This window comes from Mercenaria mercenaria, chromosome 3, assembly GCF_021730395.1.
Source record: "Mercenaria mercenaria strain notata chromosome 3, MADL_Memer_1, whole genome shotgun sequence".
NCBI lineage: Eukaryota > Metazoa > Mollusca > Bivalvia > Venerida > Veneridae > Mercenaria > Mercenaria mercenaria.
Genome location: NC_069363.1, coordinates 68,771,570 through 69,244,575, shown reverse-complemented (window position 1 = coordinate 69,244,575; position 473,006 = coordinate 68,771,570). Strand labels below are relative to the sequence as shown.

The 473,006-nt window shown below is 36.9% G+C and overlaps 4 protein-coding genes and 1 long non-coding RNA gene across 13 annotated transcripts; 4 read left to right on the top strand and 1 right to left on the bottom strand.

Moving 5' to 3' along the window:
- Positions 1-15,055: 15,055 nt before the first annotated feature.
- On the bottom strand, positions 15,056-314,385 carry LOC123524461 (mediator of RNA polymerase II transcription subunit 23-like). 8 transcript variants are annotated; one of them, XM_045302672.2, is made up of 15 exons: positions 314,214-314,385; positions 292,889-293,008; positions 281,875-281,999; positions 277,778-277,889; positions 221,455-221,547; positions 201,882-201,986; positions 169,451-169,520; positions 140,311-140,423; positions 99,779-99,874; positions 91,602-91,802; positions 63,367-63,453; positions 52,513-52,736; positions 34,683-34,756; positions 25,327-30,789; positions 15,056-22,527 (listed from the first exon to the last, which is right to left on the bottom strand). In XM_045302672.2, exons 1-14 carry the CDS (start codon positions 314,271-314,273, stop codon positions 28,169-28,171), a joined length of 4,101 nt encoding a protein of 1,366 aa, XP_045158607.1. In that variant the 5' UTR covers positions 314,274-314,385; the 3' UTR covers positions 15,056-22,527; positions 25,327-28,168. The 8 variants fall into 8 exon arrangements, with proteins under 8 accessions (XP_045158607.1, XP_053394817.1, XP_053394818.1 ...); XM_053538842.1 differs by lacking the exon at positions 201,882-201,986; XM_053538843.1 differs by lacking the exons at positions 277,778-277,889; positions 292,889-293,008; positions 314,214-314,385 and having other exon boundaries at positions 281,875-281,998.
- On the top strand, positions 98,412-99,007 carry LOC128555701 (uncharacterized). The gene is made up of 2 exons (XR_008370277.1): positions 98,412-98,630; positions 98,820-99,007. It is a non-coding gene; the product is annotated as an uncharacterized LOC128555701 (long non-coding RNA).
- Positions 244,772-246,236, top strand: LOC123545612 (putative nuclease HARBI1). Its single transcript, XM_053538852.1, has 2 exons — positions 244,772-245,690; positions 245,783-246,236. Exons 1-2 carry the CDS (start codon positions 245,155-245,157, stop codon positions 246,144-246,146), a joined length of 900 nt encoding a protein of 299 aa, XP_053394827.1. The 5' UTR covers positions 244,772-245,154; the 3' UTR covers positions 246,147-246,236.
- Positions 314,386-314,532: 147 nt separating the features above from the next.
- Positions 314,533-391,530, top strand: LOC123524459 (myosin regulatory light polypeptide 9-like). The gene is made up of 5 exons (XM_045302668.2): positions 314,533-314,611; positions 342,259-342,460; positions 362,049-362,210; positions 362,557-362,624; positions 387,579-391,530. Exons 2-5 carry the CDS (start codon positions 342,277-342,279, stop codon positions 387,672-387,674), a joined length of 510 nt encoding a protein of 169 aa, XP_045158603.1. The 5' UTR covers positions 314,533-314,611; positions 342,259-342,276; the 3' UTR covers positions 387,675-391,530.
- Positions 391,531-448,981: 57,451 nt separating this feature from the next.
- On the top strand, positions 448,982-468,127 carry LOC123524463 (uncharacterized). Of its 2 annotated transcripts, XM_053538850.1 has the most exons (3): positions 448,982-451,377; positions 451,839-452,013; positions 467,754-468,127. In XM_053538850.1, exon 1 carries the CDS (start codon positions 449,353-449,355, stop codon positions 450,718-450,720), a length of 1,368 nt encoding a protein of 455 aa, XP_053394825.1. In that variant the 5' UTR covers positions 448,982-449,352; the 3' UTR covers positions 450,721-451,377; positions 451,839-452,013; positions 467,754-468,127. The 2 variants fall into 2 exon arrangements, with proteins under 2 accessions (XP_053394825.1, XP_053394824.1); XM_053538849.1 differs by having other exon boundaries at positions 448,982-452,013.
- Positions 468,128-473,006: the final 4,879 nt, after the last annotated feature.

Here is a 473,006-nt window from a genome sequence, read left to right as displayed (position 1 = left end):
GAGCTGTTGGATTCACTCATGTGTTGGGGTTCCGATTAAGTTCTTATGCTCTCCGAAGGGTGGGGGAGGGGGAGCATATACACGCCTGGTAAGCAACAGAGCTACCTTTTTCAGAGTTATATGGTAAATCGCTCTATCGCAACTTCAAAGCTAGTACATGTCGCGATAAAAGAACATCAACAAAGGTGAGTGTCGTCATATTTTCTGTATTTTTACTTGTAAGCATTGTACCGAATATCAAAAATCGGGGAATGGTAGGCGGTGTAGATTTTACAGAGAACTTAAAACTTTATTCTTGATTTGTGGTCAATATTGGTGATGTTTACCAGCAAGCTAAAATATTTAGCAGTGAACTGGGGCGTTTTGTCATGAAAGCACTTGATCAAGAAGCAAACCAAGTAGGCATGAGATAGCTGTAAGGTATACAATGTATTTGGAAATAAAATTTGTACTGAAAATGGTTTTGGAGTAGAAATATTCACTTTTTATTGTGATACAGGGTTCCCAACAGTTACTGAGCAATAAAATACGATTTTTAGAGTTAAGTACAGTACATTTCATTAGCCCACCATCATCAGATGGTGGGCTATTAAAATCACTCTGCGTCCGTGGTCTGTCCGTCCATTAACAATTTCTCGTTATCTCATCTCCTCAGAAACTACTGGGGGGATTTTGACCAAACTTTGTCAGAATGATGTATTAGTACCCTAGTTGTGTCCCCCTGAAAATCAGACTGGTTTAACAATTTATGAGTGAGTTGTGGCCCTTTGTTTATTTCTATATTTTATATAGATTTATATAAGGAAAAACTTTGAAAACCTTCTTGTCCATTACCACCTAGGGCTTTGATATTTGGTTTGAAGCATCATCTAGTGGTCCTCTACCAAGATTATTCAAATTATTTCTCTGGGGTCAAATATGGCCCCGCCCTGGGGGTCACATGGTTTATATAGACTTATATAGGGAAAAACTTTGAAAAACCTCTTGTCCAAAACCACAGGGTCTAGGGCTTTGATATTTTGTATGTGACATCATCTAGTGGTCTTCAACTAAGATTGTTCAAATTATACCCCTAGGGTTAAATATGGCCCCGCCCTGGTGGTCATATGGTTTACATAGACTTATATAGGGAAAAACTTTGAAAATCTTCTTGTCCCAACCACAATGCCTAGGGCTTTGATACTTGTAATGTAGCATCATCTAGTGGTTCTCTACCAAGTTTGTTAAAATTATGCCCCTAGGGTCAAAAATGGCCCCGCCCCGGGGGTCACATGGTTCATATAGACTTATATAGGGAAAAGCTTTTAAAATGTTCTTGTCAATAACTACAACATTCAAATTTGGACCACATGTATATTTTTAAGTGGCAAGATGAACCTTGACATGAGTTGACCTTGATTTTGACCTGGTGACCTACTTCCACATTTCTGTAGCTACAGCCTTCAAATTTGGACCACATGCATAGTTTTGTGCACTGGAAAAAACTTTGACCTTGATTTTGACCTAGTGACCTACTTTCACATTTCTCAAGCTACAGCCTTCAAATTTGGACCACATGCATAGTTTTGTGTACTGAAAAAGACTTTCACCTTCACATTGACCTAGTGACCTACTTTCACATTTTTGAAGGTACAGGCTTCAAATCTGGACCACATGGATAGTTTTGTATTCCGAAATAAAACTTGACCATGATTTTGACCTAGTGACCTACTTTTACATTTCTCAAGCTACTGCCTTCAAATTTGGACAACTTGCATAGTTTTGTGTACTGAAATGAACTTTGACCTTTACATTGACCTAGTGACCTACTTCACATTTTTAAGGTACAGGCTTCAAATTTGGACCACATGCATAGTTTTGTATTCCGAAATAAAATTTGACCTTGATTTTGACCTAGTGACGTACTTTTACATTTTTCAAGCTACAGCCTTCAGATTTGGACCACATGCATAGTTTTGTGTACCGAAACAAACTTTGACCTTGACCTAGTGACCTACTTTCACATTTCTCAAGCTACAGCTTTCGAATTTGGACCACATGCACAGTGTTGTGTACGAAATAAAATTTGACCTTGAGCTAGTCAGTAAGTCTAGAAATTTGGAACACTCAAAAATGGCACATTGGTGGGTGCCAAGATCACTCTGTGATCTCTTGTTTAACATGGGTTACTTTTACACATAAATGAATTGATATTATGAAATAAGAAAATTTGATATTTTCTGCATTTTTAGCCCACCATCATCAGATGGTGGGCTATTCAAATCACTCTGCGTCCGTGGTCCGTCGTCCTTCCGTCCGTTAACAATTTCTCGTTATCGCATCTCCTCAGAAACTACCAGGGGGATTTTGACCAAACTTTGTCAGAATGATGTATTGGTACCCTAGTTGTGTCCCCCTGAAAATCAGACTGGTTCAACAATTTTTTAGTGAGTTATGGCCCTTTGTTTATTTCTATAATTTACATAGATTTATATAGGGAAAAACTTTGAAAATCTTCTTATCCAAAACCACAGAGCCTAGGGCTTTGATATTTTGTATGAAGAATCATCTGGTGGTCTTCTACTAAGATTGTTCAAATTATCCCCCTAGGGTCAAATATGACCCCGCCCCGGGGGTCACATGGTTTACATAGACTTATATAGGGAAAAACTTTGAAAATCTTCTTGTCCAAACCACAAAGCCTAGGGCTTTGGCATTTGTAATGTAGCATCATCTATTGGTTCTCTACCAAGTTTGTTCAAATTATCCCCCTAGGGTCAAATATGGCCCCACCCTGGGGGTCACATGGTTCATATAGACTTATATAGGGAAAAGCTTTTAAAATCTTCTTGTCAATAACCTACAACATTCAAATTTGGACCACTTGTATGGTTTTGAGTGGCAAGATGAATCTTGACATGAGTTGACCTTGATTTTGACCTAGTGAACTACTTTCACATATCTGTAGCTACAGTCTTCAAATTTGGACCACATGCATAGTTTTGAGCACTGAAAAGAACTTTGACCTTGACATTGACCTAGTGACCTACTTTCACATTTTTGAAGGTACAGGCTTCAAATTTGGACCACATGCATAGTTTCGTGTTCCGAAATGAAATTTGACCTTAATTTTGAGCTAGTGACCTACTTTCATATTTCTCGAGCTACAGCCATCAAATTTGGACCACTTGCATAGTTTTGTGTACCGAAATAAACTTTGACCTTAAGATTGACCTAGTGACCTACTTTCACATTTCTGTAGCTACAGGCTTCAAATTTAGACCACATGCAGAAGATTGTGTACCGAAACAAACTTTGACCTTAAGATTGACCTAGTGACCTACTTTCAAATTTCTCAAACTACAGCCTTCAAACTTGATGCACATGCATAGTCTTGTGTACAAAGATCTTTGGTCTTGAAATTGATCTAGTGACCTACTTTCACATTTCTCAAGCTACAGCTTTCGAATTTGGACCACATGCACAGTGTTGTGTATGGAAATGAAATTTGACCTTGAGCCAGTCAGTAAGTCTTGAAATTTGGAACACTCAAAAATGGCACATTGGTGGGCGCCAAGATCACTCTGGATCTCTTGTTCTTATGTCTTTTTCTGCAGTCAATGGCAAATAAGTCGCTTCACAGGTAAAGCAGAGAAAAATCCCCATAATTCTGCAATGTCTAGTCATTAACAAATATTCTCAATAAATTGGATTTGTCTCTCTACTTGTATCAAGAAGTGTTGTGGTTTTTTCGCAAAGATGGTAGATGCAAAATGTATAAGATTCTACAAAGTGCATATGAAGTGGCATATTTTTGTAAAGGTATGCTGCAGAATCAAATGCCTTACATCATGTCAGTATATGTTTATAGTGTACAAATTATACCCCTTTACTTTTAGTTCAGCTGATATAAAAAACATTGAAATCCACCTATTTGTTCTGTAAGGTAGGACAGGTATGGAATTACCCCACCCACATTTTCTTTCACATTTCTGTAGCTACAGCCTTCGAATTTAGACCACATGCATAATTTTGTGCACCAAAAAAACTTTGACCTTGACATTGACCTAATTTCACATTTTTGAAGATACAGGCTTTGAATTTTTAACCACATGCATAGTTTTGTGTTCCATAATGAAATTTGACCTTGATTTTGACCTAGTGACCTACTTTCTCAATTCTGTAGCTACAGCCTTCAAGTTTTGACCACATGCATAGTTTTGTGCACCGAAAAAAAACTGACCTCGACATTGACCTAGTGACCTACTTTCACATTTTTGATGGTACAGGCTTCAAATTTGGACCACATGCATAGTTTTGTTCCAAAATGAAATTTGACCTTGATTTTGACCTAGTGACCTATTTTCACATTTTTCAAGCTACAGCCTTCAAATTTGGACCACTTGCATAGTTTTGTGTACCGAAATGAACTTTGATCTTGAGATTGACCTAGTGACCTACTTTTACATTTCTCAAGCTACAGGCTTCAAATTTGGACCACAAGCATATTTTTGTGTTCTGAATTGAAATTTGACATTGATTTTGACCTAGTGACCTATTTTCACATTTCTCAAGCTACAGCCTTCAGATTTGGACCACATGCATAGTTTTGTGTACCGAAACAAACTTTGACCTTGACCTAGTGACCTACTTTCACATTTCTCAAGCTACAGCTTTCGAATTTGGACCACATGCACAGTGTTGTGTACGGAAATAAAATTTGACCTTGAGCTAGTCAGTAAGTCTAGAAATTTGGAACACTCAAAAATGGGACATTGGTGGGTGCCAAGATCACTCTGTGATCTCTTGTTTAACATGGGTTACTTTTACACATAAATGAATTGATATTATGAAATAAGAAAATTTGATATTTTCTGCAATTTTAGCCCACCATCATCAGATGGTGGGCTATTCAAATCACTCTGCGTCCGTGGTCCGTCGTCCTTCCGTCTGTTAACAATTTCTCGTTATCGCATCTCCTCAGAAACTACCAGGGGGATTTTGACCAAACTTTGTCAGAATGATGTATTGGTACCCTAGTTGTGTCCCCCTGAATATCAGACTGGTTCAACAATTTTTTAGTGTGTTATGGCCCTTTGTTTATTTCTATAATTTACATAGATTTATATAGGGAAAAACTTTGAAAATCTTCTTATCCAAAACCACAGAGCCTAGGGCTTTGATATTTTGTATGAAGAATCATCTGGTGGTCTTCTACTAAGATTGTTCAAATTATCCCCCTAGGGTCAAATATGGCCCCGCCCCGGGGGTCACATGGTTTACATAGACTTACATAGGGAAAAACTTTGAAAATCTTCTTGTCCAAACCACAAAGCCTAGGGCTTTGGCATTTGTAATATAGCATCATCTATTGGTTCTCTACCAAGTTTGTTCAAATTATCCCCCTAGGGTCAAATATGGCCCCACCCTGGGGGTCACATGGTTCATATAGACTTATATAGGGAAAAGCTTTTAAAATCTTCTTGTCAATAAACTACAACATTCAAAGTTGGACCACTTGTATGGTTTTGAGTGGCAAGATGAATCTTGACATGAGTTGACCTTGATTTTGACCTAGTGACCTACTTTCACATATCTGTAGCTACAGTCTTCAAATTTGGACCACATGCATAGTTTTGTGCACTGAAAAGAACTTTGACCTTGACATTGACCTAGTGACCTACTTTCACATTTTTGAAGGTACAGGCTTCAAATTTGGACCACATGCATAGTTTCATGTTCCGAAATGAAATTTGACCTTAATTTTGAGCTAGTGACCTACTTTCATATTTCTCAAGCTACAGCTTTCGAATTTGGACCACATGCACAGTGTTGTGTACGGAAATGAAATTTGACCTTGAGCCAGTCAGTAAGTCTTGAAATTTGGAACACTCAAAAATGGAACATTGGTGGGCGCCAAGATCACTCTGTGATCTCTTGTTCTCATGTCTTTTTCTGCAGTCAATGGCAAATAAGTCACTTCACAGGTAAAGCAGAGAAAAATCCCCATAATTCTGCAATGTCTAGTCATTAACAAATATTCTCAATAAATTGGATTTGTCTCTCTTCTTGTATCAAGAAATGTTGTGGTTTTTTCGCAAAGATGGTAGATGCAAAATGTATAAGATTCTACAAAGTGCATATGAAGTGGCATATTTTTGTAAAGGTATGCTGCAGAATCAAATGCCTTACATCATGTCAGTATATGTTTATAGTGTACAAATTATACCCCTTTACTTTTAGTTCAGCTGATATAAAAAACATTGAAATCCACCTATTTGTTCTGTAAGGTAGGACAGGTATGGAATTACCCCACCCACATTTTCTTTCACATTTCTGTAGCTACAGCCTTCGAATTTTGACCACATGCATAATTTTGAGCACCAAAAAAAACTTTGACCTTGACATTGACCTAATTTCACATTTTTGAAGATACAGGCTTTGAATTTTGACCACATGCATAGTTTTGTGTTCCGAAATGAAATTTGACCTTGATTTTGACCTAGTGACCTACTTTCACAATTCTGTAGCTACAGCCTTCAAGTTTGGACCACATGCATAGTTTTGTGCACCGAAAAAAACTGACCTTGACATTGACCTAGTGACCTACTTTCACATTTTTGATGGTACTGGCTTCAAATTTGGACCACATGCATAGTTTTGTTCCAAAATGAAATTTGACCTTGATTTTCACCTAGTGACCTATTTTCACATTTTTCAAGCTACAGCCTTCAAATTTGGACCACATGCGTAGTTTTGTGTACCGAAATGAACTTTGATCTTGAGATTGACCTAGTGACCTACTTTTACATTTCTCAAGCTACAGGCTTCAAATTTGGACCTCAAGCATATTTTTGTGTTCTGAATTGAAATTTGACATTGATTTTGACCTAGTGACCTACTTTCACATTTCTCAAGCTACAGCCTCCAAATTTGAAGCACATGCATAGTTTTGTATACGGAAATGAACTTTGACCTTGAGATTGACCTAGTGAACTACTTTCACATTTCTCAAGCTACAGCTTTCAAATTTGGACCACATGCATGGACCACATGCAAAGTGTTTCGTACAGAAATAAAATTTGACCTTGAGCTAGTCTTGAAATTTGGAACATTCAAAAATGGCTCAATGGTGGGCGCCAAGATCACTCTGTGATCTCTTGTTTTCTTAATAAATCTCTTAGATGCACGGTGACCCCAACGTTTTTTCTTTCCATTTTGAAGCATTTTTGTGTGTTATTAAAGCTGCAAATTATGAAAATTTTACCATCAGAATTTTTTTGTAGATCTATTTTTCCATTGAAAATAAAGTGGATGGGTAAAGTATGTCAACGTGTTAAAATGAAAGATATTTGTTAGTGACATTTATGCTTATGTAATACTGGCATCACCTTGTATTCATATTAACCTGTAAGACCTGAAATCCCTACAACATTAACTGGGATATTATATGTTTTATTAAGTACCACCATTTCTTCAATTTTACAAAATTTCAAATGCTTAAACACTGGATGAAAAAAATGCCCTATAAAATTTTGTTTCGAGTTTGGTGACCCGTGTTTTTTCTTCTCTTGGAAACTAATGTTCTTCAAGTTCACAGAGTATGAAAAAATTCTTAACATTAGAAAAACTTTGTTTCTGCATCCTTAAGCAAGCTTATATCTCTTCTGTTTGCTTCGAACAGTGTCATGTTCTACAAATTCTATGAAATGTGTTGTCCTGCATAGTTGAAAAGTTACTTCATCGTAAAATGTACCGACAGTTACAGTTCTTTCCTGTCATTTATGCTTGCATGGAAATATTACTGAGGAATGCTTATTACACATCATTCTTTAATACTTATCATTTTCTTCCACTGCTTGTAAATCATAATGTAATACTTCATTGGACTGAAGAGTACTACTGATCTGCAATGAGCTTAATTTGTGTTGTATTTTCTAGTCAGCCCCATGTATTCTGATTAAAGTTCTGGATTTCAGAGACACTAACCTGATCTTTTTTGCTCAACTCCTCTTTGTATTTCCAGTGCAGAAGGGGCACAATGTTAATGAAAGTTCAGTGTTGAAAAAATTTGAATAGCTATGAAAACAAGTGAATTGAAGTATTGCCATGCAATACAAAGTCCCCTACTGGACGGCACCTAATTTTCTCTACTGCAGTATAACATAATGAACTGATATCTGTCAATGATGTATAAACAATATTGTACTGCATATACAATATGTTATAACAACACACTTGGATTAAAATGTGCATATATAAAAACCCACAGTTGTTTTCATATTTTTTTTGGCGATTATAAAAAAGTTATCATATAAGTTATTTATAGTAACAACAAAGGGAAATTAATCCTAAAAAAAACAACAAAACATATAATTGAAGTCCACAAAAAACTCTTTACCAGGTAAAGATAGGTCAAAATACACCTAAAAATTAGATGTAACATGCATGTTGTACCACAGAAAAGTGTTCTCGATTTTTCTCTACGGCCAGTAATAAAAAAGTTACAATATAATCTATTTATAGTAAAACAAAGGGACGTTATTCTAAAAACAAGGGTGCCTCATGGTGGTGAACATTTGGTCCAAATTACATCAAAATCCCTCCATGCATGAAGAAGAAATGCTTCGGACAAAGTCATTCTTGAATTTGACCTTTGACCTCTATATATCACCTTGACCTTAGACCTGGTTCTTGCGCAAGACAATCCGTCTTATTTTGGTGCACATTTGTGCCAAGTTACATCAAAATCCCTCCATGCATAAAGAAGAAATGCTCCAGACAAAGTCATTCTTATGTCTGACCTTTGGTCTCTAAGTGTGACCTTGACATTAGACCTAGGGCCTGGATTTTGTGTATGACGTTGTCCCATCCAGGGGAATATTTGTGCCAACTGATATTTTAAATCCTGTTTTGCATGTCAAAGTTATAGTCCAAACAGGAAAAAAATCCTATTGACCTTTGATCTCAGTGTGACCTTGACCTTTAAGCTAGGGTTCTGGGTGTTCCGCATGACACGTCGTCTCATCATGGGGAACATTTATGCGAAGTAATATTGTAATCCCTTGATGGATGACAGAGTTCTGGATCGGACAGGAAAAAAACCTTATTGACCTTTGACCTCCAATTGTGACCTTGACCTTTGAGCTAAGGGTCCGGGTTTTGCGCATGACATGTTGTCTCATCATTGGGAACATTTGTGCCAAGTAATATTAAAATCCCTTTATGGATGGCAGAGTTATGGACCGGACAGGAAAAAAACTGTTGACTTTGACCCCCAAATGTGACCTTGACCTTTGAGCTAGGGGTTGGGGATTTGCGCATGACACGTCGTCTCATCATAGGGAACATTTGTGCCAAGCGATATTAAAATCCCTTAATGAATGTCAGAGTTATGGACCGGACACGAAACAGACCCTGTTCGTGCTATGTTAACATTTGACTGCTGTGACCTTGACATTTGAGCTAGGGGTCTGAAAGTTGTGCAGGACACATCGGCTTATTATGAGGTGCAATTGTGCCAAGTAATATTAAAATCCCTTCATGGATGGGAGAGTTATGGACCGGACATGAAAAACGCCCTGTTGACCTTTGACCTCCAATTGTGACCTTGACCTTTGAGCTAGGGGTCCGGGTTTTGCGCATGACACGTCATCTCATCATGGGGAACATTTGTTGAGCTACACACTAGGTAACCCGATACGTTCGGCGCAGGATCGATACATAGATTTGAAAACTGTAGTAATGTTAGTATTCTCATCATTTCGGTCTATAAAAACAAATATCCAATAAAAACACCTTACTAGTCTTATCACGTAATAAATGAAGTTTCCAAAGCCGATTTGAAATCCTGAAAAGATGTCATTTTAAGAAAAAACGACGAAGTTAAATGTTAAACTTTATGCCAATTTTAGCAATTTTAAAGTTTATAGGCACATTTCTTTGAAAATATAGCAAAACAAAGCCAATGTCTTTATGGACTATATTCATCAACCTTTTCCCTGTCATCCTTCCAAATTACAATGTCTAAATCGGTGTTTTAGTGAAGATTTTTAAGTTTGAAATACACCATATGCACGAAAAAAGGCGATGTTTGGTGCAGTATAAAAATTTTGCGGTGATGTTCCGGAGCAGGTTATTGTAAACTTCATCACAAATATCGCAATGACCGTTTTTGACGCTGTGAAGCTAATTTTTGATATCTTATAGATTTTGCTGTATGTATTTAACGGTTTAGTATACGATGTACAGGTTTTTATTTAGAGACGTGTTCATATACATACATTATAACATATATACATACTTAGATATCAGACAAAACTATTTGATAATGTAGAGATAACCATGTTTTTTTCGTGTTGTAACATCTGCAGAATCCCGAGGGACTGGTTGGTATCTGAGCCCGTTTACGCTTTGCCACGGAATATTATAAGATTCTTTCACCGGTTGTAGGTGCAGATGGGAATTTCCGGCCTCAAGGGTAACTGTTTAGGTGGTTACGAGGCTCCAGCCGAGCAAATGTGCAGATGGGAATTTCCGGCCTCGAGGGTAACTGTTTAGGTGGTTACGAGGCTCCAGCCGAGTAACTGCGTAAACAGTTACCCGAGAGCCGGATATTCCCATCTGCACCTACAACATACATGTGATAAGTTCAGAATACCAAAACTGGAGGTTTGCCATTTTTCAGCTGGAGTTGGGGTCTCAAAACTGGAGGTTTTTTATCGACATAAATTAAGCGCGCTGACACATAACTTAGAGGCAAAATCCAACATTTTTGGCCACACAATAATGTATATAAGTCTACACCGGAAGAAACAATCCTCATAACACTTGATTTGAATTTTGACAGAGTTATGCCACTTTTTAGCCCACCATCATCAGATGGTGGGCTATTAAAATCACTCTGCGTCCGTGGTTCGTCCGTTAACAATTTCTTGTTATCGCATCTCCTCAGAAACTACTGGGGGGATTTTGACCAAACTTTGTCAGAATGATGTATTGGTACCCTAGTTGTGTCCCCCTGAAAATCAGACTGGTTCAACAATTTATGAGTGAGTTATGGCCCTTTGTTTATTTCTATATTTTACATAGATTTATATAGGGAAAAACTTTGAAAACCTTCTTATCCAAAACCACAGAGCCTAGGGCTTTGATATTTGGTTTGAAGCATCATCTAGTGGTCCTCTACCAAGATGATTCAAATTATTTCTCTGGGGTCAAATATGGCCCCGCCCTGGGGGTCACATGGTTTATAATGACTTATATAGGGAAAAACTTTGAATAACCCCTTGTCCAAAACCACAGGGCCTGGGGCTTTGATATTTTGTATGTGACATCATCTAGTGGTCTACAACTAAGAATTATTCATATTATACTCCTAGGGTCAAATATGGCCCCGCCCTGGGGGTCATATGGTTTACATAGACTTACATAAGGAAAAACTTTGAAAATCTTCTTGTCCAAACCACAAAGCCTAAGGCTTTGATACTTGTAATGTAGCATCATCTAGTGGTTCTCTACCAAGTTTGTTCAAATTATCCCCCTTGGGTCAGATATGGCCCTGGGGTCACATGGTTCATATAGACTTATATAGGGAAAAGCTTTTAAAATGTTCTTGTCAATAACTACAACATTCAAATTTGGACCACATGTATATTTTTGAGTGGCAAGGTGAATCTTGACGAGTTGACCTTGATTTTGACCTAGTGACCTACTTTCACATTTCTGTAGCTACAGCCTTCAAATTTGGACCACATGTATATTTTTGAGTGGCAAGATGAACCTTGACATGAGTTGACCTTGATTTTGACCTAGTGACCTACTTTCACATTTCTGTAGCTACAGCCTTCAAATTTGGACCACATGCATAGTTTTGTGCACTGGAAAAAACTTTGACCTTGATTTTGACCTAGTGACCTACTTTCACATTTTTGAAGGTACAGGCTTTGAATTTGGACCATATGCATAGTTCCGTGTTTCAAAATGAAATTTGACATTGATTTTGACCTAGTGACCTACTTTCACATTTCTCAAGGTACAGCCTTCAAATTTGGACCACATGCGTAGTTTTGTGTACCGAAAAAAACTTTGACCTTCACATTGACCTAGTGACCTACTTTCACATTTTTAAGGTACAGGCTTCTAATTTGGACCACATGCATAGTTTTGTATTCCGAAATAGAATTTGACCATGATTTTGGCCTAGTGACCTACTTTTACATTTCTCAAGCTACAGCCTTCAAATTAGGACTACTTGCATAGTTTTGTGTACCAAAATGAACTTTGACCTTAAGATTGACCTGTGACCTACTTTCACATTTCTGTAGCTACAGGCTTCAAAGATAGACCACATGCATAGGATTGTGTACCGAAACAAACTTTGACCTTTACATTGACCTAGTGACCTACTTTCACATTTCTCAAGCTACAGCTTTTGAATTTGGACCACATGCACAGTGTTGTGTACGGAAATGAAATTTGACCTTGAGGTAGTCAATAAGTCTTGAAATTTGGAACACTCAAAAATGGCACATTGGTGGGCGCCAAGATCACTCTGTGATCTCTTGTTAAGTTATTAGGCCCATAACAGAGTACCTCCTTTTTGAAGAGTATTCAATTCCTACCATAAACCTACTTTGACTACAATTTTTAGGGGGCGTAGGTTCAAACCCCTCTGGGACCAAAATTTTTTTCCCCTTATTTTTCTAGTGAATTTTTACTTCTTTTAATACTTGTTATTGACTCATTGTACAAAAGTGGAAAAAATTCATTTGATAAGCGATTTCTTGCTGGTCAAAGTGAATTTACCTCTGAAACAGAAGGGGTAGAGTTAGACATCTTTAAAAATATTGAGTTACATGCGGTAAAAGTTCTTTATTTTGCCTTCATTCTTTAGATTACATATTGTGGAAGAAATGTAGGTAGGTTTTACTTCTGCCCCAAGGGTATTTTTGAATGAAGTGAGCAAACTTCAAAACAGACCTTCAGGATTCGACCTTAATTTTTAGCTCACCTGTCACATAGTGACAAGGTGAGCTTTTCTGATCACCCTTCGTCCGTCGTCAGTCCGTCAACAATTTCTTGTCTGCACGATAGTGGTTTCATTTATGATTTTATTTTAACCAAACTTGCACACAACTTGTATCACCATAAGATCTCAGTTCCTTTCTTGAACTGGCCAGATCCCATTATGGGTTCCAGAGATATGGCCCCTGAAAGGGCCAAAATTAGCTATTTTGACCTTGTCTGCACAATAGCAGCTTCATTTATGATATGATTTTAACTAAACTTGCACACAACTTGTATCACCATAAGATCTTGGTTCCTCTCTTGAACTGGCCAGATTCCATTATGGGTTCCAGAGTTATGGCCCCTGAAAGGGCCAGAATTAGCTATTTTGACCTTGTCTGCACAATAGCAGCTTCATTTTTAATTTTATTTAAACCAAACTTGCACACAACTTGTATCACCATAAGATGTCGTTTCCTTTCTTGAACTGGCGAGATTCCATTTTGGGTTCCAGAGTTATGGCCCCTGAAAGGGCCAGAATTAGCAATTTTGACCTTGTCTGCATAATAGCAGCTTCATTTATGATTTGAATTAAATCAAACTTGCAAAAAACTTGTGTCACCATTAGATCTCGATTCCTTTCTTGAATTGGCCAGATCCCATAATGGTTTCCAGAGTTATGGCCCCTGAAAGGGCAAAATTAGCTATTTTGACCTTGTCTGCACAATTATAGCAGCTTCATTCATGATTTAAATTTAATCAAACTTGCACACAACTTGTATCACCACAAGATATTGGTTCCTTTCTTGAACTGGCCAGATTCCATCATGGGTTCCAGAGTTATGGCCCCTTAAAGGTCCAAAATTGGCTATTTTGGCTTTTGCAGCCATATGGAGACTTCATATCGTCGCCTCAACGCGAAACTAGTCTATGTGTATATAGAAATAGAAGCAGATAGACTAGTTTTGCGTTGAGGCCACGATATATGGTTTGATTTGATACAAACTTCCAGAATATCTTCAACAACAATAAATCTTGGATTCCATGATAAATCTTTCAGATCCAAAAAATATTTTATATCCGATTACCTCCCCTGATTGTAATCAAAATGGATTTATATCAGTAAGTCCATATAGGACTTATTTGAAATTTCATTATTGTCATTAGTTGGACTGAGACAATCAGGGTAGATAACTATGGACTGATTTTGTCAAATTACCTCCCTTTATTTCAAATTAAAATGGGTATTTCTCCGTAACTAATGAAGATACTGATCTGAAATTTCAACAGATGGACTTGGACAATCAGTGAAGATACATATTGACTGAATTTATGACAAATTACCTCCCTTTATTTTTTATCTAAATGAATACACCTTAGCAGCTTCTAATGAGATTGGTTTGAAACGATCATATCATTTTGAGCAATGATACTCAGGTGAGCGATATAGGGCCATCATGGTCCTCTTGTTCAATGTTGGGAGTTAGAATTCTGTCTCATTAAATCCCTTTACTTGAGGTACCCCAGAAAAAAATGATATTGACTGTTTTATTTTAAGTTTTATAATTGCTTACCAATAGTTTGATGTTTCTTTCATAAAAAATAATGGTATAATGAATTCTCTCCAAACATTTTGGATAAAGGCCACCACTTTGAAATCTGACTCTACTTGAGCTTGAGGAAATACCATAAATTACACAAAATTTATAAAAAACAGCACCGTAATTTTTTTAAAAAAATTTGCAACAAGGTGCGTAGCACTGTCAACTGTAAGAATATACCAAGCAAATGCCATTTTTTAAACATCACTATTAGGGGCCTAATACCGTAACTTCATTTTTTTTTGTTAAAGTTTTATATAACGTCTTATATCTCTGTTACATTCAAAGCTATCGACTATTATGCCCCTTTTACTGGCAAAGCTTTAATTGCCCCTTTTACTGGCAAAGCTTTAATTCAGAGTCACATTTTTTTTTTTTAGGATTAATTTTCCTTTGTTGTTAATACAAATAACTTACATGATATCTTTTTTATACACGGGCAAAAAAATTCCATATGAAAACAACTGTAGGTTTTTATATATGCAAATTTTAATCCAAGTGTTTTGTTATAACATATTGTATATATAGTACAATATTGTTTATACATCATTGACAGATATCAGTTCATTATGTTTTACTGCAGTAGAGAAAATATATTATATTTTATAGAACAACACATTTTGTCCTATATCACATGTACTTTGACTGTTCATGTTCTATTTTGTAGAAGATATCAAGCTTCTTTATGATTATTGTGTGTCTAACATATTTCTCCAGGTACTCCGGGAGTTGAAAGTGTTACAAACAATGGACATATTAAAAACAAGAGATCACAGAGTGATCTTGGCGCCCACCAATGTACCATTTTTGAGTGTTCCAAATTTCAAGACTTACTGACTAGTTCAAGGACAAATTTCATTTCCGTACACAACACTGTGCATATGGTCCATGCATGTGGTCCAAATTTGAAAGCTGTGGCTTAGGAAATGTGAAAGTAGGTCACTAGATCAATTTCAAGGACAAAGTTCTTTGTACACAAAAATATGCATGTGCATCAAGTTTGAAGGCTGTAGTTTGAGAAATTTGAAAGAAGGTCACTAGCTCAATCTTAAGGTCAACGATTATTTCGGTACACAAAACTATGCAAGTGGTCCAAATTTAAAACCTGTAGCTTGAGAAATGTACAAGTAGGTCACTAGGTCAAAATCAAGATCAAACTTCATTTCAGAACACAAATCTATGCATGCGGTCCAAATTTGAAGCCTGTACCTTCAAAAATGTAAAAGTAGGTCACTAGGTCAATGTCAAGGTCAAAATTTGTTTCAGTACACAATCCTATGCATGTGGTCTAAATTTGAAGCCTGTAACTACAGAAATGTGAAAGTAGGTCACTAGGTCAATTTTAAGGTCAAAATTCATTTCAGTACACAAAACTATGCATGTGGTCCAAATTTGAAGCCTGTAGCTAAAGTAATGTGGAAGTAGGTCACTAGGTCAAAATCAAGGTCAAATTTCATTTCAGAACACAGAACTATGCATGTGGTCCAAATTTGAAGCCTGTACCTTCAAAAATGTGAAAGTAGGTCACTAGGTCAATGTAAAGATCAAAGTTTGTTTCGGTACACAAAACTATGCATGTGGTCCAAATTTGAAGGCTGTAGCTTGAGAAATGTGAAAGTAGGTCATTAGGTCAAAATCAAGGTCAAACTTCATTTCAGAACACGAAACTATGCATGTGGTCCAAATTTGAAGCCTGTACCTTCAAAAATGTGAAAGTAGGTCACTAGGTCAATATCAAGGTCAAAGTTTTTTCAGTGCACAAAACTATGCATGTGGTCCATTTTTGAAGGCTGTAGCTACAGAAATGTGAAAGTAGGTCACTAGGTCAAAATCAAGGTCAACTCGTGTCAAGGTTCATCTTGCCACTCACAACCATACATGTGGTCCAAATTTGAATGTTGTAGGTTATTGACAAGAAGATTTTCAAAGTTTTTCCCTATATAAGTCTATATGAACCATGTGACCCCCAAGGCGGGGCCGTATTTGACCCTACTGTGATAATTTGAATTAACTTGGTAGAAAACCACTAGATGATGCTACATTACAAATGCCAAAGCCCTTGGCTTTGTGGTTTGGACATGAAGATTTTCAAAGTTTTTCCCTATATAAGTCTATGTAAACCATGTGACCCCAAAGACGGGGCCTTATTTGACCCTAGGGTGATAATTTGAACAATCTTAGTAGAAGACCACTAGATGATGTCACATACAAAATATCAAAGCCCTAGGCCCTGTGGTTTTGAACAAGAGGTTTTTCCCTATATAAGTCTATATAAACCATGTGACCCACGGGGCGGGGCCATATTAGACCCCAGGGAAATAATTTGAATCATCTTGGTAGAGGACCACTAGATGATGCTTCAGACCAAATATCAAAGCCCTAGGCTCTGTGGTTTTGGACAAGAAGATTTTCAAAGTTTTTCCCTATATAAATCTATGTAAATTATAGAAATAAACAAAGGGCCATAACTCACTTAAAAATTGTTGAACCAGTCTGATTTTCAGGGGGACACAACTAGGGTACCAATACATCATTCTGACAAAATTTGGTCAAAATCCCCTTGGTAGTTTCTGAGGAGATGCGATAACGAGAAATTGTTAACGGACGGAAGGACGGACGGACTGACGGATGGAAGGACGATGGACCACGGACGCAGAGTGATTTGAATAGCCCACCATCTGATGATGGTGGGCTAAAAATACAAAAGTTGCAAAATGGAAGTGAAAGTAGAACTGTCAAAATGACCAAAAACTGCAATATTTCAAAAAAATTATCAGTTAATCAGTTTTTATTTCCCGGAGTACCTAAGTAAATATGTTAGACACACAACAGAAACAAATTTAGAGAAAAAAGAAGTTTGAAAAAGAAGTTTGATATGTTCTACAAAATAGAATGTGGACAATGCGTTGTAAGACAAAATACATGTTACCGAACATTAGGTATCTTTTACAGAAAGTATTTTTACATTTTTTTTTATATTTACAGAAACCCCTTCTGAACAATAATCGCAAACTTTTTTTATCATTTCAAAAATAAACAACGCATCAAATAATCATTTTAACTGATGTTATTTTATTGTATACTCTACAGGACTATAGGGATTAAAATTAAATATCTGTCATATTATTTGAGTATTTTTAGCTCACCTGAGCATGAAGTGCTCAAAGGTGAGCTTTTGTGATCGACCTGTGTCCGTCGTCGTCAACAATTTGACTGTTTACACTCTAGAGGTCACAATTTTGAGCCAATCTTAATGAAACTTTAAGGAACACCCAGACCAAGTTTCATCAAAATCCATTCAGTAGTTTTCGAGATGTTGTTTAAACACAAGTGTTGACGACAGACGTAGCGTGATCACAAAAAGGGGCATACTTCTAAAAATATTAATCTCAGAGTTATGGACCCTGTGTCATATGAAGTAGGTGATGATGTTGAAATAATCATTTTAAGTTTAATAAGCATAATTAATGAAGTATTGGTGTGAGAGTTACAGCCCTTGTGTCATATGAGGTGTATGGTAATGTGGCACACTTATCTTAAGTTTGTATCAAATACACTCTGTAATAACAGAAATATAGTGAAAAATGTAATAACAGGGGTAGAGTGAAAGTGCATTAAGTAAGGTCTAACTAAAAAGGGGGGATAATTCATGAAATATCAGGTGTGGGAATTATGGCCCTTGTGTAACTTTTAAAGTTTAAGAAAGTCAATCGAGTAATAACAGAGATAAAGTGAGTGCATCAAAACTTGAACCAAGGTGTGGCCGAGAAACGGACATGGTTGCAGAGTCAAGTAAGATAGCTCTCCATATACCTCGTCATGAAATATATACTCAAACGCAAAAGAAAGTGTGCACTTTCTAAATTTGAATATTCTCAGTTCTAAAAGAGGTATCCGTCTACAATTTGCAACATACTTTGCTCGAAGCATGCACTATTGATCTTCCTTCAATTTTACGATAAAAACTGGGTGGATTAGAGATAACTAGCGATAGTGGACTTTTGCACGTGGTGCCCATAGGAAAAGTACATGTCTACAAAAACGTGTTTTGTCAGTTTTCTTATACGTCACACTGGTTAGGCAAAACGACAGTCCTCACGTTGTTACGTCAGACAGAGCGTATCTGAGCGCAAAGGCTCGAGAAAAAATGGCGAATTCAGATCACGATATTCAGGTGAGGCACAGTTTCTCCTTTGTATTTTCCATCATATGCACAATTTACATATATGACTAGTCTTACGGAATATCCAAACCATCTCTCTTTTCGTGGAAATATTTTATTTTACTGGAAACAGAATAGTTTCGGAGTAAAACGAAACAAAGTTTAGCGAGTGATGTTTCAGTGACGATGAAACATGTAAAATTGTTCACATTTTGTCCTCTGATTTTCAATATCAACGTTATCCAGCCATGTTCTGGTACCTGAAGACACTGTGAACATCTATAATGTTGCTACCGAACTTATTTTTGACAAATGCTGTCTTTATGCCATTTAAACACACTTTTTAAAATGCAACGTTAGTGGGTACCGATCACAATACACCGTTTGTGTTCGAGAACCACCATCGTAAATGGAGTTTTACCAACAATAAGCACAAGTACTTACCGTTTAACTTATGAATTCTCTATTTATTATTCTCTATATGTATCACAATATTTACACCTATCCGTCCCAATGCTACCACTCTTTAAAGTATAATTATGATCTTTTTTGTTACTTTCAGGTACTATGACGAAAAGAAAGAAGAAAGTATCTCTATGGCTGAATAGGCCCAACCGGAGGGCATTTGCACTTGTAAGAACTTCACGAAAATGTGTTAATGAAAGAACTAAAACACCTAGTAGGCCTTCTTTCAACTATTCGTCACTTGAAACGCGTTCTGACACCCAAAGTAAAGTCGAAAAAGGTTGATTCTTGGTTCAAGTTCAAATCAAAAACGATGTCATGCCTCTGAAACAGATGTTGATGAGTTTGAATTACTGCAAGATACCGATATACCAGAAGGTGCAAAGGAATTTATTGAGATAGCTTCAGACTATGATGTTCTTCATCGGTTTTCAGCGGTTGGATTGTCAAGTTATTTTGAGCGGAATAATTTATACACATATTTAGAAAGAAATGTAGACGTTTAAATAGGTATGAAATTTTAAACAGAGACGACTTTTTTCAGGAACCACTTCTCTGATAGACTTGAACGAAAAAGGACAAAGCCTCACAGGAAGCCAGGGACAGTAAACAGAGATCTAGATGGACCTCCGAAAGGAACCCAGCCCATGAGAAGAGACTTAAGCGAGTGTGACGAGTCTAAAATTAATACATTGATGAGATCAGGAATACCAGTGACACTTTGATTATTTTTTGTGAAGTCCATCCTCTACCCTTTTCTCGTTTTCCAATTATGATAGAGAAAATACACATATTTCACACTTTAAATTTAAGAACTATTTAAAATAAGTATCTGTTTTACAATGAATCAAACCCAGAACCCCACCAACCACAGATTTGCAACCATCGTATCCGAGCGTTACAGGTGGCACGTGTCAACACACAGGCAATTACATACTACGCTATCATGAAAAAAGTAGAGCTTGAACCAATGTCATGCAGCGCCCAGGTAAATCTGTTTTGAGATGACGTCTGTAGAATATGGTCAGTGAAAAGAGCCTGCTAATTTCATTACTCGTGAACAGATTCGAGCCTGCTATTATTTTGCTTTGCTGCATTCTGGGCTTCTTAAGGATCTTATACACTCAGTTCCAAAAGAAAGTGTGCACTTAGTTTTCTGTTATTTTTTCTCGGTTATTCTCATGAAAACTTATAATGTTTGGTACCAAAATTTAAATCAGTTCGTAAACAAATTGGTGTGCATTTTAGATTTTGAGTTATACCTGAGAACTAGTGTATGAAAAAATGAAACAAAAACGTCGGGGAATTTTTTGAAATATTTAAACTTAAAAAGTGCACACTTTCTTCTGGAACTGAGATTTTATTTTGTCTGTACGCGTGCGTGTAGTATGTCCCCATACAAACATAATTAGCGTCAGCTTAACACCATCAGACAGATTTTAATTGAACTGCTCTCCTCACGTGAATTAGAATAACCAAAACTTTGCAAACATATAGAATTCGAAATATTGAACCAAATTGTGTAGCAATTTTAACATTTCCAAATTTAGAAACTTCTGGCACTTATTGATCCTATACGTACCTGTACACGTATGAAATTACAATTCATTTATCAGTAAATACAATGAAATACAAATCATATTTTTGTAAATTTTACTTCAAAATCAAATATTAAAAAAATCACTGGAATGGTTAATCACGGATTCATCACTGATGAATCAAAATAAACATAAAAGTAAAGTAGAATCATTTATCAAATATGTGAGCACTGTTATCAGTTATGACATGAATATCACATATTGGCATCAAAAAGCACAGAAGTATTGCCTTAAATAGCTATCTAATATCAATCTGAAATTGATATCCCCTGAGCACTTGACTAGAACCGAATACATGCTCCACCCTTGACCGGATCATTCCGTGGCAGGGCTAATTAAAATCACCATAAATCAGTTAAACAACGGTAGTGTACATGACTATTACATACTGAAAGAAAAAACACTTACGTCAAAAAGAATTTCGTTCCACGAGAAATTTGACAGTTAGAAAGTGTCCGTTATCAGCGTAATTTGAATAATGTTAAATACTTTAAGAAGTGTTCTGTACTGTACAATTTTGCCGATTCGGCACGTTTGCAGAACTTATTGATTACATTGATTAAAAAAAGACGCATGTGTATGTGATAGAAATGAAAATGTTACCCTGACATTACCTTAAACAAAAATAAGAATTAATTGCAAGATAAGACTGACTGAAGTCGGGGCTATTTAGAATAAGCCCGACTATTCTAAAATATGTTTTTATTTGTTATTTGTGCGTTTTCAAAGCTATAATCAATTTCAAAGAGTTATAAATCAATAATGTCTATGGCATGTCAAACGTTGCTAAATTATATATGCATGTTATTATCATTGGATGTTTGTTATTATTATAACAATAATAACTTTTACCATAAGAACATCGAATATACAATAAGAATAACGACATATAGAATAACAATGGTAAGACTTATAATATGAATGACACGACATTGAATAACAATATCAAAGATACAATTAGAATAACGACATATAGAATAACAATAATGACTTTTAGAATATGAATGACAAGACATTGAATAACAATAACAAACATACAATAATAATAACATACATATATAATTTAGCAACGTTTGACATGCCGTACTGTTCAAAAATAATGAACAAAAGAGGAACTATAAAGTCAATACATTTCCTGTGTCCATAATGCAACACTATTCACTGGAGTCTACTGACATACATTCACTTCACTTAAGTTTACTTTTCTCAATTCTTACATTGTCGATTATGGCGAGCCAAAGACTCTCTTTGACGGAACGTTTTGCTGCACACGTTACACTCAAACTGTTCTTCGTGTGAATATACACACCTGCAATGGTTCTGCAGATATCTTTTTTTCCAAGAACTTTCTGTCACACACTTGGCATTAATGTTTAGAAACACGTCCTTCGATGCAAATGTTCAAGTGTTCAGCAATATGAAATACCTTTTTGGAGCATCTACTACAGGTTGATTTGGACTTATGAACTACTTTGTCTTTTATGAACCAAGTCTGTCTTTTCGGGAGAACATTTATTTCGCACTGGTCACATCCAATCATTTTTTTCTTCAAGTGTATTCAAATGTCTAATTAATGTCTGTCGATGTGCATATGTTCCATCATACGTTGCCACATAAATAACTTTCGTTCTCCTGCGTGAATGCGCTTGTGTCTCCCCAGAGAGGACAGATGCAGAAACTGTTTGGCACATATATCGCATTGGAAATTCCTCATCTGAAATTATATAAAGAGACCGTCACATAAAACGTGTTTATGATAGATAGTTTCATAAGAATGCTTTAAATTATGTTTATTTGTGTAGTTTGCAGTTATACAACTATTTAAAGCGTATTACGTGGTAGGACACTTCATATGCCCATCTGTGAATTTCTCTGCATCTTGATCAACTGTCGTACCATAAAATATCTAGATAGCTTTCTCGCCTATATATACTCACAGCAGAAAAGAGTGGATGCAATGATCAAGTGGTAACAGGAAACCACGGGTCGTAAATTCAAAACCCGGTTCTCAAATCATAATTATTATTACATACTCGTATCTATTCCCCGTTAAGTTACACTGGTACTGGAAACGTCAATATTTTTTCCATACACTGACGCCTGAATTCCACATCGAGTGCGTGATGTAAGTAATTCCAGCGTAAGTAAAGTTAGTATAATTAAATACCTGTCTACAGAAGTAGTAAGATAAAAAGAAAATTCATACTTTGGCGTTAAACGGTAAGTACTGGTGTTTATTGTTGGTAAAACTCCATTTACGATAGTGGTTCTCGAACACAAACGGTGTATTGCGATCGGTACCCACTAACGTTGCATTTTAAAAAGTGCGTTTAAACGACATAAAGACAGCATTTGTCAAAAATAAGTTCGATAGCAATATTATAGATGTTCACAGTGTCTTCAGGTACCAGAACATGGCTGGATAACGTTGATATTGAAAATCAGAGGACAAAATGTGAACAATTTTACATGTTTCATCGTCACTGGAACATCACTCGCTAAACTTTGTTGCGTTTTACTCCGGAACTATTCTGTTTCCAGTAAAATAAAATATTTCCGCGAAAGGACCCTTACAGAAACAAGCCTCTGTGGCGTACATGCTGCGTATTTGCTGTGTATATGCCGCGAACACAGTAGTACACCAGAGGAGTACATTTTACATACACCGCATGCCGCGTACATGCCGGGTACTATTTCGACGAGTACACAGCATGTACGCAGGAGGTCACTAGTACACTTCAAGTACGCAGCACAGACTCTGAAAATTTAAGGAGTACACTGCATGTACGCAGGAGGGACTTGTACAAGAAAATAGTACACTGCATGTACACCGCAGATACTTTGAAATTTGTGCAGTACACTTCATATTAGCGGGAAAGACTTGAACAATTTCTTTTGGCATTTATAATTAGTTTTTTTTTTGTAAGTTAAAGTCTGAAGTAAACTTTATATACGCGGGATGGACTTGTTCATTTTCTTTTGGTGTTTATACTTTGAATTTTTTTAGGTAAAAGTCTGAAGTACACTTCATGCAGGAAGAATTTGTACATTTTTTTTTTTTTTTGGAAGCAAGAACTTGATTTCCGAGTGACTTTTATTTTAATAGCATAGAATAGTTCAGATTACCGGTATTCTGAACAATGAAAATTTGCCAAACTATTTGCAATGTTCATTTGTGAAGCTTACTTCTTAGTGATTTCTGAGCTGCACCTTGCATGCAGTGTAAAGATATATTCTTTTTCATTTTGAATTAATCCTGGAGCTTTCTAACTTGGATAATTGAAAAGCCTTATTTGAACTTCGTTGCATTACATTTTGTAATACATGAAATAATTACCAAGATAATGCCTCAACAGCGCCCGAATGAGAAGAATTAATAGCTGTCACTGTTATTTGAATAGTCTTAAGCAAAACACCATTCTATCATGTTTTGTAAAGGCTTTAATGCTCATTATGTTAACTCATTAAGGCCTCATCAAATTAAAAAGTTGTTCATCGGATTTGCCGCTCGTATATTTTCAGAACGTTTTTGGCTAATTGCGTTCGCCCCATTGGAAAAAATCAATCCAAATTTTTTTGGTTTGCTACTTTTTACGGACGTAAAAGTGTATAAATGCTTATATAATTCCACTCTTAGATTGTTCTCAGATGGATTTTAATCAAAATAAATACATACTACACACACATCGTCTATAATAAATCATAACACTTATATTTAGTTCCATTAAAGTTGTTTCCCCTTGATGCAGTTACGCCATTTTCTTCAAATGTTTACCAAATTACATGCTACAAAAATAGATTTATTTCATTGAAAAGTGGATGAAGAAAAGCATACTAATTTATTTGATAACATTAATCTTCATTATTTTGGTAAGGGTAAATATTTATTGATGCATGTCACTTATCTTTTTTCTGTTTTTTTTTTCTGTCCAAATGATCAGCATTTGCATATGAAAGTTGGTGGGGTAAGGAATTTACATTATCACAGCAGTTTCGCCACAAGAGTACACAGCATGTATGCAGCAGGAGTACACAGCATGTACGCCGCAGGACTCGGGCCAAGAGTACACAGCATGTACGCCGCAGGAGTACACAGCATGTACGCCTCAGGGGTAGTACACCGCAGGCTCATTTGCATGTGAAAAGTGTTTGTGCCGCGTACATGCTGCGTACTATTTCCCGCATACTAAATTCCTCCAGCGTACATCCTGTGTACTATGTAGTCCACAGCATGTACGCAGCAAGTAGTACGCGGCAGAGCTCATTTGCATGTCAAACGTGGACTACAAACGTACTATCGGTGTATGTGCGGTGTATATCCTGCGTACTATTTAAAGCCCTTGATTTCAGTACACATCATGTACGCATCATATACGCTGTATGTACACAGCAAGAGTACGCAGCAGGTCTTTTTCTTCTGTAAGGGGAGAGCTGGTTTGGATATTCCGTAAGACTAGTCATTTAAGTAAATTGTGCATATGATGGAAAATACAAAGGAAAAACTGTGTCTCACCTGAATATCGTGATCGGAATTCGCCATTTTTTCTCGAGCCTTGGCGCTCAGATACGCTCGGTCTGACGTAACAACGCGAGGACTGTCGTTTTGCCTAACCAGTGTGTACCTTTGGTGAAAGGAAAAACACATTAGATTTCAAATCTGTGCTGTAATAAAATTCCACAACTTAGTGAAACTCAGTGAATTGAAGCATTAATGCATACATGCCATATCTCCCGCCGGGAGGCTTTTTCTCCCGTATTTTCAGTAGATCTCCCGGTCTCCCACCGGGACATGAAAACGTCCCGTAAAAAAATAAATTCAGAAAAAAAGTCATCTGTCGAAATATCTTATCTCGGACCCAATGTAGGCCTTTAGAAAAATCGAGTAGCCCGGAAATACACTTCAAACATAATTTTCATAGTTGTCTATAATCCCTAGCTTGTTTATCGAGAGATACACGCCAGCGGCATTAATTATCTTACCACCTACTGTCACCATCTGCAAACAATTAACCATTTAATCTTACCCATAGGCAATTGTAAACATGTGCATGCGAGATTTTAGACTGATTCAGTAACATCAAAGCCACTGATCCGTAATTTTTCAAAACAATATGTAAACCAGTCTTAAAATTGCGTCATTTTACCGCCACCTGCCAAAGTGTACTTTCGTTTTCGCTGACCTTAATATTTATTGGGAAACACTATTTTCCCGTATTTATCGAGCCATCAGAGGATGAGACAGGTTAGTTCTAACACCGGGTTTATGTTTCTCAATTTGAATACTTCCGCAACATGCAAAAAATCGACAACAACTTAACAAAATTGGCGAGTTAATGTCACACTACACAAAATTTCGGACAAACATGAATTCGGATAAGTGAATTTTATGAAATAAATTGCAATTCATATTGCCCGAATAATTGACTGTCATTCCTTTGTGATATTGTCATGTTGCAATAATTAACAGGAGAAGAATTCCTAGGTTAAATACATGTAAAGAATGACTGCCCTTAAAAGACTGTTTTGACATATGATATCTCCGCAGTCTTTTGAGGTATTATATGCTTAAACATGTCAAAAAGATCACTCTCCCCAGATGCAGAAGCATCAACACATAAAGCAAAAACAAAGTTCCTGGTTCAGTCTTTCATGGAATTCTGAATTTCCTTGGATTAAGTTAAGTGCTATAAGTAAAAATCATACATTCTGTACACAACTGTTGGCTCCACTCGTCAGTTCAATGTAAAAAAACTTGATGATTTTTTCATGAAAACGGTTATTTCGCACGTAAAAAGTGAGCGAATAAAAGTCTCCCTTATTTTTACCCAAATCTCCCTTAAAAAAAGCCCTGCTGAGGCAAAACTCCCTTATTGACCGTCTGAAAATATGGCATGTATGTTAATGGGGTGAGAAGCTATTAGCGTCAGCAGAACGTTTGGGTGCCAAAGTAATGTCATAATTCTTTTGCACCAGCAATATCAAACTGGTCGCATTGCGTAAGCCATAGATCCAGCTGGACTCGGGTGACAACGCTACTCAAGAATGGAATAAAATTCCTTGTGACGTCATTCTACTGTTACGCTATGCCTAAGCGTTGTGATATCAATGCTTGAATAAATAGTAGAAGTGGTCACACACGATATTTAATCAAAATAATGTTTGAGGAACAGGCAGCTATCTTATCATCTGACAAGAAAGATTTATAACTTCAGTTTTTGACCCCTGTTGGCTTTGAATAGCCAAGAATCCTCATAAATGTCAAAATTTTGAAAATAATCGAAACACATCAAATTGGCTATAAACGGCACTAAATTTTGGTACAAAATATGACATACTTTTAGACAACATAATCTACTTCGGACAACATAATCTACTTCAGTTGGCGAAAACGTAAGTGCACACTTTCTTTTGTGTTTGAGTGTAGGGATAATGCATGTTTTTTAGTGTTAGAACGTTTGCAGAATCCCCAGGGATTGGTTGGTGCCCGATCCCGTAGGGCAAGGGTACCAACGTATCCCGAGGGATTCTGAAGATGTTATAACATGAAAAAACATGCGCTAACGCTATTCTAGCATAAAACGCGAAAAATTAAACCCTAATAAGTGAATACATTCTCCCTCAACGTCCTTATTCCATGAAACGCGCGGGAACGTCTACGTTGTTTTTTTCACTTTGACGTCATTTCCGTTTTAATTATCCGTTTCGGGACCGTAATGCATTTACGCTTTGCCACGGAACACGCATATATAAAAAGGTGTTATAACAGCAAGTGAGCGCGAGAATCTCTCTGTTAACACACATTTTCTCTCTTGTTAAAACACCCCCGAAAAGTGATAATAACAGCAGTTTTATGCTAGAATATATAACAAAATATTGCAACATCACTTTTCTATTTGTATCGAGTGTAGTATAGACAAGGCTGAGAGTATTTTGCTAAATACTAGGATGAAACTACTATATTTGACAATCCACATCATATACATTTATATACTTAGATTATTAAAAATGATGATATGAATATTTCATTCAAGAATATATCTTTGTATGCATGTCTTTCTTTTGTATATCGCATCCTTTCTAAACATGTGAAACAAATTGGAGAATGAATGACACAGTAACATTTTAATTGCTAGTCTAAGTAGTTTAAGCCTTCTTTAAGCTGCAAATCTCAGGTGATAATAAGTAAATCAGTCTTATTTCTATTTTAAAACAACAACTACTTCTTGACAACACAGGCTTTTTCTTCATTATCATAATGCATGAAATCCATCAATAAGCACTAAAAAAAATCTATAGATGCAAATAGATCAACAACATCTTGATGAGAACTTTTCCATGTGTTGCCTTATAGCATCTTATTCACCAAAGTATTTTCCTTTTGGTTCGAGTCCAGCAGACGAAATGCTCTCCCTTGGTGTAGCTACTGGAGTTTCATCAACATTTGTATGAGAAATGAATCTTAATCTCAGCTGTAAAGCTGGCCTCAAGTTACGAATCACCTTGTCGACCTCATTTTTCACCCCATCTCCAACAAACATGTACTTGATGTGGTAAAGAAAGTCTGTAATTATGTCCATATGATGTAAATGATCACACAACTTGTCGATATTTGCTAATATCTCATAAAGTTCTACAGTGAGATCTAGCAAGCACCTTGTTCTCTCTATGTGAAACCGCGATAAAAATGGTCCGATCAAGTACAAGAGGAATAAGAACTGCTCTTCTGATTTGATACATCCTTTGACTTTCTCCTTGACAAACTGAGGCAGTACACTCAGCTGACCAATGCCTGCATGATGCCACACAGCATGAGCAAGAGCCACCACGTATGTGCATGTTGATTCTACATACATACTTTCACATGACAGGAAGTCGAACATCTCAAAGAAACTACGGCCAAGGTTTGTAAGTAAGGAACTCTGCATTGTTTCAATAATGCGTTCATTCAGGACATTCCAGTAGGTTTCTGGCAGAGCTGTGAGCACGAGACCCACAGCATTCATCCACCCCATCAGTTTTTCTCTAGGCAGCTGAGAAGCACTCTTCAAAACAACATCTAAGATGGCTGCTCCCACATTCTGACTGGCTACTGGTAGAGCCATTAGTTCAACACAAGTAGCATGTAAGGCATGAGCTGCTGGGTTAGGAAACTCATTGAAGCGCCAATCACAGCTTGGAAATGGTGACTGACCATCTATAGTTTCCACAAGCCGTCCAATCAAACGTATGTAGTAATCTTGCTCTGGAATCCAGTTTGTTGTATCTGCTGACATCTGTAAGTAGCGCTGATAGTCCTCAGTAAGACACCAGTTGTTGGGATGAATTTCTTGATGTGCTCTGATAATTGCTCCTACCAGTTTTCTCTTCAGACCCGACCTGTTAGCCAACTTGTTGTCGTAGTAGTGCAACGTGTTGTACAAATACGTGATGGGTCGATCATGGAACTTATACAATCCGCCTAAATTGTCCAAAATACTCTCGAGAAACTTCTGGACAGAGGACATTTCTATCAAACGATGAATGAGGATATCTAGGACTGGAATAAATCTCAGACAGATGTTACCAAAGTACACTGGCAGATACTGATGCTGTATAGGGCTGTTCAGGTCCTGGATTCCCTCATAGAAAAATTTCTCTGGATAGTTCTTGTGGAATGTCATGTGCTTATCATGCCAGTTGCTCTGTAGCCAGTGGTCTGGTGTATTGTCTCGCAGGAAATCAGCCACTCGGTTTTTGAAATCAGATGATCTGACAAGGATTTGGTAAATGATGTAGAAAGCAATCTGGGCTTCATTATTTTCCAGATTTCTCAGTGCAAGACACAAGACAAGCCTGTCAATGGTGAGAATGTTACATTTCCAAACCATGTCATTGATTGCTTCAATGTAACGTGTGAAGTAACTCTGGTTACCTGCTAGGCAGAACTCGTACACTATAAAATCACAAAACATGCGTAGGTGAGCTGACAGAGCTCTTGGTCCTATTCTCTCCAGTACTCTGTATGCTATGGGAGCAATCCTGCTGTCATCAATCAAGTTCTTCCAGATAATACAAAGGAACAATGGTGGTGTACCTTGCATACTGAAGTGAGCTATGATGTCTGCTTCATTGGCCATACTTCGCCACTTTTTGTACTCTGTTTCTACATTTCTCTTCAGATTTACCTTGTCTTCTCTAGGGATGGGATTCTGATGAAAGAATTCATTCAGGCATGTGGGGAAGCAAGTAGAGGTGTGGGATGGCCAGGAGTGAGGGGTGCTCTGTATTATTGTTGCCAAGATGTCCTTACACCAGTTAGTGGAGAATGACTCTGACCCTGTTACATGCATTGCACGGGCCAGAGTAAGGACTAGAACCCGGTTTAACTCTTCAGAATCCTGAGAAAGGAAACCAGCTGTTTTTGGTTCATTGAAGATCCTGGACAACTGGGGCTGAACTTCTGCACTGCCAAGACCAGTAATCAGTCTTAAAGCAGTGCTCTCAACGCAGAGGTGTAGTTGATTCTGGTTGGTCAATGGGATGGTAGATAATGTATGAAGATGTCCCAGAAGTTGAACACGATAGTGGGGTTGGATGTGATGCAGACGGTAACTAAACATCTCTAAGAGGGTATGAAGAATGCCCCAGGCATGACTTGCAAACACAGTTGGAAGTAATTGGCTGATAAACCCTTTTATTCCAAGAGATTCTATTTCCATATAGACCAAGAGACGACTGTAAGTCTCGACTAATGCTGGTGCTAGAGCTGCTGTGCTCTTGCTTTTGGCCTGACGGATCACTTTGGAGACTATACTGTGAATAAGACTCATTTTGGCATGTACTGTGAGAGAATCGAGCAGGTTCATAGACAGGGGTTGTGTAGGATGAGCAGCTACCAGATTACCAGGGAGGAAGCATGTATTCTTACTGTTGTTGCCACAGATACTTTCCACCAAGATACTCATGGGCAGGTTGAACAGCTGTGGATTAGTACTGTCTGGAAATAAATAAAATAGGTGTAAAATCATAAATGCATGTATAAAGTTGGCTTGTTTGAACCCAAAATGAACAACTGGACATAAAGCGAGGACATACGGATCATATTTATTTAAATGTACAGAAATGTAAACTTATAAATTCCTTCAATTCTTTACTCATGTTGTATCTTTAAAGTCACTTGCTGCAGTTTCTTGTATGAGGGCTTTGGCAAAAATTTCCCCAAAATAGAATTTGTTCAAACAATGTACATGAACACAGTTTCATTTTAGAAGCAGAAATTTTTTTCCCTATATAAATCTACATGTATGTAAATTATAAAAATAAACAAAGGGTCATAACTCACTCAAAAATTGTTGAACCAGTCTGATTTTCAGAGGGCCACAACTAGGGTACCAAAACATCATTCTGACAAAGTTTGGTCAAAATCCCCCCAGTAGTTTCTGAGGAGATGGCGATAAAGAGAAATTGTTAACGGAAGGACGACTGACCACGAACGCAGAGTGATTTGAATAGCCCAAAAACAAGAAAGTAGGACAAGGTCACAGTCAGGTGACCCCTAATCACTTGGGGTCACTCAGGTAACTAGAAGATGCTTTTGTAAAAAAGGGCATGTCTCCCCAATGCATAGTCGTACAGGCAAGATGTCAATAGGGGACAGGAGCGAGTCAAAAAGACGTTGATGGTTGGCTGCAATAGGGGTCATCTACTTGGCATGTCCAGTCATCCCACTAAGTTTCAACATTGTAGGCCTAGTGGTTCTCAAGTTATTGTTCAGGCTCCTGTGACCTTGACCTTTGACCAAGTGACCCCAAAATCTATAGAGGTCATTTAGTGTGCATGTCCAATCATCCTATTAAGTTTGAACATTCTGGGTCAAGAGGTTCTCAAGTTATTGATTGGAAAGAGTTTTCTTTGTTCAGCCCCCTGTGACCTTGACCTTTGATGGAGTGACCTCAAAAACAATAGATGCCATGCATCTACTCTGTAAGTCCAATCACCCTATGAAGTTTGAAGGTTCTAGGTCAAAGAGTTCTCAAGTTATTGACCAGTAATGGATTTCCATTTTATGTCCACTGTAACCTTGACCTTTAATAGACTGACCCCAAAATCAATAGAGGTCCTCTACTCTGTATGTCCAATCATCCTATGAAGTTTCAACATTCTGGGTCAAGTAGTTCTCAAGTTACTGTTCAGAAATGATTTTACATGACCAGGCCCCTGTGACCTTGACCTTTAATAGAGTGACCCAAAAATCAATAGGGGTCATCTACTCTGCATGTTCAATCATCCTATCAAGTTTCAACATTCTGGGTCAAGTGGTTCTCAAGTTATTGATCGGAAATGGTTTTCCATGTTCAGGCCCCTGTGACCTTGACCTTTAATACAGTGACCCCAAAATCAATAGGGGTCATCTAGTCTGCATGTCCAATCATCCTATGAAGTTTCAATATTCTGGGTAAAGTGGTTATCAAGTTACTGACCAGAAACGGTTTTCCATCTTCAGGCCCCTGTGACCTTGACCTTTAACAGTGACCCAAAAATTGATAGGGATCATCTACTCTGCTTAAATAGAGTGACCGCTAAATCAAAAGGGGCCATCGACTTTGCATGACCAATCATCCAGTGAAGTTTCAACATTCTGGATCAAGTGGTTCTCAAGTTATTGATCGGAAATGGTTTTCAATGTTCAGGCCCCTGTGACCTTGACCTTTGACAGAGTGACCCAAAAATCTATAGGGGTCATTTACCCTGCATGATCAATCATCCTATGAAGTTTCAACATTCTGGGTCAAGTGGTTCTCAAGTGATTGATCGGAAATGGTTTTCAATGTTCAGGTCCCTTTAACCTTGACCTTTGATGGAGTGATCCCAGAAACAATAGGGGTCGCCTACTCCAGCAGCCCTACCATCCTATGAAGTTTGAAGGTTCTATGTCAAATGGTTCTCCAGTTATTGATCAGAAATGAAGTGTGATGTATGGACGGACGGACAATAGGGGTCGTCTCCTTAAGCAGCCCTACCACCCTATGAAGTTTGAAGGTTCTAGGTCAAATGGTTCTCCATTTATTGATCGGAAATGAAGTGTGACGTATGGACGGACAGACAGGGCAAAAACAATATGTCTCCCCCAGAGGGGGGTGGGGGGGGGGGGGAGACATAATTATAATTAAACAGTCTATGAACTATGATCAAATTATTTTTAAGTACTTTTTGCTATATAACTCATATAATAAGTGACCCCAGGGCGGGGCCTCTTTTTACCCCAGGGGTATAATTTGAACAATCTTGTAAGAGATCCATTAGGCAATCCTACAAACCAAATATCAAAGGCCTAGGCCTTGAACTTTAAGACAAGAAGATTTTTAATTTTTTTCCTATATAAGTCTATGTAAAACTGGGGACCCCCAGGGCAGGGCCTCTTTTCATCCCATGGGCATAATTTGAACAGTTTTGGTAGAGGAACACTAGGCAAGGTAACATACCAAATATCAAAAGCCTAGACCTTGCAGTTTCAAACAAGAAGAGCCAAAAACAAGAAAGTAGGTCAGTAGGTCAAGGTCACAGTTAGGTGACCTGTAATCACTTGGGGTCATCAGATAATTATAATTAAACAATCTAGGAAATATCATCTGAAAATTTTTGAAGTATTTTTTCCTACATAACTCATATAACCAGTGACCTCCGAGGCAGGACCTCTTTTCAACCCAGGGGCATAATATGAACAATCTTGTTAGAGATCCACTAGGCAATGCTACATACATAACATCAAAGGCCTAGGGTTGAACTTTCAGAGAAGATTTTTAAAGATTTTTCCTATATGTCTATGTAAACTTGGGTCCCCAGGGCAGGGCTTCTTTTCACCCTAGTGGAATAATTTGAAAAAAATTTGGTAGAGAACCACTAGGCAATGCAACATATCAAATATCAAAAGCCTAGGCATTGCAGTTTCAGGCAAGAAGATTTTTAAAGTTTTTCCTATATAAGTCTATGTAAAACTTGGGACCCCCCCAGGGCGGGGCATCTTTTCAACCCAGGGTAACAATTTGAACAGTCTTGGTAGGGGACTACAAGGCAATGCTACATACCAAATATCAAAGGCCTAGGTCTTGTGGTTTCAGACAAGAAGTTTTTTCCTATATAAGTCTATGCAAAACTTGTGACCCCTGGGGTGGGGCCTCTTTTCACTCAAGGGGCATAATTTGAACACTTTTCATAGGGGACCATTAGTTGATGTTACATGGCAAATAACGAGGCTCTATGCCTTGCAGTTTTGGACAAGAAGTTTTTTCCTATATACATGTAAGTCTATGTAAAACCTGGGACCCCCAGGGAAGGGCCTCTTTTCACCCCAGGGATATAATTTGAACAATTTTCATAGAGGACCATTAGATGATGTCACATGTCAAATATCAAGGCTCTACATCTTTCTGGTTTTGGACAAGAAGATTGTTAAAGTTCTGTATGGAATTCAATTCCTTGAATAATTTTGAAATGGGGCCACCAAAGGATCATTCCTGTGAAGTTTGGTGTAAATCTCCCGTGGTTTTCAAGATAATTTTTTTAGAAAATGTTGATGGACAGACAACACACGACGGACATTGAGTGGTCACAAAAGCTCATCATGAGCCTTTGGATCAGGTGAGCTTAAAAGTAACAGACAGAGCATTCACCATTCCCTTCAAGAACAAATGAATTACAGGAATTACTCCAGGCCTCATCCGCATTACATTGTTTAGCCAAAATGGTAAGTGAAATAGGTAAGTTTTTTCCTTCTTCATTTCTTAATGTTTTAAGACATATATTCAAAGATAAACAGCCTGGAGAACTGGTCTTACAGCCCTTCCTGCTTCTCCCACAAATACAACATAATCTTTGCTAATTTATACTTACATGCATTACAGAGTAGAGGGATCCTGTAATCATTGCCCGGCAGACTTCTGTTACCAAGATTCTGTTTTAAGCTCCTGAAAGCAAACACGAATACTGTTTTGTTTCCTGTGATTATTCTCCCTGTATTTCCACAAAAGAAATCATACGTTATTATAAGATTCTTTTACTGGTGGTAGGTGCATATGGGAATATTCGGCTTGAGGGTAACTGTTTTGGCAGTAACGAGGCGCTGCCGGATATTTCCATCTGCACTTACCACCAGTGATTGAATCTTTTTCTTGTATGCTATATTCAACAAATAACAGTTAAATAAATTCAAACAAACAACTTTCCTACAGCATTTTTATCTTACAATAGCGTATTAAACAAGAGCACCGCCTTGCGTGTGCAGACGCTTATCTGATTTTTTTGTCTCTGTATAATAGAAATATTGTCCTACCCATGATTTTATAAGTCCAAAAGAGGCCATAATTCTTGCAAAAAGCAATGTAGAGTTATGGTACTTGCTGTAAAGAGTCAGCTTTTAATGGCGAATAACTGCTCCAAGTTTTAAGCGATAGCTTTGACCGTTAAAGAGAAAACTTTACCTAAATGAAAAACTTAACCAAGAAAACTAACATTTTCTTAGTCCAAAAGGGGCCATAATTCTTGCAAAAAGCAGGACAGAGTTATGTTTCTTTTTGTGCAGAGTCGGCTTTTAATGGTGAACAAGTGTTGCAAGTTTTAAAGCAATAGCTTTGATAGTTTAGGAGAAAAGCTTACCTAAACACAAAACTTAACCAAGAAATTTGATTTTCTAAGTAAAAAAGGGGCCATAATTCTTGCAAAAAGCAGGATGGAGTTATGTTTCTTGCTGTACAGAGTCAGCTATTGATGGTGAACAAGTGTTGCTAGTTAAAGCAATAACTTTGGTAGTTTAGGAGAAAAGCTGATCTAAGCATAAAACTTAACCAGGCAACGCCAAAGCCAATGCCAATGCCGACACCTTGATGTGATGACAATAACTCACTTTTTTTTTTCAAGATCAGCGGGAACTTTACATCTGTAAACAGGACGTTTTAAAGACAAACACAATGGAATAGTTCCGGTTTTGTTTTATCACCTGCAGTGTAAAGTTATGTTTTTTCCCGTAAAATAACGTTTTTTGAATCGGGGAATACACTGTAAGGATCAAAGAGGTATTTGATTTTTATCTGGTTTTATGTAAAATCATTCTAATAACTACACGAATCTACTACAAAGATGTAGTTTGTGAAATGTCATTTAGAGCACGAGAGTCACATCTTACACTCCGTGGTGTAAGATGGAATTTTCCAGCAGCGGTGAAATCACCTGAATACCTAGTCTGATATGCAAGAAACAAGAGGGCCATGATGGCCCTATATCGCTCACCTGAGTTTAGTTGCATTCTTGAACAAAAAATTTGTTTGCTAAAGCTTCAAAAACAAACAAAGAGGGTCATGATGACCCTGGATCGCTCACCTGAGTAATATGAGCTACATGTTTCAAATGTCAAACTGACGCTAAAATATTCAGAAAGTCAGTAGATCAATGCAGAAAGTCAGTTTTAAGATCTTTGAATAATCTTGGTCGAGGACCACAAGGCAATGCTACATACAAAATATCAAAGGCCTAGGTCTTGTGGTTTCAGACAAGAAGATTTTTAAACTTTTTTTCCTATATAAGTCTATGTAAAACTTGAAACCCCTTGGGCGGGGCCATAAATGGCCCTAGAAGGATAATTTGAACAATCTTGGTAGAGGATCACTAGATGATGCTACATACCAAATATCAAAGCCCTAGGCCATGTGGTTTTGGACAAGACGATTTTCAAAGTTTTTCCTGTAACTTCAAGAAGAATTTTTTAAAAGGTTTTTCCCTATACAAGTAATTTTAAACCATGTGTGCCCCTCCCCCACACCTGGGTGGGGCCAGTTTTAACCCCAGGGGTTAATTCGAACAATCTTGGTAAAGGACTACTACCAAATATCAAAGCTCTAGACCATGTGGTTTTGTACAAGAAGATTTTCAAAGTTTTCCTTATATAAGTCTATATAAACCAAGTGACCCCTAGGGCCAGGCCATATCTGACCCTAGGGGATAATTTGAACAATACTGGTAGAAGATCAGTAGATGATGATACATACAAAATATCAAAGCCCTAGACCCTGTGGTTTCGGACAAATAGATTTTCAAAATTTTTCCCTATATAAGTTTATATAAACCATGTGACCCCCAAGGCGGGGCCATATTTGACCCTAGGGAGAAAATTTGAATAATCTTGGTAGAGGCCCACTAGATGATGCTACATACCAAATATCAAAGCCCTAGGCCCTGTGGTTTTGGACAAGAAGATTTTCAAAGTTTTTCCCTATATACATGTAGGTCTATGTAAACCATGTGACCCCCAAGGCGGGGCCATATTTGACCCTAAGGGAATAAGGACAATCTTGGTAGAGGACCACTAGATAATGCTACATACTAAATATCAAAGCCCTAGGACCTGTGGTTTTGGAAAAGAAGATTTTTAAAGTTTTTCCTTTCGGTTGCCATGGCAACCAGAGTTCTGTATGGAATTCAATTCTTTGAATAATTTTTAAAGAAGACCATTCAAGGAACATCCATGTGAAGCCAAATTGGCCTTGTGGTTTAGGAGGAGATCTTGTTTGAAGGAAAATGTTGACGGACGACGGACAATCACTGACCACAATAGCTCACCCTTGAGCACTTCATGCTCAGGTGAGGTAAAAGAAGAAAACCACCTGCCTGTGCCAATGTTCTTCTGTAAGTGCTTGATTTAAGGCAATATGCAACAAAAGAGTTATGTTTCCTGACCTTCCTACTTGCCTACTGATGAAAAGGAATGTCTACTGTTTTAAAGCTATAGTATTCAACATAAGTGGAACTAAACGAAACAAGAGCTGTCTGATGACAATGCTCTTGACTACTTGAAGACTTAACACCTAATACCAGCTTACATACAGAAGTTTTAGCAAAATTTTGTAAGCAGAAAAAGGGGCATTAAGTTTTGCTGAAATGTAAGCCAGAGTTATGAAACTTGCTATGTGGGGTCATCTTAAGATGCCAAAGACGTGTGATGAATCTGAAAACATTTGGTCAAGTGATTGTCAGAAACCTGCTAGCATGCAAAAACTGTTTTGTAGTTTGCCCCAAGAGGTCTCATGATGCCATAGATGTGTGAAGTTTGAAAACATTTGGCCTTGTAGTTTATGAGAAACCTGCTTACATGCTAAATTTTTAACCTGAAATTCTAAGTTAAAAAGGATATAATTTTGACAATATACAAGCTAGAGTTATGTAACTTGTCCTGGGAGGTCATTTCTTGATGCCAAAGACATGTGTAAAATCTGCAAGCATTTGCTCTAGTTACTAAGTTTCTGAGAAACCTGATTACATACAAAACTTTAACATGAAATTCTAACTTAACCTACATATTGCACAATTTCATATTGAGGTTTTTCACATATCAAACTTTGAACCCATTCCTTCAAACAGTATGTAGAGTTGAACACACAAAATTTCTTCACTATAGCCTGTTTGCATCTGTTTTCGCGGCACTAAGGGAATAAATGAATAAAGGAAAGAAAAACAATATTACATTGCTATTATTTCCTATTAACTTCGTAAACCTTTTCTTTTCCACTATTATTTCAAGCGAAAATCATTTTTCTAGTCCTTGTTTACTTTTAAAACCATCATGTTTCCGGTGCATGAGACCTTCATTTTTGCCTACGGTGTCAATTCTAATTTCCCTGTATGGCATCTGACTTGATAAAGCGCATCCTGTGAAAATGTAAAATGTATCGGACCCCTATATTTTCAAAATTAATTTCGTGAGTAAGACATCAATAACAAGGCAGTCTGAAAGACAGCTATATCCCCCCCCACTGCTATGGCTAGTGAAAGGGTAAACCTTTGATTTTAGCTGTGACCTTGACCTTGAACTGACATGGCTGACTCATGAATTCTGCACAACGTCTTGATGAGGTGATTATTTGACCAAAGTTTCATGAAAATCCTTCAAGGGGTTGAGGAGATACAGAACTGAAACCTTTGACCTTCAGTTGTGACCTTGACCTTGAGTTGACATGGCTGACTCATGAGTTCTTGATGAGGTGATCATTTGACCCAAGTTAGATGAAAATCCTTCAAGGGGTTAAGGAGATACAGAGTGGACACCAAATGGAAGGCTCAAACCTTCGACCCTTAGTTGTTACCTTGACCTTGAGCTGGCATGGTTGACTCATAATTTCTGCACATCGTTCTGATGAGGTAATCATTTGACCCAAGTTTTATAAAATTCCTTCAAGGGGTTTAGGAGATATAGAGCGGACACGAAATGGAAGGCTCAAACCTTTGACCTTCAGTTGTGACCTTGACCTTGAGCCGACATGGCTGACTCGTAAGTTCTGCACATCGCCTTGATGAGGTGATCGTTTGACCCAAGTTTGATGAAAATCCTTCAAGGGGTTTAGGAGATATAGAGCGGACACAAAATGGAAGGTTCAAACCTTTGACCCTAAGTTGTGACCTTGACCTTGAGCCGGCATGACTGACTTGTGGATTCTGCACATCGTCTTGATGAGGTGATCATTTGACCCAAGTTTTATACAATTCCTTCAAGGGGTTTAAGAGATATAGAGCGGACACAAAATGGAAGGCTCAAACCTTTGACCTTGAGTTGTGACCTTGATCTTGAGCTGGCATGGCTGACTCATGGGTTCTGCACATCGTCTTGATGAGGTGATCATTTGACCCAAGGTTTATAAAATTCCTTCAAGGGGTTTAGGAGATACAGAGCGGACACAAAATGGCAGGCTCAAACCTTTGACCTTGAGTTGTGACCTTGACCTTGAACCCACAAGGCTGACTCATGGGTTCTGCACATCGTCTTGATGAGGTGATCATTTGACCCAAGTTTCATGAAAATTCTTCAAGGGGTTTAGGAGATATGGACCGGACACGATTTTGTTTCGGACGGAAGGACGGATGCAGACCATTCCTATAATCCTTCCGCCACGGCGGGGGATTAATTATTGCAACATAAATTTAAGACAGTGGATCAATAGGGTCATTTACTCTACATGACCAATTTAACGTTCTGGGTCAAGTGGTTATCAAGTTATTGATCGGAATGGTATTCCATGTTCAGGCCATTGTGACCTTGACCTTTGTTGGAGTGACCCTAAAACAATAGGGTGGTCTACTCGACAGTAAATTGAGTAATGGCAGTTCGCCAGACCCAACAGAGAAAGACCTCTCTTCCCCTTTATTGCTTGGAGATGCACCCTCTTTTTCTTGAGCATTATGTTGTTTTGAAAGCATTTCATAGATTCTTTTCTTCTTTTCTGGCTGCCTTAATCTTTTTTGGTAGTATTTGCTGTTGTGTGACATTTTATCAGTAAAACGGGAATTGATGCAAGTAACAATCATATCTCTGATAACCGAGTAATATTCTGATTCGTCCCAAATCCTGCATGCTTTTACAACGGTAGTTACGAAACGTCCGTGTGTGAAAACAACTGGAGATTATTTATATTTACGGGGCCTAAAAAATCTACGCAGTCGTAAAAATCACAATGCGGTGCATTTCATTTGGGGGCTAATTTACTTGCAGTTTTAATTTTTGGAAATGGGAACTTTTTTTACTGAAGACTGGGAAAAATGGTCACTTTTTGGCATTGGGAATGGTACCGTTTATCCGTATCGCTCATATAAGGAAAAAAAAAAACCCTGGTTTAAATGGTTTTCCAGTTATTGATCGAAAATGAAGTGTGACGGACAGATGGCCCCTGTGACCTCAGGCTTTGATGGAGTGACCCCAAAATAATAGGGGTCATCTACTCTGTAAGTCCTATCAATCTATGAAGTTTGAAGGTTGTAGGTCAAACGGTTTTCAAGTTATTGACTGGAAATGGATTTCCTTGTTCTGTCCGCTGCGACCTTGACCTTTGATAGAGTGACCCCAAAATCAATAGTAATTTACTCTGCATGTCCAATTTTCCTATTTAGTTTCAACATTCTGGGTCAAGTGGTTCTCAAGTTACTGAATGGAAATGGTTTTCCATGTTCAGGCCCCTGTGACCTTGACTTTTAACAGAGTGACCCAAAAATCAATAAGGGTCATCTACTCTGCATGACCAATTCAACGTTCTGGGTCAAGTGGTTATCAAGTTATTCATCAGAATTGTATTCCATGTTCAGGCCACTGTGACCTTGACCTTTGATGGAGTGACCCCAAAACAATAGGGGTAGTCTCCTCCATAAGCCCTGCCACCCTATGAAGTTTGAAGGTTCTATGTCAAATGGTTCTCCAGTTATTGATCGGAAATGAAGTGTGACAGAAGGACAGATGGACAGGGCAAATACAATATGTCTCCCTATGTTTGATTGAAATTAAAACAAGAGCTGTCTCTATAGGATGACACATGCCCCCGATGGCACTTTGAATGAATAGTTATGGCCGATGTTAGAGTTTAGGACCTTTGACATGGGTCTTGCGCGTGACACGTCGTCTTACTGTGCAACACATACATGCGTAGTTATTTTAAAATCCATGCATGAATGACAAAGATATGGACCTGACACGCCCATCAATGCACTACCATGAAAAAATGACCTTTAACGTCTAAGTGTGACCTTGACCTTTGAGCTACAGACCTGGGTCTTGCACACAACATGTCGTCTTACTGTGGTACACATTCATGCCAAGTTATTTGAAAATCAATCCATGGATGACAAAGATATGGACCGGACATGCCCATCAATGCACTATCATGAAAAATGACCTTTAACGTCTAAGTGTGACCTTGACCTTTGAGCTATGGACCTGGGTCTTGCGCGCGACACATGGTCTTACTGTGGTACACATTCATGCCAAGTTATTTGGAAATCCATCCATGGATGACAAAGATATGGACCGGACACGAAAATTGCAGACAGACAGACAGACTGACAGACCGACAGACGGTTCAAAAACTATATGCCTCCCTTTGGGGGCATAAAAATTTGGTAATTTTCCTGATTAAAGAACCGATGCTGCTACATGAAACAAGAGCTCTGCCAAGTGGGGCAATATACACCGAAGAGTTACATCAGAGGATAGGAGCAAAATTTAAAGAACTTGATTGTTGAAGCCCAAAGGACAGGAACAACAAAGAGAAGAAATTCCACATAAAAAATCCTTACCAGGTACAGGTATTAAAAAAACCAGCAAAAATTGGAGGTACCATCCATGTTGTAGCACAGAAAAGTGGTCTCGGTTTTTCCCTATGGCCAATAATAAACAAGAGGGTCATGATGACCCTGGATCGCTCACCTGAGTAATATGAGCTACATGTTTTAAATTTTCAAACTGATGCTAAAATATTAAGAAAGTCAGTAGGTTACATTCATCTTTGATCAATGAAATTCAGTTTAACAATCGGTGTACAAAACTGTATATATCGTCCAAATTTAAAGGCTGTATCTTAAAAAACAAGAAAGTAGGTCAGCAGGTCAAGGTCACAGTCAAGTGACATCATATTACTTGGGGTCATCAGGTAATTATAATTAAACAGTCTTGGAAATAGGATCACGTAATTTTTGGCTCACCTGTCACGAAGTGACAAGGTGAGCTATTGTGACCGCTTGATGTCCGTCGTGCGTAGTGCGTCGTCAGTCGTGCGCCAACAATTTGTAAACAAGAGCTGTCTCCATAGGATGACACATGCCCCCGATGGCACTTTGAATGAATAGTTATGGCCGATGTTAGAGTTTAGGATCTTTGACCTACGGACCTGGGTCTTGCGCGCGACACGTCGTCTTACTGTGGTACACATTCATGCCAAGTTATTTGAAAATCCATCCATGGATGACAAAGATATGGACCGGACATGCCCATCAATGCACTATCATTTAACGTCTAAGTGTGACCTTGTCCTTTGAGCTACGGACCTGGGTCTTGCGCGCAACACGTCGTCTTACTGTGGTACACATTCATGCCAAGTTATTTGAAAATCCATCCATCGATGACAAAGATATGGACCGGACACGAAAATTGTGGACAGACTGACAGAACGACAGACTGACAGACGGTTCAAAAACTATATGCCTCCCTTTGGGGGCATAAAAAAATCTTCTTCTTGAAAACCACTGGGCAGAATTACACAAACTTCACAGGAATGATCCTTGGGTGGCCCCCTTTCAAAATTGTTCAAAGAATTGAATTCCATGCAGAACTCTGGTTGCCATGGCAACCAAAAGGAAAAACTTTAAAAATCTTCTTGTCCAAAACCACAGGGCCTAGGGCTTTGTTATCTGGTGTGTAGCATCATCTAGTGGTCTTCTACCAAAATTGTTCAAACTAGAGTTGTCACAAGAGTGACGAATTATACCCCCACAATATGGCCTTGTCACAGAACTAAGCAAATGTCAAAGCCGAACTTGCTTGACCTTTGACCTACTGACCACAAAATCAACAGAGGTCATCTGCTAGTCTAATCAACCTCCCTATGAAGTTTCATGATCCTCCCCCCAAGCGTTCTCAAGTTATTGTCCGTAAAAGTTTTAAATGAACTTTGACCTTTGGAACTCAAAATCAATATGGGTCATCTGCTTGACATGACCAACCTCCAGATTAAGTTTCCTGATCCTAGTCCCAAGCATTCTCAAGTTATTGTCCGAAAACTGTTTAAATGTTCCGGGTCACTGTCACCTTGACCTGTGACCTACTGACCTCAAAATCATTACGGGTCATCTGCTAGTCATAACCAACCTCCCTATCAATTTTCAAGATCCTAGGCCAAAGCATTCTTAAGTTATCATCCGGAAACCGTTTAAATGTTCCAAGTCACTGGGACCTTGACCTTTGACCTACTGACCTCAAAGTCGAATTTGACCTGTATTTCATGATGTTACACCTGTGTACTAAAATTTATGATCCTTGGCCCAAGCGTTCTCAAGTTATCATCCGGAAACCATTTAACTGTTCTGAGTCACTGTGACGTTGACCTTTGACCTACAGACCTCAAAGTCGAACTTGCATTTCATGATGTTACACCTGTGTACCAAAATTTATGATCCTAGGCCCAAGCGTTCTCAAGTTATCATCCGGAAACCATTTAACTGTTCCGAGTCCCTGTGACCTTGACCTTTGACCTACAGACCTCAAAGTCGAACTTGACCTGCATTTCATGATGTTACACCTGTGTACCAAAATTTATGATCCTAGGCCCAAGCGTTCTCAAGTTATCATCCGGAAACAGTTTAACTGTTCAGGGTCACTGTGACCTTGACCTTTGACCTACTGACCCCAAATTCGAACTTAACCTGTATTTTCTGATGTTACACCTGTGTACCAAAAATTATTTCAATTGGTCAATCCTTTCTTGAGTTATCATCCAGAAACCATGCAGAACCAACAGACCGACCGCCAAGCTCACTCCTATATACCCCCCCGAACTTCGTTTTGTGGGGGTATAATTATCCCCCTAGGGTCAAATATGGCCCCGCCCCGGGGGTCACATGGTTTATGTAGACTTATATAGGGAAAACTTTGAAAATCTTGTACAAAACCATATGGTCTAGGGCTTTGATATTTGGTATGTAGCATCATCTAGTGGTCCTCTACCAAGATTGTTCAAATTATCCCCCTATGGTCAAATATGGCCCCGCGCCGGGGGTCCCCAGTTTATCATAGACTTATATAGGGAAAAAAGTTTAAAAATCTTCTTGTCTGAAACCACAACACTTAGACCTTTGATATTTGGTTTGTTGCATTGTCTTATGGTCCTCAACCAAAATTGTTCAAATTGTACCCCTTGGGTGAAAAGAGGCCCTGCCCTGGGGGTCCCAAGTTTTATATAGACTTATATAGGAAACAAGGGTGCAGAATGTCACAATATACGCCCGTCACAGCAAATTTGTTTACACTAGCACCTGTATTTGCAAATGGAATTTTAATTTTCTAGTTGTTTACAATGTTGTTTTTTTTAGAAATTATTGTAATTCTTTTATTTTTCTAAGTCCACAAAAAAAATCCTTACCAGGTAGAGATACCTTAAAATACACCCAAAATTTGAAAGTAATATCAATGTTGTACCACAGAAAAGTGGTCTTGGTTTTTCCCTACGGTCAATTATAAAAAAGTTACAACGTAAGTTATTTATAGTAACAACTAAGGGAAGTTAATCTTTAAAGAGAAAAAAAAAAAAAAAAAAAAAAATCGAAAAAAAAAAATTACAAGTCCACACAAAAATCCTTACCAGGTAGAGATAGCTCAAAATACACCTCAGAATTGGATGTAACATGCATGTTGTACTACAGAAAAGTGGTCTCGATTTTTCCCTACGACTTGTAATGAAAAAGTTACAATATAAGCTATTTATAGTAACAGCAAAGGGAAGTAATTTTAAAGAAGGGACCAGTGCATGACACTCCGTCTCATGATGGTGTACAATTGTGCCAAGTTGCATCAAAATCCCTACATGCATGAAGAAGAAATGCTCCAGACAAAGTCATTCTTGTATCTGACCTTTGACCTTTAAGTGTGACCTTGACCTTAGACCGAGGGACCTGGTTCTTGCGCATGACACTCCGTCTCATGCTGTGAACATTTGTGCCAAGTTGTATCAAAATCCCTCAATGCATGAAGAAGAAATGCTCCGGACAAAGTTTTCATTCTTGTATCCTTTGACCTCTAAGTGTGACCTTGACCTTACCCCTAGGGACCTGGTTCTTGCGCATGACACTCCGTCTCATGATGGTGAACAATTTTGCCAAGCTACATCAAAGTCCTTTCATGCATGAAGAAGATATGCTCCGGACAAAGTTTTCATTCTTGTATCCTTTGACCTCTAAGTGTGACCTTGACCTTAGACCTAGGAACCTGGTTCTTGCGCACGACACTCCCTCTCATTATGGTGAACAACTGTGCCAAGCTACATCAAAATCATTCCATGCATGAAGAAGATATCCTCCGGACAAAGTCATTCTTGAATTTTTCATTCTTGTATCCTTTGACCTCTAAGTGTGACCTTGACCTTAGACCTAGGGACCTGGTTTTTGCGCATGACACTCCGTCTCATGATGATGAACAATTGTGCCAACTTTCATCAAAATCCCTCCATACATGAAGAAGATATGCTCCGGACAAAGTCATTCTTGAATTTGACCTTTGACCTCTAAGTGTGACCTTGACCTTAGACCTAGGGACCTGGTTCTTGCGCATGACACTCCGTCTCATGATGGTGAACAACTGTGCCAAGTTTCATCAAAATCCCTCCATGCATGTAGAAGATATGCTCCGGACAAGGTCTGTGGACGCCGCCCGCCCGCCCGCCCAACCGCCCATCCGCCCGCCAGGGGCGTTCCCATAATACGTCCCGTTTTTCAAACGGGCGTATAAAAAGCTTTAAAAATCTTCTTGTCTGAAACCATACGACCTAGGCTTTTGATATTTGGTATGATGCATTGTCTAGAAGTCCTCTACCAAAATTGTTCAAATTATGCCCCTGGGGTTAAAAGAGGCCCCGCCCCGGGGAGTTATTATATGAGTTATATAGGAAAAAATACTTAAACAAGAGGGTCATCATGGGCCTAGGTCGTGTGGTTTTAGACAAGAAGATTTATAAAGTTTTCCCTAGATAAGTCTATATAAACCATGTGACCCCCGGGGCGGGGCCATTGACCCTAGGGGATAATCTGAACAATCTTGGTAGAGGACCACTAGATGATGCTACACACCAGATATCAAAGCCCCAGGCCCTGTGGTTTTGGACAAGAAGATTTTTAAAGTTTTTCCTTTTGGTTGCCATGGCAACCATAGTTCTGCATAAAATTCAATTCTTTGAACAATTTTGAAAGGGGGCCATCCAAGGATCATTCATGTGAAGTTTGGTGTAATTCTGTCCAGTGCCCGGCCCTGGATCTGGGTCTGAACACTGGCAACCGAATGATGACCCCAGATGTCTTGACTGGCAGTTTCTGTGCTTGAATCAGTGTGTTCATATAGTTTGGTAGGGTTATAGGTACCTTGATATCAGGCAATGTATTGCAGGGGGCACCAAATGGCTCCAGAAACTGCCAGCAACACATCAAGAGTCCATCATCTGCAAATATAACTACTGAAAAGGCTGTTTATTTTTTTTTCCTTTTTATGTCAAGCAAAATAGTAGGAGAAGTAGGAGGTCACGCCCATCAATGCACTATCCTTTAACGTCTAAGTGTGACCTTGACCGTTGAGCTACGGACCTGGGTCTTAAGCGCAACACGTCGTCTTACTGTGGTACACATTCATGCCAAGTTATTTGAAAATCCATCCATGGATGACAAAGATATGGACCTGACACGCCTACAATGCAATATCCTTTAACGTCTAAGTGTGACCTTGACCTTTGAGCTACGGACCTGGGTCTTGCGCGCGACACGTCGTCTTACTGTGGTACACATTCATGCCAAGTTATTTGAAAATCCATCCATCGATGACAAAGATATGGACCGGACACGAAAATTGCGGACAGACTGACAGACGGTTCAAAAACTATATGCCTCCCTTCGGGGGCATAAAAACTAACGAATTTTGACTCTTTCATTGCATCTGACAGATTCATCATGGAATCCAAGATTTACTGTTGTTAAAGATATTTTGTAAGTTTGTATCAAATCAAACCATAAATGAAGTCTCTATATGGCTGCAAAAGCCAAAATAGCATATTTTGGCCCTTTAAGGGGCCATAACTCCAGAACCCATGATGGGATCTGGCCAGTTTTCAAAAGGAACCGAGATATTATGCCAATACAAGTTGTGTGCAAGTTTGATTAAAGTGGAGTGCCAAATATGGTCTCTATCATGTTCACAAGCCAAAAATAGCAAATTTTGGCCCTTTAAGGGGCCATAACTCTGGAACCCATGACGGGATCTAGCCAGTTTTCGAAAGGAACTGAGATATTATGCCAATACAAGTTGCGTGCAAGTTTGATTAAGGTTGTTTGCAAAATGTGGTCTCTATCGTGTTCACAAGCCAAACATGAGTGCCAGAATGTCACAATATACGCCCGTCACAGTAAATTTCTTTACTCTAGCACCTGTATTTGCAAATGGAATTTTAATTTTGTGGTTGTTTAGTAATCATTGTAAGTCTTTTGTTTTTCTAATTCCACAAAAAAACTCCTTACCAGGTAGAGATACCTTAAAATACACCTAAAATTTGAAAGTAACATCTATGTTGTACCACAGAAAAGTGGTCTTGTTTTTTCCCTACGGTCAATTATAAAAAAGTTACAATATAAGTTATTTATAGTAACAACTAAGGGAAGGTAATCTTAAAAAAAAAAAAAAAAAAAAAAATCCCTCCATGCATGAAGAAGAAATGCTTCGGACAAAGTCATTCTTGTATCTGACCTTTGGCCTCTAAGTGTGACCTTGACCTTAGACCTAGGGACCTGGTTCTTGCGCATGACACTCCGTCTCGTGGTGGTGAACATTTGTGCCAAGTTATATCAAAATCCCTCTATGCATGAAGAAGAAATGCTCCGGACAAGGTTTTCATTCTTGTATCCTTTGACCTCTAAGTGTGACCTTGACCTTAGACCTAGTTCTTGCGCATGACACTCCGCCTTGTGGTGGTGAACATTTGTGCCAAGTTATATCAAAATCCCTCCATGCATGAAGAAGATATGCACCGGACAAAGTTTTCTTTCTTGTGTCCTTTGACCTCTTAAGTGTGACCTTGACCTTAGACCTAGGGACCTGGTTCTTGCGCATGACACTCCGTCTCATGATGATGAACAACTGTGCCAACTTTCATCAAATCCCTCCTTTCATGAAGAAGATATGCTCCGGACAAAGTCATTCTTGAATTTGACATTTGACCTCTAAGTGTGACCTTGACCTTAGACCTAGGGACCTGGTTCTTGCGCATGACACTCCGTCTCATGATGGTGAACAACCGTGCCAAGTTTCATCAAAATCCCTCCATGCATGTGGAAGATATGCTCCGGACAAAGTCTGTGGACGCCGCCCACCCGCCCGCCAGGGGCGTTCCCATAATACGTCCCGTTTTTCAAACGGGCGTATAAAAATAGCAAATTTTGGCCCTTTAAGAGGTCATAACTCTGAAACCCATGATGGGATCTGGCCAGTTTTCGAAAGGAACTGAGATATTATGCCAAAATAAGATGTGTGCAAATTTGATTAAAGTTGATTGCAAAATGTGGTCTCTATCGTGTTCACAAGCCAAAAGTAGCAAATTTTGATGGACGAAGGGCCATCACAAAAGCTCACCCTGTCACTATGTGACAGGGGAGCTAAAAAGATTATCTAGTCGGTAGCCAGACTACACTCACCTGTGTAAAAGGCTTCAAGTGTGTTTGTATAACATAATAGTACAAGTACAGAGTTAGGTTTATATAAATATCAAATATCAAGGCTCTAGCTATGATGGATTCAAATAAAAAAAGATTTCGAAAGTTCCTTTTACATTAGCTTATATTATATAAATGTCACACACAGGGGCATAGCCATTTTTAACACTAGGGCAATAATCTGAACTATCATGGTAGAGTCGAACCCCCCTTTTATAGCATGTCAAATATCAAGGCTCTAGCTATTGTGGCTTCAGAGAAGAAGATTTTCAAAGTTTCGTATATATAAACATACAGTCGAACTTCGATGGCTCGAACTCGACGGTCCCATGGAAATTAGTTCGAGTTTTCCGTTGTTTGAGCCATCCAAATGGTGGCCATTTTGAATTTAATGAATTAGAGGACATGATGTGTTAAAAACCTTGCATTGTAATATATTGTCATATTGTACCTATATTGTACCTAAATGTGTGTATGATACAATGATAAACAAGAGGGTCATTGACCCTAAAGCGCTCACCTGTGTACAAGGCTTCAAGTGTGTTTGTATAAGTACAGAGTTAGGTTTCTTCTATGTTAGCCTATATTATATACATGTCACACACACTTTTGAACCTAGGGAAATAATTTGAACAATTCTGGTAGACATTACAAATCTGATATCACACGCAAAATGTCAAGGCTCTAGCTATTATTCCCAGTAAACACCTGACGTCGTACCGATGTTGGTTAGATGCTGGATTTTGGTCGCGATGTTGGCGACCTGAATCCAACGTCTAACCAACGTCATATCCACGACGTCTAATAGAAGTTAGACTTATAGACGTCTAGTAGATGTTGGAATTAGGTTGGATAGAAAGTCTGTTTAAATGTTTTTTATTATAAAACTTACTGGTATAATTTTGCTAGTATAGTTTAAAGATATTTACTTGTTTTCATAATGACCTGAACATGTGCTTATAAATAATAGTTCATTCGCACATCAAACATTATTAATTAAGTTACAAAATCACATGAGACTGTCTCTTTTCGGATACGGATTTTTTTTACCAATTTAAAACTGTTAAGGAAACAAATGCATTCAATACACATGTATAAATTATTCTAAATTCACCTAAGGATCTTCTTCTACACATGTTGTCTATTAGTCATACATTCGCGTGATAAGCCTGCATCGGTTTACACAAGTCTTTCGGTAATTTGATATTTGTGGGATAAGATATTTTTACAAATTACATTTATTTTAATAGTTATACTTATTAATGTTACGTATTCTTTCAAAGACTGATGCATTATATAAGCAATTAAGTTTAACACAAAACTTCAATAAATTTTACAAAGTTATGGAAGATTTTTTTTTTTATTTGAAATATTACATGTTTGTTTTGCACGTAGTAATTATGTTCTTTATTTAGTAATAGCACTAACATACTTGTATAAGTTTTTGATTTTTATGAAATGATGAAACTGTCAAATTTAATACATTTCAGGTGGAAATTTTAGCGGAGTTGAAGAATCATGCAAAAATGACAAAACTTGAAAGTTTCAATTACTGGATTACCTTTTTGGATTTACAGTGTAACTTCCGAAAACCGGACCTTCTGAAAACCGGAAACCTTTGAAAACCGCACGAAACTCAAGGTCCCGTTTTCTTCTGTTCTTATTTCTATATATTTTAACCTCTAAAAACTGGAACTTCCGAATTCTGAAAACCGGACGATTTCTGAAAGACCGTTCATATTTTAACACTAAAATTGACTTCTGAATACCGAACAGCAAAATATTTGCTGGATTAAAAGTGTCACCTGATAATCCAGAAAAGCTGTCAACATGTTTTGTTTTGTTTATTCATTAGCAGTTCGCGTTTATTTTGACACGCTATATAATCACAATGATCATTTGATGCAAAAGTAAGGAAGTAATTAGCGATTATTTTCATTTGTATTCAATTTATGAAAACGTGATGAAATAAATATCTTATGTGTTAAAAACTTTCAAAATGTTTGAACGAAAGAAAGATAGATGATTTAAATGATTAGTTACATCGGTTCAACTATGCATTATCAACATTAATTAAAATTTAATGTTGACGAACTCTGGACTCTAAAGATGGTAAAATGTAAGTGGAAAATGTTTGCGTAAATGCTATTATTAAAGTTCTGTTGTTTCTTTTGATATTTGTTATTTATGTATTTATTATCCTTAACGTTTGTAATTAATTAATTAATTAATATGAAATTGTAAAATTAAAAAGGATAAAAATCTCCTTCATCCTACGTGTAAGAAAACATAACTCTTGTGCACCACGTCCATTTTGTCTACAAACTTTCAAACTTCTGAATTCCGGAAACTTCCAAAAACCGAACTTTTAGGCTGGTCCGGAGGTCGTTCGGTTTTCGGAAGTTACACTGTATTATATTAGACTTAGGTCGCTATAATGTGAAATGAAGATGATAAAATACATGTGTTGATTACTTGTTTGATTGCAAATTACATTGAAAATTTGGTCAGATTTTGGTTGAAAAGTGGTTAGATTTAGGTTGGAAAATGGTCGGGTTGCGACGTCTAGCCAACGTCTGGATCCCACGTCTAAATGGTTTGCAAATCCAACCAAAAGCCTACGTTAATCAGACATCTATATGACGTCTAACCGACGTCAAATGTTTACTGGGTTGAATCAGAGAAGAAAAGTGACCACGCCCCCTGGCAGCCATGTTTTTTGACGAATCGGAATTTGAATAATCTTGGTAGAGGGTCACACAAGGACCATTTGTGTAAAATTATTTTAAAATCAAGCCATCAGTTTCACAAAAGAAGATTTTAAAAATTTCCACTATATACATGGGAAAAGTATGAATATATGGGAAAAGTGAATCAAAATAATTTGAACAGTCTTGGTAGAGGGTCACACAAGGACCATTTGTGTAAAATTATTCTAAAATCGGGCAAGTAGTCTCAAACAAAAAGATTTTTAAAGTTTGCACTATATACATATAGGGAAAAGTGACCATGCCCTTTTGACGAATCGGTATAATCTGAGCAATCTTGGTAGAGGATGACATAAGGACCATTTGTGGGCAATCATTTCAAAATCGGACCATCGGTTTAGAAGGAGATGTCGTTTGAAGTTTTTTCTATTTTTAGCTCTGGCAGCCTCTATGTGCAACCAAGCGGAACCATTTGAACAAATTTGGTAGAGGACCACACAAGGAACATCATGGCCAAGTTTCTTCAAAATCCATTCAGTGGTTTTGGAGGAGATGTCGTTTAAACACAATTATTGACGACGGACGTACGACTTGACGGACGGATGGGCGACAGACACAGCGTGATCACAATACTATGTGCTCAGGTGAGCTGAAAAAAAATCACACAAAAACCTTGTAACGGAAAAGGTGGATCAAACAGCAGGATGTGAAATTTGGAAATATTAAGATTGACACAACATTAGGTTACTAACACATACTCTAAATGTTGTCCTAGAGCTTCCTGATGTTCTCTGAGAGCATGTGGTATAGGTCTCTGAAGCTGTACATTGTCCGTGTTTGCCTTCATGTTGAGGTGTATCCAAATACATGTAGCTGCCACAGTGTGGGTGGAGCTGGCCTTAGAGACATCTGGCACGGCGATTGATGTGTTGTCTGGGTACAGGAGGTCATACAGCTTTAATACTGGTAGAAAATCACTCAGCTTCAAAAACACAAATAATAATGAATTTAATTACAAGATAACAAGAGCTGTCTGTTGGCAGCGCACTTGACTATTAAAGAATTGATGGAAGTACGGGGTCAAAAACTACCAGAGATTTTCATACAAAAGAAGAAAAATAGATAAGACAATGTACCTGTATTTGTGGATTTCGACTTGCACTATATGGCAATGTGTGACCATAATGAGCTAAAGTCCTTGTCCTAGTTATGTAGTCTTGCCTACATAGTAGACTATGATGGTAAAGAAGTAGTCAAAGTTTCAAAGCCATATGACAAACATGTCAGACAAAATATGGACTGGTATGAAAAATTTAACTGATTTCCAAGTCCAAAAAGGGCCATAATTCCACCAAAATAGTTGATAGAGTTATGTACTCTTGCCTACAGATGGTATTCATGAAGATTAACAAGTGTTCAAAGTTTCAAAGCCATTTTTTAATGTCAAATAGTTTTGACAAAACGAAGACTTGAACGAAAACTGAACCAATTTCCAATTCCAAACAGGGCCATGATTCAACCAAAATAGTTGACAGAGTTATGTACTCTTGCCTAAAAATGGAAATCATGATGATAAGCGAATGTTCAAAGTTTCAAAGCCAAATGTCAAATAATTTTGACAAAATGGACAAGTACGAAAACTGAACCAATTTCCAACTCCAAAAAATGGTCATAATTCAGCCAAAATAGTGGACAGAGTTATGTACTCTTGCCTACAGATGGAAATCATGATGATTAGCAAGTGTTCAAAGTTTCAAAGCCAAATGCCAAATAGTTTTGACAAAATGTGTACTTGTACGAAAACTGAACCAATTTCCAAGTCCAAAAAGGACCATAATTCAGCCAAAATAGTTGACAGGGTTATGTACTCTTGCCTACTGGTAGAAATCATGATGATAAACAAGTGTTCAAAGTTTTAAAGCCAGATGTCAAATAGTTTTGACAAAAGGTGGACTTGTACGAAAACTGAACCAATTTCCAAGTTCAAAAAGGGCCACAATTCAGCAACAAGAGGGTCATGATGACCCTGAATCGCTCACCTGAGTAATATGAGCCGTATGATTCAAATGACAAACTGATCCTAAAATATAAAGAAAGTTATGTACTCTTGCCTACTGGTAGAAATCATGATGTTAAACAAGTGTTCAAAGTTTCAAAGCCAAATGCCAAATAGTTTTGACAAAATGTGTACTTGTATGAAAACTGAACCAATTTCCAAGTCCAAAAAGGACCATAATTCAGCCAAAATAGTTGACAGGGCTATGTACTCTTGCCTACTGGTAGAAATCATGATGATAAACAAGTGTTCAAAGTTTTAAAGCCAGATGTCAAATAGTTTTGACAAAAGGTGGACTTGTACGAAAACTGAACCAATTTCCAAGTTCAAAAAGGGCCACAATTCAGCAACAAGAGGGTCATGATGACCCTGAATCGCTCACCTGAGTAATATGAGCCGTATGATTCAAATGACAAACTGATCCTAAAATATAAAGAAAGTAGGTCAGTAGGTCACATTCATGGTCACTGAAAGTCAGTTTTAAGATCTGTGTGCTTAACTGTACATGTCACCTAAATTTCAAGGGTGTATCTTAAAAAACAAGAAAGTAGGCCAGTAGATCAAGGTCACAGTCAGGTGATCCCTAATCACTTGGGGTCATCAGGTAATTATAATTAAACAGTCTAGGAACTATGATCTAATATATAACAAGTGGCCCCCCGGGGAGGGGCCTCTTTTCATCCAAGGGGTATAATTTGAACAATCTTGTAAGAGATCCACTAGGCAATGCTACACACCAAATATCAAAGGCCTAGGCCTTGAATTTTAGGACAAGAAGATTTTAAAAATAAAAACATGAGACCCCCCGGGGCAGGGCCTCTTTTCACCCCAGGGTAATAATTTGAACAATTTTGGTAGTGGACCACAAGACAATGCAACATACCAAACATCAAAAGCCTAGGCCTTGCAGTTTCAGCCAAGAAGATTTTTAAAAAAAATTCCTATATAGGTCCATGTAAAACTGGAGACCCCCCCCCGGGGCTGGGCCTCTTTTCACTCCAGGGTAATGATTTGAACAATTTTGGTAGAGAACCACAAGGCAATGCTACATACCAAATATTGCCTAGGTATTGTCGTTTTAGACAAGAAGATTTTTAAAGTTTTTTCCTATATAAGTCTATGCAAAACTTGGGACCCCTATATAACTCACATAATAACTAAGTGACCCCAGGGCGGGGCCTTTTTTAACCCCAGGGGCATAATTTGAACAATTTTGGTAGAGGACTACTAGACAATGCATCATACCAAATATCAAAAGCCTAGGTCGTATGGTTTCAGACAAGAAGATTTTTAAAGCTTTTTCCTATATAAGTCTATATAAAACTTGGGACCCTCAGGGCAGGGCTCTTTTCACCCGAGGGGTACAATTTGAACAATTTTGGTTGAGGACCATAAGACAATGCTACAAACCAAATATCAAAAGTCTTAAGTGTTGTAGTTTCAGACAAGAAGATTTTTAAACTTTTTTCCCTATATAAGTCTATGAAAAATAGACCATATTTGACCCTAGGGGGATAATTTGAACAATCTTTGTAGAGGACCACTAGATGATGCTACATACCAAATATCAAAGCCCTAGGCCATGTGGTTTTGTACAAGAAGATTTTCAAAGTTTTCCCTATATAAGTCTATATAAACCATGTGACCCCCGGGGCGGGGCCATATTTGACCCTAGGGGGATAATTTGAACAATCTTGGTAGACGACCACTAGATGATGCTACATACCAAATATCAAAGCCCTAGGCCATGTGGTTTTGTACAAGAAGATTTTGAAAGTTTTCCCTATATAAGTCTATATAAACCATGTGACCCCCAGGGCGGGGCCATATTTGACCCTAGGGGGATAATTTGAATAATTTTGGTAGAGGACCACTAGATGATGCTACCCACCAGATATCAAAGCCCTAGGCCCTGTGGTTTTGGACAAGAAGATTTTTAAAGGTTTTCCTTTCGGTTACCACGGTAACCACAGTTCTGCATGGAATTCAATTCTTTGAACAATTTTGAAAGGGGGCCACCCAAGGATCATTCCTGTGAAGTTTGGTGTAATTCTGCCCAGTGGTTTTCAAGAATAAGATTTTTTTAGAAATTGCTGACGGACGACGGACATCAAGCGGTCACAATAGTTCACCTTGTCACTTCGAATAGTTGAGCTAAAAAGAGCTCCGCCTAAGCATAATACACCCAATAACTTGAAACTTGTGGTTGTGGGTTTGGGGGAATACTTGGGAATAGGATACTTGTGTGTGTTGTGTTTTGTTTTGTGTGTGGATGTGGGTGTGGGTGGGTGTGTGGTTGGGACAGCTGCAGACACCTGGGGAAGAGGATCCTCAAATGGGCCTCATACTCTCACCTGAGGAAGACCTTAAGACCTTATTTGTGATCAAGTTTGATGAACATCCATTAAGCAGTTCATTCAGAACTATCTAAAGCATTCATACTTATTTTACTGGGGCAGCCCCTAAAAGCAGCCAAGCAGAACCATTTAAATAACAGTGACAGAGGTTCATACAAGAATGCTAAAGACCAAGTTTGGTGATTACCCATTAAGCAGTTCATAAGAATAAGTCATATAAAGGCTTTTCTATTTTTAGTTCTGGCAGTCCCTAAAATCAAGTGGAACCACTTGAACCAATCTGAGCAGTAAAGTTCTCCTAAAATCCTGGAACCACTCGAACAAATCTGAGCAGTAAATTTCTCCTAAAATCCTGGAACCACTTGAAAAAATCTGAGCAGTAAAGTCATTTGAACAAAACTGAACAGATTTTTCTAGGATGCTACAGATGAAGTTGGTTAATGAGATGAATTCATTTAAAGATCTTTCTATTTTTAGCTCTGTTGGCCCCTAACATCAATCAAGCGGAACCATCTGATAAAACAAAAGGGCCATGATAGCCTGCGTTAAGTTGCTTGCTTGAACAAATTTCTTTGCTAAAGCTTAAACAAGAGGGTCATGATGACACTGAATCGCTCACCTGAGTAATATGAGCCACATGTTTAAAATCGCAAACTGATGCTAAAATATTATAAAGTAGGTCAGTAGGTCATATTCATGGTCACTGAAGGTCAGTTTTAAGATCGGTGTGCAAAACTGTACATGTCATCCAAATTTCAAGGCTGTATCTTAAAAAACAAGGAAGTAGGTAAGTAGGTCAAGGTCACAGTCAGGTGATCCCTAATCACTTGGGGTCATCAGGTAACTAGAGTTGCTTTTGAGAAAAGCGCATGTCTCCCACAACTGCGCTTTCTTGGACCCAAAATGTACCATATACTACTTGTGCATGCGCTTTCTTGCACCCAAAACATACCCTATACTACTAATAAAAGTAGTATAGGGTATGGTTTGGGTGCACAAAAGCGCATACGCTCTAGAGGATTTTTCGGTAATTCAAGGGCTATAATTCCGAAGTGCCTGGGCCGATTTGGCTAGTTATCGAACTGGGCCAAGGTCTTATGGTCAGACACATTTTGTTCAAGTTTGGTGAAGATCGGGTGAGAAATGTTTGACTTAGAGTGCGGACAAGCTTTGTGACACACAGACAGACACACACACAGACTGGAGTAAATCAATATGTCTTCCACACCACTGTGTGGTGGGAGACATAATTATAATTAAACAGTCTAGAAAATATGATCTGATAATTTTTTAAGTATTTATTCCTATATAACTTATATAACAAGTGGCCCCCAGGGCAGGGCCTCTTTTCAACCCAGGGGCATAATTTGAACAATCTTGTTAGAGATCCACTAGGCAATGCTACACACCAAATATCAAAGGCCCAGGCCTTGAACTTTCGGACAAGAAGATTTCTTTCCCTATATAAGTCTATGTTTTCACCCCTGGGGCATAATTTTAACACTTTTGGTAGAGGACTGCAAAGCAATGCAACATACCAAATATCAAAAGCTTAGGCCTTGCAGTTTAAGGCAAGAAGATTTTTTTAAAGATTTTTCTTATATAAGTCTATGTAAAACTTGAGAACCCCCGGGGCTGGGCCTCTTTTCACCCCAGGGGCATAATTTTAATAATTTTGGTAGAGGACCACAAGGTAATGCTACGTACCAAATATCAAAGGCCTAGACCTTGTGGTTTTAGACAAGAAGAGTTTTAAAGTTTTTTCCTATATAAGTCTATGTAAAACTTGTGACCCCCGGGGAGGGGCCTCTTTTCACCCCAGGGTCTTAATTTGAAAAATCTTCTTAGAGGACCATAAGATGATGTCACATGCCAAATATCAAGGCTCTAGGCCTTGTGGTTTTGGACAAGAAGATTTTTAAAGTTTTTCCTTTCGGTTGCCATGGCAACCAGAGTTCTTCATGGAATTCAATTCTTTGAACAATTTTGAAAGGGGGTCACCCAAGGATCATTCCTCTAAAGTTAAGTGTAATTAATTCTGCTCAGTGCTTTTCAAGAAGAATTTTTTTTAGAAATTGTTGACGGACGCACGACTGACATTGAGTGGTCACAAAAGCTCACCATGAGCCTTTGACTCAGATGAGCTAAAAACAAGAGGGCCATGAAGGCCCTGTATCGCTCACCTGACCTATTGACCTAAAGATCATCAAGATTTATTACGATATGGTCATAAATGTGGCCTCTAGAGTGTTAACTAGCTTTTCCTTTGATTTCACCTGGTGACCTAGTTTTTGATTCCACATGACCCAGATTCGAACTTGACCTGAAGATTATCAAGATTAACATTCTGACCAAGTTTCATGAAGATACAGTTATAAATGTGGCCTCTAGAGTGTTAACAAGCTTTTCCTTTGATTTGACCTGGTGACCTAGTTTTTGACCCCACCTGACCTAGATTTAAACTTGACCTAAAGATCATCAACATTAACATTCTGACCAAGTTTGATTAAGATACGGTCATAAATGTGGCTTATACAGTGTTAACTAGCTTTTCCTTTGATTTGACCTGGTGATCTAGTTTTTGGCCCCAACTGACCAAGATTTAAAGTTGACCTAAAGATCATCAAGATTAACATTCCGACTAAGTTTCATTAAGATATGGTCATAAATGTGGCCTCTAAAGTGCTAACTAACTTTTCCTTTGATTTGACCTGGTGACCTAGTTTTTGACCCCACATGACCCAGATTCGAACTTGACCTAAAGATCATCAAGATTAACAGTCTGACTAAGTTTCATGAAAATAAAGTCATAAATATTGCCTCTAAAGTGTTAACAAGCTTTTCCTTTGATTTGACCAAGTGACCTAGCTTTTGACCCCACCTGACCCAGATTTGAACTTACATCATAAATGTGGCCTCTACAGTGTTAACAAGCTTTTCCTTTGATTTCACCTGGTGACCTAGTTTTTGACCCCAGATGACCCAATATCAAATTCGTCCAAGATTTTATTGAGGGTAACATTCTGACCAAGTTTCATTAAGATTGGGCCAAAATTGTGACCTCTAGAGTGTTAACAAGCTTTTCCTTTGATTTGACCTGGTGATCTAGTTTCTGACCCCAGATGACCCAATATAGAACTCGTCCAAGATTTTATTGAGGGTAACATTCTGACCAAGTTTCATTAAGATTGGGCCAAAATTGTGACCTCTAGAGTGTTAACAGTCAAATTGTTGACGACGGACGGACGAACGATGACGGACGACGGACACAGGGCGATCACAAAAGCTCACCTTGAGCACTTCGTGCTCAGGTGAGCTAACAAGAAAGTAGGTCAGTAGGTCATACTCATGGTCACTGAAAGTGAGTTTTAAGATTGGTGTGCAAAACTGTAAATGTCATCAAAATTTCAAGGCTATATCTTAAACAAGAGGGCAATGAAGGCCCTGTATCGCTCACCTGACCTATTGACCTAAAGATCATCAAGATAGTTTCATTAAGATATGGTCATAAATGCGGCCTCTAAAGTGTTAACTAGCTTTTCCTTTAATTTGACCCAGTGATCTAGTTTTTGACCCCACATTCAAACCTGACCTAAAGATCATCAAGATTTACATTCTGACTAAGTTTCATGAAGATACAGTCATAAATGTGGCCTCTAGAGTGTTAACAAGCTTTTCCTTTGATTTGACCTGGTGACCTAATTTTTGACCCCAACTGACCCAGATTTGATCTTGACCTATAGATCATCAAGGTTAGGGTTAGAGTTAATTTGCAAGTTTGTATCAAATCAAACCTAAATGAAGTCTCTATATGGCTGCAAAAGCTGAAATAGCAAAATTTGGCCTTTTAAGGGGCCATAACTCTGGAACCCATAATGGGATCCGGCCAGTTTTCAAAAGGAACCAAGATACTATGCCAAATACAGGTTATGTGCAAGTCTGATAAAAGCCGATTGCAAGATGTGGTCTCTATTGTGTTCAAAAGCCAAAAATAGCAAATTTGGCCCTTAAAGGGGCTATAACTCTGGAACCCATGAAGGGATCTGGCCAGTTTTCGAAAGGAACCAAGATATTATGCCAATACAAGTTGTGTGCAAGTCTAATTAAAGATGTTTGCAAAATGTGGTCTCTATCGTGTTCACAAGCCAAAAATAGCAAATTTTGGCCCTTTAAGGGGCAATAACTCTAGAACCCATGATGGGATCTGGCCAGTTTCCGAAAGGAACCGAGATATTATGCCAATACAAGAACTTGTGTGCAAGTTTGATTAAAGTTGATTTCAAAATGTGCTCTCTATCGTGTTCACATGCCAAAAATAGCAAATTTTGGCCCTTTAAGGGGCCATAACTCTGGAACCCATGACGGGATCTGGCCAGTTTTCGAAAGGAACAGAGATATTATGCCAATACAAGTTGTGTGCAAGTTTGATTAAAATTGATTGCAAACTGTGGTCTCTATCGTGTTCACAAGAAATTGTGAATGGTTGGTCGACGAACGGACGGACAAACGACGATCACAAAAGCTCACCTTGTCACTAAGTGACAGGTGAGCTAAAAATAGGGAGTGGAGCCAGCCAAAAAATAAGAGGTGTGCAAGTTTATATCATGATAAAGACTCCTGCAAGTTTTCATCCATTCATATCATATACCTTTTGAGCTAGGTGCGTCACAAGGTGAAAAAGTGCATTTTTTACTATTTCAGGGGCCATTACTCAGAAAATAGGGGGCGGAGGTAGACAAAACAAGAGCTGTCAGTGGACAGCACGCTCGACTATTCTCAGTGCTTGATAGTAAAATATAAGCAATGAGTAAAACTTTAACATTACAATAAGCATATTCTAAGTCGAAAAGGGGCCATAATTCAGTCAAAATGCTTGATAGAGTTGCCTCCTCCTTTTTACAGACTGGGGTCATGATGGTAAACAAGTATGCAAAATATCAAAGCAATATCTCAATGGACTTTGAAAATATTTGGGGTGGTACGCAAACTTTAACATTTATTTTAAGTCGAAAAGGGGCCATAATTCAGACAAAATGCTTGATAGAGTTGCCTCCTCCTTTTTACAGACTGGAGTCATGATGGTAAACAAGTATGCAAAATATGAAAGCAATATCTCAATGGACTTTGAAAATATTTGGGGGGGTACGCAAACTTTAACATTTGTGTGACCCTCGCGCTAACGCTCATGCCGACGCCGGGGCGAGTAGGATAGCTCCCCTATTCTTCGAATAGTCGAGCTAAAAATAGGAGGTGCGCAAGTTCATATCATGATTAAGACTCATGCAAGGTTTAATCAATTTATATGTAATACTTTTTGAGCTAGGCACGTCACAATGTGAAAATGTGCATTTTTGACTATTTCAGGCCATAACTCTGGAAATAGGGGGCGGACCCAGATGAAAAATAGGAGGTGTGCAAAAGTTTATATCATGAATCTATATCAAATACTTTTTGAGCTAGGCGTGTCACAAGGTGAAAATGTGCATTTTTGACTATTTCAGGGGCATTAATTCTGGAAATAGGGGACGGAGCCAGATTTATATCAAATACTTTTTGAGCTAGGCGCGTTACGAACTTCAGACGGACAAGACCAAATCTATATGTTCCCACTACTCACTGGGTGAGGGGGGTGGGGGGGGGGCTTGCACAAAAATCGCCCGTCCAGAACACATGTGTATCTCCTCTTAAGAATGAAGCTTCTTATGAAGTTTAGATGAATTCCATCAAGTGTTTGCCAAGGAATACTCTGGACAAGAAACGGTACTATAGTATACTAATATTGAATAATCAAAGGGCAATAACTCAGTGAAAAATCATCAGATTGGGACAAGAAGACAATATGTGCATCTCCTCTTGATAGTCTAGCTTCCTATCAAGCTTTGCTAAATTCCAACCAGTGGTTGCTGAGAACTACTCCAGACAAGAATTACGGTACGGACCGACGGATGGACGAAGCAGTGACTATAACCACAACTCATCTGTCACACTCCAAAATTGCTACATTACAAAAGGTACAATAGCCCAACGCCTTAGACCACTGCATCACCATGGAATTTTCAAAGTATGCACATTAAACTTGATCCCACTGACCCCACCCATACCAAAATAACACATATGCCACTTATATGCCATTTTTATATGGGACTATATACAATCCCAATCTTGGTTTTTCTATAAGCTACCTACATACCAAGTTTAATTTCTACACATCAATCCAAACTGGTCATTGAGCAGAATTTTTTTATTTTTTTTATTTGTAACTGCCCTTGATCTTGACTCCACTGAACCCAAATTCAATCCAAACCTTTGTCTTAATATAAGCTACATATAGGCCAAGTTTCATTCCAGTATCTCAACCCAAACTTAAGTAAGTGTTAAACTGTCAGCCATACTGTCTTTCTTCAAGTATATTTTGACAACAGATATGTTTTGATATAAAATAATTCAAAATATTAACATAAAATATGCAGCAAAGTAAGGATTCAATTTGATATTTGGTTAATAATATGCTTATTTTCCTGCAAACCTCTTAAGTGTTTTGAGAAGTCTCCCACATCGAAGAATAAGAGCACTGACATATACATTTTTTCTGGCCATATGACTGATGAAAGTAGGTAAAATGTACAAAATGTAGACTCTAGAGCTTATACAAGGTTTTTCTTTGATTTGACCTGGTGACCTAGTTTAAAACCTCCAGTATCTCAGTTTTAAACCTGACCTAGATTTCATAAAGACTAAAATTCTGACAAAGATTAGAAACTGGCCTCTAGGGTGTTCACAAGTTCATTCTATTAATGGACCCAGTGACCTAGTTCTTGACCATAGATGTCAACCGAGATTTACTGAGGGTAACACTCTAAGTTTCATTAAGATTGGGCCAAAATTGTGACATCTAAAGTGTTAACAGTCAAGCATGACAAAGGACACAGGGTGATCACAATAGCTCATGGTACTAAGGTGAGCTATAATCTGACTACCATTCAAGATGACGTTTTACAACAAAGCTTGGTCTAAGTTTTATCTTAATCCAACCAACATTTTTGACAAGCACACAAACTTAAAGCAGGCAACTATGACAAGGTAAATAGTTATATTTCCCCATCCATCCCAATTTCAAGTGACATAATATTATCATTTTGGCAGTAAAGTTACATGAAATATATTTTATTGTTCCTAGAGACCAAGGATGCAGTACTTACCGGGTTTTTCTGTATGCTGCCAGAGATAAACTGTAATAGAACCCACATCAGATGGTCTCTTCCTTTGTTCAACTTTCTGTCCTTCAACTGAAGTTTATAAAAAAAGATATATAAATAATTGAAAAATATTGTCTCAACTTTACAATTAAAATCGTAATATGTAATTGGTATAGAAGTAAATATACTTTTATATATACAGTCAAACTCGCTTTATACGAACTCATCCGGACCTAAGAAATATGTTCGTATCAAAAGAAATTCGTATTAATGAATGTATGACCAGATAATTTGTCCGAGCACTTTGAGCAGTATCACCGGTATCATCGGTGAATAGATTCCAATATTATGATACATGAAAATAGTTAATAGATTTTCAGATAACATTGAAATTACTCAAGAAAAGTCATACTTAAACATGTAAAACTGTATTAATTTAAATTTTAATGTGCGGTCGAGGTCAAGAGCGCCAAATTATATCCACCACCAACATTGAAGCTTGTACTATATAACAAGCATTCTAAGAGTTACAAAAGTTTGTATATTTTGTAAGACACAGCCTACCTGTATCGACACTAAGCGTTCTAAGAGGTATAAAAGTTTATATATTTTGTGAGACACAGCCTACCTATATCGACACTAGAACGTCAATAATGTGTTTAAAATTATTTACACCTCTTTAAATCTTGACCTGTTAATTGATTAAATTATTTTATATTGACATGATACACAAAAGACCGAGTGTTTGTTTGTGAATAAGTGTGAACTACTTCATTGTCTAATTACCACGCGACACATGCTTGACCATATTATTATTTTCAACACATTTTATAACGGCCCCGACTTCTAAAATTAATTCGTATCAAAAGATGGAAAATATAATATTTAAGCTTATTGGGACTTCCAAAATGTGTTCGTTTCTTCCGATTATTCGTATGAAGCGAGTTCGCTATTACCGAAATAATTTTACAAAGAAAATAGGACTTGGCCGGGGAATTCGGACTTTATCCGTTTAATCCGAAAATTCGTATCAAGCGAGTTCGTATTAAGTGGACTCGACTGTATCAGACACACCGTCCATAAATCTTCAGGAATAAACTAGAGGAAGTACAGAACACTGATTGCCAATATAAATAAGAGCACCGCCTAATGCGGGTGCAGACACTCATCTGATTTTTTTGTCTCTATAATAGAAATATTCTCCTACCCATGATTTTCTAAGTCCAAAAAGGGCCATAATTCTTGCAAAAAACAATGCAGAATTACAGTACTTGTTGTGCAGAGTCAGCTTTTAATGGCGAATAACTGCGTTTTAAAACAATAGCTTTGACAGTTAAGGAGAAAAGTTGACCTAAACACAATACTAAACCAAGAAATCTGATTTTCTAAGTCCAAAAGGGGCCATAATTCTTGCAAACAGCAGGATGGAGTTATATTTCTTGCTGTACAGAGTCAGCTGATGATGGTGAACAAGTGTTGCAAGTTTCAAAGCAATAGCAGGATGGAGTTATGTTTCTTGCTGTACAGGGTCAGGTTATGATGGTGAACAAGGCCTGTGCGAACCCTGGTTACTTTGACAGTTAAGGAGAAAAGTTGACCTAAACACAATACTAAACCAAGAAATCTGATTTTCTAAGTCCAACAGGGGCCATAATTCTTGCAAAAAGCAGGTTGGAGTTATGTTTCTTGCTGTACAGGGTCAGCTTATGATGGTGAACAAGTGTTGCAAGTTTTAAAGCAATAGCTTTGATAGTTTAGGAGAAGGCTGACCTAAACACAAAACTTAACCAAGAAATCTGATTTTTTAAGTCCAAAAGGGGCCATAATTCTTGCAAAAAGCAGGATGGAGTTATGTTTCTTGCTGTACAGGGTCAGGTTATGATGGTGAACAAGTGCTGCAAGTTTCAAAGGAATAGCTTTGATTGTTTAGGAGAAAAGTTTACCTAAACATAAAACTTAACCAAGAAATCTGATATTTTCTAAGTCCAAAAGGGGCCATAATTCTTGCAAAAAGCAGGATGGAGTTATGTCTCTTGCTGTACAGGGTCAGCCACTGATGGTGAACAAGTGTTGCAAGTTTCAAAGCAATACCTTTGGTAGTTTCGGAGAAAAACTGACCTAAACATAAAACTTAACCAGGCAACGCCAAAGCCGGCGCCGATCAAGTGATGACAATAACTCATTTTTTTTCCAAAAATCAGATGAGCTAAAAAAAAGAAAAGGCGGAGCACAGAAATCAACCCATTTCTTTGCATGTTGCTTATTTAAATGTACAAGTCCTAAACACACATGTCTTTCCAAAATTTGTTTTTAATTGTTTGGATTTTACTTTGCAAAAAGTCATCTCAAAATTTACTAAAATTTAAAAGAAACGGATACAAACCTTTCACAAAATTGAAATATTTAGTATCATAAGTCAACAACCTATTTTAAAGATATCATAAACATTTCTACGTTTATCATTCTAAGCAGGCCTCCACACTAACGGTGTCCCGGGATCCCGAGGACTCAAAATTCTGGCGAGGGACACCAACTATTCAAAACTTGGTGTTCCTCCGGGATACCTATTTTTAATAAAGGCAATGTAATAGTCCTAATTCAGTACCGAATAACATTCTTCTAACAGAAAATTTGACCGAAATTTCCTTTTACTGGTGTTTTAGTGTGACGTAGCGCGAAATCATTATCTCGGGTGAGTTACCTGCTGCTAGATATGCAAGGTATGATCCTGATTACCAAAGGGAGAGAACTCGTTGCATTTCTTTGAAACAGTTTTCGCGACTTTCGTAATTGGGCAAAAAATGTGAATTTCAATGAGGGCGTGACATAACCTGTAAACAATTTATTTGAAATTTGGCATTATTTGAAAATAGAGTGGAATTAAATACGATTTAAGATATACTGATAAAAGCTAGCGGGGATGTCGCTGAGCAGTAGCAGTTTCGGTTGATGTTGGGGAATCAAAAATGGCGAGATATATATATCAGAATATGTTGTGGCACACACACCACTTGTGACTGCCAACACTGTCAAATTTATTCCATATTCACCTGGCAATCTTCATCATTTGTTAAACAGATTTCCTGCTAGTAAATTACTAAATATTTTTAAAGATGTGCACAACAATGAAAACCTAACTGAAGAAATGTGCATAGGTACCCTTATTTTGTGTTTTTCTAGATACTTTTTGGTGCCAGTATGTCCATATTTTTAAACTTTCAAAACCTGACAGAAAGTCCAGGGTTTTTCTACCAGGACGGGAAGGGGCCCAGGCCTGTGATTTGGGGATAAAATAGCTCAGTATTTAGGTAAAGGGGAATAAAAAAAAACCTGATGTAAAGTCAATTTTTGGGGAAAACTGCATGATTTAAAAGAACTTTTCTGAGGGGAAGGGGCCTATTAACGGCCCCTATTATGAAGGAAAAAAAAACAACCTGGAAACAATCAGTTTTTAGCAGAGATATATATTAATTTTACACCAATAAATTTCCCATTTTCTACACGAAACATAGGCATAGGACTCAGTAAGTTGTCTGATACAACTTTTTTCAAAATCTTGATTGAGTAAACAGCGATCTTACTACTTTACGCCTAATGTGCACCAAAACCCATATTGCGAGGGATCCGAAGTCTTAGTGAGGGACACCAAATTCTACAGGTAGGGGGCCCTCTGGGACACCACTGAAAAAAGTTAGTGTCAAGGCCTGCTAAGTCCTCCATAATCATAGGACTGAGAGGCAATTTTTCTTTTTCTTTTATCTGGTCCAGAATTCCAAAGGAATTTAAAGAAAGAATTTTGTATTGATCTAATCATGTCTGCATTTGGGTAAGGTAGACTCAAAAGAAGATGATTTATTTTTTATAGAGCTGAAGTTTTAATCGCAACATTTTTGCCAATTGGGGTAATGATTCTTCTTGACCACTGTATAAACTATCTTTTCATTTCTTCAATTTTTGAAAAATAATTTACAGGTATTATATCATCTAAATTAATTATGAAATTAACTCCAAGTTAAAGATTCCGACTCCCACTGAAGTTCCAATTCCAGACAAAGCCTGAGGTTACTACCTTTCATAAATCCAATCTTTTCCCACTGAAATGTTTGCATAGAATTCTAGAGTTTGCAGGGTGTGTTTTAGAGACTTCTCAGTTCCATCTAGCATAATGGTTGTAACATCAGCATATTGTGATAAAAGGAATTCAATGTTATTAAGCTTTATTCCTATAATATTCTGGTTACTTTTCATTAATATTGCAGAATTAAAGAATTGCAGTAACACAGTATAAAAATGCCCTGACGACAACTACGTTGAACCCATCTGAAAGATGTCCATTTATTGTAACACATGATTAAATATTTTTATAAAACAAATTCACCATTTTACAAAGTTTTACCCAAAATTAAAAAATTTCAAACAAGACGGGGTCAAATGACGTTGCAAAGTCAACAAGGCAGTCTGAAAGACAGCTATATCCCTAGCCACTGTTATGGATAGTGGTTGATGGTTTTGGGTGGAACCATTAAACATTTGAGTTGTGACCTTGACCTTAAGCTGACTAGGGTGAATTTTAAATTCTGCACATTGTCTTGATTAGGGGAATATTACAGCCAAGTCATATTAAAATCCTTCAAGGGGTTTAAGAGATACAGAGCAGACATAAAATTGAAGGCTCAAACCTTTGACCTTGAGCCAACATGGCTGACTCATGAGTTCTGCACATCGTCTTGATGAGGTGATCATTTGACCCAAGTTTCAAGAACATCCTTCAAGGGGTTTAGGAGAAACAGAGCAGACACAAAATGGAAGGCTCAAACATTTGAACCAGAGTTGTGACCTTTACCTTGAGCCGACATGGCTGACTCCTGAATTCTGCACATCATCTTGATGAGGTGATCATCTGACCAAAGTTTTATAAAATTCCTTCATGGGGTTTAGGAGATACAGAGCAGACACAAAATGGAAGGCTCAAACATCTTACCCTGAGTTGTGACCTTGACCTTGAGCCGACATGGCTGACAGATGGTTCTGCACATCGTCGTGATGAGGTGATTATTTGACCGAATGTTCATGATTATCAGTCAAGGGGTTTAAGAGATACAGAGCAGACACAAGATGGAAGGCTCAAACCTTTGACCTTGAGTTGTGACCTCGACCTTGAGCTGACATGGCTGACTCATGAATTCTGCACATTGTCTTGATAAGGTGATTATTTAACCCAAGTTTCATGAATATACTTCAAGGGATTTAAGATATACAGTGCAGACACGAAATGGAAGGCTCAAACCTTTGACCTCGAGTTGTGACCTTGACCTTGAGCCAATATGGCTGACTCATGGGTTCTGCACATTGTCTTGATGAGGCGATCATTTGACCCAAGTTTCATGTAAATCCTTCAAGGGGTTTAGAAGATACAGAGCGGACACGAAATGTGATGGAAGGACGGAAGATGGAAGGACGGACGGAGACCATTCCTATAACAAACCCCACCACTCGTGGCAGGGGATCAATTAACAGCAGCATTTGTATACTGCATTATATCATAATAAGTCTTATGTAGGTATAATCACCTATATATCTCCCAGCTAAGAAAACGATTTGATCTTCACTTATAAGTTTGTGTAGAACTGTTTTGAAACGCTGAGCAATACTGGCCAATGCAATTTTATAAGACACATTAAGCAAAAAGATGGGTCCCCAATTTTTTAACATGTTTGTCCTTGTCACCTTTTGGAATACAAGTTATGACCTCCAGTTTTAAGGTAACTGACAGCTCTTCTGTATTAAATGCATGGTTAACTGATCTGACTAAAAATATCCTATATCAATCCAAAAGAATTTGGAGGGGGGAGGGTGAAGTGAATCCAAGGGCAGCTCCAATTTTGATCCCAGAGGCAAACTTTATATAGGACCAATACACAATTTTACAAGCCAAATATTTAAGCTAAAGGCATTAATAATCAAGTGATTACTTTGTTATGTGAGAATTTAACAATTGTAAAACATTTTAATTTAAAGAGCAACTTATCTAAAGTTACTGAAATTATCCTGATGAAAGTTGCACATGCACTATCTTCCCTATAGAGACCTACATTTGTGTCAAGTTTTATGAAAAACCATCAACAGTTTACTAAGATACAGTCAAAAATCCCTATTTTTAACAAATCACGGAAAAAAACTCTGCCTTTACTGTGTCAAATCTAAATCCCTCTGCTTTTGGCAGGGTGTAAAATGTACAAGGTTTCAGTACATAAAATGCACACTATTTTAACTCAATAGTAAACAAAGGAAAGATCACCTAAATGAAGATAGAACAAGCAAATTCAATGAATTGGTATCCCCCACCGAAAGGGTTTGTGGTGAGGAATGGCAAAGAAATATATCCGTCAGAAAGTTAAGGATGTTAATAAGAAGCAAATAATTTCAGTAGTCAAAATCAATTTAACAGAAAACAAATGTTTAAGGTTTCGATGGAGGCCTTGAGAAACAAAAATCAAACAACACCAAATCATGGAAAGAAAGAGTTGTTTGACATGAAAATTGAACAGCATGTAAAACATGTATATTACTTTACGAAACAAGTGTCAGTATACTGATATAAACATTGAATTCCGGAAAAGGGCTGCCTAAAGGGGCTCCACTTCCGGACAGTTAAACGCCTTTAAAAACTCACCATTTTCAAAGAACAGTTACACATGTTCGTTTTGATGCATTTGCAATAGCGTGCGAGTGGTGAAATTTCGCATAACAAGGTGGAACACAGTTTTCAGCAATTGTTTATCTTTATTTATTTACAAATGGCATTCATTTTCAATGGGAGACAACTGTTCCCGATTATTTTAAGTACAAATGACATTCATTTTCAAAGGGAAACAACTTTTTCCGATTATTTTAAGTAATCTTTGAGAAAAAGTTGTCTCCTTTTGAAAATGAATGCCATTTGTAAAGAAAAAAAGATAAACAATTGCTGAAAACTATGTTCCACCTTGTTAAGTGAAATTTTACCACTCGCACGCTATTGCAAATGCATCAAAACAAACATGTGTAACAGTTCTTTGAAAATGGTGAGTTTTTAAAGGCGTTTAACTGTCCGGAAGTGGAGCCCCTTTAGGCAGCCCTTTTCCGGAATTCAATGTTTATATCAGTATACTGACACTTGTTTCGTAAAGTAATATACATGTTTTACATGCTGTTCAATTTTCATGTCAAACAACTCTTTCTTTCTATGATTTGGTGTTGTTTGATTTTTGTTTCTCAAGGCCTCCATCGAAACCTTAATTAAAGGGTACATAATAAATGTATGATACTTTGATCCTGACTAAAGAATTTATTTTGAATGGGATATGCTTACTGTAATAAGCTTAGCTTTTAAAATTAAATGCAGTTAATTGAAATGTGAGCTTTAAGTTTAACTGGAATGAAATATTGTCTTTGAGTGGTTTAGCACCAGGTGTTGCTGTTTAACATGTACATTTGAACTTAAAAGAACAGATGTCCTTAAGAGAACACAAGCAAGTAAGATATCTTGAACATGGCTGAGGGCAAGGTTTGTGCAGTCACAACTTAACATGTTGAAGGTTTGAACATTTAAACAAGAGGGCCATGATGGCCCTATATTGCTCACCTGTTATCATTGCACTTGAGGACAAGAAGGTCCTCAGAAAAAATATCTAAGTCCAAAGGACAGGAACAACAAAGGGAAAAAATTTAACCAAAAAGAAAAAAAAAATTCTTAAAAGGTACAGATATGTCAAAATACACCTAAAAATTGGAGGTACCATCCATGTTGTATCTCGGTTTTTCCCTACGGCCAATAATAAAAAAGTTACAAAAAATTAGCTATTTACAGTAACGTAAACGTGAAGTAATTAAAAAGACAATTATTGTAAGTGAACAAAAGAAGGATCTGCCAAATAAATCTGTTGACATAAATGAAAATTCAGATCAGTATCTTCATTAGTTATGGAGATATACCCATTTTAATTTGAAATAAAGGGAGGTAATTTGACATAAAATTAGTCCATAGTTATCTACCCTGATTGGCTCAGTCCAACTAATGACAATAATGAAATTTCAAATAAGTCCTGTAAGTACTTACTGATATAAATCCATTTTGATTACAATCAGGGGAGGTAATCAGATATAAAATAACTCTGGAACCTACGATTGGATCTGATTTGTCATGGAATCCAAGATTTATTGTTGTTGAAGATATTTTGGAAGTTTGTATCAAATAAAACCATAAATGAAGTCTCTATATGGCTGCAAAAGCCAAAATAGCCAATTTTGGACCTTTAAGGGGCCATAACTCTGGAACCCATAACGGAATCTGGCCAGTTCAAGAAAGCAACCAAGATCTTGTGGTGATACAAGTTGTGTGCAAGTTTGGTTAAAATCAAATCATAAATGAAGCTGCTATTGTGCAGACAAAGTCAAAATAGCTAATTTTGGCCCTTACAGGGGCCATAACTCTGGAACCCGTTAAGGGATCTGGCTGGTTCAACAACAGAACTGAGATCTTATGGCGACACAAGTTTTGTGCAAGTTTAATTAAATTCAAATCATAAATGAAGCTGCTATTGTGCAGACAAGGTCAATGGAATCTCGCCAGTTCAAGAAAGGAACCAAGATCTTATAGTGACACAAGTTGTGTGCAAATTTGGTTAAAATCAAATCATAAATAAAGCTGCTATTGTGCAGACAAGGTCAAAATAGCTAATTTTGGCCCTTTCAGGGGCCATAACTCTGGAACCCATAATGGGATCTGGCTGGTTCAAGAAAGGAACCAAGATCTTATGGTGACACAAGTTTTGTGTAAGTTTGATTACATTCAAATCATAAATGAAGCTGCTATTGTGCAGACAAGGTCAAAATAGCTAATTTTGGCCCTTTCAGGGGCCATAACTCTGGAACCCATAATGGGATCTAGCCAGTTCAAGAAAGGAACCAAGACCTCATGGTGGTACAAGTTGTGTGCAAGTTTGGTTAAAATAAAATCATAAATGAAACCACTATCGTGCAGACACGAAATTGTTGACGCACGGACGGACTGACGACGGGTGATCACAAAAGCTCACCTTGTCACTATGTGACAGGTGAGCTAAAAAAAAAAAAAAGGAATGGAAATATATATATATGTATATATATATATTTTTTTTAGGGGGTGGGGGGAGTGGAGGGGGGGGGGGGGGAAATGGGTGAGGAAACAAAATTTCACATGTTGATTATATATCATGGAAGGTTTGAAAAAAATCTAAAGTAAGGCATGAAATTTTTTTTTTTTAGGGGGGGTGGGGGGAGCGTGGTTGGGAGGGGGAGGGTGAGTGACCAAGGCAAGTGGGTGACCAGGTGTGGGTGAACAACTTCACATGTTAATAATAAATGTTCAGGGAAAAGAATGAAAGAAATTTAATGAAATTCTGCTAAATGGTAAGTTTGTTATGTACAAATATGTGGATTTTTAGACAATTAAAGGGTAGTAACTCTGAAGTTAAAAAAGAAATCTGTACAAAATTGTGTGTACACAACCACATTATAGTGCTCTAAATTCTGTTTAAGTTTCATAGTTCAAGGTCAAATATATCAAAAGTTATGATGCAGAAACTGCCATATCTATAGTACCCTACATAGTTAACACTAGAAACTTCTAAGGGCCATAACTCTGGTGTTACTTTGGCAATCCGACTGAAACTTGATGGGCCCCATAACCTCATAGTGGTGAACATGTATATGAAGTTTTATATAAATATTCCCAACCATTTCCTAGATATGGCTCCGGACGGACAGACTGTCAGGATACTGGTTATATGACCCAGGGAAGTGCCTACGCCTTTAGTATCTTGAACAATGGTTTGGGTCCAATCGCTAAGGTGACTATGTCTTAGACTAGCTGACAAACGATGTAGAATGTCCTTTGTTAAAACGTAGACCTGGTGAGACCAATTATCTCATATATAGAATTTTCCTCTGGCTACCTTGCCTAAATGATTCGTGTACCAATGATTCGTAAACGATTTCTATTATGAGCTAGACAATTTCAGGGATCAGGCAAATCAATAAATGTTTCAAACTAACAATCTTCGATTAAAAATGATTCGCTCAAACTCCTATAGGCTGGAGACTCTATATACTTGACTGGTCTTTTTGTTGAAGTTCCCGTCAGACAATGTCTTTGAATCAACAACATACGAGTCCTATTGCATAGATGCTCGGCCTCTGTCCTCTCAACTCTATATGTTTGCCCTGACTCCTGGATGCTCAGCACCTATATGCTATCATATGTAGCAATCAACTACCATATAGGTATATCCCCGATGCCTTGGCTGTACTTCGCCAGTAATGCTGAACTGTCTATAAGCTGGAATTCTCCTACTATCTCAGTAGATTACCAAACTCTGGGTCTCTGTCTCAGCTTGCCGATGCTCAGCCTATATATGCTATCGTCTACAGCATTCAACTACCCTTAAGGTAAAGCTCCGTTGCGCTGGCCCTATAGCTCGAAACCTTGTCGAAATTCTGCAACTCTTCTTTAGTCTATGAACTTCAAACATCTTCTTTTTAATAATTTATCTGCCCTGACAGGGTAACTGCAATAGTCTCCTTATCAAGGTACTGGGATAAATTATTAGTTGAAACCTCGATGTGTCTTCTTCGACCGTTGGATACCGAATGAGCTCTCTGTCATCCATCTACCTATTTATACCCCAGCAGACGTGCTATTTTTAGAACTTGTTTCTGATTGGTCCAAATTTAAACATAACATTTTACAACGAGTGCTTGCTCTATCAAATATCTGGTTCCCTTTAACTTTCATATATGACATAATGTGCAAAGCTGGGACCCAGTCATCCACATAATGAACCCAAATCAGCCACAAATGACCCAAATTCTATTATTTACAGCAATTCAACAATAATTATAGCAATGACAACCTGAAAGGGAGTCAAGCACTGTCTGTGCTAATGTGTTATGTTATCAATATATTAAATATACAAATTATTCTGATACGGACGGACGGACGGAAAGACGGACGGAAGGACAGACAATGTCAAAACTATATCCCTCCGACTTTCGTCAGGGGATAACAAGGCCCTAGGTCACTCACCCGAGTAACACACCATAACAGTGTAAACATGTTTGACCTAGCGGCATAGTTTTTGAAACCACATGACCCAGTTTTAATCTGGTCCAAGTTTTCAAGGAGATAAACATTCTGGCTAAGTTTCATGAAGATTGAAGCAAAAATGTGACCTCTAGAGTGTAAACAAGAGTTTTCTTCAATTTTGCCTAGTGACCTAGTTTTTGACCCAACCTGATCTGATATTCTGACCAATTTTCATTGGACCAAAAATGTGGCCTCTTGAGTGTTAACAAGCGTTTTCTTTGATATGACCTAGTGACCTAGTTTTTGAACCAACATGACCTAGATTCAAAATCAAATAAGACTTCATAATAACAAACATTCTGACCAAGTTTTATGAAGATTGAATAAAAAAAGTGGCCCCTAGAGTGTAAACAAGCTTTTTCTTTGATTTGACCTGGAGACCTAGTGATTGATCCCATGTGACCCAGATAAAAACTCATCTGAGATTTCATGGAGGCAAACATTCTGTTCTGATCAAGTTTCATGCACATCAAATCAAAAATAAAGCCCCTATTGCATACACAAGGTTTTTCTTTGATTTGACCAGGTGACCTAGTTTTTGACCCCAGATTACCCATATTCGATCTTGACCTAGATTTTATCAAAAAGATCATTCTGATCAACTTTCACGAATATCCAGTCAAAAATGCAGCCCCTATTGCACACACACAGTTTTTCTTTGATTTGACCTAGTGACCTAGTTTTTGACCCCAGATGACATATATTCAAACTTGATTTAGATTTCATCAAACATTTCTCATGAGTCTGAACCTTAAAATGTGGTCTCTAGAGTGTTAACAAGATTTTCCTTTGATCTGGCCTAGTGACCTAGTTTTTAATCCGACATGTTCCAGATTCAAATCTAGCTTAAAATTCATCAAGATAAACATTCTGACCAAGTTTCATGAAGATAGGGTCAGAAATGTGGCCTCTAGAGTGTTAACTAACTTTTTCTTTGATTTGACTGGGAGACCTAGTTTTTGACCCCACATGACCAAGATTCAAACTTGACCTAGAGGTCATCAAGACAAACATTCTGACCAATTCCCATGAGTTTCAAACTTAAACTGTGGACTCTAGAGTGTTAACAAGATTTTCCTTTGATCTGGCCTTGACCCCACATGACCCAGTTTCAAACTTTACCTAGAGATCACCAAGACAAACATTCTGACCAAGTTTCATAAAGATTGGGTCACAACTGTGTCATCTTGAGTGTTAACAAGGCAAATGTTGACAGATGAGGCACACCGCACAACGACGGACAATGACCGGTCACGATATCTCACCTTGAGAATGAAGTGCTCAGGTGAGATAAAAAGAGAACCTCCCTCATCTCACATTCACAGATGGACTGAATAGTGTTAGAACAGAGAACAATCCTGTGAAATTACTTTTAAATCAAGCTAGGGATCTCAGCAAAGAAGATTTTCAAAGTTTTCAAAACAGCCATAAAAAAAAAACTAGCCCTCTCTCCTGGCAGCCATTTCTTTATGAAACATAATGATTTGAAGGGATTTAGTAGATGATCATTTAAGAAGCATTACTGTAAAAATACACTGAAATCTGTCTAGAAGTTTTAGCAAAGGAAATTTTCATAATTTTCCATATACAGAAAATAGCCTCACCCTCTGATGGCAATATTTTAAACAGAATGGTATGAAATAATCTGGCAGAAGGTCATCCAAGGAACATATCTGTGAAGCTATTTCTAAATCTTGCCAGCAGTTTCTGGCAAGATTTCTTAAGTTCTTTCCATTTGAATGACCAACATGTGAAGAAAGTTGAAAATGGACCACCCAAGTTCAAGCATATCCTTTCAATAGTGTTCGAGGAATTGGACACACATGATTTTTCTCTATATTCTATATAGGAAAACTATCAAAGGGGCATAACTGCAGTAATAATAACAAATCAGGCTAATAGTGTGGGAGGTATTGGACACACAAGATTTTGGGACGGACGTACAGATGTACGGACAGCATCAACACTATAAGCCCCACCCCTCCCCCACATAAATGTGGAGGCATAAAAAACATAAAAGTATGACTAAGCAAGACAAAAGGCAAAATTACATCAACATGAAAGCAAGAGTGCAAGGACCTATAAGAAAACAAGCCAATGTCGCACATCCCTAGAAATCATATTAGTGCTTGCAAAATTACTAAGTCAACTTTTTATAAAATGTCCCTGATTTTACATCCCCGGCAGACAGATCAAAAGACATATGGCCCTTTCATGTCAAAGATCAATGCAGAACACTTTCTGTATCATTTCTTTTGAGGTTGCAACATAAGTACAGTGAAACACCGCTCGCTCCAGCATCGATGACTCGAGCACCCAGACTCGCTCGAGCAATTCATGTGGTCCCGGCCGATTTCCTTCTATTTTCTATGTGAAATTACCATGGCTGGATCGAGCATCGATAACTCGATCGCTCGAGCATGACACCTGGTCCCTTTGATTCATTTACTCTTTGTTGCCTGTGGCAAACTCGAGCAGAGGTGTCAAAATTTTTCACACCTTCGGCGGTCAGAATGTATTGGTTATTTAAAATTTTCGCACGTCGTGAGAATTGCATGGTCTATTCCCCGACTATCTTAAATGTTTGTTTGTCGGTATATTTGATCTGATAATAAGATTAATTATTGATGAAAGTTGGAAGAAAAATTCTATTGATCAAACTTGTTATTAATTATTACTTTTTTCTGCGGGATCGAGAAGATAATTATGAGATCTTAATATTTTAATCAACAGTTGTTTGCATGCAAATAAAGGAAATAAGATATGTAGCCTTTTCATAAAATTGAGACAATAATTATGAGATCTTAATTTGGAGAAGAAAATTGCAAATTCCATTACAGTATTTCAAATAAAAAATGTCTTAGCTGTTTCTTCACATGTGCCATTTAGGATCTATCATAAATAACGTTTGTAATACGTTTTTTTTGAAAATGTCACGAGTGTGTTATTATTACGCATCACCGTTTCCACTGCAAATGGTCTCGATGACAATTGGTAAAACAAACTTCAATTTTCTTGGTATGTTGGTCAATGTTTGGGTCGCTCGAAACCATGGATAACTCGAGCATTTTGCTCATCCCCTTGCGACCTCGAGCGAGCAGTGTTTCACTGTAAACTATCTTTCAATTGGTACATGTTTAAGACTTTTGACTGAAAGTCCATACAGCTCCATCTGAAGCAAACTAACTCCCCATCATGAACGTGTGTATACTGCAGTAGACAAGATTTTAATTGTCTATAAAATAGGAAATACATTGTATTATGAGTCTAAAAATTAGTTCACTATTTTTTTTAAAAAAATTCTGTAATCACTGATCAAACAAGTTTAACTTTTATAAAATTAATTTTCAGGGAAGATTTTTTTTTTGTCTAAGCAAATAACTTGATATTTTGACATGATTACTGTGTACTTTCCATGTGACTAAGGCAATATTCTTGCCAATTTATCTGCAGATTTACTAGATTATGCAGTAACAAAGATAGAAATTAAAATTAATATAGCTAGCATAACTGTTTCAGGAATTATGACAGTCATAAATTTACCATTGTGGGATATCTGCAACTGAGACATATCAATTAATGATAGTTAAAACAAGAGCTGTCTGTAAGACAGCACACTCAACTTTTCTCAGTGCTTGACTCTGAATTAGAGCTTTGCCAGTAAAAGGGGCATAATACTGTCAAAATTCAATCAGAGTTATGGGGATTGTTTCTCCTGGTGTAGACTTTGATAGTAAATTAATATTTTAAGTTTCCAGTCAAAAGCTTTTATAGTAACAGAGATATTGGACTTTATTAAAAACTTTAACCAAAAAATTCTAAGTTTACAAGAGGGCCAAATCATAACAAACATGTTTGACCTAATGACCCAGTTTTTAACATCACATTACCCAGTTTCAAACTTGTCCAAGTTTTCAAGGAGATAAACATTCTGACCATGTTTCATGAAGATTGGAGCAAAAATGTGGCCTCATGTTTTTTTCTTCGATTTGGTATAGTAACCTAGTTTTTAATCAAACCCAATTATTAACCCCTGCGCTATTTCATGAAGACAAACATTTTGACCAAGTTTCATGCACATCAGATGTAAAATGCAGCCCCTATTGCATACACAAGGTTTGTTTTCGATTTGGCTTACTGACCTAGTTTTTGACCCCAGATGACCCATATTCGAACCTGACCTAGAATTCATCAAGAAGATCATTCTGATCAAATTTCATGAGTATCCATTGAAAAATGCAGCCCCTATTACCTACACATATTTTTTCTTTAATTTGACTGGGTAACCTAGTTTTTGAACCAAGATGACCCAGATTCCAATTTTACCTAGATTTCATCAAGATAAACATTCTGACCAATTCTCATGAGTTTCAAACTTAAATTGTGATCTCTAGAGTGTTAACAAGATTTTTCTTTGATCTGACCTAGTGCCCTCGTTTTTGACCCTACATGACCCAGATTCAAAACTGACCAAAAGACCATCAAGATAAACATTCTGACCAAGTTTCATGAAGAGAGGGTCATAAATATGGCTTAACAAGCTTTTCCTTTGATTTGAGTGGGTGACCTAGTTTTAGACCCCACATGACCCAGTTTCGAACTTGACCTAGTGATCATCAAGATAAATATTCTGACCAAGTTTCATAATGATTGGCTGATAACTGTGGCCTCTAGAGTGTTAATAAGGCAAATGTTGATGCACGACAGATGACGCCAGACAATGACCAATCACAATAGCTCACTTTGAGCCCTTCATGCTCTGGTGAGCTGAAAAGAGGCATAACTCTGTCAAAATTCAAATCAGAGTTGTGTGGATTGTTCCTCCTTGTGTAGACTTTGATAGTAAACAACAATTCTGAGTTTTAAGTCAAAAGCTTTCATAGTAACAGATACATGTATTTGACTTTTTCAAAAACTTTAACCAAAAAATTCTAAGTTTAAAAGGGGCATAACTCTGACAAAATTCAAATCAGGGTTATGGACTTTGAAAGTAAACAACTATTCTAAGTTTAGAGTCAAAAGCTTTCATAGTAACAAATATCTGACTTTTTAAAAAACATTAACCAAACTAGAAATGTGTCACAAACACGGATGCCCTGCAACATGAGAAAGGTCACTGGCATAAGTTATTTATAGTAACAACTAAGGGAAGTTAATCTTAACCCAAAAAAAAAAAATTCCTAAGTCCACATAAAAATCCTTACAAGGTAGAGATAGGTTAAAATACTTCTCAAAATTGGATGTAACATGCATGTTGTACTATAGAAAAGTGGTCTTGTTTTTCCCTACGATCAGTAATAAAAAAGTTACAATATACACTATTTATAGTAACAACAAAGGGAAGTAATTCTAAACTAGGGACCTGGTTCTTGCGCATGACATTCTGTGTCATGAGGGTATACAACTAAGCCAACTTACATCAAAATCCCTCCATGCAGGAAGAAGAGATGCTCAAGACAAAGTCATTCTTGTATGTGACCTTTGGCTTCTAAGTGTGGCCTTGACCTTAGACCTAGGGACCTGGTTTTGCACACGGCACATCCTCTATCCATGCTTATTATTTGTTTCAAATTATTTTGAAATCGGACCATGCATGTCAAAGTTATGGATTGGACATGAAGACCACATTTTCAGTATATACATGTATGTAGTGAAAATTGGCTAAGTTCAACCTAGGACTGTGACCTTGACCTTTGAGCTAGGGACCTGGTTGTTGCGCTTGACACATTGTCTATCCATGCTTATTATTTGTGTCAAATTATTTTGAAATTGGACCATGCATGTCAAAGTTATGGACCGGACACGAAAATCACCCTTTCCCAAACACACAAACACATGGACAAACACACACACACGGACAGGGGTACCACTATATGCCCCCCCTCCATTTTATGGCGGGGACATAAAAATTCAAAGTTAAAGAGGGGCATAACTGTGTCAGAATTCAAATCAAGGTTATTGGGATTGTCTCTCCTGGTTAAACTTTGATAGTAAATAACTATTTTAAGTTTCAAGTCAAAAGCTTTGATAATAGAGATATATGACTTTATCAAAAACTTTAGCCAAAAAATTCTAAGTTAAAAAGGGGCATAACTTTGTCAAAATTCAAATAAAAGTTATGGGGATTGTTTCTCCTGGTGTAGAATTTGATAGTAAAAAACTATTTTAAGTTTCAAGTCAATGGCTTTGATAGTAAAGAGATATGTGACTTTTTCAAAAACCTTAACCAGCCAACGTGAGTGCAATAGCTCTATTTTTTCTTCGAAATGTGGAGTTAAAAAAGGGCATAACTCTGTCAAAATTCAAATCAGTTATGGGAATTGTTTCACCTGGTGTAAACTTTAATAGTAAATAAATGTTTTAAGTTTTAAGTCAATAGCTTTCATAGTAACAGAGATATTTGACTTTATCGAAAACTTTAACCAACAGCGACAGAGGGGTGAGTGCAGTAGCTTTACTTTTTCTTTGAAAAGTCGAGCTAAAAACTGAATAAAGTGGGTTTGTTTTTTTTTTGTAAGTATAACAAATCCACTATATCTAGAACATAAGTTTTCTCCTTTTTCCCCACTTTTTTGTTGGTAAAATACTAACCTTACATACATATCCCAAGTTATAGGAACAGAAAACTAGAGCTATCGTAGGAGTGACGAATTATACCCCCACAATAAGGCCTTGTCACAGCAGTAAGCCAATGTCAAAGTCGAACCTCAAAAATCAATAGGGGTCATCTGCTGGTCATGGTCATGATCAACCTCCCTATTAAGTTTCGTGATCCTAGGCCAAAGCGTTCTCATGTTATCGTCTGGAAACTGTTCCGCGTCACTGCAACCTTGACCTTTGAATCAATAGGTGTCGTCTGCTGGTTATAACCAACCTTCCTATCAACTTTCATGATCCCAGGCCAAAGTATTCTCAAGTTATCGTCCGGAAATGGTTCAACATGTTACGGGTCACTGTGACCTTGACCTTTGATCTACTGACCTTAAAATCAATAGGGGTCATCTGCTGGTCATGACAAACCTCCTTATCAACTTTCATGACCCTAGGCCCAAGCATCCAGAAACCGTTTAACTGTTCCGGGTCATTGTGACATTGACCCTTGACCTAAAAGTCGATAGGTGTCGTCTGCTGGTTATAACCAACCTTCCTATCAACTTTCATGATCCCAGGCCAAAGCGTTCTCAAGTTATCATCCGGAAATGGTTTAACATGTTCCGGGTCACAGTGACCTTGACCTTTGACCTACTGACCTCAAAATCAATAGGGGTCATCTGCTGGTCATGGCAAACCTCCTTATCAACTTTCATGATCCTAGACTTAAGCATCCAGAAACCGTTTAACTGTTCCAGGTCACTGTGACCTTGACCCTTGACATACTGACCTCAAAGTCAAACTTGACTGTATTTTATGATGTTACACCTGTGCACCAAAATTTATGATCCTTGGCCCAAGCGTTCTCAAGTTATTATCCGGAAACCATGAAAACCAACGGACCAACTGACAAGCTCACTCCTATGTAACCCCCCCCCCCCCCCAAACTTGGTTTTGTGGGTGTACAGTCGACATTGTATTAAGAGACCACCCAAGGGGCTGCTAAGAAGTGGTCTCTTAATGAATTTCAGTCAGATGAAAAGGAAAGTCATTTTTAACTGTTAATTTAACTGTATTTCTTATGAACATACACATATGGTTTCAAAATCTGTTTTAACATCGTGAACACTTTTCCAAGCCCACAAACCATGAAAATTATGGCTAGATTGTTTGTCAGTTTGACTGATACAAAGGTTAATTGCATTCAGTCACTTGCAAAACGTACTCGCTAATTACACAGATGAAGAAATGCATGTGGTCCAAATTTGAAGCCTGTACCTTAAAAATGTGAAGTAGGTCACTAGGTCAATGTAAAGGTCAAAGGTCATTTCAGTACACAAAACTATGCAAGTGGTCCAAATTTGAAGGCTGTAGCTTGAGAAATGTAAAAGTAGGTCACTAGGTCAAAATCAAGGTCAAATTTTATTTCAGAATACAAAACTATGCATGTGGTCCAAATTTGAAGCCTGTACCTTCAAAAATGTGAAAGAAGGTCACTAGGTCAATGTCAAGGTCAAAGTTATTTTCGGTACACAAAACTATGCATGTAGTCCAAATTTAAAGGCTGTAGCTTGAGAAATGTGAAAGTAGGTCACTAGGTCAAAATCAATGTCAAATTTCATTTTGAAACACGAAACTATGCATATGGTCCAAATTTGATGCCTGTACCTTAAAAAATGTGAAAGTAGGTCAAAATAAAGGTCAAAGTTTTTTCTAGTGCACAAAATTATGCATGTGGTCTAAATTTGAAGGCTGTAGCTACAGAAATGTGAAAGTAGGTCACTAGGTCAAAATCAAGGTCAACTCATGTCAAGGTTCATCTTGCTACTCAAAAATATACATGTGGTCCAAGTAAGAATGTTGACCCTAGGGGTATAAATTGTGAACAGATGGACGGACAGACCACAGACGCAGAGTGATTTGAATAGCCCACCATCTGATGATGGTGGGCTAATTAAATGCGTCCATGTTTAAGAGGCTGTGTCCTATGTTTAGAACATCTCATGCACTGGTGGTAACTTTTTCTTTCAGTGTGAGTTTGATGAGTGTTCTGTATTTCAGAAATTGATGTATTTTGGAAGGAAGCAAATTAAAAGACTTATTATTAAGTACATGTATGTAGATCTAAACCACTGTCAGTATATTTTTCTGCTAATAATAGCTGGGCCCCTAGAATTTGCCTGTAAGGAGCCCAGATGGCTAATAGGGTCTGAGTGTTAATTTATATCCCTGCTAAAATCACCGGGGTAATATATAACCTTCTTATTGGAAACAGTGACCACTTATTGTAAAACTTTTTTGTCCGCAAACACAGTATCTGTTCTTAATTTTAAAAAAGAACTTTTTTCAAACAAGAGATCACAGAGTGATCTTGGCGCCCACAAAGTGCCATTTTTGAGTGTTCCAAATTTCAAGACTTACTGACTAGCTCAAGGTCAAATTTCATTTCCGTACACAACACTGTGCATGTGGTCCAAATTCGAAAGCTGTAGCTTGAGAAATGTGAAAGTAGGTCACTAGATCAATCTTAAGGTCAAAGTTTAATTCGGTACACCAAACTATGCAAGTGGTCCGAATTTGAAGGCTTAGATTGAGAAATGTGTAAGTAGGTCACTAGGTCAAAATCAAGGGTCAAATTTCACTTCAGAACACAAATCTATGCATGTGGTCCAAATCTGAACCCTGTACCTTCAAAAATGTGAAAGTAGGTCACTAGGTCAATGTCAAGGTCAAAGTTTGTTTTGGTACACAATCCTATGCAAGTGGTCTAAATTTGAGGCCTGCAGCTACAGAAATGTGAAAGTAGGTCACTAGGTCAATCTTAAGGTCAAAGTTCATTTCGGTACACAAAAATATGCATGTGGTCCAAATTTGAAGGCTGTAGCTTGAGAAATGTGAAAGTAGGTCACTAGGTCAAAATCAAGGTCAAGTTTTATTTCAGAATACAGAACTATGCATGTGGTCCAAATTTGAAGCTTGTACCTTCAAAAATGTGAAAGTAGGTCACTAGGTCAATGTTAAGGTCAAAGTTTGTTTCGGTACATAAAACCATGCATGCGGTCCAAATTTGAAGGCTGTAGCTTGAGAAATGAGAAAGTAGGTCACTGGGTCAAAATCAAGGTCAAATTTTATTTCGGAACACAAAACTATGCATGTGGTCCAAATTTGAAGACTGTACCTTCAAAAATGTGAAAGTAGGTCACTAGGTCAAAATCAATGTCAAATTACATTTTGAAACACGGAACTATGCATATGGTCCAAATTTGATACCTGTACCTTCAAAAATGTGAAAGTAGGTCACTAGGTCAAAATCAAGGTCAAAGTTTTTTCAAGTGCACAAAACTATGCATGTGATCCAAATTTGAAGGTTGTAGCTACAGAAATGTGAAAGTAGGTCACTAGGTCAAAATCAAGGTCAACTCATGTCAAGGTTCATCTTGCCACTCAAAAATACACATGTGGTCCAAATTTGAATGTTGTAGTTATTGACAAGAAGATTTTAAAAGCTTTTCCCTATATAAGTCTATATGAACCATGTGACCCACGGGGCGGAGCCATATTTGACCCTAGGGGGATAATTTGAACAAACTTGGTAGAGAACCACTAGATGATGCTACATTACAAGTATCAGAGCCCTAGGCTTTGTGGTTTGGACAAGAAGATTTTCAAAGTTTTTCCCTATATAAGTCTATGTAAACCATATGACCCCCAGGGTGGGGCCATATTTGACCCTAGGGGTATAATTTGAACGATCTTAGTTGAAGACCACTAGATGATGTCACATACAAAATATCAAAGCCTTAGGCCCTGTGGTTTTGGACAAGAGGTTTTTCAAAGTTTTTCCCTATATAAGTCTATATAAACCATGTGACCCCCAGGGCGGGGTCATATTTGACCCCAGAGAAATAATTTGAATCATCTTGGTAGAGGACCACCAGATAATGCTTCATACCAAATATCAAAGCCCTAGGCTCTGTGGTTTTGGACAAGAAGGTTTTCAAAGTTTTTCCCTATATAAATCTATGTAAATTATAGAAATAAACAAAGGGCCATAACTCACTCATAAATTGTTGAACCAGTCTGATTTTCAGGGGGACACAACTAGGGTACCAATACATCATTCTGACAAAGTTTGGTCAAAATCCCTCCAGTAGTTTCTGAGGAGATGCGATAACGAGAAATTGTTAACGGACGGACGGACGGACGGAATGACGGACGGACGGACCACGGACGCAGAGTGATTTTAATAGCCCACCATCTGATGATGGTGGGCTAAAAAAGCCTTGTTTTTGCAAGCTAGTACCAATGATCACAAGTCTCGGTTCAATGAGAAAGCACCCGGCTGTTTCAAACGGAGAGGTTCATCAAATAAAAGCCTGGATTATTCATTGACAACAATCCTTAGAATTTTTCTTCATGGGAATTTTTTAAGTTTAAATGTTGGAGTATCAAACTATAGCAGAAACTCTTTTGAAACTTAAATCTTTTACTAACAAAAACTGAAATACCGGTTAAGGGGCTCGGAATAACGAAACAAGAGGGCCATGATGGCCCTATATCGCTCACCTGTTATCATTGCACTTGAGGACAAGAAGGTCCTCAGAAAAAATATCTAAGTCCAAAGGACAGGAACAACAAAGCAAAGAAATTTAACCAAAAAAACAAAAAAATTCTTACAAGGTATAGATATGTCAAAATACACCTAAAAATTGGAGGTACCATCCATGTTGTACCATAGAAAAGTGGTCTCGGCTTTTCCCTACGGCCAATAATAAAAAAGTTACTAAAAATAAGCTATTTATAGTAACTTAAAAGGGAAGTAATTAAAAAAATAAAAATTGTAAGTGAACAAAAGAAGGATCTGCCAAATAAATCTGCTGACATAAATGAAATTTCAGATCAGTATCTTCATTAGTTATGGAGATATACCCATTTTAATTTGAAATAAAGGGAGGTAATTTGACATAAAATCAGTTCATAGTTATCTACCCTGATTGTCTCTGTCCAACTATTAACAATAATGAAATTTCAAATAAGTCCTATAAGTACTAACTGATATAAATCAATTTTGATTACAATCAGGGGAGGTAATCAGATATAAAATAACTCTGGAACCTATTATTGGATCTGATTTGTCACGGAATCCAAGACTTATTGTTGTTGAAGATATTTTAAAAGTTTGTATCAAATAAAACCATAAATGAAGTCTTGATATGGCTGCAAAAGCCAAAATAGCCAATTTTGGACCTTTAAGGGGCCATAACTCTGGAACCCATGACAGAATCTGGCCAGTTGAAGAAAGGAAGCAAGATCTTGTGGTGATACAAGTTGTGTGCAACTTTGGTTAAAATCAAATCATAAATGAAGCTGCTATTGTGCAGACAAGGTCAAAATAGCTAATTTTGGCCCTTTCAAGGGCTATAACTCTGGAACCCGTTATGGGATCTGGCCGGTTCAAGAAAGGAACCGAGATCTTATGGTGACACAAGTTTTGTGCAAGTTTGATTAAATTCAAATCATAAACAAAGCTGCTATTGTGCAGACAAGGTCAAAATAGCTAATTCTGGCCTTTTCAGGGGCCATAACTCTAGAACTCATAAAGGAATCTGGCCAGTTCAAGAAAGGAACCAAGATCTTATGGTGATACAAGTTGTGTGCCAGTTTGGTAAAAATCAAATCATAAATAAAGCTGCTATTGTGCAGACAAGGTCAAAATAGCTAATTTTGGCCCTTTCAGGGGCCATAACTCTGAAACCCATAATGGGATCTGGCCAGTTCAAGAAAGGAACCGTGATCTTATGGTGATACAAGTTGTGTGCAAGTTTGATTAAATTCAAATCATAAACAAAGCTGCTATTGTGCAGACAAGGTCAAAATAGCTAATTCTGGCCTTTTCAGGAGCCATAACTCTAGAACCCATAAAGGAATCTGGCCAGTTCAAGAAAGGAACCAAGATCTTATGGTGATACAAGTTGTGTGCCAGTTTGGTAAAAATCAAATCATAAATAAAGCTGCTATTGTGCAGACAAGGTCAAAATAGCTAATTTTGGCCCTTTCAGGGGCCATAACTCTGAAACCCATAATGGGATCTGGCCAGTTCAAGAAAGGAACCGTGATCTTATGGTGATACAAGTTGTGTGCAAGTTTGGTTAAAATAAAATCATAAATGAAACCACTATCTTGCAGACAAGAAATTGTTGACGGACGCACGGACAGACTGACGACGGGTGATCACAAAAGCTCACCTTGTCACTATGTGACAGGTGAGCTAGAAAGGGCATAAGTAACTAGAACTGTCACAGGAGTGACTCATACCCCCACCTTACGGTCTTGTCATAGAAGAATGGCAACCATAAGGAATCTTAAAAATACTTTGGAGTACTTCATCCTGGGCTTCCACATATAAGTAATACTAGTATAATACTAGTATAGTAATACTAGTAAATATATTAAATCTCTAATATTAGAGATACACTAAAAGTAAATACAAAAAAGTGTCTTACCGACCCATGTTACCACGGAAAAATGTTTTTACTTTTTACATAGGACTTATAATAAAAAAGTTAGAAAAATACCTAAAATATTGAAAATCTAAAAATAGGATTTCTAAAAATAGACTAATTCCTGGAATTTAAGGGGAAGAAACTCAGTACAAAGGTTAAAAAAAGGTTACTTCCCTTTGACTCTAAGCCAATCAGAATGAGATATAGTGAAAATACATCAAAATTAACCTTAAATTCTAGGTAAAAGGGGACACAATTCAAGAAAAATAGTGTCAGAGTTATGCACCTTGTGTCACATGATGTGGGTGATGAGGTGGAACATCTATTTTAAGTTTGAATCAAATCCATTCAGTAGTAATTGAGATATAGTGAAAATACATCAAAATTAACCTTAAATTCTAAGTAAAAAGGGGCAAAATTCATGAAAAATTGGCGTCAGAGTTATGCACCTTGTGTCAAATGATGTGGGTGATGAGGTGGAACATCTATTTTAAGTTTGAATCAAATCCATTTTGTAATAATTGAGATATAGTGAAAATATATCAAAATCAACCTTAAATTTAAAGTAAAAGGGGACATAATTCATAAAAAATTTATTTCAGAGTTAAGCACCTTATGTCACATCATCTGGGTGATGAGGTGGAACAACTATTTTAAGTTTGAATCAAATCCATTTAGTAATAACTGAGATATAGTGAAAATACAACAAAATTAACCTTAAATTCTAAGTAAAAGGGGACATAATTCATGAAAACTTTGTGTCAGAGTTATGCACCTTGTGTCACATGGTGTGGGCACATGATGTGGGTGATGAGGTGGAACATCTATTTTAAGTTTGAATCAAATCCATTCAGTAGTAACTGAGATAAAGTGAAAATACATCAAAATCAACCTTAAATTCTAAGTAAAAAGGGGCATAATTCATAAAAAAAATGGTGTCAGAGTTATGCACCTTATGTCACATGATGTGGGTGATGAGGTGGAACATCTATTTTAAGTTTGAATCAAAACCATTTAGTAATAACGGAGATATAGTGAAAATACAACAAAATTAACCTTAAATTCTAAGTAAAAGGGGACATAATTCATGAAAACTTGGTGTCAAGAGTTATGCACCTTGTGTCACATGATGTGGGTGATAAGGTGGAACATGTTTTTTAAGTTTGAATCAAATCCATTTGGTAATAACTGAGATAATAGATTTCGGGACGGGACGGGACGGGACGGGACGCGACAAAACTGACTCCTATATACCCCCCCTCAAACATGTTTGGTGGGGGTATAATTAACGATGACATATGTAAAGGCGGAGCTAAATAATTTTGCCGATAAAATACGTCACGCATTGTACATCCAAAGCTGTCATTGGTTTATCGCATATTTAAATTAAAGTCAAAGATCGAGATGCACGTGGCAGCGTTTTGTAATGGATGTCGAATCGCTAATCCTTCGGCTGGTGACACGCTGTGTATTGTGTATTATGAACGGCAACGGCCGAGGGTAATATTGATTTTTAGGCAAGATAGAAAGAACTTTTTGCAAAGAAATACACATTATAAAAAACAGATTTCCAGTACAGCAAAAATATAAGTTATACACACTTTGTACCAATTTGTCTTTCTTTGTACCAATCCAATATGGCCAACTTTTGTAGAGTTAATTCCCTTAGTAATGGTAAAGTCCGAGTATATCCGATTTTGTGCGCATGCGCAATCCTTTTGGCGCCAATCGCCATTTTGTAAATTATCTTCCCTTTGCAAGGAGTTACTCCCCTTTGTAACATGTCCGCGGCCATCTTGAAAATCAGGCGATCGTCTAGGTAGGTCGGTGTTGATGTAAACAACACTTCGTACGGCTTATCCTAAGTAATCCGTACCCCACCCACTTATTTTTTAAAGGTGAAGGGTCCAAATTCTTCGACCATTTATAGGGACCGGAAGTCCAAACCAGGTGCATTTCCAGACTCTAAGGCGTCATACCGGAGGATTCACCGAAGGGTTTTCCCCTAGCCCGTCTCATTTCCGGTAGACCCCTTTCCCTATGTTCAAGCTCAAAACCTAACATTTTTATTATTGGTCCGATTTTGATAATTCCAACGGATTTCCATAGTAACGTGTGTTGGTAAGACACTTTTTTGGTGTCCGTTTTGTGATAGGACCCTCCCTTAACATTTTAGGTATTTCTTCCCTCTTCTTTGGCCCCAATTACTAGACTTTCTTATACATGAAAAGCTGGTGTCAGAGTTATGCACCTTTTGTCACATGACTTGGTTGATAAGGTGGAACATCTATTTTAAGCTTGAATCAAATCCATTTAACAATAACTGAGATATAGTACAAATACATGAAAATTAACCTTAAATTCTAAGTAAAAGGGGGCATAATTCATGAAAAGTTGGTCAGAGTTATGCACCTTGTGTCACATGATGTGGTTGATAAGGTGGAACATCTATTTTAAGTTTGATCAAATCCATTTAACAATAACTGAGATATAGTACAAATGCATGAAAATTAACCTTAAATTCTAAGTAAAAGGGGGCATAATTCATGAAAAGTTGGTGTCAGAGTTATGCACCTTGTGTCAGATGATGTGGTTGATAAGGTCATGGTTCATACACATTCTTTCAGACAAAATTCCCTGACATTTCCCTGACTTTTCCCTGACATGAAAGCATTTTTCCCTGACTTTTTGGTTCGGTTCGATACAAACCAAGTCACCTAGTATGACTTTTGTTATCATAAAATGTGCACATTTAGTGGTTCAATTTTAAATGAAAAATAGAATGTTGGCCTCCACCACCCCTACAGCCAACCCTTACCTCCTTTTTTGACAAACATTTACATTGTTTAATATTTTGTTTGTTTATTCCAAATCAACTGGATATGGAGCTGGTGATTATTCAAAACACATTGGCAAGCAAAATGACATGAATTATCATGCATTAAAAAGTAATCAAATACACTGTTTCAAACAAACAAATGTTTTTATGTTATGACCAATAGACAATAAAGCAATTACTTTTGGAAACCTGAACATATTTGCCAAATCGAACTGTTTTTCTGAACATAGCTTTACTAAATTACATTAAAATGGAATTGTCATTCTGATTACCAATTAAAAAGAGTAACATCTATAGGATATATACCATGCAAAACACCTTGGTAGCAAAAGCATGTCTTTAAGGTATTGTAGATAATATTATGTACAAGGCACCAGTATCACAAAAACATCCTTCTTCAAATATTGAAACTGTGTAAAATAAAGACCATATGTTTGTGTTATTGGAGCCTTGTATGTATATATAGTAATGGCTATGTGTAATGGACACTATACAGGAGAGAAGGGGATCGAATCATTAGATATAGCCATCACCAGATTTGCTCAGGAGGTAAGGGGTGCAAATCCCTTTCAGTTTCTTCTATATGGAATTTGAAAAATATGTAGAATATAGATATATGCATATAATTTAAAATTATGCTTTAATTGTTGTAAGTGTGATAGCTTTCATGAAAAAGGAAATATTTGAAGAAACTGCCTTAACCTTTACAAATTGTTGCCTAACCAGATCAGAAAATTCCCTGACATTTTCCTGACATTTTCCAAATTTCAAAATTTCCCTGACATTTTGTAAAATTCCCTGACAATTCCCTGACCTTGAAAAAAAATTTTTTTCCCTGACTTTTCCCTGACGCGTATGAACCCTGAAGGTGGAACATCTGTTTTAAGTTTGAATCAAATCCATATAGTAATAACCAAGATAATAGAGTTCGGGACGGGACGGGACGGGACGGGACACGACAAAACTGACTCCTATATACCCCCCAAACATGTTTGGTGGGGGTATAATAACTGAGATTAAAGTTGAAGAGTACAGTTAGTAGGAAGGTGTCTACTCAAGACTCCAACACTGGGTGTATCATAACAACTTTGATGACTTCCATCACAGCAAGCTAATAAATGATGATCCCGTCAGTACTCACTTTGTCATATAATGAAATAACCATATGAGGAAATGAGGCAAACTGGAAGAGCACGAAGTATATGAGCTGACTGGACAGATGCTGCCAGAGAAGGTGGCTCAAACCTGGATCTGCTGATGAGTCTAAGTTCTCCGAATGCTCCATTGCTGATACCACAAGATTAACAAGTTGTTCTTCTAATACTTCACATCTCTGCTTCACCTACATCAAATAAAAATTGTTCAATCTGATCTTTATTATGAGTTGTAACTTAGGATCTTAGGCCTTGTATCTTAAGGAAAGTATATAACCAACTTACACATAACAAATAATCAAGGCCTTTGAGTGGTTTGTCGTGTAATTTACTGTGGTTCAGAATTCAGATGCACAGGAATTGAACTGTGAGGACTTTAAAGATATCCAATGCGCATCTTTCACTAAAATATTTTACCTTTAGATATTTACTTTAAATGTATAAAATCCTCATCAACTGTATTTAGCTTTATTAAATATATGAATTATGTTTGCATATAGAGCTACATTAATAATTAAATGTCAAGCAGTAACAGCTGATTGTTAAAAAAACAGCCAGTTTTTTAGTAGGAGTACACATTTCTGCTGCATTTATCTATACATGTATATAATGTGTGTACTATTTCAAACCTAATGCATAGTACGGTTAATACACATAACGTGTTATTTTTATGTTTACACAAGAAATTGCAACAGAGTTACCAACATCCCCAACCTAGGGACATTTTTCATAAAACATACTTCATGCCAATATAATACTGTAAAACACTTTAAATTCGCGAGATCTGTATTTCGCGAATTTGTCCCGATTTTTGGCATTTTATTATTTCGCGAAATCTTAAATTCGCGATGTTAAAATCGTTATTTTAAATTCGCGAATGTGAATCCGGAAAAAAACCGGAAGTACGACTGCATTCGGTTACTTTCTGCAATTATGGTACCTGTATGACATCACTGTTAAAAGTTTATTCTCCGGTCCGCTAGTGCGTGTTACGCTCTTTATTGATAGCAGATTAGCATACATGCCTTTAATATCTGATATGTGCTCACTGTTGTATAGTCGTCAATAAATTGTCCTAAAGCTGTTCACTGTTCCTTTCTTTTGTTATTAAGTAGCTTTAATATCCGTAACATTTACAAGTGTTAGAAGTATCAGATTGGGTTTGAAACCGGCTATAATCCCAATGTCTTCCCGGCGAATCACGTCGTTCTTTAAAAAAACAGATGTTACTGGAAGTGGATAACCGGCACCATCCTCACCAGCTGAGAGGATTGTTACTAAAGAGGTTGAAGAGGCCGTGGCACTCAGTACCCCTCCGTGGAGGAAACGTAAGAGGAAACAATACGGGGACTACTCTTCAGAAACGAGATCAAAAATAGCGAGGTACGCGATTGAAAATGGGAACTCCAAGGCTGCTCGCCACTTCAGTGCCATTTTGAAGAGGACAATAAACGAAAGCATTAGGGGATCGTATGCAAAACGGCAGCGTCTTGATTTGGAATTTAATAAGGATAGTGAAGTCAGTGCTCTACCACGGTCACCTCGTGGCCGTCCTGTTAAAATCGGAAAATACGATGATCAGGTTAAGGACTATATTCGGAAATTAAGACTAGCAGGGGGTGTAGTGAACAGCAGAATAGTGATAAGTGCTGCTAAGGGGTTTATTCTTGCTGATGATAAGACAGCATTGAAGCAGTATGGTGGCACCATTACCCTTGATAAATCATGGGCAGCATCTATAATGAAGCGTATGGGCCTTACAAAAAGGAAAGGTACTAAGGGTGTAAAACATCTACACGATGACTTTGATGTTATCAAGTCTGAATTCCTTTCAAAAATCAATTACAATGTGAAAACATATAACATACCCGACCAACTCGTCATTAACTGGGACCAAACTGGATGTAATTACGTGCCGGTGAGCTCATGGACGATGGAAGAAAAAGGTTCAAAACAGGTAAAATACATAAGTTTAAACTGAAAAATATCATGGCTCGACTGGGACTCCATATTTACAATGAACGCTTGATCTTTGAACATTTATTATGCACCCAGTCATTGCAAACTTTTCACAGTTTCTTTCAGTTTTGAAAAAAGTGTAAACCATTGTAAAATTGGTAAACAATGGTACATTTTGTATAATAATTATCTTCGTCTTTTGAAAAGGGAAACTGTTTCGTTAGGCGTAAAAAATAATTGCTTGTATGTATGCAAGCGATAAACAACTATTTATCATGATATAACTGAAATATTGTTGAAAGCGCCGTAAAACCCAAACAAACAAACATAATTATTTATCTATTCAGGTCCAAATTGCACAAGTTGATGATAAGAGGCAAATGACGGTACTTATGGCTTGCACAAGATCTGGGTCCCTGCTCCCACCTCAGCTTCTTTACCAAGGGAAGACAGAGGCATGCCACGCCGACTATGAATTCCTGAAAGACTGGGATATATGGCACACGGAGTCACACTGGTCCAACGCCGATTCCATGGAGAGGTAAATTACAATCACTTAAAATTTATTTCGCTTATTAGCCCTTGATGAAAATTACGCCGGTACAATAATTGTGACTGAAATATCGCCACTCCCGCGGCCTGTTCGGCAATACTGACCTTCTCTTCTCTGTACTGAAAAAATTACCAAAATTAACATGTTTGAATGCGCTAATAATGACGTTCAACTGCCCCCATCCCCTGCCTTTACTTTACTAAAAATTTTACCAAAATCTTGACTTGCCCGTCCTTTAACTAGATTGTAAGTCGGTAATACGTTACTTTACAGGTATGTAAAAAGAGTTATTGTGCCCTATGTGGAAAAGATGCGAGAAGAGATGGATCTTCCCCTCAGGCAACGAGCACTGTGCGTATTTGATATTTTCAAGGCCCACCGTGGCGAGGAACTTAGGGATCTTCTAAAGAAGAACAACATTCAGATGGTTTATGTGCCAGCTAGTTGCACAGACAGACTACAGCCCTTAGACCTGAGTGTAAATGCCAATTTCAAATTTTACATGAAAGCGTGTTTTGAGGAGTTTTATGCTAACGAAATCGCCGTCCAATTAAAGGATAGTAACATTGACTCTGTAAATGTTGATTTGCGCTTGTCCACTGTGAAACCACTGCACACTAAATGGCTTGTTAAAACCATGCAGAAAATTGAGAATGACACTGATATGGTACAGCGTGGCTGGATTCAGGCTGGAATTCACGTCACAGCATAATTTAGAATTACTAGTAGTTAGTACATGTACTATAGTATTGTAATGGAAGATAACTTTGTTTGAGCGGTCATGTACAGTAACACCGTTAGTTTCTTCCCTTGTGCTGATCGATACGTCATGAATTGGATAAATGTTTACTACTAGTATTAAATAATAAAGATTATACTTTGCTGTATACATGTATATTTTGTATATAATATAGTCATTCAACTGTACTTGTTGAACCAGGGTGGAATCACGCAAAATCACAATAACTGAATTTCGTAAGTGCGAACATTTATCGTTCAGACGCTATTTCGGACATCAGCGAATTTCGGATAAACACAAACAGGTAAAGCTATTTTTCGCGGTCACTTTGAATTCGCGAGTACTTAACCTCGCGAATATTAGCGAAAATTAAATTCTCGCGAATAAAAGGTGTTTTACAGTATCTTCTAGGTAATGGGGCAACATACTAACAATGTATATAAATCATAACTATATATCATATAATTCATGAAGACATTTTGAACTTTGAAAATGTCTGGAAATCTATAATTGGTAAATGCTTTCAAATGCTAATATCTGTATTTTAGTTTTATTTTTAAATTGGTAATGAAAAATAAATAAAAATACTAGAGCTATCACTGAAAGTGATGGATGTACCCCCACCACCCACCCCAACACCCATGCACTGACACAGTACATTGCAATTTGACGCACACAAGATTGCATAATCATGTGGAATGTATGTATATAGACTTTATGTAGCTATATAAACTTTATATGTTTAGTATAGTAACAACAAGGAGCTGTGTTCAATAAACGCTTGATGTCCCCGGTGGCATCCTTGTCGATAGATTTTGCACCAAAGTCCAAAACGAGGTCAAGGTCTAGGTCAAACTGAGGTCAGGTGATGTTTGAAGATGAGGAATGGTCACAGGTTACATCTGCATTAGTATCAAGTCATTCTAGTAAGGGGTATTGATGCTAGACGAAACGGTCCCATTTGGTTAACCAAGAGATGGCCCATACAAAGCAACCTAAGTCCAAAATGAGGTCAAGGTCTAGGTCAAACTGAGGTCAGGTGATGTTTGAAGATGAGGAATGGTCACAGGTTACATCTGCATTAGTATCAAGTCATTCTAGTAAGGGGTATTGATGCTAGACGAAACTGCCCCATTTGGTTAACCAAGAGATGGCCCATACAAAGCTACCTAAGTCCAAAACGAGGTCAAGGCTAGACGAAACGGTCCAATTTGGTTAACCTCGTATGGACGGACGAACGAACGGCGAATGGACGGACCGACAGGTCAATCACTATATGCCTCCTGCATCAGTAGATGCCGGGGACATAAAAACAAAGTCCTATAACTCTGCAGAATGTTTTTCTGAAAGAACCTAAAATGCACCATGCACAACTAGGGTTACTACTGATCACTTGTGTTAAGTTTCATTCAATTGTGTGCATGGGTTCAGGAGATTAGGCGCGCACAAGTTTGCATACATAGACTCTATGTATACAGTATAGTAACAAAACGACTAAGTCCCATAACTTTACAAGTTTTTTTTTTTCTGAAAGAACCTAACATGCCCCATGCACAACTAGTATTGGTACTGATCACTTGTGTGAAGTTTCATTAAATTGTGTGAAGGGGATGAGGAGAGTTGGTGCACACAAGATTGTGTCTACAGACAGACGGAGGGACATATGGATGGACAGACAACCTGAAACCATATACTCCCCTTACAACCTCGTTGTGCAGGGGGTACAAATATTTGATACATTAAAGGGAGGTAATTAATAAACAAAAAAAATGCATGACATATGGTACTAAAAAACTTGTTTTTGAATTACACACAAGAACAAGAGCTATCACTAATGGTGACAAATGCCCCCGCAGTGCCTTGACCTTTGACCTGGTGACCCCAAGATCAATAGGGGTCGTGTACTCAATAAGTACTATCAGCATGTGAAGTTTAAAGGTCCTGCATGCAGTGTTTCGCGAGTAAATGCCTTCATACAAAAAGCTAACATTGGCCACTGTGACCTTGACCTTTGACCTGGTGACCCAAGTCAGTAGGGGTCGTGTACTCAGTTAGTACTATCAGCATGTGAAATTTGAAGGTCCTGGGTGCAGTGGTTCGCGAGTAAAGTGCCTTCATGCAAAAAGTAACCTTGACCTTTGATCTGGTGACCCCAAAGTCAGTAGGGGTTGTGTACTCAATAAGTACTATCAGCTACTCAATAAGTACTATCAGCATGTGGAGTTTAAAGGTTCTGGGTGCAGTGGTTCGCAGGTAAACTGCCTTCATGCAAAAAGTTAACATTGGCCTGTGACCTTGACCTTTGACCTGGTGACCCCAAAGTCAGTAGGGGTCCTGTACTCAATAAGTACTATCAGCATGTGAAGTTTGAAGGTCCTGGGTGCAGTGGTTCGCGAGTAAAGTGCCTTCATGCAAAAAGTTAACATTGGCCCCTGTGACCTTGACCTTTGACCTGGTGATCCCAATGTCAGTAGGGGTCGTGAACTCAATGAGCACTATCAGCATGTGAAGTTTGAAGGTCCTGGGTGCAGTCGTTCACGAGTAAAGTGCCTTCATGCTAAAGTTTGATCTGACTTAGTGACCTAGTTTCTGACCCCACCTGACCCAGTTTTGAACTGGACCTATAGATCATCAAGCTTAACATTCTGACTAAGTTTCACTAAGATATGGTCATAAATGTGGCCTCTACAGTGTAAACCGTTTTTTTCTTTGATTTGACCTGGTGACCTAGTTTTTGACCCCGGATGACCACATACCAAACTTGTCCAAGACTTTATTGAGGGTAACATTCTGATCAAGTTTAACTAAGATTGGCCCCAAATTGTGAGCTTAGAGTGTTAACAAGCTTTTCATTTGATTTGACCCAGTGATCTAGTTTTTGGCCCCAGATGACCCAATATTGAACTCGTCCAAGATTTTATTGAGGGTAACATTCTGACCAAGTTTTATTAAGATTGGGCCAAAAATGTGACCTCTAGAGTGTTAACAAGCTTATCCTTTGATCTGACCTGGTGACCTAGTTTTTGACCCCAGATGACCAAATATCGATCTCGTCAAAGATTTTATTGAGGGTAACATTTTGACCAAGTTTCAGTAAGATTGGGCCAAAATTGTGACCTCTAGAGTGTTAACAGTCAAATTGTTGACGACGACGCCGACGACGGACACAGGGTGATCACAAAAGCTCACCTTGAGCACTTTGGGCTCAGGTGAGCTAAAAATAATTGGCTTGATTGCTTTATTGAGAACTTATAATTTCACAGACCGCTTCTGTGGTCAAGTGATTAAGAGATCAAATTGTTGACTTGAAATCACTGTAACCTCTAACTGATTTCGGGCATGGGTTCGAGCCCTGTTACTGACTGTCTCTTTATTTGAGAAAGTTGGCAGTTTCTTGCGGAGGTTGGATGTTTAGTACTGGTTCTTACAAGAAACAACCGTTAGGTTAATTAACTGCCTGCCTTATTATAACTGAAATATTGTTGAAAACAGATGTTTAAAACTAAACTCAATCAATTATTATTTCAAATATACAGATATGGTGAATCAAATAAATACGTATGTTTTTATTATCAGAACCAAGTATAAATTAACAAGTAATACTTTAAAAAATCTTTATTTGATTTTTGTTTTTGTATTTATACTTGTAGGGACAGCTGATTGCAGAATTAGAGTTTGCAAACATGCCACAGAAAGGAATGGCCAGGCTTTTTCGGATGCTGTTTACTGGTTTGGAAAACAAAGAAAAATTAAAATTTCTAGAAGGTAACCACTGCATATTATTACCACAAGGTATTAACATAAGACAGATTAAGTTTGAAGCGTTTGTTGTTGTGTTAGTTAGTTCAGCCTTTTGATTTTGTATCTCCTAGAGGAAATTTATAATTTTCTATAAAATTATTCAGAATGTTAGAAAAACATATCAATTAATAGATATATGGTTTGCTTTTACAGATTGCGTGCTGGAAAAATGGCCTGACATCCAAAGGAGTGGAATTTGGAGAGTCATTCGCCATCTACTGCAGCCATCCAAAAATATGAAAAAATAAGATTGCATTGACATTCTGATCCTCTTGTTCAGATCTTTTGTTTTGTTGTGAAGTGTCATTGATTTTTGCAAAAAATATATATACATATATGAATATGATTTGATTTTTGCTTGCAACTGATTTTTTCAAATCTAGCTGGGCCAGCCAAATTCCACTAGTTGCCATCTATTTTCCACCTATTGCCAGCTATTTGGTGGCATTTAGTGGAAAGTAGGACAGTCACCATAATAGCGTTTGCTGAAAATTTGTCCACTTACTGCCACTTTTTAGGTAGTCTGTGTTCAGACCCTATGTTTTTTTTTCACAGGATAACTCCTGAGGCTATTCAAATTTTGTATAATTATGTCCCTTTTCTTCTCCAAGTTTATTATTAAATTCTCAAAACATACCATAATCAGAGCCAAGACTTTTGAAGTTGGAATATATAAAAGAATTATTTTTTCTAAAAAAAAAAAAAGATTATCTAGTCAGTAGCCAGACTACCTTTCAGGTGGCAATTGGTGGAAATAAGTGGCGTTTCGTGGAAAATAGATTTTACACCATAATGGTGGCGTTTTACTGGTAATTTGTCTAAATACTCCACTTACTGCCACCATGAATGCGGCGATTGGTGGAAATAAGTGGCATTTAGTGGCAAACAAATTTTCCACCATAATAGTGACGTAATGGTGTAAAACTGTCTAAATACTCCCTTCATTGCCACCTAAAGGTGTACACAAGAGAAAAAAAGGTGGAATTTAGTAGAAAACAGGTTTACTCCACCATTGAAAAGGGTGGCATTATAGTGGCAAATCTAGGGATGGGCTACCTTGGAAGTTGCAGGATGACATCTATTATTTATCACTTCTATGTGTGAACACTCACCTGTTTATTTAGTCCAAGCATACTGCCCACCATATCTCTAGAGTATGGTTGCTCCAAAACGTAGCGCAGAAGTCCTGACTGTGGTTCCTGCACCTCCTATAGATCATATAATATACAGCTGTTTCATAGAGCATTTATCATCATGATACAAATCTTGGTATAACATACAGCTGTTTCATAGAGCATTTATCATCATGATACAAATCTTGGTATAACATACAGCTGTTTCATAGAGCATTTATCATCATGATACAAATCTTGGTATAACATACAGCTGTTTCATAGAGCATTTATCATCATGATACAAATCTTGGTATAACATACAGCTGTTTTATAGAGAATTTATCATCATTATACAAATCCTGGTGTAACATACAGCTGTTTCACAAAGAATTAAACATAATTACTGAAGACAATGTTCACTATATACTAGTGAGTTGATAATTCACAATTATATAAGAGATCACAGAGTGATCTTGGCATCCACCATTGAGTCATTTTTGAATGTTCCAAATTTCAAGACAAGCTCAAAATCCTAAAAGTAGGTAACTATGTCAGAATCCAGGTCATCACAGTCCTTGGATCCAGTGACCTCTAATACCAATTGGTAATTTTGGCTCCCTACAAGGTACTTACATACCAAATATCAAAGAGATTAGACCAGGGCTCCGGAAATTTTGATAACTCAATCGGTCCGAAACGAAAATCCTGACATCGGCGCTACCCAACCCACCACATTCCCAATATTACATATTTTGTAAAACGTGATAGAGTAAAGAAATAAGCATATCATGCATTAAAACTGAGTTACCTGTCACCGCGTGTTTCCATACAATGAAGACAGTTATTCAGTGTTATGTGTGATCGTTACTTTGTTTAAATTTCGATTTTTTTCCGAGAAAATACTTGTAAGGATAAAATTACAGAGGCATTGTCACCGTATGCGTAACTAGTCTAAAAGCCAACACACGTGACCGGTACCGTATACACGGCAGATACTTTGTGATGTTTCCTCATTCTTTGACGGAATTCTATAAAATACAATGCGTTAAAGTGAATTACACGACACATATTCTCTGCTAAACAGTCTCAGTATTTTAAGAATACTCTGCCGTGGACCGAATGTGTACGTTATATGAACGCTGAGATCGAATTTCCCGCATGTATAGTACCAAAAGGTCACGCGTGTTGGCCACGGATATTTCATTTCACTTATGTTGTACTTCAATAAGCAACTACATTTTATAAAGTTATATGTTCTCTTCTGATGTAAACAAAATTTCATTTTGAAACGTTTTTTAAAAGACCGATTTGATAAACAGCGCCACTCAGGTTTTCTTTATCATTCGTGTTTGCCAGTCCATTTTTTTTTCTTTTTCTTTTTTGCACAGTTAGGTTGCAAAGACTATACATGTGGTCCAAATTTGAATATTGTAGGTTAAAAACAAACTAGAGCTATCACTAAAGGTTATGAATGTACCCCCCGCATGCACTGACACAGTACATTGCAATTTGACGCACACAAGATTGCATAATTATGTGGACTTATGTATATAGACTGTATGTATACAGTATAGAAACAAAAAACAAAGTCCCATAACTATGCAGAATATTTATCTAAAAGAATGTAACATGCACCATGCACAACTAGGGTTGGTACTGATCACTTGTGTGAAGTTTCATTAAATTGTGTGTAAGGGTTTGGTAGATTAGGCACGCACAAGATTGCATATGCAGACTGTATGTACATAGTATGTTAACAAAAAACAAAGTCCCATAACTCTGCAGTTTTTGTTGTTGAAAGAACCTAACATGTCCCATGCACAACTACTGTTGTTACTGATCACTTGTGTGAAGTTTCATTAAATTGTGTCAAGGGGATGAGGAGAGATGGTGCGCACAAGATTGTGTCTATGTATATAGTATAGTAACAAAAAAACAAAGTCCCATAACTCTGCAATTTTTTTTTCTGAAAGAACCTAACATGCCCCATGCACAACTACTGTTGTTACTGATCACTTGTGTGAAGTTTCATTAAATTCTGTCAAGGGGATGAGGAGAGATGGTGCGCACAAGATTGTGTCTATGTATATTGTATAGTAACAGAAAAACAAAGTCCCATAACTCTGCAAATTTTTTTTCTAAAAGAACCTAACATGCCCCATGCACAACTACTGTTGGTACTGATCACTTGTGTGAAGTTTCATTAAATTGTGTCAAGGGGATGAGGAGAGATGGTGTGCACAAGATTGTGTCTATGTATATAGTATAGTAACAGAAAAACAAAGTCCCATAACTCTGCAAATTTTTTTTCTAAAAGAACCTAACATGCCCCATGCACAACTACTGTTGGTACTGATCACTTGTGTGAAGTTTCATTAAATTGTGTCAAGGGGATAAGGAGAGATGGTGCACACAAGATTGCGTCTACGGACAGACAACCTGAAACCAGTATACCCCCCCCTTACAACTTTGTTGTCGGGGGTACAAAAAGTAGGTCACTAGATCAAAATAAGTGACCTTGACCCTAAACAAGAGAGATGACGCCATTAATGAGTTATATGCAAATTCTTTTTCTTATTACAGAAACAGAGAATGTAACATGCACCATGCACAACTAGGGTTGGTACTGATCACTTGTGTGAAGTTTCATTAAATTGTGTGTAAGGGTTTGGTAGATTAGGCACGCACAAGATTGCATATGCAGACTGTATGTACATAGTATGTTAACAAAAAACAAAGTCCCATAACTCTGCAATTTTTGTTGTTGAAAGAACCTAACATGTCCCATGCACAACTACTGTTGTTACTGATCACTTGTGTGAAGTTTCATTAAATTGTGTCAAGGGGATGAGGAGAGATGGTGCGCACAAGATTGTGTCTATGTATATAGTATAGTAACAAAAAAACAAAGTCCCATAACTCTGCAATTTTTTTTTCTGAAAGAACCTAACATGCCCCATGCACAACTACTGTTGTTACTGATCACTTGTGTGAAGTTTCATTAAATTCTGTCAAGGGGATGAGGAGAGATGGTGCGCACAAGATTGTGTCTATGTATATTGTATAGTAACAGAAAAACAAAGTCCCATAACTCTGCAAATTTTTTTTCTTAAAGAACCTAACATGCCCCATGCACAACTACTGTTGGTACTGATCACTTGTGTGAAGTTTCATTAAATTGTGTCAAGGGGATGAGGAGAGATGGTGTGCACAAGATTGTGTCTATGTATATAGTATAGTAACAGAAAAACAAAGTCCCATAACTCTGCAAATTTTTTTTCTAAAAGAACCTAACATGCCCCATGCACAACTACTGTTGGTACTGATCACTTGTGTGAAGTTTCATTAAATTGTGTCAAGGGGATAAGGAGAGATGGTGCACACAAGATTGCGTCTACGGACAGACAGCCAGACAACCTGAAACCAGTATACCCCCCTTACAACTTTGTTGTCGGGGGGTACAAAAAGTAGGTCACTAGATTAAAATAAGTGACCTTGACCCTAAACAAGAGAGATGACGCCATTAATGAGTTATATGCAAATTCTTTTTCTTATTACAGAAACAGAGAATGCACATACAATTACTTATATTTATAATAACTATTAATTAAACCCATACCCTAAACAAGAGAGATGTCACCATTAATGAGTTATATGCAATTATTATTTTTTTCTTATTATGGAAACAAAGAATGCACACATAAATATTTATATTATAACTAATAATTAAACCCTGAAATTTGAGTGCTAAACAAATTAATCATCAATCTACTAGGGTAGTCCTTTCACTGCTGAGGTGTAATAGGAAAATAATGAACAACTTGAATCATTATCTCATTAGTGTCTGCAGACTTTATGACACTTCTACAGGTAAGGCCATAAAAAACCAATTAACTACTTGCAGGGCCACTGGATATAAAATTATATTAGAAATTAAAATAAACAAAGGGCCACAACTTATTCAAAAATTGTTAAACTAGTCTGATTTTCAGGGGGACAAAACTAGGGTACCAATATATTATTCTGACAAAGTTTCGTCAAAATCCCCCCAGTAGTTTCAGAGGAGATGCGATAACGAGAAACTGTTAACGGACGGAAGGATGACCGGCCACGGACGCAGAGTGATTTGAATAGCCGTTGGTGGGGGGGGGGGGGGGGGGGGAGGTAAGACATTTGGGAAATAATGTGATATGACAATATAAATCATGAAGACTTTTAAAGTTTTAAAGTTTCCACTACATAAATAAGTGGTAAAGTGACCACACCCGCTGGTGGCAATTCTTTTTGATGAAGTGTGACCTTGACCTTAGATCTAGGGACCTGGTTCTTGCGCATGACACTCCGTCTCATGATGGTGAACAATTGTGCCAATTTAAATCAAATCCCTCCATGCATGAAGAAGATATGCTCTGGACAAAGTCATTCTTGAATTTGACCTTTGACCTTTAAAAGTGACCTTGACCTTAGACCTAGGGACCTGGTTCTTGCGCATGACACTTCGTCTCATGAATGAAGAAGATATGCTCCAGACAAAGACTGTGGACGCCGAACTCCCGCGCGCCAGGGGCCTTCCCATAATACGTCCCGTTTTTCAAACGGGCGTATAAAAATGTTAGAAATTTTGACAAGAGCTTGTTACTGAAAATGCACTACCGAAGCTGCCTACCCTACAGTATCATTATCATCTACACAGATCTACACTGCATCGTACATCCGCTCAGTCACAGTTTGTTATTAACATTACATTTATCCAATTATAGATGATATTTTGTCCGAAATGTGAAAACTGTTACAGATATATATTCTGATGTAAAACAAAATGGCGTCATTCAAAATTCTAACGGAAGCAACTTTTCCGTATTGGCCATCACTAGAACCAATCAAAATGCTTGAATCCCATACTGGCCCTGTTTTTTCTCGTATTGGCTCAGTTGAGTTTGGGATTAGCTCAATCTATTTCATATGACTTGTATAACTTACCTAATATTGTGTCCAATATACTCGGACTAAATGCAGTAATGCATTATACCTGACAATAACATAAGAAATAGTAATCCTAAATCCTAAATAATCATATTTCATAATGTGTGCCAGCTCTCAAATTGGGACAGTAATGTTGCCTTAGTAAGTGGTAGACATAAATCCTAAGTTTACGATTTTAGATCTATTTCCTAAAATTTCCTACTGACCCAATTTGAGAGCTGGCGAACATGAATTTTCATTATTTAAGATTACTATTTTGTATATTTTTGTCGGGTATAATGCATTATTGCATTTAATACAGAGTAATACAACTAATATTGTTGTCATTTTCTATTCCTTGTAATTGCTGGTGTATTGAAACAAGAGGGCCATGATGGCTCTATATCGCTCACCTGAGTTTAATTGCTTGCTTGAACAAATTTCTTTGCTAAAGCTTCAAAAAAAAAAAAAAAAAACTAGGTAAAAAGGTCATGGTAAAGATTCTTCAAGATAAGTATTGAAATCTGTTAAAAAATTATACAAATCTTTTTGCTGTAGCTTTAAAAACTAGAAAAAAGGTCAGTAGGTCAGGGCTAAGAACATTAAAGACGAGTATTGAAATCTTTATCGAAAGTTACTGACGTGGTCCATGCTGTTATGGTTTGTGTGCAAAACTGTACATGTCATCCAAATTTCAAGACTGTTTCTTAAACAAGAGGGTCATGATGACCCTGGATCGCTCACCTGAGTAATATGAGCTACATGTTTCAAATGTCAAACTGATGATAAAATATTAAGAAAGTCAGTAGGTCACATTCATGGTCAATGAAATTCAGTTTTACGATTTGTGTGCAAAACTGTGTATGTCATCAAAATTTCAAGGCTGTATCTTAAAATACAAGAAAGCAGGACAGTAGGTCAAGGTCACAGTCAAGTGACATCACCAGGTAATTATATTTAAACAGTCTTGAAAATAGGATCAGATGATTTTTTAAGTATTTTTTCTATATAACTCACATAATAACTAAGTGACCCCAGGGCAGGGCCTCTTTTAACCCCAGGGATATATTTTGAACAATTTTGGTAGAGGACTACTAGACAATGCATCCTACCAAATATCAAAAGCCTAGGTCGTATGGTTTCAGACAAGAAGATTTTTAAAGCTTTTTCCTATATAAGTCTATATAAAACTTGGGACCCCCAGGGCAGGGCCTCTTTTCACCCAAGGGGTACAATTTGAACAATTTTGGTTGAGGACCATAAGACGTTGCTACAAACAAAATATCAAAGGTCTAACTGTTGTGGTTTCAGACAAGAAGATTTTTAAACTTTTTTTCGTATATAAGTCTATGTAAAACTTGGGACCCCGGGGCAGGGCCATATTTGACCCTAGGGGGATAATTTGAACAATCTTGGTAGAGGACCGCTAGATGATGTTACATACCAAATATCAAAGCCCTAGGCCATGTGGTTTTGTACAAGAAGATTTTCAAAGTTTTCCCTATATAAGTCTATATAAACCATGTGACCCCCGGGGCAGGGCCATATTTGACCCTAGGGGAATAATTTGAACAATCTTGGTAGAGGACCACTAGATGATGCTACACACCAAATATCAAAGCCCTAGGCCATGTGGTTTTGTACAAGAAGATTTTCAAAGTTTTCCCTATATAAGTCTATATAAACCATGTGACCCCGGGGCAGGGCCATATTTGACCCTAGGAGGATAATTTGAATAATTCTGGTAGAGGGCCACTAGATGATGCTACACACCAGATATCAAAGCCCTATGCCCTGTCGTTTTGGATAAGAAGATTTTTAAAGTTTTTCCTTTTGGTTGCCATGGCAACCAGAGTTCTGCATGGAATTCAATTCTTTGAAAAATTTTGAAAGGGGGCCACCCAAGGATCATTCCTGTGAAGTTTGGTGTAATTATGCCCAGTGGTTTTCAAGAAGAAGATTTTTTAGAAATTGTTGACAGACACACGGCGGATGACGGTCGACGCACTACGGACATTAAGCAGTCACAATAGCTCACCTAGTCACTTTGTGACAGGTGAGCTAAAAACAAGAAAGTAGGTCAGTAGGTCAAGGTCACTGTCAAGTGACCTTTAATTACTTGGGGTCATACGGTAATTATAATTAAACAACCTAGGAAATATGATCAGATAATTTTTGAAGTATTTTTTCCTATATAACTCATATACAAGTGACCCCCAGGGCGGGGCCTCTTTTCACCCCAGGGGCATAATTTGAACAATCTTGTTAGAGAACCACTAGGCAATGCTACATACTAAATATCAAAGGTTTAAGCCTTGAACTTTCAGACAAGAAGATTTTTTTCCCCTATATTTGTCTATGTAAAACTTGGGGCCCCCGGGGTAGGGCCTCTTTTCACCCCAGGGGCATGTTTTGAACAATTATAGTAGATGACCATTAGGCAATGCATCATACCAAATATCAAAAGCCTAGGCCTTGCAGTTTCAGGCAAGAAGATTTTCATGGTTCATACAGAACATCAGAGATAAAATTCAAGTACTTTTCAAGGACTTTTTACAATTTTTCAAGGACTATTTTTTTCAAAACCACAACCTTATCTGAACAACTTTTATTGTGTTCATCATGTAATGCAAAAATAAAACAACCATTACTTGTCACACCATTGTTAGCAAAAAATAACAAAAGCATAGTTTTTATTAATGATGGTGTTCAATTACTGTTAGTGCAAACTATACTGTTTTTTAAATTAATTTAGAAGTCTTTCAGCATGTCAACATTCTGCTTAATTTCTATCTCTAGTGCTTTGACTTTCTCCTCTTTTTCTTTAGCTGCTCTTCTCATTGCATTTTCCTGAGTTACGAAATTAATCTTACTAGCTGACTCTGCCTTTTCATACAATTGTTCAGCAGTGTTCTGTAAATCATTAATCATTAGTCTGAAGTTTTTTGTTTTCTTTCAACCCGTCAATTTCAAGAAGTTTTTCCTTCCTTTTTCCAAGTAGTATTTGTGCTTTATTTTTCTGCTTTTCTTTTTCTAGGTATACCTCATATCTCTGCCTTGCTGCTTTTGCATCCTTCAGCAAATTGTCTGTAATCTGGACGTTAAATATACCACCTACACTATAGACATGGTCACACACTACTCTTTGAGCAACTAGACTGTGTGCCTTCAAATTTTCTACCTCAAGTTCTTTGTTGACACTAAAACCTCTCTCAACATCTGCTTGTCCATGGGATAGTATCAGTAAAACTTTCACAATTTCCAGTAATTTTAGATACTCTTCACTTGACATGTGCTCTAAGAAAAATGTATCAACTGACTGTGTTTTCTTGTCAAACTTTGAGAATAATTCCTTTCCAATTGCTGGAATAATGTCAATGAATGAATTAAACTGCTGAATTAAAACATCACATTCATTTTCTTGCGCTTTCAAACTCTTCAGTAACAGCCCAAGTAATTTCCTGAAGTTATCCTTACACTTTAGTGGGTCTTTTGTCATTTTTACTGGATTTAAGCATGATAAGTAATGCACAAGTGAATATGACACTGGTGATTTTGTCAAAAGGTTCTTCAGTAACTCTACGAAACATTTTGCTTCCATTTTGAGTTCCATTTTTTGTCTCTCACTAGCCTTATTTTCCTTTAGAGACCTGCTGGATAGGAAACCCATGTCAATTTGCTTATAGTCAACATGAATATTTTATCAGCCACATCCATTCTTGAAAGTTTTTTATCAGAATTTTCAATGCTATCTTTTTTGACAAAGTGTCCCATAAGTGACCTCAACAAAGCAGACAGGTCATCACACAGGAAGCACACCATTGGTCTGTTGGTCTGGTACAGGGCTAGAAATGGTTGAAGTTTGAGTGCAATACACTTGAAAAAGTGCAGTTTTGGTAGTAGTAATACATCTTTACAATGTTGCTTAACTACTTCAAATGATTTGTTACCTGGGTTACTGATTTTCTTTTCATCAACAGCTTTAACATACTGAGTGATGCTGTCAATAAGGCCTAAATTAAAATTAAGTTTGTTTGACCTTTACCGACCCAGTATTTTTACAGTGGGTAGGTATGTAGGTAAATAATTTTATTATATTTTAGTTTTTTAAATGTTTGTTGTCTCAGTAATAAAGTCTATTTATTAATACCTATTGCTCGTAGATAATCTCTGAAGATGCTCTGTTAAATGTATGCTTGCAATATATAAACACCTAGCCCTATTCAGGCACACACAATATGGACACAGACTTAATTTGCACATAAGGCAAAGTTCACCAAGTCTTTGAGTATCTTTCATGTCTACAATTTTTCTTTATATATATATCAAGTGTTTTCATGACTGTTTTCACTACATCTGGGCTTAAATGTACAAGCCCCATGTGGTTCTGGGACGATCTGTGTATGAAAAGAATTGGAACCACTGCCTTACCCTTGCATGATCGTAAGAGGCGACTAATAGGGTCTTAACATTTGGTTTTGCAGTAACTCTGTGATTCCAGCAGGTATGCAAATTTTGATTCCATACCTCATGTTTTTATTTCGATGTAAATGAGATGTGGAACCAAAATTTGTAGTCCTGTTTGGCGCCATATAACCTATACTGTGTTGGGGAACCGTAAAACCCAAATAAATAAATTAATTAAAAGTACAAAACAATACAGTCGCGAAAATACGCGATATTTGGCATCTAAACACACTATTGAATTGCAACTTATTTTCAACAAGTGTTTGATGCTTAATTCAATAGATAATATTTTTTTATGAGTTTTAGAAGCAAGCAAAAGTGATGATTTTTTAGCTTCAAGCTATTTGCATGTATTGGTCATGTTACTAAGAACAGAAACAAGATTGGGTTTTCCGACATCAGACATTTATTATGCCAATGTCCTGGCAAAAGAAGTATAAGATTTTTATAGCTCTTTGTTCTGGCATAACAAAATTAAAATATTTAAACTATCTAGCCTGTAATATTTCAACACATTTACGCTCTTGTCAATTTCTTGAAATTCGAAAACTAAGATTTTCTCACTTCGAACAAATGCATTTCAAAACGATATCTGATTAAAGACATTTTGAAATCAACAATTAAGTCAGTTTATAATATATTTTCACAGATAATTAAATTTCCCACCACTCGCCTGTCAATTGTTGCAATACTGTCACTTTTATGAAAGCAGTATTATGTACAAGCAAATTTCAAATATAATTTAACTAATATTCTCATGTACACTATGTTTCCTTTGTAATCAATCATATTTGTTCTTCTTAAATTTCCTTTTTACAGCAGACATTTTTTTTCACTGTATTTTTGTAATCTCCACCATCTAGTTGCTCTCCATAATGACTGCATCGATAGTATTAATAATCAAAGTCTAGCCCCTACCGTATTTTCCAAAAGTGTTAGGACTAGTTATTTTCACTTTCTCAAGACTTATTTCCCGAAAAATGATTATTTTGTAAAGTGTCCCAAAAATATGGACACAATAACCATAATCCACCCGATGTTGAAAGCGAAATAAAAAGCGTAAACGATTATCGGTAATTATTCTGTTGATAAACTTAGTCATTGTCCTTGTTTTTATCATCAATTAACACCCCCTTCAAAGAGCTAAAAGAACTGTGTCGGTATAATGGCATCAGAAGTGGAATAGTTGCCCGAGATTGTCATGGAATTACGTCATGTTTTCGCGCCATATGACACATCACTGTTTGATCGTACCGCCTCGGTTCTTTAAATTAATCAATAAAAAAGTTTCTTCTTTAATTTGTTAAAGCGAATTCAATATCCTGTATAAATTGACAGGTAAATGTGTCGAACGATAATTGTGGATATCCTACCTCTGTGAGCTACTTTGCCGCACTAACATAAATCTGTTTGCCAGAAAATCGTTTTACGCCATGTATTTAAATTGCTGACGCTTTTTAAGATTTTTTGTACTTTCTGGTCAAAAGTCTGAACTTTTTGCCCATAGAATTTATCATTTATTTACCCTTAGAAATAAATAAATAATTAAGATCGCACTGTTTGAAATTTTACAAAGAACTAGAACTAAAGTTTGACCGTTTTTATAGAATTTTGCCTACATTCCTGTCGATATCTTATTAAAATCGTTATAGAATTCAAACTATATTACTTCTTAAGTGGTGCTAAAAATATTGATGGATAATAACAAAAAATGAATGCACTACGCGCGTTTTTTGTGTATGTGTAAACAAAAGTAATGTCGAGCGATGGAAATTAGACATTACGATAGGTCGCACGTGCTGGTGGAATGGAAAATTACCGGCATGACGTTTTGGTATACTTTACGTTTCGCTGGTAAATTAGATACTAGATTTGTAAAATTATGTCCTTTTGTCAGATTGCCTTCCGGTTATAAGCGGTTTGATTGTCGTCTGCATCCTAATGGCCTTAGGCAACGTTATCGGCAAAGTTGACACGTTTTCGGAATACACGAGATAATAAACAGTCCGCTTTATCGATTTTCTACTAGCTAACCGCGGGTTACTTTCTTATTTGCCATAATTATTCATGCATTTGTTAAATAAAGTAATCGCCAGTTTCAAGCACCAAAATCAGTTTTTCCCTCTGATAAGAAAATAAAAATATTTTTTTTCTCTGGAATGCAATAAATTTATTTGAGTTGGGGCAATTTTATCGTGTCGGTAGGTAAAGGTCAAACAAACTTAATTTTATTTTAAGCCTGATCAATAGTGCTCTTTCTACAAATGTAACATTTTCCAGCCACCTGTGCTGCACAAATTTCAGAGGGAGTATATTTGATCCAGTTATCTTTTGATAATCTTCTCTTTGTGCAGGGGAATCTTTAAACAGGTAATACAGTGAGGAAAGGAAGTCACCTATCTTCCATCCTGTAGCATTGAAGCCTGCTTTGAAACTGTTATGAACAATGTGTAATCCACAAGATCCAATATTAATTAGATCTGAACCATAATCTGCAGTAGTTTCTGTTTCATAATGTCTAAAAACTTCCAATTTACATTAGGTCCATCCATACCTATCTGAAGTAAGTTTCCCCTGTTCAGTTTATGATCTGACATTGCCTTAGTGAAGTGCTCTACCATGTCATCACTGGTTGCATGACCTATAAAAAAGAATTTAAAACACTTCTTTCATTAAGCATTAGCTATTCATTAAATTTAAAGAAGACACAATATGAAGGTCAAGTCTATGTGTACAGAAACTGACTAGCTCATCTTGTGTGATTCCAGTGTATGTGAGACACGTTATGTGCATTGTACAAGCTCATTTTTAATCAAAGTGTATGTCATTAATCTTATGTTGTATTCTTTTCTTCTCTCATGCAGACTTAAAATAAAGGCCACAAACATCTTTCAAGAAATCTAAACAATTAAGTTAACTATTTCTGTTAAAAATATTTTATAGGCTTACAATCATTAACAGGTATAATTTCACTACATAATCCGGTTATCAAAAATTCAAATTTAATTTAAAGAATGTTTTGTTTCATAACCATAAGTCATTCAATAAGGTTCTGATTTAAAAAATCTTACCAAGAAACTGGGATGTATACTATCTTGTTTCAATTTTCTTCAGTTCATCATCCCAGAACCATCTGTTTCTCCTGCATTTTCTTGTTTGACTTTCGTCAAATATGATCACATAATTTGTCCAGTGACATGATTCTTTAACAATGACATAAAATGTTCACCTAAGCCAAACACGGTCAAGTAGGCAGCCTTTCTTTCTCCACATTTAAACTGGCTTGCAATTGTGCTGTCGAGAAACATTGATGAAAAAAGTTTATCAGAATGTTCTGATGATTTATATGACTGATGTGTTGTTACCATTTTTAATGTCCACAATATTTCAGCTCGGAGTACACTATTTTTGGTCATATAAGGGGTAACACTGTTCTGTTTCACATTTGGTGGTGCTGGTATTACCAGTGAGTCATTGTTATTTTCATCAACAACAGCTTCAGGTTTTTGTGTGTGTGTTCGGGTTTAACGTCTTTTTCAACAATTTTTCAGTCATATAAACGTGGTGTCTACTTGTAGCAGTGAGCACAATGCCCAACTTTATAGTACTGCCTCCCTGGAATATCACGCCATAGACATGTGGCATGATACCCCACCCAGTCACATTATACTGACACTGGGCTGACCAGTCCTAGCACTATCCTCTTAATGCTGAGCGCCAAGCGAGGAAGCTACTAGTACCATTTTTTACGTCTTTGGTATGACGTGGCCGGGGATCAAACCCACGACCTCCCGCACTCGAAGCCGACGCTCTACCACTAGGCTACCGAGGCAGTTGGTTTTTTTTGTTTCTTTAAATACTTTTGAACATTTTGAAATGTTGGGTACTAAAAATGACGTAATTTGATTGTTAGATAGATGTGATTCACTATTTTACTGATGTTTAATGCTTTTCTTGTGACTTTTTAGCGCACTCTCTCCCACTGATGATACGTCAAGAATTTTGATGATACGTCAAATACACTTCGTTCTGTCTGCTTTAAAGGGCTTCAGCCACTGTTTATATTCATCCACTGATGATACGTCAAATACACTTCGTTCTGTCTGCTTTAAAGGGCTTCAGCCACTGTTTATATTCATCCATTGTCTCCCACTTACTTGAGTAAACACATTTATTTTTTTACTGATTTTAATTCACTGTAAAACACTTGCAAATAGCAAAAAATTGCAAGTTATTATTCAGCATGTGTTTTTCAATGGAAACGGAAATATACAAACGGTGATAAAGTAGAAATAGCACTCTGTGTAAATACCGATTAAATGCGATCGTAGACCACTATCACAGCATACGGGGAAATCAATGAGTGACCCGATCTGGCAATTTCAAGAATTTATTTTCATTTTCTCCGATTTATTTTAAGCCTTATTCTTTTTGCAAAGCAAAGTTAGTGACAGACTGTTTTCAAGGAGTGAAAGGTCAAATTCAAGCAGTTTTCTTTTTCAAAATTCAAGTACTTTTCCAGATTTTTTAGGGTTTTTGTCATTTTCAAGGAGTTTTCAAGGACAACCATCGGATTCAAGGACTTTTCAAGGCCTGTACGAACCCTGATTTTCAAAGTTGTTTCCTATACATGTCTATGTAAAACTTGGGACCCCCTGGATGGGGCCTCTTTTCACCTCAGGGGCATAACTTGAAACTTGGTAAAGGACCACTAGGCATACCAAATATCAAAAGCCAGGTACTAGCTAGCTAGGCTTTGGAGTTTCAGAACAAAAGATTTTTTTAAGGTGGGGCCTCTTTTCACCCAAGGGTTTTAATTTGAACAATTTTGGTAGAGGACCATAAGGCAATGCTACATACCAAATATCAAAGGCCTAGGTTTTGTGGTTTCAGACAAGAAGATTTTTAAAGTTTTTTTTTCTATATACGAGGGGTGTTTAAATATGAATGTAACTGGGCCAATATCTCGCATTTAACCAAGATTTGAACGTAATAGGTACATGTATCGCATAGAGGGTTGTGTAAGCTCTCCATTGATAAAAAACATGTTTAAATCCATTCAGTCTAGCTTTGACAATAGCTCGATTAACATTATCTACTTGTTTACACTAAAGCTAAATGGTTGGGAAAAGGTCTCCTTTCACTGACCAAATACGGTCCTATATCAAGAACTGCTGTATTCTTGGTATAAACGTGAAAGACATATTTAATGAAATATGTCGTGTTTATGGGAACAAAGAACTTTCTTTTTCATCTGTCACACGGTGGTGTAAACAATTTAAAAGTGGTGTAGATTCAGTAAAAGATGTGCCTCATGCACGCCGTCCAAAAACTGCAACTCTGCCAAAAATAGTTGAAAAAGTTAAGGATTTGATTGCTACCGATGCAAGATTTCCAACTAGGCATACAGCTAAATGCGCTGGTATCTCAGTAGGAGTTGCTCATACAATTCTCAGACGTGATTTAAAAATGAGAAGGGTAAGTGCCAGATGGATAGCCCATCTCCTTACAAAAGAGCAAAAACTTGCTGGGGTAAGAATCGCCAGATCTTTCGCAAATACCATCACTGGCGATGAGACGTTGGTTCACTTTTATGAGCCCAAGCGAAAGATACAGAACAAAATATGGGCAACCAAAGGAAGCCAACGTCCTTGCATAGCAAAACGCACCATGAGCATAAACAAGAGCTGTCCGTAACACAGCGCACTCGACTTTTCGCAGTGCTTGACTCTGAATTAGAGCTTTGCCAGTGAAAAAAAATTCTAAGTTAAAAAGGGACATAACTCTGTCAAAATTCAAACCAGAGTTATGGTAATTAATTCTCCTGGTGAAAACTTTGATAGTAAACAATATTTTGAGTTTCAAGTCAAAAGCTTTAATAGTAACAGAGATATTTGACTTTAGTTATAAAGGGGCATAACTCTGTCAAAATTCAAATCAGAGTTATGGGAATTGTGTCTGCTGGTGTAGACTTTGATAGTAAATAACTATTTTAAGCTTCAAGTCAAAAGCTTTAATAGAAACAGATATCTGACTTTATCAAAAATTTAAACAAAAAATTCTAAGTTAAAAAGGGGCAAAATTCTGTCAAAATTCAAAAGTTATGGGGATTGTTTCTACTGGTGTAGACTTTGATGGTAAACTAGAGATGCTTTTGAGAAAAGCGCATGTCTCCCACAACTGCCCCTATGTAAAATGTCTAGTTTCTTTAGATGGTTTAGACGAGTGGATCCAATTATATGGTCTGGATGAGTGGATCCAATCAGTAATTCAAGGGCCATAAATCAAAAGTGCTTGGGTGGATTTGGCTAGTTATCGAACTTGGCTAAGGTCTTATGACAAAACGCATTTTGTTCAAGTTTAGTGAAGATCAGATGAGAAATGTTGGATTTAGAGAGCGGACAGAGTAAAAAGGCGGATTTTTTGGTAATTCAAGGGCCGTAACTCCAAAATACCTAGACCGATTTGGCTAGTTATCAAACCTGGCCCAGGTCTCATGGTCAAACACATTTTGTTCAAGTTTGGTGAAGATCGGATGAGAAATGTTCGACTTAGAGTGCGTACAAGAGTAAATCTGCCAATTTTTCGATAATTCAAGGGCCGTAACTCCAAAATGCTTGGACCGATTTGGCTAGTTATCGAACTTGGCCGAGGTCTCATGGTCAAACACATATTGTTCAAGTTTGGTGAAGATCGGATGAGAAATGTTTGCATTAGAGTGCGGACAAGAGTAAAAAGGCCAATTTTTGGTAATTCAAGGGCCATAACTCCAAGACGCCTAAACCGATTTGGCTAGTTATCGAACTTGGCCGAGCTCTTATGGTCAAACACATTTTATGCAAGTTTGGTGAAAATTGGATGAGAAATGTTCGACTTAGAGTGCAGACAAGCTTTGTGACAGACACACACATGTACATAGACATACACACACACACACACACACACACTCAGAGACTGGAGTAAATCAATATGTCTCCCACACCACTGTGTGGTGGGAGACATAATAAGTATTTTAAGTTTCAAGTCAATAGCTTTGATAGTAACAGAGATATTTGACTTTATCAAAAACTTTAACCAACAGCGACGCCGGGCGAGTACAATAACTCTACTTTTTCTTCGAAAAGTCGAGCTAATAACTGTTTTGAGTTTCAAGTCAAAAGCTTTAATAGTAACAGAGATATCTGACTTTATCAAAAATTTTAACAAAAAATTCTAAGTTAAAAAGGGGCATAATTCTGTCAAAATTCAAATAAGAGTTATGGGGATTGTTTCTCCTGGTGTAGACTTTGATGGTAAATAACTATTTCAAGTTTCAAGTCAATAGCTTTGATATTAACAGATATTTGACTTTATCAAAAACTTTAACCAAAAATTCTAAGTTAAAAAGGGACATAATTCTGTCAAAATTCAAACCAGAGTTATGGGGATTGTTTCTCCTGGTGTAGACTTTGATAGTAAATAACTACTTTAAGTTTCAAGTCAATAGCTTTGATAGTAACAGAGATATTCGGCTTTATCAAGAACTTTAACCAACTCTGATGCCGACACTGGGGCGAGTGCAATAGCTCTACTTTTTCTTCGAAAAGTTGAGCTAAAAAGGTAATGTATGTAATTTTCTTTACAAATCAAGGTCCTGCTATTCAAATTGCCATACGAAAGGGTAAATCTGTAAATGCCAAGTTTTACAAAGGCAAGGTCCTTCATAAATTAAAGAAATATTTCGCAAACCATCGACCAGCAACTGGTCTCCGTGGTGTTAGGTTGTTGCATGACAATGACTGAAAATTGGCCCAGCTGCATTCATATTTGAACACCCCTCGTAAGTCTATATAAAATTGGGACCCCTGGGGCAGGGCCTCTTCTCATCCCAGAGTAATAATTTAAACAATCTTGGTAGAGCCCGACCACCAGGCAATGCTACATACCAAATATCAAAGGCCTAGGTCTTGTTGTTTCAGACAAGAAGCTTTTTTTTCTTCCTATATAAGTCCTATATACATTTTTAAAGTTTTTCCTGTCGGTTGCCATGGCAACAAGAGTTCTTTATAGAATTCATTTCTTTGACTAATTTTCAATAAAGATCATGCAAGGAACATTCCTGTGGTTTCATTAAAATTGGACTGGTGGTTTACGCTGGGAGGTGTTGACGGACAACGGACAACGACGGATGCCAGACAATCACTGACCACAAAAGCTCATCCTTGAACACTTTGTACTCAGGTGAGCTTACAACCCTATCCAGTAGTCCCACATATTGTAGCGTATTTCATTAAAGCATCCTGACCCCCTGACTGAAGTATGCTACAATATAGGGAGTCAACATGCTCCCTGTAGCCATACTTTTTTACAAATCTTAATAATTTAAACAATCTTGGTAGATGGTAACACAAGGACCCTTATGTGAAACTATTTAAAAATCAGGCAAGCAGTTTCATAAAAGATGATTTTATAGTTTCCACTATCTTCATATAGGGAAAAATGTCCATGTCCTCTGGCAGCCATGTTTTTGACGAATTGGAATAATTTGACTAATCTAGGTAATGGATCACACAAGGACCGTTTGTGTGAAATTATTTAACAAGAGGGCAATGATGGCCCTATATCGCTCACCTGAGTTTAGTTGCTTGCTTAAACCATGTGCTCCATCCCCACCCCCGGCAGGGCGAGTTTTAACCCCAGGGGGATAATAAGAACAATCTTGGTAAAGGACTACTACACGATGCTACATACAAACTAGAAGATGCTTTAGTAGACAAGAGGGTCATGATGACCCTGGATCACTCGCCTGAGTAATATGAGCTACATGTTTCAAATATCTAAATGATGCTAAAATATTAAGAAAGTAGGTCAGTAGGTCAATGTGGTCACTCAAACTCAGTTTTAAGATCGGTGTGCAAAATTTCCAAATTTCAAGGCTCTATCTTAAACAAGAGGGTCACTGACCCTAAAGTGCTCACCTGTGTACAAGGCTTCAAGTGTGTTTGTATAAGTACAGAGTTAGGTTTCTTCTATGTTAGCCTATATTATATACATGTCACATACACTTTTGAACCTAGGGCAATAATTTGAATAATTATGGTTGACATTACAAATCTGATATCACACGCCAAATATCGAGGCTCTAGCTATTATTGATTCAGAGAAGAAGATTTTCAAAGTTTCCAGTATAAAAGCCTATAGTAAGTACATGTCAGACACAGGGGCGTGGCCATTTTATTTTACCTCAGGGCAATAATTTGGACAAGTATGGTATACATAAAGGGAAAAGTGACCACGCTCACTGGCAGCCATGTTTTTTGACGAATCGGAATAATTTGAACAATCTTGGTAGGGGGTCACATAAGAACCATTTGTGTAAAATTAAGAAATAATAAGTTCCCAATCGTGGTTTATCATAGAATAACCCGTGTTTTGAGTTCTTATGCGTAAGAATATACCACAAAGGCCGTAGGCCTGAGTGATATATTGTTTCGTATAAGAACGAAAAATTCGGGTTATTCTACGATAAATCACACTTGGAAACTTGTTATTTCGATTCCAACACAACATACTAGTATCAACAGTTATAGACAAGAGGGCCATGATGGCCCTATATCGCTCACCTGTTATCATTGCACTTGAGGGCAAGAAGGTCCTCAGAAAAAATATCTAAGTCCAAAGGACAGTAACAACAAAGCGAAGAAATTTAACCAAAAAGAAAAAAAAATTCTTACAAGGTACAGATATGTCAAAATACACGTAAAAATTGGAGGTACCATCCATGTTATACCACAGAAAAGTGGTCTCGGTTTTTCCCTACGGCCAATAATAAATAAGAGGGCCATGATGGCCCTATATCGCTTACCTGTTATCATTGCACTTGATGACTAGAAGGTCCTCAGAAAAAATATCTAAGTCCAAAGGACAGTAACAACAAAAGGGAAGAAATTTAACAAAAAGAAAAAAAAAAAATCTCACAAGGTACAGATATGTCAAAATACACCTAAAAATTGGAGGTACCATCCATGTTGTACCACAAGAAAGTGGTCTCGGTTTTTCCCTATGGTCAATAATAAAAAAGTTACTAAAAATAAGCTATTTATAGTAACGTAAAAGGGAAGTAATTAAAAAACAAGAGCTGTCTCCATAGGATGACATATGCCCCCGATGGCACTTTGAATGAGTAGTTATGGCCGATGTTAGAGTTTAGGACCTTTGACCTACGGAGCTGGGTCTTGCGCGCGACACGTGTCACACATTCATGCGTAGTTATTTTAAAATCCATGCATGAATGACAAAGATATGGACCGGACACGCCCATCAATGCACTATCATGAAAAATGACCTTTAACGTCTAAGTGTGACCTTGACCTTTGAGCTACGGTCCTGGGTCTTGCGCGCGACACATCATCTTACTGTGGTACACATTCATGCCAAGTTATTTGAAAATCCATCCATGGTTGACAAAGATATGGACCGGACACGCCCATCAATGCACTATCCTTTAAAGTCTAAGTGTGACCTTGACCTTTGAGCTACGGACCTGGGTCTTGCGCGCGACACGTCGTCTTACTGTGGTACACATTCATGCCAAGTTATTTGAAAATCTATCCATCGATGACAAAGATATGGACCGGACACGCCCATCAATGCACTATACTTTAATGTCTAAGTGTGACCTTGACCTTTGAGCTACGGACCTGGGTCTTGCGCGCGACACGTCGTCTTACTGTGGTACACATTCGTGCCAAGTTATTTGAAAATCCATCCATCGATTACAAAGATATGGACCGGACACGCCCATCAATGCACTATCCTTTAATGTCCAAGTGTGACCTTGACCTTTGAGCTACGGACCTGGGTCTTGCGCGCGACACGTCGTCTTACTGTGGTACACATTCATGCCAAGTTATTTGAAAATCCATCCATCAATGACAAAGATATGGACCGGACACGAAAATTGCGGACAGACTGACAAACTGACAGACTGACAGACCGACAGACTGACAGAGGGACAGACGGTTCAAAAACTATATGCCTCCCTTCGGGGGCATAAAAAATTATTGTAAGTGAACAAAAGAAGGATCTGCCAAATAAATCTGTTGACATAAATGAAATTTCATATCAGTATCTTCATTAGTTATGGAGATATACCCATTTTAATTTGAAATAAAGGGAGGTAATTTGACATAAAATCAGTCCATAGTTATCTACCCTGATTGGCTCAGTCCAACTAATGACAATAATGAAATTTCAAATAAGTCCTATAAGTACTTACTGATATAAATCCATTTTTATTACAATCAGGGGAGGTAATCAGATATAAAATAACTCTGAACCTATGCTTGAATCTGATTTGTCATGGAATCCAAGAATTATTGTTGTTGAAGTTATTTTGGAAGTTTGTATCAAATAAAACCATAAATGAAGTCTCTATATGGCTGCAAAAGCCAAAATAGCCGATTTTGGACCTTTAAGGGGCCATAACTCTGGAACCCATGAAGAAATCTGGCCTGTTCAAGACAGGAAACTAAGATCTTGTGGTGATACATGTTGTGTGCAAGTTTGGTTAAAATCGAATCATAAATGAAGCTGCTATTGTGCAGACAAGGTCAAAATAGCTAATTTTGGCCCTTTCAGGGGCCATAACTTTGGAACCCATTATGGGATCTGGCTGGTTCAACTAAGGAATCAAGATCTTATGGTGACACAAGTTTTGTGCAAGTTTGATTAAATTCAAATCATAAATGAAGCTGGTATTGTGCAGACAAGGTCAAAATAGCTAATTCTGGCCCTTTCAGGGGCCATAACTCTGGAACCCATAAAGGAATCTCGCCAGTTCAAGAAAGGAACCAAGATCTTATGGTGATACAAGTTGTGTGCCAGTTTGGTAAAAATCAAATCATAAATAAAGCTGCTTCTGTGCAGACAAGGTCAAAATAGCTAATTTTGACCCTTTCAGGGGCCATAACTCTGGAACCAATAATGGGATCTGGCCAGTTCAAGAAAGGAACCGAGATCTTATGGTGATACAAGTTGTGTGCAAGTTTGGTTAAAATAAAATCATAAATGAAACCACTATCGTGCGGACAAGAAATTGTTGACGCACGCACGGACGGACTGACGATGGACGAAGGGTGATCACAAAAGCTCACCTTGTCACTATGTGACAGGTGAGCTAAAACAAGAGCACCGCCTTGCAGGTGCTGACGCTCATCTGATTTTTTTTGTGTAATAGAAATATTGTCCTACCCATGATTTTCTAAGTCTAAAAAGGGCCATCATTCTTGCAAAAAGCAGGATAGAGTTATGTTTCTTGATGTTCAGTGTCCACTTATGATGGTGAAAAACTGTTGCAAGTTTTAAAGCAATAGCTTTGATAGTTTATGAGAAAAGTTGACTTAAACATAATACTCAACCAAGAAAATGATTTTCTAAGTCCAAAAGGGGCAATAATTATTGCAAAAAGCAGGATGGAGTTATGTTGCTTGCTGTACAGGGTCAGCTTATGATGGTCAACAAGTGTTGCAAGTTTCAAAGCTTTGATAGTTTAAGAGAAAAAGTTGACCTAAACATAAAACTTAACCAAGAAATCTGATATTTTCTAAGTCCAAAAGGGGCCATAAATCTTGCAAAAAGCAGGATGGAGTTATGTTTCTTTCTGTACAGGGTCAACTTATGATGGTGAACAAGTGTTGCAAGTTTTAAAGCAATAGCTTTGATAGTTTAGGATAAAAGCTGACCTAAACGTAAAACTTAACCAGGCAATGCCGACGCAGACGCCGACGCCGACAGCCGCTCAAGTGATGACAATAACTCATCATTTTTTTTCAAAAAATCAGATGAGCTAAAAATGGTAACTACTTTTTACGACTGTGCTATGCACCTGGATCAGATGACATCATTGAACGCGAGTGGTTTATTGCAGAATAACTCGAGATAGATTTTGTTCTACATGTATGTAGGTTATTTGCTGGTAATGTTAGAATTATTTTTAAATCGGGCCAGCAGTTTCACAAAAGAAGATTTTTAAAGTTTCCTCTATATACATATAGGGAAAGGTGACAACTCCCTCTGGCGGCCATGTTTTTTGACAAATCAAAATAATTTGAACAATCTTGGTGGAGTTTGACACAAGGACCATTTGTGTAAAATTATTCTAAAATCGGGCTAGCAGTTTCACACAAGAAGATTTTTAAAGTTTCCACTATATACATATACGGAAAAGTGACCACGCCCTCTGGCGGCCATGTTTTTTAACGAACTGGAATAAATTAATCAAAGGCCTGAAGTGCCTGAGTCGGCTAATGATTGATGTACTGACAGTATAGTCTACCAGTTTCAGTTTGTTTTTAGTTTTTTTCCCCAACTAAAGAGAGATTTTGTTACAATAAATGAAATGAACATTCGGTCGATGCCTAGTAAAACTTTGATTGACATTATACAAGTATTTAAACCCAATATATTTCTCTAAAATTGAAGAGTGGTTCGCAGAAATAAAAATGTTGAAAGTACAAACTACAATTTGACAGCTGACACTAAGATACTGCCCATGACTTTATATATTTTTCCAGTAAACATTTGCCTCCGGCATTGCCAAAAGAGGCAATTATCGGCTGGTATATATCCTCACATGATAAAATTTGAATATGACAATTTATAATATTAAAATTTTACAGCGCGGATTGCCACATACAATTTGTAACGGATGGACAAAAGAACTGATATTTTACAGATATTATAATGGGCCTGGCGATAGTCTTGTCATAATTATGTTAGGTATTGTTCAATCATATTATAAGTGATGTCAATTTAAAGTATACTTACTTTTGCTTTAGAGATATATGTATGTAAATGTTGCTGAGAGTCAATATATAGTGTAACCGATATTAATAAATGCAGTTCTTTTTTAGTTAAAATTATCATTTATTCTATTTCAGACTTGTTAACCCCTTAAAAATCATGTCTGTTATCCCGAAGTCCATCCACTTTCAATTATCCATTTTGATTCATGTAGACATACAGGCCCAGACTGGGCAGAAAAATGTTTGAGCCATTTTTACTTGGTCGGTAGCAGGGTGGGTGTGGGGAGGGGTGTTTCTTTCCACTTTAAATTGCAGTCAGATTTTGAAATGGGCATTGCGGCAGGTGGTAAAAGGGCAAATGTATCAAACTGTAAAGTGGCAATATGGGGGAAGGGTGTGGGAGGATACCCCCTCCTGCAGGTAGGGTTTGGGGTATTACCACAAGAAATTTTTGAATATGTAGACCCTTGATACAGCCTTTGGTGCGATTTTAACTGAAAATCTTCTGTTTCAATTTCTAAATATTACCTAGATTCTTTCTAGTATTACAATATCCAAAGTTTGACTGTCACTTCATCTTTTTACTTTCAGATCATGCCTCAGGACTAGAATATGAGACTGATATAGATTATATGTAGGTGTAATAAAAATAACTTCTAGAATCATTTCTGTTACAATAATATCTATCATGTATGTTACTTGAATGTTAAAATTTCATAACACAGCTCGATATTTACCCAAAATATTATATCCGGATACGATTACACTTTTCTCCAGTTTCAACAATATATTTTACAAATTGTGATGATACGAAGACATTTAGCAGCAGTTGGCAGTATCTGACATTGAAGTTTACGGTTAAATTACCTCTAATTTAAATCTTTTCATAAAAAAGTTGTTTCGTTCCGTCAAAGCAGCCAAACATAGACGATCTACTTTTGATTTCAAAAACTACAAGAAAATACAATTTAATGTTTTGCCGATTTGTTTATTTCTCGAAAAATAAGAAATAAAATCATTTTTAATATCAGTAGTAACTAAACAAACCAGTAAGAGCTTCTTCTTCCGATAATTTATCCGTTTACTGACTGCAAAATTCAACCCACGCAAAGTAGAAGCGTTGTTATAAACAGGTCACGCGTGTTCGCTGACAAGTGTCAAGAATGTAGTTAGGATTCATCCGCGAAGTCTCGCGGAAGAATTAACGTACTGCACATATCTTATTTGGGTCATTTAAAATGAAGCTGTCATAATTTAATTTCATCGATGTGGTAAACTCTTTGATAAGAGACTTTCCAATGCTTTCAGAGGTACCCACTCAATAAAATACTAGCAGTATGTTCTGGAACTATATTTGGTCTTTCGCTGGATGTTACGCAAGCTTTGTAAGCCTGCGCAATTCATAAAATGCACAGCGCAATAAATTTGTTATTTGCGCAATGATTTTAAAGATTATTTTTTGAAACGGACAGGGTAACAAATGGATAATTTGGCTAATAAGTTAATATGAAGTTTTTATTTGAATTTGTGAACATCGTATTTGCTATTTTGTGACAAAAGGGCATAAAATTCGTCACCATAATCATATGCGCAAATGTATTACCAAATCCCGCAGAATCGTTATGCGTGTTTATGCTTAATGAGTTGCCGCGGAAGAAAATACGTGGCTTTATTCGAGTATTGCACAATTACAAGTCATAAATATGACAGATTACATCGTATATTGGTCAAAGCAAATAGGATTGACATAAATGAACTTCATTCGATCAATGAACTCTTTGAAATTAGAGACAATCTAATGGAACTACATCACTTCGCTGTGTTGTGAGGTCATTTAAGAATGAGAAATCGGGCGATAGCAAGGACTCGTCAAACGCTTGACAGCGTTTAGCCGACTCAAAAATCATGGTAGAGGGTCACACAAGGACCATTTGTGTAAAATTATTCTAAAATCGGGCAAGCAGTCTCACACAAGAAGATTTTTAAAGTTTCCACTATATACATATTGAGAAAAGTGACCACGTCCTCTTGCAGCCATATTTTTTGACAAATCAAAATAATTTGAACAATCTTGGTAGAGGGCCACACAAGAACCATTTGTGTAAAATTATTTTTAAATCCGGCTAGCAGTTTCACAAAAGAAGATTTTTAAAGTTTCCACTATATACATATAGGGAAAAGTGACCACGCCCTCTGGCGGCCATGTGTTTTGACAAATCGGAATAATTTGAACAATCTTATTAGAGGGTGAAACACAAGGATCGTTTGTATAAAATATTTCTAAAATTGGGCCAGCAGTTTCACACAAGAAGATTTTTAAAGTTTCCAATATATATACATATAGGGAAAAGTGACTATGCCCTCTGGCGGCCATGTTTTTTGACAAATTGAAATAATTTGAACAATCTTGGTAGAGGGTCACTCAAGAACCATTTGTAGAGGGTCACTCAAGAACCATTTGTGTCAAATTATTTTTAAATCGGACCAGCAGTTTCACACAAGAAGATTTTTAAAGTTTCCATTGTTTCCATAGGGAAAAGTGACCACACCCTCTGGCAGCCATGTTTTTTGACGAATCAAAATAATTTGAACAATCTTGGTAGAGGGTCACACAAGGACCATTTGTGTAAAATTATTTTAAAATCGGGCTAGCAGTTTCACACAAGAAGATTTATATACATATAGGGAAAAGTGACCACGCCCTCTGGCGGCCATGTTTTTTTGACGAATCAATATAATTTGAACAATCTTGGTAGAGGCTCACACAAGGACCATTTGTGTAAAATTACTTTACAAGAAGGCCAAGATGGCCCTAGGTCGCTCACCTGTGTAACACACCATAACTGTGTAAACATGTTTTACCTAGTGATTACATGGAAACAAATATTCTAACCAATTTTCAGTAAGACTGGACCAAAAAACGTGACATCTTGAGTGTAAACAAGCATTTACTTTGATTTGACCTAGTGACCTAGTTTAATACCCCACATGACCCAGATACGAACTTGTCCAACACTTCATAACAAACCAGAATTTATGAAGATAGAATAAAAAATGTGAGCCCTAGGGTGTAAATAAGCTTATTCTTTGATCTGACCTGGTGACCTAGTTTTTGACCCCACGACACAAAAAAAAATAAATATGATATTTCATGCAGACAAACATTCTGACCAAGTTTCATGCACATCAAATGAACAAGAGTGTTAACACGCTTTTCCTTTGATTTGACTGGGTGACCTAGTTTCTGACCCCATATGACCCAGTTTCAAACTTGGCCTAGGAACCATTAAGATAAACATTCTGACCAAGTTTCATGAAGATAGGATCATTCTGCCCCTAACTCTAGAACCCATGACGGAATCTAGCCAGATTTCGAAAGGAACCCAGATCTTATTGTGACTTAAGGTATTAGGCCCCTACTAGTAATGTTTAAAAAATGGCATTTGCTTGGTATATTCTTACAGTTGGCTTCGCACTTTGTTGCAAATTTTTAAAAACTTTTACCGTGCTGTTTTTTTTAAATTTTGTGTAATTTATGGTATTTCCTCAAGCTCAAGTAGAGACAAATTTCAATGTGGCGACCTTTATCCAAAACGGTTGCAGAGAATTCATTAAACCATTATTTTCTATGAAAGAAACACTAAACTATTGGTAAACAATTATAAAACTTATAATAAAACTGTCAATATCCTTTTTTTCTAGGGTGCCTCAAGTAAACGGACTTAATGAAACAAAATTCTTACTCCCAACATTGAACAAGAGGGCCATAAAGGCCCTGTATCGCTCACCTGACCTAGGAATCATCAAGATTAATATTCTGACCAAGTTTCATGAAGATACAGTCATAAATGTGGCCTCTACAGTGTTAACAAGCTTTTCCTTTGATTTGACCTGGTGACCTAGTTTTTGACCCCAAATGACCCAATATCAAATTCGTCCAAGATTTTATTGAGGTTAACATTCTGACCAAGTTTCATTAAGATTGGGCCAAAATTGTGACCTCTAGAGTGTTAACTAGCTTTTCCTTTGATTTGACCCAGTGACCTAGTTTTTGACCCCATAAGACCCAGATTCGAACTTGACCTAAAGATCATCAAGATTAAAATTCTGACTAAGTTTCATGAAGATACAGTCATAAATGTGGCCTCTAGAGTGTTAACAAGCTTTTCCTTTGATTTGACCTAGTGACCTAGTTTTTGACCCCATCTGACCCAGATTTGAACTTGACCTATATATCATCAAGATTAACCTTCTGACCAAGTTTCATTAAGATATGGTCATAAATGTGGCCTTTAGAGTGTTAACTAGCTTTTCTTTTGATTTGACCTGGTGACCTAGTTTTTGACCCTACATGACCCAGATTCAAACTGGACCTTGAGATAATCAAGATTAACATTCTGACCAAATTTCATGAAGATACAGTCATAAATGTGGCCTCTACAGTGTTAACAAGCTTTTCCTTTGATTTGACCTGGTGACCTAGTTTTTGACCCCAGATGACCCAATATCGAACTCGTCCAAGATTTTATTAATGGTAACATTGTGACCAAGTTTCATTAAGACTGGGCCAAAATTGTGACATCTAGAGTGTTAACTAGCTTTTCCTTTGATTTGACCTGGTGACCTAGTTTTTGATATCGGATGACCCAGTATCGAACTTGTCCAAGATTTTATTGAGGGTAACATTCTGACCAAGTTTCATGAAGATTGGGCCAAAATTGTGACCTCTAGAGTGTTAACAAGCTTTTCCTTTGACTTGACCTGGTGACCTAGTTTTTAACCCCAGATGACCAAATATCTAATTTGTCCAAGATTTTATTGAGGGTAACATTCTGACCAAGTTTCATTAAGATTGGGCCAAAATTGTGACCTCTAGAGTGTTAACAGTCAAATTGTTGACGACGACGGACGACCGACACAGGGCGATCACAAAAGTTCACCTTGAGCACAAAGTGCTCAGGTGAGCTAAAAATTAAGGCTGAATCCTGCGGGTCTGTTTTGAATTTTGCTCACTTCATTCAACAAGACGGTCATGATGACCCTGGATCGCTCACATGAGTAATATGAGCTACATGTTTCAAATGTCAAACTGATGCTAAAATATTAAGAAAGTAGGTCAGTAGGTCACATTCATGGCCTATGAAAGTCAGTTTTAAGATTGGTGTGCAAAACTGTATATGTCATCCAAATTTCAAGGCTGTATCTTAAAAAACAAGAAAGTAGGTCAGTATGTCAAGGTCACAGTCAAAAGACCCCTACTTTGGGTCATCAGACAAATATCATCAAGATGAACATTCTGACAAATTTTCATGAAGATTTCATGAAATATATGGCCTCTAGAGAGGTCACAAGGGTTTTCTATTTTTAGACCTACTGACCTAGTTTTTGATCGCACGTGACCCAGTTTCGAACTTGACCTATATATCATCAAGATGAACATTCAGACCAACTTTCACACAGATCCCATGAAAAATATGGCCTTTAGAGAGGTCACAAGGTTTTTCTATTATTTGACCTACTGACCTAGTTTCTGAAGGCACGTGACCCAGTTTCAAACTTGACCTGATATCATCAAGGTGAACGTTCTGACCAATTTTCATGAAGATCTTTTGAAATATATATGGCCTCTAGAAAGGTCACAAGGTTTTTCTATTTTTAGACCTACTGAACTAGTTTTTGACCGCACGTGACCCAGTTTCGAACCTGACCTACATATCATCAAGATAAACATTCAGACCAACTTTCATACAGATCCCATGAAAAATATGGCCTTTAGAGAGGTCACAAGGTTTTTCTATCATTTGACCTAATGACCTAGTTTTTGATCCCACGTGACCCAGTTTCGAACTTGACTTAGATATCATCAAGGTGAACGTTCTGACCAACTTTCATGAAGATCTTGTGAAATATATGGCCTCTAGAGAAGTCACAAGGTTTTTCTATTTTTAGACCTACTGACCTAGTTTTTGACGGCACGTGCGACAGTTTCGAATTTGACCTAGATATCATCAAGATGAACATTCTGACCAATTTTCATGAAGATCCATTGAAAATTATGGCCTCTAGAGAGGTCACAAGGTTTTTCTATTTTTAGACCTACTGACCTAGTTTTAAACGGCACGTGACCCAGTTTCGAACTTGACCTAGATATCATCAAGGTGAACATTCTGACCAACTTTCATAAAGATCCCATGAAAAATGTGACCTCTAGAGTGGTCACAAGCAAAAGTTTACGGACGCACGCACGGACGGACGGACGACGGACACCGCGCTGTCACTTTGTGACAGGTGAGCTAAAAACAAGCAAATTCGATGAATTGGTATCCCCCGCCGAAAGAGTTTGCGCCAAGGAATGGCAAAAAAATATATCCGGCAAAAAGTTAAGGATGTTACTAAGAAGCAAATAATTTCATTAGTCAAAATCAATTTAACAGAAAACAAAATTAATGTTTAATTAAAGAGTACATAATAAATGTATAATACTTTGATCCTGACTAAAGAATTTATTTTGAATGGAATATGCTTACTGTAATAAGCTTAGCTTTTAAAATTAAATGCAGTTAATTGAAATGTAAGCTTAAGTTTAACTGGAACGAAATTGTGTGTGTGCGTGCGTGCGTGCGTGCGTGCGTGCGTGTACAGGTGAGGAAACAAAAATTGGGAAGGAAGGCGGGCAGGGAATGCATGATCGGTGGTGGGCATAACTGGGTGGAGGAGCGAGCTAGGGGAATGGTACAACTTGCATGTTGATAAATATTCATGGATGGTTTGAAAAAAACTAAAATAAGGACTGTTTTGTTTTTTTCTTGTTTTGGGGGGGGAGTGGGTGAGAGGGAGGTTGGAGGGGGTGTGACCAAGGCAAGGGGGTGACCAGGTGTGGGTGCACAACTTCACATGTTTATAATAAATGTTCATGGAAAAGAATGAAAGAAATTTCATGAAACTCTACATAATGGTAAGTTTGTTATGTACAAATATGTGGATTTTTATACAATTAAAGGGCAATAACTGAAGTAACAAAAGAAATCTGAACGAAATTGTGTGTGCACAACCATATTATGGTGATTTAAATTCTGTTTAAGTCTCAAAGTTCAAGGTCAATTATATCAAAAGTTATGATGCATAAATTATCATATTTATAGTACCCTATATAGTTAACACTAGAAACTTCTAAGGGCCATAACTCTGGTGTTACTTTGGCAATTTTACTGAAACTTGATGGGCCCCATATTTCATAGAGGTGAACACGTGAGAAGTTTGTTTGAAAAAAAAAAACTACAATAAGTAATGAATTTATTTATTTATTTTTTTTATGGGGGGTGGGGGGGGATTCTGGAGGGGGAGGGGGCGTTACCAAAGTAAGGGGGTGACCAGGTGTGGGTACACAACTTCACATGTTTATAATAAATGTTCATGGAAAAGAATGAAAGAAATTTAATGAAATTCTACCAAATGGTTAGTTTGTTATGTACATATATGTGGATTTATATACAATTAAAGGGCAATAACTCTGAAGTTACAAAAGAAATCTGAACGAAATTGTGTCTGCACAACCACATTATGGTGATCTAAATTCTGTTTAAGTTTCATAGTTCTAGGTCAAATATATCAAAAGTTATGATGCAGAAATTGCCATATTTATAGTACCTTATATAGTTAACACTAGAAACTTCTAAGGGCCATAACTCTGGTGTTACTTGGGCAATCTGACTGAAACTTGACGGACCGCATAAACTCATAGTGGTGAACATGTATATGAAGTTTTAGAAAAATATTCCCAATCACTTCCTAGATAAGGCTCTGGACGGATGGACGGACGGAAAGACGGACGGACAACGCCAAAACTATATCCCTCCGACTTTCGTCAGGGGATAAAAAATTTTGGTCTCAGTGGGACTTGAACCTACGCCCCCCTGAAAGTTGCAGTCAAAGTAGGTTTATGGTAGGAATTGAATACTCTTCAAAAACGGGGTACTCTAATATGGGCCTAATACCTTAAATAGTGTGTAAGTGTGGTTAAAATCAAATATAAAATGTCATTTCTATTGTGTTCACAAGGTAAAAATTACAAAATTTTGGATCTTTTAGGGGTCAATCAGGGGCTGTAAAGTTGATTGCAAAATGTTGTCTCTATCGTGTTCACAAGCCAAAAATAGCAAATTTTGGCCCTTTCAGGGGCAATAACTCTGATACCCACGAAGGGATTTGGCCAGTTTTAGAAAGGAACCGAGATATTATGCCAATACAAGTTGCTTGCAAGTATAATTAAAGTTGATTGCAAAATGTGGTTTCTATCATGTTCACAAGCCAAAAACAGCAAATTTTGGCCCTTTAAAGGGCCATAACTCTGGAACCCATGATTGGATCTGAACAGTTTCTGAAAGGAACTGAGATACTGTGAAATCATTAATGTTCGTGGGGGACTAATTTTCGTGGATTTCGTGGTCGAGTCAGTCCATGAAATTTAATCCCAATGAACAAGTAAAATTCCCATTCATTTTATGTTCAGAAGCTGAAATCCATGAATTCACATCCCCATGAAATTGCGGTTTTGACCAACACCACAAAATTTCATACCCACGAAATTAAATGATTTTACAGTATTATGCCAATACAAGATGGGTGCAAGTTTGATTAAAGTTGATTGCAAAATGTGGTATCTATTGTGTTCACATGCCAAAAATAGCAAATTCTGGCCCTTTAAGGGGTCGTAACTCTGGAACCCATGATGGGAACTGGCCAGTTTTGGAAAGGAACAGAGATATTACGCCCATACAAGTTGTGTGCAAGTTTGATTAAAATCAAATACAAAATGTGATCTCTATCGTGTTCACAAGGAAATTGTGAACGGACGGACAACGAACGGACGACAGACGAAGGGCGATCACAAAAGCTCCCTCTGTCACTATGTGACAGGTGAGCTAAAACTCGGGTTAGCAGTTTAACACAAGAAGATTTTTAAAGTTTCCACTATATACATATAGGGAAACGTGACCACGCCCTCTAGCGGCCATGTTTTTTGAGGAACTGGTATAGTTTGAACAATCTTGGTAGAGGTCACACAAGGACCATTTGTGTAAAATTATTCTAAAATCGGGCAAGTAGTTTCATACAAGAAGATTTTTTAAGTTTCCACTATATACATATAAGGAAAAGTGACTACGCCCTCTGGCGGCCATGTTTTTTGATGAATCAAAATAATTTGAACAATCTTGGTAGGTTATAATACACTAAATAGTTTTTTTCTTTATTCTATATAAAATTGACCTAATTCCAATGGCCGCAACACACATCAGGACCCATTTTAAATGTCTGTAACTTACATTTTCTTGAAGAATGTTGTCAGTGCTAAATAAAAATCAAAAGAAAAGAGGGGGTCATGTTTGATGCAAGAAAAATAATTTCAGTCACAAACACAAACACTGCAAAATCAGCTAAACAAGAGGACCATGATGGTCCTGAATCGCTCACCTATCCCCACATGACCCAGTGTTGAACTGAGTATGACGTCGTTATTTCTATTATTTGACAAAGTGACCTAGTTTTTGAGCATATGTGACCTAGATATCATCAAGATAAAAAATTCTGACCAATTTTCATGAAGATCCATTGAAAAATATGACCTCTAGAGAGGTCACAAGGTTTTTCTATTATTTGACCTAATGACCTAGTTTCTGAAGGCACGTGACCCACTTTTAAACTTGACCTAGATATCATCAAGGTGAACATTCTCACTAATTTTCATGAAGATCTCGTGAAAAATATGGCCTCTAGAGAGGTCACAAGGTTTTTCTATTTTTCGACCTACTGACCTAGTTTTTGACCGCACATGTCCCAGTTATGAACTTGACCTAGATATCATCAAGCTGAACATTCGCACCAACTTTCATGAAGATCCAGTGAGAAATATGGCCTCTAGAGACATCACAAGAATTTTCTATTTTTTGACCTACTGACCTAGTTATTGATCGCACGTGACCCAGTTTCAAACTTGACCTAGATATCATCAAGGTGAACATTCTGACTAATTTTCATAAAGATCCCATGAAAAATATGGCCTCTAGAGAGGTCACAAGGTTTTTCTATTTTCAGACCTACTGACCTAGTTTTTGACCCCACGTGACCCAGTTTCAAACTTGACCTAGGTATCATCAAGGTGAATATTCTGACCAATTTTCATGAAAATCCATTGAGAAATATGGCCTCTAGAGAGGTCACAAGGTTTTTCTATTTTTAGACCTACTGACCTAGTTTTTGACCCCACGTGATCCAGTTTCGAACTTGACCTAGATATCATCAAGATGAACATTCTGACCAATTTTCATGAAGATCTCATGAAAAATATGGCCTCTAGAGAGGTCACAAGGTTTTTCTATTTTTAGACCTACTGACCTAGTTTTTGACCGCATGTGACCCAGTTTCGAACTTGACCTAGATATCATCAAGATGAACATTCTGACCAACTTTCATAAAGATCCCATGAAAAATGTGACCTCTAGAGTGGTCACAAGCAAAAGTTTACGCACGCACACACTGACGCACGGACGACGGACGCCACGCGATCACAAAAGCTCACCTTGTCACTTTGTGACAGGTGAGCTAAAAACATTTCTCTTAAAATCATTTTAATAAGAGGAAATGTCATGGTAAATTTTAACCCTTTCCCACACCGATACGTTTATCATCGTATCTATCGATTACCAAACAGAAACGTATTGACCCGAGTCTATCGGTTCCCCGATAGAAACGTATTATACCGATTAACGGCCATTTGAACAGAATTGTTTTATCCCGTGTCTCATAATCAATCACTTTATTTTCGTTCTTTTCCTAAAGAAACGAATTCCGGATGTTTACTAACTCAAAATATGGGATTTCGTCATCATTATTTACGTACAAGATCATGTGGTTACTATTTAAATTTATCGAGTACTTTGCAAAGAAAGACACCGGGGTTTTTTCCTACATGTGCACGACGCTACGTCATGGAAAATTACTGAGAAAACTGCTTGCAACTGGCCGGTTCACGGGCTTTCCTCGTTCTAAAAATAACAACCATTTAACATCAAAGTATTTTTAAATGTGTTAGTCACACGTGATACAATGTCATGCAGATTTCCCCTAAACAACAATTTCTGTATACGATGGCTTGGAATTTATGGCCTTACATAACGGGAAGTGTTAATCAAAACAGAAGGACCGCGGCTTTCAAATATTTTATGACACCCCAAGAGTTAATTGCAGCGGAAGTCACCCGTGATGTACCGACGTTTGATCATCAAAATATTACGTAATATTATCTTAACAAGAGTGCCAGAATGTCACAATATACGCCCGTCACAGCAAACTTCTTTACTCTAGCACCTGTATTTGCAGATGTAATTTTAATTTTATGGTTGTTTAGTAATCATTGTAATTCTTTTGTTTTTCTAAGTCCACAAAAAAACTCCTTACAAGGTAGAGATACCTTAAAATACACCTAAAATTAGAAAGTAACAACTATGTTGTACCACAGAAAAGTGGTCTTGGTTTTTCCCTACGGTCAATTATAAAAAAGTTACAATATAAGTTATTTATAGTAACAACTAAGGGAAGTTAATCTTAAAAAAAAAAAAAAAAAAAAAAAAAAAAATTGTAAGTCCACACAAAAATCCTAACCAGGTAGAGATTGGTCAAAATACACCTCAAAATTGGATGTAACATGCATGTTGTACTACAGAAAAGTGGTCTCGATTTTTCCCTACGTCTAGTAATGAAAAAGTTAAAATATAAGCTATTTATAGTAACAACAAAGGGAAGTAATTCTAAAGAAGGGAACTGCGCATGACACTTCGTCTAATGATGATGTATAATTGTGCCAAGGTACATCAAAATCCCTCTATGCATGAAGAAGAAATGCTTCGGACAGTCATTCTTGTATCTGACCTTTGGCCTCTAAGTGTGACCTTGACCTTAGACCTAGGGACCTGGTTCTTGTGCATGACACTACGTCTCGTGGTGGTGAACATTTGTGCCAAGTTATATCAAAATCCCTCCATGCATGAAGAAGAAATGCTCCGGACAAAGTTTTCATTCTTGTATCCTTTGACCTCTAAGTGTGACCTTGACCTTAGACCTAGGGACCTGGTTCTTGCGCATGACACTCCGTCTCATGATGATGAACAATTGTGCCAATTTTCATCAAAATCCCTCTATGCATGAAGAATATATGCTCCGGACAAAGTTTTCATTCTTGTATCCTTTGACCTCTAAGTGTGACCTTGACCTTAGACCTAGGGACCTGGTTTTTGCGCATGACACTCCGTCTCATGATGATAAACAATTGTGCCAACTTTCATCAAAATCCCTCTATGCATGAAGAAGATATGCTCCGGACAAAGTCATACTTGAATTTGACCTTTGACCTCTAAGTGTGACCTTGACCTTAGACCAAGGGACCTGGTTCTTGCGCATGACACTCCGTCTCATGATGGTGAACAACTGTGCCAAGTTTCATCAAAATCCCTCCATGCATGTAGAAGATATGCTCCGGACAAGGTCTGTGGACGCCGCCCGCCCGCCCATCCGCCCGCCAGGGGCGTTCCCATAATACGTCCCGTTTTTCAAACGGGCGTATAAAAATATTTTAATTTTTAGCACAAGAATATTGTAGTCGGTTACCAGTCTCGATCTCTGCGATCTTTTTGCACTTTCAGAAATTTTACGATCCGTTATTTTTGTAGTGTTATTCAGTTTGATGGTTGTTTTTTTTATATAAATACTTACCAATTCCGATTCGGAAGATAAGTCTATTAACTATAAATCAAACTTTCAAACATCAAAATGAAATTGTTTATGAATTTCAATGTGAAAGTAATCCAAAACAGAATTTTATGCCTAAAAAAATATATTCCCGTACTTTAACACTTTATATCTTCGAAACTCAAAGAGAAACTACAATAAATTTTGTATCATCGGAAAGAGAATTTAAATTGCTATAAACTTTATATTGACAAAAATAATGTCAAACTTACAGAAAATATTAAAATAATGACATTTTTAACATAAGGGTGTGTAATCACAATATAATGCCAACACCTCTGTTCAGATAACACAGTCACCTTTATCAGCCATATACCGATTATTGATTATTGATTATCACTTATCAGTGTTATGTAAAAGAGGTTACTTTGGCTTCTGTTCTGTGTGGTAAAGGGTTAATATCACTTACTATCAAATGCTGTTAGACTGTCTTTGCATCATCACAATTTGTCAAACACATCCTTTTAACTGGAGATTTAGGCAATGTCTATGAAACTGTAACAATACCCGGATAACAGGATTTTGATCAATAAAAGTATTTGAGCTAGGGGTTTTAAAAATTTGTTGACAGGGATGAGAATCAAAGAGTAAATTTTCTATTACCTGAACTTTTATTCTTTTAGCTATATACATTTTGTTTTTACAGTTCTAACAGTTGCACTGTTTGTCATGTAAAAATTCACCTGGGGAGTCAACAAAAGAAATAAAAGTGCAGGTTTAATTCTCAGTGGAGTTTTGAATTTAGACATAGTGCTAAAAGTGCCATAACTATTTAATTTTGCAAAGAAGGCTTCATGTATTATTGTTTCAAAACATTAAAAATGCATGAATAATAAGATATAGTGAAGACTAGTGGTTTTATAAGGGCAAATAAGTTTATATTATCATTAGATTTGTTAAAAGCTTCGTTATCATGAACATAAATACCGCAGTATAAAATCTCCCACTTGAACACCTCAATCTCCCACTTTGGAAAGCAAAAACTCCCACTTGGCATTCAGAAAAAGTTGGGATGTCTGTTTCACACAAGAAGATTTTTAAAGTTTCTACTATATACATATAAGGAAAAGTGACCACACCCTCTAACGACCATGTTTTTTGACAAATCAAAATAATTTGAATAATCTTAGTAGAGGGTGACATAAGGACTATTTGTGTGGAATTATTTCAAAATCGGACCAGCGGTTTAGGCGGAGATGTTGTTTGAAGATTTTTCTATTTTTAGCTCTGGCAGCCCATGTGTGCAACCAAGCGGAACCATTTGAACAATTTTGGTAGAGGACCACCCAAGGAATATCATGGCCAAGTTTCATCAAAATCCATTCATTGGTTTTGGAGGAGATGTCTTTTAAACACAAATGTTGACGACGAACGAACGCCTTGACGCACGGATGCACAATGGACGCCGGACACAGCGTGATCACAATACCTCACCATGAGCACTTTGTGCTCAGGTGAGCTAAAAACAAGAAAGTAGGTCATTAGGTCAAGGTCACAGTCAAGTGACCCCTAATTACTTGGAGTCATCAGGTAATTATAATTAAACAATGTAGGAAATATGATCAGAAAATGTTTTCGGTATTTTTTTCCCAAAAAAAATTACATTAACTCATAACAAGTGACCCCTGGGCTGGGCCTCTTTAACCGCCAGGGGCAAAATATGAACAATCTTGTTAAAGAACCACTAGCAATGCGACATACCAAAAATCAAGGCTTAAGCCCTATACTTTCAGACAAGAAGATTTTTAAATTTTTTTCCTATATAAGTCTATGTAAAACTTGGGGCCCCCGGGGCAGGGCCTCTTTTCACCCCTGGGACATAATTTGAAAAAACTTAGTAGAGGACCACAAGGCAATGCTACATACAAATTATCAAAGGCCTATGTCTTGTGGTTTCAGACTAGAAGATTTTTAGAAGTCTTATCCTATATAAGTCTATATAATTCATGTGAGCCCGGGACGGGGCCATATTTGACCTTAGGGGGATAATTTGAACAGGAGGGTCATTGACCCTAAAGTGCTCACCTGTGTACAAGGCTTCAAGTGTGCTTGTATAAGTACAGGGTTAGTTTAAAGAATATTTATTTTCATTATAAATTATACACAAAGTCAAACAGTTTTGTATAGCAATAAATAATAACATGAACATAGCTTTCTAGTCTAAGGATAGGTAAACAAGTCTTATAGAGGCTTATATCAATATAGCTCCTAAGAACAGAGTTAGGTTTCTTCTAGGTAACCTATATTACATACATGTCACACACACTTTTGAAACCAAGGCAATAATTATGAACACGTCAGTAGACATTACAAATCTATTTTATCTACACATCACATATCAAGGCCTAGCCTTTTATTGATTCAGAGAAGAAGAATTTCAAGTTTTTAATATAAAAGCCTATATAAGTACATGCCCGACACAGGGTGTGGCCATCTTTGACCTTAGGCAATAATTTCGACAAGTATGGTATACATAAAGGAAAAGGGACCACGCCCTCGGGGAAGCAAGGTTTTGACGAATCGGAATAATATGAATATCTGGTAGAGGTCACCTCATGAACCCTTCGTGTAAAATTATTTCAAGATCAGGCTAGTAGTTTTACACAAGAAGATTCTTAAAGTTTCCACTATATATATATATGGAAAAGTGACCACGCCCTCTGGCGGCCATGCTTTTTGACAAATCAAAATAATCTGAACAATCTTGGTAGAGGGTGACATAAGAACTATTTGTGTAAAATTATCTGAACTCGGGCTAGAAGTTTCACACATGAAGATTTTAAAGTTCTCACTAAATACAAATAGGGCAAAGTGACACGCCCTCTGCAGCCATGTTTATTTAACGAATTGAATAATTTGGACAATCTTGGTAGAGGTCACACAAGGACCATGTGTAAAATTATTCTAAAATCGGGCTAGCAGTTATCACACAAGAAGATTATTAAAGTTTCCACTGTAAACAATAGGGGGGGGAAAAGTGACCACGCCCTCTGGCAGCTATGTTTTTTGACGAATCAATATAATTTGAACAATCTTGTTAGAGGGTGACATAAGGACCATTTGTTTGAAATTATTTCAAAATCTGACCATTGGTTTAGGAGATGTCGTTTGAAATATTTTCTACTTTTACCTCTGGGGGCCTCTATCTGCAACCAAGCGGCATCGTTTGTTCAAATTTAGTAGAGAACCATCCAAGGAACATCCATGCCAAATTTCATCAAAATCCATTCAGTGGTTACGGAGATGTCTTTTAAACACAACTGTTGACGCCGGACACAGCGTGATCACAATAGCTCACCATGAGCATTGCTCAGGTGAGCAAACAATCTTGGTAGAGGACCACTATATGATGCTACATACCAAATATCCAAAGCCATTGGCCCTGTGGTTTTGGACATAAGATTTAAAATTTTTTCCTTTCCGTGCCATGGCAACCATAGTTCTGAGTGGAAGTTCATCTTTGAAATAATTTTGAAAGGGGACCATCAAGATCATTCCTGTGAAGTTTCACAAAATTGCTCTGGTGGTTTATGAGGAGATGTTGTTTAAAGGAAAGTGTGGACGGACGGATGCCAGATGGTGAGCAATCACAATAGCTAAACAAGAGATCACAGAATGATCTTGGCGCCATTGAGTTATTTTTGAATGTTCCAAATTTCAAGACTAGCTCAAAATCCTAACAGTAGGTAACTAATAATTATAACTAATAATTAAACCAATACCCTAAGCAAGAGAGATATGGGGAGACATTAATGATTATATCAATAATCCATTTTTTTCTTATTATGATACATAGAATGGCACATATAATTACTTAATAATAACTAATAATTAACCCTGAAATTTGAGTAATAAACTAATTAATCATCAATCTGCTAGGGTAGACCATTCACTGCTGAGTTGTAATAGAAAAAGATTAAACAACCTTGAATCATTATCTCATTAGTGTCTGCAGACTTTTATGACCCTTCTACAGGTAAGGCCATAAAAAACCAATATAACTGCTTGAGGGCCCACTGGATATAAAATTAATTAGAAGTTAAAATAAACACAAGGCCATAACTCACTCAAAAATTGTTGAACCAGTCTGATTTTCAGGGGGACAAAACTAGGGTACCAATACACCATTCTGACAAAGTTTGATCAAAATCCCCCCAGTAGTTTCTGAGGAGATGCGATAACGAGACATTGTTAACGGACGGATGACGGACGGATGGAATGACGTCAGACCACGGACGCAGAGTGATTTGAATAGCCCACCATCTGATGATGGTGGCTAAAAAGGGGCACAACTCTGTCAAAATTCTCCGACGCTGGGGCAACTGCAATAGCTCTACTTTTTCTACGAAAAGTCTACCTAAAAAGTTATTTCAGTATTTTCTGCCACTGAATAACAGTCAAGCTGAAAGTATAGTAGAGTATTGTAAATGTATCAAAAGTATTGGTTAGTTTCCTACTTATGACCATGAAAGGCAAACACATTTCTTACAGAGTTTACTATATACAATTACATACCCTACTATAAGGTAGTGGTCCGCTTAAGGAGAATTTTAAATCTTTGGAATTCAACCTCCATACATTATTTGTGGCCACAGAATGTCCAACAACAGGTAACAGATGAGATCGACCTAAAATGAAGCAAACAGAAATCATTGTACAACAAACATGGAAACCATTAATTTCATGTTAATCAAATGTTGAGATACTGGTCTGAATTGGCTGGTTATCAAACTTAGCCTTGATTTTATAGAGATATGCACTAATAATGACTTTGTGTAAGTTTGGTTCAGTTCTGATACAAAATACTCTAGTTGTTGAATAGCCAAAGAATATTTACAACCTGGATGAAACAAGATTACAGCCTGACCATAGACCACCTAACATCATAGCAACACTTTAACAGCAAACCTCAGGCAATAACAACTACACTAACTAGAAATTGCTTTTGTAAAAAAGCACATGTCTCCCCCAATGCAAAGTCCTATAGGCCTAACTAAACTAAAGGAACCAGCCTGGGTAACCATCTGCCTAGTCGCATGATGGCTGGACAGTAATTTGGACTATTTATTTCATCTGATATGGCAATCAAGCATGTATTTGTTGGTGCTAATTTTTTGTTTTAAATTTTCATTGTGGATATACGCTGACATTCTAGTAGAAAAATCAATAGGGAATGCTGTATTTTGGTGAAGTAAAATCCAATGACAGCAAGCGTAGTAAATGGGTTCATGACCGGAGTCATTTTTGAAGTAGTTTTACAGTAAACAAATGTGACAGAGAATCTTTCTTAGAAGATACATGACCCCTAACTTTTCTTACATTTTTTGATGGTTTTAAAGACTACTCTTACAATGAAGGTAAGGAATTGCAATAAAATGGGCCTGCCTATATGTGACCACTCTGTAAACATTGTCTGTTTTATATAGAATATATAGGGAGTATTGTTTACGCTATTGGTGACCTATAAGAAAAATTCAGGATACGTCACATGTCAAAAAATATCGTCTGCACTTGCAAAAATGGATTTACATTTCATGCAAACTGCTATTAGAGCTAAATTAACACAAATTCAGTACCATTTGGTACAAAACTCTGTTTGAAATGTATTGGACCCACTTCAGCCAAAATTTGCCTCAGTATGGCCGCATTAGAATCACTCTCCCCAGTGGAAAGAAGTAGGAGTGGGGAGAATATGCTCCCAGACTTGCAATATGTGTTCCCACAGCCTACTAGAACTACCTATAGGGCTTTTCATGTGTCCCATCTTTGGTCATATACTTTTTTGTAAACCCTGAAACATTAAAGTTTAGAGCCTACAGAGATAAACAATGAGAGACAGGGCGGTGTGGATGTAATGTACATCTCACCAACTTGGGGGATGAACTATCCTGATTGTATTCTTTTTGTAAAATATGCTACTTTATTCTTGTTTCTTTTATTTATCAATTATTATAATATAAATAAGTTATAGTAATAGAATATTTGGTATATTATTGCCAATATTGAGATAACCACAACACCAACAACAAACATTAACCCATCGAAGTGCACTTAGACCCAGCCAGTTTACTCTACAAAAGGTTTTATTCATATGTATGACATTAGGGGGCTGCTGAGGAGTAATCTGTCTTAGAAATCAGGAGGAGCCCATTAGTGTAATGATGTTCAGAATGGTACTACTGTAATTGCGCATTCGACGGCAAACCTTGCAGCTTTTGCCCTCGAAATGTAGCCCGAGGACCGAAAGAGCTTTTCTCTACGTTCTACCTTTAATCAAGCAAAGGTTTCACAACCGCAGAACCACGGCAGGACTTGTACCCAAGGCCCTTGCCTTGAGAGATATCGCCCCACCTTGCCCGTGCTTAATTCTCAAGATTTGCCAGTGAATGACGGCCCGTGACAGTTTTCGGGGAAACGTAACAGATTTTGGCATACTTAGCTTGATATGCACTATTTACCGCTTCACATTTTTGAGTAGAGGACAATAATTTGGTTTTATCTATACTCTCTGGACCCATAAATATATTCTACATTGTAACAAGGCTTTTTCATCAGAAAGTTCCATTTTGATTTTTAACATTTGCTGGAGGTATTTTTTAACTTGACGGTAATTACGGTACAAACAAGGCTGTACTGTTACAAGGCTCACGCAGTAGCCCTTGAGCACAGAACAATTGTTTGAATAATTTTTTGGCATTTACATTTTTATTACCCTGATTTATTATAGACATGATGAGCTCACAATGAGCACGATATACATCTAGATTTACTGATAATCAAATTCTATTCTTTATATTTGGATTTTTTGTTTACTGGGGACAGAGAACATAGTGTTACTGAATGAGCCTTGTACAACTCTCGCTTAAGAGATTTTGCAAGATTTCTTACTCTTTAAAGTGTGTTACTTTGCTACCTTTTCCTTATCTACCCCAGAATTACTCTTAGCTGTCACCATCACCAGTGTAACTTGCAATATTAAGATCTTTTTGTATTTTCCTTTGCTACATTTTCACTCTAAAAAAGAATGGGGGGGGGGGGGGGGGGGGGGGGGGGGGGAAAATGGGGAAATAAAAAACATTTTGCCTTCTTTATCCAAATTGATTCGGTCACTTCTAAGTTTGCTGTCCAGTGACCCGCATGGTTAGGACATTTTACAATCATACCTTTATTGTAATTTTGAAGCATTACTACAAATTTTAACACCACATAAGCACCTATTATTTTTTTGATTTTTTTGTATTATTTTGCACACATAGTTGAGGCACAATAGAGGGCCAGCTTGAAATGGTTGCTTTCAGAGTTGAAATAGTGGGTTTGTGTTACAAGACTCACCCTCAACATTTACTTTAGAACTGTCAGTGTAACCACATTTTTCATTTCAGACTTAAGTTTGTCTTATGTCTTGCATATTATCACATTTAATTTCTACCCATTTCCAACTTTGTTAGCAGCCTTTTGCATTGCTGGTACACTTTGTGTAATAATATTTGGGCCATGTTCAAAATTCTAGATGCACCAGTATTACTAATTGGGGTAGTCATCAGGCCGGCCTGGAACCCTAGGTTTATTTTTTGCAGCCTTTCTACCCTGTTTACAACCCTCATTCTCTACCCTCATACATTTTGTAGTAATCACTGACATAGCTATATTAGTACATTATAATACGTTCACTTCCAAGCCCACCCCACCCGACGTGAAGCTCGGCTCAAAGATAAGTCACCTGTACAGGCATTTTTTACCAACACATTCATTTTTATTCAGAATTAAACATTTGTTTGTACAGTGCTGGACCAGTACAACTTTATTTGTAATCCACAAATGCTGGGTGAAAGTTTTTTAATCATTGACTAGTATACTCATCAATTACCTTTCACGTTGAACAGAGGCCGCAATGGTGTTGCATAATGGTGCAGCCTTCTGATCTTTGAAAGAAAGTGTACCAAGATTTTCAAAATTCTACCCTCATATGACTCCTTATCTAGTCTGTGGTACTTGTTTACAACAGAGTTTGGTCAAGATAATTATATGCTTTACCTTTGTTTACACTTTGATCAACCAATTATAAATCCAACCTTTTTACACACATTTTACGAGAGCGCTTTTTAACCATTTTTAATGTTTAACGGTTATCCCACGGGTAATTACGGTAATTTTTTTTTTAAGTGTTTAATTGCAATGCAGTTTGAAATTAGAACCAAAGTGATAGCCTTCAAAGATACTGAATAGGCTCAGTTAATAGCACATTCACTGGCTCCCAAGCAGGCTGACATATCACACTTCTTTTTTTAGTACCAGACCGGGTGCCCAGTGTATTGTCATTTTTTTCATTAGAAGGTGCATTTGGACTGGGAAAGCTGGACTGTTTTTCAGTTCCAAATTTTGATTAACTGCATGCTAAATTGCTTGTGGAAGTCCTGTTTTACTGAATAATTTGCAAAAAAGCATTTCAAACCAAGAAATTCTGGGTAAAAAAACTGCCCAAAATTTGAAAAAAAAGGCATTTTCATATCAGATATACAATTATAGAAAAAAAGTATCCATATAGAGCAATATTTAAGTGAGAAGAAGACATCCGCATACAGTCATACATATTTGATAACAAATTTTGACGGAATTTCAGAAATAGGCCTGTTTATGTAAAGAATGAAATTTGTCTTAAAATCAGCTTAACCGAGCAATTATGTTAAATTCATGACCGTATAGAAAACTGAATTTTGAGAATATTTCTATGAATTTTTACAAAAAAATTGGTAGTCTTGTTTGAAATACTTGTTTTTGATAATCAAAGTTTTCAAAGTCTGAAAAGGGAAGCATTGAGTTTCCTTATAGCCTAACTAAACTAAGGAACCACCTGGGTACCATCTGGTCTAGTCGCATAATGGCGGACAGTTAATTTGGGACTATTTTTTTCATCTGAGAAGGCAATCCAGGTATTTGTTGGTGCTATTTTTGTTTTAAATTTCATTGTGGATATACTGCTGACATTCTAGTAGAAAAATCAAGAGGGAAGGCTGTATTTTGTGAAGTAAAATCCAATGACAGCAAGCGTAGTAATATGGGTTCATGACCGGGTCATTTTTGATGTAGTTTTACAGTAAACAAATGTGACAGGAGAAATCTTTCTTAGAAGATACATGACCCCTACTTTTCTTTACATTTTTTGATGGTTTAAAGACTACTCTTTACAATGAGGTAAGGAATTGCAATTTAAAATGGGCCTGGCTATATGTGACAACTCTGTAAACATTGTCTGTTTTATATAGAATATATAGGGAGTATTGTTTACGCTATTGTGACCTATAGGCAAGATGTCAATAGGGGTCAGGAGCGAAAGTCAAAGAGACACTGATGTTGGCTACAACAGGGATCATCTACTTGGCATGTCCAGTCATCCTGCTAAATTTCAACACTATTGGCCTAGTGGTTCTCAAGTCACTGTTCAGGCTCCTGTGACCTTGACCTTTGATCAAGTGACCTCAAAATAAATAGGGGTCATTTACTCTGCATGTCCAATCATCCTATTAAGTTTCAACATTCTAGGTCAAGTGGTTCTCAAGTTATTCTCCAGAAATGATTTTACATGACCAGGCCCCTGTGACCTTGACCTTTAATAGACTGACCCCAAAATCAATAGGGATCATCTACTCTGCATAATCAATCATCCTGTGAAGTTTCAACATTCTGGGTCAAGTGGTTCTCAAGTTATTGATCGGAAATTGTTTTCCATGTTCAGGCTCCTGTGACCTTGACCTCTGATCAAGTGACCTCAAAATAAATAGGGGTCATTTACTCCGCATGTCCAATCATCCTATTAAGTTTCAACATTCTAGGTCAAGTGGTTCTCAAGTTATTCTCCAGAAATGATTTTACATGACCAGGCCCCTGTGACCTTGACCTTTAATAGACTGACCCCAAAATCAATAGGGATCATCTACTCTGCATGTTCAATCATCCTATGAAGTTTCAACATTCTGGGTCAAGTGGTTCTCAAGTTATTGATCGGAAATTGTTTTCCATGTTCAGGCTCCTGTGACCTTGACTTTTGATCAAGTGACCTCAAAATAAATAGGGGTCATCTACTCTGCATGTCCAATCATCCTATTAAGTTTCAACATTCTAGGTCAAGTGGTTCTCAAGTTATTCTCCAGAAATGATTTTACATGACCAGGCCCCTGTGACCTTGACCTTTAATAGACTGACCCCAAAATCAATAGGGATCATCTACTCTGCATAATCAATCATCCTGTGAAGTTTCAACATTCTGGGTCAAGTGGTTCTCAAGTTATTGATCGGAAATGGTTTTCAATGTTCAGGCCCCTGTGACCTTGACCTTTGACGGAGTGACCCCAAAAACAATAGGGGTCGTCTACTCCAGCAGCCCTACAACCCTATGAAGTTTGAAGGTTCTAGGTCAAATGGTTTGCTCGGAAATGAAGTGTGACGGACGGACGGACAGGGCAAAAAACAATATGTCTCCCCCAGAGGGGGTGGGGAGACATAATTAGTTGTGTGAATGCCATAGGGAATTATGTTTCATCTTTCTTTGTATTCAAGGGAAAACAATTTAATCCAGACTTAATGGAGGGAACATCATCTGTAGCAAGGGGAGAAGTCTGGCTGGTCAAATGGTGACATTTTTAAGAAATACCTCACAGAACACTTTCTGCCCTATGCAAGGGCAGGAGTTAACACCTCACAGACAATACTTCTTATCTTTGATGGTCACTCATCACACATTTCAACATCTTTAATCAAATGGGCAAGAACACAGAACATCATACTCTTTGTTTTGCCAGCACATACATTCGATATTCTTCAGCTATTCCCAGCAGTGGGATTCCGAGAAGAAAATCCAACTGGTAAGGTAAAGGCCCTCAACGCAGGAAAGGAAGCTGTAGAGGAATTTGTTAAACTGAAACTGGAGCCTAGAAATCAACCTATGACTGAAGCCAAAGATCAAAGTGTATGTCCCACATGTAAGTCTTCATTTGAAGCCCAAAAGAAACAAACCAAAACAAAACCCAGTGGCAGAGCCATAACTGAGAACAGTTACCTGACACAGCTGGAAGATTATGAAGATAACATGAACAAGAGGGCCAAGATGGCCCTAGGTCGCTCACCTCAGAAAAATACCACAACAGTGTAAACATGTCTGACCTAGTGATTTCATTGAAACAAATATTCTGACCAATTTTCAATAAGATTGGACCAAAAATGTAGCCTCTTAAGTATAAACAAGTATTTTCTTCAATTTGACCTAGTGACCTAGTTTTTGAGCCAAGATGACCTACATTCGAACTTGACCTAGATTCAATCAAGGCAATCATTCTGACCAAATTTCATTAACCTCAATTGAAAAATACAGCCTCTATCGCATACAAAACAGTTTTCTTTGATTTGACTTAGTGACCTAGTTTTTGAACCCAGATGACCCATATTCAAACTTGACCTTAATTTCATCAAGGCTATCATTCTGACCAAATTTCATGAAGATCAATTGAAAAATACAGTCTCTATTGCATACACAAGGTTTTTCTTTGATTTGACCTAGTGACCTAGTTTTTGACCACAGATGACCCAGTCTAACCTGACCTAGATTTCATCAAGGCAATCATTCTGACTAAATTTCATGAATATCCAGTGTAAAATGCAGCTCTTATTGCGTACACAAGGTTTTTCTTTAATTTGACCAGGTGACATAGTTTTTTTTTCTTAGATGACCCATATTGACACTCCACCTAGATTTCATCCAGACAAACATTCTGACTAAATTTCATGAATATCCGGTGTAAAATGCAGCCCCTATTGCATACACAAGGTTTTTCTTTGATATGACCTAGTGACCTAGCTTTTGTCCCCAGATGACCCATATTCGAACTTGACCTAGATTTCATCAAGGCAATCATTCTGATCCAAATTCATGAAGATCAATTGAAAAATACAGCCTCTATCGCATATACAAGGTTTTTTTTTATTTGACCTAGTGACCTAGTTTTTGACCCCAGGTGACCCATTTTCAAAATTGATCTAGATTTCATCAAGGTTATCATTCTGACAAAATTTCATGAAGATCAATTGAACAAGAGCTGTCCGTAAGACAGCCAAGCTCGACTATTCGAAATATTGTCTCAGAAGCAGGGAAATATTACCCAAAAAGGTTAAATATCAAAAGAGTTTTAAGTTCAAAAGGGGGCATAATTTGACCAAAATGCATATCAGTTATGGGACTTGCTGCTATCAACTAGTTTTATAACCCCGAAGGCACATGTGAAGCTTCAATTCAATATCTGCATTAGTTTTGAAGATAGAAACTCACAATCATGTAAAACTTTAACCAGAATTTTCAAAGTCCAAAAGGGGGCATAATTTGCAAAAAATACATGCCAGAGTTATGGGACTTGACCCAGTGAGGTTGGTAATTGATATAGAAAAAGAAAAAATAAGTTTCAAATCTATATGCCTTTTAGTAATTGCTGTATGTACTTGCACGCAAAACTTTAACCAGGATTTTCTAAGTCCAAAAAGGGGAATTATTTGCTCAAAATACATGTAAGAGTTATGGGACTTGATCCAGTGAGGTTAGTAATTGATCTAGAAAAAGAAAAAATAAGTTTCAAATCTATATGCCTTTTAGTAATAGCTATATGTACTTGCATGCAAAACTTTAACCAGAACTTGCTAAGTTTAAAAGGGGGCATAATTTGGCAAAAATGAAAGTCAGAGTTATGGGACTCGATGCTATCAACTAGTTTTATAACCCCGAAGACACATGTGAAGTTTCAAATCAATATCTGCATTAGTTTTGGAGATAGTAACTTGCATGTAAAACTTTAACCAAAATTTTCTAAGTCCAAAAGGGGGCATAATTTGCTCAAAATACATGTCAGAGTTATGGGACTTGACCCAGAGAGGTTGGTAATTGACCTAGAAAAAGAAAAAATAAGTTTCAAAGCTATATGCCTTTAATTGATGGCTGTATGTACTTGCATACAAAAACTTAACCAAGGTGTGACGCGGACGCCGACGCCAACGCCAGGGTGAGTAGAATAGCTAGACTATTCTTCGAATAGTCGAGCTAAAAATACAGCCTCTACTCCATACACAAGGTTTTTCTTTGATTTGACCTAGTGACCTAGTTTTTGACTCAAGATGACCCATTTTCGAACTAAGCCTAGATTTTATCAAGGTAATCATTCTGACAAAATTTCATGAAGATCAGTTGAAAAATACAGCCTCTATCGCATACACAAGCTAAATGTTGACAGACGACAGGCAACAGACAGACAGACACCAGACATCGTGCGATCACAATAGCATTGCTCAGGTGAGCTAGCAAGCTCACCTGAGTAATATAAGCTACATGTTTCAAATGTCAAACTGATGCTAAAATATTAAGAAAGTAGGTCACATTCACGGCCACTGAATGTCAGTTTTAGGATCAGTGTGCAAAAGCTGTATATGTCATTCAAATTTCAAGGCTGTATCTTAAACAAGAGCTCGTCGAACACGAAATGCCCCCCTTGATGCATTCAGTAATTGCACAAGGAACAGAAATTATATGCTCACTGTAAACAAATGTTCTACCATTCTGGTTTAATCTAACCTTGACCTTTAACCTATTAACCTAACAAGAGATTACAGAGTGATCTTGGCACCTACCACTGAGCCATTTTTGAATGTTCCAAATTTCAAGACTAGCTCAAGGTCAAAATCAAGGTCAAATTTCATTTCGGTACAAAACAATGTGTATGTGGTCAAAATTTGAAAGCTGTGGCTTGAGAAATATGAAAGCAGGTCACTAGATCAATTTCAAGGTCAAAGTTCATTTCGGTAGACAGAACTATGCATATGCTTCAAATTTGGAGGCTGTAGCTTGAGAAATGTGAAAGTACGTAATAGATAAAAATCAATGTCAAATTTCAATTCAGAACACAAAAATATACATGCGGTCCAAATTTGAAGCCTGTAGCTTCAGAAATGTGAAAGTAGGTCACTAGGTCAATCTCAAGATCAAAGTTCATTTTGGTACACAAAACTATGCATGTGGTCCAAATTTGAAGGCTGTAGCTTGAGAAATGTGAAAGTCGGTCACTAGGTCAAAATCAAGGTCAAATTTTATTTCGGAACACAAAACTATGCAACTGGTCCAAATTTGAAGCCTGTACCTTCAGAAATGTGAAAGTAGGTCACTAGGTCAATCTCAAGATCAAAGTTCATTTCAGTACACAAAACTATGCTTGTGGTTAAAATTTAAAGGCTGTAGCTTGAGAAATGTAAAAGTAGGTCACTAGGTCAAAATCAAGGTCAAATATTATTTTGGAACAAAAAACTATGCATGTGGTCCAAATTTGAAGCCTGTACCTCAAAAATGTGAAAGTAGGTCACTAGGTCAATGTCAAGGTCAAAGTTTTTTTTCGGTACACAAACCTATGCATGTGGTCCAAATTTGAAGGCTGTAGCTACAGAAATGTGAAAGTAGGTCACTAGGTCAAGATCAAGGTCAACTCATGTCAAGGTTCATCTTGCCACTCAAAACTATACATGTGGTCCAAATTTGAATGATGTAAGTTATGGACATGAAGATTCTAAGTTTTTCCCTATATAAGTCTATAATTATGAACAATATGACCCCTGGGGCAGGGCTATATTTGACCCTTGAGGGATAATTTGAACAAACTTGGTAGAGAACCACTAAATGATGCTACATTACAAAATATCAAAGCCATAGTCTTTGTGGTTTGGACAAGAAGATTTTCAAAGTTTTTCTCTATATAAGTCTATGTAAACCGTGTGACCCCCAGGGCGGGGCCATATTTGACCCTAGGGGAATAATCTGAAAAATCTTAGTAGAGGACCACTTGATGATGTCATATACAAAATATCAAAGCCCTAGGCCCTGTGGTTTTGGACAAGAGGTTTTTCAAAGTTTTTTCCTATATAAGTCTATATAAACCATGTGACCCCCGGGGTGGGGCCATATTTGACCCCAGGGAAATAATCTGAACAATCTTGGTAGAGGACCATTAGATTTTGCTACATACCAAATATCAAAGCCCTAGGCCCTATGGTTTTGGACAAGAAGATCAGAAACCGTTTTAACTGTTCCTGGCCAATGTGACCTTGACCTTTGACCTAATGACCTCAAAATCAATAGGGGTCATCTGCTGGTGATGATCAACCTCCCTCTCAACTTTCATGATCCTAGGCCCAAGCGTTCTTGAGTTATCATCCGGAAACCGTTTTACTGTTCAGGGTCACTTTGACCTTTAACATACTGACCTCAAAATCAATAGGGGTCATCTGCTGGTCATTACCAACCTCCCTATCAACTTTCATGATCCTAGGCCCAAGTGTTCTTGAGTTATCATCCTGAAACAGTTTTACTATTCAGGGTCACTGTGACCTTGACCTTTGATATACAGACCTCAAAATCAATAGGGGTCATCTGCTGGTGATGACCAACCTCCCTATCATCTTTCATGATCCTAGGCCCAAGCGTTCTTGAGTTATCATCTGGAAACGGATTGGTCTACATTCCAACCGACCGAAGAACTGACAGACCGACCGACATCTGCAAAACAATATACCCCTCCTTCTTCGAAGGGGGGGCATAAAATAAGAGGGCCCTGAAGGCCCTGTATCACTCACCTGACCTAATTCTAACCCCTGATAAGGTAGAATCTAAGCTGGCCTTGATTTCATAGAGACAAATATTTTGACAAAGTTTTATGAAGATCACGTAGAAAATGTGACTTCTCGAGTTTTATATGAGTGTTATTCTAGAAAAAAAGCAGAGTGCTATTTTAAATTGGAAAAGTACGATAGCAGTGGTTTCATTTTCGATGTTTGTGTCTTAAAGATCATAAAGATTAACATTCTGACCAAGTTTCATGAAGATACAGTCATAAATGTGGCCTCTCCATTATAACCAAGCTTTACCTTTGATTTGACCTGGTGACCTAGTTTTTGACCCCAACTGACCCAGATTGGAACACGACTTTAAGATCATTAAAATTAATATTCTGACCAAGATTCATTAAGATATGGTCATACATATGGTTTCTAGAGTGTAAACTAGCTTTTCCTTTGATTTGACCTGGTGACCTAGCTTTAGACCCATCATGACATAGATTCGAAGTTGACCTAAAGATCATCAAGATTAACATTCTGACAAAGTTTCATTAAAATACAGTCATAAATGTGGCCTCTAGAGTGTTAACTAGCTTTTCCTTTGATTTTTTGACCTGGTGACCTAGGTTTTGACCCAAAAAGACCCAGATTTGAACCTGACCTAAAGATTATCAAGATTAACATTCTGAGAAAGTTTCATGAAGATACAGTCTTAAATGTGACCTGTAGAGTGTTAACAAGCTTTTCCTATGATTCTTTTTACCTGGTGACCTAGTTTTTGACCCTACATGATCCAGATTCCAACTTGACCTAAAGATCAACAAGATTAACATTCTGACCAATATTCAAAGAGATATTGTAATAAATGTGGCCTCTAGAGTGTTAACAAGCTTTTCCGTTGACTTGACCTAGTGACTTAGTTTTTGACCCCAGATGACCCAATATTGAACTGTCCAAGATATTACTGAGGGTAACATTCTGACCAAGTTTCATTAAAATTGGGCCAAAATTGTGACCATTTGAGTGTTAACAGTCAAATTGTTGATGACGGATGACGACGGACATGGAGCGATAACAAAAGCTCACCTTGAGCACTTTGTGCTCAAGTGAGCTAAAAACAAACAACCCCCCCCCCACCCCCCAAAAAATAAACAGAGCTATCAACTGCCAGTGACCTCTATTTGTGTCACCTACACATTGGTTATGCTCAAACATTCATACATAGCCTCCTTGTTGGTATTCTATATCTGTTCTAGTTTTTAACCTTTAGCCTTTAGAGTGATTCTGCCTTTGCAACCAGTGCAGACCAAGATCAGCCTGCACATCCGTGCAGTCTGATCATGGTCTGCACTGTTCCTTATTCAGTCAGGTTCTCAAGTTATTGACCGGAAATGGTTTTCCATGTTAAGCCCCCTCTGTGACCTTGATCTTTAATAGAGTGATCCCAAAATCAATAGGGGTCATCTCTGCATGACCAATCATCCTATGAAGTTTCAACATTCTGGGTCAAGTGGTTCTCACGTTACTGACCAGAAACGGTTTACCATTTTCAGACCACTGTGACCTTGACCTTTAACTGAGGGACCCTAAAATCAATAGGGGTCATCTACTCTGCATGTCCAATCGTCCTATGAAGTTTCAACACTCTGGGTCAAGTGGTTCTCAAGTTACTGACCGGAAATGGTTTTCCATGTTTAGCCCCCTGTGACCTTGACCTTTAATAGTGACCCAAAAATCAATACGGGTCATCTACTCTGCATGACCAATCATCCTATGAAGTTTAAACATTCTGGGTCAAGTGGTTCTCAAGTTATTGATCGGAAATGGTTCTTCATGTTCGGGCCCCTGTGACCTTGACCTTTCATAGAGTGACCCCAAAATCAATGGGGGCCATCTCCTCCGCATGACCAATCATCCTATGAAGTTTCAACATTCTCAGTCAAGTGGTTCTCAAGTTACTGACCGGAAACGGTTTTCCTTGTTCAGGCCCCTGTGACCTTGACCTTTAATGCAGTGATCCCAAAATCAACAGGGGTCATCTACTGGCCAGTTCAAGAAAGGAACCGAGATCTAGGCGTGTCACAAGGTGAAAATGTGCATTTTTGACTATTTCAGGGGCCATAACTCTAGAAATAGGGGGCGGACCCAGATGAAAAATAAGAGGTGCGCAAGTTCATATCATGATTAAGACTCAAGCAAGGTTTCATGAATCTGTATCAAATACTTTTTGTGCTAGGCGTGTCACAAGGTGAAAATGTGCATTTTTGACTATTTCAGGGGCCATAACTCTTAAAATTATGGGGGGGCACAAATACGATCTGATAATTTTCGAAGTAATTTTTCCTATATAAGTCATATAACAAGTGACCCCAGGGCAGGGCCTCTTTTCACCCCAGGAGCATAATTTGAACAATCATGTTAGAGGTCCACTAGGCAATGCTACATACCAAATATCAAAGGCCTAGGCCTTGAACATTCAGACAAGACCTTTTTTTCTTATATAAGTCTATGTTAAACCTGGGACCCCCAGGGCAGGGCCTCTTTTCAACCCAGGGGCATAATTTGAACATAAGATGATGTCACAAGCCAAATATCTAGGCTCTACGCCTTGAGGTTTTGGACAAGAAGATTTCTAAAGTTTTTTCTTGAGTTCTAAATGGAATTCAATTCTTTGAACAATTCTGAAAGGGGGCCACCCAAGGATCATTCCTGTGAAGTTTGGTGTAATTCTGCCCAATGGTTTTCAAGAAGATTTTTTAAGAAAATGTTGATGGACACACAACACACGTCTCAGGCCGCACGACAGACATTGAGCGGTCACAAAAGCTCACCATGAGCCTTTGGCTCAGGTGAATTAAAAATAGATCAAAAAGTACCAAAACATTATAATTTTATTCTAATCAAGCCTTGAGTATAGATGTTTTGCAATTCAAAGACACCATTAAATGCTGTTTTCTTGTTAAATATTTTATATACATGGTTAAAATATTATACCAACCCTACCTGTGATTCCTATCTGTCAATGATCCTTGGAATAAATAATTTTACCTCCACCATTATAGTGAGAAAGAGATTGCTAGTTTTTACACAAGAGGGCCATAATGGCCCAATATCGCTCACCTGTCATCATTGCACTTAAGGACAAGAAGGTCAAAAAATCATAATCAAGATCAATCAAAAGAATCATGAGAAAATATAGTTGAAATTTTCTTAAAGGTACATATGTCAAAATACACATACAAATTGAAGGTACCATCCATGTTGTACAACAGGAAAGTGGTCTCGGTTTTTCCCTATGGCTAATAATAAAAAAGTTACTAAATAAGCTATTTATAGTAACATAAAAGGGAAGTAATTAAAAAAAATTATTGTAAGTGAACAAGAAGGATCTACCAAACAAGAGCTGTCACTAATGGTGACAAATGCCCCCGCAGCACCTTGATCTTTGAACTGGTGACCTTGACCTTTGACCTGGTGACCCCAAAGTCAACAGCGGTCGTGTTCTCAATAAGTACTATCAGCATGTGAAGTTTGAAGGTCCTGGGTGCAGTGGTTTGCAAGTAAAGTGCCTTCATGCAAAAAGTTAACATTGGCCCCTGTGACCTTGACCTTTGACCTGGTGACCCCAAAGTCAGTAAGGATCGTGTACTCAATAAGTACTATCAGCATGTGAAATTTGAAGGTCCTGGGTGCAGTGATTTGCAAGTAAAGTGCCTTCATGCAAAAAGTTAACATTGGCCCCTGTGACCTTGACCTTTGACCTGGTGACCCCAAAGTCAGTAGGGGTTGTGTACTCAATAAGTATTATCAGCATGTGAAGTTTAAAGGTCCTGGGTGCAGTGGTTCGCAGGTAAAGTGCCTTCATGCAAAAAGTTAACATTGGCCCCTGTGACCTTGACCTTTGACCTGGTGAACCCAGTCAGTAGGGGTTGTGTACTCAATAAGTACTATCAGCATGTGAAGTTTAAAGGTCCTGGGTGCAGTGGTTCGCAGTGCCTTCATGCAAAAAGTTAACATTGGCCCCTGTGACCTTGACCTTTGACCTGGTGACCCCAATGTCAGTATGGGTGGTGTACTCAATAAGTACTATCAGCATGTGAAGTTTGAAGGTCCTGGGTGCAATGGTTCGCGAGTAAAGTGCCTTCATGCAAAAAGTTAACATTGTCCCCTGTGACCTTGACCTTTGACCTGGTGACCCCAATGTCAGTAGGGGTCATGAACTCAATAAGTACTACCATCATGTGAAGTTTGAAGGTCCTGGGTGCAGTCGTTCGCGAGTAAAGTGCCTTCATGCTGAAGTTAACGTTGGCCTTCATGCTGAAGTTAACGTTGGCCTTCATGCAAAAAGTTAACGTTGTAATGAACGAACGGACGGACAGTTGAAAACTAATATGCCTCCCTTCGGGGGCATAAAAAAACAAAGAGCACTGCAATGCAACGCAAATGCAGAGCAATATACACACAAAACAAAGTCATGTGACCTTTGACCCCTAAGTGTGACCTTGACCTTGAAGTGAGCCATCCGAAACTTTCGCTCTGCACATCGTTTGGATGAGGTGAACATTTGTGTCAGGTTTCTTTGAAATCCTTCAAGGGGTTCAAGAGTTACAGAGCAGAAAGGAAATTGCTAACCAACAGACAGACAGACACCATGGCGATAACATAATACATCTCTTAGGGCGTATAAAAAGGAATTGAGATATTATCGTGATACAAGTTGTGTGCAAGTTTGGTTAAAATCAAATCATAAATGAAGCTGCTATTGTGCAGACAAAGTCAAATTAGCTAATTTTGGTCCTTTCAGGGGCCATAACTCTCGAACCCATAATGGAACCTGGCCAGTTCAAGAAAGGAACCAAGATCTTATGGTGACACAAGCTTTTGTGCAAGTTTGATTAAATTCAAATCATAAATGAAGCGCCCATTTATGGCCAAAATGCCAAATAAAGGAAAAAACTCGCAAAGAATTGATTTTTTGTATAAGTATTATACAAGGTGTATGCAACAACATATAAAAAGTATAGAAAAGTATCATGATGCAAAATGTCTATTTTTGGGGTTAAAATATTTAAAATATTGATGAAACTGTTGATTTCTGGAATCTGCTCATAACAACAGATTTATGCATATAACGAGGTCCAACTTTTGCACTACATTAGATTACTATATTTTGCAAAATGTTAACTAATTACAAATTTAGAAGAAAACAAAATGGCATCCTAAATCCAATATGGCCACCATAAAAGCTGCATTTAAACCAGAATTGTTGTCGATTTTATGCCAAATTGTCTCATATCATTGCTTTTACATTATAATAAGCTGGTTATTGTTAGTAACAGTATGCAGTTTACCCCAAGATGGAACAAGAGGACCATGATGGTCCTGAATCGCTCACCTCTTCCCACATGACCCAGTTTTGAGTATGACGTCCTTTTTTCTATTATTTGACATAGTGACCTAGTTTTTGAGCTCATGTGACCCAGTTTTGAACTTGACCTAGATATCATCAAGCTAAAAATTCTGACCAATTTTCATGAAGATCCATTGAAAAATATGGTCTCTAGAGAGGTCACAAGGTTTTTCTATTATTTGACCTATTGACCTAGTTTTCGAAGGTACGTGACCCTGTTTTGAACTTTATATAGATATCATCAAGGTGAACATTCTCACTAATTTTCATGAAGATCTCATGAAAAATATGGCCTCTAGAGAGGTCACAAGGTTTTTCTATTTTTATACCTACTGCCCTAGTTTTTGAACGCATGTGACCCAGTTTTGAAACTGACCTAGATATCATCAAGGTGAATATTCAGATCAATTTTCATGAAGATCCATTGAAAAATATGGCCTCTAGAGAGGTCAAAAGATTTTAATCATTTTAGACCTACTGACCTAGTTTTTGATAGCAGTTGACCCAGTTTCAAATTTGACCTACATATCATAAAGATGAACATTCAGACCAACTTTCATACAGATCCCATGAAAAGTATGGCCTCTAGAGAGGTCACAAGGTTTTTCTATTATTTGACCTACTGACCTAGTTTTTTATGGCACATGACCCAGTTTCAAACTTGACCTAGATATCATCAAGATGAACATTCTGACCAATTTTTAGGGAGATCCATTCACAAGTATGGCCTTTAGAGGTCACAAGGTTTTTCTATTTTTAGACCTACTGACCTAGTTTTTGACCGCACATGACCCTGTTTCGAACTTGACCTAGATATCATCAAGATGAACATTCAGACCAATTTTCATATAGATCCCATGAAAAATATGGCCTTTAGAGAGGTCATAAGGTCTTTCTATTATTTGACCTACTGACCTAGTTTTTGACGGCACGTTACCCACTTTCGAACTTGACCTAGATATCATCAAGATGAACATTCTGACCAACTTTCATACAGATCCCATGAAAAATATGGCCTTTAGAGAGGTCACAAGGTTTTTCTATTATTTGACCTACTGACCTAGTTTTTGACGGCACGTGACCCAGTTTCGAACCTGACCTAGATATCATCGTGACAGGTGAGCTAAAAAATACTTCCAGCAGAATCAATTTGGGGCAATAGTGAACTATACAGACAAAACTGCCAAGTCATTCGGCAGTAGAAATTGTCGTTATGCAGCGATAACTTCCTTATTTATTATTTATTTATTTATATTGTTGGGTTTAACGTTTTGCTGATTTTGCAATTTGTGTGTTTGACTGAAAATATTTTTTTTCTTGCATCAAACATAACCCCGCTTTTCTTTTGATTTTTAGTCAGCACTGATAATATTCTTCAAGAAAATGTAAGTTACCGACATTCTAAATTGGTCCTGATGTGTGCTGCGGCCATTGGAAATATGTCAATTTTATACAGTTTAAAGACGAACAGCTATTCAGTGTGTTATAACCTTATGAACGACTTTGGTTAATAACAGTCATAGCTGGATCTCAGCATCACACATTATGTTATATACAATCGTATAGTAAAAGAGAACAAACTATTTGTTAGATCAAGTACTCGTGTATTCAATGTAAAATATGTTCGACTTTGGACCAATTAGAAACAGGAATCATACATAGCACCAGTCTAAGCACACCTCTGCTAGGGTATAGATAAGTACATGAATTACAATGAAGTCATTCTGTATCCACACATCAAGGATTGAACTTATTATTTATCCCAGTACCTTGAAAAAAGAGCTGTTGTAGCTATACTGTCAGGGCAGATAAATTATATAAACAAGAGGACCATGATGGTCCTGAATCGCTCACCTATCACCACATGACCCAGTGTTGAACTGAGTATGACGTCATTATTTCTATTATTTGACATAGTGACCTAGTTTTTGAGCACATGTGACCTAGATATCATCAAGATAAAAAATTCTGACCAATTTTCATGAAGATCCATTGAAAAATATGGCCTCTAGAGAGGTCACAAGGTTTTTCTATTATTTGACCTAATGACCTAGTTTTTGAAGGCACGTGACCCACTTTTAAACTTGACCTAGATATCATCAAGGTGAACATTCTCACCAATTTTCATGAAGATCTCGTGAAAAATATGGCCTCTAGAGAGGTCACAAGGTTTTTCTATTTTTAGACCTACTGACCTAGTTTTTGACCGCACATGACCCAGTTACGAACCTGATCTAGATATCATCAAGCTGAACATTCTCACCAGTTTTCATGAAGATCCATTGAGAAATATGGCCTCTAGAGAGGTCACAAGGTTTTTCTATTTTTAGACCTTCTGACCTAGTTTTTGACCCCACGTGACCCAGTTTCGAACCTGACCTAGATATCATCAAGGTGAACATTCTTAACAATATTCATGAAGATCTCATGAAAAATATGGCCTCTAGAGAGGTCACAAGGTTTTTCTATTTTTAGATCTACTGACCTAGTTTTTAACCCCACGTGACCCAGTTTCGAACTTGATCTAGATATCATCAAGGCAAACATTCTGACCAATTTTCCTGAAGATCCATTGAAAAATATGGCCTCTAGAGAGGTCACAAGGTTTTTCTATTTTTAGACCTACTGACCTAGTTTTTGACCGCACGTGACCCAGTTTCGAACCTGACCTACATATCATCAAGGTGAACATTCTGACCAATTTTCATGAAGATCCATTGAGAAATATGGCCCTTAGAGAGGTCACAAGGTTTTTCTATTTTTAGACCTACTGATCTAGTTTTTGATCCAACATAACCCAGTATCGAACTTGACCTAGATATCATCAAGGTGAACATTCTGACCAACATTCATGAAGATCTCATGAAAAATATGGCCTCTAGAGAGGTCACAAGGTTTTTCTATTTTTAGATCTACTGACCTAGTTTTTACCCCCACATGATCCAATTTCAAACCTGACCTAGATATCATCAAGTTGAACATTCTGACCAATTTTCATGAAGATCCATTGAGAAATATGGCCTCTACAGAGGTCAAAAGGTTTTTCTATTTTTAGACCTAATGACCTAGTTTTTGACCCAACGTGACCCAGTTTCGAACTTGACCTAGATATCATCAAGGTGAACATTCTGACCAATATTCATGAAGATCTCATGAAAAATATGGCCTCTAGAGAGGTCACAAGGTTTTTCTATTTTTAGACCTACTGACCTAGTTTTTGACCCCACGTGACCCAGTTTCGAACTTGACCTAGATATCATCAAGGTGAACATTCTGACCAATTTTCATGAAGATCTTGTGAAATATATGGCCTCTAGAGAGGTCACAAGGTTTTTCTATTTTTAGACCTACTGACCTAGTTTTTGATGGCACGTGACCCAGTTTCGAACTTGACCTAGATATCATCAAGGTGAACATTCTGACCAACTTTCATAAAGATCCCATGAAAAATGTGACCTCTAGAGTGGTCACAAGCAATAGTTTACGGACGCACGCAGGCACGCACGCATGCACGCACGGACGGACGGACGACGGACGACGGACGCCGGGCGATCACAAAAGCTCACCTTGTCACTTTGTGACAGGTGAGCTAAAAAGACGTTTGAGACTAAAGAAGAGTTGCAGTATTGTTACTAGGTTTCGAGCGTTAAGGCCAGCGCATGGAAATTAAACCTTTACGGGACAGACGAGAGCAAATACAGGCTGATCATTGGAAATCTGAGACAGAGACGTTTGGTTTGGTAATCTTCTGAGTCAGTACGACAACAAGGTTCAACGTTATCGACAAAGTACAGCCAAGGCATTCTGGTCATTTTAAGGCTATATTTTATAGCATATAAGCGCTGAGCATTCAGGAGTTAGGGCAATCATATTGAGTTGCAGCTTCATGTAAGAGAACACCCGCTGAACATCTATGCGAATGGATACTCGTATGTTGTCGATACAAAGACATTGGCTGACAGGAACTTCAAAAAATAAACAAGAGGACCATGATGGTCCTGAATCGCTCACCTATCCCCACATGACCCAGTGTTGAACTGAGTATGACGTCGTTATTTCTATTATTTGACAAAGTGACCTAGTTTTTCAGCACATGTGACATAGATATCATCAAGATAAAAAATTCTGACCAATTTTCATGAAGATCCATTGAAAAATATGGCCTCTAGAGAGGTCACAAGGTTTTTCTATTATTTGACCTAATGACCTAGTTTTTGAAGGCACGTGACCCACTTTTAAACTTGACCTAGATATCATCAAGGTGAACATTCTCACCAATTTTCATGAAGATCTCGTGAAAAATATGGCCTCTAGAGAGGTCACAAGGTTTTTCTATTTTTCGGCCTACTGACCTAGTTTTTGACGGCACATGACCCAGTTACGAACCTGACCTAGATATCATCAAGCTGAACAGTCTCACCAATTTTCATGAAGATCCACAGAGAAATATGGCCTCTAGAGAGGTCACAAGGTTTTTCTATTTTTAGACCTACTGACCTAGTTTTTGACCCCACGTTACCCAGTTTCAAACCTGATCTAGATATCATCAAGATGAACCTTCTGACCAATATTCATGAAGATCTCATGAAAAATATGGCCTCTAGAGAGGTCACAAGGTTTTTCTATTTTTAGATCTACTGACCTAGTTTTTAACCCCACGTGACCCAGTTTCGAACTTGATCTAGATAATATCAAGGTTAACATTCTGACCAATTTTCATGAAGATCCATTGAAAAATATGGCCTCTAGAGAGGTCACAAGGTTTTTCTATTTTTAGACCTACTGACCTAGTTTTTGACCGCACATGACCCAGTTTCGAACTTGACCTAGATATCATCAAGGTGAACATTCTGACCAATTTTCATAAAGATCCATTGAGAAATATGGCCTCTAGAGAGGTCACAAGGTTTTTCTATTTTTAGACCTACTGACCTAGTTTTTGATCCCACGTGACCCAGTTTCGAACTTGACCTAGATATCATCAAGGTGAACATTCTGACCAATATTCATGAAGATCTCATGAAAAATATGGCCTCTAGAGAGGTCACAAGGTTTTTCTATTTTTCGGCCTACTGACCTAGTTTTTGACCCCACGTGACCCAGTTTCGAACTTGACCTAGATATCATCAAGGTGAACATTCTGACCAATATTCATGAAGATCTCATGAAAAATATGGCCTCTAGAGAGGTCACAAGGTTTTTCTATTTTTAGACCTACTGACCTAGTTTTTGACCCACGTGACCCAGTTTCGAACTTGACCTAGATATCATCAAGGTGAACATTCTGACCAATATTCATGAAGATCTCATGAAAAATATGGCCTCTAGAGAGGTCACAAGGTTTTTCTATTTTTAGACCTACTGACCTAGTTTTTGACCCCACGTGACCCAGTTTCGAACTTGACCTAGAAATCATCAAGGTGAACATTCTGACCAATTTTCATGAAGATCTTGTGAAATATATAGCCTCTAGAGAGGTCACAAGGTTTTTCTATTTTTAGACCTACTGACCTAGTTTTTGATGGCACGTGACCCAGTTTCGAACTTGACCTAGATATCATCAAGGTGAACATTCTGACCAATTTTCATAAAGATCCCATGAAAAATGTGACCTCTAGAGTGGTCACAAGCAAAAGTTTACGGACGCACGCACGGATGCACGCACGGACGGACGACGGACGACGGACGCCGCGCGATCACAAAAGCTCACCTTGTCACTTTGTGACAGGTGAGCTAAAAAGAAAGAGAAAAAAAAAATCAAACACAGTATTCCCATCCTTTAGGAGTTTGAGCTGATTATCATTAGTTGAAGGTTGTTAGTTTGAAACATTGAGTGATTCACCTGATCCCTGAAATCATTACAGCCATGAATCATTTAGATTTAGAGAAAAGATCATTTATATGGTCTCACCAGCTCTACGTTTTAACACAGGACAGTCACCACAGCGACTGGACCCATTACATTGTTCAAGATACTAAAGGTGTAAGCATTTTCCTGTGTCACAGAACTCGTATCCTGATATTTACATATGTTATGTGGAAGTGTTGTTATGATATAGATTTCTATGCTATTGAGAACTGTACTTTAGTAAAATGTATTCAATTAATGTTTTTGTTAAAGGTTATGACACACTTAATAGCTGTTCTTTTTTTTTATTCTTTATGAAATTCACATATTCCCAGTGACTGCAGCACACATCAGGACATATTTTAAATGTCTGTAACTTATATTTTCTAGCAGATCATTGTCAATACTGAATAAAATGAAAAAGGAAAGCAGGGGTCATGCCTGATGCAGAAAAAAATATTTTCAGTTCAAACACACAAACTGCAAAATTAGCTAAACAATGAGATCCCAAACTATAGTGGTAGTGTATGATCTAAGTCAACATGACACATTCTGTAGTGTTATTATTTTATTATGAAAATTTTTTGACCATTTTCCTATTAAGTGTCTGTATGCCTAAGTTTCTAAGTAAGAAGTAAGTTTTTAAGTTTCTGTAAGAAAAACTTTTTCTCTATCTATGATTGTGCCAGTTTCATTTGAAATGTACAAAAACCTAAATACAAGGTTTTAGTTTATACCAACAATTTCTAAGGTTTTATGGCAATTTCAGTAATGTGTGACAACTCGTCAAATTTTGGCAAAATAGCTGTCACAGCATAATTTTCAATCAGTTATCATAAATGTAGCCTACTTTTGCCCTGTTTTGTCATTTTCTACTGTGATCTGCTTCACTGTCAGGGTAAATTACACATTTAAACTGTAAAATATGTTCAACTGTACCTCTAACTACTAGAAATTAGCAATCGTTAGGATACCAAAATGCAGTTTTGAGAAAAAATACTGTGCATACACACAAATACATTGAAAATGTGGTCTTTTTGTGTTTATCAATATTAAATTTTAAAGCAAAAGTGCAATAAATTTGTCATCTTCTATCAAATTCTAGTCTAAGTAGACATTTCCCATCCTCATCTGGCCAGATTTCAATTTTTACAAATGTTCCCTTGTATGTTATAGCACACTAAATAGCTGTTCTTCATTATTCTATATAAAATTGTCATATTTCCAATGGCTGCAGCACACATCAGGACCTACTTTAAATGTCTGAATCTTACATTCTCTTGGTGAATATTGTCAGTGCTGAATAAAAATCAGAAAACATGGGGGTCATGTTTGATGCAAGAAAAATATTTTCAGTAAAACCATTTTACCGCCATTTTCTTATTCGGGGTCTGTATTGTCTAAATGACCCTGTGGCGGCCATTTTGGAATTGAGAAGCCATCTTGAATTTGTTTAAGACTGAAGTTTGTGTGTTTTTAAATAAAATGTGTGTATCTTCTATGATGCTGGTCATTTTTCACACTATTTGAACTTTGTGAAATACTTAAACGGTTTTCCTGTGTAATGAGAATTTAATGGCGCCCATCTTGAATTTTGGCGGCCATCTTGGATTTTTTTAAAAATAGTCATGAGCTTAATTTGTTTGTTTTATAATTCTCTACTACCATGCAAAATTTCGCTTTCTTAATAAAAATATTAACATCATTATGGGCCCATTCCAGAAATTCACAGTTTCAATTATATTTTTAAACATTTTACCCCAAAAAATGCATTTTGCACCATGATAACATTCTATACTTTTAGTATGCTGTTACATGCATATTGTATAATGCTTTCACCAAAAATCAATTCTTTGCGAGTATTTTCCCCTTTTTTCATAAATGGCCTTAATTCTGCAGACAAGGTCAAAACAGCTAATTCTGGCCCTATCAGGGGCCATAACTCTGCAACCCATAAAGGAACCTGGCCAGTTCAAGAAAGGAATCAAGATCTTGTGGTGATACAAGTTGTGTGCAAGTTTGGTTAAAATCAAATCATAAATGAAGCTGCTATTATTCAAACAAGGTCAAAATAGCTAATTTTGGCCCTTTCAGGGACCATAACTCTGGAACCCATAATGGGATCTGGCCAGTTCAAGAAAGGAACCAAGATCCTATGGTGATACAAGTTATGTGCAAGTTTAGTAAAAATCAAATCATAAATAAAGCTGCTATTGTGCAGACAAGGTCAAAATAGCTAATTTTGGCCCTTTCAGGGACCATAACTCTGGAACCCATAATGGGATCTGGCCAGTTCAAGAAAGGAACCAAGATCCTATGGTGATACAAGTTGTGTGCAAGTTTGGTAAAAATCAAATCATAAATAAAGCTGCTATTGTGCAGACAAGGTCAAAATAACTAATTTTGGACCTTTCAGTCTGCAACCACCCTGGATTATTTCTGCCTTATGTTCCCAGTCCGTCTGATAGCCATGATCGTGCGTTATACAGATATGCAGCTTTGAAGCAGGCAAGAGAGGGTCACGATAAGTACTGGGAAGACGTAACTGAACCAGAGATCCGAGTTCCCACCAGACTTTTGGTGTGGGGGTTTTTATATCCCCTAGGTCATTAAACTGGCGGTGGAACTTCAAAAGTTGGGGGGTTTCGATATTTCAAACTTTATTTCTACTATAGACTATATTATGAAATTTAAGGGCTTGGTGCAGAACTAGTTTATTTCATTCTTTATCAGTAACAGTTTCTATATTTTATAGTCGATGTATGAGAAAATCAATGAATTTGAAAATACTTCAAGGGGTTTAGGAGAAACAGACACAAAATGGAAGGCTCAAACTTTTGACCTTGAGTTGTGACCTTGACCTTGAGCCAAAATGGCTGACTCATGAGTTCTGCACATCCTCTTGATGAGGTAATCATTTGAGCCAAGTTTCATGAAAATTCTCCAAGGGGTTAAGGAGATACAGAGCTAAAACTTTTGACCTTGAGTTGTGACCTTGACCTTGAGTCAACACAGCTGACACGTGAGTTCTGCACATCATTTTGATGTGGTGATCATTTGACCCAAGTTTCATGAAAATCCTTCAAGGGGTTTAGGAGATACAGAAAAGGCTCAAACCTTTGACTTTGAGTTGTGACCTTGACCTTGAGCCAATATGACTGACTCATGAGTTCTGCATATCGTCCTGATGAGGTGATCATTTGATTAAAGTATCCTGAAAGCCCTTGAAGGGGTTTTAGAAGATACAGAGCGGACACAAAATGGAAGGCTCAAACCTTTGACCTTATATTGTGACCTTGACTTTGAGTCAACATGGCTGATTCATGTGTTCTGCAAATCGTCTTGATGAGGTAAGCATTTGACCCAAGTTTAATGAAAATCCTTTAAGGGATTTAGGAGATACAGAGTGGACACAAAATGTTACGCACGGATGGAAAGACGGAAGATGGAAGGACATAAGATTGAAGGATGTAAGGACAGACAGATACCATTCCAATAAGCCCTCATCACTCATGGCCGGGGATTAAAAATTTACTTAAATCTGTCAAGCCTTTCATTAGTTATTGTTTGGAAATCATGAAAACCAACGGACAGACAATCCTATATACAAAGTTACTGACCGTTGGATGAACAGATGGACATGACAATTAATATATTCTACACCAAGAGAGGGAAGATAGCATGAGAATTATTCAGAGTATGTGCCAAAATTCCATTAAAAATATCATTTTGCAACAAAAATAAAATGTCTGTCCATTTTGTATAATGCAAAAAATGCTTCATTTTACATGTTGCCCTATTTTGACATTTTTTGTAAACAACAGGGCCAAGATGGCCCTAAGTCGCTCACCTGAGTAACACACAATAACAGTGTAAACATGTTTTACCTAGCGATTTCATGGAGACAAATATTCTGACCTATTTTCATTAAGACTTGACCAAAAATGGTGCCTCGAGTGTAAACAAGCTTATTCTTTGAATTGACCTGGTGACCTAGTTTTTGACCCTACATGAGCAAGATAAAAATTCATCAGATATTTCATGCACACCAACATTCTGACCAAGTTTCATGCACATCAAATGAACAAGAGTTAACAAGCTTTTCCTTTGATTTGACCAGGTGACCTAGTTTTTGATCCCATATAATTCAGTTTCAAACTTAGCCTAGGAATGATCAAGATAAACATTCTGACCAAGTTTCATGAAGATAGGGTCATCTTTTCCTTTGATTTGACTGGGTGACCTAGTTTTTGACCCCATATGAATCATTTCGAATTTGGCCTAGAAATCATCAAGATAAACATTTTGACCAAGTTTCATGAAGATAGGGTCATAAATGTGGCCTCTAGGGTGTTAACAAGCTTTTCCTTTGATTTGACCTGTTGACCTAGTTTTTGACCCAACATGACCCAGTTTAGATTCAGCCCTAGAGATCATCAAGATAATCATTCTGTGCAAGTTTGTATCAAATCAAAGCATAAAAGAAACCTCTATATGGCCGAAAAGTCCAAAATAGAAAATTTTGCCGCTTTCAGGGGCAGTAACTCTAGAACCCATGATGGAATCTAGCCAGTTTTCGGAAGGAATCGAGATCTTATTGTGACTTAAGTTGTGTGTAAGTGTGGTGTAAATCAAATATAAAATGTCACTTCTATCATGTTCACAAGGTAAATCAAAGGCCTGAAGGGCCTGAGTCGGCTAATGATTGATGTACTGACAGTATAGTCTACCAGTTTCAGTTTGTTTTTAGTTTTTTTCTTAAAATTTCATAACACAGCTCGATATTTACCCAAAATATTATATCCGGATACGATTACACTTTTCTCCAGTTTCAACAATATATTTTACAAATTGTGATGATACGGAGACATTTAGCAGCAATTGGCAGTATCTGACATTGAAGTTTACGGTTAAATTACCTCTTATTTAAATCTTTTCATAAAAAAGTTGTTTCGTTTCGTGAAAGCAGCCAAACATAGACGATCTACTTTCGATTTCAAAAACTACAAGAAAATACAATTTAATGTTTCGCCGATTTGTTTATTTCTTGAAAAATAAGAATTAAAATCATTTTTAATATCAGTAGTAACTAAACAAACCAGTAAGAGCTTCTTCTTCCGATAATTTATCAGTTTACTGACTGCAAAATTCAACCCACGCAAAGTTTATAGAAATCATACGATGCGTGTTTACGTTCAATGTGGGAGAATTAAGGCTGATCGGCTATGTTACCTAACACATCCAGACGATTCAGATTTTGTTTTTAAAAAAGCATTGTGTGCGTTTCTGTAATTTTATATACGTTTTTATACGCTTAGAAATTATTAAGACATGCGTATTAGCATTATTTCTATACGTAATTTACGCTAATACGCATCTTATCTAGAACCCTGTGGAACTATTTTTTGTCTTTCGCTGGATGTTACCCAAGCTTTGTAAGCCTGCGCAATTCTTAAAATGCACATTTATGCTTAATGAGTTACATTCGAGTATTGCACAATTACAAGTCATAAATATGACAGATTACATCGTATATTGGTCATAGCAAAGGGAATTGACACAACTTAACTTCATTCATGCAGTGAACTGTTTGAAGTTTGAGAAATCTAATGGAACTACATCCCTTCACGTGTTATTCGGTCCATTTAGAGAATCGCTGAACAGCAAGGACTCGTCAAAAGGCTTTCAGCCTTTAGCTGACTCAAAAATACCAAATTTTGGCTCTTTCAGTGATAAATCAGGGGCCATAACTCCAGAACCTATGATTGCATCTGACAGAATCATCATGGATTCCAAAATTTATTGTTGTTGAAAATATTTTGCAAGTTTGTATCAAATCAAACCATAAATGAAGTCTCTATATGGCTGCAAAAGCCGAAATAGCAAATTTTGGCCCTTTAAGGAGCCATAAATCTGCAACCTGTGATGGGATCTGGCTAGTTTTTGAAAGCAACCGAGATACTATGCCAATACAAGCTGTATGCAAGTTTGATTAAAGTCCATTGCAAAATGTTGTCTCTATCATGTTCACAAGCCAAAAAAAGCAAATTCTGGCCCTTTAAGGGGCCAATACTCTGCAACGCATGATAGGATCTGGCCAGTCTTCGAAAGGAATCGAGATAGCTCAGTGGTTTGCACACTTGCTTTCCAATCCCTAGTTCGGGGGTTCGATCCCCGGCAGCTACTCGGGAATTTTCAGAAACGCTTTTCAGTGTTTCCCACCCAACTAGAGGTGTACTGGTCAGGAACCCAGGCAATCCTTGCGTGTATCAGTGCTATACACTGGGCACGTTAAAGAACCAGGCTGTCTATTCGCAACGAGCTAGGCTAAGTTAGCCGGACAAGCCTGTATCTGATTTCTGATCTCTCTGTCGTGGGGGCTTTGTCTCACTCTGTCCCTCTGGTCAGATCGCTCTGTGTCTGTACTAGTAGAGGATGAATTATGCGCCCTGTGTGGCTGCATTTGAACTATGTAAAGCGTCTATGAACGTGAAATTGATCATGAAAAGGGCGCTATATAAATCTGGTATTATAATTATAATAATATATTATTATGCCCATACATGTTGTGTGCAAGTCTGATAAAAATCAAATATAAAATGTGGTCTCTATCATGTTCACAAGGACATTGTGGACGGATGACGGACGGACGATGGACGGACAGACGAAGGGCAATCACAAAAGCTGACACTGTCACTAAGTGACAGGTGAGCTAAAAATGACTCTTCGGAATGAAAGAATTCAAACACACACGCCTATAACAATACCTGATATAGTGACCATCTGAGCAACTGGCCTGAAACTGTAAACAAACTCTGACAGCAGTCTGCCCATCTTCTGTAGAAAAAAAAATATGCATAAATGTCTCTGTTCAATCATAGCATCAGTAGTAAGAGAAATGAATGCTTAATGTTATGAAGGTACAGGGGACAGAGACAAGATACAAGAACTTGCAATCTGACTAAAGTACTCAATCTTTCTAATGTAAGATCTGATGGCGATCCATTCAAATTCATTTTTCTGTATAAAAAGGAAGTCTGAAAGACAGCTATATCCCCAGCTGCTGTTATGGATAGTGAAAGGGTTGGTGGTATTGGGTGGAAGCATAGACTTTTTAAGTATATTTTGTACCCATGTATGAGGAAATCAATGAATTTGAAAATACTTCAAGGGGTTTAGGAGATACAGGCCCAAACTTTTGACCTTGAGTTGTGATCTTGACCCGACATGGCTGACTCATGAGTTCTGCACATCGTCTTGATGAGGTGATCATATGAGCCAAATTTCATGAAAATCCTTCATGGGGTTTAGGAGATACAGAGCTCTAACTTTGACCTTGAGTTGTGACCTTGACCTGTAGTAAACACGGCTGACACATGAGTTCTGCACATGGTCTTGATGAGGTGATCATTTGAGTTAAGTTCATGAAAATCCTTCAAGGGGCTTAGGAGACACAGAGCGGACACAAAATTTTACGGACAGATGCTAGGACGGAAGACGCAAGGACGAAGTTGAAAGGACGGACAGAGACCATTCCTATAACCCCCAGGGCGGGGAATTAATAAGATTTCAAATACAGCTATTTTTATTTCTACCAATATTTCTTTACTTGAACCAAATTCTAATCAGTTTCAACAAGTCAAACGCTTAACTGTCAAAATGGCCTCGACTGACGAAGTATGACACAATGCTTTGAAAAAATTTAAAATCAATATTTTAAATCAGAGCAAACTAGAGCTATCACTGAAGGTGATGAATGTACCCCCCGCATGCACTGACACAGTACATTGCAATTTGACGCACACAATATTGCATAATTATGTGGACTGTATCTATATAGACTTTATGTAGATATATAAACTTAATGTATATAGTAAAGTAACAAAAACAAAGTCCCATAATTCTGAGAATATTTTTTCTGAAAGAACCTAACATGCACCATGCACAAATAACGTTGGTACTGATCACTTCTGTGATGTTTCCAGCATTCCCATTCACGCAAAAATCCACGTAAGTGACGCATAAAAAGTCACTTGCATGCAAGTTTAAAAATTCCACGGGTACAATGCACACATAAATAATCTGACAGAAAATACATTGTTCGTCCATAAAGAGCCGAAATTCAAGTAACCAGACATTATTTTTGATCCACACACGCAAATTACCACATTACACACTGTTGACAATTTGCTATGTGTCAAGATGAGTTGAATTTACATGCCGATAGCATAATTAAAGCTCCACCTACTCCAGGTACTTGTGAGATTTTCGCGAGAACTGTGACAGCGAATCAAATTATTTGTAAAACTAGACGCAATAGTATTCAGCTGATCAACGACGCGGTTACATCTTTGACACTTTCCGATAATTGTCAACATGTGTGTTTTTGGACGTTTTTTCAACAAGTTGTTGTCAGCTGGCATCTACTACACAATTATTTGGTCTCAATTGTAAAAGAAAGACCCATCGAGTCCAATACTGTTCGTGCTAAATAAGTATTACCTGCTGAGTTTTTATAATGTTTTGTTGCTATAATATGTTGCAGCAAGATATAGCAGCAAAAAAAAATGTTATAAAAACTCGGCGGGTGATACCTACCAGCGTCTGCTTGAATTTTTTAAAACAGCTTTTTTTTCAGAATTATGGAATAAAGAAAATTACTCATTGCATGGAAAATGATGTATCTAAAAAAATGAATGGTCACATCAATATTTTTATCCATAAACAAGAAAATCATAGCCATCTTTTCAAATTGCTTCACAAGCTTGCTGGGTGTGTGTGTGGGGTTGGGGGGGGGGGGGGGTGTATATTGAGTTAGAAATGATAAATTTCTATTTTTTCAATTAGAAGTCTGTCCATTTTCTATAGGGAGAAGTGACTTCTACACTGTATCCCTGCTGTGCATGTGTAAAACAAACCACTGTCATTAACACAGGCTGAATAAAAGTTCCGTTATACTTCTTTATAATTTTGTTTCAGTTGGAACATTTTCTTCAATTTGTATGTTTGTACCCAAATTTTTTATCATGTATCCACATTTTCTGAAGTATGTGGGTACATGTACCCACTTTTCAAAAAGTCAGTGGGAATGCTGTGTTTCATTAAATTGTGTGCAATGGTTCCTAAGATTAGGGGAGCACAAGATAGCATATGCAGACTCAATGTATATAGCACAGTAACAAAACACAAAGTCCCATAACTGTGCATAATATTTATCTAAAACAACGTAACATGCACCATGCACAACTATGGTTGGTAGTGATCACTTGTGTACAGTTTCATTAAATTCTGTGCAAGGGTTCGAGAGATTATGTGCGCACGAGATTGCATATGCAGACTCTATGTATATAGAACATTAACAAACAAGAGGGCCAAGATGGCCCTAGGTAGCTCTCCTGAGAAAACACCATAACAGTGTAAACATGTTTGACCTAGTGACTTTATGAAAACGAATATTCTGACCAATTTTCATTAAGATTGGACCAAAAATGTGGTCTCAAACAAGTATTTTCTTTGATTTGACCTAATGACCTAGATTTCATCAAAGCAGCATTTCTGACTAAATTTTATGAATATCCAGTGTAAAATGCAGCCCCTATTGCATACAAAAGGTTTTTCTTTGATTTGACCAGGTGACCTAGTTTTTGACCCCAGATGACCCATATTCAAACTTGATCTAGATTTCATCTAGACAAACATTCTGATCAAAATTCATGATCAGGTGTAAAATGCAGTCCCTATTGCATACACAATATTTTTCTCTGATCTGACCTAGTAACCTAGTTTTTCACCCCAGATGACCCATATTCAAAACTGACCTGGATTTCATAAAGGTAATCATTCTGACTAACTGTATGAACCTCAGTTGAAACAAGAGGGCCGAGATGGCCCTAGGTCGCTCACCTGAGAAACACACCAGAACAGTGTAAACATGTTTGACATAGTGATTTCATGGTAACAAATAATTATTCTGACCAATTTTTATTAAGACTGCATCAAAAATGTGGTCTCTCAAGTGTAAACAAGCATTTTCATCAATTTGACCTAGTGACCTAGTTTTTGAGTTAGATGAGCTACATTCGAATTTGACCTAGATTTGATCAAGGCAATCATTCTGACTAAATTTCATCAACCTCGATTGAAAATACAGCCTCTATCGCATATAAAACGTTCTTCTTTGATATATCCTAGCGACCTAGTTTTTGACCCCAGATGACCCATATTCAAACTTGTCCTTAATTTCATCAAAGCTAGCATTCTGACCATATTTCATGAAGATCAATTGAAAAATACAGTCTCTATTGCATACACAAAGTTTTTCTTTAATTTGACCTGATGACCTAGTTTTTGACCACAGATGACCATTATTACAACTTGACCTAGATTTCATCAAGGCAATCATTCTGACTAAATCTTATGAATATCCAGTGTAAAATGCAGCCCCTATTGCATACACAAGGTTTTTCTTTAATTTGACCGGATGACCTAGTTTTTGACCCTAGATGACCCATATTCAAACTCCGCCTATATTTCATATAGACAAACATTCTGATTAAATTTCATGAAGATCCGGTGTAAAATGCAGCCCCTATTGCATACACAAGGTTTTTATTTGATTTGACCTAGTGACCTAGTTTTTGATCCCAGATGACCCATATTCAAACTTGACCTAGATTTTATCAAGGCAATCATTCTGACCAAAATTCATGAAGATCAATTGAAAAATACAGCCTCTATTGCATACACAAGGTTTTTCTTTGATTTGATCTAGTGACCTAACTTTTGACCCCAGATGACCCATTTTCAAACTTGGCCTAGATTTCATCAAGGTGATCATTCTGACAAAATTTCATGAAAACCAGTTGAAAAATACAGCCTCTATCACATACACAAGGTTTTTCTTCAATTTGACCTAGTGACCTACTTTTTAACCCCAGATAACCCATTTTCCAACTTGGCCTAGATTTCATCAAGGTAATCATTCTGACCAAAATTCTTGAGGATAAAATGAAAAATACAGCCTCTATCGCATACACAAGGTTTTTCCTTGATTTGACCTGGTGACCCAGTTCTTGATCCCGGTTGACCCATTTTCGAACTTGGCCTAGATTTCATCAATGTAATCATTCTGACAAAATTTCATAAAGATCAATTGAAAAATAAAGCCTCTATCGCATACACAAGGTTTTTCCTTGATTTGACCTAGTGACCTAGTAGTTTTTGACCCCAGATGACCCATTTTCGAACTCGGCCTATATTTCATCAAGGTGCACATTCTGACCAAAATTCATGAAGATCAGTTGAAAAATACAGCCTCTATCGCATACACAAGCTAAATGTTGATGGACGACAGACAGACGCCGGACATCGAGCGATCAGGTGAGCTAAAAATACAGCCTCTATCGCATACAAAACGTTTTTCTTTGATTTGTCCTGGCGACCTAGTTTTTGACCCCAGATGACACATAATCCATCTTGACCTTGATTTCATCAAGGCTATCATTCTGACCAAATTTCATGAAGATCAATTGAAAAATACACCCTCTATCGCATACACAAGGTTCGAAATTGACCTAGATTTCATCAAGGCTATCATTCTGACTACATTTTATGAATATCCAGTGTAAAAAGCAGCCCCTATTGCGTACACAAGGTTTTTCTTTAATTTCACCAAGTGACCTAGTTTTTGACCCTAGATGACCCATATTCAAACTCGACCTAGATTTCATCTAGACAGACATTCTGATCAAATTTCATGAAGATCTAGTGCAAAATGCAACCCCTATTGCATACAGAAGGTTTTTCTTTGATTTGACCTAGTGACCTAGTTTTTGACCACAGATGACCCACATTCAAACTTGACCTAGATTTCATCAAGGCAATCATTCTGACTAAATTCTATGAATATCCTGTGTAAAAAGTAACCCCTATTGCGTACATAATGTTTTTCTTTAATTTGACCGTGTGACCTAGTTTTTGACCCTAGATGACCCATATTTACAATCAACCTAGATTTCATCCAGACAAACATTCCGGTAAAATTTCATGAAGATCTGGTGTAAAATGCAGCCCTTATTGCATACACAAGGTTTTTCTTTGATCTGAACTAGTGACCTAGTTTTTGACCCCAGATAACCCATTTTCGAACTTGACCTAGATTTCATCTAGGCAATCATTCTGACTAAAATTCATGAAGATCAACTGAACAAGAGCTCGTCGAACACGAAATGCCCCCCTTGATGCATTCAGTAATTGCACAAGGAACAGAAATTATTTGCTCACTGTAAACAAAAACTCTACTGTTCTGGTTCAATGTGACCTTGACCTTTGACCTATTGACCTAAGAATCAACAGGGGTCATCTGCTGGTCATGATCAACCTCCCTATTAAGTTGTGATCCTAGGCCCAAGCGTTCTCAAGGTATCGTCTGAGAAGGGTTTAACTGTTCAGGGTCAATGTGACCTTGACCTGTGGGCTAGTGACCTCAAAATCTATAGGGGACATCTACTGGTCATGACCAACCTCCCTATCAAGTTTCATGATCCTAGGCCCAAGCATTCTCAAGTAATTGCCTGGAAACGTTCAGAGTCACTGTAACCTTGACCTTTGACTTACTGACCTCAAAATCAACAGGGGTCATCTGCTGGTCATGATGAACCTCTGTATTATCTTTCATGACCCTTGGCCAAAGCGTTCTCAAGTTATCGTCCAGAAACCGTTTAACTGTTCCTGGCCAATGTGACCTTGAACTTTGACCTAATGACCTCAAAATCAGAAGGGGTCATCTGCTGGTCATGACCAGTCTCCCTATCAATTTTCCTGATCCTAGGCCCAAGCGTTCTTGAGTTACCGCCCTGAAACTGTTTTACTGTTCCTGGTCAGTGACCTTGACCTTTGAACTACTGATCTCAAAATCAATAGGGGTCATCTGCTGGTGATGATTAACCTCCCTAACAATTTTAACGATCTTAGGCCCAAGCAATCTTGAGTTATCATCCGGAAACCATTTAACTGTTCCGATCACTGTGACCTTGATTTTTGACATACTGACCTCAAAATCAATAGGGGTCATCTCCTGTTCATGACCAACCATGATCAACTTTCATGATCCTAGGTCAAAGTGTTCGGAAACCATTTAACTGTTCAGGGTCACTGTGACCTTGACCTTTGACATACAGATCTCAAAATCAATAGCTGGTGACGACCAACCTTCCTATCAACTTTCATGATCCTAGGCCCATGAGTTCTTGAGTGATCTTTTGGAAACGGATTGGTCTACATACTGACCGACCGACAGACGGACCAACCGACAGATATCTGCAAAACAATATACCCCTCCTTCTTCGAAGGGGGGCATAAAAATACAGCCTCTATCGCATACACAAGGTTCTTCTTTGATTTTACCTATTGACCTAGTTTTTGACCCCAGATGACCCATTTTCAAACTCAACCTAGATTTCATCAAGGCAATCATTCTGACAAAATTTCATGAAGACCAGTGGAAAAATACAGCCTCTATCGCATACACAAGGTTTTTCTTTGATTTGACCTAGTGACCTAGTTTTGGACCCCAGATGACCAATTTTCAAACTCAACCTAGATTTCATCAAGGCAATCATTCTGACAAAATTTCATGAAGACCAGTTGAAAAATACAGCCTCTATCGCATACACAAGGTTTTTCTTTGATTTGACCTAGTGACCCTAGTTTTTGACCCCAGATGACCCATTTTCGAACTTGGCCTAGATTTCATCAAGGTAATCATTCTGACCAAAACGCACGAAGATCAACTGAAAAATACAGCCTCTATCGCATACACAAGGTTTTTCTTTGATTTGACCTAGTGACCTAGTTTTGGACCCCTGATGAACTTGGCCTAGATTTCATCAAGGTAATCATTCTGACAAAACTTCATGAAGATCAGTTGAAAAATACAGCATCTATCGCATACACAAGCTAAATGTTTAAATGTTGACAGACAACAGACGACATACGCCGGACATCGAGCGATCACAAAAACTCACCTGAGCATTCAGGGTGAGCTAAAAACAAAGTACCATAACTCTGCAAAAAAATTTCTGAAAGAACCTAATATGCCCCATGCACAACTAGGGTTACCGCTGATCACATGTGTGAAGTTTCATTCAATTGTGTGCATGGGTTCACAAGATTAGGCGCGCACAAGATTCAAGGATGGGAGAGTTATGGACCAGACAGGAAAAAAGCAATGACATTTGACCTCCAATTGTGACCTTGACCTTTGAGCTAGGGGTCCGGGTTTTGTGCATGACACGTCATCTCATCATGGGGAACATTTGTGCCAAGTAATATTAAAATCCCTTCATGGATGACAGAGTTATGGACCGGACACGAAATTGCGGATGGACGGACAGAATGACGGAAAAGCACATTCCTATAGTCCCCGAAACTGGTTTTCAACCAGTAGCGGACTAAAAATTCTATATAATATAAGTCGACAAGACAACTGTTTACCAGGTAGAGATAGGTCAAAATACACATAACAAGAGTGCCAGAATGTCACAATATACGCCCGTCACAGCAAGTTTCTTTACACTAGAATGGAATTTTAATTTTGTGGTAGTAATTATTGTAATTCTTCTGTTTTTCTAAATCCACATAAAAACTCCTTACCAGGTAGAGATACCTTAAACTACACCTAAAATTTGAAAGTAACATCTATGTTTTACCACAGAAAAGGGGTCTTGGTTTTTTCCTATGGTCAATTATAAAAAAGTTACAATATAAGTTATTTATAGTAACAAGTAAGGGAAGTTAATCTTAAAAAAAAAAAAAATCACCCCCAAAAAATTGTAAGTCCACACAAAAATCCTTACCAGGTAGAGATAGGTCAAAATACACCTCAGAATTGGATGTAACATGCATGTTGTACTACAGAAAAGTGGTCTCGATTTTTCCCTACGAGTAATAAAAAAGTTAGGATACAAGCTATTTATAGTAACAACAAAGGGAAGTGTACAATTGTGCCAAGTTACATCAAAATCGCTTCATGCATGAAGAAGAAGTGTTCCAGACAAAGTTTTCATTCCTGTATCCTTTGACCTCTAAGTGTGACCTTGACCTTAGACCTAGGGACCTGGTTCTTGCGCATGTCACTCTGTCTCATGATGGTGAACAATTGTGCCAAGTTACATCAAAATCCCTCCATGCAAGAAAAAGATATGCTCCGGACAAAGTCATTCTTGAATTTGACCTTTGATATCTGTGACCTTGACCTTAGACCTAGGGACCTGGTTCTTGTGCATGACACTCCGCCTCATGATGGTGAACAGTTGTGCCAAGTTTCATCAAAAATCCTCCAAGCATGAAGAAGATATACTCCGGACAAAGTCATTCTTGAATTTGACCTTTGACCTCAGTGTGACCTTGACCTTAGCCCTAGGGACCTGGTTCTTGCGCATGACACTCCGTCTCATGATGGTGAACAACTGTGCCAAGTTTCATCAAAATCCCTCCATGCATGAAGAAGATATGCTCCGGACAATGTCTATGGATGCCGCCCGCCTGCCCGCCAGGGGCTTTCCCATAATATGTCCCGTTCTTCAAAAAGGCATATAACAAGAGCTGTCTCCGTAGGATGACACATGCCCCCGATGGCACTTTGAATGAATAGTTATGGCCGATGTTAGAGTTTAGGACCTTTGACCTACGGACCTGGGTCTTGCGCGCGACACGTCGTCTTACTGTGCCACACATTCATGCGTAGTTATTTTAAAATCCATGCATGAATGACAAAGATATGGACCGGACACGCCTATCAATGCACTATCATGAAATGTGACATTTAACGTCTAAGTGTGACCTTGACCTTTGAGCTACAGACCTGGGTCTTGCACGCGACACATCGTCTTACTGTGCCACACATTCATGTGTAGTTACTTGAAAATCCATCCATAGATGACAAAGATATGGACCGGACACGCCCAACTATCATGAAAAATGACCTTTAACGTCTAAGTGTGACCTTGACCTTTGAGCTACGGACCTGGGTCTTGCGCGCGACACGTTGTCTTACTGTGGTACACATTCATGCCAAGTTATTTGAAAATCCACCCATGGATGACAAAGATATGGACCGGACACGCCCAACTATCATGAAAAATGACCTTTAACGTCTAAGTGTGACCTTGACCTTTGGGCTACGGACCTGGGTCTTGCGCGCGACACATCGTCTTACTATGGTACACATTCATGCCAAGTTATTTGAAAATCCATCCATCGATGACAAAGATATGGACCGGACACGCCCAACTATCATGAAAAATGACCTTTAACGTCTAAGTGTGACCTTGACCTTTGAGCTACGGACCTGGGTCTTGGGCGCGACACGTCGTCTTACTGTGGTACACATTCATGCAAAGTTATTTGAAAATCCATCCATCGATGACAAAGATATGGACCGGACACGAAAATTGCGGACAGACTGACAAACCAACAGACCGACAAACTGACAGACCGACAGACAGACGGTTCAAAAACAATATGCCTCCCTTTGGGGGCATAAAAATTGGATGTAACATGCATGTTGTACCACAGAAAAGTAGTCTCGATGTTTCCCTATGGCCAATAATAAAAAAGTTACAATATAATCTATTTATAGTAACAACAAAGGGACGTAATTCTAAAAACAAGGGTGGTGCCTCATGGTGGTGAACATTTGTGCCAAGTTACATCAAAATCCCTCCATGCATGAAGAAGAAATGCTCAGGACAAAGTCATTCTTGAATTTGACCTTTGACCTCTATGTATGACCTTGACCTTAGACCTAGGGCCCGGGTTTTGCGCACGACATGTTGTCTCATCCAGGGACAACTGATATTCAAATCCAGTTTTGCATGACAAAGTTATAGACTGGACAGGAAAAAAATCCTATTGACCTTTGATCTCAGTGTGACCTTGACCTTTAAGCTAGGGTGCTAGGTGTTAAGCAGGACACGTCGTCTCATCAATGGGAACATTTATGCCAAGTAATATTGTAATCCCTTGATGGATGACAGAGATCTGGACCGGACAGGAAAAAAAAAACCAATTGACCTTCACATTTGAGCTAGGGGTCCGGGTTTTGTGCATGACATGTTGTCTCATCATGGGAAACATTTGTGTAAATAATATCAAAATCCCTTCATGGATGGCAGAGTTATGGACCGGACAGGAAAAAAGCCCTGTTGACTTGACCCCTAATTGTGACCTTGACCTTTGAGCAAGGGGTCCAGAATTTGCGCATGACATGTCATCTCATCATGGGGAACATTTGTGCCAAGTGATATTAAAATCCCTTAATGAATGACATACTTATGGACCGGACACGAAACAGACCCTGTTCATGCCATGTTAACATTTGATTGCTAAGTGTGACCTTGACCTCTGAGCTAGGGTTGTGCATGACACATCGTCTTATTATGAGGAACATTTGTGCCAAGTGATATTAAAATCCCTTCATGGATGGCAGAGTTATGGACCGGACAGGAAAAAAGCCCTGTTGACCTTTGACCTTCAATTGTGACCTTGACCTTTGAGCTAGGGGTCTGGGTTTTGAGCACGACACGTCGTCTCATCATGAGGAACATTTGTCCCATGTTATATTAAAATCACTTAATGAATGACAAAGTTATGGACCGGACAAGAAATTGTGGATGGACGGAAGGACGGAATGACGGACAGACGGAAAAGCGCATTTCTAAAGTCCCCGAAACTGGTTTTCAACCAGTAGGAGACTAATAATTCAAATGTTTGCAGTCTTAATGGGGTATAGCCTCAACAAACATTTTATGAAAAGAAATCATTATTCTAGGCCATATACTTTTTGAGCTATGAGCATCACAAACAAAAAATCCACTATTTTGGCTATTTCAAGGGCCATAACTCTGTAATAAGCACTAAGATTCTCAAGAAGAATGCCAAGTGTGCAAGGTAACATTATGATAAAGACTCAAGCAAGGTTTCATGAATTTACATCAAATACTTTTTGAGTTAGGTTACATAATTAGGTGAAAATGTGTATTTTTTCTCTATTTCAGGGGCCATAACTTTAACAAGAGAACCATGATGGTCCTGAATCGCTCACCTGTCACCACATGACCCAGTTTTGAACTGAGTATGACATCGTATTTTCTATTATTTGACCTAATGACCTAGTTTTGAGCTCATATGACCCAGTTTTGAACTTGACCTAGATATCATCAAGATAAAAATACTGACCAATTTTCATGAAGATCCATTGAAAAATATGGCCTCTAGAGAGGTCACAAGGTTTTTGCATTATTTGACCTAATGACCTAGTTTTTGAAGGCACGTGACCCAGTTTTGAACCTGACCTATATATCATCAAGTTGAACATTCTCACCAATTTTCATGAAGATCTCATCAAAAATATGGCCTCTAGAGAGGTCACAATGTTTTTCTATTTTTATACCTACTGACCTACTTTTTGACCGCACGTTACCCAGTTTGGAACCTGACCTAGATATCATCAAGGTGAACATTCAGACCAATTTTCATGACGATCCATTGAAAAATATGGCCTCTAGAGAGGTCAAAAGCTTTTTCTATTTTTAAACCTACTGACCTAGTTTTTGACCGCAGTTGACCCAGTTTCGAACTTGACCTAGATATCATCAAGATGAACATTCAGACCAACTTTCATACAGATCCCACGAAAAATATGGCCTCTAGAGAGGTCACAGGTATTTTTTATCATTTGAACTACTGACCTAGTTCTTGACTGCACATGACCCAGTTTCAAACTTGACCTAGATATCATCAAGGTGAACATTCTGACCAATTTTCATGTAGATTCATTCAAAAGTATGGCCTCTAGAGAGGTCACAAGGTTTCTCTATTTTTAGACCTACTGACCTAGTTTTTGACCACAGTTGACCCAGTTTCGAACTTGACCTAGATATCATCAAGATGAACATTCAGACCAACTTTCATACAGATCCCATGAAAAGTATGACCTCTGGAGAGGTCACAAGGTATTTTTATTATTTGACCTACTGACCTAGTTTTTGAGGGCGCGTGACCCAGTTTCGAATTTGACCTAGATATCATCAAGGTAAACATTCTGACTAACTTTCATGAACATCCATTGAAAAGTATGGCCTGTAGAGAGGTCACAAGGTTTTTCTATTTTTTGACCTACTGACCTAGTTTTGGACCGCATGTGACCCAGTTTCGAACTTGACCTAGATATCATCAAGATGAACATTCTGACCAACTTTCATAAGATCCCATGAAAAATGTGACCTCTAGAGTGGTCACAAGCAAAAGTTTACGGACGCACGCATGGACGACGGACCCCGCGCAATCACAAAAGCTCACGTTGTCACTTTGTGACAGGTGAGCTAAAAATAAAGCAATAAAAAAGGAATTCAGATCTGAGAAAATCAGCAAATATCAACTAAGTGTCAATGACTGGAAATTATTAGTGTTAATTGAGTAGGGATTAAATAGACATACTCCCCACTAAGATCTTAGCAAGTGTCATCTTCTGTAAGTTTATTTAATTATCTCCCATCCTGTGCATGTGTTGTTATGTTTTTTGCATGGCCTTTGTTACTTTGTAGAGTTTTAAGTGACACACCCCATCATTTTTATGTGAATAACTGGCAAAATATTATCATAGGCAAATATCTCTGTTCAGACAGGCTTCTCAGATCAAACAGATCTATGTTCCCAGTAGGTATAGGTTTCCAGTGGAGTACTGATTGGAAAAGGGTTAAATACTTTTTGAGCAAGGCACATCACAAGGTGAAAATGTGCATTTTTGACTATTTCAGGGGCCATAACTCTGGAAATAGGGGGCGGACCCAGATGAAAAATAGGAGGTGCACAAGTTCATATCATGATTAAGACTCATGCAAGGTTTCATGAATCTACATCAAATACTTTTTGAGCTAGGCGTGTCACAAGGTGAAAATGTGCACTTCAGGGGCCATAACTCTGGAAATAGGGGGCGGAGCCAGACGTAAAGTAGGAGGTGCGCAAGTTCATATCATGATAAAGACTCATGGAAAGTTTCATCAATTTATATCAAATACTTTTTGAGCTAGGCCCATCATGAATTTCGGACACGCACAAGCACGGACAAGACAAAATCAATATGCCCCAACCACTCATTGGGGGAGGGGTGGGGGTGGGGGGCACAAAAAGGGGGAATAAATCATGAAAAGTTTATGCCAGAGTTATGCACCTTGTGTTATATGATGTCGGCGATGATGTTGAACAATTATTTTAAGTTTGAATCAAATCCATTCAGTAATAACAGAGATAGAGTGAAAGTGCATCAAAACTTTAACCTGAAAATCTAAGTGAAAAGGGGGATAAATCAGGAAATATTGGTACCAGAGTTATGGCTCTTATGTCAAATGATGTGGGTAATGATGAGGAATTACTATTTTAAGTTTGAATCAAATCCATCAAGTAATTACAGAGATAAGAATAAACAAGAGGGCCAAGATGGCCCTAGGTCGCTCACCTGAGAAACACACCATAACAGTGTAAACATGTTTAGACCTAGTGATTTCATGGAAACAAATATTCTGACCAATTTTCATTAAGATTGGACCAAAAATGTGGTCTCTGAAGTGTAAACAAGTATTTCTTCAATTTGACCTAGTGGCCTAGTTTGAGCCAAGATAACCTACATTCGAATTTGACCTACATTTGATCAAGGCAATCATTCTGACTAAATATCATCAACCTCTATTAAAAAATACGGCCTTTATCGCATACAAAACGTTTCTCTTTGATTTGTCCCTATTCAAACCTGACCTTAATTTCATCAAGGCTATCATTCTAACCAAATTTCACGAAGATCAACTGAACAAGAGGGCCACGATGGCCCTTTATCGCTCACCTGAGTACCATTGCTCGTAACGATAAGATAAAGTTTTGACATAGATCACACAGGCATACACTTTAAATATCATCAGGATAAATATTTTCTTGTAACAGTCCCTTTTGGCCTATGGGTCACGTACTAGTCATGGCCAATCTCCATACCAAGTTTGAGGGTCCTAGGCTCAAATGCTGCATTTTTGTACTAGCATGACTATTCCTTACCCTGGAAGACTTAAATAACATTTAAAACCAATCTCATTAGATGCTGTTGAGGTATATTCATTTACATAAAATAAAGGGAGGTAATCTGTCATAAATTCAGTCAAAAGTTATCTACCCTGATTGTCCGAGTCCATCTAATGGCATAAATGATATTTCAAATCAGTATCTTCATTGGTTACCAAAATACACCAATTTTAATTTGAAACAAAGGGAGGTATTTTGACATAAAATCAGTCCATAGCTATCTGCCCTGATTGTCTCAGTCCAACTAATGACAATAATGAAATTTCAAATGAGTCCTGTAAATACTTACTGAGATAAATCCGTTTTTATTAAAACCAGGGGAGGTAATCATGCATTGGTATATGCATGTAGAAGATACAGAGTACAAGCCTTTACAACAATATATTAGACAAGAGCTCCGCCAAGCGGGACAATATACACCCGAAGGGTTACATCATAGGATGGGAGCAAAATTTAAAGAACTTCAAGACTGTTGTAGCCCAAAGGACTGGAACAACCAAAGGAAAACTTCTAAAAACAAATCAAAGTCCACAAAAAAAAATATTCAAAGTCCACAAAAAAAATCCTTATCAGGTACAAGTATGTAACAAGAGGACCATGATGGTCCTGAATCGCTCACCTGTCCCAACATGACCCAGTTTTGAACTGAGTATGACGTGTTTTTTTTCTATTATTTGACATAGTGACCTAGTTTTTGAGCTCATGTGACCCAGTTTTGAACCTGACCTAGATATCATAAAGATGAACATTCAGACCAACCTTCATACAGACCCCATGAAAAATATGGCCTCCAGAGAGGTCACAATGTTTTTTCATTATTTGACCTACTGACCTAGTTATTGATGGCACGTGACCCAGTTTCAAACTTGACCTAGATATCATCAAGGTGAACATTCTGACTAATTTTCATGAACATCCATTCAAAAGTATGGCCTCTAGACAGGTAACAAGGTTTTTCTATTTTTAGACCTAATGACCTAGTTTTTGACCGCAGCTGACCCAGTTTCAAACTTGACCTAGATATCATCAAGATGAACATTCAGACCAACTTTCATACAGATCCCATGAAAAATATGGCCTCTAGAGAGGTCACAAGGTTTTTCTATTATTTGACCTACTGACCTAATTTTTGAAGGCACATGACCCAGTTTCGAACTTGACCTAGATATCATCAAGGTGAACATTCAGACCAATTTTCATGAAGATCTTGTGAAAAATATGGCCTCTAGAGAGGTCACAAGGTTTTTCTATTATTTGACCTACTGACCTAATTTTTGAAGGCACATGACCCAGTTTCGAACTTGACCTAGATATCATCAAGATGAACATTCAGACCAATTTTCATGAAGATCCATTCATAAGTATGACCTCTAGAGAGGTCACAAGGTTTTTCTATTTTTAGACCTAATGACCTAGTTTTTGACCGCAGCTGACCCAGTTTCGAACTTGACCTAGATATCATCAAGATGAACATTCAGACCAACCTTCATACAGTTCCCATGAAAAATATGGCCTCTAGAGAGGACACAAGGTTTTTTTATTATTTGACCTACTGACCTAGTTATTGATGGCACGTGACCCAGTTTCAAACTTGACCTAGATATCATCGATGTGAACATTCTGACCAATTTTCATGAAGATCCATTCTTAAGTATGACCTCTAGAGAGGTCACAAGGTTTTTCTATTTTTAGACCTACTGACCTAGTTTTTAACCACAGTTGACCCAGTTTCGAACTTGGCCTAGATATCATCAAGATGAACATTCAGACCAACCTTCATACAGTTCCCATGAAAAATATGGCCTCTAGAGAGGTCACAAGGTATTTTTATTATTTGACCTACTGACCTAGTTATTGACGGCACGTGACCCAGTTTCAAACTTGACCTAGATATCATCAAGGTGAACATTCTGACTAATTTTCATGAACATCCATTCATAAGTATGACCTCTAGAGAGGTCACAAGGTTTTTCTATTTTTAGACCTAATGACCTAGTTTTTGACCGCAGCTGACCCAGTTTCGAACTTGACCTAGATATCATCAAGATGAACATTCAGACCAACTTTCATACAGATCCCATGAAAAATATGGCCTCTAGAGCGGTCACAAGGTTTTTCTATTATTTGACCTACTGACCTAGTTTTTGACGGCACGTGACCCAGTTTCGAACTTGACCTAGATATCATCAAGATGAACATTCTGACCAATTTTCATGAAGATCTTGTGAAAAATATGGCCTCTAGAGAGGTCACAAGGTTTTTCTATTTTTAGACCTACTGACCTAGTTTTTGACCGCACGTGACCCAGTTTCGAACTTGACCTAGATATCATCAAGATGATCATTCTGACCAACTTTCATAAAGATCCCATGAAAAATGTGACCTCTAGAGAGGTCACAAGCAAAAGTTTACGCACGGACGCACGGACGGACGACGGACGCTGCGCGATCACAAAAGCTCACACTGTCACTTTGTGACATGTGAGCTAAAAATACACCTAAAAATTGGCGGTACCATCCATGTTGTACAACAGAAAAGTGGCCTCGGTCTTTCCCCAAGGCCAATAATAAAAAAGTTTCAAAATAAACTATTTATAGTAACATAAAAGGGAAGTAATTCAAAAAAAAAATATTGTAAGTACAAAAAAGAGATCTCCCAAATAAAAACAAGAGCACTGCAATGCAGAGCATTATAAACAAAGCAAAGTTATATATGACCTTTGACGCTTAAGTGTGACCTTGACCTTGAAGCGAGTCATCCGGAACATGCGCTCTGCACATCGTCTCAGTGTGGTGAACATTTCTGCCAAGTTTCTTTGAAATCCTTCCAGCAGTTCAAGAGTTACAGAGCAGACACAAAACAAACTGATATGACTTTTGACCCCTAAGTCTGACCTTGACCTTGAAGCGAGTTGTCCAGAACATGTGCTCTGCACGTCGTCTTGGTGTGTTGAACATTTGTGTCAAGTTTCTTTTAAATCCTTCAAGGGGTTCAAGAGTTACAGAGCGGACACGAAACAAACTGATATGGCCTTTGACACTTAAGTGTGACCTTGACCTTGAAGCGAGACATCCAAAACATGCGCTCTGCACATCGTCTCGATGTGATGAACATTTGTGTCAAATTTCCTTGAAATCCTTTAAGGGGTTAAAGAGTTACAGAGCTGACACAAAATTGCTAATGGACAGATGGACAGACGGACACCAGAGTCATAACATAATACGTCCCTTTGGACGTATAAAAAGTAAGTAAAAGTAGAAACTTCTTACCACGGAAGACATAAATAAAGTTTGAAACCAATCTCATTAGAAGCTGCTAGGTATATTCATTTACATAAACAAGAGGACCATGATGGTCATGAATCTGAATCGCTCACCTCCACACGACCCAATTTTCATGAAGATCCATTGAAAAATATGGCTTCTAGAGAGGTCACAAGGTTTTTCTATTATTTGACCTAATGACCTAGTTTTTGAAGGCACATGACCCAGTTTTGAACTTGACCTAGATATTATCAAGGTGAACATTCTCACCAATTTTCATGAAGATCTCATGAAGAGTATGGCCTCTAGAGAGGTCACAAGGTTTTTCTATTTTTATACCTACTGACCTAGTTTTCACCACACGTGACCCAGTTTCAAATTTTATCTAGATATCATCAAGGTGAACATTCAGACAAATTTTCATGAAGATCCATTTAAATATGGTCTCTAAAGTGGTAAAAAGGTTTTTCTATTTTTAGACCTACTGACCTAATTTTTGACCGCAGTTGACCCAGTTTCGAACTTGACCTAGATATCATCAAGATGAATATTCAGACGAAAGTTCATACAGATCCCATGAAAAATAACGGCCTCTAGAGAGGTCACAAGGTTTTTTTATTATTTGAACTACTGACCTAGTTTTTGATTACACGTGACTCAGTTTCGAACTTCACCTAGATATCATCAAGGTGAACATTCTGACCAATTTTCATGAAGATCCATTGAAAAATATGGCCTCTAGAGAGGTCACAAGGTTTTCCTATTTTTAGACCTACTGACCTAGTTTTTAAAGGCACGTGACCTACTTTCGAACTTGACCTAGATATCATCAAGGTGAACGTTCTGACCAATTTTCATGAAGATTTTGTGAAATATATGGCCTCTAGAGAGGTCACAAGGTTTTTCTATTTTTAGACCTACTGACCTAGTTTTTGTCGGCACGTGACCCAGTTTCCGACTTGACCTAGATATCATCAAGATGAACATTCTGACCAATTTTCATGAATATCTTATGAAATATATGGCCTCTAGAGAGGTCACAAGGTTTTTCTATTTTTATACCTATTGACCTAGTTTTTGATGGCACGTGACCCAGTTTTGAACTTGACCTAGATATCATCAAGGTGAACATTCTGACCAACTTTCATAAAGATCCCATGAAAAATGTGACCTCTAGAGTGGTCACAAGCAAAAGTTTACGGACGCACGCACGGACGACGGACGCCGCGCGATCACAAAAGCTCACCTTGTCACTTTGTGACAGGTGAGCTAAAAATAATGGGAGGTAATTTGTCATATATTCAGTCAATATGTATTTTTACTGATTGACCTAGTATCTTCATTAGTTACGGATATATACCCATGTTAATTTGAAATAAAGGGAGGTAATTTGACATAAAATCAGTCCATAGTTATCTACCCTGATTGTCTAAGTCCAACTAATAACAATAATGAAGAGTCCTGTAAGTACTTACTCTATAAATCCATTTTGATTAAAATCAGGGGAGGTAATCAGATATAAAAAAACTCCAGAACCTATGATTTGATCTGACAAGGCAATAATTCTGACTAAATTTTATGAATATCCAGTGTAAAATGCAGCCCCTATTGCATACACAAGGTTTTTCTTTAATTTGACCAGGTGACCTAGTTTTTGACCCTAGATGACCCATATTCAAACTCTACCTAGATTTCATATAGACAAACATTCTAATTAAATTTCATGAAGATCCAGTGTAAAATGCAGCCCCTTTTACATACACAAGGTTTTTCTTTGATTTGACACAGTGACCTAGTTTTTGACCCTGGATGACCCATATTCGAACTTGACCTAGATTTGATCAAGGCAATCATTCTGACCAAAATTCATGAAGGTCAATTGAAAAATACAGCCTCTATCGCATACAAAAGGTTTTTCTTTGATTTGACCTAGTGACCTAGTTTTTGACCCCAGATGATCCATTTTCGAACTTGGCCTAGATTTCATCAAGGTTATCATTCTGACAAAATTTCATGAAGAACAGTTGAAAAATACAGCCTCTATCACATACACAAGGTTTTTCTTTGATTTGACCTAGTGATCTACTTTTTGACCCCAGATAACCCATTTTCGAACTTGGCCTAGATTTCATCAAGGTTATCATTCCAACTAAAATTCATGAAGATCAATTAAACAAGAGATCACAGAATGATCTTGGCGCCCACCATTGAGCCATTTTTGAATGTTCCAAATTTCAAGATTAATATAAAAATCTCTAATATTACAGATACACTAAAAATTAATACAAACAAGTGTCTTACTGACACATGTTACCACAGAAAAATGTACTTACTTTTTACATAGGACTAGTAATAAGAAAGTTAATACAAAAGCGCCGCCAAGCGGGGCAATATATGCCCAAAGGGTTACATCAGAGGATGAGAGCAAAATTTAAAGAACTTGATTGTTGAAGCCAAAAGGACAGGAACAATAAAAAGAATAAAATCCAAAAAAAAATTCTAAGTCCAAAAAAAACCAATTCTTACCAGGTAAAGTAATTTCAAAAAACATCTAACAATTGAATGTACCATCCATGTTGTACCACAGAAAAGTGGTCTCAGTTTTTCCCTATGGCCAATAATAAAAAAGTTTCAAAATAAGCTACTTTTAGTAACAAACAAGAGCTGTCACTAAAGGATGACAAATGCCCCCGCATCACCTTGACCTTTGACCTGGTGAAGGTCCTGGGTGAAGTGGTTCCCAAGAAGTGCCTTCATACAAAAAGTTAACGTTGGCCCCTGTGACCTTGACCTTTGACCTGGTGACCCCAAAGTCAGTAGGAGTGGTGTACTCAATAAGTACTATCAGCATGTGAAGTTTGAAGGTCCTGGGTGCAGTGGTTCCCTAGTAAAGTGCCTTCCTGCAAAAAGTTAGATTGGCCCCTTTGTCCTTGACCTTTGACCTGGTGACCCCAAAGTCAGCAGGGGTGGTGTACTCAATAAGTAATATCAGCAGGTGAAGTTTGGAGGTCCTGGGTGCAGTGGTTCGCGAGTAAAATGCCTTCATGCAAAAAGTTAACGTTGGCCCCTGTGACCTTGACCTTTGACCTGGTGACCCCAAATTCAATAGGGGGGGAAGTACTCAATAAGTACTTTCAGCATGTGAAGTTTGAAGATCCTGGGTGCAGTGGTTAGCAAGTAAAGTGCCTTCATGCAAAAAGTTAAAGCTGTGATGAACGAACGAACTAACGAAAGAACGAACGGACCCACAGTTGAAAACTAATATGCCTACCTTCGGGGGCATAAAAAGGGAAGTAATTCATAAAAAAATTTATTGTAAGAGAACAAACAAAGCAGTCTGAAAGACAGCTAAATCACCCGCCACTGGTATGGATAGTGAAAGGGTAAACCTTTGACCTTTAGCTGTGACCTTGACCTTGAACTGACATGGCTGACCAAAGAATTCTGCACATCGTCTAGATGAGGTGATCATTTGACCCAAGTTTCATGAAAATCCTAAAAGGGGTTTAGGAGATACAGAGCTCAAACCTTTGAACTTGTGTTGTGACCTTGACCTTGAGTTGACATGGCTGACTCATGAGTTTTTTGATGAGGTAATCATTTGACCAAAGTTTAATGTAAATCTTTCAAGGGGTTTAGGAGATACAGAATGAACACAAAATGGAAGGCTCAAACTTTTGACTCTAAGTTGTGACCTTGACCTTGAGCCGGCATGGCTGACTCATCAATTATGCACATCATCTTGATGAGGTGATCAACTGACCCAAGTTTGATGAAAATCCTTCAAGGGGTTTAGGAGATACAGAGCGGACACAAAATGGAAGGCTCAAACCTTTGACCTTGAGTTGTGACCTTGACCTCGAGCCAACATGGCTGACTCATGAGTTCTGCACATCGTCTTGATGAGGTGATCATTTAATCCAAGTTTCATGATTATCTTTCAAGGGGTTTAGGAGATACAGAGCGGACACGAAATGGAAGGCTCAAACCTTTGACCTTGAGTTGTGACCTTGACCTTGAACCGACATGGCTGACTCATGGGTTCTGCACATCGTCTTGATGAGGTGATCATTTGACCCAAGTTTCATGAAAATCCTTCAAGAGGTTTAGGAGATACAGAGCGGACACAAAATGTTACGGAAGGGCAGAAGGATGGAAGGACGGACGGAGACCATTCCTATAACTCCCCACCACTTGTGGCGGGGGATTAAAAAGGGATCTGCCAAATAAATATAAGAGCTGAAATAAGACTTTCTCGAAACACATCGCAATTAGTCTTAATAGTCATAGATCGGTTGTATATGATATAAAAGATCGGTTGTATATAATATAAAAGGGTGTTTCCAATGCAAAATAATAGTGAAATTTGAAAATTTTTGAATTTTGACCATATTCTGAGTAGATGCGCCTATTCAGCAGAGATTTCTGGGATTAAAAAGCCAATATTTTGTCTCCGGAATGTCTATTGTGATAGAACTTTCATGAAAAATAGGTGTAAGAAAAAGTGATGTTCTCTAAAGATACATAAAGACGACCTGAAGTTGTCGCTTTTTGAAACAAAGAAGGATTTGAATTACTGACCTTTAACCTAAAAACAAGAGCACTGCAATGCAGAGCAGTATACACAAAGCAAAGTCATATATGACCTTTGACCCTTAAGTGTCACCTTGACCTTAAAGCGAGTCATCCAGTACATGCGCTCTGCACATCGCCTCAGTGTGGTGAACACTTGTGCCAAATTTCTTTGAAATCCTTCCAGCAGTTCAAGAGTTAGAGAGCGGACACAGCAAAGTCATATATGACCCTTTGACTCCTAAGTGTGACCTTTACCTTGAAGCTAGTCATCCGAAACAAGCGCTCTGCACGTCGTCTCAGTGTGGTGAACATTTGTGCCAAGTTTCTTCGAAATCCTTCAAGCAGTTCAAGAGTTACAGAGCGGACACGAAACACACTCATATGACCTTTGAACCCTAAGTGTGACCTTGACCTTGAAGTGAGACATCCAAAACATGCGCTCTGCACATCGTCTCAGTGTGGTGAACATTTGTGCCAAGTTTCTTCGAAATCCTTCAAGCAGTACAAGAGTTACAGAGCGGACACGAAACACACTCATATGACCTTTGAACCCAGGGGGTTTTTTTTATTCTATAGCAGAGGCCGAATATCGGCCTCTTCCCCCAGCCGAGGATTTCCCCCACAGCCAAGGATTTCCCCTACCACAGTCGAAATTCCCCTACGTCCGAAATTCCCCCCTCCAAAATCGTAAACAAAGCAATGGAGATTACTCCCAGCGATTTTCCCGACCGAATATCGGACCCGTTCACAATTGCAGATGGTCTTTCACAATTTTCAATGGGTGTGAAAACCTTTAGAAATAGTAGAAAAATGTTAGAAGAGCGTTCAGTGGACCTGAGGTTCCGGTTTTGACCAGCGAAAATCGATAAAAACTCGTATCTGACCCGCACATAATATGCCGTGGGCGTCTGCTTGTCTCGCGGTAATACTCTTTGATGCGTAACGAGTTCGAAAGCTCTGCCCCTTGTCAATCAAAATCCCAGTGAACTTCATACTGTTTGTCGACACCGGCGTAAGTATGACAGTAGGCGGAGTGTCTTATGTTAATTAGCTACTGACAGATGTCACGCCACGCGCCGACTGACACGTGGTTATCATCAGTATGTAATATAGATGATTGATAAACAATGCAGCGTCAGATTATCGTGTTTGTACCTCTTGTTAATTAGCGGTAACAGCTTATGCTGTATTGTGTAAAATGTGTTGTTAATTCAAAGTAATTATTTTATGTGCTTGATTCGATTAAATAAGCCGGTCGGCCGTTACGCAAATTTATTATCTTTGCCGAGGTATTTTGCTAGAGCAAAATAAAATATAAATGTTTTAAGTAATCAGATATTATAAGTATGGAATAGTTCTGGTGAAAAGATGAAATTTTATCAAGAATTTTTAATGTTTGCTTTCGTTTTTTTCATATTTGTCACACGTTTTCGCGATCGTGATTTTCGGACTTTTTTATCCTTTCTTGCAAGATTTTCTAGTACAATTGAATTGAAACAAGGGTGCAGAATGTCACAATATACGCCCGTCACAGCAAATTTGTTTACACTAGCACCTGTATTTGCAAATGGAATTTTAATTTTCTAGTTGTTTACAATGTTGTTTTTTTTTTAGAAATTATTGTAATTCTTTTATTTTTCTAAGTCCACAAAAAAAATCCTTACCAGGTAGAGATACCTTAAAATACACCCAAAATTTGAAAGTAACATCAATGTTGTACCACAGAAAAGTGGTCTTGGTTTTTCCCTACGGTCAATTATAAAAAAGTTACAATGTAAGTTATTTATAGTAACAACTAAGGGAAGTTAATCTTTAAAGAGAAAAAAAAAAAAAAAAAAAAAAATCGAAAAAAAAAAAATTACAAGTCCACACAAAAATCCTTACCAGGTAGAGATAGCTCAAAATACACCTCAGAATTGGATGTAACATGCATGTTGTACTACAGAAAAGTGGTCTCGATTTTTCCCTACGACTTGTAATGAAAAAGTTACAATATAAGCTATTTATAGTAACAGCAAAGGGAAGTAATTCAAAAGAAGGGACCAGTGCATGACACTCCGTCTCATGATGGTGTACAATTGTGCCAAGTTACATCAAAATCCCTCCATGCATGAAGAAGAAATGCTCCGGAAAAAAGTCATTCTTGTATCTGACCTTTGACCTTTAAGTGTGACCTTGACCTTAGACCGAGGGACCTGGTTCTTGCGCATGACACTCCGTCTCATGCTTGTGAACATTTGTGCCAAGTTGTATCAAAATCCCTCAATGCATGAAGAAGAAATGCTCCGGACAAGTTTTCATTCTTGTATCCTTTGACCTCTAAGTGTGACCTTGACCTTAGACCTAGGAACCTGGTTCTTGCGCATGACACTCCCTCTCATTATGGTGAACAACTGTGCCAAGCTACATCAAAATCATTCCATGCATGAAGAAGATATGCTCCGGACAAAGTCATTCTTGAATTTTTCATTCTTGTATCCTTTGACCTCTAAGTGTGACCTTGACCTTAGACCTAGGGACCTGGTTTTTGCGCATGACACTCCGTCTCATGATGATGAACAATTGTGCCAACTTTCATCAAAATCCCTCCATACATGAAGAAGATATGCTCCGGACAAAGTCATTCTTGAATTTGACCTTTGACCTCTAAGTGTGACCTTGACCTTAGACCTAGGGACCTGGTTCTTGCGCATGACACTCCGTCTCATGATGGTGAACAACTGTGCCAAGTTTCATCAAAATCCCTCCATGCATGTAGAAGATATGCTCCGGACAAGGTCTCTGGACGCCGCCCGCCCGCCCGCCCGCCCGCCCAACCGCCCATCCGCCCGCCAGGGGCGTTCCCATAATACGTCCCGTTTTTCAAACGGGCGTATAATAAAAAGCCAACAAAAGCATGCATTTAATAATAATATGATGACTCTTGCAAAAGCATCTCTTATTTTGAAGCATTTTTGTGAATAAAAGCATGTGACCTTTAAATATTCAATGATTTGAGCATTTCAACTCTCCCCACCCACCTTGTTACAATGATAAGTGAACATTAGTGCAAGTCCATCTATTGCTAAGTGACAGTGTGTATAGTTGCTAAAAGTTGCAAGAATATGTAATAAAAACATAGTTTAAAGTGTTTATTATGCATAATTGTAAATTCCCCCCTGAGTGAAAAAATCCCCCAAAACTGCTCGTCGCGCGCTATTTTCTTCCCCCAATGACAGGCTGGGGCCTCTTCCCCCAGTCGTAAAAAAAAACCCTGGAACACTAAGTGTGACCTTGACCTTGAAGTGAGACACCCAAAACATGCGCTCTGCACATCGTCTAAGAGTGGTGAACATTTGTGTCAAGTTTCTTTGAAATCCTTCAAGGGGTTCAAGAGTTACAGAGCAGACACGAAATTGCTAATGGACGACGGACAGACAGACGGACACCGGGGGTATAACATAATACGTCCCTTCTGGCGTATAAAAATGCCTAAAATACTGAAAATCTAACAAGAGCTGTCGGAGGACAGCAACGCTCGACTATTCAACAGCCTTGTCAATTGAATGAATACAAAAGTTGAAAAAGGGGCATAATTTTGTAAAATGCAAAGTAGAGGTATTGAACCTCTGTACTGCATGTCATATCATGACAGTGAACAAGTGTGTGAAGTTTCAATCCTTTCCAATTTGTGGATACTGAGATACCAGCTTACATACAAAAACTTAACAAAAAACTGCTAAGTCAAAGGGGCATAATTTTGTAAAAATGCCAAGTAGAGTTATGGGACCTTCACAGTGCATGTTAGATCATGACAGTGAACAAGTGTGTGAAGTTTCAATCCATTCCAATTAGTGGATACTGAGATATTAGATTACATACAAAAATTTAACCAAAAACTTCTAAGTCGAAAAAGGGGCATAATTTTGAAAAAAAAGAGAGTAGAGTTATGGGACTTGCTTAGTGCATGTCAGATCATGATAGTGAACAAGTATGTGAAGTTTCAATCCATTCCCATTAGTAAGTACTGAGATACTAGCTTACATACAAAACCTTAATCAAAAATTTCTAAGTCGAAAAAGGGGCATAATTTTGTAAAAAAGCAAAATAGAGTTATGGAACCTGTGCAATGTAAGTCAGTTTGTCACAGTGAATAAGTGTGTGAAGTTTCAATCCATTCCCACAAGTGGTTACTGAGATACCAGCTTACATACAAAACCTTAACCAAAATCGGGACGCGGACGCCGACGCATGGGCGAGTGCAATAGCTCACTTTTCTATGAATAGTCGAGCTAAAACTAGAATTTCTAACAATAGACTAATTCTTGGAATTTAAGGGGAAGTAACTCAGTACAAAAGTTTTCAAGAGAGATGACATCATTAATGAGTTATAGGCATTTTTTTTTCTTATTATGGAAACAGAGAATGCACATATAATTATTCATTTTATAACTAACTAGAGCTATCACTAAAGGTGATTAATATACCCCCCCCCCCCACCCCCCGCATGCACTGACACAGTACATTGCAATTTGACGCACACGATATTGCATAATTATGTGGACTGTATGTATATAGACTGTATGTATACAGTATAGTAACAAAAAACAAAATCCCATAACTGTGCAGAATATTTATCTAAAAGAATGTAACATGACCATGCAAAACTACTGTTGTTACTGATCACTTGTGTGAAGTTTCATTAAATTGTGTGCAAGGGTTTGGCAGATTAGGCACGCACAAGATTGCATATGCAGACTGTATGTACATAGTATGTTAACAAGAAACAAAGTCCCATAACTCTGCAATTTTTGTTGCTGAAAGAACCTAACATGCCCCATGCACAACTACTGTTGTTACTGATCAATTGTGTGAAGTTTCATTAAATTGTGTCAAGGGGATGAGGAGAGATGGTGCGCACAAGATTGTGTCTATGTATATAGTAAAGTAACACAAAAACAAAGTCCCGTAACTCTGCAATTTTTTTTTCTAAAAGAACCTAACATGCCCCATGCACAACTACTGTTGGTACTGATCACTTGTGTGAAGTTTCATTAAATTGTGTCAAGGGGATGAGGAGAGATGGTGCGCACAAGATTGTGTCTATGTATATAGTATAGTAACAAAAAAACAAAGTCCCATAACTCTGCAATTTTTTTTTCTAAAAGAACCTAACATGCCCCATGCACAACTACTGTTGGTACTGATCACTTGTGTGAAGTTTCATTAAATTGTGTCAAGGGGATGAGGAGAGATGGTGCACACAAGATTGCGTCTACGGACAGAAGCACAGACGGCCAGACGGACAGACAGACAGACAACCTGAAACCAGTATACCCCCCCTTACAACTTTGTTGTCGGGGGTTACAATAATTAAACCCATACCCTAAACAAAAGAGATGACATCATTAATGAGTTATATGCAATTATTATTTTTTTCTTATTATGGAAACAAAGAATGCACATATAATTACTCATATTATAACTAATAATTAAACCCAGAAATTTCAGTACTAAATAAATTAATCATCAATCTACTAGGGTAGTCCATTCACTGCTGAGTTGTAATAGGAAAATAATGGACAACTTGAATCATTATCTCATTAGTGTCTGCAGACTTTATGACCCTTCTACAGGTAAGGCCATAAAAACCAATTAACTACTTGGAGGGCCACTGGATATAAAATTATATTAGAAATCAAAATAAACAAAGGGCCATAACTCATTGAAATATTGCTGAACCAGTTTGATTTTCAGGGGGACACAACTTTGGTACTAATACATCATTCTGACAAAGTTTGGTAGAAATACAGCCTCTATCGCATACACAAGGTTTTTCTTTTATTTGACCTAGTGATCTAGTTTTTGACCCAAGATTTGAGCCAAGTTTCTTTGAAATCCTTCAAGGGGTTCCAGAGTTACAGAGCTTTGACCCCTTAGTATGACCTTGACCTTGAAGCCAGCCATCCGAAACATGCGCTCTGCACGTCGATGTGGTGAACATTTGTGCCAAGTTTGTTTAAAATCCTTCAAGCAGTTCAAGAGTTACAGAGCGGACATGAAACAAACTCATATGACCTTTGACCCCTAAGTGTGACTTTGACCTTAAGCGAGCCATCCAGAACATGGGCTCTGCACGTCGTCCAGATGTGGTGAACAATTGAATCAAGTTTCTTTGAAATTCTTCAACGGGTTCAAATGTTACAGAGCGGACACGAAATTGCTAATAGACGGAGGGACACCTGGAATATAACATAATACATCCCTTTGGGTGTATAAAAATATTTTACAGACTGTACAGGAAACAAGAGCTGTGGGAGGACAGCAACACTCAACTATTCAACAGTCTTGGTTTAAACATATTTTATTTCCAAATATGTACATTTTGAATAATAAGTTAATACATCAATTTTTGATTGGACTGGAAGCCAGTAGGCTTATTGAAGTCCTCTACATATTCAACAGTCTTGTCAAATGAATGAATATTCAAGTCAAACTAGAATGTGTCTGCAGGACACAGGGTGTGCCCCCCACTGGTACATTTGTCACAAATAAAGGGCAATAATTCAAATGTTTACAGTCTTAATGGGGTAAAGCCTCAACAAACATTTTATGAAAAGGATTCATTATTATAGGCCATATACTTTTTGAGCTATGAGCATCACAAACAAAAAATCCACTATTTTGTCTATATCAAGGGCCATAACTCTGTAATAAGCGCTAAGATTCTCAAGAAGAATGCAAAATGTGCAAGGTCACATCATGATAAAGACTCAAGCAAGGTTCCATGAATTTACATCAAATACTTTTTGAGCTAGGCACATGATTAGGTGAAAGTGCATTTTTTTACTATTTCTGGGGCCATAACTTTAAAAATTGGTGGTGGAGCCAGCCAAAAAAAAGAAGTGTGCAAGTTTATATCATGATAAAGACTTATGCAAGTTTTCAACCATTTATATATCATACTTTTTCAGCTAGGTGCGTCACAAGGTGAAAATGTGCACTTTTGACTATTTCAGGGGCCATAACTCTGAAAATAGGGGACGGACCCAAATGATAAAATAGGAGGTGCTCAAGTTCATATCATGATCAAGACTCATGCAAGGTTTCATGAATCTATATCAAATACTTTTTGAGCTAGGCGTGTCACAAGGTGAAAATGTGCATTTTGGACTATTTCAGGGGCCATAACTCTGAAAATAGGGGGCGAAGCCAGACGAAAAATAGCAGGTGCACAAGTTCATATCATGATAAAGACTCATGCAAGGTTTAATCAATTTATATAAAATACTTTTGAGCTAGGCGCGTCACAAGATGAAAATGTGCATTTTTGACTATTACAGGGGCCATAACTCTGAAAAAAGGGGGCAGAACCAAACGAAAAATAGGAGGTGCACAAGTTCATATCACAATTAAGACACAAGCAAGGTTTCATGAATCTATATCACAAACTTTTTGAGCTAGGCACGTCACAAGGTGAAAATGTGCATTTTTGACTATTTCATGGGCCATACCTCTAAAAATAGGGGGCGGAGCCAGACAAAAAATAGAAGGTGTGCAAGTTCATATCATGATAAAGACTCATGCAAGGTTTCATCAATTTATATGAAATACTTTTGAGCTAGGCACGTCATGAACTTCGGACGGACGGACGGATGCACAGACAAGACCAAATCTATATGCCCCCACCACTCATTGGGGGGAGGGGGCACAAAAAGGGGCAAAATTTTATAAAATTGCAAAACAGGGTTATGGAACCTGTGCACTGCATGTCAGATCATGACAGTGAACAAGTGTGTGAAGTTTCAATCCATTTCCATCAGTGGGTACTGAGATATCAGCTTACATATAAAACCTTTACCAAAAATTTTAAGTCAAAAACGGGGCATAATTTTGCAAAAAAACAAAACAGAGTTATGGAACCTGTGCAGTGTAAGTCAGTTTATCATAGTGAATAAGTGTGTTAAGTTTCAATCCATTCCCACAAGTGGTTACTGAGATACCAGCTTACATACAAAAGCTTCACCAAATCAGGACTCTGACGCCGACAAAGACGCCAACGCGAAGGCTGACGCACGGGTGAGTTCAATAGCTCTACCTACTCTTTGAATAGTCGAGCTAAAAATCAATGTTGACTGACCTTCAGATGTGACTTTGACATTTGCACTAGGGGTCTGGGTATTGCACATGACACATTGTCTCATTATGGTGAACATTTGCATCAAGTAACATTAAAAGACAAGTTGTCTCATTATGGAAAACATTTGTGCTAAGTAACATTAAAATCTCTTCATGGATGACAGAGTTATTGATCATACAGGAAACTAGATGTGTGTCCATAGGACACAGGTGCCCCCACTCCTGCCACTGTAACGTGGTTTAATGACTTGGGTTAAACAATCTTTAAGATGTTTGCAACACAAACTTTTAAGAACCTTATGTGTATTTTTCACTTAGTTGGCCATAACTCTAGCCTAGCTGAGTAAAATCCTAAAGAGAACACTTCATAGGCTAAAAAACAATCCTCTAATGTTTTATGATTCTAGGACAAGTACATTTTAACATACATGTTTCACAAACGTTCTGTTCTTTAGTAAGTCTGGACAAGAAGTCTGGTCTTGTGTAGTGAAATAATGACTGTAGGTAAAATATTTTTGGTACTACGCACGACAAAACATTAAAATGACAATTTATTCCTAGGTCAGGGGCCATAACTCCTACAATACTGAATGAATCCGGATGCGAAACCCCAGGTGCACAACTGCACATGCTGACCAACATTCCTGTAAATTTTGGTGACTCTAGGTCAAATACTTTTGGACCTACGCGCGACAAAACATTAAAATGACCAATTTTTAACTAAGTCAGGGGCCATAACTCCTTCACGACTCAATGAATCCGGACGCGAAACCCCAGGTGCACAACTGCACATGCTGATCAACATTCCTGTAAATTTTGGTGACTCTAGGTCAAATACTTTCGGACCTACGCGCGACAAAACATTAAAATGACCAATTTTTAACTAAGTCAGGGGCCATAACTCCTACAGGACTGAATGAATCCGGACGCGAAACCCCAGGTGCATAACTGCACATGCTGACCAACATTCCTGTAAACTTTGGTGACTCTATGTCAAATACTTTTGGAGCTACGCGCGACACAACATTAAAATGACCAAATTTTTACTAAGTCAGGGGCCATAACTCCTACACAACTGAATGAATCCGGACGTGAAACCCCAGGTGCATAACTAGACATGCTGACCAACATTCCTGTGAAGTTTTGTGACTCTACGTCAAATACTATTGGAGCTAGGCGCGACACAACACTAAAATGACCAATTTTTACAAAGTCAGGGGCCATAACTCCTACATGACTGAATGAATCCGGACGCTAAACCCCAGGTGCGCAACTACACTTGCTGACCAACATTCCTGTAAAGTTTTGTGACTCTATGTCAAATATTTTTGGAGCTAGGCGCGACACAACATTCTCAGAAGGACGGAAGCCGACGGACAAGAGCTATATGCCCCCAGCACTCACTGGGGGTGGGGGTAGGGGGGCAAAAAACACTATCAATCTTTGACCTCCAAGTGTGACCTTGACTTTTGAGTTAGGGGTCTGGGTGTTGTGCATAACACATCATCTTATCATGGGGAACATTTGTGCCAATTTGCTGAGTTACAGTCCGGACAGGAAAAAAGCCTTTTTGGCCTTTGACTTCCATGTGTGACCTTGACCTTTCAGCTAAGGGTCCGGGTTTTCAGCATGACACATTGTCTCATCCTGGGGAATATTTGTGCAAACTGATATTTAAATCCTGTTTTGCATCACAAAGTTATAGATCGGACAGTTAAGCATGACACATTGTCTTATGATGGGGTACATTAATGGGCCAAGAAATATTAAAATCCCTTCACCGATGGCAGAACTATGGACCAGACAGGAAAAAAGCCCTGTTGACACTGACTTTCAATTATGAACTTGACCTTTAAGCCTGGGGTCCAGGTTTTGCACATAACACATTGACTCATCATGGAGAACATTTGTGCCAAGTAATATTAAAATCCCTTGATGAATGACAGAGTTATGGACCGGACACAAAATTGCAGATGGAATGACAGATGGAAAAGCGCAATCCTATAGTCCCCAAAACTGGTTTTCCACCAGTAGGGGACTAAAAAAGTTCCTGTGAAACTTGGCAAATGATCACCCCCTTGGGCTCCACTGATCTAAACAAGAGTTAGTTACTTACCCAATGGGGCCAGTTTTTCACCTCTGGGCTCATCTTAGTAATTTCATTAACAGCCAAGTAGCTTGGTAACAAACAAACATTGCGGTCCAAAATGTAAGCTACCACCTGAAAATTACAGATTGACATCAGTCTCTAGATGACTTTCACTTTCAAAGACGGTCCAAACGTGGTCAGTTTCAGGATGTTTCATATAAATCAAGAATATATACTGAATATAAGAATTTACTACAAGAGGGCCATGATGGCCCTGTATCGCTCACCTGAGTACCATTGCTCAAAATGATATGATCAAGTTTTGACATAGAGCACATAGGCATATACATCAAATATCATCAGGATAAACATTTTCTTGTAATTGTCCCTTTTGACCTAGTCAGGGCCAATTTCCATACCAAGTTTGAGGGTCCTAGGCTAAAATGCTGCATTATTCCTTACCCTGGAAGACTTAAATAACATTTAAAACCAATCTCACTAGATGCTGCCGAGATATTCATTTACATAAAATAAAGAGAGTTAATTTGTCATAAATTCAGTCAAAAGTTATCTACCCTGATTGGCCGAGTCCATCTGATGGCACAAATGACATTTCAAACCAGTATCTTCATTGGTTACTGAGACACACCCATTTTAATTTGAAACAAAGCGAGGCAATTTGATATAAAATCAGTCCATAGCTATCTACCCTGATTGCCTCATTCCAACTAAAGACAATAATGAAATTTCAAATGAGTTCTATAAATATTTACCGAGATAAATCCATTTTTATTAAAATCAGGGGAGGTAATCATTCACTGGTATATGCATGTAGAAGATACAGAGTACAAGCCTATACAACAATATATTAGTAAAGTATTCATGGCCATTATTTTTTTATTTTTTGGTTTACGAACCGCCAGGATGACACATGGTCGTAGGAGGAGGGAAAAAAAAATAAAATTAAAAAAACAGAATCAGAATTTTTTTTTTCCGTAGGACACGGACCTTTGAAAGGAATATGGGTAAATTCTACATAACATTACACAGGCTGCATGTTATAATCTTCTTTCCCACTTTTGATGATTTTTCCTGCAAATATACCTGTGACCTTGGTTATATTTGATTAAAAATGAGCCTTGGGGCTTGTCATAGCAGCTTGAGAAAAAATTTTGTCTTGGTATTTCTGTGAAATTACATTAATATACAGCTGGGCAGGTAGCTGTAACATTTTTCTTGAAAGGACTGTACTATACATAAAAACTGCATATATTCTCACAAACTAAATGATTGGAGCCATAGAAGTCATATGTTAAACACTGACTGAAATTAATACCTTCTGTTAAAACAACAGATGGAAGAATCTAATATTCCCCACATTTGAACAACACTGTCAGATCTTAAACCCATGGATATATGATTTTACACTCAGCAGCTTTCAAGCATCTTGGCTGTTTATGGACCCAGTCTGAAACTTAGGAGTACAGCTATATGACAACATACACTGCACTGTGCCTAATAAGCAATTATCTTTTTAAGTGTTAGGAATAGGAAGTGTCTAGCCATCTGGTAAACAGACACCTAGCCTATGTCTGTTAACTGAAGTCTTGCCTTTCCTCATATGGTTTTCTTGGTATTTGTTAATTTATTTTATGAACAGGCCTAATATAGCGTAAGATACTTCAGCGCTCTCGGTTTATATACTGGATTTGGAAAAGCCGCAACTATGAAAAAACAAAATATAAACAAGAGTGCAAGAATGTCACAATATACGCCCGTCGCAGCAAATTTCTTTACTCTAGCACCTGTATTTGCAAATGGAATTTTAATTTTGTGATAATTTTTGTAATAACTAAGTGTTTTGTTTTTCTTAGTTCACAAAAAAACTCCTTACCAGGTAGAGATACCTTAAAATACACCTAAAATTGGAAAGTAACATCTATGTTGTAGCACAGAAAAGTGGTCTTGGTTTTTCCCTACGCTCAATTATAAAAAAGTTACAATTTAAGTTATTTATAGTAACAACTAAGGGAAGTTAATCTTAAAAAAAAAAAAAAAAAAAAAAAAAAAAAAAAAAAAAAAAAAAAAAAGGTAAGTCCTCACAAAAATCTTTACCAGGTAGAGACTGGTCAAAATACACCTCAAAGTTGGATGTAGCATGCATGTTGTACTACAGAAAAGTGGTCTCGATTTTTCCCTACGACTAGTAATGAAAAACTTACAATATAAGCTATTTATAGTAACAACAAAGGGAAGTAATTCTAAAGAAAGGAACTGCACATGACACTTCGTCTCATGATGATGTATAATTGTGTCAAGTTACATCAAAATCCCTCCATGCATGAAGAAGAAATGCTTCGGACAAAGTCATTCTTGTATCTGACCTTTGGCCTCTAAGTGTGACCTTGACCTTAGACCTAGGGACCTGGTTCTTGTGCATGACACTACGTCTCGTGGTGGTGAACATTTGTGCCAAGTTATATCAAAATCCCTCTATGCATGAAGAAGAAATGCTCCGGACAAGGTTTTCATTCTTGTATCCTTTGACCTCTAAGTGTGACCTTGACCTTAGACCTAGGGACCTGGTTCTTGCGCATGACATTCCTTCTCATGATGATGAACAATTTTGCCAACTTTCATCAAAATCCCTCTATGCATGAAGAAGATATGCTCCGGACAAAGTCATTCTTGAATTTGACCTTTGACCTCTAAGTGTGACCTTGACCTTAGACCTAGGGACCTGGTTCTTGCGCAGACACTCCGTCTCATGATGGTGAACAACTGTGCCAAGTTTCATCAAAATCCCTTCATGCATGTAGAAGATATGCTCCGGACAAGGTCTGTGGACGCCGCCCGCCCGCCCGCCCGCCAGGGGCGTTCCCATAATACGTCCCGTTTTTCAAACGGGCGTATAAAAAGCGGCATTTAGAGTTTTGGAAGCCAGGACTAGGCCTAATGTAATACAACAGTTCATCTTTGCAATGATCTTTGAAAATTCTGTTAGTCAATATTTGTCTTGCCACATCTACTGCACAACAACATTGGAAAAGACAGTAATTACATCTATAATCAACATTGATCTGATGTTAATATATAACGTACAATAATTTCATTAAAAATACGTAATTCATAACTTTTAAACAAATAGGTTACCGTACGCCAAAAAGCTGTACAGGCTAAACGTTTGCTTACCGGGCCTTACAATTACACAGTTTTAATGTCCCCTGTACCAGTTTATATCATCAAACAAAAGTACTGTCATCATTGTGTATTTAAATGATATTTTTCGGGAAAAAATGCTTTCAAGTTCGCGTAATAAGCGGTGCATAGAATCACCATAATAAGCATTGCGCTATTGGAACGACAGTTACCATAAACGTAGTTGTATACTAAATACAGACTGCATATCACTGACAATTGGCCATTTTTTCAGGAAAGCACTACATCGCAACTTTGAACGTTCTTGCATTTTCATTAAAATTACTTCAAAACTTTGGAAATAATACAGCCTGGGCGCAGCCATTTTTAAAAGTTTCGTAAATTGCGTAACAAGCAGGCTGATTGGGCGCAGTATATATCGGAAATTTTAATTGGATGTTTACGTCATGCATAAGATATGAAGTTTAAAAATAGAATTATAGGAATTCCTAATGTTGATTTGACTCGTTCGCTGTGACGGATATTCGAAGAACGAGACTTTTTTTTTCTTTTTGGAATACGCGATGCATTTTTTCTTCTGCAAGCTTTCATGTCATAGGGGAGGAAATAAAAAAATCACGTTTTTCCAATTTTATTTTTTTTCTGAAAACACGTTTTTTTGAGCAGCGGTTCCGTAAACCGAAAGATCAAAAATAAAAGGCCCATATCAATAAATGTTCAATCAAGAGTTACGTAATATGACTATTTCTTACCATGGAAGACATAAATAATATTTCAAACCAATCTCATTAGAAGCTGCTTAGAGGTGTATTCATTTATACAAGAGGGCCATCATGGCCCTATATCGCTCACCTGTTATCATTGCACTTGAGGACAAGAAGGTCCTCAGAAAAAATATCTAAGTCCAAAGGACAGGAACAACAAAGGAAAGAAATTTAACCAAAAAGAAAAAAAAAATCTTACAAGGTACAGATATGTCAAAATACACCTAAAAATTGCAGGTATCATCCATGTTGTACCACAGAAAAGTGGTCTCTGTTTTTCCCTACAGCCAATAATAAAACAAGAGGACCATGATGGTCCTGAATCGCTCACCTCTTCCCACATGACCCAGTTTTGAGTACGACGTCGTTTTTTCTATTATTTGACATAGTGACCTAGTTTTTGAGCCCATGTGACCCAGTCTTGAACCTGACCTAGATATTATCAAGATAAAAATTCTGACCAATTTTCATGAAGTTCCATTGAAAAATATGGTCTCTAGAGAGGTCACAAGGTTTTTCTATTATTTGACCTATTGACCTAGTTTTCGAAGGTACGTGACCCTGTTTTGAACTCTACCTAGATATCATCAAGGTGAACATTCTCACTAATTTTCATGAAGATCTCATGAAAAATATGGCCTCTAGAGAGGTCACAAGGTTTCTCTAGTTTTATACCTACTGGCCTAGTTTTTGACCGCACGTGACCCAGTTTCGAAATTGACCTAGATATCATCAAGGTTAACATTCAGATCAATTTTCATGAAGATCCATTGAAAAATATGGCCTCTACAGAAGTCAAAAGATTTTAATAATTTTAGACCTACTGTCCTAGTTTTTGACCGCAGTTGACCCAGTTTCAAACTTGACCTAGATATCATCAAGATGAACATTCAGACCAACTTTCACACAGATCCCATGAAAAGTATGGCCTCTAGAGAGGTCACAAGGTTTTTTTTACTATTTGACCTACTGACCTAGTTTTTTAAGGCATGTGACCCAGTTTCAAATCTGACCAAGATATCATTAAGGTGAACATTCTGACCAATTTTTATGGAGATCCATTCACAAGTATGGCCTCTAGAGAGGTAACAAGGTTTTTCTATTTTTAGACCTACTGACCTAGTTTTTGACCGCACATGACCTTGTTTCGAACTTGACCTAGATATCATCAAAATGAACATTCAGACCATTTCTCACACAGATCCCATGAAAAATATGGCCTTTAGATAGGTCACAAGGTTTTTCTATTATTTGACCTACTGACCTAGTTTTTGAAGGCATGTGACCCACTTTCGAACTTGACCTAGATATCATCAAGATAAACATTCAGACCAACCTTCATACAGATCCCATAAAAAATATGGCCTCTAGAGAGGTCACAAGGTTTTTCTATTATTTGACCTACTGACCTACTTTTTGATGGCACGTGACCCACTTTCAAACTTGACCTAGATATCATCAAGGTGAACATTCTGACCAATTTTCATGAAGATCTCATGAACTATATGGCCTCTAGAGAGGTCACAAGGTTTTTCTATTTTTAGACCTACTGACCTAGTTTTTGACCGCACGTGACCCAGTTTCGAACTTGACCTAGATATCATCAATACGAACATTCAGACCAACTTTCATACAGATCCCATGAAAAATATGGCCTTAAGAGAGGTCACAAGGTTTTTCTATTATTTGACCTACTGACCTAGTTTTTGAAGGCACGTGACCCAGTTTCGAACTTGACCTAGATATCATCAAGGTGAACATTCTGACCAATTTTTATGAAAATCTTGTGAAATATATGGCCTCTAGAGAGGTCACAAGGTTTTTCTATTTTTAGACCTACTGACCTAGTTTTTGAAGGCACATGACCCAGTTTCGAACTTGACCTAGATATCATCAAGATGAACATTCTGACCAACTTTCATGAAGATCCCATGAAAAATGTGACCTCTAGAGTGGTCACAAGCAGAAGTTTACAGACGGACGGACGCACGCACGGACGACGGACACCGCGCAATCACAAAAGCTCACCTTGTCACTTTGTGACAGGTGAGCTAAAAAGTTACTAAAAATAAGCTATTTATAGTAATGTAAAAGGGATGTAATTAAAAAGAAAATGTATAAAAGAAGGATCTGCCAAATAAATCTGTTGACATAAATGAAATTTCAGATCAGTATCTTCATTAGTTACGGAGATATACCCATTTTAATTTGAAATAAAGGGAGGTAATTTGACATAAAATCAGTCCATAGTTATCTACCCTGATTGGCTCAGTCCAACTAATGACAATAATGAAATTTCAAACAAGTCCTATAAGTACTTACTGATATAAATCCATTTTGACCACAATCAGGGGAGGTAATCAGATATAAAATAACTCTGGAACCTACAATTGGATCTGATTTGTCATGGAATCCAAGATTTATTGTTGTTGAACATATTTTGGAAGTTTGTATTAAATAAAACCATAAATGAGGTCTCTATATCGCTGCAAAAGCCAAAATAGCCAATTTTGGACCTTTAAGGGGCCATAACTCTGGAACCCATGATGGAATCTGGCCAGTTCAAGAAAGGAACAAAGATCTTGTGGTGATAAAAGTTGTGTGCAAGTTTGGTTCAAATCAAATCATAAATGAAGTTGCTATTGTGCAGACAAGGTCAAAATAGCTAATTTTGGCCCTTTCAGGGGCCATAACTCTGGAACCCATTAAGGGATCTGGCCGGTTCAACAAAGGAACTGAGATCTTATGGCAACACAAGTTTTGTGCAAGTTTGATTAAATTCAAATCATAAATGAAGCTGCTATTGTGCAGACAAGGTCAAAATACCTAATTCTGGCCCTTTCAGGGGCCATAACTCTGGAACCTTTAATGGAATCTAGCCAGTTCAAGAAAGGAACCAAGGTCTTATAGTGATACAAGTTGTGTGCAAGTTTGATTAAAATAAAATCATAAATGAAGCTGCTATTCTGCAGAGAAGGTCAAAATAGCTAATTCTGGCCTTTTCAGGGGCCGTAACTCTGGAACCCATAACGGAATCTGGCCAGTTCAAGAAAAGAACCAAGATCTTATAGTGATACAAATTGTGTGCCAGTTTGGTAAAAATCAAATCATAAATAAAGCTGCTATTGTGCAGACAAGGTCAAAATAGCTGATTTTGGCCCTTTCAGGGGCCATAACTCTGGAACCCATCATGGGAACTGGCCAGTTCAAGAAAGGAACCGAGATCTTATGGTGATACAAGTTGTGTGCAAGTTTGGTTAAAATAAAATCATGAATGAAACCACTATCGTGCAGACAAGAAATTGTTGACGGACGCACGGACGTACGGACGGACGCACGGACGACGGACGAAGGGTGATCACAAAAGCTCACCTTGTCACTATATGACAGGTGAGCTAATAAAAAATAAATGGAGGTAATTTGTCATAAATTCAGTCAATATGTATCTTTACTGATTGTCGAAGTCCATCTGTTGACATAAATGCAATTTCAGATCAGTATCTTCATTAGTTATGGAGATATACCTTTTAATTTGAAATAAAGGGAGGTAATTTGACATAAAATCAGTCCATCAAGCCAAAATAGCAAATTCTGGACCTTTAAGGAGCCATAACTCTGGAACCTATGAAGGAATCTGGCCAGTTCAAGTAAAGAACCAAGCTCTTGTGGTGATACAAGTTGTGTGTAAGTTTGGTTAAAATCAAATCATAAATAAAGCTGCTATTGTGCAGACAAGGTCAAAATAGCTAATTTTGGCCCTTTCAGGAGCCATAACTCTGAAACCCATAAAGGGATCTGGCCAGTTCAAGAAAGGGACCGAGATCTTATGGTGACACAAGTTTTGTGCAAGTCTGATTAAATTCAAATCATAAATGAAGCTGCTATTGTGCAGACAAGGTCAAAATAGCTATATCTGGCCCTTTCATGAGCCATCACTCTGGAACCCATAACGGAATCTGGCCAGTTCAAGAAAGGAACCAAGATCTTACGTTGATACAACTTGTGTGCAAGTTTGGTAAAAATCAAATCATAAATAAAGATGCTATTGTGCAGACAAGGTCAAAATAGCTAATTCTGGCCCTTTCAGGGGCCATAACTCTGGAACCCATGATGGGATCTGGCCAGTTCAAGAAAGGATCTTCTGGTGATACAAGTTGTGTGCAAGTTTGGTTAAAATAAAATCATAAATGAAACCACAGAAAAGTGGTCTCATTTTTTCCCTACGGCCAATAATAAAAAAGTTACTAAAAATAAGCTATTTATAGTAAAGTAAAAAGGAAGTAATTAAAAGTAATTGTAAGTGAACAAAAGAAGATTGGCTCAGTCCAACTAATGACAATAATGAAATTTCAAACAAGTCCTATAAGTACTTACTGATATAAATCCATTTTGACCACAATCAGGGGAGGTAATCAGATATAAAACAACTCTGGAACCTACGATTGGATCTGATTTGTCATGGAATCCAAGATTTATTGTTGTTGAAGATATTTTGGAAGTTTGTATCAAGTCAAACCAAAAATGAAGTCTCTATGTCTGCAAAAGCCAAAATAGCCAATTTTGGACCTTTAAGGGGCCATAACTCTGAAGCCCATGAAGGAATCTGGCCAGTTCAAGAAAGGAAGCAAGATCTTGTGGTGATACAAGTTGTGTGCAAGTTTGGTTAAAATCAAATCATAAATGAAGCTTCTATTGTGCAGACAAGGTCAAAATAGCTAATTTTGGCCCTTTCAGGAGCCATAACTCTGGAACCCATTATGGGATCTGGCCGGTTCAAGAAAGGAACCGAGATCTTATGGTGACACAAGTTTTGTGCAAGTTTGATTACAGTCTAACCTGTGTTAAGCAGCCAGCCAGGGGAAGCAGACAAGGACTTCGGACACTATCATGTGCTTCTAGCCTATATTTTAAATGCAAATTTCTCCTTAAGTATTTAAACAATACCCAAATCGTTTCGAGTCAATGATAAACCAACGTATTAGTTAATTTATTACAGCAGAAACTGATTTGTATCTGTTCTTATCAAGATGTTTTTCTTATTTTATCTGGGCCAGGGTATATTTTCTTGAAAAAATAAAATGTTTAATTTCCGTAAAAATATAATGTCATCACTTTACCGAAGTTTTAAATATTTGAATTCCAGTCGAAAAAAGTGACACAATCTGTTTATTTAAGGAAAAAATAACATTTTAAGATTAAAATCGTATAAATAAATAAAAAAGAGAACTATATTTTTGCAAATAACCTGTACTTGATTTATCTATACACTGTTCGTAATGTAAAGTTATTGACGCATTACATGTGTGAATAGGTATACATGTATAAGTGACCGGTCAGTTTTATTACAGTGGTTCAGGTAGTTATTTAAGTACATGTATATGTCTTTATAGCTCTGTTATAAGTGATGGCAGATATTTGTGTGATGTATAACATTAATACTAAGAAAAGGCAGTAATCTTATCAAGGCCGTAGGGTGGGTTCTTGCTTGGGATAAGTACCAGTGGCACACATAATATTTGAGCCGCGCCATGAGAAAACCAACATAGTGCAATTGCGACCAGCTTGGATCCTGACCAGCCTGCACATCTGCGTAGTTTAGTCAGGATCCATGCTGTTCGCTAACGGTTTGTCTTATCCAATAGGCTTTGCAAGCGAACAGCATGGATCCTGACCAGACTGCGCAGATGCTCAGGCTGGTCTGGATCCACGCTGGTCGCAAAGCCACTATGTTGGTTTTCTCATAGCACGGCTCATTTTAAACATGTAATAAAAATGTATCCGAAATGACAGTTCTTTCTGAGGCTTGCCTAAGGAAGCTGGATCGGAAAAGTTAAATCAGGATAAGTCTGACAACAACCCATCTATAGATAATGTTGTCTATTCAGGGCTGAAGTTGTGGGCAAAACATATTCGAAATGTGTCATTTGTAGGGCTAAAGTAGAAGCAGGTCGCTGCATAAAAATTCCACCTGAAACTCGGCTGGACTTTTTAGTTCGTTTCCGCGTCTAGCCGTATTTGTATATGCCATCTGCATGGAAAGCGACTTGACACATCACTTTCGTGGCATCAGACTGAATGTGAAACCGTCACTGATATGACCTGCCAAGAAGCTACTGTTCTTGACCTATGCATCACAGGCATATCAATGCCAAGCTTTATTTCTGTTGAATAGACTATAGTCAGGATCAGATTAACTGCTGTACACATATTGCCCCTTTTTGTTGTGTTTAGGCCTAGTCCGCCGCAAAGAACAATCTTCTATTCAGTTTTCACTGAAGGAAGAACATGAAGTAATGAATACGTGTCACATGTAGTATGTGTCTAAAAGAAATAAATATAAATGCACAGAAAAAGATGAAGAAATAAAGAAATGAAAAATATATATAAAATAAAAAACAACAAAAAAATAATAAAAACAAAATGGAAAACAAATTACATCCTCATCGCTAGTGGCGTGCGCGTCGCGAGGAGGGCATGCAGAAGATACCTGGTGTGTTGCTAGTATTTTACGGAACACATTTACCAATCTACTACAACAAAGAACCAGGATAAACCAATGAAAATTTAACCCAACAAATAATACTGAATTAACAGTATTTGCTTCTCTCACTACTCTACATGTATAAAATGCCTATATGTGCCCATTCAAACATTTGTATAGTATTTTAGTTACAAACAAATGTAAAAATATGTGACCATCAAATTATTAAAAATGAATATAAAAAGTATTGGTTACTTTACATTTGGGAACACCCTGTAGTTACATTTTTTGTTTAAAAGTACTGCTCCACCCCTTGCATCAACACAACAGTCACAAAAAATGTGTATAATTAATATCTACATATGCTGGCCAAATATGGTTTTGATGCACCGGGGGGGGGGGGGGGGGGGGGGGGACAATGTACTTTAAAGCAAAATAGCTTTTATATGTATATAACAGGGTACGTAATTCTATTTAGAGCAAAAATTACCATTTTATGAAACAAATATTGAAAAATTTGACTTTAAGAAATAATCTCAAATAAGTATTTTTGCCCGCCCGCTTAGCTCAGTAGGTAAGAGCGTTGGTCTACGGATCGCGGGGTCGCGAGTTCGATCCTCGGGCGGGGCGTATGTTCTCCGTGACTATTTGATAAACGACATTGTGTCTGAAATCATTAGTCCTCCACCTCTGATAATTCATGTGGGGAAGTTGGCAGTTACTTGCGGAGAACAGGTTTGTACTGGTACAGAATCCAGGAACACTGGTTAGGTTAACTGCCCGCCGTTATATGACTGAAATACTGTTGAAAAACGGCGTTAAACCCAAAACAAACAAACAAACAAACAAATAAGTATTTTGATGGTATATGTAATTAAATACTTATTTCTTAGTGGTTTATTTTTCACTCTTGGAGTAGGCAAATTCATATACCGTATTTTCCCGTATTAAGGCCCCCCCTCTAATTAACGCCCCCCACCCGTTTTGGAGGGAAAAAAAGTCAACAAGAACGAAAAAAAATATCACCTACCTCATTTTTATAAGTCAACATAATAAGTAATTTACAGTATGTATCCAATGTATTAAGAAATAAACACACTTTTAAACAGTCCATGTACCGTAAATCCAAAACGTTTATACTAAGTACGGTACGTATCCAAACATCAAATAGAAAATTAAATGGTAAATCCATTTTTGATTTGTTTTTGCACCACCCGCGCACAAGCTTCCTGTCGACTTTAAACAAATTTTCGGCCAAGTGTTAACCTTTTCTTCGGCAGTTTTAATAACTTTTAATTTAAAAGCTGGCACATAAGCAGCGTGTCAAACCACTGGCATTGTGTATTGCTACCCGCATGTACTAAGGAAAATATTATCGGAGTACACAGCTGTTTGGGTATGATGACGTAATGTGTAATGTCGCGAGCGTGGCACGGAATACATGAGGTACCGTATTTAAATGCATAATTTTAAGACACACTGATTTAAATTGGATGCCAAATAATTACGTTTTGGGGGAATTAAACAACACAGAAACACTTTACAGTTGGTTTGAACGATGTTTTTAAGTTTTGTAAAAATTTTCATTTTTTATTTTTTTACCTCAAATGAACGCCCCCTCTTTGGAAAATGTAACGCCCCCGGGGGCGTATATTCGGGAAAATACGGTAGAAAGTGTCCGAAGTCCTTTGGCCGCTGAAGCCAGGTGACCGCTGATCGGAGATGCAGCCAGTATATGTATTTTTTTAGACTTCCGACCAGTTTAGCCTTTAGGCCCATTTCTTTTTCAGTTTCTATTATTATTTTACCAAGATACCTTGACGAGCATTTGCCTTTGCAATTTATTCTAAGCAATCTAAAACTCCAGCGTGATTTTTTAACAACAAGAAAAATATTACTGTTACAGACAATTTTCCAACTTCAAAACAAGTTTGTTTACAATTTTCGCCATTTTGGTAAGGGAAGCTACTCTCCGCGCTTTCTGTCTACGCTAAAATCTAAGATCGCCGTTATGTTCCGTAAAAGATCAAGTGGTTTATATTTCTTTCAAACACAATAAATTTCGTATAAATTTAATAGCGTTTTGATGAAAGAAATATAAAGAATCACAAATAGTATGCTACTAATTAGATATCGAGTATTATCTTTAACCGAGATCAAACTGTGAACAACAAAACTGACATGAGGTGACATGCTAATTGCCGAAAATTACTGGCCATTTGATCGGAACAAAAAGTGGATCACACCTTTGATTATCAGTTTTAATTGATAAGCTCATGTCATTTTGGCTTCTACAAAGATGAAAGGTGAAGTCACGCGAGACTAAGCAATGACGTGTTTCTCAAAAATCGGGTATCGTCGGCGATCATCGCCTAAAAATATCTTGTTTTGGAAGAAACATGGCCGCTGAAAGGGGTCAAATACGGTGGTCGGGAGGCAATTTTTGTGGCCGCTGGCCGCGGACGAGAGGTGGCCGCTGAATAAAGTGATAAAATAGAGGAAAATCTGTCGGGGGCATCATAAAATGACTGCTAAACGGAGGTGACCGCTGATCGGAGGTGACCGTTAGTACAGGTTACTGTAAATTCAAATTCGCAGACAAGGTCAAAATAGCTAATTCTGGCCCTTTCAGGGGCCATAACTCTGGAACCCATAATGGAATCTGGCCAGTTCAAGAAAGGAACCAAGATCTTATGGTGATACAAGTTGTGTGCAAGTTTGGTAAAATTCAAATCATAAATAAAGCTGCTATTGTGCAGACAAGGTCAAAATAGCTAATTTTGGCCCTTTCAGGGCCCATAACTCTGGAACCCATATTGGAATCTGGCCAGTTCAAGAAAGGAACCAAGATCTAATGGTGATACAAGTTGTGTGCCAGTTTGGTAAAAATCAAATCATAAACAAAGCTGCTATTGTGCAGACAAGGTCAAAATAGCTAATTTTGGCACTTTCAGGGGCCATAACTCTGAAACCCATAATGGGATCTGGCCAGTTCAAGAAAGGAACCGTGATCTTATGGTGATACAAGTTGTGTGCAAGTTTGGTTAAAATAAAATCATAAATGAAACCACTATCGTGCAGACAAGAAATTGTTGACGGACGCACTGACTGACGACTGACGAAGGGTGATCAAAAAAGCTCACCTTGTCACTATGTGACAGGTGAGCTAAAAACAAGGAAGTAGGTCAGTAGGTCATATTCAAGGTCACTGAAAATCACATTTAAGATCGGTGTGCAAAACTTGTACTTGTCATCCAAATTTCAAGGCTGTATCTTAAACAAGAGGGTCATGATGACCCTCGATCGCTCACCTGAGTAATATGAGCTTCATGTTTCAAATGTCAAACTGATGCCAAAATATTAAGAACGTAGGTCTACTTCGTGGTCACTGAAAGTCAGTTTTAAGATCGGTGTGCAAAACTGTATCTGTCATCCAAATTTCAAGGCTGTATCTTAAAAAAACAAAAAGTAGGTCAGGTAGGTCAAGGTCAAAGTGAAGTGATCCTTAATTACTTGGGGTCATCAGATAATCATAATAAAACAGTTTAGGAAATATGATGAGAAAATTTTAAAGTATATTTCCTATATAACTCATATAAAAAGTGACCCCCGGGGCAGAGCCTCTTTTCACACCAGGGGCATAACTGGAACATTCTTGTTAGAGAACCACTAGGCAATGCAAAATACTACAAGTATCAATTTGACCTAACTTGGTAGAGGACCATTAGATGATGCCACATACCAAACATCAAAGCCCTAGCTACTGTGGTTTGGGCAAAAAAAATATTTTAAGTTTTTCCTTTCGGTTGCCATGGCAACCAGAGTTCTTCATGGATTTCAATTCTTTGGGCAATTATGATTGGGGGGCACCCAAGGATCATTTCTGTGAAATTTAAAATCTGCCAAGTGGTTTTGAAGAAGAAGATTTTTGAAATTTACAATATAGCCATAATGGGAAAATAAACCCTGGCCCCCGGCGGCCATGTTTTTTACTCAAACAGAATGGCTTAGGCAATTTTGGTAGAGGGTCACCTAGAGATCATTTCTACAAAATATTTTTGAAATCCAGCTAATAGTTTCTGACAAGAAGATTTTCAAAGTTTTTCCTTTCGGTTGCCATGGCAACCAGAGTTCTGCATGGAATTAAATTCTTTGGCCAATTTTGAAAGGGAGCCACCCAAGAATCATTCCTGTGAAATTTGGTGTAAATCTGCCCAGTGGTTTTGAAGAAGAAGAATTCTTTTACAAATTGTTGACACAGGACGGACATCGAGCGGTCACAAAAGCTCTAATAAGTTACCAATATCTGCTTTTAATAAGTACCTAGAAGGTAGGAATTTGACGAAAATTCAGTCCAAATCAATGTCGGCACAAGCGGTTGTCTATGCTCTAATTATATGATTGTGTGCAAATGACATGCTTTGTTTTCAATTTTATCTTGATAAGATTTAAGCATGATCAAGACAATCATGCAAGTAGAAGTTTAGGGAATCTTTTTTAACTTGCAAGTGTTAATTTCAAGATAGTCTTCTTAATTACTCAAAATTACTGGTTATATTCATTCAAACTTGACATCAACAGTGAGAGTGTTTTACTTAATGTGTCTTCAGCCCTGCCGTAACAAAATTATCTACACAAAGTATTACTTATTATCCCTGCATTTAAAACGTACTGAGTTTAACATGGGCTTTCCGTTCAGCTAACTGCAGAAGGAAGGGCATCAGGGGCAGATGGTAATGTTGTCATAACTTGAACAAGGCAATCATTTCGTTTTCGTTCTTTCGTCATTTCTTCTCTGCAACTCAAATTATTTCTCAACAGATCCGATATGTGATATACTCTGATTCATGGTAATGCAACATTCCAACAAACCAGCCTCTTTAAACCTAACACTGTAGAAATGCATGTATAGTTTAGAACCTGATAAATACATGAACAACGTTAAACATATACTGTAAAACACTTTAAATTCGCGAGATCTTTATTTCGCGAATCTGTCCCGATTTTTGGCATTTTATTATTTCGCGAAATCTTAAATTCGCGATGTTAAAATCATAATTTTAAATTCGCGAATGTGAATCCGGAAGAAAACCGGAAGTACGACTGCATTGGGTTACTTTCTGCAATTATGGTACCTGTATGACGTCACTGTTAAAAGTTTATTCTCCAGTCCACTAGTGCGTGTTACGCTCTTTATTGATAGCAGATTAATGCCTTTAATACCTGATATGTGCTCACTGTTGTATAGTCGTCAATAAATTGTTCCTTTCTTTTGTTATTACGTAGCTTTAATATCCTAACATTTACAAGTGTTAGAAGTATCAGACTGGGTTTGAAACCGGCTATAATCGCAATGTAATTACGTGCTGGTGAGCTCATGGACGATAGAAGAAAAATGTTCAAAACAGGTAAAATAAATAAGTTTAAACTAAACAAGAGATCACAGAGTGATCTTGGCGCCCACCAATGTGCCATTTTTGAGTGTTCCTAATTTCAAGACTTAATGACTAGCTCAAGGTCAAATTTCATTTCCGTACACAACACTGGGCATGTGGTCCAAATTCGAAAGCTGTAGCTTGAGAAATGTGAAAGTAGGTCACTAGATCAATTTCAAGGACAAAGTTCTTTGTACACAAAACTATGCATGTGCATCAAGTTTGAAGGCTGTAGTTTGAGAAATCTGAAAGTAGGTTACTAGGTCAATCTTAAGGTCAAAGTTTATTTCGGTACATAAAACTATGCAAGTGGTCCAAATTTGAAGGCTGTAGCTTGAGAAATGTGAAAGTTGGTCACTAGGCCAAAATCAAGGTTTGTGTTAAATCAGTTAAAACATTTTTCTATCACAGGCTGTTCAAATAAAATGCAATTAAAACGGCTTGTTTGTTATTTCTGTATTACAAGCCAATCATTACTGATCAATTCAGTCGATTATACATTGTTAAACAAACACGCAAATTAACTTCTCCTTTGATGTGCCTGTAATTATGAAATATTGGCACGTATAAAGCTTGCTGAGAAGGTGTTGACAGTTTGAGAAAGTGTCATGTTTTTAGAGTACCTGTAAAATTGATGACATTTTTTAGATGTCCGTAACCAGTTAAGATTTTCGATGCAATGCAGTCGTTGTTACACGGGCCGAAAAAATGGCCGATTGTAAACAAAATCCTCAGACTGATTTCCGATGCATATTATATTCCAATGTATGTTTTTTCCCAAGATTTTGATACAAGATCGGGGATGTGTAATATACATGCTAGCGTAATATACTCAAGTTTTTACGGTACATATAGGCAGGGATTTTTTTCCTTCTTTATAAAGTACCCCTAAAAGGACCTTTTCCCAATTGAAAAATGCAATCTTTTTTCCCAATTATCATCCAAAAATTCCCCAAATGACCAAATTAAGTTTGCATTTTGATGATTGCAGAAGGAAAACTTAGTTACATTGACATTCACCATGATTTAACCATTCAAACAGTTTGTTTGATGATATTTACATGGAATTAAAGGAAGAAGCATTCTAAATGATGTTATTAATTAACTATAAAAATTCCCAATCTGAGTAAAGCCCCGCTATTTTTCCCCAATTTATCCGGTACCGGACCTTTTCCCAAAAGGGAAAAAAAAATCACTGATAGGGAAAAGTGACCATGCCCCCTGGCGGACAAGCTTTTTGACGAATCGGTATAATTTAAACAATCTTGGTAGAGGGTCACACAAGAGCCATTTGTGTAAAATTATTTTCAAATCAGGCCAGCAGTTTCACATAAGAAGATTTTTTTAATTTCCACTCTATACATATAGGGAAAAGTGATATGTTTTATGTCTCTATGTTATAATTATGTAATACTTACTGAAATCATGGCCTCTACCTGTGGAAAGATGTTAGCATTTTATGTCTCTATGATATAATTATGTAATACTTACTCAGATCATGGCCTCTACCTGTGGAAAGATGTTAGCGTTTTGTGTCCCTATGTTATAATTATGCAATATGTACTGAAATCACGGCCTCTACCTGTGGAAAGATGTTAGCGTTTTGTGTCTCTACATGATTATGCAATACTTACTGAGATCGTGTAGGCATAGGAAAAAGAGATCAATATAACTGCACCTTTACTAATCCTACCAGGTGTTCTGTATACAAAAGTGCTTCTATTGTGACACTTCGATACAAGCAAAACTGTATTATCTGCACTATAAAATACTTACAGGTATTTCATTTTATTATCGGCTTGTTAAAAGTTAATTTTTACCATAAGTAAGTTGACAAAATCATAGGAACCAGTGGTTCAGGGGTAAATCAAACACATATTAATAAATCCTAAACGATTTTGTTGTGCAACAAGAGATCACAGAGTGATCTTGGCGCCCACCAATGTGAAATTTTTGAGTGTTCCTAATTTCAAGACTTATTGGCTAGCTCAAGGTCAAATTTCATTTCCATACACAACACTGGGCATGTGGTCCAAATTCGAAAGCTGTAGCTTGAGAAATGTGAAAGTAGGTCACTAGATCAATTTCAAGGACAAAGTTCTTTGTACACAAAACTATGCATGTGCATCAAGTTTGAAGGTTGTAGTTTGAGAAATTTGAAAGTAGGTCACTACGTCAATCTTAAGGTCAAAGTTTATTTCGGTACACAAAACTATGCAAGTGGTCCAAATTTGAAGGCTGTAGCTTGAGAAATGTGAAATAGGTCACTAAGTCAAAATCAAGGTTAAATTACACTTCAGAACACAAATCTATGCATGTGGTCTAAATTTAAAGCCTGTACCTTCAAAAATGTGAAGCAGGTCACTAGGTCAATGTCAAGGTCAAAGTTAGTTTCGGTACACAATCCTATGCATGTGGTCTAAATTTGAAGCCTGTACCTATAGAAATGTGAAAGTAGGTCACCAGGTCAATCTTAAGGTCAAAGTTCATTTCGGTACAAAAAACTATGCAAATGGTCTAAATTTGAAGGCTGTAGCTTGAGAAATGTGAAAGCAGGTCACTAGGTCAATGTTAAGGTCAAATTTTATTTTGGAACACAGAGCATGTGGTCCAAATTTGAAGCCTGTACCTTCAAAAATGTGAAAGTAGGTCACTAGGTCAATGTAAAGGTCAAAGTTTGTTTCGGTACACAAAACTATGCATGTGGTCCAAATTTGAAGGCTGTAGCTTGAGAAATGTGAAAGTGGGTCACTAGGTCAAAATCAAGGTCAAATTTCATTTCGGAACATAAAACTATGCATGTGGTCCAAATTTAAAGCCTGTACCTTCAAAAATGTGAAAGTAGGTCACTAGGTCAATGTCAAGGTCAAAGTTTTTTTCAGTGCACAAAACTATGCATGTGGTCCAAATTTGAAGGCTGTAGCTTGAGAAATGTGAAAGTAGGTCACTAGGTCAAAATCAAGGTCAACTCATGTCAAGGTTCATCTTGCCACTCAAAACCATACGTGGTCCAAATTTGAATGTTGTAGGTTATTGACAAGAAGATTTCAAAAGCTTTTCCCTATATAAGTCTATATGAACCATGGGACCCCCAGGGCGGGGCTATATTTGACCCTAGTGGGATAATTTGCACAAACTTGGTAGAGAACCACTAGATGATGCTGCATTACAAATGCCAAAGCCCTAGGTTTTGTGGTTTGGACAAGAAGATTTTAAAAGTTTTTCCCTATATAAAATAAGTATTATGCAATACTTACTGAGATCATGGCCTCAACCTGTGGTAAGATGTTAGCGTTTTTTGTCTCAACCTGTGGTAAGATGTTAGCGGTTTGTGTCTCTATGTTATAATTATGCAATACTTACTGAGATCATGTCCTCAACCTGTGGTAAGATGTTAGCGTTTTTTGTCTCAACCTGTGGTAAGATGTTAGCATTTTGTGTCTCTATGTTATAATTATGCAATACTTACTGAGATCATGGCCTCAACCTGTGGTAAGATGTTAGCATTTTATGTCTCTATGTTATAATTATGCAATACTTACTGAGATCATGGCCTCAACCTGTGGTAAGATGTTAGCATTTTATGTCTCTATGTTATAATTATGCAATACTTACTGAGATCATAGCCTCAACCTGTGGTAAGATGTTAGCATTTTATGTCTCTATGTTATAATTATGCAATACTTATTGAGATCATGGCCTCAACCTGTGGTAAGATGTTAGCATTTTATGTCTCTATGTTATAATTATGCAATACTTACTGAGATCATGGCCTCAACCTGTGGTAAGATGTTAGCGTTTTGTGTCTCTATGTTATGATTGTGCAGTATCATCCTCAGTAAGTCTCGACATCCCTGTAAAATTTATAGATCTGTAGCAACTTAAGCTTCATACATTAAGTTACCTGTTTCATTACAACAGCCTTGTGAACTTAAAGCTGTTCAATTAATACCAAAATATACACTGAATCCTAAATGGTAAGTAACGGTAGGAAACCCTACCTTCATTACAGTTTCATGAAATATCTCTGGATCTATGATATCTTTTTCAGTAATGACACACACATCATTATTTTTTCTCAAACTTGTGAAATTAATGAACAGCCTTCTTTCAGAATGAAAGTTCCTGTTTAACAAAAGCAAGTGGCTTCTTCGTCATGGCACAAGCCTCAAAATGTTTAAAAACAATTAGGCCATGGAAGTCCTGTATCTCTCACCTAGGCCCTTTTTACCTTCGATGACCCAGTTTCAAACTTGATCTAGATTCTATTACCAAAAACATTCTTAGAGCAGGTCAAAAACACTGCCTCTGGACTGTATAATAAAGGTTCTGATATTATTTAACATAATGTCCTATTTTTGACTCTAGGAGACCCAGTTAACCCTAATTACATTAACAAGGTTCCATGTACACCGAGGGGAAACTTATAGCAGATATACCCCATAATAGATAAGCAAATTGATGTTAGATTTTTTTCTAACAGGTTAGATTTATTCAGTTTTTGTGTTTTGTGACAATATATTCATAAACTATGTGTGTTCATATATACAATACTTCATTTTTTCAAAACATAAAATGTCGTTCATGATGAAATAATACACGGAGGAGCACGTCATGCTTAAAAAAGCTTTGAAATTGTGCAAATGACAATATACTGTATTTCTCAAAAACTGATACACTGCAGAATCTGGTAATAATTTTAGTGACACTTTTGTGCGCCTCTTTTTGATATGTGCTTATATTTAAGCCCAAAACTATGCACTTATATTTGATATGTGCTTATAGACAAGCCGTATGCTGTGTTATACTCCTTGCATGTGTGGTACTGATCCCAACATCTTTAAAATTTGTAGAAGTCAACAATTTCTAATTTCTTTTCCCTAAACTGAAACTGAAACCTAGAATAAGATTTGTGTTAACGAGGTGTTTTATCCATAATTTTTCACAGATTGATACAAGCATGACAAACTGTTATGACAACACAAACAACTTAATGTTACTACTAGACGCTAAAATCTTTTAACACCCATCGGCTATTCAGCAGGTAAAACACATGTCACCTGCATTCATGATTAACAACTACTAGTATCTCAGTATAATACTAGTAACACTGTTGCATCTGTTGTTTGTTTACTATTAATCAGATATGCACGTACTTTCGAGTCAAAATGACAGCAAGGAAATGAAATGCGCTTATTATTCCATACAGAATAACAGTTAGGCCGTATGCACTTACTTTTCATACACACTTATATTCAAATATGCACTTATTTACCAGATTCTACAGTATTTATAATACTCTAATTAGAAGATGCTTTTGTAGAAAAGTGCATGTCTCCCCCATAGTAGTAATAGGCAAGAAGTCAATAGGGGACAGGAGCAAAAGTCCAAGAGACACGATGGTTGGCTGCAATAGTGATAATCTACTTGGCATGTCCAATCATCCCAAGAAAATTCAACATTCTGGGCCTAGTGGTTCTCAAGTTATGGACTGGAAACAGTTTTCCATATTCTGGCCCCTGTGACCTTGACCTTTGATGGAGTACCCCAAAATTAAAAGGTCATCATTCTAACTCTGTAAGTCCTATCACCCTATGAAGTTTGAAGGTTTTGAATGAAGTTTCAACATTCTGGGCCAAGTGGTTCTCAAGTCGGAAAGAGTTTGATTGGAAAGAGTTTTCCACGTTCAGGCTCGTGACCTTTGCTCAAGTGATCCCAAAATCAATAGGGGCCATCCACTCTGTAAGTCCTCTATGAAGTTTGAAGGTTCTTGGTCAAACGGTTCCCAAGTTAATGATCGGAAATGGATTTCCATGTTCTGGTCCTTGTGACCTTGACCTTCAATGGAGTGACCCCAAAATCAATAGGGGGAATCTACTCTGCAAGTCCAATCATCCTATGAAGTTTCAATATTCTGGATCAAGTGGTTCTCAAGTTATTGATCCGAAATGGTTTTTCATGTTAAGGCTCCTGTGACCTTGACCTTTAACAGAGAGACCCCAAAATCAATAGTGGTAATCTACTCTGCATGTCCAACCATCCTATGAAGTTTCAACATTCTGGGTCAAGTGGTTCTCAAGTTGATTGGAAATGGTTTTCCATGTTCATGCCCCTGTGACCTTGACCTTTGATACAGAGACTCCAAAAAACGACAGGGGTCGTCTACTCCATAAGCCCTACCACCCTATTAAGTTCAGAGGTTCTAGGTCATGGTTCTCCAGTTATTGATCAGAAATGAAGTGTAACGGACGGACGAATGGAAGGATGGACAGGGAAAAAACAGTGTCTCCCCGAGTGGGGGAGACATAATGACAAAGTTGCAGACCGGACAGGAAATCTGGATGGACATTCCATAAAGGGAGATAACTGTAAGGTGCTTGCACACAACATATCGTCATGTCATGTTGATCACTGGTGCAAAGTTTTTTTCAAAATCCATCTATGAACGACAAACAGACCAGACACAAAATCCAGATGCACATTCCATAATGGGTGAGATTATTCAAAAAGTAAAATGGGTAGATTTATGCTTTTTAAACAGACACATCATCATGTTGGGGGGCGGGGTGGGGAATGAAAAGTGACTAATAGAGATATCTATTTCAGTGTGACTTTGGTCTTAAGAGCTAAGACTCTGAGTCTACAACATATCATTTTAATATTGCGACTGTCTAAGCCAAGATACTTGAATATCCACCCAGGCATTAGTCAAGTTATTGACAGCACAAAAAAAAACACATCTAATATCTTTGACATCTATAAGTTTGAACTTGGCTTTTGGGATAGGGGCCTGTGTATCAAGTAAGACTTGTTGTCTTATGATGAGGAAAATTTGTGCCAAGTGATTCTGATCCCCTTGATGAATGGCAGTTAGGGACCAAAATAGGCCCAGTTAAAGTTTTTCCACCAAATACAACTTTGACCTTGGAGCTAGAGGTCTGGGTTTCGTCAAGCAACACATCCTCTCATTATGGGGAAAATCTGTGTAAGTTCAAAATCCCCTGTTGCATAGCAGTCATGAACCAAACACAAGGTGAGACTGACAGATAACACAGACAGACAAACTGATGGATGGATGGATGGATGGAGGCAGACCTTTTCTATGTCTCTTTTCCCTTCTTCGAAAAAGGTAGGGGACAATAAATTTATATCACTGTAATCTTGTATCCTCAGGGCTCGCGCTGGCATTCGCCAATTGAGCCATTGGCTCAAGAAAACGAAAATTGGCTCAAGAAAATGCCAATTGGCGAAAATCGTCAAAAAGTATGACTGGACTTTTGGTAGTTTGCGACCTCACTTTGAAATATTGCATGACTGGTTATCCAATACATTGCCGAAGGCGCTCCAGCGAGAGATAATTGTTGCGCACAGTTTACTTGATTGTGTTTATTTAGAAGTGGGTTATGGTCACAGTTTGTCAGCTGTGTGGCAATTAAAAAGATGACACCTTCGTCAATTGACTATGATTGCGGGTAATTGTTAAACAAACAGCGGTCGAATCTAATGAAGATCACAGGCAGCGCCTTTCATTGAGATTATCGAGTAGTTTAATTCGGACAGGGTCGGAAAACAAAATCAAAGGAACCGTTGGTGGTTGTCTCTAAATAATTTCGGTAATTGACTATATTTGTCATAATGATAATCGGTAATTTATTGGTGAGCATGGTCGAGTAAATCATTAAAGTTATATATACTGATGTTCCTTGCTTTATCATTTCTGCTTGAAACTGAAAAACATGGCATCAAAATGTAAAATTGACTCTGGCAGTTCTCCTCCTGCTAAAAAATCAAAATCAGAAAGATCTTTTTTGGATAGTTGGAAATCCGGCAATGCTTGGTTAAAGTTTGATTCTGAAACTAAATGCATGTACTGCAACCTTTGTCAGAAGCACCGTAAATCAAATACATTCACATCTGGGTGCCCAGTCATGAAGAAAGATGCTGTCACCAAGCATGCTAGAAGCAAAGGTATTGTTCAATCATTGTTAACATTTTATTAAGAGTTTTGTAATTACAACTGCTCAAGTTGAAATCTCTGGTTTAAATGACCAACTTTAAAGTTATGGTTCTTTTTTTTTTTAACAAAGTAAGAGTGAGTTAACCATAACTACATGTATGTATGTTGTACTTAAGTCTGTCTTTTATATATTTAAATATGAGCCATGACATGCACAAATCAATATACCGTAGATACCCATGTATACCCTTCTGTAAATATGCCACCTATTTCCATCATTTTCCATCATTTTTCATGGCATTGTATGGCATTCAGTGGCATCTGATGGACAATACTGGCATTTGATGGAAAATTGTTGCCTTTTCTTTACATTGCCACTGTTTGCCACCAAATGACAACACAATTTCCACCAAATACCACAGAACTGTAGTGGAAATCAGTGGAAAATTGAACTTAACCATTTTTATGAGTGTAAATCAGTGGAAAACACTTAGAATTTTTCTCTCATTCTGAGACTGGAAATTTCTGTGCTGATATCATTTGTGTAGTGATAAAGCTGAAACATTAGATTTAAGTAAAGACTTGTCATATTGAGTTCCTCTTGTAAAACATAATTATTTCAATCATAATCATAATTTTTGCTTATAATTATAATGAAGATGAACTATTATTTGAGTCACTCTTAAGCATGTAATTTATTGTTTAAATTTGCTGTTTCTACTGTGTAACAAGCCTCAATTGAAATAAACATCAAACTTATAGATAGAAAATATTGTTTCATCATTGTATCTTACTCAAGTTACTGAGAACCTATTTGTTGACTGGCACTATTTATTATAGGGGCTGTTCTCTCACAGCATGGCCTTGATACCTGTACATTGTATAAAAATACAGTGTAAACACACAGCAGAGATAAAGGGTTTAACTCTGGAATGCTGCTGTGTTATAAATAGAACTCTCAACCAATGGAAATAAAGATATGTAGTGGAGCCAAAACACACAAAGTAATCCCAACAGTCCTGTTTTATTTCAAAGGCCTTTTAAATATTTAAAAATAGACAAATGAAACATATTCTCTCTTTAGTAGATATAAGTATTTGTTAAAACATTCTAGTGGAGATTCCTTCAACAATAGATAGCAAAATAGAAAGCTGCTCAAGAATATCAAAAGTTTAAAAGTAAACAGGAACTTCCTTGTTGGAGATATTCCTTTACACATGCAGCTGGAATTTAAACATTTTATGTTGCTAGAATAACTTCTAAATGGACACTGTAGGTAAGTACATCTATTTACTTATTTTCTATTTAAACATGTTTTATAACATTCAGGAAGCTTCAGATTAAACTTGAGTAAATTAAATGCTGACTCAATCTTTTCAAATGACCATTTATTCTTCAGTGATTCATCTCTTGTCAGTTTATATACAAACTAAATCAATGATAAACATAAAAAGGTTTTAATTCTTTTATCATAATTACTTTTCACATAAAGTACCAGGTGTGTATATGCAGTACCTGACATATGCCAAAACACACATGGATAAAATTATGAGGCCTGAGACATTTTCAGGCTTCAGTGATTTACACACTGCAGAATGAATGGTGCTCACAGAGAAAACCTATTGATGTGTAAACTTTTGTAAGTATGTCTGCAGGTACTTTAATCCAGCACAAAACTCACTAAACAGTGTTTATTGTAAGGAATGTTCTTGTAACATCTTTTTACTTAACAGTTCTAGTAAACAATTTTCTTTCATCAAGCATATTCACTTCAAGATTTTCTTAGTCTAATGAGCAAAGTTGAATTAAGTGCTTTAATAATATCATGAAAATGATGTGAATTAATTGACAGTTTAAAAAGGAAAAATTACATAAGCTGCTCTAATGATTATATTTCTTTCTTTCATTATTTATTTCATATCATGTTTCAAACACATGCAGTGATGGTATACACCTCATGGACTTGATGGCAAATGGTGGAAAACAGTGGCATTCTTCATGTTGGTTAGTGGAAAATGATGGAGAAATATCCATGGCCAAACAGTGGCATTTAGAGAAAAACAGTGGCATATTTTACACTGATTGCCACAACAGTTATGGTGGCAAATAGTGGAAAATTTTAGTGGCAAATGGTGAAATACGTTCCAATACTCCACTGATAGTGGCATTCAATGGAAAATGATGGCAGTTTTTACATTAATATTTAACAGTGGCAAACAGTGAAAAACTTTAATGGCAAATAGTGAAAAATGTTCCAATACTCCACTGATACTGGCATTTGATGGAAAATGGTGGAAAATTTTGACTGGCCTTTCCATCCTCTGTTTTTTCAATGTTTTCCATCAGTTTCCACTCAAAGAGGCTTGTTCCAATACTCCACTGTTTTCCTATGATTTTTCAGTGGAAAAAGGTGGCAAATTTACAGAAGGGTAATGCGCAGTTTTTTTACCCCCGGGACCACCCGCGAATCGTGGGTGCGCATTATATACAGGTATAGACAATTTTCTAACTTCAAAACAAGTTTGTTACCGATGTCGCCATTTTTGTAAAGGGAAACTACTCCCCGCGCTTACTGTCACCGCTAAAATCTAAGATTACCGTTACGTTCCGTAAAAGATTGATGGTTTATTTTTTTTTATAACAAAATTAATTTCATATAAATTTGAAAGTATTTTGATGAAAAAAAAGTTTATAAATCACAAAAATTATGATACTAATTAAAGATTGAGAACTATCTTTAACCGAGATCAAACTGTGAACAACATAATTGACACGAGGTGACACGCTAATTGCCGGTAATTATTGGCTATTTGTTTGTGACAAAAAGACTATCACCCTTTTGTTATTGGTTTGAATTGAGAAGCTCATGTCATTTTGAAAAATACCATTACGAAATATTAAATCAGCTGCTGTTTATTTATTCAAAATAGTTAATTAAAAGGGTAAAACAACAAATAAACAATATTTTATTGGTTTTGTTTTCGAGAAAACAAAAATCGATAGTACCGTGAGACCAATACTGCTCTCCACCGCGGAGATAAAATTTATTACCGGTGTCGATGTAAACTCTACTTTCGTTTTCCATCCACCTCAAAATTGACCAAAAATGTTTTTTTCCCCAGGATTTCGGGCCAAAATCGGGGATGCGCATTATACACAGGTGCGCATTATACATGGGTATCTACGGTAGTGCATTTGCAACCAGCTTGATCTACATATGCCTGCACGGATCAGAACCCCATGCTCAGATTTAATTTGCAACTTTGTTTCTTTTTATTCTTATAATTTATAATCCTATAATTCATTTTATTCCACAGGCAATTCTCATAGAATTTTTTTTGCTTTCTTTTTCAGACCATACAGACTGTGTGTCAGCAGAGAAGTTGTCTTCGAATATGAAAATGGCTCAACAAACTGTGCTTGGGAAGAGCGAGGCTGCTATCTCAGCAGCCCTAAAGAATGTGTATTTCGCAGCGAAAAATGATCTTGCCAACTCCATGGTTCCTGAGTTGAACAATCTCTGTCTGAAACAGGTATGTTTTGTAAAATATTAAAGGTTTATTTAAAAATCTAATCTGTAAAATTGTTTTTGTGTATGTATCTTTAGATAAAACAATTTACATGATTTTGAGTCTTTTATGTAGTCTCACTTGTAGCATATAGTTGAACTGCTGACATGAGTTTACCAGAATTCACAACCAGAACATGTTTTCATAAGCCTGGGAATGGAACATGTATCTTTAAATGAAAGAAATTATGAAACAACTGGCATTGTAAGTAATCTGTTAAAAGTAGCCTTGTAAGCTGACCTCATAAATTTTATTGCAAGTAACATAAAGGTAACCACTGCGATAAATTACTGGTAAATGTCTATAATTAAATTTTTTTTCCTGTAATTAGGGACATACATTTAAATAAGACTTTTTTTTTTTGCTTTTCAGGGAGTCACACAGATTAATGACCTTAAGAGTGGATGCCCACACTACATACGAACACCACAGTAGCATTGGTGAATTCCAAGAGGCACTGGCTGGCGTTTTAGTTGAGGATCTACAACAGAAGTTGCTGAAGTCACCTAAGTTCTCACTTATGTTTGACGAATCCAATGACACGTCTGTTTCGCAGAATCTGATTGTGTATATTAGATCACTTGATTTTGATGTATTTGATTTTGCTACAAGTAATACATGTTTTCTTGCAATTTCTTCTTTGCACAGGGCAAATGCAGATGCTATCTATTCAAAGGTTCTCCAGCTTCTCTCCCAGAAAGGTCTTGATCTTTCAAACCTGTGTGGTGTTTGCACCGATGGTGCGTCTGTGATGACTGGCTCTTAGAGCAGTGAGGTGACCTATCTGAAGCAGTCTGAGCCCGGGGTGCTATCTTCCCACTGCATCGCCCATCGTCTGGCTCTGAGCTGTAGTAGTGGGGCTGATACCATTCCTTATCTTGTGAAGTTCCAGGAAATCCTCAATTCTGTCTTTAAGTACTTCCATAACTCTCCTAAAAACATGTCTACTCTCTCTGCTATCCAATCTGTCCTTCATAAGCATTCTACCAGATTTCAGGAGGTGTTCCATACCAGATGACTCAGCTTTGAAGGTGCTGTTAGTGCTATAGTCAGCAACTATTCTAGTTTTCTCTCTTGCTTTCTTGAGGAGAACTCTGGGAAAGCTCTATCTCTCTACAAACCTATTGCCACATACAAGTTCTTGTATGTTGCACACTTTCTGTCTGATGTTCTTTCACCACTTGCCGTTCTCTCCAAGATGTATCAACAGAAGAACCTGATGTACAGTGATGTTGAGCCTCTTCTCACATCAACCATTTCCACCCTTGAATCCTTGACGGAAAAGAAGAATGGCTTTTTTCTCTCTGCTTTCCTTGGTTCTTGCCCCCATGAGCGATGATGGTCTGTTTACATTTGAGTTTCAGTCTCACACTATTAGAGATTCTGCTGAACAGAGACGAGTTGCTGTGTTGGTGTTTGACAAATCTGTTGACAACATGGTGTCCAGTCTTCATTCGTTTTTCAGATAATGCGGACTCAGTAGTCATGAAGGCTCTAAGTAATCTCTTCAAACCTTCCATTACAGATGTAGTGCAGACTGTGAGGCGGTGTCAGAGTACCTAGGTACTGTAGGGTTTGAGGGGAGAAGGAACAAGCTTGTCAGCTTTGTTACCTATTCAAGGACACTTGCAGCTGATACTTCAAACAAAATCTTGAAAGACTCTGTCTCCTGCGCCAATCTAGCAATTAAGAACAGGCACAGTTACCCTGCCGCTGCTGAGGCTTCTGAACGGTTTCTTATTCTCCCTACCTCCACCACTGACTGTGAGCGTGGTTTTCTAAGCAGAATCTTATTAAGACTGCCCTTAGAAATTCTCTTTCTATTTCTTCTCTTGAAAATCTTTATAATGCATCTGTCTATTGATGGTCCACCTCTTGCTGACTTTCCCTACAAGAGAGCTTTCAAAGTCTGGGCTTCCGCAAGGAGTAGAAGAATTTTGATGTAAATTGTAAAGATCTGTTCTCTGATGACTTTCAGATTCTTCTCATCATGGTACTGCAAATGCCTATAAACTATGTACTGTGATCATGGTGATAACACTTCTTTGTATCAAAGTTGATGTTTTCAATTTATGCAGTTGTTATGTTTTTGTGTGTCATGTAAATCATGTTTTGTCTATTATATATTTATGAACTTAATGTTTTGTAGTGTGTGTCATGTACAAACATTGTTTTGTTCTGGTTGTTAAATGTTTACTATTTGTATAATAAGTGTTGAAATAGTTGTAAAATAAATTATTAAATTGTTGAAACTCTGTTTTATCTGATTTGTTATTTATGTTATAGTATGTTATAGTATAGTTATGTGCTCCCAGTAAACAACCAAAAATAATGCTCAAAATAGCATGACAGCACATTCACACTTGAAATTCATGAAAATTTTCATCCTTCGCACCCATCCCCCGACCGGGACATCCAATTGGCTCAAGGAAAATCTGACCCAGAGCAGGCCCTGATCCTTTGATGTGCATATTAAAATTCAACTATTTAAAATAACTTGTCTATAACTTAATTTTATACAAAATTAAGGAATGTTGTTTTTTGCAGCTATTAATTTTAGATGTTATCATTAAGATTGGCACCATTGAAGTTGTTTACTATATATAACTTAATAATTCCCTTTCTAATCATTCAGCACAATTTGTAGACTGGCATCAGTCCTTAAAGTCATTAAATGTAAAGCACTTGGCAATAAAATCAATCCTCTCTAATAGCACTTCCTGAAAAAATTTACAGTATCTCTTACCTCTGTCTCTAAGGACTGTTGAGATAAGCCTAAAGAGAAAATGGTTTTCTGAGAAAACATCAGTGTCAGTATGAAGAAAGAAATTAATATTATTACAGATTATTTGATCTCAACAGACTTTGTAAGTAGGTAGGGGGCCAATAGGGTCTACCATGCACCCCTCCCTTTTTTCATAGGTACCGAATTGTTCGGCAGGACCAACCCTTTCGAAATAAAAAATGTTCCCATGAAAAAACTCTTTTGAACTATATAAGATTTCACTGTTTCCATGGCAACCATTCATTTTGAAAAGGACGACCATATAGATGATAATCAGTCATATCTTGGTCAGTTTTAGTGATAGAATAATAAAAATGGTGTCAAAATGGAGCTAAGACATTGGCCTTTAAAAAACAGCATTTGTATGTTAATTAACTAATTTGCATATTCATGAAATTTAATGAGATTGTTACAAAATGACAAAATTTTATTAGAAAATAATATGTTTTAAAGACAAAGAAAATCTCCTATATAAGTGAATAATACCAGACTTTTTAATCCCCAATATACAAGATCCTGTCTGGTCCAGTCTGATAAGGGTCCATAAAACCCCTGTAGACTTGACATGTAGCCTAATTATTGTCAGAGAATCATAAATTTTATTGCCTACAGATAAATTGGTTATTTCCTGTGTTTTGCATTTTATTGATTGAAATGCTATTTTTGTTTTTGTTTAGAATGTACACAAAATTATTTTAATTGATGTTGAGTAATGTCCAGGCCGATTAAATAATAACTCTTATAGCAAAGCAATTCTCACTCCTTAACCATTAAATAATTACTTAAAACTTAATAAAAGAAATTAAAAGTTTGTTTATTCAATGATTATGATCTTTTTATTAAAAGTAACAAAATAAAACCAGAAAAAAAGATAATTGCTGGATTTTATTAGAAATTAAGCGTTCAGTTGCATTTTTAATAGATAAAATGGAATATGGACTGAAGGATTTTATATATTAGAAATGCATAATTCCCCTTGTGTTGTCTAAATAATGATCATTCTTTTATGTATAATAAAATCCAGCAATAAAGAGATATCATTGTTCAAAATACACATAATTTATTATTTCTAAAAGCTATGTGCCTGAATGCATTTTTTATATTTTTGATTAAAAAAAACCAAAAAAAACAGCAATGATGAAATGTAATTGTTAAAAAACTTGATTGCTAAAAATATGAAAAACAAGAACTGTCTCCGTAGGATGACACATGCCCCCGATGGCACTTTGAATGAATAGTTATGGCCGATGTTAGAGTTTAGGACCTTTGACCTACAGACCTGGGTCTTGCGCGCGACATGGCGTCTTACTGTGGTACACATTCATGCCCAATAATTTTAAAATCCATGCATGAATGACAAAGATATGGACTGGACATGCCCATCAATGCACTATCATGAAAAATGATCTTTAACGTCTAAGTGTGACCTTGACATTTGAGCTACGGACCTGGCTCTTGCGCACTGCATGTCGTCTTACTGTGGTACACATTCATGCCAAGTTATTTGAAAATCCATCCATCGATGACAAAGATATGGACCGGACACGCCCATCAATGCACTATCCTTTAACGTCTAAGTGTGACCTTGACCTTTGAGCTACTGACCTGGGTCTTGCGCACTGCACGTCGTCTTACTGTGGTACACATTCATGCCAAATTATTTGAAAATCCATCCATCGATGACAAAGATATGGACCGGACACGAAAATTGCACGCAGACCGACAGACCGTTCAAAAACTATATGCCTCCCTTCGGGGGCATAAAAACACTGTTGTGTCTTATCACTTTGTTTATTTAGCCCTAATTTAATCAAGCTTTCTAAACTCGTTATAAAGGTGAGAACTGATTTGCTATGAAGGTGAGAAATATCACCTGTAATTTATATACTGCACAGTAGCTATACAGTAGCTTATTATGATAAACAGAAGCAAGTCTATCAATGGTCCAGTCTTGTGTATTGGCCATTACCACCAATACACAGACCTTATCATTCCCATAGGCCACATACCTGGCATACCAGAATCAGTGTCTTTAAGTTTTAAATCAATTTAAATGTACCAAACAGTTTTGATCTGTTCTGAAAGTCTCTCAGTGTTTTCTTAAATAGTATTTTGTAACAATGATGGTAACTTTTTTACTCCAAAGTAGGTATGTTTAGCTAATTTGCATAATATTAACCATAACCACAATCAACATCTCAGGAAACAAGATACCACTTAAATTTAATAAAATGATATAATTAAATGTTATCAATGAAATAACAATTATGTGAGCTATATTGTTTGGAAATGAAGTTTGAACACCTTGTTAAAGAAGGAATCAGTATGTAACATATTTTACACATGCTACGTTACCATTTCAATTTTATTTATTTATTTCAGTCTCCTCCATTTACAAACATCAAATATATACAAATAAATAAACATCACAGCATTAAAAACACATGTAAATGGCCATTCAATTTTAGAATTATAAGAGACATACCCGTATAAAATAGTAAAAATAACGATACATACATTAAAAGTAACCAGATTACTAAACAAGTACAGATTTATGTGTATAAGCAAGTGTGTGCTTGTGTGTTTGGTCGGTATGTTTTAAGTCAACTGGTAACACATACACACAGACACCTGCGCACAGACACACACTGACTGAATTAAAAAAAAAACTTAGTAACTTTCCCTCACCAGTTTCAATTACACACACACACACACACACCACACAGACAAATGCAGACACACATACATACATACATATACACATATCTGTACGTTTCTAAGTAATCTGGTTACACACATACACACACCAGTATGTTTTAAGTCAACTGGTAACACATACACACAGACACCTGCACACAGACACACACTCAAGCACTGTATGTGTGTAACCAGATTACTTAGAAAAGTACAGAAATGTGTATATGAATGTGTGTCTGCATTTGTCTGTGTGGTTTGTGTGTGTGTGTGCGTGTGATTGAAACTGGTGAGGGAAAGTTACCTCAGAGTGTACTGATATGTTAAGTGGAAGTCAAATTCATATTTCAATGAACATATGACTAAGTTATTTAATTCAGTCAGTCACAATCCATTACCAATTATTAAGCATACTAAGTAAAATGAGGAATATGTATGCACTTGTATGAAAAATTTGTAGACATAACTTAAATTTACAATAACTACAAAAATCTACCAGTTTAATGGTGGATTTCATAAGAAAACAAACTATTGTTGATCACAGACACCCAGTGTGGTCTATATTAAAGCAACTGTTTTGTCTTGTCAAGTAATAAAGCCCCTTGTTATCCATTCATGTTCGAATAAAACAAACATTCTTATTCTGAAAATGACTCCAACCTATTAAGTCTATGTTCTAACAATATCGTGTCATAGAAACACTACATGTAAGAAAAGTTAATAATAGTAATAATTGATAAAAAGATTATTTTTCAATAATCTTGTTTTGTTACATCAATTATTTAGAAAATATAGATCAGACAGCTTTAATCTGGTCTTAATGTCTCTCATTGTTTTCTAGAATAGTACTTTATTACTTTGAAGATAAGTAATTTTTCTACATTAGGTATTTCAGCAAATTTGCTGAAATTAATCTATGCTGAAACAGACATCTCTGAAAACAAGATATAACTAAAACTAAACATGATGAACTAAACTGTGATCAATAAACTTGTGTTATTTAAAGACACTGATTCTGGTATGCCAGGTATGTGGCCTATGGGAATGATAAGGTCTGCGTATTGGTGGTAATGGCCAATACACAAGACTGGACCATTGATAGACTTGCTTCTGTTTATCATAATAAGCTACTGTATAGCTACTGTGCAGTACATAAATTACAGGTGATATTTCTCACCTTCATAGCAAATCAGTTCTCACCTTTATAACGAGTTTAGAAAGCTTGATTGAATTAGGGCTAAATAAACAAAGTGATAAGACACAACAGTGGTTTTTTTTTTCATATTTTTAATAATCAAGTTTTTTAACAATTACATTTCATCATTGCTGTTTTTTTGCTTTTTTTTTAATCAAAAATATAAACAAGAGATCACAGAGTGATCTTGGCGCCCACCAATGTGCCATTTTTGAGTGTTCCAAATTTCAAGACTTACTGACTAGCTCAAGGTCAAATTTCATTTCCGTACACAACACTGTGCAATGGTCCAAATTCGAAAGCTGTAGCCAGAGTAATGTGAAAGTAGGTCACTAGATCAATTTCAAGGACAAAGTTTTTTGTACACAAAACTTTGCATGTGCAACAAGTTTGAAGGCTGTAGTTTGAGAAATTTGGAAGTAGGTCACTAGGTCAATCTTAAGGTCAAAGTTTATTTCGGTACAAAAAACTATGCAAGTGGTCCATCTGAAGGCTGTAGCTTGAGAAATGTGGAAGTTGGTCACTAGGTCAAAATCAAGGTCAAATTACACTTCAGAACACAAATCTATGCATGTGGTCCAAATTTAAAGCCTGTACCTTCAAAAATGTGAAAGTAGGTCAATGTCAAGGTCAAAGTTTGTTTCGTTACACAATCCTATGCATGTGGTCTAAATTTGAAGCCTGTAACTACAGAAATGTGAAAGTAGGTCACTAGGTCAATCTTAAGGTCAAAGTTCATTTCGGTACACAAAACTATGCAAGTTGTCCAAATTTCAAGGCTGTAGCTTGAGAAATGTGAAAGTAGGTCACTAGGTCAAAATCAAGGTCAAATTTTATTTCGGAACACAGAACTATGCATGTGGTCCAAATTTGAAGCCTGTACCTTCAAAAATGTGAAAGTAGGTCACTAGGTCAATGTAAAGGTCAATGTTTGTTTCGGTATACAAAACTATGCATGTGGTCCAAATTTGAAGGCTGTAGCTTGAGAAATGTGAAAGTAGGTCACTAGGTCAAAATCAAGGTCAAATTTCATTTCAGAACATGAAACTATGCATGTGGTCCAAATTTGAAGCCTGTACCTTCAAAAATGTGAAAGTAGGTCACTAGGTCAATGTCAAGGTCAAAGTTTTTTTCAGTGCACAAAACTATGCACATGGTCCAAATTTGAAGGCTGTAGCTACAGAAATGTGAAAGTAGGTCACTAGGTCAAAATCAAGGTCAACTCATGTCAAGGTTCATCTTGCCACTCAAAACCATACATGTGGTCCAAATCTGAATGTTGTAGGTTATTAACAGAAGATTTTAAAAGCTTTTCCCTATACAAGTCTATATGAACCATGTGACCCCCAGGGCGGGGCCATATTTGACCCTAAGGGGATAATTTGAACAAACTTGGTAGAGAACCACTACATTAAAAACGCCAAAGCACTAGTCTTTGTGGTTTGGACCAGAAAATTTTCAAAGTTTTTCCCTATACAAGTCTATGTAAACCATGTGACCCCCAGGGCGGGGTCATATTTGACCCTAGGGAGATAATTTTAACAATCTTAGCAGAAGACCACTAAATGATGTCACAAACAAAATATCAAAGCCCTAGGCCCTGTGGTTTTTAACAAGAGTTTTTTCAAAGTTTTTCCCTATACAAGTCTATATAAACCAGTGACCCCCGGGGCGGGGCCATATTAGACCCAAGGGAAACAATTTGAATCATCTTGGTAGAGGACCACTAGATGATGCTTCATACCAAATATCAAAGCCCTAGGCTCTGTGGTTTTGGACAAGAATATTTTCAAAGTTTTTCCCTATATAAATCTATGTAAATTATAGAAATAAACAAAGGGCCATAACTCATTCAAAAATTGTTGAACCAGTCTGATTTTCAGGGGGACACAACTAAGGTACCAATACATCATTCTGACAAAGTTTGGTCAAAATACCCCTGGTAGTTTCTGAGGAGATGCGATAACGAGAAATTGTTAACGGAAGGACGGACGGAATGACGGACGGACGGATGGACGGACGGACGGACGGAAGGACGACGGACCACGGACGCAGAGTGATTTGAATAGCCCACCATCTGATGATGGTGGGCTAAAAATGCACTCAGGCACATAGCTTTTAGAAATAATAAATTATGTGTATTTTGAACAATGATATCTCTTTATTGCTGGATTTTATTATACATAAAAGAATGATCATTATTTAGACAACACAAGGGGAATTATGCATTTCTAACATATAAAATCCTTCTGTCCATATTCCATTTTATCTATTAACAAGAGCACCGCCTTGCGAGTACTGACCCTCATCTGATTTTTTTTGTGTAATAGAAATATTGTCCTACCCATGATTTTCTAAGTCTAAAAAGGGCCATCATTCTTGCAAAAAGCAGGATAGAGTTATGTTTCTTGATGTTCAGTGTCCACTTATGATGGTGAAAAACTGTTGCAAGTTTTAAAGCAATAGCTTTGACAGTTTATGAGAAAAGTTGACTTAAACGTAATACTCAACCAAGAAAATGATTTTCTAAGTCCAAAAGGGGCAATAATTATTGCAAAAAGCAGGATGGAGTTATGTTGCTTGCTGTACAGGGTCAGCTTATGATGGTCAACAAGTGTTGCAAGTTTCAAAGCAATAGCTTTGATAGTTTAAGAGAAAAAGTTGACCTAAACATAAAACTTAACCAAGAAATCTGATATTTTCTAAGTCCAAAAGGGGCCATAAATCTTGCAAAAAGCAGGATGGAGTTATGTTTCTTGCTGTACTGGGTCAACTTATGATGCTGAACAAGTGTTGCAAGTTTTAAAGCAATAGGTTTGATAGTTTAGGATAAAAGCTGACCTAAACATAAAACTTAACCAAGAAAACTGATTTTCTAAGTCCAAAAGGGGCAATAAATCTTGCAAAAAGCAAGATGGAGTTATGTTTCTTGATGTACAGGGTCTGCTTATGATGGTGAACAAGTATTCCAAGTTTCAAAGCAATAGCTTTGATAGTTTAGGAGAAAAGTTGACCTAAACATAAAACTTAACCAAGAAATCTGATATTTTCTAAGTACAAAAGGGGCCATCAATCTTGCAAAAAGCAAGATGGAGTTATGTTTCTTGCTATACAGGGTCAGCTTATGATGGTGAACAAGTATTCCAAGTTTCAAAGCAATAGCTTTGATAGTTTAGAAGAAAAGCTGACCTAAACATAAAACTTAACCAGGCAACGCCGACGCAGACGCCGACGCCGACAACCGCTCAAGTGATGACAATAACTCATCATTTTTTTTCAAAAAATCAGATGAGCTAAAAATGCAACTGAACGCTTAATTTCTAATAAAATCCAGCAATTATCTTTTTTTCTGGTTTTATTTTGTTACTTTTAATAAAAGATCATAATCATTGAATAAACAAATTTTTAATTTCTTTTATTAAGTTTTAAGTAATTATTTAATGGTTAAGGAGTGAGAATTGCTTTGCTATAAGAGTTATTATTTAATTGGCCTGGACATTACTCAACATCAATTAAAATAATTTTGTGTACATTCTAAACAAAAACAAAAACAGCATTTCAATCAATAAAATGCAAAACACAGGAAATAACCAATTTATCTGTAGGCAATAAAATTTATGATTCTCTGACAATAATTAGGCTACATGTCAAGCCTACAGGGGTTTTATGGACCCTTATCAGACTGGACCAGACAGGATCTTGTATATTGGGGATTAAAAAGTCTGGTATTTTGGGGGGGGGGGGGTGAATAATGGAATAATGGTGAATAAAATATATAGAAAACTGAATCAAGTTTGACTTTGAATCATTATAAATTATAATAAATCCATTAATAAAGTAGTATCCTGGTTATATAATGGTGGAGAATCCGGGTAGTGAAAACGGATTTAATACATGGATTCAAAGGGGTATGACTTAACACCGAATAGGAGTCATATTCACAAATATGAGATCAAATACCGAATATGAGATATATATTTTTTATTTATGAAGTAAATTAAATTTTGTTTATATCGAACAATTAAACATATTGATAAAATAGTTCAGGCGAAATTTGGGTTGATTTGAAGCATTTATAAGGTATTTAATTAGAATAATTCACCCGAGCACTTAGAATCTCATATTCGTGTTTGCGGGGTAAAGACCGAATATGAGATGTATTTTTTTTATTTATGATTTAAATGAATTATTTTTTATACCAAACTATAATATATATTATAATAATATTTCAGGCGAAACTTTAGTTGATTTGAAGCACTAATAATGTATTTATTTGAAATAATTCATTCAAGCTGTATCAATGTCATATTCGTATATGCGTGGTAAAGACCGAATATGACATGTATCTTTTTTTCTCTAAAACTTAAATGTATTATTTTTCATATCAAACTGTAATATATATTATCATAATATTTCAGGCGAAATTTGGGTTGATTTGGAGCATTTATAAGGTATTTAATTAGAATAATATACCCGAGCACTTAGAATCTCATAGTCGTTTTGCGGGGTAAAGACCGAATATGAGATGTAAATTTATCATTTATGATTTAAATGAATCATTTTTTTATACCAAACTATAATATATATCATCTGAATATTTCAGGCGAAATTTGGGTTGATTTGAAGCACTAATAATGTATTTATTTGAAATAATTCATTCAAGCTGAATCAATGTCATATACGTGTATGTTTGGTAAAGACGGAATATGACATGTATTTTTTAATCTAAGCTTTAAATGTATTGTTGTTTTTCATATCAAACTGTAATGAAACTATAATATATATTAGCATAATATTTCAAACGAAAATTGGGTTGATTTGAAGAACGAATAAGGTATTAAATTGAAATAAATCACTCCAGCAGTCATGGCAGTAAGAATCTCATATTCGTGTAAGCAGACCGAATATGACTATGAGATATATCTATATAGGAAATTGTTCCATAATAATGCGCCTGCCCAAAAATACAGTTCCTACTTTTTATTTAAATATCTTTAAATACATTGAAAAATCAAATTTTTATTTTTTCTATTTATTGCAGAAAACCCAGGTATCAGATCTAGATTAGTTTCATATACATTTATTCTTAATTATAGTCTCTTCGCTATACATCAATATACAACATAGATCATAAAAACATTAATACAGTGTCCAATGGCATTTATATATGAATTTTTTTTAATTATAAGAGACTGCAACAGATAAAATTGACTTCTAGAGCTCTACTATAAAAAGCCTGACTTAATTTTAAAACATATTCATATTTAGACTACTAGACTTACCGGTATTATCACTGATTAAAATTTTTATCATTATTATCTAAAATCTGGGAATTAGACATAAACGTACTTAAAAGTTATATATATATACGATAGTTGACCAATGATGAAGTTATTAAATGTTTTCAATGCACATCATAAAAAATCTTTTTTCGCTATTTTCACATACGAGATGTAAAAGCAAAAAAGGACTGCATTTGTTTATTATTTAATTTGTTGACACGGTTATTTCTTTCATATTGTAAATAATGCTAAAAGTCTCATATATACGAAATTTTAGCTATATATATATTATACTGATAATGTGACATTGATACAGCTTGAATGAATTATTTCATATAAATAAATCTTCTATAAATGCTTCAATGAAAAGAATCTATCTAGCATACACGAATTTCATCTTAAATATTACGATAATATATATTACAGTTTGATATAGAAAATAATTCATTTAATTCATAGATAGTATATTTACATCTTATATTCGGCCTTTAATGCGCATACACGAATTTGACATTAATACAGCTTAATTGAATTATTTAAAGTAAATACATTATTAGTGTTTCAAATCAACCCAAATTTCACCTGAAATATTATGATAATATATATCACAGTTTGATATAAACAAACGATAATTTATTTCATAAATAAAAAAATATCTCTCATATTCGTTCTTTGCTGCACATACACGAATATGAGATTCTTACTGCTGGAGTGATTTATTTCAATTAAATACCTTATTCGTTCTTCAAAGCAACCCAAATTTCGCTTGAAATATTATAATAATATATATGACAGTTTCATAACAGTTTGATATGAAAAACAATACATATAAAGCTTAGATAAAAAAAAATACATGTCATATTCGGACTTTACCACGCATACACGAATATGACATTGATTCAGCTTGAATGAATGATTTCAAATAAATGCATTATTAGTGCTTCAAATCAATCCAAATGTCGCCTGAAATATTATGATAATACATATTACAGTTTGGTATAAAAAATAATTTATTTAAATGATGAATAAAAAAATACATCTCATATTCGGTCTTTACCCCGCCTATACGAATATAAGATTCTAAGTTCTCGGGTAAATTATTCAATTTAAATACCTTATAAATGCTCCAAATCAACCCAAATTTCGCCTGAAATATTATGATAATATATATTACAGTTTGATATGAAAAACCATACATTTAAGTCTTAGATCAAAAAATACATCTCACATTCGGTCTTTACAATGCATACACGAATATGACATTGATACAGCTTGAATGAATTATTTCAAATAAATACATTATTAGTGCTTCAAATCAATCCAGATTTCGCCTGAAATATTATGATAATATAGATTATAGTTTGGTATAAAAAAATAATTCATTTAAATCATAAATAAAACAAGAGTGCAAGAATGTCACAATATACGCCCGTCACAGCAAATTTCTTTACTCTAGCACCTGTATTTGCAAATGGAATTTTAATTTTGTGGTTGTTTAGTAATAACTAAGTGTTTTGTTTTTCTAAGTCCACAAAAAAACTCCTTACCAGGTAGAGATACCTTAAAATACACCTAAAATTGGAAAGTAACATCTATGTTGTACCACAGAAAAGTGGTCTTGGTTTTTCCCTACGCTCAATTATAAAAAAGTTACAATTTAAGTTATTTATAGTAACAACTAAGGGAAGTTAATCTTAAAAAAAAAAAAAAAAAAAAAAAAAAAAAAAAAAAAAAAAAAAAAAATTGTAAGTCCACACAAAAATCTTTACCAGGTAGAGACTGGTCAAAATACACCTCAAAACTGGATGTAGCATGCATGTTGTACTACAGAAAAGTGGTCTCGATTTTTCCCTACGACTAGTAATGAAAAAGTTACAATATAAGCTATTTATAGTAACAACAAAGGGAAGTAATTCTAAAGAAGGGAACTGCGCATGACACTTCGTCTCATGATGGTGTATAATTGTGTCAAGTTACATCAAAATCCCTCCATGCACGAAGAAGAAATGCTTCGGACAAAGTCATTCTTGTATCTGACCTTTGGCCTCTAAGTGTGACCTTGACCTTAGACCTAGGGACCTGGTTCTTGCGCATGACACTACGTCTTGTGGTGGTGAACATTTGTGCCAAGTTATATTAAAATCCCTCTATGCATGAAGAAGAAATGCTCCGGACAAGGTTTTCATTCTTGTATCCTTTGACCTCTAAGTGTGACCTTGACCTTAGACCTAGGGACCTGGTTCTTGCGCATGACACTCCGCCTCATGGTGGTGAACATTTGTGCCAAGTTATATCAAAATCCCTCTATGCATGAAGAAGAAATGCTCCGGACAAAGTCATTCTTGAATTTGACCTTTGACCTCCAAGTGTGACCTTGACCTTAGACCTAGGGACCTGGTTCTTGCGCATGACACTCCGTCTCATGATGGTGAACAACTGTGCCAAGTTTCATCAAAATCCCTTCATGCATGTAGAAGATATGCTCCGGACAAGGTCTGTGGACGCCGCCCGCCCGCCAGGGGCGTTCCCATAATACGTCCCGTTTTTCAAACGGGCGTATAAAAATTACATCTCATATTCGGTCTTTACCCCGCAAACACGAATATGAGATTCTAAGTGCTCGGGTGAATTATTCTAATTAAATACCTTATAAATGCTTCAAATCAACCCAAATTTCACCTGAAATATTTTATTAACATGTTTAATTGTTTGATATAAACAAAATTTAATTTACTTCATAAATAAAAAATATATCTCTCATATTCGGTATTTTATCTCATATTCGCGAATATGACTCATATTCGGTGTTAAGTCATACCGGATTCAAAGTGAAGATTCAGAACAGTGGAAATAAATATATGGAAATTAAACTTTGCTAAAAATGAAGGATTTATATTTTTAAAGTAGTTCAGATATAAACGAAAGGTGGCATAAAAGTAGAGAAACTAAAATGGAAATAAAACATATCTAAAGGTGGGTTCCCACTGCCGATCAGATCAACTCGATCATCCCGATCACCCAAATTCCCCGATCAGGCCCGACCATGCTCGACTAAAGGCGAATACACGACTTCTTCTCGACCTCTTGTCGATCACACACGATTTCCACACGATTATTCACGACTCCTTCACGACGTCAACCCGACCACCTTTCCGATTTCCGCTCGATCATCCCGACCTTTACACGATCCCTACACGATCTCAACTCGACCTACTGGATCTCTGCTCGATCGGTGTCAGATCTTTCCCCGACCCGATCGTCATAGTCGTACTCGAGTCGTAGAAGGTCGTGAACAGTCGTGTACCAAAACTTTTAGAATAAAACTTCAAACAGTGTTGATCATTATCACTTCATCCTGAAACTTCATGGTATATGTTGTGTCCAGCATAGTATACATATTTATGGAGATTGAGCAGTTTGCAGATGTGGGCCAAGATGGTTAGAGCTCCAGAGAGACAGGGCCATTGCAGTGCTAGAGTTGGAACAAGAGGAAGAGGCTGAGGGTCGTAGGCATAGACGTAGGCGACAATGCGCAGGAAAATATGGATGAAGCAGTGGCTTGCACGACGACCCCTGTATGGGCATTATGAGCAACTGCTACAGGAGCTAAACAGGGAAGACCCAAAAGGATACAAAAATTTCCTAAGGGTAGACGCTGATATGTTTGGGGAGCTTGTTGATCGCATATCACCCAGAATTCAGAAAAAGAACACCAACTTCAGGTAAATCATGGGTTTGATCCCCATCATTTTCACGTATTTCTGAAATAATTAGTCATCTAGTTACTTTTCCAACCAATTGACATCAACAGCTCTGTGCAATTGTCACTAATATTTAAGAAATTTTAATACGTTGTATAATAGCAGGCTAGTTATTACTTATCATTGTTCAATCTCTATTTCAGGGAAGCCTGGAGCCTGGATTGAAGTTGGCGGTCACTCTTCGTCATCTCGCAACTGGAGCCTCGTATTCAGACTTGATGTACTCATTCCGAGTGGGAAGTAACACAATAAGTAAATTCGTCCCTGAAGTTTTGGATGCTATAATACAGGAGTACTCTGAAGAGGTTTTGCCAGACGTCGTCACTGCTGAACAATGGCAGCAGATTGCAGATGACTTCCGAACCAAGTGGAATTTTCCTCATGTCTGCGGGGCTCTTGATGGTAAGCACGTGAGGATAAAGAACCCGAAGAACTCTGGATCTCTGTTCTATAACTATAAAGGCTTCTTTTCCATAATACTACTCGCACTCGTAGACGCAAACTACAAATTCATCTGGGTAAGCGTTGGTGCTAATGGCAGTGCATCCGATGCCCAGCTATTCAATAACACTGAACTCAGAACCATGCTAGAAGAAAACAACCTTGGTTTGCCTGACCCTGATCCACTGCCTGGCGATGACATGAACACCCCATACTTCCTCATTGGAGATGACGCCTTCCCGTTGAGAACTTGGATGATGAAGCCATACTCCAGACGCAACTTGACCAACGAGGAGCGCATATTCAATTACAGGTTAGACAATCTTTTGAATTACTATTGGCAAAATAGCTATGCATTTAATCAGAAATTTGTTCTTATAAACCATCACCATCCTTTCATTTTAGGTTGTCCAGGGCTAGACGAGTGGTAGAAAACGCCTTCGGTCTTCTCGCTATGCGTTTTCAGTGCCTACTTGGCTGCTTGAACCAGATGCCCGAAACCGTTGACTTGATTATTCTTGCATGTGTCACACTGCATAACCTTATCAGCATACGGTACCCTGCCATTGCAAGACTGGCCGTCGACCAAGAGGACGAGCATAACCAATTAGTACCTGGTGAATGGCGCCAAGGAAGACAGTTGGCTGATGGTGATCGGACCCATGGAAGAAATGTGGTGACATCCGCTGGGGTCAGTCAGAGGAACTACATTAAACACTACTTCAACTCCCGAGCTGGTTCAGTTGAGTGGCAACAGAATATGATTTAGTGTGTTAGTTACTTTGGAAAGATATTTTGATGAAGTGTATAACCTATATGATGCGAGTATGCACAAGTTATGTAGTTATTAAAGTGATTTCCGATATGTTAAGTATATTATAGTAAGTCATCTTCTATTTGGATATGATAGTTTCCATGATATGTTTGTTAATGGAGGAAATAAGCTTCAAGTATACATGTATATACAATAGAGTTGATTGTTTGTTTCTTGATTTTATGCCCTTTTTCGAAGTATTTCAATCATATCACGGTGGTGAGTTAACTTAGAACATGACCTAAGTCGGCAACAAGAAATAGCCACATACCAGTAATTTACAACTTTCATTTATAGTTCACCCTAGTTTCTGAGCCAATCACCGTCCAGAGATTTTTCAAATTTCTGCTCGAATATGTTCCATATAAGAACACTTCTGCACAAATAAGTTCGTATTATAACTAGGTCAGCAGACATGGCGCGCGCCAAATAGCAAGCCCAGCCTACTGTCTGGAACGACAGAAGTGTCGATTCAAAATGACGTCACTTCTGCTTTATCAAGCGGTAGTTACGTCATTTGAATCGATAACGACTTATCCAAGTTACCGTTCAACCAATTGGCGCGCTGTATACGGATGGCGTGATTTTCCCCGATCACATGACTTTAATTGAAGGCACAGGAATGATAGTGGGCGGGGTTAACTATAAGTCGTCATAGTTCATATAATGGAAAAATAAACAAACTTAATACGGCGCTTCGCTTCGCTCGCTTGTATTAAATTTGGTTATTTTCCATTATATGAACTATAACCTACACGTATAGGACAAGTTGCGGTAGCAGACATCTCTTCATAAGGTCGAACGTTTTAACTACCAGAACACAACGCTCACTTTTAATTGATTGATTAATTGTTTAGGGGCTGAAGAAAAATATTAAATTTTAGAATACATGTATTCTTAAGTAATTGCTACCAGCATGACCAGCCTTGTTTTGTTATAACAATACACATTTAAGTTCAACTTTTAATACTGACAGAAACCTACATAATAACAGGGTTATTTTGCCTTATGCCAAAAGTAAGCTAATTAAGTTTCTAAGTAAGATAAATTGCTATCCAAACAAATTTTACGAACAGTTTACATTGATTTACTTAAGAAGACTCAACAGTCAACAGTAATATTTATCAAGAATGAGGCTATTTAACCTTTATTCAAAGTAAAAACCAAAACGTCGAAAAACTAAATTCACAATGCACATAAATTGAGTAAAATCACATCATCAAATCACTTGGCTGGTTCAACCATTTTCCAGTTACTTTGTTCAGTCCTTGGGTGCGTCATGCATCTCCTGGGTTAGGATGGGGAACTATTTGTGTCGAGACCATATCCATAGCCTGGCGGATGATAGATGCAGTCGTGGTTGGGGTTTCTATGGCGGGTGTAATGGACCTGTAAGCACATGTAGGCTGTTGCAAGATTGCCTGCACATTTGGTGGTTGCAGGTGAGTAAAACTTTTCAGCAGTGGTGTAAGATGGGCTGGTGGTGCAGATGCAGCTATATTGGTAGCTAGCTGAAAATCCTGCTGCATGTGATCCTGTTGCTGAAACTGATTCTGCTGCCATGCTGAGCCGAACGCCGCTGATATGGGAGCCTGTCTTCTGTATATAGATGATGTAGGAGCGGGAGGGACAGCATGGCAAAAACTGGATCTGCTATCTGTTGACCTACATGCCCTGCTGCCTCTTGGGTGGCTAGTCGTCTCTTCTCCTCTTGGCTTTCCTCCGCAAGGTCCAGAGCCAGCCTTGTTGCACGTGTGACAAACACATTCATTCTCTGCTGGTCCATTTGGCGCATCAAATACACCAAAAACTGGCCAGTGTGTGCTGCTGGATCTTGCGCAACGTGATGGCACCACGCACGGACTCCAACTCGGACGTCAATGAGGACAGTACACGCGCTGCTTTGGGACGGCAACCAGATACTGCGATGTAGAGGGTGCTGACGAATCGGAGGCGCGTCATCATCCTCTGTCTCCTCCAAGACAAGTTCCTTTCTCTTCTCCGCAAACTGCAAATATAGAAAGTACACAGAATAAATACAGACTTTTAAGAAGGTGCCCGATGGCAGAGAGGTTAACGCCTTGGACTGCGAATCCTGTGTCATGTGTTGGCTTGAGTTTGAATCCCGGCTCTGAAATGAACTTTTCAGAAATGTTGTATGGTATTTCTCTTGCACAAGACTTAAAACATAGGTCCACATATGGCCTTGTATAATAGAGATATGGCCTTAGCTGTCGTTAAATCCGAGTCAAACTTAGGCAAAAAAACTGAACTCCCTTTTATACCATTAAAATTTAGAAATAATTTAATGCTTGATTACGTATATTTCTTTTAAGTGTATACACATGATTTATACAGGATTTTTATTACTACATGTACTTACTTTGGATCCCCTCTGAGTTCGCAGCTGTACCAGATAAGGGCGCAGGAATTCAAAGTTGTCCAAAATCCACTGTTGCCTTGCTGTGCGCTCTCCAGCACCAGATCCAGATTTGTTGGTAAGCTTAATTAGTTTCGAATACTGTGTTCTCATATTCGTGTACCAGATTGACGACAGGTCTCCAGGTTTGAGGCCCAACTCTGCCTCTTTCGCGGCCCATGTACTGTTCTTCTTCTCCTTATACTTGAATCCTGCGGATGATTGTCGAAGAGGAACGAGTTCTCTCTTAACCACGCTACAAGGTCATCTTCTTCATCTTGCGTGAGTGTACGATGTAGTGTCTTCCGGGGCCTGATATCAGTCTGTAAACATTAAAAGTATACTTATGAATAACAAGGAAACTTCCAATTATGTTTGTTATTTTGCGCCTAAAATATTGCCGAAAAAAACATATACATGTAGAGTACTAATTGTAAAAATACATGACAAACATAGCAGTGTGTTATGATAAAATAAACAAATTATGCATTATATCCTTATAAACACTTGACACACAAAATATAAGTCTAATGACAGTTGTTTGTTCGTATTCGAAGGGAAAGCAAAATCAAAAGCTTAGTACCTCTATCTCAGGAGAAGTCGGACGTTTCTTCTACTTGCTCTTTTCTGGTTTGCTCGGCAGAAGAGTCAGTAGGGGTATAGGCGACTCATTACTCTCTTCCTGGGTGGGTTCCACGATTTCAGGCTGAGGCGCAGCAACTGCACATTTACTCGCAATTGTACTGCCTATCGGCCTTTTGCCTTTTCTCGGCATCTTTAGTTTGTAGTAGAAATGGCTTGGCTGAAGATGTTTTAACAGATATTGGTTTGCTAAAGATGTTATATCTTCAGCGTCCAAACAACTTATGAGACACTGGTCAGCACGCTTTTCTTGCTTTAGTCACGTGAGCTCGTGTATGGTCGAACAGTGATCGGGGTTTGATCGTGTGCGGTCGTGTGTGGTCGTGGAGTAGTCGGGTAGCAGTCTTGATAATCTGGACAAGAGATCGAACAGAGATCTACTTAATCGGGATGCGATCGTATATTACTCGAGTAGAAGTCGAGAAGATCGGTTACAGATCGGGTAAAAGATGTCAATCCGACCAAACAAGATCGCTACACGATTGTTTCTCGATTAACTCGATCTTCAACTCGATCAATACACGATCGCTTCCCGAGCTCTTCTCGACCGCTTGGCTACACGATCGCTACACGAATTTTTTTGACATGTCAAAAAAATTCGGGTAGAAAGCCCGAGCGATGCCGACCAAGGTAGACCTCCCCGACCACTCCCGATCAATCATGCCGACCTACCCAGACAAGTACCCGATCGCTTGATCGGGCTTGATCGAGTTGATCTGATCGGCAGTGGGAGCCCAGCTTAAGTAAAGCATAGAACAAAGCAATTATGCCTAGAGCCAAAATGGACATCTTAAGCATTCCCAAATTTGAAGAAGGGGAAAATGCGAAATTCTTCTTGGAAAAGTTTGAACTAATAGCCAAGACAAACCAATGGAATGATGAGCATAAGTGCTTGCAAATGTGTTTGGCTATGCCAAAAATTGCCGAAAATTGGTATTTGAACCTTAATGATGAACAGAAGAACAACTTTGAACTTTTAAAGGAATTTTTTTAAATCGATTTGGTGTGCCAGAGAACAGGGCCATTGCCTATGAGAAATACATAAACTTGCGTCAAAGTGAAAGTAGTGTTGACAATTATGTTGAAGAGGTAGATTTTGAGCATGATGAGGTGAAACAGCCAGTAGATGAAGCTAAATCAGAGGATTTAAATACGAGGGAGGAGATTTGGGACTTTGACAAAGTCATACAAGCTTCAAACTACAAAGGACGCCTAGTGTATAAGGTCAGGTACAGAAATGAGAATGGAAAAAGTAGAACCTTATGGAAGTACGAGGATGACTTGCCACAGGATGTAAGAAAAGAATATCACATAAAATACACATTCTTTTCCGCGAAGACCTTCGCCTTACATGTATAGTAGCATTCCGATGCGATTCGTCGAAAGCACGCAATTTAAAGAGAAACTGAAACTAGAAACGAAACCGGAAACCACATTCGGTATATCTCGGACAACACCGCGCTTTGCGCAATCACCTGTAAACCCTCATTGTTTCCTTTGCGCTTGAGAAGAAAGCACGTCTGAAAAATTGTGAAATTTTTTCAACTTTTTTCTTTATTTTTTCGGTGTTTTTATATTTTAGAGGTAAGTGGAGCTAGTGAAGGACGTAGTCCCACCTTTTATTTAAATATGAGCTCCGACGAGGCGTCAGAACCTCGTGTTAATCAAACAAGAGGGCCAAGATGGCCCTAGGTCGCTCACCTAAGAAACACTCCATAACAGTGTAAAACATGTTTGACCTAGTGATTTCATGGAAACAAATATTCTGACCAATTTTCATTAAGATTGGACCAAAAAATTGGTCTCTTGCGATAAAACAAGCATTTTCTTAGATATGACCTAGTTTTTGACCCTAGATGACCCATGTTCAAACTCGACCTAGATTTTATCAAGGCAATCATTCTGACCAAAATTCATGAAGATCAACTGAAAAATACAGCCTCTATCACATACAGAAGTTTTTCCTTTGATTTGACCAAGTGACCTAGTTTTTGACCTCAGATGACCCATATTCAAATTCGACCTAGATTTCATTAAGGCAATCAACCTGACCAAATTTCATAAATATCAACTGAAAAAAACAGTCTCTATCGCATACACAAGATTTTTCTTTAATTTGACCTAGTGACCTAGTTTTTGACCTCAGATAACCCATATTCAAAACCGACCTAGTTTTCATCAAGGCAATCACTCTGACCAAATTTCATGAAGATCAATTGAAAAATACACCCTCTATTGCATACACAATGTTTTTCTTCGATTTGACCTAGTGACCTAGTTTTTGACCCCAGATGACCCATTTTCGAAATCAGCCTAGATTTTATCAAGGTAATCATTCTGGCTAAATTTCATGAAGATCAGTTGAAAAATACAGCCTCTATTGCATACACAAGGTTTTTCTTTGATTTGACCTAGTGACCTAGTTTTTGACCCCAGATGACCCATTTTTCGAACTCGGCCTAGATTTCATCAAGGCAATCATTCTGACCAAAATTCATGAAGATCAATTGAAAAATACAGCCTCTATCGCATACACAAGGTTTTTACGTGATATGACCTAGTGACCTAGTTTTTGACCCCAGATGACCCATTTTCGAACTTGGCCTAGATTTCTTCAAGGTTATCATTCTGACTAAAATTCATGAAGATCAATTGAAAAATACCGCCTCTATCGCATACACAAGGTTTTTCTTTGATTTGACCTAGTGACCTAGTTTTTGACCCGAGATGACCCATTTTCGAACTCGGCCTAGATTTCATTAAGGCAATCATTCTGACCAAAATTCATGAAGATCAATTGAAAAATACAGCCTCTATCGCATACACAAGGTTTTTTCTTTGATTTGACCTAGTGACCTAGTTTTTGACCCGAAATGACCCATTTTCGAACTCGGCCTAGATTTTCATCAAGGTTATCATTCTGACCAATATTCATGAAGAAGAATTGAAAAATACAGCCTCTATCGCATACACAAGGTTTTTCTTTGATTTGACCTAGTGACCTAGTTTTGACCCGAGATGACCCATTTTCGAACTCGGCTTAGATTTCATCAAGGTTATCATTCTGACCAATATTCATGAAGATTAATTGAAAATACCACCTCTATCGCATACACAAGGTTTTTCTTTGATTTGACCTAGTGACCTAGTTTTTGACCCGAGATGACCCATTTTCGAACTCGACCTAGATTTCATCAAAGTTATCATTCTGACCAATATTCATGAAGATTAAATGAAAAATACAGTCTCTATCGCATACACAAGGTTTTTCTTTGATTTGACCTAGTGACCTAGTTTTTTGACCCGAGATGACCCATTTTCGAACTCGGCCTAGATTTCATCAAGGTTCTCATTCTGACCAATATTCATGAAGATTAATTGAAAAATACAGCCTCTATCGCATACACAAGCTAAATGTTGACAGACGACAGACGACAGACGACGGACGACGGACGCCGGACATCGAGCGATCAGAAAAACTCACCTGAGCATTGCTCAGGTGAGCTAAAAATGGAAGTTGAAAATTCGTCCGAGTCGGATGGTTCTTTTGAAGGTTTTGGTGAGGACGAAGTCCCTCCGGTAATTCCTGTGCCCCCTGTAGGTGCGAATGTGGAAGTTCAGTCTTCTTCTGTTGATAATCAAAACCAAACAGTCAAATCTAAAGTTGTCAAGCCAGTCAAAGGCAAGGGTAAGCAGCCTGTTAAAGGTAAAACACCCATAAAAAAGACTTCACATAGATCTGGTAGGAAAAAGTCTGGTTTTGATTTTTCAAAATTGTCTAAAAAAGATATTGAGGAATTGAGGCAAAAATTATCCATTACATGGCCTTCACAACCTCCGCCACCCCCGCCTCCAACGGCTCAGACGAAGTCTAGCCAGAGAACCTCAGGTAGGTCAACTTTTTTGGCCCAGCCAGTTGATAACCAGTACATTAATGATTGGGAAGATGAGGCGAATTTTGAACCAGATTACTATGATAATGATGGTTTTGACTTACAAAACCCACCTCACATGAGAATTGAGGTAAATGCCGATGATTTTTCTGATTCAGAGGTAGATTTTGATCAAAATAATAACCAAAATTTTGTAAGCAAAGATATGTCAGGTAAAATGTTGCAAGCAATGTTTGGCAAAGAAGGTAAAACGACCTCTCCTGATACAAATGAATGGGCACCGCCCAAGCTTAAAAATGTTGTCTGTGGTGAGCCTATTTCACCATCTTTGGCATCTCTGATAAATGTTACATGTACGTCACCTTGTTGCACGGAGGATATTGTTCAGAAATATCATATTCCCGAGAATTGCACAAATTTGGGTGCTCCCACGGTAAACCAAGAAGTGTGGAAAATCCTAGAGAAAAAAGGTAGAAGCTATGATCGCATGCTAGTTGAAATTCAGAATCTTGTTGCGACTGGAACTATTCCAATTATTAAATTAGCTGAAAGCATGGGTGAAGGTTTAAATGACAAAGCTAAGCAACTGATTTCAGACGCCTTGACAATGTTTGGTCAGGTCCAGTACCAGTTGTCTCTCCGTAGACGTTACATTATTCGCCCAAACTTAAAAAGGAAATACAAGAATATCTGTAACCAATCTACCCCTATTTCTACTCAGTTATTTGGCGATGATATAGCCAGGGAGATTAAACATTGTGACACGGGTATAAATTTGGCATTTCCTAGATATGAAAATAGATCTTTCAGGGGACGTTTTCAAAGGTCATATGGTGGCTATAATCGACGTAGTCGGATGCACCCGTATCAGCAACAAGCTCAGTACAATCAGCCAAGTCGTGGTAACTGGCGTGGTGGTTATGGTCGTGGTTATAGACGTCCACCTACAGCTACAGCTACAGCTGCTACAGCTCATGACCCAAACGAAATGTAAAGGTAGGAAAGCTTAAAGCCCCAACTTTTACTACCCTGGCAGTAAGTTTTGTAGGAGGAGCCTATCAAATAACAACGCTACTCTAGGCTGTCTGTTAGCTAAAAATAGCTCACTTTAAATGATTCACAGGCAAATGTAAACAATGGTCAGTTGAAGAAGAAATTTGAACTAGTTTGCATGTTTTGATGATAAAAAGCTATTATTATCCATATTGTGCATCCATATCAGTATCAATCCTATGAAAAATTGAGTCAAGACTAGCATTCCTGATTTTTAATCTTGTTTATGTAAATTTAACAATGAAACTCAAAATCAAACATTCATTTAACTAAAATTCTGTCATTGCTGGCTGGTCCATTAACTGAGATAACCTAGCAATAAATGTAGAAATAATAAACTTTAAGTCTGGGATGCAGAACAATACACACAAATTAGCAAGTGCTGCTGTGATAAGGACTAATAAAAATGATAAGCTATTTGAAATTATATTTATCACTGTATGTCTGTAATTAGTAGTTCCCTATTTCTTTAAAACATTTTTATGATATGACATATAAAAATATAACTGTAGAAATGACTATGATATTCTATTTGGTTTAAAAATTCAAAATTACTTTCTGGAGAAGTTTTGCAATGCACTCTAGCTAGGTGTTAATTCCACTGATACGAAGCCTTCTGACGATCAGGTTTGTTGATAAAATTAACCACGTGGGAATTGTTTACATTTTCTGTTCCTCTAGGGTTCATGACCTCATTAGCTCCTCCCAGCAAATTCAAATTTTTGGCAGTTAGGTTTAAATAATTTTTTGAAACTATACTTCAACATTTTTTGTTTTAAAAAATAAAAACACCAATTGATAAAGAAGATTTCAATGTGTATTTATACAATTTTTCATAACTTTTTATTCAGTGGTTTATTTAAAATTTTGAAAAAGGGCTCTCTGATGTGAAACATGCATAATTTATATAAAAACCTGCCCCGGCACCATCTTGTGGCTTTTATATGGCAGTTGGGGGTTTAAACATTGTGTCAAAGTTTGGGAAAATTTTACTAAAGACCCTTGGATTTTACAAGTCATACAAGGATATCAAATAGAATTCGATAGAATTCCTTACCAAAATACTATTCCATCTGTTATATCTTTTCCTTTTGAACAGAAAGCTATTGTTGATAACGAGGTTAAACAATTGTTTGAAAAAGGGGCAATTGCTCCCTCAGAACCAGAAATGGGACAGTTTATTTCAAATTTATTTATAGTACCAAAGCCTAAGGGCTATAGACCCATTATCAATTTGAGAAAATTAAACAAGTTTGTAAGATACGAACATTTCAAACAAGAGCATTTTACTATTGTTTTAGACCTTATTCAAAGGAATGATTTTTTCACATCAGTGGATTTGTCAGATGCATATTTTTCTGTACCAATTCATAAAGATTCTCAAAAATACCTGAAGTTTGAATGGAATGGTGTTTTATGGCAATTTGCTGTCCTTCCTTTTGGGTTAAGTTCAGCGCCAAGGGTGTTTACTAAAATTTTGAAACCAATCTATGCTTGGCTGAGATACCAAGGTGTTCGTGTAAGCTATTACATTGATGACAGTCTAAACATGGATCAGATTAGAGATACCTGTGCAAAAAATACTCAGTTGATTTGTGAAACTTTAAGTTCTCTAGGATTTACAATTAACAAGAAAAAGTCTGTGTGTATACCTTCTCAGAAAATAGTATTTTTTGGCTTCATCCTTGATAGTGTTTTATTTATGGTTTTTCTGACAGATGAGAAAGTTCAAAAGATAATCTCTAAAGCTAGGCGTATTTTAGACTGTTCTCTTGTTCTGGTACATGATTTGGCTTCCTTTATTGGATCAATTATTAATGCCTTTCACGCTGTGTTAGAGGCTCCATTACACTATAGACAATTGGAAAGAGATAAAGTTAGGGGTCTTGGTAGTGATAATAATTTTCAGAACTTTGTTCAGTTATCAGCCTCCAGTATAGGAGAGATCGTGTTTGTATACAAATTCTATTTTTAGAACTGATAAGACAGTGATCGGGTGGGCAGAAGCCGACCGTCCATGTTTTTTGTAAACAGTGATGTTTTTCTAACGGTCTAAACTTTCTTAAAACACAAATTACATAAATAATTTTTTGATCAATGGAAAGGTTATAAAACAAGCAATTTATTGATTACTTTTAATTGTTATTTCGAAATAAAATGGATTAATTATGAACGCTTAACTTACACTGTTTTTCTAAAGGTTGTGAAAATCACTACGCCGCTTTTAAAATTATATGTCATTTAAAACGGTTATTCATTGAAAAAAGATATTTGGATACAAAAATATGAAGATTGTTAGTATTTCAAATCTTTTTGAATTTTGAAAATCCATAAATGAGCAAAAAAGTTATTAAAAATTAAAAATTCTGATTCAATACGCAAACGGTGTTAAAATCATTTGTTTTGCCAACCACCAGATAAACAGATGTTAACGCGTGACGTCACGGCGATCTCTCCTATACAGGAGTTGAATTGGTGGTGTGATAACTTGGTCACTAAAAATGGAAAACAAATCAGACCGGATAAAGTTAGTTTTCACTGTAGAACAGATTCGTCACTCCTTGGTTGGGGATGTATTGATCTGGGTTCAAATAAATCTGCACAAGGACGTTTTTCTATGACAGAATCGTCCAGTCACATTAATAAATTAGAACTCATGGCGATTTATTTTGCCCTTTTGTCATTGTACAGTGAATGCAAAAATGTGCATATAGAATTTCAAAGTGACAGTGTTACAGCAGTGAAATATGTGAATGACATGGGTGGTATGACTTCACCAGAACTGGACAGATTGTCAGCAAAAATTTGGTCATGGTGTTTGGAAAGGAATATTTTCATTTCTGCTGTTTATATAAAAGGGTCTGAAAATGTAGAAGCTGATTGGTATAGTAGAAACTTTTCTGATTCCACTGAGTGGAGGTTGAAACCCTCGATTTTCAACAGACTGTGTAGTCATTTCTTTATGCCTGACATAGACCTCTTTGCATCGAGAATCAATAAACAACTAGATACATTTATATCTTGGTTTCCAGAACCAGGGGCTGTCTGCAATGATGCCTTTTCATGTTCATGGCATGATTATGAACCTTACATTTTTCCTCCTTTCAATTTAATAAGTAAGGTTGTTAATAAAATAGCTGAAGATAGTGTTGAAAGAGCTTTAGTTGTTGTTCCTTTCTGGAAATCTCAGCCATGGTTTCCATTATTGTTACAATATGTTGCTTCTCTACCTGTTAGGCTACCAAGACACAAGGACCTACTTACGCTGGCACACGACGGGACGTTACACCCACTTGGAAAATCGTTGAATTTGATTGGAGTGATGCTATCAGGGAATCGTTACATTCTAGAAAACTTTCAACAGGAGCTGTCGAGATCGTCCTTCAAGCATGGAGAGCAGGGACAAGAAAACAATATGGTTTGGCTTGGAAACAGTGGTATTTTTGGTGTGTTAAACAACGTAAAAATCCCTTTCACGCCAATGAAATGACAGTAGTAAACTACTTATTCTTCTTGAAATTCAGTCACAAATCCTATTCAGTGCTGAACACTCATAAGGCTATGTTACTTCAAACTCTTCCTTTTTTTGGGAATGATTGGTGCTCTAATCCTTTTTTGATTCCGAAATTCATGAGGGGAATATTTCATTCAAGTCCACCTAAATCTAGATATCGTTTTACTTGGGATGTGACGGTTGTGTTAAATTACCTTAAAACTCTATTTCCTTTGGATAGTTTATCTTTGAAACTTTTAACATTAAAGTTAGTGGCTTTAATTGCATTGTGTTGTGCTCCCCGTGCTCAGACGTTAGTTGCCATGAATTTGGACTGTGTACAGTACAAGGATACTGAAGTGACTTTTTTCTTTCCAGGATTATTGAAAACTTCTAGATCAGGGAGATCTAATGTTTTTTGTTTGAACTTAGAACATTTTGAGGACGAAGCTTTATGTGTAATGCATACTCTTTTGTTTTATATTAAGAAAACAAGGCATTTAAGAAAATCTAGACAACTGTTTATATCTTATGTAACATATGAAAAAGTGACTACAAGTACAGTGGCTAGGTGGCTAAAGACTGTTCTTGACTTTGCTGGTATTGATACTAATGTATTTAAGGCTCATTCGTTTAGACATGCTAGTGTCTCAGCAGCTCATGGTAAATGTACATTAAAATCTATTCTTGATACAGCAAATTGGAAGTCAGATGTTAACTTTTATAAGTTTTATTACAGAAAAGCATTGAATAATAGTGACATTTCATTTGCTCGAGCAGTTTTGACATGAATATGTTTTATTGCAGTGAAGTAAATGTGAGTACAAGCTGTTTTGTTCTCTTCTTGTTGACAAACTTTAACAAGAGCACCGCCTTGCGGGTGCTGACGCTCATCTGATTTTTTTTGTGTAATAGAAATATTGTCCTACCCATGATTTTCTAAGTCTAAAAAGGGCCATCATTCTTGCAAAAAGCAGGATAGAGTTATGTTTCTTGATGTACAGTGTCCACTTATGATGGTGAAAAACTGTTGCAAGTTTTAAAGCAATAGCTTTGATAGTTTATGAGAAAAGTTGACTTAAACATAATACTCAACCAAGAAAATGATTTTCTAAGTCCAAAAGGGGCAATAATTATTGCAAAAAGCAGGATGGAGTTATGTTGCTTGCTGTACAGGGTCAGCTTATGATGGTGAACAAGTGTTGCAAGTTTCAAAGCAATAGCTTTGATAGTTTAAGAGAAAAAGTTGACCTAAACATAAAACTTAACCAAGAAATCTGATATTTTCTAAGTCCAAAAGGGGCCATAAATCTTGCAAAAAGCAGGACGGAGTTATGTTTCTTGCTATACAGGGTCAACTTATGATGGTGAACAAGTGTTGCAAGTTTTAAAGCAATAGCTTTGATAGTTTAGGATAAAAGCTGACCTAAACATAAAACTTAACCAAGAAAACTGATTTTCTAAGTCCAAAAGGGGCAATAAATCTTGCAAAAAGCAAGATGGAGTTATGTTTCTTGATGTACAGGGTCTGCTTATGATGGTGAACAAGTATTCCAAGTTTCAAAGCAATAGCTTTGATAGTTTAGGAGAAAAGTTGACCTAAACATAAAACTTAACCAAGAAATCTGATATTTTCTAAGTACAAAAGGGGCCATAAATCTTGCAAAAAGCAAGATGGAGTTATGTTTCTTGCTATACAGGGTCAGCTTATGATGGTGAACAAGTATTCCAAGTTTCAAAGCAATAGCTTTGATAGTTTAGGAGAAAAGCTGACCTAAACATAAAACTTAACCAGGCAACGCCGACGCCGACGCCGACGCCGACAACCGCTCAAGTGATGACAATAACTCATCATTTTTTTTCAAAAAATCAGATGAGCTAAAAATGCTACTATACATGTAAGGCGAAGGTCTTCGCGGAAAAGAATGTGTTCCCATCCAAGCCCTGGTGATGGATGGGAAGCATTCTTTGAGTGAAGACCGGAGGCCGAGCATGTATAGTCCCTCCCCCTTTGCGGGTTTGTTACTTTAGACAGTTTTTGTTTCCCATCCCTTGAAGGGTCTTGTCAACAAGAGTACTTTAAATCATGAGGGTTTACAGGTGATTGCGCAAAGCGCGGTGTTGTCCGAGATATACCGAATGTGGTTTCCGGTTTCGTTTCTAGTTTCAGTTTCTCTTTAAATTGCGTGCTTTCGACGAATCGCATCGGAATGCTACTATACATGCTCGGCCTCCGGTCTTCACTCAAAGAATGCTTCCCATCCATCACCAGGGCTTGGATGGGAACACATTTTCTGGCAAAGCTCGTAAACGCCCGCAGATGTAAATAGAGATGATACATTCAGTACACAAAGTAGTATGTAGTTAGAATCAGTTGTTAGCAATACATACTGATTTGTAAAATACAGGAGATTAATTACCACTTACTATTAGCAACACATATCAAGTAGTGTCATGTAGAGATAAGAGTATAAGTGGTATCAAGTAAAAATTAATGCCCAAATTCACAGCACTAATCTGAAGTATAGTGTTAAATGATTTAAGTTTGGTTCTATGGATTGAAATGTCTTGTATACTAAATTCAAAATTAAGTCGTATATACCCACTTTTGGAACTATTACCAGGGGGGAAGGGAAGTCGTACATTGTTAATCTTAACTATTGCCTTACTTGTCATTTTCAATGATGCTTACATGGCTATGTGTATTAAGTGATACTCAAGGGATAATTTATGTCTACAAATAAAGAAACTTGAAATAAGTTTCAAATTGGGAAATACTTCACAGTATTTTAAAAGTTTTGATCTTTGGGCAATGGGTATGTCCAGAAGAACAAGAGTGCAAGAATGTCACAATATACACCCGTCACAGCAAATTTCTTTACTCTAGCACCTGTATTTGCAAATGGAATTTTAATTTTGTGGTAATTTTTGTAATAACTAAGTGTTTTGTTTTTCTTAGTTCACAAAAAAACTCCTTACCAGGTAGAGATACCTTAAAATACACCTAAAATTGGAAAGTAACATCTATGTTGTACCACAGAAAAGTGGTCTTGGTTTTTCCCTACGCTCAATTATAAAAAAGTTACAATATAAGTTATTTATAGTAACAACTAAGGGAAGTTAATCTTAAAAAAAAAAAAAAAAAAAAAAAAAAAAAAATTGTAAGTCCACACAAAAATCTTTACCAGGTAGAGACTGGTCAAAATACACCTCAAAATTGGATGTAGCATGCATGTTGTACTACAGAAAAGTGGTCTCGATTTTTCCCTACGACTAGTAATGAAAAAGTTACAATATAAGCTATTTATAGTAACAACAAAGGGAAGTAATTCTAAAGAAGGGAACTGCGCATGACACTTCGTCTCATGATGGTGTATAATTGTGTCAAGTTACATCAAAATCCCTCCATGCACGAAGAAGAAATGCTTCGGACAAAGTCATTCTTGTATCTGACCTTTGGCCTCTAAGTGTGACCTTGACCTTAGACCTAGGGACCTGGTTCTTGCGCATGACACTACGTCTTGTGGTGGTGAACATTTGTGCCAAGTTATATTAAAATCCCTCTATGCATGAAGAAGAAATGCTCCGGACAAGGTTTTCATTCTTGTATCCTTTGACCTCTAAGTGTGACCTTGACCTTAGACCTAGGGACCTGGTTCTTGCGCATGACACTCCGCCTCATGGTGGTGAACATTTGTGCCAAGTTATATCAAAATCCCTCTATGCATGAAGAAGAAATGCTCCGGACAAAGTCATTCTTGAATTTGACCTTTGACCTCCAAGTGTGACCTTGACCTTAGACCTAGGGACCTGGTTCTTGCGCATGACACTCCGTCTCATGATGGTGAACAACTGTGCCAAGTTTCATCAAAATCCCTTCATGCATGTAGAAGATATGCTCCGGACAAAGTCTGTGGACGCCGCCCGCCCGCCCGCCAGGGGCGTTCCCATAATACGTCCCGTTTTTCAAACGGGCGTATAAAAAGGGGTACTGGCAGTGAAATATTCTTAACAAATGTATTCACAGTGAAATATTCAAAATGTGAATTCGTGACAGCTAATAGGTCGAAATAAGAATTAGTGACAGTGACACAGTGGAAAGAAAATAAGTAACAGTGATCAATACAATTTGAGTATCAGTGTAAATAAGTAAAACAGTGATTTTGATTTAACATGGATTAGCAAATGACATTTCTGAAGTACTGTTTTGCTAAATGGAACACTAATATTGCAATACAGAGGCACACTGTCAAAAGAAATTTCACTTATAAAAAAGAAAAAAAAAACAAGAGCTGTCTCCATAGGATGACATATGCCCCCGATGGCACTTTGAATGAGTAGTTATGGCCGATGTTAGAGTTTAGGACCTTTGACCTACGGAGCTGGGTTTGCGCGCGACACGTCGTCTTACTGTGCCACACATTCATGCGTAGTTATTTTAAAATCCATGCATGAATGACAAAGATATGGACCGGACACGCCCATCAATGCACTATCATGAAAAATGACCTTTAACGTCTAAGTGTGACCTTGACCTTTGAGCTACGGACCTGGGTCTTGCGCGCGACACGTCGTCTTACTGTGGTACACATTCATGCCAAGTTATTTGAAAATCCATCCATGGTTGACAAAGATATGGACCGGACACGCCCATCAATGCACTATCCTTTGATGTCTAAGTGTGACCTTGACCTTTGAGCTACGGACCTGGGTCTTGCGCGCGACACGTCGTCTTACTGTGGTACACATTCATGCCAAGTTATTTGAAAATCCATCCATCGATGACAAAGATATGGACCGGACACGAAAATTGCGGACAGACTGACAGACCGACAGACTGATAGACCGACAGACTGACAGACGGACAGACGGTTCAAAAACTACATGCCTCCCTTCGGGGGCATAAAAATATTCATGTTCATTTATTATTTGTTTGAATGTATTGATTATTATGTATGTTTTATTTTTGTCCACATTGCCATACTTAATTATGTTGTTAAGTAACTATATAATAAATATGCAAAAGGTTTCAATAATATGTCAGTAAAATACCCAGGGCTCGACACTAACACTGGTCCGCTGGTCTGAGACCTTTCCTTTAAGGGAGGACAACTAACTTCTCGAATCTGTGTGGTCCGATGGACCACCGAAAATTACAAGCAAGTCATTTTTAAAATAAATTAATAAACATTGAATTGTTCACGGTACTGCAGTTTTAAAATAGAATTTGGTTTTCCCCGTGTATTTTTTCTTGAAATTTGGAATGCCCGGATGTAACGCTGGTACTAAAACCCGGGAACGGAACACGGTAACTTATCTATCTGCTTGAACTATTCATTTACGAACTATTGAGGTATCAGTACAGTATCCAGCGTTTGGTAGACCCGAGGTTCCGGATTTTGACCCGCAAAATCGAGAAAAACTCGTATCTGACTCGCACAGAAAATGCCCCATGCGTCGGCGTGACCCGCGGAAATTTTCTTTGATGCGTCTCGAGTTCGAAAGTTCTGCCCCTGTGCCAATCAAAATCCCAGTAAATTTAAATATTGTTTGCCGCCATAAGCGGAAGTATGGCAGTAGGCGGAGTGTCGTATATTAATTAGCTACTGACATATGTCAATTACGCCACGCGCCGACTAACACGTTGTCATCTCGCGGTTTGTATTTAGTACAATTATAATGCCCGTCATTATCAAAAGTGTTTATTGATCAAAAAGTTAAAAGTTAATTGATAACAAAGCAGCCTATTATCGTGTTTGTACAACTTGTTAATTAGCAGTATACAGCTTATGCTGTATTGTTACGTCTTGCCGATTATTACTGTCAGAACAACAAATTCATTAAAATCATTTTATGTGCTTGACACGTTTATATTAGCCGATCGGCCATTACGATCTATAGCATTTTATTTCATTTATTATCATTACCGAGGCTTTGTTTGGGCAAAAACAAATAAAAATGCTTATAATAAGCAGAAATTATAAGTATTCAATAGGTATAATGAAAAAAATAAGAAAATTATAACATGTATTTTATCAAGATTTTAATGTACTTTCGTTTTCCAAATTTGTCACCCGTTTTCACAGCCGTGATTTTCAGACATTTTAACGAGATTTTCTAGTGCAATCTTAATTAAAAGTCAATAAAAAGTCTGCATTTAAGAAAAAATGGCAACTGTTGCAAAAAAAGCTCTTATTTTGAAGCTAAACCCCACCCACTTGAAATATGAATTGCTGAAAAAATCTTCTTTATTGACATCTTTATTTTTAATTTGATTTTCAAAATTATTTAATAATTAAATGGCAGATGTTTATCAAAATAATAATATAAAAATCACATGTTTTGCAGTGTTTGTAAAAAGTACTCCATGGAAGAAGAGCGGGTCTCATATGTTACTGGTTCCGTTAACTTAAAAAAAAAAAAACATCCATCTTGGTAGGACCACCTGAAATTCTGTCGGACCATCAGTTTGCAAAAGCTGCTGGTCCTTCGGACCACCACTGTAAAAAAGTTAGAGATTTACTGAGAGTGGGAGAGTATATAACAGAGAGAAAATTATGAAATTATATTTCATAATAATTCATATTTCATATAATAAGAAATATTTCATAATCATATAAAGTCTGCAATTAGTTATGTACAGGTCTCCTCACCATGTGTTAGTGAATAACTATTATTTAAGTACATTGATGTTTAATTATATTAGTTTCAGTTAGATATATCAAAAGGGCTGCAGACGGACCCCTAGCTTGTATAGTGATGCCAAATTAGTAGTCAAAGACTTATCAATGTGGAAAACTGATAGGGGGTAAATGAGATCAATATGTATGTGATTGACAAGTGTGAGTTTGTGTGTTAGATAAAGTGACCAATGAATGATAGCTGTTAACTAATGTTATTAGGGAGTAAGGGCAGGAAGTGAATGTTGACTGTAAGAGAGGAATAAGGGGTGTGTCTTATCTCAGGGAAAGGGAGCTGAGAGAAACAAATCTTTAGTTAGTAACTAGAAAATGCTTTTGTAAAAAAGAGCATGTCTCCCCAAATGCAAGAAGTCAACAGGGGTCAGGAATGAAAGTCAAAGAGACACTACTGGTTGGCTGCAATAGGGACCATCTACTTGGCATGTCCAGTCATCCCGCTAAATTTCAACACTCTTGACCTAGTGGTTCTCAAGTCACTGTTCAGGCTCCTGTGACCTTGACCTTTGATCAAGTGACCTCAAAATAAATAGGGGTCATCTACTCTGCATGTCCATTCATCCTATTAAGTTTCAACATTGTAGGTCAAGTGGTTCTCAAGTTATTTCCAAAAAATGATTTTACATGAACAGGCCACTGTGACCTTGACCTTTAATTGACTGACTCCAAAATCAATATGGGTCATCTACTCTGCATGTTCAATCATCCTATGAAGTTTCAACATTCTGGGTCAAGTGGTTCTCAAGTTATTGATCGGAACTGGTTATCAATGTTCAGGCCCCTGTGACCTTTACCTTTAACGGAGTGACCCCAAAAACAATAGGGGTCATTAACTCTGTATGAACAATCATCCTATGAAGTTTCAACATTCTGGGTCGAGAGGTTCTCAAGTTATTGATTGAAAATGGTTTTCCATGTTCAGGCCCCTGTGGCCTTGACCTTTAACAGAGTGATCCCAAAATCGTTACAGGTCATCTACTCTGCATGACCAATCATCCTATGAAGTTTCATCATTCTGGGTCAAGTGGTTCTCAAGTTACTGACCGGAAATGGTTTTCAATGTTCAGGCCCCTGTGGCCTTGACCTTTAACAGAGTGACCCCAAAATCGTTAGGGATCATCTACTCTGCATGACCAATCATCCTATTAAGTTTCATCATTCTGGGTCAAGTGGTTCTCAAGTTACTGACCAGAAATGGTTTTCAATGTTCAGCCCCCTGTGACCTTGACCTTTAATGGAGTGACCCCAAAATCGATAGGGGTCATCTACTTTGCATGTACAATCATCGTATGAAGTTTCAACATTCTGGGTGAGGTGGTTCTCCAGTTATTGATCGGAAATGGTTTTCCATGTTCAGGCCCCTGTGACCTTGACCTTTGATGGAGTGACCCCAAAATCAATAGGGGTCATCTACTCTTCATGATCAATCATCCTATGAAGTTTCAACATTCTGGGTCAAGTGGTTCTCTAGTTATTGATCGGAAATGGTTTTCAATGTTCAGGCCCCTGTGACCTTGATCTTTGACAGAGTGACCCCAAAATCAATAGGGGTCATCTACTCTTCATGACCAATCATCCTATGAAGTTTCAACATTCTGGGTCAAGTGGTTCTCTAGTTACTGATCGGAAATGGTTTTCAATGTTCAGGCCCCTGTGACCTTGACCTTTGACAGAGTGACCCCAAAAACAATAGGGGTCGTCTACTCCAGCAGCCCTACAACCCTATAAAGTTTGAAGGTTCTAGGTCAAATGGTTCTCCAGTTATTGCTCGGAAATGAAGTGTGCCATACAGACGGACGGACGGACAGGGCAAAAACAATATGTCTCCTGGGGGAGACATAATAAGTTAGTACAAGTTCAGTAGCAGGTTAAGTCAGACATTAGAAATACATCTTTGGAATTATTAATATTAGCAATGTGGACTTAGTATTTTAAGATGATGAATAAAATATATAGAAAACTGAATCAAGTTTGACTTTGAATCATTATAAATTATAATAAATCCATTAATAAAGTAGTATCCTGGTTATAGAAATCGTTTTAATGCAATATTTATCTCGTTTTGTGTTATTGTGAAGTGCATCAGTGCAGTTATTTATGGGAGAAATAAAGCATTTTGTTTTTTAGTTTCAGAAACACATGAATTGTATTGAGATATTCATGGGCTAATTGATGAAATATTCCCTGTTGAAAAGCCGCACTGAACAAAAACTAAAACAAGAGGGCCATGATGGCCCAGTGTCGCTCACCTGAGTACTATTGCTCAAAATGATATGATCATTTCAAACCAATCTCATTAGAAGTTGCTAAGTTTTATTCATTTAGATAAATAATAAAAGAGGTAATATGTCATAAATTCAGTCAATATGTATTTTCATTGATTGTCCAAGTCCATCTGTTGACATAAATGAAATTTCAGATCAGTATCTTCATTAGTTACAGAGATATACCCATTTTAATTTGAAATAAAGGGAGGTAATTTGACATAAAATCAGTCCATAGTTATCTACGCTGATTGTCTCAGTCCAACTAATGACAATAATGAAATTTCAAATAAGTCCTATAAGTACTTACTGATATAAATCCATTTTGATTACAATCAGGGGAGGTAATAATATATAAAATAACACTGGAACCTACGATTGGATCTGACAGGTTCGTCATGGAATCCAAGATTTATTGTTGTTGAAGATATTTTGGAAGTTTGTATCAAATCAAACCATAAATGAAGTCTCTATATGGCTGCAAAAGCCAAAATAGCCAATTTTGGACATTTAAGGGGCTATAACTCTGGAACCCATGATGGAATCTGGCCAGTTCAAGAAAAGAACAAAGATCTTGTGGTGATACAAGTTGTGTGCAAGTTTGGTTAAAACAAGAGCTGTCCGTAAGACAGCCAAGCTCGACTATTCGAAATATTGTCACAGAAGCAGGAAATTATTACCCAAAATGTTAAATATCAAAAGAGTTTTAAGTTCGAAACGGGCCATAATTTGACCAAAATGCATATCAGAGTTATGGGACTTGATGCTATCAACTAGTTTAAAAACCCCGAAGAAACATGTTAAGTTTAAATTCCATATCTGCATTAGTTTTGGAGATAGTAACTTGCATGTAAAACTTTAACCAGAATTTTCTAAGTCCAAAAGGGATCATAATTTGCTCAAAATACATGTTAAGAGTTATGGAACTTGACCCAGTGAGGTAGGTAATTGATCTAGAACAAGAGTGCAAGAATGTCACAATATACGCCCGTCACAGCAAATTTCTTTACTCTAGCACCTGTATTTGCAAATGGAATTTTAATTTTGTGGTTGTTTAGTAATAACTAAGTGTTTTGTTTTTCTAAGTCCACAAAAAACTCCTTACCAGGTAGAGATACCTTAAAATACACCTAAAATTGGAAAGTAACATCTATGTTGTACCACAGAAAAGTGGTCTTGGTTTTTCCCTACGGTCAATTATAAAAAAGTTACAATATAAGTTATTTATAGTAACAACTAAGGGAAGTTAATCTTAAAAAAAACAAGAGGGCCATGAAGGCCCTGTATCGCTCACCTGACCTACAAACCTAAAGATCATTAAGATTAACATTCTGACCAAGTTTCATTAAGATATGGTCATAAATGTGGCCTCTAAAGTGTTAACTAGCCATTCCTTTGAAATGACCCCGTGACCTAGTTTTTGACCCGATATGACCCAGATTCGGTCTTGACCTAAAGATCATCAAGTTTAACATTCTGACTAAGTTTCATGAATATACAGTCATAAATGTGGCCTCTAGAGTGTTAACAAGGTTTTCCTTTGATATGACCTAGTGACCTAGTTTTTGACCCCAACTGACCCAGATTTAAACTTGATCTAAAGATCATCAAGATTAATATTCTGACAAAGTTTCATTAAGATATGGTCATAACTGTGGCCTCTAAAGTGTTAACTAGCTTTTCCTTTGATTTGACCTGGTGACCTAGTTTTTGATCCGACATGACCCAGATTCAAACCTGCCCTAAAGATCATCAAGTTTAACATTCTGACTAAGTTTCATGAAGATATAGTCATAAATATGGCCTCTACAGTGTTAACAAGCTTTTCCTTTGATCTGACCTAGTGACCTAGTTTTTGACCCCACCTGACCCAGATTTACAACTGACCTTAAGATCATCAAGATTTACATTCTGACCAAGTTTCATTATGATATGGTCATAAATGTGGTCTCTACAGTGTAAACTAGCTTTTCCTTTGATTTGACCTGGTGACCTAGTTTTTGATCCTACATGACCCAGATTCAAACTGGACCTTAAGATCATCAAGATTAACATTCTGGTCAAGTTTCATTAAGATTGGGCCAAAATTGTGACCTCTAGAGTGTTAACAAGCTTTTCCTTTGATTTGACCTGGTGACCTAGTTTTTGAACCCAGATGACCCAATATCGAACTCGTCCAAGATTTTATTGAGGGTAACATTCTGACCGAGTTTCATTAAGATTGGGCCAAAAATGTGACCTCTAGAGTGTTAACAAGCTTTTCCTTTGATTTGACCTGATGACCTAGTTTTTGATCCCAGATGACCCAATATCGAACTCGTCCAAGATTTTATTGAGGGTAACATTCTGACCAAGTTTCATTAAGATTCGGCCAAAAATGTGACCTCTAGAGTGTTAACAAGCTTTTCCTTTGAATTGACCTGATGACCTAGTTTTTGATCCCAGATGACCCAATATCGAACTCGTCCAAGATTTTATTGAGGGTAACATTCTGACCAAGTTTCATTAAGATTGGGCCAAAAATGTGACCTCTAGATTGTTAACAGTCAAATTGTTGACGACGGACGGACGGACGACGACGGACAACGGACACAGGGCGATCACTAAAGCTCACCTTTGAGCACTTCGTGCTCAGGTGAGCTAAAAAAAAAAAAAAAAAAAAAAAAAAAAAAATTGTAAGTCCACACAAAAATCTTTACCAGGTAGAGACTGGTCAAAATACACCTCAAAATTGGATGTAGCATGCATGTTGTACTACAGAAAAGTGGTCTCGATTTTTCCCTACGACTAGTAATGAAAAAGTTACAATATAAGCTATTTATAGTAACAACAAAGGGAAGTAATTCTAAAGAAGGGAACTGCGCATGACACTTCGTCTCATGATGGTGTATAATTGTGTCAAGTTACATCAAAATCCCTCCATGCACGAAGAAGAAATGCTTCGGACAAAGTCATTCTTGTATCTGACCTTTGGCCTCTAAGTGTGACCTTGACCTTAGACCTAGGGACCTGGTTCTTGCGCATGACACTACGTCTTGTGGTGGTGAACATTTGTGCCAAGTTATATTAAAATCCCTCTATGCATGAAGAAGAAATGCTCCGGACAAGGTTTTCATTCTTGTATCCTTTGACCTCTAAGTGTGACCTTGACCTTAGACCTAGGGACCTGGTTCTTGCGCATGACACTCCGCCTCATGGTGGTGAACATTTGTGCCAAGTTATATCAAAATCCCTCTATGCATGAAGAAGAAATGCTCCGGACAAAGTCATTCTTGAATTTGACCTTTGACCTCCAAGTGTGACCTTGACCTTAACCCTAGGGACCTGGTTCTTGCGCATGACACTCCGTCTCATGATGGTGAACAACTGTGCCAAGTTTCATCAAAATCCCTTCATGCATGTAGAAGATATGCTCCGGACAAGGTCTGTGGACGCCACCCGCCTGCCCGCCCGCCAACCCGCCCGCCCGCCAGGGGCGTTCCCATAATACGTCCCGTTTTTCAAACGGGCGTATAATAAGAAATCAAAGGCCTGAAGGGCCTGAGTCGGCTAATGATTGATGTACTGACAGTATAGTCTACCAGTTTCAGTTTGTTTTTAGTTTTTTTCCCCAACTAAAGAGAGATTTTGTTACAATAAATGAAATGGAGATTCGGTCGATGCCTAGTAAAACTTTAATTGACATTATACAAGTATCTAAACCCAATATATTTCTCTAAAATTGAAGAGTGGTTCGCAGAAATAAAAATTTGACAGCTGACACTAAGATACTGCCCATGACTTTATATATTTGTCCAGTAAACATTTGCCTCCGGCATTGCCAAAAGAGGCAATTATCGGCTGGTATATATTCGCACATGATAAAATTTGAATATGACAATTTATAATATTAAAATTTTACAGCGCGGATTGCCACATACAATTTGTAACGGATGGACGAAAGAACTGATATTTTACAGATATTATAATGGGCCTGGCGATAGCCTTGTCATAAGTTAGGTATTGTTCAGTCATATTATAAGTGATGTTAATTTAAAGTATACTTACTTTTGCGTTTAGAGATACATGTATGTAAATGTTGCTGAGTGTCAATATATAGTGTAACCGATATTAATAAATGCAGTTCTTTTTTAGTTAAAACTATTATTTATTCTATTTCAGACTTGTTAACCCCTTAAAAATCATGTCTGTTATCCCGAAGTCCATCCACTTTAAATTATCAATTTTGATTCATGTAGACAGACAGGCCCAGACTGGGCAGAAAAATGTTTGAGCCATTTTTACGTGGTCGGTAGCAGGGTGGGTGTGGGGAGGGATGTTTCTTTCCGCTTTAAATTGCAGTCAGATTTTGAAATGGGCGTTGCGGCAGGTGGTAAAAGGGCAAATGTATCAAACTGTAAAGTGGCAATATGGGGGAAGGGTGTGGGAGGATACCCCCTCCTGCAAGTAGGGTTTGGGGTATTACCACAAGAAATTTTTGAATATGTAGATACAGCCTTTGGTGCGATTTTAATTGAAAATCTTCTGTTTCAATTTCTAAATATTACCTAGATTCTTTCTAGTATTACAATATCCAAAGTATGACTGTCACTTCATCTTTTTACTTTCAGGTCATGCCTCAGGACTAGAATATGAGTCTGATATAGATTATATGTAGGTGTAATAAAAATAAATTCTAGAATCATTTCTGTTACAATAATATCTATCATGTATGTTACTTGAATGTTAAAATTTCATAACACAGCTCGATATTTACCCAAAATATTATATCCGGATATGATTACACTTTTCTCCAGTTTCAACAATATATTTTACAAATTGTGATGATACGAAGACATTTAGCAGCAATTGGCAGTATCTGACATTGAAGTTTACAGTTAAATTACCTCTTATTTAAATCTTTTCATAAAAACGTTGTTTCGTTTCGTCAAAGCAGCCAAACATAGACGATCTACTTTCGATTTCAAACTCTACAAGAAAATACAATTTAGTGTTTCGCCGATTGTTTATTTCTCGAAAAATAAGAAATAAAATCATTTTTAATATCAATAGTAACTAAACAAACCAGTAAGAGCTTCTTCTTCCGATAATTTATCCGTTTACTGACTGCAAAATTCAACCCACGCAAAGTCGTAGAAGCGTTGTTATAAACAGATCACGCGTGTTCACCGACAAGTGTCCAGAATGTAGTTAGGATTCATCCGCGAACTAGCGGAAGAATTAACGTACTGCACATATCTTATTCGGGTCATTTAAAATGAAGCTGTCATAATTTAATTTCATCGATCTGGTAAACTCTTTGATAAGAGACATTCAAATGCTTTCAGAGGTACCCACTCAATAAAATACTAGCAGTATGTTCTGGAACTATATTTTGTCTTTCGCTGGATGTTACGCAAGCTTTGTAAGCCTGCGCAATTCATAAAATGCACAGCGCAATAAATATGTTATTTGCGCAATGATTTTAAAGATTATTTTTTGAAACGGACAGGGTAACAAATGGATAATTTGGCTAATAAGTTAATATGCAGTTTTTATTTGAATTTGTGAACATCATATTTGCTATTTTGTGACAAAAGGGCATAAAATTCGTCACCATATTCATATGCGCAAATGTATTACCAAATCCCGCAGAATCGTTATGCGTGTTTATGCTTAATGAGTTACCGCGGAAGAAAATACGTGGCTTTATTTGAGTATTGTACAATTACAAGTCATAAATATGACATATTACATCGTATATTGGTCATAGCAAATAGGATTGACATAAACGAACTTCATTCGATCAATGAACTCTTTGAAATTAGAGACAATCTAATGGAACTACATCACTTCGCTGTGTTGTAAGGCCATTTAAGAATGAGAAATCGGGCGATAGCAAGGACTCGTCAAACGCTTGACAGCGTTTAGCCGACTCAAAAATAAGTTTCAAATCTATATGCCTTTTAGTAATAGCTGTATGTACTTGCACGCAAAACTTTAACCAAAATTTTCTAAGTACAAAAGGGGGCATAATTTGCCCAAAATGAAGGTCAGAGTTATGGGACTTGGTGCTATCAACTAGTTTTATAACCCCGAAGACACATGTGAAGTTTCAATTCAATATCTGCATTAATTTTGGAGATAGTTACTTGCATGTAAAACTTTAACCAGAATTTTCTAAGTCCAAAAGGGGGCATAATTTGCTCAAAATACATGTTAGAGTTATGGAACTTGACCCAGTGAGGTTGGTAATTGACCTAGAAAAAGAATAAATAAGTTTCAAAGCTATATGCCTTTAAATGATAGCTGTATGTACTTGCATGCAAAAACTTAACCAAGGTGTGACGCCGACGCCGACGCCAGGGTGAGTAGAATAGCTAGACTATTCTTCGAATAGTCGAGCTAATAAAATCATAAATAAAGCTGCTATTATGCAGACAAGGTCAAAATAGCTAATTTTGGCCCTTTCAGGGGCCATAACTCTGGAACCCATAACGGGATCTGGCCAGTTCAAGAAAAGAACCAAGATCTTATGGTGACACAAGTTTTGTGCAAGTTTGATTAAATTCAAATCATAAATGAAGCTGCTATTGTGCAGACAAGGTCAAAATAGCTAATTCTGGCCCTATCAGGGGCCATAACTCTGGAACCCATAATGGAATCTGGCCAGTTCAAGAAAGGAACCAAGATCTTATGGTGATACAAGTTGTGTGCATGTTTGGTTAAAATAAAATTATAAATGAAGCTGCTATTGTGCAGACAAGGTCAAAATAGCTAATTCTGGCCCTTTCAGGGGCCATAACTCTGGAACCCATAATGGGATCTGGCCAGTTCAAGAAAGGAACCAAGATCTTATGGTGACACAAGTTATGTGCAAGTTTGATTAAATTCAAATCATAAATGAAGCTGCTATTGTGCAGACAAGGTGAAAATAGCTAATTCTGGCCCTTTCAGGGGCTATACTCTGGAACTCATGATGGAATCTGGCCAGTTCAAGAAAGGAACCAAGATCTTATGGTGATACAAGTTGTGTGCAAGTTTGGTTAAAATAAAATCATAAATGAAACCACTATCGTGCAGACAAGAAATTGTTGACGCACGCACGTACACACAGACGACGGACGAAGGGTGATCACAAAAGCTCACCTTGTCACTATGTGACAGGTGAGCTAAAAAAAAGAAATTTCAGGTACTTCAAGTAATCTTTAGATTTAAACATATAAAACTGGAAAAAGCAGTCAAGAATGTGAATGATACTAAGTCTATGAAAACCAAATTGTTAGGAAAACAATCACATAATGCTATTTAAAACTGATAGAAAGATACTGAGTGCTGTATGAACAACACGTCTGAGTTGCTGAAAACATGTTGTAATAGACTTTAAGAAGATCTTTTTGAAGCAAAGATTGCAACCAAGCAAATAAATAGCAAACTCAGTTGGTTCATGGCTGTTTATGAGAGGTAATGAAGTGTGAAAAGCACCTTATGCCCCCTAGCTCTGGCTTAAGAGGAATTCTACTTTTAGTACAAGAGGGCCATGATGACCCTATATCGCTCACCTGTTATCATTGCACTTAAGGACAAGTCTTCAAGGTCAAAAGATCATAATGAAGATCAATCAAAAGAATTATGAGAAAATATAGTTGAAATTTTCTTAAAGTAACTTTAAATAAAATTATTCTCAAATCAGGCCAGAAGTTTCAAGAAGAAGATTTAATTTTAAAGTTTTCTATATGGCCTTATAGGGATAATGAGTGTCTCCTGCGGGCCGCCATGTTTTTCGAAGAATCAAAATTATCTCAAGGAATTTGGTAGAAGGTCATCCAAGGCACATTTGTGTAAAATTATTTTGAAAACAGACCAGTAGCTTTTGAGAAGATTTTCAGTTTTCTATATAGCCATATAGGGAAAACAAGCCCCACCCCCCTATCAGTGGCCATAACTACAGAACCTATGATGGGATCTGGCCTGTTCAAGAAAGGAACCAATATCTTGTGGTGATACAAGTTGTGTGCAAGTTTGATTAAATTCAAATCATAAATGAAGCTGCTATTGTGCAGACAAGGTCAAAATAGCTAATCCTGGCCCTTTCAGGGGCCATCACTCTGGAACCCATAATGGAATCTGGCCAGTTCAAGAAAGGAATCGAGATCTTATGGTTATACAAGTTGTGTGCAAGTTTGGTTAAAATAAAATCATAAATGAAGCTGCTATTGTGCAGACAAGGTCTAAATAGCTAATTCTGGCCCTTTCAGGGGCCATAACTCTGGAACCCATAAAGGAATCTGGCGGGTTCAAGAAAGGAACCAAGATCTTATGGTGATACAAGTTGTGTGCAAGTTTGGTAAAAATCAAATCATAAATAAAGCTGCTATTGTGCAGACAAGGTCAAAACAGCTAATTTTGGCCCTTTCAGGGGCCATAACTCTGGAACCCATAATGGGATCTGGCCGGTTCAAAAAAGGAACCGAGATCTTATGGTGATACAAGTTGTGTGCAAGTTTGGTTAAAATAAAATCACAAATGAAACCACTATTGTGCAGACAAGAAATTGTTGATGCACGCACGGACGCACCGACGCACAGACGACGGACGAAGGGTGATCACAAAAGCTCACCTTGTCACTATGTGACAGGTGAGCTAACAAAAGGACCCGAAGTCAAACAACACTGAAAGTGAGTATGAGGAGACTATTTAAAACCATCATATGGCACTTAAAGAGTATTTAAGGGATAGCAAATTGTTTTTTAAGCTCATCCTTTTGAAGAATAACAACACAATTGAGCAAAATAATAGCTGACTTGATTTGATTATGTCTGTTTGTTAGATGTAGTGAAATGTGAAACTGCCCTCAAACCCCTAGCTCTAGCTTAAACAGTGTTCCGTTATAGTGAAATAATTTTATGGATTACTGAAAATTTGAACTTAAAATCAGATGAAATGTCTGAAAAATATGGAATGCACAAATTATGAGGCAGTAGTGTTACTAGAATCAAATTCTGCACGTCTTGATTAAGATGTTACTTACAATGTTTTCACTTTAATGTTACCTAATATAGCACAATATTTGCTCTCTTGTTGGTTCTCTGTTATGCATAATATGTTGCTTTATAGCATATCATTCATAAATTAGAAAGCAAATGACAAAAGAAGATCATAGGCTCTCAAAATCACTTTATTTTTATGAATGAAATTTGATTACACTTTGATCCTGAAGCAATTTGTATCATACTCTTGAGTTTCTTGCTATAGTTTGAACTTTTGACAAAGAGAGGTCATGCCTTTGTCATAACCTTTGTTATGTAGCTTAATTGATAAACTTTTTTGTTATGATTGATGCATAGTTACTCTTAGAAGTGTTTCTTTTAATGTTATGGTATATCAAGGAATATTCCAACACATTTAGTCCTTGTCTGTACAATTAAGAATACCAAAAAAATATTTTGTACATTCTGTCATTATTGTAAATGTTTCAAAATGACTACAATAATCTTCTTTATTAAACATAATGTATAAAGTTTTATATATTTCTTATATCTTGATTTGGTATCACTAAAACAGTTTTGTCCAGCTGGTTTTAGTTTTAAATCTAAAGTTTTTACTTTAAATACCAGCATAATTTCTTTTGTTTATTAGTTTTGGTTTAGCACCACTTTGCAAATGAAATTCAGTCATGTAATGTTGAGCAGTTAAACTAACAAGTGTCCATGGATTCTGTACTGGAACTACTCAGTTCTCTGCAGACAAGTGCTAAGTTCTCTGTATTGTACAGGTGGGTGTAAGTCTACTTCTACGAAGCTGACTTTAGACACAATATCTTTATTTAATCGTAATGGACAGCAAAGGCCTCATCCAGATATCTGACTCAGGACTCTTATGATTCATCCTATAAAGCTAGGGTTGTTTTTGTATATGTTCTTTTTATGCTACTTTTTCTAAAATTCAAAAAGTACTTTTTACTAAGCTTGACTTTCATTAACAGGAAGACTGAAAATATCAGCTGTATGATCATAATATTATGGAGCACAGATGGATATTATTGGGTGTTTTATTGAAATTCCATCTAAAATTAGAGTTACATGGATGGTGCAATATATATTTTAGGCTATTTCTGAAATAACAGAAGAAAACCTTCTTAAAACTAACAGCTAACAGTTTAAAGAAATCAGTATGCGACAATTTGGGCTCCAACTTCTTTTTAAATATCTTTTTAAAAGGCAACGGTTGTGGTAACATATTTTAAAGTGTGTTACGGAAAACATATCACACTCTCTGACAAGTAAATAAGTATATTGTATTATTAAAGTACAAAATAATATTAATCATGTTTATGGAATATTTTCTGAGTAACTGATGCAATACAACAAGGTGGTTGAAATGGTAACGTAACATGTGTAATATATGTTACATTTTTATTCTCCCTTTAATAAAGTGTTTATTCTATGTCTACAAACATTATAGACCACATAAAAATTTGCTTTTCATTGATAACAATTAATTATATCATTTTATTCAGTTTAACGGGTTTCAGAATTTTATTCATTGTTTGTGACACTGGTTCATTTTATGCAAATTAGCTGAGCACATCCAGTTTTGAGTAAACAAATTTGCCATAAAAGTAACAAAATAATATATTACAAAACATTGAGAGACTTTAAGACCAGAACAAAGCTGATTAGTACATTTAAATTGATTTGAAACTTAGAAAATGTTATTTTTCAACAAAATTTTGTTATTTTTTAACATTCTCATTAATATTCATGCTTATGCAAATTAGTTAATCAAAATAAAAATGCTTCTTTTCAAAGGCCAATGTCTTAGCTTCATTTTGACACCATTTTTATTGTTCTATCACTAAAACTGACCAAGATATGACTGATTATTATCTATATGGTCGTCCTTTTCAAAAATGAATGGTTGCCATGGAAACAGTGAAATCATATATAGTTCAAGAGTTTTTTCATGGGAACATTTTTGATTTTGAAAGAGTTGGTCCTGCCGAACAATTTGGTACCTATGAAAAAAAGTCTGGGGGGAGGGGGGGGTGCATGGTAGACCTTAATGGCCCCCGTACTAAAGTCTACACAATTTGATACACAAAGTTTTGTCAGTTTTTTAATGAAAAATAAAGGTACATCTTACCTTATAGTCAACACCCCCTACAAGCTTCCTGATTAACTGGAAAGCTCTAATGAAAGGCTTTGTGTTCATATACACCATCTTTTCATGATCAAGCAGTGTTTCACAGATGAACCTAACAACAAACAACAGTTTTATGGTGAAATGTAATGCTTTACAAAGGTTTACTTGCAAAAGTCTGTTTTTTATGCTAGTTAACCCAATAAATCTGTTCTAAACTTTAACAACTTAGTTGTGTTCACCAAATGCAACAATTTCCACAGGAGCATTTTCTATCTTGGTTTTCAAAGAAAGGTAGAGTTATTTTTGAGTAGGCTAAAGAAAAATCTGCTTCTGCATTTTTTCCTCCTATTAAGTGTCAAGCTGGCGGTTTGTAAACCAAAGAATAAACAAGAGCTTGTAGAACACGAAATGCCCCCCTTGATGCATTCAGTAATTGCACAAGAAACAAAAATTATTTGCTCACTGTAAACAAAAGTTCTACTGTTCTGGTTCAATATGACCTTGACCTTTGACCTCAAAATCAACAGGGGTCATCTGCTGGTCATGATCAACCTCCCTATTAAGTTTCCTGATCCTAGGCCCAAGCGTTCCCAAGTTATTGTCTGGAAAGGGTTTAACTGTTCCGGGTCAATGTGACCTTGCCCTTTGGCCTACTGACCTCAAAATCTAAAGGGGTCATCTACTGGTCATGAGCAATCTCCCTATCAAGTTTCGTGATCCTAGGCCCAAGCGTTCTCAAGTAATCATCTGGAAACAGTTTAACTGTTCCTGGCCAATGTGACCTTGAACATTGACCTAATGACCTCAAAATCAATAGCGGTCATCTGCTTGTCATGACCAACCTTCCTATCAATTTTCCTAATCCTAGGCCCAAGCGTTCTTGCAATATCGTCCGGAAACTATTTTACTGTTGCTGGTCACTGTGAACTTGACCTTTGACCTACTGATCTCAAAGTCAATAGCGGTCATCTGCAGGTGATGACCAACCTCCCTATCAACTTTCATGATCCTATGCCAAAGCATTCTTGAGTTATCATCCGGAAACCATTTTACTGTTATGGGTCACTGTGACCTTGATCTTTGACCTACTGACCTCAATATCAATAGGGGTCATCTGCTAGTCATGACCAACTTCCCTATCAACTTTCATGATCCTAGGCCCAAGCGTTCTTGAGTTATCATCCGGAAACCGTTTAACTGTTCCGGGTCACTGTGACCTTGACCTTTGACATATTGATCTCAAAATCAATAGGGGTCATCTGCTGGTGATGACCAACTTCATGATCCTAGGCCCAAGCGTTCTTGAGTTATCATCCGGAAACGGATTGGTCTCGTACCGACCGACCGACCAACCGACCGACCGACTGACATCTGCAAAACAATATACCCCTCCTTCTTCGAAGGGGGGCATAAAAATGCCTTAACATGAGTATAAATATCAATATTAACATTATCATGATTTCAGAATGATATGAACACAAGTTCTTTTTTTATATCTGTCTAAGATTTACATTGGCAATTATATATTTAGCAAAACTTCATACAACATGTCAATCTGTATAATCATTATTACCTCCCACTACCTATCTGGGAAGCTCTTACCCACCCTCATACAGGAGGGTCAGGGCGACTGACCCAAAAAAATTCTTAAGGTTTATGCATGTGCATGCGCATGCCTTCCGCATGTGCCGGGCAGCTTGATTTTTTTATACCTTTGGAGCTGCTTTTAAACAATTTTTAAGACATTATGAATGCTATAGAACTGTTACATCAACACACATTCATACTTTTAATCACTATGTCTGTTTTGCTTAAACAAGAGGGTCATGATGACCCTGAATCGCTCACCTGAGTAATATGAGCCACATGTTTCAAATGGCAAACTGATGCTAAAATATTAGAAAGTAGATCAGTAGGTCAAAGTCATGGTCACTGAAAGTCAGTTTTAAGATCGGTATGCAAAACTGTACATGTTATCTAAATTTCAAGGCTGTATCTTAAGTCGCTCACCATGTGACCCAGATTTAAAATTGTCCAAGACTTAATGATAACAAACATTCTGACCAAACTTTATGCAGATAGAATCAACAAGGAGCTGCGTTCAATAAACACTTGATACCCCCAGTGGCATCCTTGTCGATAGATTTTGCACCTAAGTCCAAAACGAGGTCAAGGTCAAGGTCAAACTGAGGTCAGGTGATGTTTGAAGATGAGGAATGGTCACAGTTTACATCTGTATTAGTATCAATTCATTCTTGTAAGGGGTATTGATGCTAGACGAAACGGTCCCATTTGGTTAACCAAGAGATGGCCCATATAAAGCAACCCAAGTCCAAAATGAGGTCAAGGTCCAGGTCAAACTGAGGTCAGGTGATGTCTGAAGATGAGGAATGGTCACAGGTTACATCTGCATTAGTATCAAGTCATTCCAGTAAGGGCTATTGATGCTGGACGAAACGGTCCCATTTGGTTAACCTCGTACGGACGGACGAACAAACGGACGGACGGACAGGACAATCACTATATGCCTCCAGCATCAGTAGATGCTGGGGGCATAAGAATGTGCCCCCTAGAATGTAAACAAGCTTATTCTTTGATTTGACCTGGTGACCTAGTTTTTAATCCCACATGACCCAGATAAAAATTCAATTGATATTTCATGCAGACAAAAATTCTGACCAAGTTTCATGCACATCAAATGAACAAGAGTGTTAATAAGCTTTTCCTTTGATTTGACTGGGTGACCTAGTTTCTGACCCCATATGACCCAGTTTCAAACTTGGCCTAGAAATCATCAAGATAAAAACTCTGACCCAAGTTTCATGAAGATAGGGTCATAAATGTGGCCTCTAGGTTGTTAACAAGCTTTTCCTTTGATTTGACCAGATGACCTAGTTTTTGGCCCGACATGACCAAATTACAATACAGGCCTAGAGATCATCAAGATAATCATTCTGTGCAAGTCTGTATCAAATCAAAGCATATATGAAACCTCTATATGGCTGAAAGGGCCAAAATAGAAAATTATGCCGCTTTCAAGGGCAGTAACTCTAGAACCCATGATGGAATCTAGCCAGTTTTCAAAAGGAACCAAGATCTTATTGTAACTTAAGTTGTGTGTAAGTGTGGTTAAAATCAAATATAAAATGTCACTTCGAGGTTGGAGGGGCAGGAAGCAATGCCGTGGTGGTGACAGAAAGTCCAAGAAATTGAGGGGTGGGGGGTGGGGTGGGACAAGTAGATTCTTGCAGTCTGCACTGCCGATCCTCTTATCACCAACATGCCTATATTTCAAGTTTCAAGTCATTACCTTAACAGTTTTTAAGTTATCCTCTGGTGGGCAGATTTGACCTTCCTGTGATCTTGACCTTTGCCCTACCACCCTGGTTCATGCACTCTGCACGTCGTCTCATCACCACCTACCTCCATGCCAAGTTTGAAGTCAATACCTTGAATGATTAGGAAGTTTTCCTCCAGACACTAAATACGACGATAGATTTGACCTTTGAGCACAATTTGTGTCTTTGACTTTTAAACTTACAGACCAGGTTCAAGTTCTCTGCTCATCACTATCTACCTCCATGCCATGTTTGAAGTCAATACCTTGAATGGTTAATAAGTTATACACTAGCAACGAATTATGACAGACAGATTTGGAACTTTGAGCTCAATTTGTGACCTTAACCTCTGAGCGTCAGACCCGGTTCATTAGCACTGCACATGGTTTCATTGCCACCTACCTACATGCAAAGTTTGACGTCAATACCTTGCATGGTAATTTAGTTATGTTACCAACAAAAAACAAGATGGATAGTTTTCACCTTTTAGCTAAATTTTCTACCTTGACTGTTTAACAGAGCTGGTTCAAGCTCTTTGCACATCATTTCATGCCATCTACCTATATGCCAAGTTTTAAAGTCAACAAATTTAATGGTTAAAAAGTTATGCTCTGGGCACAAATTATGATGGATAGACAGACAGACACACATGCCATCAAGTAATATGTTCTGTCCAAAACGGGCATATAAAAATATGGAACTTCAACACTACTACATTCTGTTAACCTTAAAACATATAAAACATTTCCAGTTACTTACTTGGATTGTAAGACATTTTTCTCTGCCATAGTCTCCAATAAAGTGGCCAGTAAGTCAACACGATTGACATTCTTCACATTAAAGTAGCTATTAGCATACACTTTGAGTCCTATGTTGTGGCTGTCCTACAACACAATAGCGATGTCAAGAACTATATGTTAACAAGAAGGCCAAGATGGCCCTAAGTCGCTCACCTGAGTAACACACAATAACAGTGTAAACATGTTTTACCTACCCGGCTGTACATATTCAAGAGTAATTGTGGAAAATTGCTGACAAATGCAAAACTTCCAAGGAAAGTAGGTACTTTCCACGGAATAGTCCGGAAAAGTCACCTGTTATATAACATGTCCAGAGTGATTTCAAATGTTTTCAACGGACATCTCTGGAAATTATTCTGGACATCTGTCAAAATGTTCATGGAATATTCACCGACACTGCGGAAATGTAGCACTTTGAAAAAATTCTGGTCATTTAACTCTGGAAAATAACTCTTGTCATTTTCTAAGGGATTTTAAACACATCAAAAAACAATTAGCATCAGACTGGGAATACCATGTGATCAAGCTCAGCCAATTAGATGAACTGATCTTACAGGGGAATTTTCAAAATGTGTAACTGGAAGTCTGATGTTAACAAGTTGTGTAAAAATTAGTGAAACTTTATTATGTGAGGAAATTCAGTTCAAAGTTAATATTGAGGATTCTGGAAATTGCTCAAGTAAGTTTGTTTACATGATTGACCAATGAAACAATACATACATTTGTAATTATGCTAATTAACACATGCATGTATATTTGTACATCAGTCATTATATAGCATAAAACAATGAATGCTAAAGTATAACCAAAGGCTTTACAAAGATTTTATAAATAACATGCATATAAGAAAACAGATATCTTTAGGTACTTTCTTTGAATGATTTTATTTCATCATTATTTAAGTGTAACTAATCTTTGTTCAAAACTATGTATATGCTTAAAAAATATTCTGATCAGTCACTTTTAACTGGCAAAGATTCATTTTCCTTGTTCATATGTATCATATAGTGTTTGAAACTGCAAAAGTGATCACATGCAATAAAATCATGTTGCTTGTACTGAAGTGTTATTGCTCACTATACATGTACAGCAAAAAAGTCTATAAGTCACATTTATTGCTATTGAATAATACTGTCAGCAGAACTTCCTGGACGACTGCAGATTAACTCCGGAAAATTGTTCACGGACGTACGTGGAATCACACTGGAAAATTGTCCATGGAAAGTTCTCCGGAAATCACTGGACATTTTTCCGCAGTATTCCATATCAAGCTCCGGAAAGTTTGTCTGATTACTCCAGAGTCCAGACTTCCATGGAAATTCAAAGACATTCCATGGAAACTTCTGGAATTTTGACAGCCAGGTAGTGATTTCATGCAGACAAATATTCTGAAAATTTTTCATTAAGATTGGACCAAAAAACGTGGCTTCTTGAGTGTAAACAAGCTTATTCTTTGATTTAACCTGGTGACCTAGTTTTTGACCCTACATGACCCAGATAAAAAATCATCCGATATTTCATGTACAAAAACATTCTGACCAAGTTTCATGCACATCAAATGAACAAGAGTGTTAACAAGCTTTTTCTTTGATTTGACCGGTTGACCTAGTTTTTGACCCCATATGACTCAGTTTCAAACTTAGCTTACGAATCATCAAGATAAACATTCTGACCAAGTTTCATGAAGATGGGGTCATAAATGTGGCCTCAAGAGTGTTAACAAGCTTTTCCTTTGATTTGACCGAGTGACCTAGTTTCTGACCCCATATGACCCAGTTTCAAATATGGCCTAGAAATCATCAAGATAAACATTCTCACTAAGTTTCATGAAGATGGGGTCATAAATGTGGCCTCTAGACTGTTAACAAGCTTTTCCTTTGATTTGACCTGATGACCTAGTTTTTGACCAAACATGACCCAGTTTCGATCCAGGCCTAGAAATCATCAAGATAATCATTCTGTGCAAGTTTGTATCAAATCAAAGCATAAATGAAACCTCTATATGGCTGAAAGGGCCAAACTAGAAAATTTTGGCTCTTTCAGGGGGTCAATCAGGGGCCGTAACTCCAAAACCTATGATTGGATCTGACAGATTCATCATGGAATCCAAGATTTATTGTTGTTGAAGATGTTTTGCAAGTTTGTATCAAATCAAACCATAAATGAAGTCTCTATTTGGCCATTTAAGGGGCCATAACTCTAGAACCCATGATGGGATCTGGCCAGTTTTCATAAGGAACTGAGATATTATGCCAATACAAGTTGTGTGCAAGTTTGATTAAAGTTGATTGCAAAATGTGGTCTCTATTGTGTTCACAAGCCAAAAATAGCAAAGTTTGGCCCTTTAAGGGGCCATAACTCTGGAACCCATGATGGGATATGGCTTGTTTTCCAAAGTAACCGAGATATTATGCCAATACAAGTTGTGTGCAAGTTTGATTAAAGTTGATTGCAAAATGTGGTCTATCAGGGGTCACGCTGTCGATCCCCACTTGAGCCATTTGCGACAAAAAATTAAATGTGGCTCCGAAATTTTCTAATTGGCGAAAATGGCCCGAAGCTATGTCTGTCTGCAAAACTACGAATATTGCCAGTTTTACGAACCAAAAGGTGTGAAAAATCGATTATCTGTGTAGACAAACAACATCCATTATTGAAAGGGAGGGAGCCAATTTGCAAAATTGTTATTTCATCAGGCAGTTAATTGGCGATAATTAGATTATTGAATTACAAACTGGATAATTATAATCATCATTTTGTGGGCTTGATACGATTTAATGAGCAATCGACCGTTAGACGATGTATAGCAAATTTTTTATGATTGCCGAGGGTTAGTTTGGGCAAAAACAAATAAAAAATGCTTTAGAAATTTTAAGTATTGAATAGGTATGATGATAGAAAAGCAATAAAACATAGGTATATTATCAAATATTTAATTCTAACTTACGTTTTCCGTATTTGTTACCCGTTTTCGCGACCGTGATTTTTTTATTAAATGGCAGATGTTTATAAAAATGATAATTTTAGATGTTAACAAAAATTGATTTTCTAAGTAGCTTTTTAAAGGGTTACTAAGAAATATGTAATAACTACATTAATTTCTTGAGAGGTACGAGTACTTTGGTACATATAATGTAGTCCTACAAGAATGTCAATGCTATGTGCTACACCGTTGTTGGCCTCATAATTTTATCTTCGGAAAAAGCAGTGGCTCAGAGAAAAAGATTCCCAGTGTGACCCCTGTCTATATTGTGTTCAAAAGCCAAAAACAGCAAGTGTTGGCCCTTTAAGGGCCAATAACTCTGGAACCCTTGATGGGATCTGGCCAGTTTTCAAAAGGAACCGAGATATTATGCCAATACAGGTTGTGTGCAAGTTTGATTAAAGTTGATTGCAAAATGTGGTTTCTATCGTGTTCACAAGCAAAAAATAGCTAATTTTGGCCCTTTAAGAGGCCATAACTCTGGAACCCTTGATGGGATCTGGCCAGTTTTCGAAAGGAACCGAGATATTATGCCAATACAAATTGTGTGAAAGTTTGATTAAAACTGACTGCAAAAAGTGGTCTCTATCGTGTTCACAAGGAATTGTGAACGGACGACGGACGGAAGACAGACGACGGACAAAATGCGATCACAAAAGCTCACCCTGTCACTATGTGACAGGTGAGCTAAAAATCTAAAACAAGAGAGTTATTTACCCTAAAGCGCTCACCTGTGTACAAGGCTTCAAGTGTGTTTGTATAAATACAGAGTTAGGTTTCTTCTATGTTAGCCTATATTATATGCATGTCACAAGAGCTCGTCGAACACGAAATGCCCCCCTTGATGCATTCAGTAATTGCACAAGGAACAGAAATTATATGCTCACTGTAAACACAAATTCCATTTCCGAACACAAAACTATGCAAGTGGTCCAAATTTGAAGCCTGTACCTTCAGAAATGTGAAAGTAGGTCACTAGGTCAATCTCAAGATCAAAGTTCATTTCAGTACACAAAACTATGCTTGTGGTTCAAATTTGAAGGCTGTAGCTTGAGAAATGTGAAAGTAGGTCACTAGGTCAAAATCAAGGTCAAATTTTATTTTGGAACAAAAAACTATGCATGTGGTCCAAATTTGAAGCCTGTATCTTCAAAAATGTGAAAGTAGGTCACTAGGTCCATAACAAGGTCAAAGTTTTTTTCAGTACACTAACCTATGCATGTGATCCAAATTTGAAGGCTGTAGCTACAGAAATGTGAAAGTAGGTCACTAGGTCAAGATCAAGGTCAACTCATGTCAAGGTTCATCTTGCCACTCAAAACTATACATGTGGTCCAAATTTGAATGATGTAAGTTATGGACATGAAGATTCTAAGTTTTTCCCTGTATAAGTCTATATGATCCATATGACCTCTGGGGCGGGGCCATATTTGACCCGAGAGGGATAACTTGAACAAACTTGGTAGAGAACCACTAAATGATGCTACATTACAAATTACCAAAGTCATAGTCTTTGTGGTTTGGACAAGAAGATTTTCAAAGTTTTTCCCTATATAAGTATATGTAAACCATGTGACCCCCACGGCGGAGCCATATTTGACCCTAGGGGAAAAATTTGAATAATCTTAGTAGAGGACCACTAGATGATGTCATATACAAAATATCAAAGCCCTAGGCCCTGTGGTTTTGGACAAGAGGTTTTTCAAATTATTTTCCTATATAAGTCTATATAAACCATGTGACCCTAGGGGTGGGGCCATATTTGACCCCAGGGAAATAATCTGAACAATCTTGGTAGAGGACCACTAGATTTTGCTACATACCAAATATCAAAGCCCTAGGCCCTATGGTTTTGAACAAGAAGATCAGAAACCATTTAACTGTTCCTGGCCAATGTAACCTTGACCTTTGACCTAATGACCTCAAAATTAATAGGGGTCATCTGCTGATCATGGCCAACCTCACTATCAATTTTCCTGACACTAGGCCCAAGCATTCTTGAGTTATTGCCTGGAAACCATTTTACTTTTCCTGGTCACTGTGACCCTGACCTTTAACATACTGACCTCAAAATCAATAGGGGTCATCTGCTGGTCATTACCAACCTCCCTATCAACTTTCGTGACCCTAGGCCTAAGCGTTCTCGAGTTATCATCCGGAAACCGTTTTACTGTTCAGGGTCACTGTGACCTTGACCTTTAACATACTGACCTTAAAATCAATAGGGGTCATCTGCTGGTCATTAGCAACCTCCCTATCAACTTTCATGATCCTAGGCCCAAGTATTCTTGAGTTATCATCCGGAAACCGTTTTACTGTTCAGGGTCACTGTGACCTTGACCTTTAACATACTGACCTCAAAATCAATAGGGGTCATCTGCTGGTCATTACCAACCTCCCTATCAACTTTCATGATCCTAGGCCCAAGTGTTCTTGAGTTATCATCCGGAAACCGTTTTACTATTCAGGGTCACTTTGACCTTGACCTTTGACATACAGACCTCAAAATCAATAGGGGTCATCTGCTGGTGATGACCAACCTCCCTATCAACTTTCATGATCCTAGGCCCAAGCGTTCTTGAGTTATCATCCGGAAACGGATTGGTCTACATTCCGACCGACCGACCGACCGACCGACAGACCGACATCTGCAAAACAATATACCCCTCCTTTTTCAAAGGGGGGCATAATAATTTGAACAATACCAGTAGAAATTATAAATCCGATATCACTAGCCAAATATTATGTGGTTTCTATTGTGTTCACAAGCAAAAAATAGCAAGCTTTAGCTATTATTGATTTTCAAAATTTCTTATATAAAAGCCAATAGTAAGTTCATGGCACAGGGGCATGACCATATTTTTTACAATAAGGCAATAATTTGGAGAAGTATGGTAGACAGTCAAATCCTTATATCACATGCCAAATATCTAAGCTCTAGAGAAAATGAATTTTAAAGTCTTATAGCTGAAAACCTAATTTTAGGTAAAACGACCCGTAACTGCAATGAACTGGAAGCATTTGAACAACTTTGAAAGAGAGCTACACACAAAGATCATTTGTTTCAGCAAAATTCATTCAGTGGTTTTAAAGGAGATATTGTTTAAAGAAATTGTTGATGTAAAGTGACCACGCTCTCAGCCAAAGTTTTTTTACGAATCAGGTCACACAAGAACCATTTCTGTAAAATTATTTTAAAATCTGGCTGGCAGTTTCACACAAGAAGATTTTTAAAGTTTCCACTATATACATATAGCGAAAAGTGACCATGCCCTCTGGCAGCCATGTTTTTCGACTAATCAAAATAATTTAAACAATCTTGGTGGAAGGTCACACAAAGACCATCTGTGTAAAATTATTTAAAATCGGGCCAGCAGATTCACACAAGAAGGTATTTTAAATTTCCACTGTATACATATAGGGAAAAGTGACCCAGCCCCTGGCGGCCATGTTTTTTGACAAATTGGTATAACTTGTACAATCTTGGTAGAGGGTCACACAGGGACCATTTGTGTAAAATTATTTTAAAATCGGGCTTGCAGTTTCACACAATAAGATTGTTTTAACTTCCACTATATACATATAGGGAAAAGTGACCACGCCCCCTGGCGGCCATGTTTTTTGATGAATTGGTATAATTTGAACAATCTTGGTAGATTGAGACATAAGAGTCACCGGTTTAGAAGGAGATGCCGTTTGAAGAGTTTTTTATTTTTAGCTCTGGCAACCCCTATGTGCAACCAAACGGAACCATTTGAACAGCTTTGGTAGAGGACCATCCAAGGAACATCCATTTCAAGTTTCATCAACATTATTCCTTACAGTGGTTTTGGAGGAGATGTCTTTTAAACACAATTGTTGACGGCGGACGGACGCACGCACTGAGGCACGACAAATACAGCGTGATCACAATAGCTCACCATGAACATTGCTCAGGTGTGCTAAAACGCAATGCCAACAGAACATTATACACCCATATTTATATGCAACCATAGTAAATTATAAGGCATTTAAGGGCATTTACAATCACAATGTTCAACCTTAGATACAGATGTACACTGTCTCTCATTGAATGAACAAGAGCTCGTAGAACACGAAATGATGCATTCAGTAATTGAACAAGGAACAGAAATTATTTGGTCACTGTACACAAGAGTTCTACTGTTCTGGGTAAATATGACCTTGACCTTTGACCTACTGACCATTCAATAAATTGAGGTCATCTGTTGGTCATGACCAACCTCCATATTAAGTTAAGTGATTCTAGGCCCAAGTGTTCTAAAGTTATCCTCCAGAAACTGTTTAACTCTCCCGGGTCACTGTGACCTTGACCTTTGACCTACTGACCTCAAAATCAACAGGGGTCATCTGCTGGTCATGACCACCTTCCCTATTAATTTTCATGATCCAAGCATTCTTGAGTTATCATTCAGAAACCATTTAACTGTTCAGGGTCACTGTGACCTTGACCTTTGACCTACTGACCTTAAAATCAATAGGGGTCATCTGCTGGTCATGAACAACCTCCCTGTCAACTTTCAGGATCCTAGGCCAAAGCATTCTTGAGTTATCATCCGGAAACTGTTTAACTGTTCCATATCACTGTGACCTTGACCTTTGACCTATTGATTTCAAATCAATCAGGAACATCTGCTAAGCATGACCAACTTTCCTATCAATTTTCATGATCTTTGGCTTATGCGTTCTTCAGTACTCATTCGAAAACTGTTAAACTGTTCTGGGTCATTGCGACCTTGACCTTTAACCTACTGATCTCAAAATCAATAGGGGTCATCGGTTGGTTATGACCAATCTCCCTATCAACTTTCATGATTTTAGGCCCAAGCGTTCTTGTGTTATCATCCAGAAACGGATTGGTCTACATACTGACCGACAGACATCTGCAAAACAATTTTGATTGATGAAAAATATCTGCGAAGTTAGTCTGAAAAAGGACCTGTGTTTTCTAACAAGAAGATTCAAAATGTTTCAAGTAACAAGAGGGCCATGATGGCCCTATATCGCTCACCTGAGTTAAATTGCTTGCTTGAACAAATTTCTCTGCTAAAGCTTAAAAAACAAGAAAGTAGGTCAGGGCCCATAACTCTGGAACCCATGATGGCCGGTTCAAGAAAGGAACCGAGATCTTATGGTGACACAAGTTTTGTGCAAGTTTGATTAAATTCAAATCATAAATGAAGCTGCTATTGTGCAGACAAGGTCAAAATAACTAATTCTGGCCCTTTCAGGAGCCATAACTCTGGAACCCATACTGGAATCTGGCCGGTTCAAGAAAGGAACCAAGATCTTATGGTGATACAAGTTGTGTGCAAGTTTGGTTAAAATCAAATCATAAATGAAGCTGCTATTGTGCAGACAAGGTCAAAATAGCTTATTCTGGCCCTTTCAGGGGCCATAACTCTGGAACCCATAATGGAATCTGGCCAGTTCAAGGAAGGAACCAAGATCTTATGGTGATACAAGTTGTGTGCAGGTTTGGTAAAAATCAAATCATAACTAAAGCTGCTATTGTGCAGACAAGGTCAAAATAGCTAATTTTGGCCCTTTCAGGGGCCATAACTCTGGAACCCATTATGGGATCTGGCCGGTTCAAGAAAGGAACCAAGATCTTATGGTGATACAAGTTGTGTGCAATTTGGTTAAAACTAGAGATGCTTTTGAGAAAAGTGCATGTCTCCCACAACTGCCCCTATGAAAAATGTCCAGTTTCTCTAGATGTTTAAGATGAGTGGATCCAATCAGATGGTCTGGACGAGTGGATCCAATCAGTAATTCAAGGGCCATAAATCAAAAGTGCCTGGGTGGATTTGGCTAGTTATCGAACTTGGCTAAGGTCTTATGGCCAAACACATTTTGTTAAAGTTTGGTGAAGATCGGATGAGAAATGTTCAACTAAGAGTGCGGACAAGAGTAAAAAGGCCGATTTTTCAGTAATTCAAGGGCCGTAACTCCAAAATGCCTGGACCGATTTGGCTAGTTATCGAACTTGGCCGAGGTCTCATGGTCAAACACATTTGTTCATGTTTAGTGAAGATCGGATGAGAAATGTTTGACTTAGAGTGCGGACAAGAGTAAAAAGGCCGATTTTTGGTAATTCAAGGGCCATTACTCCAATACGCCTAGAAAGATTTGGCTAGTTATCAAACTTGGCCAAGGTCTTATGGTCAAACACATTTGGTTTAAGTTTGGTGAAAATCGGATGAGAAATGTTCGACTTAAGAGTGCGGACAAGCTTTGTGACAGACATACAGACACACACACACAGACTGGAGTAAATCAATATGTCTCCCACACCACTGTGTGGTGGGAGACATAATAAAATCATAAATGAAACCACTATCGTGCAGACAAGAAATTGTTGACGCACGCACGGACGACGGGTGATCACAAAAACTCACCTTGTCACTATGTGACAGGTGAACTAAAAATAGAGTGAAAGTGCACCAAACCTTTTACCTGAAATTCTAAGTAAAAATGGGGCATAATTCATGGAAAATTGGTTCCAGAGCTATGGACATTGTGTTATATAATGTGGGTGATGATGTGAAACAACTTTTTTAAATCTAAATCAAATCCATTTAGTAACTAGAGGTGCTTTTGAGAAAAGCGCATGTCTCCCATGACTGCCTAATCATCTCAATAGTAAGTCTGTCTTTATATACTGTTTGCAGCCTATTGGTATCTTTGGAGTTGGAGTGGGAGTAGGAGTAACCGGTCTGCAACTCTGTATTGATTATTATGATCCAAGGACCATAATTCTGAAGTGCCTGGGCCGATTTGGCTAGTTATCGAATTTGGCAAAGGATTTATTTGCAAACACTTTTTGTTAAAGTTTGCTGAAGATTGGATGAGAAATGTTCGACTAATAGAGTGCGGACAAGATTTGTGACAGACACACAGACAGGAGTAAATCAATATGTCTCCAACACCACTGTGTGGTGGGAGACATAACTAGAGCTCGTAGAACACGAAATGCCCCCCTTGATGCATTCAGTAATTGCACAAGGAACAGAAATTATTTGGTCACTGTACACAAAAGTTGTACTGTTCTGGGTCAATGTGACCTGGACCTTTAACCTCAAAATCAATAGGGATCATCTGCTGGTCATGACAAACCTCCCTATCAAGTTTCGTGATCCTAGGCCAAAGCATTTTCAAGTTATCATCCGGAAACTGTTTAACTGTTCCAGCTCATTGTGACCTTGACCTTTGACCTACTGACCTCAAAATCAATTGGGGTCATCTGCTGATCATAACCAACCTATAAAGTTTTGTGATCCTAGGTGAGAGTTCTCAAGTTATCGTCCAGAATTGGTTTAACTGTTCCAGGTCACTGTGACCTTGACCTTTAACCTACTGACCTCAAAATTAATATTGGTCAACTGCTGGACATGATCAACCTCCCTATCATTTCATGATCCTAGACCTAAGCCTTCTTGAGTTATCACCCAGAAACGGCTTCACTGTTCAGGGTCACTGTGACCTTGACCTTTGACCTACTGACCTTAAAATCAATAGGGGTCATTTCCTGGTCATGACTCATTAAGTTTCGTGATCCTAGGCCCAAGGGTTCTCAACAGTCAATATTTTTATCTACCAAAGGGTGTTGCTCTCCAGAGGTTGCACTGCATATACATATAGGGAAAAGTGACCACGCCCCCTGGCGGCCATGTTTTTTAATGAATCAAAATAATCTAAACAATCTTGGTAGAGGGTCACAAGGACCCTTTGTTTTGAATTATTTTAAAATCAGGTCAGCAATTTCCCACAATAAGTTTTTACAACTTTCCACTATATACATATAGGAAGAAGTGACCCCCCGGCGGCCATGTTTTTCGGACAAATCTGTATAATTTGAACAATCTTGGTGACATAAGGACCATTGAGACCCCTCAAACTGAAGGACCATGACCGGTAAGGGATTTATAAATAATAATACGTATCAATTCCTACACAACACTATGCTTACCTGTGGTATATTTGTCCATAACGTTGACAATAGATCTGTGTTATATTCAATCTTCTTCTGTAGGGATTGTGGGGTATGCTTGATATAACCCGAGAACCCCTCTTCTATTGCTTCACCTCTCTGAATAACATACATAACACTGTTAAGTTGAACATTTTGAAACATTTAGAGTGCCCTGATGATCCTCGCTTGCCTTTTAGCAGAGGTTCACACAAGGTGCAACTGTGTGAAATTAAATTCAGACAGGATGGTTTTCAAAGTGTACCCTCTATATAGAAACTAAGTAATATACTGAAATCTGGACAGCAATTTCAACCATGATTTCAAACATAGAGTCTGGCTTCTCAGGGATCGGCTCAGTGGCTGACTGGAGCAAAAATGTCCCTTTCTTTTATCTCACTTCACTTGAAATTAGGATCAAAGTGAATTGGAGTTGCCACACATTTTGGGGAACTTCCGATGACACACATGACCTTTGACATATCTATTATACTGGCAAATAGACTAATTAGCCAATAAAAACAGGTATCAACTAGAGATGCATTTGAGAAAAGCCCATGTCTCCCACAACTGCCTAATCATCTAAATAGTAAGTCAGTCTTTATATACTGTTTACTAAATCCACATGTGCATGCGCTTTCTTACCAAAAGGACTACTAGTAGTATAGGCGCCAATTTAGGGGTAAAACTGCGCAAGAAATCTGAGTGTTTTTGGTAAATCAAGGGCCATAATTCCGAAGTGCCTAGGCCGATTTGGCTAGTTATCGAACTTGGCCGAGCACTTATTGGCAGACACATTTTGTTGAAGTTGGTGAAATCGGATGAGAAATGTTCGATTATGTATGACAGACAGACACACAGACTGGAGTAAATCAATATGTCTCCCACACCACTGTGTGGTGGGAGACATAATTACACGCTTACAGTTGCTGACTCGAATACAAGAAGTGTCATTAAGCACTGTCGAATCTGTGATCAAAGTGCCACATAAAAATCGCGAGCGGTAAAACTGGAAATTTCTACATATTTCTTTGCTCTAAATTGCAAACTAGAATTTTGACTGGTTCGGATAATTTGCCGTTCGATTCAGGTCACAAAAAATCAATACCGATACACATTCTGCGTTTATGTAACTCAGTGAGAATGAGGCATGTATTAACATCTTGACACATGGGGTTGCAGTTTGCAATCAATTAGCTGCTAAATTATTGGGTGAAGAGTAAGCACATACTTGTTTGTTTTAATTACTACTATTCCTTTAATTTTCGAGGAATAAACAAATCTGCGAAACAATAAATTGTGTTTTTTTTTTAAGTTTTTGAAATTGAAAGTAGGTTGTCTGCTGCCAATTTTTCGTGAACATTTCTTCAAAATGATTTTTAGTAAGAGGTAGTGTCACCGTAAACTTTATTGTCAGATTCTGCCAAATGCTGCTAAACTGTCTTCATAACATAGCAATTTGTCAAACATATTGTTAAAACTGGAGATTTGGGTGATGTTTAGAAAAGTGTAACCATATCCGAATATAATTTTTTGAATAAATATCAAGTATGGATAAGCTGTGTTCTGAAATCTTAACATTCACGTAACATATATGATAGGTGTTATTATAACAGAAATGATTCTAGCATTTATTCTTACAACACATGGATCTATCACACTTCTTCTACAGGAGGCATGACATGAAAATAAAATCTGTAGTGACAATCATTCATAAAGGTGGATATTGTAATAGGTAATATTTAAACAAGAGGGTCATGGACCCTAAAGCACTCACCTGTGTACAAAACTTCAAGTGTCTTTGTATAGCATGATGATACAAGCAAAGAGTTAGGTTTCATATATGTTAGCCTATATTATATACTACATGTCAAATACATTTTTGAACCTAGGGTAATAATTTGAACAATTACGGTAGATAGTACAACTCTTGATATCACACACCAAATATCAAGGTTTCAGAGAAAAAGATTTTCAAAATTTCTTATATATAAGCCTATAGTAAGTACATGTCATACACAGTGGTGTGGCCATTTTTTTTTTACCTTAAGCCACACCAAATTGAAAAGTTGTTCATCGGATTTTTTTCTGAAAAAATTGAGGCGGTGAGCGAAAAAATAATTTAAATATTTTTTTTTGGTTTTTGAGAAAACCAGGAGCGAGCGAAGAGCGAAGAAATATGTTTGTCTTGATTTGGCTCTCGGTTGACTATTAAAAACCTTAAAATAGAATATACAGCTCTTTTACATTAAAAATAATTCACCAGGGATTGAGAAATTTGTACTGCAGACTCGTGAAAAAAGGTAATAACATTAGCATACAGTACACTTAGGTTGTTAAGTCTGATAATATTTTTATACAAAGTTTATATTATTCTTTAGTAAGTGATATTGAAATTGGTAGAACGAATTGGGCATCTAGCGTTAAACAATTATTGGATAGTTACGGGTTTTCGTATCGCCTCAGTCACAATCAAATGCATACTTTTTGGGTGCTCCATGTTATACACCCAAATTTAAAAGTGCATGTTTATATATTCTGTCTCCAGCACTTCAGGAGTTACATATCACTACCCAGTTGCAGGTAAAACTACTATCAGGTAGCTGATGTACATATAAAACGAACGCCATGCTGTCCAATAACAGAAAAAAGGCCAAAATTCAGCGTTATATTGTTTCACCTTAAAAAATGTGCTTTTTGTCTTTTCATTTTAATTAAAACTTGAACCAGCAAGACCTTTTTGTGCTGTTTGGTTTACAGGAAAATTCGTCTTCTTTCAGCTGCAAGTTATTTTAACTGTCTATGTCACCCACAACAGAAGATATGTACTGAAGACTGACATGACCGTTTTGTTATATATTTTGCCTTTTTGCTCTTCCCCATATCAGATAATGTGATTTCATTATGAAATAATTCTTTTTTTACTGTCTTATTTGTCTCTGTGTGAACTTCAGTCTACCTTCTTCTGAAAATAATAGCATTCTTTCAGGTGGAAGTTCTTATCTCCTCAAATTTGACTCTGAACAGACAATGATAAATGCGCCAATTTTTTTGTCCTGTCCGTAGACACCTATTTTCTTTGTGAAGGATACAATATTAGAGTTTAATCACTGTTGGTATGAAAGCTGCTAGGATAGTGTCTAAGTTGATAAACATTAGACGGAATTAAACTGGGTTATATAGATATAAATAGTTGTTGAATTGCAAAATGTCTTGTCCGTAGACACATGTCTTGTCCGTAGACACTAAAGAAATGAAGGTTTTTTTGACAAATATCATTTATAAAATCATACTGGAGCTATTTATCAAGTTTCAATAATACACCACACTTAATGTTTATATAAAATATAGAATAAATATATTTCTAATGAAACTTACTTCTTCCAAATGCAAAATGTTACCCATTTATTCTTGTGTGTACAATCTGAATCTGAGAAGTACAATGGATATAGAATATGTTTTAATCTTATACATGACTTATATAAATGTTAAAAGCTATCAAAAAAGGAATAATACATTTCTTTCTAACCCTCCATTTGTTATGGCAAAAACAAGGCATGCAATGAGGGTGTCTACGGACAAGACATTACGCAAATACTATTCAATATATTTTCTGTTTTCAATAAAAACCAGCACTGGACCTTAGAAATATATCAAGAGTTCTTTGAAATAAATCAAGAGACTCTGAAATGCAAAAAAAATCAACATTCTTTTACAAGTTAGTAGTAAAACAGAAAGAATGAGAAGATAGAAGCAAAATCATTTCACATTTGGTCATATTCTAGTGGAGTATAGATCTATTGTTAGACATGGTGTGGGCTGTCCACTTTCAACTTAAACATTTTGTTATTTATAATCCACTCAAAATGGCATATTTCTGTGCTCTTCAGGGCCAAGATATAATGGTGATTGGTTTTCAAGATTTCATTCTATTCATCTGCCTATCAACTTTTATTCTGTAACTGACTGAAATCACATAAAATTGAAGCAGTTTAAATCATCTTAAAAAAGAAATTACAAGCAATTTACTAGTGATTACTGTAGTCTCCTTGCAGCTTTCTCCCTTTCAAAAATGAGAGCTATTTAGATTTGTTTGTTTTTGGGGGTTTAATGCCCTTTTTCAACAGAATTTCAGTTATGTAACTTAACAATTGTTAATTGATTCTGTACTGTACAAACATGTTCTCTGCAAGTTACTGCCAACTTCCCCACATGCATCAGAGGCAGAGGACTAGAATTTTCAAATCATAGTTTGATTTACGATTGGAGTTACTAACATTTGTTCTGTGGACAGTATTTTTCCAAGAAAATAATATTAATATAGGTGATAACATGAAAAAAAGAAGTAAATGTGATAAAAAGATAGTTAAAAAACTTTGTCTCTGGTCATACTATCTTATATAATGGAAAAAGGTCAATATTAATAAAAAATATTACTGGCTAGAAAAAGAGAATGTATCTTGGGAATTTTAAGAAAAAAGCATAAAATGTAAGTCATTAGCTGACTCAAAACTAAGTGATAAAAACTTATCACAGTGAACATTTAATTATTCTGTAAACAGGTTAAAATTCGCAGGAATTTTATTTTGCAGGACTACTTAAAATATTAGTACGAGTTATGGATCTCACAGAATAAATGTCATATGAGTATTTTACAACATACAGCTATTTAAGCAGTCAGCAAGGGAGTTTGTTTCATTAGTTTTCCATTTAAGACACAGTTGTAATCTTTTTAAGATGTTGTTCTCAGCTATAAGTTTAACAAGTTCTTACTACTTTTTTAATGTTTCTACTTTAATGAACATGTTTAGATGAACTCATAGAGTTCTTCATGTTAAACTTTGTGTTTATACTTTTTTACCATTTCTTGATTGATATGGTTGATAACAGCATGTAAATAATTTGCCTCAACAAAGTCTAGTCAGGTGGTTTCTTCCACCATCCAATTTCAGGAAGATTGTGGTTTATTTTGTTTAGTTAAGGTTAAAAGTTATTACGGATAAATAAACATAGTCTAAATGGTGTACATAACAGGCTGCAAGGTCAGTTCTTAAGCTCATTAAATGCATGAGCATTGATCAGAAACATTATTATTCTATCTGTCTTTTAGACAGAAATTATGGTCAAATGTCTTGTCCGTAGACACTTAGCTGAAGGAGATTTTTAACAGCCTATTTCAGTGAGGATCCTTCCAAGTATCATTATTTTTAGTATATAGTGAAATATGAAAACAATTAGTCCTAATTTATGTAAGCAATAGCACAGAACTTGTCACATAATGACATTTTGATTTAGTCACAGTTGTTCAAATCCTTCAATTATTCAAAGACACATTCCCAAGACCGTCAATTATACTTCTTTTCTTAAATTTGTTTGTTATTTACTTGTTCTTGATCATTTTAAACATAAAAAGTTCAACAGAACTAAAATACTGTCTTCTAAAACCTATGTAGAAAGCACTTGGCGATGATGTCTTGTCCGTAGACTTTTTGGGTAAATTTCGGCTTTCATTTTAAAATTGCTATATCTCTGCCAAACATAGTCGTAATCACAAAAATGAGACCATTATTTAAAGAGAAATGACTGAATGTTTAGAAAATAACATAACTGAGTTGAATAAATGCATTTCAAAAGGTATGCAAAAACTGAAAGCAAGTAGAAAACAAAAATTTCTAGAATTTTGAACTTCAAAAGAAGATAATAACTACAAATCTTTGTGTAATTTATTAGTTTTTTGGGTTTTCTACATTACTTTTATGTACCTTATCATGTGGTAACAGTTTTGATGGGTCTCAAAGAGTTATTTGAATAAAACAGTCCTTTAAAAATGGTCATGTCTGTTTTATTTTTTCCCTGAAGATTCATCTTTATATCGAAAAAAAATATTGTCGAACTATCAGACAGCGACAACTACCATTGTTTTTGTAGAACCAAGGTATATGGTAAATTAACATTTCAAAATAAAAGAGTTTTACAAAGTTTTATTTTTGACCCCAAGTGAAACAAAAAAATGCATTTGATTGTGACTGAGGCGTATGTATGGATTAATCCAGATATTGTGGATCTTAATACGTTCTACATTGTATTCAAGAATAGAGTGATTGAAAACTTTGTACAAAATTGTTACAATGGTATTTACAATAGCAGATGCTTATGTTCATGTAAGTTGTTTAAAACCACATTTGGATTTGAAAACTATTTAGATTTCTTATCACCTAAACTTAGAATTGCATTTTCTCATCTTCGCCTTTCATCGCATCAATTAAGAATCGAATCTGGCCATTATGGCGCTAACAGGGTTGATCATAACCAAAGATATTGTTTATTGTGTAATAGCGGCGATATAGAAGATCAGTACCATTTTATTATTAAATGTCCAGTATATGACACTATTAGGAAATTGTATATCAAGCCATATTATTATCGTCGACCTAGTGTATACAAATTTACTAAACTAATGCATAATACTCAACATTCAGTTTTATTGAAGCTTAGTAAATATATTTATAATGCTTTCATATTACGAAAAGGTCTTCTGTAGCTATACAGTAGGAGTTTAATATAGTATACATGCTATTGACATTACCTTCATGTTTACAAACATCATGATCTGCTGATGTATATAGTTTTATTTATATCTGTAGCCGGAGCTATGGTTACTTTGTCATGCAATCGCACAGTGCTGCATATATCCACTTAAGGTACCTCTCTTTTGTCATACTGCGGCATATTTTAGCACTTTTTAGTTATTTACACTCTTCGTAACTCTTCATGCCTTGTTTTTTTTCTACAAGGCATGTTTAGGTATTATGTATCCATGCTTGTTCTCCGTTTGGCGCACGCGCCAGGTTATCCTTACATTTTCGTTTCGGTAAGGCCTATCACATTTCTATATTTTCTTTTTTAGTTATTTTATATGTGAGTACCTATTAGTATCGTTAATCATTATCACTCGATATACTATTGCATTTGTATTCTAACACAGTATTATACTCGGCAATTTTATCAGCATAGCACCGATAATGATAGACACTTGTTTTGTCTTAATTATTTCACTGGCTACTTATCTAGGTGAATATCAATGCTAGTACTGTACCCAAAGCTCCGACGACAACAATGTTCCATTTGCTTTGCATTCATATATTGTATACTTCAAGAAAATATCACATGTTATGGTTGCTATTTTAGTTCACCCTCTATAAGCACATGTATTTATTTCACTATCTGATTTTGTTCACCGTCCTTAGTGACACATAAATATACTCCATACTGATGCTATGTAACGAGAAACATTATATTGTTTAAGTTACTGGAAATAAAGAATATGTTCTGTTCTGTAATCAAATAATGTATGCTTTTGACAATGCTTTTAGACAATATGTGATATAAAACAATACATAACCTTAAAACATAATCATGACATAGATATGTTTCTTGAATATTTAATGCTATGAAAATGTAGCATTTTACCTCTAATTTTCAATGTTTTCGACAAAGTCAAATATCTCTGTTACTATTAATTTTAAAAGCTTTTGACTTGAAACTTAAAATAGTTATATACTAGTTTCATAGTCTATACCAGGAGAAACAATCCCCATAACTTTATATAACGTCCAATAGCTCTGTTACTTTTAAAGCTATTGAATATTATGCCCCTTTTACTGACAAAGCTCTAATTCAGAGTCAAGCACTTAGAAAAGTCGAGCTTGCTGTCTTACGGACAACTCTTGTTCTAAATTTAAACTTTCTTAACGGATTAAATTTGTTGAAACAAAGTCTCAATTAAGGTCTGAAATGGAGATTAACAGGCATAAACATTATTCCAGAGCTCCAGATAAGCTTTTGGTGCAATTGGGTATTTACCCATCACTTTTTGTCTGAATTGGGTATTGGAAATTTGAATTGGGTAAAAATAATATCATTACCCAGCCTTTTCAGAAGTAATTGGGTATTTGCTAAAACCAGTTGGGTATTTTACCAATCTCGCACTAACAATTGAGTATTTTTTTGCTTACAGTATACATGGTATATATCATTAAACAGGACTGACTAAGTATTTTAATGGCGCCCTTCAATGTTTAATACAAAAATGTATTTAAAATTGTAATGAATGTTTCATACTGTTGTTTTCTTTTTCACTTTTAATGCAGTCTGAGATCAGTTCATCCACAATATCCCGAACGATGTGGTCACCGCAATATGCATTCTCCCAAAAGATGTCATCCAGTATTGGTGACACTACATCGTCACAAACAGATAACTGTCATTGTTGAACAGCAAAATATCCCACTAATTTGTTTGTTTGTGCTGCAACAATGTTTTTTCCTGCAACCTAACCTCTTTACATTTTATCGGCGTAAAATTGTTTACAAAGCGTCCAAATAACACCGATCAGCCGACTGAATGGACCTGTTATTTTTCTGATAAATTGCAACCTGTTCTGCAGTAACGTATAACCAGTCAGTCAAATCTAGCGTTAAAGTCTTGTACCCGTTCTAGTTATAAGGAAAATGCGATACGCAAGCTATTTTTTACGAATTGGGTATTAGGAATTTTAATTGCGTTTCAGTACGCACACTGTATGAATTCAATTGGGTTTTCTGCAATTTTAATTGCGTAAATACGCAAATACGCAGCTTATCTGGAGCTCTGATTATTCTACCCGGGGACTGGAAAATTTTACCATCTAATCAGGTCTGAACACAACTCATAATGTAAATTCCTTACCCCACCCATTTTCATATAAAAATGCTGATCATCTGGACAAGAAAAATAGAAAACAGAAAAGTGACATGCATCAATACGTATTTACCCTTACCAAAATAATGCAGATTGATGTTATCAAATAAATTTGTATGTTTTTTCATCCAAATTTCAATGAAATATATACGATTTTTGTGGCAACTCAATTTGGTCAACACTTGAAGAAAATGGCATAACTGCATCAAGGGGAAATAACTTTAATGCAACTAAATATAAGTATTATGATATAATATAGACGATGTGTGTGTGTAGTATGTATTTATTGTGATTAAAGTCCATTTTAGAACAATCTGGGACTGGAATTATAAGCATTTGTACACTGTTACTTCCATAAAAAGTAGCGCACCAACAAATTTTTACTTGATTTTTTTCAATGGGGCGAGCGCAAGCCAAAAACAAAACAAAAAAATTTTTTTGTGTTTCTGAAAAAATACGAGCGGGAAATCCGATGAACAACTTTTTAATTTGGTGAGGCCTTAGGGCAATTATAACTTTCGACAAGTATGGTAGAGAGTCAAAAAGTTTACATATAAAACCTTAACCAAAAATTTCTAAGCCGGAAAAAGGGGCATTATTTTGTAAAAGGCAAAGTAGAGTTATGGAACCTGTGCACTGCATGTCAGTAGCAACCCTGATAAGCCAAGCGCTTATCAGCTAATCGGCTGGAAAACTTAGCAATTATTACACAAAAGAAGATGGATCTAATCTAATGAGTTTGAGTTCCATGAGTAGATAACTCTTGCAATCATGTTTCCTGACTTGGATTTAAGCACTCTTGAAGTCTTCGGAGTAGAATAATTTTGAGCATACCTCACAGTTTCTTAGATTAAACCACACAAATCCGGTACCATTTTGAAGAGTGAAACACGCACTTTCATAGGAATAATATGATTATGAAATTTAGATTGACTTTGACGAAAAAAAGTGTCATCAAGCAGAGGCAGCCATTCAGCCAATAGAGGGTCACCCATATAAGGGATTATCCAAAGGATGTTTATTCTACTTAAAAATACAAACCAGTGGTTGATTTGGGGTAATAATGGTTTGAACTGGCAAATTTAGATAAATGAATAAGGTTCTGTGCATCAATATTTTGATTTTAGATTTAGATATAGCTGGTGCTAATTATGCTTAGAAATACAACTGTGAAAACTAGCGCTATATTCCTTTTACCTAGTAACTCCCATTTGAAGTGTAAACATTCTGATTCTCATTATATTCTGCCTTGAAATGTTTATTTCCAATACCACAGTCATGCTTTGTCAGAAAAAAGACTATATTTAAATGGATAGAAAATATAATAAACTAGGTGACCCTCTATTTGCAAAAGTGACCCCCTATTGGTGAATTGGACAGGTTTAAATATTTCATCATTACTTCAGACGTAAAAGATAGATTCAAATAAATCAAACATTTAAATGAATGTGAGCAAAAGTTTTAAGTGTTAGTAAGTTTAGATATCATGAAAGTCAAAACATTCTTCACCACATGCTATATCCCTGTTTCTCGTATTCTCAGGGTTTCTCATATTCTCGTTTTTTGCCTTAAAGTTGCCAAATGATTTAATGTTTGTTATTTTCTAGACAGGAATGGTTCAAAACTGACACACTGAAAATGTCAAGTGATTTGGACGCATATTGACTAAACTATCAGCATTTTACTCAATTTTCAAAACAATCAGGGGTCACGCTGTCGATCGCCACTTGAGCCATTTGCGACAAAAAATTAAATGTGGCTCCAAAATTTTCTAATTGGCGAAAATGACTCGAAGCTATGTCTGCTTCCAAAATAACGAATATTGCCAGTTTTTCGAACCAGAAGGTGTGAAAAATCGATAATCTGTGTAGACACAACATCCGTTATTGAAAGGGAGGGAGCCAATTTGCAATTTTTTTTATTTGATCAGGCAGTTAATTGGCGATAATTAGATTATTGAATAACAAACTGGATAATTATAATCATCATTTTGTGCACTTGATACGATTTTATGAGCAGTCGGCCGTTATGATTGCCGAGGGTTAGTTTGGGCAAAAACAAATAAAAATGCTTTAAACAAGCAGAAATTGTAAGTATTGAATAGCTATGATGATAGAAAAGCAATAAAACATAGGTATTTTATCAAATATTTAATTCTAACTTACGTTTTCTGAATTTGTCACCCGTTTTTGCGACCATGATTTTCGGATATTTCTGTCATTTCTGACGAGATTTTTTAGTGCAGTCTTAATAAAAAGCCAATAAAAAGTTTACATTTAAGAACAATTTGACAAATGTTGCAAAAGGAGCTCTTATTTTGAAGTAATTTTCGAGAATAAAACATGCGAAGGTATCGAACCCCACCCACTTATAGGCAATGTGCAAAATAAGACTGGGGTTTTTTTAAACAAATTTTTTTTCTTTTTAAATGACATCTTTATTTTAAATGTGATTTTCAGAATTTTTTTATTAAATGGCAGATGGTTATAAAAATGATAATTTTAGAAGTTAACACAAATTGATTTTCTAAACAATTTTAAAGGGTTACAAAGAAATATGTAATAACTACATTAATTAATTTCTTGAGTAGTATGAGTACTTTGGTACATATAATGTAGTCCTATAAGAATGTCAATGCTACGCGCTTCGCCGTTGTTGGCCTCATAATTTTATCTTCGGAAAAAGCAGTGGCTCAGAGAAAAAAATTCCCAGTGTGACCCCTGACAATCCTTATTTTTTTCTGGTGGTGTTAGCAAATTTGCCATAGATTATTGATTATGCAATTAATTGTCATATTTCTTGATGTATTTACTACAGAATATATTTTTTTATTACACAATTGTCATTTTAATGTTTTAAATTCTACAACTTATTTGTGATGAAAAGTCAAATCTAAATCCACGGGAATATGAGAAACTCTTGGTCCATTTCTGCGGGTGAGGGTGGTATCAAGTAAAGTAACAAAATAATTAAATGGGATAATTTCTGTAACATTTTATGACTCCATCTGAAAGACAAATGAATTTTCTACAAAATAACACCCAAATGTTGTTTATCAGGCTGGTAACATTGCCCAATCGGGCTTATGACACAAAAAGTAATATTTCTTGAAAAATAATGAAGATATTTCTTTCAAAATCGGTCCACTTATTAAGCATAACAAATGATACAAATTAGAATAAAAATAACTTGGTTGCCTTCAGTTTTGGTAGAATTATTTCCCCTTTTCAAATTTTTATGACGCATAATCTTTGAAGTCCAAAAAAATAATGTTCTAATGCTAAGTTTAAAACAAAAAAGGGTTAAATGACTTTCTAATGCTCTAAATTATTGCGCTAGTACATGAATATATACATTTTACTCTGCTTTCACTTACAACATTATAGAGAAATGTTAGTTCTAAAAAAATTGCTCATACATCTGCACTGGAAACGAAGTATTTACCCTAAATATATAGAATAAAGGTATTGGCGCACAAGTTTGGAGCAACAGAGAAAGCCATTGAACCCTTTTCTGTTTTAAACATTGCATTAAAACATAATTTTTTTGGACTTCAAAAATTATGCATCATAAAAATCTGAAAAAGGGAAGTAATTCTAACTAAACTGAAGGCAACAAGGTTATTTCTATCTTGATAAGCATTATATGTAATGCTTAATAAATGAACCAAGTTTGAAAGAAATATCTTCATTATTTGTCAAGAAATATTACTATTTGTGTTGTAAGAGACAAAAATTGATAGTAGTATTAATTCAAATGAGGTAATTCCTGATAGTCTAGGACATGACATCTACAGAAATGATAGGACCTTAAATGGGGGCGGCACTATGCTCCTTGTTAAGTCACACCTTAGTTCAGCGCCATTGAAGCTGGTAGAAAATGGTTCAGAATCCTTGTGGGCTAAATTAACCTTAAACGGTAAAGACCAATTTTTTGGTAGTTGGTACAGAGAGCCTTACGCGCCAGTAGATCATATGGACCTTCTTAAACAACAGATGGACAAAATTAAGTCATTGGTTAAATCAAATGTTACTCCCGGCATACATGTGCTTGGTGATTTTAACTTTAGAAAAATTGACTGGAAATGTAAACTCAGTAAATTAACCTCTTCTTGCCTTGCCGATAGTGATGGCCAAACATTAGTTGATATACTACACGAACATAGTGCTGAACAACTTATTGATTTTCCTACTACAGAAAGCAACACTTTGGATTTATTAATTACTACTCTACCTCGTCAAATTGAAAATGTCAAATCCCTTGACAAACTAAGCGATCATGATATTATCACGGGAACGTTGAAATGTAACATTCCACAGAAATAACAACCAAAACGGACTTATTTCCAATACTCTAAAGGGGACTACGAAACCATGAGGGAGGAAACCCATAAGTTTGCCCAGGAACAGTATTTTAACGGATATCATAATAACAGAACTGTTGAAGAAAATAGGCAATTAATTATAAACTTTATATTGAAAATAGTGACATCCCACGTACCTAGTAAAGTTTCTAAGGTATCTAAGTCGCTTCCATGGATTACTCGTGAAATAAGATGTATGGTGAAACGTAGAAATAAGACCCATGCAAATTTCAAAAAAACTGGTAATATCAGATTAAAAAATAAGTGGCAACTATTAAGGCGTCAGATAAAGGAATCGGTCAAATCCGCTCACGATAGCTATGTAAACAACTTGATAGGTGAAATTAGACAGGATACTAAACCATTTTGGAAATATATAAACAGCCAAAAAGTGACAAACAAGGAATCCCCCCTCTGAAAACTAAAAACGGTGAAACTGCAGAATCAGACCAAGCTAAGGCAATCCTGAACAATCAGTTTACTAGTGTTTTTACTAGAACAGAATATTCTTCTTTGCCGTATGAGAAACTTTCAGTAGACAAAATGAATCATTTTATTATTACAAATAAAGGCGTTGAAAAAATACTGGCAGGTCTAAATGTTTCCAAAGCCATGGGCCCAGATGGCCTCCATCCAAGAGTATTAAAGGAACTTGCACCTAGTATTGCAGGTGTTTTAGCACATTTATTTCAAAAGTCAATTGACAGCGGTATAATCCCAAGTGACTGGAAATCTGCTAATATATGTCCTCTTTATAAGAAAAACGATAGGTCTCTACCAAGTAATTATAGACCGGTATCTCTTACGTGTATATGTTGTAAAATTCTGGAACATATAGTTTGCTCGAACTTAATGAGTCATTTTGATAAACATTCTGTTTTAAACAAAAATCAACACGCTTTCCGTAAACATCATAGTTGTGAAACCCAACTTGTCACAGTGATAAATGATTGGGCTACTTCAATAGACAATTCTAAACAAGTCGATATATTTATACTTGATTTCGAAAAAGCTTTCGACACCGTACCCCACGAACTGTTAAAATTAAATTACATAAATACGGAATCCCAAAGAACATTTTACAATGGACAGACGCATTCTTAGTTAACAGAAACCAACGAGTTATAGTCAACGGGTCCAGTTCAGATTCTTCTACCGTACACTCAGGAGTGCCTCAAGGAACGGTGTTAGGACCAATTTTATTTTTAGTCCATATAAATGATATATCAAATGACATTTCTTCAAATATAAGGCTGTTTGTCGACGACTGTGTTTGTTATAGGGAAATTAAAAACCAACAGGACTGTTTGGACCTACAATCAGATATTAATAAACTTGGTAATTGGGCCAAATCTTGGGGTATGAGATTCAAACCTGCTAAATGTAATATGATGACGCTTTCCAGAAAGAAAAATATTGTTAAACATAACTATACTTTAGGTGGAATAAGTCTTGAATTTCTGACATCTATTAAATACCTAGGAGTACATATCACAAATGATTTAAACTGGAATAAACATATCAACGAAATCTGCAACAAAGCATACAGAACCCTAGGATTACTAAAAAGGAATTTATCTATGTGTCCCCGTGAAGTTAAACTTCAAGCCTACAAAGGGTTAATTCGTCCAGTCTTGGAATATGCTAGTTCAGCTTGGGATCCACATCAGATGTATTTACAAGACAAGTTAGAAAACGTCCAAAAAAGATCAGCTAGATTTATTTCTTCCAACTACAGTTACGAACCTGGTTCTATGACGAAAATTTTAAGCGAACTGGAACTTACTCCAATGATAGAAAGAAGAAAGCAAAACAGATTAATTCTTTTCTGCAAAGGACTCAATTCTATGGCAAATCTTCCACTTGATAACCTGCAACGACCATCTCGTTTTACAAAGAATATGCATAGTGACCATTTCAACAGAATTTATGCAAGAACTAATACATTAAAATACAGCTTCATTCCAAATACAGTCTGTGACTGGGACTCTCTACCTCCGGATTTAATCAGTAAATACATGACAGCAACCAATCCAGTCTCCACATTTATATCAGCAGTCAGGGGGGGTGAATTCTAAAATAATAGCAACTTGACGCAGGCGCGGTGAGTAAATGTTTCATTATGTTTCACCGTAACCAATCAAGATCAAGTAAGCCCAATCAGGCAATGTTACCAGCCTGTTTATGTACTGTTTATTCTGTTACTGGGAATAAAAACAACCCCTTAGGCCCCCGAGAATATGAGAAAACAGGATAAGTGTTGATAGTGACCCGCTATTGGCGATGTAGTGGGAACGTAGTTAGGGTTAGTTAGGTCACTGTAAGAGGTCACAGGAGAACCAGCCAATCAGAGAGGAGGATTCCTATCACATGGCCAGGAGGACCAATCACCGACGAGCAGCATCGCTTCACGACCAGACTCCATTGATTGTACATGTACTTTTGTATCATCCACCGAAATCCAGGGCCATCTGGGTAGTAAGTGACCTGTATTGTAGTTATTTCTGCCTGTTAGGGTTAGGAACCTTTTCTGTCTCTAATAGGAGTGTCAACTCCTGTATAGCGAAGGCCATTTTCGCTATATTGGTGTCAGAAGTAATCGCGAACATCTCGCCTGGAAATTCCCTAGTAGGTCCCTGTCCGTTACGTAGTAGAAGGCGAAAGCCTTTGAACTGTCCCTTCGGCCAGGTTTTTTCTGAACAGGATTCCTGTGTAAGATTAGTAAGGGTTATTTCTATAATTTCTAGCCCGGTTTATACAGCCTGCGGACTGTCAAAAAACTGGGAAAATCGCCGTAAGGCTCAAACGACTACTCTTTTGGGGTTATATCGATTTATTTCGAACATTCTTTTAGTGGATTAAATTTTCTTCGACAAAAGAAATTGTTTTGTCATATTTTTCAGAAGTTTAAGCCTCGCGCACGGAAAACGTGCCAAACCGAAAGTACTTTCATTTTACGCCGGAAGTTCCGGTAACAACAACAACCGGTGACTTGGAATTTTTCAAAATTATTCAAAAAGTTATTTCATTCCATTCTATTCAATTCAAGGATAGAAAGATAGTAAGTGTTACTGTGTACTGTTTCTTTTGGTTCATTTGTGGAAGGTATCCTTCCCTGTACATATCTTATTGTACCAAAGGTCAAAAAGAATAAAAATTAGAGAGGGTGTAGGGATATTGTCTGTTATTGAGGTTTTCAGAATTCAAGAAAACAAATAGCAAAACGTAGAGTATTTTAATTTACAACAGATATATCAGCTTTATACTTTATATCTAAGGTTATGGCTGAGAAAGTAAGTACTCCTTGCAGCAATACAAAATCCCCAGGTAACTCGGGTGGGACTGGGCCTCATTTGGGATGTTACCCGCCTATGTGGGGATATGGGTGGCCTTCACCGGGAGGGGTAGCCCCTCACACACCGGACATGAGGGCAAATTGGGGGTTTGGATATTGGTCCCCAGGGGCGTTATCCCAGTTCACACCAGGCATTACAGCCAATAGACAATTAGAATATTTTCCCCCTGAGGTGGTATCCCCTCACACACTAGGCGTGACGGCAGAAGATGGGCATGGGTGGTCTTCACCAAAAACATTAGTCCCCCACACACCATGTAAGACGACCTATGATACGCCACCTGTGACACCAGTGCGGGCTGCATCTCCGGTAAAGGTCTTGAGCCAAGGTCATGCTAATAACCTCCAGTATCTCTCAGAAACACATGTCGGGTATCCCGTGACTTTTCCTGTAACTCCCATGGGGCTAACTGTTCCTACAATTCGCCAATACGTAAAGAAAGTTTATCACAGAGAATACAAGTTCTGGAGGGTGAAAATCAAGAACTAAAATACCAGAGGGATCGCCTCCAAAAGAAAGTAGATACATTGACAGAGAAATGCGACATATATTGTGTTTGTGTGGAGTATCTGATGACTTGTACACGAATTCTAAGAAATAAAAATAAGTCCCTTAATGACAAATCATCATGGTGGAAGAACTACTCCGACGAAATTGTTGAGTCTAGTTTAAAGAAATTTAAGGAAGATGATGAAGTCATAGGAGCCCTTAAGTCAGAAATTAAACTCCTGAATGAGAGTGTGCTAAGGGAGGAAGCCTCCTCACACTTCTCCAAATCCGAGATTTCCCCTGAAATGTGTGAGGTAAGTACCTCAACGGAATTGGGGGATTTGTCCTGTGATACTCCAGTTAAGGATCAGGGTAGTGTGTCATGTGTCCCCCGGGTTCCACTAAAATCAGATGATGACCTTGAACAAATCATAGGAGCCCTCAAGTCAGAAATTAATCTCCTAAGGGAGAGTGTGCTAAGGGAGGAAGCCTCCTCACACTTCTCCAAATCCGAGATTTCCCTGGAAATGTGTGAGGTAAGTACCTCAACGGAATTGGGGGATTTGTTCTGTGATACTCTAGTTAAGGATCAGGGTAGTGTGCCTTGTGTCCCCGGGTTCCAATAAAATCAGATGAAGACCTTGAACAGTTCTTTAACTTTCTGGACTTTGCAGAGCAGGATTTGTCCCAAGTTACTGAATGCAAATCATCAAGCTCTCTTAGAAGTGGGGAGAGTGTGGGGGAAAATGATAGTAGTGCTCTCATGTGGGGAGCATGTCTGAAACCTTGGGGAGAGCAGGCAAATAGCTCTGGGGTTGTTAGTTCTTTATTGAGTCCAGATTCCAGTCTTGAGGGAGTCAGTGATGAGTCTCTGCAGAGGAGCAGTAGACTGACCAGTAGCCAGTTTGATAACTCTGCATCAGATAATGGTGGGAGTAATTTTGCTGACACCACTAAATTACTGATTCCCAACAAGTTAATTAGTGAAGGAGACCATTCACAATCAGAGACTGTACCCACTCATGATCTTTGCACTATGTGTGTTGGTTCAGATACCGTACTTAACCTTTCTCTGAGCGCCCCCAGTAATTTAGAAAATACGGCTACCGTATTAACCCTTAATGCCAGCACCCAATGCAATATGGACAGTAATACAAATACTGTAACTACCATTCTGTCCAATGCCACATGCAATATAGACAATGCGGATACCGTAGTAGACCAACAGTCTAGCACCCCATATGAATTGGATGGTGTTACGGATACAGTACTTACCTTTCCTTCCAACGCCATGTGCACTATTAATAACACCGGTACCGTATCAGCCACAAACGCTAGCGCCCTATACCATAAAGCAGATACCATACTTACCATATCTTTGGATGCCCCAGAAAGTATGGTTACCCTAGTCACTCCTGTCTCTAGCGCTCCACGTGCTCTGTACAATAAGGCAGATAATGTATGTAACACTTCTTTTAGTTCCATGTGTGCTATAGACAACATGGATGCTACAGTCATCCCCAGCTCTAGCACCCCATGTGATTTACACATTAATACTGATACAGTATCTTCTTATCCCCCAAGGGCCTTGTTCAATTTAAACAATACGGAAACCGTATTCTCTCCTGATCCTAATGTCCAGTTAGCTTTGCACCAAAGCATGAACATTGCAAATACCCTGGTTGCAACAACCCTGTGCAAATTAAACACTATGGGTACTCAATTAGCTCCAGTGTCCGAGTGCCCTGCAGACTGTGACAATAACAAAGATACGGTTTTTAGGGAGCAGTTATCCAATAATGTTCTTGAGCACAACACTGTGACTCTTTTTAATACTGACCTGTATATTTTAATGGTAATTCAAGAAGATAATTATAGGAACTGCCTTACAATAAGATATCCTATAAGTGAAATTGATGTATCTCTGGTGGCTAAAGGAAATAGGCAAAATGATACGTCAGATTTGCCCAACTCGGAGACTGGTTTTTACAAGAGTAACTCTTTTGACAGCAAAGCTGGGACTTCAGACTCTAGGGGTGAAGGCCATGACCAATGTCTTCCACTAAACTTCTCGCCAAGTTTATGCCAAACTAAAGCCCAGTTCAATACAAAGTCATCTGGACCTCAAGTGGCATCTGGGGAACGTAAGGTCATAGATGACTCGGAAATAGTAGGGAATCTTGTTACTAAAGGTCAAGGCACCGGTGGAAAGCTCAGAGGCCATTGTATTCCAAAGGTTTGCGGACCTGATACTAGCAGCTATGTTCAATATCAAGAGCATGGTAGGGTATTGCCCTTCAATCATTCTGGGAAATTGCCACCTTATCACGTTGGAGAACCAACAGTTAGTTTATTCCTACCTGGCTTTGCCCATGAAGGTTCACTTGCTTGGGGGTTGCCGCCACCAGCAACCTTGTCATTGTACTCTGTACCACTCCCTCCCTCAGGGTTTTACTCGCCCCTTCGTTCAGAGATAGAAAGTTTGTACTACACTTTCCATTCACAGTCCAGGGTAATAATGTTGAATTCTGACAGGTTTAGTCAGGGCCTCATTGCCTCTGCGGCAACAGTTTCACATCATTGTGGAAATACTGAAAGAGAGGTTGTTGGTGTAGGGTCTCTGGGATGTGTTCAGGTCTCCTGTTCAGATGGACAGAACAGTAGGGGCATGGTGTGCCAGAGTCTCACTTGTGGGTCTGATTGTATTTTGGTATCACCTGCTAACATTCCTAGTGTGAGACCAAAGTCTGTGCAGCCTTTATTTAACCACAGCATCCTTTGGGCTGTAGAAAAAACCTCTTCCAGATGGGGATGGGGATTCCGGGATCTGTCACAGGACCGGTCTGGTCTTAGCAATAGAGATCCTTGGGCTAAGGGCCTGGGGAAAGGGACTCCGGGTCACGGATCACCTACTTCAGATCCTTTTTCCTATACGGATCAGTAGAGGCAATGCCTCGTCCTTCAATAGACGCAGAAACTGTGTCCATCTTCTTGGGGTCTCCCCAGCCTCCTGGTATCCCGGGTTTATCCTTGTTCTAGATGTAGAAATTGTCCATCTGCTCAGTGCACCCCAAGCCTCGTGGGCATCCCAGGTTTATCATTGGGATAACTTGTCCTGATACTGTCAAGTGCTAAACTATTTCCATAGATTATAAATTCTATTGGGTCTCTTTAAACCTTAATGCAGAATGGTCCAAACTTTAGACAGCTTTGCTTCTTAAGATCAATATGGGGGTCCCATGATCTTAAATGAGGTATTTCAATGACTGGGGAGTTCTCAGGTCTGAATGTTTTGCTAGGTAAATTTTGTGGTATGTCCTGGTGTACTGCAGTATGGGTATCCCATGATACACTTTGATAAGACAGTTGTTCCGCAGGGTATCCCAGCACCTTAATGATTTATTATGCCTTTCCGGGTAACCTTAAAGTTATAAACTGATGTAAGTATGTGTAGTTCCTGGTATGCATTAGTATCGGTATTAGTTCTTCCCCTGGGTATCCCAGGACCTTAATAATTTAATATGTTTATCTGGGTTACCCAGAAAATGATGAACTTAGGTCAGTATGGGGATCCCATGACCTTAATTCCAGTTATTAAAAGAGATGTTTGGAACAACCACTTCTAAATGACAATCTCCTATGGGGGAATCTCGTCCATGATTTCAGAAGTCCTTGTTGTCTGGTCTGTTTGGCACGAGATGTAAAATCATTATTGGGGAAACCTCCATGATTATTATTAAGCAGGGTATCCCTGTTATGCCTGTCTCTGTGACGAACCCATCTATAGCCTCCCAGGCCATCTCTTTTCTGTGTGACTCACACGGATCCTGGTGACTAACTTTATAGAATGGGGGGGAGTGTAGTGGGAACGTAGTTAGGGTTAGTTAGGTCACTGTAAGAGGTCACAGGAGAACCAGCCAATCAGAGAGGAGGATTCCTATCACATGGCCAGGAGGACCAATCACCGACGAGCAGCATCGCTTCACGACCAGACTCCATTGATTGTACATGTACTTTTGTATCATCCACCGAAATCCAGGGCCATCTGGGTAGTAAGTGACCTGTATTGTAGTTATTTCTGCCTGTTAGGGTTAGGAACCTTTTCTGTCTCTAATAGGAGTGTCAACTCCTGTATAGCGAAGGCCATTTTCGCTATAGCGAGTTATCTGTATGAAATATGTAATAATGTAATAAAACTGTCTTTGGAGCCGTAGGAATAGCCACCTGCAGGCTATTTCACTATTCCTGTGAGGCTATTCTTACGGGACCGTAGGAATAGCCACTTCCAAAACACTAACAAAAACAGAAAAACGGCGGCAATAATTTTCGACTATAATTTTGTACTGGCATGAACATGAACACACATAAAAAACAGTACCAGTATTTCGCCAACTGTGCTTGCTACTTGAGCAGAAATTTTATCCTCGATGTCTGTCATTATTGTTAGAGATTAAAAAGACAGCTAGCTCCTCCACATTTCCTCGTCGTTAGATGCCATCTTCGATGATCTTGAGATCTGCCATCTTGAAATCTTGATGCACATAGACCTCGTGTCCATATTTAATTATTCTCTTTTTTTTTGAAGAAAAAAATATGAATAATAGAAACGAGTGTAAAAATCACTCTTCTTATCAGCCACTCTACATCTTTTTTTTTTTCTTTAAAAAAATTAAAGCGTTTGAGTTGTGCATCTAGTTAAACGCATGCGCATAGGCCTACACTATTTTAGGTTAGTCATTTCCTGATTGAAATTCTTTAGATATTTGTGCTGGAAAGGTAGGTAGAACGTGTAATCTCTATGTAAATACTGTTTAAATATATGTTTAATTTTACATCCCCTCTTCCTTAATTCTAAGATCTTGATGTTAGTGTTGCGAATCGGCTCGTGCTTCCAAACCTTCCCAACCACGAAAAAACAAAAAAATAGTATACTAGAAAAATGCACAGGGAAGGGCAACCGATTCCTGAATTGAAGGGTTTGAGCTACGACCAGAGACACGCGAGTTGAAGTTAACAACGCTACAATACAAAAGGCGATGCTATGATCTCATTCAGACATTCTAAATAGTTAAAGAAGTCAATATCAGGAACAACTGATACAGGGACTGGAATGCGGCATTTATCTTAGTTTATAGGAGAGATCGCCGTGACGTCACGCGTTAACATCTGTTTATCTGGTGGTTGGCAAAACAAATGATTTTAACACCGTTTGCGTATTGAATCAGAATTTTTAATTTTTAATAACTTTTTTGCTCATTTATGGATTTTCAAAATTCAAAAAGATTTGAAATACTAACAATCTTCATATTTTTGTATCCAAATATCTTTTTTCAATGAATAACCGTTTTAAATGACATATAATTTTAAAAGCGGCGTAGTGATTTTCACAACCTTTAGAAAAACAGTGTAAGTTAAGCGTACATAATTAATCCATTTTATTTCGAAATAACAATTAAAAGTAATCAATAAATTGCTTGTTTTATAACCTTTCCATTGACCAAAAAATTATTTATGTAATTTGTGTTTTAAGAAAGTTTAGACCGTTAGAAAGACATCACTGTTTACAAAAAACATGGACGGTCGGCTTCTGCCCACCCGATCACTGTCTTATCAGTTCTAAAAATAGAATTTGTATACAAACACGATCTCTCCTATTGTGTCTTCCAATTGAAGCATATGCCGTAGGTTATTCCGCCATTATCCACACACTTATGCCATACAGTTTAAATCGTCTTTTCAGTGAAAGTCTTGGAAACCATTTGTTGTGTTTTCTGTTGGAAAAGAAAGTTCTACAATGAAATTATTGCCTGCATCTGTTTTTGAATGGAAACATTTTGACATGTGAAAATGGCAAAATCTAGGCTTAGCAACCACAGATAAACCAATAATCCCTTTAGAATACACAGTAAATTCATGGGTGATTATCTTTAATAAAATATATCAGCAAGTATTTCTCAAACAATAATTATAAAAATTATATATATTAAAAGCAGGCCTCGACCTTAGCGGTGGACCGTTGGACCGACGCAACCAAAATGTCGGCAGGTCCACTAACTATCAAAAATTGGGTAGACCGACGGTCAACCAATTTTCAGTCACGGTCTGCAAATAAAATAAAACCCTTAAAAGTGAAAAATAGGGGGAACAATCGTACCCATATCGGCGAATTCACAAAACGAAAGTTGATTTTGCCTTAAGTACGGCATTCTATAGTTATAAGCTTGGCGAGTTAAAGTCAGGATAACACGAATAGACTACTCCACCGATCGGGCGAGTGGTTTTTACGTGGTAACTTTACCAAATTGAGAAATAACATCAGGCAAAATTACCTGGATTGACTGGAATTTACCCGCGAATTCTAAAAATATCAAAACGCCATGCTGGTAATTTTCCATTCCACTAGCACGTGCGTCCTATCGTAATATCTAATTTACATCGCGGTTACTTTCGACACAAAAAACGCGTGTAGTTCATTCATTTTTTAACATAATCGCTTCAAATTTTCAACACTGCTTGAGAACTAATACAGTTTGAATTCTATAACAATTTTTATAAGATATCGTCAGGAATGTAGGCAAAATTCTTTAAAAACGATTAAATTTTCATATAATGTTTTGTAAAATTTCCAACAGCGCAGTCTTGATTATTTATTTCTTTCTTAAAAAACACAATTAAAAAATCTTAAATAATGAAAAAGCGGCAGCAATTTAAATACATGGAGTAAAACAATTTTTGGCAAACATATTTCTGTTAGCGCGGCAGAATAGGTAACGTGACCTCATGAACGTAAATAGAAATGTGGTTTTGAAATAAAGCAGTATAATGTCGTTGCGGTTTTTAGTAAGTTTTAAATGATTCTTTTACATGTATTTTTGACACAACACTTTGTTAGATATTCTTCTCAAACAATAATGTAAATTTCTTGAGGGCAAATAGGTCACAGAGGTAGGACATCCACTATCATCGTTCACGGTTTGACACATTTACATGTCAGTTTATTCGGGATATTGCACATTTGCTTTTAAAAAAAATTAAAGAAAAAACTTTTTTTACTGATTTCTTCTCAACAATTAAAGGAATCGAGAAAGTACGATCAGACAGTGATGTGTCACATTGCGCGAAAACATGACGTAATGCCATGACAATCTCGGGGAAACTAACTGCTTTGATCTCCACTTCAGATGCCATAATAACCGACACACTTCTTTTAGCTGTTTGAGGGGGTGTTAACTGATGATGAAAACAAGGCCAATTACTTAGTTTATCATCAGAATTATTACCGATAATTGTTGTTGTTTTTTTTTTTTTCACTTTCAACACGGGTCGGGAGGATGATGATTACTGTGTCCATATTTTGGGACACTTTTCAAAATAATTATTTTTCGGGATAGCAGATTGCTACTGTCTTCCATTTTAAATTATTTTAGAAATAAGTCCTGTTTCTTTGAGTCATATGAAGTTATGATGTCTACAACATCACAATTTATTTGATAGAATTGGAGGTCCACTAAAGTCTGAGCAGGTCTACTAGATTTTAGCAGTTGGTGGACCTGCTGGCAACTGCTGAAAAAAGTTAAGGTCGAGGCCTGAAAAGCTAAATAAATTATCTTTCCTTCAGGCCCTTCCCCAGAAAATTTTTAAGGCGCTGGGGTAATGTTTGCGTGGCGGGATAAGGGGTGTATGTTCGATTTTTTTTTTTAAATCGAACCCAAATGGTGCTTTTTTAAGTATACCATATGCAAAAAAACACAACAACATGTATTTCATTACTTCTGCATTTTCACATAATCATATAACCATCAATATATCATATACACTACACAGGGGTCCACTTCTTTTATATGTATTTTCGAACAACACATATGTCCTTCCACTTCTTTTGTACTAACACTAACAACACATAGGCATTTTTGTTTTCATATACCAATAAGTGTCTGTCTTTGGCTCTGTGCCATTCCTTTACTGCACCACTGAAATTAAAGTCATTCAATTTTTGTCCCTGCATGGACACCATGAGTAAGGCATTAAGCACTTTCATGCTCACTGGTGAATGGTGGGTGGTCTTTACACATTCAACAGCTGAAACCTCTCTCACAATCTGAAAGTACAAAAAAAAGTATTTGTTATTTTTTCCAGAGAAAGGATAACCAAGGATGGATTTATATTGTAAAAGTTCCTAAGATTTGACATAAAATTTTATCTTGTGTTCTTCTGCACAATGAATTGCAACAGTATTTCTGTTAAATATTTGTGGGTGTTAACAACACCATTGCAGCTTTTTTACACACAGAAGCAGGTTCTGTATTTCAAGTTTAACTATGTATTTTACTGCAAGCAGCAAGTTTCAGAAAGAACATGTATACACACCAGCTGTGGAGGTTGGTAGAAGCAGTCCCACTGTAGCGACTTTGCTCAGGTTTGGGTGAGACTCGGACAGATTACCAACAATCCACTCCATGGTGCTCAAAGTGTTCATCTGTGGTATTGGTAAGGTTGGCTTTCGCCTGTGCCCATTCAATAACCGCCCGGTCTTCTTCAAGGGAGAAGGGTGATGAAAGAGCCTGAAATGAAACATAAGTTACAATGACATGTTTCAATGACTTGACAAAATTAATCATAACTTTTTTGTTGTTGATAAGTTTCTTGTTTGTTTTTTTTCTTCTAAAATTCTTTGGACCATACATGATGCTGTAAATATAGTCAGTAAATAAATAAATCGATGTTTATTTAGCATAGAAATATTGACTTCCTTGAAATACAGCAGAAGAGAATTCATTCATCCCTTTTATCGACTAGCCCGGTTCTTTACGTGAGAAAGTAGGCGGTTGCTTATTTGGAACTGGTCTTTCCCAGGAATGATGGTTAGGTAACCTGCCCTAAATTTTGTTATTCCACTGAAACTTGTATCATTTGGTCTTTTCATGTTTACTTTGAGAGATACAAAGGCAAAGTGAAACAAAAAATATCATAGTAGATAAAGTTTAATATTTAGAAATTAATAGCATCTTAAACAATGGTAATTAAACATCCTCTAAAAAGTTTGCTTCAGTTCATCCGGAACAATGATTTCAAACTTCAGTCAAAGAATCACTGGTCATTTTAATACAGTTGCCTTACCTGCTAATTATTACTCGATAACAATTAACTTACCCATGCATGCGGTCACCAACTGTTATCCCATTTCGTTGCATAGACTAATTATAATCTTTAACTAATTATAATCCAATCACTCCTGCTCCAATTAACCGCAAACTTGTGAAAACACAGACTTTCATCAACACGTGTCGTCTTTAAAGCCTTATCAGTACCAGTGCTCCAGCTAGCTATTTACAGCAGGGCGCATCGCCCGTTCCGGAATTCGTTCCGCCCTGTTGCCCCGCCAGGCACCCTGCCCGTTTTACAACCATTCATTTCTTTTTTTTAGCCAGACTTCCCTTTTTTGCCTCAGTGATTATAATACACTGCTTTATTGCCCCCTTTTTATCGAGTGATACACGCTGGGGGGGCATTGACATAATTAGCAAACAATTAAACAATTACCTGCTGTAATCGTGCCCGAGGCAGACCATGATATTTTAGACTGCTCCACTAGCATTAAAATCATTGAACCTTAGTGTTAAAACAGTTTGCAAACCAGTCTGAAATCATTATCATTTCGCGCCACCTGTCAAAGTGTACTTTCGTTTTCGGTAATATAGTCGTAAATACCCCTTTATACACAACTGAAATTAAGTCCAGACAACAGACATTTATATGTAATTAATAAAAATCGATCACAATCAAATTTAAATAGGAAAATATTTTGATTTTATCGTTTTACAAGTTTTTGAAATCGAAAGTAAGTTGTCGTCTGCTTTGTGAAATTGCTGATTTTTCATGAAGATTTCTTTGAAATTAGTTTACTAAGATGTAATGACAGGGTACACTTTAATGTCAGATATTGTGAAATGCTGTTAAACTGTCTTTGCATCATAATATTTTTTCAAAAATATTGTTTAAACTGGACATTCGATGACTTTTAGAAAAAAGTGTAACCATATCCGGATATAAAATTTTGGATACCCGGAATATGTCCATTACAAGTGCTAATCTTGCTTTTAGACTGTTATAAGTTAAAAACTTTGCCCGATTTCATTTATTTAAGTGGAAGTTTAAACTTTATTTTCTGTATATAATATGTTACAGGTATAAATTTATAAATATCAAGTAGCCTACATGGAGAAGATGTGTACTGAAATTGTAACAAGTAAAATAGGCCTAAACACATAGATATTGTTATTCAGTATGCAATTACAAAGAAATGTTACAAGTTGAAAATCAATGCCAAGTCAAATACAAACAGCAGAATTTTTAGTTTATAAATAGGTGCATTAGAGATGACAGACATAGCCTATTAAAAGACCATACCTAAAGTGTGCCAAAAAACATGCCTAAATTATGCCAAATTCCATGCCTAAAGTATGCTAAAATGCACTGTATGCATGGACCAGTTATATTTTTTTCCCGGGGGAGTACGGTCCCGGACCGACCACCACCCCAGAAGTGCCCTTTTCAGTGCCAGCACCCTGCCCTTTTTTAATCCTAGCTGGAGCACTGAGTACACGGTAAACAGCTAGCTACACTGTTTATTCATAAACTTCCCCGATCGATATTTACCTGAGGTATCTCACAGGGATGAAATCGCTTACTGATTTAAGACGCCGCGCTAATAATTGAGGCACCGCGTGGGATCATTAAGCGCTACGGGAAGCTGTATTTCATGTTTTAAGCGCCATGGTAGCGCGGCACCTTAAGCGGCTGGGGAAGGGCCTGTCCTTTGATATAACTTTTATTCTAACACGACCAGCAAATAACCTACAATCATACATTGAGAGCAAAATCTATCTCGAGTTATTCTGCAATAAACCACTCGCGTGCAATGATGTCATCCGATCCAGGTGCGTAGCACGGAAGTAAAAAGTAGTTACCATTTTTAGCTCACCTGTCACAAAGTGACAAGGTGAGCTTTTGTGATCGCGCGGTGTCCGTCGTCCGTCCGTGCGTGCGTAAACTTTTCCTTGTGACATCTCTAGAGGTCACATTTTTCATGGGATCTTTATGAAAGTAGGTCAGAATGTTCATCTTGATAAATTCTAGGCCAAGTTCGAAACTGGGTCACGTGCCATCAAAAACTAGGTCAGTAGGTCTAAAAATAGAAAAACCTTGTGACCTCTCTGGAGGCCATAATTTTCAATGGATCTTCATGAAAATTGGTCAGAATGTTCACCTTGATGATATCTAGGTCAAGTTTGAAACTGGGTCATGTGCGGTCAAAAACTAGGTCAGTAGGTCTAAAAATAGAAAAACCTTGTGACCTCTCTAGAGGCCATATATTTCACAAAATCTTCATGAAGATTGGTCAGAATGTTCATCTTGATGATATCTAGGTCAGGTTCGAAACTGGGTCATGTGCCATCAAAAACTAGGTCAGGAGGTCTAAAAATAGAAAAACCTTGTGACCTCTCTAGAGGCCATATATTTCACAAGATCTTAATGAAAATTGGTCAGAATGTTCACCTTGATGATATCTAGGTCAGGTTCAAAACTGGGTCACGTGCGGTCAAAAACTAGGTCAGTAGGTCTAAAAATAGAAAAACCTTGTGACCTTTCTAGAGGCCATATATTTCACAAGATCTTCATGAAAATTGGTCAGAACGTTCACCTTGATGATATCTAGGTCAAGTTTGAAAGTGGGTCATGTGCCTTCAAAAACTAGGTCAGTAGGTCAAATAATAGAAAAACCTTGTGACCTCTCTAAAGGCCATATTTTTCATGGGATCTGTATGAAAGTTGGTCTGAATGTTCATCTTGATGATATCTAGGTCAAGTTCGAAACTGGGTCACGTGCGGTCAAAAACTAGGTCAGTAGATCTAAAAATAGAAAAACCTTGTGACCTCTCTAGAGGCCATATATTTCATGAAATCTTCATGAAAATTGGTCAGAATGTTCATCTTGATGATATCTAGGTCAAGTTTGAAACTGGGTCATGTGCCATCAAAAACTAGGTCAGTAGGTCAAATAATACAAAAACCTTGTGACCTCTCTAAAGGCCATATTTTTCAATGGATCTTCATGAAAGTTGGTCTGAATGTTCATCTTGATGATATCTAGGTCAAGTTCGAAACAGGGTCATGTGCGGTCAAAAACTAGGTCAGTAGGTCTAAAAATAGAAAAACCTTGTGACCTCTCTAGAGGCCATATTTTCCATGGGATCTGTATGAAAGTTGGTCTGATTGTTCATCTTGATGATATCTAGGTCAATTTCGAAAGTGGGTCACGTGCCATCAAAAACTAGGTCAGTAGGTCAAATAATAGAAAAACCTTGTGACCTCTCTAAAGGCCATATTTTTCAATTGATCTTCATGAAAGTTGGTCTGAATGTTCATCTTGATGATATCTAGGTCAAGTTCGAAACAGGGTCATGTGCGGTCAAAAACTAGGTCAGTAGGTCTAAAAATAGAAAAACCTTGTGACCTCTCTAGAGGCCATACTTGTGAATGGATCTCCATAAAAATTGGTCAGAATGTTCATCTTGATGATATCTAGGTCAAGTTCGAACATGGGTCACGTGCCGTCAAAAAGTAGGTCGGTAGGTCAAATAATAAAAAAACCTTGTGACCTCTCTAGAGGCCATATTTTTCATGGGATCTGTATGAAAGTTGGTCTGAATGTTTATCTTGATGATATCAAGGTCAAGTTTGAAACTGGGTCAACTGCGATCAAAAACTAGGTCAGTTGGTCTTGAAATAGAAAAACCTTGTGACCTCTCTAGAGGCCATACCATTGAATGGATCTTCATGGAAATTGGTCAGAATGTTCACCTTGATGATATCTAGGTCAAGTTTGAAACTGGGTCACGTGCCTTAAAAAACTAGGTCAATAGGTCAAATAATAGAAAAACCTTGCGACCTCTCTAGAGACCATATTTTTCAATGGATCTTCATGAAAATTGGTCAGAATTTTTATCTTGATAATATCTAGGTCAGTCACATGAGCTCAAAAACTAGGTCACTATGTCAAATAATAGAAAAAACAACGTCATACTAAAACCTGGATCATGTGGGAAGAGGTGAGCGATTCAGGACCATCATGGTCCTCTTGTTTTTGATACTAGTATGTCGTGTTAGAATGGAAATAATAAATTCCCAACTGTGATTTATCGTAGAATAATTCGAGTTTTTTCGTTCTTCTGCGAAACAATATATCACGAAGGCTGTAGGCTTTCATGATATATTCTTACGCATAAGAACTCAAAATTCGGGTTATTCTATGATAAACCACGTTTGGGAACTTATTATTTCTTAATTAACATTTAAATATACTATTTATGTTTATTTATTGATTAAAAGTGAAAAATGCAAGAAAATTCTGACCACTGAGATAAGCAGGTTCGTGGACACAGTTATGAAAGGGGTGTTACATTCCTATGCAAATGCGAGATCCTAAATGCTCATGAATATTAATGAGGTGATATTATCCAATCAGAAAAAAGAAAGACCTTTATGCCCCTGGTTTTGATTAGTTGGTAGTTCAAAAATATTTGTGTTAGTTAACTTACAAATGCCCAAAGTTCAGCCAATTCTGTAGGAAATCTGTCCGTTCGATAGTATAATCGTGTACATATTTAATTAATTCAATGTTTTAGCTTCAAAATAATACCAAAAACATTAGAATCAGTTGTAATTTAGACCGTCGCATCTTTATTTTAATATCACAAGTCGTCCAATTTACGCACACGTTGTGTCGCAGCCATTTTGAAAATTTTCAATCGGCATGAAAAAAGCCGATAAACCTCATGAATGTAGACTTAAACCTCCTTCAGCATGATCTTATACATCAATCATATGTTATTTCGTGATTTAATAATAAATTTACTTCTAAATTTAATTCAAGTACAGCCGGTTTCATTAAATGAATTTCCCGGTCGCTCTGGATGAAAACCGATTCCGTAGATGGTCAGAACTCTAGTACAAAATATTGTAAAAAGATCGGCAATATCTGCAAGTTCGGTACAGTTTTCGAAAAGATTAATAAATAAATGAATTAAATGTATAAATCTGAACAAGTTGATGCAAGAATCGGGCATTATTAAAGCCAGAGAATTGAAACAAGTATGAAAATTTTCACGGCAGTATGATCGTGCACCTGATAAATTTACGAGTTTCGGATAGGTAAATTTCAGATAACACTTTTTAAGTTGACTTTTTCAATGAGCAATTTGTACTTTATTTAGAAATGCATGAGGGCTATTTTAAAAAAAAAATGGCAGAAAACATGTAAAAATGATCAAAAATTAACTCAGGTCTAAGTACCCTTTTGATTACCACATTTTAATAAGCCATCATTGCAGTCTATAAAAATGGTTGCGTGCAAACAATATAACACATATTAAGTTTTTTATTGATCTTTTAATTCAACTGACCCAACCAAAAAAGAGAAATTGAAAATAACATACCATCTTCAAAGTCACTGCAGAAACAAAACACATAATTCTTTGTGTCTTTTTATGCTTAGTTTTTAGCTTGACTATATGAAGTATAAGGAGAGCTATCCTACTCGCCCCGGCGTCGGCGTCTTTCCGCGTCCCCACCTTGGTTAAGGTTTTGGTGCACTTTCTCTTTTTTCAACTTACCTCTGTAATTACTTGATGGATTTGATTCAAACTTGAAATACTTATTCCTCATCATCATCCACATCATCTGACATAAGGGCCATAACTCTGGCACCAATATTTCATGAATTATCACCCCTTTTCACTTAGATTTTCAGGTTAAAGTTTTGATGCACTTTCACTCTATCTCTGTTATTACTGAATGGATTTGATTCAAACTTAAAATAGTTGTTCAACATCATCACCCACATCATATGACACAAGGTGCATAACTCTGGTGCCATTTTTTCATGAGTTATTCCCCCGTTTTACTTAGAATTTCAGGTTAAAGTTTTGGTGCACTTTCACTCTATCTCTGTTATTACTGAATGGATCTGATTCAAACTTAAACAATTGTTCAACATCATTACCTTTATCATATGACACAGGGTTTCAGAAATCTGAAAATTTATTGGTAGCCCACTGGGCTACCAAAATTTTAATCTGGTAGCCCAAACATTTAAGTTTTCTGGCAATGGCCATTTCGGTTTATTTACTATGTGTTTTTATACTACAGTGGATGGAATGGTTAAATTATTAGAGCAGGGATGTAAAAAAAAATTTCACACCACTCGCCCTGCAGGACTAGTAGCCAGTAATATCTACTCGTCCTTAGTGAACAGCCACTCGCCCTAATAATTGACACTTTTATGAAAGGAGTATTATGTACAATAGTATTATTTCCCGAAAAATATTTATTTTGAAAAGTGTTCAAAAAATTTGGACACAATAATCATCGTCCATCCGCCCGTGTTGAAAGAGAGGGAAAAAACGTTAAAGATTATCGGTAATTATTCAGTTGATAAACTAAGTAATTGACCTTGTTTTCATGAACAATTTACACCCCATCAAAGAGCTAAAAGAAGTGTGTCAGTATCTTGACATCTGAAGTGGAGATCAAAGCGGTATTTTTGCTCGAGATTGTCATGGCATCACTGTCTGATCGTACCGCATCGGTTCTTAAAATTGCTGAGAAATAGAAATCAATAAAAAGTTTCTTCTTTAATTTGTTATCAAAAGCGAATGCGCTATATCCCGTATAAAAGGTAAATGTCTCAAACGATAGTTACTAAAGTGGATATCCTACCTCTGTGACCTATTTGCCCTCAAGGAATTAACATTATTGTTTGACAAAAAAAACTTTTAAATTGTTGGTCAAAAAATACATGTACAAAGATTCATTTAAAACTTATTAAAAACGCAATGACATCACATTGCTTTATTTTAAAATCGCATTTCTATTTACGTTCACGAGGTCACGTAACCTATTCTGCCGCACTAACAGAAATCTGTTTGCCAAAAATTGTTTTACTCCATGTATTGTAATTGCTGCCGCTTGTTCATTATTTAAGATTTTTTATTCTGTTTTTGTTCTTTCTGGTCAAAAGTCTGAATTTTTTGCCCGTAGTATTCATCAATTATTTACTTTTAGAAAGAAATAAGTAACTAAGATCGCGCTGTTTGAATTTTTACAAATGATTATATGAAAATTCGACCGTTTTTATAGAATTTTGCCAACATTTCTGTCAATATTTTATTAAAATCATTATAGAATTAAAAAAGTATTATTTCTCAAGAGGTGTTGAAAACTTGAAGCGAAAATATTAAAAAATGAATGCACTACGCACGGTTTTTGTGTACGTGTCGATGTAAATTAGATATTTAATACGATAGGTCACACGTGCTTGTGGAATGGAAAATTACCGGCATGACGTTTTGATATCTTTACGATTCGTGGGTAAATTCCAGTCAATCCAGGTAGCGACTGAAACCATCTCAAAGTTTGTTGACGTTTTGGAGTTGTAATTTCTGAATTTTGGTAAAGTAAGGACGTAAAAAAACACACTTGCCCAATCGGTCGAGTATACAGCGAGGTCCACTCGTCCTACTCGGACTTTAACTCGCCAATGTGAGCTGGCGAGTGGAATTTTACACCCCTGTAGAGGTTTCATAATTTTAGCCATACGCACATTTTTATAAATTTTGTTCTCTTAAATAGCAATTATCATTACTCCTTTTTCTCATTTTAAAAGATAAAACTACATGTTTTTAAACTGAGAAATATTATCAGGCATACTCCTGATAGTTATGGCACCATGGCAATAAAAAAGTAATGCAAATCAATTTTTATAAACTTGCAAATTCCTTAGAACTTGCTCACTTAGTGCTGTATGAATTGTAATTTATCTCAAAATTATTTAAAGTTGATCCTGTCTGATTCTAAACATCTGCCTAGTTTAATAGACAGACTAGAACCGCATATATAACGTCTCTTAGTTTCTTGACACTGTGTATTCACTGGGTCATACATTAAACCGGAATCCACCTAAAAACCGGAATACACCGGAATACACTTTGCATAACCGGAATACACCTGTATTTTTTAATTAAAAGGTATTTTTGAAGTGTTTTTGATATAATTCAATCATATTTATCATAAATAATTAACATACCAAAGGAAAATAAAATACGTTCACGCAAAATGATTTTATACGAGATTGAAATTCGGCGACCGCGCCGGAAATTTCCATAACCGAAATACACCAGTATTTTATTAATAAATGGTATTTTGTAGTGTTTTTTTTTTTTTCAGAAATCATTCGTGTTTAATATAAATAATAAGTTTACAAAAGGAAAATAAAATATTTAACACAAAACGATTTATACGAGATTGAAATTTGGCGACCGCTCGGGAAATTACCATAACCGAAATACACCTGTATTTCTTCAACAAATGGTATTTTTGAAGAGGTTTATGACTGAATTCAAACATATTTATCATAAATAATTAATTTTCGAAAGGATATTAAAATGCTTTTGCGCATTACGTCTTGTACACGATTGAAAATCGGCGTGCGCACTGAAAATTTGCGCATTCGTGGATGAATTTCCATGTCCTAAAATTCTATAATATACACCCGTATTTCTTTAATCAATCGTATTTTTAGGGTTTATGACAGAATTAAATCATATCTAAAATGAAAAATTAATTTACAAAAGCAAATTAACACGCGCAAAACGTTTTTATACGAGGTTGAAAATTTCTTGAGCGCACGGGAAATTTGCGCATTCTTTGATGAACCACAATCGCCATAATTTTCTCAGCTTTCAACTTAGGTAGGTAAATTTCAAGTTTCAATTTTTTAGTTCAAATTATTTCAAAATATCTTTTTATATGCTAATATGATATTCCTTTATGACATATTTCAGGAAACAGAGGAATTATTTTACCGCCATGAATGAAGAAATAATGATACTTGTATAAATTCTGAGTTGTTAAAATCATCGTTTTTTTCCTCTCTCTTTCAGACCACTCTTTATTTACTGAACTTTAATAATAACCAATATTCTTGAAATATACTTTCAAATCGTAAGTACCTTATAATTGTTAATAACAACAGGCATGTTATTCGAGTGTCACCTGTCAATCAACAAGTTGAGCATGTTGAGTAGACACTGATTGCTATAGTATCAATCAAAATATTTAAAGAAAGTTAAGGATGTTTTTACGGCTTTTCGTTGTCAAAATAATCTGCCGTCGAGTAAATATGCTTCATTCAATAATATGATATATTCACCATAGACAAAAATATTTGATGACAGTTATGTTACACGCCTGGAAAATCATACCAAGGGCAATATGCATTAATATATAAATGTGCCTTCTATGGTGTATCTGGAATGTCAACTCGTAAAAAATTTAGGCCAATGTATGATTAAATCTACAATTCATCGCTGTTTTAGTAAAACATTGAATAAGTGTTGATACATTTAAGTATATATGTATATGGCTATATAAGCTTTTCGTGTGCAAAAATAAAAAATATACTGAATGTTCCTGTTTTTCTTCAATTTTTCAATTTGCAATAATATCGACAATTAAATGAAATTAAATAAAAGCTTATCATATTTAACTGCACTTCCCTCGTTAGACATTATTTGTCACATGTCACTTGTGTGTGCTTTCAAATATACTGATTAATTCATTATCAATAGGTGTGATAATCCAATCAAACTCTATCGGGACTAATCAGAGACACGTGTTTGTTACGCCGCATACATTTAAAGGATGTTAATTGTGCTATGGCAATGAACGCAGTAAACGTTTGTATATTTATATATTAAACATGATATAATTCTTTTGAAAACTGATTTTTCAAAATATATTTTCTTCTTAAACATGTTAAATTATCAGATTAATTCTGAGGAAATAATTCAATTAGTTCCAATAATAAACATATGGTCGGTCCTTTCCGATCAGCGCGGTTTATGCGCTGACATGTGTTTTGTGTATAATTCATTTAAAAATCGAATATTGATATTGTTTTCTCAATTTCTTTTCTTTTTTATTTGTTATACGAAATCTGAAGAAATAATTAAATAATTTCCAATAATAAACACGTGACATGCCCCTTCCGATCATGTTATGCCCTTTCCGATCAGCGCGGTTTATGCCACTCGTATTTTGTCTATAATTCATTTTAAAATCGAAAATTGCTATTTTATAATTCCTAATTTATTTTCTGTGTTATTTGTTAAATGAAATATGAAGAAACAATTAATGATTTCAAATAATAAACATATGACAGGCCCTTTCCGATCATGTTAAGCCCTTTCCGATCAGCGCGGTTATGTCATGACCCGTATTTTGTCTATAATTCATTTATAAATTGAATATCGATATTTTTTTATCATAAATTATTTTCTTTGTTTCATTTTTTAAATAAAATGTGAAGAAACTATTAAATAATTTCCAATAATCAACATTCCGGTATCTAGTCACAGCGACGTAAGCGTGCAACATTTCCGTAAGCTCGCCGAATTTCAATCTCGTATAAAATCATTTTGCGTTAATTAAAGTATTTTATTTTCCTTTTGTAAACTTATTTTATATTATACTCAAATGTTTTCTGCATTAGCCCCTACAAAAATACCATTTATTATTGAAATACGGGTATATTTCGGTTATGGAAATTTCCGGCGCGGACGCCGAACTTCAATCTCGTATAAAATTATTTTGCGTGAACGTATTTTATTTTCCTTTCGTATATTAATTATTTATGATAAATATGATTGAATTATATCAAAAACACTTCAAAAATACCTTTTAATTAAAAAATACAGGTGTATTCCGGTAATGCAAAGTGTATTCCGGTGTATTCCGGTTTTTAGGTGGATTCCGGTTTAATGTGTGACCGTATTCACTTATCCGAATTTATGTTTGTCCAAAATTCTATATATTTTCTGATATTTTGCGAAATCATGGTCGATTTTTTTGCCTGTTAGGTAAATATTTAAATTGAAAAACAAACAAACAGTGTAAGCACTAAACTGCCTCAATATCAAATATCTGTTCTTTCGATAAATATCAAGTCAGCGAAACTGAATGGCAGGTGGCGCTAAAATGACGTAATTTTAAGACTGGTTTGCATATTGTTTTAAACAATACCTATCAGCGACTTTGATGTTATTGGATCAGTCTAAAATCAATCTTGCACATGCTTTGTAAACATTTGCCTGCGGGTACGATTAAATGGTTAATTGCAGCCCTTTTTTTGTAAATTTGGGGAAGGGTACCAGGTCCCTTTTGGAGGGGAAATTTACGTCGCGAAATCATTGTTTGGAGGAATATATTTGCTGAAAAGTTGTTAAAATCAGGACTGAAAATCAAAACTAATTTCATTTTATTTTGCATGGGGAATTTTTGGCCAAGGTGGGGAAAAAAGCATACTTTTTAGATTGGGGAATGGGGCCGAATTTCGGCCCTAAAATCAGCATAAAAAAAGGCCTGAATTGTTTGCCGATTGTGACAGTAGGTGTTAAGATAATTAAAGCCTCGGGCATGTATCTCTTGATAAGGGGATTATATACAACTATCAAAATTATATTTGAAGACTACATTATTGATTTCTGGGCTACTCAATACGGAGATTCAAGGTAGCCCGCCGGACACGCTCTCAAAAAATTAGTAGCCCGACAGAAGTTTCTGGTAGCCCCCGGGCTCCGGACATGGGATTTCTGAAACCCTGTGACACAAGGTGCATAACTCTGGGACCAGTTTTCATGAATTGTCATTGTTGAACTCCATTTGATTCCATTACAAGGCAACAGTTTAGGCTGAGTTAAGAGTTTGTAAAATATCATTTAGTGAATGCCAGGACACATTGTTGTTTGATCATGTTTTAACTCCCGGACGGCCTCAGTGTCTTCTGAAGGAACCTCAACTGTATTTCAAGTTCATCCACCTTTTCAACCTGCAAAATTATGTGAACTGCAAGGTTATATTTAGAAATAAGAGCTAAATATTTCACAAGTCATATTTTTAGCTCATCTGATTTTTTGAAAAAAAATGATGAGTTATTGTCATGACTTGAGCGGTTGTCGGCGTCGGCGTTGCCTGGTTAAGTTTTATGTTTAGGTCAGCTTTTCTCCTAAACTATCAAAGCTATTGCTTTGAAACTTGGAATACTTGTTCACCATCATAAGCTGACCCTGTATAGCAAGAAACATAACTCCATCTTGCTTTTTGCAAGATTTATGGCCCCTTTTGTACTTAGAAAATATCAGATTTCTTGGTTAAGTTTTATGTTTAGGTCAACTTTTCTCCTAAACTATCAAAGCTATTGCTTTGAAACTTGGAATACTTGTTCACCATCATAAGCAGACCCTGTACATCAAGAAACATAACTCCGTCCTGCTTTTTGCAAGATTTATGGCCCCTTTTGGACTTAGAAAATATCAGATTTCTTGGTTAAGTTTTATGTTTAGGTCAACTTTTTCTCTTAAACTATCAAAGCTATTGCTTTGAAACTTGCAACACTTGTTCACCATCATAAGCTGACCCTGTACAGCAAGCAACATAACTCCATCCTGCTTTTTGCAATAATTATTGCCCCTTTTGGACTTAAAAAATCATTTTCTTGGTTGAGTATTATGTTTAAGTCAACTTTTCTCATAAACTATCAAAGCTATTGCTTTAAAACTTGCAACAGTTTTTCACCATCATAAGTGGACACTGTACATCAAGAAACATAACTCTATCCTGCTTTTTGCAAGAATGATGGCCCTTTTTAGACTTAGAAAATCATGGGTAGGACAATATTTCTTTTACACAAAAAAAATCAGATGAGCGTCAGCACCCGCAAGGCGGTGCTCTTGTATTAACTTTACTTATAAACTTGATTATCTCATATCATTTGAGGTGTCTGTTTCTAATATTGTAATTAAACCCCCTGAACATTGAAGTTGTAAGGCGGGTTTACTGGTTTCGGGTTGTCTGTCTGTCTGTCTGTTCATCTGCATGTCTGTCCATCTGTCTGTAGACACAATCTTTTTCTCACCAATTGTTACCCCAAAAAATCTAAAGTTGTAAGGGGGTATACTAGTTTCATTTTGTCTGTCTGTCTGTCTGTCTGTCTGTCTTTCTATAAACACAATCTTGTGCACATCAACTCTCCTCATCCCCTTGACACAATTTAATGAAACTCCACAAAAGTGGAATTTAACAACAGTGGTTGTACATGGTGCAGGTTATGTTCTTTCTGAAAAAAATGCAGAGTTATAAGATTTTGTCTTTTGTTACTATACTATATACATATAGTCTGCATATGCATTCTTGTGCATGCCTAATCTCCTGAACCCATGCACACAATTTGATGAAACTCAAGACAAGTGATCAGTAGAAACCCTAGTCAGGGCCCTTGTTTGCTGATTTTTGGGGCTGAAATTCGGCCCCGTTCCCCCCTCGAAATAGTATGTTTTTTTCCCCACAAGTGTAGAAAAATTCCCCCTCGAAAGAAAAAAAATCAAGAAAAAAATCGATACCCGATAGTCTTAGGAGTGTCTCGTTACTTAATGGGCCTGATAAAGTTTTACTCAGGGGTTCCATTTGACTTTCAAAAAACGCTCAGAGGACCCAGCATGATAATTGCCTGTGCGTCACTCGGGACCCGGAGACATTTTCCTTTGATAATCCTTCCTCTTATCAGTCATTTCCTACAGTAAAACTATGTCCACGATAAACACGTGTATTCAAAATAAACACTCGCGGTCATGCCCTCCTGCCTTTGATCTTCTGCTAAATTCCCGCCCTTTATCCTGTGGACATGCCATGCTGATTTTTCTTTATCAGCAAGTTACGTCACGGCGAGTGAACATAGGTAATGAGAATCAATGAAGTGTTAACATTAATTGATAAAGCGTTACCCGTATTGAGCCTGCATACTGTCAAAAAATGCGCCAATTATTATCGTAATTAAGCGACCAGCTGATTACCGAGCATGTGAAAAGTGTCCTGCATGATTTCTTCATGCAAACTTTAAATTAGATCATTGTTTAATGTACCTTAATATCAACAAGAAAATCCACAAATTTAAATGAATTTGGAAAGTAAAAAAAGTTTAGAATGTCCGTTCACGATTCTAATTACACCCGATGACATACGCAATTTTTCCAAAATTCACTACAAAAACTTGACTTGCAATGCAATTTTTAATGAAAAGTAGCATCATTATTTGAGGAACTATCTCTGGTTTACCTTAGTGGACCAAGTTAACTGAGCAAAAACAACATTTCAGACGACATTCCAAAAGTGTACCAGTATCCGGATAGTACGTTTTTGGATACATTTTTACAGTGTTTTAGCACTTTTCTGCTAACAAACTAAAATATTGAAGAAAAACCTCATCAAATTAAAATGAATTTTGATAAAAATTTATTATCAATATGAGATTATATGACCTGAAACAGAAATTGTTATTATGCTGTAACATGTTCTTGGTTGTAGTAGCTATTAATTACCTAGTATTACTTTATACCGTAAAAAGATCACGGATGCAACAGGGGTGAAATGCGCAAAAATAGATTTGCTTTTTAAGCAGCATGCTCTCAAAAAAAAAAAAAACTACTGGTACGGACACCGCTGTTTCATCAGGGCCAGACATGCACAATCAGGTAGATACGATGAAGGGAAGCCCTGCTCCGGCTGCTGCTGAGACAATGTCTGTGGATACTGCTAGTGCTACCGATAATGACGACATGTGAACCTCGATTGGATGTCACATAACTGATTTAATAAAAGAAAACAAAAGTTGCCTGTTTTCAGTAGATTATGTTCTGTACAATACTTCAGATATATTCACATTAGTTTGATATCTGTAATACTCAATTGACCTTAATTTAAGGGGTTATGATCAGATGTCATATCTCCAGAATGAATTCCCCCCTCCCTTGAAAACAACGCGAAATTCCCCCCTCCAAGGGCCCCGGCCCCAATCCCCCAAAATGTAGAGAGGGCCCTGCTAGTTGTGCATGGTGCTTGTTTGGTTCTTTCAGAAAAAAAGTACTGCACAGTTATGGAACTTTGTATTTTGTTAATAAACCATATACATACAGTCTGCAAAATTAATGCAATCTTGTACACTCCTAATATTCCAAACCATTGCATACAAATTTAATGAAACTTCACACAAGTGATCAGTATCAACTCTAGTACAGTGAACTGTGCATGTTAGGTTCTGTTTGATAAATATTCTGCAGAGTTATGACATTTGTATTACTATACATACACTACACATAATTATGCAGTCTTGTGTGCATCAAATTGCAATGTACTGTGTCAGTGTGTGCAGGGGAGTGGGGTACATTCATCAGCTTCAGTGATAGCTTTAGTGTTTTTAGTATTACAGTAAAACACCGCTCGCTCTAGGTCGCAAGGGGATGAGCAAAATGCTCGAGTTATCCATGGTTTCGAGCGACCCGAACATTGACCAACATAAGAAGAAAATTGAAGTTTGTTTTACCGATACCAATTGTCATCGCGACCATTTGCAGAGTAAACGGTGATGCGTAATAATAACATACTTGTGACATTTTCAAAAAAACATATTACAACGTTATCTATGATAGACGTTTCAATACGTAATTTGTAAATGGGACTTGTGAAAAAACAACAAGGACTTTTTATTTTTATTTATCAACAAGTGCATATCAAAATTATCTTCTCAATTTTATGAAAAGGCTATATTATTTCCTTTATTTGCATGCAAACAATTGCTGATTAAATACTAAGATCTCATGACAATCTTCTCGGTCCCGCAGAAGATTTAAGTAAGCAGTAATTCATCTCTGATCAATAAAATTTTTCTTCAACCTTTTATCAATAATTATTCTCATTATCATTATCAGATCAAATATACCGACAAACAAACACTTAGGATAGTCGTGGAATAGACTACGCAGTTCTCACGGTGTGTGAAAATTTTTAATTAACTGATATATTCTGACCACCGAAGGTGTGAAAAATTTCGACACCTCTGCTCGAGTTTGCCAGAAGCAACAAAGAGTAAATTAATACACAGGGACCAGACGTCATGCTCGAGCGATCGAGTTATCGATGCTCGACCAAGCCATGGTAATTTCACATAGAAAATAGAAGGAAATCGGCCGGGACCACATGAATTGCTCGAGCAAGCCTGGGTATTCGAGTCATCGATGCTCGAGCGAGCGGTGTTTCACTGTACCTTCAGCAATGATACTGCTTGTTTTCTACTTTTTTTTTATCCATTCTCTCTGTTTAGATTTCATTCTTTCATCTACAACTTTGTTTGTGTCAGTGTGTGCAGGGGAGTGGGGTACATTCATCAGCTTCAGTGATAGCTTTAATGTTTTTAGTATTACCTTCAGCAATGATACTGCTTGTTTTCTACTTTTTTTATCCATTCTCTCTGTTTAGATTTCATTCTTTCATCTACAACTTTGTTTTTGTCAGTGTGTGCAGGGGAGTGGGGTACATTCATCAGCTTCAGTGATAGCTTTAGTGTTTTTAGTATTACTTTCAGCAATGATATTGCTTGTTTTCTACTTTTTATACCCCCCGACAACAAAGTTGTAAGGGGGGGGGGGGGTATACTGGTTTCAGGTTGTCTGTCTGTCTGTCCGTCCGTCTGTCTGTCCGTAGACACAATCTTGTGCGCTCCATCTATCCTCATCCCCTTGACACAATTTAATGAAACTTCACACAAGTGATCAGTAACAACAATAGTTGTGCATAGGGCATGTTAGGTTCTTTCAGGAAAAAAAAAAATTCTGCTACTAAACTATTAATGTATCAATTTCAGTTTATATAGCAGTAAAACACTTACCTTAAATGAACTAGATTGTAGTGATATCCTCCATTCATCACCCAGAATTTTAAAAAATGCCCAGCTGAACAGTGTTGCTTTATAATATGCTAGTTTTACAGGGCTCGACCTAAGGCTAGAATTTGAGCTGGACATCCGGACCACCTCATCTCAATATCAGTTGGCCCGGATCCAACTGAGCTGGACCAAAAACGACAAGGCTTTGAAACCACCATACACTGTATTTTACATGTCACAAAATAAGACAAAATACATGTCATTTCATTTATTTTCTACTTAAGCCTGATTAACATAGTTCAGAGGTTTCAATTGTACCGTGACATGAAACTGTCAAGTTTATATAGTTTTTTGAAACAAGTCATTTCATTTTTTTTTCTCTCAATAAAAGGAACATATGTTTCAATGTCAGAGTCATACTCACTTTCATAATCCTTATCAGACTGGTAATCTGACAAATTTTAAGTCTACATATGACTGTCTGATTTAATGACCTGATTCTTTAGCAGCCTGAGATTGGTCTGGGTTTAAAACTGCATTATGTTTTTTTACATTGTCAGAGTGCATTTCTGTTTTCTCATGGTTGGTAAGTCGATCATGTTTGAATTTCTTATACCCTCTGATAAATTCATGATCCGTTTGCTTCTTTTCATGTCGAGAGCAAATAACACATGTCATACCATTTTGCTCACAATAGTTCAACAACGTAAATTCATTTAACCAGGAATCTACAAAGTTACGTTTTCTGGATTTTTCGTACTGTCTAGCCTTTTCCATTTTTTTCCTCTTCGTTTTTTTTTCGCCGATTTTACCTTACGGCCACTAGCGACACCAAATATTGAAAAAAACTTTTTCGGAGATTCGCTACTGGAGGCCGCCATATTGGTGTACATAGCGCGTTTTCAATTGGCTTACAGACTACTCAGCGTCCAATCAAAATTTGCGTAATAAATTCGTACTAAAAATTATTCACGTATCAGTTTATTATCGTTGTCTACCCAGTTTTTCGAACTGGACCGACGGACCAGCTCAATAGAGGACGAGTTGGACCGAGAGAGTTTTAATTGGACACGGGCCAACGGTCCAGTGCTAAATCGAGCCCTGTTTTAAGAATAGCACCAAAAATGAAAATAATGTTTCACTCCTGACATTTACGTACATGCCACGTACTCCATACAGAAACACAAACTTCACTCATGACTGTCTTTTATGATTGCTACAATACACACACTACTTGGAAAAATACATTTGGTATGTTTCATTTTCAAACACGGGCTCATTCAGTGCAAATGTTTCACTCCTGACTAAATTTGGGTCCACTGCGATATACAATGTTAGAAATAGATTTGAGAGATATTATGATTAAATTATTACTTTTATAAGTTATTTATACATGTTACTCTATAATACTAAGTGTAGGTTATGAAATACCATTAGTACCAAAAATTTGTAGTCATTTACATAAATTTATACTGATTTTTTATGGAAAATAACATTACCACCCTCATTCCTTTTCAGCCTTATATTTTGTCTTAAACATTCTTATATTAACCATAGTTTGATGTTATCTTATAGTCAAGACATTCAACTTAAATAAAAATACATATTTTACTCTCTCATATACATTTTGACATTGATATAATATTTTGAACTTTAAGCTTTTCTTAAAGTGTCACATTTTTTTTGCACTCCTGACATTTTTGGCATGTTTTTCGGACATAACTTTTTTTTAGCTCACCTGTCACAAAGTGACAAGGTGAGCTTTTGTGATCGCGCGGTGTCCGTCGTCCGTCCGTGCGTCCGTCCGTAAACTTTTGCTTGTGACCACTCTAGAGGTCACATTTTTCATGGGATCTTTATGAAAATTGGTCAGAATGTTCATCTTGATGATATCTAGGTCAAGTTCGAAACTGGGTCACGTGCCTTCAAAAACTAGGTCAGTAGGTCTAAAAATAGAAAAACCTTGTGACCTCTCTAGAGGCCATATATTTCACCAGATCTTCATGAAAATTGATCAGAATGTTCACCTTGATGATATCTAGGTCAAGTTCGAAACTGGGTCACATGCCATTAAAAACTAGGTCAGTAGTCTAAAAATAGAAAAACCTTGTGACCTCTCTAGAGGCCATATATTTCACAAGATCTTCATGAAAATTGGTCAAAACGTTCATGTTGATGATATCTAGGTCAAGTTCGAAACTGGGTCATGTGCCTTAAAAAACTAGGTCAGTAGGTCAAATAATAGAAAAACCTTGTGACCTCTCTAAAGGCCACATTTTTCATGGGATCTGTATGAAAGTTGGTCTGAATGTTCATCGTGATGATATCTAGGTCAAGTTTGAAACGGGGTCATGTGCGGTCAAAAACTAGGTCAGTAGGTCTAAAAATAGAAAAACCTTGTGACCTCTCTAGAGGCCATATATTTCAAGAGATCTTCATGAAAATTGGTCAGAATGTTCACCTTGATGATATCTAGGTCAAGTTTGAAAATGGGCCACATGCCGTCAAAAACTAGGTCAGTAGGTCAAATAATAGAAAAACTTTGTGACCTCTCTAGAGGCCATATTTTTCATGGGATCTGTATGAAAATTGGTCTGAATGTTCATCTTGATGATATCTAGGTCAGTTTCAAAAGTGGGTCACATGCCGTCAAAAACTAGGTCAGTAGGTCAACTAATAGAAAAACCTTGTGACCTCTCTAAAGGCCATATTTTTCATGGGATCTGTATGAAAGTTGGTCTGAATGTTGATCTTGATGATATCTAGGTCAAGTTCGAAACAGGGTCATGTGCGGTCAAAAACTAGGTCAGTAGGTCTAAAAATAGAAAAACCTTGTGACCTCTCTAGAGGCCATACTTATGAATGGATCTCCATAAAAATTGGTCAGAATGTTCACCTTGATGATATCTAGGTCAGGTTTGAAACTGGGTCACGTGCCTTAAAAAACTAGGTCAGTAGGTCAAATAATAAAAAAACCTTGTGACCTCTCTAGAGGCCATACTTTTCATGGGATCTGTATGAAAGTTGGTCTGAATGTTCATCTTGATGATATCTAGGTCAAGTTTGAAACTGGGTCAACTGCGGTCAAAAACTAGGTCAGTAGGTCTAAAATTATTAAAATCTTTTGACCTCTCTAGAGGCCATATTTTTCAATGGATCTTCATGAAAATTGATCTGAATGTTCACCTTGATGATATCTAGGTCAATTTCGAAACTGGGTCACGTGCGGTCAAAAACTAGGCCAGTTGGTATAAAAATAGAAAAACCTTGTGACCTCTCTAGAGGCCATATTTTTCATAAGATCTTCATGAAAATTAGTGAGAATGTTCACCTTGATGATATCTAGGTAAAATTCAAAACAGGGTCATGTACCTTCGAAAACTAGGTCAATAGGTCAAATAATAGAAAAACCTTGTGACCTCTCTAGAGACCACTTTGTTAAAGGTCAAGGTCACGGGGCTGAACATGGAAAACCATTTCCGATCAATAACTTGAGAACCACTTGAACCAAAATGTTGAAACTTCATAGGATGATTTGTCATGCATAGTAGATGACCCCTATTGTTTTTGGGGTCACTTTGTTAAAGGTCAAGGTCACAGGGGGCTGAACATGGAAAACCATTTCCGATCAATAACTTGAGAACCAATTGAACCAAAATGTTGAAACTTCATAGGTCGATTTGTCATGCGTAGTAGATGACCCTTATTGTTTTTGGGGTCACTTTGTTAAAGGTCAAGGTCACAGGGGCCGGAACATGGAAAACCATTTCCGATCAATAACATGAGAACTACTTGACCCAGAATGTTGAAACTTCATAGGATGATTGGACATGCAGAGTAGATGACACCTATTGATTTTGTGGTCACTCTGTAAAAGGTCAAGGTCACAGCCGACAGAACATTGAAATTCATTTTTGGTCAATAATTTGAGAACTATTTGACCTAGAACCTTCAAACTTCATAGGGTGATTGGACTTACAGAGTAGATGACCCCTGGTATTTTTGGGGTCACTCCATTAAAGTTCAAGGTCACAGGGGGCTGAACATAGAAAACTCTTTCCAATCAATAAGTTGAGAACCACTTGACCCAGAATGTTGAAACTTAATAGGATGATTGGACATGCAGAGTAGATGACCCCTATCGTCTTTGGGATCTCTCTATTAAAGGTCAAGGTCACAGGGGCTTGAACATGGAAAACCATTTCTGATCAGTAACTTTAGAACCAATTGACCCAGAATATTGAAACTTCATAGGATGATTGGACATGCAGAGTAGATGACCCCTATTGATTTTGTGGTCACTTTAGTAAAGGTCAAGGTCACAGCAGACAGAACATTGAAATCCATTTTTGGTCAATAGCTTGAGAACTATTTGACCTAGAACCTTCAAACTTCATAGGATGATAGGACTTACAGAGTAGATGACCCCTGATGTCTTTGGGGTCACTCCATCGAAGGTCAAGGTCACAGAGGGCTTAACACAGAAAACTCTTTCCAATCAATAACTTGAGAACCACTTGACCCAGAATGTTGAAACTTATTAGGACGATTGGACATGCAGGGTAGATGACCACTACTGATTTTGGGGTCACTCGATAAAAAGGTCAAGGTCACAGGGACCTGAACATGGAAAACTGTTTCCAATTCATAGCTTGAGAACCACCAGGCCCAAAATGTTGCAGCTTAGCGGTATGATTGGACATGCCAAGTAGATGATCCCTATTGCAGCCAACCATCAGTGTCTCTTTGACTTTCGCTCCTGTCGCCTATTGACTTCTTGCCTATACGACTATGCACTGGGGGAGACATGCGCTTTTTTACAAAAGCATCTCCTAGTTTGACCTTGATTTTGACCTAGTGACCTACTTTCCCATTTCTCAAGCTACAGCCTTCAAATTTGGACCACATGTATAGTTTTGTGTACTGAAATGAACTTTGACCTTGATCTTTACTTAGTGACCTACTTTCACATTTCTATAGCTACAGCCTTCAAATTTGAACCACATGCATAGGTTTGTGTACCGAAATAAACTTTGACCTTGACATTGACCTAGTGACCTACTTTCACATTTTTGAAGATACAGGCTTCAAACTTGGACGCAATGATCTTGGAGTTTAACTTTTGAGGTGTTGAATGTTTGGAGTTGAACTTTTCTGTGTGTTGTGCCTGCAGTAAGTGCATTCTGATACTGTACGATGTGCATTGCCTGTAGTCTTCTGATTTTACAATATTATTTTCTTATCCTTCTAATTTACGCTTGATAATTCTTTTGATTTACTAATTTATCACCACAATTTAGCAATTCTTGGAAATATGCTTCAACTTACAATTATAGAAAAAAAACTTTACACAGTAGTAAACATAAATAATATTGGAGTTGAACTATTGGAGATCTGATTACTTTGAGAATAGCATTTGATACCCTGGTGAGCAGCAGGACCACAATGACACTTTTGTTTGTTTTATCTTTCTTGAATGATAAGCGCAGTTTGGAAACAAGGGAAGCGCATTTATGTACACAATGAGTTTGTAGTTTCTGTTAAATAAACATTGTTTGGAAACGCAAATAATTATGGTATAGGTAGACAGCGGGAAATACAAACTTTACTTTAACTTTACCAAACAGCTTCGACTAACTTTTTGAAGCATATAACATAGCTTAAAACATCAGCAGACATTCTTCTAAACAAGCATAAATAAAGCTGATATTTGACATGAAAATAGGTTTTACTAGTCATGAAAAATCTATTTATATGGACTAAATTCGAGTAGACCATGGTGGCATATCCGGCGAATAACTACCTTCATGCCTTAAATACCAGCTCCTGTGAAAGTGAAGGTTACATACACACTTCTTACTTATAATTTAACGTCGGACTTCAATATTTTACGATTTTGACATTTCATATATTCTGATGTTTTATAGAAGTTTTTATAAATCTCCCAATAGAACTTTCCGCAAAATATCTTGCGGAAGGTTTTACAAGTTCACGGTGGAAGTGACTAAAATGTGATAGGTAAATACCAACAAGGGACAAAGAAAACCTATTTTACACATCCATTGAACATACTGTCTTGAAAGTGAAATTTACATCAATTTGCTTTTGCATCACAACACGAAACTGTCCAGTTTTCTTTATTATAAAAAATGATTTTAGACGCAAAGTATTCTTATGGTCGGATTTTATAAAAAATGCGGCCCGTTACTAAGTTATTGTCTGTGTAGTGTGCATATGATTATAATTGATGGGTGTAACCAGCATTTATTGGTTGTGTTAAATTAAGATTTATTTCATTAAGTTATGAGTTCATATAAAAGCAGTTTAAAAATCTAGTCTACATGCATTCGGCGGTACAAGTGCGCTAAATAATGGCCCCAGATTTTTTTTACTGGTGCGTTGTATTGTTCATGATATGTAATTAAATTACGCTAGAATATTAAAAGGCGCCCTGTGCAAATTTAATGTTATTGAACTAACTTCTTACCAGAACCACATTTTTTCGAAAGGTTTCAACCTTTCTGTGCTTTCAGCGCTTTGATTGTAGTATGATTGCCAGGAAACAGCTCTGAATAATAAAGAAATTTAATTTCAGTATTAAACAGACATCAAGATGTCCAGTCGTAAAACAAAAAAGACAACTGGCAAGAAGAGGGCTCAGCGTGCCACCTCTAATGTGTTTGCCATGTTTGATCAAGCACAAATACAAGAGTTCAAAGAGGCTTTCAATATGATTGATCAAAACAGAGATGGATTCATTGACAAAGAAGATCTCCATGACATGTTGGCATCTCTAGGTATATATTTCAAAGCTGTCAGCTTTGATATTGAGGTATGTGATCGCTCATTGTCTGTCGTCTGTTCATCCCCACTTTTCTTCAGATGGCATCTCCTCTGAAACTACTGGTCAGATTTGCACCAATCTTGGTCTTAATCATATTGGTATGGTGCTACATCAAATTGTTCAAGTGTTTCAGCTTGGCCCTTTTAGGAGCCATCAGAGCTAAAAATAGAAAAAGCTTTAAATGACTTCTCATGAACAGCTTGATGGATCTTCATCAGACGTCGTCTGTAGCTTCATTCTTATGTCCTTTCCAAATCTTGTTCAAACAAGAGCACTTGGCCCCTTTATGGTGCCACTAGACTTAAAAATAGAAATACCTGTTAAAAACTACTTCTTCTCATAAACTGCTGGGTGGATCTTCACCAGACTTGATCTTTAGCACTATTTTAAGGTTTTCTCTCAAAGGTGTTCATATGGCAGCATTTGGCCCCTGCTAGAATTTTTAGCCCACCATCATCAGATGGTGGGCTATTAAAATCACTCTGCGTCCGTGGTCCGTCCGTTCGTCCGTCCGTCCGTCCGTTAACAATTTCTCGTTATCGCATCTCCTCAGAAACTACTGGGGGGATTTTGACCAAACTTTGTCAGAATGATGTATTGGTAACCTAGTTGTGTCCCCCTGAAAATCAGACTGGTTCAACAATTTATGAGTGAGTTATGGCCCTTTGTTTATTTCTATAATTTACATAGAATTATATAGGGAAAAACTTTGAAAACCTTCTTGTCCAAAACCACAGAGCCTAGGGCTTTGATATTTGGTATGAAGCATTATCTAGTGGTCCTCTACCAAGATGATTCAAATTATTTCTCTGGGGTCTAATATGGCCCCGCCCTGGGGGTCACATGGTTTATATAGACTTGTATAGAGAAAAACTTTGAAAAACCTCTTGTCCAAAACTACAGGGCCTAGGGCTTTAATATTTTGTATGTGACATCATCTAGTGGTCTTCAACTAAGATTATTCAAATTATACCCCTAGGGTCAAATATGGCCCCACCCTGGGGGTCATATGGTTTACATAGACTTATATAGGGAAAAACATTGAAAATCTTCTTGTCAAACCACAAAGCCTAGGGCTTTGATACTTGTAATGTAGCATCATCTAGTGGTTCTCTACCAAGTTTGTTCCAATTATCCCCCTAGGGTCAAATATGGCCCCGCCCCGGGGGTCACATGGTTCATATAGACTTATATAGGGAAAAGCTTTTAAAATCTTCTTGTCAGTAACTACAACATTCAAATTTGGACATGTATATTTTTGAGTGGCAAGATGAACCTTGACATGAGTTGACCTTGATTTTGACCTAGTGACCTACTTTCACATTTCTGTAGCTACAGCCTTCAAATTTGGACCACATGCATAGTTTTGTGCACTTGAAAAAACTTTGACCTTGATTTTGACCTAGTGACCTACTTTCACATTTTTGAAGGTACAGGTATCAAATTTGGACCATATGCATAGTTTCCGTGTTTCAAAATGAAATTTGACATTGATTTTGACCTAGTGACCTACTTTCACATTTTTGAAGGTACAGTCTTCAAATTTGGACCACATGCATAGTTTTTGTGTTTCGAATATGAAATTTGACCTTGATTTTGACCCAGTGACCTACTTTCTCATTTCTCAAGCTACAGCCTTCAAATTTGGACCACATACATGGTTTTATGTACCGAAACAAACTTTGAACTTTACATTGACCTAGTGACCTACTTTCACATTTTTGAAGGTACAAGCTTCAAATTTGGACCACATGCATAGTTCTGTATTCTGAAATAAAATTTGACCTTGATTTTGACCTAGTGACCTACTTCCACATTTCTCAAGCTACAGCCTTCAAATTCGGACCACATGCATAGTTTTGTGTACCGAAATGAACTTTGACCTTAAGATTGACCTAGTGACCTACTTTCACATTTCTGTAGCTACAGGCTTCAAATTTAGGCCACATGCATAGGATTGTGTACCGAAACAAACTTTGACCTTGACATTGACCTAGTGACCTACTTTCACATTTTTGAAGGTACAGGCTTCAGATTTGGACCACATGCATAGATTTGTGTTCTGAAGTGAAATTTGACCCTTGATTTTGACCTAGTGACCTACTTTCACATTTCTCAAGCTAAGCCTTCAAATTTGGACCACTTGCATAGTTTTGTGTACCAAATTAAACTTTGACCTTAAGATTGATCTAGTGACCTACTTTCACATTTCTCAAGCTACAGCTTTCGAATTTGGACCACATGCACAGTGTTGTGTACGGAAATGAAATTTGACCTTGAGCTAGTCAGTAAGTCTTGAAATTTGGAACACTCCAAAATGGCACATTGGTGGGCGCCAAGATCACTCTGTGATCTCTTGTTTTGTAAAGTTTTCTTCTTATGAACCACTCATTTGATAACATCAGGCTTGATATATGGCTTTATTATAAGGTCCTCTCCCAAATTGTGTTCAAATGGGGGAGCTTGATCCTAATTGTGCACCACCAGAGCTAAAAATAGAAATATTTTTAAACGATTAATTTTCATGAACCATTTGATGGATCTTCATCAAACTTGTTTTGTAGCATAATTGTAAGGTCCTCTTAAGATTTTTTCCAAATGGCCTTGGCACCTTGAAGGGGACACAAGGGCTGAAAATAAAAATGCCTGTAAAGGACATCTTCTCAATAACATGTAGTATCATTGTAAGGTGTTTGAATAGGGACATTCAGCTGCTTTTTATGGACCACTAGAAATAAATAAAGAAATACCTTTTAACAACTTCATGAACAGCTGGATGCATATTCATCAAACTTTGTCTGTAGTATCATTATAAGGTAAGACCTATGAAACATGTGTAATTAACTTCTACTGCCTCTGGAACTTTGACTCGTAGCGTATATCATGGTCCTCTTCCAGCAATTGACATGAATACAGAATGACATATCAATAGTACACACAAGATACATACGTAAAGACAAATTACATTTATGAAAGTAGAAGATGAAGAACATGTTAACTCTTTACCCCATATAGATACAACAGTATTGGTTATTGATAACCAATACACTCTGTAGCATTATCTGTACACTACCCCAATACACGCATGCGCGGAGCAACGCAGTCACTTTGTCCAGAGAGCATCAAAATCATCATTTTCTAGACGATTACAAGATAAGATCAACAAGAAACTGTTTTGACGTTCATTTTCAGAGCCTCCCAGACCGATCTGATAAGATCTTGATAAGTTTTATTGGATTTTTAACAGATTGAACAATTTTTGAAAATTTTCCTTTAAAATCTGCATCACACAGACGCTTACACCTGATTGACCCTGATCACCACAGCGGCACAACAACAACTTTTCAAATGTCAACAAACTGAATAATGAAGTACATCATTCTTTTGCTGGTGTTTACCATCCACAGCAAGCCTTCAGACATTATTGGTGGTATCCTAGTCACTCCTTGTTTAGTTTACCATAGAAATTACACTACCCCAAATTCGCACGTGAGTAGAACTGCATTTTGTACCAGTTTTCACATTTTTCCTCCACACTCCATCCCAACTACTGAGATAAATGGTATACCATCTGTAAACCAATGTACTGAGATCAATGATGTACCCCCAGTAAACCAAGGTACTGATTACCATAGGGACTACACTCCTCACCACCCAGTCACAAGATTCACTGCAACTTGTCCTAGCCGGAGTCCTCTCCAGCCGGTATTGAGGCACTTTGCTAATCTTACTGGCATTCAACTACAAGCTTTTGTGTCAAAACCTAGTGAACCACCTGCAGAGATCAGTGGTGGACCCACAGTCGTTCCCAGCACTGTTTCCCTTTGTGAGCACAGTCCTCCAAATCCTGCAGGTACTTTGTCATTTCTACCATCCTGCACGATTTTTATGCCCCCGGCATCTACTGATGCGGGAGGCATATAGTGATTGTCCTGTCCATCCGTTCGTCCGTCCGTACGAGGTTAACTATCATCAATACCCCTAACTAGAATGACTTGATACTAATACAGATGTATCCTGTGACCATTCCTCATCTTCAGACATCACCTGACCTCAGTTTGACCTTGACCTTGAACTTGACCTCGTTTTGGACTTAAGCTGCTTTGTATCGACAAGGATGCCACCGGGGGCATCAAGCGTTTATTGAACGCAGCCCCTTGTTTGCCATATCATTCCATCTATATATGGCTACGTGACATTAAACTCATAAAATGTACATCATTAGACCCCCATGAATCAGCTCATCGACTAATTCTCCTTCTCATTGCTGGCATTGAGCAGAACCCTGGCCCGCCTCACCCACAGAGGTACCCATGTCGAATATGCGACAACGAAGTAGTAGACTTCGGTCAACATGCCATCGCATGCAATAAATGTGACCAGTGGAACCACAAGTCGTGTGTCGGGATGACCACAGAAGTCTATGATCACCTCGCTAACACATCTGATTCATGGTACTGCACAGGTTGTGGAAACCCCAACCATTCAACAATACTCTATGACATCCCGACCTCTGTGGCTGATAGTGTTAGTAGTATATACTCATCAGACAGCGACAAGACATGTTCTACTCCTAGCCATACCTCTGCAGCCAGACTAAGCGATTCACACTTTGACTCCACTATGTCATCCATCGGCAGTCCGACAGCAGCATCCTCACCCAAGCCTACCACCCTAGCATCCATAACAACAAGAAACACTTTCGTATTGTTACAGTCAATTTCCAGAGCATAGGGCAAGAACATTGATATCCTTGTGGAGACCGTTTCTTCCGACGTAATCATAGGCACAGAAACCTGGTTGAGTAGCGACATCAGCCCATCAGAATTCTTCAGTCCCTCTTTGGGATACAACGTGTACAGGAACGACCGGAAATCAGATGCACACGGTGGCATACTGATAGCTGTGAAGAACAACCTAGAGTTTACGAACGTTACCTCTAGTAGTAACATCGAATTATGTCTCTCCCCCCCCCCCCCCCCCCCCCATATTGACATATTGTTTTTGCCCTGTCAGCCCGTCCATCCGTACGTCACACTTCATTTCCGGGCAATAACTGGAGAACCATTTGACCTAGAACCTTCAAACTTCATAGGGTTGTAGGGCTGATGGAGTAGACGACCCCTATTGTTTTTGGGGTCACTCTGTCAAAGGTCAAGGTCACAGGGGCCTGAACATTGAAATCCATTTCCGATCAATAACTAGAGAACCACTTGACCCAGAATGTTGAAACTTCATAGGATGATTGGTCATGAAGAGTAGATGACCCCTATTGATTTTGAGGTCACTCCGTCAAAGGTCAAGGTCACAGGGGCCTGAACATTGAAAACCATTTCCGATCAATAACTAGAGAACCACTTGACCCAGAATGTTGAAACTTCAAAGGATGTTTGGTCATGAAGAGTAGATGACCCCTATTGATTTTGGGGTCACTCCGTCAAAGGTCAAGGTCAAAGGGGCCTGAACATTGAGAACCATTTCCGATCAATAACTAGAGAACCACTTGACCCAGAATGTTGAAACTTCATAGGATGATTGGTCTTGAAGAGTAGATGACCCCTATTGATTTTGAGGTCACTCCGTCAAAGGTCAAGGTCACAGGGGCCTGAACATTGAAAACCATTTCCGATCAATAACTAGAGAACCACTTGACCCAGAATGTTGCAACTTCATAGGATGATTGGTCATGAAGAGTAGATGACCCCTATTGATTTTGGGGTCACTCCATCAAAGGTCAAGGTCACAGGGGCCTGAACATTGAAAACCATTTCCGATCAATAACTAGAGAACCACTTGACCCAGAATGTTGAAATTTAATAGGATGATTGATCATGCAAAGTAGATGACCCCTAATGATTTTGGGGTCACTGTTAAAGATCAAGGTCACAGGGGCCGGAACATTGAAAACCATTTCTGGTCAGTAACTTGAGAACCACTTTACCCAGAATGATGAAACTTCATAGGATGATTGGTCATGCAGAGTAGAAGACCCCTAACGATTTTAGGGTCACTCTGTTAAAGGTCAAGGTCACAGGGGCCCGAACATTGAAAACCATTTCCGGTCAGTAACTTGAGAACCACTTGACCCAGAACGATGAAACTTCATAGGATGATTGGTCATGCAGAGTAGATGACCCCTATTGATTTTAGGGTCACTCTGTTAAAGGTCAAGGTCACAGGGGTCTTAACATGGAAAACCATTTCTAATCGATAACTTGAGAACCTCTTGACCCAGAATGTTGAAACTTCATAGGATGATTGTTCATGCAGAGTAAATGACCCCTATTGTTTTTGGGGTCACTCCCTTAAAGGTCAAGGTCACAGTGACCTGAACATTGATAACCAGTTCCGATCAATAACTTGAGAACCACTTGACTCAGAATGTTGAAATTTCATAGGATGATTGAACATGCAGAGTAGATGACCCCTATTGATTTTGGGGTCAGTCTATTTAAGGTCAAGGTCACAGTGGCCTGTTCATGTAAAATCATTTTTTGGAAATAACTTGAGAACCACTTGACCTACAATGTTGAAACTTAATAGGATGATTGGACATGCAGAGTAGATGACCCCTATTTATTTTGAGGTCACTTGATGAAAGGTCAAGGTCACAGGAGCCTGAACAGTAACTTGAGAACCACTAGGCCAAGAGTGTTGAAATTTAGCGGGATGACTGGACATGCCAAGTAGATGATCCCTATTGCAGCCAGCCATCAGTGTCTCTTTGCCTTTCGCTCCTGAACCCTATTCTTGCCTATAGGACTTTGCATTGGGGGAGACATGCGCTTTTTTACAGAAGCATTTTCTAGTTTATCTCTGGGTCCCTCCAGCTACCTAAGAAGAAGCAGATGGTCATCGGAGCTTATTACAGGCCTTCAGATAGGGTTGACGACCAGTATCTTCTCAACATCTATGAGATATCTGCACTGAGGTCTACTCACAAGAAGGCTGTATTCATTGTGTCTGGTGACTTCAACGTCCCTGACATCCAGTGGGCAGACAACATCATCACTGACAGCAATTACCTACACAGAGTCAGTCTGCGCTTCCTGGATCTGTCACATGATCTTTCCCTTGAACAGATGGTAGACTTCCCCACGCGGAATGAGAATACCTTTGATCCTGTCTTAACTTCCCATCCAGCCTTCATGACATGCTGTAAACCCCTACCACCAATTGGCGTTAAAAGTGATCACGATATAGTTCTTTTCGATACAACGCATGAAGTTACCCATTCAAGACCTCCTAGACGAAAGATACTCCTCTGGAAAAAGATAAACCAAGACAACATCAAGCGAGCCTGTTTTGACCTATGTACATCATTCTTGGACTGCCATTTTACAACTTTGGATGACATGTGGTCCACCTTCAAAACCAGATTGCTCGGCATCATTGAGACGCATGTCCCAACAAAGACCAGTTCTTCACGATTTACGCATCTTTGGGTGTCTACAAAGACTCGACGCCTAAGTCAACACAAGGCAAGAGCCTACAAGAAGGCCAAATCAACCAGTAGCAAGAAGGATTGGGATAAATACAAGTCCTTGAAAGCCGAGACCCAGAGGTAGATGCGCAGAGCCCACAGTAACTACATCAAATCCACAGTCGATCAGGATTTGACCAATAACTCTAAGCGGTTTTACTCATATACAAAGAGTAAAAAGCAAGAAGCAACTGGCATCTCACCTCTTCTTATAGTGTATTCGCTTAGAGCCATATTTTTGGTCCCGTGCGATTGGAAAAAAGATCTGTTCCGTAATGTCTGAAGTTCATTCTAAGCCATGTCACCATTCTGAACTCTGCGACTGGACCGAGTTATGACGTCATCAAAATGGCGGCCATTTTTTAAGAATTGAATATATTAGCAACCACAGCTGATTTTTCAAAGTAGCTTTACCAGTGTTTTAATAACATATTCTTATTCTGCTTACATAATCAAACAAAGAACTTTTTAAATTTTTGAAATATCTTAAAAAATAAAAAAGTTATGAAGATTTGAAATTTCTTAAAACGTCATTTTTTCTGGTATTTTTCCTCTATATAAATAATAAGGAACTGATTCGCAGTCGCGGACCGTTAAAACTCCTATGTTTACAATAATGTTTGGTCTTCCACTCATTTTAAATGATAAGTAGCTGAAATTTGGCATACTTATGGTATTTTTCCTGTAGAATACATTTCTGGTGTCTGTTTTGGCATAAGGTGTATAGTTGCCTTTATATTTCACTTACAATGAGACATGGTTACGATTTTTTTTTTTTTCTAATTGTTATATCTCAACTCCAACGCTGTCCAAGTTCAAGTATGTTACCATATTCTCACTGTTTTTTTCATAAGACATACAAGACATAATGTATAGGACTAGGATTCTAAAATAAAGCATATAAAAACTCAATCTATCATTTTAAATAATTAAGAAATTTAATGTATCAGATATTCCAGGAACTGGCAAAATGGCTTAGACCGGTCATGACTCATGATGTAATTCTGAAATACATAGTGTAAACTGTATCAGTATATGACTATACATTTTAAATTATTATACATATACTTTTCAAATGATTTCCGAAACAAAAATAATATATAATAATCATTAGACACGTGCTATGTATGAACAATACTATTGAATTGATATTTTCATTTTTTTCGTACCCATTAGGTACGAACAGGTTGAGTACGAAACGCGTATGAAAAATCGTCCTTTTATGCATTGAAATTGCGTAAGTAATAACAATTATTAACAGACTTTAATTATACCCCCACCAAACATGTTTGAGGGGGGTATATAGGAGTCAGTTTTGTCGCGTCGCGTCCCGTCCCCCATCCCGTCCCGAAATCTATTATCTCAGTTATTACCAAATGGATTTGATTCAAACTTAAAATACATGTTCCACCTTATCACCCACATCATGTGACACAAGGTGCATAACTCTTGACACCAAGTTTTCATGAATTATGTCCCCTTTTACTTAGAATTTAAGGTTAATTTTGTTGTATTTTCACTATATCTCAGTTATTACTAATGGATTTGATTCAAACTTAAAATAGATGTTCCACCTCATCACCCACATCATGTGACATAAGGTGCATAACTCTGACACCATTTTTTTTATGAATTATGCCCCTTTTTACTTAGAATTTAAGGTTGATTTTGATGTATTTTCACTTTATCTCAGTTACTACTGAATGGATTTGATTCAGACTTAAAATAGATGTTCCACCTCATCACCCACATCATGTGACACAAGGTGCATAACTCTGACACTATTTTTCTTGAATTGTGTCCCCTTTTACCTAGAATTTAAGGTTAATTTTGATGTATTTTTAGCTCACATGTCACAAAGTGACAGTGTGAGCTTTTGTGATCGCGCAGCGTCCGTCGTCCGTGCGTCCGTCCGTGCGTCCGTGCGTAAACTTTTGCTTGTGACCTCTCTAGAGGTCACATTTTTCATGGGATCTTTATGAAAGTTGGTCAGAATGTTTATCTTGATGATATCTAGGTCAAGTTCGAAACTGGGTCATGTGCGGTCAAAAACTAGGTCAGTAGGTCTAAAAATAGAAAAACCTTGTGACCTCTCTAGAGGCCATATTTTTCAAAAGATCTTCATGAAAATTGGTCAAAATGTTTACCTTGATGATATCTAGGTCAAGTTCGAAACTGGGTCACGTGCCTTCAAAAACTAGGTCAGCAGGTCAAATAATAGAAAAACCTTGTGACCTCTCTAGAGGCCATATTTTTCATGGGATCTGTATGAAAATTGGTCTGAATGTTTATCTTGATGATATCTAGGTCAAGTTCGAAACTGGGTCAGCTGCGGTCAAAAACTAGGTCAGTAGGTCTAAAAATAGAAAAACCTTGTGACCTCTCTAGAGGCCATACTTTTGAATGGATCTTCATGAAAATTGGTCAGAATGTTCAACTTGATGATATCTAGGTCAGTTTTGAAACTGGGTCACGTGCCATCAGTAACTAGGTCAGTAGGTCAAATAATAAAAAAACCTTGTGACCTCTCTAGAGGCCATATTTTTCATGGGATCTGTATGAAGATTGGTCTGAATGTTCATCTTGATGATATTTAGGCCAGGTTTGAAACTGGGTCAACTGTGGTTAAAAACTAGGTCAGTAGGTCTAAAAATAGAAAAACCTTGTGACCTCTCTAGAGGCCATATTTTTCACAAGATCTTCATGAAAATTGGTCAGAATGTTCACCTTGATGTTATCTAGGTCAAGTTTGAAACTGGGTCATGTACCTTCAAAAACTAGGTCAGTAGGTCAAATAATAGAAAAACCTTGTGACCTCTCTAGAGGCCATATTTTTCATGGGATCTGTATGAAAGTTGGTCTGAATGTTCATCTTGATGATATCTAGGGCAAGTTTGAAACTGGGTCAGCTGCGGTCAAAAACTAGGTCATTAGGTCTAAAAATAGAAAAACCTTGTGACCTCTCTAGAGGCCATACTTTTGAATGGATCTTCATGAAAATTGGTCAGAATGTTCACATTGATGATATCTAGGTCAAGTTCGAAACTGGGTCACGTGCCATCAATAACTAGGTCAGTAGATCAAATAATGAAAAAACCTTGTGACCTCTCTAGAGGCCATATTTTTCATGGGATCTGTATGAAAGTTGGTCTGAATGTTCATCTTTATGATAGCTAGGTCAGGTTCAAAACTGGGTCACATGAGCTCAAAAACTAGGTCACTATGTCAAATAATAGAAAAAAAACGACGTCATACTCAGTTCAAAACTGGGTCATGTTGGGACAGGTGAGCGATTCAGGACCATCATGGTCCTCTTGTCACTATATCTCATTCTGATTGGCTTAGAGCCAAAGGGAAGTAACTTTTTTTTAACCTTTGTACTGAGTTTCTTCCCCTTAAATTCCAGGAATTAGTCTATTTTTAGAAATCCTATTTTTAGATTTTCAATATTTTAGGTATTTTTCTAACTTTTTTATTATAAGTCCTATGTAAAAAGTAAAAACATTTTTCCGTGGTAACATGGGTCGGTAAGACACTTTTTAGCTCACCTGTCACATAGTGACAAGGTGAGCTTTTGTGATCACGCAGCGTCCGTCGTCCGTCCGTGCGTCCGTCCGTAAACTTTTGCTTGTGACCACTCTAGAGGTCACATTTTTTGTGGGATCTTTATGAACGTTGGTCAGAATGTTCATCTTGATGATATCTAGATCAAGTTTGAAACTGGGTCAGGTGCTGTCAAAAACTAGGTCAGTAGGTCTAAAAATAGAAAAACCTTGTGACCTCTCTAGAGGCCATATATTTCACAAGATCTTCATGAAAATTGGTCAGAATGTTCACCTTGATGATATCTAGGTCAAGTTTGAAACTGGGTCACATACCTTCAAAAACTAGGTCAGTAGGTCTAAAAATAGAAAAACCTTTTGACCTCTCTAGAGGCCATATATGTCATAAGATCTTCATGAAAATTGGTCAGAACATTCACCTTGATGATATCTAGGTCAAGTTCGAAACTGGGTCACGTGCCATCAAAAACTAGGTCAGTAGGTCAAATAATAGAAAAACCTTGTGACCTCTCTAAAGGCTATATTTTTCATGGGATCTGTATGAAAGTTGGTCTGAATGTTCATCTTGATGATATCTAGATCAAGATTGAAACTGGGTCATGTGCGATCAAAAACTAGGTCAGTAGGTCTGAAAATAGAAAAACCTTGTGACCTCTCTAGAGGCCATATATTTCATGAGATATTCATGAAAATTGGTCAGAATGTTCACCTTGATGATATCTAGGTCAAGTTCGAAAGTGGGTCACTTGCCATCAAAAACTAGGTCAGTAGGTCAAATAATAGAAAAACCTTGTGACCTCTCTAGAGGCCATATTTTTCATGGGATCTGTATGAAAGTTGGTCTGAATGTTCACCTTGATGATATCTAGGTCAGGTTCGAAAGTGGGTCACATGCCGTCAAAAACTAGGTCAGTAGGTCAAATAATAGAAAAACCTTGTGACCTCTCTAAAGGCCATATTTTTCATGGGATCTGTATGAAAGTTGGTCTGAATGTTCATCTTGATGATATCTAGATCAAGATTGAAACAGGGTCATGTGCCTTCAAAAACTAGGTCAGTAGGTCTAAAAATAGAAAAACCTTGTGACCTCTCTAGAGTCCATACTTGTGAATGGATCTCCATAAAAATTGGTCAGAATGTTCATCTTGATGATATCTAGGTCAAGTTCGAAAGTGGGTCATGTGCCTTCAAAAAGTAGGTCAGTAGGTCAAATAATGAAAAAACGTTGTGACCTCTCTAGAGGCCATATTTTTCATGGAATCTGTATGGAAATAGGTCTGAATGTTTATCTTGATGATATATAGGTCAAGTTTGAAACTGGGTCAACTGCGATCAAAAACTAGGTCAGTAGGTCTTGAAATAGAAAAACATTGTGACCTCTCTGGAGGCCATACCCTTGAATGGATCTTCATGAAAATTGGTCAGAATGTTCACCTTGATGATATCCAGGTCAAGTTTGAAAATGGGTCACGTGCCTTAAAAAACTAGGTCAGTAGGTCAGATAATAAAAAAAACCTTGTGACCTCTCTAGAGGCCATACTTTTCATGGGATCTGTATGAAATTTAGTCTGAATGTTCAACTTGATGATATATAGGCCAAGTTTGAAACTGGGTCAACTGCGGTCAAAAACTAGGTCAGTAGGTCTAAAATTAGACAAATCTTTTGACCTCTCTAGAGGCCATATTTTTCAATGGGTCTACATGAAAATTGATCTGAATGTTCACCTTGATGATATCTAGGTCAGTTTCGAAACTGGGTCATGTGCGGTCAAAAACTAGGCCAGTAGATATAAAAATAGAAAAACCTTGTGCCCTCTCTAGAGGCCATATTTTTCATGAGATCTTCATGAAAATTAGTGAGAATGTTCACCTTGATGATATCTAGGTAAAGATCAAAACAGGGTCACGTACCTTCGAAAACTAGGTCAATAAGTCAGATAATAGAAAAACCTTGTGACCTCTCTAGAGACCATATTTTTCAATGGATCTTCATGAAAATTTATCAGAATTTTTATCTTGGTAATATCTAGGTCAAGTTCAAAACTTGGTCACATGAGCTCAAAAACTAGGTCACTATGTCAAATAATAGAAAAAACGACGTCATTCTCAAAACTGGGTCATATGGGAAGAGGTGAGCGATTCAGGACCATCATGGTCCTCTTGTTTGTATTCATTTTTAGTGTATCTCTAATATTAGAGATTTAAAATATTTACTAGTATTACTATACTAGTATTATACTAGTATTACTTATATGTGGAAGCCCAGGATGAAGTACTCCAAGTATTTTTAAGGTTCCTTATGGTTGCCATTCTTCTGTGACAAAACCGTATGGTGGGGGTATGAGTCACTCCTGTGACAGTTCTAGTTGGAAATAAAAACACTTTCTTGGAACATTCATTTCTGGGGGCAAATCGTGACTCTTTTCCTTAAATAAGAAAATAATTCATAACGAAAGTGAAATTCCGGTCAGCTGTTCGTCAGCGTTATTCCGACATTCAATTTTCTCAATAAATATTACTTCTGCTTCGTAGTTTCAGTCAGTTATTAATATTTTTTACAGACATACATATTTTCCAAATAAAAACCGGTGAAAATAGGTCTTTTTACATGATTTTCGAGCCGAATCAATCAATTAACCGCATTGACCTAATTGATCAATTTTCCAACATGGCGGACCGCCGAGTGAAAAAAAAATAGAAGCGGGGAGTTTGAATTTAAAATGAAAATGCGGCATACTTGTAATAGGTTCCCAAACATAATTTTGGTATAATATTAATTGTTAGGGTTTGTATTTATTAAAAATAAATGTTAATTCAGCGAATATGGTATATTTGGGCGTATTTTTCACGTCAACTTTACGGAACGATTTCTCCGGTTTGGGGGGTCGTATGCAAATTTAAGACACACCTACGTGTAGGTCGTCCAATCGGCTGTCTTCTGATACAAGTCATATGAATATTAATGAGCACTACGCCACCCGCGTTTGCATTTGAAAGGAGTACATATTGCCCGCGGCGAGTAATAAAGCAATTAACAACAAACTGTCAATAAACAGTGGCCAGATTAACTAATTACTGGGGCATCTGGAATGACTGTAAATCAGATTTATGAATGTTTTATACTGTTAGAAAGACAATTTTATCACCTTTTAAATGGTAGTTTTTATGTTTTTGTAGCATGGCAAAAAAAGATTTTATGGGGAAAAAAGTACACTAACCCCTAGAAATCACTAGAATTCCAGCTGATAAGCCATTGATTTCTTTATCAGCTGTGGTTGCTAAATATATCATCATCGTCAAATAATTGACAGAGTTGTTTGTTTTTGTTGCTGAAAGTGAAGTTTATTGTAGTTTTCATTGTCCACATACATTATTATTAGCATTATGTTATTTTAAATCTATGAACAATTATCGCATATCATTTATGGAAGTATAAAATAACCATGTTTGTGAGTATGAAAGGTGGTATGCAAGGTTTAAATGCTACATGCTAATTAATGTGTAAATATATTAGGCTACTAAAAGTCTGGAAATTTGTCTGAAACAAATGTTGTTATTTTACAGACATTTAATTATGATTGCAGTATACGCAGTTAGTTTATATATTTAGCCAAGGCAAAGATGTTTAATGGGGATTTTCTAGATTTAGATCAATATGCAGTGATGAAATATTTATGTAAAAGGTGAGCATAGTACATCTTTAAAGAGACGTGAAATAAATGAAAATCTTTGATGAAGTAATTCCTATGTTGCATCGTAATTAAAATACTTTGATTAATGTAAATCAAAAATAGAAACCTGTCAATTGTACATAGGGAAATCTTCATAAATTTGCTAAAAATAAACCAGAAGGCCTAGATCTTAGATATTATCCCCCGCCAATGAAATCGGGAGAGGGGTATTGAATGGCGTTGTCAGTCCGTCCGCAGCCATTTCTCAGTAACTAGGTGGTAGAATTTCATGAAACTTTAAATAAACATGAACCAGCATACTGTAATGATACCTGTCAAGTTTTTTTTTGATTGGTCAATTTCCCCTAGAGTTATTGCCCTTGATTTAATGAAAAATGTCCGTTTGCAGCCATTGCTCAGTAACTATCAGGTAGAATTTCATAAAACTTAAAATTAACATGCACCAACAAACTTCGATGATGCCCGTCAAGTTTTTTTTGGGGTTGGTCAATTTCCCCTAGAGTTATTGCCCTTGATTTAATGAAAAATGTCCGTCCGCAGCCATTGCTCAGTAACTATCAGGTAGAATTTCATAAAACTTAAAATTAACATGCACCAACAAACTTCGATGATGCCCGTCAAGTTTTTTTTGGGGTTGGTCAATTTCCCTTAGAGTTATTGCCCTTGATTTAATGAAAAATCCACGTCTGAAGCCATTTCTCAGTAATAAGCTGGTAGAATTTCATGAAACTTAAAATAAATATGAACCAACAACCAACAACTTCGATGATGCTTGTCTTTTTTTTTTTCAATTGGTTAATTTTCCTTAGAGTTATTGCCCTTTAAATGTTTAAAAATCTACAGATTTGTACATAACAAACCAACCAATTGGTAAAATTTCATTAAATTTCTTTAATTCTTTTCCATGAAAATTTATTATAAACATGTGAAGTTCTGTACCCACACCTGGTCACCACCTTGCCTTGGTCACACCCCCCCCCCCCCCCCCCCCCCACACACACACACAAAAAACCCTTTTTATTATTATTTCTTTTCAAACCTTCCATGAATATTTATCAGCATGCAAAGTTGTACCGTTCCCCCACCTCCACTTAGTCTTGCCCACCACCCCTATCATGCATCCCCATTTTTATGCCCCCACTTTGGTGGGGGGGGGGGGGGGGCATATAGATTTGCTCTTGTCCGTCCATCCGTCCGAGAATGTTGTGTCGCGCCTACCTCCAAAAGTATTTGACGTAGAGTCACAAAACTTTACAGGAATGTTGGTCAGCACGTGTAGTTGTGCACCTGGGGTTTTGTGTCCGGATTCATTCAGTCGTGTAGGAGTTATGGCCCCTGACTTTGTAAAAATTGGTCATTATAGTGTTGTGTCGCGCCTAGCTCCATAAGTTTTTGATGTAGAGTCACAAAACTTTACAGGAATGTTGGTCAGCATGTGTAGTTGTGCACCTGGGGTTTCGTGTCCAGATTCATTTAGTCATGTAGCAGTTATGGCCCCTGACTTAGTTAAAAATTGGTCATTTTAATGTTGTGTCGCGTGTAGCTCCAAAAGTACTTGACCTAGAGTCACCAAAGTTTACAGGAATGTTGGTCAGCATGTGCAGTTGTGCACCTGGGGTTTCCCGCCCGGATTCATTCAGTATTGTAGGAGTTATGGCCCCTGAACTAGGAAAAAATTTGTGTCCTTTGTTATGTAGTGGGTGCATCTGTGTCCTATGGACACATTTCTAGTTTTTTCATCATTTTTAATTTTCCATCTATATTTATAATCAACATGTGAAATTTTGTACCCTCACCTGGTCACCCCCACTGCCCCCCCCCCCCCCCACCCCCTTTCCCCAAAAAAAGAAACATTCATATTATGTTAAAATGATTTTGACTAATGAAATTATTTGCTTCTTAGTAACATCCTTAAGGTTTAGGAGTATATCACCAAAACACAGAAATATTTTATAAACGAACAACATCGTTACCAATATTTTAACTGACCACTACATGTTCTGCCGTACTGTCCCGTACTGAAAATATTCTGAAAAAGTTGTCCCTCTTTGAAAATGAATGCCATTTGTAAAGAAATAAAAATAAACAATTGCTGAAAACTGTGTTCCACTTAGTTATGTGAAATTTCAACACTCGCACGCTATTGCAAATGCATCAAAACAAACATGTGTAACAGTTCCTTGAAAATGGTGAGTTTTTAAAGGCGTTTGACTGCCCGGAAGTGGGGCCCCCTTTAGGCAGTCCTTTTTCTGGAATTTAATGTTTATATTAGTATACTGACACTGTTTTGTAGTTTTTGTTATGATAGCGTGTATATTACTCTATAAAACAAGTGTCAGTATACTGATATAACCATTGAATTCCGAAAAAGGACTGTCTAAAGAGGCCCCACTTCCGGACAGTCAAACGCCTTTAAAAACTCACCATTTTCAAGGAACTTGTTTGATATGTAACATTGCCTAATAGACTGCTACAAACTTTGTTCAAATCATGACCCCCAGGGTAAAATTGGCCCCGCCCCAGGGGTCACTTGATTTTACATAGAAAAATCTTCAAAAATGTTCTTAAAATAAACCAGAAGGCCTAGATCTTAGATATTTCACATGTAGCATTGCCTAGTGGACCTCTACAAATTTGTTCAAATCATGACTCCGCCCCATGGGGTTACTTGATTGTACATAGAAAAATCTTCAAAATTTTCTAAAAATAAACCAGAATGCCTAGAGCTTAGGTATTTGACATGTAGCATTGCCTAGAGGACCTCTACAAAATTTGTTCAAATCTTGACCCCCCAGGGTCAGATTGACCCAGCCCCAGGGGTTACTTGATTGTACATAGGGAAATCTTCATAAATTTGCTTAAAATAAACCAAAAGGCCAAGATCTTAGATATTTGATATGTAACATTGCCTAGTAGACTTTTACAAACTTTGTTCAAATCATGACCCCCCAGGATAAAATTAGCCCCGCCCCAGGGGTTACTTGATTGTACATCGAAAAATCTTCCAAAAAATTTCTAAAAATCATCAGTTTGACATTTGAAACATGTAGCTCATATTACTCAGGTGAGCGATCCAGGGTCATCATGCCCCTCTTGTTGAAGTTAAAGCATAGAAATCTGGACTGCCTGTATAATTTTTGATACAGATTTCAATTCTTATCTGGAAAATCTTGACCTGCTGACCTTCTTTCTTGTTTTTAGCTCACAATGCTCAGGTGAGTTATTGTGATCGCTGGATGTTCGGCGTCCGTCGTCGGTCATCTGTCGTCCGTCGACATTGGCTTGTGTATGCGATAGAGGCTGTATTTTTAAACTGATCTTCATGAATTTTGGTCAGAATGATTACCCTGATGAAATCTAGGCCAAGTTCGAAAATGGGTCATCTGAGGTCAAAAACTAGGTCACTAGGTCAAATCAAAGAAAAACCTTGTGTATGCGATAAAGGCTGTATTTTTCAATTGATCTTCATGAATTTTGGTCAGAATGATTACCTTGATGAAATCTAGGTCAAGTTCAAATATGGGTCATCCGGGCTCAAAAACTAGGTCACTATGTTTAATCAAAGGAAAACCTTGTGTATGCGATAGGGGCTGCATTTACATCGGATCTTCTTGAAATTTAATGAGAATGTTTGTCTGTATGAAATAAAGGTGGAGATTGAATATGGGTCTTCTAGGATCAAAAACTAGGTCACCCGGTCAAATTAAAGAAAAACCTTAGGTACGCAATAGGGGCTGCATTTTACACTGAATATTCATAAAATTTAGTCAGAATGATTGCCTTGACGAAATCTAGGTCAAGCTAGAATATGTGGTCAAAAACTAGGTCACTAGGTCAAATCAAAGAAAAACCTTGTGTATGCAATAAGAACTGTATTTCTCCATTGATCTTCATGAAATTTGGTCAAAATGATAGCCTTGATGAAATTAAGGTAAAGTTTGAATATGGGTCATCCGGGGTCAAAAACTAGGTCGCTAGGACAAATCAAAGAAAAATATTTTGTATGCGATAGAGGCTGTATTTTTCAGTTGATGTTGATGAAATTTAGTCAGAATGATTGCCTTGATCAAATCTAGGTCAGATTCGAATGTAGGTCATCTTGGCTTAAAAACTAGGTCACTAGGTCAAATTGAAGAAAATGCTCGTTTACACTTAAGAGACCACATTTTTGGTCCAATCTTAATGAAAATTGGTCAGAATATTTGTTTCCATGAAATCACTAGGTCAAACATGTTTACACTGTTATGGTTTGTTTCTCAGGTGAGCGACCTAGGGCCATCTTGGCCCTCTTGTTGAATTTGGACCACATGTATAACTTTTGATACACATTTCAACTTAGACTCTAAGTCAAACAGTTTTCATCCAATCTTCACCAAACTTACTGACAATGTTTGTGGGCATAATATCTCAGCCTAGTTTGATAAATAGCCAAATCACCCTAGGCATTCTTGGATTATGGCCTGTGAATTACTAGAAAAACTGCAAATTTAGCCTTGTCCACTCTCTAAATCTAACAGTTTTCATCCAGTATTCACCTAACTTGCTGACAATGTTTGTGGGCATGATATCTCGGCCAAGTTCGATAACCAGCCAAATCGCCCCAGGCACTCTTGGATTATGCCACTTGAATTAGGCCAAGTTTGATGACGGGCGTATTTTGTGATAGTCTGGCACTCTTGTTTGTTTTTGAAGCTTTAGCAAAGAAATTTGTTCAAGCAAGCAACTAAGCTCAGATGAGTGTTATAGGGCCATGATAGCCATCTTGTTCTGTAGTTGTTACGAAATATTACTGTATTTAAACAGGAAAGGATCCCACAGATCAGTATTTAGAGGATATGATGTCATGTGCTCCAGGCCCTATCAATTTTACAATGTTCCTGACTATGTTTGGAGAGAAGTTGAATGGCACAGACCCTGAAGATGTGATAAGAAACGCCTTTGCTTGTTTTGATGAAAATAACGCAGGTAAAATACAAATTAAAGAACATCTTGAGAATTTTGAAATTTATATAATAAGTTGTACCCGTTATGTAATATCATAATGTACTGAAGTATATAAATCAACCATAAACTTTAATTCATAGTTGGCTTCAGTTCTTAGGTCTCCTAATTGACTTACAAACTTTTGTCACAAACACATATCCTATCAAAAGATGACATGCCCAATTTATTGCTAGAATTGAAAAAGTATATATTGAAGTATATATATGTAAAAAAAAAAATTCTGTCCATAGAAAAAATTATAAGAAATGTTTTTAATAGAGAAATAATTATGTAGATGAGATGATGACTTTATATGTTCTCATTGTAGGATATATCAATGAAGAAAGACTTCGAGAGCTGCTCACAACTATGGGAGATAGATTTACTGATGATGAGGTATATACACCTTTAATATGGGACACCCCTAAAATCTGTAAAAAATAATTGTTTTTCTTGTCCCTAATTTTTAGCCTACCATCATCAGATGGTGGGCTATTCAAATCACTTTGCGTCTGTGGTCCGTTGTCCTTCCGTCCGTTAACAATTTCTCATTATCGCATCTCCTCAGAAACTACTGGGGAGATTTTGACCAAACTTTGTCAGAATGATGTATTGGTACCCTAGTTTTGTCCCCCTGAAAATCAGACTGGTTCAACAATTTTTGAGTGAGTTATGACCCTTTGTTTATTTTGATTTCTAATATAATTTTATATCCAGTGGCCCTCCAAGTAGTTAACTGGTTTTTTATGGCCTTACCTGTAGAAGGGTCTTAAAGTCTGCAGACACTAATGAGAATGATTCAAGTTGTTCATTAATTTCCTATTACACCTAGCAGTGAATGAACTACCCTAGTAGATTGATGATTAATTATGTCTCCCCACCCCCCACCCTCCCCTCGGTGGGGGGGGGGGGGAGACGTATTGTTTTTGCTCTATCCATCCATTAGTCCGTACGTACGTCACACTTCTTTTTGATCAATAACTGGAGAAACATTTGATCTAGAACCTTCAAACTTCATAAGATGGTAGGGCTGCTGGAGTAGACGACCCCTATTGTTTTTGGGGTCACTCCATCAAAGGTCAAGGTCACAGGGGCCTGAACATTGAAAACCATTTCCAATCAATAACTTGAGAACCACTTGACCCAGAATGTTGAAACTTCATAGGATGATTGGTCATGCAGAGGAAATGACCCCTATTGATTTTTGGATCACTCCATCAAAGGTCAAGGTCACAGGGGCCTGAACATTGAAAACCATTTCCGATCAATAACTTGAGAACCACTTGACCTAGAATGTTGAAACTTCATAGGATGATTGATCATGCAAAGTAGATGGCCCCTATTGATTTTGGGGTCACTATGTTAAAGGTCAAGGTCACAGGGGCCTGAAGATGGAAAACCGTTTCTGGCCAGTAACTTGTGAACCACTTTACCCAGAATGTTGAAACTTCATAGGATGATTGAACATACAGAATAGATGACCTCTATTGATTTTGGGGTTAGCCTATTAAAGGTCAAAGTTACTGCGAACATAAAATGGAAATCCATTTCTGGTCAATAACTTGAGAACACTTTGACCTAGAACCTTCAAACTTTATAGGGTGATAGGACTTACAGAGTAGATGCATGGCCCCTATTGTTTTTAGGGTCACTCCATCAAAGGTCAAGGTCACAGGGGGCTGAACATAGAAAACTCTTTCCAATCAATAACTTGAGAACCACTTGACCCAGAATGTTGAAACTTAATAGGATGATTGGACATGCAAAGTACAGGGGTTCCACTAGACCCGAAAACCCAAGAGTCCCAGGACCCTTGGGCCCAAATTTTGAAGGGTCCTTTTCCAAAATACAGGAGTCCTGTCCCAACACGTCAGTATAATTTACTATATTTTTTTATTCAGTAATACGTAGATCTTTACCTAAGAAAACAATAAACCCAAGATCCTGTTACAGCATAATAAAAATGTCAGTCTCAGATCACATAGTCTCATATTGTAAACTAATATCAAAATTCATGTTATTTTAATTAGGTTTTTCTTCAATATTTCATTTAATTTTTAATAACAGAACAGTGCTATAACACTCTAGAAAAATGTATCCAAAATGTACTATCCGAATACTGTTACACTTTCAGAATGTCATCGGAAAGTAGTTTTTGCTCAGTCTATTTGGCAAACTAAGCTAAATCAGCGATAGTTCCTCAAATAATGTTGCTACTTATCATAAAAAACTGCATTGAAAGTCAGGTTTTTTTAAGGAATTTTGGAAATATGCATATGACATCGGGTGTAATTAGACCCGTGAACGGACATTCTAAACTTATTTTTGCTTTCAAAATACATCAAAATTTGTGAAGTTTCTTGTTGAAATTACGATAAACACTAAACAATGGTCTAATTTAAAGTTGGCATTAAAAAATCTTGCAGGGCACTTTTCACATGCTCGGTAATCAGCTGCTTACGATAATTTAATAATTGGCGCCTTTTTTGACAGTACACAGGATTCGCTTTATCAATTAATTTCAACACTTCATTGATTTCTTGTTACCTATGTGCACTCACCGTGATGTAACTTGCTGATAAAAAATCAGCGAGGCATGTCTACAGGAGAAAGGGCGGGATTTAGCAGAGATTAAAGGCAGGAGAGCATGACCACAAGTGGTTATTTTGAATACACGTGTCTATCGTGGAAATAGTTTTACTGAAGGAAATTAATGATAAGAGAAAGGATTATCAAAGGAAAATGCCCCCAGGTCCTGAAGGACGCACAGGCAAGTATTCTGCGGGGTCCTTTGAGCGTCTTTTGAAAATCTGCTGGGTCCGGACCCGGGGTCCCGGGTCAAATGGAACCCCTGAAAGTAAATGACCTCTATTGATTTTGGGGTCACTTGGTCAAAGGTCAGGGTCACAGCAGACTGAACAATAACTTGAGAACCACTAGGCCTACAATGTTGGAACTTAATGGGATGACTGGACATGCCAAGTAGATGATCCCTATTGCAGCCAACCATCAATGTTTTTGAAGGTTCAGTCTTCAAATTTTGACCACATGCATAGTTTTGTGTTCAAAAATGAAATTTGTCTGTGATTTTGACCTAGTGACCTACTTTCACATTTTTCAAGGTACAGCCATCAAATTTGGACCACATGCATAGTTTTGTGTACCGAAATGAACTTTGATCATGAGATTGACCTAGTGACCAACTTTCACATTTCTGAAGCTGCAGGCTTCAAATTTGGACCACATGCATATTTTTGTGTTCCAAAATGGAATTTGACCTTGATTTTGATCAAGTGACCTACTTTCACAATTCTCAAGCTGCTGCCTCCAAATTTGAAGCACATGCATAGTTTTGTATACGGAAGTGAACTTTGACCTTGAAATGTGTTGTGTACCAAAATGAAATTTGACCTTGAGCTAGTCTTGAAATTGGAACATTCAAAAATGGCTCAGTGGTGGGCGCCAAGATCATTCTGTGATCTCTTGTTTACAAAAGCATCTTCTAGTTTGTTTAGTATTCTAATTTCTGGGTTTGGTTATTAGTTATACTATATGTGCATTCTCTGTTTCCGTAATAACAAAAAAAAATGCATATAACTCATTAATGATGCCATCTCTCTTGTTTGGGGTCAAGGTCACCTATTAGTCCCCTACTGGTTGAAAACCAGTTTCGGGGACTATAGGAATGCGCTTTTCCGTCATTCCGTCCTTCCGTCCACAATTTCGTGTCCAGTCCGTAACTCTGTCATCCATGAAGGGATTTCAAAGGTCAAGGTCACAATTGGAGGTCAAAGGTCAACAGGGCTCTTTTCCTGTCCGGTCCATAACTCTCCCATCCAAGAAGGGATTTTAATATTACTTAGCACAAATGTTCCCCATGATGAGACGACATGTCATGCGCAAAACTCGGACCCCTGGCTCCAAAGTCAAGTTCACAATTGGAGGTCAAAGGTCAACAGGGCTTTTTTCCTGTCCGGTCCATAACTCTCCCATCCGTGAAGGGATTTTAATTTTACTTGGCACAAATGTTCCCCATGATTAGACGACGTGTCGTGCGCAAAACCTGGACCCCTAGCTTAAAGGTCAAGGTCACAATTGGAGGTCAAAAGTCAACAAGGCTTTTTTCCTGTCCGGTCCATAACTCTGCCATCCATGAAGGGATTTTAATATTACTTGGCACAAATGTATCTCATAATAAGACGATGTGTCATGCACAACTTTCAGACCCCTAGCTCAAAGGTCAAGGTCACACTTAGCAGTCAAATGTTAACATAGCATGAACAGGGTCTGTTTCGTGTCCGGTCCATAACTCTGACATTCATTAAGGGATTTTAATATTACTTGGCGCAAGTGTTCCCCATGATGAGACGACGTGTCATACGCAAATCCCGGACCCTTAGATCAAAGGTCAAGGTCACAATTGGGGGTCAAAGGTCAGTAAGGTTTTTTGGTTGCGGGTTTATCCCGCTACCAAAGTTAAGTGTATTTCTGACAATCATGTAGCATCTTTATTTGATTCCAAATCACATCCAAAAGATGTTCATGTGCTACACAAAGTAGTTCCATTCATGAACAATGCGGATGAATTATCAATGATCAAGCAGTTCTTATTCATCCTCTATCCATTCACACTAGCCATTTAGATTATATAAGACCTGTCAATGATTAGGTATTCCAGCCCATGGTTACATCACTGACTTCCAGCTGTTCATGTAAGGTCAGGCAGAGTTTATCTTAGATATTAGGCACATTAGTATTTGTTTCTTATACATGAATATTTAGAGATTGGCATTTAAAATGAAAATAAATCTAGCAAGACCCGCAACCACCAGACATCTCAAGCCTTTGATTTCCTGTCCGATCCAGAACTCTGTCATCCATCAAGGGATTACAATATTACTTGGCATAAATGTTCCCCATGATGAGATGACATGTCATGCGCAACACCCATTACCCTAGCTTAAAGGTCAAGGTCACACTTTGAGATCAAAGGTCCATAGGATTTTTTTCCTATCCAGTCTATAACTTTGTCATGCAAAACAGGATTTAGATATCAGTTGGCACAAATATTTCCCTGGATGAGACAACATGTCATGTGCAAAACCCAGGCCCAAGGACTAACGTCAAGGTCACACTTAGAGACCAAAGGTCAGACACAAGAATGGCTTTGTCTGGAGCATTTCTTCTTCATGCATGGAGGGATTTTGATGTAACTTGGCACAAATGTTCACCAACAGAAGACGGATTGTCATGCGCAAGAAGCAGGTCCCTAGGTCTAAGGTCAAGGTCATATTTAGAGGTCAAAGGTCAAATTCAAGAATGACTTTGTCCGGAGCATTTCTTCTTCATGCATTGAGGGATTTTGATGTAACTTGGACCAAATGTTCACCACCATGAGGCACCCTTGTTTTCAGAATTATGTCCCTTTGTTTTTACTATAAATAGATTTTATTGTAACTTTTTTATTACTGGCCGTAGAGAAAAATCAAGACCACTTTTCTGTGGTACAACATGCATGTTACATCCAATTTTTAGGTGTATTTTGACCTATCTCTATCTGGTAAAGAGTTTCTTGTGGACTTACATGTATATTATGTAGATTTTTTTTTTAGCCCACCATCATCAGATGGTGGGCTATTCAAATCACTCTGCGTCCGTGGTCCGGCGTCCTTCCGTCCGTCCGTCCGTCCGTCCTTCCGTTAACAATTTCTCGTTATCGCATCTCCTCAGAAACTACCAGGGGGATTTTGACCAAACTTTGTCAGAATGATGTATTGGTACCCTAGTTGTGTCCCCCTGAAAATCAGATTGGTTCAACAATTTTTTAGTAAGTTACGGCCCTTTGTTTATTTCTATAATTTACATAGATTTATATAGGGAAAAACTTTAAAAATCTTCTTGTCCAAAACCACAGAGCCTAGGGCTTTGATATTTGGTATGAAGCATCATCTAGTGGTCCTCTACCAAGAAGATTCAAATTATTTCCCATGGGTCTAATATGGCCCCGCCCCTGGGGTCACATGGTTTATATAGACTTATATAGGGAAAAACTTTGAAAAACCTCCTGTCCAAAACCACAGGGCCTAGGGCTTTGATATTTTGTATGTGACATCATCTAGTGGTCTTCTACTAAGGTTGTTCAAATTATCCCCCTAGGGTCAAATATGGCCCCGCCATGGGGGTCACATGGTTTACATAGACTTATATAGGGAAAAACTTTGAAAATCTTCTTGTCCAAACCACAAAGCCTAGGGCTTTGATATTTGTAATGTAGCACCATCTAGTGGTTCTCTACCAAGTTTGTTAAAATTATCCCCCTAGGGTCAAATATGGCCCCGCCCTGGGGGTCACATGGTTCATATAGACATATATAGGGATAGCTTTTAAAAACTTCTTGTCAATAACCTACAACATTCAAATTTGGACCACATGTATGGTTTTGAGTGGCAAGATGAACCTTGACATGAGTTGACCTTGATTTTGACCTAGTGACCTACTTTCACATTTCTGTAGCTACAACCTTCAAATTTGGACCACATGCATAGTTTTGTGCACTGAAAAAAACTTTGACCTTGACATTGACCTAGTGACCTACTTTCACATTTTTGAAGGTACAGGCTTCCAATTTGGACTACATGCATAGTTTCGTGTTCCGAAATGAAATTTGACCTTGATTTTGACCCAGTGACCTACTTTCACATTTCTCAAGCTACAGCCTTCAAATTTGGACCACATGCATTGTTTTATGTACCGAAACAAACTTTGACCTTTACATTGACCTAGTGACCTACTTTCACATTTTTGAAGGTACAGGCTTCAAATTTGGACCACATGCGTAGTTCTGTATTCCGAAATACAATTTGGCCTTGATTTTGACCTAGTAACCTACTTTCACATTTCTCAAGCTACAGCCTTCAAATTTGGACCACATACATGGTTTTGTGTACCGAAACAAACTTTGACCTTTACATTGACCTAGTGACCTACTTTCACATTTTTGAAGGTACAGGCTTCAAATTTGGACCACATGCATAGTTCTGTATTTCAAAACAAAATTTGACCTTGATTTTGACCTAGTGACCTACTTTCACATTTCTCAAGCTACAGCCTTCAAATTTGGACCACTTGCATAGTTTTGTGTACCGAAATGAACTTTGACCTTAAGATTGACCTAGTGACCTACTTTCACAATTCTGTAGCTACAGGCTTCAAATTTAGACCACATGCATAGGATTGTGTACCAAAACAAACATTGACCTTGACATTGACCTAGTGACCTACTTTCACATTTTTGAAGATACATGTTTCAAATTTGGACCGCATGCATAGATTTGTGTTGTGAAGTGAAATTTGACCTTGATTTTGACCTAGTGACCTACTTTCACATTTCTCAAGCTACAGCCTTCAAATTTGGACCACTTCCATAGTTTTGTGTACCGAAATAAACTTTGACCTTAAGATTGACCTAGTGACCTACTTTCAAATTTCTCAAACTACAGCCTTCAAACTTGATGCACATGCATAGTTTTGTGTACAAAGAACTTTGTCCTTGAAATTGATCTAGTGACCTACTTTCACATTTCTCAAGCTACATCTTTCTAATTTGGACCACATGCACAGTGTTGTGTACGGAAATGAAATTTGACCTTGAGCTAGTCAGTAAGTCTTGAAATTTGGAACACTCAAAAATGGCACATTGGTGGGCGCCAAGATCACTCTGTGATCTCTTGTTTTTTTTTTTTTGTTTTTTTTTAAGATTAATTTCCCTTTGTTGGTACTATAAATAACTTATATGATAACTTTTTTATAATCGGCCAAAACAATTCAATATGAAAACAACCGTGGGTTTTTATATATGCACATTTTAATCCAAGTGTGTTGTTATAACTTATTGTATATATAGTACAATATTGTTTATGCATCATTGACAGATATCAGTTCATTATGTTATACTGCAGTAGAGAAAATTAGGTGCCTTCCAGTAGGGGACTTTGTATTGCATGGCAATACTTCATTCACTTGTTTTGATCTAGTGACCTACTTTTTGTTTTTAACCTACAACATTCAAATTTGGACCACATGTATAGTTTTGAGTGGCTAGATGAACCTTCACATGAGTTGACCTTGATCTTGACCAAGTGACCTACATTCACATTTCTGTAGCTACAGCCTTCAAATTTAGACCACAGGTTTGTGAACTGAAATCAACTTTGACCTTGACATTGACCTAGTGACCTACTTTCACATTTCTCAAGCTACAGGCTTCAAATTTGGACCACATGAATAGTTTTGTGTTCTGAATTGAAATTTGACCTTGATTTTTACCTAGAACCCACTTCCACATTTCTCAAGCTACAGCCTTCAAATTCGAAGCACATGCATAGTTTTGTATACTGAAATGAACTTTGACCTTGAAATTGATCTAGTGACCTACTTCCACATTTCTCAAGCTACAGCTTTCAAATTTGGACCACATGCATGGACCACATGCACAGTTTTGTGTACCAAAATGAACCTTGACCTTGATTTTGACGTAGTGACATATTTGGTTTAAACAATATTTTATTCAACAAATAGCATGTGATTACAATACATTTTTACAATACTAGGGATCGAGTAGTAAGCTAAGAAGCTTTTCTAGAAACTCTTTCCTGATAGCTAGTGACATATTTTTTTGTGCTTTGCTCATAGCATATTCATATATTGACCAATCTCTTTGGTATGTAAGTACCTTGTATGGAGCCAAAATTATCAATTGGTATTAGAGGTCACTGGATCCATGGACTGTGATGACCTGGATTCTGACATAGTTACCTACTTTTAGGATTTTTAGCTAGTCTTGAAATTTGGAACATTCAGAAATGACTCAATGTTGGGTGCCAAGATCACCCTGATCTCTTGTTTGGACATGTATTTTCTAAGCATATTTTTAGTCCCTAAGTGTTGGGACTATGTGTATGTACCGATTCAAGATGTAAATAAAATGCTGTTATTATACATTGTATTGTGAATTCAAATAATAATAAGAACCAAAGAATAATTATGTCTCTCCCCCTGGGGGAGACGTATTGTTTTTGCCCTGTCCGTACGTCACATTTCCGATCAATAACTGGAGAACCATTTGATCTAGAACCTTCAAACTTCATAGGGTTGTAGGGCTGCTGGAGTAGACGACCCCTATTGTTTTTGGGGTCACTCCGTCAAAGGTCAAGGTCACAGGGGCCTGTACATTGAAAACCTTTTCCGATCAATAACTAGAGAACCACTTGACCCAGAATGTTGAAACTTCATAGGATGATTGGTCATGCAGAGTAGATGACCCCTATTGATTCTGGGGTCACTCCGTTAAAGGTCAAGGTCACAGGGGCCTGACATTGATAACCGTTTCCGATCAATAACTTGAGAACCTCTTGATCCAGAATGTTGAAACTTCATAGGATTATTGAACATGCAGAGTAGATGACCCCTATCGATTTTGGGGTCACTCTGTTAAAGGTCAAGGTCACAGGAGCTTGAACATGGAAAACAATTTCCAATCAATAACTTGAGAACCACTTTACCCAGAATGTTGAAACTTCATAGGATGATTGAACATGCAGAGTAGATGACCCCTATTGATTTTTGGGTCAGTCTTTTAAAGGTCAAGGTCACAGGGGCCTGGTCATGTAAAATCATTTCCAGAAAATAACTTGAGAACCACTTGACCTAGAATGTTGAAACTTAATAGGATGATTAGACATGCAGAGTAGATGACCCCTATTTATTTTGGGGTTACTTGATCAAAGGTCAAGGTCACAGGAGCCTGAACAGTGACTTGAGAACCACTAGGCCAAGAGTGTTGAAATTTAGCGGGATGACTCTACATGCCAAGTAGATGATCCCTATTGCAGCCAACCATCAGTGTCTCTTTGACTTTCGCTCCTGACCCCTATTGACTTCTTGCCTATAGGACTTTGCATTGGGGGAGACATGTGCTTTTTTACAAAAGCCTTTTCTAGTTTGATCCTATTTCCAAGACTGTTTAATTATAATTACCTGATGACCCCAAGTAATATGATGTCACTTGACTGTGACCTTGACCTACTGACCTTCTTTCTTGTTTTTAGCTCACCTGAATGCTCAGGTGAGCTTTTGTGATCGCTCAATGTCCGGCGTCTGTCTGTCGTCTGTCAACATTTAGCTTGTGTATGCAAGAGGCTGTATTTTTCAACTGATCTTCATGAAATTTTGTCAGAATGATTACATTGATGAAATCTAGGCCAAGTTTGAAAATGGGTCATCTGGGGTCAAAAACTAGGTCACTAGGACAAATCAAAGAAAAACCTTGTGTGTGCGATAGAGGCTGTATTTTTCAATTGATCTTCATGAATTTTGGTCAGAATAATAACCTTGATGAAATCTAGGCCAAATTTGAAAATGGGTCATCTGGGATCAAAAACTAGGTCACTAGGTCAAATTAAAGAAAAACCTTTTGTATGCGATAGAGGCTGTATTTTTCAATTGATCTTCATGCATTTTGGTCAGAATGATAACCTTGATGGAATCTAGACCAAGTTTGAAAATGGGTCATCTGGGATCAAAAACTAGGTCACTAGGTCAAATCAAAGAAAAACCTTGTATATGTGATAGAGGCTGTATTTTTCAACTGATCTTTATGAAATTTTGTCAGAATGATTACCTTGATGAAATCTAGGATAAGTTTGAAAATGGGTCATCTGGGGTCAAAAAACTAGGTCACTAGGTCAAATTAAAGAAAAACCTTGTGTATGCGATAGAGGCTGTATTTTTCAACTGATCTTCATGAATTTTGATCAGAATGATTACCTTGATGAAATCTAGGCCAAGTTCGAAAATGGGTCATCTGGGGTTAAAAACTAGGTCACTAGGTCAAATTAAAGAAAAATCTTGTGTATGCGATAGAGGCTGTATTTTTATGCTCCCCTTCGAAGAAGGAGGGGTACATTGTTTTGCAGATGTCTGTCGGTATGTAGACCAATCCATTTCCAGATGATAACTCAAGAACGCTTAGGCCTAGAATCATGAAAGTTGATAGGGAGGTTAATCATCACCAGCAGATGACCCCTATTGATTTTGAGATCTGTATGTCAAAGGTCAAGGTCACAGTGACCCTGATCAGTAAAACGGTTTCTGGATGATAACTCAAGAATGCTTGGGCCTAGGATCATGAAAGTTGATAGGAGGCTGGTCATCACCAGCAGATGACCCCTTTTGATTTTGAGGTCAGTATGTCAAAGGTCAAGGTCAAAGTGACCCTGAACAGTAAAACAGTTTCCGGATGATAACTCAAGAACGCTTGGGCCTAGGATCATGAATATTGATAGGGAGGTTGATCATGAGCAGCAGATGACCCCTATTGATTTTGAGATCTGTATGTCAAAGGTCAAGGTCACAGTGACCAGGAACAGTAAAATGGTTTCCGGGCAATATCTCAAGTACGCTTAGGCCTATTGTCAAGAAAATTGATAGTGAGGTTTGACATGACCAGTAGATGACCCCTATTGATTTTTAGGTAATTAGGTCAAAGGTCAAGGTCACATTTGCCAGGAACAGTTAAACTGTTTCTGATCTTCTTGTCCATAACCACAGGGTCTAGGGCTTTGATATTTGGTATGTAGCAAAATTTAGTGGTCCTCTACCAATATTGTTCAGATTATTTCCTTTGGGTCAAATATGGCTCCACCCCGGGGGTCACATGGTTTATATAGACTTATGTAGGAAAAAACTTGGAAAAATCTCTTGTCCAAAACCACAGGTGCTAGGGCTTTGTGTATTTTATATATGACATCATCTAGTGGTCCTCTACTTAGATTGTCCAAATCATTCCCCTAGGGTCAAATATCGCCCCGCCCTTGGGGTCACATGGTTTACATAGACTTATATAGGGAAAAACTTCTTGTCCAAACCACAAAGACTAGGGCTTTGATATTTGTAATGTGGCATCATCTAGTGGTTCTCTACCAAGTTTGTTCAAAGTATCCCTCTAGGGTCAAATATGGCCCCACCCCGGGGGTCACATGGTTCATATAGACTTATATAGGGAAAATCTTAGAATCTTCATGTCTATAACCTACATCATTCAAATTTGGACCACATGTATTGTTTTAAGTGGCAAGATTGACCTTGACATGAGTTGACCTTGATCTTGACCTAGTGACCTACTTTCACATTTCTGTAGCTACAGCCTTCAAATTTGGACCACATGCATAGGTTTGTGTACCGAAACAAACTTTGACCTTGTTATTGACCTAGTGACCTGCTGTCACATTTTTGAAGGTTAGGGCTTCAAATTTGGACCACATGCATAGTTTTGTGTACTGAAATAAAATTTGACCTTGATTTTGACCCAGTGACCTACTTCCACATTTCTCAAGCTACAGCCTTCAAATTTGGACCACATGCATAGCTTTGTGTACCGAAATGAACTTTGATCTTGTGATTGACCTAGTGACCTGCTTTCACATTTCTCAAGCTACAGGCTTCAAATTTGGACTGTGTGCATATTTTTGTGTTCTGAATTGAAATTTGACCTTGATTTTGATCTTGAGCTAGTTTTGACATTTGGAACATTCAAAAATGGCTCAGTTGTCGGTGCCAAGATCACTCTGTGTTCTCTTGTTAGGTTAATAGGTTAAAGGTCAAGGTCAGATTGGACCTGAACAGTAGAATTTTTGTTTACAGTGAGCATATAATTTCTGTTCCTTGTGCAATTACTGAATGCATCAAGAGGGGCATTTTGTGTTCGACGAGCTTGTTCAATTGATCTTCATGAATTTTGGTCAGAATAATTACCTTGATGAAATCTAGGTCAAGTTCGAAAATGGGTCATCTGGGGTCAAAAACAGGTCACCAGGTCAAATCAAAGAAAAACCTTGTGTATGCGATAGAGGCTGTATTTTTCAACTGATCTTCATGAAATTTGTTCAGAATGATTACATTGATGAAATCTAGGACAAGTTTGAAAATGGGTCATCTGTGGTCAAAAACTAAGTCACTAGGTCAAATTAAAGAAAAACCTTGTGTATGCGATAGAGGCTGTATTTTTCAATGATCTTCATGCATTTTGGTCAGAATGGTTACCTTGATGACATCTAGGTCAAGTTAGAATGTGGGTCATCTTGGGTCAAAAACTAGGTCACTAGGTCAAATCAAAGAAAAACCATGTGTATGCAGTAGGGGCTGCATTTTACACCGGATCTTCATGACATTTGATCAGAGTATTTGTTTGGATGAAATCAAGGTTGAGTTTGAATATGGGTCATCTAGGTTCAAAAACTAGGTCACCCGGTCATATTAAAGAAAAACCTTGCTTATGCAATAGGGGCTGCATTTTACACTGGATATTTATAAAATTTAGTCAGAATGATTGCCTTGATGAAATCTAGGCCAAGTTCAAATATGGGTCATCTGGGAAACATGTTTAAACTGTTATGATGTGTTTCTCAGGTGAGCGACCTAGGGCCATCTTGGCCCTCTTGTTTAAGATACAGCCTTGAAATTTTGATAACATACACAGTTTTGCACACCAATTGTAAAACTGAATTTTATTGACCATGAATGTGACCTACTGACTTTCTTAATATTTTATCATCAGTTTGATCTTTGAAACATGTAGCTCATATTACTCAGGTGAGCGATCCAGGGTCATCATGACCCTCTTGTTTAAGATACAGCCTTGAAATTTGGGTGACATGTACAGTTTTGCACACTGATCTTAAAACTGACTTTCAGTGACCATGAATGTGACCTACTGACCTACTTTCTTAATATTTTAGCATCACTTTGATATTTGATACATGTAGCTCATATTACTAAGGTGAGCGATCCAGGGTCATTATGACCCTCTTTTTTACCATACCAATTAAGTGATTATGTTTTGGCTGCAGCCATTACAGGAAGTCCGTTTTCCATTATTTTTAGCTCACCTGAGCACGAAGTGCTCAAAGGTGAGCTTTAGTGATCACCCTGTGTCCGGCGTCCGTCGTCCGTCCGTCCGTCCGTCCGTCCGTCGTCAACAATTTGACTGTTAACACTCTAGAGGTCACATTTTTGACCCAATCTTAATGAAACTTGGTCAGAATGTTACCCTCAATAAAATCTTGGACGAGTTCGATATTGGGTCATCTGGGATCAAAAACTAGGTCATCAGGTCAAATCAAAGGAAAAGCTTGTTAACACTCTAGAGGTCACATTTTTGGCCCAATCTTAATGAAACTTGGTCAGAATGTTACCCTCAATAAAATCTTGGACGAGTTCGATATTGGGTCATCTGGGGTCAAAAACTAGGTCATCAGGTCAAATCAAAGGAAAAGCTTGTTAACACTGTAGAGGTCACAATTTTGGCCCAATCTTAATGAAACTTGGTCAGGATGTTACCCTAAATCAAATCTTGGACGAGTTCGATATTGGGTCATCTGGGGTCAAAAACTAGGTCACCAGGTCAAATCAAAGAAAAAGCTTGTTAACACTCTAGAGGTCACATTTTTGGCCCAATCTTAATGAAACTTGGTCAGAATGTTACCCTTAATAAAATCTTTGACGAGTTCGATATTTGGTTATCTGGGTTCATAAACTAGGTCACCAGGTCAAATCAAAGGAAAAGCTTGTTAACACCGTAGAAGCCGCATTTATGACTGTATCTTCATGAAACTTGGTCAGATTGTTAATATTGATGATCTTAAGGTCCAGTTTGAATCTGGGTCATGTAGGATAAAAAACTAGGTCACCAAGCCAAATCAAATGAAAAGCTAGTTTACACTAGAGGCCACATTTATGACCATACCTTAATGAAACTTGGTCAAATCTTGATGATCTATAGCTCAAGTTCAAATCTGGGTTAGGTGGGGTCAAAAACTAGGTCACTAGGTCATATCAAAGGAAAAGCTTGTTAACACTCTAGAGGCCACATTTATGACTATATCTTCATGAAACTTAGTCAGAATGTTAAACTTGATGATCTTTAGGGCAATTTTGAATCTGGGTCATGTCGGGTCAAAAACTAGGTCACCGGGTCAAATCAAAGGAAAAGCTAATTAACACTGTAGAGGCCACGTTTATGACCATATCTTAATGAAACTTGGTCAGAATGTTAATCTTGATGATCTTTAGGTCAAGTTTAAATCTGGGTCAGATGGAGTCAAAAACTAGGTCACTAGGTCATATCAAAGGAAAAGCTTGTTAACACTCTAGAGGCCACATTTATGACTATATCTTCATGAAACTTAGTCAGAATGTTAAACTTGATGGTCTTTAGGTCAAGTTCGAATCTGGGTCATGTCGGGTCAAAAACTAGGTCACGGGGGTCAAATAAAAGGAATAGTTAGTTAACACTTTAGAGGCCACATTTATGACCATATCCTAATGAAACTTGGTCAGAATGTTAATCTTGATGATCTATAGGTCAAGTTTAAATCTGGGTCAGGTGTGTTAAAAAACTAGGTCACTAGGTCAAATCAAAGGAAAAGCTTGTTAAGACTCTAGAGGCCAGATTTATGACTGTATCTTCATGAAACTTAATCAGAATGTTAATCTTGATGATCTTTAGGTCAAGTTCGAATCTGGGTCATGTGGGGGTAAAAACTAGGTCACCGGGTCAAATCAAAGGAAAAGCTAGTTAACACTTTAGAGGCTACATTTATGACCATATCTTAATGAAACTTGGTCAGAATGTTGATCTTGATGATCTTTAGGTCAATAGGTCAGGTGAGCTATACAGGGCCTTCATGGCCCTCTTGTTTTATTTTTATTCATGCACTGACTGGAATTTACCAGCGAATCGTAAAGATACCAAAAACATCATGCCGGTAATTTTCCATTCCACGAGCATGTGCAACCTATAGTAATACATGTATATAATTTACATCGTTGTTACTTTTGTTTATTGACATCATACACAAAAAACGCACGTATTGCATTCATTCTTTAAGTTACTAGGCCCATAATAGAGTATCTCCTTTTTCCTTTAGAAAATGGCACAAGCTATTTTAAGCTAATAGAAAACATTTTTGTTTGTGACTGGCTACTAACAGAGATCAATCAATAAGTTTTGGCCAATAAAATATTAATAGAGTAATTAAATATTAACTTTAGCCGGTAGCCTTTCATTTTAGCTAGTGATCAAAAAGGGCACTAGCTAATTTCAGCTAGTACGTTAAATTTGACCCCTGTCATCAGTCCGCCCGTGCGTGCGTGCGTCCGTCAACAATTTCTTCTCTGCACGATAGAGGTTTCATTGTATCACCATAAGATCTCGGTTCCTTTCTTGAACTGGCCAGATCCCATTATGGGTTCCAGAGTTATGGCCCCTGAAAAGGCCAAAATTAGCTATTTTGACCTTGTCTGCACAATAGCAGCTTTATTTATGATTTGATTTTTACCAAACTTGCACACGACTTGTCTCACCATAAGATCTTGGTTCTGTTCTTGAACTGGCCAGATTCCATTATGGGTTCCAGAGTTATGGCCCCTGAAAGGGCCAAAATTAGCTATTTTGACCTTGTCTGCACAATAGCAGCTTCATTTATGATTTGATTTTAACCAAACTTGCACACAACTTGTATCACCACAAGATATTGGTTCCTTTCTTGAACTGGCCAGATTCCATCATGGGTTCCAGAGTTATGGCCCCTTAAAGGTCCAAAATTTTCTATTTTGGCTTTTGCAACCATATAGAGACTTCATTTATATTTTGATTTGATACAAACTTCCAAAATATCTTCAACAACAATAAATCTTAGATTCCATGATGAATCTGTCAGATCCAGTCATAGGTTCTGGAGTTATTTTATATCTGATTACCTCCCCTGATTTTAATCAAAATGGATTTATATCAGTAAGTACTTATAGGACTCATTTGAAATTTCATTATTGTTACTAGTTGGACTGAGACAAACAGGGTAGATAACTATGGACTGATTTTATATCATATTACCTCCCTTTATTTCAAATTAAAATGGGTATATCTCTGTAACTAATGAAGATACTGATCTGAAATTTCATTTATGTCAACAGATGGACTTGGACAATCAGTGAAGATACATACTGACTGAATTTATGATAAATTACCTCCCTTTATTTTTAGCTCACCTGAGCCAAAGGCTCACGGTGAGCTTTTGTGACCGCTTGATGTCCGTCGTCCGTCGTGTGTCGTGTGTCCGTCAACAATTCCTAAAAAAATCATCTTCTCTAAAACCACTGGGCAGATATACACCAAACTTCACATGAATGATCCTTGGGTGGCCCCCTTTCAAAATTGTTCAAAGAATTTAATGCCACAAAGAACTGGTTGCCATGGCAACTGAAAGGAAAAACTTTAAAAATCTTCTTCTCAAAAACCAGAAGCCCTAGAGCTTAGCTATTTGGTGTAAAGCATTGCCTAGTGAACCTCTACCAAATTTGTTCAAATCATGACCCCGGGGTCAAAATTGACCCCACCGGAGGGGTCATATGATTTTACATAGGAAAATCTTAAAAAATCTTCTTCTCAAAACCCAGAAGCCTTAGAGCTTAGATATTTGACATGTAGCATTGCCTAGTGGACCTCTACTAAAGTTGTTCAAATCATGACCCCGGGGTCAAAATTGACCCCGCCCCAGGGGTCACTTGATTTTACATAGACTTCTATAGGAAAATCTTCAAAATTTTTTAAAAAATTAACCAGAAGGCCTAGAGCTTAGATATTTGACATGTAGCATTGCCTAATAGACCTCTACAAAAATTTTCGAATCGTGACCCCCGGGGTCAAAATTGACCCCCGCCCCTCGGGTCATTTGATTTTACTTAGGAAAATCTTCAAAAAATTTCAAAAAATAAACCAGACGGCCTAGAGCTTAGATATTTAACATGTAGCATTGCCTAGTAGACCTCTACAAAATTTGTTCAATTCATGACCACCGGGGTCAAAATTGACCCCTCCCTAAGGGTCACTTGATTTTACATAGGAAAATCTTCAAAAAAAATTTAAAAATAAACCAGAAGGCCTAGATCTTACCGTATTTTCCCGAATAGACGCCCCCGGGGGCGTTACATTTTCCAAAGAGGGGGCGTTCATTTGAGGTAAAAAAATAAAAAATATTTTTTTTTCAAAACTTAAAAACATCGTTCAAACCAACTGTAAAGTGTTTCTGTGTTGTTTAATTCCCCCAAAACATAATTATTTGGCCTCCAATTTAATGCAGTGTGTCTTAAAATTATGCATTTAAATACGGTACCTCATGTATTCCGTGACACGCTCGCGACATTACACATTACGCCATCATACCCAAACAGCTGTGTATTCCGATAATATTTTCCTTAGTACATGCGGGTACTGCAATACACAATGTCAGTCGTTTGACACACTGCTTATGTGCCGGCTTTTAAATTAAAAGTTATTAAAACTGCCGAAGAAAAGGTTAACACTTTGCCGCAAATTTGTTTAAAGTCGACAGGAAGCTTGTGCGCGGGTGGTGCAAAAACAAATCAAAAATGGATTTACCGTTTAATTTTCTATTTGTTGATTGGATACGTACCGTACTTAGTATAAACGTTTTGGATTTACGGTACATGTACTGTTTAAAAGTGTGTTTAATTCTTAATACATTGGATACTTAACTGTAAATTACTTATTATGTGGACTTATAAAAATGAGGTAGGTGATTTTTAGCTCGACTATTCATAGAATAGTGAGCTATTGCACTCGCCCATGCGTCGGCGTCGGCGTCGGCGTCTGCGTCCGCGTCCGCGTCCCGATTTTGGTTAAGGTTTTGTATGTAAGCTGGTATCTCAGTAACCACTTGTGGGAATGGATTGAAACTTCACACACTTATTCACTGTGACAAACTGACTTGCATTGCACAGGTTCCATAACTCTATTTTGCTTTTTTACAAAATTATGCCCCTTTTTTGACTTAGAAATTTTTGGTTAAGGTTTTGTATGTAAGCTGGTAACTCAGTAACCACTTGTGGGAATGGATTGAAACTTCACACGCTTATTCACTGTGATGAACTGATCTACATTGCACAGGTTCCATAACTCTATTTTGCTTTTTTACAAAATTATGCCCCTTTTTCGACTTAGAAATTTTTGGTTAAGGTTTTGTATGTAAGCTGGTATCTCAGTACTTACTAATGGGAATGGATTGAAACTTCACATACTTGTTCACTATCATGATCTGACATGCACTAAGCAAGTCCCATAACTCTACTCTCTTTTTTTTTCAAAATTATGCCCCTTTTTCGACTTAGCAGTTTTTGGTTAAATTTTTGTATGTAATCTGATATCTCAGTATCCACTAATTGGAATGGATTGAAACTTCACACACTTGTTCACTGTCATGATCTAACATGCACTGTGAAGGTCCCATAACTCTACTTGGCATTTTTACAAAATTATGCCCCTTTGACTTAGCAGTTTTTTGTTAAGTTTTTGTATGTAAGCTGGTATCTCAGTATCCACAAATTGGAAAGGATTGAAACTTCACACACTTGTTCACTGTCATGATATGACATGCAGTACAGAGGTTCAATACCTCTACTTTGCATTTAACAAAATTATGCCCCTTTTTCAACTTTTGTATTCATTCAAATGACAAGGCTGTTGAATAGTCGAGCGTTGCTGTCCTCCGACAGCTCTTGTTTTTCGTTCTTGTTGACTTTTTTTCCCCTCCAAAACAGGTGGGGGGCGTTAATTAGAGGGGGGGCCTTAATTCGGGAAAATACGGTAGATATTTGACATGTAGCATTGCCTAGTGGACCTCTACAAAATTTGTTCAAATCTTGACTCTCCCAGGGTCAAATTGACCCCACCCCAGGGGTTACTTGATTGTACATAGGGAAATCTTCATAAATTTGCTAAAAATAAACCAGAAGGCCTAGATCTTAGATATTTGATATGTAACATTGCCTAGTAGACTTCTACAAACTTTGTTCAAATCATGACCCCCGAGGTAAAATTGACCACGCCCCAGTGGTAACTTAATTGTACATCAATAAATCTTCAAAAAAATTCTAAAAATAAACCAGAAGGCCTAGAGCTTAGATATTTGACATGTAGCATTGCCTAGAGAACCTCCACAAAATTTGTTCAAATCATGATCCCGGTGTCAAATTGGCCCGCCCCAGGGGTTACTTTATTGTACAAAGGAAAATCTTCCAAAAAATGTCTATAAATAAACTGTTAGGCCTAGAGCTTACATATTTGGTGTGTAGCATTGCCTAGTGGATCTCTGCCAAGTTTGTTCAAATCATGACCCCGGGTCAAGCTTAAATGCAAATCTTCATAGCAACCATTTAACCAGGTGAGCGATATAGGGCCATCATGGCCCTCTTGTTTATCTAAATGAATACGCCTTAGCAGCTTCTAATGAGATTGGTTTGAAACGTTATTTATGTCTTCCATGGTAGGAAATAGTCATATTAGATAACTCTTGATTGAACATTTATCGATATGAATACTTTACTAATATATTGTTGTATTGGCTTGTACTCTGTATCTTCTACATGCATATACCAATGCATGATTACCTCCCCTGATTTTAACAAAAATGGATTTATCTTGGTAAATACTTATAGAACTCATTTGAAATTTCATTATTGTCTTTAGTTGGACTGTGGCAATCAGGATAGATAGATATGGACTGATTTTATGTCAAATTACCTCCCTTAGTTTCAAATTAAAATTGGTGTATCTCAGTAACCAATGAAGATACTGATTTGAAATGTCATTTGTGCCATCAGATGGACTCGGACAATCAGGGTAGATAACTTTTGACTGAATTTATGACAAATTATCTCCCTTTATTTTATGTAAACGAATATATATCAGCAGCATCTAATGAGATTGGTTTTAAGTGATATTTAAGTCTTCCAGGGTAAGGAATAGTCATGTTAGTACAAAAATGCAGCATTTGAACCTAGGACCCTCAAACTTGGTATGGAAATTGGCCCTGACTAGGTCAAAAGGGACTGTTACAGGAAAATGTTTATCCTGATGATATTTAATGTGTATGCCTATGTGCTCTATGGCAAAACGTGATCATAGCATTTTGAGCAATGGTACTCAGATGAGCGATACAGGGCCATCATGACCCTCTTGTTTCTAGTAAGTTTTTACTTGTTTCAAGACTTATTATTGATTTATTGTACAAAAGTGGGAAAAAAATCATTAAATAAGCGATTTCTTGCTGTTCAAAGTGAATTTACCTCTGAAACAGAAGGGGTAGAGTTAGACATCTTTGTAAATACTGAGTTACATGCAGTAAAAGTTCTCTATTTTGCCTTCATTGTTTAGATTACATATTGTAGAAGAAATGCAGGTAGGTTTTACTTCTGCCCCAAGGTTATTTTTGAATGAAGTGAGCAAAATTCAAAACAGACCAACAGGATTCGACCTTAATTTTTCAGTGTTGGAGTTAAGAATCTGTCTCATTAAATCTGTTTACTCGAGGCACCCTAGAGAAAATGATATTGACAGTTTTATTTTAAGTTTTTTAATTGTTTACCAATAGTTTGATGTTTCTTTTATAAAAAATAATGGTATAATGAATTCTCTGCAAACGTATTGGATAAAGGCCAGCACTTTTGAATTTGTCTCTACTTGAACTTGAAATACCATAAATTACACAAAATTTATAAAAAAACGGCACAGTAAAAGTTTTGCAACACAGTGCGAAGCACGGTCAACTGTAAGAATATACCAAGCAAATGCCATTTTTAGCTCATCTGATTTTTTGAAAAAAAATGATGAGTTATTGTCATCACTTGAGCGGTTGTCGGCGTCGGCGTCGGCGTCGGCGTCGGCGTCTGCGTCGGCGTTGCCTGGTTAAGTTTTATGTTTAGGTCAGCTTTTCTCCTAAACTATCAAAGCTATTGCTTTGAAACTTGGAAGACTTGTTCACCAGCATAAGCTGACCCTGTATAGCAAGAAACATAACTCCATCTTGCTTTTTGCAAGATTTATGGCCCCTTTTGGACTTAGAAAATATCAGATTTCTTGGTTAAGTTTTATGTTTAGGTCAACTTTTCTCCTAAACTATCAAAGCTATTGCTTTGAAACTTGGAATACTTGTTCACCATCATAAGCAGACCCTGTACATCAAGAAACATAACTCCATCTTGCTTTTTGCAAGAATTATTGCCCCTTTTGGACTTAGAAAATCAGTTTTCTTGGTTAAGTTTTATGTTTAGGTCAGCTTTTATCTTAAACTATCAAAGCTATTGCTTTGAAACTTGCAACACTTGTTCACCATCATAAGCTGACCCTGTACAGCAAGAAACATAACTCCATCCTGCTTTTTGCAAGATTTATGGCCCCTTTTGGACTTAGAAAATATTAGATATTCTGGTTAAGTTTATTTTGTGTCAGTAATTTTCCTCTAAACACAAAGCTATTAGCTTTTGTAAACTTGCATACACATGTTACAGTCTCTATATTTGACCTTCATGTTACGACAATGAGAAAAACTCCACCTGCTTTTTTGCCAAGGTTATTATTGCCACCTTTGTGAGCAATTAAAAAACCATATTCTTGGTTGAGTATTCAGTGTTGGTAAGGCAACTCTTTCTCATAAACTATCAACTAGAAATGCTTTGAATTTATACAGTTTTTTTTTCACAATCATAAGTGGACCTGTTACATAAAAAATATAAACTCTATTACCGCTTTTGCAAATTGATGCCCTTTTTGACTTGAAAACATGAGTTAGGACAAATATTTCTATTAACAAAAAAAATCAATGTGCACCGTCAAGCACCGCAAGGCGGTTGCATCCTTGTTTAAACATTACTATTAGGGGTCTAATACCTTAATATTATCGTTTCAAACTTTCAGCACCGCTTAAGAAGTAATACAGTTTGAATACTGTAACTAACAATTTTAATATGATATCGACAGAAATGTAGGCAAAATTCTCTAAAAATGGTGAAATTTTCATAAAATTACTTGTAAAATTTCAAACAGCGCGATTCTAAATAGTTATTTCAGACTTTTGACCAGAAAGTACAAAAAACGGAATAGAAAAATCTTAATGAAAAAGTGGCAGCAATTTAAAAACATGGAGTAAAACGAGATTTGGCTAGTGCGGCTAAATAGGTGTTCATGACATCTAGAACGTTAATAGTAAATGCAATTTAAAAAAAAAACAGTAAGATTTTTTTGTGGTTTTTAAAAAGTTTAAAATGAATCTTTGTATATGTACTTTTTTGACACAACACTTTATAATAAGATAGCTTCCTCGCTTGGCGCTCAGCATTAAGAGGATAGTGCTAGAACTGGTCAGCCCAGTGTCAGTATAATGTGACATTATGGTTTTGAGTGGCAAGATGAACCTTGACATGAGTTGACCTTGATTTTGACCTAGTGACCTACTTTCACATTTCTGTAGCTACAGCCTTCAAATTTGGACCACATGCATAGTTTTGTATACCGAAAAAAACTTTGACCTTGACATTGACCTAGTGACCTACTTTTACATTTTTGAAGGTACAGGCTTCAAATTTGGACCACACGCATAGTTCTGTGTTCCGAAATAAAATTTTGGTCTTGATTTTGACCTAGTGACCTACTTTCACATTTCTCAAGCTACAGCCTTCAAATTTGGACCACTTGCATAGTTTTGTGTACCGAAATGAACTTTGACCTTAAGATTGACCTAGTGACCTACTTTCACATTTCTGTAGCTACAGGCTTCAAATTTAGACCACATGCATAGGATTGTGTACCGAAACAAACTTTGATCTTGACATTGACCTAGTGACCTACTTTCACATTTTTGAAGGCTTCAAATTTGGACCACATGCATAGATTTGTGTTCTGAAATGAAATTTAACCTTGATTTTGACCTAGTGACCTACTTTCACATTTCTCAAGCTACAGCCTTCAAATTTGGACCACTTGCATAGTTTTGTGTACCGAAATAAACTTTGACCTTAAGGTATTAGATCACTAATAATAATGTTTACAAAATGGCCTTTGCTTGGTATATTCTAAAAGGTAACCGTATTTTGCACTATTTTGCAATTTTTAAACAACTTTTACCGTGCCATTTTTTATAAATTTTGTATAACTTATGGTATCTCCTCAAGCTCAAGTAGAGACAAATTTCAAAGTGATAGCTACTAGCCAAAACGTTTGCAGAGAACTTATTTTACCATTAATTTTAATAAAAGAAACATCAAACTATTGGTAAACAATTATAAAACACAAAATAAAAATGTCAATATCATTTTTTCTATGGTGCCTCAAGTAAACGGATTTAATGAGACAGAATTCATACTTCAACATTGAAAAAATAAGGTTGAATACTGTATTTCTGTTTTGAATTTTGCTTACTTCATTTAAAAATAACCCAAGGGCAGACATAAAACCTACCTAAATTTCTTCCACAATATATAATCTAAGAGTGAAAGCAAAATAGAGCACTTTCACCGCGTGATACTCAATATTTTTAAAGATATGTATCTCTACCCCTTCTGTTTAAGTAGTAAATTCACTTTGAACACCAAGAAATCGCTTTCAACATTCATCTTTTCCATTTTTGTACAAGACATCAATAATAAGTCTTGAAAGAAGTAAAAACTTACTAGGAAAAAAGGAAAATAAGGGAAAAAAAATTTGGTCCCAGTAGGGCTTGAACCTACGCCCCCCTAAGAATTGCAGTAAAAGTAGGTTTATGGTAGGAATTGAATACTCTTCAAAAAGGAGGTTCTCTATTAGTGATCTAATACCTTAAGATTGACCTAGTGACCTACTTTCAGATTTCTCAAACTACAGCCTTCAAACTTGATGCACATGCATAGTTTTTTTGTACAAAGAACTTTGTCCTTGAAATTGATCTAGTGACCTACTTTCACATTTCTCAAGCTACAGCTTTCAAATTTGGACCACATGCATGGACCACATGCAGTGTTGTGTACGGAAATGAAATTTGACCTTGAGCTAGTCAATAAGTCTTGAAATTTGGAACACTCAAAAATGGCACATTGATGGGCGCCAAGATCACTCTGTGTTCTCTTGTTTCACTTTTAACATTGGTGGGTGGGGTGGATGTTACCCGATGATAATTATTGTGTCCATATTTTTGGGACACTTTTTAAAATAATTATTTTTAGGGAAATAAGTCTTGGGACAGTAAAAAAAAAATATTATTTTATGCTGTCCCAACACTTCGGGAAAATACGGTAATCCCATTGACATTTATTTTCTTTTCTAATTCCCTGAAATGCCACATGCTGTTTTCATATAGTTTACTTTGAATTTTTGTAAAGACTGCAATTACGTGTTCTTACAAATTTTACAAAGTTTATACATAAAATGATCTGCTTTAAAATATTGACATTTGAATATGAATTATACAGGTTGACGAGATGTTCCGTGAAGCACCAATCAAAAAGGGCAACTTTGACTACAATGAATTTACAAGAATCCTCAAGCATGGAAAGAAAGATGAATGAAATTTTCATTAATGTCATTAATTTAAATGAAGTTTTTGACAGGATTAAATCTCAGTTTGTTGAAACGTCTTATTAGATAAGTTGACAGTCTCAGGTGGTTATTAGATCAATTAAGTGGGACCAAGTTACCATCCTTGATTTATACCAATATAATATTCTGGTTATTGTGTTCATAAAATGTGAGATTTGATCTTGAGGAGATATTTTGTATATTCCAACTTACTTTTGTCATCTGTAACCTTCAGTAGCTTTCTTTAGTCCTCATCTTTAATCTTGTATATTTTCGATATGCTTAATTAATGCTATGTTAGTCACTTTAGCAATTTTTGGTAAAGGTTTAGCATTTCATTTTATTTTCATTTGACAGAATCTGTCATATCTGATATGAAAGTCAGATATGAAAGTCATTTTTAGCTTTATGATAGTTTCTATTATTTTTTAGCTTATCTGAGCACAAAGTGATAAGGTTAGCTGTTATGGTCGCCCATGTGTCTGTTGTATGTTGTCAACAATATACCGTACGTTTTCGCATATAAGGCGCACTCGCTTATAAGACGCATCCCGACATTGGACGTGCGATCTGGGGTCTTTTCCACTAACCCTCGTATAAGACGCGGTCATTGTTTGATATCAACAATGTCAAATATTTGTAGAAATGCATTATTTTTCGAACATTCTGTGTTTTGGGAAAAATAAAATGGTAGAAATTGCCGATTTTTTTTTCTGTAAAAAAAATGCAAACTTCAGTCATTAAATGTTAAAATATATAATCGACTTATATACAATTATTTTTCTGTGATAAACACATTGAAATAAATGAGAAACGGAGAACTTACGTCTACAAAACAGGCGAAATTTTGACGATATTTGCACAATGAAATAAAATAAAGTATTTTTAAAAATATATTTTTGTGTATTATAAAATGCATATGAATAACCAGGTATCGGCGAAAATACGTCTAGAAAAGATTGACGTTATTCACCAAGATTATTCAATACTTTGCAGACATGTTTAATAAAACGTAAATCCTTTTTTATATGTAATAAAATACATTTTAGCTCCTAGAAAACGGCGAAATTACGTCTACAAATCGGCCGAAATTTTGACGATATTTGCCAATGTTACTCAGCGAAATAAAATAAAGTATTTTAAAATGTATTTTTATGTATGATAAAGGGGCCTCCGTGGCCGAGTGGTTAAGGTCGCTGACTTCAAATCACTTGCCCCTGATCGATGTGGGTTCGAGCCTCACTCGGGGCATTGAATTCTTCACGTGAGGAAGCCATCCAGCTGGCTTACAGAAGGTCGGTGGTTCTACCCAGGTGCCCGCTCATGATGAAATAATGCACGGAGGGGCACCTGGGGTCTTCCTCCACCATTAAAAGCTGGAAAGTCGCCATATGACCTATCATGTGTCGGTGCAACGTTAAATCAAAAAAAAAAAAATGTATGATAAAATGCATTTGAATAACCAAGATTCGGCAAAAATACGTCTAGAAATGATTGGCGTTATTCACCAAGGTTATTCAAGAGTTTGCAGACTTGTTTTATAAAACGTAAAACTAAACAGAATGTTTTAAAATCCTTTTTTGTACGTAATAAAATACATTTTAACTACTAGGAAACGGCGAAATTACGTCTACAAATCGGCCGAAATAATATCGCTGATTTTATTGCTGGGCTGTCAAATGATGACACGTGTCAATCAATCATAGCTTGACATCTGCCAGTCAAATACAGATATGCCCACTTCGATATATTACCCAATCATGTTCGAGTTTCGAGTAGCTAGGCATCTCTACATGCCCATCATTTGGCAAGAAGATTAGTCCAAAATAACTTCCGTCGGCCATTCTTTGAAGATGCCAAAGGTTGATATCAATCAGTGTCAATCACAGAGCTGTTTATTTGGGGATTTGAAGCATCAAATATTTCATAACGAGTGTTTTTTAACAATTAACACCCTAAAACAGTTCTCTGTAATTGGCGCCAATTAACTTCTAATTATTTTCGGTTTGCGGGCTGTGAAAATATTCCTATGTTCAGTTAATGTCCATTACAGTTTACAAGTTAATTTAAAGCCAATATATTCTGGTGTTTTAAAAGGAGAAAAAAATACATTTATAAAAAAAATATACTTCTGAATCGTAAAATAAATTAATATCGATTTTTATAGCGGGCCGAAATACGAAACGTGCCGTTACAAATGTTATCACCGCTATGCAAATGGCTGCCGAAAAACGAAAGTAGCGGTTTGCAGTGACAGAAATAAAGATGTACTGAGCTGTAAATCGAAGGTTTTTTAAGATTTTCTTGTAATTTTCTTGTAGTACGCGCTTATAAGACACGTCCCTCTCTTTGGACTGGAAATATGACTCCTAAAAATGCGTCTTATAAGCGATTATGTACGGTAACTGTTAAAATTCTGGAGGTTACTTTAAAAGGCCACAGTTTCTACATCATTCATAAAACTTTGTCAGAATGTTTGTCTGTTTGATATCTAGGTCAAGTTTAAAACTGGATTATCTAGGTTACTAGGATATATAGAAAAGTCTAGTTAGCTCTCAAAAGCTGATCTTCGTTATACTTGGTCATAATGTTTGTCTGTTTAAAATAAATAGAGATATATTCCATGGGTGAACCTCTGCCAAAATTGTTTAAGTACTCTGTGAAACTCTAGGGCCATCAAGGCCCTCCTGTTAGTTATATGGTATGTGTATTTATTTTCTCCATGAATTGTTGACTTTTACATTTTGTTCTTTTGTTGGTTGTTTAAACATAAACTAATCTAGTTTCTGAAGTAGTGTTTTATGAAAATGCAAATACTGAAAAAAAATTGTTTGTTAAATGAAATATCAGCATCTTCCATAGACTAGGGCTTTCTTATTGGGACCACAAAATAATTTATGCTATTTTCATATAAATTTGTACACTGTTTTCTTTGTTTATGATACTGATATCATTCCATTGTACAACAACTGTGATGCTTAATCTGTACATAAATTGTGGCTTATTGTGATTATCTCTAAATAATTGGTGGGGGGAGGGGGGACAAAATTGAAATAGACAATAGAATGAATTATTTTCATTTTCCACATTCCATAAGTTTTCATCTAGAGATTTCCTTCATGATTTGGCAGTAGAAGCAACACAAGTTGTAACATCATGCAGAAAATACTATGCATTAATTTTATATTTTGCTTAAGGTGTGATGTAGGGACACTTTTCTAACACCATCATATTATTGTTCTTGTGAATTGACTGTTTGATGTTTACCAAAACCTTTCTGCAGTGATAGAATTTATTTTGTAGTTTTATCACAGTAAAATGCATTTTTGCTACTTTATTTTATGAGTCAGGTCACAAGAAAGAACCTCACCTTGTGCAAGGACTGATTGATAAAATAGACTGCTCTTGAATTGCCGGTGGACCATATTACTAGATTTTACATTCCAGTCTTGAACTACATTTTTCGTTATAACTACAACAATTGACCATTGTTTTTAGTACCTCACTCGGGGCGTTGAATTCTTCATGTGAGGAAGCTATCCAGCTGGCTTACGGATGGTCGGTGGTTCTACCCAGAGGCCTGCTCATGATGAAATAGTGCACGGATGGACACCTAGGGTCTTCCTCCACAATCGAAGCTGGAAAGTCGCAATATGACCTATAATTGTGTCGGAGCAACATTAAACCCAACAAAATAAATAAATGTTTTTAGTAAATTAATAAATGTGAAATTGCTGTATTTTATGTGACACAGTTGAAGTCATCTCCCACAAAAGAATGTCTGTTAATATTTAGAACAAATATTTTTGATTTGGGTATTTAATCAATAAAGTTACATATATACTATTCCCTGTCTTTTTTCTCTTGTTTAGTTTTTATAAAAGTTAATTTGTAATGCCCAGCTGTGTATTCACCAAATTTACTGGTTATCAGGACTAGTACAGTGATATGTTTCACTTGGGTACTCTTTGTTATACGACGGAAGGGACGCATTATGTTATACCCCCGGTGTCCGTCCGTCTGTCCGTCCACCTGTTAGCAATTTAGTGTCCGTTCTGTAACTCTTGAACCCCTTGAAGGATTTCAAAGAAACCTGACACAATTGTTCACCACACCAAGACGACGTGCAGAGCACATGTTTTGGATGTTTGGCTTCAAGGTCAAGGTCACACTTAGAGATCAAAGGTCATATCAGTTTCTTTTATGTCCGCTCTTGAACTGCTTGAAGGAATTCAAAGAAACTTTGCACAAATGTTCACCACATTGAGACGACGTGCAGCACTCATGTTTCGGATGACTCACTTCAAGGTCAAGGTCACACTTAGGGGTCAAAGGTCATATATGACTGCTTTGTGTATATTGCTCTGTATTTTTGTTCACTTACAATAAAAAAGTTTTGAATTACTTCCCTTTTATGTTACTATAAATAGCTTATTTTGAAACTTTTTTATTATTGGCCATAGGGAAAAACCAAGACCACTTTTCTGTGGTACAACATGGAGGTACCTCCAACTTTTAGGTGTACTTTGACATACCTGTACCTGGTAAGGATTTTTTTTGTGGACTTAGAATTTTGTTTTGACTTTCTTCCCTTTGTTGTTCCTGTCCTTTGGGCTTCAGCAGTCAAGTTCTTTAAATTTTGCTCCCATCCTCTGATGTAACCCTTTGGGCGTATATTGCCCCGCTTGGCGGCGCTCCTGTTGGGTATGGAATAGGGATGGCAATGAGTAGCAATTTTGGTATTCGAGTGCTCGCCGATTTTTTTCAATCGGTTACTGGTAAAAAGTGGTTTTCGTAACTGGACTAGGCAAGAATAGGCCGTATTTAGCATTTGTTCACTATTAAAGGGAGAGATCATTAAAAATCATTAGTTGTTTCACCATGGCTCCCGTTAGCAATGATTTATTGTTTCAAAACCATTTTTAGCCCACCATCATCACAGGGTGGGCTATTCAAATCACACTGCATCCGTGGTCCTTCGTCCTTCCTTCCGTCAGTTAACAATTTCTCGTTATCACGTCTCCTCAGAAACTACAGGGGGGGATTTTGACCAAACTTTGTCAGAATGATGTATTGGTACCCTAGTTGTGTCCCCCTGAAAATCAAGACGGGTTCAACAATTTTTGAGCGAGTTATGGCCCTTTGCTTATTTTTATAATTTACATAGATTTATATAGGGTAAAACTTTGAAAATCTTCCTGTCCAAAACCACAGGGCCTAAGGCTTTGATATTTTGTATGTGACATCATCTAGTGGTCCTCTACTAAGATTGTTTAAATTAATCCCCTAGGGTCAAATATGGCCCCGCCCTGGGGGTCACATGGTTTACATAGACTTATATAGGGAAAAACTTCGAAAATCTTTTTGTCCAAACCACAAATCCTAGGGCTTTGATATTTGTAATGTAGCATCATTTAGTGGTTCTCTACCAAGTTTGTTCAAATTATCCCCCTAGGGTCAAATATGGCCCCACCCCATGGGTTACATGGTTCATACAGACTTATATAGGGAAAAACTTCTAAACACAGGCTTCAAATTTGGACCACCTGCATAGTTTTGTGTTCTGAATTGAAATTTGACATAGATTTTTACCTAGTACCTACTTTCACATTTCTCAAGCTACAGCCTTCAAATTTGAAGCAAATGCATAGTTTTGTGTACCGAAATGAACTTTGACCTTGAAATTGATCTAGTGACCTACTTTCACATTTCTCAAGCTACAGCTTTCAAATTTGGACCACATGCACAGTGTTGTGTACCGAAAAGAAATTTGACTTGGAGCTAGTCTTGAAATTTGGAACATTTAAAAGTGGCTCAAAGGTGGGCGCCAAGATCACTCTGTGATCTCTTGTTTACCTCATCTTATTTTTTGAAAAAAAATGATGAGTTATTGTCATCACTTGATCGGCGTCGGTGTTGCCTGGTTAAGTTTTATTAAGTCTCTCCCCACGTCACACTTCATTTCCGATCAATAACTTCAGAACCATTTGACCTAGAACCTTCAAACTTCATAGGGTGGCAGGGCTTTTGGAGTAGACGACCTCTATGTTTTTTGGGGTCATTCCATCAAAGGTCAAGGTCACAGGGGCCTGAACATCGAAACCTCTTTCCAATCAATAACTTCAGAACCACTTGACCCAGAATGTTGAAACTTTATAGGATGATTGGACATGCAAAGTAGATGACCCCTATTGATTTTAGGGTTACTTTTTGAAAGGTCAAGGTCACAGGAGCCTGAACATGAAAAAACATTTCCGATCAATAACTTCAGAACCACTTCACCCAGAATGTTGAAACTTATAGGATGATTGGAAATGCAAAGTAGATGACCCGTATTGATTTTGGGGTCACTTTATGAAAGGTCAAGGTCACAGGGGCCTGAACATAGAAAACCATTTCCAGTCAACTTGACACAAAATGCTGAAACTAAATAGGATGATTGGACATGCAGAGTAGATGACCCCTATTGATTTTGGGGTCACTCTTTTAAAGGTCAAGGTCACAGGGGCCTGAACATGGAAAACCTTTTCCGGTCAGTAACTTGAGAACTACTTGACCCAGAATGTTGAAACTTCATAGGATGATTGGACATGCAGAGTAGATGACCCCTATTGATTTTGGGGTCACTCCATTAAAGGTCAGTGTCACAGCTGACAGAACATGGAAATCCATTTCTGGTCAATAACTTGAGAACTATTTGACCTAGAACTTTCAAACTTCATAGGATGATAGGACTTACAGAGTAGATTACCCCTGTTGTTTTTAGCTCACCTGTCACATAGTGACAAGGTGAGCTTTTGTGATCACGCAGCATCCGTCGTCTGTGCGTCCGTCCGTAAACTTTTGCTTGTGACCACTCTAGAGGTCACATTTTTTGTGGGATCTTTATGAAAGTTGGTCAGAATGTTCATCTTGATGATATCTAGGTCAAGTTCGAAACTGGGTCACGTGCCATCAAAAACTAGGTCAGTAGGTCTAAAAATAGAAAACCTTGTGACCTCTCTAGAGGCCATATATTTCACAAGATCTTCATGAAAATTGGTCAGAATGTTCACCTTGATGATATCTAGGTCAAGTTCGAAACTGGGTCACGTGCGGTCAAAAACTAGGTCAGTAGGTCTAAAAATAGAAAAAACCTTGTGACCTCTCTAGAGGCCATATATTTCAAAGATCTTCATGAAAATTGGTCAGAACGTTCACCTTGATGATATCTAGGTCAAGTTCGAAACTGGGTCACGTGCCATCAAAAACTAGGTCAGTAGGTCAAATAATAGAAAAACCTTGTGACCTCTCTAAAGGCCATATTTTTCATGGGATCTTGATGATATCTAGGTCAAGTTCGAAACTGGGTCACGTGCGGTCAAAAACTAGGTCAGTAGGTCTAAAAATAGAAAAACCTTGTGACCTCTAGAGGCCATATATTTCATGAGATCTTCATGAAAATTGGTCATAATGTTCACCTTGATGATATCTAGGTCAAGTTCGAAAGTGGGTCACGTGCCCTCAAAAACTAGGTCATTAGGTCAAATAATAGAAAAACCTTGTGACCTCTCTAGAGGTCATATTTTTCATGGGATCTGTATGAATATTGATCTGAATGTTCATCTTGATGATATCTAGGTCAAGTTCGAAAGTCGATCACGTGCCATCAAAAACTAGGTCAGTAGGTCAAATAATAGAAAAAGCTTGTGACCTCTCTAAAGGCCATACTTTTCATGGGATCTGTATGAAAGTTGGTCTGAGTGTTCATCTTGATGATATCTAGGTCAAGTTTGAAACTGGGTCAACTGCGGTCAAAAACTAGGTCAGTAGGTCTAAAATTATTAAAATCTTTTGACCTCTCTAGAGGCCATATTTTTCAATGGATCTTCATGAAAATTGATCTGAATGTTCACCTTGATGATATCTAGGTCAGTTTCGAAACTGGGTCAAGTGCGGTGAAAAACTAGGCCAGTAGGTATAAAAATAGAAAAACCTTGTGACCTCTCTAGAGGCCATATTTTTCACGAGATCTTCATGAAAATTAGTGAGAATGTTCACCTTGGTGATATCTAGGTAAAGTTCAAAACAGGGTCACATACCTTCAAAAACTAGGTCAATAGGTCAAATAATAGAAAAACCTTGTGACCTCTCTAGAGACCATATTTTTCAATGGATCTTCATGAAATTTGGTCAGAATTTTTATCTTGATATTATCTAGGTCAAGTTCAAAACTGGGTCACATGAGCTTAAAAACTAGGTCACTATGTCAAATAATAGAAAAAACAACGTCATACTCAAAATTGGGTCATGTGGGAAGAGGTGAGCGATTCAGGACCATCATGGTCCTCTTGTTTGGATCATGCCATCAAAGGTCAAGGTCACAGGGGGCTGAATATAGAAAACTCTTTCCAATTAGTAACTTAAGAACCACCTGACCCAGAATGTTGAAACTTAATAGGATGATTAGACATGCAGAGTAGATGACCCCTTCTGATTTTGGGGTCACACAATCAAAGGTCAAGGTCGCAGGGGCCTGAACATGGAAAACAGTTTCAAATTCGTAACTTGAGAACCACTAGGCCCAGAATGTTGCAACTTAGTTGAATGATTGGACATGCCAAGTACATGATTCCTATTGCAGCCAACTATCAGTGTCTCTTTGACTTCTGCTTCTGTCCCCTATCGACTTCTTGCCTATATGACTATGCATTGAGGGAGACATACGCTTTTCTACAAAAGCATCTTCTAGTGTTTAGGTCAGCTTTTCTCCTAAACTTTCAAAGCTATTGCTTTAAAACTTGCAACACTTGTTCACCATCAACAGTTGACACTGTACAGCAAGAAATATAACTCCATCATGCTGTTTGCAAGAATTATGGCCCCTTTTTGACTTAGAAAATTTCAGATTTCTTGGTTAAGTTTCATGTTTAGGTCAGCTTTTCTCTAAATCTATCAAAGCTATTGCTTTAAAAGTTGCAACATTTGTTTACCATCAAAAGCTGACTCTCTACAGTAAGAAACTTAACTCCATCCTGCTTTTTGGAAGAATTATGTCCCCTTTTGGACTTCGAAAATATCAGATTTTTTTATTAAGTTTTATGCTTAGGTTAACTTTTCTCCTAAACTATCAAAGTTATTGCTTTAAAACTTGCAACACTTGTTCACCATCAAAAGCTGTGTCTGTACAGCAAGAAACATAACTCCATCCTGCTTTTTAGCTCACCTGTCACGTAGTGACGGTGAGCTTTTGTGATCACCCTTCGTCCGTCGTCCGTCCGTCCGTCCACAATTTCTTGTGAACAAGATAGAGACGACATTTTGCAAGCAATTTTGATCAAACTTGTATAAAACTTGTATTGGCATGATACCTCAGTTCCTTTCAAAAACTGGCCAGATCCCATCATAGGTTCTAGAGTTCTTGCCCCTTAAAGGGACAGAATTTGCTATTTTTGTGCGTCAACAATTTCTTGTCTGCACAATAGTGGTTTCATTTATGATTTTATTTTAACCAAACTTGCACACAACTTGTATCACCATAAGATCACGGTTCCTTTCTTGAACTGGCCAGATCCTATTATGGGTTCCAGAGTTATGGCCCCCTGAAAGGGCCAAAATTAGCTATTTTGACCTTGTCTGCACAATAGCAGCTTTATTTATGATTTGATTTTTACCAAACTGGCACACAACTTGTATCACCATAAGATCTTGGTTCCTTTCTTGAACTGGCCAGATTCCTTAATGGGTTCCAGAGTTATGGCCCCTGAAAGGGCCAGAATTAGCTATTTTGACCTTGTCTGCACAATAGCAGCTTCATTTATGATTTTATTTTAACCAAACTTGCACACAACTTGTATCACCATAAGGTCTTGGTTCCTTTCTTGAACTGGCGAGATTCCATTATGGGTTCCAGAGTTATGGCCCCTGAAAGGGCCAGAATTAGCTATTTTGACCTTGTCTGCACAATAGCAGCTTCATTTATGATTGGAATTTAATCAAACTTGCACAAAACTTGTATCACCACAAGATCTTGCTTCCTTTTTTCAACTGGCCAGATTCCATCATGGGTTCCAGAATTATGGCCCCGTAAAGGTCCAAAATTGGCTATTTTGGCTTTTGCAGCCTTAGAGACTTCATTTATGGTTTTATTTGATACAAACTTCCAAAGTATCTTCAACAACAATAAATCTTGGATTCCATGACAAATCAGATCCAATCGTAGGTTCCAGACTTATTTTATATCTGATTACCTCCCCTGATTGTAATCAAAATGGATTTATATCAGTAAGTACTTATAGGACTTATTTGAAATTTCATTATTGTTATTAGTTGGACTGAGACAATCAGGGTAGATACCTATGGACTGATTTTATGTCAGATTACCTCCCTTTATTTCAAATTAAAATGGATATATCTCCATAACTAATGAAGATACTGATCTGAAATTTCATTTATGTCAACAGATTTATTTGGCAGATCCTTCTTTTGTTCACTTACAATATTTTTAGCCCACCATCATTAGATGGTGGGCTATTCAAATCACTTTGTGTCCATGGTCCGTCCGTCCATCATTCCGTCCGTCCGTCCGTCCATCCATCCATCAGTCCGTCCGTTAACAATTTCTCATCGCATCTCCTTAGAAACTACCAGGAGGATTTTGACCAAACTTTGTCAGAATGATGTATTGGTACCCTAGTTGTGTCCCTCTGAAAATCAGACTGGTTCAACAATTTTTGAGTGAGTTATGGCCCTTTGTTTATTTCTATAATTTACATAGATTTATATAGGGAAAAACTTTGAAAATCTTCTTGTCCAAAACCACAGGGCCTAGGGCTTTGATATTTGGTATGAAGCATCATCTAGTGGTCCTCTAGCAAGGTGATTCAAATTAAATCCCTGGGGTCAAGTATGGCCCCGCCCCGGGGTCACATGTTTTATATAGACTTATATAGGGAAAAATTTTGAAAAACCTCTTGTCCAAAACCACAGGGCCTAGGTCTTTGATATTTTGCATGTGACATCATCTAGTGGTCTTCTACTAAGATTGTTCAAATTATCCCCCTAGGGTCAAATATGGCCCCGCGCCGGGGGTCACATGGTTTATATATACTTATATAGGGAAAAACTTTGAAAAACCTCATGTCCAAAACCACAGGACCTAGGGCTTTGATATTTGGTATGTGACATCATCTAGTAGTCTTCTACTAAGGTTGTTCAAATTATCCCTCTAGGGTCAAATATGGCCCCGCCCTGGGGATCACATGGTTTACATAGACTTATATAGGGAAAAACTTTGAAAATCTTCTTGTCCAAACCACAAAGCCTAGGGCTTTGATATTTGTTATGTAGCATCATCTCGTGGTTCTCTACCAAGTTTGTTCAAATTATCCCCCTTAGTAGGGTCAAATATGGCCCCGCCCCGGGGGTCAAATGGTTCATATAGACTTATATAGTGAAAAGCTTTTAAAATCTTCTTGTCAATAACCTACAGCATTCAAATTTGGACCACATGTATAGTTTTGAGTGGCAAGATGAACATTGATATGAGTTGACCTTGATCTTGACCTAGTGACCTACTTTCACATTTCTGTAGCTACAGCCTTCAAATTTGGACCACATGCATCATTTTGTGCAATGGAAAAAACTTTGACCTTGACATTGATCTAGTGACCTACTTTCACATTTTTGAAGGTACAGGCTTCAGATTTGGACCACGTGCATAGTTTTGTGTTCCGAAGTAACATTTGACCTTGATTTTGACCTAGTGACCTACTTTCACATTTCTCAAGCTACAGCCTTCAAATTTGGACCACTTGCATAGTTTTGTGTACCGAAAAAAAACTTTGACCTTGACATTGACCTAGTGACCTACTTTCACATTTTTGAAGGTACAGGCTTCAAATTTGGACCACATGCATAGTTTAGTGTTCCGAAATGAAATTTGACCTTGATTTTGACCTAGTGACCTACTTTCACCTTTCTCAAGCTACAGCCTTCAAATTTGGACCACATGCATAGTTTTGTGTTGCGAAATGAAATTTGACCTTTATTTTGACCTAGTGACCTACTTTCACATTTTTCAAGCTACAGCCTTCAAATTTGGACCACGTGCATAGTTTTGTGTACCGAAAAAAACTTTGACCTTGACATTGACCTAGTGACCTACTTTCACATTTCTCAATCTACAGTCTTCAAATTTGGACCACATGCATAGTTTTGTGTACCAAAATGAACTTTGATCTTGAGATTGACCTAGTGACCTACTTTCACATTTCTCAAGCTACAGGCTTGAAATTTGGACCACATGCATATTTTTGTGTTCTGAATTGAAATTTGACATTGATTTTTATCTAGTACCTACTTTCACATTTCTCAAGCTGCAGCCTCCAAATTTGAAGCACATGCATAATTCTGTATACCGAAATGAACTTTGACCTTGAAATTGATCTTGTGACCTACTTTCACATTTCGCAAGCTACGGCTTTCAAATTTGGACCACATGCATGGACCACATGCACAGTGATGTGTACTGAAATGAAATTAGACCTTGATTTTAGACCTTGAGCTAGTCTTGAAATTTGGAACAATCAATAATGGCTCAATGATGGGCGCCAAGATCACTCTGTGATCTCTTGTTTTTTTTAGCTCACCTGTCACAAAGTGACAAGGTGAGCTTTTGTGATCGCGCGGTGTCCGTCGTCCGTGCGTCCGTCCGTGCGTCCGTCCGTCCGTCCGTAAACTTTTGCTTGTGACCACTCTAGAGGTCACATTTTTCATGGGATCTTTATGAAAATTGGTCAGAATGTTCATCTTGATGATATCTAGGTCAAGTTCGAAACTGGGTCACGTGCGGTCAAAAACTAGGTCAGTAGGTCTAAAAATAGAAAAACCTTGTGACCACTCTAGAGGTCACATTTTTCATGGGATCTTCATGAAAGTTAATCAGAATGTTCATCTTGATGATATCTAGGTCAAGTTCGAAACTGGGTCACGTGCGGTCAAAAACTAGGTCAGTAGGTCTAAAAATAGAAAAACCTTGTGACCACTCTAGAGGTCACATTTTTCATGGGATCTTTATGAAAGTTGGTCTGAATGTTCATCTTGATGATATCTAGGTCAAGTTTGAAACTGGGTCACGTGCCTTCAAAATCTAGGTCAGTAGGTCTAAAAATAGAAAAACCTTGTGACCTCTCTAGAGGCCATATATTTCACAAGATCTTCATCAAAATTGGTCAGAACGTTCACCTTGATGATATCTAGGTCAAGTTTGAAACTCGGTCACGTGCCATCAAAAACTAGGTCAGTAGGTCAAATAATAGAAAAACCTTGTGACCTCTCTAAAGGCCATATTTTTCATGGGATCTGTATGAAAGTTGGTCTGAATGTTCATCTTGATGATATCTAGGTCAAGTTCAAAACTGGGTCGCGTGCTATCAAAAACTAGGTCAGTAGGTCTAAAAATAGAAAAACCTTGTGACCTCTCTAGAGGCCATATATTTCATGACATCTTCATGAAAATTGGTCAGAACGTTCACCTTTATGATATCTAGGTCAAGTTCGAAAGTGGGTCACGTGCCATCAAAAACTAAGTCAGTAGGTCAAATAATAGAAAAACCTTGTGAGCTCTCTAGAGGCCATATTTTTCATGGGATCTGTATGAAAGTTAATCTGAATGTTCATCTTGATGATGTCTAGGTCAAGTTCGAAAGTGGGTCACGTGCCATCAAAAACTAGGTCAGTAGGTCAAATAATAGAAAAACCTTGTGACCTCTCTAAAGGCCATACTTTTCATTGGATCTGTATGAAAATTGGTCTGAATGTTCATCTTGATGATATCTAGGTCAAGTTCGAAACAGGGTCATGTGCGGTCAAAAACTAGGTCAGTAGGTCTAAAAATAGAAAAACCTTGTGACCTCTCTAGAGGCCATACTTGTGAATAGATCTCCATAAAAATTGGTCAGAATGTTCACCTTGATGATATCTAGGTCAAGTTTGAAACTGGGTCACGTGCCATAAAAAAATCGAAACTGGGTCATGTGCGGTCAAAAACTAGGCCAGTAGGTATAAAAATAGAAAAACCTTGTGACCTCTCTAGAGGCCATATTTTTCATGAGATCTTCATGATATTGCCATATTTTTCATGGGATCTGTATGAAAGTTGGTCTGAATGTTCATCTTGGTGATATCTAGGTCAAGTTCGAAAGTGGGTCACATGCCATCAAAAACTAGGTCAGTAGGTCAAATAATAGAAAAACCTTGTGACCTCTCTAGAGGCCATATTTTTCATGGGATCTGTATGAAAATTGGTCTGAATGTTCATCTTGATGATATCTAGGTCAAGTTCGAAACAGGGTCATGTGCGGTCAAAAACTAGGTCAGTAGGTCTAAAAATAGAAAAACCTTGTGACCTCTCTAGAGGCCATCCTTGTGAATGGATCTCCATAAAAATTAGTCAGAATGTACACCTTGATGATATCTAGGTCAGGTTTGAAACTGGGTCAAGTGCCTTAAAAAACTAGGTCAGTAGGTCAGATAATAAAAAAACCTTGTGACTTCTCTAGAGGCCATACTTTTCATGGGATCTGTATGAAAGTTGGTCTGAATGTTCATCTTGATGATATCTAGGTCAGGTTTGAAACTGGGTCAACTGCGGTCAAAAACTAGGTCAGTAGGTCTAAAATTATTAAAATCTTTTGACCTCTCTAGAGGCCATATTTTTCAATGGATCTTCATGAAAATTGACCTGAATGTTCACCTTGATAATATCTAGGTCAGTTTCAAAACTGGGTCACATGCGGTCAAAAACTAGGCCAGTAGGTATAAAAATAGAAAAACCTTGTGACCTCTCTAGAGGCCATATTTTTCATGAGATCTTCATGAAAATTAGTGAGAATGTTCACCTTGATGATATCTAGGTAAAGTTCAAAACAGGGTCACATACCTTCGTAAAATAGGGCAATAGGTCAAATAATAGAAAAACCTTGTGACCTCTCTAGAGACCATATTTTTCAATGGATCTTCATGAAAATTGGTCAGAATTTTTATCTTGATAATATCTAGGTCAGGTTCAAAACTGGGTCACATGAGCTCAAAAACTAGGTCACTATGTCAAATAATAGAAAAAACGACGTCATACTCAAAACTGGGTCATATGGGAAGAGGTGAGCGATTCAGGACCATCATGGTCCTCTTGTTTAATTACTTCCCTTTTACGTTACTATAAATAGCTTATTTTTAGTAACTTTTTTATTATTGGCCATAGGGAAAAATCGAGACCACTTTTCTGTGGTACAACATGGATGGTACCTCCAATTTTTAGGTGTATTTTGACATATCTATACCTTGTAAGAATTATTTTTTCTTTTTGGTTAAATTTCTTCCCTTTGTTTTTCCTGTCCTTTGGACTTAGATATTTTTTCTGAGGACCTTCTTGTCCTCAAGTGCAGTGATAACAGGTGAGCGATATAGGGCCATCATGGCCCTCTTGTTGGAAGAATTATGTCCCCTTTTGGACTTTGATATTAGAAAATATCAGATTTCTTGGTTAAGTTTTATGCTTAGGTCAACTTTTCTCCTAAACTATCAAAGCTATTGCTTAAAAACTTGCAACACTTGTTCACCGTCAAAAGCTGACTCTGTACAGCAAGAAACACAATTCATTCTACTTCTTGGAAGAATTATGGCTCCTTTTGAACTAAGAAAGTCATAGGTATGACAATATTTCTATTTTACAGAGACAAAAAAATCAGATGAGCGTCTGCATCCCCAGGCAGTGCTCTTCTTTTTGTTGGATACAATTGTAAATAATTGTCGTGCTACAAGGAAAACTCAAGAATGTAAAATGGCGACTAATTAAATAAAACACTAAACCAAGTTTCTGGAGAAAGCTGCAAAGTTGGCATAAAATTGGACTGGTTTACTTTTTAGCTCACCTGTCACGTATTGACAGGGTGAGCTTTTGTGATTGCCCTTCGTCCGTCCACAATTTTTTGTCTGCATGATAGTGGTTTCATTTATGATTTTATTTTAACCAATCTTGCACACAACTTGTATCACCATAAGATCTTGGTTCCTTTCTTGAACTGGCCAGATCCCAGTATGGGTTCCAGAGTTATGGCCCCTGAAAGGGCCAAAATTAGCTATTTTGACCTTGTCTGCACAATAACAGCTTTATTTATAATTTGGGGGGCCTCGGTGGCCGAGTGGTTAAGGTGGCTGACTTCAAATCACTTGCCCCTCATCGATGTGGGTTCGAGCCTCACTCGGGGCATTGAATTCTTCATGTGAGGAAGCCATCCAGCTGGCTTACGGAAGGTCGGTGGTTCTACCCAGGTGCCCGCTCGTGATGAAATAATGCACGGAGGGGCACCTGGGATCTTCCTCCACCATCAAAGCTGGAAGTCGCCATATGACCTATCATGTGTTGGTGCGACGTTAAATCCAACCCAAAAAAAAAAAAAAAAAAAAAAAAAAAAATATTTATAATTTGATTTTTACCAAACTTGCACACAACTTGTGTCACCATAAAATCTTGGTTCCTTTCTTGAACTGGCCAGATTCTGGTATGGGTTCCAGAGTGATGGCCAGAATTAGCTATTTTGACCTTGTCTGCACAATAGCAGCTTCATTTACTACTTGAATTTAATCAAACTTGCACAAAACTTGTGTCACCATAAGATCTGTTCCTTTCTTGAACCAACCAGATCCAATAATGGGTTTCAGAGTTATGGCCCCTGAAAGGGCCAAAATTAGCTATTTTGTCATTGTCTGCACAATAGCAGCTTCATTTATTACTTGAATTTAATCAAACTTGCACAAAACTTGTGTCATTATAAGATCTCGGTTCCTTTCTTGAACCAACCAGATCCAATAATGGGTTTCAGAGTTATGGCCCCTGAAAGGGCCAAAATTAGCTATTTTGACCTTGTCTGCACAATAGCAGCTTCATTTATGATTTGATTTTAACCAGACTTGCCAAAATTAGCTATTTTGTCATTGTCTGCACAAAAGCAGCTTCATTTATTACTTGAATTTAATCAAACTTGCACAAAACTTGTGTCACCATAAGATCTCAGTTCCTTTCTTGAACCAACCAGATCCAATAATGGGTTTCAGAGTTATGGCCCCTGATAAGGCCAGAATTAGCTATTTTGACCTTGTCTGCACAATAGCAGCTTCATTTAAAGGTCCATTACTAAGGGAAAGTGAGTCGGCAATTTTTTTCATAGCCAGTGCATAGACTTCTGCAAGACACTAAATAATGAAGATTGGCAGGTCAAAATTTACAGAAGGTCTTTGGAACTCAAACTAATGGATGTGTATTATGTTGAAATTTCAATGAATCGACAGAATGACCCCCCAGGTCTTTTTAACTTTCTTCATACTTCTTAGAAAAATAATTGTACAGATACTGCAATTTATTTCGAATTTCTACATACCAACTTTCATTTTCCAATAAAATGAAATAGTTTCTGTGCTTTTTAAAAGAAATTAAAATGTTCACTTTCCTTAGTATTGGACCTTTAAGATTTTATTTTAACCAAACTTGCACACAACTTGTATCACGATAAGATCTCGGTTCCTTTCTTGAACTAACGAGATTCCATTATGAGTTCCAGAGTGATGGCCCCTGAAAGGGCCAGAATTAGCTATTTTGACCTTGTCTGCACAATAGTAGCTTCATTTATGATTTGAATTTAATCAAACTTGCACAAAACTTGTATCACCATAAGATCTCGGTTCCTTTCTTGAACCGGCCAGATCCCTTAATGGGTTCCAGAGTTATGGCCCCTGAAAGGGCCAAAATTAGCTATTTTGACCTTGTCTGCACAATAGCAGCTTCATTTATGATTTGATTTTAACCAAACTTGCACACAACTTGTATCACCACAAGATCTTGCTTCCTTTCTTCAACTGGCCAGATTCAGTCATGGGTTCCAGAGTTATGGCCCCTTAAAGGTCCAGAATTGTCTATTTTGGCTTTTGCAGCCATATAGAGACTTCATTTATGGTTTTATTTGATACAAACTTCCAAAATATTTTCAACAACAATAAATCTTGGATTCCATCAAGAATTGTCACCATAAGGTCTTGGTTCCTTACTTGAACTGGCTAGATCCCATTATGGGTTCCAGAGTTATGGCCCCTGAAAGGGCCAAAATTAGCTATTTTGACCTTGTCTGCGCAATAGCAGCTTCATTTATGATTTGATTTTAACCAAACTTGCACACAACTTGTATCCCCACAAGAGATTGGTTCCTTTCTTGAACTGGCCAGATTCCTTAATGGGTTCCAGAGTTATGGCACCTTAAAGGTCCAAAATTTGCTAATTTGGCTTTTGCAGTCATATAGAGACTTCATTTATGGTTTGATTTGATCCAAACTTCCAAAATATCTTCAAAAACAATAAATCTTGGATACCATGATGAATCTGTCAGATCCCTTAATGGGTTCCAGAGTTATTTTATATCTGATTACCTCCCCTGATTGTAATCAAAATGGGTTTATATCAGTAAGTACTTACAGGACTTATTTGAAATTTCATTATTGTCATTTGTTGGACTGAGACAATCAGGGTAGATAACTATGGACTGATTTTATGTCAAATTACCTCCCTTTATTTCAAATTAAAATGGGTATATCTCCACAACTAATGAAGATACTGATCTGAAATTTTATTTATGTCAACAGATGGACTTGGACAATCAGTGAAGATACATATTGACTGAATTTATGACAAATTACCTCCCTTTATTTTTATGCCCCCGGCATCTACTGATGCAGGAGGCATATAGTGATTGTCCTGTCCGTTCGTCCATCCGTACGAGGTTAACCAAATGGGACTGTTTCGTCTAGCATCAATACTGCTTAAAGAATGAATTGATACTAATACAGATGTAACCCGTGACCATTCCTCATTTTCAAACATCACCTGACCTCAGTTTGACCTTGACCTTGACCTCGTTTTGGACTTAGGTTGCTTTGTATGGGCCACCTCTTGGTTAACCAAACAGAACCATTTCGTATAGAATCAATACCCCTTACTAGAATGAATTGATACTAATGCAAATGTAACCTGTGACCATTCCTCATCTTCAAACATCACCTGACCCCAGTTTAACCTTGACCTCATTTTAGCCTTAGAGTAACCTGAACCATAAGGTGCAAAATCTATCGACAAGGATGCCACCGGGGGCATCAAGCATTTATTAAAAGCAGCTCCTTGTTTATCTAAATGAATACACCTTTGCAGCTTCTATGAGATTGGTTTGAAACGTTATTTATGTCCTCTGTGGTAAGAAATAGTCATATTAGATAACTCTTGATTGAACATTTATCAATATGAATACTTTACTAATATATTGTTGTATTGGCTTGTACTCTGTATCTTCTACATGCATATACCAATGCATGATTACCTCCCCTGATTTTAATAAAAATGGATTTATCTCAGTAAATATTTATAGAACTCATTTGAAATTTCATTATTGTTTTTAGTTGGACTGAGGCAATCAGGATAGAAAGCTATGGACTGATTTTATGTCAAATTACCTCCCTTAGTTTCAAATTAAAATGGGTGTATCTCAGTAACCAATGAAGATACTGATTTGAAATGTCATTTGTGCCATCAGATGGACTCGGACAATCAGGGTAGATAACTTTTGACTGAATTTATGACAAATTACCTCCCTTTATTTTATGTAAACGAATATATATCAGCAGCATCTAATGAGATTGGTTTTAAATGTTATTTAAGTCTTCCAGGGTAAGGAATAGTCATGTTAGTACAAAAATGCAGCATTTGAGCTTAGGACCCTCAAACTTTGTATGGAAATTGGCCCTGACTAGGTCAAAAGGGACAGTTACAAGAAAATGTCTATCCTAATGATATTTAAAGTGTATGCCTATGTGCTCTATGGCAAAACTCGATCATATCATTTTGAGCAATAGTACTCAGGTGAGCGATACAAGGCCATCATGGCCCTCTTTGTTTCTAGTAAGTTTTTACTTCTTTCAAAACTTATTATTGATTTATTGTACAAAATTGGGGAAAAAAATCATTTAATAAGCAATTTCTTGCTGTTCAAAGTGAATTTACCTCTGAAACAGAAGGGGTAGAGTTAGACATCTTTATAAATACTGAGTTACATGCGGTAAAAGTTCTCTATTTTGCATTCATTGTTTAGATTACATATTGTAGAAGAAATGCAGGTAGGTTTTACTTCTGCCCCAAGGTTATTTTTGAATGAAGTGAGCAAAATTCAAAACAGACCCACAGGATTCGACCTTAATTTTTAGCCCACCATCATCAGATGGTGGGCTATTCAAATCAATCTGCGTCCATGGTCTGTCGTCCATCCGTCCGTCCTTCCGTCTGTCCGTTGACAATTTCTCGTTATCGCATCTCCTCAGAAACTACCAGGGGGATTTTGACCAAACTTTGTCAGAATGATGTATTGGTACCCTAGTTGTGTCCCCCTGAATATCAGACTGGTTCAACAATTTTTTAGTGAGTTATGGCCCTTTGTTTATTTCTATAATTTACATAGATTTATATAGGGAAAAACTTTGAAAATCTTCTTGTCCAAAAACCACAGAGCCTAGGGCTTTGATATTTGGTATGAAGCATCATCTAGTGGTCCTCTACCAAGATGATTCAAATTATTTCCTTGGGGTCAAATATGGCCCCGCCCCGGGGGTCACATGGTTTATATAGACTTATATAGGGAAAAACTTTTAAAAACCTCTTGTTCAAAACCTCAGGGCCTAGGGCTTTGATATTTTGTATGTGACATCATCTAGTGGTCCTCTACTAAGATTGTTCAAATTATCCCCCTAGGGTCAAATATGGCCCCGCCCCGGGGGTCACATGGTTTATAAAGACTTATATAGGGAAAAACTTTGAAAATCTTCTTGTCCAAACCACAAAGCCTAAGGCTTTGGCATTTGTAATGTAGCATCATCTAGTGGTTCTCTACCAAGTTTGTTCAAATTATCCCCCTAGGGTCAAATATGGCCCCACCCTGGGGGTCACATGGTTCATATAGACTTATATAGGGAAAAGCTTTTAAAATCTTCTTGTCAATAACCTACAACATTTAAATTTGGACCACATATATGGTTTTGAGTGACAATATGAACCTTGACAAAGTTGACCTTGATTTTGACCTAGTGACCTACTTTCACATTTCTGTAGCTACAGCCTTCAAATTTGGACCACATGCATAGTTATGTGCACTGAAAAAACTTTGACCTTGACATTGACCTAGTGACCTACTTTCACATTTTTGAAAGTACAGGCTTCAAATTTGGACCACATGCAGTTTCGTGGTCCAAAATGAAATTTGACCTTGATTTTGACCTAGTGACCTACTTTCACATTTCTCAAGCTACAGCCTTCAAATTTGGACACATGCATAGTTCTGTGTACCGAAACAAACTTTGACCTTTACATTGACCTACTTTCACATTTTTGAAGGTACAGGCTTCAAATTTGGACCACCTGCATAGTTCTGTGTTCCAAAATAAATTTTGACCTTGATTTTGACCTAGTGACCTATTTCACATTTCTTGAGCTAAAGCCTTCAAATTTGGACCACTTGCATAGTTTTGTGTACCAAGATGAACTTTGACCTTAAGATTGACCTAGTGACCTACTTTCACATTTCTGTAGCTACAGGCTTCAAATTTAGACCACATGCATAGGATTGTGTACCGAAACAAACTTTGACCTTGACATTGACCTAGTGACCTACTTTCACATTTTTTAAGGTACAGGCTTTATATTTGGACCACATGCATAGATTTGTGTTCTGAAATGAAATTTGACATTGATTTTGACCTAGTGACCTGCTTTCACATTTCTCAAGCTACAACCTTCAAATTTGGACCACTTGCATAGTTTTGTGTACCAAAATAAACTTTGACCTTAAGATTGACCTACTTTCAAATTTCTCAAACTATAGCCTTCAAACTTGATGCACATGCATTTTTTTGTGTACAAAGAACTTGGTCCTTGAAATTGATCTAGTGACCTACTTTCACATTTCTCAAGCTACAGCTTTCGAATTTGGACCACATGCACAGTGTTGTGTACGGAAATGAAATTTGACCTTGAGCTAGTCAATAAGTCTTGAAATTTGGAACACTCCAAAATGGCACATTGGTGGGCGCCAAGATCACTCTGTGATCTCTTGTTCAATGTTGGAGTTAGAATTCTGTCTTATTAAATCCATTTACTTGAGGCACCCTAGAGAAAATGATATTGACAGTTTTATTTTAAGTTTTATAATTGTTTACCAATAGTTTGATGTTTCTTTTCGTTTAGCACAGATAAATTTCCGCCACCATGCCCTCATCTATTATGCATATGCATTAAGATTATCTTCTTGATTCAAATTTTGCAAATGCCTAGATGGGGCATTTTTAAGTCCTTGAATTTATCCTTACTGTTATTTGTAGCAAATCACAAATCATACCACGTTCTTATATGTGTTTATATGTGTTTTGTATTCAAACTAATGCTTTTGAATAAGAATATCCATAAGATTACTGAAGAAATACTTAAAATGTTATAAACAGTTTTCAGTTATGAGAAGTAATCATATATAGTAGGAAAACCTGCACATTTAGAGCATCTTATGAAAAATATAGGAATTTTCTGTTTTGGCGGCCAATCTGACTGCCATTTGGATTTTTCAAGTAATTTTGTTCTTTGAAATATACATTAATACTTATTTTGTTACCTCTAGCAACAAAAATATATATACATTATTTATATTGTCCAAACTTCCATAAGTAAGGAGATAAGTCAAATTTGCATTTATAGCGGCCATCTTGAGTATTTCAAAATGCTCAATGATGACAAAGTTGCATCATTCAGTTTCTATGAAGGTACATGTTGTAGAACCTTTTCATGCAAAAATATTTTGCGCATACTGTAATTTGAGGTTAGGTTGCTAATTGGCATTTGGAATACTGACTACTCTATATAGGACATTAGTCCAATATGGCTTAATAAACGGTTTGAAGTTTCGATTTCGGAATACATTTGTCCGATGCTGATTGAATAGTTTGAACAATTTCCGAGTACAAGTCATCTTCGTCCTTTGCCAACGAAATATCCCATAGTAACATATTTTTAGCCCACCATCATCAGATGGTGGGCTATTCAAATCACTCTGCGTCCGTGGTCCGTTGTCCGTCCGTCCATCCTTCCGTCCGTTAATTTCTCGTTATCGCATCTCCTCAGAAACTACCAGGGGGATTTTGATTAAACTTTGTCAGAATGATGTATTGGTACCCTAGTTGTGTCCCCCTGAAAATCAGACTGCTTAAACAATTTTTGAGTGAGTTATGGCCCTTTGTTTATTTTTATAATTTACATAGATTTATATAGGGAAAAACTTTAAAAATCTTCTTGTTCAAAACAACAGGGCCTAGGACTTTGATATTTGGTATGAAGCATCATCTAGTGGTCCTCTACCAAGATTGTTCAGATGATATCCCTGGGGTCAAGTATGGCCCCGCCCCGGGGGTCACATGGTTTATAAAGACTTATATAGGGAAAAACATTGAAAAACCTCTTGTCCAAAACCACAGGGCCTAGGGCTTTGATATTTTGTATGTGACATCATCAAGTGGTCTTCTGCTAAGATTGTTCAAATTATTCCCCTAAGGTCAAATATGGCCCTGCCCCGGGGGTCACATGGTTTACATAGACTTATATAAGGGAAAACTTTGAAAATCTTCTTGTCCGAACCACAAAGCCTAGGGCATCATCTAGTGGTTCTCTACCAAGTTTGTTCAAATTATCCCCCTAGGGTCAAATATGGCCCCGCCCTGGGGGTTACATTGTTCATATAGACTTATATAGGGTAAAAGCTTTTAAAATCTTCTTGTCAATAACCTACAACATTCAAATTTGGACCATATGTACGGTTTTGAGTGGCAAGATGAACCTTGACATGAGTTGACCTTGATTTTGACCTAGTGACCTACTTTCACATTTCTGTAGCTACAGCTTTCAAATTTGGACCACATGCATAGTTTTGTGCACTGAAAAAAACCTTTGACCTTGACATTGACCTAGTGACCTACTTTCACATTTTTGAAGGGACAGGCTTCAGATTTGGACCACATGCATAGGTCTGTGTTCCGAAATAAAATTTGACCTTGATTTTGACCTAGTGACCTACTTTCACATTTCTCAAGCTACAGCCTTCAAATTTGGACCACTTACATAGTTTCGTGTACCGAAATGAACTTTGACCTTAAGATTGACCTACTTTCACATTTCTGTAGCTACAGGCTTCAAATTTAGACCACATGCATAGGATTGTGTACCGAAACAAACTTTGACCTTGATTTTGACCTAGTGACCTACTTTCACATTTCTCAAGCTACAGCCTTCAAATTTGGACCACTTGCATAGTTTTGTGTACCGAAATAAACTTTGACCTTAGGATTGACCAAGTGACCTACTTTCAAATTTCTCAAACTACAGCCTTCAAACTTGATGCACATGCATAGTTTTGTGTACAAAGAACTTTGTCTTTGAAATTGATCTAGTGACCTACTTTCACATTTCTCAAGCTACAGCTTTCAAATTTGGACCACATGCACAGTGTTGTGTACGGAAATGAAATTTGACCTTGAGCTAGTCAATAAGTCTTGAAATTTGGAACACTCAAAAATGTCCCGTTGGTGGGCACCAAGATCACTCTGTGATCTCTTGTTTAAAGTAGCTTTGTTATTCAAATGCGTACGAAATATTTCGATGTATTTTCCAGTTTATTATGATATTATAGGTATAAATACTCAAGGCGTATTTACTGTTACCGGCAGTGTTAATTCACAGACGAGAGGGCAATGATTTTTGAAACATTCAAACTATCTTTGTCAAGAATAAAACAAGAGTTTGCAAATTCAATGTCATTTTGACCTATTAACTTATAGTCGACTAGAGTTTCTCTCAAACTATTGTGCGGCACATTACTGTAAAGTGCATCAGTACAGAGATTCATACCTTCTATTGCAATTAGATGATTGCAAAACGTAATGTCAACAAGTAAATTCCACGACTATCTAAATGGAAATACCCCTTACAGAAGAAAAAGACCTGCTGCGTACTCTTGCTGTGTACATACAGCGTATATGAGCGTACATGATGTGTACTGAAATCAAGGGCTTTAAATAGTACGCAGGATATACACCGCACATACACCGATAGTATGTTTGTAGTACACTTTTGACATGCAAATGAGCTCTGCCGCGTACTACTTGCTGCGTACATGCTGTGGACTACATAGTACACAGGATGTACGCTGGAGGAATTTAGTATGCGGGAAATAGTACGCAGCATGTACGCGGCACATACACTTTTCACATGCAAATGAGCCTGCGATGTACTACCCCTGCGGCGTACATGCTGTGTACTCCTGGCCCGAGTCCTGCGGCGTACATGCTGTGTACTCCTGCTGCATACATGCTGTGTACTCTTGTGGCGAAACTGCTGTGATAATGTAAATTCCTTACCCCACCAACTTTCATATGCAAATGCTGATCATTTGGACAGAAAAAAAAACAGAAAAAAGATAAGTGACATGCATCAATAAGTATTTACCCTTACCAAAATAATGAAGATTAATGTTATCAAATAAAAAAGTATGCTTTTCTTCATCCACTTTTCAATGAAATAAATCAATTTTTGTAGCATGTAATTTGGTAAACATTTGAAGAAAATGGCATAACTGCATCAAGGGGAAACAACTTTAATGCAACTAAATATAAGTGTTATGATTTATTATAGACGATGTGTGCGTAGTATGTATTTAATTTGATTAAAATCCATCTTAGAACAATCTAGGAGTGGAATTATATAAGCATTTATACACTTTTACGTCCGTAAAAAGTAGCAAACCAAAAAAATTTGGATTGATTTTTTCCAATGGGGCGAGCGCAATTAGCCAAAAACGTTCTGAAAATATACGAGCGGCAAATCCGATGAACAACTTTTTAATTTGGTGAGGCCTTAATGAGTTAACATAATGAGCATTAAAGCCTTTACAAAACATGATAGAATGGTGTTTTGCTTAAGACTATTCAAATAACAGTGAGAGCTATTAATTCTTCTCATTCGGGCGCTGTTGAGGCATTATCTTGGTAATTATTTCATGTATTACAAAATATAATGCAATGAGGTTCAAATAAGACTTTTCAATTATCCAAGTTAGAAAGCTCCAGGATTAATTCAAAATGAAAAAGAATATATTTTTACACTGCATGCAAGGTGCAGCTCAGAAATCACTAAGAAGTAAGCTTCACAAATGAACATTGCAAATAGTTTGGCAAATTTTCATTGTTCAGAATACCGGTAATCTGAACTATTCTATGCTATTAAAATAAAAGTCACTCAGAAATCAAGTTCTTGCTTCCAAAAAAAAAAAAAATGTACAAATCCTTCCTGCATGAAGTGTACTTCAGACTTTTACCTAAAAAAAATCAAAGTATAAACACCAAAAGAAAATGAACAAGTCCATCCCGGGTATATAAAGTTTATTTCAGACTTTAACTTATAAAAAAAAAATTAAGTATAAATGCCAAACGAAATTGTTCAAGTCTTTCCCGCTAATATGAAGTGTACTGCACAAATTTCAAAGTATCTGTGGTGTACATGCAGTGTACTATTTTCTCGTACAAGTCCCTCCTGCGTACATGCAGTGTACTCCTTAAATTTTCAGAGTCTGTGCTGCGTACTTGAAATGTACTAGTGACCTCCTGCGTACATGCTGTGTACTCGTCGAAATAGTACCCGGCATGTACGCGGCATGCGGTGTATGTAAAATGTACTCCTCTGGTGTACTACTGTGTTCGCGGCATATACACAGCAAATACGCAGCATGTACACCACAGAGGCTTGCTTCTGTAAGGGACTGTTTGTGCCATGTCTTTGTCTTGATACTAACATATTGTATTTTCAACATCCAGGCTGCTCTTAAATGTTGCAGTCGGGTGATTATTTACAAGGAAGATATACCTGAAACACATATAAGTAATCGTGTCTAGAGAGTTTAACCTGTATCCCTATGATATAATTTGAATTTAAGACAGAGGTGAAATAAAACTATTCAGGCATCGTTTCCAAAGAATAGCCAGGCCACCTTTCCCTACCCTTCAGTTTCCTGGGATACTCAAATCTTTATCGGCTATAGCATGGCTTAAGAATTTGTTATTAATCTGGTCTAAAAAAATGAAGGCTGTGATTTTACAAGTTAAAGCATAGTAAAAGTTCCTTCTAGGGCATATCTATATAAATTTATAATGATCATCTTGTAAAATTTTGGTTCCAATGTCTGATTTAAATGTTGGTCATTAGTGTGTGGAACCCCAGGATTGGACCAAGACCATACTACCTTTTTGACATATATTCGCTTTTTTCTGTTTAACATCCTAATGTAGTGATTTGATGCGCTAACAGTCTACGTCCTCGCACACAACAAACAGTGGCCATTGATAATGTAATTCATGTCTATAAGTTAGTAGTATTTGTCCTAAATCTTGTGAGTGTGACATCCGGGTCCGATGTGTGAATTTGTTGCACACTATGAGAGGGTCGCAATGGGGTTTGTTTTCACATATTGACCATGCATTCGAAGGTAACGACATATGTTAACCTTTGTGACAAATAAGATATTTGGCCTGTTTCAACATCACCACTTTTCCATCCTCGGGTTTAGTAATATGTATTCCGCGGAGCGCGTTCAGCCAGACAGTCGCCTCAATAAGGAAAGAATAATTTCAACGTCAGAGATTATTTCTTAGGTCACAGTGTTTGATTGGCTAGCTTGTAATGACAACAGTTTACAGGGTCAGTTGCTCAGTCAAGTGTGACTTACCAATTCTAAGTGTTCCTTCTAAAGAGAAGGAACAATAACCAGTGTTCAGATATTCCACATATCTGAATTTCACATTTTTTCTAAGAAATTACTCAGGTAGCTAGCACTGGACATAATGCCTGTTGCAATCCAGGTAATACTGATATTACCATTAGGATGTGAACTCATTTTTATACATGAGAATTACCTATCAGCGGCATTGCCATTTAATGCCGAGTACTTGTTATAGTAATTTTAACCGTGGCTTAACCAAGCACTAGCATAGTCATCCCTTCCTTTATCCCCCTTATACTGAGAGCTTGGTGTTTCTTTAAGCGATGACCTGTAAGCACTGCAGGAAAGCCAAAGCGGACATGATACACCATCTGGCCAGAAATATGGGTTGTGAATCATGTTGTTTGCATTTTCATCATCTTCAACTTGAATAGAAACATTGCCATGTTTGTATTTTCTTATCGAGACCTTGGTTGCCTTGGGACTGCGATTTCTGCATTTTTAGCTCATCTGAGCACAAAGTGCTCAGGGTGAGCTATTGTGATCACTCACCATCCGGTGTCCGTCCGTTTGTTCGTCCGTCCGGCGTCCGTCCACACTTTCCATTAAACAACATCTCCTAAACCACAAGGTCAATTTTGATGAAACTTCACAGGGATGTTCCTTGTATGGTCCCCTTGAAAAAAATTGTTCAAATAATTGAATTCCACACAGAACTCTGGTTGCCATGGCAACCAAAAGGAAAACCTTTAAAAATCTTCTTGTCCAAAACCACAGGCCATAGGGCTTTTATATTTGGTATGTAGCATCATCTAGTGGTCCTCTACCAAGATTGTTCAAATTATCCCCCTAGGGTCAAATATGGCCCCGCCCGGGGGGTCACATGGTTTACATAGACTTATATAGGGAAAACTTTAAAAATCTTCTTGTCCAAGGGCTTTGATATGTAGCATCATTCATCTAGTGGTTCTCTACCAAGTTAGTTCAAATTATTCCCCTAGGGTCAAATATGGCCCCGCCCCGGGGGTTACATGATTCATATTGACTAATATAGGGAAAAACTTTGAAAATCGTCTTGTACAAAACCACAGCAGCTAGGGCTTTTATACTTTGTATGTAACATCATCTAATGGTCCTCTACTAAGATTGTTCAAATTATCCCCCTAGGATTAAATATGGCCCTGCCTTGGGGACACATGGTTTATATGGACTTATATAGGGAAAAAACTTTAAAAATCTTCTTGTCCAAAACCTCATATAGAAACTTGGGATGGGGATGGAACATATTTAGGGTAAGCTTTAATTTGGTGTGGTCTTACATGAAGTTCTAGCCCTCTTTTTCATTGACAAATTTAGAGTTTAAAATTCAGAAATCATGATGTATTTATATAAATTCATCATACAACAATATTAATTCTATTTAGACAAACATGTTGTTGGGTGCAATTTGGTGTGGTCTTAAATGAAGACTCCTCTTTTTCTTTGATGAATTTAGAGTTTAAAATTCAGTGGGACGACGTATGATTAAACTGCGGGTAGAAGAAAAGTATCTCAAGTCAACTGGAAAGAAAGCATATGACACAGCAAAAAAAGCCTTTATTCGTGCATAAAAATTAAAATTATAATTGATAAAATATCGTGAAATAATTATGAAATATAATTATTTTCTAGAGGCACCACGTTAACTTCGACAAAAGTTAAAGCTTATGTTTAAGATGGCGATAGTTCTATCTATAAAAATAATCATCGACAGATTACATCGTCGATGAATGGAATAAAAGAATGAGAAAATCAGGGAGACATTATTATTTCGGAAGTTGTTATTTGCGAACCCCAAACATAGATTTATTTACCCCATGAGGGTACTTAACTTTCATTTCTCATTCCATATTTTAATACGGGCGAATCTTACAAATACCGGTAGGGCACATATTTCTGATCTCCTTTGCTAGAACATAGCAGAGGACTCGAAAAGTCACATTTATCTATCAGTTTATTGCACTTATTGGTCATGCGTGCACTTATGTTGTTGGTCACACGCACCGCATTTTATCATAGAGGTAGCCCCTTCACATCTACGATTTTTCTTACGATTTGTGACGGATTGCACAAAATTGTAAAAGTTCACCGATTCCCCACATTTACAAACTATTTAAGAGCTGTTTACGATCAAATTGTAATTTATTCCGAGTTATTACGATGCATTTATGACTAAAATTACCGATTTGTTCCGAGTAATTACGGATCAATATGACCGTTTTACGAGCTATTTACGAGTTATTTACGAGCTGTGGCGAGTTAAGTACGGAATATCGTGATTCACCAAAGGCTTTACAAGTACATTACAATTTGTTTACGAGTTGTTACGAGTAGTTGCGTGTTAGACATGAGTATTTACGAATATCATGTTTTTGCAATTTAAATTTGCACGAAGGCGAGCATGCTCTCCTCTTCTTGTTGACTACCTTCTTTTCAGGTGGCATTGTTGCAGATATGATTGAGGTCTCACTCCTTTGACGTATTGACAGCAACTGAAAGGAACTGTTAGATTTGCAGCTTTTATACCTCTCGTAAAGCAATACGTACGTACTCGTAAAGTACTAGTAAAGTGCCCGTAGCAAATCGTAAACCCCTCGTACCGCATCGTAAAAGAAATCGTAAACACATCGTAAATACATCGTATTTCATCGTAAAACAAAGTTTTTACGATACATTTACGAGCGCTTACGAGTGGTTTACGTGTTGTTTACGATACGTACGACATGTGACATGCTCTTTACGAGCTATTCACCGATAATTCAAATCGCGGACGATCGTAAGAAATTTTTGACATGTCAAAAATATTACCTCAACGTTCACGATTGCTTGCGATGGTCTGCGAGTAGTGCCGAGCTATTTACGATTACCGACGAGCTATTTACGATTGCATGCGGCTGCCTACGAGTTGGCAAATCGTAAGGAATCGTAAGAAAAAATCATAGATGTGAAGCAGGTATTAGAGGAGTTAAGAGGAGAGGTAAAAGAGTACGGAGAAGTTGAAAATATCGTTGTAAACCAGTGTTTAGCGGTTGCAGGGTTTCACAGAGTTTCATTCGAAAATCATTTAGAAGACCTTTGGATACCACAATTGTGGCTAGATCTTGAAGGGCTATTCCAGAGTCTATTTTCATTAACCTCAAGAAAATGTGCTGATATGAAACACTAGACCCTCTCTGTGAAAGTACTGCGAAGGTTATTTTGGGGGATCTGCAAACTAGGTTTTCAAGCAGTTTTGGCTTTTCGTTGGATGCTTAAAGACAAGGATAAAACCATATGGCTAGTGCAAAATAAAGTTATAACGCTATTATCGCGACATGTCGATATTTCGCAGTGCAGCATAACTTGGATTTGGCGCCGCTTCAGTTGTCAGCAAATGAATTTTGCTGGACCTGCAGCAGGAATGAAGTGGGGGATGGGGGGCTGTAAAATCTGCGAAATACTGAGGTAAACTGTGTCAAGTTCAGTGTGGGAGAAACGTGACCTAAAATGATGCGCAACTGTGATAAAATGGCCGCCACAGAGCCAAATTTGACGGAAAATGCGAAGTAAGTGACATTTATTCACAATCATTTTTAATTGGGGCGGAGTATCCGCCTAAATGTTAATACAGACTTTCAAAAATCAAGTCATTTTGTAATGCAAAAAGTCTAACAAAATAGTGCGCGAAAGTAGTTCTACCTACACTTCACATTCTTTTTGCATAATTACACTATCATACTTAACCTAGCCGAGACATATCTAACAAAGTGTGTATCATATAAAAACAATGCGTTTAATATTGGCAATATTTATTAAAAAGCGCAATAATACAGCCACATTCTCACAACAACAGATGATTCCTAATGATGCCTGTGGTCGGGATCCGTCAAACATTTTCCTATTGAAAATACATAATTGTGCATGATTTGATAGAAAAGTATGGTGTTGCATAAGATTAAAAACAACATCCAAAAATTATTACCAACTCGGGTGAGTAGAAACACCGGAAAACACCGAAAAACCGGAAAACAAAAAAAAAACCACTTAAAAAAATAATGAAAACTGTAAATAATGATTGAGGTTAGGTTAATGTCATGTATTTTAATCATCTCGTGACGAAATAACTGTGTATTTTAAAAGTAATGAGTCATATCGTTGAGCATTTGTGTTTTTTATGGTTTTTATAGAAAAACCGGAAAACACTCAGAAAACTCATTTGAAATAACCCTTAGCGAAATGCAATGGCACTGAAACATCATTGAATTACCATTTATTCTTTGGGAAAGTAACCATTGAAATACCATTTTTATTCGCATATACGTTATAGTGCAATCATTGAAAAACCATAAAACACCATTGAACAACCATCGAAAAACCATTTAAATACCATTGAAATGGACCGAAATATGCAAATGAGCTCTCTTTAAAAAAATGAAATTTCAATGATATTTAATGGTTTTCAATGGAGGAATTCTAATGGAAAATAAATCGTATTTCAATGGTACATCAATAAAAAAAAAATGGTACTTCAATGATATCTAATGAAAATCAATGGTAAATCAATGAATATAAATGGTACTTTAATGATATCTTAGAATGAAATTCAATGGTGAATAATGCACAGCATGGACAGCATTTTTCCCACTGCAACTGCATGGCGGGCAATTAGGGGACACTGGACAGATGACTATTCTGACAGGTGGCCTACTCTTGCAAATTTTAATACAGACCCTGTCTTTCAGTGGATATTCATTTATCAAGTGACTTAAATCTTTGCGTTAGGTAAATATATACATGATATATCTTGCAATGTTGCTTTTAATCAATGTTAATTGGATGTTGATGTCATGTGTAAAATAGGAGATGTGCAAGTTTACATTATGATAAAGACTCTATGTGAGTCACAAGGTGAAAATGTGCATTTTGTCACTATTTTAGGGGCCATAACTCTGGGAATAGGTGGTTGAGCCACAAAAAATAGGAGGTGCCCAAGTTCATATCATGTTAAAGACTCATGCAAGGTTTCAAGGTTTATATGAAATTCTTTTTGAGGTAGGTGCATCATCACAAGATGAAAATGTGCATTTTTCACTATTTCAGGGGCCATAACTCTGGAAATTGGGAGGGGGGCGTGGTGCCAGCTAGAAAATAGGATGTACACAAGGTCATATCATAACAAAGACTCCTGCAAGTTTCTATATCAAATACTTTTTGAGCTTGGTGAGCCACAAGATGAAAATGTGCATTTTTGACTATTTCAGGGGCCATAACTCTAGAAATAGGGGACAGAGACAGACGAAAACTAGAGTTGTCACAGGAGTGACGATTTACAACCCCACAATTATTATAAATGGCCTTGTCTCAGAACAAAGCCAATGTCAAAGTCGAACTTGCCTGACATTTGACCTACTGACCTCAAAATCAATAGAGGTCATCTGCTGGTCATGATCAACCTCTCTATAAAGTTTCATGATCCTCGGCCCTAGCGCTCTCAAGTTATTGTCCGGAATAGGTGTAAATGTTCCAGGTCACTCCAACCTTTGACCTTTGGAACTCAAAATCAATACGAGTCATCTGCTGGTAATGACAAACCTCCCTATTAAGATTCGTATCCTACATAGTCCCAAGCCTTCTGAAATTGTTGTCCGAAAACAGTTTAAATGTTCTGGGTCAATGTAACCTTGACATGTGACCTACTGACCTTAATATCGTAGGGGGTCATCTGCTGGTCACAACCAACCTCCCTATCAATTTTCATGATCCCAGGCCCAAGCGTTCTCAAGTTATCATCCAGGAACTGGTTGACTGTTTCGTGTTATTGTGACCTTGACCTTTGAGCTATTAACCTCAAAGTCAAACTTGACCTGTATTTTATCATGTTGCACATGTGTGCAAAAATTTATGATCCTAGACCTAAGCGTTCTCAAGTTATCATCCGGAAATCATATAACTGTTCTGAGTCACTGTGACCTTGACTTTTGACCTACTGACGTAAGAGTCGACCTTGATCTGTATTTTATGATGTTACACCTGTGTACCAAAATTTATGATCCTAGGCCCAAGCGTTCTCAAGTTTTCGTCTGGAAACTGTTTAACTCTTAACTGTTCTGAATCACTGTGACCTTGACCGTTGACCTATTGACCTCAAAGTAAAACTTGACCTGTATTTTCTTATGTTACACCTGTGTACCAAAATTTATGATCCTAGGCCTAAGCATTCTCAAGTTATCATCTGGAAACCGTTTAACTGTTCAGTGTCACTGTGACCTTGACCTTTGACCTACTGACCCCAAAGTTGAATCTGACCTGTATTTTCTGATGTTACATCTGTGTATTAAATAACAATGGACGGACCGACTGCCAAGCTCACTCCTATATACCACCCCAAAACTTTGTTTTGTTGGGGTATAAATAGGAGGTGCACAAGTTCATATCATGCTATTAAAGACTTATGCAAAATTTCATCAATTTATATCAAATACTGTTTGAGCTAGGCGCGTCACTTTTTTTCCCTTTTTTTCGGACACACGTACGCACATAAGGATGGATGTACAGATGCATGGAAAAGACTTAAATCATATGCCCCCATCACCCATAGTGGGAGCACAAAAATACATATTTTGACAAAGTATTAAAGAAGCATGGAAATCAAGAACTGATCAAACATGTATAAAAATAATAGTCATGAAAACCAATGACAAAAATATGACTGCATCTGACTAGAATAATATGAATCAAAGAAACAAAGAAAATATCACATTTTATTAGTCATTTAAATTTCTTGTGTACAATGTTGGGCGGTTAAAACCGCCCCCGGTTTTAACCGGTTAAAACCGCCCCGGTCAATACTCCCTGAAGTGGTCAATACTGGTCAATACTCCCTGAAGTGGTCAATACTGGTCATTTTGTCAATATTGCAGAGTTTGTGAACAATTAAATAATACCTGTTTAAAGTATTTGGGGCTTGATTAAGGTAAATACAGGCATTATTATATAGTTAAACCAACCATATACATACTCCTGAATTGGCCAGTAGTGGTCGATTGGTCAATACTGGTCAATACTTATCATTGAACATTTTCTAATACTGTTGGATTACAAAGATGTATTATTTTACAACAAAAATGTCAAAGTAAGTTATTAAACTGATAACTGGTAATTTAACTGTTTCATCCCCGCCAAAGGAATCATCAGGTGGCTTAAGGCTACCACAACAGTTTTTTTTTTAAGTTTTTTTTAATAAACAATAAAGCTTCATGTAATTTTAGTCATCTAAGAAGAAAACTCCGGAGGAGAATGCCATTAGATCTAAGATTATTTTTATATTTCATTGATGCGTCGGGTATGTATTTACAGCATAAAGTGGTGAAGCTCTTTTGGAGTTCTGGGTTAACTCCAAATACAGCAAGTATATTGTAATCAAAGAGACCTCTTATGAATGCTTCTGAATTTATTCTGAGAAAGAAACTGCAAATATCAGAACTTATTTCTGCATGAATGGATTGAGTAAATCTTGTCCTTTCAATTCTATAGGCATCACACTCAGCTAATATATGTCTGTTTATATCCTCAGTTTCAATTCGACACTTGTTACAGGAATAGTTTCTTACTAAATGCCGATATAACAGTATTTTCACAGCACTTATAGCATGGATAATTTCACTGTTCGTATTTGAGAAAAGCCATAGATGTAATGGTGTGACCGATTCTTGTATTGCAATAAATCTTTCGAATTCTTTATCACTGTTTGTTCTGTCCTGCCACATGTTCTTTTGTTTGTTTGTTATCGCCTTTTTAATGGTACATTTCCATGTATATTTGTTTGGAAAATTTGCATCCTTCATATAGTTGACAATAAAATGAAATAGTTCATATTTATACAATATTTTGCATATTTCAGGAATGAAGCCATGTTGGTTTTTGTAGTCTTTCATAGCAAACAAGTAAAGTCTGTAGTTGAGGAGGTGTTTTTCGGTTCTTCAACATGTTTACCAGGGGTGTCAGATGTTTCACCCCCAAGGCTGTTCCTCCCAAGACTTTTCACCCCCAATTTGGGGGTGAAAAGTCTGGTGTTTTATAGCATATGAAGACTTTTCACCCCCTATTTGTTTTTATTATTAAATATGATTATAATGTTGTTTTTGTTTTGTTTTTTTGAGGGGGTGGGGTGGGGGTGGGGGGCGAGAGGCCTGTATAGTTCTGAATTATTTCATATGTATTATAATTAGGTTAATACATTAAACAAGAGGACCATGATGGTCCTGAATCGCTCACCTATCCCCACATGACCCAGTGTTGAACTGAGTATGACGTCGTTATTTCTATTATTTGACAAAGTGACCTAGTTTTTCAGCACATGTGACCTAGACATCATCAAGATAAAAAATTCTGACCAATTTTCATGAAGATCCATTGAAAAATATGGCCTCTAGAGAGGTCACAAGGTTTTTCTATTATTTGACCTAATGACCTAGTTTTTAAAGGCACGTGACCCACTTTTAAACTTGACCTAGATATCATCAAGATGAACATTCTCACCAATTTTCATGAAGATCTCGTGAAAAATATGGCCTCTAGAAAGGTCACAAGGTTTTTCTATTTTTAGACCTACTGACCTAGTTTTTGACCACACGTGACCCAGTTTCAAACTTGACCTACATATCATCAAGGTGAACATTCTGACCAATTTTCATGAAGATCCATTGAGAAATATGGCTTCTAGAGAGGTCACAAGGTTTTTCTATTTTTAGACCTACTGACCTAGTTTTTGAAGGCACATGACCCAGTTTCGAACTTGACCTAGATATCATCAAGATGAACATTCTGACCAATATTCATGAAGTTCTCATGAAAAATATGGCCTCTAGAGAGGTCACAAGGTTTTTCTATTTTTAGATCTACTGACCTAGTTTTTACCCCCACGTGACCCAGTTTCGAACTTGACCTAGATATCATCAAGCTGAACATTCTGACCAATTTTCATGAAGATCCATTGAGAAATATGGCCTCTAAGAGAGGTCACAAGGTTTTTCTATTTTTAGACCTAATGACCTAGTTTTTGACCCCACGTGGCCCAGTTTCGAACTTGACCAAGATATCATCAAGTTGAACATTCTGACCAATATTCATGAAGATCTCATGAAAAATATGGCCTCTAGAGAGGTCACAAGGTTTTCCTATTTTTAGACCTACTGACCTAGTTTTTGACCCCACGTGACCCAGTTTCGAACTTGACCTAGATATCATCAAGGTGAACATTCTGACCAATACTCATGAAGATCTCATGAAAAATATGGCCTCTAGAGAGGTCACAAGGTTTTTCTATTTTTAGACCTGCTGACCTAGTTTTTGACCCCACGTGACCCAGTTTCGAACATGACCTAGATATCATCAAGGTGAACATTCTGACCAATTTTCATGAAGATCTTATGAAATATATGGCCTCTAGAGAGGTCACAAGGTTTTTCTATTTTTAGACCTACTGACCTAGTTTTTGAAGGCACATGACCCAGTTTCGAACTTGACCTAGATATCATCAAGGTGAACATTCTGACCAATTTCCATAAAGATCCCATGAAAAATGTGACCTCTAGAGTGGTCACAAGCAAAAGTTTACGGACGCACGCACGCACGGACGGACGACGGACGCCACGCGATCACAAAAGCTCACTTTGTGACAGGTGAGCTAAAAAATATTTTATGATGTTTGTTAGTAGAGATGACCATAAACTTTAAACAAAAGTTATTTACAAGGTTATCTTTTAATCCATTTGTTTGTTCAATGATTGAAAATGTGACTTTGATGATTAAAGGTAGTTACAAAACTAAAAAAAAATATTTTAATCCCTTTGTTTGATGTTCAGTGGTTGAAAAAAATAAATGTACTTTTGATAATAATAACTACAAAGTAAAATATTTTATTGATGTTAAAATTGGCCTTGTTCCAGGTTTGATAGTTTGCTATCAATTAACAGAGTTGTGACCAAAAAAAAAGCCGCTATCAAATAATTTACATCATAGTATAGAAATATATAAATATTTGCAAATTTTGTACAATAAATAATCAATGTAGCCCGGCTTATAAGCCATTCGATCTTGCACTTTTTAGTAGAGACAAGCCATGAACATAAAATGATTGAAGGTTATGTCAAATAGAAATCTGGATATGGAACACTGACTTTTCGCACATTCTCTTGTCAGAGGCAGACAACTCATATAAAGGATATTTTCAGCAAATTTCTTTTTAACTGGTGAAATGCAGTTTGATATAAATATGTTAGATCAAAGTCGCCACACTATAAGAAAAAAATTTAAGCAATCATACCTTTTTTTTCTCATTAATTTATATGATAGAATAATGTATCTCTGACAGGTAAAAACACCCCAAAAATGAAATTTAGTAAGGAAATCGTTTAAAACATGCGCAAATGTTCAGTTTTATTCATCAGTTAAAAAGTATATTCAGATGACTTAACCCCCTCTCTCCCCCACAGACACAACACACCTTCTTTCCGGATATTTTACCTTATCAGGAATAAAATATGAGCTAGATACTTTGTATATATATAAAAAAGAAAAACATCCAATGGGTTTCCTCTATCTGTATTTCTGTCTACCAGACAGAAATACAGATAGAGGAAACCCATTGGATGTTTTTCTTTTTTACTTATTATATACTTGTCCAGGAGTAACTTTTAATATTTTCTATTATATATATATATATATATATATATATACAGAAATACAGATAGAGGAAACCCATTGGATGTTTTTCTTTTTTATTTATTATATACTTGTCCAGGAGTAACTTTTAATATTTTCTATTATATATATATATATATATATATATATATATATATAGTAGAGAGAATTAATTAATACGAACTAAATCACCACCACAATACCAATTACGGCAAAGCGCCTTGCAGTACAAACGAACACGCACATGCCACAGCAAGTCCACTAACCCAATAAGATTAGTTTCGATACTGCTTTATATACGAGCCCGAATTGTACTACACATTCTTACTGGTTCAACATTTGCATATATATACTCAAATCTCTGTTTTCATGTCTCACAAATCAGTAGTGACTTTTTAGTCTTTATAACTGATTGGGACCAGAGAAGCTATATTTTTTCTCTGTGAAAGTTAACTGGATCTCGAGGATACATTGAATATATATAGATAATTTGCGTTAAGGGATATAATTATATTCAGAACAGTTGACTTTCCCATACGTGAGATCCGCTAGGATACAAGTTCGCATTATAAATTATTATATAGTAGAGAGAATTAATTAATACGAACTAAATCACCACCACAATATACCAGACCAATTACGGCAAAGCGCCTAGCAGTACAAACGAACACGCACATGCCACAGCAAGTCCACTAACCCTAAAAACTTTATATATATATATATATATATATATATATTAAGTTTTTTATTGAGCCACTTCTAAATGGGTTGATGCACTGATGTGAATAAAAGTATTTGATATTGCATGTTTCAATTAGCTGTAAATTTGACATTTTACTAACAATAAACTTTTCTAAATGAGTAAAAATATGTGCATGTAGTAATTTGAAAGGTATTTGAAAAAGTCTAAGTATAACGCTAGAAGATTTGGTAAGTGCATGTTGTCATACAGTTTACAGCTGTATGCTGAACATCGCGGTACTAATAAAATCTCTCTGACCTATCCCTACAAAAATTCTTTAAGGAAATATTTCTTCTTTCAGCTTTATATACGTTTCTTGCTTATTAACAGTTAGAAAGGGTCTGCTTTTCTTAGTATTTTATATGCCATCCCTTAGCCTAATTCTGTTGCGAAATAGTCATGAAATTAACCACTCTACATTGTTCTCCATTATGTTATATCGAGGAATATATCGCTGCAAAAGTACAGAAAAGTATTTAATTCATATTAAGATCTACGTATGAATTTATTATTACATAAATATGAGGTTTAGTTCGTATCCACAAGAAAGAAATATACAACATTTAGAATGAGCAAAATATGAGGCATCTCTCCCATATGTGTGGACAAGTTTAAAATGACCCGAAAAGGCATTTATAGTCAGAAGAATTCTAAAGCGATATAATCTAATTATGAACACATGTTTCCTCTTTTTTATAACACTATTTTATAAAAAATTTGTCTTTGTTTGAAAACAGGATGTAAAGTTTAAGAAATGTGATATGTTGTTTTAGATAATTTATTCCTGTTCATACAAATTATTCCAAAAGTAACCTTTCTTTGATATTTCTTAAAATAATGTAACTTTGAGAAGCTCTACATAGCCCAATGGTTTTGATTATTAGAAACTTCGAAAAGGGCGATAAAATTTTAAACATTGCTGAACATGATCAAATAACGACATTAATAAAGTTGTGGGGCGATAATTGGCGGGGCGGTGGTATACGAGCGAGAAAATAATTAAAACTACTGGTATCAGTTTTATCTTTTTAATCATGGAAATATCTAATAAATACGCTCTAATTACGTGTTCAGTATTGGACAGTACGGGTGCGTACCTGGATGGTTTTGAACTGTACGCTAGATATGAGCAGCATAGCTACAAACGAAGCAGCGATGCTGCGAGTATGATGTAGGTGAGGGAGGGGGTCTCAGTCTCCCAGAAAATTGAGATTTAGTGAATGTTTTAGGCAAGAGATGCGCTCTCTTGCTATATTCCAGCGTTAATCTATTTTGTTTGTCACATTTGTACTACATATTACGGAGGTAATCATTTAAAATCAAAGATTAGCACACCGCTCATGCTTAATGGCAGGGATCGTGACATTGTCTAAAAGCAAAAACTGCAACTCGAGCAGTCCAGGATATTTTGAGGAATACAACCATTTTTCGTGTACTTTATTTAAAATGAAGAGTTCTAATTAACTTGACCATGAAATTGTGTATCGCTCTAGCACGGCTGAGACTTAGAACGTTGAAGAATCAGAGTTCTGTGAATTGCTCTACACACTATACTCCCCGTTTTCGTACATTAGACATCAATAGTAACAGTAGATATATGGTTATGTTTCAAAATATTTGTGTCACTGTGTCATTCTATGATATATTTTATTGTACAAATGCCAAGACCCGCTCGCGACAAAGGGGCCTAACACTGGCAGTTTGGGTAACTGCATCTAACTGCTACACACGTGAAAACATCGAATATTCGAACCGTGTGCAAAGCTGTCACTATGATTATTTATTTATTTATTTATTTATTTATTTATTTATTATTCATTTAATATCCTCCACAACGTCAAGATTACATAGGCAATGAATGGAACGTTACCTAGCACATTAAAGGTATACTAGGTTTTTTTGGTTTTATCATAATTGAAATCTTCGTCATTAATTAATGCATTGCGTCTGCATCCGCATTTTGGCAAGTTTTTGATTAATGTATCTATGCACACATTGCAAACGTTTCAAGTTTTCTCACAGGAAACTTAACATTTTTTAGTCATTAAACATCTAATTTTGGCAAAATGCAAATTTAAACTGCGCAACTTGCTAAAAGTACTTCTGTATTCAGATCTGGATATAGATTGATAGATGTTATTGCAACCATTAATAAAGTCTTCGATATCACGTAAGCAGTCACGTTTTTCTTACTCGAGATAACGGAAGACTATCAGTTTTATTCTCCCACTGCTCTGTTTTATTGCATCTTATTGATACTTGAATAGCAGTCAGGCGGGTGATCCTTTGTGCAAACAGATTCCAACATGCCCAAATTGAGTATACCGAGGTTCAATGGGCAAAGTGATATGTAGGTATGTTTGTAGAAACGAGCGCTCAGTAGTTGCCGTAGAAACTTGCATGCACAACAGAATCTCGCTTTTGACTGAGTATCGCAACTAGGGACTTGTGGCAAAGTGTTTCGCCTGAAGTGGTGGTCTAAATCTAAAACATCCAGACATCCAGTTAATATACATGTACCGGTATGCTGAGATTTAGTGTCAATTAAATATAAATCATTGGCTAAACTTTTTGTAATAGCAGCAAATATTTATACTGTGTTTAGCTATACATGCATTACGTCTTATTTTAAACCTAGGGCATATAGTACTGTTAATACAGATAAACCTGTTACTTTATGTTTACCTCAACTATATGTAGTAACTGTTCATATTTTCAAATATGAAAGTCTTTAGCTTGTATCCGCTTGTATCTTTGTATGTTCGAAACCTCGCACGAGGTGTCTATTTTTTCATTTTTCATTGTGAGGAAACCATCAGGTTGGCTTTCTGAACAATTTATGGCTTTATCCAGGTATCAGTTCATACTACAGGCTTTCTGAACAATTTATGGCTTTATCCAGGTATCAGTTCATACTACAGGCTTTCTGAACAATTTATGGCTTTATCCAGGTATCAATTCATACTACAGGCTTTCTGAACAATTTATGGCTTTAGCCAGGTATCAGTTCATACTACAGGTTGGCTTTCTGAACAATTTATGGCTTTATCCAGGTATCAGTTCATACTACAGGCTTTTTGAACAATTTATGGCTTTATCCAGGTATCAGTTCATACTACAGGCTTTTTGAACAATTTATGGCTTTATCCAGGTATCAGTTCATACTACAGGCTTTCTGAACAATTTATGGCTTTATCCAGGTATCAGTTCATACTACAGGTTGGCTTTCTGAACAATTTATGGCTTTATCCAGGTATCAGTTCATGGCCTAAAGTTATGTCCGAAGGAGACATCCGGGGTCTTCCTCCCAACATTAAACACTGTTAAAAGCTGGACAGTTCTTTTGAGACATAAACACGTACTTGTAACAATTACAGTTGATGATTTTATACTAAACCTCTGAAACTGTTTACGGTTTACCTACATAATTGTTTTCCATGGCATTAAGACACTTGCTTTACTTTCATTTTTTGCTTGTTTCTACTTAAGTTTGTCACTTAGGCAGACAGAATTTTTAGTTCTTGTGAGACATATCTATGTGAAATGTCTTCTACATGTATAAAAAACTTCAACTAAACGGATGCACATATACACATATGTAATTAAGATCATATGACATTACGAATTCATTTAAAATATACGAAACTTAGAACGATCCACAATATATGTTCGATATCAAATGATATGTCCGTACTCCCTATATAAGGTTTGTTCGCTTTTACGCTATAGATCACAATAATCCAGATGCCACTGATCATATGAATTGCAAACTGCATAGAAGATAAGTATGATATACAGAAATGAAGCAGTATCAGTATGCCCAGCTTTGTAAGCAATGTGTAATTTAGAAAGAAGAAAAATACACATTTATCGTCCGAAGGTGTTGCCACCGGCCATTCCTGTGCGGTTCCCATTGTGTTCCTTTATATGTTCGTTATGTTCTCGCTGATAGTTTGTGTCGAATTTGAATTGTACGCACAGGCGTATAGGCGTATGCCCAAATACGCGCCTGATAGTGACTGATTCATTACCTCCTACAGCCTAACCCCCCTGACCCTTCGATTTTTATTGCATATTTGGCATTTTTATATTTTCACTTTCTCGGATAATCTGCAGGCCCGGGCCTGCAGTGCCTTATAGAAGCTACGCCTCTGATATGTGCATTTCAACTTATGGTATAATTTATATAAATAACGGGAATTCGGCAATGAGACATGCAGAGAAAAGATCACGTCTCCCTCGATCAAACATGGTTCTAGATCCAACGAGCTGTGACCCACTTTACACATAACATTGCCTCACACACGATTTAGTGATGACTAAGCGCTAGTAGGTTATTCCTGTTTTGTCTTCTCAACCTCTCAACCTCTTCAACCATGGTTTCGTCGTGATGGGGCAACCCAAAAGTGTGCTCAGCCATCTTTTAGCGTGGATAAGATAGCCTATATGAAGCTATGAATTGCCCCCCGTTGGGCGCCAAATTTTGTAGCGTGCACGGTCTAGCTCAGTATATTAAATATCATATAATTTTTCTATGGGCTTCCTTGCCTACTGATTGAAACAAATGATTCTTAAAATGATTGGTAATATGTAAAATAATTAATGTGAATCAATCTATCTCAATTTAACTGATGGCGAGCACTCAAAATTCGTGGATGGGATCTTGTAGTATGGCGATTCACAACAAACAATGCCTGAGGTGAATACCATACATTAAGATTTTACCTAAATACTACTAGATGTCAAGTTCCTATCGTCGTGGCCCTTAAACGAAACGCAATAAGATAAATATGTAAGCTTCAAAGTTTCAGTGTGATTTGAAATATACTTTTAGAAATATTTTGTTTGTGTCACTATATATTGAATGCCCCTCGTAACTTAATGTATTTGACATTCTCCTTGATTTTTAGTTAGTTTTATTTAGCATCAGAAATAGCATACAAATATATAATATAATAACTTAGTATTAAAACGATAGAAAAATAAAAATTTGTGCATAAAATTTTAATGTTGAACATCTAAATTGAACAAAAATAATAATATCACACAGTTTATAATGATCACAGAAAATATACAGAATTTTATCGACTCTGAAAGATGCTCTTAGATAATCATATTCTTTAAATTCATGCTAAAATTACTTGATTAAAAACAAAATCCAAGATGACAAAGATCCTGACTTGGAATAGTATGCTGATGCTGGGAAAGCCCAGAAAAGTCTGAAGACTTATTTCCACTGGGATTCCAGTTTAATTGAAAGAAAAGAAAGAAAAAAACACTATCTATGAAGAACATGCATCAGGAAAAATGTTTATCAATAGAAATATATCTAAATCTACTTTCAAATAAAGCTATGTTCGTTTAGATGTGTTACATATTTAAAAGGCAAGATTACAGTAAATAGACATAAGGATTCTTTTTATTTTGTTAAATTTAATGGGCACAATTAACCAGGCAAAGTTGATACAACAAAATTCTATTAAATTAACAAATAAACAAATTTAACATTAAATGGAAACATAATTATTATTTCTTTTTTCATCAAGTAATAAAAATAAACATATATTATGTGAATTGCATCTAAAACAGCACTAATAGACATGCATGTACAGTTCCATGATATAGATCTGTCATTTTGTCATATACCACAACCCATTGTATTTCACTATCCTTATCAGCTGGTTACATAAGATTACATAATATCTGTGTTTGAAGGAAACTCCACTGATGCCTAACTAATTACCAATATTTCTGCTATGCAAGGATTTCAGGATGGTTAATCAGAGTGGATTTGGTAATGATCATACACTTATTTGTGTACACTAGACTTTTATGTATAAATCAGATTTTCACCTAAAGTATTTTTATAATTTGATTTTCCTATCCTGGTTGTCAGAACAAGATAGTGTTAAAATTTTACCTAAGGAATAATAAGAATATAAGCAATAGTTTACTGTATCAAAGATTTGCATAATTTGACAAGTACATATTTTGCCAAAATCAGTTAAAAATGCTACTTTATAAAATTATTATCACCTCCCTTTGTTTATCTCAGTTGTGCAACCAAAACAGATTGAAAATAGATTCATTCTGAAGCTGCATGCTGTTTTAGAACTTGCAATTTGTTTCAGGTAATTGGAATATCTCTTAATCTAATTTTAATTTAATTTTTTCTTTAAGTAAAATTTTGTCCTTCTTGGTCAAACTAAGCAGTGGGGGAGGGGGGGAGATTCTGTCATTCATTCCTTGTAAGAACTATAATTTTTTAAATTAAGTTACTTAAAGAATATTGATGAATTATGTTTATTTACATTAAAAGATGAAGGTTAAAAAATCTTTTATTCCTTTCGAATCATTCGTTTGTTTAAGTGTTTTGCAAGCATACTTCACATAATATTACGTTTATAACTCTATTCCATATTAAAATTGAAGGCCACTTTTACAAGATACAAGTTTTAACAAGTTTTGAGAGAGCCTCATTTTTAAACTCAAATTTAAAAAAAAAACAACAATATTTTAAGCATCAGGTCAAATAATCTGTTTAATATACAACTATCAAAATTTAATTCCTTTCTACATAGAATTGGTTTCCATAGATACAAACATGCTGCACATTAAAGTGACAAATATTAGTTTAGGCCTTTTTTGCAAAGTATTGTTAAAGAGGTGGTTTTTTTTTTTCAATTTCTTCTTTTTTGTTTGTAAAAACGATGGCTTTTTTCTTAGTAGTGTATATTTAATTGCATTAACAGAACAGTAGGTACAATAAGTTCTACCTATTATTGAACAGATACTACAAAACATTAGTCTCAATCAGAGGTGATTCAGTTAAGTTTATCAGTTCAAATATTATATCCGAAAAGGAATTCCTTTCCCGGCCGTTTTTTATACTACAGTTTGACAAATTTATGTCTCATACCATATTGTTAAACAAAGAAACTGCAAACAGAACATGGAACATAGATTATTTATTTTGTAACCTTGATATTATATTATGTATAGGGATAGAGTTTCTAAAAAAGTTACTAGCTTCCTACTCAATCCTCTATGTTGGTATAATTATGGAACATTGTAACAACTGCAATTATGTTGAATAATATTGTTTAACCCTTATCATGCTGGACACGACTGATTCTGCCTTTGCAACCAGTTTAGATCATGATCAGCCTGCACATCCATGCAGCCTGATCATGATCTGCACTGTTTGCCATTCAGTCAGTATCTTTTTGGAAATCACCTCTTTTAACAGTTAATGGTACATGGTACTCAAGTTCATTATAGAAATTTAGCAGGGTAAGGGTTAACAATCAGATGTTTCAACCAGAGCAACAAATACACTGTATTATTATTAATTAATCTTCATCATTCAGTATATATATTGAACTGGACTGCACTGTTTAAAAAATTAAAACAAAATGTTTCTACAGAATTGTTTCTGTGCCAGGTGATGAGTCTGTTGCATAAAATTATAAAATGTAATTTAAAGTGACCAATTTGATATGTGATTACCAAACCATTCTGCCTTGAATTCTGTATTGGCTATTAAAGACACTTAGTCTTGCTGTAGTTTCTTGTATGAGAGATGGGGCAAAAATTTCCTAATGATAGAATTTGTTTAAACTTTGTATAGGAGAGATCGCTGTGACATCATGCATTAACATCTGTTTATCTGGTGGTGGGCAAAACAAATGTTTTTACATCGCTTGGTTATGGGATAAGAATTTTCAGAAAAATGCAAAAACAATCATAGGTCACCGCGCTTATTTAGGAGTTATCTGTCTTTAAAACTGGATTTTTCTTCAAATTTGCATATTCATAATTCTGTTTCTAACACGACCCTGTGTTCATATACAAAGTTTGAACAAATTCTATTACTGGATTTTTTTTTACCCAAAACTGCAGCAACCGTCCTTAAATTCTAAAACACCATACTCTTTACAATTCTAAAACACCATATAATATACTCAGACATTTATCTACATATGCATATTCATTCATTAATTCATTCATGCAAAACTAATAAACAGTTATGACTTCTTAATTTTGCAACGTTAAGATATTGTAACTTTAAAACTTGAACAAATTTTCATCAGCCATCAAAGATAGATATTTACATGTCAGATTAAATTTTTTTTACAAGATTTTAATTTTTGTCAGTAGGTCATATTTATTTGAAAGGTGTTAGAAATGCAACCTTGGTTGCATGTAAACCTTAATAAATCACCTAAAATGATTTCAATGTAAAAAAATCACTTACTTTTAAGCTCACCTGTCACAAAGTGACAAGGTGAGCTTTTGTGATCGCGCAGCGTCCGTCGTCCGTCCGTGCGTGCGTAAACTTTTGCTTGTGACCACTCTAGAGGTCACATTTTTCAGGGGATCTTTATGAAAATTGGTCAGAATGTTCCCCTTGATGATATCTAGGTCAAGTTCGAAACTGGGTCACGTGCGGTCAAAAACTAGGTCAGTAGGTCTAAAAATAGAAAAACCTTGTGACCTCTCTAGAGGCCATATATTTCACAAGATCTTCATGAAAATTGGTCAGAATGTTTATCTTGATGATATCTAGGTCAAGTTCGAAACTGGGTCACGTGGCGTCAAAAACTAGGTCAGTAGGTCAAATAATAGAAAAACCTTGTGACCTCTCTAAAGGCCAGATTTTTCATGGGATGTGTATGAAAGTTGCTCAGAATGTTCATCTTGATGATATCTAGGTCAAGTTCAAAACTGGGTCACATGCGGTCAAAAACTAGGTCAGTAGGTCTAAAAATAGAAAAACCTTGTGACCTCTCTAGAGGCCATACTTATGAATGGATCTTCATAAAAATTGGTCAGAATGTTCACCTTGATGATATCTAGGTCAAGTTCGAAACTGGGTCACGTGCAGTCAAAAACTAGGTCAGTAGGTCTAAAAATAGAAAAACCTTGTGACCTCTCTAGAGGCCATATATTTCATGGTATCTTCATGAAAATTGGTCAGAATGTTCATCTTGATGATATCTAGGTCAAGTTTGAAACTGGATCACGTGCCTTCAAAAACTAGGTCAGTAGGTCAAATAATAGAAAAACCTTGTGACCTCTCTAGAGGCCATATTTTTCATGGGATCTGTATGAAAGTTGGTCTGAATGTTCATCTTGATGATATCTAGGTCAAGTTCAAAACAGGGTCATGTGCGGTCAAAAACTAGGTCAGTAGGTCTAAAAATAGAAAAACCTTGTGACCTCACTAGAGGCCATACTTGTGAACGGATCTCCATAAAAATTGGTCAGAATGTTCATCTTGATGATATCTAGGTCGAGTTCGAAAGTGGGTCACGTGCCTTCAAAAAGTAGGTCAGTAGGTCAAATAATGAAAAAATCGGCAGCTTGGCAGATTCATATAATATATTTACTTTGACGTTGTTGACTCCTCGGTAGCCAGGCAGGTTCTGATCTGTTCGTGGCGCTAACCGCATATTTATAAGCTTCATCCAACTGTAATTAATGAGCGCTCCTCCGAATTCATGCGCCCCGCATGACATTTAAAAACTTATCATTATACCTTTATAATCATAAATTACGACACACAAAAATGCAAAGTATATCGAGGCATTGTTTCAATGTTTCTATCTGAAACAAATGCATATATATATCCCGGCACAACCAGTTTTCAACCGCTTAACAAGTTTTCTGTGCAGTTTTGTACAAATGCAAGTCCAAATCTTTGGTTTATTGTCTAACACTTTCTATCAGCATAAGTGCTATAAAACATACCATTCACTACTATATAAGTGTACCCCCCCAAATCCAATATACAACTCCCATCTTATCTGCTGCTTATCAGCGATTATGTAACAGTAACTGATTAGAGGGCAATTAGCACAGCAGGGACCCCAACTAGACCATGAAAATGTGTGCAGTGGAGTTGAAAGAAATTAATTTTTCTTCAGTGAATGTGGAATGATAATAATAATAATTATTATTTTGATATTATATAGATGATAATAACTATTACTTTAATGGTTATAGTAATGATTATAATAATAATAATAAAAAATAATCATAATCATAATCATAATCATTATTATTATTATTATTATTATTATTATTATTATTAATATATTACATATAGGATGATGAAAGATACATTATTTGAATATAAAATTATTGTGTTCCATCTACACTCAATTTGCCTTTTCAGTATGTTGCCAAAAGTGACTTTTTTCATGCTTTGCTTTGTAACTTTGAAATGCACATTCTGTTTTCAATTCTAGACAAATGTTATTTATAGTATTCTGCAAGCTTTAGATGAGTAAAAGTCACATTTTTCTAAAATATCACAATTCTCCAGACAGAATTTGAAAAAAAAACGCTTGCATATTTCTTTAAGTAAGTTTCTCATTATTTCATTATTATGAAAATAACTTTATGATTATTTTTATTATTGTGTTTGATCAACAAATATTTTTCTTTACATAGAAATGCCAAAAAAAACTAGTATAACTTTAAAAGTTATCATTTATTCATTAATTTAAAATAAATTACATTGTTTCCCCTTCTTACTAATTGATACACTTGTAAGGTAGACTGACTCTCCAATAAACAATGACCCTTGTTTATTGGAACCATACTGTGTTGGTCATTAGCCCCCAACTGTGCTGGTGAAGACAGAAATCCCTTGGCCCACTGCCAAAATCTACACTGATTCTGGTATGCCTGGTATGTGGCCTATGAAGATGATAAGGTCTGCGTATTGGCGATAAGGGCCAATACACAAGTCAGGACCATTGGTAGACTTGCTTCTGTTTATCATAATAAGCTACTGTATAGCTACTGTGCAGTAATTAAATTGCAGGTGATATTTCTCACCTTTATAGCAAATCAGTTCTCACCTTTATAACGAGTTTAGACAGCTTGATTGAATTAGGGCTAAATAAACAAAGTGATAAGATACAACAGTGTTTTATCATATTTTTAATAAAGTAAGTTTTTTAACAATTACATCTCATTATTGCTGTTTTTTATTATCAAATATATATAAAAAAAAATGCATTCAGGCACATAGCTTTTAGAAGTAATAAATTATTGTGTATTTTGAACAATGATATATCTTTATTGCTGGATTTTATTATACATAAAAGAAAGTTAACATTATTTAGACAACACAAGAGGAATTAAGCATTTTTAATATATAACATCCTTCTGTCTATATACCTTCTTTATCTGTTAAAAATGCAACTGAACGCTTCTTTAATTTCTAATAAAATCCAGCAATTATCTTTTTTTTTTCGTTTTTATTTTGTTACTTTTGATAAAAAGATCATAATCATTGAATAAACAAACTTGTAATTTCTCTTATTAAGTTTTGAATAATTATTTTATAGTGAGAAATGCTTTGCTATAAGAGTTATAATTTAATTGGCCAGGACATTACTCAACATGACTGAGCAATCAAATTTAGTATCTTATCAATTAAAATAATTTTGTGTACATGCTGAAAAAATGTGTGTGTGTTGAGTTTCTTTATAGTCGCCACCGGTTAAAACCATATGGGCGACTGTTGCTGCAATTATTCCCTCCTCCTTCGTCACATCGTCTTTTCTTCACTCCCGTTATTGAACATCAATTATGTTACATCGTAGTTATATGTCTTCATAGTTATGTGTCATCTATTATGTATGTCGTCGTGTTTCTGTGACATCTGTTGTGTGATTCTTCTTAAGTGTTGTTGACAACGTTGTTACTACGTCTACATTTTAAACGGTCTAGCTGATCTCCAGTCTAAAGGATCTCGCCACCACGTTGTACGTCGCCTCCACCAACTGTCTTGTCCGAAGTGCCGCATCCGGAAGCCTGGTTCAGGTATCCCACCTTGTCGATGAACCAGCTGGAGTAAAACAATCAAACATCCCCAGAGATGGTAATCCGGCATCGAGTCGGGGGCTCCGAGCCGACATCAGCCTCGTCGATGAACCAGCTGAAGTATCGGGAAAGCGATCCCTCAGAGATGGTAATCCGGCATCGAGTTGGCCGGGATCAACCAGACCCAGCACCCCGGTTGCAGAAGAGAGGTCCAACACGATGGTAAGCAGACTAGACGATCCCCCTTTTAAGGCCACACTCCCTGGTTTTAGTCATGTGACGCTAACTAGATCAAGCGTTGACCTAGTTAGGGCGCTGACCCAGTTAGCGCCATATGTGCCCTCTCCGCGACGTGCACGCACCAAGGAGGTCGGAGAAGTGCTGAAAAAAGACAACAGCATTTCAATTAATAAAATACAAAACACAGGAAATAACCAATTTACCTGTAGGCAATAAAATTTATGATTCTCTGACAATAGTTAGGCTACATGTCAAGTCTACAGGGGTTTTATGGACCCTTATCAGACTGGACCAGACAGGATCTTGTATATTGGGGATTAAAAAGTCTGGTATTTGCGGGGGGGGGGGGGGGGGGGGGGTCACTTATATAGGAGATTTTCTTTGTCTATAAGTTTCAAGTTTTTAACTGATCGAATCCCTGGCAGGATGATTTTGAAAGCCATCAGTAGGAAGTCATGCTGAAAATTTACAACCTAAATTCGAACACAGGTGGTATTTTCCTTCCATCAAAATGAAACAGCACTAAACGTTTACTGTAGTTTCATTACAACATGGCAAACATAATACACCCAAAATTCAAGTCTGGCAACAAACACTAAAACCAACATGGCAGATCAATATACTGTAGGTACACTTGCCTAAACTGGCACCTAAATTGCAGGGGCTAGGGTAAAGTAAATGGCAGCCAAAAGTTAGTGCATTATCTAAAGAACTATATCATGTGCTCAATTACTCAAGAGAACCAGGCTGTCACATCTGCTACATTGATAGCTGTCAAATATGACAATGTATTATATAATCGCTAAGCTTTTGACACTCCAAATATTTCAAATTGCTTAGAAAATGAAAAAAATGTTGCAACGGCAGGCATCATGATTGCATTGTCAAAATAATTTAATAATAATATGCTTCACAATGCTGGCAGTAAGCATGTGTTAAGCAATAAACATTTAATGCAAAAGATATATAAATACTGATATTGGCTTAAGCAAGAATAGGTAGTAGACAAGGAAAGATGCAGGTTTTTTAGTAATAAGAAAAACCTCATGAAAACATATTACTGCTACATAAATGGAATTTATATAATTTTCTAAGTACCAAAACTGAAGGCGAATAGGTTCCTAACATGTTCTGTCTCCGCTGTAAACAGTGAAACAATCACAACTGATAAATTTGGCTTGTAAAGATTTTTATCATACAAAGTCCTAGGTGGTTGAAAATAGGTTGTGTTTGAAAATAGGTTGTGTGGGGATAGATAATATCTGTCCTTAAATCTTAAGTTTTATCGATCACATAGCATATTGAAAGTCAGTTTTTCTAAATCTCAGACTGTTATCATATTTCAAAGATGATAATCAGAATCACATGTTCATCAGCTCTTCCACTGAGATCTAGCCATTATCGTCAACGTAAAAGTTGATACTTGATGAATAAGGTTCATAAATAGTTTCACTATGTTGCATTTTCATATGCTTTTTCAAGTATGCAAGTTTTAACATAACTTTATTACATATGTTACATGTTCTCTCTAAATCTTTCTTCTTTGAACACTCGACAATATGGTTTTCAAACCTTATACCTTATGGTATATGTGTCCTGCACACTGGGCATATTGGCAAAAGTTGACGTTTCTTCGTCTTGTCTGCCATGCTAATAACTTTGCAAACATCTGTATTTTGTAAGGAGTCTACGTTTTGGACTTTACCGTCCCTGTCTGTATGAACCTTTCTTTTCCTACGGCGTGTCCGTCTTTTAGTAGGTTCATCAACTTGTTCCAACCGTCCTATTTGATAACAACCTATTTTTTCCTGAACAGATCAAGTTGAAAGTTTGTCCACGGATTTTTATGGTATGGTGTACAATGTCTATGCTTACATCATACATCCGCATAAAATCAAGGCACAGTACCACGTCCATGTCAATCTCTGCAACTATGACAGTAGTACGGCAATATCTGTTGTTATCCCCCGCCGATGAAATCGGGAGGGGGGTATTGAAATGGCGTTGTCCGTCCGTCAGTTAGTCAGCCCGTCCGTCCGCAGCCATTTCTCAGTAACTACTTGGTAGAATTTCATGAAACTTGAAATAAACATGAACCAACATACTGCGATGATGCCCGTCAAGTTTTTGTTTTGATTGGTCAATTTCCCTCAGAGTTATTGCCCTTGATTTAATAAAAAAATGTCTGTCTGCAGCCATTTCTCAGTACTTAACAGGTAGAATTTCATCAAATTTGAAATAGAACAGAACAGAACAGAACATATGTTTTATTATGACTTGTACATAGTACATCATCAAGTTCAAAATACAACTATATATATACATAAATATTAACAAAGTCACACAGTCAGTTGAAAAGTAAATTGTGCTATATAACATTCTCATTTCTCAATATTGTGTTTAAAGTGAGGATGGCTAATCCACCTCGGTATGAGTAGTTCAAGAAGTAATATTTATAATGTTGCTTCTAATTAACATAGCGCCTTTATAGTATAGAGCTAATTTATAAAGTACATTTCTATTTTGTAATTGTAACAGTTCTATAAACTTCAACATACTAGGTCTAACGAAATAATATTTTTTGATAAATCTTTTTCTTAAATCAATATAACATGGACATACAAGTACAAAGTGGTATTCATCTTCCAGATCAACCGTATTACAACACTGGCAGTATCTTTCATTTTTTGGAATTCTGTTGTAAGCATATCTTCCAGTATGGATTCTCAGAGCATGAGCTGAGATTCTTAGTTTTGAAATAAACAATCTTAAAGTACTCGGCAATAAATCTAAATACAATTCGTAACCAAATATAACTTTACAATTATTATACAATTCAAGCATACTACTTGACTCCTTATTTACAATCCAGCCTTGTATGAAACAGTCAATAACACGCTGTTTAAATATACATATAAAGTGATTATAATCTACAGAATCTGGTTCATACCAAACATTTGCAAAGCCATAATCACAAAGTAGTTTTTTAACATTTGAAACCCAATTTTTATACCCTTTATTACAATCCTCTAGTGATTGCACATATACCTTGTTTAAAATAATGTTATCTGTATTACAGATTTTAAACCAATATTTTACAATTCGAAGGTACCTACTTATATACAAAGGGTATCTTCCCAATTCTCCATATACCCCTATAGAACATGTATTATTTCTGACTTTTAACAGCTTTTTGCAAAATTTTAAATGGATTCTTTCCAATTCCTTAGATTTCGTATTTCCCCATATTTCTGCGGCATAGTTCAATATAGACCCGACAAATGCATCAAACAGCTGACATAATACTTTTGGTTTCAATCTAATTTTCTTACAATTTATTAACAAAACATTTAATGCCTTTAGTGCCTTTCCCGTCAAGTATTCCTGGTTTTTCGTAAAATTTCCAGTATAATTAAAAACTGTACCTAGGTAGTTAAAATCATTTACAACTTCAATATTCTGCCCATTATATGTCCAACATTCATTATGTTTTAATCCACCCCTTTTTCTAAATACCATAATCTTTGTTTTCAATGTATTTACTTCTAAACCCCACATATTACAATAATCAAACAATAAATTTAACTTGTCCTGGAGTTCCTGTGGTGTTTTGCCTATTATTACCATATCATCTGCAAATAATAATAAAATAAGTACTATATCGTCGATAATTAAACCAGAATTTATATCATCTTGTAAAAATAACTCCAGATCTTCCACGAAAAGAGAAAATAAAATCGGCGACATTATCTCCCCTTGTCTTAAGCCTACTGCATATTCGAAAAATTCCGAATATTCATTACAGTTTCTTACACAAGATTTAACCTTTTTATACATATCTTTGATAATTCTTAACAATTTACCTTGTATTCCATTTTTATATAATTTCAACCATAATGCATTTCTGTATATTGTATCAAAGCACTTTTTCATGTCCACAAATACACAATATAGTCTCTTATTTTCATTAATGTATTTTTGTACAGTGTTTAATAGTATAAATAGAGCATCAATAGTAGAACGGCCTTTCCTGAACCCAAATTGGGCATCCGATATTACATTATTATTTTCACAAAAGGATACTATACGTTTATTCAAAATAGAAGTAAACAGTTTAGACAAACAACTAACTAATGTTATCCCTCTATAATTGTTCACGTCATTAACATCACCCTTTTTGTGTAAGGGAATAATAATCCCCTCCGTCCATTTATCCGGAAAATAGCCGAATCCAAAATAGCGTTAAAAATGTCACATAAATGTGATGACAAAATATCTATACTTTCAATCAAATACATATTCATAATACAATCATTCCCCATAGCCGATTCTTTTTTAAGACCCTTAACAGCTGTAATAATTTCATTTACTGTTATGCGCCGATTTAATTCTTCACAGTCACAGTCCAAATTATTAAAATCGTAATCTTCGCAAAAATCCTCTGCTTCCTGATTGTAACATTGAAACATATCTGTACCTAGTTCTGCAAAAAATTGTTTAAAATCATTTAAAGGGATGTTATTTCGATTGCTACTTTTACGTTTGAAAAATTTCCAAAACTCTTTAGGTTTTGCGTTTTTCATTTGACCTATTTCCAATATTTTTTTCTTTTCAAAAATATTTCTTTTTCTACGACACAAATCTTTGTAATTCTTTTTCAACGTACAAAATTGTTCCCTACTGGTACTAGATTTAAGCCGGTTAAAAACATTCAAAGCATCTAAATAACGCCTTCTCGCTTGTACACAGTCTAAGTCAAACCATTCTGCATGATTGACTATAGAATTTTCATTAAAACAAGTTTTATAATTATTTTTACAAGAGCTTAAAAATAATGGGTCTGCAACCTCTCGAACAATACTCGTGAAGTTGTTTAATACATCATTTACGGATTCTCTATTATTAATATTTATAAATCTTGTTAAATGATTAAAATCTGGTAATTTTGCAATTAATCCAGAACGAAATGCCTCCTTGTAATTCTCGTTCCACTTATAGCTGACTGAGTTTTTAAACTTTGTCGTCTCAGTGACAACATTACATCTCAATGAGAACAAAAGTGGGGCATGATCACTGTATTCGTTAAACGAGTCTATGTAAAAATCACACAATAGCGGGAAATCCTTTTCTCTCGCTAACAGTAGGTCAATAACGGACGCCCCATTTGTACTGGCATAGGTAAACATACCACAATTATAATCACGTGCTAATCTACCGTTACAAATGCGTAACGTGGTAGCTCTACAAAGGTCAAGCAATCTTGTCCCAAAACTATTACATACATTATCCAATGAGGCCCGGCTTATGGGTTGATCGGGAACATAATCCTCGTCGTCAGTGTAACAATTATAAGCATCCACTGTAATAAAATCGTCTTTTACTCCCACTCGGCTATTCCAATCTCCGGTTAAAAAAAGAGAACCTGAATTCTCAAAATCATGTACATCATTTTGAATAGTATCGAATAAATCTACATTGGATATGTTATATGCGGGTGAATCTTCTCCCCATATATAAACTCCACAAATAAATATATCATTTTCCAAATGAAAAAAGTTCTTGTCTAATTTTAACCAAATTATAGTATCATAGTGTGTTCTTACAATTTCAATACCAGGTTTTAAATGGTCTTTATAATATAATACAATACCACCGCTACATCTTCTAGCGTTCCTGTTCTGGAATTTTCTGTAAAAGTTATGCGAAGTATAGCCTGAGAGTTCAATATCACTATCTTTACTGGTCCACGATTCATATAAAAACACTATGTTGTTTTTTGAAATCAAACTTGTGAATTCAGGTGAATTTTTCTTACCGACCGTTAACCCATTTACATTCCACGATAAAATGTTGAGCCCATCCTCCTCGAATCCCTACTTTTCTTCTCTCACCGGCCTTCCATCAATGTACAAAGTATCGTACGCCAACCATGCCTTCTTTCCCTTCTTTTTTGCCTCTTTAAGTTGGGGTAACAGCTTACGCCTCTTATCGTTGACTTCCTTCGGGAATTGCTCATGCATGAAAAAGTCCGTTCCCTGTATAACTTTCCACTGCTTTCTTATCATCTCTCTCTCCTTAAACAACGAAAATTTTGCCACGATTTTTCTCCCTTTATTGGCAGGCGATTTACCTCCCATACGATGAACTCTCTCAAACTGGATGGCATCCACCACTTTCTCGTCTACCTTCAGATCCGTTTTTATAAAGTTCCTTAATTTTATTTCGGTTTCTGCCGGTGTCTCTGTTGGGGCCTCTCTAATGTTACCAAACACAAGGTTGTTTCGCATGGATTGTGACTGTAAATACACAATCTCCTCCTTCAATTCATCTCTCTCTTTCTCTATTTCCACAACCTTACTGTTCACAACACCAATGGCGAAATCATTGCATTCAGCCTTTTCCTCCACCTGTTTTACCCGTTCTTTTAGTCTGATTATGCTTATCGTGTACATAATTCCACAACTTTTTCATCTCATTTTCAAATTTGTCCACTTTAGCCTCTAATGATTCCAGCGATTTTAATCGTGAGTCCATATCAGCTAATTTTGAGTCAATTCTGTTTAAACACTTCATAATGTCTGCGTTTGTTGGATTTCCTTCATTACACATTTTTTCTTTGTTGGGTGGGGTAGGTTCTGACATACTTTGTGTACCTGGAATGGGTGGGGTAGTTTCAGAAGTACTTACGGAATTGACCCTTATCGTTGTTTGGTCAAATAAACTTGTAAGATTTAACCTCTCATTACTGTCAAACAATACAGAATTTGTTTCACTTAATATTTCACTGACACTAACCCCTTCTGGCGACATGAACCAAGATACTGCGCTGATGCCCGTCAAGTTTTTTTTTTGATAGGTCAATTTCCCTCAGAGTTATTGCCCTTGATTTAATGAAAAATGTCCGTCTGCAGCCATTTCTCAGTAACTAGCAGGTAGAATTTCATCAAACTTGAAATAGACATGAACCAAGATACTGCGACGATGCCCTTCAAGTTTTTTTTCGATTGGTCAATTTTCCATTTAGTTATTGCCCTTTAATTGTTTAAAAATCCACAGATCTGTACATAACAAACCAACCAATTGGAAGAATTTCATTAAACTTCTTCCATTCTTTTCCATGCACATTTATTATAAACATGTGATGTTGTGTACCTACACCTGGTCACCACCTTACATTGGTCACCCCCCTCCCCCCCCCCCCCCCATTTTTTTTTTTTTTTTCATTTTTCGTTTTCTACCAATATTTATAATCAACATGTAAACTGTTGTATCCTCACCCCCCCCCCCCCCCCCACACCCAAACAAACCATTCATTTTCTTTTAATTTGATTTGACTAATGAAATTATTTGCTTCTTGGTAACATTCTTAACTTTTTGCAGGATATATTTTTTTGCCGTTCCTCAACTCTGACCCTTTCGGCGGGGGATTCCAATTCATCGAATTTGCTTGTTACCAAATAAAATTGACAGCTCTGTCTGTCCTTTGACTTTCAAATAATGCCCACTCGTTGATGAAACTTGGAAGTCAAATTCTTTCAAAGTGTGATTATGCTGAATTGAGCTCCACAATTTGTCGGATATGAGAGTCAAAGTAGCTCCCGTATCTATCATACAATCTACTGACTTCCTGTCAATACTTGCTCTTGCATATAAACCTGATTTTCGCACGCTTGGTTTAATAAATCTGCCGTCATTCCTATTTTTGCCTGCCTCCGATCTCAATTCTGAGCTGCCTGGCTTAAAATTACAATGAAACTCTCGTTTTCTATTCTTGAGAGGAGAGTTTGTAACACCCAAATTTGAATGATGGTATCGTCTTTTCGATCTATCATCATTCGATCGATGATAAGGCGTTTGTCTGTATTTACCTTGTTGTACTCGTCGTCTATCATAACTATATGGTCAATGCATGGATCTATATTCAGTCTTATTGTATTGTCCTTGGCGTTTCAAACTATCTACGCTATGTTAAAGATTCAAAACTACGTGTTTAAGATCTTCAATTTCTTTTGACTGTCCCTCATTTACTGCGCTTCTAAAGATTCCCTCTTCTTTCTTTTCTGCTCGATAGAAGGCCTCCAACTCCACTGCATGTCTGACGGCATCGTTTAGATCCGTAGGCCTGGCCTGCTTAATCTTGAGACGCATTTCTGAACTCACAAGGGCGTCGATAAATTCTTCCTTAGCCAGAGGGTCTCACGAACGTCGGCTGGGGCATTAGGATAGGCCAAGTTAGCTAGACGTCGGATATCCTGTCCCAGTTCGGCCATAGACTCTGTAGCTTTCTGTTGTCTGTCTCTCAACTGGACCCTATACAACTCAGTTTGATTTCTCGGTGAAAACCTATCTTCAAAAGCTCTTATTAATTCATGATAATCCGTGGTCTTTGAATTAAGGTTGCCAAAAACTCCCTGGGCTTGTCCGCGTAGTGATACGGATAGATATAAGCCTTTCTTGTTATCATCCCAGCCATTTAAAGTAGCACATGCATCAAAGTGTGCCAAAGTCGTCTTACTGGAGCTTTCTACTTTTGTATCATCACTTGAATCCGAAGTTTGCTTATCCTCAATTTTTGGTGGATGGGCAACATTTTTAATGCGCTCCGTCACAGATCTATCTGGTTTTAATGACTCTTCTTTATCTTCTGATGTAGGTATTTCTGGTAACAGACGTCTAGGCTTCAAGGGTCCTTTATGTATCGTAGATAACCCTTCATCCAGTCTGCCTGGTGGTATCATTTCAAAGACATACTTTTTATCACTCTGTATTGGGGTTGAGGTTCCAATATCACTCAAGGACTTATCTATTTCTTGTTGTAACTTTGAAATCTCTCGTTCAAGTATCAAAATCCTGTTTTGTCTTCTCAACCTCTTCAACCATGGTTTCGTCGTGATGGGGCAACCCAAAAGTGTGCTCAGCCATCTTTTAGCGTGGATAAGATAGCCTATATGAAGCTATGAACTGCCCCCCGTTGGGCGCCAAATTTTGTAGTGAACACGGTCTAGCTCAGTGTATTAAATATCATATAAAATTTCTATGGGCTTCCTTGCCTACTGATTGAAACAAATGATTCTTAAAATGATTGGTAATATGTAAAATAATTAATGTGAATCAATCTATCTCAATTTAACTGATGACGAGCACTCAAAATTCGTGGATGGGATCTTGTAGTATGGTGATTCACAACAAACAATGCCTGAGGTGAATACCATACATTAAGATTTTACCTAAATACTACTAGATGTCAAGTTCCTATCGTCGTGGCCCTTAAACGAAACACAATGTTTTGAGTAAGAACTCAGACTATGATAGGAGGTCAAGAACCCAATAGTATATGGTAATTATTTCTTATTTATTATCGCTCCGCAGCTTGGCAGATTTATATTTACTTTGACGTTGTTGACTTCTCGGTAGCCAGGCAGGTTCTGATCTCTTCGTGGCGCTGGCCGCATATTTATAAGCTTCATCCAACTGTAATTAATGAGCGCTCAGTGATTATGACAAAATCAAGCTCCTTAGTACAATGATCATGGAAGTGCGTAATTTGTCCTTAATTTGTGTATTTTCCGTAATTAGAGTCTAAAACTGTCGTAATTAACGGGCCAGTAGATAGAACTTTCTTTTCTAGGAATTCGTGAAAGATTAGTGCTTATTTCATTTACTCTATCATCTAAAATATTGAATTTTGACGGATCATCGGCGGTTCGAATATGATTGGGTCTAACTATTCTATGTACGAATCATAAGGTATGCGGCAACTAAATTATATCAAACATCCTGATAGAGGCATCTCACCACACTATAATTAGTGCATATATTTATAGGACACTATTTTTGGCTATTCGACACGCGCATATAATTATAAGATAGGATTTTGTAAATTTGATATGTCTTTTGCATTTTAATCATATTTGTGAAACAATTCTATTTTAAGTAATTAGAAGAGTAGAATTTTATTCCAGATAATTTATAAAGGAAAAGTAGTTCCATCTGCGGATATATTTAGTGTATTTAATGTAATTAGGCTTTGCACGTTTTGACCCAGTAATTCAAGTGTGCTTTACTTTTTTCTTTTTTTTAAGTAAAAATTGTAATATTTCTTGAAATAACCTGCTTAGTAATCAAAAAGTGCATACATAATATACATGGATTAGTTGCTGCATAAAACATGTAAGTTGCAATAAATTATAGTACATAATGAACGCTGTTGAGAGATTTTCTATGTAAGCTAATCAAAACTTACTTAAGATTATTCTTATGAAATTGCATATTAAAATAAACAACAAAGTTACTAACTGGTTCGATTGCATGACAGGGGTAAAACAGGGAGACAATATTTCGCCGACAATCTTTTCCATCTTCATCAATGACCTAGTGAAAGAGGTCAATGACCTTGACCTCGGTTTTGACTTGGGAGAAAGAAAAGTATCTATGCTGCTCTATGCAGATGACATAGTCATGTTTGCTAAAACCAAGGAAGATTTACAAAGCATGTTAAACGTCTTACACAACTGGTGTAAGCGGTGGCGTGTCCTCATAAATACTGACAAATCCAAGTGCATGCACTTCAGGAAAGGTCGCACGGCACAAACTGATCAGATATTTACTGTTGGTGGAAACGTTCTAGAAATGGTTGAGACATACAAGTACTTGGGTGTTACATTTCATTATAAAGGTAATTTCTCCATAAACGCCGAGATTCTTGCTAAGGGCGCGGGTAGGGCACTGGGAAAGATTATTTCGAAAATTCATAATTTAAAGGATATTGGTCTGAAAACATTTGAAAAATTATACGTATCTGGCGTTACCCCCATTTTGGACTACTGCTCTGGAGTTTGGGGATACCGGAAATTCCAGACTATAGATAACATTCAACACAAGGCTATACGTTATTTTCTTGGTGTACACAGGTTTGCTCCCCTGATTGCTATTAATGGAGATATTGGATGGCTTCCCAGCAACTACCGTCGATGGTTGAACATGATCCGATACTGGAATAGACTTATAAACTTTGATGACCACCGTTTAACTAAATATGTTTTCAAACTTGACTATACGAACGGTCGTAGTAACTGGTGCAGTGAGTTAAAAGACGTTTTAATCAAATTAATCCTAAATGTTCACTACGAAAACAAAAGCGCCGTTAATCTACAGACAGTAAGTGAAAAACGGAACAATTATTTCAGTAACATATGGAGAAACAGTTTGCCGAATGTATCAAAACTGAGGACATATGCTAAATTTAAGAATGTTTTTAAGACTGAGAATTATACACTGCTTAATCTGAGAAAATATGAACGCTCTATGCTCACTCAATTTAGATGTGGTATTTTGCCCCTTAGGATTGAAACTGGACGGTACATTGGTGAACGCCCGGAGGATAGACTTTGTTCATTCTGTCAATCACGTTCCATTGAAGACGAGTGTCATTTTCTTATTAACTGTACATTCTACAGGGATATACGAACTGATATGTTCAGTGACCAACTTAACAAAAATAACTTTACCGTATTGAGTGATAGTGATAAACTGGTACAGCTCGTAAACAATTATCCTCGTAAAGTTGCAAAATTTATTGTTAAAAGCTACTTAAAGAGGAGAAAAGCAATATATAACACCAGATAAATTAAAACCAAATAATATGAGTAGAAAATTTACTTATTTTTCAGTATATTTATATGTATTTCTGTCTATTGAGTTTAAACAGTATTTATTAGATATTTCTGTGTATTTGCATTTACATTCATGATACGGTGATAAGTGCTTGTTATTACTATGTTGTAGTAGGAGTGATATTTAAATTATTGATTATCTCTCTTTAAAGTTTCAGAAAAATGCTCATTTCATGTGACATTACGCATGTTCTTTGTATTACATGGATGGTGACTTATAAGCCCATTGGGCCGGGTGTGTTTAACTGTTAAATATTGTATGTTATTATGTTTATATGCTCACACAGGTCACGTTAATAAACAAATTTCTTATCTTATCTTATCTTATTCTAGTTAAACTATTCTCGTTCGAGCTAGACATGAGCCGAGCAAAATAGTGCTCATTATCAACAATGTTTGCATCCTGAAGAAATGATTGTCGTTCATGGTTAAAATATGTACATTTAAGCAGATAATGCTGTTCCGAGCCTATAAGGCCGGAGTCACAGAGCCTGCAAATATTATCAAGGAAGGCTGTCGCACCCCAGCGGGCTGTTTCAATTGGAAGGCGGTGGTTACATGTTCTATACTTAAACATTCTAATAAAGTGTTCTTTTGGAAGAATTTTAAGGTACGGCTCCAATTCAATTTGCTTTTTAAAAGATGAGTAGATCTTGCCTTTATTGGATAATTGAAGTTGGGCTTGCCATTGTTGTTTATATTGATCTTGAAGTATTTGCTTTACTAATTTATATGTAATTTTATTGACAATTTGGTTTTGCTGATGCCAAATATCTGGTCTACCTATGCTCTGGAGAATTTCTCTTATCTTATTAATCCATTTGAAATTTAAATCGGGACGATTCAGCATGTAGATATAAATTTTGTGTGATAACTTGTCTTCTTTGCCCAAAACTAAGCGAGACCAGAATGAAATCATTTTAGTATATACATCAATATATATGGGATATCTCCCGAATTCTCCATAAAGCATATATTTAGGGGTACTTTTACGAGAGAATGATATTCTCCTAAGAAAGCTATTTTGAACTCTTTCTAACAAATCAAGGTTTTCATAACCAAATATTTCAGATCCATATGTCAAAATTGGTGCAACTGTATGGTCGAAAAGTTTAATGGTTAAGTCTGGTGGCAAATCAGCATTATTTGTTTTAGTAAAGAGGAGATAAAGGGCCTTTTCAGCCTGTTGGCTCACATGTTGTCGAGCTTTTAGAAACGATCCTGATGCAGAGAAAGTTAGTCCAAGGTAATGATACTTATCGGTTTTCTCGATAACGTTATTTCCTAATGAAAATTGAAAGCGTGCAACATTTCTGGCACCAAAAATGATACTTTTTGTTTTGTTTGGGTTCACAACAAGTTTCCACTGATTACAATAATTATTAAAACAGTTTAGGCAATTTTGAAAATCTACAGCGTTATTTGAAACTAAAATGGTGTCGTCTGCGTAGAGTAAAATAAGCAGTCTAAGCCAAGTTTGATCATTGAAAATATCATCATAATAGGCAAGTGATGCAAGATAAATTAAGTCTATCAACCTTTAATTAATTGGCAACATTCTCTTGCATGTTTTAGTATATTTTGTCCTTATAATGATAAACTGTACATGTTCAAATTATATCAATAAATTGAAATAATAACAAATTCTCGATTATCTAGTAAGTCGAAATGGTTTGATGAATCTTGTTACATATAGCAAAAAAATAATTTCAAGAAAGCAAGAAATACATTTGTGAAAGACAAAAATGAGGGAAATAGAATTAATTTTACAAGCATGCGTACTAAGTATAATAGAATAAGAAAAAAAAAAGGATAAATATGGTACGCTACTGGTTCCGTTTACTGAATTCTAATGAAAACTCACTACAAAAAAGAATTTATCATATGCTGCGTAACAATGCAAAAATTAACATAACTGTACTTAAAATAATTCAAACTGGGCGTTTCAAATATAAACGCTGTTAGAAAACCTGGGATTTTCGGGTATATGGATAAGTCATGATAGTAACAGTAATTATTTATCTACAGAGAATATTGGACAATTATTATCAAACTTGATATGCTAACATTAACAATTCTCAACGATTACTCTCTTTTAGTAGATTTAAACATTCCTTTAATCTTGAAAAATACTTAAATATAATTGAAGATAAAAAATTTCGAATTGCTCTTAGTAGATTTAGATTATCATCACATAATTTTGAAATAGAAAGAGGTAGATATCACTTTCTTCTTGTATGTCCGTTGTATAAAGAATTACGAAGAAAATATTTAAAACCATTTTACTGTAGATGGCTAACTCTGTATGTGATAATCTGATGTCTACATCAAATAAAAAGGAATTACTGAATCTGTCAAAGTTCATTTATTTTGCAAATAAACTTAGACAAGATATTGACAGTTAGTTTCATTTTTGAAGCAACATCATTTTTGAGTGATGAGTATAATTTTGTTTGTTTTTGATTTCCGTAAGATCAGTCAAGGTTTAGATTAATTAAAGCTTAATATACTACAGGTTAGCCAGTTAATCCATTTATATTTTAACACTTATTCCTGTCAATCAAAAGGTGTTGATTAAACACAACACTTATGAAGAGTTTAAAATATTGACCTGCAATGAAATGAATGACTTTCAAATAGTAATATTAGTTTATTTATTTATTTCAGTCTCATCAGCATACATAAATAACATCACAGTACATACATGTATTACATATAATAACATTAAACATATCGAATGCTGCCACTCAATACTGAGTTACCTGAGACTATAATATATCTTGTTAAATATATAAAAATATATCATAAAAATAAATTCCACATCATACTGCACTTATAAATACACATATTACACGTTATCACAATTGTACGGAAACGTATATTGACCCCCCTTATATATGCATCATATAACTTGAATATTAATGAAATATCTTGTTTCTAAGATATGAAACTAAATATATGCTATAACTTTTACCACAAATAATTCTTGTCAAATCATATAAAATGTTTTGATCGAACATGTTTATGTTTATAAACAGAAGTATGTATGTAACAGATGTATATATTGACTATGTTTGTAATCTCAAATGAAAGAAGTTACGTTTTATGAAGACAAATAACCCCTTCTTTAAAGATGATTTTTATCTCCGTAAATAAACATCTGTTAAGGTAGCAAGGTACACTTAGATGCGAAAATTTTGGGCACGGACGGTCTTACATGTAGCGAATCGCAATATTGCACTTCCCCTATGAGCAAAATTAGGGTGGCCATTTTATAAATTGCGTGCATGTTTTGTGCTTTTGATTAATGGCAAGATCAGGATTCTCATACAAGAATAAAGAAAGTTATCGAAACGGAAGGTTTACACCATCCATGAAAAATAGCATGCCAAAATCATCAATTTCGCGCCTTTTGAACAGCCTACAATGATCCCGCTGCAAGAACAATGTCCAATTTTATTGCATTTCTCAGTTTAATGGTCCTTACTGAACGTCAGGACATAAACGGAATGGGGGCCCATCCAGCTCGTTTTTTTCACAAAATATCGAAAATGTTCCCGAGTATCAATCAACAAGCACAGAACCCTTCCGTGATTTGAATTTTTCCGCGAAAAGGTGTCTCATTGATCATACAAAGCTACCAGCAGTTAGTTTTCCAACTGACATCAGAATTTTACATGTGTCGGCTGTATAAATTTTCTAAAGAATTAATAATCATTATCTCTCACCTTAATTTACAGACATCCAAAATCACGATGTTCTATTTCACGGTGTATGATCAATCCTATATTTTTGGTACAAAACTTGCGGTGCTTTCACTTTTTGGTATAAGCAACGAACTTTTACGTACAAAAAATGTAAACATGCTACGGAGCAGGAGGCGAGTACGTGGAAAAATACGATTTTAGAGACGTAAGTTGATTTTAATTATGTTATCACGGAACTTAAGTAACTTCTAAGCTTCCACCTGCATGAAAACGAAATGAAAAGCTTCAGCAGTTTTCGCTAAATAATCGTTACAGTTTGAGTACTGCTGTACAAATGACGCAAAAGTAAATCGTTTATTGCAATCCTTTTACAGATTCGTGATGTTTTGAGCACAATTTCGTACAGATATATTAAAATTTTATCCGTAGAAACAGTAGAAGAAAAGAAACCATTTTTTAAAATCAATTTATACTCTTAAAAACACGATTTCATCAATATATAAAGCACCTACATTTTACGTATAACACTGAACTGAGGCACCTCCGTTATTTTCCAAAATTTTAATGTAATATTTAGCAAATATGTTTTGTTTTTTCAGTGCCAAGACTGGTAAGCGGCGTTCATCGCTACTTTGGCTCCATACGCCAAAACGAAGATCATTGACAGACCGTGTAGATGTGGTAACTTAGAAAAACGCAGCTACGCTCTCCCTTGTACCGCTGCTTATCACACTATTTACAGAGTTAGATCTACTGTATGAAACACAAATATAGTCCGTGCATTTAGAATGCTAGTAAATGATTTGTTTAATAGACACTTTGTGTTGAAGAAACTAATTGTGCTGAGGGTACCAGTATTCTTAAACCTTGTGAAAATGTGGTTTCAAAGTTACGTAAAAAATCTTGACATTAACCTGTTGCAGAGGTGAATGTGAGTGTAAGGAAGGACAACTGCGTGGCGACTGCGCGATATACGCTGTGGAAGGCGAAGGGCAACAATTTAATTTAAATGTCATGTAACAGGATTACGCAAACTTTTTCTGTAAATTAGATGTTTCAGACGAGGCAGTCATGGTTTAGCCGTAATATGTACCATATACGCTGGTGTTCAAGCGAGAGATTCGGCCGGGAAATGTATCTCGTATTTCTTGTATTATATTAAGCATGATACTCTATATGAACCCAGTATACAAAACAAACAGACTGTGTCACCAAAGGACGAGTTTGAAAAATAGCCTATTTTGCTATTTGAGAAGTTTACATTATGTAATGGCAGTGGCTAGGATCACGGTACCGATTCTGTGATTACCGAAGTTCCGTATCTCCAGATAAACCCATGAGGACAGGCTAGGATTACGGAAGTATTTATGAGACATGAAATGTACACGTAAATATATACATTTATGTTGTTGTTAGCTTACTTATTTTACTTAAAATAGCGAGTTACATGTCTGCCGTTGAATTCTTCATTATCTGTTCGCCATTTTTGATTAAACCATTGCATGGAGGAAATATCGTTGTCATTCTCGAATGATTTAAGCTCAAAACATGGTAAATAAAACGCCTTTTTTTTCGTCATTGCCTTTTTCATTAAGGAATTTTTTATTAACTTTAAGCATGTTTTAACGTAAATTTCATGCTCATAAACTCTTAGCCTATCCTCATACATTTGTATATATAGGTTACACTGCCTTATGTAAACAACTGTTTAATAGCAAAGCTTGTATGTAGATCGGGGGGAACATTTTTAGCCCAAAAAAGGACTATTAAGTTAATCAATGTGATCATGAAAGTTTGTATAATGTATACTAATACAACTGAAATACAACATTGTATTATTTGTTCTCGATTGCGAATCAAGATAGATAAATTGAGAGAGTGTGTGTGTGTTCGGGTTTAACGTCTTTTTCAACACTTTTTCAGTTATATAAACGACGGTGTCTACTTGTAGCAGTGAGCACAGTGCCCAACTTTATAGTGTTGCCTCACTGGAATATCACGCCGTATAATACCCCACCCAGTCACATTATACTGACACCGGGCTGACCAGTCCTAGCACTATCCCCTTAATGCTACTATTAATGTACTATTTTTATGTCTTTGGTATGGCGCGGCCCGGAATCGAACCCACGACCTCCCGCACTCGAAGCGGACGCTCTACCACTAGGCTACCGAGGCGGTTAAAATTGACAGAGAGGGAGAGAGAGAAAGAGAGAGAGAGAGAGAGAGAGAGAGAGAGGGGGGGAAAGAGAGATCGCTATATCTACATTTACTCAGATACACCCAATGAACACACATACAAAGTTTGCGTCTCCTTTGACCTAGCGTCCGCCTTCAGAGCGGGAGATCGAAGTTCGAATCCCGTCAGGCCGCCTGAACTACAAGGATAGGATTCGGGAGGTAATGCGCACAGAAAAAATGTGTCTCATAGTCCAAATTTGACTTGACCATTCAATAAGTCGACACTATAAGAAACAAAGTCTTATACAAAAATTAAAAACTGGCACGCGCATGTATTGACAAATAGGCCTATATGCCGAAGGATAAAGGAAGGATTTTTCCAGCCAGAAACAGTCGCCCCTCACAAATACCTCTCAAAATTAATGTTTCCTAATCTCTGGGACGAAATATTTGTGGCATAATATAGGTGCCTTTATACAAAAAATATAGTTGACTTACTAAAAACTAAATTTTGCAAGATTTTTGCATTTGCGAGAAGCTATTTCCGCTATTTTTATGTATAAACAGCATTCTAATATTAAATACCATATAATTAAACATCCGAACAATACCAAAATACCAAGATTCGTATTTTAAATGCATTTTCAACACACATGTTACCTTCCTCTACTATGACATGAAACTGAAAACACATTTTATTTCATACATTGGATACAAAGTTTGGCAAAATACTGTGTCGATTACATTTTTACATCTTCGATTTGTTCCGTAAAACCATCCACGATATGAAATAAAGACGAATTTAAGAATAAAGGGATGATAAATAAGGTCACTACATTTCCGACTTATCTTGTTTATCCATGGCTAATAGGAAAGGTTAGGTGCTTGTACGCACCAGTGAGTTGAAGACGCGACTTTTATACCAACAATATAGGATTGATCATACACCGTGTATTTATAACAAATATTGACGGGGGCCAAAATTCGAAAGTGTACCCTGCTACCTTAAGTATTCGTTTATAATTACAAAATTACGTCACCAGCGCGCGCGTTTCCCTGCAGTCAAGAGGGAAGATGGCTCACCGCACCCCAATGAAATATTTCTTGAACTGGGTCTGCTATACATACACTTTGTATTCTTAAAACGATAGCTGACATCAGACATACTATTGTATTTTACTAAATCTCAGATCTCCTAATGCAGCTTTAGTAAATATAAATAAATTTTGAATTCTTCGTTCGAAAAGAAAGAAATTGCTTCTAAAACCCTTTGCCATTGGTTTCTATGGAGGATGATTTCTGCCATTTCGTGTTGGCGGGGCGAAAACACGAAAACTCGACAAAAGGCTAATTTCTCGTGTTTTCGTGTTGTCGTGTCGGCGGGGCGAAAACGCAAAAACCGGCACATTTTACGCGAAAATTCGACGTTTAGAGGACGCCGACACGACAAATTTATCTGTCGAGTTTTCGTGTTGGCGGGTATATGTCGTGTTGGCGCCCTTTATTTGTCGTGTTTTCGTGTTTTTGCACCGCCAACACGAAAACATGACAAATACCTTATCTGTCCAGTGTTTGTGTTTTCTCCCTGCCTACACGAAAACACGACAAATACATTACTTTTGAGTTTACGTGTTTTCGCCCCGCCGACATGACAACATGAAAAACGCTACAAATACTTTTCAGACATCGTAGAGTTACTCTCCTTTTAAAATGTTGTCAAATAGTTTTCATACATAAAACATGTGATATTTAACATTTTCCAGCTTTTTAATGGTGGAGGAAGACCCCAGTTGCCCCTCCGTGCATTATTTCATCACGAACGGGCACCTGGGTAGAACCATCGACCTTCCGTAAGCCCGCTGGATGGCTTCCTCACATGAAGAATTCAACGCCACGAGTGAGGCTCGAACCCACATCGATGAGGGGCAAGTGATTTGAAGTCAGCGACCTTAACCACTCGGCCACGGAGGCCCCTTCGTACTTAAATAACACTTTGATAAATGCGCGTAATGGATAATTATCAAAACATGTCATTCGATCAGATTACTTATTTATGTGGAATAAATAAATAACTTAACGGAAAAATTCGCTTATGTAGTGCTGTACATATAAACTAAAACAACAGCTATTGATAATTTGCTAAATATTTAGAAACACAGCTTACTTTATATATTAAGGCCATACCAAATTGATTAATAGTTCTTCGGAAAATTTTCAGAAAAATAGGAGCGAGCGAGCGAAATTTTTATTTTTTTGTTTTTTCTCAATTTTGATTTTTTCAGAGGCGGGTAGATTTAACATGGAGCGAGCGGGCTTTTTTTATTTTTTTACCACAGCTTGGACCCTTGAGGAAGCGGTTATGATTATACATGAAGTTAACATTTCTTTAGAAATAACACATAAAACAAACATTTACAGTGTGGGTAACACAGTATATAGCTTTTCTATATGTTTTAAAGACTACATGAATGATTTTGCAAATAAATTCTTGCCAAAACTCACTGAATCACTTTTTTTTTGTAATTATAATTACTAAGGGATCAGTGTCTTATTTTCAATTTTGATTTTTCTACATTAATCTGAAGGCGTGCCTATTTAACGGCACAAAACGAAGAATATTTATGACAAAACAGGCACATGTGTGGAATAACATTTCTTCTGAAACACAGATGGCTTTGACACATGAACATCTTTGTGCCCCTAGTGGAACTCCAACCCATAGAGGTTTGGGGAAGTAATAAACCACTTGACCAGTGAGACCAAACGGAGTTGGGCATACAGATGCTTCGACATTGTTCGAATCCCTTTGGAATAATTTCTTAAAAGATCAGGCTAGCTTAAGTTTTGGTGGTAGAGATTCATCTCAGGCAAAAATGATAAGATGGACAAAGAATGATCCCAATATGGCCACCCTTAAAAGTGTTGTTTGTTGTGCTTTGACTGAACTAGAAATTTAGAGTTGGGGAGGTCTGTTTTCTTTTTTTTCAGTTTCTCTCGTTCAGTCAATTCACAGCCAATTATTATAAAAACAGGCAAAATTGGGGATACAAAAGGACAGATTTTGTCAGAAATTATTTTCATATCCACATTACTTATTTGAAAAGCTAAACAATTTTTAAATTGACTAAATGCATTTTGACAGAATATCTGACTGCTGTACTAATTAAAGAAGTTACGTTCAAAACGATTTGGCCGAGGGCGAGACAATGTGATAGGTCGGTCAGGATCTGTGAACAAATATTTTTTTAAGATAGTAGTCGGCCTCAGCTTTGGGCTCTAGATCTTACATGCTGAACTAAACAACTGACAACAAATGGTTTGAAAACTTTATATCTGAACAATATTTCCAAATATTTTTAACTGCATCCCCCTTGCACGTCTTAGAATCGGGCTTCGTTTTTTAGAATGCGCCTACTTCATTACCTACCGGCACATCGAAGGCCATGTGTGGCACTAGCACAGACATTCCAGATTTAAAATAAATGATGAATAACGCCATAATTCCTGACTTTTTGAGTTTTGGTCATCAGATTACATGTATTACGGACGCATGAAATCCGATCAATATCACTTTGACGCATTAAAACAGCGATAAAACCTGTTTTGCCGATATTATTCCGGGCCGCGTAATCGGAAAAAAAATATTTTTTTCGGAGATTTTTATGTACGTGCGGGCGGGTGATTTTTATTTTTTTTTTCTCGGGAATGAAATTATTGATGCGGTAGTTCCGACGAACGACATATCAATTTGGTATGGCCTAAAAATATACATAATCATTTGAAGGACTACTTTCACATTCACCAATACATATAACTTGATTAAACCTTTCCATTCGTTTTATATATTTTAAATATAAGGGGGGTCAATATACGTTTCCGTACAATTGGGCTATCATTATTATACTAAAGGATGAACATATACCCTCTAATTATATTCCCTAGTTAATATTTACATCTACTATTGTAATCTAAATCTACTCACATTTTTCATAATTATATTGCATAATTAAAGCTTGAATCCATTTGTATGACATAGAAAACAATTAATCATTAAGAAGTCTAAACAACTGACATTTAAAAAGATGAATTGATTAAGTTGACTACATGTACGTTACCCTAAATTCAGTGTACATTTTATAGAATTATGGTCCGAAAAGAAACAAATTATCTTCATAAATGCCCTAACAACCTATATAAAAAAGATTTTAAATACCAAATAGCAAAATATTTCACGATATTTTCAGTATATTAAAAATTGGGGGTGAAAGTCTAGGGTTTGTAAAATTGGAGGTGAAAAGTCTTGTGAGGAAATGTCTTGGGGAGGAGAAGTCTTAGGGGTGAAAAGTCTGGAATTCGTTTACCCACAGTGCACAATCACGTGACTTGTGACGTTTCAACAGGGGTATCACGCCAAGCAGAATTTGTAAACAAAACTATGTTTTTGAAGGTAAAGGTTTTTAAAGATATATTTTTGTAAAATGACACCTAGCTGGTGCAAGTCCTTATATCAATGAGTACCTCCGGTGATATAACACATGTCCGTTTCTGCTTTAGTTTTGCTGGTAACCCGGACAAACCGCAATGCTTCCACAGCAAGCGTATTTTCAAATGACTTGAAAATCAAACCCAAGCGACTGTTCCTTGATAAACGACCAACTAGTTGTCACCGCTGCGTTCTCCTTGATATCTAATATCATTTTGGTAGGATTTTCACTCAAAGAATGGCGTATTTCGGGATAGGTCGCCGAACTCGAAAAATGTCCGTTCTAAAATTCAAAAGCTCTCACAGAAAGCACTATTTTAAATCGCGATTTTCTCGTTCCTTTCATTGAATGCAATACCGCAATTAACGCAGGTTCTTTTTTTCCTACCAACGCAATATTTTGTAAAGTTTACTGCACGTGGATAGTGATATTTTCTAGAAAATGTGGGCCTCTCAAAACGTGCTCCCACAGCCAGTTACTTTAGACCAATGCTGTCACATCAACCACAAATCTTAAGCTGACAGTTTAACCACTTTCTACTGCTAATTTTGCCAAGAAGATAAAACAAAATGATTCTTATGGAATCGTTCCACCAATTATTTACTGTATCTCGCACTTGTGTAAAATGTCGATAAAATCCATGGAGACCTATTGATTTTTCCATTTCCTCGCCATGTATCCAACTGAATCTAAATAACGCTAATTATTGAAAAACCAATAAAATACATTTATTGATTAACATTATAATTAATATCACATGCATTGATCCATCTCGTTGTTATAGGATCCAGTCAGTCCTCTGTGTTACCAAATCATTTTGTTTCTTATATGTTAACTTAACAGGCACGCTTATCATGATTATCGTTAATTTTCTTGAAAAACTATTCTACTATTTCAAGTGCCCTCTATGTGCCCCGATTATGATAAGCCACTTGGTCAGTTGTTTACTGGACATGCATGCAGCAGCATCGTTGTTAATGTAGCTGATAAAAATTAATGTTAGACATAACAATTGTCTTGGACAATACTACGTTGTCTCTCTTTTCTTGATTTCAAAGGAGTAGCAATGGATATACATATAAACATAGTGATGAAATTAAACATGTATGTATTAAATATGTATGGAAAAGTAAAACTTGAAATAGATTACTATTTCAAGTGCCCTCTATGTGCCCCGATTATGATAAGCCACTTGGTCAGTTGTTTACTGGACATGCATGATGAAGTCAGATGTTCATGAGCGTAGCCTAGGTGTAAAGTAGCTATCCAGCCTATGTTGAAGTTTTGGACATATACATTTTTTTTCTTAAAAAAAAGAGAAAGAAATAGAAATATGTCAGTGCATGTGTTGATAACACATTGTTATTGTGTCTTTCTCCTTTCCCTCTAACATTTTAAGAAAGCTCACAGTTTTCTTATACCCAATACTATAATATGAGGGGAAAGAGAGGACACTTGAAATAGATTACTATTCAACATTCTTCTTCATGCATAAAAGCAAAACCATTTTACGAAATGTCGATATTTCGGACAATAATTTCATTTACTTCAATGTAATGGCTGTTTCGCATACGCACCAAAACTGAACAGGGAAAAACATAGAATGCAATGCAGCTAACGAGAGTTCCAGAATGGCAAAGGAAGCTGAAACGAAAACGTGCTTGAATTGAGAACAAATTCTCTGTATAAACATCACCTTTTCCTAAAACTAGTCTAATCTTTCTTTGCTCATACAAATACAATGTAGTAAAACAACTGTACAGAATCCTCGTGATTCGCATGTTTATAAATCACATGTACCCATTTCATTAGCCGGTGGCAACGTAGTGCCTTTGTATGATTGAATACCATAACAGTAACATAATTATCATCGCCATCCATAGACACAGGAATTTATATATGTTTGTGAAAGCATTAGCCTCTTCCGAAACGTTTTTATAAGAAAATATAGAAGTCGCTAGGAAACCCGCCCGACAGTCCTCGTTTATAAAACAGCTAACTTACTAACTGTAGTTTTTACACTCTTTTTCTGTGCAAAGCTATGACACAAAATTGCTAGCTATGGTGGCTGATTTCTGCCAGTGTCGTTCTGTCGTTCTGGCGCCCCCGCCATAACGAAAGAACGACGTTTTCCTCTTTTGGCGTTGTCTCGTTCTGTCGTTCTGGCGCCCCCGCCATAACGAAAGTACGACGTTTTCCTCTTTTGGCGTTGTTTCGTTCCCTCGTTCTGGCGCCCCCGCCAAAACGATGTAACGAAGAATGCAACGCGACAGAACGAAAGAACGACACATTGATTAGAACGATATTTTCACATTTGGCGTTGTTTCGTTCCGTCGTTGTGGCGGGGGCGCCAGAACAAAAGAACGCCAAGACGACGTTTTTTAGGGTGCCGTTTATAAGTGTCGTTCTTTCGTTCTGTCGCGTTGCATTCTTCGTTATATCGTTTTGGCGGGGGCGCCAGAACGAGGGAACGAAACAATGCCAAAAGAGGAAAACGTCGTTCTTTCGTTATGGCGGGGGCGCCAGAACGACAGAACGAGACAACGCCAAAAGAGAAAAACGTCGATCTTCCGTTATGGCGGGGGCGCCAGAACGACAGAACAACACTGGCAGAAATCAGCCACCATAGCTAGCCCAACATGTATTTAAGCTGTTGCGCACGTGTTTTGTCTGTTTTCCTATCGAATTGTTTGGTTAGATAGCCAAAATCAATAAGGATTAATGAGGATATGTATCAAAGCAATGTTAAACTCTAAAAATCAAGGACATCGTTTTTCTCTCAAATATTATGTGAAGAAAACATTACATTTCCATGATTGATTGATTTGATACCTTCTATTAGTTTCAAATCATGTTTTGTCGCCTAGAAATTGTAAAAGATCAATATAGATCTTCTATACATTTTCGTCAACTGATCGGCAAATCCGAATATTTGGTTGAACGTGGGCTTAAGTTGTAAAGAGCCAGTCTAAACGAATGAAAGCACGACTTAAATATGCGTTAAATATTCGGTAAACTTATACGCCATAAAGGATTTCCAAATGGATCGAGAAGCAGACGATCATTTTGGCGGGAAAACAACACGTGCCTTCCATGATGCTCCTTTTGTATTGACCGCGTGTTTACAGCAAATTTAGTATTTGCATTATATCTTTTGATTGTTCAAGTGTTGTCTCGGTACAACTAAATTCATGTGAAATCCAATTGGGAAAGGAATATATGTCAAATAAGAGTGAGTGAGTTGAGTTTTACGGCGAATCGACACAAAATGGTCATATATCGCCGAGAAGAAGCCATATTGCGAACGCCAACTGTAAAGCATAAACATTTATGTAAAAATGTAAAACGTACCTAAAAACATCCATGTAAAAATGTAAAGCACACTGCATATCTAAAATCATCCACGTAAAAATGTAAAGCATATCTAAAATCATCCATGTAAAAATGTATATACGTATGTGTTAAATTACCAGCTGCAAACAAAATAATATTGCAAAAGATGTAAATAAAAATATGAAATGTTAGATTTTTAGCTCACCTGAGCACAAAGTGCTCAAGGTGAGCTTTTGTGATCGCCCTGTGTCCGTCGTCGTCAGTCGTCCGTCGTCCGTCCGTCGTCGTCAACAATTTGACTGTTAACACTCTAGAGGTCACAATTTTGGCCTAATCTTAATGAAACTTGGTCAGGATGTTACCCTCAAAAAAGTCTTGGAAAGTTCGATATTGGGTCATCTGGGGTCAAAAACTAGGTCACCAGGTCAAATCAAAGGAAAAGCTTGTTAACACTGTAGAGGTCACAGTTTTGACCCAATCTTAATGAAACTTTGTCAGAATGTTACCCTCAATAAAATTTTGGATGAGATAGTTTGATATTGGGTCATCTGGGGTCAAAAACTAGGTCACCAGGTCAAATCAAAGGAAAAGCTTGTTAACACTCTGAGGTCACAATTTTGACCAATCTTAATGAAACTTGGTCAGAATGTTACCCTCAATAAAACCTTGGACAAGTTCGATATTGGGTCATCTGGGGTTAAAAACTAGGTCACCAGGTCAAATCAAAGGAAAAAGCTGTTAACACTCTAGAGGTCACAATGTTGGCCCAATTTTGATGAATCTTGGTCAGAATGTTACTCTCAATAAAATCTTGGATGAATTCGATATTGGGTCATCTGGGGTCAAAAACTAGGTCACCAGGACAAATCAAAGGAAAAGCTTGTTAACACTGTAGAGGCCACACTTATGACCATATCTTAATGAAACTTGGTCAGAATGTTACTCATGATGATCTCAAAGTCCAGTTTGAATCTGGGTCATGTAGGGTCAAAAACTAGGTCACCAGGTCAAATCAAAGGAAAAGCTAGTTAACACTTTAGAGGCCACATTTATGACCATATCTTAATGAAACTTGGTCAGAATGTTAATCTTGATGATCTATAGGTCGTGTTCAAATCTGGGTCGGGTGGGATCAAAAACTATGTCACCGGGTCAAATCAAAGGAAAAGCTAGTTAACACTCTAGAGGCCACATTTATGACTGTACCTTCATGAAGCTTAGTCAGAATATTAATCTTGATGATCTTTAGGTCAAGTTCGAATCTAGGTCATGTGGGGTCAAAAACTAGGTCACCGGGTCAAATCAAAGGAAAAGTTTGTTAACACTCTAGAGGCCACATTTATGACTCTATCTTCATGAAACTTAGTCAAAATGTTAATCTTGATGATCTTTAGGTCAAGTGCGAATCTGGGTCATATGGGGTCAAAAACTAGGTCACCAGGTCAAATCAAAGGAAAAGTTTGTTAACACTTTAGAGGCCACATTTATGACCATATCTTAATGAAACTTTCTTGATGATCTTTAGGGCAATAGGTCAGGTGAGCGATACAGGGCCTTCATGGCCCTCTTGTTTGATAAATTCCTATCTGTTTTAAAAACGATAAAATGTTTCCGACTGAAACGTTTTCAAATAACTCTTTCATTGATTGAACGTCATAATATGTACTGCGTTGTGTAGCAAAGTCCACACAGTCGATTGAAATATGTTTAATAGTTAGCTTCTTGGAAAAATTAACAGTAGAAAGTGGTTAAACTGTCAGCTAAAGATTTGTGCTTGATGTGACAGCATTGGTCTAAAGTAACTGGCTTTGAGAGCATGTTTTTGAGCTACCCACATTTTCTAGAAAATATCACTATCCACGTGCAGTACACTCTACAAAGTATCGCGTTGGTAGGCAAAAACGTTACCTGCGTTAATTGCGGCATTGCATTCAACGAAAGGAACGAGAAAATCGCGATTTAAAACAGTGCTTTCCGTGAGAGCTTTTAGACTTTGGAACGGGCATTTTTCGAGTTCGGCGATCTATCCACAAATACGCCATTTTTTTTGAGAGAAAATCCTACCAAAATGATCTTAGATATCAAAAGAACGCAGCGGTGACAACTAGTTGGTCGTTTATCAAGGAACAGTCGCATGGGTTTGATTTTCAAGTCATGTGAAAATACGCTTGCTGTGGAAGCATTGCGGTTTGTCCGGGTTACCAGCAAAACTAAAGCAGAAACGGACATGTGTTATATCACCGGAGGTACTCATTGATATAAGGACTTGCACCAGCTAGGTGTCATTTTACAAAAATATATCTTTAAATACTTTACCTTCAAAAACATGGTTTTGTTTACAAATTCTGCTTGGCGTGATACCCCTGTTGAAACGTCACAAGTCATGTGATTGTGCACCGTTTACCGGTGTTACTGTAAAATGTGAGAGACGTTCAAATTACTTACCAAGATATCCCCTGTTTAACTTGTACCCTAAATGGTGACAATGTAATGATAAAGCAGAACATACTGTTCATACTGTTGTAGAGGCCACATATGAATAAATCCATATAAACGTATCGTTTCTGACGGCCATTTTCTTTGTGTTCTCCCAAATTCTTCAGTAGCAACTTCCAATTATTTATTTTATTATTAAAACAATATTTATTATTATATATCATGTCTAATAAATGCAGTATCAAACATGCACAATAAAAACAGAATCAAATTTAAAAGCAGAAGTACACACATCGATTTGATTTAACAATACATAGGTAGATCTATAAAATATCACATCTGTACATGTAACATATATACGGAAATTAAACATATGTAAATATCATTTCATAAAGTGCCATGTAAAAATGTTACAACATAAGTAAATCATTGTTAAATGTAAGCATGTTTAAAAATGTAAATCGTTGTTGTATGTAAAGATATTAATACATAATAAAAGATGACACAGATTCTATATAAATAATTATTGCGATATGGAAAATGTAAACGTATGTACATAGACTGACATATGTAAAGATGTTAAAAACATATGTAAATATATTCATAAAATTATCACAGTCGCAAGTAAAAATATGTATAATATTTTCCAAAAATTATATACTGTATATTAGTTTTAAAAAGATGTAAATCAATTGACTTAAAACCAACAATATTGTAAAATCAAATCGACAGTTGTATTAAGTCTTTTACAATGTACAAAAATATATATACATGTGAAAAATGATATCATGTTCAGAAGACCATCTGTTCAAATGTTAATAAATTAAATTGTACCTTTGTTTCAGGGTAATCAGACTTTTATTGTGCCAGCTATACACTACCACCCCAAAAAATGGAGCTCCCAACAAGAGGACACGGCGTGTATATAGCATGACACTTTCAAAGCTGCTGAAAACAAAAAATACAATTTAATCATCAACTTTTGTCCGTTTAATTGTCGTAGTTTTTGCATTGACCTTTCGTTTCCTTTGACCTGGTTTTCTACCGTGCGTATGCGGCGAGATTCTGCCAAACGGAATTCACCGGTACTAAGATGCAGGGTCAAACGGCAGATTGAGTGACGACTCCCAGGATCTTAATGTCAAAGTAACCTGCAAGTTGAGTGGCACGAGTTTTATATTTGTACATTACAAAATGAGTGGACAATGTATATACAGTTTTTTGTTTTTGTTCTTGCTGTTGTTTTAAGCCTTACAGTCTCGTATTGGATAGGTTGTGTGGAGGCCAGGGGTCGCCACACATGACACCAAGCGTATTTTGCGTTATTCGGGCATCTCCGTACCTTACATGTGAGGGGTTGCGGGGTAACTTGCAATAATATACTGTTGCAAGTTACCCCGCAACCCCTCATATGTAAGGTACGGAGATGCCCGAATAACGCAAAAATGCGTGTGAGGCAAGGGAGGAAGGGGTGCAGGGTAAACCAAGGTAACAAAAAAAAAAAAAAAAAAAAAAAAAAAAAAACACGTGGTTATCGTAACGTAACCAACGATTGCACACATCGTACCCAGTCCCCTGGCTAGCGGGTCAACGACTGTTCCCGCTTATCTATGACTTCCCTATACATTGCATGTTCGGGGCTCCGGTGGGTAACTTGCAATAATATACTAAGTAAAGCAGATCTAAGATCCTTGTATTGACCCTCGACAAGGTAGTATAGAGAATCTACCAAGTCTGAGATTTGCTTTGACTTCCAGTCAACTGTCTGTTTAAGTACATGATTGACCGACTTACAGTTGTTATTTGTCCAATTGTGGTCAATCTTGTCATTTCTGGCAGGCGCATTAACCTTTTCTTTTAGGTGTGGCCGAAGCCTGTCCCTGAAGTATATGACAAAGTTTTCTGAAATAGCCGTGCATTCAGTCTCTAGTTGGTCATACTTTTCGTCAATGCAGATGCTGTCATCTGCGTCTATGATACCGTCATTTCCAAAGATTTTGTCAAGTATCATATTTTTGTCCCTTAAGTTAACCGCGTCGTCAGTGAGCTTTTGCTTGGAATTTTCTCTCAGATGTCGGGTACGGAGGACATGGGTTGCTTCAGGAAAAGCAGTTGTTACTGCTTTGACTAGAGCACGTTCGTCGTCACTGCCTATGACCAGTTTATGCAATGTTGTATCAATGACCTTCATTTTAAGATGATGGAAAAAGTGGCAGTATGATTCAAAGTCGGAATTGTCATGTATGTACATTGGACCGAAGAACAAGGGGGTTGATTGGTGTAATTCCTAACAACAGTTACTTGTTTAAAACATCTGAAAGTCACGTGCATATCACATAGGTTGAACGTCAGGTCAACACCTTAAACAGTATGACCTGCACAACACAATTTCTTTAAGTCCGTAATTTGTTCGTCCGTATAAAGAATAATACATGGTGTTTTTCCATTAGTTCTAACTATTGACCTAACAAATTTGCCATTCCCTGACACCATGTTCTGTAAGATATTTATTTGATCGGCTACATTTTTCTTAGGTCCAGACTTAGGATTTTCTTTTTGTAACATATACTTTTTTTTGTCTCTGATCTGTTGTAAACCAGAGGATCTGGTGACCTCGTCATGCTTATGTTTAAGCGTGTCATAGATCTTCTTTGGTTTTTCTTTTTTTATTTTAAGTCGGAAGCCTCATCCATAACATAATCAGGAGTCCGGATATACTCTGTCTTTTTCTGGTCTCTGGAGTTACCATGAGGTGCTAGACCGGGGAATTTACCGACATATTCAACAACGGCCATTTTGCTTTCCAAACACCCCTCTGCTAACCATATAACTCTTTTTTGTAAGACTCATCCAACTTCAACGTTGTATAATAACAATGAATTGCCACGACCTGATTTTTTATCAGGCTGTGGATTCATTGGTACATACTCAGGGTTTCCGTTTGATGCATTTATTGGTGCAGTAGTTCCCATTTTTGAAGAAAATTACTGAAAGGTCCCACTGACTATCCCGAAAATACAGTGTTTTTGGCGATGTCCCTTTAGATGTATCCCAAACCCCACAGTCATCTGAAAAACAGCTATGTTTATTTTTTGCCCTCTTATCCTTATTGCTTGAATTTTCAATTACGTAATATTTATTTTCTTTGGTCCCCCGGGAATTTTATCCAAACCTACTGTACTGTTCACTAATAAATCTACTGCACGTTTTGTGTCCTAGAACCCGAATCTAGCACCCCCATTGTTTCACTGTATGATTCTGTTTCAGATACATGGTAAATCATCTATCGATTCATGTGGCTCATTCATTGATAGATCTGATGTATCACGTGTATCTGAAGCGGAATCGTTGACACTGACTGTTTCCTCAACCTCTGGAACCTTGCCTACTGAAATTTCAGTTACATTTAAGTCATGTGTACTATCTGCAACACTGGATTCACCAATCACAACATTTTGTCTTAATCTATTCATTGGAATTAATGGCACAAAGTGGTTTGGTGTAAATACTGTTAAATTCTCTGGCACTAACATTTGTGTCCACATTATACATATATCCGGATGTCCATCTTTTACACCTCTGCCAACTACTCTACGTGTGTAAGGTTCAGACGAATATTCTGAATTAACTTGTGGTGGATAAAAGGACTTAATGGGTTGGTCAATGATACTGCTGAATGCGTACATATGTGCAATCTCAGAATATGAGTTGATCACAACTACATCATGTACTAAAGCATTATAATCACTAATCACTACTCTTGTATCACCTATTGCACTAGTAATTTCTAGAGCTGTTTTCAATCTTAATAGCTCATGGTGGTTTTGTGTGCCTGAGAATGCTTGAGAAACGGCTCTATACAAGCGATTTCCATCTCCAAATATTTGTAAAGGTATATGTATCTAGCTTTCCAAGCAAGATGGAAAATTCCAAGAATATCAACAGAGACTTCATTAATATCCTGATGTTGTGACTTATTTGTATCAGGTAAGTAGACCTTGTACGTGTTCAACAACTTTTCTTCGTGTTTAGCAACGTTTACTTAGTGTTTTCGGTTTGAAGTACTAAGTGCAGACTGTAACCTGAAACCATTTAATTAATCTTAAATCAATGATTGCATTTCTTTTTTTTTTTTTTTTTTGGAACTGCTTAAACGACAGCCCGTTTATTGACGATTATTACATATAGACATATTTTTAACAGTTTACATCAAGACACAAAAAGCATTACAAAATACAGCTCATACTTTTCTAACATATTCTTCTACTTAAGTTATTTCTTTTCAAGTCAAAAGTGTCTAACAGTACATGTATTTTAGAAAGTCTTTAAGAACGTGTGTACATAAATTTTTGTTTTCGAGAAACTTAATAAGTATTAAAATATCAGTATACAAGATATTCCAAATGTTCAAATGTTTCATTCTTCTTTCACTCAAAAAATACGATTTATATATGCAGTATGAAATTGTGTTTAATAGTAAGTTAATGTCATTATACTCCTTATAACCAACTATTATGCTTTTTAAATTTTTAAAAGATTTATTAATTCCACATTTTCTGAAAGTTTTGTCAATTTTAGACCAGAATGAATCTAAGTATTTGCAATTGAGGGAAAAATGGTCATAATCTTCGAATTCATTGCATAATTTGCAACAAGGATTACTTTCAATATTCCATTTAAACAAGTTTGAATTAGTTGCGAGTATTCTGTGTACGGCTTTATATTTGAATTGTTTTATTTTGTTGTCAACATTACATTTATTCAAAATATAGTAGAATGAATTCCAGTTAATTTCACAGGACAGAATATCTTCCCAGTATTTATGTATATATGGTTTTGTAAATTTTGAAGAAACAAAGATATTATATATGTCTTTGTTCGTGGTTTCTTCGAGAAGTTTGCCTTTGATACGAATATCGTAATATGTTTTAACTTAAGTATGCATGCACAGACTTTTCGGATTTCATATTATGTTTCCATGAATTAGGCAAAGATTGTTTAATGATATTAATTTCTGCGATCCAATTTTGCTTTCTGGTTAATTTTTCATAGATAAAATTTGGATCTATTTCGCCATTGTTTGAAATAATGTCATTTACAAAAATCAAATTAGAGTCAATCCACGCTTTGAAAAACAGGCACTTCCCTTTGTGTTTAATAAATCTGTTTCCCCAGATAAGTTGCTTGCGAATGTCATAAAAAGTGTGTACTTTCTCTGTTTTATCATCTTTTTGTTTTTTTTCTATCCAAGTTTCAATTAAATTTTTATAAAATAATGGAATTTTCAAGTTTACGTTTGGAAGGCTTTTAACTGAATCTATGTTAGTATTGAATATGAGAAGATTTTTACCATACTGGTTTAAGAAAAAAGATGGTATTACTTTCCAATTTGCATTTTCTGTTGTTTTTAAGTTTTTAACCCATTTAACTGTCATGGTTTTATAAAAGGAGTAAATATCTATCATATCTAACCCTCCATCTAATCTGTGACCTATTGTTGTCGTTCGTTTTACTTTATCATTTTTTCCATTCCAGAGAAATTTAAAGAACATTGAGTTGAATTCACTTAATATTGTTTTAGGTGGAACTGTATTCTGTAGTAAATATGTTATTTTTGGTAACAAGATAGACTTAATTATCATAATTTTACCATACATAGTAAGATTTCGTTTATTCCATGCGTTTATAAGTGATTGACATGTGTTTAATTTTGGATCCCAGTTTAACTTGTCACATTCTTTTGAATCATTTCCGAAATGAACTCCTAAAGATTTAACATATGAATTAGTAAATGGTATTTGTTCAAAAAAGTCAAGACTTTTTGTTTTAGAACGTCCTATCCATAAACCATTTGTTTTACTTTTATTTAATTCTAAACCAGAATATTTTCCAAATTCATCGATAATTAATATGGCTGTTGAAATATCATTTTCGTTTTTTAAGAATAAAGTGGTATCATCGGCTAATTGAGTTAATTTTAGAGTTTGGTTAAATTGACTGTCTTTAACGGAAATACCTTGGATATTTTCACATTTTCGTATCTTTAAAACTAAAATCTCGGCAACGATTATAAATAAGAGGGCTGACAATGGACAGCC

What these genes read in the sequence shown, in the direction of transcription:
- LOC123545612 (XM_053538852.1), top strand. Translation starts at nt 245,155, where the DNA reads ATGTACTCATTCCGAGTGGGAAGTAACACAATAAGTAAATTCGTCCCT. An exon ending in GAGCGCATATTCAATTACAG is followed by an intron (nt 245,691 to 245,782) that starts GTTAGACAATCT and finishes CTTTCATTTTAG; the next exon opens with GTTGTCCAGGGCTAGACGAG.
- LOC123524461 (XM_045302672.2), bottom strand. Translation starts at nt 314,273, where the DNA reads ATGACAGACATCGAGGATAAAATTTCTGCTCAAGTAGCAAGCACAGTT. An exon ending in AGGTTGAGGCCATGATCTCA is followed by an intron (nt 201,987 to 221,454) that starts GTAAGTATTGCA and finishes TGTAATTTTCAG; the next exon opens with GTGGTAGCTTACATTTTGGA. An exon ending in TCAGATGGTCACTATATCAG is followed by an intron (nt 140,424 to 169,450) that starts GTATTGTTATAG and finishes GCTTCATTTTAG; the next exon opens with GTCGATCTCATCTGTTACCT.
- LOC123524459 (XM_045302668.2), top strand. Translation starts at nt 342,277, where the DNA reads ATGTCCAGTCGTAAAACAAAAAAGACAACTGGCAAGAAGAGGGCTCAG. An exon ending in TGACATGTTGGCATCTCTAG is followed by an intron (nt 342,461 to 362,048) that starts GTATATATTTCA and finishes GTATTTAAACAG; the next exon opens with GAAAGGATCCCACAGATCAG. An exon ending in ATAGATTTACTGATGATGAG is followed by an intron (nt 362,625 to 387,578) that starts GTATATACACCT and finishes TGAATTATACAG; the next exon opens with GTTGACGAGATGTTCCGTGA.
- LOC123524463 (XM_053538850.1), top strand. Translation starts at nt 449,353, where the DNA reads ATGAAATTGCATATTAAAATAAACAACAAAGTTACTAACTGGTTCGAT.